This window comes from Alligator mississippiensis, chromosome 11 (genome assembly GCF_030867095.1).
Source record: "Alligator mississippiensis isolate rAllMis1 chromosome 11, rAllMis1, whole genome shotgun sequence".
In the NCBI taxonomy this organism is placed as follows: Eukaryota; Metazoa; Chordata; order Crocodylia; family Alligatoridae; genus Alligator; species Alligator mississippiensis.
In genome coordinates, this window is record NC_081834.1 from 32,150,046 (window position 1) to 32,721,728 (window position 571,683).

At 43.4% G+C, this 571,683-nt stretch overlaps 2 protein-coding genes across 4 annotated transcripts; one reads left to right on the forward strand and one right to left on the reverse strand.

Moving 5' to 3' along the window:
* Positions 1-7,087: 7,087 nt before the first annotated feature.
* On the reverse strand, positions 7,088-398,643 carry TLN2 (talin 2). Of its 3 annotated transcripts, none has more exons than XM_059714785.1 (58): positions 398,555-398,643; positions 255,521-255,603; positions 213,538-213,699; positions 210,673-210,770; positions 208,586-208,715; positions 205,852-206,004; positions 203,002-203,144; positions 201,060-201,187; positions 190,559-190,622; positions 187,747-187,851; positions 181,222-181,377; positions 180,028-180,129; positions 174,540-174,616; positions 171,978-172,158; positions 167,041-167,154; positions 166,117-166,225; positions 165,042-165,250; positions 164,105-164,203; positions 159,104-159,271; positions 156,047-156,341; positions 150,847-151,013; positions 149,857-149,985; positions 147,443-147,556; positions 139,791-139,904; positions 138,679-138,813; positions 137,853-137,981; positions 136,768-136,870; positions 130,935-131,143; positions 129,932-130,051; positions 128,432-128,629; positions 125,777-125,916; positions 118,705-118,798; positions 110,530-110,619; positions 108,147-108,269; positions 106,810-106,953; positions 106,439-106,600; positions 102,407-102,547; positions 101,460-101,641; positions 100,176-100,308; positions 96,538-96,639; positions 93,408-93,578; positions 88,237-88,383; positions 82,204-82,305; positions 79,978-80,097; positions 76,326-76,472; positions 72,464-72,630; positions 67,877-68,060; positions 64,867-64,992; positions 64,190-64,306; positions 61,866-62,051; positions 47,184-47,291; positions 35,711-35,816; positions 31,293-31,417; positions 24,005-24,130; positions 20,340-20,402; positions 20,056-20,238; positions 14,117-14,242; positions 7,088-12,184 (listed from the first exon to the last, which is right to left on the reverse strand). In XM_059714785.1, the coding sequence occupies exons 3-58, from the start codon at positions 213,671-213,673 to the stop codon at positions 12,056-12,058; spliced, it is 7,629 nt and encodes a 2,542-aa protein (XP_059570768.1). In that variant the 5' UTR covers positions 213,674-213,699; positions 255,521-255,603; positions 398,555-398,643; the 3' UTR covers positions 7,088-12,055. The 3 variants fall into 3 exon arrangements, with proteins under 3 accessions (XP_059570768.1, XP_059570769.1, XP_059570767.1); XM_059714786.1 differs by lacking the exon at positions 398,555-398,643 and adding an exon at positions 398,385-398,528 and having other exon boundaries at positions 213,538-213,696; XM_059714784.1 differs by lacking the exon at positions 398,555-398,643 and adding an exon at positions 398,385-398,528.
* A 62,403-nt stretch (positions 398,644-461,046) lies between these two features.
* On the forward strand, positions 461,047-463,026 carry LOC102565985 (C2 calcium-dependent domain-containing protein 4C). Its single transcript, XM_006278120.4, has 2 exons — positions 461,047-461,168; positions 461,595-463,026. Exon 2 carries the CDS (start codon positions 461,631-461,633, stop codon positions 462,918-462,920), a length of 1,290 nt encoding a protein of 429 aa, XP_006278182.1. The 5' UTR covers positions 461,047-461,168; positions 461,595-461,630; the 3' UTR covers positions 462,921-463,026.
* The last annotated feature ends 108,657 nt before the right edge of the window (positions 463,027-571,683 follow it).

Sequence of the window (571,683 nt, forward strand, 5' to 3'; positions counted from 1 at the left end):
CACGGGTCTTGAGGTGACTTAAAAATCTAATCCTTGAGCCATAGACCCATCTGCAGAAGTTGCAGTTCTTTCTTAAGGGGAGAGCAAGCCATAGGCTAGGATTTCTCTCCTTTTTCTTCCTCCATTCTCTCTTCTCTCCTTTGAGGTCAAAATTCTTTACCCTGAAACAGGCTGCCACTTGGTTGAGGTTGTGGTGCCATTTGAGTCTGTTGACAACTAGCTCCTTCCACCTCTCCATGTCAGCATCCATTTTCTTGAGGTATGCCTTCACTATGTCCTTGTAGAGTTTCTCCTAGCCACCAAAAGATCCCAGGCCATTACTAAGCTGGGAGTAGAGCATTTGTTTTGAGAGTCGAGCATCTGCACACAATGTCTGGTCCAGCAAATTTGGCACTTGAGGATCACCAACTCAATGCTGGTAACACTGGCCTCAGCAAGGATGCTAGTGTTTGTGTAGTGATCTTCCTGTTTGATGTGGAGGATTTCTAGAGGCATTACTGGTGATACCTTTCCAGTACGTCACCCATGTTTCATATCCGTAGAGGAGAGTAAGGATAATGATTCCATTGTAGACCTGGATCTTGGCGTCTTTCCAGAGACTGCGATGAAAAGAGAGACACTGAAGCAAATTCCCAAAGGAGACACTTGTGCACCATATCCTGTGCTAGATCTCCTCATTAATGTTCACTCTCTGAGAGAGGTGGCTACTGAGGTAGGGGAAGTGATTAACTACCTCCAGGGTCCTTACCTTGATGGTAATTTGGGGAGGAGGTCACAGTCATGGCCTGGGACAAGCTAATAGAGCCCCTTTAGTCTTCTCGATGTTGAGAGAAGCCCAAAGTTTGGTAGGCTGCTCTGAAAAGATCTAGTATGATCTGGAGGTTTTCCTCAGTGGGCACGCCAACAAGATGCTTTGCTGTGCAGTAGAACGAATTACTGTACAGTAAGCATCTGCATCTACATATGCAGACCCTTACCACACAGTAATTTACTCTACTTGGCAGTTAATTTGCTATCTGCAAATGTAAGTAGCAAATTAACTGCTGAGTAATTACTGTTTGGTAAGGCACATGTAGACAGCTGACCAGGAGCAAATTTTCTCCCAGTCAGCCAGACAGCAGGGGGCAGGAGATTGCTCCCTGCCCCTGAGAATTGCTTGCTGCTGAGACAGGCTCCTCCACTGGAGCCCAGGCAGGGACTATGTCTCCCTGGCCCGGCAGCAGGGAGCTTATCCATGCATACTGGGGCTGGCTGGAAACTGTCCCAGCCTGGGGCAGGTCCCAGTCCTGCAGCTTTTTCGCAGCCCCTTAATTGTGTGCAGATGCTCCAAGCTGGGGGATCGCTACTAGCTGCCTCACCAGCAGATAGGGGCAGTGGTTGTGACCTGCCCCTCCCCCACAGCTCTTTTCAAGCCCCCTGACCCCGATCGGGGACCTGGGGCCAGATGCTCCCTGCTGCCAGGGCAGGGGGACATTGTTCTCACCCAGGCTCTACTACCAGAGCCCGCCCCTGCAGCAGGTAGCAATCTCCCAGCCCCTGCCAGGACACAGTTGTCTCCAGGCCCCATGCTCCCTGCCAGCTCCTGGAATAGCAACTAGGGAGAACCTAGATTTCCTCCCAGCTCCTGCACAGCCGGAGGAGGCAGGAGCAGAATGCTGCCAGGAGCAGCAAATCTGCTCCCAAATGGGTGCACGTATAGATACCTGCCCAGGGTGTATTTACTCCAGAGTAAATTATTCTGGAGTAAATCCATCCAGCATCATTTGCCTGTGTAGAAGTATCCAGCGTGTTCAAGGATGGTGCAGTCACTGGCGTATTGAAGGTCAAGGATGGTTGTTTTGAGTACTTTGGTCTTTGACCAAAACCTTCCCAGATTGAAAAATCCCCCATCTACTTGGTATTCTATGTCAGTTCCACAAGGAAGTTGGTCCTTAATGAGAACCAAAAAGACTGTAAAAAAAATGGAGAACAGAGTTGGGGCAATGACACATTTTTGCTTGCCCCCAGTTCAGATGACAAACAGATCTGTCTCCAATCCACTACATAGGACAGCTGCAGTCATCTGCATCTGGTTGTGAAGAAGCCTCAGGAGCTTGATGTACTTTTCAGGACATCCAAAACTGGCCAGTACTTTTCACAAGGTTTTGTGATTGATGGAATCAAAGGCCTTAGTGAGGACAAAGAAGGCCATATACAGGTCATGATGTTCCCATCACTTTTCTTGGACCTGGCTGGCAACAAAGATCATGTCAGTTGCTCCAGGACATGAATGTGACCCCTCCCCCCCCCTCCCCCAAATTACCATCATGGAAAAGACCTTGGAGGTAAGTCAAGCTACCTCAGCAGCCACGTCTCTCAGAGACGGTCTGAAGATGTTTCAGGAGGATGTGGGCAAGGTCTTTCCCTGCTGTGGAAAGGAGGGTGATACCTTGATAGTTCCCACATATACACTTATCTCCTTTCTTGAAGATGGTCATGATGTTGGTATTCCTCAGGTCCCCAGGGATCTCTTTATTGTTGTACGTTCTCAGAATAAACATGTGAAGTGTCGATACCAGTTTCTTGCCACCAGCCTTATAGATTTCAGCAGGTATGCTATCTGGGTCAGTAGTCTTGTAATTGGTTTCCTTGGTGACATGCCAGACTTCTGCTAGGATAGGAGGATTGGCGAGGGATCCCAATTTATGGTATTGAGGGATGGACTCAGTGGTACCCTCCGCGGTTAACTCATGGATCAAGAATGCCTGAAAGTGCTTTTGCCATCTAGCTTGGATAGATTCATTGTCTTTGAAGAGTGTGGAGCCATCCTGTGATCACAGGAAAGTAGGAACATGGGAAGTTGGACTGTAGATGGTTTTCATTGCCTGGAAAAAGGTTTACATGTCATGTTTGTCAGCATAGAGTTGGATCTCCTTGGGTTTATCTTGCTGCCACTGATTTTTGATTTTCCAGATCCTCCTTTGAGTTTCGGCTTTGAGGAGCTGGTACATCTCCTTCTTCTGCTGAGATAAGGTGTCATCTTTTAAGCAGAATGAGCCCTTCTCTTCCAATCGAGGAGGACTTGGATCTCAATGTCACTCTCACTGAACCAGTCTTGGTGTCAACAGGTGGTATAGCCAATGGATTCAGCACAGGCCATAGGAATGGTGATTTGATACCCCTTCCAGAGTTCCTTAGTGTTGCCTTCATTTGTGGACGTGGCAGAAAGCTTTCCATGGAGGCACTGCAGGAGATGCTTACAGACCTCCAAGCCTTGAAGAGATTTGGTGTTGAGAGTCCTTCACATTGCTTTTGGCTGTGTTTGGTGTTTTGGAGCAATCTGGATGTTCATAATGGATCTGACAAGATGGTGATCGGTCCAGCAGTCATTGGTTCCTCATACGGCTTGTGTGATATGGACATACATTCAATCAGGGGCTCCAACACTAACATAGTTGAGAAGGTGCCAGGGCTTCGAGTGAGGGTGTCACCATGTGTTCTTGTATTTGTCACTCTGTCTGAAGATGGTGTTTGTGATGACAAGACCACCCTCCACACATTTGATTAGGAGGTGCCATTGGAGTTGGCTTTCCCTACTTCTTCCTTCCCAATAATGCCACTCTGGAGTTCCAGGTCACGTTTGGCTCTGGCACTGAAGTCACCGAGGAGAATTACCTTGTCCTCCTTGTGAATACTAGTCAGAATACGGTCAAGGTTGGAGTAGAACTGTTCTTTGACCATCATCAGCATCACACAACTGTACTCTCAAAACCAACATTGGACAAAGAATTGGCCTTGAAGAATATTTTTTAAAGCCCACTTTGATTCCCAACAGTCTCTGCTCTAGGTCATACCCTGAATATTCTCATAAAGATGAATTGCTTGATCCTACTAAATACAAGATCCTTAGATGCTTGCTAGGCCATGATTTTCCTTGGGGTTGGCTCTAGACTAAGTATTCAGTATAAGTTCAAGGCTTACACAAATAGGCCAGAGCTGGGATTAGATACCTTTGTGCAGAGAAAGCAAAAAGAGTAAAAACAGCCCCTGAATTAGTTCAGAAAACTGTCTAAACACTTTTATTAACACAGTATCATTTCAAAACCATTATTTAAAAAAAGCAAACAAACCAAGTTATTGTGATGAGACAAAAAGTTCATCCTTATATAGCTGGAATAGAAAAAAATAAATCTTTGCAGGCTGACAAGGGTCACAAGATTGGCATTAATGTCTAAGTCTCACAGAACTACAGACGATTAAACACATTTGTGGGTAAACTTCAGAGCTGGTCTTGTGGTTAGAATCGGCACGCTGAAGAGCTAAAGTGCTTCTTTTTGCCATATTTTGAATACAGCTTTGGTAAAGTTGACTGATCAAAATAAGCTGGAATAGCTTTGTCCAAAGGAGATCAAGAGCCATCTTCCTTGCTGCTGCCTGTTAACTGGTGAAAAGTGAAAGAGAGCTAAGGTTGAGGAGGACTGCATATGAAATGCTGCAGAGCCAAGAAACCAAGCAAGAGGCAGACCCTTTTAGATTAAAACCCATTCTGGAAGACAGGATGTTTGTCTAGAGAGCCTGCAGTGAAAGCTGGAGTTGTTCTTGGCACTGGCCACAATCACTGTTTAATTCCCTTTGCTATATAAGTTACAGGGAAGGAATGCATTTGATTTCCTTATAGCTGACACTGAGGACAGAAAGATTATATAAAAAAGAAAAAGCAAAAAAAAAAAAAAAAAAAAGCAGATCAGCCACTGATCAGAATAATGCATAGTAAATGTTCACTGGATACTGCTGGTCTATTTACTTTGCCCAGTGTGGGAGAGCAACAGTCCATGTTTCCTTCCAACACCACCCTTCTCTTTCCTGCCTCAGTTTTTCCCATCTGTATATGGAGGTACGATATTGACCTCCTTAGTGCCAATGCTTTGAGATATATAAGTGAAAAGAACTTCAAGCTCAACATTAGGAAAAGCTACTTCACAACTAGGGTGTCCAGACTGTGGAATAGGCTCCCTCCAGAGGTGGTGCAATCACTTACCCTGGAAATCTTCAGGAGGAGACTGGATGGTCATTTTGCCGGGGTCACCTGACCCCAGGTGTCTTCCCTGCTTGGTACAGGGGACTGCACCCGACGATCTTCCGAGGTCCCTTCCAGCCTTACAATCTATGAACCTATGAAACTAGGTGTGAGCTAGGTATTACTGTTCATATTTAAATTACAAAGGATGTGGTCAGTGAGTATTTAATGGAAAAGGTGACTGTAACAAGCAATGTGAATGTACAGCACACTTTCCAAGGTTTAAATCAGATAATTTATATGTAAATTTACATTTAGATAAACATTTTGATCAGTCAACTCCATCGCCTCTCTAATGCAATTGTAAATTAAAGGCTACTTGTAAACTACTGTACTATATAAGCAGCACCTCTAATGGCATCTTATTATAATTAAGTCAGCAACACCTTACCGGTTACCAGTAAGAACTGCAGGATGCTGATAATCCACATTAAGGGAAAGTGAATCCTCCTAATTATTTCATAATACAAGGATTATATTAATGCTTTAGGAATATTAGCTATTGCATCGCAGCTGGAAGTTCAACTTTCAGCACTTGCTGGGGATTAAGAAATAAATTAATAAAATATCTGAGAAGACTGCTGCATTTTCTCAGTGTATAAAAGCAATATTAATGTTTTTACCTGCTTAGAAACACTGCTCAAGACTAGGTAATAGTCTATTGTGATGAGAGAACGTGAACAAATCTTCATCTCCAGCAGGTTCTGGGTCTGATGTTGACTACATGGTTGCATTCTTTTTTTATTATTACTATTATTAAAGGGTTTCTGGCTCCAGCAATCTCAGATAGAGAGATAACATGTTTTTTTACTGAGATGGACTTCAGTTCTTAATATCCCTGTCACCCATGTGTAAGACACTGCTAAGCTAGCTGTGTGAATTTAAAAAACAAAATGGTATTTTGAAAGAAAACAACCAGATGAATAAAATCTCATATACATCTCTGTTGGGGATGTTGAGGAGGAAGTGGTCCGCCTACTGCCAAGTATGTGCACAGATGGGAGAAGAAACAGTATGGAAAAAACCTGAACCAAGCAATCAACCAAAAAAATGAAGAACCTTAATAAAGTACCCTCAAATTGCTCAAGTTGTACAAGTGTGACTAAGGGTATAAATTGGTCTTCTGAACCTTAGTTGCTGGGGATGAAGCACAATGAACAGGGCCTTCAGCTCTAGAGCCCACTTTGGGATTATGCTGAGTTGTGAGGTTTTTGTTCACATATCCCCCGATATCATATTATGGGACCAGCAAGAAGGGACAGTAAACAGCAAGATGCTTTTTGAGGTACTTTCTAGAGAAAGCATTAAAAAAAGGCCTAAAGCACAGGCAGTGCTCTTATCCCCCTTTGACAATACTGAACTAAGCAATCCCTAAACAGTTTATTTCTTACATCTTTCTCTAGCATAGCAAACTTGGAGGGAAGCTTACCATATCACTAATATTAGCACTGGTGCTGGGGTAGCATGCATCCAAATGTGGGATGGAACGCCATACCTTGTTAACATCACAGCTTGGCACATCTGCAGCCAGAGTAATTCCAACACTGAGGTCACTGCAGCTATTCCAGAGAACCACTGTCAGTAGCAACAGCAAATTTGTTTTAATAGCTGCTAGGGACCTATGAGCAATTCTGCTATGTATTATCTACAACACACAAAACTTCACATGCAGAATTGCATCCAGGATGCTTTGTTACTTTCTAAATTTGACACGGAAGAAACCCAAGTGAAATGGAAGCAGAAGTATATTTAAAGCAACAAAAAAATAAAAATCCCAAACATGACCTAACTATTGATATTTCTGACTTCAGTATACTACTACTTTATACATGTAACAATTGCTTACTTAAGAGGGTGCTGAAAACTTATTTGTCTGCAAGATAGTTTTGGATTATATAAATTTACCTTCCCCTCACAAAGAAGATTGGAGGGAAAGAAAAATTCTACACCCCGATAAGGTTTATGCCCTCTTACACGCTAATCTGTGGGAAGGGATGGGATGCAGGTCACAAACACACACGCATGCAAAAGCAGAGTGGTCATTCCTTCAAAAGTTTATTTTTGGTGAATACAAAAAATATTTTTTGTGGCCAGATAAATAGCATACATACAGTGTAACAGTATGGCTAAACCCCTTCATGCTTTTGCTTGTGGTTAAAGCTCTATGAGAAAGTTGAGATGCAGAATGAGAGCTCACACCCTTGCAAGCACACTTTTATATAAACGGTCTCACTTGGAAAGTTTTTCAGCTGCAATAATACCAATAAAATTAGCAAATTTCAGATAGAAAAAAAATCCAGACTGGTATGATTTAAAAAAAAACAAAAACCCAACCTAAATGCCATCCTACTTACTTGCAACTCAATATATTACTCCACTGATGGACAGGGATACTGGCTAAACAAACAAAGTCTTTTATAGGAATCACACTGCAACATGTGAATGATATACAGTGCATGAAAAAGATGTCTATCATATGCACTTTATTTCTACACTGAAAGACACGTGGTTGCCATACAAGGAAGTTAAAACAGAAACCTATATCATGAAGCTGATATTAGGCTTCTCTTACGCACTGAAGCAACAAGTAACCCCTCTTAGCCCACATCCAGTTTACAGACTGTTTTTTTGTTGTTGAAAGACAGATGCTCACTTAAACTTACTAAGTTCTGAAGCACTAGCAAGTGGTTTTACTTGTGTTATCTATTATATTCATAGTTTTAAGTGCATTAAGGTAGAGAGGAATTTCATTGTTGAATACCACTTATCTCTTGTATGGGTAAGATACAATTTAGCAAGGTTTCTAATATCTTCTGCTTTGAGATGTTACAATAGAATATAGTTTAGAGAATATTAGCACCAAACTAATTAGTTTTCTCCAAAGCTAGTGGTTAGTTTGTAAGTACAGGGAAAATAGTACTGTATTTTCTTGCATATAACATGGACCTTCCCCCCAAAAAATTCAGCTGTGGGAAATTAGGACGCACATTGTGAGGACTTAGAGTAATAAACGTTGCCTCTGGAGAGTGTATTTGGGAGAAGTGAAAGTAACTGCAGTGCATCACCTGGGGCTCCATAACTGCTGGCTCTGGACACTTCCCAGCTTCCTCCTCCCACCCCTGGCCCCTGGAAGAGGCTCAGGCTGCAGAAGCTGCTACTCAGTTACCTGCTGCTATATACCAGTATTTTCACAGAAAGATCTTTTTTTTCTTTAATAAACCTTTCAAAAACAAGTTGCACATTTATTTGTTGCATGTAAGAAAATATGGCAATCAGTAGCAGGTAGATAAACATGTATTACCCAGAAGAGTACTTGCTTTGTATTTGCCATGTGAATTCTACAAGAGCAAGCACAAGTGACATGAATGCATTTTAAATCAGTGCACTGCTGCTTATATATAAAGAGCTGGTTCTAGAATGAATACTGCCTAGGGAAGGAGGATTAGATTCCACATACCTATACACACTATCTCCTTTTGCTGACCTTCAGTGCATAGTATAGTTATATTAGGGCAGGAGCTCTGACAAGACATAAGGCACAAAAGGCTCCAAGAGTAGTGATTAAAAAAACCCCAAACAAACCAAAATCAACAAATCAAAAAAATGCAAAAAGTACCTTTGGGGCATATCTAATGAATTAGCTATGGCACAAAAAGACAACATGACATGTTCCTTGATGGAAATGTCTGTCATCAGCATGTTCTAAGGTCAGATCTGGTATGAAGTTATGTTTATGTGCTAAATAAATTTAAAAGATAATTCATGTCAAAAGTCTGATGTGTTCCCCCAACAGAAATTAGCCAGAGAAAAAGCAGGAGTTTAATGGGAAATGGACAAATGAAAGAAAGAGCTCAAATTTAATTTAAACTTCTCCCCTTTCCTTAGCTTCAGTGTTACAGGTGTAGGAAGTAAAGGTTAGACAAACTGTGATCTCTTTCTTCCAACTCCATCTTATCATCTGGACATGTAAATAAAACAGGACTAGAATATTTGTGCACAGCCAATGTTGAGGCATTTTGCTTTTTTTTCTATATTTCTTGAAGTGAGGTCTAGATGAAGATGGCAAGAAACTGTATCACTTTGTTTGCCATTTCAAAATTTTAAAACTAGTAGAACAGACAAACAAGGAAGACTAATACTCATCCAGCCCTTATCCTGGTCTGTGATTTCCTCACACTAAATAACTATACCACTTCTTAAATACCATAAATGCTCTAATGTGGATTTCAATTTTACTGCCAAAACATAAGCTAAAAATAATACATCTGTTCTGTTGTACATCCCAATCTACCTGTGGTTCCTTTGTTGGCCACAAGTCAAAGGGGAAGAAAGGTATGAACAATACTGTGTCTGGAGTAGTGTTCAATGAGGAAAGAATGATACCTTAGGTACAATAATTAAATTAATGTTCCAAGCAACTTGGATGATGGGAACATAACTTTTTCCTACAAGCTTGTAAACTTTTTATCAGTAGAGTATCTGTATTTAATTTAATCTTTTTACTATTTTGGCTTACTCCTTTCCCTAAAACAAGCAAATACCATTCTTACTGTGTTTCTGCTTAAAAGCTATGACATTACAGTGACCACAACAAAATACGGGTACAGCATTAAGGAAAGTGGATTTACAGTACGTAAATAATAGGATACTTAAAGGTCAAAACTGAAGTAGCATGTAAAATAGCAACAAACAGGTAAAACAAAATACCATGATTCAGAGCATTCCAAAAAGAAAGACTAGAATATAGACTAAAATATGAAGCTATCCAGGTAAGGAAGAGAAAGAACTACGATCTAGAACCCAAGCATCCTAAATGAAGAACAGCAGCAGAAGATCCTATCATGAGACCACATTTATTTAGGTCCTGTGAAAATAAACTGTTTCAAGCCTTCTATGTTATTTAAAATAAAAAAATGACAATTTTGTCATTTGTCTCGAGAGTTCTTAACATAGACGGATTTGTCACTGCCCAAAGAACTTGCTGCACAAAGTAATGATGAAAATCTAACCTATAGAGCTAACGCTAGAATTGTAGAACACATCATGGAGTCTCTCTGGAGGCAGTTGTGTGCCTGTGTGCAGAAAGGCTGCACATAACGTTCACAGTCTCATTTCACCTGATTTTACACAAGTAGGGCAGAGGCTCAATTTGGACATGACCAAGTCAGTCCATATCTGCCCATATTAAAGTAATTCTACACAGGGTTTGCCAATTGCTCTCTCATCAGTTACCAAGAATCCACAATTCTACTGAGTCTGAAATACTTCAGCATCAGAGAACAAACACTCTTAATAATCTTTGTACATTTTAATATTTATTCATTTTCTATTCATTTTTACTATATACTTATGCTAGTGTGACAGAATTCCCAATATGTATATTACATGCAAGTAACTTAAAGCAAAAGTTAGCAATATTTAAAAAGATAATCCTAACACTACAGGGTTACGTTTAAGTCTACATGACAAGTACTTCTTCAATAATGACAATTAGGTGGGTATGTATCTAACATAACTGGCTCAGTTTGAAGTAGTTGGGAGAAATCTAAAATGACAGCATGGCTTTCAGAAGGACTGGAGGGGCAACATTCTTTGACCCAAATGGACTTGGCATTATTTTCTCAGGGGCTTGTGCTAGGGTGAAAGTGTGTGGGGGATCCATGATTAAAAGAGAGGGTGTTTGTGCAGCTGTTCAAATAAGTAAGTTTTGCTAGATCCAGTTTCTGCTTAGTATGTTTTTAATCAGAGAGGATAAAATACGTTATTGCCCCTATCCATCCTGTGAAAGATGTCACGCTATTGTTGTAGTCTATACTGTGGATTTATACCACATTACGGAAACTTAAAACATACAGTACCTATTGCAGTTCAAAATGAAACAGAGTAACTGCTATTCCTTCTCTGCAGTGCAGATCCTTAGAGAAAGGCATTTGAATCAATGCAAACTGAGATTATATGCACTCCCAATTCTTCAGAGGTTCTTTCACATTACAGAAAAGAGCCTTTTGTGAATCACTAGTTACTGTTTTCTACAAAAACCCTTGATTTGAAAACAAAATATAAGAAACAAAATCCTTAAAGGAGGAAGAATTCTGATAGTCTTCTGCTGTGCTGAGAACCTCTCTTCTTCAGCTAGCATACATTCTAGCAGAAACAGTTTGAGCCAGGTAAGTTTAACCAAAAAGGCTATTCAGTCCAAGCATGTGTATGTTTCTTATTCTCAGAGTAGTCGCACATTGAGAGGTATATATTTGAAAAGCATTTTCCTTCACAAACCTGCTATTATTGAGGCTGTAACAAGGTTTCCATTTCTTTGTCTATTTGAACTCAGAAAAGAATGGATGTTGCCACATTTTGCAGGCCAGAGAACTGTGACTAAAACACTGTACAAGCAGAAGCTAGGTTGATATTAGATAGGAACTAAGGAAACTAGTGCAAACAGTACAAAGATGATTCCTCCAATCTGGGGATGAACCAGCTATATAACACTGTTAAAAGGACAAAACTCCTTAGAATCCATGCTTATGTGCCTTTTTCCTCTCAAAAATATATCTACCTCAACCACGGTTTTTTTGTTGGAAGGAGAAAAAACCCTACTATTTCCATACTGGTAGATATTTCTGACATTAATGATTTTTCATACTGGTTTCCTATTAATATTATGAATGTCTTACAGCACGTCAAAGGACAATAAATAGATTTAGCTTCAGATAATGACATAATACTGATTTTATAATCATTGTAAAAGTGAGGCATTCTCTCCTGAGATATACAAGTCAGGGAAGGAAGGAACAGGAATGATGAGCTTAACACTGTACCATCTATGATTACGCACCTTAGCTGAACAGGTGAGAAAGGACAAATGTTTATTGTCCTCTGCTCACCCAAAGCTATCACAGGCAGTTTGTTTAGGTAAGTGCTTGGCCTATCAGAATATTGTCAGATCAGTTCTCTGTACTGTCCCCTTTAGCTTATTTTTTTTTTAAATGTCTCAGCAGGTTATCCCTCATCTTCTCTTAGTTCTGTGGGTAGAAACTTGTACTGCTGCTGGCGGATCTGAGCCAGTTTTTTCCTTGCCTCTTCTAGTTCTCTTTCCTTCTTCAGCATTTCTTCCTGGGCTGCAATGATCTATGAGCAAAAGAGCAAAGAGAGTAGAGAACAGCGTAAGTAAACAGACTAAATGCAGCTGAGGATGTGATCAGTACTGAGCAAGGAAATGACTGCTCTGCTTCAATCCAGCAAAGCTTTGAAGCATAAAGGCCTATTCTGTCAGCCATCCATGCTGGTATTTTGTAGGGCTGCGCAAAATTTTGAAGAGTGTTTTGTTTCTAAGCTGTTTTGACATGCTTTGCACTCAAAACAGCAGAGTTGAAATGAAACAAAAGGCTTCAAAATAGCTTTGAAATGAAATGAGGGTACTTGAAACTTTTTGAAAGTTTCTTATGTTTCGTGTTTCAAAGCAGCCCAGTGGTGGGAAGCAGGGGAGAGTCAGGGCTAAGCTCCGTGGGGCTGGCGGAGCCCTGGCTCTCCCCTGCCTCCTGCCACCGGGCTGCACTTCGAGTGGCTCTGCCAGCCTCATGGAGCTGAGCCTGGTGGGCTGTCCAGCACCGGTCTCAGCAGCAGCTTGCTGTCATCCTGAGTGCAGGTCCAGGGGCCCGCACCCCTGGAAGGAGCCCAGCACAGTCCCACAGCCCTCCCCAGATCTGCATGCAGGATGACGGGAGGCTGCCACTGCTGCCTCAAGCCAGCAACAGCACCAGTCTTCCCGGTGCTGGGTGCAGGCTGTGCCCAGCGCTGCTTCCCAGCGGCAGCAGCAGCTTCCTGTCATCCCAAGTGCAGATCCAGGGACCTGCACCCCTGGGAGGAGTCCGGTACAACCCCACAACCCTCCCATGGGTGCAGGCCCCTGGATCTGTGCATGGGATGACAGGAGGCTGCCACTGCTGGCAAGTGACAGGAGTTGTGCTTGTCAGCAACCTGAGGTGCAGTTTCCCAGAAGCCTCTGCACCTATCTCCTTGAAAATTGGCAGGCTTCATACTCTCAGAAGGGACTACCATTCCTGCAATTTTCATCTGCATCAGGCAAGAAATGACAATATTTTAGACATTTTCATGATTCCCCATTATAGCCTATGGGTGAAACGTTGAAACATGTTGAAACAGCAAAACAGTTTCAACGAAACAAAATGGGACAGTGCTTCGAAATGAAATGACAAAATGAAACACTGTCCCTTTGAAACAGAAGTTGAAACGAAATGGTGCTGTTTCTCACACGCCTAGTATTTTGTACCAATATGTCATTAATATGACAGCCCATCAATCAGATGGAAAACAGAATAATTGTGATGTAAAGGACCACTGGGTAGAAGCAAATAAAGATAGATAAAATCAACTGACCTGTTTTTGTTTTTCTCAGTCTCACCTTTTAGTATAATATGAACATTCTCTGCTCTAGGGACCTGCAGTATCTTCCTATTTTTAGGAGTACTGTACTACTGTACCATAGACATGCTCAAAGGCAAGTTTCACTTTAATAGGAATCACTGTTTAAGCAGTTTTTATTCCTAAGAGGTATTCATTCTACATATGAATAAATATTGAACAAAGCCTTACAAGTTATTTTCCTGAGTATGTTAAAACTACAATAATGAAGTATCACCAGTTTTCATCACTATAACTTCATTATAAGACTATCTGCTTATAACCTATGCCATTGAGGTTTCAAGAGATTTAAACAAATCTAAGAGTGTTTAGGGGGAACCCATTCATTAAGCATCAGAATATCATCATATTAAGAACAGAGGGGATATTAGACAGCGGTAACCAATGCCATAACATACATCCAAGGTACAGTGGACATATCATGGAATCTTTTTGCATGTACTCTTTGTCCATTTGAATGTAATAGAAATGTACGGAGGGAGGCAAGTTATTTAAAATAAAGTTTTAAGCAGTACTGAATATTCTGCAATATGGTATATGGTCAATCAATTCCCATGCTGCATATGGCAGGGCTTTTTGGAAACAGCTATTAGTGAGACTCTCGTGGTTCATACTAACCTGAGCAATACCACCCACAAATTTGGTTTTGACTACCACATCATCGTCATCTGCCTTCCCAAATGCTGCTTTTTGGGCTGCCCTAACAAGATTGTCAGATGCTCGTTTGACAGCATTTCCTGCAGCCTACAAAAGAGATAAGAATTTAGTCACAACAAATATGAAGGCACCCTTGGAAAGTGAATATTTTTGGGCTTCACACTAAACTCCAAAGGAGGACTCTGTCTGCTTAATAAACACTGAGTGGATCTCTAATAATCAGTGCTGGAGAGGTGAATACACATCTTATCATACTGGAAGCTGGAAACAAGTCGCAAACTCAGACTTCATCATAGTTTGAAATGGTGCAACATTTCAGCTGATACATAGGAGTCCACAGCAAATTTAGAGGAAAGAAAAGAGAAATGAAAATTCAAACAACCATTTTTAACAGTTGTCTTAATAAAAACTGCTATATTTTTAAATCAACAAAGTCCTTAAAGGCAGTAACAGTAAATTTTGCAGCAGCAGTCATAAATCTTACAGCAGCAGGAATTGCCTTTATCACCATAACTTCAGAGTCGAGATTGGAATATTGGCTCACCCCTGGAAAGAGACTGGCTAGAAGAATGACACCTAGAAGCATCTTTACTTTCAGTTTTCAGAGGCTTGTGTAGCGGACTCCAGGAGGAATCATTTTAGATGGGCCCCTCTAACTTTCTTTCTTATGGAAGGACTAACATATGGAATAGCATTCAGGAATATCATTCCATTGAACCAAAAGAAAAGATGCAAACAGAATGCCTTCTATCTACTAAGATGTGCTTTACTTGAAAGGTGGGTCTTGAACCCCAGAGTTTTGCTTCTGCCACATCACTGTATGTGGGGAATGCCTAATCTACAAACCAAGAACCTTCTTTGGTTTGCACCAACAGGTAATAAACAGCCTGTCTGTCACTGGGTGCCATACTGACTGAGACCAATGGCTATAGGCTGTACAGGAGGGACAGGACAGGGAGGAAAGGTAGGGATGTGGCGCTCTACATCAAGGAGGATTACACATCCTCATCTAGTAGCACAAGGTCAGAGGAGGGGCACACTGAAGTGCTCTGGGTTAGAATACAAGGGAGTCGAGGGGAAAGGGACGTAACAGTGGGGGTCCACTACAGACCACCCAACCAAGGGGAAGAGCTAGACCAGGAATTCTTAAGTCAGCTCACAGAGGTAGTTAGGTGAAAGGATGTGGTCATCATGGGTGACCTGAACTTTCCAGACATCTGCTGGGAAGAGCAGTCAGCCAGGTCTGACCGCTCACATAGGTTCCTAGTCGAGATACAGGACCTCCATCTAACTCAGGAGGTGCACAGCCCCACCAGGGGAGATGCCTTGTTGGATCTGGTGCTGGTCACAGGCGACGACCTCGTGAGGGGGCTGCGGGTGCTCGACCACCTGGGTGACAGCGATCATCTCCTGCAGGAATTCACCATCCAGTGCAAGGTGGCAAAAGCCTGCACCAAGGCAGCAGCCCTGGACTTCAGGAGGGCGGATTTCAATGAGGTAAGGAGAATAGTTGGGGAGGCACTGAGGTCCCGGAGGGGAGGGGAGTCAGGTGTTGAAGAAGAGTGGAGTGGTCGTTCCTTAAGGAGACGATCCTCCAAGCCCAAAGGAAGGTAATCCCAACAAGGATCAAAGGAGGCAAGGGGGCGCAAAAGCCCCATGGCTCACCAAAAGCATATGGGAATGTCTCCTAGCTAAAAGGGAGGTGTACACCCAATGGAAGGGAGGGGCCATCACCAGGGAGGACTATACCTCAGTTGCTCGGGGCTGCAGGGGCGCGGTCAGGAAGGCCAAGGTGGAGATGGAACTGGGACTAGCTACCCGGATCAAGGACAACAAGAAGTCCTTTTTTAAATACATAGAGGGCAAAAAGAAGGTACTGGGTAACGTAGGGCCTCTGCAAGACACACTAGGAAATCTGGTTGTCGCACCAGACGACAGGGCTAGCTTATTTAACGATTTCTTTGCCTCCATTTTCCTGAGCAGGGACCAGATCAGTTTGTCCACCGGGACCCCCTCAGGCCCTGGGGGAGGTGCACCCAGGCCTAGGGTCAGTGAGGACCTAGTCAGGGAACTTCTGGAGGGACTGGACGTATTTAAATCAGCTGGGCCTGACGATCTCCACCCCAGAGTGCTGAGGGAATTAGCAGAGGTCATTGCAGAACCCCTGGCATGGCTGTTCAACATCTTCATCAGTGACTTGGACAAGGGGGCAAAAAGCACCTATTCAAATCTGCTGATGACACTAAGATGTGGGGGGATGTGGGCACGCTAGAAGGGAGGAATAGGCTGCAATTGGACATAGACAGGTTACAGGGGTGGGCAGATGAGAACAGGATGTGTTTCAACACTGACAAGTGCAAGGTGCTGCACCTGGGGAGGAAGAACCAGCAACAGACCTACAGGCTGGGGAGCTCCCTTCTCGTCAGTGCAGAGGCAGAAAAGGATCTTGGAGTCATTGTTGATGCCAAAATGAACATGGTCCGACAGTGTGGGGACACGGTCAGGGAGGCCAACCGTACCTTGTCATGCATTCACTGATGCATCTCAAGCAGGTCCAAAGAGGTGATCCTCCCCCTCTATGCGGCACTGGTCAGGCCACAGTTGGAGTACTGCATCCTGTTCTGGGCGCCGCACTTCAGGAGGGCTATAGACAACATGGAGAGGGTCCAGAGGAAGGCCACTCGCAAGATCAGGGGTCAGCAGGGCAGGCCCTACGAGGAGAGGCTACAGGACCTGAACCTGTTCAGCCTCCACAAGAGAAGGCTGAGGGGGGATCTAGTGGCCGTTTACAAACTAGTCAGGCGGGACCAGCAGGCTTTGGGAGAGTCCCTGTTCCCCCGAGCACTACCAGGAGTGACAAGAAATAACGGTCACAAGCTGGCAGAGGGTAGATTCAGGCTAGACATCAGGAGGCGCTACTTCACTGTCAGGGCAGCTAGGACCTGGAACCAACTTCAAGAGAAGTGGTGCTGGCTCCTACCCTGGGGGTCTTTAAGAGGAGGCTAGATGAACACCTTGCTGGGGTCGTTTAACCCCAGTACTTTTTCCTGCCATGGCAGGGGGCCGGACTTGATGATCTGCTCAGGTCCCTTCCGACCCTACCAACTACGAAATTATGAAACTACCTAGCCCAGTATCATGTCTCTGACAGGGGCAGGGGTGCATGTTAGAGGTAGAGCATTGAACTGGACAGATGTATAGTATTGGTTCTCCAGCTTTTTTAACTCAAGGGGCGCGTCCACACATACAGGCACATAAGCTTGCAGCAGCTCAAACAGAGTGCAACTTTGAGCCAGGGCTTTTTGGCTCAGCGCATGTGCCCAGACATGAACTTTGGTGTGGGGCAAATTGTGCCACTTGGGGCAAAATAACCCTGCTTAGATCCTCCCAGATCTGCAGCCAAGGGAAGCTAGAGCCAGCAGTATAAAAACCTGCCCTGGCCAGCAGCTCAGGGCTATTTGTCCTCAGGAGCTTTTGGGGCCTGAGCAATTAGCATCTGGGGACACTACCCCTTATGCCAAATGGACTGCTGAAGCAGTATCCCAAATTACTTTTTAAAGTACCCCAAAATCCACGTTCTTCCACAATTACAATGAGAGAGAGAGCGAGAGAGAGGGACTGATCAGGTGGGGAGTGGGTGTGGAGGGATGTGGGGGGATGCAGTGTGTGCGGACTGTGTGGCTGGGGCTGCTTAGGAGGGGTGGGTCCCCTGCGCCCCACAGGGCACAGTGACCCTCCCCCCAGTACATGGACTGCCCTGTCTGCAGGGTCCCAGCCCCTCCCCCAGGGGCTACAGCACCTCTCACACAGGGCCCAAACTATACATGTTTTGCATCAGGCTCCTCACTGCAGTTCATTCCAAAGCTGCATTTGCAAGAAACTGCTCAAACTCCTCCAAAGGAGTGTGCATCTGTGTGGGTGCAAAGGAGGAAGCCAATACCTCCTAACTTCCACATTCGCTCTACTGATCGAAGCTCCATGAAAAATGTGCTGGAGGCACAGCTAGCAGAAATACACAGGTGTTTGCGAAAGCCACCAGTGCAAAATTCTGACATGTTCACCAAGTACTTTTACTCTACTAGAGAGCATAATTTTCAAAAGCAAACTGCTTTTCCTTCCTCTGTTCAGCCTGGGCCCAGGCAAAAGGTTTGCTAAACAACGCCGACACAACTATCTTTCAGTGGGCTCAGGCTCCCACTTTTGTGTACAGGATGTCTATTCAATCAAATTTGGCTAGGATGATCCAATACCCAGTTATTCCTTATTGGTCTGGCAGGTCACGGTCAGCACCAGCGTTCTGTTTCTATTATTCTCCCATCTTGCCACTTACATACTAAAAGCACAAGTTACACATGGAGTAGTCCTTTAGTTACTGATACCTTTTCAGAACTCAGGACAAACCCAGCTCATGAGTTTCTCATCAACTCACAAACGTATCTGAGCTCCCTCCCTTTCCTAATGATAACATTAACATGCTACTGTTTTCTGTTTGGGTTAGACATCCTACATCTACCTCAAAATTTAAATCACAGGTGTGATTTGAAAAATGAGCTTAAAGCAGACTCCTCTCACCCAGAGAGGAGTCAACAAACTCATGCTTGTTGACTTCAGTAACTAAAATAAGTTTGCTAGGTTTTAGTCCTGCTAAACTTTAAGCCACGACAGCTACAAGGGTGAACTTGATATTATCCTCCTTTCACACTGACAATTTACTCAGTCCTAATCAGTGAAATCCCTAGAAAGTAGTGAAAAAAGGGGGATCACATTGCTATCAAAGATGCAATTTAGCTGCAGAACCTCTTCTCCTGGTGATGATCTGTAACCAGTACCTACGGGCAGCTGTTAGAAACCAGGATGAAACTGCAGGACTGACAGTCAAAAGGTAAAAGTCACTTGTAAGGTGATCATGCTTTAATTGTAGATCCTCAACATGAAACTCACAGAGAACCATGGGCGGACTGGTGCCTGCTGAGTCAGGGGGCACTTGCCCCCACAGCAGACAGTCAGTGACAGGGGGGCAGCTTATCCCACAGGCCTGCGGGGGGAGGGGCGGGGGGAAGGATCAGCTAGGTGTGCTGCTGGCACTTCTGGGTCGGCTGTGGGGGGGACCGCTTCTCCTGGTGCACTCCCCAGCCAGCACTCTCATGGGGAACACTAGCGGTTTCACCTGCCCCCCCTGCCTGGGACCGCTGCTGTCAGGGGATCACCAGTGCTCTCAGAGGGTGAACATGCACCCCCGTGCACCCCCTACATGTCACCACTGTAGAGAACGAAAGGAAAACTGATCCTTTGCGCTGCAAACTTTAGCATGTATTTAAGGTCACTGAGCATAATATGAGTACTCATGCAAATAAAGTCAAGAATGTATACAAGTGTTTGCAAAATCAGGATGTCTGGCTAAATATACACTGACAACAGCCATGGCAACTATACAGAAAGAGCTGTCCAAATGCCTACAATAAACCTGCTATCCAATCCCCTCCCTACACACCCATATCTTCCAGTTACATTAAATCTAAATGCTACTTCTAACAGAAGCTAATACAGTGTTTGACTGCAATTTGATCTTGGGTGCAGCACTGTTAGCTTGCGATTCTCTGTTGAAATCACAGTGGAATTCTGTCATGTTGTGATATCCTACCTACACAGGTGCTTGGGACAGGCTACTCTACACATCATTTTTAGGGTTCATCCATCTTTAACATGATGGCCAGTGATCAGAAAACAATGTACAAATGCTGCATCCTTGGTAAGCACAACCAATTCCACTACTGGGGAAGATAAAACTCAGATGTGATTGTTAGGCAGTTTCTTACTGATTTCTGAGATTCATTCAAAAGATGCTAGCTGGGTTACTCTGCTACATAAGCATGAATTATGTCAGTTAAAAGCACCCTTACCTGTAACCTCCTCATGGCCTCAGAGTCTTGATCAGCCTTCACCTTACAAGCCACAAGCAACTGAGCTGTAGAGGCTGCCACTTGTTTGGCAGATGAGATGAGTTTCTCCTCACTAGCATGACCTTGTACTGAAGCATTAGCTGCTTCACACAGATTACTGGTTGCAGCTGCCACCATCCGAGCCTAGGAGCAAAGGAGTATATTTTAGTTGGATATTATTTTTTTGCAGAAGATTCTGGTTGGTTTAAAACCTTAAAGAGCATGAAAAAAGGGAAATTACTCACAGCAGAAATAAGTCCCTGAGACCACTGTCCATCATCAGCTGCATTTGCAGGGATTGCTCCAACCTGGAAAAATAATTCAAAACTAGCTTAAAGTAAAACATAAAATGTAATTGTTCTACTTTGTTTTAGATTCAGTCAAAGACAATAAATTCTCTGAAAATGAAAACAGATAGATGTCTAACTACATGTATATGATCAGAGCTGACCTGAGCAGGGTGTGGGGCCCAGGGCAAATCAGCCCATGCGGGGCCCCGCTCCTGCTCTGATCCCAGACTCGAAGAAGCTACTGTTGCCATCAGCGGCGGCAGCAGTGGGAGGAGGGGTAGCGAGTGTCTGGATGCGCCGCTGCTGCTCCGCCCAGCTCTGCACCACCGCTGCTCTGCCCAGCTCTACAGGGTCCCGCAAGGGGCAGTTGCCCCAATTCATGCCCCCCTAGGGACAGCTCTGCTCACAGCGGTGGCAGTGTTCCCAACACTACCTCCACTGCAAGTCCCTCACCTTATGAGGTTCACAGGGTGGGCAGCATTCTCTCGCTGCAAGCTCCCCACTAACAGCACCGCCACTACTGCAAGCCTTGTCAGCTGTGGGGCTGGCAGCAGGTGGTGATCCCCTGTGGCTGGGAGTCTCATTGACTGGGAGGCTCTTAGCCACAAGGGTGCACCACTCAGTGCCAGACCCATACCTCACAAGGCTCACAGCAAGAGGTGACCCGAGCAGGGTGCGGGGCCTGGGGCAAATCAGCCCACGTGGGGCTCTGCCCCTGCTCCAATCCCAGACCCGAAGAAGCTATCAGCGGTGGCAGCACTGGCAGTAGTGGGGGTGGGGAGTGTGAGTGGCACACCGCTGCTGCTCTGCCCTGCTCCACGCTGCCACTGCTCCACCCCAAAGCATGGGGCCTGGGGCAGTCGCCCTGATTTGCCCCCGCCCCCGGCACAGCCCTGTATATGATCCTGCTTTATAGTACCATGAGATCTTAAAAGCCAGAAGACAATTTCTGACTTACATTTTCCGTGCTAATAGAAGAAGTCATCAGGTCCCAGATTTGTGCTAATACAAAGATACTGTATCACTTAATGATGAGTTTCCATCATGGAAATAAGAGGACTTCCACTGTTAGTCTCACCTTAGTCATGATCTAGCTTACCAATATGCTTCGGGGCCTCCAGTCTTGAATAAATTTAGAGAAACCCAAAGAAGGGAATGACTGGTGCAGCTGAGGATTTAGCTTGATCAACAGTTGCTGGAGGAGGCTGGGAATTACTATTCATTTAAAATAATTTATTCCCTTGTACATCACACATACCTACCATTCATTCCACTGCTGAAGTGCTACTGAATATTTTTCACTTCCAGCATTATGCTACATTACTTAACTGCCACCATGCACAAAAAACAAAGTTCTTATGAGTTCTGCAGCTCTTGACAGATGATGCTAGGTTATAAATTTGAGGCAGAGAACACGCTTTCCTGTACATTCGTATAGCACTAAGAATTACTGTGTCCTGATCTTAGTACAGCTGCCTCATGAATTCATGTATCGTGAATGAGATGATTGGAAAAATAATGTCTTTTCACTTGTCCTTTCATTTTTGAGTCTTTAGGGATCTGATTTCCCAGTTACCCTCAGCAATTATGAAAGCTAAAAAAAATGAAAGAAATTATTTTGTAATGATAACTCCAGATATGCGATCAAAACACTTGGGTATTCAGAGACAAAATTTTGCTTCTATTTCATCTCTACCTTAAACAGCTCTGGATCAACCTAGCTGATTTCTTGGATCAACCTAGCTGATCTTGCCAACAGGCAATCTACTACTACGAGCCACTCACCGATTAAATTCCAGGTCTTTAGATTTAACTTGTCCATATGGGAAAGCCAAGGCCAAAACAAAAAAATGTCTTCTCATTTTAACTAACAGAATAATTTTGCCAATATGGCAAAATTTGACAAGTATACTGATATTAGAATGCAAGCAATGGCTTTCCTGTATTAGGGAGATTAGAGTACTTAAAGCAATTTTTCTGAGCTATGATGGAATATGGCATAAGCATATGCTACCCTCAGTCTCAAAAGTATATGACAGAAGTGTGTCCAAGGAAGCAGGCACAAGAAGCCTAAATTTATTGTGAATCTTAAGGGCTCACACCAGGTTAAGTTCTATTTCTCTTTAGCAGTGGTTGTGAGAACAGAAAAGAAAAGATACTTCCATAGTGTAACCTGATGTGAACAAGCTGTATTAGATAAAGGCAAAGGGTGCGATAATCTAAGTGAACCAATAAGGTAAGTAAAAAATTTAATTCCCTGACTATACTGACTGCCAAATTTCAATCACTATTTGTTAATACTGGGCACATCCACACGTGAAATTATTGTGAACGAATAAACTCTGGCATGCATCACACTGGAGTTTATTACTCCCGGGCACTGCCTTTACATGTGTGCCCAGAATAGCAGCATGTTGAGCTGGATCGGAGCAGCCTGAGCTGGCAGGGAGACCGAGGCTGCTCCGACCTGGCTCAACATGCTGCAGAGGGGCCGCTGTGGCATGAAGGTGCTCCAGTTCAGGGCTAGCTGGCAGTCAGCCCTGCACTGAAGTACCCTCATGCCCCATCTAGCCCCAGGCATCTACATGTGCATTGCTGCACAGTAAAAAAACTCTGCTGCAGGATAGTACTTGTATTTACAAGTACTAACCTGCAGCAGAGTTAATCAGGTTCCTGTGGCCTAATAGGGCTGCACATGTAGACGTTGAGACTTTACTGTAGAGCTAATTAGGCAGCTCTGCAATAGAAGTCTCATGTAGATGAGCCCACAGTGTTTTGTATTTTTAAAAAAGTTCAATAACTATCGCTATAGTAGATCTTTGTTACTGTTCCCAAACAACTGCTTTGTGATCACACTGGAACCAAACACAAGTTCCTGAGGAACCACAGATGAATAAAACAGAACGGTTCTTTTGTGACATGGCTGAATGGCACAGCCTGCTCAGAATAAATATTTTAATATAATTTGAAACAATAAATTGAAAACAACACTCTTCTTGAAAGCTGCAGATCTGGATGCTACTGAGATTTTAAGTTCTTTTCAAATTATGCAAATTGCATAAAAAGGAGAAATGGAAATGAACTAAAAAGCACTTGATGCTTGATGCTGACAAGACCAAATGGACAGATAAGAGACATTTTGTAAGCACTTCTTTGGTTGTCCTGGCAATATGTCCCTTTGCATGCAATTCATTTACATGCACACACGTGTCCCAGCTGAATCGCACAACAAATCCTAAAGGCACAATTAGTTGAGGTGCTTTGCTAATTTAGTCCAGAACCTTATTGCTTACTATGATGTTTCTTTTTAAATCCCAGAATGTCCTATGGGACTATACATTACTAGCCTTAATCATTGCCCTTCTTTACATGAAATGCTCTTCTTAATAAGAAACAGCTGAGACATCTGAAAGCCAAATACCTGATTATGTTTACTAGGTTTAAACAAACAGATTTTTAAACCAATGTAGGGCCATGCGATTCAATAACTTCTGGCATGATTTACATTTTGATTAGTGATCCCAGATCTCCTTCCATACTATTCTTACACTGGAAAATTCTGTGCTTTTCAATTTAAAGGTTTTTCTTTTGTTCCTATCTTAATTATCCTGTTTACCCACCTTTCCCTGTGCCACCAGCTCCCTCTGGGCTGCTGAGGCTGACTTGACGAGGGCACTGGTAGCAGCTGCAATGGATTTAGCTGCTTCCAGGATCTGTTCTTCAAAATCCAGAGTTTCATCTGCTTGCTATAACCAAAAAAGAACAGTGTCACACACAATTCAGAGCAGTGGTTTCTCTTCATCCCCCAGGATGTATTTTATGGCCTCAAACTGCATTTTTTTAACCCAGTCGCAGAGAGAAAGAAGAAACACTTCAATACTGGTACTCCAGGAAGGACTTTCCTGTGTTCTAGGTTAGAAGGCAACAGTATATCAAACTGTTAACTTAACTAGAAAGTAATATTGCTCTGGTGAGTCAACTTTAGTGTAAAATTAAAAGTGACATTTTATTTAAACAGAAAATACAAAACATTTCAGGCAAAGTCATTGATTTCCTGAGTATCTTAAAAATATTCAAAACTATATTCAGAAATGTATATTAAGAAATAGCCTGAAATGGACTTGTTGCTATCATATACGGTATTATCTTTGTAGCATGAAAAGTAGTTTGTTTCCTTTGATTGCTACAGAACATTACATTAACAAAGCAGATAACTATATTTGCTAACTAAGAAAATACATAAATACTTTAAAAAGTTTTATGGTTTACAAAACAATGTTCCTTTGTGTATCTCTAATGAAAAGCAGAACATATATATGAAGTATTCCCACTCATTCAATTAGTCTTTCCAAGTGTCGTCAAGTTCTCTAAGAGTAGTATTGGGAAAGTAGTTGAATTCAGTCCTCTTAGGAGTTATGAGATGCCACAGGGCAGTTTGGGGACAACACTTCAAGCATCAAAACAGAAGTTTTAACAAGCATGTACTGAACAAAAAGATTAATTGCTGCTAATAATGCTTCTACTGTGTGAAAGTGGAAAAATATTGACCCAAAACAGTCAATATTGCTCTGCAAATGTCATGGCTTTCTAAAGATGGACATACACATGTATAAAAGTTAAAAGAAGAGCTAATAATGTCATTTAAATGTATACAGAAAATTATATCAATCTGCCCCAACTGAGATATACTAGCTTCTGAACAATTAAATCACAAATGTCATTGTTGATACAGGGTCTATTCTTTTAAAACTGACTCTGACCAAAACACACCAAATGGACTCCAATGCAGTACAAAGAGTAAGATAACGTAGGCATGCTGTGATGCATATGCTAACAGGAATCCTTGAGGGAGACAGGCTTTTCCCCACCTCTAAGCTAAACAGATTTTTGAGCTAACAGACAAAATTATCCAGTTCTTCTTGTATTGTTGGGAACATGGCAGACTCTGGGGAAGCAGTTAAAACACTGGACATATTTGTCTCGACATCTACATATATTAAAAATAACTGTCTATCCAGACAAGACAATGAATTAACAGCTGATGAAACAGAATTTAGGAAAATATTTTGGTCTGTAATGCACAATTCTACTAGTGACAACGGGAGTTAAAGACATCTTTCCAGTAATGCCTTTAATGACAATAAATGACATCTAATGTCAGAAATGTATTGTCTTTCAAAATAGATTTGTTTCTGGTGGTGTATCCCCTCTTGTGTCTGAACCCTGTTTATGCTGAAGCTAATTAAGATTTCAAGATCCTTTGAGTAGGAACCTTGTCCTCCTGAGTGAGAAGTGCCACATTCATATGGCAATATTTGCTAAGAAGCAGATAATTACTTAATGATAATTACTTAACATTTTGTTCTGTCATTTTGGAACGGCACAAATCTGGCACTTTGCGGTGGAAGAGCGCTTGCCAAATTGTAAAGGACATGTTTATGGCAGGGAAGAAGGTAAACAAACTGGAAATTAACAGTTCACTGTGATAACCAGTTCTCTTATGATTTCTGCTGGAATTTGTGTCTTCTTCTTTGTCTCAGTTTCCCCAATATATCACAGTTTTAACTTCTTTAAGAAATTAAAGAATATTGTCAGGTTAAAATTGAGGAGCTTACTTCCATACTAGCAAAGGCAACTGTAAGTCAAGAATTACTCCACATAATGCAAATAGTATGTACTATCTTTTAAATGAATGATGTAAGATAGGCTATCTCCTAAATCAGTAAGCAAATCACTAAGTAGTTTTTTTATGAAGGATTTTATTTGTTCATAAAGCCTAATAAAGTACTCACTGTTATGACTTTGATCTATTAATTTCAGTATCTGTGTCTAGAAGTTTTTCCAGACTGCAATTTACTTGCTGTATTAGAAATATCCTTAAAATCATATCAGTACTTTCTCAACATACTTAACACACTTCCTGAGCTGCTGAGCTCCGGCCCAAAGACAGGGAAGAAAAATAGCTGCATGTGCTGAATTTGTGCATATACACGCAGGTAAAAATATTCAGCTTGAAGGGACTGTAGGGAAATCAAAGCTTGCATCAATGCAAAGGCTACAGTGAAACTATTAAAGTTAGTGCTACACATGAGTTACCAGGTAAGTGGACTATTAGGATTAGAGCTATTTGAAAAATGTTTTCTTCCCCTCCGCATCTAACAACATTATTTTAAAATATATTTTCACTAAGATTTTCTGCAGAAAATCTTGATGTTTATAAAACTGAACCTGCACATTTTTCATCAGCTGAAAACTCAGTTTTGTGGTGTTTGTTTGTTTGTTTTTGGGGGGGGGGAAGGAGAGCAAAACATTTCTATAGAAAGTACAGATTTTTCTATGGAAAATCAGATTTAGTTAAACATTTTTAAAGGTAAATATTCAATTAGGCCTAAATAGCACTTCAGAGCTTCTGTCTTCTCCTCTGCCCATTCCTCCTCTATGGGTTGGTCTTGGGTTTCTTTGGCCTTTCACATTTTGAAGCCAGGCACATATGGGGGCTTGAGACATGCTCAGAGTAGATGACAATGGCTGACATGGGCGCTTCTCCTGCTGTGCACAGAAGAAGGCATGTGTCTGTTTTCATATACCCTGTAGCATGGTTTGTAATAGGTATCTTGGAATGAGATGTCCACACTGTTTACTACACAATACTTGAAGATAGTGCAGCAAAACAGACTTAAGAACTATTTTTCTACCCATTTCTGTTACTTGGAGGAGCATGTCATGAATTGTTTTGGTTCACATTCATCAATGCTGCTCTCAAATTACGGCAATTCTCAACTTCTGTGAACATAAAATCATGTGTAATGGTACATTATGTGTACCATGGTAGAAAATTCTACCTTTTAGTCCCTTGAAATGGCAATTTAGATTACTTTAGAAATTAAGTTAATGAGAATGGGATAACAACCCCCCACCCAACCCCCCCCCCCAAAACCCACAAGATCAAGATCTTTATTTCCACATTCTTATGTTAATTAAAGTCATCATAAACTTTGATGTTACTACTAACTGTGAACAGGTATAAGTATAGACAAACTGCAACGTGAGGTTACAAGCAAAAAAACCCAAACAAACCAGACACATTAATGGGCCAGCCAGAAACTGCTGTAAGAAAAATGCCTCCTACCAAGTGTTGATTGCATTATCTTTTTTTCTTTAAATTAGATACAGATATTTTTGTACTTTTAACCATTTTCCTACAAGATCCTTCAAATACCAATGGGCAGCACGAATAAAGTTAGGATCAGTAGCAGAATGAATGACCCACAAACTCATTGCCAAGCATTATAAGTTATCCTGGAAGACAAACCATATTCCTTTTGAAGCACCTTGCAGCTTCTATTTCATACAGAAAAAGGAAAAGGGAGAAGATACTGCACAGCACCATGTAACACACAATAACCATTCCTGTGAGGTTCAGTACTTGTATGGCTGCTGTCCATTAGAAAATATCCTACCCAACTTACAAATTTCCCCAAAACCAAGTTTGCTGATTGAAGCACTTTACTGCATATGTTTAAAATCAGATTAGAGTAAGAATCTGCAGGATGTCTTCTAAACCTGCTTGTGATTTAATGTATTCCTTCATATTGCCTTTTACTACTTTATAAACCCCCGGAGACAGGGCAGGACACTGTAGGAATATGTTTGATATATAGTTGGATTAAATAACAACCTAATATATCAAACATATCACACAGAGTCCTGCAGAAAAGGCATCCAGGTTTGATTCATCTTGGGGGAAAAAGAGGACAAAATTGCTGAAGGCTATTGGCAGGGAACTGTTATCAACTACTAATGACACAACCCCTCGTCCTTGGGTTAGAAGGCAAATGCCTGCCTGGAGGCATCAAAAGTGTACAGATAGTAATACAGTGTACATACACCAATGCTACCTACTAATGTACCTAACCCACAGCATCATTTCCCTACAGTTATTTTTTCCAAGTGTTAAACATTTTTTTCATTTATGAAATAAACAATTTTTCTTTTTTAAGAAGAATTTTGGGCAGTTTCTTTGTACCAAGTGTTATTTTTATGCAACAAGGACATTGTTATATATTGTAACAGGAAAGGATGGGACCTGATACAAAAAGACAATAAACCCACCAGTAAAACTCCACAGTCAGTATAAATGCATAATTATGCTGCAAAGGAAGCATAACTTGCTTAATGAACGGTTTAGCAGATCAATTTTTCTCCCTTGAACATTACAAATAGAATATTAGGAGGGCTTGTGTTACTTGAAGGAGGAAGTAGCGTATCAAAGGATACTTTGGAGAATCTTCCTCAAAATACTCACAAAAACATGTGCTCAAAAACAGGACAAATACTACTTAAACATCACTTGGGCACTGGGTTAATAATCTGACCATCTAAGAAGCATTTTATTCGTGAAGGAAATAACCTTTAAAAGGTGCCAGGTTCAGTCTGCTCTGTAACTGCATCCCTGTGATTCAACTCAGAAAGAATGAATATTGCACAATAACATGTGAACAGTAGTGTAAAGATCAATGCATTACCAGAGAATGTTCTCTGGAGTATGAATTATTCTCCTAAATTGGAAAGCAACTGCCCTATTCTATCCTGCTCAATGTAGGAGAGGGCACATTTCTTTGGGTATATGATGGGGAACACAATAATAAGATATAGAGAACAGAATTAAAAGATTGAATCAAAAAAGGAACCAGAAATGGAAACTCACATACAAATAATAAAAGTCCTTTGGGTTTTACTGTTTCATCTTCATGATTAAGTTAATAAAAACTGGAATGCAGCTGGGAGGATTAAAACTAGACAAAAACTTCCCCTAAACTCCATCAGAGTTTTGAAAGTTATCTAAACTACTGTACTTCAAGGCATAAACAAAACTATTCACTTAACAGAAATGAAGAAGAAACTTTCCCTGCAGGCAGGATACTTTAATGACATATCCCAGTTTTTCTTGCACTTTCTCTTGCAGGTAGTGATTACTGTCAGAGATGCAATGCTGCTAGATGGACTACTGGTCTGATCCACTCCAGATATTTCTAAGTATCTGTATTCAGGACAGTTTGCATAAGAAAACTGATGCTATCAGTCTAAAATCAGGACCACAGGTTTGGGTGTCCTCCACATCCTAACACTGCCCATAACCAGATTTAAGGGACAGAGATGCCTTGTAGACAAAGAAGCCAAAAAGACTGAAACTTTAGAGATGGAAGTACCTAAAACATTCTCTCCACTGAAGGTAATATCTGCTGATCTGAATTTAAATATACCATTGGGATAGCACTGAGAAATTCATATGGATGTTGCCCATGTTTTTGCTGCTTTTTGGATGAACTGTGAATTGAACTATCCAGTGTGGTCATTCCAACACCTTTCACCTGTATTACAGTTTTGTGAAAGGGAACAAACTGAATTATAAGGGAGAGAAGTTTTATCCCCCAAAGAGTTAAAAACTATGAATATGCTTTCCACAAAATGACAAAGAAACAAAACAATAAAGCACAGGCAGACTGGATACTCAAATTAACATGTTAAATGAGGAGCAGATGTAGCATTTGTATTCATTGTAATATGACAATGACCACTGAAGTGGTTTAGATGTTAGCAGGAGAACTGTTTCAAGGTTACTAGGCAACTCAGAGATGCTATTGTGCAGTGATTGTGTAGAAAATGTGATAAAGGACTCATCCTATCCTCACAATCAGCCTGTATCCTCTGCTCTATAGAATCTCATTACAAAGGACCATCTTCTTTTGTAAAAAAATGAATGTACCAGTTACAAAAAATGTAGAACAAAGAAAAGCACTGCTTTTCATGCGCTTATTTATTCTTATTACTGAAATAAAAGAGTATCCCAAAAGAAGACAACCACTGCTCACCTAGTGAGGCAACCCAGGGGATCCATTTAATGTTTAGGCTCCTAAGCGGCTGAAAAATCCCATGCCACGCTGAACACAGCGCTCTGACAGTGGACATTCTTAACAACCCAGTTTTTTTTAAAGACTTCATTTGTTTTATTTAGAACTAAATCTAGGAAGCCACTGAGTACAAGACACAAACAGGGAGTTGCTTACTGAAGTTAATTACAAAACCACAGCATAATTTTGATCAAAAAAGGTCCAGTTCTAGCTCATACAATGATTTATTCCATCACCTGTCAAGTCTTCTGCTCTGTAAAGTGTAACAATACCATGAGGTCCAGTGCCCTGAACTGTACACACTGCTTCAGGTGACAGTAATAACCATCTATTCCCTCTTTGCCACATACGCAAATGGTTAATTCTCTTTCACTTCATATACTCAGGAATATATCTGAAATATATGAGACTATTAACATATTCGTGGTGGACCTTGTCAAGTTACAGAAATGGGCATTTAACGTTAAACAGAGTTTGAAAGGAGGTCTCATTTTGCCATCAGTCAAAAACTATGAGATCTACTTATAAAAGACTGAATACCAGCCTCTTTCTTCCCTCTACCTTTCCCCAAACTTTCAGCCAGAACCTTCCCACAGAACACTGCACAAACACTCAGGTATCAGAGAATGTGTCAGAAGCCATTTTGAGGAAAAATCTTTTGTAAACAAAAAAGTGAATGAACTGGCAATAAAGGTTTCTTAAACGTAATAAAAAGTTCTATTCCTAGAAATTTCCTTTCCTTTCCTTACATTTTCAAGTCTACTGCTCTCAAACCCACCACTTGAAAGAGCCATCAAGTTTCCTTTAATAATCATCTTGGTGCCTTAAGTCAAACCCAATGTGCTTGTCAGCTTTTTCATCTGACATCTGCTGAGAATGATGTAAAGACTGATTGTTCATCCCAATATTTTAAACAGCAGCAATAGTGCAATGCCCTATTTATTTGCATTTCTACTGTGTTTCCTTCAAAAAAAAAATGTGCAAGATTGATACTCACCTTTGGCTTGGCCCTTGGTTTCAGCTGCTCTAACTTCTTTGCTGCAGCTTCAATTGATGCTGCAGCCCCCAGCAGCTCTGTCTCAGCAATGACAGTCGGGTCCTCTGGATCCACCCACTCTGTGCCTGAAATTAATACAGGGAAAGACAATAATTTTAATGGCATTCTTAGCAGCCTTTTTGAGCTAATTCACTGTAACACTTCAAGACTAAGTGTCACATACACAGTGTGCGCAATATGGAGAGCTCATTTTAATACCATAATGACATAAATACTATAATTTAAGGTGCTGACTGAAAAAACTGTGACAGAACGGTAACAGCATTGAGCAGCAATATTCTATTATAAAAGTAACTTATTAAAAACTTATAAAAGGCAAAAACAGCTCTTAACAGTAGCTTCAAACATCATGCCCAATGGGAGTTGAATTATCCTGGCTACCAACCATGTGTAATCATGGATGTTACTAGAAAAGGCTCTAGTGTACTTTCCCCAGTGGGAAGTTCTGCATGACTGGAATGTTAAAATTAGAGGAAATAGCTTGTTTAGGAAAGGTTGAGTGGTGCACTTCTGTCAAAAACGGTATTACTTATTTCTGAGTCACTGACCAATCTGAAGAAAATATTTTCCATTCTTGTAGGTCAATGTCCTCACAGATGAAGCACAAAGTGGACTACTATCTGGTATCTGCTATGAACCACCAAATTGCAGTTGAGAGCAAGTCATCCTGCTCTGTGAGCACCTCTCTCTAATGTGTAGGGGAAAAAAATCTGCATTACTAATGTGACCTCATTCTGGGTGACGTGCTGGAAGTCTCATGCTGCCTACACTAACACATCCTCAATTTTTTCTAAGTGTTAAAGGATAACTTCTTAAATTAGAAAGTATTGCATGCAACATAGAGGATCAGACTCATTTTGATGGATCATTAGGAACCGATCAAAGAATTAAAAAATAGCGTTACGTTATATACAGGGGATGACAACTTAATCATATTTGTTGTGTGAAAACAGAAAAAAAGGTCAGACCAGTAGTACTGATAAACTCTGGGTCTTAAAATGGCCAGTTCTGAAATAGCCAAAGCTGAAAACAATTAGATTAACTGGCTGAGAAAAAGAATGTAAACATAAAAATATTATTGCTAATTGGAAACTTCTTAGAAATATTTATATCAAATGCTCAAAACACCATAATCTGAAACAGAAAAATGCAGAAGCCTGACTGAGAAGAAAAAAATCAGGAATAAAAATTGAATTAAGGGAAAAAGTAAAGCTGATACTAATAAACATGAATCAAAAGTGAGGAAGTGCAGAAAATTGCTAAGATAATCAAAAGGACACAGAGAAATCACTTTCTATTAGAGCTCAGGACAAGAAGGCAAAGGTTTTCAAAAAGCATATTAGAACATGAAGAACTCTAACAATAGTATTGGCTTATTAGTAAGTGGAGATGGTATAAAGCCAACTGAAAAGACAGCAGTGTTCAATACATATTTTAGTTCTGTTTGTGAAAAAAAAGTTATGTCATATGATGATGATAAAATACTTCTCCTTCTAACTCACAAGGCAGCTAATAAATTTAAATCTGCAGGTTCAAATAATTTGCTTCTGAGAGTTTTGGAAGAGGAGTATTCCAGACCACAAATGACGATTTTCAATAAGCCTTGGAACACCAGAATACTGGGAGAAAGCCAATGTTGTGCCAACATTTAAAATAATAAATTGGACAATGCAAGGATAATAGGCCTTTCAGTGTAACACTGATTGTGAGCAAAATAATAGAACAGCTGATATATGACTCAGTTAATAAAGAATTAAAAGGGAGCAAGAAATGAATGTCAGTCAACGTGGATTTACTGAAAATGCATGTTGTCAAACTAACTTCGAAGCTTCTGTAAGGCATTGGTCTTGCTGCCATATGACATTTTAAAATAATGCAAAATCAAAATGGCACAAGATAAATGAATTATAAATTGGCTGATGTCACAAAATATAGTTGTAAATAGACAATCATCACTGAACATGCTTCTTCCTAGTTATGTCCGCTAGAAATTGTTTCTTAACTTTACACTATTTTACATTTTTATTACAACCTGGGGAAAAACCACTTAAAATAGTAACAGAGTACACAAAGGAGACAAAGATTGATGGAGTGATAGATAATGTGGAGGACCGTTCACCTATACAGTGCAATCTAGACTGCACGGTAAGCTGGGTGAAAGCTGATAATTTGTGTCCGAGTATGACCATATGTAAAGTCATACATGTGGGAACAAATAATGCTGGCCTTATTTACTGGATGGGGAACTCTCTTGGGAAGCAGCAACTCTGAAAAAGAACTTGAGGTCATGGTGAATAATCAGCTAAACAGAAGTTCCCAGCACAACTGTGTCCAAAAGGCATAAAGTAATCCTTGGATATACAAACAAGGAATCTCAAGCAGGAGTGGGGATGGTTTTATTACATTTGCATTCTGCATCAGAATGACCACTAAGTGCTGTATCCAGTTCTGGTGTCCACAATTCAAAAAGCCTACTGAAAAATTGTAAAGACTTCAAAGAAGAGTCACAAGAATTATTAAAAGACTAGAAGATGTGGCTCACAGTGATGGAGCTCCTAGGGTTTGTTCAGCTTAAAAAAGAAAGGGAAAGGATAACTATGTCTTCAGAACAGAATCTTAACAAAAAGCTCTCTTCAATGTAGAAATAAGGTGTAAGTTTACAAAAGTAAATATGAGAAACCATTGGAACAACTCCAAAGTTTTGGGAAGATTGTCCATCCCTGGACATTTTCAAGATTGGACCTTTTTTTATGCTTATAGTGGAAACAAGAATTTATAAATGGAAGCTCTGTGACCTGTATAATACAGCAGGCCAGATCAGACTATTATAATGGTCCTTTGCAGCTTATGAATATCTGTAAAGGATTAAACAAAAATTAAAACAATTAAATGTCAGACTTAGGACAGGGTAACCACACAAGTATAGATTAGATACTGTTTACTAACAAGAATTGACTACACCTTTGCAACTGAATTGAACTAATGGAATAATTTGTTGGCCATAATATCAGAATATTTCTGTGCCTATTTGTCAGTTACAGAAATGTTTGTTGAACTAGAATTTTCAATACGTTTTGTACCAAAATTTACTGTATCAATTATAGAGTAATATCTCCCCATCTTAATAAGCAATTTTCCATGGATTTATAATTCCTCCCCCAGAATCTCATTCACCTTATTTACTATACTCATTTAGTGAAAGTTATGGTCTTAGGAGTGTGTCCACATTGCTGCATGAAAATTTAGACAGTAAAATCAGTTGTAAATTCAATTAAGTGATAAGCATTTTAAATGCTGTTATTCTTCCATGACATATAAATGCAATATAAGAAGCCAGTCTAAACAATTAAATATGCTTTATATACAATGTTTTCTCTCACACACACACACACACACACACACACGGATCACATCCTTCAAAAACACCCACTGCATTTTTGCTGCAATTTCTCTCTCTCATTCAAACCTTAATTTCCTTTTATTTCTTTGATTCACCACTGACTTGTCAGTCTTAATACAGTCATGGGTTGCTGAAGGGTCCATATGTTAGGGTTACGCATGCTCTGGACACAGTGTTAGCATTAACATGGGAGAGTGGATGTGAACTCTAATGAGAAGGACCAATTGCCATCCTACTGATAGATTGTTGGGACTTGAATTGTACTTTGTTTTCTGTTTTTGTGCCTTCTGAATAGTTCACACATAACTTGTGACTGATTTCATGAAAGGGAAAGCTTCTAGGGAGCCATAGAAAAGATATTAGAGAAATACGTGATAGATTTTTGCAGACCACATACTGTAGCTGCATGGGTTTGAAAGGTTTCTTCACCTCTAAAAGGGAACCATCATCAGAATGGGCGCATCAGCAGGTCATGCACAGTGGAACTGTTCTGGGAGTGCTGTACCTTTGTTAATTCCTAGCTTCCTATGCTTCATTACAGGAATAGTCTCTCACTAAAACATTTCATGGTGCCCTCTGGATAAGATCTTTACCAAGATGTCTATTAGCTCTGAGAAAACACCGTGTTTTGAGGGGACAAATACAGACTCTGGCGGTCTTGTCCCATCACTGGATCTGACTGCAGTTCCCTGAGGTCCAAGAGCACCAGGTTTCAGCTTATGTTAAAGAATTATTATGCAGGGTTATTTGCTGGTGTTGATAATACTTGTGACCATGATACAATCCAGTGCTGAAGAATAAGAGCTCAATGGAAAATGGTTTGAACTTAAGCTCCATCAGGAGATTTAGGGCTTGGCGAAAGGCAAGATTTTTAAATACTAAAACCAAATTATGAAAAAATGTAGGTAATATTTATGTCTCTTGATGCCTCTGGAATGCACATGTTGTCAAGACTCACCTTTCATTGCTTCTGCTGATTGGATAAGCTCTGTAACAGCACCAGCAACCCGTTTTGAGAAGGCAGCCAACTGATGCTTCAGCTCTGGGGTTGGTTTCTGAAGAATCTATAAGATACAAATTAATTATAAATTACAGGATTCAATGCTGCAGAGAATTCAAGCTCAAATTCTGTACAAGTGCTGCATGTGCACATATGTGAAAGTCTAATGTAAGGCTACGGAAAACAGTCTACAGGAAAACCCGACTTTTAAAATAAAAGTCCAATCTAAATAGCTATTAGATTGTGTAAGCTATATCATCTATACCAGAAAAATAATACTGCCTGATATTATGAAGTTATGTATGGAGGTCCTCAAACCTGACACACGTGCAACTGCTTCAATATTATTAATAAAGAACATTTTCCCTAATTAAAGGGTAAATAAGGTAAAGACATCATTCCATATTTTCATTTTGGAAACATATAGCAAGAATGGAAAAATAATGTTTTCAACTACCACTACTGTAATTGTTCTTCCAATTATCCTTGTTACAAAGATTCACCAGCATCCAATCTTTCTCTTTTCCTTTTGGTCTGCTGAATAATCTTTTAACACTACACTACCCATTACCTCAGCAGTGCAGCAGGCAGATACACTGGGAGATAAAAAAGAACAGCAAAACAAGAATCACATCAGAAAGCAAGGTTTGGGAAAATGACACTAATTTTTACTATAATGGCTAGCAGAAGTTATAAGCAGGTAAAAAAGAATTAAGTACTCCAGTATCCAGAGTACTGCATTCAGTTTTGGGCCCCGGACTTCAACGAAGATGTGGACAAATTAGAAAGAGTCCATCAGAAAGCAACAAAAATGATTATAAGCCTGGAAAACAAAACTTGTAAGGGAGGGCTAAAAGATCTAAGATTGTTTAGTCTGTAGGGCTAGGGACACAAGTAGCATATAAACCAGTTTAAGTGATCAGAAACTGGTTTAAACCTGTAACTAAACCTAAGTTCATGGCACATAAACCAATTTCAAAATGGCCAAAACTGGTTTAAGATAAACCTAGCTGAATGTAGTATCAGACTTAACTGATTTGGGTCAAACTGGTTTATGGAACTTCTGTCCCAGACCCCTTCCTGGTTCGAGTTAAATCAGAGTCCCTCAGCATCCCAATATGCTTTTCAGCCCGGGGCTGGGCTGTCTGCTCCAGAAAGCGGGGCTGGCACACCCCTCCCCTCCTTAGTCAGAGCTCTGGCTGGCTCAGAAGGAGGTGGAGACTGTAGCTGGCGTCTGCCTGGCAGGGGCACAGCAGCATCTGTCTGACTCCCTCCCCTGCCCCCCCACCCCCCAATGCCACTCACTGATCAAGCAGGGATCCCCGTTCCCCTCCCTCTCCCACAGCACAGACCCCAGCAGCATAGTGCCCAGCCAGCATCTGGTCACAGTCACACCATCCCCATACTAGCTAATGCTGAGGGGTGTCTCTGTGTGTCTCCAATTTTACTGGAATAAAGGCAGACAGAACAGTGTCTGCATAAGGCTTTTTGGAATAAATCAGCAGGTCAGCTGGTAATATCCCTCCGTTTTTCCTTGCAAATGCCTTGCAAAAAGCCATTCAAGAAGAGTTTGAACTAATGAGAGAGGGGCTTTTGTTTCCTTGATGGGTTGATAAAGCTTGGTATTCTGATAAGCTCCCTGCTGGCTGCTGGCTTGCTTCAAAGCCCACAATCTGTCAGTGTTCAATAGGGGACAGAGAGAAGTGTGAGAAATGACCTGGTTTGCAATGCGTGGGACCTGTGAGTGCTGTCAGTTTGCTGCAGACAGTAAGAAGCAGGGAGATGGAGATCAAAAACCTCAGTACCATCAACAGATGCATGCAGTCCAAACAAGCAGTCCTCCCTCTCCCCTCCCCACACTAGCCTCAGAGTGCTAACTGGGGGCTGGCAACACTCCCTGCCCCTTGAGTGGCAAGCAGGGGAAAAGCCTGGTTAGGGCTGCTTCCCCTACTCCCTCCAGACACCCTGGCTAGGGACTGTGGAGGCTAGGGTTGGGGCTTAAACCCCTCTCTAAGGGGCCTGACCATGCCCCCCTTCAGCTCAGCATCCCAGAAAGGAAGGGAGGGCTCACTCTACCACCCCCCACCCTCTAGCCTGAGCCATTGCAGGCATATGCCTGAATTTCCTGAATCAAACATGAATATTTATCCACTTACAAATCAGTTCAATCTCTGCAGGTCAGACTTATCTGCAATGATTGAATCGATTCAGACTTGGGCTTTTTAAATGTTTGCCCCTAGCCTAGAAGACTGGGGGGGAGGGTATTTTTTTATAACAGTCTTCAAATACCTGAAGGGTTGTTATATGGAGGATGGACACAGACTATAGAACTAGGAGCAGGTCTCAAACTGCAGCAGGGGAAATATAAGTTGAATATTATGGAACTTTCTCACTATGCAGGTGGTTAAGCACTGAAACAGGATATATAGTGAGGTTGTGGGATCTCCACTCTTGGGCATTTTTAAGAGCAGGTGAGACAGACACTTGACCAGGATGGTTTAGTCAGGGATGATCTTGCATTCAAAGCAGGAGATAGGACCAGATGACCTCTAGAGCTAAGTACAGGCCCAAGGAGGAATCTAAGTTATGTGGTTTACTTTAAGTGGCATAGTTCAGATCAGTAGTGAACAGAACACACATTCACCCTTGGGGGATGGGAGGAGGAGGGCCAATCTTAGACCACATTCTGCCATTTTTAAATCAGTCTATGCATGCCAAACTTCTGTTCTGTTACAGGCATAGACTGGTTTTGGATGTTGAACTTCTGTTCTGTTAGAGATATAGAGAGATATAGACTGGTTTCTAATCACTTACACTGGTAAAAGTATGTTGTCTGTACCTGGCCTAAAAGTCCCTTCCAACACTACTATTCTATAAGTTATTTGGAAAAAGAATTCAGTACTGGAACCCAAGAACTGTGGAATGAATTTGCAGGAAAAAGCAAGTGAACCTTTTAGGACTGAGAGGAAAAACGCTATGGTAACTTTTACTCGTAAGTGTTCTTTTGGAATCCATCCTGACTTAATAGGAGATAAGATTGTAAGTTTTACTGGTGGAAGTGAGGCCTCTTAGTGTCACACTTATAGCATGCTAGGCACTGACTAATTAATTATCCATGTCCTGAGCATGATCTAGTGATCTTCTTACTTCACACTGGAAAAGGATACAAGTGGTAACTAAAGGTCTTCTCTTGTCTCAAATTATATCACTGTTTCAGAGAAAATCTTGACTGTGTAAGAAAATGTGCTTTCCAAAGCAAAGCAGGAGTAATTGTTCATATTAGAGATAGTGCTGCAGCTGAAACACTGAGACTCACAGTGTGCATTTCAGTTCTTCATCAATAGATAGCATTGTAATTTCAATGTCAGTCCAGTCAGTCTTCCAAAGTTACTTGAGGCAATGATCATATCTTCTGCTTGCTCAGTGAAGCATCTACTATACTTCCAGGTGGTACAAAAAAGTGAATGTTTCTAGGAGACTGGAGAAGTCCCTAGACAGTACAGATTATAAGGACTTTGAAAAGCAATGGCTCTGATGTGGGGCATCCTTGCATTGACAATGCCCTTATAAAACCCACTAATAAGTATTTAAAGGAAATTTGACAGTGCACATCTTCTTTGCTTCATTAGCTCAGAGGTATGAGAAACTCCCAATATAATGTTGATACCTAGACATACTCCGCTTTCCTCCTAGCAAATGATTTCTGTAACACTGGCTAGTTATGCAGTAAAAAAACAAACCAGCACACCAAATGTAGAAATGAAGTCCATTTCTTCACTAATTACTAAGACGGAGACATCCAGGTTGTATTTAACTATCACATGAATTATGGACATTCAAAGAGCCTAAGGTTGAAGAGTCCTGTTTCCATAGTAAATATAAGTACATGAATCTTCAATAGCTAAGCAAGCTGCTGCAATATTAACAAAATGAATACCTTTGGCAACAATGGTGATTATAACCACAGCTTGTCTATTTGAGACTCCTTCAACACAGCAGACTAGCATTGTATCTTTCAGAGCTAACCTTCCCACACAGCTGAAATTTCCAAAAATACATATGGCGTAATCCTGACTGCAGCACAGCACTGTGTTTTCTGCTGCAGAAACAGATTGTGACATCAGTTCTACCCCTGAAGATGGCAACAAGGTGCAATTAAATGAGTGGGTGCAAATATGTTTTCAAGCTACCTTTTTCTAAGTTAATTTAGCACTCACAACAGGTATTGAAGGCTGGAGTCCTGTATTTGTCATAGTAGAGATACAGCACAAAAATAACAGTGAAGGATTCATACATGCCAGTCTGCCTCAAGACCCACACGGAGAGGCCATCTGAAGGAGCAAGTAAGTAGTTCAGTCTTTGACCTTCTCAAGAGGTACCGTTTAATACTAAGAATAGGGACATGACACATTTACTAGGTAATAAAAGTGGAGTGGACACAAGGCACAGAGCTCTATTATGTAGTAAACTAGCAAACTGCCTGTCAAGAATGATGGGAGGGGGGAAGTGGGGGCAGGTAGAGATGGAGCCCCGCTAGCCACCATCCTGCGCTGCCACCGCCTCCCGGGAGCGGGGGGGGGGGATTTCATAGATTTCATAGACATTAGGGCTGGAAGGGACCTCGGAAGATCATCGAGTCCAGCCCCCCGCCCAAAGGGCAGGAAGTCAGCTGGGGCCATAGGATTCCAGCAAGATAAGCATCCAATTTACTCTTGAAGGTGTTCAATGTAGGTGCATGAACCACCTCCGACAGCAGGCTATTCCAGACCTTGGGGGCTCAGACAGTAAAGAAATTCTTCCTTATGTCCAGCCTGAAATGGTCTTGCAGTAGTTTATTACCGTTTGACCTCATCATCCCTTGCGGCGCTCTGGTGAACAAACATTCCCCCAGATACTGATGGTCACCCCTGATAAACTTATAGGTGGCCATCAGATCACCCCTGAGCCTGCGCTTTTCCAGGCTAAAGAGCCTCATAGATCTCAGCCTGTCGTCGTAAGGTCTGTTTTCCTGACCTCTGATCATGTGTGTGGCTCTTCTCTGGACTCTCTCAAGTTTCTCCACATCCTTTTTGAATTGTGGAGCCCAAAACTGGAGGCAGTACTCCAGCTGCAGCCTCACCAAGGCCGAGTACAAGAGGAGAACGACGTCCCGGGATTTGCTTGAGAAGCATCTATGGATGCAAGCCAGCGTTTTGGTTGCTTTACTAGCTGCAGCATTGCACTGCAGGCTCATGTTCATCTTGTGGTCAATGATGACCCCCAAGTCTCTTTCTTCTGTAGTACTAGCCAGCGTAGCACTGCCGAGCCTATAAGGATGCTGCAGGTTTTTCCTCTCAAGGTGGAGGACCTTGTATTTTTCGGTGTTAAACACCATCAGGTTCTTATCCACCCATTTCCTGAGCCTGTGAAGGTCAGCCTGGATCACCCTCCTGTCTTCAGGTGTGGCTGCTTTGCCCCAAAGTTTGGTGTCATCAGTGAACTTGGCCAGTCCGCTTCTGACTCCAGTGTCCATATCATTAATGAAGATGTTGAACAATATGGGTCCAAGGACAGAGCCTCGCGGGACCCCACTGGTCACAGGGCACCATAACGATTGACTTCTGTCAACCACCATCCTCTGGGTCTGAACATGGAGCCAATTTCCCAGCCAGCGAATTGTGGTGGACCAAAGGCCACAACTGGCCAGTTTAGCCAAGAGGTGATCATGGGATACCAGATCGAAGGCTTTTTTGAAGTCAAGATATACGACATCAAGCTTGCCCTGCTGTCCTTTCTGTCAGCACCCTGTGCTGCTGCCGCCTCCAGCGCCGCTGGCCTCATCCCCCCGGCCCTGCTCCTTGGAGGTGGCAGAGCACCGCCATGATGGTGGGGACGGAGCAGGGGGGTGAGGCCAGCGCTGTTGACTTTGCCCCCCACACCCATCCCCTGCATCCCTGCCATCATTGCGGTGCTCTGCACTCTAATTGGTTGTTTCACTAACCAATCAGAGTGCTCCAAGAACATTATGGACAGACAGACCGATGGACTACGCTCTTTATTATAGAAGAATCATTCTAATCCAAGGTAAAGCAGTAACTTTACTGAAAGGAAAAGTGACTGTGTGGAATGTGTCCTGTCTATTCCCTTAGCCAATTTCCTTCTGTGATAGCCATTTGGCTCTATGAAAACTAGCTCTTCAGTACCCAGTGGCCAATCCAGTGCCTACTGCAGGCAGCAAGCTGTGGAGGGCTGGTCACAAGCTATAATACCTTATTGTAGAGTAAAAACTCACTTTCCAGTAATCATATTGCATATCTGCATCCAAAATTATGTGTAAACATTCACTGGAAAGTGGGGCAAGACCTCATAATTGGTTTATTTTAGGCCAGTTAGCAACTCATTTGACTGCAATATTTAGGATTTTATTGTGGCCCAAAGGATCTTCAAAGCTTCTTGCTTGTACAGAGCAACCAAGTCAATTCTGTGCTTTTTACATTATGTAGTTTCTTCACAGAGTAAGTTGTTGGGTAGATACAATCCTGTCTATGGCACTTTCTAAACCTTGCACCTGCACAGAGGTGGGTAGCTAGAAGGGGTCTGTCTCAAAGTTCACAGACCCATATAAATGACCTTTCCACAGCCATCAAGAATCACAGGACTTTAAGCAATTATATCAGAAACCGCTAATGGACGAACTGGCAGATTTGTCTGATCCTAATTAACCTCTACACTATTAGATTGCAAATTAATAAAACCATCTTAAAACCAGATTAACAGTGATCTGGAAGTGTGTGGACTCTAGCCAACTCCAAACTTGCCTTTCCACCACTTTTTGAATAACTGTATCCAAAGAAAGCAGATTTGAGGCAGGGTACTACTTAGTAAAGATCTGTCTACATCAAGTGAATGTTCAATTAAACAAGTAAACAAATAAACCCAAACCCTGCAAAGGCAGGTGGTCTTCACCTGTTCTGTGCTACAACTCCAACTGGTTAGAATTTTAGGGGCAGTTTACTCAGGGAAGATCTTAAGATCTTACATTGACCCCTGCTAGCCATACAAGCAGTGAATGAACCATTACAGAGCTCCTCAGAAAGTGATCCTTCTTGCATGTGCCAAGGTGTTCAGAGTCTGTTTCACAGAACTGGAATGCAATGCTTTTTGCAAAAAGAACATATAAAAGCAAAGCAGTGAAAACAATGAAAATGGTGATGTTACATAGCAATCTTTGCATAAACTATATTCTCTCTAATTTTATTGTGTGTGTGTGTCCTTGGAACACTACAACTTCTCTACTATATGGTTTGAGTTAATTTTTAAAGCCAGTTAGCACTTTTGGGGAATTTTTCCTGGGCAGATATGTTAGAGAGAAGGAAGACTGTCCAAAAAGGTGAAATAGAAGGGGGAAGGGAGGAGGCAAAGGATAAGGAATAAAAACTAGTGCAATTTGATTAGTCTTTTCTGTGTTATGATATATGATGTTGAGACAGATGTAGCAATGCTCAGGAGTGGATCAAATATAACAAATGATCTCTCCTCCCCCGCCCTATACTTCTGCGCTAAAAATATGCTAGACTCCTAAATGTAAATTATTCCCTGCTTTGAAAGTTCCAGTAATGAAGTCTAACAAGTATAATTTGTCTTGCACCATTTTTCTTGCTAGTGATGAACCTTAGCACAATTGTACCTCTATTTCTACTTTCTTAGCACACTGTCATAAATTTAATTTAACTGGACATGATACAATAATCATTTAAACCTGGTTTTGCACTTTTTTGACCTGTGGTAACTTGCTTAAATGTGTAGCAAACCACCTACTGAACAGAAGTTTCTGGGAGGCAGCTGCAAAATCAACATGAAAACAGATTTTTAAAAAACTTTTGTTCCTATTGCACACTGGGTTCTATACATTCATTAAATCAACAAAGAAACAATAATCAGTGCACATAAACCAGTTTCAAAATGGCTGAAACTGGTTTAAGATAAACCTGGTTGAATGTAGTATCAGACTTAACTGATTTGTGTCAGACCGGTTTCTGCAATGTTTGTTCCAGACCCCTTCCCGGTTTAAGTTAAACCAGACTCCCCCAGCATTCCAGATGCTTTGCAGCTGGACTGGGCTAAGCTGTGCTCTCTCCCCAAAGAACAGGCTGGCCCCGCCCCTCTCCTCCCTAGCCAGGGCTCTGGGGGGAAACTGAAGGCACAGCAGGGTCTACCCCCTCCCTCCCATCTCCCACAGCACAGCCCCCAGCCCCAGGGACCCTAGGCATGTGGTGCTAGCTAATGCCGAGAGGTTAATTTCACTGGGTCAGGCAGACAGAACAGTGTCCACTTAGACCAGGGGTGGGCAATTATTTTGGGCGGAGGGCTGCTTAACCAGTTTTGACAAGCTGTCGAGGACTGTATGAGTAGCCCCGCCCCTTGACAGGTGCCCCGCCCCTTGACAGGTGCCTTGCCCCTGGTTACTATCTTGGGACCAATGTCTCAGAGCCAGCACTGGTGGGACCCAGAGCGGGGTGCAGGCTGGCAGGGGTCTGTGGAGCTGGGCTGGGCTGCACCAGCAGGTAGAGGGGGGCTGGCCTGGCTTCATAGAGCCCCTGCCGGACGGGACCCTGTACTCCTGCCACCCTGCTCTGGGCCCTGCTGGTGCCTGGCCCTGGGACACCAGTGTGGGCCTTGTGCACCTGCTCACTCACAGTGCCCCCCAGCCCCGTGGTACAGGTGGGGGGCAGCGTGCAGCCCCAACTCCATGCTCACTGGCAGGTAACGAGCTGGTGCTAAGTGTGGCCCCTCGCCCGCCCCGTGGCCCATGCTTCCTGCTGCAGCCACTCGCAGCTCACATGGGACTGTCCTGAGCAGGCACAGGCAGCCCCATGCGGGCTGTGAGCGGCTGCAGCGTGGGGCACTGGCCACGGGGTGGGCAAGGGGATGCTTTTCCCCACGCTCTGCACCAGCTTGTAACCCGCCTCCGCTGCCAGCCTGGGCCCCGTGCTGGCTCCAGGCTTGCCAGTCGGGGCTGTGCTGTGGTGGCAGCAGCTGCGGACCCCTGCTTGCCATGTTGGGGAGTGTTTGCCACTGTCGCCTCTTGGCGGCCCAGCGTGCAGCACCAAACACTGCCCGGCACAGCAAGTGGGGGGCAGGCCACAGCTGCTGCTGCCCTGGCACAGCCCTAATGGGCAAGCCCGGAGCTGGCACAGGGCCCAGGCTGGCAGTGGGGGTGGGTTACAAGCTGGTGCTGAGTGTGGGGGAAAAGCAGCCCCTCGCCCTCCCTGTGGTCGGCGCCCTGCACTGCAGCTGCTCGCAGCCCACGTGGGGCTGCCTGTGTCTGCTCAGGACAGCCCCACACAGGCTGTGAGCGACTGCAGCAGGGAGTGCCGGCCAGAGGGCAGGGGAGGGGCCACTTTTCCCCACACCCAGCACCAGTTCCTTCCCTGCTGGCAAGGCGGGGGTCCGGGCTGCATGCTGCCCCCCGCCTGCACTATGGGGCTGGGGGGGGGCACTGGGAGCAAGCAGGTGTGGGAGCTAGCAGAAGCGTGGGACACACACCAGTGTCCTGGGGCCAGCATTGGCGGGGCCCAGAGCAGGGTAGCAGGAGTACAGGGTTCCGGCTGGCAGGGGCTCTATGGAGCTGGGCCAGCTCCCCCCTCTCCTCCCTCCCCCACTTACCTGAGTCTCCGGCGCAGGGCAGCCACGTGGTCCTCTGCTATGGCTTCTGGCTGGGGGGCGGGGCTAGTTGGGCCCTGCTGTTGCAGGAGGTCACTGGGCTTAGCCTGGGTCCTACTGTCCTTGGTTTCTGTCATTTTTGACACCAACCAAGGACAGATCAATATTAATTTTCTAAATTTTTTAGGGGCCCCGCAGGCTGGATAGAATGGTCTCACGGGATAGATCCGGCCTGCGGGCCGTATTTTGCCCATCCCTGGCTTAGACCTTTTTGGGGCTAATTAAGAGGTCAGTTGGTAATGTCCCTCTGTTCCTTCCTTGGAAAAAGCTGTTTAAGAAGAGCTTGAGCTAATGAGAGAGGCTTTTGTGTTGCTGATGGGCTGACACAGTGGTTTGCTGATAACACAGTAGTTTTATCAGCCCCCCTGCTGGTTTGCAGCCCTGTCAGGTTTGCAGACAGGGAGAGGGAGATAGAGAAGCTCAGTATCATCAAGATGCATGCACTGCACACGCCACTTTGCCTCAGAGTGCTAGCTGGGGTCTGGCAACACTTCCGCCCCTTGAGCAGTGAACAGGGAAAAGCCTGAGATGGTGCAGGCCAGGGTGGGGGTTTAAATCCCTCCCTAATCAGAGTGTCCTGCTGGGGCCTAGCCTTGCCACCCCTCAGCTCAGCACTGTGGACAGGAAGGGAGGGCTGCTCTAGCGCCCCCCAGCTTGTAGCCTGAGCCAATGCAGACATGTGCCTGCATTTCTCGAATTAAATCAGTACAAGCTTTGCAGGTTAGACTAACCTCCAAATATTGAATCAATTCAGGCTCAGGCTTTTTAAATGTCTGTCCCTAGCCTAGAAGTACTTCATAAGTTGGTGCTGGAGAGGGATTGGGGACTTATTTTGCTGATACTAGGGATGGTACAGAAAAACATGCGAATGTAATGTTCTCCTAACAAACCTCACAAGCCTACTGTGTCATTGATGTGTACTCTAGTGCATCAGGCTAGAAGGGAGAGCCAGTAGGGATGTGTGAAAGGTTAAACGATTAACCAGTAAGTGCAGTGATAACCGGTTAGCTTACCGGTTATCCTCTAGCTCAGGGCCCACACAGTCTGGTAGGGAAGGGGGGGAAGGAATGCCACTCAGTGCCCCAGCAGGAATCAGAAGGCAGCAGGGCAGGCAGGAGGGAGGGAGGAGCGAGGAGGGGTGTGGGGACTTGGACCCATAGCCTAAGAGGAAAACAGGGAGCAGTCTAATGATTCATCAGTTAAGCAATTAGCTGCTTTGTTCACAGGTTCTCCCTCCCTCTCAGCCCAGGGCTTCATGTGGGCTGTGTTGTCTGGCTGAGCTTGCCTCCTTCCCCTGCCCCTGCAGTCAAAGGGCCCTGGGAACTGGGAACAGCAGCTGTGTCTGAGCTGCTGTGTTGTGGGCTAATGGTTAAACTGATATAATTAGAGGTTAAGCAAATATTTTTAAATGGTATTTACATCCCTAAGAACCAGCAGGAAAAAACCAATACATTATTTTAATTTTTGTGTCAGGGTCTATTCTTGAAGGCTTGCTGCTGTCATTACCTCCTGATAACGTAACTGCTAGAAGACAATTAGATGTAAATGCTTCGAGGTTCCCTTCTCCCACTGTTTCGTCAGTTCAGAAAATGGTGAGCTTTTTTAACAGTTGCTCACCAACTTGAAGAAGGCTAATTGAAAGTCAACACTAGCAATGGTTATGTAAAAAGTTCAGTGAGATTGAATATATATCGCCTTGCCACAGACAAACATACAGGCTCTTTCTTACCAGGAGGACGTGCTCTAGGAGTTCCAAGTATCCCAAGGTACATTCTATTCCAAATCGCAGTGCTCTCTCTCGAACATCTTCACTCACATCTTGGTGATATGAAGCTTGCTATAGAGACAAAACAATATTAAAGCTAAAAAACTATTCAAAGTGGGGGGTGGGGTGGGGAAGTCAGAGTAGATGCAAAAAGGACAGAAAAAAGTGATTTCTCTTAGGCTAGGGATAGAAGTTACACATAAACCAGTTTAAGTGATCAGAAACTGGTTTAAACTTGTAACAGAACGTAAGTTCAGTGTACATAAGCCAGTTTCAAAATGAATGAAACTGGTATATAAACCTGGTTCAATGTAGTATCAGACTTAACTGATTTGGGTCAAACCGGTTTATGGAACTTCTGTCCCAGACCCCTTCCTAGTTCAAGTTAAACCAGAGTCCTCCAGCATCCCAACATTTTGCAGCCCTAGGCTGAGTTGTGTTGTCTTAGGGTTACCATATTTCCAGTTCCAAAAAAGAGGACACCTGTCTGGGGAACAAAGAAGTGGGGGTGATGTAGGGGCGGGGGCATTTCTAACTGTTACAGTAAATGACAAGTGTCATTGCCTCAAATTTAATGAGAAACAAAAACATTAAGTAAATGCTGAAGTTCCATTCAGATGACGGACTGTGCTCCTGCTTTATGCAATGTCTGCTCTATCACTACAGTAAGCAGCAGGTTTTCTTTTTCTGTTGAAAAATTGCAAATTGTCTGATAAAAAACCTGAATTCACTGATTAAAAACCCCCCAAACCTGCATTTTCCCGTGATTAAATTGAAACACTACTATATATTTAGTTGTCAATTTAACACAACGTTATATTGATTTATTTATAGAAGCCTACCAGTACCTCAATCATTATAATAAAATAAATTTGAAATACTCTTTTTTTTTTTAACTTTTTTTTTTTTAACCAGAAAACCAGAGCTCCTCTTCCCTCTTTGGTCAACAAGATGTGGGTCAGGCTGTGGCTGTGTCCCCCCCCGCTGCTGCTTTGTAGTACCGATCAGCCCCAAGTGATATACCAGTGCCCTGCCCCTGCCCATGGTGGTGCCCCTCAGTCCCAATCCAAATTCTCCACTCCCCTCTGTCCTGTCCTAGGCTGGAGTGAGTGCGGCAGCTGCATCAGCAGCTCTGGCTCCTGTGGGTGGTGGTGGAGCAAGTTCAACCATCGCGCAGCCTGGAGGGTGGGGTAGGGGAGGCCTGTGCACCCTCCACCCTGGGCAGCATCTCCCAACCAGATGGGCTGCGCAGCTCCCTGCTACCCCATCACTCCAGCCCCCATGCCCTGCTGTAGCCCCAGCGCCCCACTACACACACACACACACACACACACACACACAGCCCCCCCACCTTTCAGCTACTTGTATCCAAGCGCACACACACACACACACACACACAGCCCCCCCACCTTTCAGCTACTTGTATCCAAGCACACACACACACACACACACACACACACACACACACACACAGCCCCCCCACCTTTCAGCTACTTGTATCCAAGTGCTTGGCTGGGGCAGCTCCCATACCCTGCCTGGCTGTCCATACCTGTATGCACACACAGAAACACAGCAACTCCTGCCCCCTGTCCCTATTCGCTGAAGTGGTATTGTGTTTTCCACGTTTTTCCACGATAAACTGAAAACTCGGATCTTGATTGAGAACTCAGCTCCAGATTGTGTGCTAGATATTCTGGGATCGGTAGTTCTACCTAGTGGCAGCCATCTTGAAAACAGACTGGGGTGGAAATCCTGAACATTTTGCCTGCATTTAAAAAACCTGCCTGGATGCAGCACAGCCGGCCAAAAAAGGACATGTCCAGGAAAACCCGGACGTATCATAACCCTATGCCGTCTGCTCCAGAGAGCAGGGCTGGCCTCTACCCCTCTGCTCCCTAGCTGGAGCACTGAGGGCTGGCTGACAAGGGGGTGGGGAACAAGCCTGACTGGGGATGCACCCTAGTTTACAGGGGTGGGGACTGCCCACCCAGGCAAACCCCAGATGGGGTCTGGGACAAGGGAGGCATGTTAAACACCCCTTCCCCCACTTCCCCTGCAACTGTGAACTACAAATCCCGGAGGCACCTGGAAGCAGGACGAGGAATTGATGAGCAACCCTGCAGAGTCCTGCTGCTATAATTCTGGACTGCAAATCCCAGAGACCTCGGGGGCCACAAGAAGATGAAGTGAACACAGTCAGAGAGCCATGCTCTACTGCCTGTCCCCACCTGCCCAGCCCCAGCTTCTGGCCTGAGCCACTGCAGGCATGTGGCTACATTTCCTAAATAAAAGGTAAATGTTCGTTCACTTCTGTTTCAATTTAATCTTTGCAGCTTAGACTAACCTGCAAAAACTGAATTGATTCAATCTCAGGCTTTTTCACTGTCTGTACCTAGCCTTAATGTGTAAATGATATTCGAGCCAGAAAGTGACCTACGTAGCAAAGGTGAAGTTAAACTATGCTGCCGGAGCAGTAAGAGCCCCAATTGTGAGAATGGATTTAAAAAATGGTTTCCTTCTGTTTCAAAGCCTTCACCTTGGACTTGCGACAGCTCTCCCCTTCTTCATTAAGTATTGTCAACATTAGTGTCACTGCCTATCTTGAAACAAAAAAGTCTGACCTATACAGAGGACCAACGGAGCAGAAGAGCAGTAGTATAACCTGGATGGTCACGCTTTGAGCAGGGGTTTGGACTAGATGACCTCCTGAAGTTCCTCCCAACCCTAATTTTCTATAATTCTATGACTCTGGGGCCTGAGCTGTGTTGCTAATGTGTGACATGAATGAGAGTCTAAGAAAAGGGAAGAGGGCCCTTATATTATTTAATGACAGGAATGAGGAGGAAAGACAAAAAAAGTCTGAGAAGTAGCTTTTCCATTCAGAAATGTGCATTATTACAGATTTTAGATTAGCAATCAACTCCAACCCTATACCCCCCTGGTGGGTCCGTCTAAAATCTGCAAGGGCTATGCAGTTGTCCCAGGGGTACAAGCACAGGGGCTATGCAACCCCAGAGAAAAAACCCTGAAAATAAAGAAAACTTATTTAGCTTAGGGCTCCAGACACCAGACAAGTGCAACCAATGAGGAGAATCCATGCGGTTCATCAGCCGCACCTATATACAGCTGGGGCTGGTGGGTGACGTCACAGATGATCACCGGCCAGCCAAGATAAAAGCCGGCATCAGCGGGAAGCAGGGGAGAATGGGAGAGGCAGCGGAGGCTGCAGATGCTCTCCACACTGGCAGCAGCCAGCGCCAGCAAGACAAAGATAGCTCTGAGCAGGCAGGATTGCCCAGGGACCAACAGCTGCTGAAAAGCCCCACACCGGTCATGGGCAGCACAGGCATGAGGGAAGAGACCTTGCTCCAAGAAGAGCGGGGAAAGGCATGGGGGATGGTGGACACTCTCCATAACAGAAGCATACATTGTGAGGAGTAAATTAACCCAGTAGAGAGGTATGCGAAGCTCTCATCTGGCAGAGAACGGATCAGTGTCGGGGGACGCAGCAGGGCACAAGCTCTAGGGCAGAGCCAGTATAATAAGGCAGTTCAGGCTGATTTTTCTTTTTTTGCGTACCTGACTTTTCTTATTCCCTTTCTCTCTCTCTCCCTGGCATCTTCAACTTTTGGTTTCCTTCTGACCTGTGCCCACTCCTCAGTTGTTTCTGGTTTTATTTTGTTATTTTACTTGCTTGCAACTCTTCACTGAGAGAGCCGGACAATGGCCATACATCAAAGGACCATCCGCAAGAAGCAACAGATGACTGACAGAGAGCAGAAGAGACCCGCAGGAGAGGGGAACATCTACCGGATCCAGGGTCCATTGAGAAGGCAAGGTGTAAACCTGATACCTGAGATTGAGTGATGGGCGAGAGTCATCAAGACCGGAAGGCCAGCTGCTCCAAGATCAGGAGGCCTGTCGGAGGAAGTGGTGTAGGGGAGGTGGAGCCCTGCGAATATCCATCAGGCAGAACAACCAACCTTGAGGGACCACCAATGGGAGACCCCACCACTGAAGAAACATCCAAAGTCATGGCAGGCGAGTTCTGGGGTCTTCCCCGAGGCGATTGGGGCCCCTGTCGGAGGTTGCATGAAGCCTCCCCGTGTTCACCACCAGGCACCTGCGCCAGGGTGGCATGTGAATGAATACTCAAAGAAAGATGGGCACAGCAATCGACAAAAGTAAATTCAGTATGCAGCTAAATAGATAGAAGTGAGGGAACGGGACCTTGTGGATCATGACCCAGTGCACTGGAGATCTGGTTTCTACATAGAGCTTTGCAACCAGCCTGCTAGGTGACCTTCACTTCACCTCTGGTCCTGTGTTTTGTCATGTGTAAAAGAGAAGTTAGGTTATATTCCTCCTATGTAAAGTGTTTCAAGAACTGCAGATGGAAAATACTATACAAGTGCTTAGCTAGAATTCCATACGGGCTGAGGAGGGAGAGGAGGATCCAGGTAGTGAACCAAAGACTGCGGCGCTGGTGTCATCGGGAAGGCTTTGGCTTCCATGACCACAGTCCATTCTTTGGAGAGAGAGGCAGTGAGCTGCTAGGAAGGGACAGCCTCCACCTCTCTCCACTGGGGAGGAGGCTCTTCTCAGCCAGACTGGCTGACCTGCTCCACCAGGCTTTAAACTAAGCCCACTGGGGGAGGGGACGACTACCCGCCACTGCTGGCCCACTGAGCAACTCTTGCAAAGCCAGCAGGTCAAGGCACTTAAGGGAGCCGCCCCTGCCCCAGCCCTAGAGCAAGCTGTGGGCAAGGCAAGGGCCCCCAAGGGGACACTTGCATGCCTGTACACCAATGCCAGGAGCTTGGGGAATAAACAGGAGGAACTTGTCCTCCTGCTCAACACAAACAATTATGATGTCATAGGGATAACGGAGACCTGGTGGGACTCCACCCATGACTGGATCACATGTATACACGGCTATAACGTGTACGGGAGGGATCGAATGGAAAAAAGGGGTGGGGGTGTAGCTCTCTATGTCAAGGAGAGCTACGTGTCCCTACAGGCTGACAGCAGCACCCAGGGTGGATGACTAGAGACCCTCTGGGTTAAAATCTGTGGGTTACACAGCACAGGAGATACAATGGTGGCAGTCTACTACAGACCTCCCTCCCATAATCAAGAGATTGACCTGGAGTTTGCCAGGGAATTGGCAGAGGCTGGATGCTCCCAGTCCATGGCTGTCATGGAGGACTTCAACTACTTGGACATCTTGTGGGAAGAGCGCTCGGCCAAATCTGAATGGTCGCAAAGCTTCCTCATGTGTGCGGATGAGCTCTATCTGACTCAAGAAGTCTACAGGCCAACAAGAGGCAAAGCGCTGCTTGACCTGGTACTGGCAAGCGGGGGCGACCTAATCAGCGACCTAACGATCAAAGGGAAGTTGGGTGACAGTGACCACGAGCTGATCACCTTCACCATCTGCTGAAAAGCTGTCAAGTCAGTCAGCAGTACAGAGGTCCTCAACTTCAGGAGGGCTGACTTTGACAAGCTCAGGAGACTTGTCGGTGAGGCCCTAAGGGACCATGACCCCAAAGGGACCAGGAAGAGTGGTTGCTCCTCAAGGGAGTGATCCTAGATGCATAAGTTAAGGCTACTCCATCTCAGAGGAAAGGCAGCAAGAGGGCACAGCAGTCCCTTTGGCTCAACAAGGAACTAGCGGTTCTCCTGTGTCTAAGAAGACAGACCTACAAAGGATGGAGGATGGGATTCACCTCCAAGGAGGAATACTCTGCACTGGTCCAGACCTGCAGGGAGCAAACCAGGAAAGCCAAGGCTGCGATGGAACTCCAACTGGCTACAAGTATCAAGGACAATAAAAAGTCCTTTTTTAGATATGTAGGGAGCTGGAGGAAAAGCAAGGGCAACATTGGACCCCTGCTAAACCAGAAGGAAGAACTGACGACTGACGCCCAGGAAAAAGCCAACTTCCTAAATGGGTACTTTGCATTGGTTTTTCACAAGTCCCATGGGACTCCACAGCCCATTACGGGACAGGGACGCCTGAGTGAGGGTGGCTCCTTGCCCTCCATCAATGCTGACCTTGTGAAGGAACAGCTTGAGAGGCTGGACATCTTCAAGTCAGTCGGCCCCGACAATTTACACCCCAGAGTACTCAAGGAGCTGGCCTGTATCATAGCTTAGCCCCTGGCATGGATCTTTGAGAGCTCCTGGTGCTCTGGTGAACTGCCCAAAGTTTGGAAGAAGGCTAATGTGGTGCCTATCTTCAAGAAAAGGAGGAAAGTGGATCCAGCAAACTACAGGCCCATCAGCCTGACCTCTATCCCAGGGAAGGTCTTAGAAAAAATCATCAAAGAGGCCATTCTTAATGGACTGGCTGATGGCAACACCCTGAGGGATAGCCAGCATGGGTTTGTTGTGGGTAGGTTGTGCTTGACCAATCTCATTTCCTTTTACAACCAGGTGACCTATCACCTGGACAAGGGGGAAGAGATTGATGTCGTATATCTTGACTTTAAAAAAGCCTTCGATCTGGTATTCCACGATCACCTTTTGGCAAAACTGACCAACTGCAGCCTCGCATCCACCGTGATCTGCTGGCTGGGGAATTGGCTCCATGGTCAGACCCAGAGGGTGGTGGTTGATGGAAGTCAATCGTCATGGTGCCCTGTGACCAGTGGGTCCCTCAAGGCTCTGTTCTTGGACCTATTTTATTCAACCTCTTCATTAATGATGTGGACATTGGAGTCAGAAGCAGACTGGCCAAGTTTGCCGATGATATCAAACTTCAGGGTAAAGCATCCACACCTGAGGATGGGGGGTGATCCAGGCTGACCTTGACAGGCTCATGAAATGGGCGGATGAGAACCTGATGGTGTTTAACACTGAAAAATGCAAGGTTCTCCACCGTGGGAGGAAAAACCTGCAGCATGTCTATAGGCTTGGCAGTGCTATGCTGACTAGCACTACGGACGAGAAGGACTTGGGGGTCAGGATTGACCACAAGATGAACACGAGCATGCAATGTGATGCTGCAACCAGTAAAGCAAGCAAAAACTCTGGCTTGCATCCATAGATGCTTCTCAAGTAAATCCCGGGACGTCATTCTCCCATTGTACTCGGCCTTGGTGAGGCCACAGCTGGAGTAGTGTGTCCAGTTTTGGGCTCCACAATTCAAAAAGGACGTGGAGAAGCTTGAGAGAGTCCAGAGGAGAGCCACGCACATGATCAGAGGTCAGGAAAACAGTTCTCAGCCTCTCGTCATAAGGTCTAACAGGCTCTTCAGCCTGGAAAAGCACAGGCTCAGGGGTGATCTGATGGCCACCTATAAGTTCATAAGGGGTGTTCACCAGGACGTGGGGGAATGTTTGTTCACCAGAGCCCCCCAAGGGATGATGAGGTCGAACGGTTATAAAATCCTGCAAGACTGTTTCAGGCTGGACGTAAGGAAGAACTTTTTTACTGTCTGAGCCCGCAAGGTCTGGAATGGCCTGCCGCCAGAGGTGGTTCAAGCACCTACTTTGAACGCCTTCAGAGAAATCTGGATGTTTTTCTTGCTGGGATCCTATGACCCCAGCTGACTTCCTTCCCCTGGGTCAGGGGGCTGGACTCAACCATGTTCTGAGGTCCCTTCCAGCCCTAATGTCTATGAAATCTATGAAATACAAGAGGAAAACACAAAATTGAATAAAGCAAGCATGACTGCCTTCTACTGTGTTTAAGTGTATATGTATATAATACACCAAGGGTTCTTTAATAATACCAGTTGTACGATGAATGATGATAGATCACCTGCGGCTAAATACACATGACCAGGAGAGGGAAATTCTTCTACTGGTGTTAACTTTGAGGGGGCAAACTGAAAAGCTACAAAGTTGTATCCCTGCAACCTTGATTCACCACTAATAAAATAGCATTTGAAAAAAATGAAACTTCTACATATTTAAACTTTAGATTAATTCTTAAACGAACACCTCCATGTCTAGCCTTTTTTGGGTGAAGAGTGTGTTTCTATTGGATCTGCCTGTCTTTTGTTGCTAGTGTCATCTGAAAACTGTTCAAGGCAACATTTCTTTTGTTTCTTGTCAGTTTCAGTTAGGGCTGAAGTAATAATAGCTCTCCAAATACTTTTATCACTTTCTTTGCTCCTTATCATCCATCATTAAACACTGATGCCATCTAGCTGGATTCCTAGCTGAGTTGGCTAATGGGCTCCCTCTGCTGGCTAAGTCAAAATCAGCCAAGCACCCACAATAACCCATTTCAATTAACATTCTCTCCCCAACCTTGGAGAAACAGGAGTAGCATTTCAGGGGGATTTCTTTTTTTCTTAGCATGTATTAGACTGCTCAACTACCGTACCAGATAGATTTAACAATTTTAGAAAAGCCTATAACAGTTTATTTCTTATCTACAAATGCAAGTATCTATAGACTTCTCTCCTTGAAGTTCAACAGGGATAATAGTGTGTAAGCTACTAGTTCACGAAGTTTTAGGCTAAGTACAGAGTCAAAAAGCCTGAGGCTGAATTGATTCAATCTTTGCGGGTTAGTCTAAGCTGTGCAGACGAATTGATAAGCGAGTGAACAGACATTCGCTTTTGATTTCAGAAATGCAGCCACATGCCTGCAGTGGCCCAAGCCAGAAGCCAAAGGGCACTAGAGCATGCCCCCCTGCTCAACTGGAGTAGAAAGCTGGGGACAAAGCTGGCCCTGTGAAGGGTGGTGTGGAGGGCGGGGGTTGTGGGGCAGATGCAAAGCATCCTGGGATGCTGGGGAACTGAGAGTTAACTTGAATCTGTAGGGGATTCAAGTTAACTTGAATCCAGAGGGGATCTGGGACGGAAGTTCAATAAACTGATTTAACTTAAATCAGTTAAGTCTGATACTACATCCATCCAGGTTTATCTTAAACTGACTTTGGCCATTTTTAAAGTGGTTTATGTGCACTGAACTTCTGTTGTGTTGCAGATTTGAACCAGTTTCCAACCACTTATACTGGTTTATGTGTAATTTCTGTCCCTAGCCCTAGACTGAAGGCAACTCTCAGTAAACTCAAGGCACCCTTTGGAAAACGTCAGCTCTTAGCTTTGACTTGCTTGTTTGTTTTTTAATACAGAAAAATAATATAGCAATTCTTGTTGCAAAAAACTCGGAGGCTAAAAATGGACTTCAAATTTCTCCCGAGAAGAAAGGCTTTTATCCTGGGATCCTACAGGCCATCCCTTTTGCCCCATATTAAGTACCTGTGAAGAATCTGAATTTTTCCAGGGGAAAAAAAGTGGCTAGTTAATTGCCATTTAAGTTGCTTGTGTGAACTGTCCTACGCTTATTTTAATGCGAGTCAAATCAGTCCCAGATTAAACCCAATGTCTGTTTTTAGCCAGAAACCCCACAGCAAGTCAGAATGTTTTTAACACTACGGCTGCTTCTTTGAAATCTCAATGTAAATTCATATTCTATTGTGAATTCATGTTTGCATACTTAATAGTGCTAACATTGAATAGAAATCAAGGTACCCTTGGGTGCCGCGGCAGCATGTGTGATAATCATTAATGTAAGCACTAGTGCAGGTTATTTAGAGATGCTGTGGAATTGCTGCACCAGAAGTTTTTAAGTTAGACAAACATTTGCCTTGGATGGTTTAGGGATGTTCCTATCCTAAGGTAAGGGACCAGACTCTATAAATTTTTTTTTGCAGGAAATAAACCCAATTGCTTTTATAAGTCCTTGTATATGTAATCAACAGAGGCACTATGATACTTATAAAACATTTTAAGGTATACTCCTCCAACTGAAATCTGTGAACTGGATCAAGTTATATTTTGTGTTTTGAGAATGTGTAATCAAAAGATTCTTTACTTAAGAAAAAGCTAACACAAAAAACTTACAAACAGATATTTTTTTCCTGCAAAATAATTCAAAATTGGATTTCAGCACAAAGCCTTTTGGACAGAAACCTATGGCCTCATACGGATATGCAGTTCTTCCTGGCAGAGTCATCATATGCCATCAGTGTACTGACGTTCAGGTTTTTTCTCCCAGTGAAAAAATGGTTGTTCCAGCTGCAAAATAACCTGTCAACAATCAGGGTTAAATCACTCCCAGAAGAGTTTCTCCTGGGATGATGAATGTCAGTACATGCTCTGTGTATACACTGTAACTTTATATGTTGATCTGTGAATTTACTGTTAATTCACATCTACCTACTGTTTTATATTCTCTCCTTGGTTCCCTAGTCTATTTGGTGACCTTACTTTAGACAGTTCATGAACACTGCTCAAATCATGGCAAAATAAAGTACAAGATCATATTCTAAGTTCATATTTTTCCTTTGCATCAGATGACCTCAGCTCTCTTCTATTACTTCTGTCCACTGTTTGTGCTTCCTGTTCTGATGGCCACTCAGGCCCTGCCGATATATTTTTTATCCATAATCATCACTTATAATTGCAATGGGCACTTTTACATGTGCTCCAGGGGTAGGGTAGGGGTGGGGAGGCAGCATTTTAATTACTGCCACTGTGTCCTGTGTATCAGCTTCCCTGTGCTTAAAAATGGTGGTGGAGGTACTTGAACCAAAGCTTGTTTAATAAGCTTTAGTTCAAGTGTCCCTGTCACCATTTTTAAGCATGGGGATCCTGGTACATGAGATACAGGAGGCTGCTGGAGCACGGGAATTACCACAGTCCAATTCACTGGAATTCTAGCCTGTCAGAATAGCCTCAGCACTCACGTATAGGTACCCCATAGTGCTTAGAGCTCACCACTAAGGCCAAATCGGTTACTACCTGAACAACAGTAAAAATAACTTCTGCCTAAAATATCTGTGCTTTAGACCAGTCAGGGGAAAGGCCCACTTGCCAGAACAACTGATAGCTTGGTAGCTGGTTAAAGCACTGACCCTCAGATGTGGGAGACCCCAAGTCAAGCCCTTGCTCTAGATCAGGCATAGCAAATGCTTTAACCCAGGTGTCCTATATCCCATGTGAGTGCTCTAATCACCAAACTTGATTATTTTGAGAATATGTGTGAACTTCCCTTTTCCCTCCCCTACTTCCTTTCTCTCCAAAATCTTCAAAAGGTTTGGGGTTCTTCCCAATGCAGAATGAAAAAATATTCCAAGATCTTAAAAATATTTGAGAGAAGAAAGCAGTTTCTAGAATCTAGACAGACCTGTTAAGGAGACAGTGACAGCGCAAATCTACACGTGACGCTACATCACCATAGCAATGCGCTACAGCGACAGCATCTGCAGGCAAGAACCGCAATGCTGCACCTACGTTGCTCTAGGGATGTGCTACCTTGTGATAATGTATCGCTACGCCTAAAAATAACCATGCACTGTACGCATGGCCCAGTATGGGGTGTTATTGCGCTGTCTTTTACTACTTCCAGAATGAAGTACTAAGTGACGGTGCAGTAACAATGTTGCCATAGCAACATGTGTAGACACGCCCAGAAGTGGGAACTGTAACACAGAAATACCGACTTTCCCTGTGTCGCACAGAAAATCTGCTGAGTGGCTGCTGGAAACTGAACCTTGTTTGCCGGACACTGTTATGATTATCATCTCCAAGTCCTTATGCTTATCTCTCTCTTACTAAGCTTTCCTCTTCTATTTTAATACTTGTTACATATTTCCTTTACATACTCAGTTTCCTCCTCATTTTCTCTTTTCTACTAATACTTATACTCTCTTGGTGTGCTACTAGCATAATGCATTAGAGGAATGGGTGGTACACTAAAGTCACTCATGAACACCCTGTGGGAATTAAAGTATTTTAGAGCTTAAGTGTAATTATACATCCAAAACACTTTGAGCCTCAGGTGAACCCAATGTAACTGCTACATTTGCTGTGGTGGTCACCATTAAAAAAAAACAAAACACGTATTACCTAGTACTTACTGAATAGCTTATATATGTGCTCACTTGATTTGAAGATGTTTTTGTTATCTCTGATCCTTGTCCAACCTCTAGCAAGTTCAACTACATGTTTCCACTGATGTTAATGGGAACTTGATCAATTCCTTAGGTGTCTACAATTATCAAAATACGTTTTTTCCAGTCAGTGACTAGTGACAGATGTCAGCTTGTACAATTAAAGCTAATATATTTAAATATCATAATTAGTTGAACCCCTTAGGGCACTCATCTTCAGGCAGATTACAGAGACATTAAATTTAAATTAACATTCCCAACGGTGGGAAAATGCAAAGTATACTGCATGTGGCAATTTGTGCTATAGTTTATTTGCATACATACATATACACTGTGGTAGATTTGGTTCCAGCTGGAGTACATCAACTTGCACATTACTGGATAATATAGGTTGAGCCAAAATATATAAGGTTGAACTATGTTCATATTTTGTCAAATTTCACAAATAAATAAATAAATAAATAAATCCATCCATCACTACCACCTTGCCTAGAGGGGATAATGAAGTTAAATAAGGTGGCTCGTGTTCACCCTCCTAAAATTCAAGATGAAGTGGATATTTGGATTTTTAACTGGATCTTTTTCACATGCCACAATTAACTTGTGGAACTCAATGTCACAAGGTACTACTAAGTCTAAGACCAACTTTTTCAAAAGTATGGAAGAAGATTTTTGACAGGAGATCTGATATTTGCTTTATTACACAGGTTGATTCAACTTGATAAGAGACTTTTTACAAATCAGAATATGATTGGAGACATTTGTATAACATGACAAAAATGTCATGTGGGCTAGCTTCATAGTTCATTCTTCAAGTTAATATTTAATAGCAAATGTTTTTTATTTTGGCCAAGGGGATATAGTGCAGCTAATCCAGTTTTAAATTGCCAGACATAACAGTAACAACTGTTTTGAGAGACTTTGGGTCACTATGTTGTAAACACTGCATAGGATTAGATCTTACATCAGATTCTCTACTGGTCTTCAGTGCTTCAGAGTGCTACTTCTGCTTGCTCCTTTTCAGCTCCAAGGAAAAAAAAAAAGGCCAAAACTAGTTCTACTAGGCTAAGGAGAGGGTAGGCTTTTATCCTTACTTCTGTGAAACACATTTTTTCTGGTTTTAGCTTCAGGCTACCTTCCAGCTCTTATTCCTACCATTCTGCTTAAAAGGTGGTGCCCTGTGGCTTCCTAGATTCAGATGAAAACTGCTGTCTGCCAGCAATGGTGGCTTAAGGATCAGCCCCTTCCCAGGATCCCAGTGTCTGATTGCTTGTGTCGCTAATTGTCCCTTTCTGGAGGGCACTAGTAATGTATGAGCCACAGAAGCACCAAATTAAATTATTTCAATCAAAGGAGTGAAAGCAAACATAAGAGGAAATTATGAATTTGAAACTATAACCAAGTTCCACAGGAAAAAATATAAAACAGTAGGTTGTTTCTCTCTCTAGTCTATGAAGAAATGCATTTTAAAGAATCTGTACAGTAAAAAGTAGAAAGATACCCCTAATTAATATGCGCCTAAATTAGCCAGTTCCAAGCACCTACAAGGTATTTAACATGCTTTAGAACAGTATTATCTCCTTCCCTTGAGGCATCAGTTACTGGATGCTGCCAGAAGCCATGATATTAGACCGGATGAGACTCCTTGGTGTAATCAACATACCTGCCTTTATGATCTTATGAAAAAAACCAAGAAAAAAAAAACTACCTTTCTGAGTATCCCAGTTCACAGAGTGGGGAGATTGAGAATCAAAGCTTGAAGCAAAGCAGGAACTGATATATTCTGGTAACTACATATGACACTCATCAAGTCACAAAAATGATTTTATTCCATGTATACAGACCCATTTATACAATTACATTGCATCATGCTTTAGCACAGGATTGTTCACTATCTTTCCATGAAGTTACAAAGGGGCTAAATTGATGTCTGGGGACCTCCAAGACATGGATTTGACCACATTTTTAACTCCACACCTGTCAAACTGTTCCTGCTTTAATTTTTCTGTTGTTATCGCATATTTTAAAATGAAGACGCAAAAGGGATAATTGCAAACTGAGGGCATCTTAATTTTACTACTTAAAACTTAAGGAATCCAATTTTATATAGCTCATACAGACTCTACATGACCCTGGAGTTTAATTATGGCTAAAATATCTCTACCTCAGAACCAAGACAAATGAGTTATTAGTCATATCTATATCATATGCAGACAGTTTTAGAGATCTATTTCTTGAAAGTTTTCTTTTTCAAATACAGAATTTGTAAACTTTACCAGGGAAACCCCCCTACATATTTAGTAAAAGGAAAAATGACACATTTTTAGAAAACACAGCAGGAACCAATAAGCATGTTTAGAAAGCAAAGGAATATTGAAAGAGATCTGCTCAATTTTTTTCATCAGGCTCAACTACATTAAAATCATACTGTGACCCTAAGACTATTATTTTGCTCTACTGTTTTTTCCAATTTAATACGAGAAAGAAAATCAGGACATTTCAAGTTAATGAAAAACTTCCCACTTTCACCAGAAAGTGGTGAGTGTTAATCCATGTTTCTTTGGCATAGCACAAAAATCCTCTTTCTGGTACAGGATACTATAATGATAATTCATGATTATCGCAACCATTAACTTCTCAGCTAAAAGCAAAAAATAACAAAACCTAAGTTTTAATAGAAAATAACGTTTAACAAAAATCAGATGTAGGAGAGGAAGTGAGAATCTTTACCTTACAAGCTGTTAGCATGTCAGCTACTGCTTTGCGGCTCAGATTCGCTGTAGCTATCACATCCTCCTGTCTGCATGAGTTCCCAGCTGCAACAGCTTTGGCAGTTGCCATGGTGATTCCTTTCGTCATCCGAATTGATTCTTCAGGTGATGATGTCTTTTCTGGAACCTCCTTTGATTGAAACACCTGGAAGTGAAAGCAGAAGAGAAGAGCTTGATGCCCCTTAAGAGTAAAGCCACGACAACTCAGACTTTGAAACATACACGGCAACTGAAAGCAGCCTTCAAATGGCAGGAAATTACAAATTTAATTGGAGCACTTCAATATCACTCCTGTTTGTCAGAAGTATGGCTCTGATAAGCCTTATACCCCTACACGCAGCAGAAATAAACAATAAGCTGTGGGAAATATGCACAAAAGGTAACACATTTATTCTAAATGGATGACACCCAGCATGTCATTTAAGTTACCTGGGTTACAAGACAGACAGAACCCAAATGGTACAGACAGCTGTACAGAAAGCCAATATTCTTTCATATATACTGCTTTTATCCTGACTTCTACAGGATCACACCCAGCATTAAAGGATCCTTTTCCCATTCAAGCTGGGCCCTAATTCTCTCGGCCAGAAGCAGCATAGTAAAGGACTGAACTGGAAACATTAATAACATGCTCGAGGACCTCTTCTTTAAAGATGGAGAAAATGAAGCATAGTTTCTTATGCTATACTTAGTTTCCCTTAGAAGCCTAGCTGTACAGTTTTGCAGAACTTGTGTCAAGAGACAGACACTGTGAATTATCTGACAACATACCCATCACCCCTATGACTAGTGGAAGAAATTAACTGTGTTCATATAGGTAGTATAAGTCGATCAGACCTTCTTTTGACTCATACTAGCTGCCTTTTTCTGAGCATTTCTCCCCTCATTAGCTTGCCAATCTCAGACTTTGCAGAACATTCCAGTGTCTGGCAGGATGATATGTTTCATCATGCACAGCATCAAATCAACTCAGGGTTTTCTAGTGAACCCTAAGTCAGGTATTTAAGTGCTTGAACAATATTCAAATGTACCACTCCCATTTCTCATCACTCATCACTGTCTCAAAAGGGGGCAGAGTCTATAAAACAAACTCCTTAGGTCAGGTGTTACAATGACCTCTCTCACTACCCCTTAAATTCAACCTGTACTGAGCCAGCTACAATAGTCCATGTATCTGGGTAACATCCTGGTTCTTACTGACTTTGATGGCATCAGGATTCAATCTCATTTATAACATTCTTCCCCCTATTAACATTGTAACATTCTCCCTCCTCTTAGGATCTGTGCAGCAAAAATGACAACAAAGAGTCCTGTCATATAATAATGGAGATGATGAGGAGGGGTATTAAAAAAGAGTGAACCACAAGATTTTTGCTTAGGAGAGCAGCAGAACTGACATGTTATAATGCAATGTCCTGATTAATAAATAACTATTCTGTGAGGATTTCCTTTTTGTGTTCACACAATACAAAAGGGGACAAAACAAAGTGAGCTCTTAAAGGACAGCAGCACCTTATCTTTTCAAACATTCCCAATGTTGCCACAACATAGGTGCATTCAGTTCATAAATATAAGACAGGTTATTCTCTGATACAGTTTCTCTATATACATGTTCTGCTTATCTTATGAAACAACAAACAACATTTTAGCTTTCCCAAGCATACTGTGGTTCTAATATAGCTCACTGTCCACTATTTAAAAAAATGGAGTACCCAAAAGGAGGCTTTAATGCTTACCTGACTGTATCTTGAAGAGATAGAAAAATAACATTTGTGGTCTAACACCAAATTTTGGGGGTGAATTCTGTGCTACAAATAATTCTTTTGCTCAGATAAAATTTAGATATCAGGCTACTGACATTTATAAAAGAAAAAAATGTAAACAAGATTAAAATCACAGGTGCCAACAATGCTGGCTTTGAAAGGTTTCTTCAGTGCAAAGGCAAGGTTAAAAAGGGTAAAAGGTGCTTGATTCAGAAAATAATATTTGAAGTGGGAGTTTCATGTCTCATGGACATAAAAAAACCAATTGCTCCAAGCATATGATATGACAGTTATCTCACAACTCAAAATACAGCCCCAAAATAGTCACTGGTGACATTGGAAAGCAGGTAGGCTGAAGGAACATGCCAGCTCAGAGTTAATTTAGAGCAGCTGGCAGTGACTAAACTGCATCTAACTCACTACAGGACAGCCACAACATGCCCTGAGGAGCCTCTGGTGCAGCCTAATTTGATTTAAATGTGTTCTTTAGAAGGCTGCCATGTGCAATTACATTCTTTACCGTGAGTTCCTGTTTGATGTACTCGATTGTGGCTTCAAGAGCTCTTGTGCCTCGAGTAGCTTCATCTTCTACTGCTTTAACAGTTTTCAAAAGTGATGTGACATTTGTTACCATCACCTGAAAAGAGAGAAAGAGAGGTGAAAATACGTAATTCCCTCCTACATTTAGGAAACACTATTTTTTCATTTTAGGAATATCACACTGTAGAATTATTATTAATTCCACTATACTTTATAAATAGTACAGGTCATTTGATGCAGCCCTCTGCTTATGAAAGGTCATGTTATACATCTCTGACTTAGTTAGTCTACAAAAGTGCAAATCTACCCTCCTACGGCAACATAGAACACTCCCTCAGTCAGATGCACACAGGAGAATGGGGATGTCCTTAGGTAAGAAAACAGGTTTCACCAAAATCACTGGTGTTGCCGGATGACTTGGAAACTGTTGTTTATTGACACCAAATTGCAGGCAGCCAATTATCCAGGTTTCCAGCTGTCACGAACTGTCCAGTTAAAGATCATCTCAAGTTATTTGAATACAGATGAAACAGCAGGAAAATAAGAGAATTAGGTGACCAAGAATACACTGCCATCAGCCTTTGGGATTGCAGTAACAAAGCAATATCAGCAATTTCTTTAATAAATGTCAAAAAAGCAAGTTATTACACTACCTACCTTAGCAGCTCCCTTCAGCTGGTACATGGATGGATCATCTGCTGGTTTGCTAGCAGCTCCTTTGGTAGCACCAATGAGGTCAGAAAGGGCCTTAGCAACATCTTTAATAGCATTGATCAATACAACCTACAAGGGTGAGAAAGTTTAGCTTGAGGTTAGCGTAACAAGTTCTCAGGTCAGCCAACAGATGGAGGATTTGGCAAGACTTGGCACTTAAGGGATTTGCTAAGCAGTGGGAGAATGCCGTGTTATACCTACAGTCACCAGGACTGACATCAGCAGCCCTTAGTGGCCTGGATGCAGTGAGGTTTTGCTCATATTGAAAAACTAGCCAATTGCCCATCAAGAATGATGTGGGGAGGAGGGTGGTGGGGACTGAGCGCCACCGCCCACTGGCCCATGTTGCTGCCATTCTGCCTCCGATTCTGTGCACCATCCCCATCTGGCTCTGCGCGCCTCCTTCGCCCCTCACTGCTCCACCCCACAGCTTCTCAGGCACAGAGAGGGGAGAAAGCTTGCATGCAGCAGCCACAGCTGCCACCCAGCACCCCAAGCTGCCGCTGCTGTGCATCCGGCTGCGTGCAACCCCCATCTCCCTCCCCGGACTCCCTTCCCTCCTTCCCAGCTGTTCTCAGGGCCCGGCAGTGGCAGCGGGGTGCTGCCACTGTGCCCCTCTCCCCTTCCCGCTTCCCTCCCCCTCATCACCTCCCCACTGCCTCCCCCTCCCTGATGGCTTTTGTTGAGGCCTGGCAGTGCTGGGAAGGCTGGGGGGGGGGGGGGGGGGGGGCAGAATGAGGCCAGTGCTGTGCTGCCAGTACCCTGCGCTGCTGCCTCCCAGAAGTAGGGGGGGAGGAAGCTTGCCCTGCTGTCCCCTCCATCCCCCTTGGCCAGCACCCTGTGCTGCCGCCTCCTCCAGGAAGCAGGGCCGACACGGGAGGAGGGATGCGAACAGCTGTCGTCAACATCATTGGTTGGTTCAGACAACCAATCAGAGTGTGAATAAAGTGTTATGGATGGACAGACAGACAGACTAAGTCTTTTATAATATTAAAATTACACTTTGGTACCCTGTGCTGAAGCTCTGAAAAATGACTATATTTAAGACATATGCTATACTTAAAACTGTAATCTAACCTCCCTTATAAGCCAGAGAATCATAGAAAATTAGGGTTGGAAGGGACCTCAGGAGATCATCGAGTCCAACCCCCTGCTCAAAGCAGAACCATCCCCAACTATATCACCCCAGCCAAGACTTTGCCTAGCCAGGTCTTAAAAACCTCAAAGGATGGAAATTCCACAACCTTTCTGGGTAACCTGTTTCAGTGCTACCCTCCTGGTGAGAACGTTTTTCCTAATACCTAACTTAAACTTCCCTTGCTGCAACTTGAGACCATTGTTCCTTGTTTTGTTACCCGCCACCACTGAGAACAGTCTAGCTCCATCCTCTTTGGAACCACCCTCATTTCCCTCGATCTACTGGCAACACTCCTACTAATGCAACCCAGTCTACCACTAGCCTTTTTCACAATAAAGGCACGCTGCTGGCTCATATTTAGCTTATTGTTCACTGTAACCCCTAGGTCCTTTTCTGCAGAACTGCTGCTTAGCCAGTCAGTCCCCAGCCTGTACCAGGCATGGGATTGTTCTGTTGTAAGTGCAGGATTTTGCAGGAGTCCTTATTGAACCTAATGAGATTTCTTTTGGTCAAATCCTCCAATTTCTCAAGGTCTCTCTGAATCCTGGCCCTACCCTCCAGCATATCTACTACTCCCCACCGCATGGTGTCATCTGCAAACCTGGTAAGGGGGCACTCCACCCTATCTTCCAGATCACTGATGAAGATATTGAACAAAACCAGGCCCAGGACTGACCCCTGGGGCACTCCACTTGATACCAGCTGCCAACTAGACATCAAGCCATTGATTACTACCCTTTGAGCCCATTGATACAGCCAATTTGCTATCCACCTTACACTCCATTCATTCAACCTGTACTACCTTAGCTTGCTTGCGAGAATGTTGTGGGAGACCATATCAAAAGCCTTGCTAAAGTCAAGTCCTACCATGGAACATACCATGCCCCCATATACAACTGATATCAATTAATAATTGCTTGCACTACATGATTTTTATTGGCAACCCTGCATTGTCACACTTGACCTTGAGAATAAAGACTCCAGATATGTTAGTTGTTTAAAGTAACAATTATTGCTAGGGTGGAATACACAGTTATCAAAAAATCCTCCAGAAATAAACATTTTCAATTCAATTTCATTTTGCAATATTTTCTCACAGTTGAATTTTCTGTAAGTTGACACTGGAATTGTGTACAGTCAGAGTGAAATACACATGCTTTCCACAGTCTCAAACAAGCAAAGGAACTTTTTCAAATGAACTTACTAACTTAAAATGGTAATACATTTACCAGCCTCCATTCCAATAGATTCAAATTAGAGATGAAGCGTTTCTACTTTGAAAAATGACATTACTGACTGGAGAGTTAAAATAATATAGAAATACCTGTAAAACTTCACCAAACTATTAGCAACATTAAAACAACATGAAGTGCACTGCTTAATCTTAAATTCACTAAAATTGTTCCTAGCAGTGAAATCATTAAACTATGGAACAGCTTTCCAAAGGATGAGTCAGAAGCCCCATCATGAACCATTTGACGAGGCACTTATACCCTTGCAAAAAAACATTATATTGTTGGTGTATAGGGGACAAGCCACAATTCTATACAAGTCTTGTCCATTTCTGGATTAATGACTTAGATATACAAAATTATTTTTCAGAAAGGAGATGCAAAAGTAAACTCAAATTAATCCAAGAGAGACACCTATACTTCATGAGTAAGATTTTTACAGGTACTTCAGTGAAAGTCACTTTAAAGAAAAAAGTTGCCTCGTACCTTGAGATTTTAAAATTATTTCTCTTACAACCTTATATCTTTCAAATGTGACAGATATTGATCTGCTGTTTACCTCCAGGTTTGCTGCCCCTCATACCTGTGTTTCAGGGTCATCTGATCCCAAGCTAGCTGCTCCCAGTTTTACCACCTCTGCTAGCTGGGTAATGGTGTTAGCTGATGACTGAGCTGCTTGGGCCAGTTTGTCTTGACTTGAGGCAGCACCAGATACCAGCAGTTTTGTATCTTCAACCAAAGCTTTTGCGGTTTTCAGTATATTTTCCCTGGGGGAAAAAGGGGACATAGGGGAGTGGGGAGGGGAGAACGAGGGAAGAGGGAGAAGGCCATTCAACATTATTTTAAGAGACAGAGCTATGTAGACAATGAGCTGATATGTAAGTCAGCATACCAGTAACTACTCATGATAATCCTAGCCAACACCACAAGGTTGCAATTTCTAGTTAGAACGGATGTATTAAGTTTCAGGTTGTCAACACACCAGGCACAGGATGCCTCAATGAAATGACTTCCTCCTGAAAGGAAATGAGATATAGCAATAAAGGGAGGAAGCAACAAGTCATAACGTGGAGAGATTAGGCCCAGCTATATTGTGAGGAAACTACCAGTTGTCCAGCCTCCCCCTTAGCCAGCATGTTCTATGGAAAAGAAAATAATTATTTGTAAGGGGGGTAATGGGAAGGAAAGGGAAGGGTAATGCTGCACAAAACATGACTAATTCACACTTTTTTCCACATAGTTTTTGAGGAGAGAAATCTAAAGCTTTTCACCCCTTCCTTCAGGTGAAAGAACAGACTGCCTTTGAACAACTTGCTTCAGAAACAAGGTAAAACCATGAAGATAAAATCATAAAAGAAAACATAAAATTAGTCATTCAAGAAATAACTGGGACCTGCACAAAACCTGATAACTGGACTTTTAAGAATTCCTAGATGTAATGGAGGAAAAACCTCTACCTGCAGTCTTAAGTCAGGTTTTAAAAGTTTCATGTTAACTAACAGTAACATTAACATTCTGATCTAGAAACGCCACTTATCTGGAATTAATGTGATCAGTTGTAAAGTCTGCCTTTACACAGTAACTATTTTAGGCTTAGAACAACTGCACAATTGGGTAAAAGGAAATTAAACCAATCACAATTTTATTGAAAAAGATGAAATGCTTTACTTCTCCATTATTCATATATTGTAATAAGTTAATTTTAGCCCATATATGCAGATATGGACCAATTCGTACTCCTGCTTTACCAGAGTATAAATCAGAGGCGGGCAATTATTTCAGCTGGAAGGCCACTTAATAAGTTTTGGTGAGCTGTCGAGGGCTGCATATAAAAATCTTTCAGAAGATATAATTTTAACAAATTATAAATAAAAATTATTATTATAACAAATTATAAATAAAAAACAAATCATAAGCTAAGAATCAAACATTTACTATAGCATCTTTTAATTTTATTAAAAATATTGATTTGTGTATGTTTGAATAGTGTACATAGAGACGATTGCATAATAGCTCAAAATAAAGCCTTACTCTTGTATATTGTGTCTTGGGATGGTGGGTGTAGTGGGGGTGGAGGGGCTCTGTGTGTGTAGTTGGATGTGGGTATGGTGGAATGTGTCGGGGAGTGTGTGGGTACGGTGGGGCATGGGGTGTGTGGTTGGGGTGTTGGTGTGCAATGTGGGTTGGGTGTGCAGGTGCATTAGGTTACTGGCCTGAGGTGGGTGGGGGCAGGGTGTGACAGGGGGCACATACAGGTGCAGTCCACCCCTGCCTCCCCTCCAGCCTGTGGCTGCTCCCTGGCATTCCACCTGGGGCTAAGCCCCACCGGGGCAGCCTGCCCGTGATCATGTCTGCACCCCTGCACCTGCCCTGCACTCCTGTCTGCAACTGCCACACAGCTCTTGTCTGTACCCCTTCACTCGCCCTGCGCTCCTGTCTGCACCCCTGCACCCACCCTGAGCTCCTGTCTACACCTGCCCTGCACCCGCCCCGTGCTCCTGTTTACACCCCTGCACCCACCCTGTGTTACTGCCTACACCTGCTCCAGATCTGGCCAGTGCACACAGCTTCCTGGCAGGGCTGCCCTCAGGTGGCTGCTGATTGCGCTGGGCAGGCAGAGTGGGTGGAAGATGACTAGAAGCTGGAGCTGGAGTCCCATGTATTAGGTCAAGGGCTGCCCTGCTGCAGCTTACCCCCATTCGCTGCCACTTCCCCTCCCTATCTGCTGCCCTAAGTGCTGCAGCAGGGACAGGAGAAGGAGGAGATGCTGGAGGCAGGGGGAGCTGAGCAGTTCCCTGGGCAGCTGCAGCAGTAGCCCTGCCAGGAAGCTGTGCACGCTGGCTGGGGCCGGGGCCATCTGGTGGGTAAGGGCAGGAGTGCAGTGATTGCTGCCCTGGACGGGAGTAGGTGGGAATCAGCCCCATGCTGAGTGCAGCAGAAGCACCCGCAGACCAGATACAATTAATTGGTGGGTGCTGGCCACCTGAAGGGCTGGAGCAGGCAGCAGCCAGTCGCTTGAGTACAGCAGCCATTTTGCGACCCAGGATATATACAGGGTGAAGCAGTAGTTTGCTGCTGGCCGCTGCAACAGAAACGCCGGCTCAGGAACAGCTTGGAGGTTTATGGACTGGGGGTATGGGAATAGAGGAGGCTCCAGGTCCTGAGCCTGACCTAAAAGTGCAGCCTCCAGGTATGGGTGGCCTGGTGGGGCTGTTTGCAGCGCAACAGTCTCCCAGAAATGCCAGGCCAGTTACCACCCCGGTGAAAGGCAGGTCAGGGGTGCCTAATAACCTCCAGGCCACACAGAGTCCTAGCTGGGGAAAGCCCAGGGCAGTGAGAGGCCTGAGGCTCATGTGATCCAGGCAAGTTGTGAGGGAAAAAGCAGGCGAGCAGCTCAGGCTTGTCCCGAGGGACCCTGACTGGCCCATGCTGGGGCCAGGACCCAGAGATGGGTCAAAGGGCCAGGGGCCCATTGCAAGGGATGCCCAAAGAGCAAAGAGGCTCAGGGTACTGACTGGCCTGAGATGGGGCCAGGGCCTAAGGGGAAGCCGAAGGTCCCAGGGAGGGGACCATAGCTAATGGGGTGAAGGGTACAGCAGAGTTTAGCATCTGCGAGGCTTGGGCTGCAGTGTAGGGGTAGAACAGAGCTCCAGAGATCCCCCTAAACATCGGGGTGCAAAAACGGGCAGCCTCCTGCCTAATTAACACCAGAATTATGTATCATCAAGGCATGGCAGGAAAGAGAGGCGGGCGGACAGTTAGTCCAGAGACAGGTGGGTGGGCCAACATCATGCTGGCCACACTGCCCATGGGCCAGATCCAATCAGCTGGTGGGCCAGATCCAGCCCATGGGCTGTATTTTGCCCGCCCTTGTTATAAGTATTGCTCTTTGTCACAAATCATAGCATTTGTTATTTTCTATAGCATTACATTGCTTAGACTGGACACAGTCTTGCCTCTCTCCAAATTCAGATACGTGACACCAAACAGAGCTGCAAAGCATAAAGCTGGTAACCAAAGTAGCATATGAACCTGTGCAGGAAAGAGACTTTACATTAACATACCACTCTGTTACTTTCCTCCATCCAAACCCAGGTGTATACACATAAGACCCTACATTTCCATTTGACCCACTGTATAATGATTTTTCCTTCCCTGCAAAAATGGTCTGGTCCTCCCTTACAAAGGTGATAAAGTTGGGTAATAAAAGTAGTCACAAGCTGTTGTTAGTTATCCCCACTAAGCCTTTTGTTGTATTCCATTTGCCATCTTTCAATTGTAAATAGTTTATTTCATTGTTAAACTGTAGGAGGCAGGGTCTTGTCTGCAAAATATGCAACAAACTTCATCTGATGATGAAAATACCTCTTCTAATTCTGGACTCCAGGGCACTTATAGTTCCTCCAGAATTGGCAGAGCCAGGATCTAAGCAATGGCACAGCAGTGATGGCATAGGTCAAATGTGCCACTGAGCCACAGCTGTGTCTTGGCCATTAGAACCTCAGGTTTTCATTATGAGGGAAATAATGGCTGGGATGCTGCAAATGTTCATTGTTCTGAAAAATGCCCCGAATCATTATATTCCATATGATAGTAGATGGAAATGTAGGCCATCAACTGATCCAAAAGACAGAATAACTGACACTAATTGACACTATCAAACAGCCTCACCAAATAGGTCCAGTCTCAGCATTGGCCACACACACTGGAAGAACCAGCAGGTCAAAAATAGGCTTTGAAAAAAAGAAACAAAGTTACCCAAGCTATCCTCTCCAACTTCATGGGCACTTTTTCCTACTAGGAACAAAGGGAAATGCAATCAATAAAAATGCAATACAGGAATGGCTATGTTAAAATAAGGCCTTGTGTCAAACTTGTCACATTTGTGGTTTTTGTTTGAAATACTGCTGGGAAATCAGCCAGCTGTTATTCCCTTCACACATACATGAGCAAACCAAAACTTGTTTTTCTTTACTTATCTAGCTTTTGAAATAATGACCCCAAATCATTCCTATTTCTCTGTCACTTAATTAGCCCATCTGGGTTTATTCTTGGAGATTTATAAGGCAGGCAAAGCTCCATCTGTACTCCTTTTCCTTTGCCACTAGTAGGCCATATCCATTGCTTCCTTCCATATAGCTCCTCTATCCCATGTTTTGGAAACACTGACCTGTGGTCTGCAAATGATTCATTGTTCTCAGCATTAAGGGTTCCCGCTGTGGCAAACATGATAGTTGTGTCCAGATCTGCAATTATCCCAGAAACAGCGCTAGCTGCAGTGATACAAGCCTGAGTGCCCTTGTTTCCTGCTTGCAGGGCAGACAAAACCAAAGAAACCTGGAAACAAAAAATTATAGTGAGGGGCATATTAAAATAAAGCAATGTTAATTGATTTATTGGTTAAACAAGGTTAGGTTTGAATTAAAGGCACAATTCATTTTGTGATCTAATTTCACCATCTCTGATAATTTTCTCTCTTTCCCTTCCCCTGCTTACTCTATCTGCATAGTAACAAGTTCGATTAGGTTTTCCATAGAAGGATGCCTGCTATTGACATTTATCTTTCATGCAGGAATGGGCTGTCTACAGATGGGGCATAATACACAATAAATGAGCAGATCACGAAGACCTTAACTATATCTGGTCTCAGTATACATAATGACATTGCACAATCAATAGTGTACGCTCTCATCTTCCATAATATCAAATGAAAGGAAAGGCTTCCACAGTTACAGTAAATAAGAATTCCAATTATCCTTTGGCTCTCAGCAAAGTCAATAAAAGAGCTGACTGCATTTATTTCAATGTTACAATTACTTGTCAGAGGTTTAAGGCACTGCCCAAAAACGTGATCACAAAGATAAAAGATGCTCTTCAAAACTCAACTTTGTCTTGCAGCTTATTTTAAAAAGGTGCATCTCTCCTGTCTTGCTCTGTACAACTCATCTCCCTCTGCTGCCTTAGTGATATGCTGCTCTTCCCAACCCTGCTGTGGCAAATACACATTTGGAAGAAACACCAGCCAATAACATCTTGGTACAGGGCCATAATTTTGCGTTCCAATTGGCAGGCTGTACACCAAGACCTTGAGAGGCACATCAGTTACTCCTGTCTTTGGAGGCACTCATTGTAAAATGGTATTATCTGCTAACAAATAAACAACATCTAAACAATATTTTAGATCAAGCTAAATTGTGCCCTTCAAACATGGTATGATATTGCATTGTCAGTTAGTTATCTTAGCTTGTAACATAACACAGGGAACCTTGTCCCTTACGAGTGAATGTGTACATGCTGCAACAGGCTCAAAATGGCCTATTAGATTGCCTGCATGTATCCAGAATTATTGAAACAAAGCATTTGCTGAAGAGAAAACCAACAGCCAGGTGGACAACTGACACCACACTAACACAGGAGACAGTAGAAGAGAGAAATGAATCTTCGCCAAGGCCATCTGGGGAAATTTGATCTCATGGGTAAGGTTAGTGATTTTTCTAATTTCATGCCCTACAAATGGGACATATGTTTTTAACATCTCATGAGAGAGACCCATGTACTGCAAGCTATGTGATGTTAATCATGTCTGTTTCAAAAGTAATCCTGAGAAACCTCTGTCAAGATTTAAGCCTGTGGTTCCAGCTAGTCTGGATATTCCAAACTCAAAGGCAAAAAAAGTTAGAAGTTACAGTAAAGATGTCTTTAACTAGAACCTTTGTAATCAAAAGCTGCAACAGTCATTTGTGGCAGGTTCTCATAAAAAAAAGATTTTAAATATGGTGAAGAAAGAAAGATTTCCTGCTGCCTTGGGATTTTGTTCTGTAACATTGACTTTGTCTCTTTTTAAAGTTCTGTCCCTGCAAAAGTTGCACCCACTACTGAGATGGCAATAAACTATTCTATCACAGCTTCCCCAAGTATATTTTAACTTCAAATTGAAGGTGGATACTGGTTATGTGAGTAGGTCTGGAAAAAAGAAGTAATAATTCTACTTCATAAGTAGACACAAGTTTGTCCCATCCATGTGTGGCACATAGCACATAAGCCAGTTAGATATTTTGACAACCTCATGGTAGATGAAAACTATAAACTTGGCCAACCACACAGATCTAAGATTTCCATGAGACTCTTTACTATTATACAAATACTTTTTATTGTATTAGGTCACATCTAGATGAGCCCGACTGTGCAGTATGTGGCACTGCAGACTCTGCACTGCAAGGCAGCTGTGGGGAGGGTTGCTCCATGGTTATCCAGAGGGCAAAAAAACCAGTGGAATAAAAAAAACAAAGTGGCATTTGCGGGGGCAGCATGCGCCGCTCAAAACTTCAGCCTGGCCAGCTGGAGCCATATTCCAGCTGCCTTCCAGGCTCTGCGCACCTGGATCACAGCTGCTGCAGCCCTGGGAAGTGCCCAGGACCCTGGGTAAGGCTGCTGGGGCCAGCCCAGTGCTAGCCCCAGCCTCCCTTACCACCCCTGGGGTAACTTGCCGCATGCCAGAGGGAACGTAGCACAGGCATTCATGGATTCATAGATGCTAGGGTTGGAAGGGACCTCAACAGATCAAGTCCGACCTCCTGCCTACGCAGGAAAGAGTGTTGGGGCCAGATGACCCCAGCCAGATGTCTATCCAGCCTTCTCTTCAAGACCCTCCAAGGTAAGGAACAGCACCACCTCCCTTGGAAGACCATTCCAAATTTTGGCCACCCTTACCATGAAGAAGTTTTTCCTGATGTCTAGCCTAAAGTAGTTGTCCCTGGGGAAACAAATGTCCACACATATGGACACGGCTTTACAGTTGAATATCTCTCTCCTCAGGGTACGTGCAGATGTTACATACAGATCAACTGGATCTGTGCAAATATTTGGGGAGGTTAAATCAGGCAAAAAGTGGCTGGCCTCATCTAAATTAGTTCACCTGAGGAGGTAAACTAGGTAAAAGATGCTTAGACTTGGAATGGGTTAGCCTGATCTACTGAACGTCTGCACACATTTGGAGTGCAGTCCTGGGGCTGCGCTCGTCCTATTTGCCCTGTCCTGACTGGCTAGTTTTAGCCTTCACACCCTACCCCCGAACAGATAAACCTGCCCCGCTTTGCAGACCCAGCAGTGCTCTCTGCAGATCTGCTAGCTCAGGGGCAGGCAAAGTCCAGCCTGTGGGCCAAATTAAGCCCGCAACAGACTCCATTTCCCAGCAACCCCTGCCCATGTTGCTCTGGCCGGTTACCATGGAGACCCCGGAAGTGGCGGGGCGGTGACAGTGTGGGGCCAGGGTTTCTATGAAGATTGACCCCAGCAGCACTAGCAGGGCGTGTGGCTGGGCAGGGAGCTGCTTTGGGGCCAGGGTCAGGATTTTGCAGCAGTGACAGCATGGGCCAGAGCCGGGGCAGAGCTGCAATGTGCTGCCTGCACACCCTGTGCAGTGGCCCCAGACATGTGCAGGCCTCAGATTGCAGCCCTGCCCCGGCCCACACTGTCATCACTGCAAGCTCTTAGCTCTGGACCTGGACCAGCTCCCCACCCAGTTGCATGCCCTGCCAGCATGACTTGGGCTGGTCTACATGGAAACCTTGGCCCCACACTGTTATGGTGCTGCTGCTCCTGGGGTCTCCATGGAAACTGGCGGGAGGGCAGGGGCTTGTGGGAAATGGAGTCCAGCTGCCAGCCAGATCCACCATTCTGCCCACCCCTGTGCTAGCTCCATCCTGATCCTACTCGCCTTTGCCTCACCCCGAATTACTTAGATCAGGTTCCTTGCACGGCTCCGGCACAAGCAAACACGTACACAAGCCATTCCCAATCTATGATCATGCAGCTTAAAGTAAGCCATGTGATCATAGATCGGGTACAGCAAATGTCTGCAGGTACCCTTAGGAATCAGACTAAAGGGGAAAGGACACAAGTACATTCAGTCTACTATACTGACTAATGGTTGTTTGTATTCGCTTTCTCACTTTCAGAAGAAACAAAGAAACTACTAGAGTTCTGCTGCTATTGCTGTACAGTATGAAAGAAAAGAACAAGGAACATCTTACTTTTTCAGTGACAGCACGAGCACATTCTATCAACTCCCGTTTGGTGTAGCTGTCTGTAGGGCAAATCTGGAGAGCTCCAGCTTTCTGAACCAGAAAGATACATCCATGACCAAGTTCCTGCACCCGGGTCCTGATCTGGAATCCTATCTGCTTAGGCAAGAAATTGCAGGAAGGGGAGGCGAGAGAAAAAGATGCTTAGAATATTAAGTATGTGCATAAACAGAAGTGTTTATTTTCCACAAAGGCAGATATAAGAGTCATATCTGACATTCTGTATTTTTTCTATATACAGCTAAACCCACAAGTGGTGTCATACAGAAGCGCTCATTTAATGGGAGTACTATTCAACAGGGCACAGGGGATTAAATTCTGGCTATAAGTCTTCTGTGATTTACACAAGGCATTTGTCCCAAGTCTAATTTATGCATTTCTAAAACACAGTAGAAACTTCACAACTTTTTCCCCCTTCCCAGTGTCTATAACAGTTGTTCTGTTTCATCACTAAGGGCATTTATACACATACCTTTTTGTCCCGTGATGCACCAGAGATCTTTTGGGCAGGAGCAGACTTGATTGATTGAGTTTCTTCCGTGTGCAAGCTAATGTGCACTGAGCTGCAGCACATGCAGTTATATAAGTGGTGAAAGGCGTGTCAGCGTGCAGAAAATGGTGGTGGTATGCTTTTGAACTAAAACACCTTGAAGGTATTTTAGTTAAAAAATACTCCACCATCATTTACTTAGCGCTGATGTGTATTCCAATGCTTATACAACTGTATATGCTGTAGTGCCGGACGCTTTTAAAAGTACTTGGTGCTGTGGCGTGAGCGTGTGTACAAACGCCCTAAGGGCTCAAAGCAAAAATGAATGTTTTCTATATAAGCTGACAAGCAAAGGATGTCTTAAAACTGGGACTGAAGAATATGTAACCTTAATGTTTTGGGTACCTTAATTTTATTCACATTTGAATATAGCACAAATTCTTGGCTGTTTATTTATATCACCAGTACAGGCAACCCCCGCTTAGCACTCGTAATTGGTTCCTGAAAAAGCGAGTGTTAAGTGAAATGAGCATTAAGTGAAACCGAAAGTATTTGATGACCCAAGATGGAGACTGTAATAACCCAAGATAGCGACTGCAAGCATTATAACGAAACTCACTGAGTGCTAAGTGAAATCAGGTATCAATTTCAAATGAGGGTTATAGCGAAATAGTGCTAAGTGATACAGTGTTAAGCGGGGGTAGCATGTACTTAGCATGTCCATGTGAAATGGCCAACCGTACTTACACCTGGAAATGATCCACTGCATATCTTCTTGAAACAGAAACCAGAAGTGATGTCTCAACCACAAAAGCTAATGTTAAATTTTAATACTTACATGTATGTGTACATATAAATTTGTGGTTTGGTTAATAAATGAGTAGGAATAACACATTAATTTCAATAAAATGTTTCTTGAAGCTGCTGTTAATGTGCATTATTTTCATGAATGAATTGCCATTGTGCCTAACAATATTCATGCTGAATATAAATCATTATTTTTGATTTAGCCATTGAGTGTCAAGAATATTTAAAAGACTGAAGTGAATTGTCAGTGATGAGACATAATTAGTAAGTGAAAAGCTTTTTGAAGGTCTTTTGTCTTGATAATCTGATACATTTGGTAATCTGGCAAGATACACTGCATCATGTCAGGTTTTTGTATGCCGGGTAACCAGAGCAATTTAATGAAACACAGAAAACTGATTCATTCACTTTATCTTAGATCCTATGCAGCACCTAATGTAAACAGCCACTAGAAAGGAGGCAAATAGAAAAAAATGCCTTTGTTGGCACAACAGCCTGAGAATTTATGGTAAAAACTAGTTATCTTCACTAGTTCAAAGATGCTTAAATCAAGTCCTACGTAAAAAGGGTCAAGAAGGAAAAAAGACCAGGAACAGCATTCCAGTCTCTGTGTCACTCTCAGTGCATTCAATTTTATATGTGAAATAGTTTGAGGATGTTTATGTGATGCATCAAATCAGATGACCCTTGAGGAAGTGCTTTGTTGAGAATAATTAGAGAACTGTCTTTTCAAGTTGCCTACAAGCAGTTTGAAATTTTCCAAGTTCTTTGTGGAGGTTAATTCTTGGTCTGCAGAACATTAAGTAATTTGTTCCAAGTACTTCATATTTGAAGTTGAGTTGAACTTTTGATTGAATGCTTCAGTTCACAGACTGGGGGAGGAACTCCTGCAATTAGGCTTGTGGTGTGAATACAGGCACTTACAAATTAAAACCTTGTTTTAGATAGTTCCTAACATTCGCTAAAAAAATGCTGATTTATAAAATTCCACACAGAAAAGAACTTACTGCACAGAAATTTCAGAGTAAGTGAGAACAACATTTGAACAGCAGAAGTTAACAAAAGTATTCAAGGAAAGTGTTCTATAGTATTGACCTGGTTTGCCTTTACTTCCTGTGCAGAAATGTTTTTTTTTTCTATTGATGTACCTAAATGGTATTGTGCAAGGTTGTGAATGAACTGTGAACAAATCTAACAAATTGACCTGTTTTATTTATCTAATTAGAAATTTAGGTGGTGAGTGGTATAAAAGACCTATGTTAGTTAGCCCTATGTAACCAATTTATGAAAAAAGCGCAGTGCAAACAAAGATGGTAGTCTGAACTTTATGCTAGTAGGACAGGTTGTAAACATTTTCTATTAACTCCCCTTTTCCCCACTGAAAGCAAGAGCATCAAAGCTTTTACGTGGTTATACATGCTGTTGTGATCCTAGGTATGATCATAAAATGCATCTGACTGGAGGGCCTGGTGGCAATGTGGTGGGGCTGCTCATGGCGGGCTAGCTCCTACAAAATACCATAATGTTGCAACCTCCAGAACAAGGCGAGTATAGGGCACCTCAAAACTCTAGCTCCACTGCCTTGGGAGTACTCCTTGGTTGGAGAAAGACTAAAGGACATCATCCTGACAGAAACATGCCCTCACTGAGGCATTAGGCAGTCAGCAGCAGTTCTTATCTGTTGCTCTCTGGCAGAAACTACAACCATTGAGGCAATGAATATTTGGACTCAATCTGGCCTTTGGATTCTCTCTCAATGGTCTACAGAGGGGATGGTAGGTTTTATATCTATACTGCACCTATGACTCTGATCCAAACTGTGAACCAGGCTGTATAATATAATGCTTAGGCCAGTGGAGAATGTTTTAGAAAATACAATCCCATGTATTTTTCTATCCTACATTTCAAAAGTCTGCTGGACAAAAACTGCATTCCCTACATGATGGACTGTGCAGACTGTGTGGACATTATGGGCATACCAATAAACAGATGGTTGACAAGATAAGTACAGTGAATAGACTTTTCCTGTTTAGAAACTTATTTACTGTACTCATTTTAGCATCCACTTAGATATTTGAGAGTAACCACTCTCATTTCCAGTTGGTTGTAAACCTACTCTCTGTCTGACTGAGAAAAATCAGACTTGGGGATGCATGCAGCTGAATTATAACCACTGCAGCATTCCTGTATGACAACCATTTAATCACACTATTTTCATTTTATCCCTTATGTTACACAGTAGGAGCATATTCGATATTGACAGCACTGTGCGTTCAGTTATTAGAGGTCTAAAAAATAGCAGACCTCCTCTGGTTCAGCTGTGGCTGCTGCCATTCGGCCCTGGAGAGCCAAATGCCCATAGTCATTGGTCATTTGTGATGCAAGTCCGCCCAATTCCTCCGGGTTAGTAACCGACTTAGTCATCTGAAAAAAGAAAACAAGCAAAAGAAAAAAAATGACAAGCATGAGAACAACTTGTTAATGCTACACACCAGCACACTGACTTTTTTTGTCACGCTGAGGATGAGATGACTGCTTTTACAGTGATTCAGTTTCCAGCTAGAATTCTTTGAGCCAACCTCAAGCAAACATGCTTTTTTAGAACCACAGTAACTAAGAACTCACAGAACACATGAAGTAACTGAGGAACAGTTAGGATTGGTAAATCACTCCTCACACAATAGGGAACAGGACTACTGAAGAGGAACTCAGTATGTTTATCTTGCTAGGTGAAGATGGTTTCAGATGGGATAAGCAAGTCACTCTCAGCCAGTTCTCCTAGCCATGCTGATGGAGACCAAGATGTAGCTCCATGCAAAAAAGGAAGTATACTAAAGACTGATATAAAATATACCTGACCTATCAAAAGGTGAGAGAAAGGCAAGGAAAAAGCCCTGGAACGATACTAAATGAAGAGATTTTGCTTTTGGTAGAGCATCAGCACAAGTACTGAATATCTTTTTAAAATATGTCTCTCCTACTGAAGAGATATTTTTTCCTCTCACACAAGCAAAAACTGGTAAAATAAAGAAATTCCAGTCTTTGGGCAAAACCATAAACTAGTCTTATTGACGTCTTCCTGTGTTGAGAGAAGTACAACTAACTGATGAAATTACAGCCTATGATCTGCATAGACTGCCTTTCTTTTCTGAAACATCAAAACATTCCCTTGCATGGACCTTAAAAAAAAATCCCCCCTATTGTATACAATAATATAAACTTTACTAAAAAAACAGAATAAAGGAGTAAAGCCTCAACAACTGAAGTATTCTTTGGTAAAAGATCAAAATGCTTTACTATCATAACTATTACTATGAAATATTAGAACTAAGTTTAGCCAAGAGACTTCCTCTTCATTTTTCCCCCAACTGAATCACACCACAAGAATTATGTAAGAAAACTAGAATTTGACCTTTTGTTGTTCACAAAATGAACAAAAATCAGTTGTCACAGGGTCTTATCTCAATCAGAGCCAAGATTAAAGAATAAATATAAAAGTGAAAAGGGTTAATTTATGTCAGCAATAAACCTTGAACAATATTCCAATAACATAAAGATACTCCAATAACTATTTTTGTTTTTCATAGAAAGTAAGCCTCATGAGAAATACTGAACCTCACATTCCACCAATATATACATCTCTTGCAAAATAACCACTGTCAGCACAAATTATTAAATTAGAAGGATTTCCTAGTAACAGCTGCTGCAGACTCCTAACCAGCAGCTTCCCCTTCCCTTTTAAAATAGTTTGTCCACCCCACAGGCCTACTTAAAGACATCTATAAAGTGTTAACAAGCTGCTAAATGATCAGACTAACAGACTGATTTTAGCTTAGTCTCCAGTGGTCAGAAGTTCTCCGATATAAAATATTCTGGCATAGTCAAAACTTTTCTTTCAGGACAGGATCAGGTCATAGATCAGCTTAAGGAAAATCTTATTCTAGGATGAGGGGAAGGGCACAAATTAATATCACTGACCTAAATAAATTAGGACCAGAAAAGATGCAGCAAACTGGGCTTTGCTTTGTTGCTTTTTCCAAAATTTTCTCACCTCAATGGTCAACACAGCTTTCTTTTTGATTCATTTCATTCACTTCTGATTGCTGTATTCCCATCCGCTGGTAGAAACTGTTGGTTACTGGCTAGCTAGTGCAATCCTCTTAAAATGCTCCTCCTGTTTTCATATCTCATTCTTTTGGACAGCATCAGACAGAACAGTGTGTAAACTTTTTAAAGCTACATATCTTCTGAGGTAGTCAGACTGGAATTCAGAGGCATATGGCACTCCTCCTCCAAAGGATCATTTCTGCCTATCATGCAACCAGGTTCTAATGATAAGCTTATGAGATGCATCACAGCTCTTTATTTTGCTTACCCATAGAACAGACAAAGCAGTCAGAAGTCAGTTACAAGGGTGAGCCTCAAGTAAGAACTGATTCAGCCTAACATCCAAAAGAGTGCTTCTTGTTTCTGCCATTCATTTGGCACATCTTATCTAGCTATTATATATAAGGCCTCCTCATTTCTTACCATTTCTTGGGCTGTTACAGCAATTGCTTTAGAATACTTCACCACAGTTGTTTGGTAATCAACAAAAGTTCCCTTTGGATCTGGAGGAGTGCCCTCATCCAACTGCGGAGAGAAGGGAAAACATGAAAGCAATGATAGGTACATGTGACCTATATATAAAGTTTCCATTCTAATACTAGATTGTGCAGTTCATAATTATGGATCTAATACTCCAAGAGGCAGATCAAAGCATAGGAAAAGCCAGTGTCCTGGTATATTGGTAGCTTTATGCAACTTGCATGGAGTATGCAGTTTAGTGCCCAAAAATTTAAGCTTAGATTTTCTTTACAAATTCAACCCATTTATTATTCCCTGACATGATTCCTCCTACACATGAAAATGATTGGACAGTGCTTGGGAGAAGGATCATTCACTTAAATAAATAACATTTTTAATTTGCATGCTTTTAGAGCCAGACAAATAACAGACCGAGTACAAATTCATGTTCACAATAAATTCACAACTCATTTGTATTATACAATTATTACACCATTCATAAAATAACTTTTGCAAAGCAGTAAACTACTTCAACACCCATCACCTGCCTTCTGAAACCAGTGTGTTCCAAGAGATGGGGTGACTGGTTATATCAGATAATGATTCTTCAAATGTGGCTTCCCTGACCTTTGTTCCTGAAGTTCACTTTGTTCCTGAAGCCCCCCATCACTGTCCAAAGATGAAAAACCTGAATAGAAGCCAATATGACTTCTTTATTTCAGCACAGTAAATATATCCCTAGTTCAAGCTATAAGTTTGCATGTCTGTATCTGTTCTCTATTGTGAAATTTATTTTTTGAGAAAATATTGTACAGGACTGGTAGGACTAAGGGGTGTGCTTCTGTCAGATTTCAAAGAGAATGATAATTAGGGGTGAGCCAATAAAGATTTTTTGGGCCAGTACTGATGGCCAATTATTAATAAGTCATGTTGGCCGATACCAATCCGACTGCCGATATGCGAGCCCAGCAGCTTGGAGAGCAGTGTCTGGCTGGTAAGTCTGTTGCGGGGAAGGGATGGGGGGTAGAGAAGGGGCATGGGGGATGCAGATAGAGGTCCCTGTGGTAAGGAAGGGAGTGGGGTTGGGGCTGGGGTAGGTGCTGCCCAGCCGGGGCGGGCCATCGGACTGCGGTGCAAGTGGCTCATCTGGGCAGCGCAGACGCACACACACACATGGCTCCTGTTACTGTGTGCACCCCCAGGGGAGGGATTGTTGGCTACAAATGTCCAACTCGGGATCCTTAAAATTCTAGTTTATTAGGCGGATTGAAACACTGTAATCATAAACCTTGGGGCTGGTCCACACACACACATGCACACATACACACACACACACAGTAGCAGGCTACAGAGTCAGGTATACCTATCCTACAAGCGCTGGAGTCTGTCGTTGAGGCTTCTTTCAGTGTGGTGTTATCTTTCAGAAGGGGGTCGCTGGCTGGTCCTTCTGGCTGGACAGGTCTGGTCGAGTTGGAGATCAAGAGGGCGCCACTGAGGGTCACTTTTCACTGCCTTTTATCTGTCCCTGGCAGACTTTGGTGACTCCCCAGTTTTCTGGTTTGCCCAATCCAGGGGTCATTGACCCTCGTGGGACTTCCCCCACTCGGTGGCTACTGGACAGCATCTGTCAGCCCCAGGGGTTGTCCGCATGTACGTGCAGGTTTGGGAGTCCGTTGATGAATTTAGAATAGGGCTCTGGGAGGGGTCGATCTGGAGACATTCAGCCTAAAAGTTGGTCTCTGGCGTTGATTAACTCATGCCAGAGCTTCTAGCCCTTGATCAGTGACGTTTAGAGATTTCCCGGTTGTTACATTGTCTTCTATTGAATTCTTCCCTTGGTTGATCTGCAGCTTCCAGGTGATAATTGCTGCCTGCTTCCATGTTACACATTCAATCACTGATTCACTCACTCTTGCAGAGGCCAGCCTGATACAGGGAAGGGCAGTTTGATTCCTGCCTTTGTTAACAATGTTACAATGTATAACTTACTAAAACACATTTAGTTGAAAGTTGAAAGGTGAGGAGTATAAAATATAAGCTACAAATGCCATGGCACACAAATAGATAAAAATACCAAACTATAAGGGGAGATACAAAATGCACACATACAAATTTTAAAATACAATTCCTTATCTTAAAGTGAAAGAGAGAGGAAGGAAGAAAAGGTAGAAAAAGAGAAACATATCCAAAGAGGGGAGAGCAAATGCAGGCAAGAGGAAAAAGGGGCTTTCTGCTACAGGATGGGAGGCATGTGACCCCTGGATCTGTGCACAGGGCAAGAGCAAGAGCAGGCTGCTGCTGTGGCCTGGGGCCAGGGGTTGTGCCAGGCTCTTCCCAGTAGTGGGACTGAGCCAGGGCTGTGCTTGGGGCAGATGGCAGTGGCGCTGAGAGTGGGGGCTATGGCAAATTTTGGGGTGGCTATAGCCTATAGCCCTCCATAATCCCTCCTCCCAGTGCCGCCACTGCCACCCGCCCCAAGAGCACCCTTAGCCCAAGCCCCTGCCGGGAAGAGCCCAGTGTTGCCCCTGGCCCCAGTTTGCAACAGCAGCAGCCTACCTTTGCCCCACACGCAGATCTCAGGAGTACATACCCCCATGCCTCCCCTGGGAGTACACACAGATGCGGGACCCACCGCCACCCCCCAGACAAGCTGCTTGTGTCTCCGTCCCGTGCCCTGCCCCGCCTGGGCAGAGCCGGCCCCTGCCCCAAACTCACTCTCTCCCTCACCACAGGTGCCTTGATCTGCAACCCCCCACACTCCTTCACTCCCTGCCTCCAACAGATTTACCAGCTGGATGTTGTTCTCATTGCTGCTAGACTGCATTCCTGGCCATGTGCATGCTGTGGCTACTCCCATACACAGAACATTTATCAACGATATTATCGGCCACGTCAGCCAAAAAAAGCCGATTGCCGATAACGTTAATTTTCCTTTTTGCTGGTGCCCATATGATATGGAACGACATATCAGTGTGCCTCTAATGATAATGTGTACAGATTTAAGAAAACACTCTTCAATTGCTAAACTTTCTTTTTGTTTGCCCTTCCTACAAAGGTTCACACCTTGGTTGATAAGCAAATAACTTTCAACTCATACCTTTATTTCTGGTTTATTTAAAGCTGGTCCCTTTTGTACATAGTGTTATGTGTTCAGGTTTGTTCTGTCTCTCCTTCATGTTTTCTCTCAACTTAATCCTCCTGTGAACTTCAGAACCTTGAGGTTGCGTCAAAGTGAAGGTCTGAATGAGGAATTTTAACCTCCAGGAGAGGTAATAATACTTGGTACAGTCTCTACAGAAGTCTTCCCTAATCTCATAACTCTGATGGGATCTGGATCTGGATTTTGGATGGGAAGATTTTTACAACAGTAGACTGATATACCATTGCAAATAGATAAATAAATAAATTATAGACTGCTAACTTCAATTAAAGTATTTGCAGTCTAAAATGCTGACCTGGCAGCCAGGAGAAAAAGAAAAAAAATTACTTAGTGCCTTGATTTATATCAGGGGTGTCAAACATATGGTCTGCTGGCCAGATCCAGTCTGTAAAGCTGGGTCATTCCACCCACAGCCTTGTTGGGGATGACTTTCCCATGGCTGTAGCTAAGTGCCAGGGTGCTAGAGCCCCAACAGCACCATGAGAAGAAGCCTGATGCTTTGGTGCCATTTCCATGGTGGCAGCTAAGTGTTGGGCATGCTGGACCTCTTCTCATGAGGTCCTGAACTGGAAGGTGGTTGCAGGGGTCGGGGTGTCTGTGGGCTTGATCCGGCCTGTGGGGCCAGCCGTGTACTATTCATCTGGCCTGCGGACCAACCCTGCACCCAGAGGCAGATTAATGCACGGGTCTGTGGGGCTTGGGTCCCAGGGCCTCTGCCAATCAGGGGCCCTCGGATGCCTGGGCTCCCTTGGGAAATGGTGGGTTTCCCTTTGCAGGCAGGCAGCATTCTAACCTGCAAGGGGTCCTGCTTGGTGCTGCTGGGAATAAGACGCAGGGGGTGCCGTGTGCATGTGCATGACTACATGCATACATGTGGCCAGGAAGACAGCCAGGCAGTGTGGAGAGCAGCTCCCTGTAGGTGAGTCTATATAGGGGAAAGAGAAGGGGAATGGGAGAGGGAAGGGGCAGATCAAGGCCCCTGCAGTGAGGGAGAGAGTAGGGAAGGGTCTGGGGGTGTTGCCCAGCCAGGGTGGATCATGGGATCTGGGGCCAGGGTGGGGAATGGGACGGAGCCATGGGGCTTTTTACTCTGCTGCCTTGGCCCCAGGAGTCCTATGCTGGCCATGTGGCTCCCTGCCCATCCAGCAGCAGTGGAGGTGGTATGTTGTGCCTCCCATTGACAGGTTGGCAAGGGACATGCAGCTGGCGTGGGGCCCCCAGGGAAAAAGAGCAGAAAGCCCTGAGCCCATAGTGGGCAGCCTACATCCACCCTCCCCCTGCTTGGCTCTGCTCTAGTCATGCCTGGGGGTGGGGGGAGAGAGGGTGGGGAGCAGGGAGGAGAGGTAGGCTTGTTCCATCCCATTCCCAGCTTGGTCGGGGCCATTCAGCCTCCCGTGTGGCTTGGAGGCCTGCCCTGCGGAGGGGAAGGGGCCCATCTCCCCCACTGAAGTACAACTCCCAGGACCTGTGCAGCTCCCAGGACCAGGGGAGAAATGGTATGGCATGGTTATCATGGAGTGTGGGGGGGCTTCCAATTTTCTGTTTGCCCAGGGCCCCAATAAGTTTTAATCCATCAGTGCCTGTACCACTCATCTGGCTTGTGGGGCAAATGAGTTTCACACCCCTGAATTCCATGAGGCACCCTAGATCTAGGCCCCCAAATTTAGGATTGAGGAGACCAGGCTGTCAATCAAAGAGACACCAGCATTTTTCCTTCACTGAATATCAGATGTGTACCTTTCTTCAAATATTTCAGGAACTCTTCCATGTGTTGCTGTCTAGACCAAGTAAGGCAAAAGAAACTTAAGTGAGGATGCTTCTGAGAAGTCACTGCTTCTTAAATGAGATGGAGCTTACTGTCAAAGCAGAAGCCTTGTCAACTCTGTGTCTTGGCCCAAAAATCTGTAGAACAGAGAGCTCTGCCTAGTCCAGAGCACAAGTTTTGGCTCTGTGATCAGGTTCTCTGATTTGGAAGAGCATGAGCCTGGCACTGGGGTTTACATTCAGGGTTGTACCAAGCCATCTACCTTGCATACTTGCAAGCACAGGCACACAAGACTTATTCCTCAGCAGCTGCCATTCTATTTAAGGAGGTGGTATAAGCATCCCCATAATAAAAATGGAAACAATGTTGTAATATTAAAACAAGGTGATTTCAGTGCTAATGAAGTAGGCAGATTAAAATGTTGCAACAAAATTACTGGAGCTTCCAATTTTTGCTTAGTTTCTTACAACTTTTCACATCACTTGATAATTGCACATATAATTCTACTCACTCATGTTTCTCTCTTTTGAAGATGAAAGAGCTCTCCCATGTGCAAGCACTGTTTCACAGTTAGTGCTATTCATCAACTAGTCTGATGGATTAATGTTGTAGGCAACCATTTCAAGGGGTTGGACTACAGCGACCTCCTGAGGTCCTTTCCAACCCTAGTTTTCTATGATTTGGTACACAAGGCTGATTGCCCATTTAAATTACATTTAACATTTTCTTTCTGAACCATTTCCCTGGTATTGTGAAGAGACCATTATATTCAATGTAATTACTGCCCTGATTATCTAAAGCAGTGGTTTTCAATCTTTTTCTCATTTGTGGACTCCTAAAAATTTTGAAATAGAGGTGTGGACCCCTTTGAGACTTTTGAATGGTGGTGCAGACCCCTTTGAATTGTAAGGGTGGATATTCACATACTTTTGATTTATCACAGTCATCTTTCATGGACCTGTTAGATATAGTCTACTAGTCCTGAGGGGTCTGTGGACCACAGGTTGAAAACCACTGATCTGAAGTGACTAATGCTTTCCTTCTGGGTACATCTGAGGTTTCCAATACTTACCTTGTTCATTGCCTCAGCTATTGAATCTACCATTCCTCCAACCAAGCCCACTTCACTGGCAGCTTCATTCAAGGTAACCATTATATCATCCACAGCCTCCTTCATCAGTTGGGCAGCCTCTGTGATAGCATCATGAGTGTGTGATGCCTGTACAGGAGAGAGCAGGGAGGAAGAGAAAATATTAAGGGTTCCATCTGTGTGGGAGCAGATAGTTGGTCTGAAAATATTAATGTTATGGCAGCAACCTTATGGTGGTTTTGAAATCACATTTCAACCTACAAATGGAAAAAAGTCAATTAGATATCAATATTGAATTAGAACGTTTATAGAAGCAAATGCTCACTCACAGCATACACAGTGAATTCAAAATCTTTAAAAATGTAACAAGCCCTTCTCCCTAAAAGATTAGGAAAATGAACATCAGTAATTGCAGGAGAAATACACAGAGAAGGAAGGTTCAAGAAACAGTCTCCTTTTTAAAGCATGGGCTATAGGTGCAGAAAAGACCTTATTTCTACATTTTGTGTAGATTCCATAAATTGTAATGCCATGCTGGTCTAATTCACTTCCATCAGCATCATGATATGCAAAAGACACTGGGTAAACTACAGTTTTGATCCTTTCTAACAAAATCTTTGATGCTGCAATCTGTATTAAGACCCCTATAAACCAAAGGTAGTATAGTAAGTAGTGTTTTAATAAATAAACACTAATAAAACAAATATTAAGGAAGAATTTCTTTACTGTCCGAGCCCCCAAGGTCTGGAACAGCCTGCCACCGGAGGTGGTTCAAGTGCCTACATTGAACACCTTCAAGAGCAAACTGGATGCTTATCTTGCTGGGATCCTATGACCCCAGCTGACTTCCTGCCCTTTGGGCAGGGAGCTGGACTCGATGATCTTCCAAGGTCCCTTCCAGCCCTAATGTCTATGAAATCTATGAAATATATCTAGTTTATGCCAAAAAGAAATTTAAGAACGAGCATTACCAGAAAAAATATTTTTTAACCAGATGCTGAGTGTGGAAAGTGTCATGCACATGTGCAATTAATAAAGTATTCTGTAGGAGTTAAGACTCTTGAGAGATTCTTTAATGACTATTTCTTGACACAGGTAATTAATCCAGACTTCAGTAATCAAAAACCCTCATCATTTGATTTGGGCCAAAGCAACAAGCTCATTTTGCTATTCAAGTGAACCATGTAATCAGTGATAACTGAAAATTGAGGCAGAAATACACACTCTTTTATTTAACTCTAAATGTAAAAGAAGAAGAAAAAAACCTAAGGCAATGAGTACACTTCTTCTTTTACCATTTATAGATCTCAGGTGTAGAGTAAAATTATAGTATTTTTAGTTTGTCAATTATAACCTGAAGAAAACAACAAGTTTTAATATAAAATTTAAACATGGAAATGATACTGGGTTAAGTTTTGCTCAGTTACATTTGTGTAAGGATCTCACAGTAGACTGCCCACTGTTTTAGACGGAGAAATATTTGGCACATGTAGCATTTTGCAATCTTAATTATTGTTTGAACACTGGCTTATTAATCTTTTAAATGTCCTAGAATGGAGGCATTACACTGGTTTTAGGAGTGAAGGAGTAATTTGTCCTGCATCAAAGTGATACAAGCTGAAACAATACTGAAGAATTTCTGGCTCCCACTTCTGAAAAGGCCACGCCTGAAACATTTTAGCTAAAAGTAGTTTCAGAAGAGAAGTTTTCCATAGCTAGTATAATACCAAGTGTACGTTTTAAGCCAGGGGTGGGCAAAATAAAGCCCACGGGCCGGATGTGGCTTGCCAGTCCATTCCATTCAGCCTGTGGGACCCCTAAAAAATTTAGAAAATTAATATTTATCTGCCCCTGGCTGCCTGTCACGCAGCCCTCAATGGGTTGCCAAAATTCAGTAAGCGGCTCTCTGCTGGAAATAATTGCCCACCCCTGTTTTAAGCTGAAGCACAGAAATAAATCTTTTGATCTATTTCTAACATAAGATAACAAACTAATTAACTTACCCATGCAACTCAATTTGAAATGCTTTCCATTTTCCAAAGGGCCCAGTAAACATTGAGTTTTAGTTGTCCATCATAACCCAGGCATAATAGCTAGAGCTGACAGAATGACTGATACATATTTATGAACTGCATAAGTGAGTTGGGGTCTGCACCCGCCTTGTTTGGTATAGGCGCTCTCTGGCAGCCTTGGAACACACGCCCAGTTCAGGCCTCAGGGTGTGTCCTCGAGACTTGGGTGTTGGGCTGCGTTCGACCCTTAGAGAGGTCCCAGCAGTCGCCTGCCATGACTTGATCTTCCGTTCAGTAGCGGGACTCCCCCTTGTGGGAACTTGTGAACTGGGTGCTGCCCCTTGTGGGCGTTCTTGGGGCTCCACCTCCCCTATACCCCAGCCATACGCCAGCCTTCAGGTCGACCAGGTGATGGGTTGCCGGCTTGCTTCTTCAGTGTTCCCTTCTGCTCTTGTCCTCCCCTGCCCGTCCCTCTGCATCTTACTTCGCCCTGGGTGTCTACGGGGTGTGGGACTGGTCTTGCCTCGGCCTCCGCCTTGACCCTATCTTCGAGCCGTTGGGTTCAGCGGTACCACCTTTGTTATTCTTCTTGATCCTTCGGGTCAAGTGGGGATGCTTCCCCGGTTAGGACTCTGCATGCCCCTTCAAGATAACTATGAGAACTCAGAAAAGGAAAAAAAAAGGTAGAGAAGAAAGGAACAGTAGAGGTTTGTGCGACAGCTTGCCCCACTCATGAGTCTGGTGTCTGTGGTCGTCAGGATCCCTCGATGCCATCCTCTTTGACCCGGCTGTCTTGCCGGGTTGGGAATTTACCCTTTTAAGAAGGCTGGGATCCTTCTGGTGGGCCCCCGTCCAGACTCCCACCGATCTCCCGCAGCGACGATCCTGGAGCCCAGGGGGCAGCATCACCCTCTCTCCTGGGTTTTGCTGCTGCCCCCTTTGCTTCCCCACCACCCCCTTTGCTTCCCCACCGCCGGCTTTTAAATCTGCCAGGCAGCGGTTTTTGGTGATGTCATCTGCCAGCATTGCTCCCAGCCGCAAATAAAAGCGGCTGATGAACTGTGCCAGCAGTTCTTCTTGGTGCGGCGCGTCTTTTCCTGTTGAAGGTAAGTAAGCCCCTTCCTTAGAGCTTTTAGTTTTCTTTTTCTGGAGGCTTACCCCAGCCTCAGCTCTTGCCATGGGAGGGGTTCCCGGGGATTCTGTTTGTGTCCCCCTGGGACAGGGTCCCATCTCCCTTTTATGCATGCTGTTAACTTCTAATAAAACTAATGGCATTGACACAAAAGCTTCTTAAGAAAACACTTCCCACCTATCTCCTAAGCAGCCCGTAGATAATGAAACAATTTCTTTTACATAACCAAGGTAACTGATTAAAGTTTTGATTAGTTTCCCAATGTCTTGATTAGTTTCCCAGTGTCTTGAGTGTAGAGAGAAAATCATTACAGTTTAAGGAAAAAACAGCTACCAAATTTTGCTGAAGGAATTATGTTTTGAAAGCAACCAGTATAGTGCAGATGATTGGTTAAATCCAGCAAGGAACTTCAAGTACATTTAGTTTCCGAACCTCCATCCTTTGTGCTATAATGATCTTCCTGTTTCACTCAATTTAGGGAAACCTTCAATGACAGACCAAATATCTAGGCACTGGATATTTGGTATCTTGTGGGGATATGAAAGAATTACAAGTTAAAAAAATTAAAAGTCTAAAGATTTGTCCAGCTTGGTTGAAGTACAAGAGAGCAGTTCCTTATTATACATATTGTTCCTCCTATGTTTTTTATTCAGGCAATGCAACAGACTTATAGGATATATTCACAGATGAGTCATGAATTAAATACCTTTTTAACATCATCAACCACTAAGGATAGTGTTTGTATTTGCCTATTGTTTCAGTCCAAAATCATAGACATAGCTACTGTGATCATCCAGATCAATAAGTTCATTTGTTATCAAGAGAAAGAGGAGGAAGGGGATAAAGTTGGTTAATATTGTTAAACAAAATGAGATGATTAGCAATAAGAGTAAGCACAACCAAAGGAACAAACTGTCATACAAACACGCTTGCTAATAATCTTAAAACACCGTACTTTGATATTTAGAGTCTAACTACATGATCGGTAAAATACAATTGGTATTGAACATTAACCACTTTAAAATACTTAGTTAATGTAATACTGCGCAGTATTTTATAAATCAAAGGAATTAAATGGTTATGCAATAATCCTACACTTAGTTTATATTGTCCTGAATTTATCTGACAGTTTCACAGGAACAAGAAACTCTCTACGTATAAAACTGATGAGATGTGAAATGGTGATTGCAGATGACTATCTTAAAGGCAGTCAAGAGTTTGTAAAACCTCCATCTATCATATGAAAGGTAATGACCTGAAAGGATCACAGATTTCAGTATGAATGAGGCCAAGTGGTCAAATAAAGACAACAGAATAGAACCTGCAGTATAATGTATCTCCATGAAGGGAAAATGGAAAACTTTCCAACAGGTAGAGGGAAGGAGAGATTTCTTATGCTTTCAGAAACAGAACTTTCCTCCTCTCTCCTCACAAGAAAAGTGTAAAAATGTATCAGGTATTCACAGATTATAGATATAATTTTGGCAAATTATTTGAAGTTCTAGTTTAAGAATCTGTTTGCCTGTCCTTTATCACGATTATGGTGGTGGTAAGAAAACAAACGTAAACTACTTGTCAAAGAAATTAAACTAAAAAAATAGATGAATAGAACTATATAAGATTGGTATAATACGAAAGAAGCTGTTAATGTAAATGGTATAACCATTTTTCTACATCACATACAATTAAGCCCATGCATACAAGTTTAAAATATTATTCTTAATAAAGAAAAGCTCTTCCTTATGCCACATACGTGTCAAGATGTATTTTGTGATCCCTGACTGCTGATATATTTTGCAAATAAAAAGGAAAAAAGCAACTGACTAACTCTCAAGAAATCAGTGAGCACACAAAAGGACTTTCCTTTAAGTAAATACAATTATCTGATGGTGAAAATACAGTCTTATTGCCTGTTGTTATTTTCCAGCTTTTGCTGTAGGATTGCAGGATACACTTCAGGATGCTGTTTCAAATGACCTTTCTCCTTTTCTTACACACAAGTACTATACCTTGGGATTTCCTCCTCCCTCTTTGGCTGCGTACAGCATCTGAAGGGCAGATTCTGCTAGTGTCTTGGTCTGGTCCAGCACAGTCATTTGTTGTTGATGATCTAACATCTTGGATGCCACGCCAACTGCAGCTAAAACCAGAGGTTCAAAGTAGCTTGCCAACTGTGTAACCTAAGAAAGCAGAGATGATACAAGACTTTCAATTCAGTTTCTTTAACAGTGGAAAGGACAAGAAAATCTCTTCCCAAATAACATCCAGGACAGCATTAGTACTTCTTTAAGCATAACCTGAGCAGCACACTTTCATGATGTATCAGAACTGCAGGAAATGTAGTTCAGATGTTTTCCTGGGCTGCTCTCTCCCTTTCCCAGCTCTGAATACTGTGATAGAGCAATGCTGCTAGATGGGCACAGTTGACATGAGACTCTGATGTCAGATCCAATTGTTTTCAAAACAGACTGGCTTCTCAACTATACAGGGAAGGATCTCTTACTAAATGCCAGAATTTCTCAACTTTTGTTACAGACAAAATATAGTGAAGTGATATTGAATTGCAAATTTCAAGACACTTAATCTATCTTTAAACATGCCAGGCAGTTACTGGCTCTATTGAGAAGCAAACACAGTCTGAAAGCCTGATTTAAGTTGTGAAGACCCAAATAATTTAGTAACATTTAAGATGCTGTGTTCTGATGAAGGCTAGTATTGCCTCTTCACGTAGGCTTTTATTTTGCTATTAATAAGCATTTCCAGATGGCAGCAAGGTGACCCAATCATGTAGATTCTTTTAGTTGTAAGGTAAACTCATTGGAGGCTGACTTTTTATTCTGTATTTAAGTAGTATTGGAGTGATGCTATAGCTGTTACAGTCCAGGAATTAGGCAAGGATTTTTTGGGTGACATCTTTTATTGCACTAACTGCATAGCTGGAATGAAGTTAGACAAATTTTCAGATGAAAGACATTCTTCATCTGGTATTCAGAATCTCTTCAGAACCTCACGCAGTCTTTTCCTTTTCTCAAGTTACAGGACCAATTTACCCTTTTGCTGCTGAAGGCTTTCTGCTACCTCCTCATTAGTAGCCATTCAAAGCAAATGAGATTTTACTAGGTGTGCAACAAAGTTTTACAGAGTGACTCAAATATAAAACCAAACCAGGTCCCATTTCCAGTCCAGACACTCAAAAAGAAGTAGGCTTTCAGTCTCAGAGGCTGAGGAAAACAACTAGACATTTGGGCTGCTTACTTCATAGTAAGACATCCCTTATATAAGCATGAAGAAACACCAGAAATGGCAAGAAGAGCAATGAGACTATCTAACAAGAGACAGCTTTCCCATTTGGAAGCAAGAGGATCTATATACAACAGCTGAATCCAAATTCTGATACCCACAGAAACCAAATCCTCCAACAATCAAGGCAATATTAAGTATTTGATAAATAAAAGCAGGGGCTGGCTTCAGCAGCATTCACAGTAGGAGACTCTGCCTGCGCTGCAGTCAAGTGCCTGGCGCTTAAGGTGGAGGGGGAGCTCTCTGCACCATACCAACAGTGGGGCAGGACAGATCTAGCAGAGGGGAGCTCTCCCTGCATGATGCCACAGCCAGGTGGCAGGGAGAAGTAGTGCAGGGGGCCATGTCCTACAGCCTGCTGCCTTTGACCCAAGCTGGGCCACTGCAGCCCCCTGCCAGAAAATGCTGCCAACTCCTGACTAAAAGCATTGGTTAAATACATGACTGCCCAACAATAACTGAATGGCATTGCTACACTTATACAAGCATCCAGAAAAGTTATCATGGTAATACAAAAATGAGGAAATACTGCTTTACTTCTGCTTTTCCCACAGTAAATGTACTGACACAGAAATATCTGAAATGTCCTGAAAACATTTAATGTTCTTAGAAGTAAATGTATTTCATAATAGGGTTATACTTCTGAGAAACTGCTAAAAGCTTCAAAAAGCTGGTTTCCTATCATGTTTATTATCCTGGATTGAGCCCAAGGAGGATAAACAGTTCAAAACTACTGAAACAGGAATAGCACATTTGAGTACAAACTTCTTAACTTTGCAGTTTTGGAGGCTGAATCCATACCAAACCTTTGCTTGCACTGTAAGTCTGAGCCAGGGTTTTTTTTGCTGGTTTTTTTTTTTTTTTTAGTAAGAGCCATAGCAATTTTCAAATTGATACAAGTTGTGTGGATCTTTCTATAGCTCACCCATAATTGGACTTCTGAGGGAGAATTTGGCAGTCCATCAGGCATTTGCAAGGGCTAAGTTACTGAAGCATGAAAAATCAACTACACAACATGTTCTTTTTAGCTTTCAGTGGCTTTTGTAAGCACATCTGTACTGATATTTTAAGTCTCCTAACAACAATAACAGTAGTTATGTCAAAAAGCCATTTAAGCCTTCTTCACCTGGGACTGACCATCTTTTAATGACTCCAGAAGCCTCTATCAGTCCTAAGGCAGGCAAGGTTCTTTGAGTAGATGTGATATCTTTTAGTAAGTAGACCCACTGAGTAGTTGGAAAAAAAAATTATTGGCAAGCTTTTGAGCGCAGTCACCTTGCCTGCCTATGTCCTTAGACCAACACAGCTACAACCAAAAACCTATTGGTTCTAAGACACCAGCACAGTAAACAGCAAATCACTCCCTTCTTGAAGTGTCAAGAATACAAAAGGTAGAAACTTCACATGTTAGTAAAATGCAGCATTTAAAACTGCGAGGGCTAATTTTTTATAACATCAAACAGTGATGCAAATTTGATTTAAACTTCTGAAACCTCCCTAAAATTCAGAATGAAGTCTGAATCTCAGTCCTCAGTTCACCCAGACACTATCAGAGACTGGAGACATTATGGCGCTTCAAAGCAATCCAAGAACACTTAGTGCTCTTACACTGTATAATTAGACAGGTGCAAATAATTTTTGTCTCTAGCCTGAGTCTTCTATCTTCAGCAGTCTAAAATTATTTTCCCTTCATGAAGTTTGTTGCATTATTGTTTTAAATAGCACAAAAAAGCTATCTATGTTGTACCATCTATGACAATCCTACTATTGACACAAGCATTTCTCTGAGGTCTAAACATTCAGGACTTTAGAAATGTCAATAATTATAGGATCATGTACCTTGTGTCCCAGCTGAGCTGCCTCTCCTCGAGCTGCAGTAGCTATGGGATCAATAAGGTGTCCGATTTCCTGAACAACTGATGTCAACTGCTCCTGTAAAGCCTAATACAAAGAGAAATTAACAATTCATTCCCTGAAGCATACCATTTCATAAGATAGCATCACACCAGTTAAAGTGCCAAGGCCTCTGTCAGAACTTACATACAAGCATACATGCTAAGCATTGTCCATTTCTCCGCATTAATAAGCTCCATTAATAACCCGCAACATAGGTCCACTGCTGCATATACTCAAGAGGTGAGTTGGGTTGAAAAAGGTCCCTTCAGCTCTGACTGACGGTATGAGCTCCTGCATCTCTTTCTAGTCCCAATGGTTGTGTGACAAGTGGTGCATTTCCTATGGCCATGTGTGGATGTTCAGTTTCTACTTGGAGAATTGGTGTATTCCTGGTAGAAGACAAGTGTGCAGGTGTTCAAGCCTTTTCTCCTGGAGCAAAAATGCCTGCTCTGGGAGCAAAACAACCTGTGAACAACCAGGGTGAAATCACTCTAGTGGAGTTTCTTCCAGGAGACTGAATATCTGCATGCTTTCCTCCAGCCACTCCTTTTGGCCTCCAGGAGATAAGCCAGGGGAAAGACTCCCATGATTTTCTGAGACTGGGGTCACCCTGATTGAGAGAAGGTACTGGGGGCAGCTGCTCAGCTGAGTGGCAGGGGTAACAATTTAACAGCTGCAAGGGCTGAGAGCAGCCAGGCATGTAGAAGCTTTCTTCAAGCCTGGTTTCTCAACCCCACCTCCCTCCCACTCTTCCTCTTGACCCCTGCTGCCCAGCTGAGTGGTGTGGGCAACAAGGGGAAGCCAGCAAAGCTGGGAGCCAGGCTTTGAGAAAATGTCTGCACCCCTGGTTTCTGGCTCTGCTGGCTTTTAAATCATCACCACCACTGCTCATCTGGGTGATGGGAGTGGCAAGGGGAAGCTGGGGTGGAGGTGGGGTATGAGCTGGGCTCTGAGAGGCTCTCTCTGGGGTAAAGCCCCTACCCACTCCTCACACTACAGTCCCAGGTGTTTGGTGTGGATGGGGGGGTTGCCCCACTGCTCCAGTTCCTTGGGAAAAGGAAGACTGGAGCAGCACATGCTTTCTCCAAGCTGGCCTCATCCCAAGTGCAAGGAGCAGGGGAGAGACGAGGCGATTGGCAGGCTACATGTCTGTACTGCTCCCTTTCCTGAAATCATTTCTAGCCATAGGCATTTTCTACTGCTAGAAATGAAGGTTTGTATATGGCCTATTACTGAACATTGTTAACCCATTCAGGAAAAAAAAATCACCAGGATTGTGGATCTAAATATGGAACAGTATTTTCAGGGCAAACAGTACAATACACAGAGATTTGTTGCATATATTGAAATTAGAAGCAGAAATGTATTGACAAGGAAAGGAATGGAAAAATATGACATATAGGTGTGGGAGATATGGACTGATCTCCAAAGTACAGTGTCTGGGATATAAGGATAAGAAGGTCCTAGTGTTAGAAATGCCCACACAAAAGCACCTGCTTCTAATTCAAAGGCAAACCATGCCTTGGCAGCCAGGATTTAGCTCATCCTGTGAAAAAAACGATGAGCTGATTTATACAATTTCTTCTATTTACATATTGTTCTAAGTAAGGCTGGATTATTTTAGTATTTTTTTCAAACTTGACACCGTTGAGTAAATGACAAAAAATTATGTTTTTGGTTTTTTTTAAATGGGCAGGGCAGGGAGTAAAAAAAAATGTAAACACCTTGCAGTAACTTGCTTTGGGCAGTCTTGTTTTTCAAAAACATTTCCACGTAGATTAAAGTATTAGTGCTATATGTAACACTTATTGCTAGGTTGAAAATACATTATTTGCATACAAAAAGTCCACAATAATTTTGGGAAACATTATGCCATTATTAATTGTGCATCTGATATTGAGAATTTGGCATTCAGTCATTAGCTCCCCCAAAGGAAATCACTGAAAATGGTTCTTACTTCAGTTAACTAAAGTGTGAAATAGCCTTAGGAACAGTCATACCTTACTACTGAAAAAGAATAAACTTTGGATTTCTGGCAAATTACTTCATCTGGAAATATGTAACTTATGTATTCAGTCTTAAAAGATTTGCTCAGCTCCATTAGAATGTGTTAATACAGGAAAGTTAAAAGCTATGGTTTTGGAACCTGCATACCTGGTAGGAGAAAAGGAGCTTGCTAAAAAAAAGTGTTAAAGACCCTTTGTAACATGCTTCAAATAAATCCCTCAATATTTCAAAATACCAAGTGAGAGAGGGACAGGAAAAGATTTTGCCTGTTAAAGAAATTTAGACATGAGTATTCAGATGTACGGTAAGAAAGGGCTCTGACATTCAGATTCTCACTACTAAATTTTCAGGAACAAACTGATGTCCAACACTCTGTTGTCCTTCAAGCAGCCCTTAGCCAACTCTAATTAGCAAAAACTTTTTCTCTCTGTTACATCAGTAAAGGAACAGGGACAATTTTGTAGGTGTCATTTTAAATTAAAATAAGTTATTACATTTAATAATTTATTACACCACTTTTGGCAGGTAATTCAAGGATTTTAAGAGTTATATTTTCAAAGGTATTTCAGCTAATTTCCTAATTTGTGTTGCAATTGAAGAAGCTGTATGGCCATTATACTTATGCAAATATTTATGGATATACATTGGAAGGCCACTCTTCTCTGGCATGCCAATCAAGTCAACTGACTCTTTCCAAAAGCAGATAACACTGTTGGGCAAGGACTTTTTACAGATGAGTGGGAGTCCCATGACTTCCATTTGATTGGTAATTTGAGAGAAGTATTTCATACCATATGCAATTCTAGCCATACTAACTACAGTTCTGAACCAAATGTAAAGGTGCTTTGTGTATGAAATAGGGAAAGGGATAATATCTATTATTAATAAAGAATCTTGCTTAAAGTATTAAACCTATTAACTCTTTAGAATGCTCTTTAGATGCTCTAAGTAATGCTAGTAGCTTTTTGCTCAAGAATAAATTGATATTTTACAGTGTAGAAATCTTAGCTTGAGACTGAGCTATTTTACTACTAAATTACAGCATTTGATCTATCACTGGTTTGTTTGTTTTTTTGCCTGTAAACATTTAAAAATAATGTCTTGGTGCTTCCTATAATGAGGTGCTATTCTGAATCTCACCACGCATTATCTAAATCCTCATTAACTTTTTTTACACTTCTCTTACACTCTTATCTATAATTTAGCAAGCTTCACTCCCCAACATGCAAATGTTAAATACCTATATTGGTATTTTGTCTTAAGACTTCCAGTTTATGTTGTCTCAGCAATGGTTTCTGTGCCATAGAGTCCTGTAACATGATCATTAGCAACCCTAGATCAGGCAAGAAATTAGTTTCTCCCCATGCTACCTCACCCCTATATCAGCAATGTAACATACATTGAGCCGGCATGGATTTTGCCATACAACCCTTTGGTGGCAATACTTCTCTCAGGAGAAGACTGTGCTGCCTCTGCAGAACTCCCAGCTCCAATATTTATTTTTGTTACCAAGAAAAGTCTAGTGTGGTCACTAAAGGTGAACACTACTCTTCTACAGGGTAGTCTTTCCTTACTTCAACAGAAATGTCATCCCTTGTAGCCAAGTTCTGACTGACTGCTGCAAGAGAAGCCTGCTCAATGTCTCTGATACACCTGTTGATTCCATCAATGGAGTAATCGCATTCTCTCTGACCAGGGGCCTTGTCCCTGAAACAAAGAGGATAGAGTTATTTTGAGGGTGTTGGAGAGACTTATTTATTAATGTGAACACATATATTTCATTAATTAAAAACACGCAAGTCATGGGGAACAAGAAGGGCAGCAGGGAGAAAACCTATATTTGTAGTAACTAAGAGGTTTGATACACTTAGATAGAATGGGATGTTTTGAATATTTTATGGGAAATAAATGGCAGGCTTGGGAAAAGAAGAGACCGTTTAAAGATGTACAAACACTATCCTCTCCCAGATGAGTAAGTAGTAGCACCACCCACCTCATATTGAAAAGGTCTTAAGATAATCCTGGAATGGGACTTGAGTGGTGGAACAGGAAGAGACACCACAATCTCACACTAAAGTAGCAACAAACGTGCATGACCAGAGATATCCAAACTTTATGCAATGCAGCTGAGAAGAATTCCTCAAGGGTGAGGCTTTATTCTCAATTGAAAAGAAGTTTCAGTGACTATTATCTACTAGATTTGCGGCATGTTGTTTAAACATAAATGTTTTAAGAGGTCAACATTTATCAGACCCATGGTCCTCAGTGTGTTGTTTATTCAGGTTCTAGTAAGGGTAGGAGTACACAACGTAACCCTCCTTTTTTATGGGTTTTTAAAGTTTTGTTAAAAAAAAAAAAGATCTGACCTTTGTTAAAATTAAGGAAATACATGTACTTACAACAACAATCTAACAAAGTAAACAGAGGCAACAGTAAAAGGGCACAAGTGAATTTGGATCTATTTTGAGTAAACATGTACTTTGCTTACCCAGAGCTTAAGGCAAACTCTTACATCTGACCAGCCTCATCAGTGCATGGATTCTTCATATTTTGAATACCAGTATGCAGATTTTAAACACAGCGTAATTTATGTATGTAATAGTACTTCTCCATTTGTTTGAACTGAATTAAAAGAGGAACTCTGCAAAAAGCCAGACCTATGCAATCATCAGTAACAATTATATGTAAAAACAAATGGAGGGACCTGTGTATGATACAGCCTGAATTGTTTTCACAACTGAAAAAGCAAGAGTTGCTTGGGCCATGACATGCCCCTCTTCCTTGCTCTATTTCTGGATACCTTTTTGGCATATTGTGGCTTAGAAATGAATGATAAAAAGCTACAACAGAAAACGTACCTAATAGAGGTGATAAGACTCTTAATAGAATCTGAAACTGTGTGCGAATGCCCAGCTAGTACAGACCAAGTAGGTGGGTCTTTTGGATTGATGGCCAATGAACGGGCAGTTTTGATCAGTGAAGATGAACTCTCCAACATTGTCTTTGCAGAAATCAAAATTGGCTCCTGTGCTCGAGATCCCTATGGTCAAGACAGCAGCAAGTTAAATGCAGCAGAACATTAGACTTTACTTCAAAACATGCTACAGATGTTTGGACTTGTTTGTTCTTGATACAACAGACACATATGGAGTAAGGAATATAATGGTGATCTATCTAGTCATCGCTTCTGCACTAGTAGGGAAGAGATGTCAGCACAGATAAGCCAACACAAATCTGAATTAAAATGCTGCCATTGGAAAAGGGCAGACTTTTCCGTTTTCAGACTTTCCCAAATGACGAGGAGTAGCTGACACAAGTACCACACTGCTAGCTTATAACCAGAGACTAAATGCATTATATTCCTGCAACACTGTAAGATTTGTCTTAATTGTGCAAGATTCAAGCTCAGTTAAGTGAAGGAGGGTAAAGCTGTCATAACAATAATCATTCTACATTAGAAAATTCCAGGAATGGAAACTGCCAGCAATGAGAGACTTCACCTGCCTTTCAATCATGGTAAAGTTTTAAAACAATTTACAATTCTTGTAAGGAAATAAAGCATCTTGAACACAGCACTTGTCAGTAAGAAATACACACTATAATGTCTGATGTCCTGTTAATCTCTAGTTACTTTAGATTTACTTTTTTTTTTCCTGATTTGGAACATTAAGTCCTGAGTTAATTTTAAAATCAGATTAAGAGATATTTTTTTTTATCATACAAGATTAACTGTATGTTTAAAGAAAACAAACAGTATTTTAAAAGCAAACCTGTCTTGTGGGCAGAAATACAACTCCTTTCCTACCTCAGCACTGATCTGGGCTGGTATGCTGACAAATTCTGGATTTGAAGCAAATGCTGTCAGATTTTCCACAGCTTCAATCAAAGGAGCAGTTGCAATTCTACACTTGTTTCGGTTATCTTCGGAGAAATCACCATCCAGAGCCTGGCAAAGAAGACAGCAGTTATATTTTGGTTTGGACGGCCACTCCGCAAAGCTTCAGAACAAAAATCACACACTGAAGAAGGGAGGTTTAATTCATTGTTATTTTTCAAACTTACATGTTTATGTACATATACATTGGAGATATGCAAAGATACTTCAGAAACAAGGCTGATCTTTGATATAACCTTTCAAAATGTCATTTAATGCAGTATGTTTCTTCACTTACTCAGGTGATTATTAACTAGGCGTGTGCAAAGAGGCTAATATTCGCTTCGGATTCGGCTGATTCAGGGGACAGTGATTTGATTGGCGATTCGGCTGGTGCTGAACTTCCAAATCAGCCAGGCTCATCCCCCCCCAACCTGGCTATGGCTGCCCCGCCTGCCCCAGCTCCGGGCTCTTTGGAAAAAAAAAAGCCCTGGCTCACCGGGTGCTGCCAGGCGGAGGGGAGCAATTCCCGCTGCCCCTCCACTGCCCCACGCTGTGTGGTGGGCTCTGCATGAGCCCCCCTCCTCCTCGCTCTCCCAGGCCCCCCACGGATGCCCCTCCCAGACCAGCTCTGGCCCTTTAAGAAAAAAAAAACAAATGAGAAAAGCCCCGCACTCATTGTTCCTGCCAGTAGGGGGCAATCCCTGCTGCCCCACACTGCCCTGCGTCATGTGAAGGGCTCTGCATGAGCACCCCAAAGCCCCGAGGCCGCTGCAGGAGCGGTGAGTCCCAGGGCTATTCTCCAGTTTTTTTTTCCTTAAAGGGCCAGAGCTAGCCCAGGTGGGACACCCGTGGGGGGGCTCAGGGAGTGAGGTGGGGGGTCAGGGGTCTCATGCAGAGCCCCCCATGCAGCATGGGGCAGTGGGGATTGCCCCCTGACCTGGCAGCACCCAGTGAGCACCAGGGCTTTTTGTTAAACACGGGGAGCTGGGGTGGGTGCGGCAGCCATGGGGGGGCTGGGGGTGCTGGTGAGAGTTCGGGGGGCTGGGGGAGCAGGTTGGGGGGGGCTGACAGGGGGCCTCCCATGGTCCCCCCCCCCCTCCCCCAACCCCTCCTCCCCCGCCCCTAGTACTTACCAGCTCTGAGTAGGCTGCAGCTCCCTGCTGCAGCCACCAGGGACTGCCCGAATCATCAAAGCTCTCTAAATCTTTTGAAGATTCGGAGAGCTTTGAATCGATTTGGACCTTTAAATTGGTCCCCTGATGCAATTTGGATTTGGAGATTCGGCCACTGAATCAGGCCGAATCTCCTTCAAATCAAATTACTCCCCAAAGCTTCACACAGCCATACTACTAACCCCAAAATGAGAAATAACTGCTACACAAGCCAGAAAAGGAGCTTAAAATAAGTTATTTGATAATGCTCATAAATCATGTCTCAACACCTCAAGTCCACAGAGGTGGAAGTGGCTAAAAGTTGATCTTTTTCATGTCAGCTAAAATCTCTAATCCAGACACTCACCTTCATAACTGTTATTACCTCATTTTCATACAAATGACTTAATCTCTTTCAGAATCTCACAGAAAATAGCTCAACTTGGAAGCACCTTCTGAGTAATATAACAGAACTTTCATGCCCCAGGAGAACAGCTGGTTTTCCAGGAATTATGCAGCTAATGGTTTCCACAAAGGAATTTGAATTCAGGATCCCAATATCCCTTACAAGTTTCATTCCCTCTCAAAGAGAGAAACTACTTCCTAACAGAAATCAGGTAGTTCAAAAAAAGGTCAGTCAGCAATATTTTTCATTTGCAGATTTTGATTCTATAACAAGTCTAAGCACTAGTACTGGAGTGTTACTGCAATCATGATAGTCCTGAAAATGTATACTAGGCAAGGGTTTATTTTGTGATAATTTTTTATCACTATTGTATACATCTGGGCCAACTGTATAGTTGGGAGAGATACTGGACAAGATTTCAGGCACAAAATAAAGTCAAATCTGAGTATTATTTGCAATAAATATGCCAAATCCTCAGGGGATCCAATCATTCCTTAACTCTATATCAGAGTATTAACAGGCAGTTGTACAGGCCATCTTTTTAATATGCAGGAAAAAATTTAGACTTGGCCCACTTTTGAAATAGCAGCGTTATTATTTTTTCTCCTATTTAAAATTTTTTATTTATTAATTAATCCAACTCAATAATAACAAATTTAAGATTTAAAGATACAACCAATCCCCTAAAAATATACATAAAGACAGATATTTATTTTCCATCAACAGTAGTCTCTTAATCAAAGTCAATAGGTCATCTCTATATACCATATTTACTTGATTAGAAGATGAGGTTTTTCCCCCCCATTTAACACAAGGAAAAAAGCCTCTCACTTTACAATTGAGCACAAGGTGGCAGGGGGCAGGCAGCTGCTGAAACTGGAGCCAGAGCCACAACTGTTGCCTGCCCCCCACTGCCTCTGCACCCCACCTCCCTGCTGCTTTTCTCCTGCAGCCTCCAGTCCCAGTCTCCCCCCTGTGCTGCTTCTCCCCCTCTGCCACACTCCTCCTCACCTTTGCTCTGCACCAGCAGGCTCTATCTTTGCTGCAGCCTGGAGCATGGGGCACATTATGCTCCAGCCCAGCCTTGTAGCAGCAGTGCTGGCTCCATGCCACTACTAGAGGGCTGGGCTGGAGCCATGCTTAGTGTCCCAGGCTGCCGCAGGGACACAGCCTGTCAATGTAAGGTGGGGGGAAAGGAATGGAGGGAGCAAGTGCAGGGTTAGAAACTTCATGGAGGGAGGAGATGGGAGGAAAGGGTGGTGAGGACCCAAGACTGTGGGGGAAAGTAGCAGCATGGATGGGGGGGGAAGAGGAGGGGGCAGGGGTATCAAGGGCCTAAGGCTGTGAGGGGAAAGCACAGTAGGGGGGGTATAAGTGGTGGTGGTGGTGGTGGTGTGGGAAGACAGGCAGCAGGCCTGTTACTAACCCCAGGCCCCCGACCTCTTCCCCCTCTCACTGCCTGCCCCCTACCACCTGCCTTGCTACTCCCTGCCCCCCAATGCTTCCTCCATTGCCTGCCCTACCATGTGGCTCCCCTACTGCCTGCCTTACCACCTGCCTGCAGACTGCCTGTCCCCCACCACTCCCCATTGCCAGCCCCAGTACTCCCCACTACTGCTTCCCCCACTGTCTATCCACCCACCACCTGCTCCGTTACTGTCCCCCTCTCTTGCAGTAGAGAGGAGGACAAATTTAAGATGATCCTCCAATAAGTAAGAGTCCATACAAAATTATGATAAATTTATACATTTCTGTGTATAGAAGCTAATTATTGGGAGGTCATGTTAAATTCAGGATAGTCTTATATTCAGGTAAATATGGTAATACCCCTTGCCCCTTTTCCTTAGAATTCTGAGCAATACGCATATTTTCCTCATCTGCTTTTAAATCTATTCCAAATTTGATCCTAAGTGTCAGCTCACAGCACTTGTACTTTCTTAATTTTTTCTTCTACAGTTTTAATGGTAAAAAATCTATGTTGCTATATTAGTATAAAGATTCCTTATTTAAAAGAGGTCTTGTAGAATTTCCTAAAAGCTGAGCCCAGCACCCACACAGTTTTGTTGGAGTGGGCTTCAAAAAATCCCCAGAAGCTCTGCCTGCCTGCATGGGTGGGTGGATAGGAGTGCAGGGGGGAAGAGGCTTCCACGCCCCACTTTGCCAAATCCTAGATCCACCCCTGAGCACAAGGATGCTTAATTTTTGTATTTCCTATTTTTTGAGGATTTAACTTTGCAACCTTAATGACAAATCTTTAATATAGATTTATGTGGATAATTCCAAGACAGTTTATTCCTCTTCTCACATGGGAATAACTATATTAGTTTAAGGTACCTTCATAACAATAATATTGAAAAAAATTAAATTTAAAAAAATAAAGGTACAAGAAATACTATCATGTACCTTGATAGTTTTGACCAGGTTAGCAGTGCTATTTGCAACTTCCTTGGCAGATTGCACAAAATGTCTCTTGGCAACAGGGTTGGCAGTCTTTGATGAAGCAATACGGCAAGCATTACACAAAGCAGATGTATGTTTGGCCACTATTGTAGCAGCTGACAAAACCTGAAAAACACAGATGGCCATGAGAGGTATAGAACAGGACATAAGAACAGGATAGTTAATTGCATCATTGTTCTGAAAACTGTGGTTCAAACACATGCTATGCTCTTATACTGAGTGCTTCCCCATGCTGATTATCAGTAAAAAGCAAATCAATTTGGTCCTAACAAATCTCAGAGAAAGTCTCATTACAAACCTCTGGACAGAGTTACCTGTGATGGACTGCTTGCTGGATCCACCAGATTCTGACATGCCATCTGGATTGCCTGGTTGGCCCTGGCAAACTGAATAGGATCAACAAGTCCCTGCTGCCCAGCCTGACTGTTGGGATCTGAGATGCCCACTAGATAGGCAGCCTAGAAAGGGAGGGGAAAAAAATCAAATCTCAGTGAAGATGCTAAATTCATTTTAGCTCTTAACAAGAGACAGGAAGGTGCCACTGATCAGAGTGGTCAGGTGTTACTCAGAAATCATGTAGCAAAGTTGCTATTAAAAATGCCTGTTAACAGGTCTGCAGTATGATGTAAAAAGCAGAGCTTGTTATAATTTGATTTGAGAAATCTAATTAGACAAAAAACCCTGCTCAAAAAAATCTGCAAAGGGGGCAGACACCTGGGGCATGTCTATACAGAGTAATACAATGCTGTCTAGAGATACTCTAGTTTTCATCTCTCTTGACATTGCAAACTGCTGCATGGAAAAGTCTTTCATAACTGGCTCATTTATTGAAACGGCAATACAGCATTTGGTCACAAGGGGGAGCAGCTCAATAGCTTGGGAAACGCACCAATTTAAGGTATAATTTCCGCATGCCAATCCAACAGCGTTAAGACCAGCTCATACATTCTCAATAGCTTATGCTTTGATTAGCTATTCAAAACCTATTAAAGCAATGGAAGTGATCTAAAAGAGATCTATAGTAATCTCTTTGCTTATCTTAAAATGGAGTGAGATACACAGTTTGAGGATGTGGTCTGAATTGCAGACATGTTAAAGTTTACTCTGTGATTTTTTTAAGAGACAAAAGGGTGTATTCCCTTCTTGATAAACACGCTGCACTGGCTTATTAGCTGATGGCTGTTCCTCTTTTGGAAGATGAGAAATGCCATACAATGCAAATATTTGGTTTACTTGGGTGTTTTTACATGTGCTGCTGAGGTGGGGGGGGAGGGGAGTGCTCTAATTAGAGTGGTTCTGAGAGCTGCTCTAATTAAAGTACCCACAGCATCTTATGTATCAGCATCCCTGAACTTCAGAATGGTGACGGGGGCACTTTAACTACAGCTCATTGAACGAATTTTAGTTAAAGCACCCCTGACACCATTCTGAAGTGCAGGGATACTGAGACGTGAGATGTGGAGGCTGCTGGAGCAAGCTAGTTAGCAGATTCCAGCTCTAGCTGTAATTACAGCACTCTGGAGTACTGCAGTACAGTACAGCTTTCCTGCATGTCTACAGCCACGCTTTGGCTCTTACAGTTGCACATATAATATACAGTAATACAGGACAGATTCCTGTGTTTTACAGTTCCTATGAACAAGTGGGTTACCTGGGCTGCAGCCTCTGTGAGACCACAAAGAGCCTTGGAAGCAACTCCAACACATTCTCCAAAAACTAGCAGGTCCCCAGTTTTGGCATTCTGAGAAATGCCTGCCATTGACTCTCCGAGAACCTTTAAAGTAAAAAAAAATAAGGTAAGTTCTCCTATTCTATTTTTCTTTATGTAGAAAAAGCATTTTCTAAGTTTTTCTGGACTGCATAATGCAGCAGTGGCATCTACTCAGCACAGACACACTGAACATGCTCTGGATCTTGTCTGCTTGAGACTACTTACTGAAATGCAAGGGAAAGGGACTTGTGTCTTGGCTACTGAAGTACTTCGTGGTCAGAACGCAACTTAGGCTAGGGACAGACATTCAAAAAGCCTGAGCCTGAATTGATTCAATCTTTGCAGGTTAGTCTAACCTGCCAAGGCTAAACCAGTTTGTAACCATCGAGACATCCCCTCTGGACTGAAGAAATAGAAGCACATGCCTGGAGTGGCTCAGGCTAGAACCCTGGGGGCGATAGAGCAGACCTCCTTTCACTTCCAAAGTGCTGAGCTGGGGGGGGGGGTGGCCAGGCCTTGACAGGACACTTTGATTAGGGAGGGCCCCCCTCCACTGTTGATAACAGAGCATTGAGTTACACAGAGAGCTGTTAGCATTTATCACCCCATCAAACACAACGAAACGAAACAAAATGAAATGAAACAGCTTCTCTCATTATTTCAAGCTCTTCTTAAACAACTTTTTCCAAAGGAAGGAACAGAGGGATATTACCAGCTACCTGTTGATTAGTTCCAAAAAGCCCTAAACCAACACCGTCCTGTCTGCCTTTGTCTCATCTCCCACAGCACAGACTGTAGCTAGTATGTGGTGTGCTAGCTAATGCTGAGACATGTCTGTGTAAGGCAGGTGTGAGGGAAGAATCTCTGCTTGAGCACAGAGTGGTGGGGGAGCAGGAGGAAGCCAGGCAGACCTGCTGTACCTGCAGTCTCTGCTGGAGGGGCAGCCAGGGACCAGAGGGGAGGGGCCAGCCCTGCTAGGCTGGAGCAGAATGCAGAGCCCCACCCAGAGTTGCAAAGCATCTAGGGTGCTGGAGGACTCTGATTTAACTTAAATGAGGAAGGGGTCTGGGACAGACATTGCATAAACTGGTCTGACTCAAATCAGTTACATCTGATACTACATTCAACCAGGTTTATCTCAAAATGGTTTCAGCCATTTTCAAACTGGTTTATGTGCTCTGAACAACTGTTTTGTTACAGGTTTGAACCAGTTTCTAATCATTTAAACTGGTTTGTGTGTAATGTCTGTCCCTAGCCTTAGAGTTTATCTCACTGAAGTTGGATCTTTCTTCCTTCCCTAACCAAGAAGCTCAGAATAAAACTGGACTACAATAAATCACCCAAGCAAAGTAAGCCCATATTCCAGTGCACGTGGCTTCCTCATTCTTTTATAATTAACGAGGAATTTAAGACAAATGTAATACATCAAATTATCAAGAGGTCACAGTGAAGGTAAAGAAACTTTCAGGTAAAGATTTTAGAATGTAGTTAGATCTTCACTGTAAACAGCTTTTGAAACAGCTTTTGTAGCTGTTGTGTCCCTTTATTAATTTAACAAGTGTAGAACTACTGATCCACTACAGACCAGAACTAGAAAAAACACCTCATTTCAATGCAAGTTAAACCACAGCTGGGATATAGATTTAGTCCAGTAGACAAAGCTGGACAAAGCTATTTTTGAGAGCTATTTTTTTTAAAGAGAACAAAAGTTAATTCTGTACATTAGATTATTTTATTGTTTAGTCCCAAGACATACAATGTTTTAAAGTAAGTTAACAATTATCACCCTACTTAAGTATTTGAAATGTACAAACATTTCTCCTGTTCGTTTTGCACAAAGACGTACAATGATGTTTCCTCACCGCTACTTACTTGGATATGTTTGGGCACTTTTCTCATGACCACAGTCAAACATATCATAAGAGTACAAGACACACTGCAAGATACAGGATGCTCTACCAAGCCAGCAGGACTTCAGATCAATAAAGGGTATGGACTAATGTACATTTTAGCTGTGTCAAAAGGGAAGGGAAAGCTGCTGACCAGGATGGTGCTGCAGCTGTTACGTGATCCCTGTAGCCAAACAAATTTGCTAAATCCCCATAATATTGACCTTGGATGAAACATGGATAAAGCTGGAGTGGTTTGTTACACTTTTGGATCACTCAGAGCTCCTTCAAGGAGAGTTTTACCTGGGAATTTAATGCCTTTTCCAGGTGCAGATTGAAAACTGTTTCCAATGAATTTCATAAGCTTAAGGGTACTTTAATTAATGAATACTTGTTCATAAACCATACATATCGAAGTAGAAGGAGAGAATTACCTTGGAGTTTTCCATTACACCCTCAATGCAATCAAAATACGAGAGGTCGCTTACAGGCTCATTGGGATTATCCAGCATTCCCTTAACTGTCTGAAAAGACAAGAATTGGGTTACTGAAGTACCTCAGAACTGAGCCAGACAAACGCACCATCATCTTTTTTAAACCAGGAAATGCATCTACCTGGCTCACCACCAACAAGCAAAAAAACCCTATTCTCAGTCACTGTAGTTCATTCATGTATATGTAGATATATGACACAATCACTTACTATTTGTTTTCAGCAAAATTTAGACTTTCTTTTTTCATCTGAACAGGAGCTTTTAAAATCTTCCTGGGAAGGAAGTGATTTGAAAAGCTGTCACATCTTGCTGACTACTGGCTAAAAAACACAACCAGCCACTAGCTAAATATATAAGTGTGGCCTCTGCTTGCCTTTCTTTATTACTGTCAACAGAACCTGCCAGTGTAATGGAAAATACTAAAATTATAGATAGAAATAAGTGAGAAATGTCCTTTTTTGGGAGAGGGTCAGTTTGTACCATGGAAATATAGTACAGGACCGTGCAAAGGAGAACACTAATTCGCATACTTTTAAAGGAATCAATACATCTGTATATAGGCTTCTCATTGAATAGACAGTCCTATGGGGGACGTATCTTTTTTTCTTTAAAAAAAAAGCAACATAAAAAGTTAGTTTTCAAGTACACAGTCAAGAATGGAACCTGAATACCAGCCAGCATAGGTATTCTTATAGTCTTACTGACTGACAGTAACAAGAAATTAGTAGCAAACATTAATAAAAACCCACATCTAAAAGATTTACAGTGTGGCTTTTCCAACAGAGGAAATATGAAGAGGCATGGAAGTGGAACCTCTACATCATTTTTTAACTCAACAAAGAGTCCATTGTCTTTTTTAAAGATAAAAGCCCTTAAAGCTCTACCTTAATAGCACTTGTGGTAAGGTAGGTTATAGTGTCTAAAAAAGAAAATGTGAATGAGAGATATTATCCAGCACACAGTTTGGCTGCTATTTCCTTCCCTTTTTTTCTCCATTCCCTTTAGAACTATAGTATCATATACACAGTGATTTATTGAGCAAACCTTGTTCTAGCCACATTCTCACTGCCAAGGAGATGAGTTCTCAGACAGAAGACAGAATAGTAGGAAGTGAACAAACTGAATCACAGACTGACTGCTAAATCTGTTGTTAAATAGGAAGTGGTGAGAGTTACTACCCATCATCTAGGGACAGTTAAATAAGGTATCTTCACTGGAGAGGCACATCTTTTCCTGAGTTTCAGGGCAGGCCCCAGGGCATTTTGACACTATACTGAAGCTACAGGTAAAGCACATTAGTCCTACAGAAGACAAGACTGCCCATCATACTAAGAAGTTTTGAAGAGGATAGTAGGGAAAATAATGAATGAGGTGAAAACCAGAGGTAAAAAGAACAACAACGGCAACCAAAGAGACTTGATTTAACATTTTCCTTTCATTATGGTTAAAGCTTATTGATGGTGGCCCTTTCATCCCAGCTGGCTCACTCTTTGAAATTATACTGCCTTCACACTCTGCGGCATACATGGTTCTAGTCTCATGCCCCACAGGATTATTTTCTTCAGATGAGGTGGGGGATCTAACTCTGGCTTGGGTAAAGGTAAGCCCAAGCCATCTTACCTGTGCCCACCATGGCCTATTTCATGTGGGGCTGGTTTTCTACTTCAGTCAAATACTTACTATTTCTTTTAGACCCTCTTGGAGGACTAGTCCTGAGCAGCTCTAATTAGTCAAACTGTCAAAAAAATCCACTGAGAAGTACTTACATTACTGTTTCGAGAATGACTTGGTACAGGAAAGCAGTTTGCTACTGTGTCCATTTCTTATGGAAGAAGCTGCACTGTGAACCTAATTTCTATTTGAACTTTTATTTATATTTATTTAGTTTAGAAGCAAAAACTAAAAGGAAAGGCTAAAACTACATACAGAAAGAAATAAGTGCCATCCAAGCTTTTGGCCAAGGTGTTGCTAATACTTGCTATTCACACTGTGGACTCATAAGAGTTTGCCACCACATCAAGCTGAATGGCAGTTCCGCTCAGCAGATGTGACCTCCTGCATGTTTAATTTGTACATTTAAAATAACTGCTGGGAAAATATATTTGAGGTCCCTTTTCCATTTAATTTTATTTGGCAACCTTACCCCTCTCTGTCATACTAGCTCTTTTTTCTGTCTGCATGCTTCCTATGGAATAACAATTAAAGAAGAGCTGCGTAAAACTTAAGTTTCCTCCTTTATTCTTTCTTTAGCCTGTGCTACTCAAAAAAACAAATCACTCAGTAAATTATGATAAAATATTAATGTAGACAGCAACCTCAAATTTAGAAGTTGGGGGGGAAGGGAGAGGAGGAAACTGTTTACTGGTAAAAATGCCAGGCTGAAGCCCGTGTGTTTTTACTACTGAGGCTTCTTACAAATGCTCTTCAGAAGAGTTACTGGGTGCATCTACATGAGGTGCTAACTGTGCAGTAGCCTAAGAACACTGTGCAGTAGCATTGTCGCAGGGCACTAAGGTGCCTGCTCCTTTGAGGGCAGAAACTGCAGAGAGAGAGGACCCTAGGAGCTAGGCAGAAACCCCACAAATGCAGGTTACTGTGGCAGAAGGTTAATGAGGGAATTAGCCTGCACCTGCACCTGGTCAGCTGACAGGAAGAAGGCAGGGTCCTGGGCCCATACAAGTCCCAGAGCTGGGACTGAAGGCAGTTAGGGCCCTGGCAGCTGCCAGGGGGTGCAGAGTTTGTGCAGAAAAGCTCCATGGAGATATCTGGGTGCCTGTGCTGCTGCTGGTGAGACTAATGAAGTTTAGGAGCTCCTAAAGTATCCAGTGCTAGGAGGCACACATTGTTGAGGAAGAAACTGGCCCTCTTAAAGGGACAGAGTGTGACCTTCAGTGGTTGCTGTTATGTAGTAGCCCAGGGGCTCATATTTGTGTTGTTGCTTTTAATCCGGTGGACCGGGCTGAGGCTATTGGAGAGGAGGAGGCCTCACCGGGGCACACTACCATGCAGTGCCCCAGCACCAGACAGGACTGCAGACAGCGGACAGCCCAGTGATAGTGACGGCACGCAGACAGGGGCCAAGGGCCCAGTGATGACAGGAGGCCGAACTAGATCAAAGCCTCAGAGGGACAATGTTTGAATACCATCTGTGAGCCATGGGGCATGATAAAGGGGCAGTTCTGGAGTCATGCATATAGCCCATAAGGCTTGGGGTGTCCCGTGAGGCACATATTTAGAGAGGGACCCAGCAAGCGGTCTAAGAACCCACACAATTTAGTGGGGTCCACCAGGACCTTGACTGCATAGCACCTTGAGGACAGCCTCCTTATCTACCATCTATTATCTTAACCATCAAGATATGGCAGATGAGAATAGGTGCTGTAGGGCAAAGCTGGCACAGTCACAGGGCTCTAGGGGCATCATGGCTGTCCCTAGGGAATCCATCCTGTGACAAGTATGCTGGGAAAAACCCATGCTAATATGCTAATACCCAGTTAGCATCTGTAAAAACCCATGCACCAGTGCTACTGTGCAGTCACGCCAGTTACCGTGTGTCGCAGAGCACTGAGGTGCTCTGCTCCTAAAGAGGAGAAACTGCTAGAGAAAAAGCCCTAGCAGGGAATAAGGAGCCCACCTGCGGGTTGCCAGGGCAAATGGAGGCAGCAAACGACCCACACCTGCCAGTGGTCAGCTGGCTGTAAGGGGCAAGGCCTGGCTCTTATAAAGCCCAGGAGCTCAGGCCAGGGCAGTTCCCTGCCAACAGCCAGAAAGAAAGGAGCTCCTGGAGCAATGATGCGAGGAGAAGCCTGACTGCAGGTACAGCTCAAGCCGGGTAAAGGATGGCAACTCTAGGATGTCTGAGCCATGTAATTTAGCCGGGCGGCTTTAAGTTATGTTGTAGCTTAGGGGCTTGCGTTTTGCTTTGTGGTTGTATCACCGGTGGTTTGGGAGAGGGTACTAGGGGTTAGAGGAGGCCTAATAGGGGGCCCACAGTAGCGTGGGGACCCCAGCACCAGTAAGGGCGCAGCGTATGGGGTGCATAGACCCCAGCCCCAGGAGGGGCACTACGGAGAAGCCCCAGTATGGGCATGTTGAGCCCCAGAGGAGGGGGCACCAGTGCAGAGGGGGCCCCAGAGGAGGGCGAGTGTATATGTAACAGACCAACGTCTATTCCAACTGCGAGGCCTGGGGCATGGTATAAGGGGTGGTTGGAGCCACACATAGCCCATAAGGCTAGGGTGCCCAGGAAGCACCCATCATACAGTGGGACCCACGAGGGGCCCGGAAGTCCACGGGGACAGAAGTCACAATGAACCATGTCCAAGAAGACATAAGGCAGCTTCCCAAACTTATTTAAACAGCAAAGACGTGGCGGGCAAGAATTAGAGGGTGCCCTTGGGCCGACTTGGCACAGAGAGAGGGGGCCTTAAGGAGATCACCGCCCTCCTGTAGGACCCTGCCGTGACACCGTGCATTGATTTAGTACTTGGTTATCCAAGTATTAAACTTAATGCACAGTAACTACAGCACATTAATGAACATGTAGACCCCCTGTTACTAAAAAGGTGACAGCTCTGCATCCATTCTCCCTTCCTCAGTAAAAAAAATACTTACCACCAGTTGGCTCTCAAGTTTCCAATTCCCATTCTTTATTGCTACCCAAAATGTGCTTTGTTATTTCTTGACAACATGAAATATACAAAACCATTTGATATCGGATTTGTCACTTTGCTATACAGTATAATGAATAAACAGAAGAAACAAAGCCTAGTATCATAACATTTTTGATTTAGAGACTCATTTTCATTCTCATTGAATATGATGCATCCATGGATTAAACAACTTTGATGCCAGTAGCTCTGAAGTGTGGAAAAATGATCCCCTGCAGTTTGGAACAATTCTTACAATAAGCTTCCAAAACAAGCTAAGGGCAAAATGGAGCCCAGCTGGGACTTGACTGTGAGATGCTCCCATTTCCATCCAGGCTGAATTTGGTTTTCAGTGCAAAATTCCACTCACCCTTGAAAGAGTCAGGAATTGTGCTACAGAACACTTGACATGTGTAATATCATCATCTAGCTTTTTCCAAAATGGGTGGCATCTAAAATACCTGAATCAATTCAGTTATCAATTGTTTTGCTTGCAGGAGCAACAATGGAAAATGAAAACCTCAACACATGAAAGCAATAATCAGCCCTAAACACACAGCTAGAGAACCCCACCACACTGATATTCACATCAGTTCTGCTTAAGCATAGCAGTTTTAAACCAATAGGAAAAAACTATTTACCTGCTCTGCTCCCCTCTTTTTTTCCCGTTTCCCTCTTGCACATTATTTTGAAGTATTTAATGCACAGGAATTCAGAGAAAAAAAAAAACTGTTTTGACTGAAATTAATGCTTTTTCTATAGTTAAAACTTCCTGGGATGAGATCCTGGTGCTCCATGGCAGAACAGTGAAGTAGTAACAACACAATCCTTTAACTTTCACGCACTTGAAATATTGATGGTAAATAATGCATATTTACTTTAACTTTTATTCAGCCTTTTGGGCTAGCCACAGACATCCAAAAACACCTGAGCCTGAATTGATTCAATCTTTGCAGGTTAGTCTAACCTGGCTAGGCTAAACTAGTTTGTAACCATCAAAATATCCCCTCTGGACGGGTGAAATGCTGGCACGTGCCTGCAGTGGCTGAGGCTAGAAGCTGGGGTGCACTAGAGCAGACCTGCCTTTCCCGCCACAGGGCTGAGCTGAGGGGAGGGGGCGTGGCCAGGGCCCAGCAGGACACTCTGATTAGGGAGGGGTTCCCCCCCCTCGCTGTTGATAACAGAGCATCGAGTTACACAGCAGGGAGATGCACAGACAGTTGTTAGCATTTGTCACCCCACCAAACAAAACAAAACAGCTTCTCTCATTATTTCAAGCTCTTCTTAAACAACTTTTTCCAAGGACCTGTTACCAACTACCTGTTGATTAGCTTCAAAAAGCCCTAAACCAACACTGTCCTGTCTGCCTTTGTCTCGTCTCCCACAGCATGGACCGTAGCCAGCATGAGGTATGCCACTTAATGCTGAGAGGTGTTTGTGTAAGGCAGAGGGGAGGGGGGAATCCCTGCTTGAGCAGGGAGTGGTGGGGGAGCAGGAGGAAGCCAGGCAGACCTGCTGTACCTGCAGTCTCTGCTGGACTGGCAGCCAGGGACCAGAGGGGTGGTGCCAGCCCTGCTAGGCTGGAGCAGAGAGCAGAGCCCCACCCAGATTTGCTAAGCATCTGGGGTGCTGGAGGACTCTGATTTAACTTAAACCAGGAAGGGATCTGGAGGAATCATTGTATATATCAGTTTGACCCAAATCAGTTACGTCCAATACTATATTCAACCAGGTTTATCTCAAACCAGTTTCAGCCATTTTCAAACTGGTTTATGTGCTCTGAACATCTGTTCTGTTATAGGTTAAACCAGTTTCTGATCACTTAAACCAGCTTATGTGTGACGTCTGTCCCTGGCCTTGGAAGAAGTGCTGGCTATTTCGATGCATAACTTAAGGAGCTTTTTCCACAAGAGCCAACTAGGTATCCACAGAGCACTCAACCTACTTAGTGACAGCATACTTATGCAGAAGACATAAGTCAGTGAATATTAGTTGCATGAAAGTGATATTGTAGCCACGATGATCCATAAATTATGTGACAGGCAAGTATTTCTTAGGGTGGTATCTTTTATTGGAACAGCTACACAGTTGGTCCAGAGTTAGACAAGCTTTCAAATGCAAGGCATTCCTCCTCAGGTCTTAGTACTAACTCATCTTATACTGACAGACCCTCCTTATCAGCTACGGCCGTGCAAAGCTTCGGTCGCTGATTAGATTCACCAGATTCAGCGGCTGAATCAGGAGACCCTTTAATCTCTCCAAATCGCATCAGAACCCTCCCAATCGATTCAGAGATTCTATGATTTGGACATAGACACAGCTTTAAATGTCTTTTCTACATACCTCAAGGTACCAGGTGGCTTGTAAATGCGGAGATGGTGGGGTGGATGGAGCATCCCACGGGAGCATGGGAGGATCCCCAGCGCACTTGGTGGCAGACCCGGAAGTAGACCAGAAGCACTTCTAGGTCCACCATGGAGCGCATGGGGGACCCTGCCCCTCCACCCCTGGCTCGACTGGTGCCTCCTGGGTCTGGCGGGGCACCTGGGGTCCCCCTGTGGCTGATCACTGAGCCAGGTGGATGGGGGGGGTGTGTCTCCCGCACACTTGGTGGCAGACCTGGAAGTGGACTGGAAGTACTTCTGGTCCACTTCTGGGTCTGCTGCCAAGCATGCAAGGGACGCCCCCACGCTCCCGTGGGATGCTCCATCTGCCCCATCAGCTCAGTTTTCGCAAGCTGCACCTGGTACCTTGAGGTATGTAGAAAAAATATTTAAAGCTGCATCTATGACTGAATCACTAATTCTCCGAATCGGCATCGAATCTTCAGATTCGAATTCAGACGAATCAAATCGTGACAGTGATCCAAATCAACCAATCAAATCACTGTCCCCCAAACCAGGCTGAATCCAAATAGAATATGGCCTGCATTGCACACCCCTAGTATCAGCTATGTCAAGATAAAGAAAGATTTTTGATTTCTCATGTTAACAGAAGAAAAAATTGAAAACTTTTTACTAGAAAGAACCTACATTTAAATAGCATGAATCTCTCCAGTTACAAGGAGCTAGGGGAAAAAAACAAAGATTCCATAGTTCCTTGAAACACACTATCTGCCACTGTGGTGCTGGTTGTGATTTCTTAGTGTAAAATCTCTTACTTGCACCCTCCTTACCTCCTACATGGACATCCTCCAAGTTTCTGTAGCCAGAAATCTTTACAGTTCCACTAAAACATACTATAGTGGGAATGAAGGAAGGTCAGCCTCTAGCCTAGTGAGTGGAAATGGGTGAAGTTTGCCCCTGTGTACCTCCTGACACAGTCGGAGAAAAATAAATGTTGTCACCAGTGTCAAGCAGGAAAACAATGACACAGCAGCTACTCAGATGGGCAAAACATGAAAGGCAGCAACATTTAACTGCAGGATGGTTCAGCAGTAATCTTGAAACTACCAAATTTATCGTACCTCTAGTTCCCTGAGAGCGTTGTCACATTCCTTCTGTCCAGGAGCCTGCTGGGTGCACAGAGTGATGAGCTGATTAATACTCTCGGTCACTGCTCTAAGAGAAGGAAAGAAAAAGAGGCATATTTTTAAAGATGGACAAAGTTTCCCTTTTTTCTGTTTTGACCCAATTTATTTGCACACCATGAAAAGAGTTTTCAAGCTCATATGTTCTTTCATTTTTCTTAACATTAGTACTTAAAGAATAACTGAACTACCTAGGATTTGATGTGGAGGACACAGGGTATTGGTATTAATCCTTGCTGAAAGCCTCTTGTAGTGAAAGCTCTCACTGAAACTTTTTACAATAGCCCACATCTGAAATGTAACCCTCTCCCTGCAAGATCTGTTACTCAGATACGAGCCACAAGTGGGAGCTTCATTTCTTGGCAACACACATCAATATTTATACATAAAGGGTATTTGTTGCATTAGAAATCTAAATTATTGACAGTTTGTTTGAAATTGCACTATTAACAGTGAGTCTAGCTGCACAAATATGTCACTAGCAACTGTTATGCTTGGAAATGTCTGAATACCTAATGCTGCTCACTTCCTGGCTAACAAGCAAAGCACAGTCAATGTATATAAAATATATATATCTTTTTACAAAACCCCAACTGTAGTAACTAAGATGCAGGGAGATTCCTTATGATGTCCCTTACTATCATAAGAGCCTAATGGGGAAAGCACTGCATTGTATAATAGTTTTAAATACTGCACATGCCTAAAGTTCCCAGGAACTTCACAGGATATGTTATTTGACAACTGATGAAATTCCCAGCGTGCCAGAGGCAGACTGTGATGGTCTGCTTATGCATATCTGAAAATGTTTATTTTATGAACAAATAAAAATACGTGAGTTTAGCAAAATGTAACCAGGGTACTCTATTTAACCTGCAGAACACAATTTGGAGATGCCTGCGGCAGAAGGCCACCTCTGTTGCTCCCCAAAAACTCTGCTCTGTGACAATTTGGTTAACATGGTCCCTGCAGAGGGCAGACATCCCATCTCTTTAGGTAACCCTGAGTTGTAACCTGAGCTGGATACATTCCTGAGGAAGGGGGAAACCTGCTCCCTCTGCCTACGTGGCCAGCATCACATACCTGGGTTGGGGCTTAAGCTCCCTATTGTTCTAAGCAATGCCAACATGACTGGGAGGGGGCTAAAGATCCTGCCTGTCTACCTGGCAACCAGTGATGCATTTCAAATTGGTTGGCTGGCAGCCAACAGTTGCTGGACTTCATTGGACCAGGTACATGAGGTCATAAGGTCTATATAAGTTAAGTACTTCCCAGGAGGAGGGGCAGTACCCATGATGAAAACTTAGACAGAAGCTGGACCATCTGAAACTTGCTCTCTCTTGAAACACATGATCAATGAACTGCTTGCCTCCAGAGGGACTCTCTATCTCTGAATGATACTTGGAAGTAAGCTACCTGAGATCTATCTAGATGTATAGCTTGCAGTAACTCAGATGCGTGATCAAAGGTTACCATGCCACTTTTCTCTAAGGGATTTCTTCGATATTGCTCTACCCTGTACCCTATTCCAAACCTACTCCCTGTAACCAATAAAGTTCTCTTTTGTACCTAGCATGGGAGACTTATTGGGGGAGGGTCTAGATTATGCCTTGGGGTCCCCCCCCTTGGTTCAGCTGACTAAGGGAGACCACTATTTGTGTTTCAGACTGAGGGAAGCACCCCAAGTTCTTGCAGTGGGTCAAGTACCCTTAAGGACTAATAGGCCTGTGTTTCCCAGAGGGCGCAGGTCCTAGATCAGTCCAGACTCTGGGTGATGGCAGCATTACCCCCAGGCTTGTGGCTGTGCTCTAGGAAGGGGGTCAGCCGGACGTGAGGCGCCCCCAGGGAGGCACTCGGAGCCTGGAAGGTGGTCAGGTGCAACGAGGTGGGTGGCTCAATGCAGGAGCACCCCCTACTGGCCCACCACAGAGGCATAATTGCAGGACTGGGGAATCAGAAGCCAATCACTCCCTATTGCCAGTGAAGGGGGCAATCATAGGGGATCATGATCCTGGGTTCCTCCTGTACCAGCAAGTAGCAAGTTTGGTGTCCCTTGTGCCTGTGACTGGGAGGACCAGTCAGCTGATCAGCCCTTCCAGCTTCAGAAGCATGGCAGTCTTGAAGGGTTCTGATTCACTCCTGTGGCTGTGGGCAGAGATGACCATAGTGGCATGCAGGGCCTAGGACAAATCAGCCTGTATGAGGCCCCTTTAACACTGCGAGGGCCCCACAAAGCGCGGGGCCCAGGGGAGTCGCCCCAATTTGCCGCCCTCCAAAGGACAGCCCTGGCTGTGGGCACTGGTCTGCTGATCAGCCCTCCCAACCACATAAGCACACTGATACCCTTCAAGGCTCCAGTGTGCTCCTGAGATCAGCAGTGTCAATCAGCTGATTGGTGCTCCCATCCCTGGAAGTGCACTGCCCACATGTTCAATTTAAGGCACAATGGGAACCAGCCACAAAATTATTAGACGTATTTTGTATAATTTTGTGGCTTTTTCCCTGTTGTATTGCATCATTAATTGCATGAATGTGTGGCCAGGTTACTACTTAAGACACGGTTAACTGGTTATTTAAGTCTTAAATGCATCATCTGCTCATGGCATGATAGAAACTAAGGGTTCTCTTAAACCCTGCAGTGACTTCTGAACATTAGACACATCTGTTGATTAAGAGACTCTAACAGATGGCAAAAAATTGATGTTTGACAGCTCCAAGAGAAACTTAACCTAGTGGTTTCTTCTTCCTTCCTTTCCAACCTCAGGGAGGTAAGGCATACTATTATAAGGAAACACCAGTGATTGCAGAAGATGACAGATTTGAAAGGTCAGACATCTGCTGGTTTTAAGAACAGATGCTGAAGATGGTGTGAAATGGCCATGTGAATCATACTGCTCATGAACTACCTGCATCCAGAAGTAAACCCAGCAATGGTCACACACTTAGTACAAAACAACCAGAAGCTCTCTTGCTGTGGCATCAAGAACCAGTGAGTATGACTGCAAAAATAGCATTAGCAGAAGAGAAGAGGCTTAGCTAGGATTTTAGAAGACATCTAAGAACATTTGCTTTTGTTAAGTGCTGCATATGATTTCTTGGATCCCTTATTGCATTTGGCAGTTGCTATAGCTAAGTGCTAGTCAGGAAAAAACCTCAGAAAAATGGTTCCAACAATAAAATTTCAGCTCTCAGAAAGTGACAAAGCCTTAAAGAAAGCAGGAGGAAAAAGAAACAAGATCAAGCTTTGTGCCATCTAAAAAGATTAGGGCAAAAGGAGAACAACATCCAGTTATACATCAGGCGGAAGGAGAGCTGTTTCTTTTCACCCCCCCAATTTTCTCAGAGACAGAATAAAAATACTTGACCCTGATTATCCCGCTGCAAAGAAAAAATTCACCACAACCATTGTATTTATAATGCCACAGAAGATTTGAGAAGGGCACCACTGTGTCTCATTTGTGGTAAGATTGATGCTGTGTTAGTTGTCCTCTAACATCTATTTTAATTCATATACTGACCAGCGCAAAGCTGCAACAATGAATTGTCCTAAAATCTTACATTAGTTTACCTTCATCTCTTCACTTAACATTTTCATGGAGTGAATGACAACCTGCCTGCAGCTCAGAAACCAATACTTAAATGGCTCCACTAGAAACACTCATTTCCACCAGGGTCTGAAGAAACAGAAGCGCTGTATGTCAAAAGCAGCAGTCCTTAACACTTGGGCACTCTAGGGGGAGTACAAGCTGATTCAACACCTATATCTCAAGTTTCAGCAACTGTCACTTGATAACCTGCAATAAGTCATTGCTAGAAACCTGCTCACATCTGGGGATAGCATAGATGTCAGAAAGATACTTTGTTCAAAGTGTCACAACTGTGGTTATTTAATGTGACTTATCTGTTAACTCCTGTTTATAAGATTCACTATTTTATAGCCACTGTGGTAAACTATAGAAATTTACAGTCTTAAATTATTCCCTTTCTCTCCATTACTACCCATTCTGGTATGAAAAATTTGCAATCCAGTACCTAATATTTTGCAATAGAATACCTAATATCTTGCAGTACAATACAATGATGTCCAAGCTTGATATAGATGTTGCTTTGATTTAACATCTAGGTTTCAAATCACCAATTTCTGCTCAGCCTCCAAAATTCTCTTTCTAGATTAATACTTTTCTCTCCATTTTAAGCAATTCAAGATATAAACAATTTATCCATAGATTTCATAGACATTAGGGCTGGAAGGGACCTCGCAAGATCATCGTGTCCAGCCCCCTGCCCAAGGGGCAGGAAGCCAGCTGGGGTAAGATCACCCCAGTAAGATAAGCATCCAAGCATTTCTTAAAAAAGGTATCCAGAGTAGGTGCTTGCACCATTTCTGGGGGGAGTCTATTCCTGACTCTGGAGACTGGGCCAGTAAGCAAGTTTTTCCTTATGTCCAGTCTAAAACGGTCTTTCAGCAGTTTGTGACTGTTAGACCTTATCTTCTCTTGGGGTACCCCGGTGAACAGACATTCTCCCAGTTCCTGATGCACATCCTTCATGTACTTACAGGCTGCCACCAAGTCACCCCTGAGCCTTCGCTTCTCCAGGCTGAAGAGTCCCATGCCTCTCCTCATAAGGCCTGTTTTCTTGACCTCTAATCATGAGTGTGGCTCTCCACTGGACTCTCTCATGCTCTTCCACATCCTTTCTAAAGTGCGCAGCCCAGAATTGGATGCAATACTTCAGCTGCAATCTCACCAAGTCTGAGTAAAGCAGGAGGATGACTTCTTGGGTCTTGCTTGAGATGCATCGGTAGATGCAAGCCAGAGTTTAATTTGATTTGCCGGCTAAGGCATCGCATTGGTAGCTTAGGGGTCATGACCGATCACAAGATGAACATAAATCTATTTTGGTCATGGTGCTAGAGAGTGCAGCACTGCTGAGCCTATAAGTATGATGTGGGTAGTTTCTCCTGAGGTGGAGCACCTTGCATTTCTCCATGCATTTCTCCATTTCTTACCACAAAAATATAATTTTTTTCAAATGACTGGTAAAAACAACTTTCTGAACAAAAGATTTTGGTTTTTTAATTTCACAACTGACCTAGTTGCATAAAAAGGACTAAATAACCTGAGTGTGCCTTTTTTTTTTTTATAAACATTTCAGGTTAACTGAAAAAAAGTTCTGTGTTGGCCTGACCCAAATCAATTTCTAAATATACTACTCATACAGCTCCAATATTTATATATTTTTTGTCATAAAAAGAGCGATGTTTAGGAAGAGAGGACAGAGATATTAGGAACTGAAAGACACATGCTAGATTTCAATAATGGGTTATGCAGATTTCCTGCACAACTCTCAAGTCAGGGAACCAAGCTCTTACATAAAGCCATGAAACAAAGATACCAATAGGAATGAATATGGTTTTCATATCACACATATTCTGCAGCATTCTTTTCATTATGTTGCAATTTTCAGCTAGGTCACTAACAACTCCCTCAATACCCAACAGATTTATAATAGCAAGCATTTTCCCCATCTGGATTTCCTTTCAGATAAGGGTTATATAATGGTACTCCTTCCACCCATGGCAGGAACATCCCATTTTTTTTTTAAGAAATCAGCTTGCCTCTTATATATGCTTTTGTTAACACTGACTCAAGAAGAGGAGATGTTATGGTGTGTGCATTTGGCAGTGGTACTGCAGCAAAGCATAAATGTGGATTGTTGAAGCAGCAACATCAGCAGGCTGGCAAAAAATCAACCTATTCCATCTCCCTAAAGGAAAAATAGGGGGCCACTGACATGGAAATGTAAGGCAACAGCCTCAAAGCAAGAAAAAACTCACAAGATTAAAAACCTAATATTTATCCCCGCTAAAAATCCCAACAACAGTGCACATGTACACCCCCTATAGCTGTATATAAACATACAATTTACAAACACAGCATATACACAGACATTGCTGAATATGATTTTTCTTCACTGGGGGTTGAAAGCCTTTACATCAACTGTCAGTCAAACATCCTCAGTGTCAGCATGTGTAGAGAAAGTAAAAGTAGCTGCCAAAACAAAAAGCAAGGACACAGAATAACTGTTATAAATAACCTCTTAAAAAAACAGCCGGATTTTCACCTGATGTAAATCACCGTGCCATGAACACAGGGGTGGATCCACAGGAAGTGCAGTGGCATGGCTGCACGCTCCTTTTGGACTGGACCACACCTCAAAAACCTCTTGTGCCTTTTTTAAAGTCCCCAAACAGGTGAGAATCCCCTTCCTTCCCTTCCATGCTCAGTCATGACACCTTCCCTTCTCCTTCCCCCACCACCCAGCCTGCTGATTTCCCTGGGCAGGGGAGCTTTCAGAGCCACTTGTGCCAACTCCAGCTGCAGCACAGGGGCTGGGCTCAGCTGGAATAGTGGCACTAGCAATGGGTGGGGTGGGTGGCCCCCAAGTCCCCTACCCTGCACCTGCTCCTGGAGGATCAGGCAGGGTAGGGGAGCCCACCCTTGACCTATTGCTGCTGTTGCTGTCCCAGATGAGCCCAGTCTGCATGCAGCCCAGCAGGAGCAGCTCTGAAGCTTCCTGCCACCCCAGGAACAGTGGGGAAAGCAGCAGTAGTGAGTAGGAAAGGGGGAGAAGAGAGGGGAATCTGAGCATGGAGGAGGATGGGGGATTCTTACCTGTTCTGCAGACTTCAAAAAGTCCCTGGAGGTTCCAGCAGCATAAGGCTGCCAGCACCAGTGGACAGAGGGAGAAGCCTGGGAACTGCCACAGCTCCCTTTGCCAAACCTCAGACCCACTGCTGAATGGGTATCAGTGGAGCTCCATTGATTTCCACTAACTAAAGAATTAATCCAATATAAGCAAGATTCCTCAGATCTCATTCACTTGATAAGTAGAAGCAAAAGATGATCCGACATGATTAACTGATTGTATCAGAAGACTCAGCCAACAAATAAGACATACTGCAAAGGAAAGTTAAGAAAACTTCATAAAACCTAAAGCAGGTTCTTACCTGGCAGCTGCTGCTAAGAGGTTCTTGGCATTAGGAGCTCCAGGATCAACAGAGAGAGACTTGGCAGCCAACAAAAGCTTGCTGGAAGCCATAGAGATGTTCTTGAGGTTCCCTATTACTTGAATCTGGTCCTCTTTAGTCTGGAAAGCCACAGCAGTATAGCAGTAAGCATGCAGCCCACATTAACTAAAGAGACAACTAAAATACAAGTACTGAAATTTGGAATTGAAAATAATTACCCATCTAAAACTCCTTCCCTGCATAGAATTACATACTAGATATGGTCACTGACCAAAGCCTCTGCTATTCCAGATAGATGCCTCCAGTTCCATTCATACAGCAGAAAAAGAAACCCATATAAAAATATCCTGATTTCTAACAATAACAGCATTCACAGAAAAGTGGGGGGGAAATTTAACTACTTGCTAAACAATGCTTTTGTTGTCAAAGCTCTTATACATCTCTGCCTGGCACAACTGGTCCACATTATTCAGTGTGCGCTAACTATATCCTAGCACCCTTGGTGTAATTTACAGCCCTCTTTACCTTTTTGGGATTAATGACTTAATCACACAGAAATGTGGCCAAAAACACCTTTAGAAACACTTAATGACAGGGATTCTCCACATGGAGAAAAAGCAGTTTCTGGAAAACTACTCTGTGGTTTTGTTGGATAAAAGGCTTGAACTGGACATGGCACAATGTATTCATTTCAAGGAATGACTTAGAAATAACAATTTTCTACATACAACATGACAGAAAAATATAGTTTGATTAAGGTGTGTGGCAAAGAGCAGTGTTTTGAACTCCTATCAATAATTTCGGCAATTAATGCAGCACTTTCTTCTGTGTTAGAAATATTTGCAAGCAGATATTCTGTTCAGTTGATTCAAATAGGCTTTAATCTATATTTGCGAGCCATTTGCAGTATTTGCTTTTTGCTCCACATAGTATCTCCCCCAAATGTCTGTTTCTGGTCTGACTGAATGACGACTTTTTAGGGAAAAGTCATCCCTTTTTATTTGATTCAGAAATACCTACGATTGTTTTAGTTCAGCATGTGTTCAAGACAAACATTTCATAAAGTCTGCGAGTTCACTGCTAGCTGGAATTCCCTTGTAAATACATGTTTGCACTTGTGTTTTCATTTTATCCTTGTGAATAAAACTCTCGCACCCAATTATTATTAGTAAGGCCCAGAGCCTCAAAGTTAGTTAGACACTTAACTCCTACTTAACTCCTATGAAATCTATGAGGCTTAGGTATCAAACCACTTTGAGAATCTGAGCTCATGTAATTAAAAATTGGCCACTGTCAGCACTGCAAATTACTTGTTTGCAAGAATATTCACAGGTGCTGCTTGCCGAATTTGCCTCTTTCTGCCCATAAAGTATTCCCTTTAAGGGACTCTGTCAGAACATCAGAAGTGTTACTTTTTTAAATTAAGAGCACTAATTCATAGCCCTGGAGACTGAAGTCATCCAGTTTGCTGTGGAACAGATAAACACCAAGGTGGCAGCAGGGTAAGTCAACTTACACTACACCCCATGGATATACTAGTTTTCTAACCTGGAGGGACAGGGATGAAAGAGTGGCTCTGTTTCTATGTTTATTTAATCCCTGGGTTTTGGTTGGGAGTGCAAGACTGCCAGCTTGTGCTAACTGAGATGTTGTGTTCTTGTGTTGTGTCCATTCTGGGAACAGAATGGTTTAACTTCCACTCAAAAGCCCAAACACTCCTTAATTAAAAACTGACCGCTGTTCTCAGATATAACAACATTTAGGTGGACTGGATTTATCTATATGTGATCTCACAGTTCTTTTAAAGGACTTCAGACTGGTCTATTTCTTGTCATTAGACTATTATGCCAAACAAGAATCTGAAAGACTGCCCCACGCTTCAGACTGACTTGCAACAGGTCTTCTGAAGTGTGCTGGTACCAGCTATTCAAAAGGCTGACACATACAATCAACTAACACACTTACATGTTTTCACCTCTTATTCTTCCTCCTATAAACTGGATGGTACCACTTCATGTAATGTGCTAGCCTGTGTTTTGCTAAATGGCTTCACATCCAGCCTGTCATACAGCTCTTTCTAATGCCAACTGTAGCTAAATGTTTCAAAGTGCAAAAACTAGTAATGTGTACCCCATTTTTAAAAACTTGAAAAAACTACACAATACTGTCACATCCACAAGGTGCTTAACCAATCTTCCTCACGGGTCAACTTTGTGGGGTTGGCAGATCCACAATGGATCCAATAATGTGTATCCATGTTACACCAAGTGGAAGTACTGAAACTAGATTTCAAAGGATTCATTATATCTCAGCTATCCTTTTTACCTTGATTTTTTGGAGCACAGGCACTTATCTCTAGGAGCTGCTCACCATCTGGAAAAGCAATGGACTACCTTCTGCTACACAGTTCACAAAATCAAGAGAACAAAGCTCTGATTAAATGAAGGAGTGTAGTCATTTTCAATCAGTACCAGGAATCTTGTGAGTGTTGTGAAAACTCCGTAGTAATTTCTCTTCAGTCAGAACAGCTTGTTATCGCTGACCCTCCATCTTTGTGCAGGTTGAGACTAGCACAGTTAACATCCCTACATATCCCAGGTAGGTCAGCTGTGGACTTCAGGGACCAAAACTCACTTGTGCTTGACCAGCCATTTCAATGCCAGCATCAAGGAACTCATCAAAATCATCACTGAACTTTCCAGAGGCTGCTGCCAACTCTCCACTTTGACCCCGTGTAGCATGAACTACTTCTCCTGCTGACTGGTTCAGATCTGCTGCAGCCTGGTTCAGTTCACTTTGTGCTTCTTGGAAAGATTTAGAACTTGGAGGCAGCTTCAAGAGAAAAGAGTTAATTTCAGTAACCAACTGTTCAGATAAGCCCTTAGCAACTATGCAGCTCTTGTACCATTCAAAATGTTAAAAGAATGCATGTGGATGGTCCCTGGGATTACACCTGGATTGCTATGATTTGAATGATGAAAAGATAGCCTTTATTTTAGAGGTGGGACTAAATCAAAACCTGTATAGCAGCCAGCCTAGTTTTGCTCCCTGAGGGAAATTAACCCTAGATTTGGAAGTGAGAAGTATAGGCCTCTACTATTTGAACTCCATGTACTAAATCCATTAACAGGAAGACTAGGCGGCAGTTATCTCCTAGCTTTGGGCAAGGCAAAGGGCAGACAAATGGTCATCAATGCCTTCAAGCTACAACAACCCCTAACTTTGGGATTCTTTCATATACAGATCCTGGTCTCAGTATGGCGACTTTTCATTTATACTTTAGATATTGGGGAATTAAGGCCAAGTTATTTATCTCCATCTCAGAAGACACCTGGAAATATTCTTTTTTTTTTATCTTTTATTCTACAATACTGGCAATCTGCGAGTCAGCCACGAACTGTGGAGGTTCTAATGATTATCTATTTGGCAGAATAAACATCACAAAATGAATGTACAGTAACCAAGTGGATTTGAACTGGCTCCAAATTATGTTTGAGCCCTAAACTAACTAAAGCATGCACTGACTAAAGGTATTCAGATTCCTTCAGAATGAGATCCCCTGTTCACCCAACAAACAGGAAGATTCCCACTGCTTCTGGTAGTGATGACACATGACTGAACTACACAGCGGCCACACGCCTCAGGCAAGTTGCTTGTGGTTACAAACTATAAGTGGCATTTAAGGATAGAAATATGGACACAACTTTTAATTTATTTAAATTAAATTACAATAGACTCAGTACACTTTTTTAGAAGGGTGCAATAGAAAATGGGGATTGTGACACTGTCGTAAAGAAGTATGAACGAATACTGCCTGATAGCAGGGCATCATGGTTCTCCCACTAAGTTGAAAGGATAGCTTTGTATTTTTCAGGTCTTTGCATCTTTCAAAACTGAGACTTCCAGTAATGGAGCTGACGGTGATCTAGGCAGGGTTGGCAATAAAAATTATCATATTTTTGAGTCACAGCAACATGTGAGTTCTCTCCAAATCAACAGAGAAGCTTTTCAGTCTGAAATACTGAAATGGGAAAGGCATTTAGAGGATATTTCTTACGAATGAATTTAACATATGGAGAACCCAGGTCAGGTTTTGCCCCTCTGAAATAATTTACATAAAAATATTTTTCTCACCGAATCAACAAGTAGCTTTTTGCTAGATTCTCCAATACTCTTCAAGGCCACATCCACATCCTTTTGTCCAGGTAGACAATTCACACAGTTATTCAATGAATGGGAAACTGCTTTGGCCACCTGGAAATATACATGCACATGAAATCATCAGGAATAGCTGACTGGGTCCTGTTCAACAAGCTTTAACCTTAAAGGGCAGTTCACCTTTGTGGCAGGGAACTTCTAAATCCTTCTCTTGCTATAACATGACTCCTCCTCTAAGGCTTGTCCCTTTCTCAGTTTCCCAACTGCAGAAGAGCAACTGTTGCTCATTATACTCACTCATTTGGCAAGGCAGTGCCTGGACTGGAAACTTGTAATGGGCATTCAAAAGTGTTATGCAGAAAGGGGCTGTGTGGAAAGCAAGTTAATGCTGATGAACCAAAATTGATTTTTAGCACTGAGCAGATGACAGCTCTAACAAAGAAATAAGTAACTAGTCAGCCAATCAGGTGCTAGCAACAGAAAAAGGGCATATATGATGCTTCATGTAAGCTTCAAGGAACTGTTATTTAAACATACCCCTGCAATTATGATTTAAAAAGCCAAACAGCCTCAGGACCCTCTGACCAAGAGAAAAGGATCTGTTGATCTGATAAAAAAAATGCTGATTTGATGTGATATGTTTAGAAAAGTTGGTGTGTCATGATTTATATTTCAAGCACACTATGATGACTCAGGATTGTTAAATTGGTAACAGTGAGAAATCTGTTTAGTTTCACAATTATAATCTCACATGTAAATATCACAGGGTTTAAAGGTGCTAACACATGCAGTAGTGTACAGATGTCACTCCACAACTTAAAATAAATCTTCCTAAGAGGAATTACATCAATTCAATGTCTCCAAAGCAGCCTATTTCCTAGCTGCATCAGCTGTGCTATTTAGTGCTGTGGTTTCAACATTCAAAGTTGTTTTCTGCTGGTTTTATGCAGCAGGCATAGAAGGTCATGTCACAATTTACCTGGGCTAATCTTTGCTGACTCTCTGCATCCCCAGGTGCTGCCAGAGCCTTCTTTGCTTCCTGAATAAGCATAGCAGAGCCTTCCATGACATCCCTTGCTGAATCTAACATAGCATGTGCTGCCACGGGGTCAGTAGTAGATGCCGCAACCCCTCGTGCTGCCTGAGCCAAAGTCTTCAGAGCTTGAGCTGTCTCTCTGGCAGCGACCCCTAAATTCAGATTTCATCAAGCACTCTGTTAGTATCCTCTAAGGCACAATCTTTTTTACTCTCTGGCAGCTGAATTTGCTGGTAATAAATCCATTTCAACATAAAATTTCAAACATTTTAAAACAAGTCTTTCAAATGTGAACACTTCTGATACTTACATCACCATGCAGTTTGAAAAAAGCCATAGAGTAAATAATATACCCCAAAGAGCATATTCCAGGGCACTTCTAAACAAATGGACACTTCCTTCTTATGTCAGGAAAAGAAGGAAATTCTAAGATTTTTAAATTGCTTTCAGTTGAAACTGAAGAAAAAAAAGAAGTTCTTAACTCTGAAGGGTAACATTTTAAAAATGCCTAAGTGATTTAGGAGGCTAAGTCCCATTAACTTACAACGAGTCTTAGAAGCTAAAATATCAGTTACTTCTAAAATATGACTCAGGACCTCACTCAAGATCAAAAAAGCAGAAGAATTTCAACCAAAAAGCAACATGAAGCTTTCTAAAACAAAGCAACTCAATATCACCTTGTCTCCTTATGCAGAGTGTGCACAAAGTGGAAAAAGGTACATAGCAGACCTTGGGAAACTGGTTAGGTGGCCTGGCAGTCTGACCCAGATACTGAAGAAGTTCATCAGTGATGAAACTAAGAACTATGGTTCAAGCTGTAATGGAAGAATGTTCTTTTATCTGTCTGTCTAATTCATCCTTTACTGAAAAACCATACAATGTTCTTTACTCCGAGTTTTTAAAACATCCTTATTAGTCTGTAGAATAAAAATTGCTACCTACACAACAATGGACTATTACAGATCCATTAAATGTTGGTGGTCTTTTTACTTTAAGTACAGAAAGGCTAAACATGCCATTTCTACTTTAAAAATTCCCTACAAGAAGGTTCTCACTCCCTGTACAAGCCTGCTTTGTTATAGGCCTTTGCTTTCCCATCTCTAAACATTTACAAAGTTATACAGCTGGAATGTAGTTTCACAACCTAATACAAATTACGGGGCTGCCAATTCCAAATGTATTAATGCTAACACATTAACAATTTCAGTGCCACAGTCACAAGTGAACATTTTTAAACACAACACTTTTCTTTGTTACTGCAGAGAAAGAGCTGTGTTATGTATAAATGTAAAAGAAGTTCAGATCTAGACACAGCAATAGGATTGGCACTGCTTAAAGTTTCCACCTTTCCATTAAACAGCCTACAATGCAACCTTTGCCTTTTTGACATTTGCCATACACAGGAAACCACAAAGTTTCTCCCAAAATGATAAATTCTTTATCAGGAGTTGAAGCAGTTCTCCCTCCCTATTTAAAAGGCAGGTTAGTTAGCAGGATGCTGGGATGGGAACTAGGAGACCTGGCTTTTACTTCCCCCTCAATAATTCTTGTGCTGTGGGACCTAACAAAAGTCACTTCACCAATCTGTGTCTCCATTTTCCTTCCCACAGTTACTCTGATTTATTTATTTAGCTTGTAAACTCTTTAAGGCTTAGAGTCTTGAAGTGATCACCCCTAACAAAACAGGGTCCTGACTATAGAGGTCAATAAAAGCTGTTGTAATATTTAAAATATTTATATTTATTTATAACATCAGCACTCTTAGGGGAAGTTGACTAGAACATTAAAAGTAGCTGAAATCTGAGAGACAGTTCTCTTATCTCCCAAAAAAATGGGGGATGGGAGATTCAGTTTTTATGTTGTTGGCTCAAAATTCTTTTTCTGTGATGTCCTTTTAATCCTTTTAATGATCCAATCACAATTTTCATAGATTCATAATGTTAGGGTCGGAAGGGACCTCAATAGATCATTGAGTCCGACCCCCTGCATAGGCAGGAAAGAGTGCTGGGTCTAGATGACCCCAGATAGATGCACATTCAACCTCCTCTTGAAGACCCCCAGGGTAGGGGAGAGCACCACCTCCCTTGGGAGCCCGTTCCAGACCTTGGCCACTCGAACTGTGAAGAAGTTCTTCCTAATGTCCAATCTAAATCTGCTCTCTGCTAGCTTGTGGCCATTATTTCTTGTAACCCCCGGGGGCGCCTTGGTGAATAAAACCTCACCAATTCCCTTCTGTGCCCCCGTGATGAACTTATAGGCAGCCACAAGGTCGCCTCTCAACCTTCTCTTGCGGAGGCTGAAGAGGTCCAGGTGCCCCAGTCTCTCCCTCATAGGGCTTGGCCTGCAAGCCCTTAACCATACGAGTGGTCCTTCTCTGGACCCTCTCCAGGTTGTCCACATCCCTCTTGAAGTGTGGCGCCCAAAACTGCAGGCAGTATTCCAACTGTGGTCTGACCAGCGCCAATAGAGGGGAAGTATCACCTCCTTGGATCTGTTTGTCATGCATCTGCTGATGCACGATAAAGTGCCGTTGGCTTTTCTGATGGCTTCGTCACACTGCCGACTCATGTTCATCTTGGAGTCACTAGGACTCCAAGATCCCTTTCCGCTTCCGTGCCACCAAGCAGGTAATTTCCAAGGCAGTAGGTATGCTGGACATTTTTCCTCCCTAGGTGCAGCACTTTGCATTTCTCCTTGTTGAATTGCATTCTGTTGTTTTCCACCCATTTGTCCAAACTGTCCAGCTCTGCTTGTAGTTGTTCCCTGCCCTCCGGCGTGTCCACTTCTCCCCACAGTTTTGTGTTATCCGCAAACTTGGACAGAGTACACTTCACTCTCTCGTCCAAGTCGCTGATGAAGATATTGAAGAGTATCGGTCCAAGGACCGAGCCCTGCAGGACCCCACTGCCCACACCCTTCCAGGTTGATACCGACCCATCCACTACAACTCTGTGGGTGCGACCTTCTAGCCAATTCGCCACCCACCAGACTGTGTCGTCATCCAAGTCACAGCCTCTTAACTTGTTTACCAGTATGGTGTGGGATACCGTATCGAAGGCCTTCCTGAAGTCTAAGTATACGACATCAACCCCTACTCCTGTGTCCAGGCGTTTTGTAACCTGGTCATAAAAAGAGACTAGATTAGTCAGGCATGATCTACCTGCTACGAACCCGTGCCGGTTTCCCCTCAGCATAATTTTTCCTGCCGGGCTCTCGCAAATGTGAGCCTTGATAATTTTTCGAAGACTTTGCCTAGGATGGAGGTGAGACTGACTGGCCTATAGTTGCCCGGGTCCTCCTTCCTCCCCTTCTTGAAAATGGGGACCACATTGGCCCTTTTCCAGTCCTCCGCGACCTGGCCCATGCGCCACGAGTGTTCAAATATTCCTGTCAGTGGCTCTGCAATGATGTCAGCCAGTGCCTTCAGTACCCTCGGATGGAGCTCATCCAGGCCTGCCAACTTAAAGGCATCCAGTTCTTCCAAGTGACTCTGCACCATCTCAGGGTCTACGCATGGCAGTCCGGCGCCTTGCTGCTGCCTCTCTACAACCCCAGTGAGAGACTTGTCATGCCCCTCTCTTAGGAACACTGAGGCAAAGAACTCGTTGAGGAGTTCAGCCTTGTCCCCCCTGTCCGTCACCAATTGCTTCTGCCCATTTAGTAGGGGTCCTATTCCTCCCTGGGCCTTCCTTTTACTCCCTATATATCTAAAAAACAATTTTTTGTTATCCTTTACTTGGGATGCCATCCTCAGCTCCATGGTAGTTTTGGCCCATCTAACTGCCTCCCTACAAGCGCGAGCAGAGGAGGTATACTCCTCTTTGGTAATCTCTCCCCGTTTCCACTTTTTATATGCTCCCCCCATTTTCCAAGGAGGAAAATTCAAGTCAGGAATTTAAATTTCAAATATAGAAGCCAAATAAATCAGATTAAAAAGGAGGAGTTCATCTTTATTAATTATGGAAGAGTAAAAAAATCCCTAATTGTTCAAGCCTCCAATTGTGTTCAACAAATTTCACTACATACTGATTTGTAAGTCACAGAACAAAACAAGGGAAACTTGCACAGGAACTTAAGTACAAAAGGATAACATATTCCATTCAAAGTTAAATTGTAAATGACTTTGCCACTCTTATTTCATAAAAAATTGGTTTAATGGTACCCAAGACACTATGTGGCAAACAACAACAAAATCCCAAGATGAACACTTACTACTTGTTCAAGTACCAAAATGATCAGCACAAAGTATTAGGCAGCAAATAGGACAGACAATAAAAGAGATCTTTGACTACTACAGCAGGTTTTCCTGTCCTAGCAGCTACCTACTTGTTTTATTTTAAGATAGCTCCTTGTTTCAGTCACTAGATTCCAACTTCATGAGTTTATTTTCAAATACTAACTAATGCATGGGTATATAATAGAAATTTGTGTCATCTTAATCCAATTACATCCATTTCAAATGAAAGCAACTGAAATCTGTGTAGTCTTGATCCAATTACATCAAATGAAATGGTAATTGCCATAATGGTTCTTATCAGTAATGTTTAAAAATATCCCGCTGTGGTGTTTGCATCAACACCTTCTATTTTCTACACAAATAGTGTTAAATAATTGCATTTTACAAGGCTGAAATGTTTCTTCTAATGGCTCTTTCAAGGTCCTAACACTGGTATACACAACTAGAAGTAGAGTAACTGCTGAAAAATCGTGCTCTGAAGGTTTGCTGCTCAAGTTCTCCATTAGTAGGGACCTACTCAAATCATGATTTCACGGATTTTGCAAAACTGGGCAATGTCTGTGAAATGGCAAACTCCACGAAAACTGCAGGGGAAAGAAAACCTTACTTAAAATAAAAATGCTGACTCCCCAGTGGGAAGCAGCAGTCTTCCCAGCTGTGCAGCCTGGAATGAAGGGGGTTACACCAAGGTGAGCAGACAAGATGGCTGCCCCCCCCCCCCAGTTGATTGGCTGAGAAGGCTACCTGTCATGCAGCCCTGTTCCTCTCTACCAATCAGTGGTGAGGGCCAGGGGCCACATGACAGACAAACCTCAATCAGCAGTGAGGGATGGGGCTGTGTGATGGACAGGCTTCTTTACCAATCAGTGGAGGGGGCAGGCTACCAGGGCCCCGTAACCAATCAGAAACTGGGGGGGAGGGGCCACCATGATAAACCTGTGAAAATGGCAGCTGGCCTCATGATCTGCCCATGAAACTGGTTGGCCGCCATCTTGACTTAGCCTTCTGCCCTTGATATGCAAATTTGATCATCAAGGCAGAGAGAGCAAGAGCCTCATGCATGTAAATCCATTACCTGTGGTAAGGGATGCACAGTTTTAGCCAACACCAATGTATCTTGGGTATAGTTGAAGTATGAGATAAAAAACCCCAAGGGCTTTCTACCATTTAAAATAATTACATTAGTATCATTCTCATCACGGGCTCTCTCACAACAGTAACATTTACATAACCCAGCACTTTAATTCAATTGCACAGTAAAGAATTGTCTCTTTCCCCAAAGAAGTATTTATTTCATAGATATGGTATCAGAAGGCTCAGCCTACTCCAAATTTCTGAGCCAGAGAGCAGTCCCTGCAACTTGGTTTCAGAAACAAGGCAGCTTATTTTCATGAACAATTGCTAGTAACTCACAAAATTCACTACAAGTGTAAAAATGACAAAGAAAACACTTCCTTCACTTAAATAACAAGAAAAACTTCCAACACACATTTTATGGAAAGCAGAGTTTGCTTGCAGGCATTATAAATAAAAGAGTACCTGTGTAGTGCTCATTGCCTTGAGCAGCACAAGTCAACAGCTGGGCCATTGATGAACCAACAGCTTTGGATGTGCTTCCTAGGTCTTGAGCACATTTTTCAAGCTGTGAAAACATTCAGAGGACAGATTTCTTTATTTATGCTACAGTGAAGCAATTTTTCCTTCTAAGCCTAATGGAAAGATTTTTCTCCCAGAAACTGGTCTTGCACTACTCAACCCTAGGACTTGATTAGCATGCATTCATTGTCCAGGCCGAATGAAATGGAAGTACCAAGCAGCATGCACATGGGAAGGAAATCAGGGCTTCAAAGTTGAGTTTTGATAGTTTGTATCAACTGTTATTTTACAGTTTCATTCTCTAACTACAAGATTAAAAATGAAATCAAATGTTGATTCTCTTTCCTGTTTTTTTAATTGCAATGGCTAGAAGAAATGGATATTAAAAAAAATCCCTATAACCTAATTTCTTTCTAGGCCCTCAAAGTAGGACCTCCTCCACTATGTGGTTTCTGCCCAGAGCAGGGGTGGTCAAACCCCCTGCCTGTGGGCTACATCAGGCCTCTGGAGCTGTGTACGCCAGCCTGGAAGGCTCCCTATGGATCCTGTTGGGAGCCTTGCAGGCTGTGGACCTACACACTAGACCAGGTGTGCAAGGCGGAGGTGGGGCTGGCTTGGACAGTGCAGAACCCCTGGAGCCTGGTTCCAGCCAGATAGAAAGCTTGCACTGCTCCTGTGTGACAGGATCAGACCCCTGGTCTCTACACTGCCCCTGCCTGGCCCCTGTACACAAGGACTGCACTCCGTTCAGGTGGAGGTGGTGATCCCAGCCCCTGTCCCACCCCATTTATCTGGCCCACAGGCCAAAAATGTGAGCACCAGAAGAATAGTCTTCTTTTTGGCATAAGGATCATTCATGGTGCTCAAGACAGATTCTGAAAGGGCACTTACGTACACTGCTGTTGAAAGGAACATTAGATGGCTTATTTCACCAACACAACCTCAGAATGTTGAATTTTAGTACATAAGTCATGGGACACATTTCCTACATGCAAGGCAGACCAAGCCTCTGCTTTATCACTAATTACCGTTTCTCCTGGGAGTGGTTTTAACTGTCCATCAACAGCTGCCATCTTTGCATCTTGCAGTTCACTTTTGAGTGTCTGGACTGTATTCAAAGCAGAATCAATTTCCATTGGACCACATGCTTCGTGAGCCTATCCAGAAAATAGATCCACAGAAACTGTTATCATTAAACAGCCTTCTACTTTAAAAAATGGGGACATGTATTGCGCTGGGACACAATCTAGACAAATTATGAAACCTCCATTCCTTTAAATCAGACAAACATTTGTCTGGGACAGTTTAGAAAGGGATGATCCTGCCTCAAGTACTGTGTTAAATTGGAGTTCCTCTTATAGTCCTTTTGAGCCTTTTTCTACCATTTTACAACTGTCCCAAGCCACATAAGGGAATGAGATCCATTTTGCACTGTTGAGTTTCAATTTCTAGTTACTGTCTCTTAACAACTTGGGGTATGTCTAAGTAGCAATCTAAAGGGTATGCCTGTAGCTCTTGCACACATTGGTAAGCTAGTGGTAAGCTTAGGGACTGATAGCAGCATTCCTGTGACAGCACAGAGCTCACTAATAGGCTAGTAGGCCACACATTTATTCAGGGTTTCAAGCCCCCACTGAACCTGCTGATGCCACAGCTACACTTATTGTATCCAATCTGTGTCTATACAAACTGCAATCAGACCGTTGGACTGCAGCATACATATAAAATTAGATTGAAAAGAAGGCAGCAATAAACCGAGAATTGCAAATGGCATTTCTAGCTACACACAAGCTTCAGTAAACCACATCTTATAAAATACAATGAAACTCTAGCTGAACAGCAAAATTTACCCACCTTTTGGGAGGCAGTTCTCAACTCAGCTAAGCTGGTTGCAAGGTTCTTGGCACACTGACTTAGCTGCATTGCTGCAGCTTGGTCAGTCACTGTGGGTACTGCAGCTTTGGCTGATGCCACCATCTTACTTCCTGGCTATTTTAGGATTAGCAAAGAATGTGATTGATCAGTTCATGCCCATACGCTTACATAAGTGCATCAAACACTAAAATAGGCCTATTATGAAAGAAGAATTAAGGAACTGAAAATTTTAACTGTGGTTTTTTAGGCTAGCAAATCATTAGAACCAATATCAATGTATACAGTGCACTGACACTAGCCTCTGCCCCATCCCCATCTCACCCCCAATTTCTTTACTAATATGTTTAGCTTAGTCATAACCCTAAACAGCAAGATCTCTGCGGTAGGAACAAACTTTGTTTTAGTCATTTTTCTAGTGCAACAGGTACCAAAGTCTGACTGAGACCTCCCATAATATAAACAATTAATTAGAGAATTTTCACCTTATAGCTTGTTTGCTCAAACAAGCCTGGATAGCATATATGCCAAATTTATTTCAATATTTCTGAATATTTACATTTTCTTTTAAAATACTAGTAAATGGGAACAAATAATTTAGGTAAACCATCACAGATGGTAGTGTTAGCACACCTTGCTTACCATGGTATCCATGAATAGAAGCAGATGGATTGCCCCAATAATTTCAGAGGGAACTTACACTCTATGCCCTTCCCTGCCACCCTCCTTGACCCTTTCTTTTAAAGATGGTTTGGACTGCTTGAAATTTGGGTTCTGCCCAGAACTTTGAACAAGACCTTGGGATCTTGAACAGACACCTGAAAAATGTAAATTCTACCTCCCCCATAAAGCCCTAAGAACTCTTGCTAAAATACTGTGACTATTAGCAGTAAGGACTTATAAAGATACCTCATGGTAAATATTTCTCAAATTAAATTTCTTCTCCCAGTGGGTCTCAATCAGTGACTAAATATATAGATCTCACTGTCATTCTACCGTTACAGCTATGCTTTTCAATGCACAAGTGAAGAGTATTCAAAATCAGGACCGAAAATGCTCGAGACAATCTGCAGAGTTTATTTGATGTTATTTACCTGAAGGAAGTTCTGGCTGGAATTTATCAGAGCAAGCTGAGCACTGAGATCTTCTGCCTGCGCTTGACTCCCCCTCACTCCCTGTACCAACTGAGGAATGTGGTCAGCAACGTTCTGGAGGAGGTTCACAAGGAAGGAAGTTTTAATGGGAAATTAAGCAAATGCAGTACCAATCAAGCCTCAAAGTACAGGAGAAAAGACCTATGGTTTTTATCAAGTATAATACCACTGACATTTCCCAGAAATCATTTTGGTCTCTAAAGATTTTAACGAGTACAAGTCAGGACATTTTTTACAGTACATGGAGGATTCAGGCTTGCTACAGAATTATATGGATTAGCTTGAGGATTCTATATCACGGATAAAGCTTTTCTATAAAAACAGTAAGGATACACATGTTCAATAACACATTTTTTTTTATTTTGCATAATACAATTATTGTTATAGACTCCAAATTGCTCATGTTAACAACTTGAACAGCTCAAGAATCTCTCTTCCTTCAAGGAAATTTCAGTTTCTCAAACTTTGGTATCTCATCTTATTTTTCTTTGACTGATTGATAAATGTTTAAAGCATAGTTGTGATATTCTGAATATGCATGTCGTTAAAATATTATCCATATTCCTGTCCAAGTATAAACTTATGTGCATATGACTCATCTTCTGTACATTTTTCTAGAATACTTTCCTCAAGTATTAATTTTTTTTCCTGAAGTACAGAAGCAGATTTTCAATCTCCTATTTGCTGCATAATAAATCAGTGTTAAGACCAAATTAGAATGAACTGCAATCACAGTGCTTTTGCATTTGTATTGAGAATGTATCAGCCTACAAGACATCTCTTTGATATACTCTGCCTTTGCAGATATGTTCAAACTCTTTTATTTGTTCACCATTCTTTCAAGAGCAGGCGTGTGAGAGGTAATGCACTTAATAGCCAAGTGGTAAATGTCAATACCTTTTTTCCTAGAAGCTTTGATTTGCTTAGTGGTTGCATTCTTGATTTCTGCAGTTTCTCCAAGTAGAAGAATATGCCATTTTGCACTCAATTTGGCTTTTATTTCCCTAAAGGCCTTGAAACAACATGGTTCAGAAGGAAAAAGTAAGCTCCTAGCTACAGGTAAAACTAAAGTACTTGTCAATGAGATATCCTGCATCACAGCTTACAATGAAACAAATCTGAGGGTGTCTCTGTGTTCACTTCTACCGTACCTAAGCTGTATGCTGCCTGCAGCCTACTAGTTAGTGAATTAAGTATAACATGACCCATCACTATGTTAAGTTCATAGACTGGTTCAGAAAAGGAACTTAAGGGCACAAATTGCATGTCAGCCAAGTAAGAGAACCCTGTAGATAGTGTGTGCATACATGAAGTAATGGTTTTATCTCAGTACAAGCCCAGCCCCTAGCTACATTAAAATCACGTGACAGGATTGTGACAGGAGGCCATGTTAAGGCCGGGTCTCAACATCAGCCCACCCACCTGTCTGTGTGGGACAGTCCACCCAATCTTGCCCGCCACAACTTATTGTTTGATAACTAGTGTAAAATGCGGGAGGCTGCCCATTTTAATGCCCTGATGCCAGGGGGCACTGTGCATGGCTCTGTACCACCCCTATACTGCATCCCATGCCTTGCAGATGGCATTCTAAGTAGATCATAACTCTGGCCTGAGGCCGGGCTAGCTCTGTCCCTGGCTGGGCCTCTCCCATTCTACTCATGCACTCTGCCTCCTCTCACAGGGCCTCATTCACTCTGCCTCCTCTCACAGGGTCTCTTACATACCGCCACTCTCAACCCGCCCCGCACCACTTGAGCAACCCCCTGGGCCATTAGGCTTACGTACTCTCATGCTGGTCGGTGCACGGGCAGCACCTTTGGGTCGTATGAGCTTCCCTACTGTACAAGGCACCAACCTTATGCCCTGCCCTGTGTGGAGCTCAACTTCTAGTCCCTCACCAGGCAACTGGCTCTTGATTTCACTCATGTGGGGGTTGTCCCATGTGCTGCCCTTCAGACCGCACCTGAAACCCTACTCAGCATACCCCTGGTACAGCCCTTCAGGTCACCCCATTCAACCCAACTCTGTATGCACCAACACCCAGTCCTTCAGGCACCACTGTGCACCCTACGCTGGGCGGGCTGCACACAACTTCTGTCCCATTCACTGGGGCCATTCTCTTCCACTGCCCCGTCTCTAGGGCCTCCGGGGTCTTACACCCCTGCGGGGTTCAAGTGCCTCTCTCTAGGTGTGCCTGCCTCCCCTGCCACCACTCTCTGTCCCCACTCATAATAACCCACTGAGTAGTGAGGGCTGGTGTTATAAGGTGCTCTTACCTGTCTTTCACCAGGGAGGCAACTGGCCTGGCATTTCTGGGGAACTACCCCACCATAGGTAGTCCTACCAGACCATCCTTCCCCAGCAGGGTGCAGTTTTCAGTCATACCCAGGACCAGGAGCCTCCTGCCATCCCTCATAGTCCTACCCTTGCTTCCAAGATGTTCGGAGCAGCAGCTCAGCTAGGCGTTGTTATCCCGGCTGCCAGCAGCAGGCTCCTCACAAACCTTAAAGTGGCAGGCACTAAAGGTGCCCTGCCACAAGGATACTAGTCAGAAATGTCATTACGTCACCTCCATCCAATTTCACAACATTTATGATGATCATAGAGCTTTACAGATGTGTATAAAAAGTGACCCTGTCCAAGCCATTTACAGGCTAGATTACAATAGGTATGAACACATGTCAGTGTGAGTCTATTGCATCTTAGCCCCACCGTCAGTCTCTAATTTGACATAAAGTTAAGTACCTAACAAGTCCCAATATAAAAGCAGGAGTTGATAGCCACTAGCAACAATTCCTTCTACTCACAAGATCTATTTAAACATTTCACCTGCATATTCCTGTCCTATATGGTGGACAAAAGTTTGTTGGCATAGTCTGCACACAGTGAACATACAGGTATTGTGATGAGCATGGTCTTTTTGATAAAGGTGCATGATATAAATGCTAATTAGTATTAGTGGTAGAAGATCTGTACTTCTGCTGCAGAGTGCTTTGGGGGTACAGCTGACCAGCACTAGCCACTGAACAGGAACTTTTTGGACCTAATTCCACTGGCCAGCATCAAACAACTTCTCTTTCTCCAATATGAATATGATGATCTTAAAAGTTTAAGAGATAAGAACTAATTAAGCTGCAGAAAGCTTTGTACTGATATTTAAGCATTATACTATTCATGCCTGCCTACTCCAAAGCAATTGTCCTTTGGCAGCTCTCATAAAGGACACAGACTGGGAAGGTGATCCAATCAGTCAGAGTTTATACACCAAACTGCTTGTGAAGACTTCTTCTCAGGGTACCAACGTTAAGGCCCCAAGAGTGGCACGAGATGCACGGGTGCAAGCCCATCGCGCCCCTGCACCCCGAGGCCCCCCCCAGCAACTCCCCGTGACTGCGGAGCACCCCGCCAACCCCCAGCACTGCCAGAGGTAAGCAGGGCCCGTGGTGGGAGGGACAGAGCCCAGCTCCGGGGCAGCTGAGTGGAGCCGAGGAGGGCCTTGCCCTGCCCCGGCTCCTACTTGGCCCAGTGCCCCCAGGGAGAGAGAAGAGTGGGGAGAGGGTACTTACCAGTCCCTCTCCGGAAGATCACGGTCCCCCCAAACCCTGGGTAGGGCCCCCCTTGACAGGGAGTAGCATGGTGCTGGTGGTGGGTCCACTGTGCATGTGCGGAGTTTAAAAGGGCCTGCCAACCGGAATAAAACCTCAGTTTGGCCCCAGGAGTGGTGTGAGATGCATGGGTGCAAGCCCGTTGCGCCCCCGCAACCCAAGACCCCCCCAGTGACCATGGAGCACCCCATGGCCTCCACCCAGACAGAGCCCATGGCTCTGGGCTCCACGCAGACAGAGCCCCTGGCTCAGCTGTGGGGGCTGCCTGACACTTTTTTAGGCTCTGGGGTCTGGGAGCATGGCCCCCTCCCCTTGCGAGGTCTGCTCTCTACTGGGGTCTCTGGCGTGCCAACTGGAGGAGCTCCAGGCAGTAGTCCAGAGACTGCGTGCCATCAGGGACAGTGAGAGGGAGATAGACTCCTACTGCCAGGCCCTTCACCCCCTGGAGACGGAGGGCAGACCACGGTCACCTTCCAGGACAAAGGAGGACTCAGGGACCTCCCATTCTGTCCAGCCAGGGGGTTGGACCAAGGTGGCCAGGGGCCCTAAGGCCTGCCGCACCAAGGTCCCCACCCACTGGAGCTTTGCAACAGGTATGAACCTCTTGCAGCTGCAGCAGAACCTGCTAAGCTGCCAGCTCCCTCAGGCAACACAGGCTCAACTGTAGCTACTGCCCCCACTCTCCCTAAGGCAAAACACAAAGTGTTTGTCATGAGAGACTCCATCCTCAGGGGGACTGAGGGGGCAATCTGCCGCCCCGACCCCTTAGCCCAGGAAGTCTGCTGCTTCCCGGGAGCTCGTATCCGAGACATTGTGGAGAAAATCCCTAAGCTCCTCCAGCCCACTGACCACTACCCTATGTACCTTATCCACGTGGGCACAAATGACATGGCTCAGAGCAATCCTAGCTGGGTCATGAAGTGCTGCAGGGATTTGAGAGCGGGTCTTAACGGGTTGGGGGCACAGGTGGTGTTTTCCTTGATCCTCCCAGTTTCAGGCTATGGGCTACGAGGGAGAGGAGGATCGAGGTAGCGAACCATAGACTGCGGTGCTGGTGTCATCAGGAAGGCTTTGGCTTCCACGACTGCAGTCCGCTCTTTGGTGAGAGAGGCAGTGAGCTGCTGGGAAGGGATGGCCTCCACCTCTCTCCACTGGGGAGGAGGCTCTTCTCAGCCAGACTGGTTAGCCTGGGCAAGGGCAAAGGGACACTTGCATGCCTGTACACAAATGCCAGGACCTTGAGGAATAAACAGGAGGAACTTGTCCTCCTGCTTAACACAAACAATTATGATGTCATAGGGATAACGCAGACCTGGTGGGACTCCACCCAGGACTGGGCCAGAGGTATAGACGACTATACTGTGTACAGGAGAGATCATGTGGACAAAAGGGCTGGGGGTGTTCCTATGTCAAGGAAAGCTATGCATCCCTGCAAACTGCCACTGCCACCCAGGGTGGGAGACTGGAGACCCTCTGGGTTAAAATCCATGGGGAACATGGCACAGGGGACACAATGATGGGGGTCCGCTACAGACCCCCTACCCAGGATCAAGAGCTTGACCAGGAGTTCGCCAGGAAATTCGCTGAGGCTGCATGCTCCTGGTGCATGGTTGTCATGGGAGACTTCAACTACCCAGACATCTCATGGGAAGAGCGCTTGGCCAAATCCGAACGATCGCAAAGCTTTCTCTCATGCGTGGATGAGCTCTATTTGATGCAAGAAGTCTGCAGGCTGATGAGAGGTAAAGTGCTGCTCGACCTGGTACTAGCAAAGGGGAACAACCTAATCAGAGACCTAATGATCGAAGGGAAGCTGGGTGACAGTGACCACGAGCTGATCACCTTCACCATCCGCCATAAAGCTGGCAAGTCAGTCAGCAATACTGAAGTCTTCGACTTTAGGAAAGCTGATTTTGACAAGCTCAGGAGGCTTGTCAGTGAGGCCCTAAGGGACCATGACCCAAAGGGGAGGGGAGTTCAGGATGAGTGGTTGCTCCTCAAGAGAGCGATCCTGGATGCACAAGCTAAGTCTATCCCATCTCAGAGGAAAGGCAGCAAAAGGGCACAGCAGCCCCCTTGGCTCTTCAGGGAACTTGCGGACCTCCTGTGTCTAAAAAGAAAGACCAACAAAGGATGGAGGACTGGATCCACCTCCAAGGAGGAATATTCTTAACAGACTGGCCAATGGCAGCATCCTGAGGGATAGCCAGCACGGGTTTGTTGCAGGTAGGTCGTGGTTGACCAATCTTATTTCCTTTTATGTCCAAGTGACCTATCACCTGGACAAGGGAGAAGAGATTGATGTTGTATATCTTGACTTTAAAAAAGCCTTCAATCTGGTATCCCATGATCACCTCTTGGCTAAACTGGCCAACTGCGGCCTCGGCTTAACCACAATCCACTGGCTGAGGAATTGGCTCGGTGGTCGGACCCAGAGGGTGGTGGGTTGACGGAAGTCAATCATCGTGGTGCGCTGTGACCAGTGGGGTCCCTCAAGGCTCTGTCCTTGGGCTAACACTATTCAACATCTTCATTAATGATGTGGACATTGGTGTCAGAAGCGGACTGGCTAGGTTCACCAATGACACCAAACTCTGGGGTAAAGCGTCCACACCTGAGGATAGGAGGGTGATCCAGGCTGACCTTGACAAGCTCAGGAAATGGGCAGATAAGAACCTGATGGTGTTTAACACTGAAAAATACAAGGTTCTCCACCTTGGGAGGAAAAACCTGCAGCATCCTTATAGGCTCGGCAGTGCTATGCTGGCTAGTACTACAGAAGAAAGAGACTTGGGGGTCATCATTGACCACAAGATGAACATGAGCCTGCAATGTGATGCTGCAGCCAGTAAAGTGAGCAAAACCCTGGCTTGCATCCATAGATGCTCCTCACGCAAATCCCAAGATGTCCTTCTCCCATATTCGACATTGGTGAGGCCGCAGGTGGAGTACTGTGTCCAGTTTTGGGCTCCACAATTCAAAAAGGATGTGGAGAAGCTTGAGAGAGTCCAGAGGAGAGCCACGCGCATGATCAGAGGTCAGGAAAACGGACCTTATGATGAGAGGCTGAGAGCTATGGGACTCTTCAGCCTGGAAAAGTGCAGGCTCGGGGTGATCTGGTGGCCACCTATAAGTTTATCGGGGTGCTGATCAGGATCTGGGGGAACATCTGTTCACCAGAGTATCCCAAGGGATGACAAGATCAAATGGTCACAAACTCCGCCATGACTGATTCAGGCTGGACATAAGGAAGAACTTCTTCACTGTCCAAGCCGCCAAGTTTTAGAATAGACTGCCGCCAGAGGCGGTTCAAGCACCTACTTTGAACGCCTTCAAGACACATTTGGATGCTTATCTTGCTGGGATCCTATGATCCCTGCTGACTTCCTGCCCGTGGGGTAGGGGGCTGGACTCGATGATCCTCTGGGGTCCCTTCTAGCCCTAATGTTTATGAAATCTGTAAGGCAACACTCTAGTAATATAGTTAAATTTCCAAGTCTAACAGCTTTGTGCCCAAATTCTCTGTTAAGTTCTGTGGGCAGGGTATACTGTTGCTTTTTCTGCAGCAAATGCCCGAAGAAAGAAGCTGCATTTGTGGGAGGTTTGTATGTTAGAGGTACTTGTGGAAGTCTTTAGACAAATATTGCCAGAGCATTTGTAAAGGGCAAACTGCTGCTTTGTACATGTTTTAGCAGAATATTTCCAATTTCTCTGTACAAAATTACAGTCAACAGGTGCTAACTAACTGCATGCTAAATAAAAGGATTTTTATGGATAGGTACAATGCTAGTACAGCTACAGAATTCCAACCAGATGCTTTGGCATCAGATGATAACACAGATCTTAAATATCCCCTTCCAAAGGGAGGGAGTGACTAAATTAGAGGAGATTAATTTTAGCTTCCTCAGAGTTAACTGCATTAAAAAAAAGTGACACAGTTTATAGATTATCTGGCAACTGCTTGTTTCTTCTACCATGAAATATTACCTTGCAGCTCTGGACAAGTTGCTGGTGTGCTGCTGTATTCTTGTTGGAAACAGCTGCATTCTGAGAAGCTGCAATTGTTTGAGTAGCGGCAGCGGCAGCTTGTTTTGCTGCAATCTTTGGAGGATAAAAACAAATGGTTAAAAAGACTTTCCTGAATAAAACTTGAGTAATTTATAGAAAGCAAGGAACAAGATGGATAGCAATGCATTTCACAACAGAACTAAATTAGACATTACTTTTTCTTGACTTACTTTGCTGTATAGAACTCAACATCACTTTTCACTGAAGATGAAAACTGAAACAATCATTGCAATCAATCTTCAACATGCTAATAACAAATGATAAACCACCTGAAGCCACTAAGATTCCAAATGGTTCCCTTTTCACATGATTAGTCTCATCACAAAACTCACCTGAAATTCTAAAGAGCTATACCTAAAACATCCTATGGCAATGATAGGCTGCTGAATGTAAATGTAAAGACCACAATAATCTAAAGCATTAGAAGTATGCTACAATTGCTTGTGCAGCTTCAGGAATCCTTTCAGGACAGCATCATTCCTAACGTCTAAAGCATTTTAATTAAAGTACAGGTGAAGTAGTAAAAACTTGATTGCCTGTGTATGTAAATTTAACTACAAGGGCTCTGAATTCAACTACATTCAATACAGAACAATCACGTATCAAATACATCAGGGAATCTGGTAAGGCCAACTGGCTTCAGATTTGAAGGAGAATTTGCCTCAAAGTCTTAAACTACTGTATAAAACCTAGTAAACAAGCTCTCCAGGTTAACCTAGATGATGTGTCATTTGCAACTAGACCTCTGAATATTTTGCTAAATGTCATAATAATTTGGCAAGAGCAAATTCATGTGTCACAAAGAGATCGTGATGCCTGATGGAGTGCAGCCACTTCCAGTGTGTTAAATTTAGAAGGGATCAGGAAACAAGAAGCAGGTGGATACAGTAACCCACTGTGCTAGATTAGCAGCCCTAAGAGCAATATCCTGAGTATACCTTAAAAAGAGTTCTTCACAGGAGCAAAGACCCAAATTTACTGAAACTGATCAGGGCCAAAAGGTAAGAAACTAAGGTGGTGATCATGAGGACAGAATGAATAGATCAGTTCAGGTGGGTCTAAAATATTCAGGAAGGGACAGAATTCAAACATCTAATGTGTATCTCTCTCTCAAAAATAAAATGCAGCAGCTTGCCAAGTACATTCCAATACAGCACATTATTCTCAACACCGTTCTCTAATTAACCCACAAATTAAAGACATTCATCCCAAAGATAAAAGCTTATTGGTTCACCCTTAACTGTTATTAGCACAGATTTCCCTTATTAGTGCATCAATAATATGTTTTTAGAGCAAAACAAAACCTTAGTTTCTACAAGAGTTTCTTATGCTGTAGCTACACATTTGGGAATGCAGTGCGGCATCAGAATGAATTACTAAAGATTCTCTTGTTTTACGTTGATACAATGGTTTCAATACCATACACTTCCAGAAGATGGCTACCTGCTGAGATCTTCCTGTTAGTTTCATCACAAAGCATTGAAACATTTTTGGGTTATTGTAAAAACATAACTGGAATAAGGAGACAGAGAGGCTCTTTATCAATTTGTTCTCCATTAGATTTGGAAATAATAAAGATCAGACTTCTCTAACATACAAGAGAATGCTGAAATTATCTTCAATGTACAGCAAACTGCCTTTTCTCCTTTGCAGTACCACTGGCTACTACATAATATTTTCATTTTTAGTTTTGCTTCTTTGGTTAACTACATAGATTTCTGGTTCAGTTAGTTGTGGTGTGATCATGTGCTGTGATCAAATGCATTTTAGTGGGGTATTTTACATGAATTTGTCATCTATTTTGTAAAGGTCCCTGTAAAATAATTTAAATAGCAATGAAACAGTGAGCTTCCTACCATACTTAACCTAATGGTAACCTCACCAAATTCTGTCTGAATTAAATGTTAATATAGCAGTCTCCTTTTGACAGATCTCTCTTTAACCTGTTTGTCACGGACAAATAAGTTGCTGCCTGTTATTGGAAGAAAGGTGCATGTATATATACTCATGCCTTCAGATTTCTGGAAGAGAACTTTCACATAATCCGTATGAGCCAAATGTAGCTCATTTGTTATGCTCAGCTTCATGTTTTATCTATTGTAGGCATTTTTAATAGCTGAAAAGCACCTAGAAATACGAATTTTTCTTTGCAATGGACTGTAAAGCACCTTTTTAGGCCATCACATCTAGTTCCCTGCATTCACAGACAACCACAAGGATGTGTTCTCCAGTTCTTCTCACACATTGCAGCCCCAGAATGCCTGCTTAAGAAAGTGCTTGCTGAAAAAAATGAGCAAAACAAAACAGAGTACACAATAGAGCTTAAGTCTGACCTCCAGTCTGTTGACAATTTTCTTCTTGATGGCATTCTGGGCAGCTGCATTTGTTGCAACTCGCAGCCCCTCTGCTGCTTCTCTCAGTCTCTGCTGTTGATCTTCATTTTCAGGATTTGCTGCAGCTCCCTACAAAGAGGTTAAAAAATAAAATATAAATATTCAGAATAGGCTCACATATAGATTTTAAAGGTGCTAGGGTTTAAACTCCTATCAAGCTCTACCAGATCAGTCTATGTTTGCTATTTAATTGCTTTACTCTAACATGAATTAAAGATAATTTAACTATAGACACATTTTAGGTAGAAAATGTATCACTGGTATTATTTATTGCTTAACAAGTTAAATACTGCAAATAAGACAGGAATACTTGAGTTCATCACCTAGAGCAGTGAGCCAAATTAGATCCATTATTCCTCCCCCACACGCTGTTAATGTAGAATATTTGTCTTCTGGGAAATGTTTACTTCTGTTGGATAATTTGAGGTTAAAACCCCATGTAGACTGGGAAATCACTGTTTTGTAAATTGCTTACACTTTTCTCTAAAACTATATAGTGTTTATATAAATATATTGTTTAAAGTTAACTTTTACATTTCCAGTTTAACAAGAGTTATAATCTGATTCTCAAATTATAGAAGCAGGACTTAAATTTGACATCTCATATTTGAGGTCTGAACACATATAGACAGGTAAATCAACAGCATCCACAACTGAGAGGTCACCAATAAACATGAGAATAGTTTAGGAATCCGAACAAATGATGAACTAAAATTTGATTGTACTGAACTTTTATTTATAAGTTCTCAACTAAGTTGTCAAATGAAAAATAAATAGTTATAAACTGATCAGTTCTGGCTACATAACAATTTATACTTACAAAAGAGCAATAAGACAAAAGCACCTCCTCATGTTTGTACAGTTATGAAAAAATTAGGTTAATATTTAGTGCTTTTTGGGTTCTTCAGTTCACTGTTTCCTTGTATGTACCTTTGCAGCTTCCACCATGCGGGCTGTAGAATCTGCCAAAAGTTTAGCTGCAGCTAGAAGTTTCTTGGAGTTGTCCATGTCAATCTCAGCTTCAGCATCTGACCTCATGGCATTGACGAGATCAGAAGTAGCTTGAGCGAGGACCCTGGCCTGTCGCACCATTTCCCCTACGATATTAGCATGGCAAGTTAATATCCTTCTGCCTTCTGTCTCAATTTCAGTTTCAAAGGTCACCCCAAAGGAAAAGAAAATAATAAAACACAATGTCCTGAATTTTTTTTTAAATGAGTGCATAAGATAATGGTTCATTGCTTAGAACAGTGGTGCTCAACCCCTTCCCCAATACGGCACTGGGGTGGGAGTGGTGGGCACTAACTGGCCATGTGGAGGATGGCGGGGGTCAGTCCAGCAGCAACCCAGCCTCAGAGGGCCCATAGGAGGGGGTGGCCCAGTTCCAACCTCCCTGCAGGAGGAGGGTGCATGGCCTGGCTCTACAGGGAAAGGGAGTGTGGCTTGGCCCCATGGGGGGAACTGGCCTGACCTCAGGCCAGTGTGGGAAGGGGGTGTGGCTTGGCCCTGCAGGGGGAAGTGGAATGGCTGATCCCCAAACAGCCCCACAGGGGGAAAAGCCCCAATCTAGATGCAGGGGAGGGGACATGACCCAGCTGTGACTGGCAGCTTAGGGTTTGGGAAACTGGTGGGGTGGGGAGCAATTGTATTAGTGGCCACTGTTTCCGCACTGTCAGATTTCCTGCCCCATGGGCCAGATGCGATGGCTCTGTGGGTTGCACTCAGCCTGCAGGCCAAAGGTTGAGCATCCCTGGCTTAGAAAATTTAGAAAGAAACCTTTACAGTTGGATAACAACAGAATTAATCAAGGAAGTAATAAGAAATACAGGGTATGGAAAATAATTGGCTTTCTTTCTTCTCCCTGAATAGACCCGAATAGAATAACTGAATATTTCAGGAAGAAGTAACTCAGCACCCATTCATTTAAAATTTAAGGTTTCAGTTTGAAAGAGGGTATAAATTCATAAGTCACGTTAATACAATAAGCTTACTTACTTACCATGGTCAAGCACAGATGTGCTTCTGAAGTCCATCAACCATTTTTAGAACAAATTCACTTTACAAATATAACTGCTACTTTACTTAATTCAAATTGAATGCATCATAGCTTTGCAATTAACTGTTCAGCTTTTTTCCCCACCAAAGGTTATTCAAGTAGGCAGCAAGTATTTAGTTCAAAGGCCAAGTGGCGTTTAAGGGGTCTCAACAGTATGTGGTCCAAAATAGCTTTGACACACAAAAAGACATTCCAAAACTTCCCACACAGCAATACAGGTATCTGTGATACTGCGGGAAGCTAACAAAGTTTATAAACAAGTACTTCTTAGCACACTCTCCCTATCCCCCACCCCACATCAAGAACAGTCTACTGAATACAGGACTTCCTAGAAACCTGTACAGATGTTTTCTGGTTTGTCATTTTTGTAGTAAAAACCTCACCAGTGTTACGTCTCAGCTGTGTGTTCGTGGGCAACCGTGGCACAGAATGCAGTCTCTCTGACTCACAAAGGACTCTCCCCCCTCCTCTACCTAAACGAAACTGATTAAGTGGCAGTGAGAGACATACTTAAGACCCTCAAGATAAGGGTGACAAGAGTGAACCAACTGCCCTAGGTCTCATTTGCATCCGAGATGGAACCAGATGACCATTCATTTACATGAGAGATGGAGAACAGAAAGCCTGAAGCAGAGACTGCAGTGAATTCTAGGACCGGAGAAGCAGGAGAGCACTGCATGATGGGGAATCTGTGCTCCAAATGTTAATCAACCCATGTTCACACATACCCAGCTCAGCATTTATCAGACCAGTTCTAATCTGGATTTACTAAGGACTTTTCCACCCCCAGACACACACACACCCCTAAGTTTAATAGGCATCTCGGGCCGTACATTCCCCGGTCCCACTATGGGAGGCCTATTTAAACTTGATTGACTAAAACTCGGTTGCCGGGTTAGGGAATGCTGAGGCAAGAGACCGAGTCAGAGGGGGTATGGGCAACATTTGAACAATGGTTAAGGTTCACAACGTCCAGCCCGTTGGAACCCTAATCACAGGAGTTGTCATACTTTTCCCGAGATGACTGGTGGGAGTCCTCTCCACAAAAGGTTATGAACACCCCAATAATTGCTTTAAGTCTGTTAAAAGACTATAGTAAGATCTGGAAAAGTCATGCTAAGCTGAGGCTTGTTCACAACAAGTAAAAATCCAAAATCCTGATGCTGCAAGCTATCTATTGTTTCTGAAGAAACCATGAGATATCCCATCAGTATATCTGCCATCCATAGGAATTTCAAGCTGGTTCCCAAGTATTTGGTTACTCCCTACTCTTATGTGTTTCCTGACTACCAATCAGTTTCCTGAGATGTTCCACACCAGATAACCCCTTGTCAATAAAAAGACAATGATTTACACAATTAAGGACGCTTCGAAGCAGCTGAACTGAGGGTATAAAAATCTGTAAAAAGTGTGTGTGCTTCAAGAAGAAGAAGAAGAAGAGAAAGAAAGAAGAAGAAAACTTCTGTGCTGACACCATCCCTTGTCGTTCTTGGGATGCTGGAAGAACAGATCGTCTCTCTCTTCAAGAATGTGCTATGGACTGTGCCTGTCAGCTCTGCAGCATGAGTACCTTGGATTGGTGAGATCCCAGCGCGCTCTCTCTCTCTCTTCTTTCTAGGCATAAACTTCTGAACCTGAACTGTATTAGTTAAGCTTGAGCTAAGTTTCCCCAAATACTTAGTGAAACCAGGCTAGTATTGTAATTGTTTGTGTTTGTTTTTCTTTTGCATGTCTATTACTACTAGTACCATTATATATTTCATATGCTTAGCAATAAATAACTTTTATAGTCAAACTGATAGTAACTGGGTATATTTTTCCTTCTCTACTTCTCTTTCCTTCTGTGCTCTGCAGCAACGCTTCTTTTACCTAAGCTAAAGATCCCTGTGAAGCCCAAAAATACTGTGGGGTCTGCTCATCAAGAGGCCAAAGATTGGGACGTGCTGAGTTTGAAACACATAAGGGGATCAGCTTGTACAGTCTGATTGACCCAGTTTGACTCAGATGTGCCCTTATGAACTGAATGCTGGCCCATGAGGGTGTCGGCTGGACACCCAGCCGGATTCAGAGGGATTCTGTTTACCTGTGTGCTTGTGTCTGACTGCAGTTTATTATTGCTCTTATGAACTGATTCTTGGCATATGAGGCTGTCACCCTGTCCATGCTGATCAGCCCGGCCAGGCCAGGTGTGTCACATTAATTTGTGTGTGTTTGTGTGTATGACTGATTTGGTGACTGGAGGAACCCAGTGCCATTGAGATTGAGTCCTGCAAGATAGCTCCATTGGGGGTGAGGGCTTGCAGAAGGGAGAGATACAGCTCCGTATAGTAACACAAGCAGGACATTGACAGAATCACCAAGACCCTAGAAACTATCCCTAATAAATGAGCACACCCCAAAGTAATGGGCAAATTTAGTAACACCAGGAATAAAAGCTAACACAGTAAGCAGGGTGGCTGACATTGCATTTGACATAAGCCATTTTTACATCCCTTGCTGTAATTATCATCAAAGGAAAGAGCGAAAATCAAAGGAAGAGAAAAAATACTTATCTATTATTTGAATAATCACAGGACACTTTTTTTGCTAACCCAAACACTTTGAAATTTGCCCATTGGATCAAGAGTTCAACAAGCCGTCATTACAAAGCTGATGAACACGTCAAGTTGTTTGAGTCTCAGTATTCTATGCTGAAAACCTTAGCAAAGCTCCACAATCACATGGCTGTCAATATTAACACTACCTGATGGCTTATCTGACTGTAGTGATGGGGGCTATGAGTCAAAATACCAGATACAAAATAGTTTACATAGGCACACAGATAATTTGCACACATGGTATATACATACAAGAAAGAACATTTCGATTGATGCATCTTAGTTTTTTTTTAAAGGTACTGAATTAAAGAATTAGAACACTTTTATGCAGTTCCCAATTTGAGGATTGGAGTGCTTAGTAATCAATATTTTTGTGATTCTTGATATCATCTCAGCAAACACCCCATCACTCATCAACTTCAATCAAGAACTTTCTTCCTTACATTAAGGCCACCAAATTTGCCAAACCTACCTTACTCACACTTTTTTTCTCATATCCAAGTATAACACGATTGATAGAACTAGGTCTATAAAAAACTCAAACCTCTGAAATATTGATGTCATTCTTACACCTAATATCAGTATGACTATAATGGGGAAAAGATTACTAATTTCACACAGTACATATAACAATGACCATAAAACAGTCATAGCGTAATGAAATATTTTCAGTTGCCTCAGTTTGTGTGAATATATTACACAAACAGAAGGGAAAAAAATAAAAACTAGGTAAACCTGAGTACAGAACCACAAACATTCATATGGAATAAGAGTCCTGTGCTTCAAATATTAAGACACCTCATAAGGCTCTTCACTGAAAATACTTTTGTTTCAACTAATTTATTTTATATTTCTGTAAACAGAGAGCATTGTTAAGTTCATTACACCATCAAACATTAGGTCTCCAGACCTAGCTGGTTTCATGGGCCATGCTCGTTCAAAAAAGCATACAATTTGAAAAACACACAATGTAAAGGGTTAAAATGTCATAAAAATCAAGTATACAATAGAAACAAAATTCTTGCCCTGAGCTATAGGCAGGTAAATACATTTTAGGGAACATAGCACTGGTAAAGACTAAAATAGCTAACTTATTGCTTAACAGTAGGCTGTTGTTAGATTTAGACATATACAACTCTACATATCCTCACAATGTAGAGTTGTTCAATTCAGCCAGACCTTCCCTTAACTGGCCCATCATATGTTTCGTTTCATCAGGCCTGATATTAGCTATGCCAGCAGAGCCCTCTACATAACCGTTCTATCACTTAGAAAACTCCTAAACATGCACTTACGGGTGCTTTGTTGATTTTATATTTTTGTTTGAACAGCTGATAAGGAGGCACTAGATAATAGGTATCATACATCTTAAGAAGAATTTCTGACTTGCATTACTTAACATGCATATATGTCTTCTCAGGAGAACATCTGAGTCAAACTATCCCAAAAGAAACAGAATAAAGGTAAAGCAGCTCACCAGCATCTCCCATTGAACTGAAGATACTTTCAGTCACACACATGATGGTATCTGTTGCCTGGTCATAGCGTCCAATTGGTTCTCCCCTGCTGGCAAACTGGCGGACATGCTGCAAGAGGTCATTCAGAGCCTGGCTGACTACACTGGCTGCTGCGCTGACCTGCTTCAGCAACTCAGTATCATCTGTGGCAGCCTGACAGGCTCTGACACAATTCTCCACTGAACGATCCACCAGTTTCCCAGCCTCAATCAGCTGTTCCTGGCACACAGGGGAGCTAATGGTGGGACTCACAACCTATGTTGCAAGAAAACACAAGTTTTAAGAAAAGGTTTAGTAGGCAGGAAGTTACCAAGTAACCAGTGATATATCCATCTCCTTGGTGCTCAAGATAGTTTATTTTAGGTACCATTCTCCTATGGAAAATATGCTCAAGTCACTATGCCACATGAGCTCCAATGAGTTTATCATACTGAATCAACTCTGTGCATGCTCAAGGTAGTTGTTTTTATTAGTAGCAGATTATGTGTAGTGTATTTCAATTCAGCACATGATCCAGATACAGAGAACCTGTCATTAGATTTGCACTCCCTGACAATGGCCCACCATAGTAGGAGATGTACAGCTATCTGCTATTATAAGAAAAAGCGACCAAAGCTGAGTAATTAATATTGTTCACTCTGGTCATCAAGGAGTTAAAAATGCCCTAGCCTCTTTTCTGTCAATACTTCTTTGGACTTCAGAACAAATAGAGAAATAGGGAGGATGGTTCTGAAGGGCAGATGGGTCCCAAAGCCTTGCAAGATAGTGTACTTATTCTGAACAACCTTGTATCTTAGAATTTCATACGGAGAAAGATTACTACCATATATGAACTGCCATCTCATATGGATGTTTTAATTGAAATTGGCGTTGTAGAGCCTCCTAATGCCAGTCATTATTTTGATAAAGCCAAGAACAACTCTTGGATGAAAACCTTCAAGAAAATTGTATGCCTGGAAGTACAAGACAAAATGACAAGATAAGCAACCAATGAATGCCCACTAATAAAGCCCCAGCTAATACAATTTAGGCATGTCAAGTAAGCTGCTGGCAAAGGGAGTAAACTGGGTATGTAATTTCCACAGTAGAAAAGGTGCCATGGACTGCCTCATGCCTCCATAAAGAAATTCAGAAGCAGTAAGAACATCAAGTCTAATTAATGAGAGTTCATACTTACTCGCTACAGAAGGCCCCTGAAGCCAAAGCAATAAAGTAGAAAATATTGAAAATTTAATACAAAAATTGTTTTTTCATTTTATTATAATTCTCTTGGATGTTTTACAATAGCTGGATACTCATTTTCCAACTGCAATTAACCCTAAGGAAGCCAAACCTGCTGATGTCAAAATAGGTACTCAGAATATGCAAATATGAAACATTTAAGATTTAAAATTAAAATTTCCCAGGGGCAAGTGGAGCACAGCAGCTCTACTGCAGATGTGCTTTGGGTCTGCACTCATCTGTGCAATGCTCAGACCATGTCTCAGTACTCAGCCCAACTGATGTTCCCACAGGAGCCATAAATTTGGCTAGATATGCTCAAGTCTCTGTCCACAAACTTGGCTTGAATTTCAATTTAATGAAAAATATCAGGTGAATATATCTTGGATATAGGCTTTGATAAGCATTTCACACAATTCCAGAGGCAAGCTGTAATTAAGCTTATTTTCAGCATATTTTCAGTATTTTCAGCATATTTTCAGTATTTTCATCAACAGCAGTAAATCTCAAGCATTTTTCCTGAGGAACGATGGTAGCTTTTCATATTCTCTAAACTGACTTTTGATGTGCAGTTACCTAACTAGTAATCAAACCAGAAACACATTAATTAGAAATCATTATCATACCAATACATTAGAGCAGTAACTCCCAATCTTGCAACCCAATTCCAGCCTGAGCTGATGGATGCCACCGCATTTTGGGGGGGGGGTTTGGTTTCTTTTTATTACAGTTTTAATTATTTTTTAAATACAAAAATTAGAAAATTAGAAACACAAAAACTAAAATACATTTATGTAAACAATACCTGTCAACCTGAACCACGTACACTTCACAAATGCATTTTAATGTGGCTTATGAGCCTACTCAGAAGTGCCATGACCACCAGTTCAGAAGCTAGTGATTCCACCTATTGGGAGATTCTGCAAAAGGGGAATATAAATGAAAGAAGACACTAAGAGCAGTCCAGCCGAGCGTGCACATATAGGGGCATGCTAGCTGTGGTACAAATAGCAGCAGCACATATTTATGCTGCTGCTTTGTGCCCCAGGGCATGCTCCTGCACACGTGCTCTGGCATATGCCAAATGGTCCTGGGTGGGGTAGGGAAGGCTGAGGCCAGCATCCTGGGGCAGCAGCAGTGCTGAATGGAACCTTGCTGGCAAGCCAGGACAGCTAGGCTCTGTTTCTGGTGGTGTGTGCTGCTACCATGTGCACCGCACCGCTTTTTTTGTGACCAGGATCTCCCAATTTCAAATTAGCATTGAAATAAACATGTGCACATGTGCTGCGGTGAGGTGCCACAAACCATGAACAGCTTTGAGGTGCAACAAACCACATGTAAGTGTTGTTCTGGATACGCCTAACAGTTCTTTTAATCACTGCCACAGTGTGCTGTATTGTGCAAAGCTCACAAGTAGCAATGATAAATGTGGGCAAAGAGAGTAAGGAGTTCCTTAGCTGTTTCAAAGCGCATTGCCGCCACTTCCTTAGCACTGACGTGCATTTCGCCATTTATACAAATATATGCAACAGCGCAGGGTGCGTCAGCTGGCGTGCTTAGCAAACTCAATCGAGTCTGCTCTGACGCACTGGATTTCCAGCATGTTGGAGCAGACAAATGTATATGTATAAACGCCCTATCACCCTAGGTATTCACCAAGAGGGAACTGAGACATTTCAGCATTGCATTCAATGGAGTATTAGGAGAAAGCGAGAGGACAGGGAACACAGTGTGGGGAATGCACTGTAATGGCTGTCCCTTCCCTGCCCAACCTTCGTTAACATTGTTAAATTTACCTTGGCACAAGCCACAAGCTGAGAAGTGGAGAGTGCACATTGTGTGGCAGCAGCAATAACTCTGTTCTGCAGGACTGTATCCTCGGCAACTTGAGCCACATTCTTAGCCTTCAGTACCAACATGGCAGCAGCATTTGCAACAGCTTTGGCAAGACTCATCAGTACATCCTGGTAAAAGAAAGGGTAAAACTTGGTTTGGGTAAAACAAATCATTGCCACTGATATTTGGATTAGTTAAAATTAAACTCAAATGTCCTGATTTTAAGATGACTTAAAGCATTTACAAAGGCAAACTGTGACAGACTATTAATGAAACATTGCTATTATCCAAAAAAGTTTTACTCTTTACAAGAGGATGGGCTGGGACGGGGAGGTGGTGGGGGAAGCAGAGACAGGGGGACATATGGCTTTATGGCCTGTAAGAGGTTACTGAACTAAGTCATCAAATTGCCATTTGGAAGTGGTTAGATTTATGGTGAAAAAATACAACGTAAGAACAAAATATATTGAAATGTTATTCAGGAGCTGCATTCTCAATTTCAACACACAGAATTATATTACTCAAAGAATATACAAAGTTAACTACTAGGCATACCTGCTCAAAACTACCTATTTACTGGTTAAGTGGTACAGAGCAGTCACATCTAGACCCAAGGGAAGGATGAAGACTTCAACCAAAAACTGTAGCTCAGTTTCTTCCACTATACTAAATCCCAAGTACCATATTTATTTGAATACAAGACAAGGTTTTTTCTCCCACTTGCCATGGGGAAAAAAAATCAATCATTTTAAAAGCACATACAGGACATCTCACTAGGTATACTGTCCATCTTTAAACTGCTGCCAAAAGCTGCGTAAGCTCAGCAATGGAAAGCAACTACGAATAGGCTAATACAGTCCATCTGAATAAGACGTATGGTACTGCCCAATAAGCATAGTTCCCTTCACCACTTACTCTTGGTCATGGTGAGCCACTACACTGCATACATTTTGGTGACTTCTTCACTTTCATAGCAGAACTGTGCCTTTGTCAGTTTCCAATTAGTCCTGTTTCTTCACCAGTCTTAAATGCCTGGCAAACATCACCAAACAGGGCCCCAAACAGTTCACCCAGAATCCCTCTGTCACCCCCTGTCTCAGCCTGGTGCATATGATTAGCGTGGCTCTGCCTTCCATGAGTTTTAGGTAGACCCAGTTGGTTTAATACTTGCAATGTTATACTTCAGAAGACTTTTTTTCCAGTTCCCTACTTAAGAAATTGCATTCAGTATGCTTCATTGTTTTGGTCGGATGGAGAACTTTTAAGTCACAATATTCTTTTGTTTAGCGACATGCTCTAACAGACAGTATGCAAGTGTAACTAACTATCAAGCTTACTAAGTGGGCAGGTGCTGAAAGAGAGTACCTTAACCTGCTACATCAATGCACTGACAAAACTGCTGCCTACAGGTCCAAAATTATGGTGTTTATACAGACATAGCGATTCTACAAAATAAAATGGTGAACCGTGTAAACAATTAGTATTAAAACAATCTCATTTTTATCTGAAAAAATACTATGCAATTTGTACACTGAATTTAACTGGGGAATAAAGTAAAAGTGCTTAAGTCTCAAAGTTATGGTTAAAAAGAAAAAGCCCTCTAAAAAAAAGACTAGAAGGCCAGAAAAACGTCCCTGTTTCTTCTTCCCAGCTCTCAAAAATAGCTGCAATATTTGACTACATGAATGCAGAGGGCTACAATATACATTAGAGGACAAGCTAGAACTGTCCAGACTTGCAGACAGCTTCATTGCTGCATAAAGTGTTTTAATTGGCCTTTAAGTTCTCTTGGCATATGTCTTGAAAACAGCACACTCTGGAGATCTATCTACTGCTGTAAATTATTTCCCTTTGGTTCTCAGGCAGATCAGCTCTTGGCACCAAGAAAAAAAATCCAGGTATGCTTCTATATAACATTTAACTTCTACATAACATTTAAAGGCAGTGGTTTTAAAATGCTAATGGCTATTACAGTATAAATCCACACCAGTAGCCTATTTTATTAACTGAAAATGATAATCTTCTTAAAGAGATCATGCTTGTTACAAGAATAATTTCATTCACATCAGTTTTTCCAAAGTTTTATACTTACAGACTCTAAGCAGAGATAGAAACTGATATAAAAGAGATTTTTTCAATTAAGCACTCATGTGAGTGTGCGCCCCCCCCCCCCACACACACCCTGCCCTGGGCAGCATCTGGCGAGGCGGGTACAGGGTCCCAGGAGCTCTGTCCCCTCCGGCCTGGTGGCGCAACTGAGGCTGGCCCCACCCCGGCCCCTCTGAGTGGTGTGGGGCCGGGGTTGGGGCCAGTTTGGGGAGGCAGCTGGGGCCAGTGCTGGGCTGGAGGGGTGGTGAGTTCCACCCCCATCCCTCCTCCCCACAGACTTTTCCCGGAGGAGTGTGTGTGCGCATGCACGTGCACGCTCAGCTCCCCTTCCCCCTACAAATTTTTTATTTTCCCTGACTTAAACAATTTTTTTTTCTTTTCTTCCTTGTATCCTGATTTCAACCTGTTTTTTATGTTTGGAAGATAAACCCAAAAAAATTCACGGATTTTTTTTTTTTTTAAATAAAAACTGAAAATGTGGAACACTACTTCTGACATAATCTCTAATTAATCAATAACAAACTACTTTTCAGCAGGATCCTTGCCTCATTCAACTATTCATTATGGCTAGGGACAGACATTACATATAAACCGGTTTAAGTGATCAGAAACTGGTTTAAACCTGTAACCGAACATAAATTCAGTGCACATAAACCAGTTTCAAAATGGCTGAAACTGGTTTGAGATAAACCTGGTTGAATGTACTGTAGTATCAGACTTAACTGATTTGGGTCAAACTAGTTTATACAGTGTCTGTCCCAGATCCCTTCCTGGTTCAAGTTTAATTAGAGTCTGGGACAGGCAAACAGAACAGTGTCAGCTTAGGGCTTTTTTAAGCTAATCAACAGGGCAGCTGGTAATGTCCCCCCATTCCTTCCTTGGAAAAAGCTGTTTAAGAAGAGCTTGAACTAATGAGCCTTTTGTTTTCTGATGGGTTGATAACACTGTGGTTTTATTGGCCCTCTGGCTGGTTTGCAGCCCTGTCAGGTTTGCGAGCAGGGAGAGGGAGATTGAAAAGCTCAGTTATTATCAACTGATGCATGCGCTGCATCTACCCCCCCCGCTTCTCCCCTTAAATCTTCCCACCACTGGACCCCCTGCAAAAAATACCTAGGTTCTTATCAAGTCCTGGTCAGCATCACGCCATTCCCACTTTCTCCTGCACCCTCTTTCTCCCCACGACAATGGTTCTCAGCCTTGCTGCCCGTCTGTTCAGTTTCTCCTACCATATGCAAATATGAAACGTTTAAGACTTAAAACTAAAATTTCTGAGGGGCAATTGAAGCACAGCATCTCAATTGACAATTTTGCTATCTTTGGGTCTGTGCTCATTTGTGCAATGCTCAGACCAGGTCTCAACACTCTGCCAAACTGATGTTCCCACAGGAACCATACATTTGTCCTCAGCCAATTTCTAACTTGTCTACTCTCTGCTCCTCTCATTGACTGTCAGTTCCACTTCCTTTGCTCAGCCAGTCTCAGGTTCCTTATCTTTCCAGTCCAGTTATACTCCTTGTCCAAAAACAAATTATGCCCCCAATATAGGTCCAGCTCTTGTCCCCTTCGTATTTAAACCAAGCAGCTTCCTCCTCTACCCTGCCCAGATAAACAGCAGTAAAGCTACAGAGCTCTCAACTGTGGTACTGACATAGCTGGCAGTAGCCAAGAGCTGCAATTGCAGGGAAAGTCCTGCTCAAACCCAGACTGCAACATGCTTAGTGTGGATGCCATCTGCAGCGGGGGGGGGGGGGGAATGTTGCTGAGAAGCTGTAGCTGTCCTCTAATGAGCATGTGCAGATCAGGATTTTTCAAAAGCTGTATTTTGCCCAATTAGGAGTAGAATTAGATGAAAATAGTAAAAGGCATATACATATCCTTGACATGGGCACCTCCTGCCAAATTTCAAGTCCCTTCCAGGGGCATACCATGGGTCTCTGGCACTCAGAGGCCAATGCCTGCATTTCTGTCCCTCGGATGATCTGAGCAAGGTGCAGGACTCCCTCTCCCACCCCACAGCACTTTCACGGGGAAATTAACATCACGGCACAATGGGGGAGAGGCAGCGGCCAGAATTTCCAGCCGGAACAGATAAAGAAACATACAACCCTAACGGGCGGGCGGGTCAAACACAGGAAGCATCATGGCCTCTCCAGCTGGGCACCCCACCAAGCCAGCACCTGGGGGCCATGGTTCCCTTCCACCCCACTTCCATCAGTACACCAGTGGTCACTTCCCTAAGCTGGGGATAATAATAACTTCTTAAAGAAGTAGCTCCTCTTCCCTCATTCCCTCCCCAAATTTTCCAGTAAAGTAGTAAAGTTTGACAAAATAATAAGCAATGGAAAAAAATGCTGTTATAAAGGGAAACAAGAGACAGTCTTAATAGTAGCCGGGGTCTTCAATCCCATTTAAAACAAGTGAGCTTGAAATTGATTTAAGTCCTATGTTTTCTAGTAGCTCCAGATGTGCACCATGCCGTGTGCACCCCAAGGGCAAGCTGCAACTTGATGAGAAAATAAAAGAAGTTATTGCAAAGCCATAAAAGTTTTGCATTTCAGTTTAGCAGTCATTCAAACTCCTGATCTTCCTACCTGAAATCCATTCAAACACCTTGGTTTTGAAGAGTGAGCTATGGCCCTAGCCCAGGGAAATAGGGATGACAGAAATAAAAGAAGACTGAACTTTTAAATAAAAAACGGCTTGGATTAATTTATGTTTTGAACAAAATTATAGAAAGCAAATAAAACAAGATTTTCACGTGACTTAGGACAATATAACAACCTTATATACAGTATCATGCTTCATTGGGTTGTTTGTAGAGTTCTGGCACTGAGAAGTTCAAATGTTCTAACCTGGAATCTTTCATCAGTTTCATTCTCTCCAATCTGTCTCAGGAGCTCCCCACTGGCTTGCCCGATGCTTCCAGCTGCTGTCAAAACTGTCTGGCGAGGCTAGAAAAATATCAAATGGATGCAAAATAAGCTGGTTTATACAAAGAAAAACTATTCTATTATTTTGGGATTCTTTAAAAGCACATTGCTTAAACACATTACTGTAAACAGCGTAACACCACTGAAATCTCTACTGAGGTTTTTCCATAAACTAAAAACCAGGGAGATGTAACCTTGGTTTCCCCTTGGATGATGGAATTTTTATTTCCTTAAAATTTTGATAAAAAGACTAGTTTCCTGCTACTACACAACACTATAATGTTCAAATTAGATACTTTGTCTAATTAGATACTGGCAGCTCTTAATTTCCCAGTATCCTGTAATTTACTCTTGCAGTTAGAAAAGAAACCAAATATTTTTCAAGATTTCCCACCAGAAGAGAATGCTATATTGGATTACATTCAAGATGCTTCAGTTTTTAATTAAAAAAGGAATAAAGTAAGAAGCAGCAATGAATAGGAAACAGAAACAATGGATGTTAACTGTCCTTACTTTAAATCCAACAATAATATATATTGGTCCAAGTTTTACACACAGTTAGTGTAGTATTACCCAGTTAATACTATATCACATTATTTCAGCTCTAAGGAGCAAGATTTTTTTTCTGGTTACTTCGAGCTGCATATAATATTGATTGTTCTAAGATCACTGGCTGCAGCACTTAAAAGACATGAAGTCAGAGGTAAGGTGTAGGAGACAAAAGTAGTAGTCAGGAGAGGTTCTTGGATGGGATGTGAAGCAGACAGCTCTGAGAACAGCCAACTTAATATAAAGATTGTTTAACTGAGCTTACTGCTCAGTCAAGAAGCATGAGGAAGTTCAGTTGCCCTAGTCTTACTTCTCCTGAAGTGGGCTGCACAGCTTTCAGCAGGTCTGAGACAGCACCAGCCAGAGTTCGAGCAGCTTTCAAGAGGTCCTCCCCACTTCCAACTTCATCATCCATAAGGGCAGCAAGCAGCTTCACACCTTTGGACATCTCCGTTAGGTTGGAAGAGATAGTTGTAATTGCACACCCCACAGCTGTGTAATCAGTGTCAACTGGGTCACCTGAAGGACAAAGGCAAATAATGTTTCAACTACATGTTTCAAACCACCATTAAGATCAACTAATCACTACTTCTGCCTCTACACAACATTATGAGTTTCTCATCAGTACTGCCCAATTTAATGAGAGACCCATGATTGCTTCTTACTCCATATCCACTCTTTGATGAGAATCATACTCATGGGCACTATACATTGTTCATACTTTTTTCAGAACCCTGTTCCTGAGGGCCCCTCTACACATGCAGGTAAGGCACAAGGAATTCTAATGCATGATCCACACAATCACACCTCCTGCCATGCCATATATACAGCTGGGAGATCTCAGCTGATGCCATCTCCTTGCATTAGGGGTGCACAAAACCCCCGAGGCTGGGAGACTGCAGTTGTGCCCTGAGGCTGCTGAGCCCCAGCTGGATCCTGGCACCAGGAGGCACACTGCGGGACTCTGGGTCCTAGCATCTGCTGGACTTTGGGTCTGTATGGCTCTGCGTTGCCCCTGAAACCACGGGACAGCTTTCCCCTCATCACTCCCAGAGTTTAGGACTAAGCCAAGCAGCAGCTGTGGCCAACTGTTACCTGGACTGACTAAGAACAATTTGCTCCTGGGTCAGTATCTACATGTGCACTTAGGCGCGTTAATGTGCCATTTTCTAGTATCTGTACCTGTATCTGTTTGTACTAGCAAACAGTTTTAAATTAATCTACTGTGCAGTAATTGCTGTGCACATGTAGACAGTGACGCTTTATTAGTTTAATGCGCAGTAATGTGCACATGTAGATGTGTCCCATTTTGCTGAAAATAGGCTGGAACATTCATATTTGAAATTCTCACTGCTATGTGAGAAAGTCCAATCGCTGTATCTTACCTGCTGTGAGATTAACAACAGAAGCAGTTCCTGCAGTGATGGCATCAACCTGAGAGTGTATTTCATGTTTTGATTCATCAACTTTGTTCTGAACCCATACCCTCGATGCCTGGAGACCAACAAAGACAGAGAATTAAGGACTGCAATGAAACACAGAGCAAAGTAGTAAGATGAAGTCCTTTACAGGTTTTTCATTCTTTCTAAAGGCTTTTAAAAAGAATCAATTACAGCAAATGAGATTTAAGGTTCAAATATGTCACCAAATACTTTTTTATTTAGTTTTTCAGTATGTTACATAACAACTGCTCTGAATGAACACCATAAGCAAGATGGCCCAATGACACAGAAGAGAGGATGGCATTTCTATTTTGTGGATTTGACAAGCCAAGTATCTGAAAAGGAGTGAAGAGCCACAAGATGTGTGACAGGATCATGCATACTCATGTTAATGTCATCAGGGTCCTGAACTCTCTCTACAAGAAAAACAAAAAACAAAACCCAAAACTAAACACCCAACCATGCTGTACCCAGTATGTTGGCTTTGCTTTGCTTTATAGTTACTGCTTCAGTGTCTCTCCCCTCAGGAATTACTTACTCCAAATGTCCAGGAGGCAGGCATACCTGCTTTTTCAGATATGCTGGGTGAAAGTCTACCTTTAGTTACAAAAACAGAGATTCACTGAAATAAATGGAATTGCAGAGATGTGCAGGAAGGGAGAGCTAGGCTCAATATGCAGAACTTCCAAAGGTTACCATGAGTGAAATAGAACAAGTTTCCTGCACAGAATCTGTAAATCAAACACAGGATTTGTATCTTATTTATAAAGCTACAGAGATACCAATCTAGATCTAGGGACAATAAACATGTTGTACAAAAGAAATCTTTTGACCATTAAGATGACTCTCCAGAGTCAAGAAATTTACCATGTCTTGTCCTAGAGGTGGTAGGTTATCAACTTCATTGAGGTCAGCCTGTGCCTGCTGAACGGCGTGCATACTAGTATTTATAGTCCCCATCAAGGCCTGCTGTGCTGAGGTCTGTGAGAGAAACAAGGAAAAATGGTGTATGCCAAGATCCAAACAGTGATTTAGGCAGATGTAAGATGTTTTCTGCTATATGCTACACACAGAGTAAATGAAATCATGTAAATGATGATAGTTTTTATTCAAATTATCTTATGTGCAGACTGCCTCTGCATTATTCAGAAAGAACAAAGAATGACAGCTTAAGTATTAATGGTCTGCATTTGTCGGGGGCAGAACTGGCAGGCTGGCTTCTAAGACCAGTCTGGTGCTCTGTATAAGCTGATAAGGATTACAGGCCTGTCTATGTATTCTGTTGTTTTCCCAGCTGGGAGAGAAAGGGCAAGAACAATAACAAAACAAGGGCAACCCTGATGTACACAATACATTGCCAATATTAACTTCTACATCGGGTAGGTTCAAGATGACACTTAGCTGCTAAGGTAGATCCGCTAGGGGCACCCGACTTCTATCCACTGATATCAAAGGAAGTTAAGCTCTTTAGTAGCTTCCTGGATCTGAGCCCAACTCCCTATTGTCCTTGCTGTCTTCTATTTCCTTCTTTATTAAATAAGTGTTACCTTACTGGATAACTTACTTCCTTACACATTCCCAGTGGTAACAACTCTAAGCAGCAGCATCTGGCTTATTGGCACATGTCATTAGGCCCATACCCATGAGACGAAGGCTGAGGAAAGGGTGAGGAGCGGGGAAGGAGGCAAACCTATCCAATCTCCAAACTATGTAACTGCTCTTTTACATGGTTGTACAACCTCAGGAAACTTGATCGGCTGCTAAGTAAGGAATTTATTTAGCTATGAAGAGGTTTTTCAATGTAGTCAGTCATTTCTATGAATTGACAGAGACAACTAAAAAAACCCTATAGTTATTTAAAGGAGACTGAAAAGTCCCAGAAACTTCCTTGAATATAACATTTTGCTATGAACAGGTCTATGTAATGCATACAGTTATTATTAGAAAATGCATTTGTGTTCCATTTACCATTTTACAGATCAGCTCAAGAATTTTTCTGCTTTCTGACAGAGGTGATAATTCTTGCTGTCTGTGTTAACTGGCATAACATTTCATGTTGAATACTGAACAAAGCATTAGGCAGACAAGGTTCTTTGGGTAGATGTGGTACCTTTGATTAGACCAACTAAATAGTTGGAAAGATTGTATTTTGCAAGCTTTCAGGCACAAATACCCTTCTTTCAGGCACCCTTTTTGTGCCCGAAAGCTTGCAAAGAACAATCTTTCCAACTATTTAGTTGGTCTAATCAAAGATATCACATCTACCCAAAGAACCTTGTCTGCCTATGTCCTTAGACCAACACGGCTACAAGCAACAACCCTAAGAACAAAGCATTAATACAGCTAGCATTATACTAACAGTACAAAACACAGAGGGGAAGTAAAATTCTTTACATGTAAATATAAAACCAGGGATATAATTGTCAGTGACATTTGAGGTAACAGGGGCAGTAAGCACTGGATTCTGTTTGCATCCTTAGCTATTTCTCTTGTTATAGTTCTAGTCTGAGGCTGAAATCATCTTATCCTTTCAACTATGTCATCCAACAATTGAATACGGTCATTCAGACATTCCTCTAATTCCTTCTCCAGATGGTTTAACATTTTTGTGCAATCCTCTAGTTGTATGTATTTATAAAATGTTGAATTTTCACAAACATACCTAATATTAAGAGTACCAGTGCTTTCCTAGCATATTTTCTATGAATGTTGATGTGAGTTTTTAATCTACTCCCAGGATATGGTAATCAGTTTTCTGTAGTAATACACTACATTAGGTTCATTAAAAATAAGTCTAAAATTAAATTGCTGCTGGTGTGATAAGGTGGTCAGAGGAATGATGTATTTTAGATGAAAATGAATAATTACTTGCTGCTACATAGCAGTAACACAATGATGTTCTGTATTATACTGCTGGTGATCCAAACTAAACTACTGTCAGGGCATAGAGAATAGAGAACATGTATACAGACCTTCCTACTTAAACATTCTTTTAAACTAAAAGAATCTTACTGGACACCATATTTAAAAACTGGTAGCTATTGACAGAGTTATACAGATAAATTAAAATTAAATACTGTTTTTACTTGAGTATAACACCACCCCCAATAATTAGATTTTATATATGGAAAATTAACAAATTTGTTATAATTTTCCAGGTATGGGACCTAATTATTGGAGGTTTGCTTTGAAATTGCCTCCCACTAGTACAGCAGAGAAAATAAATCTGGGAGGTCAGGCAGCACCCTTGCCCTCTGCCCACCGTCCCAACTTCTTCCCCCTGCAGTCTGCCCCCCCCCCCCCGCACCTCCTTATTGTCAGACACTGCTCTCCCTGAGCATGTGAAACTGAAAAACAAATCTGAAAACACTGACCTTAAAATAAGCATACCAAAACATACCTGTAGTAATTTACATAGAGGCAAATTACTACAGGTACCCATAGACTTAGTTCATCCAGAATTGATACATTTTACCTTTTCTGAAACTACTTCAAGTTTCTGTACAGATACTCCATAAATGCACTTTTAAGAAGCACTTTGGTACCTACTTATATATAGTACAAGCCATTTTTTTAAGGAAAATATTTAGTGTCCCAGGTCAGATTAGCCAAATCAGCCAGATCAGTTCCAAATCCTTCCAATCATTCCAGAACCATATGTGGCCCTACTACTGGCAAGTATCCTCCACCCCAAACTCCTCAGCCTGGGGTTTCAGATACTTTCAGATCTTTTGGCAGGCATCCTACATGCAGGCCCAAGCCTGGAGGCTTGGGGTTCAGATGCCCCCTGAGTTTCATTTGCCCTCAGCCATACGGCCACAGGAGCAAGCTAGGGAGAAATCTCCCATTTCCATAAAGTCGCCATAGAGCCAAGAACCTCCCACTGGAAGCTAGCCAGTAGGAAAATAACTATGAAACTCTCATAAGTAGTCCTATCTGCATGCAGACGAGGGTGCACTCTCTACCACACAGTGCCAGTTTAATTACATTACCTTAGTCATGGTATTTCCCCTGCCACGTAAGTATACTACAAATCATGCATATTATTAATCCAGAGCCAAAAGTCTCATGATTTATCATATAATTCATTGTACTGGGCCCCAGCAGAACCAAAAGAATTTCAAGCCATGGTGACGTCATAGCCCAACATTGCTCAGTAAGTGTGTGTACTCCAGGTACCCCTACACAAAGCATCCATGTGCTGATTACCCCCCACTCATGACTGGAACCGAGTGTTCTCATCCTGAGTCCTGGGAGCCTCCAAAAATGTACATGCAGATGAGGTTCAGGGTAACCTGGTCTGGCTCCACCTCAAGAAGGGTGGGCCACACTAATCATATGCAACAGACTGAGAGAACAGGTGACAGAAGGATTCTGGGTGAACCATTTGGGGGCTTGTTTGGCAATGTATACCAGGCATTTAAGGCTGGTGAAGAAACAAGAATCACTGGAAACTGGGAAAGAAAGGCACAGCTCAGCTGTGGGAGTGAAGAGGAAGTCAAAATGTACACAGTAGCTCATACATTCAGTGGCTCACTGTGGCTGAAAAAAGACAGCAATGAGGGGAACTGCATTTAACGGGCACCCATATGTCTTATTCAGATGGGCTGCACTAACCAGCATGTTTGCCCGATGTGTTTTATAGTTACGCTCATGCTGGCTGCATTTAATCAACTTCATAGTTGGTTTCTATTGCTGAGCTCATACTGCTTTTGGCAGAAGTTTAAGGACAGACAATGTATTTAGTGAGATTTTCTTGTACATGCTTATAAAATGAGGGGCTTTTCCCCCATGCCAACTGGGGGGGAAAACAACCTTGATTTGTATTCAAGTAAATATGGTCAGTCTTCAAATCATTTTGACAAATTTATTTTGTATTCAAATGCATAGAGCACCCTGAGACATGACCAGAATGCTCCATGAAATGACTAACAGAAATATCCAAAGCTGAAAATGATGTCTAGATAGAGGAGTGTTTGGGACAATGTAAATGTGAATATAAATGTATATCATTTTTATTCAATATTCCAATTTTCTATTCTTTTTTCCAGGCATGGTAAAAGTTCCCTTAATTAATTCAAGGGGAAAAAAAGTCTGCTTCAAGAGAGAAGGGAGAAAAGTAAACAATTCAAAAGCGATTGCAATATTCTAAATCAGGGGTGCTCAACCCCTGGCCCACGACATCATGTCATGGGGCCCAAGAGGCTCCCTGTGGTCTGGAAATTTGGCAGTGGGAGAACAGCAGCACTGCTGCCCCACTGCCAAATTCCCAAACCCATGGAGACCCCCAGTCCCTGAGCACTAGATTCTAGGGCACAAGGCCGGGTAAGGGGAGTGCTGGGTGTCAGGGCCCAATCCCAGTGTGCTTAGGGGGGGAAGGTAGTGGGCAGCACAAGGCCCCTGGGACCCAATCCTGGAGTACAGAGGGAAGGAGGGGGTGGCACTGGGCCCCCAGTGCCTAATCTGGGCATGCAGGGGTAGTGCCAGACCCCTGGGGCCCCAAGCCTAACTTATGGGGCCAGGAGGGGGTGTTCTGGGACCTCAGGGCTCAACCCAGCCTGTAGACTGGCCTTGCCTCACTCATCTGACCCTTTCAGCTAAAAGAGTGAGCACTCATGTTCTAAATAGTACAGGGACATTCAAATATGCAGTTTATCAGGCAACCTAGCTGAAGGTTTGACAAATCCATACTCACTCCCCAGTCATTACGCAGTAACAGGAAGCGTGCACATGTATGCATTCATACCTCTGTACAACTCACTCCAGATTGGTTTCAAAGAATGTTAAACAACTAGTTTTCTCACCAGTGGAGGCATGTGCCCTCTGTGCATTTGTCCAATCATGACCTGCTGCTGGGCCGAAGGCATACTGCCAATGTTGAAAGTTTCTGGGCCGCTAGAGCCTGAACGCATAACAGCAGGCAATGCTACTGAGCCATGCTCAACCTTCCCTGTCCGGTTGAACTGTTGCTGCAGAATGGTGGATCTGAAAAGGGAAAGCACAAATTAGCTCCTTTAACCTCCTATAAACTAATTTTTTATTTTCCTGTGTTTTCTAAGCAGGGAACTCTTAAATTCCAGTCAGACTCCTTCCACTTAGCCATTTTACAGCTACTAATGCCTCAAGTGTTTTAAACAAATGATTTTTTATTAACCTTTTCTACCTGCACAAGCCACAAAATAAAAACAGAGGTCTACACTTCGTGTCTTCATTATGATGACTTTGCCGCAGTTACAAAGATACATTTTTGAAGTTGGGAGCCATGTCACTTATATTAAAATCATAAACACAACAGTTTTATTTCAACTGGAGAGGGTCCAGAGAAGGGCCACTCGTATGGTTGAGGGCCTGCAGGCCGGGCCCTATGAGGAGAGACTAGAGAAACTGGATCTTTTCAGCCTCCGCAGAAGAGGGTTGAGGGGCGGCCTTGTGGCCGCCTATAAGTTCATCACGGGGGCACAGAAGGGTATTGGTGAGTATTTGTTCACCGGGGCGCCCCCGGGGGTTACGGGAAATAATGGCCACAAGCTAGCAGAATCAGATTTGGATTGGACATTAGGAAACACTTCTTCGCAGTTCGGGTGGCCAGGGTCTGGAACGGGCTCCCAAGGGAGGTGGTGCTCTCCCCTACCCTGGGGGTCTTCAAGAGGAGGTTAGATAAGCATCTAGCTGGGGTCATCTAGACCCAGCACTCTTTCCTGCCTATGCAGGGGGTCGGACTCGATGATCTATTGAGGTCCCTTCCAACCCTAACATCTATGAATCTATGAAACTGTCCATCAAACAGGATGATCACATAGAAAGACGAAAGCTTCGGGAAGACTTTCCAAGCATGGCTGAGAGCTGAGACAAAATTGGTGCCCTCTTTTGTAATTCACCTATTTACTTACATTTAGCATCTGACAGTCATAGAATCATTGAAAATCAGGGTTGAAAGGGACCTCAGGAGGTCATCTAGGCTAACCCCTACTTGAAGCAGGGCCATCTCCAACTAGATCATCCCAGACAAGGGGGATGGTCTAGCCAGGTCTTAAAAACCTTTAAGGATGGAGATTCCACAACCTCTCTGGGAACCTGTTCCAGTGCTTTCTTACGTGCCTAGCGAGAAAGTTTTTCCTAATATCTAAACTAAACTTCCCTGGCTGCAATTTGAGACCATTCTAACCTAGATTTCATTTGCCAGTCTATCAGATAATGAGTAAAATGTGATTTAAACTATAAAAGTTACTATTAGGCACAGACACAATCAACTGCTCATATTAAATCAAAGTTCCAACTGTTGGGAGTACTAGCATAAATTTACTTCAAATAGCAATAACTTGTTGAAAAAAAGTCACAGTAATTTCAGTTATTGACAATCTTCACATTCTTGTATGTTTTAAGTTTCTAAGTGGAGCATCTACTCTTATAAGGTATGTTCTGGAACCTACCTGGAAAAAGGAAAATGGAAAAGAAGCAAAGAAGAACATGTGAACTATGTCAACAATCAAAAACTCATAATAAGGTTAAATAAAACATCTCTCCACTCCATCTAATATCTGCCACATGTTTCACAATAAATCGAACAGTCAGACCTTCACACAGTGAAGACACACTACATTCCTTTCCGTTTTATTTTCATTGAAAGGCTTAAGGGCTTCATTTAACTTTGCTTTGCCCTGAAACACTGTATTAAGAGAAAATTTAATATTTTTTTTCAAGAATTGTGCCAGCTCTAGGATTCCACTCTTCGCCACTTTTTAGTAATCTTTTTAATTCTCTCCTCCTCCTCACCCCACTGAAGTAGTCACAAGCCCTCTCTACTCTAACTGCACTGTGGGCCAAAATCCACATACCTTGCCTTTCATGGCATCTGAAATGTTATCAGTGGATTTTGCTTGCATAGTAAACAAAAGTGTGCTAATGACACTGCTTACAGTTCACTTGATAAGAGCCAGAAAATACAGTGGAATGCAAATTCCAATGAAAGCTGTGAACACAGCAAATGTAAGCTACCGAAATCTAGTTAGTCTAAGTATGCAAAGACAGACTATGCAACATACCACTAACTATATTTATTTTTATACAGATCAGCATACATTTCTTCACTGAATTACAAACTCATTATCATAGTTCACAGCTTATCAACACACACTGGAAACATTTAGATCCAAGCAGTAGTCTTGGGTCAAACTCTTCATCCCTCAAATGAAGCTTTGGTCTGCAGAGCAGAAAACAGACTGGGTTTTTTAAACTACCTTGCCTTAAACAAAAATGTGTTAAATCATATCTGGTATGAAGGTAACTGTCCACAACTTATGAGAGGTAACTGTCCACAACTTATTCATTCCTATGGAAAGAAAAAATTTTCAATGGTGCAAACTCACTTTTTAGGTGAAACAGATTCTTCCAACATTGTTGATTCCTCATCTCCTTCAAGCCCAAATCTATCCTTACTTTGCTTCTGGAAACAAATAAATCAAAACAGTTTGTGACATTTTTATTTTTTAGTATAGGAACCTCTCATTGTTTTCATAAATCCTGTCAAGCCATATTTGCATGGTGTTTTCAAGTTATATCATAATTTTTGGTACTCTCAATATGCAAATAAAATTTCAGAATAAAGACACGCCTATCCCTTCATAGATGCCATAGAGAAGAGAAATTTTGGTATTTGCAACAATACTAGCAGGCCTTGTTTCCACACAAGATAAAGCACTGAGAAACTGTGTTGAGACAACACTTGGCCCCCTAATAATGCCTACTTCCTTTGAGAAAGGATAGTCTTTAAAGAGGCTTAATACCACCAGGCAGTCTCACATTGACAGGGGTATCATCTGCTCCTTCCGCTGATTCATTACATAAAAGGCATAAATGAAGTTCTACAAAGTCTTGTCAATGCACATAGTCCACAGACATTGATGAATAAGTCTCATCACCATACACAGTCCACAGATACCAATGAATAATTCATCAATGAATATTTCTCAACTGTACAATGCGAAGAAGGTGCTGATGTGTACTGTATTTACTTGAATACAAGGACCCTGAATGTAAGATGAACCCCCCAATAATTAGATTCTATACATGGAAAATTTATAAAATTATAATAATTTTCCATGTATGGAATCTAATTATTGGAGGATCATCTTAAATTCATCCCCCCTAAACTACTGCAGGGGGGGTGGGGGGGAATAGACAGTAGGGGAGGTGACAAGAGGACATGTGGTAGGGCAGGCTGATGGGCAGGTGGTGGGGGGCAGGCAGTCAGAGGCAGGAACTTACCACCCCACTGTGCCTGCCCCAGCCCCAGCCTGACCCCACCCCCAAAGCCTCATACTGCCCCAATTCCCCCTTCCACTGTCCCCCCTTCCCCTCACTCTCTATGCTGCTTCTACCACTCGCAGCCTCAGGTCCCTGCCCCACTTCTTCCCATCTACACCCTCCCCAAAGTCTCTCCCACTGCTGCCTGACACTCAACCACCCCCCCGCCCCTGCCAACCTTTGCTCTGCACCACTGCTGTGGGTCTGGGCTGGAACCATACTCCATGCACCAGGCTGGAGCAGGGACAGAGCCTGCTGGTGCAAAGCAAAGGTAAACAGGAGTGAGGCAGACAGGGGGACAGAGAGATTGAAAGAGAGAAGCAGTGTTGGTTGGGGGGAGACTGGGGGTGTGGGAGAGGAGTGGCAGAGCATGCAGAGGTAGTGGGGGGGAACAGAGGGAAAGTGGCAGCCGTGGCTCTGGCTCTGGCTCCAGCTTCAGTTCCAGCCTCAATCCCAACCCCAACCCCGGGTTGGGGCCAGAGTCACAGCAGCTGCCTGCCTGCCCGCTTCTCCCCAGACCCAGCCTTGTGTTCAATTGTAAAGCAAGCCCCCCACCATGTTAAAAAGGGGCGGGGGGGGGGGAATCTCGTCTTCTAATTGAGTAAGTACAGGCTTATTTTCTAATTCTTTTACTTCTAGAATTTTGACTTCCGATGTGAATTCTATACAATAGTATACGGGAGGTAAACAGACACGAGGGCATTATGATAGGGTCTGGACTAAGACACAGTCCACATAAGCACATGACAAAAGAATGCATAGTAAATTGTGAAAGTAATGTCTTGCAGCAATTCAATTCTGTGGGTAATCCTGACCTTGTGGCAGTCACAAGGGGAAAAGACAAGAGACACTTGGTACATTGTTATGTGACTGTAATGTTTCCCTGTTCAGCATGCACAATGACAAATGCATCTGTTATTCCCAAGCAGACAGTTTCATTGAAACCTTCTCCCCAGTTACAAAAGAACATTTAACCTCAACCCTGAGTTTAGTGTGTGCTGAAACTGGACACAGAGTTTTAGAGGCATTTCACCTTTTGTGAGACTACACTCCTGATATTAGTGTAAGGGAAAGCAAAAAAAAAAAAAGCATCTGGCATTTCCAGGTTTTCCTATGTATCAACCAGTTATCTACCAGTGACATTTTGCATAGACAAAATTTCTCTGGGTCCCAGGATGGCAGTGTAAGTTGCCAAAAGTTGTGGCAAAAAGCTACACCACAGCAGATGAAGTGACAATAAAGTGGCAATGTATGATTTTCATTTGGCTGTGGGGGATGCCAGGGATCCTGGTTTTCTGTTAAAAAAATCCAGAATGCTCCGATTAAACCCACCCCCCACCCCATTGCATTTTTCCATGATTAAAATGAAATACCACTATATATACAGGTATGAGTTGAACACAATGTTTTATTAATATATTCACAATTATATTTACAATTTAAAAGCAATTTGGAAGCCTAGCAGTACAGGCAGTCCTCGATTTCCAACGTTTCAAGTTACAATGTTTCACACTTACAAGGTTTATAAACTGACACCCTGTTTCAAATTTATGATGTCAGTTTCAACTTTACAATGCTTCATGGATGCGACGCCACGCCAGCAAACAAGTTCGCTGCGTTGCTCATCTCCCCGGAGAACATCTGTCCAAACTTCCTTGGACACTTTCTTTAAGAAAGCAGACAAGACTCCAGAAAAACTTGCAGCCAAGACTCCTGAGAAGACTCCAGGCAAGAACCCTTCAAAAAGTCCAACCAAGAGCCCTTCAAAAAGTCCAGCAAAGTCACCTCAAAAAGTCCTTCCAAATCAATATGATCGCTACTTACAATATAAATACATTAATGCAGCTATATTACTCATCTATAATTGATCAAGTACAAAATTCTGGGGTATTTTTGGTAAAAATAGGGTATTGGGCCTTGGGAACCAATCCCCCCTTTATAATGTTGTTTCTTATGAGAAAATTGGTTCCGAGTTACAGCGTTTCAACTTAAGACATGGTTGTTTTCAGGAACCAATTGTGTCATAAGTCCGAGGACTGCCTGTATCTCAATCATTATAATAAATTAAATCCTAAATACCTATAAATTTTGGCATTTGATTTTGGGTTTTTTATCATGGAAAATCAAAGCTTCCCCTGTTCCCTTTGCTCACCAGGACATGAGTCTAGCTGCAGCTGTCCCCCAGCTGTTTTGTAGCGCTCAGCAGCCCTGATATCCTGGTGCCCCACCCCTGCCCATGCTTTTGCCCCTTGCTCCTAAGCCACAGCCCCCACAGGCCTGCCAGTACCTCTCACTCCCAGCCCAGAGCTCCCTGCCCCCCACCCGGTGCCTCTTACTTCCAACCCCACAGCCCCCTGTCCCTACTGGTGCCCCTCACTCCCAACCCAGTCGCCCATCCCCCAGCCCTGCTGGTGCCCCTCACTCCCAACATACAGCCCTCTACCCCCACCTCCCCATGCCTGTCAGAGGGGACTCCCAGCTGCCCCCTGCCCTGCCCAGTATGAATTCACAGGATGGTGGTCTGTAGATGCATGGTGGGGACAGCCTCCAGCATGAGATACATGCAGCTCACCTCATGCAGAAGAACAGGCAGCATTCTGGGGCACCACTGGCTGGGGCTGTGGCTGGGGCGCAGCAGGGTAGACCAGTGCCATGCTCCACAGTAGCATCATGAAGCTGAACATGGCTCTGGCATGGGCCATACTGCAGGCAGGAGGAGGAGGGCAAGGGCGAGGGCTCCAGGCAGTCCAGAGCATAGCAGCTGCAGCTCCAGCTTGTGCGGGTGGTGGTAAAGCAAGTCCACCCTAGCATGGGCTGGAAGGATGAGGAGGAAGGGATGCCTGTGGCACCCCAGCCCTGGCCTTGGGCTTCTGTGCTGCACTAGATAGCCTGGCCACAGCCTCACCCTGAGAGCACAGGCACTGGCCCCCAACACCACTGACCCTGCCAGACAGCTCCCCGCTGCCCCCCAAAGGATGCCCCTGCCCCCTTCCCTTGCTGGAGGGGCAGGCACCTCTGGGTGGGCCCCACAGGCAACAGCACAGAGCTGGGCTTATCAGTGGCACCGAGTGCTGCCTCCGACTCCCTTGCCCCACTGTAGCCCTGGCACCTGGACCCTTTCCCCCAGAACCGACAGGCACCGAGCCCTCCACACACATATACCCAGCTCCCCCAAACAGCCTGCCAGACAATCCCAACCCCTGGCCCTCCAACCTCCCTACCCTGTCCCCCACCAAGACCTATCTGGAGCCAGCTGACAGGGCTGCTCCCATCACCCTGCCTGGCTGTATGCCAGCCACGTAGGTACGTGTGCACGTGTACATACATGTACGTGGCACTCCCTGCCTCCAATCACCTTCCCCCCCATTCCCCCCCAGTTCCAAGCCTGCACGGGGAAATCCATGGTTTCCTGCATTTTTTTCTTTTAAAGGGGAAGATCTGTGTTTTTCTCCTTTGAAGGAGAAATCTGTGTTTTTCCCCTTTAAGGGAGAGAACCCATGTTTTTCTCCTTTAAAGGGGGAAAACCCATGGTTTCTTCCTTTAAAGGGGAAAATCTTTATTTTTATGTGGGAAACAGAAAACCTAGATCCCTGGTAATGAAATAAATTTGAAGTGGGTGACAGGGGAAAGGGACTTGACCCCTGGGAACAGCCTGCAACTCAAATAAGTCATGAAACCTGGTGGACACTTACTAGTTAATCTGTTTCTACTTCATAAATTTAGAAAACTGGCTGTGTCAGCAAAGTGGAAAGAAAAAAAGAAGGATTGGTTTGGGAGTGGAAGCATGCACATCTGTATTCTATCAGTAGAGACAGTTCACTTTAGCTTGGAATTAGAGAATCCAACTTGTAAAACAGAGGGGTGAGAATCAAATTTTAATTTACATACAGATACTTGCTTTGTACTCACTGCACATTATATCTGGGTCTGACAATGCTGGCTTGAACTAGGTGAGAGTTCATGCAAGTACTATGATGACTTTTGGCAATCCACCCCAACTCCAAATGCATAATGTTTGACATGCCAGGCCTGGGGTTCCCCTGACCAAATATCATCAATTCTACTGACACGTCTAGTGTTCAGTCACTTCTTTGGCATGAACAAATGTTTAGTACAGATAATACTGTAGCTTTGTGTGGTGGATAAAATCAAAGTCAAAATCTGTCAACAATGAGCACAGTGTAGTATCTGAAGTGCCACAGGTTTTCCATACAAAGTGCTTTGAATATAACTATTTACTATAACTCTAGCCTTTAACAGGATTACCATGTTTGCTTTCAAGAAGTATTTTAACCTAAATATCTCCCCACTTACTATATGCTTTAGTCTGCACAGGTCAGAAGAAAACTCTGGACTGCTGTTCTCTTTAAAAGAAGCCACTGCCATATTTCCCAGGTCACCCCATATAAAACACAGCAAAAGATAAAATGCATAACTAGTTTCACAAGGGAAAGTGAACTGTTACCATTATATATAATCCTTTTTTCACAAAGATGTATTGCATTTACTAGCTCTGCTGCACTTATATTAAATAGTTTCCTCTTGTCATACCTTCTTCAGAATGATGTCAATGTAACCTGCAATTAGCTGAGAGATCTGCTCTCCTTCAGTGGTCTGCACAGAGTAGTAACTTTCTTGATACTCCCCAAAATCCTGATGGAAAAAGATAAAATGAGCAATTCACTCTGGTGAAGGAAATTAAATGAACCAAAAACTAGTTGCATTTAGATTACCAAAAATTAAAGAGCTATAGAAACCTAGCTTTTCCTTTCTACTGCTTATAAAGAAACAACCTCAAATACATACGGACCAGGGGTTACACCAAAGCCATAAGGAAACAGAAGCTTTTTCTTCTTATGTCTTATTTCAAGTAATGGCTCTAGCTGTAGATAAAGCTATTCTGAGACTCTATAATAAACCATGTGAAAAAAAAAATCAGGAACACTGACCTGGACTTCTTTTACAGATATACTGATCTGAAAGCCCGGAAGGAACCATGAGATCACCAAGTCTGATCTCCTGCATATCACATGCCCTAAAATGTATCAGATATCCTTGCATTGAGTTTAGTAACTTTTGTTTAACTAAACTTTATTTTCCAAAATGTATCTCCTCTGCCACTTCCCTCAGGAGTTTGTTCTAAGGGTTAACTCATCCCACAGTAAAATGATGTACTTTGTTTCTAAGTGGAATTTGGTTTTGGCTTTTGGCCACTGCTTTTTGTTATTCTTTTCACTACTAGATTAAAAGAAGCCCTTTCATATCCATATTTTCCCTCTATGAAGGTGCTTCTGTATTGTGATCATATCACTGCTCAGTCTTTTTTTCTGTTTAGTTAAACAGACTGAATTCTTTAAGTCTGTCATGGTGTCTGTCATGGTATTTTCTCCAGCCCTATTTAACTTCATAATCTGCTTGCCACAATTCAACTGTGTGTTGAATGGCAAGGTGCCATCAGGATGTTAGATATGTTTCATAATCAAATTTTTATTGTCTGTAATTAGCTGTTAGGCACATCAGAGTTTTGAAGTGAGTCTTGGAGAATAAGGCTTATGGTACATACATCATAATGTACACAGGACAGTAAAAAACCCAGCAACATTTTCCAATTGCCTCTTTAGGACTAAATTGTATTCTATACTTTGCTAAAAACTTAGATCCAATCAATTTAGAGAGTCAGTCCACGTACATTTCCCCATGACAAACGGATCCCTCCTTCCCTAGAACTACATATAGAATGAGTACCAGAGTAAAGCTTTTGGGAGAAGCAGCCCAGCGTTTTACAGTTGTCAGTGGCCATTCCTGCAACACTTCCTTAGTCTTCTCATCCACGCGCATCACTGAGTCTTTGGTAACACCCAGCAAGCGAGGAACCAACTTGTTTTTGCCTTTCATTTTTTCCTATAATAGAAATGTCCAGGATTATTTTTTCTTCTTCAAACAAAGTGTTTTAGAGAAGGAAGCATGACTGAATGAACTTAGGAAAGGTAAGACTGTGACACACTAAAGATGACAACTAAAACATCCACATCCAGTTTCTCAGGCTATGGCAAGTGCTTGTGTGATTAACTAGCCATGTCTTAACATTAAGAAGTGTTAGTAAGTGGCTAAAAAGAATTAAATGAAGTCAGCATTCCTTGTAATAAACAGAAGTAACAAGGTGAAGAATGTTGCCACAAATAAAACAAGTCTACCTATTTCAGTCTGAAGCAACTTTTTATGGACAAGTCTGAGCTTGTAACCAAAGAGAAGGCAACCAAAAACCTTGTCAGGAAACTTTAAACTTCACTGTATTTAATAACCCATTTAAACCCATTTAACCCATATAAAAATGTTACAACTTATGTTGGAGCTCAAAAATAAACTCACACGCTAGCCAGCAAATCTATTTACAAAGTCATAGAACTTTATTGCAAGCCCTAAATACTGAAGTTAAAGGCAAATGGCTCAACTAAAGGATGATTTTTTTCTTTCTTGAGCACTACTGTATTTTCTTACATACCACACCCTCCTCTCCCTCAAATAAGATGCATGTGTTGTTTTGGGGAGGTGAAGGAAGAGGAAGAGGAAGAAAAGACCTTTTCTTGAAAATACTGCTAAGTACAAGTACAGTATTTTTGCAGCTGTGGGGGGGATGGAGGGGAGAGCCCATAGTTCCAGAATCAGTGGCGACATGTAGGGGGTGCATGTGCACCCCCTGACAGCAGCATTCCTGGGTAGGGAGGGGGTCAGGCGAGAGCACTAGTGCTCCCGCCCCAAGTGCACTGTCCAGGGAGCATGCCAGGAGAAGCGGTCCCCCTGCAGCTGATCCTGCTGACCCAGAAGTGCCAGCGGTGCACAGCCGCCAGTTGCAGGTCAGTGGGATTGGCTGCAGGGACCCCCTGCCCCTGGGCTGCAGGATCACCCATGGAGCCTCTGCCCCCAGTCACTGACTATCCGCTTGGGGGGCAAGCCCCCCCCCCCCCCCCCGACTCAGGATGCACCAGTTGCCCATGTCCAGAATGTGATGTCCCCTGGCTCAAGAAAGGGGGCAGGCAGTTCTGCTTCAGCAGGATCCAGCCCTCACCTGTTGTTGCTGGCTGAACTGAACTGCCTTAGCTGGCTGGGCAGGCACTCCTGGCTGTATATTGAGCTCACAGGGATAACAGGTAGTTTGGCTCCCACAGAATCGAGCCCACTGTTCCCTGTATTTCCTCATTTAAGACACTCCAATTTCTAGTACCTAATTTTGGGGGTGAACGTATATGTCATATGCAAGTAAACTGGTACTTTGTATTCAGTGTCAATATTTGCTGTATTTTCACATTACCTACTACATGTTTAACTTTTTAAAGGATCCCAGGCCTTGCTTAATTGGGAATATAGAATATATTAAGCCAGCAAGGATCTCCTAAGTATGGAGGCATTCTGGCATAGCTGCACTTTACACTTACATAATAAAACTAACCCTGTATAGTTCCATGTGAAACAAGCTATACATGTAAATACACAGTTTTGCCAATATAACTGCATCTACGCTAGGGGCCTCTGATAGCACAACCACATTGGTAGGGATCCCACTCCTGTCCTCTGCCAACAAAAATCCACAGAACAGAAGTTAGACAGTGCAGTCATCCCCTCACAGGAACACAACTCTGAACATATGCAAGCCAGTGGTTTCTACTATATGACCCACACTGGCAGTGACTTCTAGATTATGAGCCTAATTATTCATTGGCCCTGGCCTTGTGTATAAGTGAGTGACAAACACTATCACTGTTTGGTAACAGGTTACAAACATTCTGCACCAATTCAATGACTACGCAAAGGCCTGAACAAGGAAGAATTGTGTCCTGCATCAGCTGCTTGACTTTTAAATGAAATATCCCTTCCAGGTGGTCCATCTTTATCATATTTTGCTTCTTAAAAATAGACAAAACACTTAGCATAACTTGGTGGAAAGTGTGAGCCAATATATTTCATACTAGATTACTATTCATGTTTTATCATAGCTTCTGCCAAGGTCCTGAAAATCTGTCTTCACCCCAAACTTGCTGTGACCTGAAGAGATTAACCTGCAACTGATTTTCATGTGCAATTCAGCACAGTGCTCTTCTTTCAAAATAAAAGCATTTTAGGCTCCAAGTCTTTGCAGGTTATTTTCAACTACCATGGTGGTAAATATATTTTGGAAATTAGCTTTTCAATTAAAAATTACCATTGGAAAAACATCACAACAGGGCAATGCCAAATTTCCATCAGGAAGACTGAGAAGCATGTGAGGCAATATATACTGTATGCTAACCTTCACTACTCATTCTCCAAAGAATTTCTGAATAGTATTTTACAATGAGAAAGAGGGATTTAGTAAGGATGAAGAATCCTGAGCTTTAAATGAGGCAAGATTCACCAAAATTATCACATATCATGGCTCTAAAAGATATGCTTTTGTATCCATTAGGACAACTTGACCCATGCAAATTATGAGGGGGTTTCTCTCGGCTGAGAGCTGCTGTCTCAATTATTTGAGCATTCTGCCTCCAAAGCTTATGAAACAAAGGCCCAAAGCTATCCATTTATTGTGGAAAAAACAGTCATAAAATAGAAATTAGACCACACATTTTATTCCTCTAAATGTATTTTGTTATAGACTACAAAGAATCCATTCTTATTTACCTACTAGGGCAAATATTAAGTCTTTGCCAAAGAGACCAATAACTCCCTCTGAAATTCTATGACAAATGTCCTGAGGCTGCAGACAGATGTAAGACTCACATCAATGCCAAAAAATACCCCTATAAGCAAATACTATGCCTCCATGATTCTGTAGCTCTAACTTTAGCTCTGCTTCATTCAGGGTCAAAATGAAGTATTTTTTCTAATTTGTATCACTACAGGATTACGGAGTGCATTACAATTGCTGCTTGCTTCTAAACAGCAGCTCCTCCTCTATAAAAGCAGCTAAAACATACATTTGCCTTTAGATTCATAGACTGTAGAGTCGGAAGGGACCACAAAGGATCATTGCATCTGACCCCCTGCCCCTGGCAGGAAAGACAACCAAGGTCAGACGACCCCAGCCAGGTGACTATCAAGCCTCCTCTTTAAGGCCTCCAAGCTAGGTGATAGCACCACCTCTCTTGGAAACCCATTCAAGATCCTGGCGACCCTTACTGTGAAAAATTTCTTCCTAATATCTAACCTAAATCCACTCTCAACTAGTTTACACCTGTTATTCCTAATGACTCCCTGGGGCGCCTTAGTAAATAGCGCTTCCCCAATTCCCCGTTGACCTCCCCTAATAAATTTATAGGCGGCCACAAGATCTGCCCTCAGCCGTCTCTTGTGAAGGCTGAAGAGATTCAGCTCTCTCAACCTCCCCCAATAGGGTCTATCACAAAGGCCACTAATCATGCGAGTGGCCCTCCTCTGGACCCTCTCGAGATTCCCTGCGTCCCTCTTAAAGTGCGGTGCCCAAAACTGGACACAGTACTCCAACTGCAGTCTGACCAGTGCCGCATATCACCTCTCTTGATCTGTTGGTCATGCATCTGGTAATACACAACAAGGTGCGTTTCTTTTCAGCATCATTTCCCCTGCTGGGCCTTCACACATGCGCTCTTTGATGATTTTTTCCAGTATTTTCCCAGGGACAGAGGTAAGACTGACTGGCCTGAAGTTACTTGGCTCATCCCTTCTCCCCTTCTTAAAAATGGGCACCACATTGGCCCTTTTCCAGTCCTCAGGGATCTGGCCAGAGCACCACAAGTGCTCAAACAGCTGTGCCAGCGGCTCAGCTATGACACTGGCCAATTCCTTCAGCACCCATGGATGGTGGTCATCCGAGCCAGCTGACTTGTACCCATCCAGCCCTTCCAAGCGCTCCTTAACTAAGTCAGTGCTAACCTTTGGCGGTCTGGTGCCTTTTGGACATCTCTCTATGCTCAAGGTGGGGGGACTGTCTTGGTCAGTATTTAGGAATACTGAAGAAAAGAACTCATTGAAGAGCTCCGCCTTTTTCCCTGTGTCAACCACCAACTGTCCTGATTTGTCCTGCAGGGGCCCTGTGTTACTCTGCACTTTCCTTTTGCTCGCTATGTATCTGTAGGAGGACTTTTTATTGTCCTTAATTGCTGTAGCCAGCCTAAGCTCCAGTCATGCCTTGGCCTGCCTAACTGACTCCCTGCAATAGTGCACCAGGGAAGTGTATGCCTCCTTGGTGGCTGTCCCCTGCTTCCACTGCATATAAATCTCTTTCTTTAACCCCAGTCTTTCCTGGAGTTCCTTGTTTAGCCAAGGGGGCTTTTTTATCCCCTTCCCTGCGTAAGGGGATAGACTCTTTTTGTGCCCCAAGGATCACTCCCTTGAGAAACCTCCAACCCTCCTGGACCCCCATTAGCTGGATGCTCGAGTTCCACCACCTCATTAACTAGCCTTCTAAGCTTACTAAAGTTGGCTTTTCTGAAGTCTAACACTTTAGCCTCACTGGATATTTTTCCCACCTTTCGCTGGATAGTGAACTTTACCAAGTGATGGTCACTATCTCCCAGGTTACTGTGTACTCGCAGGTTCCCCACAAAATCATCCCCTGTTGCTAAGACCAGGTCTAGCAAGGCGCTACCCCTGGTGGGACTGGACACCATCTGGGTTAGGTGGAGGTCCTGCACACAGTGTAAGAACCTCCACGAGTGGCTTATTTTGGCCGCCTGACCCACAATGCCTTGGTATTCCCCTCCTCTACGCCTGCCTTGATGATGGAAGATGTGTACTGCTCCTTAACATAAAGAGCTACAGCCTCGCCTTTTTTCCCCCCACTGTTGTGCCTATACAACCTGTACCCCTTTAACCAGGAACGATTAAGTTGCTATTTGCTTCAAACTACAAGAAAGATAGTGAAGTAATTCATGTAAACAGAAGAATAAGTATTTCTATCTTCAACCAAACAGTCTACTAGTCATTTTTGACAACTCTATGACTAAGTTCTAAGTATGACTGTTTGCTAAATGTGAAACCTATAATTTTAATATTTTAGTTACTGAAAATTGAACACAATTTTCATTACAGCCCCTAATACAAGATATCAGCTGATGAACCCAGCTTGAAACCTTCACTTGCTTTCTAAACAAACTCCAACCATTTTGTCTTTTAACATTTATGTCTAAATTAGGTTTCAGCACTTGGGATCTCAGAGAAGCATTTAGTGCGGTATTCATTAATCACAAGATTGGCAGCCACTTAATTCACTTGAAAAGAATTTAATGAACTTTGTGCAATAAAGCACTGAGGTTTTGCAAGAAAAGAAAAATATTACTTTAAAAAATGGAGAGAGAACAACATTAAATAGTTAAGTTGCAAGTATCCTTGTGGAGCTAGCAAATGTAAAACATATTATTTTCAGTTGATATAATTAACACTGGCTTACAAAGTCAGAAAAAAACACCCACAAACACTGAATAAGGTTGAGAAGGTTCAACAACCTGTTGCCTGAAAGAAACTTTTCCAGCTGAACAGATTGGGAAGCTGAGATTCTATTCTAAAAAGCAATACACCAGTTGATTTTTCCTCAAAACTTTAGATATGACAAGATATTACTCACTGACTTCCCACTTTGTATATTCCCCTCCCATTGGCTTCAGTGGAATTTATGGGTGGCTCAGTATTTTCAGAAAAAAGTAAGACCACTTGATATTTAAAAACCAAAAATAGGTTTGGGATCCTCATTTTGATATTCCAAACAGAACTGCAGTTCCATTCCCTTACTGCCTCATTTCAAGGAGGCTAAGCATTTCATCAACAGAAAAGCAACTCTATGACTGTAAAGTCACAGCTTGGTTTCATTTTCTTATTTCATTTCTTGGTTTGATTTACATGCTATCCATAAGGTGATGGCTTATTGTAAGTGTACATTGTACATTTTACAATGAATTGTTAAGGAGAAATAATCATACAACCGAGAACATGATTTTTATAAGATGCAAAGCATTCAACATGCATATTCAAAAAGTCTATTTACTCCTAAGTAGGGAAAACAACAGGCTTTTTTACCTTTTGTAAATGTTTTATAGAGAAGATAGCCTGATAATCTTAGAAAGTAGACTGAATAAAGTGGGAGTGAATAGGGATGATTTTGTTGTTGTCTTCACAGAACCTAGAACAACTGAGCACAGCTTATGGTGGTTTTAATGCAATTTCAATGGAGAAGCCCTGTACTTGTTTTTGACCTTTGACATTTAAAGCTTGCTTTAAGAAGCTGTTCCAGGGCAATGAACAATCAAGCAAATTCTAATTTACCTTAACAAGAAAAAAGGACACTCCATATGTCCTTAGGGACCGTGCAAGCTTCACATACTTCACCTTGGCTTCTATTTCTGTCATTTCTCCACAGTTCTTGTGTTCCTATAAAAAGAGCTCAATTTTACTCAGTGTCACTTAAAATTGATAGAAATAATACTTATTGCATATAGAGAAAGGGAGTGAATTTGAGATATGCCATCTTTTATTTGTTATGTGCTGCTTGTTTTTCTAGGGAGCTAATTAACTATTTAAAACATCACCCATCCAGAAATGCTAACAGGGCTGGGTATTCAGATTTTCTGATGTAAGGAATTATGGAACAACCTGCCCAAAGGGGAATTTTCTGCCTAACAATTATCAGTTCAGCTTATGCCTCAAAAAAAGGAGATTTAAAATATTTCCAAATACTATTTATAACTCCATTCTGGATATTTCTACTGCTTCTACAAATGGTCAATCATTTAAAAAAAACTATCATAATCTTAGCATCATGTACCCTGTGAAATCCATTGCCACATTATAATTATGCAGTTTTAAATTTGATACCTGTCACTTATACTGAAGGCCTTCATGTACTTAACTTATGAGAACAGAGTAGTATAGAAGCTCAGGTCTCCTTCCCCTGTCCTACCAATATATATACCATCTAACTCCATTCTCACTTTCTTTATAGAGAAACAGCTCTCATATTTTCACACCAGAGGTTTTTCTTCATGTCCCTAATCATTTTGATGCCTACCTTGAACCCCTTCATACTTCCAATGTGTTTTTTGAGACGAGTCAATCAAACATTAATATTCTATGTAAATTTATACACAGAATCACACACTTCACTTGCAACTATTTAGTTCTCTTAACATCCTTTTGCAAAATAAGGTCAACTGGCTCACTTTATCCAATAGTTTGTTGACGTGTTCAAAGACTAAGGCAGGGAAAGATAGGATTTTCCTATACAGAAAGCCAGGCTAATTTACCCTTTTATGACCCCCACTGGGTCATTTTAGAATTCTGTTTTTATTGATCATTTAAACCAGTTTACCCAGTACTTAAGTAAGGCTTAGCACTTTTTACTTCTAACCAATACTTTCACCAATACTCACCTTTAGCTCCTTGCTTCATCCTCCAGCTTCTCACTCAACCATTCCATCTCATTACCCTGACTCCAGCTCACAGTCCATCTCTTTGTTCATTCAAGCCCCATAATCTATCCCTTGCTCCTCCATCTTTTCTTCCCATGCTCATGGTCATGATATATCTTTTGTCTATCCCCAGTTCACCAGCTCATCCCCTTCTGCATTTCTGTTAGTTCATTTCCTCCTCTCTCTTGCTAAATGGTCCCTGCTTGCTGTTCCAGTTCTTGCCACCAAAACATTCCAAAGAATCTGGAAGGATAAACTGCAGAAAGTCCTGCTGAACCTATACATCCCCAGAATGCTCATGATTCTGTAAAGACAGTCCAGTAGTTGTCCTGCATGAGATCTGAAGAAGAGCTGGAATCTGTACAGTTCTGCTGGACTTCACTACCAAACACAAATATGCCTCTAATTTTGAGAACTTCACTACCAAACTCAAACATGCCTCTATTGCAGTAAGTGGTTTTCTGAGCCTTAAAACTTGGCCAAATTTGCATTGTTTTACACACAGATGACTAATCTCTCATCCCACCAAATACCAGGGCAACCTCCTCACAAATGTCAGGTCCCTGTGTAGAGGTCCTGGAGAATCTCAGCAACAGTTATCAGAATTATTTTGCACAAGGGTAAAATATTTCCATTAATCTCATTCTCAGATATAGAACTATTTTTGCTGAAGCTTGTCCAAATCAGCCTTGGGTGAATCCGGAACACAAAAAAAATGTCAGGCAGCTCTACCAACTCCAAGTATGATAAATTAACAAAATAAATAATTCACTGATTGGGAACAAGGCAGAAAAGAGGATAATATTTGACTAATCCTAGCAGTATATAATTTGACTCATGTCCTACATCCAGGTCAGAAGTCACTGGCTGAGTCATACCTGGACATTTCTGTTCCTTGGGTGGTGGCACTGAACAGGGCAACCTCAATTACTGGTGGCAGTGACCAGGCCAGCAGTGCAGTAGCTAGTATTTTTGTGACCTCCCTTAACTTCTTCACCACAACAAACTTGCTGCCTGGAACTAGTGCCCTGGTTGCCCCCTCCTCAGCTATGCTACTTGTAATTGGCATCTTCATTCATGACCCAAGAGACCTTATTTCAGTTGCTGGTGTCAATATTTCTCAACTAGATCAAATAGTTTATATACTTAGCTGTTGCCAGGTTTATATATTTTAATCAACATAGACATTCAGTGCATTGATGGCCCCAAAATTCTATACAACCTTTCCAGCAGTATTGGAACATTGTATACTTGTTTCCGTCTTTCATAATTTGATTCTTCCCATCGCTGAATACAGCCATTAGTAAACTTCATAGTACAATGCTTGAAGTTCACGCTTGAGCGATGAACACGTGAAAGGCTATAGGGTACAATTAAATTGATTTCCCTAAATGCACTTCTACTCTGGTGTAAACATACATCCTCAGGTTTCACCTTAATTGAGTAAAAGTCTTATGGACTTTGAACACAATTTTTTCCTAACAAATACAGTGAAAAGTGAAAAAAAATCTGCCAAAGAAGAAAAACTGTCAGCTTCTTTACAGTTGAGTTAGGGATAATGTATTAAATCAGTAGATGCATATACAAAGTACAGAGCTATGAAAGCAAATTCCTATTACACATGAAAAGGAAAAAAGAAACTATATTAGGCTTTTCAGCCTCAAAATTACCTGAAATATTCTCTTTTCAGATCCTCTTTGTTTGATGTATTCTTTAGGCAGGAATTCTTTTAGGCTGTAAATAATAATAATCAACAGTTAAACTAATGTCTTTGGGGAGCTGGGATCTTTTCTATGCTCCCTTACTAGCATGAAGCTCTTCACCATGGCTCTGAACATGGACATAAAATACCCTGTAATGAAACAAGACTATGGCTGGATTATCAGGTGAGGTCAATGGGTTAATTGTCTTAATTAAAACATACTTCAGCAACATCCATATGTGATAACACTTCATGTTTCTCCAGTGAACAAAAGTAAATAATAGCTGGGACCCCAAACCACATGATGCATTTCAGCAGCTTGGAATATTGCTCAAAGGGTTCATGTACAAATCCAAAATGCTGATTTTTTTGTTTTTGGGGAAGGAAATCAAAGTACAAAGCAGTTGCGTGTCAGCAGCTCAGTCTCTACAACTACTTTCTAGTTGCCCTATGACTTATTGAGGTGTAGACTGCTAGCTGTATCTTCTTCTTCTTCTATAATGTACCTCAGCCAAATATTACTGCAGCTTCTGGGCATCAATGCCCTGGAGAGAAGAAAAGGCCATGGTCTTCTGAGAGGAATTGCATCCTCACTTTATGACAGTGTGTTAGTAGTCTAGCAGGTTCATAAGAATGTAAATGAGAATCAAAGAAGAAAGGAATATTATACAGCCTAATTTTCTCTCAAATTACTATCCAAGTACATATAAGGTAATGACATGAATGTAGCAAACTTACACTTTCTACCATTAGAAAAGATTAAAATAGCTTTTAAGAAAATAAATCCTTTATTTTGAAGTCTTTTTAAAGAAAACTTGCATGAGAATTGCTCAACTAAAATTCAAGATTTTCTTTCTTTTTACAAAGAAAAAAAATGTCAGTAGTCAGATGATTTACTTTGTCCACTACACAAAATTATAGCAATATAAATCAGAATTCAAGTAATTTTTACTCCTGCCAACATCATAGCAGTTATGGCTCAGTTTTAATTTGATTGTGAAATCTCCTTTAGGGCTTGTCTGCATGGAGACACTCAGAAAAAATAATTCAAATTAATTTATAAGAAGTGGATTAATTAACCTGCATTACATTTCTCTATTGACATTCCAATTTAGATTTTAAATGGCCTTAGTTCAGTTTAGTTTAATTTACCTTGGAAGTAAATTAAACTAAATCAAATTAAAGCTACTTGAATTCTGCATGAAAGTGCTCACACAAAGGTTTAATGCACTTTAACTACCACTTCCAAATAATTTTCCTAAGTATCCCTACGCAGAGAAAGCCTTGGATGAATACAACATTATGTATAAAATAACTTATTCTAATGCACATCCAGTAATGCTAACAGCTAAGATACAATTTTCTTAAAAATGTAATGCTGACCTAACCCAATTTAGAGTTTTAATTTGCATTAAGGAAGGGAAAGATAGTAAAACATTCCAATGACATAGTCTGTTTTCACAATTTCCTAAAACAGAAATTCTAAGCAGTAACTGCTTTAGAGGAACTACCCAACCAGGACACGATTAGAATGTTCTATCCCCTGTAAGACTCTCCTTGGCATCAACTATCATTGGTTTAAAGATGTTAGGAGATGTCCCTGACTGTTCCATTTAATAGCTCCCAATAGATCTGTCCTCTGATAAATAGCCCAATCCTTTTTTGAACCTGCAATCAGATTCTACAACCTCCTGTGGCAGTTTCACAAGTTAACTGTGGGCTATAAAAATATAGTTCTACTTGCCTTTCACTAATGCCCCCCTTGTTTTTGTATTCTGGGACTTGGGGAATAACCATTTCGGACTCACTTTATCCATCCACTTCATGATTTTATAGACCTTTAACATTCTCCCTCAGATGTCTCCTTTCCAAATTGAAGACGCACAGATTTTTTCAAGTCTTGCACAGTACAATAGTTGCCCCTTAACTCATGGTCATCTTTGTTGCCCCTCTCTGTACATTTACTATTTCCACTACATTTTTAAGATGTGTAGATCAGAATTTTATGCAACATTCCAAGATGTGGATGCATTGTGGATTTATACAGCAGTATAATGATACTTTCCATTTTGGTTTCAATTCTATTCTTAATGGTACCTAACATGATTTGTTTTTTGGTCACTGATGCATACGGAGTGTTTTTAGACCACTACATAGTGTCTCCGAGGTCTCTTTCCTGAGTTGTAACACCTATTTCAGAGACCAGTAGTACGTCTAGATCGGGGCGCCAAAGATGTGACCTGCGGCCCAGGTCTGACCTGTGGAGCCCTGTAATCTAGTCCCCAATGCTGTCTGTGCATCTTGTAGTTGACCCACAGATGGCATACAGGGTGTGCTGGATGGTCCTGTGCACTGTCCACTCCAGTGTTCATTGGCTCCATGCTGGATCCAGATTATGTCCCAGAGCAGTTGCTGCATGCACCATGACCCCACAACCCCAAAGCAAACAGTGTGCAGTGCAGGCTATTGGATAGCTATGCCCATATTCTACTATGGTTATTTCCCAGGCTTCTGGGCTTTGCTGTTTGCTGCATAGGGCTGGGAAGGAATTCCCTGCTTGCTCCTATACATCGGGGGGGTTTTGAAGCCTTCCACAGAGACACTGGGTGTAGGGAGCATGGCTCTCTTCCTGGGATCTCTTAAGCATATGTTAACAACCTTTACAGAAGCAGGATGATAGCTGCTGTGGTTCCCCTACTTTACCTACAGCAGGTTAGGATGTTATGTCTTGTGTTCTGTTAGGGTTGACTGTGCAGTTTTATTAAGAGGTTTAACAGTGGATTTGTATAGGATGGGTTGGATAGGGATGATCCTGCCTCAGGGCGATGTTGGATTAGATGACCTATGGAGGTCCTTTCCAGCCCTACTTCTTTATGATTCTATTAATATGCTGTTTTGTGTATGTAAGTGCTTTTTCTGCTCTTTCAGTTTGTAACCAATTTATCTTATTTTTAGTTTCAATTAATTTTTATATACTTTCTGTGACTGGCTTATCTGGTATAATTTTTAAAGTCTTTCCACCTCACTACTCAGACTTTGCATTTCCTCTCTTGTAGTCCTTCTTAGGTAAGACTCTTTATTTATTAGGCTGCTTTTGATGCCTGCTTTGAAAGCATGACATAACATATTCTTTTTCATAGATTCATAGATTGATTCATAGATTGTTAGGGGCTGGAAGGGACCTTGCAGCTCATTGGGTCCAGTCCTCCTCTTCCCCCCACTCTAGGCAGGAAGACCACTGGGGTCAAGTGACTGTAAGTCATAACTGGGGTCAAGTGAATGGGGTCATAAGCCTCTAAGATCTAGAGGCTTGGTGGAGGGTCTAGTCAGGCTTGGAGCCCAACAGTATTAAAAGTCTGTAAGTTGTTCTTGCTGAACTTCTAGTCCAAATGTAAGAAATCTAGTTTTTACATTATTTCCACCTTTCGCTAAGATCATACAAGGAAAGGATTTTGGATATATCCAAACCAAAACTAGATAATGGGCTTCTTTCCTTTCTGGATAAATGTCTAATTTATAACTGTAGGGGAAAGGGTGGATGCCTCAATATATACGTAAAAGGCTCTTCCTGAAATTGTGAGGTATGTTAAATTAGTGGATTTAAGCCCACCTCTAATAAAAGAAGCTAATTTCTGATGGCAATCAAAAAATGGATTATGCAGAAAAACCCCACAAATATTGCTAAGATATTTGAAGGAGGGAAAAAATGAACCATGGAAATGAGTCTACAAAACCAATGGGCATTTTTATAATGTAAGTCTTTCCTGAAATAAAGGACAATAAAATAGGTCCTACCATTATTCTATCAATTCAGATAGTCCAGATTCCCAACAAGGGGAAAAATGCTGCCTTTTTAACTGGCTGCTTCCACGGACATCATCATACGGATGATGGTTCTGAAAGTAACAGCTCCTAAACACAACTAGAAGAACTTGTGAAAATGGCAAAATTCTTTGCATGGCAAGTAATGGAGATACAATGATACACTGCTCAAGAACAGAATTATCAACCTGTTTTTTACACCAGTGGACACCATTGAGCAGTTTTTCTCAAGGTTATGTCACATACACTTCAGTGTGTATAAATAATTACTAACTTCCCATGCTTCTCTATCATCTATATGCTATTGATAACCTCCAATAAGGTAGTATCTGTAGTAAAATTGGTTATTGATTTTTAATTTGCAGGAAAAAATGCTCACATCTTTGGAGACTAAACAGCATTGCTAATTAAATCATGAAAGGAGAAAAAGAAAACAGAAGGAATATATTTTCGCATAATAAAACAACACATTTAACATTAGCATTTCAATCTGATTTATATTATTCTCAGTGAAATAAGAGTTTGATTTCCTTTCTAATAGTTGGACTCCTTCCTGGTCATATTAAAATGAGATAGTTAGTCTCCAAATTTTCCTTTTGCACCTCTCTAATAGATAACTGTACTGGTCCATGATCTGGTCAGTCTGTTCTGCCTTGTTTGGCTGATATAGCATTATTAAGTAATGATTTGGAAATTGGGCTCATATCTCTTTGTGTATATAGTTTGTGTGGTGTTGAATAAAAAGATAAGTCTCTTTTGGATTTAAACATCTCTAGGAGTCACAAAATTCATAATCTTAGTGCTGTGCCTGATTTTCTGTCTTTTGTTATACCTCCATCAGATCTATCTACTTTTGAGTCCAAAACACAGTATTTATATAGTCTCCTCCCAAAACATTGTCCTGTTTAAATTTCTCTCAAGTTTGAGATAGCTTTCTAAAGAAAGACATCTGGCTCTCCCTGACTAGGTGCATAGATACTTTCTACAGTTAACATTCTATCACCAATAGTTCCCTTAACAAGCATGCACCTGTCTTCCATATCCATATATGTTTCTTTTAGCTGAAAGGTAAATGATAAATTATAATTGCAACTCCTCTTTTAGTCAGTTTATCTGGAGCTATTTGTGTGTTTGTGTGTGTGGGGGGGGAAGAGTGAAACCACTTGCCTCTTACGTGTTCACTGAATTCCTTTTAAAGGTGGATTTCTTGGATGAAGCAAAAATCTGGTGGTTCATCTTTGATGGCTTGTAGCACTTTCTTCTATTTAATCTTATTAAGAACCTTAACATTTACAGTATAAAACCTGAGTTTATTCAACATCACAAGAACAGTATGTTGCCACCTGTTGAATTGGTTTCTGTGTATTTGTAGTTTTTACTCTATTAGTAAATAACCTTATCTTTGAATCTGCGTTTAAACTGTCTGCACAAAGAGGTTCTTTCTTTTCTGAAGAATTATTTTGGATTCAAAACATTTTTTACACCCCCTTCCCAACATACCCACCCTAATTCCTCCTCCACCCACTTCCTCAAAAGCAAACAACTTTAACTTTATGCACAAGCCTTACCAATGCGTTGCGTTTTTTAGTCTCTTCCCCCCTCCTCCCTATGTCCTCAAACAATCCCCACTAGAAAGTGCCCTTTCCCTACCTCCACACCCCATTTGTAAAAATGTGTAGATTCACCAATGCCCCAGTGAAGTTAGTAGTTAAACTACCTTTCTAATGTGGTGAACTACTTGCTACTTTGGGTGAAATCATAGTATTATTTTATGGACTTATAGCAGAGGTTTCAAACTTATCTGACTGGATGAGTGGTGTGGGACCAGTCTGTGGGTGGGATCAGGCCCACACACAGGTTTCTCACACCAGATCAAGTACATGTCTTCAAGTGGGTATGGCACCTGTTGCAGCCAGTCCAGGACTGCGCTGCACATGATGCCCAGTTCAGCACATGAATGATCCATGCTGGATCCAGAGAATGGTTGGAGTGGGTGCAGTGTGCATCACACTGGCTGCACTGGGACTATGCCACCTGTGCCAACCCACTTTGGGATGTGCACTGGATCTGGTATGGAGCAGATGTGGGGTCTCCAAGTGGACAGACTGAGTGCTGTGAGTGGGGTCAGCTGGCATGAGCCACATGCTACCTTTGAATCAACTCCGAAACCCACAGGCAGCAGTCAGGGCTGGATGACAGGTCTCTCTTGGTCAGATCCAGACCACAAATGAGACACAAAGGATTAGCACCAAGGGAGGGAGAAAGCCACAAAGCAGGCCAGTCCCTCCCCCAGAAGAGGCCCCATCTCAAATCACATTTATGTCTCCCCTTTTTCCCCATACCCTCTTGATTTTGTCTTTTCCTTTATTTTCCCACTTGCTCTCCCTTTTTTTTAATGAAGGCTCTGCCTTTACAATTTCAAACCACACGTTTCTCTACCCAAATTACTTCAAGTAGGGTTTCAAACATTAACAATTTCTGCAGGATTTACTTATACTTAGCAAGCCTATTCCTACATTTTCACATCTTTTTTTCAAATCAACAGCTTTGCAACCCTTCGTCTCAGGTTTCCTGTCATTATGCTTCATGATCTTCCTTCTTTTGTTTTTTGTTCATGATCTGCCACTCCGTATTTCTGTTTTGAGCTTCAAGATCTGTGTTGGAAACTGGTTGTGCTTCCAAGTTGTCTTCTATTAGTTTGAATCTTCTGAGTACTCCAACTCCTGCCTTATTTTTAATGATGTATTGCTGTCCTTCCTGAGCAAACAGAACTTAAAAGGATAGCCCCATCTGTATTCTGTCTTTGCTTCTCTGAATCATGTTGCATAATCTCTTTCAGTTCTTTTATTTAGAGTGGAATATGATGCATCTTGAAAAAAATGTGTACTTTGTATCCATCCAATTTAACTGTAGAGAGTTCTCTAGATGTTGTTTTTGTTTGCAGGAATGTATTCTTACAATGTTATCACTAACTACTATATTTGTGCTGGGAGAAGTACAAATATTATCTATGGATATCAGTACACCTGCTTCTGGTTCTGAGGTTTAGAGCGGTTCTTCAAAGAATTTAGTAAGATCCCCTTTCTTCACCCCTACAGGGAGATTCTTCGTTTTAATATTTTTCCTTCTTGCATGAGATTTTCCATATTTCCATTTTTATTGAGAGCTTTTTCCTTTTTTTCTTTAAACCAGACTAATTCTGTTTTGGAGTTCAACATTAGCTTTAAAGGTTTTTCCACATTTTTCTCAATATCTGTAATTCTGTTCCTAAATTCTTCTGTCTCAGATGCAATCTTGTCAAGCTTTTAGTTCTAGAATAGAGACCTGAACTCGGATGTGATCTCATCAAAAGTCATCAGTGGTGCTGGAAGCTGCTTTGGTCTTCTTTCCTGCTTTTCTTGCTTTATTTCCAGTTTCAGCAGCCATCTCTGAATCCTCATGGTCTGCCAGCTGCTTCACAGTTTTTCTTCCTGTGAATGTGTATGGAGCTTTGCATATCAGGTTCCTTATATGCAGCTGCCCTTTAACATTTAGGAGAAAATGTTTCTGAAGCCTGAATGGGGTTAGGGGTAGGTGATATCTTTGGATTATGCCACATTTCCCCTGGAGCTCTGGCTCTAAGCATCCATCCTCCACAGCAACATCACACAACCAACCCCCAAATGATGTTTTTCAATGTTCATTAAAAAGATGGAATCATAAAGAAGAGATCTGATTGGTTACTGTTTTTACTTGGAAATCAAAGCTGTTGGTGGGTAGGTTTAGCCACTTTATACACTCTCATCTACATATGAAAAGAAAGAAGATTTTTTTAAATAGCTATTTTCTCATCACATTTAACCACAACCTGCCTCTGTAGATGAAGAGGCAAAATTTAAACCCATTTTGATCATGCTATTTAAAATCTGATAGCCTGAAAGTTCTCACAGTTAAATGTGTGCTTACTCTGGCATGTACTGTAAGGAAATTCCAACAACCAGTATCTAAGTGTTAAAACAATGCAGGCAATAATCTTTATTTGTGCCAAGAATAATTTATCAATGACAGAAAAGGATTAAAAAAGGAGAGTTCTTCATGTAAACATGCTGTTAATATGGTAAATTAAACAAAGTTGTTTCAACTGCATGCTAGGAAAGGGACCAACCCTATTTTCCTCCTAATTTTTTTTTTATAAGTAGATATAATCCCTTTAAGGTAGCTTTTAGGTGTGTTGAGATGACATTGGTTAGTCAATGGTCACTGATCAACCACATTTCAATTTAAGTTGTAACATCTCATTAACATACAACTTCAACTCTTTCACACTTTGATATATATCAATATATTTCCATAGAAAAGAAAATAATATTTTCAAAACCTGTTCTAGAAATATTAACTCAAAATCTTGATTTCGCTTTTCTGAAGTCAGTATTTTTTTTATTTTTGGGTTTGTTTGTTGTTTTTTTTTACAAATGGAAGATAAAGTTGAATAATTTCTTTTTTTTTTTTCTAATGAAAAGTAGTAGTAAGAGAGCATATCCAAAAGAACTGGAATGAACCTGTACAAAGGAAATATATTGTTAGGGGCAGATTAACATAACATTTCTCATTATGGTAACAAGATTATACCTAATGGAAATAAAATAATTGACAGAAAAACCCCTACAGTTAACAATAAACTCTCGATACTTGAGTCGTCTATGAATTTCAAAGGAACAATCTCTAATTATTTTTATATTTCATTTCTAAAAAGCATAATGGGTAATGCACTGCCATTTAGCTTTTTATAGCATTTTATAGCTTAATGAATTACATATAGTCTGGTTTGCACAGTAGAAGTGAAAATATCTATCCTGCAGTGCATGTCTAACACACAAATAATGCCACCAGATTGGACAATTTTTTGTTCTATGGAATGAGACAAAGAGGCAGAAAACCTAGGAGGGTTCTTGGCAGCTGAGGTCTGCTGACATTGCATAGCCATTGAAGAGAACGGCCAAACAGACGTTTTTATGGGAAATTCATCCAGTAAGATAAACCTTAAAGACATCTTTAAAAACAAAACCAATAAAACACATCCTTTAAAAAAAGAAATATTTGCTGTGAACACTAAAATCCATGGGTCATAACCTTTGCTTAGCACTATCTTGTCATAATGTGGTATGATAATGGGTTGCCACAGGAATGTCATCAGGTTGGGAATAGGCATGAATAGAGGGACTGTAGAATAAAAGAGGCTCTTAAGTAATGGTTATGCAACTACTCTCAATAAGAAGGAATTAAGACTAGAACTATATTATGTCTATTACATAGTGTTTCCCCACTTCTAAGAGAAATCAGCAGCTCTTTAAGTACTACTTCACTGTCCAATCAGCAGAGAGACTAAATCCAGACGGTACAAAGGAACGCTGATTCCTCAGATTAATTGGAACTGAAGGATATTTGCTTATGTGATTTGTTTGCATAACTGAGGATCATATAACAGCTGCTTTAGGGAACTGTTCCAAAAATAAAGCATTTCAGACATTCCAGGCTGCAGTATAGCACATTTCAAAGTGAGTCACCATTTAAAAGAGATTCTTTGGGCTACATTAAAACAAATGTCAGATCACACCTGACATCAAGGATCCATCAAGGATTTCTCTATGAGTCAAAAACAGAACACACCCACCGCTCTACATATCTCATTCTTCACATTTAAGCTTAACCATGACACCCTACAGCCCTTTTTGAAGGCAAGTCTTCTCTACCTGCTTACCAGCTGATCAAGCCCTTTGCATATTCCCCTTTCTGTCCTCCTTAAATTTCTATTCCTTGTCTACTATGTTCTGTGCACACCAGCTAGAAAAAAAAAATCAGTAGAAATTCACTGTGTGTAGTTTTTAGTCAAATTTAACACTTTGCTTAAGAAGAGACAAGAAAATTAGGAAAGGCAGCATAGCTAAAGTGAAGCAGTGCCCATAAACAGAATTCGTCGTTATCCAAATTTGCAAGGGAGGATACAGGCCTTGCTCAGTATCATGCTGTGGCAGGGTAAGTCTGTTTCTCAGATTTGCAATTCTTTCTCTCTCAAAAATTTAAGGTAGGAAGAGATGTAACAACTCTACTGAAATCGAAGGGTAATTATATAAACTGATACAGTGCAACTGCCTGCATGATTCTGGAGTGATACAAATATAGTGAACCTGATCCAGTTTTAATCCTGCTTTATTGAGGATCCACGTGTTGGTGATTTAACAAAAGTTGTATCACCACAGGATAAGGCAAGCATGACAGTCGCTGTCCTGAGTAGCATCCCTTCTCAAAGCACTAAGATACATTTATCCACACCCTTAGTCATCACTAAATACACATAGTGATGGGAATATTAGTCAACAGCCCCACAGCTCCTTTTCACTCATGATCTTCATACACTTCTGTAACAAATAAATGATCAATCTGGCTGTGATATACAGACTAGACAGCAATATTGAGGCAAGCAGATGAAAACTGGCAATCAGGAACAGAACCCAGGCTTCCTGAATCCTACACCTCTGCATTAAACACACTTCAGTCCTTTCCATTATGCTTCCCATATATTCTAGGGCCCAAGCAGCCCCTAGATCTTGCAGCCCCTGCACTGTTTGCACAGATGATCTTCAAATTTAGACACGAACAAAGCAGCTTACTCCAAGAATCCAGGCTTGTGTTTGTGCTCCACATGAGGTCCAAACTGAATCTGTGCTTGAAAGCCTCCAAACTCACAAGCCTTCTCGAAGGAGACCGGATGGGAGCCATTCAGGATGTCATCTCGAGCCTAAAAAGGTAAGCAAAGACATGTCAAGCACATCAGAAGCAGTTACAGTGCCTTTGAAATTCCTCGAAAGCCTGAACAAAAGCCAAGAATCAAGCAGCAAGCTTTCCTGTCAGAATAAATTTGTTATTCCACTGTGGATATGTTTGTGACTAATAAAATAAACAAAAGGCCAGATTCTCCCCTGGTGAGAACCTCCATGGCCAAACTGAAATTAAGCCAGCTAGATCCGTTTACACTAACTAAGGATCGACCTAAACAGTTTATACTGGGAGGGTGGAAAGGGGTGTGGGGAGGGTGGGAAGAGAGATTCGATACTGTAATAAAAAAGAAAGTTATCTACTTAGTATGTAAAATATTGACTGCACTTGTAGAGTTAATTAGAGTTGAAAGACAACCGCATTTTCCACTCTTCTTCTGTGCATATATTTAGTGGTTGCAGAAGTAGCTAGATTTAAAAGCTAGGCTGGAAAATGAAGTCTTACTTAGCCATAGAGCAGGTAATGGAATGGAAGCACTGGTGCATGCTGCTTTAATAGGGACACAGAGGGACCTGCTGAAGTGGAAAGGGCTGTTAAAAGTGACATATTCTTGAACATTTAAAAATATAAGTGAGGTATGCACACAATGTCATCTTTATCATTTGCCCTAGAGTTTTGAAATGTTGCACTTTAAACAGTCCCATGTGAATCCAGCTGTTGGGGGATAGCTTTCAAGCAAAGCAGAAAAACACACTATTTATTGCTCAATCACTTTTTATTATCTTGTAAATTCTAACACAAAGTAAACAACATCTGAACCAACTACTTAATAGAAAAGTTTTAAGGAAAACCTCACATATTCCCTGATTGCATGACATCAGTGCTGATTAAGAGAATCCCTCTAAATTAATTTTATACTCAGACTCCCTCTGTATCTGTATCAAAATGTAAAGTCCATTCCAAAATCTCTCTGTCACTTTTCCTTTTTAAGTTTTGTTTGTTTTTTAAATACATTTACACATCCCTGCAAGTAAGTTTGTTTTAGACTCAGGTAAAATGACTTCAATGCTTATGAAATTTGACAGCAGCAAAACTGAAATGGCCTTTTAATAAGTGGGCAAGTTACTCTAACCTTTCCTCCAAACATACAATTCTGTCATACTGCTTATCACAACCATACCCAAGCAGAAAGTGACTCACAAGAGATATGTCCTGAGACACAAAATAACTCTAATGAACATTTTTACAATGGCCTTCACACTGCATTTGCTTCATTACTAGTGTTTACAGTTGCCAGGATCCCAGGCAAACCGAAACCTAGAGTCAAGTTATATGTATTTTCCCTTCATTCATAAATACTTTTCAGGTGAAATTCTGCTTTAGTTGCACAACCAATTTTTTGTCCATGGGGTTGCCAAGATAAACAAGAACAAACTGGACCTTCATCAGAACTTGGTGAAAAATTCTGCTGGCACACAAGCAGGAATAGAATCCAGTTCATTCCTTATAGCAGTTCTTGTTCTTTAAGCAGATGGGCATATATATGCATATTGGCTAACTATACACAATACATCAGACCCCTGTTTAAAACTCTATTTTCTACATTGCTTCCCAGAACAAAGCAGACCCACACATCTACACCTACTCTCACCCGCAGAAGTTAGGTTCAGGGAACGGTCCACTGAACATCCCCAATTTCCAATTCAAGTCCTGGTGTATAATAATAAAGAAATGAATGGAAGTGATAACTGAACACAACTGGTTACAACATTTGTTATGTACCATGACGGATGATTCAATAGGATGGAAGAGGTTTCTCTGCTCCACATACTATACCTGAACATAAAGCAAGTTCAGCTGAACAGGATCTCTTGAGTCTACGTTCTGGTCTGAATAAAAGAACTTCCGCCTCAGCAGCAGTGTTTCATTTTCATCAACTCCTTGTTCTCTGAATGTTCGACTGTGATCTAGCCAGTTTACTGGAACAGAGCCACAATATATATTAGTATGTGTTCAATCTTGCCAACTCAGATTTTGTTTGTGAAAATTGTATGCATGTCCTCTTTCCTGAAGTCCCAGCTCCTGGCATCGCGATTACATGAGAACCATTACTGCTCTTCTTTGTAGCCCTCAATGATTCTGAGAGAAACTTGAAAATAAATCCATGTAGTTTTGTAAACAAAACAACAGATTAATAATAAAAAAGCTATTTTTAAAGTCCCAATTTGGGCCCTCAGTGTTTGCAGTGCTTGTAACTGGTAATGCTGTGTATAAACCCTAAATGTAGGTGTTCTCTCAAACATTTTGTTCAAGTAGAATGTAAAAATATGCTGCTATGTATGCTCATTTATGCATGTTAACATTAAAGTGTATTCTCCTTATCTGAGTAGCTACGTATTGGAACATGATACCACAATAATGGTTTCCATAGCAAAACAAGTTAGATGTAGGAAGTTCATACATTGATAAAGTAGAAAGATAGTGTGATGTTCTGTGAGTTTTCCTTCAAGCTAAGTAGAAGTATTCAGTATTCATATACACGAATCTGCTACCCTGCTTAGCTGAGATCATGAATGTGAATAAAGTTTTGGACATGGTCCCACGTGACATTCTAATAAGCAAACTGGAGAAATACAGGTAGACAAAATTATTGTTAGATGAATACCTACTAGGCTGAGTAACAACATGCAAAAAATAAGTATAAATGGATCAAAGTTATCTTCACAGAAGGTTTCATGTGGAGTTCCCAGAATGTCTGTTCTAGGTCTCATCCTGCTTAACATTTGTATTAATAACTTGGGTACAGGAGGAGGAAACGTACCAATCAAGCTCACAGATGACCAAAAACCCATGAGCATTTGCAAACAATTTAGAGGCTCCAAACAGTATTCAATCAGATTGTGATAAATTAGAGAACTCAGCTACAGGCAACAAACTGAAATTCAACCGAGACAATGGTAAAGTTCTACGGCTGGAAAAAAACAACCCCAAAACCCTTAGACAGACGCATACAGAATAGGGGATAACTGGATAGACAGGAGCACTACTAGGAAGCATCTGGGGACTTTGCTGAATAAATGCAACATGAATTGGCAAAATGCTCATGGCTCAAAGAAAAAAAAAAAATACAATTCTGGGCTTCATTATCAGAAACACAGGAAGAAACAGTATAATTCTACTCGGTGCTGTTCAGGCCTCAGCTGGAGTACTGCACTTTTGGGCACTGCATTTTAAGGATGTCAAGAAACTGGAGAGGATTCATAGGTGAACAGGTGAATGACAGGGATGATAAAGAGGGTGACATGCAAGCCCTATAAGGAAGGATTGTAAGAACTAGGTATGTTTAGTTTAGCATTCTAAAACATTGCAAAAATGGAAGTCCTTAACCTGAAAACCTTTCTACAGATGGAACAAATGGTGTGCCAGTTAAAAACAGTTCTGGTTTGTTGGAGTGTTGGAGCACTCTTTCCTCGTGATATAAACATCATGAAACAAAGCAAGCACTGCTTGGGTTCCTTTTATATTTTATTCAGAGATCAGCAAAGATAAAGCTGTATTTTATAGACCTACAGTACAAGATGCGTTAAAACAATGAGAAGGTATCAGTCATTAAATATACTTCCTTAGTAAAATAAAATGAGACCATTAAGGAAATGAACTCCCTAGTGAACTGCCATGAGAGAAAAAGATATCTCTCAACCTTGCACTAGTTTTCACCTATGCCCTACCTCTTGTGCCTAAAAGCAAAACAGGCTGTTAAAACACCACAGCAAAAGACACCATATGCACATATATGGCACTGTACCTAATCTTATAACGCTCTTCTGGATTTGTAAAAGAAAGCCAAATTTGATGAGAGAATTCCAGAACAAAACCCCACCTTTCTGTGTCCCTTTTCCTCACACTTCTCTGTTTCATAGATTTCATAGACATTAGGGCTGGAAGGGACCTCATCATTGGGTCCAGCCCCCTACCCAAGGGGCAGGAAGTCAGCTAGGGTGAAAGGATCCCAGCAAGATAAGTGTCCAAATGTTTCTTGAAAGTGTTCAGAGTAGGTGCTTGCACCACCTCTGGGGAGAGTTTGTTCCACCTCTGGGGGCTTGGACAGTAAAGAAGTTTTTCCTTATGTCCAGCCTGAAACTGTTTTGCAGGAGTTTGTGACTGTTGGACCTTGTCATCCCCTGGGGTGCTCTGGTGAACAGATGATCCCCCAGATCCTGATGCACACCACTGATGTACTTATAGGCTGCCACCAGGTCACCCCTGAGCCTGTGCTTCTCCAGGTTGAAGAGTCCTGTAGCTCACAGCCTCTCTTCATAAGGCCTGTTCTCCTGCCCTCTGATCATGCACATGGCTCTCCTCTGGACTCTCTCAAGCTTCTCCATGTCCTTCCTAAATTGTGGAGCCCAGAATTGGATGCAGTACTCCAGCTGTGGCCTCACAAAGACCAAGTGGGAGGATGATATCCTGGGTCTTGCTCAGGATGCATCAGTAGATGCAAGCCAGAGTTTTGTTCTTTGCCAGCTGTGGTATCGCACTGGTGGCTCATGTTCATCTTGCGATCGATCATGACCCTCAAGTCTCTTTTGGTCAGGGTGCTAGCGAGTATAGCATTGCCGAGCCTGTAAGTGTGATGCGGGTTTGTACATTTAATTAGTTATATCACTTTTTGGGGTGAACACTCACAGTCATCATCTGTATGGAGCTTTGCCTTCAACTTCTCCATTTTTCTCTCATCTCGTAACAATGTCCTGTCTTTCTTAAGTGTTCCTGTTCCCTCCTCCTTTTTCTCTTCCATGCTCTCCTGGATTAGGGAGTACTCTTCATAATTTGTTATTCCTGCAAGTTCAAACAACACCAGCCTTTGAAACATGAAAAATATAATGTGCACCAAAAGATAGAGGGAAAGGATTTGTTCTAAATATTAAAAATACATTTATTGTATATGTGGAAACTGATCAAGTAATTGTGTTTTAGCCACCTCAGGAACAAGGCTTTTTTTGGGGTGAGAAAGACCACCAGGGTTCAGCTCTGGTGTAATCTGTACAGGGGTAAATTCCAGAACAGGGGACATGCCACAGTAAATTTTCTCTCACAGACTCCTTCAATTTCTTCTTTGTGGACTGGACAGTTTCTGCATACCAAGTATGTCCACGGAAACATGGCAGAACATGCTGAGAAACAGCCTCCGAAACATCTGGTTCCTTTAGGGCTTTCTAGCTGTCAGCCCTCACTATGAATTTTACATGGAAATGGATTGGAGGCCAGGACAGCGCACATAGCACATGCTTATGTTGCTCTGGTTTCCTTGTCCTGCTTCTGTTTTTCATTACTTGGTAAGCATTAACAGGATGCTCTGGGCTATACAGAATTGCAAATAAAATGGATTTTCTAACATGGGCACACATGAAAATGAGTCTAAGACACTCTTTAAGTGGATAAATTAAACCACATTAAAAGCCCATATAAACATTTAAATTTTAAATTAAAGCAGCCTTAAATTGATTTGGCTTTATTCACTTCATAAGTACCATATTTACTTAAATCCAAGATGAGGCTTTTTCCCTCTCCAATCACCAAGGAAGGAAAAAAGATTTGAATTTGAGTAAGGCCTGGCAGAGGCAGCAGCTCTGTTTGGGCTTAGGCTAGGGGCTGAAGTCAGACCTAAGCCACTGCCGGCCCTAGGGGGAAAGGGGGACCTGCAACCAATACCCCCCACCCCCTGGTCCCCCATGCAGAATACCCCACCACCTAGCTGCCTCCTCCCCCCTTACCTTCTGCTTTGGCTGTGGTCCCTCCAGCCCTGACAGGGCCCACCCAAGAGCTGCAACATCTTATCCAGGCACAGGCATGGGGGGTACAAGGAGCAGTAGGGCAAAAGGAAAGCGTCTGGCTCTTCACCCCCTGCCACTGTTTTCCTCCCACAGCAATGCAGAAAGATGAATCTAAAACAACTTTCCACTAACTAGATTCTAGACAATGTATTTATTGGGGGGAATGGGGGCATCCTACATTCAAAGTCATTTTAGATTTGAGGAAATATGGTAATTTAAGATAAACTTAATTACCAGTTGGTTTCCAAACAATAGGGGGAATCTTGTAGGCAGTGAAGATCAAACTGGTCACCTGCCCAGCTCTTTGCATCACCTAAAAAACCCCTGGGATGGAAGTAAGGAAATCAAGGGCAGGAGGCATTGCGCGCGCGCGCACACACACACACACACACACACACACACACACACACACACACACACTGCAGGGTAAGGCTGTGCTGGGTGTTAAAAGGGCAGGATGAGTAGCAGCGGGGAAGTCCAAGTGCTGCTGGCTGCTTGCTCTGCCCAGGTCCCAGCCAGGGCAGAGGCCAAACTCCTGTGGAGCTCAACCTGGCCCATGAGTAATTAAAACAGGGACCAAACTCCTGCATCACCTGGGATGGCCCCTGTGTGATCAGGGCAGGGGCCAAATTCCTGTAGAGGCTGAGCTGTACCATGCTCTGTGGAGGTTTGGCCCCTGCCCCAGCTCAGATCTAGGCAGAGTGAGGGGCCAGTGGCCTGAGGCTCCCGGGCACTACTAACCCTGCCCCCTCCAAGCCCCCCTCACTGGCACAGCTCCTAGCTCCTGCAGAGGCTGTTGCTCACACTTGCATTCATGTCTATACGAGGATGCACACACACACGCGCGCGCGCATGCACACACGCATACCCCCATCAATAAAAATTGAAAACCACCCCTAATTTCACACAACTCTAAAAATTTCAATTGAGAAAAATTGAAATAAAAGCTTGAAAATAAGCATTGATTGTAGTCATCAAAATTTTAAAAAATATATTGAATTCTGCCAAGCCTAGGTATGAAGTTGGTTTAATTCTTTGCTTCATAGAAGTAAACTCAACCTAAGACTGTGCTAACAAATACTTAAAATATTTAGAGTAGGGGTTTTCAAACTTTTTGAATCATTGTATGCCCTGGTGGCCAGACACGAAACAATGTACCCCCAGCCGCTGAGCTGGGGGAGGGAGGAGAAGGGTGTTGTGTAACTAGGAGTGTGTGTGCATGTTGGGGGGGGTGAGCTTCCCCCATGCCTGTGCAGGATGTGCAGGATAGTGTGTAGCGGTGCTCCATCCCTACATGCCCACGCATACTCCCTAGGGCCTGCTTAAGTACTCCTTATTTAGAGCACTAGGTTTCAAATCATTTGGTGCCTCTGACTGCTGTGTAGCTATTAATTTAGGGTTTAAATCCATATGGACTCATATAGGGTGGTAGCTCTAACTACGTTACAGAATATATTTAATGAAAACTAAACAATATTAATCTCAAAGGGTGTAAACAATGCAGAAGTTGATAATTTCTGTACCCAACGTGCATAAAACCAAGGTGCAAAATATGGAAGAACACGTTCACATCCGAAAACTCTCACCTATCCTGCTGCAAATGGTGACAAGTAATTCACCAACAGTTTTAGAATCATCCACCATAACAGTTTTCACTGACCCATCCAGCATCCGTATTTTTTGAGGTCTCTGCTTTTTCTTGTATTCCAAAATATCCTAGAGAGGAAATCATATGGCATTAGATAGCTTCAGAAGCCATTCTAACACTGCAGTCCCCTAAAGTAGGTGGAACTGGGAGCAGATATATTTTTACACTTATATTAACAAAGCAACAGTCTGACAGAACAAGGATCAATGATCTCAAGTTTCAGCAAGGGAAATTTAGGTTAGATATTAGAAAGAATTGTCTCACTAAGAGGGTAGTAAAACACTGGAACAGGTTATCCAGAGAGGTGGTAGAATCTCCCTAGTTTTCACAATTTTCATAGTTTTTAGGGGCTGGAAGGGACCCTGCACTTGGGTTGCAGATCATCAGGTCCAGCCCCCCTGCACTTGGGTAGGAAAGACCACTGGGGTCTGATGACCTGAGCAAGATGGGCATTAAGACACTTTTTGAAGATCGCGAGGGTGGGTCAATGCACTACCTCTGGGCGAAGCCTGTTCCAAATCTTCGGAGGAATCTTTGGAGGTTTCTAAGATCTGGCTAGACAAAGCTTTGGCTGGGATGATCTAGTTGGGGATGGCCCTGCTTTGAGCAAGGGGTTGGACTAGATGACCTCCTGAGGTCCCTTTCCAACCCTAATTTTCTATGATTAAAAATCTGATTTTTTGTTAGAACAGTATGGTCAAACTTCTGAAGCTTTTCACCTGCCCAAAGGGCAAATTCTAGTATTGCCAGTTAATACTGTGCTAGTGTAAATCAGTGTTTCTCAACATTTTTAGACTCAAGGCACACTTCATAAAATGTTAAATCTTAGTTTTCATTGCTTTTTGACTACAGAAAAATAGAGCAATTCTGTTATGAAGAATTCAGCCCACAATAGCTCAGAACATTCTTAACACTATGGATTCCTATTTGAAATTTGAGGGTTTATCTTGTGAATCATGTTTGTATATCTAACAGTGCTAATATTGTGTGGCATGCCATGGCACCCTTGAAAGGATCTCAAGGCACTGAATCACTGGTCTAAAAGCTGCATTAATAATTTCACTGAACACCTTCAGGAAATTTTAGCAAGTATACATTGGACTGAAACTTGCAAAGCAACTGTTGAGCCTAACATCATTTAACAAACATACTAGGCTTTCTAGTTTTGAAGAAAATCTTTCCATTGTGGATATAGTTTATGGGTTTGGATGGATATAGAAGTAGATATGGCATTACACAAAGAAAGTACGAAAAGAGAACCTAAATCTCAATGCAGGTTACCTTTGAAGATTACAGTTGACAAAAATCAGAAGCCAACCTTTTCTATAACTCATTTTATCAGAGGCTTTCAACTAATGTAATTAACAATCATCACTAGATACAGCGGCACATTCTCAAGCAGATGGTAGTGGGACAACTGCTTGCTTGCTACAAATATGAGTGAGATCTTATTTACCCTGCTACTCCCTTTACACCAAGTAAAAAGAACAAGAGCATTATAAAGAGACTCTAAAGCTAGGTCCATGTTGCTTTCATCGTACTCCTGAGGATGCCAAGTATGGCCTTCCCTACCTTTTTTCTCTCTAAACACAGAAGTAATGTGGTGAAACCATGCTGGGACACTCCTCATCACTGCTGAGCTGTTTCCAGCCTTCATCTGGCAGTAGGGGAATGCAAGTCCTTTTAAATGTAAATTCACTTCTGTCTCCTACTTTTGTGTGACAGAGAAAGGATAATCCTTTCTCTAGAACAAAAGGCAGAACCCTGTCTTGATATCATACCAATGTACATGCTTGGATACTAACAGATACTTGCCAACACAGAAAAAATCATGGTTTTCGGTCTGTTTATCAGCTAATTCTGTTTGGCACGGTAGTCATCCAGCCCTTAAAAAGGCCAAAAAGTGCATTGCTTTTGCCTGAAAACTAGTTTATTTTCCAAAGACTAAATGATTTGTATTACTTGTTAATTAAAAAGGTTTTCTGAAAGTCTGATGAGGAAAACCAGGATAGAACTCAGCCATACCCCATTTCGCAGCATGTAATAATCCAGTGTTCTTCCAGCTTCCAACCATATACCTTTGCGAGGATCTTCATCTGATAAGAAGAGTCCATAGTCAGAGGCTGTGGAATGAAACAGAAGGGACATCATTTTCCTGGTAAAATATAAGTTGAAAAAGAACTCAATATAATGACCAGATTCCAAGGTCAACCTTCTGTTAATTCACCTTCTGCTGTTAAGGAGTATTTATTGCAAATATTATTACCCCAGTTAAAGAAATATTTAGCTTAGCATCACACAGCAGGGTTTTAAAGATAGATAATTATAATCAGAGCTGAAATGGATGTTTCATGAAGTGAATATTAAGTGTTTCTCACCACCAAAGCCTGGCCTTAATAATAAACGGCAAACCAAAAATGCAGAAGAATTCAGATTTAAAGGTTAACAATTATTTCTCTATCAGTGTATTATTTTAAATAGTGCCTCTTTAAAACATGGTGTGTACTTGATAGTCACGTTAGCATTTCATAACAAACTAAAATTCTAATTCAATCAAGTGCAAATAAATTAAAGTCCGGGTAAGAATATCTTTCTAAAAATAAAAGTAATTTTTCTATTTTTATTTTTTATTTTTACTGAAAAGGCAAAATCCTACACCCAATGAATTCAGTAATAAAACCTTGCATTGATTTTCAGAATGCAAAAATGAAGGCCCTTGAAAGTTAATACCCATTTCAAATTTAGCAAAATAAAGACTATAGGCACCAACTTAAAATCTTCTTTTCCTGTTAATCGGAGAGGAAGAACAGATAAAGATATTTCTTTCATACACAAGAATCACAAGCTGTAACAGCACACTAATATAAGCAAACAGACTAGGATGCACGAGTAATTCCAATTCCAGAGAGTTATCACCTTAATTTTCAGTGTGAAATCTCTATCAACGATTTACATTTATTAGGCAGGGTTTAAAATTAAATTTTATTATAAACACAGTGCCATATGTATATGTAACTGTGTAAGATACTATAATCCATAATTGAGTATAAAAATAACCATGGCTTACAGGGAAAGTGTTCTTTTCAAAATAGCTCTGAGCAAGCTTCCAAAGAATAATACTGATTGCATCTATCTTTTAATGGACAAATCTGTAACTGTACTGACTCAAATACACTATTCATGAAGTCATAAACTTTCCACAAAAGTAATTATTTAGCTTAAAAATATGGATCTTTTAACAGAAGAACCCTTCTTAAAGCCCTTGAACATAAAACACAGCAGCACTTCTTTGCATACATTTACTTTAGGAAACTAATCACTGAAAAGACAACTTGTACACATAGAAATGATTATGATCAATACATTCAGCAGTTAACGATGCAAAAATCATTCTTGAAATTATATATGTAAAACAGTTCTAAATTTTCATGATTGACCATCATGATTCTATGACTACAATATGTGACCGGTACATACCCGATATGTCTATACTGTAGAAAAAACAGGGTGCTTTGTTTGTGGAATTCTGGAGCAAAGACAACCTGATCCTATGCCCGTCTTTTTACTTGATATTCATTTTTCCGAATTAACATGTCTATTGGCTTGAACAACCCAAAATGGGGAGGAGGGAAGTAAGATACAGTAATTCTATTTTAATTTAGCTACGCCATTCATAGGCAAAGCAATTTTATGTTTTAACAATCATATACACAGAAGAAAAAACTGAGTATACCAGTTATAAAGACGTGCTCCTTTTCTCTTGTGCAAAGGTTCTGACCTTGAAAAGGTATATTGTGCTCAATTTCCATTGACTTCAGCAGAAATTAAGCGCACACAGCACCTGGATTGTTCAAATTAAATGCCTTTGTTTTCTTACATTCAGAAAAGAGGCCCTCAATCAGGCCACCAAAAACACCTTGTTACAAGGGGAATTTTTTTTTTTTTTTTTTTTTTTTTTAACAGTATCTTTACACGTCAGCTTGTTAAAAAAATTTAGAGACAGCAATACAGTACTTTATTAACAGCTCCAGGAAGATAAAAATACAAAACTATATGGATAGCTATGTATAATCAATAGGTTTCTTGTTCTAAAGACATATATCCTGGAGGTATAGGTAGCACAAAGTTAGAGGGCTATGATGAACTTTAGCAGATGTCTACTGCATAGCTCAGTTTGTAACTCAGTTTGTAACCAGTTAATAATAAGGGCTCACTCAATGTGGTTTGAGTCAGCTTGACATGTTTATTAAGCTACACACCCTATATTTGTTTTGCCCATGGCAGGCCTAACCTGGTGTTTTCTATAACCAGTTTTTTTTCCCCTGTGGACAGGCCCCCTAACATTAGTGTAGTCTCTGGCCTAATATTCTCAGTTCTGTGAGAGCTGTCCCATTTGTTACTAAAACTATTGTGTTTATATTCCAGGCACTCTCCACTTCCTGACATGTTGTGCTGCCTGGATTTTCCCACTATTACAAACACGGTTGAGGATATAGTAGGTGGAGTTGTGCAAACATGACAGGAGAAAAGCAGTTCTGTGAACACAAGGTGGTTGAAAAGTTTGAGGAAACTGATACTTTTTATCAAAAAAACTGAAACGTCTGGATTTGGGAAGTTTAATTAAAAAATAACTGTAAAAAGCCATTTTTCATTCAGAAGGGAAGCAAAGAAGTTTGACTAACTTCAGCTATCAATCCATTTCAGATGTGCTTTTCAACTGCCTTAGACCATAAAGGCACAGGTTTTAAAAACAATTTTTTTTTAAATTAAGAATAATCAAGGGAAGATAAGGGGAGAAGGGGAGGGAAGGGAACTTAATACAGGAATCCAAAGCCAAAATGCAACTCATTTTTTAATTTGCCCAAACCAGGGGGAAAATGATGAACTAACCTTGCCCTGTTTGAGCCTCAGGTACTCGTTCACGGATAACTCTACATGCATCATACACCGCTGTGGATGGTTCAAACTGCATCGTCTTCACCACATTGCACTGGCGGACACAGATCTTCAGAGATAGGGCCACCATGATGTTAGGTCACTTGCAGGTTCCTACTAAAATACCCGATAATACAGTAAGGAAATCAGAGCTCTGAATTTTATATTTAGTTTTTTCACCCCTCCATTTTTCAGTACTTTAAAAATAATCTTTAAATAAAAATGCATGCAATTAAAGAAATGATCAAATAACAATTCTATAGAAAGCTTTATTAGCACAGCACAGCTAGTAACTTGTCAAAATAGCTATTTTTGTTGGCACAATTTAAAGTAACTTTAAGGAAGTCATGTACACAGTTTTAAAGATCTAACGTACTGTCTGAAGTATGTCAAAATATTGCACTAAAAAACAAAATCTCTTGCCAGGGCATCAAGCCAACAATGAATACCCTACCACAACTGAATAGTAACGGCATGATTTTCAATACACTGATCAGCTAGCTCATCAATACAATAAACTCAACACTGTAAATTCAAATTACAAGTTGAAGTCCAACCTTTAACAAGAATGCACAGTCAAATAAAAAGAACACCAACATTTCCCTCCTGTTTTTCAAAACCATACACAACTAACTCTATGCCATTTGATTATTTTAATACATTTGAAGTCTAGAAGGGATAATTGTGATCACCTAGTCTAACTTCTACATAACACAGGCTGCAGGACTTGTGAATTAAATAGATGTTCTTGACTACAGTGTGCCTTCCACATGAGACATATCTGTGTATAACATATACCTACACAAGAAAAGGATAAAATTGTGGGAAAAAAGTTATCAACATAAATCTGATTGAATGTTCTCTACTTTTATTACAGCCATTTAATTTTTTTTTTGCTATATAGCTGTGGTGTGTAAGACTCCATGGGTGTTTTTATACATACTTCAGGGATGGGAGGGGGCAGACTTTAATTAGAGCAGCTCCACGAGCCTCTAATCAAAGTGCCCACCGAGTCTCATGAATTCAGCATCCCGCACTTCGAAATAGTGGTGGGGGCACTGCAACTTAAGCTTCTTCAAAGAGCTTTAGTTAAAGTGCCTGCAGTGCCATTTTCAAGCACAGGGACGTTGACTACACGAGATATGGAGACTTGATTAATCAGGTCTGCTCCAATGCGGTGTAATTACAGGGCATCGAAGCACCATTCCCTCATGTCTAAAGCATCCCTTAATTTTTTTCTCTCTCTTCCCAGGAGAAAAACACTCAACTTATATGTTAGGCAGTATGGTACACATTTATACAGAAAGCAATCTGGTAACTGAAGACAGAGTTTTTTTGTTCTTGATTGTCTGATTACCAGGCAAAAGGAAGAACAGGGTGGCACCTTATTGACTAACTGGCTTAGTCTCTAAACTCACAGCTTCTGAGATTAGGCTGCAGAGTATGAAAGTTTATGCTTCACAGTCTGCTAGGGCAGGGACCAAAGAGACTACCTTCTGCTTGACTTCAGACTACTACAGCTAACCACCTTGCTGTCTGATTACTAGCTACAGTTCTGTACAGCCTTTTCAGCCTAGATGTAACCATCATTTTGCAGGCTTCTTTTTAAGAATAATTTTTGATATTCAGTAGTACTCATGAGCTATAAAACCAAACTAGAGAGGTTAATAATAGGCATTAGACAACCAGGAATTAGAAGCAGGCAAACTATGTCAACAAAAACCAAAACCAAACCCGAAACCAAACAACCCTTTATGAATGACTCTGGTCATGTGCAGGTTCTACCTGAATCATAGGGGTACTTATGAAATTCCGCAGGCTGATGGCAGCATAAGGTTCGCATTCTGCAATCATTTCACAGCAGCTCTACCCCCAAAATGCTGACTGGTGGAGAGATCCCACCCCTCAGCACTGATTGGTGGAGAGGCCCAGGTGGGAGGAAGGGGTCGCCACCATCTTAATTATTGGTTGCCCATTTTATTTCTATTAAGTTTTTTTGTTGTTGATTTTGCATACAATCCCAGATTTCATGGTTTCTGCAAAATCCATGAAACTGTGAATTAAGTAGGTCCCTAGTCATGGGTCTAAATGTTACCTGTATAAATTCATTACTAGAGGACCTGAAAGAAGAATGTACATTCCTTGTACTTTTACCTTTTAAAAGGCATCACAGAGGAAGATCCTTATTTTACCATCAGCAGTAGGGCAATTTAATGAGTAAAACTATCACTAGACCAGTTAAGAATTTCCCAACTGACCCACAAGTATCCATGTAGACATAGACAATATGTCATTAACAGCAATTCCAGTAAAACCTCATTAATCCACATTTCAGTAAACTGCATCCAGATTTTGCTGGACTTTCCGTGTCTCTTACTCATTATGCAGAGGTCTCCAATTACAGTACTTAGATCTCACGTTTATTCATTCTCTATCTACTATTTTCAAATAGATTGTAGATAGCTGGAGCTTAACAAATCCAGCATAAGGTCTCAGTACGGCCTTAGCTTACCTTCTGTCCCCCATCAATAAAAACACCACCTCTAATGCTTTCACAATATGGCTCCATGTTAGGATCTAGTTTATTACCGTACCGGTTGGGCCTTTCAACATGGCAATTGTCTCTTGAACAATAGCAACAGCCAGACCTTGCAGAGTAACAACATAGAACAGAAGACTATGTGACCGATTTTTCACAGTCTGGGTTGGTTCCACCGGAAATCACGTTGGCTTTTTGAGCACTTGGAGAAAAACAACAATTGGAACAGTCACCAGCAGGAGGGAAGTCAGCCCATCTCTGACAGCAGCCAGACCTAGTTATTCAGATGTGATTGCTATCTCACTGGCCTTTCTGAATTGCTGCAATCCACCTGTCAGTCACAGGCCTGGCAGAATAAATCACTTGTACTTCTATTTCTACAATACTTCTGCACAATGTACCAGGACAATGCCATTATAAGAAGACTCCCTGAACTCTCACTCTCTCCTATATTATTTCCTTATTAAAAAAAATAAGTGATCTAAAATGACAGGAGGGAATCGACAGGTTCCCGAAACAGATTTTTCTTCCCTCTTCTCTCTTTATATCTTGCCCAAAGGTGAGACTAACAGACCGCCGATGTCAGACATTTTATGACTTGAATTGATTGACTTACATAATAAAAAGGTAAATGGATACTGATCTTTTTCTAGGAACCTTAAGTTTTCCCCATACAAACAACATCCAGATATTTTCAGTGTGAATGACTGTAGACAAAGAGAAATGTCATTCAGAAAAAAGAAAAAAAAAAGATGAGTGCACTTAATAGCCTCACTGAGTAGCTACCCTAAACTGATGTGTAGAAAAGCTCTCCATCTCCCCTACTACCTTATATTTAAAGAAGCAATAACAGAAGGCAGATCCCTAACAACTCTCCTACATTCTTCTAGAGTTAAACACTGACAGTCTAGCTTTCACAAGTGCATTATAGTGTACCTCAACAGAAACAGCTATCCATTTTTCAGCAAGTCAAAAGTTGCATCCGTTTGAAAGGTCTAATACTGTCTAATGAAGAGATCAACTTTTTGCTGATAAGAAGTATAAGACAAGTGAGAACAAAAGGCCATAAACTACATGTATCCAAAACCTGCTGATACTCCACAAATACCATTTTTACTCAAATCCAAGATGAACTTGTTTCACCTCATTCAACATGGAGAAAAAGAAACCTCACCCTGAATTTGAGCGTGACTCAACCCCGGCCATATCGCACAGTACACACTCGCAGGGGTTGCGAGCGGGGAAAAGGAGCGGAGAACAGAGGGAATACCACGAGGCGTGGAGTGAAGAGCAAAGGGGAGATCACAGGGTGCGGTGGGAGGCAAGGGGCATGTGAGGGGCAGAGCGAATGATGAGCTGCTGGCTCCAGCCCTGACCCAGGGCTCAAGGCAAGCTTCTGCTGCTGTTGCTGTTTGGCCAGAGCCACCATGTGCTCTGTGCCCCAGGCCAGGGCCAAAAACAGAGGTGGCCCATAGGGCAAGGGTAGGGAGAGGGTTGGCACAGTCACCAAGGGCTGGGGGCAAGGAATCCCCCCCGCCCGACACTGCTTTCTGTGACACAGTGGTAGGGGAGAGAACAAATTTAAGATGACCCAATGATTAGATTCTATATATGAAAAAGTCTAACAAACTTACAAACTATTAAAAAATATATAATTTTCCATGTACTGAATCTAATTACTGGGAGGTTCTATTAAAATTCAAATGTTGTCTTGGATTCAGTGAACATGGTATCTCACCACCAAGCCTGTCTCCACTGGATTCTACTTGAAAGTCACATTAGCATAAACCACTTACTTTTTAATTTTTGCCTTTCAGTTTAATTCTACAAAAGTTAAGATGAATCCCATGGTTAACGTCAATGTGACATTACGGTATGAAAACTGCACAAACACAGAAAAATCTTTCCTGAGTTACTGGACACTCATAGTAAGAGGGACAATGACTAAGTCAATTGGCATTCAAGAACTTCCAGCTGAGGAGCTGCAGATGGAAGTTCTTGAATGCAAACTGGGAAAGATTTTTTGCTACACAAGAGGGAGAGCCAGAGCAAGCAAAATCAGTTCTTTCTTCAATCTGAAGAATCAAAAAGGCCAAAAAAGAGATTTGCCTGGAGGAGTTAAGATACTGAATGTACAACAAGCTAGCCTTAACTTTACAGAGTCAGCTTTTCTGACTCCATATGAAACTTATTCAAATACAAACTTCAGTCCAAGATGAGATCAGATCTTTAAAAAGGGACTCAAGTGTAAACGCAGTTCAGGAAACAGCAGGAGGGTGTGAAAGATTTAATAAAATGTATCAGTAAAATGCTACCTCAGCCCCCATCTACATCAGAAAAATATATTCCTATCACAGTAAACCAAGTCTTAGCAGGCACCTGAAAACAACAACAACAAACTGGTCCCTTTCTCTCATATAAACTACATAATATTTCATTATAAGGCAAGAAGAGTGATGCTAAGCTAAGCTTGTCCCCTCTGTACTTTGTTTACTTGATGATGAGTTATTCACAGTCATTCACTACATAAATGGTGCCTAAACCATCTGGTCCCGAACGAGTGGCACAGGGATGGTGTGCTGGGGTGGGGCCCAATCCAACAATCTGGGGGTGGGGAAGGGGGAAGGAGAAATGGCTACGCTCTCTTGCCACCAAATCTCCAGACCTGTGGGGATGACACAGCTCTACAGGCTAGACCTGGCCCATGGGTGGTCTGTTGTATGTTAAGCACCACTGCACTATAGTCAAAGCTCTTTGTGAACTTGGCACATGTTCTGGTAACGCACAGCCTGCAGTTAAAGAGGGGCTTCAAATCAAGGCTGTAAACAAAATCTGTAGAAACCAGGAGCAAAGGGACATCATTTGGTCTATATCACTCTAAATAAAGTTTCTCTATATGCAAGAGACCTAGATAATTATACAGCTGGAGAAAGTCTAGAGCACATACAAACCTCTTCAGTCCTTTCTTTTTTTTTAAGCACATGCTGTGATACATAACACCTTCATTTTAGGAATCTCTTGGGAAATTTCCACGTGCTCTTTAAATGAGAAACATGTGGCAAGGGACGCACTCTTTACGTTGCTTTAATATGCAATGTAATTGCTCATCATGAACTGCTCCCTTCATTCATACTAAAAAAACCTCTGCTCAAAATAGAAATGTTGTTTTGACTACATTAGAATCAGACTACCAGAACATTATTCCATTACACCTCATATAACAGTCAGCAGTGAAGGACTGGGCAAGACATGAAATATGTTTCAACAATGCTTAAACACCTCTTTCCTAACTGCAAGCTCATCAGGGCAAACCCTTTGTGCAGAACATAGCACAGTAAAGTCAGGATATTAATTTAAACTTTTTAGGAACTACATGAGTTGTCATGTCTAACTCACAGTTCAACCAACAGGTGCCAGTATGGTTTTACAGCTTAACGCAGAGCTGGATCTTGTTTGCAGTCCTGAATGGGCACAGGGGTGATTCAGTATCATCCCCTCTGTTGAGTCATAACATTCCCCAGCTGGAGTCCTGCCACTGAGAAGGTTCGTCCCCTATGGCTCAGAGTATCCTTTGCCGCATCAGTCCAGTACAAGCCTTTTGTGGTGTAGATGGTGACTTAGACACGGCAGCTCCAGTCTGAGGTTACTACAGTATTGTTTCTTCAGCTTTTTGGGGAAAAGTTTTAAAATGCTCCTTTTACATTAATGTAAAGGAGAAACTGGTAGCAAACATATATAAATCCATAAGGCACTGAAGACATCCATGTTTTAAACACCCTCCCCCAGCTGACTTCCTGCCCTTGGGGCAAAGGGCTGGATCTCCCGAGGTCCCTTCGAACCATAATGTCTATGAATCTATGAACGTATAAACATGATAGTAAAATCATCTTCAAAGAGTATATTAATGATGTCATCCTCAACCCTAGCCCATCTGGGGAACAGATTAGGTTTGCGGAAGGCTCCTGTCCTGTACTGTATCAGTCTGTATTATATGTACTCTGAAGTTTACTAACAACCAGTACTGTAAGATGATGTCATCCATGCCTATGAGCCAAATGAGGAGCTCTGTTTCTATAACACATCACATGTTTCCTACAAAATACAAACTGTCCAGCAGGGCAAATTGCAAATGCTCCAACCAATAGTCACATATACATAGTTAGCAGCAGCTCCCAAGATCTTAAATGTGTCAGGTTTTAGTGGGCTATATCTTGTTACTAAATTCACATAGATTGAACAGGTACAAGGAGGGTTTGCCTACAATTGCTACACAAACCTACCTAAAATAAAGCTTGTACTTGTAAATGGATGGCCTATAGAAATACGGGGACAAAGTCCTCATTTTCCGATAGCTATCAGGCTTATTTGCCTGGCAGTTATATTACCTGCGCCAGTGGTTCTCAACCTTTTTAGACTCAAGAAACCCCTCCATAACTTTTCCGAATTTGGTGGCACCCTGGTTGACAACCACTGTTCTAAGTCTCAGTTTACTTACTTCATCCCCAGGCTACTGTGCTGCTGCAGCCACGTGAAAAAGCCCTGCATGCTGCTGTTTCCATGACTGACGCAGGTATGGCAGGAGCAGGCACTCCTGACTACATTAACCTAATCCTGCTGCAGCTACTTCCTGGTCCGGTTCCTCATGCCCCTCCTGGAAAGAGAGATGCATGGGGCAGTTTCAGCTGACTTTGGCAGTGACTTTCAGCAGTGCTAGCACCACATCACCTTTGAAAGGGTCTCACAGTGACTGGTCGAGAACCACTAAAACATGTTTGCTGATGTAATATATGGTGCAACATACAGATTAAAAGGCTAAATCGGTGCTGCTGCTTTAAAGGGCAACCATGATAGCATAAGCCGTTTCGTACCTATCATTCTTCATATGCCTTTAACTCTCATTTTTAATAAGCACTCTTCTATTACAGAAGAACTGAAGTCATGTGGGGCTGCCCCAAGACTATACAGAAACCTGGTCAAGTGAGTGTATGTTCTGAGATGTTTTATCTGCCCAACTGCAATGCATTCTAGCAGTATTCAAGAAGCCAACATTTTGATTTGGTGGTCCCATTTCACCTTTTTAATAACATCAAAGTGGTAAGCCAATATAGGGGGTTGAAGTGTTATTATTCATCAGGATTTCTATTTCTCTCAGATCAAGGCACTTCTATATCTCCAACTGCCATGTGAGAGTGGCTCTTACCCCAAACACTGATTTATTTCATATTTCCAGTCTTTAATAGTAATATAACAGTCATTTCAAACAAGCCAATTGTGTTGCAACCACTTCAGAGAAAGTGGTTCCAGGTGAGAACCCAATACACTCTATCAAATATAAATATCAGATTTACCCAAAGAACCTTGTCTGCCTCTATCGAATATCAATTTTGACAGTGGTGAAGGTATTTCCTGGCAAAGAAAACATGTATAAAAACTTGGGCATTAATGAAAAACTATGAAAATTAGAAGAACAATAAGAATTTGCTACTTGTAGACCCAGTTTTGCAATGGCACAGGAAACTTCAACCCTCTAGCAAATGTTGGCCCCTTCCTAGACAAAACCGCTGGCCATCTGCTCCACCTGCTCACCCCTTGAAAAAGAGCAATCAAACTCCCCCACATTTCCCTCAGTAACCCAGCACTATTTTCAGCAGAGATGAAAGAGAAGGAGAAAAAAAGAGCTTGGTAGTTTAGAATAGCTTTGGTTTCCCCCATGCCCTCCCTTTCCATTCCCTTCACCTCTTGGGAGCAATAAGGTATAGAATCATAGGATCATAGAGAAGAAGGCCTGGAAGGGACCTCCAGAGGTCATCTAGTCCAGCCCCCTGGTTGAGGCAGGATCATCACTATCTAAACCATCCTATACAAGTCCATAATCTAACCTCTTAATAAAACTACTGTCAACCCTGACACAACACAAGACATAACATCTTACCCTGCCACAGGTAAAGCAGGGAGACCAGGGCAGCCTAAGTCCTGCTTCTGTAAAAGGTTGTTCATATATGCTCAAGAGAGTCCAGGTAAAGGGCCTCTCTTTCTTCCTGAAACACTTGAGACAAGAAGGGGAAAAGGAGACCTCTCAGCTAATACAACAAGCCTTGGAAAGAACAAAAACCTGCACAAAGAGCAGAGATAGAGACTTGGGGCTCAGTTGGTCAAACTGGTGGTAGGCAGGAGGCTGGGGAGATAAAGGAACTGGGGGAAATACCAAGGCAGGGGCTGGAGTAACAGAATTGATCTGGATGTTGCAGGGACAGAATTGCTGAGCAGGGGGCAGTGCAAGTGAGAAGTTAATATGCATAATTTTATCATATTAAACCCATGTGGGAGGCTTCCATTCAGGAGTAAAGGGCCTTTAGATTGATGTATATATTCCTCGTACCTTTAGATCAGTGGTGCTCATGGTTTTGGCCCCACAGGCCAGATGAATGGTGCAGGGTCAGTCTACAGGCCAGACAGGAACCCATACCGACCCTGCCCCACAGTGGGATCCAGCTCCAGGGGCTCTGTGTTGCCCCTGCCTGGCTGGGATCCAACTCCAGGGACTCCACACCACCCAGCATAGCCAATTTAATGCATAGAGCTGCAGCCTACAGGGCTCCCTCCAGAACCACAGGGAACCCCAAGGGTCAAATGACAGGATGCTGGGAGCTAGACCTGGCCCAATGGCTAGGGGCTGTGCACCTCTACTTCAGATAATTTACATTTACTTTTGGCAAGCCCCTGAGAAAAGCTGAACTTACTGCATCAACAACCAAAACACTTACCACTATATTTCAAAGGGCCTGTGTTAAGTAGTATATATTCACTTAAAAATCCATTAAACCAAAGGTCAGCAACCTATGATCAGTGGAGCCATGGGATCCAGTCTGTGGATGTGGGGCTTTGGCATTGGGGGCTTCTCCCATGCTGTGGCAAGGAGAAGTGGTGGCAGGAGGCACTCCCTGCATGGCTCAGCAGGCAGAAGCAGTGGCAGGTGCTTCCCCTGTGTCATGGCAGGGAGAATTGGTGGTGACAGTGGCTGGGTCCTAGCTCCTACCTACCCACCCACTTCCAATCCAAGCAGGGTCACTGCAGCTGGCAGCCTGCAAAAGTTGCCAAATGCTGCTTTACAACCTTTTCTCAAACATTTTTACTTCTAAAATGTGCATACAAGGAAAGGCTTCAAGTCCTTTCCTTTTATCGTTTTTCTTCATTAAAAAGGCTTAGCTTGAGATTCTTCAGGAAAAAATATTTACAGAGACAAGTATCTTTTCATCTCTTTTAAGGTAGGTATTTCAGGGAACAAGTCTGAATGTCAAATGCAAAAAACCACTCTCTTTGGCAAAGAGTATAAATATTTATAGAGAGCAGCACTCTATGTTCACTGAAATCTAAGAAGTTTTTAAAAAAACTTATCTATGGATTTACTTATATGATGCATACTAAACCCAAAAGCATAAAGGTAACTACCAGGCAAGGCACAAATGAAATAAATACAAAACCAAAACATATTCACTTAAATCTCCTTGAGAAGTAACCCTAGAGTAACACAAAGGAAGACAAATGTCAAAGCAAAACTATTCTCTATTTCTACTGAGGATTCAGGAAAAATTGCTCGTCCTCTTGGCATCAATCCAAAACATGTGGATATAAAGCAGTTCCAGAACTGTCTAAAAACTAAAAGTTGCAGCTGCTGAAAAATGCACTCATTCCTTCAGATTTTACTGCACTTCTTTCATCATATCATATACTGGTATTTTTCCCAATTCTTATGGGCTGCAGCAGTGACAAACAGGTAGGCCCTGTATTGCTTTAAATAATCCTTTCTTTTTCCACATTACTTGGCTTCCTCCAAGTTGAAAGAGGTCAAACAACTGGAAGGAACTCTGAATTTGGTAGAAATATCCAAGAGTGGTATTATTCCACCCTCTGTACAGCAGTGTATATCAGCGGAAGCATAACTGCATGTGGACTTACGTGCCTTTTAGCATTTGGATTTTGGTAATATCTATAGGCCACAACTTCACTGTGGAGTCCTCCACCATCTCAGTCCTTAATAAAAAAGAGAGACTACATTTTCTCCCCCTTCTTTATACATCCACAGAAAAAAGTAGTTAGTCTCATACATTTTCCTCGCTTTATGTTTACAGAGTCACCATCTGTATCAACATATCATTTCAAATTTACATTAATATACCAAGTGCCATCATGAACATGTGTATAGTTAATCAGGTGCCCTGCCAAGCTATCCTCAGGGGTAACTGGGGGCAGCCATCCCAATATAGTATCTTTTGAATTTGTTGGTGAGCTTCTTTTAAATAGCCAAGCAGGCAGACATTCCTTTAGATTTTAAGTGTGGCTAGACTTAACACATCCCTAAATCTGCTGTTGCATAAATAAATTCTGCCTGTGTTTCTACTGGGCTTGCTGTTTCAATTTGGACCTAACCATAGTGGTTAGTGTCACAGCCAATAGATATTTAATTTAAGTCACAATTGACTATCTTGCCTAGTTGTGTCCAGGCAAATTAATTTGAGATGCAAATTCTAAAAGATTTCTCTCCCCAGAAAACCATGTTTTTAACTAAAAAAAATGACAAAAATGTATCAGAATGAAGACAGGACCCACCGTACTTGATTAGAATTCCTTTCTGTTACACCAAAGTTGCGGTTACCCCACTAAACTTCCCTTCTGTTTTAGAGGTCTGTCACATCAGGTTTCATCTGAATGCTTTATGTTGGAATTCTTCTGTTTTTATTGTTAGGATTTCAAACACTAAGTTAACACAGGTAAATTAGAAAATGCCTTTGCTTCATGTTATGAAGCTATAAACACTGTCTTGCCTGACATATTACATTCTTGTCAACGAACGATTTAAAATGAATGCAAAGTCTGATGTTACTGAAAATCCATAACATAATTATGTTTGTAGTAATTAGTGCTCTGTCAAATGAGGACTCAAAACATCCGGCAAAGTATGCTTGCAGCTACCAATATTATGTTTAAATATAAAGTTCTGCTATAATTTAGCAGAGGTCTGTCTCCCTGGAGACACTTCTTAACTGGTTCATTTAGGCTTGAGCAAACACAAATCTAGGTCATGAGACTGCCACAGTCTAGAAGTCTGTGTAGTGTGCTAGTATGGTCAAAACCTAAATATTTTTTATACTGGGTTAACTTGGTAACAAGATCCAATGGGTCAAGAGGTCTCCATTCTTCTTACTACTCCCCTTAATTATTAATATAGGGCACCAGCAAAATAGAACACCAGGGATTTGTTACTGTTCGCAGGATGTGAATGCCTGATTCTGCTTCCATCATGTCAAAAAATTGTTTCTAGACTGGTGCCTCGCAACCTTTCCGTAGGCAGAGGAATAGAAAACTTCTCAGCGTAAGCTACATTTTGCACTCCCGAGGTTATGGATCTGGATAGGAACATACTTTCTTACTGTATAGGAAAGATATGCATTGCATTATTTGGTAATTGCCAATGCAATTATGCCAATAGCCTGCCAATTGTAAATCTATTACAAACTATTAAAAAATAAACAATGCACACATAATTGTAAAGCAATGGATTATAATACCTTGATTGGGTGTGTCTTCAGTGAAAAAATCTTACGTGACACCACACTTCATGCTGCTATTTTGCCTTGGTTCTGCATACATGGTCCTCCAAAGAATAGTTCTCCAACGTCTCAAATCCATAGATCTGTTTTCTCCAGAGTTCATACATATCCAAACAAAGTTCATTTGAACTCAAAGAGACTCTCATTCTTCCTTCTTGCTAGTAGAGCAAAACACAGCTGGCTGGGCTCTGCCAGAGCTGCACTTAAAGACTGACTGCTCAGTAATATTTTGACTCTTACTAACTGTTGAGCAATTTTCAAGGGATAGTTTGTTTTTTTGTTTTTAGGGGAGCGATATAGGATTAACTTTTCCCCAAATTTCTTATCCATCTCCCTCAAATACTTAATCTGAGTTATTTTGACTGAATAAGTTAACAGCAGTAGAGAGGTTACATGACCTCTGTACTTAGTACTGGTTAAATTGCTATTGGAAGACTAAATTCTGTTCTTGGGTCCACAGCTCAAAGAGCATGTTAAAAAATTGGAAAGAAGAGCCACAACTTACTTTATAAAATGAAAGCTTTGAGTGCATGAAAGAGTAAGTTAAGAGACTGCTACAATCACAACCAACAAATATTTACATAAAGAATAAAAATAAGGGAGGAGGGCTCTTCAGGCCCAAAAGCATGGGCATAAGAAGAGCCAGCATCTGAATGTTGTACCTAGACTAATTCAGGATAGAAGGAAGATGAATTTAACAGTGAGAACAATTAACTACTGAAACAAATTAGCAAAGATCCTTGGAAGTCTCTATTCTAGAATGTCACTTTGCCTTCCACATGGAAAGGGATGTAGCTGTTAGAAGATTAAACAAAGAAGCTGGTCACCCAGACATAACTGGTGCTCAAACAAAGAAAAATGTGGGCTTTTTTTAAATGGGAGAAAAAAACCAACACCACTTTCCTCTAAATGTAACAAGTTTTCACTTGTTGTTTACCATATAGTACTAACAGTTTAGGGTTAAAAAAAAAAATCAACACCGCCTGAAAGTTTTCATTTTAGCAAAGGTATTCAGTCCTCCTTTACACAGAAGAGCAGCAACTAAGGGCATAACCCAGTTTCACACAATTAGCAGGTCATGGCATTGGGGATTCCCAAGCTACCTTCTACAATGGTGAATGTTAACACCGCTTTTCTAGCACATCTTTCAAAAATAGCTTGTCCAATTATATAAAAGGCCCATGACACTTTTTGGCAGCTGCAAGACATTCAATTCAACATACTGTAAAAGCAACATGTTGTATTAAGGTTTCCTTCCATCTATGGAGGTGTTCAGGAAAATTAATGAAAATTAGCTTGTTGTCAACTAGACAGAAGGGAATCCAGGGCACTTTAATTCCAAATAAAGACATCCATAGCAGGGTTTAATGCAATTGAACAAAATCACTTTAAAGTGAATTAAGGTGTGGATTTAATTTTCCTGACTGCCTTTATATACACACAAAACCTTACACTATTACCTCTCAGCTCTGTGTTCTTGGGGAACCCTGGCACAGGCCTGTCTGACTCGCAAAGAATTCCCCCCCCCCCCAAACAAGAACTGATTATGAAAGACAATGAAGATGCAGTGGGAGATGCACCTAAAGCCCTCCAGATAAGGGAGCAACTGCCCTGGTCTCATTTGCATCCGAGATGGAACCAGATGACAACTCATTTAAATGGGAGATGGAGAACAAAAAGCCTGAAGCAAAGACTGCAGTGAATTCTGGGATCAGAAAAGCAGGGGAGCACTGCATGATGGGGAATCTGTGCTCCAAATGCTAATCAACACACATTTACACACACCCAGCTCAGCATTTATCAGACCAATTGTAATCTGGATTTACAAAGGACACCTCCCCCCCCCCCCCCCCCCCCCCACATCTAACCAGAGTTAAGCAGAAGTAAAATTTAATAGGCATCTCGGGCCGTGCATTCCCCGGTCCCACTATGGGAGGCCTAGTTAAACTTGACTGACTAAAACTCGGTTGCCGGGTTAGGAATGCTGAGGCAAGACACCAAGTCAGAGGGGGTCTGAGCAACATTTGAACAATGGTAAAGGGTTCATCACAGCGTCCAGCCCATTGGAGCCCGGACCACAAATGCTGTCATACTTTTCCCAGGATGACTGGTGGAAGTCCTCCCCACAAAAGTTTATGAACACTCCAATAATTCCCTTAAGACTGTTAAAAGACTACAGTGAGATCTGGAAAAGTCATGCTAAGCTGAGGCTTTTTCACAACAGGTAAAAATACAAACCCTGACTCTGCAAGCTATCTATTGTTTCTGAAGAAACAATGAGGTATCCCATCCAGTATATCTGCTATCCATAAGAATTTCAAGTTGGCTCCTAAGTGTCTGGTTACTCCTTAAAAACTTGTGTTTTTCCTGGTTGTTAATCAGTTTCTTGAGATGTTCCAAACCAGATAACCCCTTGTCAATAGAAAAGACAATGATTTACACTATTAAAAGAATGCTTTGAAGAAGCTGAACTGAGGGTATAAAAATCTGTAAAAAAGCAGCAAAGGTATGCTTCAAGAGAAGAAATCTCTCTGACACCATCCGCTGTTGTTCCCAAGAAGCTGGAAGAAACAGATCGTCTCCCTTCAAGGATTGTGCTAAGAACTTTACCTGTCAGCACTGGAACCCGAGTGCCTTGGATTGGTGAGATCCCAGCTCTTGCTCTCTCTTTTCTCTCTAGGCATAGATTTCTGAACCTGAACTGTATTAGTTAAGCTTGAGCTGTTTCCCCAAATACTTAGTGAAACCAGGGTAGTATTGTAATTGCTTGTGTTTGTTTTCCTTTGCATGTCTATTACTACTAGTACCATTATATATTTCATGTACTTAGCAATAAATAACTTTTATAGTCAAACTGGTAGTAACTGGGTACATTTTTCCTTCTCTACTTCTCCTTCCTCACGTGCTCTGCAGCAACGCTTCTTTTACCTAAGCCAAAGATCCCTGTGAAGCCCAGAAATACTATGGGGTCCACTCATCAAGAGGCTAAAGATTGGGATGTGCTGAGTTTGAAACACATAAGGGGATCAGCTTGTATAGGCTGACTGACCCAGTTTGGCTCAGACATGCCCTTATGAAATGAATGCTGGCCCATGAGGGTATCAGCTGGACACCCAGCCTGATTCAGAGGTATTCTGTTCACCTGTGTGCTTGTGTCTGACTGCATTTTATTGTTACCTTAATGAACTGATTTCTGGCATATGAGGGTATCAGCCTATCCATGCTGATCAACCCGGCTGGGTCAGGCGTGTCATGTGAATCTGTGTGTGTTTGTGTGTATGACTGATTTGGTGACTGGAGGAACCCAGCCCAGTTGAAACTGAGTCCTGCAAGATAACTCCATTGGGGGTGAGGACTTGCAGAAGGGAGATATACAGCTCCGTACAGAAACGCAAGTAACACAAGCAGCACATTGATAGAACTACAAAGACCCTACAATCGTATCCCTAATAAAGAAGCACACCCCAAAGTAATGGGCAAATCTGGTAACAACACTGAGTATAGAAAGAAGACATGACCTCAATAATTTCACGTCTTAGTCTTGCCACTGCTTCAAAACCTGACCAGTTTGTTTATATTCTGTGATTGGAGTATGGAACAAAGCTCAAGAAAACTTCCTACCTACATTGTGTGCCTGTATTTTATAAGATATGTTAAGCAAAGCTGGCTTCCAAATACTCAAGAAACTGAATAAATGAAATAATTCAGTGTATTTATTTGGTAAACTAAATTGGAAGTCTCAGACCAAACCAATTTGAAACTAAAAGTAACACACTGAAAATCCAGTTTTGGACTGGAAATATCATGTCACCGCTACACTGAAACCTGTTGCTGCTACCTTTATCTTTGAGCAATTAAACACATTACTGTCAATTCACCTATTGTAGTTTTCTCAGAGCAGCCTTCATTTTGCTAACTAAGAAATTTGGTGAAAAAATATCCCCCAGCAGAATTGTGCGAGAGGCCACAGCAATGGACTTCAGTTAAGGCTTAGAGTTGTTTATAAGACAAGTGGTTTATTTGCAATTCAGCTGCTGCTATCCTGAAGATAAAGGAAGTCAGTCTAGATAACTTGCCTGATGGAGCATCTTCTACAACATCTCTGGATTTGCAGGGATTGCAAGAGTACTAGGGGCAAATTGTCTATTGTGATTTTAAAACAGAGGGAAATGGTTAACTGTGTTAGTCTGAAGTAAGGCAGAAGGCAGGGTATTTTTGCACCTTTTAGATTAACTAAATCAGAGATGCATAAGCTTTTGTAAGCCGTAGCTTGCTTCATCAGCATATTGGCTTCTGCCAAAGTAAATTAATGCTTACAAAAAAGCATGTGCATCTCTGATTTAGTTAGTCTAAAAGGTGCCAATCTGCCTTGCCTGTGGTTTTAAAAGAGCTTGATAAATTCAGAGAGTCCACAGGGTTGGAAGGTATATTTGCACAGATGTAGGGTGGGCAGAATTCTAGGACGTGGCACTTGCAATAGCTGAAAACAGACTCTGTGATCCATTAAGGTTCCTTCTGGTCACATACTCTTTCTTGCCATAGTATTTACAGTTATCATAAAACAAATTGAAAGCACAGAAAAAATGCAAGTCACATGATTCAAGAAATACAACTGGATGTCTTTTTGTGAAGCATCTCTAACCCAATTTTCTCAAAATGCAGATGAGTCCTTTTAAAAGCATCTTTAATTGGATATTCATGAATATAATTATCATGTAACCATTTAATTACACGATGCGTAAGTAGTAAGGGGAAGCTTATTTTTCCCCTGAAAAACAGAAGTCTGCTTGAAATGCTAAGGTATTACTAGAACAAATAATGCAACTTTCAGGGCAGAATACTGCAATGTAATCATATTTCAGGAATCTATTTTCCAATTTTAGATGCTTTAAGAAAGGATAAATAAGTTAAGTAGGACAAAAAAGTATGAGAGACACAAACACCATCCTTTCTGTGAAAAGAAACTGCTACTTTGGAAAAATCAGATTAGTGTATTAAAACACTGACAACTTGCAACAGGTTTTACTACTATGTGAGAGTTAAAATGTCAATCTAGCATGGAAGAGTTCTATACAGTCATGGTACTATCCACTGCTGGAACACTGCAATCTTTTCAATAAGAATTTTTTACCGCTTTAGTATTTAGAGAGACAGCTTTTCAGCACATATTCACTTTAACTCCTGCATTTATTGATTTAATTCAATGGATGTGTTCAAGGTTTTCAACAATGCTGCCATTTCTTGACATCCACACTGGGGTAGCCACCCCAGACAGCAATCTGACAGAAGGAAAACTGTGTACACTGTCAATTCAGTTGTTCAATGTCATATCCAAACTGTGATCTAATGGGCTTGGATTCCAGCCATTTAATTTCAAGGATTCTTACATGTTTCTGTTCTGTTCCCCACAGGGGATATCAGGTCAACCCATGCCATGTTCAGGATTCCTCTAAAGTAGGGCTGTCTAACTTCTAAGCACGTGCTGCAGATCCAGTGGGATGCACCAGCAGCCACAGGTGCCAACTTTTATTTTTGCTGAGGAGGGGGAGGGGCTAAAATGATGAACATGTGGAAAGTTTCACACATTTCAGCTGCCAGTCCTCTTCCTCAGGGGGTCAGGACCCTTGGGCCCCCATGTACACAGCTCCTTTGCCATCAGAAGCCACAGACCCCCTGGACCGCACACCATGTGGGCACTCCTCTGTTGCTCTTGCACTTGAATACCCTGGCCTCACCCTCAGCTGCCCAGCTGTTGGCTCCCCTACTGCATTATACAAAACGGGTGTCCCAGGCCATGGGCTTGCCCAGACCTGCAGGCTGCATCATGCTGCACTGCCCTACCCACTAGGACAGGAACAAGAAGTGGAATCTGGAGGAGGGCAGTGAGATGCGGGAGCCTTAGAGACCCTGGCTGTTGTTGCAGCCAGTGAAGGGTGGCAGCTGAGTGGAAGCCCAGGGGCTGCAAATTAACCCCTCACAGGCTGCACAGGGCCCATGGGATACCAGCTGGGCAGTCCTGCTCTCAAGTTGTGTTGATACCCTTCTTTATGCATCACAAAAGTTCAATTATTATTTTCAGTGGATATAAAATCAAATCCACTTAGCTACTGAAATCACAGAAGAGAGGTCATACTGATCATCTTGATCAGCACTGTCATTTAGAATTAGGCCAGGCAGGCATCTAGGGGCCAGCTGTGTTGCACTGTGCAAGACAACTCATGAAGCCCCAAGTACTTCTACAGTCAGTCAGCCTGATGACACACTTTAGGCAGCTTGACCGTTCTCAGAAGTGGCAGCTGACAGAACAAGGAGAAATGGTCTCAAGTTGCAGCAAGGGAAGTTTGGTAAGATATTAAGAAAAACTTCCACTAGGAGGGTAGTAAAATACTGGAACAGGTTACCCAGAGAGGTTGTGGAATCTCTGTCCTTGGAGGTTTTTAAGACACAGGTAGACAAAACCTCGTTTGGGATAATATAGTTTGGGATGTTCCTGCTTTGAGCAGGGGGTTGGCTCAGACCAGTGGCTTTCAACCTTATTTGTACCATAACCCATTTGTAAACATCGACAGCCAGTCCTGATTCACAGCCCTGACCCCTCACTCCCCAGTCACAGCCCCCTAGCCCTGCTGGTGCCCCTCACTCCCTAGCCAAAACCCCCTGGCCTTGCCGATGACCCTCACTCCCTACCCACGGCCCCCTGGCCTTGCCGGTACCTTCACCCCCAAGCCACAGTCCCCTACCCCTCTGGGCTATGCTGGTGCCTCTCACTCCCAACCCGCAGTCCCCTGCCCTGCTGGAGGGGCCCCCAGCTCCCCCGCCCTACTCAGGCTGAAGTGCCATGGCTGCAGTGGCTCTGGCTCATGCGGGTGGCGGTGAAGTGAGTCCAGCCCCAGGATGGGCTGGAGGGAGGAGGAGAGGAGGCCTGTGGCACCCCCCTGCCCATGGCTTTTTAATGGAATTTGTTCTAAGTAAATACATCATTTTTGGATTTTTATTATGAACCATGACGTGGGCATCGGGGAAGGGAAAACAGAGCTATGCGCATCTTTTTACACTCTTTTGGCATAAAAGTAAATTTTGAAAATATCTGAGGTGTAATATGTGAAATACACATATTGTGTCTGCAGTGTTAGAAAACTAATATGAACTGGTCCTTTAGAAAAAAACAATTTAGAAGGAGACTGTAATCTTACTGATTCACCACAATGACACTTAATTATTCCTTTTATGCAGACCTCATTGTACGGGCCTTAGGCATGAGTAAGGACAGAAGAGTATTTAGCAAAACATCATACAAGTACAAGTCTTGAAAGCACATGGCTCCAAGGAGACACTCCCAGTACAAGTCTTGAAAGCACATTAAGTTTTGAATTATTTAACTACTGGATCCCTTATTGAGCCCTCAATACTTCCAGACTTCAAAATCCAGGGTTCCTGGACTATACTGATTCACTACCAGTTAGGCAATTTCTACAAAGAAATATAGCAAGCACTGACATATTTAACTAGTTTGCAGTAACAGATTATTTTTGTCTGGTTCATAAACTAGAACAGGATAGGTTGACTAAGGTGACAATAGCCTCAGTGGTAGTTATGATGATGGTAAACGGAATGCTGCCCTGTGGAACAAACTGACTACTCACCTAAGGGTAAAATGATAAAAAGACATTAAAACCAACATAAGGAGAGATGCACCTAAAAATGGGTTCCTTGGTCAAGTTAGTAAAATTGTTACAGAACCCTTTTGGATAAACAATTCCTCATTCAAGTACAACTGATGAAGGAAGCAAATTATGAGAGGCTCTAACACACACCCAAGGAAGAACAGCCTTGGCCCTCTTACATTAAACATGTAATTTTGAAATTAAGCATTACTGATCAGCCTCTCGTTTGGCCAAGATTAAGCAATCATAAGATTTAGCAAAAAAGCAGTGTCTGTGACTAATTCAATATGCCAGCTGCACATTTAGATGGCAGAATGGAAGACAAACTCTAGGCAACCATGAAGACATTACACCACACTTCAAGTGTTTGTAACTCGTGATGTGACCTAAGTTACTGCACCCAATACATTTAGCCCATTTGTAATACATTAAATCTTTACTTAGTTTTCACTTCTGGAAAATAGCTTCTGCTGCTTCCTTTGTTACTGATTATTTGCCAAATGCTACATTTACATGCCAAGGTACAGCCAAAAATTTCACCAGGCCTCATAAAGGCACTTCTCCATCTAGTTCTCAGGAGACTTCTCCTCCCTCTTACTGGCTCCTAAATGCAAACAAACAACTCAGAAATTCTTAATTACTACTAAAATATATTAAAAACAAAAACTGTTAGAGAATTTTTTTTCCACCATGAATAATTAAGACAATTCCAAACAACCTCCACAAGTTCCAAGAAGATGCAGAACAAACTGCAGTCACTATGGACCAGGGAATGGTTTCCAGACACTTTCCATTACATTCCCAATATCCATGGTTTCTTTTTAATAAATTATTCCTTAAAAGTTTATAATACAATTCCAGTTTCTTTAATCTACAACAAACATAGCTAAAGGGGAGGGCTTCATTTTGCTACTGTCAAACAGGACACACCGTCTCCCTCCTATTGTTGCCTGGTTCCCATACTGATGGGCCTGAAATCCCAGGTCCTTGGGTAGTTTCATCCAGGCCAGGAGTCCACCCATAGCAACAGATGTAGGATTATTACATCAGCCATATGCATTTACACTAGGGTGGCTATCATAGAGGACATTCCAGTTTTCTGCTACTCTGTTTTCTAGTGATACAAAACCGGATGCCTTATGCCTTTCTCTTCAAGAGAAAAATAGAGGACTTAAAAGCATCTGGTTTTGTATCAATAGAAGACAACCAGACTGTCCTCTATGATGGCCACCCTAATTTACACTGGTGTAACTAATCTCACACTGGTATAAACAAGGAGCAGATATAACCCTATATGGGCGTAATTTCCAAGAACCTGATGCAGTGGTGCTACTACAGGAAAACTTATGGATAAAACTATACTAGTGCATAAAAAGAAAAACTTGTCTGCTCAATACAAACAATGGTATTTTTTATTAGATTGGCAGCCCCCTAGGAGTGAGATGCTTAAAATAATATCTGTCAGTTTTGCTGGGAGAGCTGTCCAACAACCTATATATGTTATACCATTATTAATGTGTGGTGTATCCAGACCTTTGAGAACAACAATATTGAAAATATTTAACCTCATTGTAGATAATGATTAACTGCCATAACAAACAACACTTGTGGCAATGTTGATGTTAAAAACTGAATCTGATGGGTTTTTGTTTTCTCCTGGCATACATCCACCCAAAAAGTATCAATCACTGAATCATTTGTTTGAAAAAATAAAGTGAATTTTAAGAACAGGCTGTGCCTGAGATGAGATCAAGTTAAGAATCAGACTCAGACATTCCTGCCCTTATGAGTAAGTAGGTTTGTACTTTGTTCAAAGAGAACACTCGACCCTCTTCGAGGAAGAAAAAGTCTCTTAATATACCAAAAGTACACTTCAGATGATCCCAGAGTGACTCCAGTTTCTTAATATTGAAAATAAGCGTGCTCTGAGACTAGAGGCCAAAAAAATCAACTTGTTTTACAAATTTTTAGGCATAGCCCTTGAGAGGGTGGTTGCCTTCCCAAATATTTAACATCATCGTGGTTTTAGTTAAGTCTTGTACCAAGTCCTTCCAAAAGAAAAGCTGCCATTTAAATGGTGCCTACTAGGGGTAATTCAAATAAGCAGACTGAACAGGTTTGGGCACTAGATTTCAGAACACATCCCTTCCAGTCTAATTATCAAAATTCTGTGTACAGTACAGGCAATTTAGCCAAACACTTCCTATGAATTTTAATGAAACACATGTAGCTAAATATTCTACACTAGCTTGAAAGAACCCACTCATTACCATGATAATTCAGTTAAATGTCCAGATTGGGGGCATAGAAATACAAGATTCCAGACTAGTATCTCAGTATGCGGCTTTTAACCACTGAACACAGACAACTTCAAATTAATGAAAGCAGCTTGAACATAGAGATTATGGCTGCTCACAAGTTTACACCAAATATTTTTGGAGCTGAAGGCAGTAATATACTCCATATTAAAATAAAAGTCCTGAGGTCAGTTATTCCTTAGTTACATTAGCATAAACCCACTGGGATTGCACCAACATTAGAACAGAATTTGGGCCGCAGGCCAAAAATTTCTTTTTAAATTTAACATACCCTCAGCTACTTTAATTTTTAAAATATGAATGGTGAAATAAGGCACATCCATTTGCAAATAAATCCCTCTTCTCATAGATTCACTTTCCAACATTTTGCGTATTTTAGAAAATTTAAGTTAAATATTCTTAGAGTTTCTAATAAAAATATCCAATAACTATTGTGTATTTTTCCTGGACCACTGACTTGTCTCAAAATAAATGGGTCTAATTTTCTAAACTGTGTATTCAAGTTCCAGCATCAAGACAAGATCATTAAAACATTTTTCTCTGCTGTACAAAATCAGTCTCTGCTGTATTATGAACAGGCAAAAATTTATGACTTCATTGTCTAGCCACCCATGAAATCATTCATTAATAGTAGAAATATCAGTCTTTTACAGTTATACTGTGCAAAACTCAGAATACTATATTAAATACTGAATTTTTAAATGCATATATTTTAAAGCAATGAAAAATAATAACCACAGACTTGCTGAGCAGGATTAGGCTCAAGGTAAAAGAATGTTTGGGATAGGAATTAATAAGCTACCTTTAAAAGAAAAGAGTGGACTATAAAATGACTGCGTTGGGACAATTATAATATCTGTAATACAGGCTTTTAATCATGACATGAACAAAGGAAGAAAAGGAGATGGTATTTTTGGACAACGATTTGGAAATACAAGTTTTAGAACTGGAGAGTACTGAACAGTGAGAATATGGTGGCATCATATATTCTATTAACTAGCTTTCTTAGTAAAGGAAATATCAGAACTTCACGTGTTAAATCCTACTCTGAGTGAGAGGAAAGATTAGGCAAGCAGCACAAACTTCTTTTGGTAATGCATATCAGCAGTATTTATCATAGCTCCTGACCTATGCAGAGACAAGCTAAAGATTAAGCTTCTCTTTCTTTTACTAGGTTCACTCTTCTTTCAAAAAATTGTTCAAAATAAGAACAAATGTTAGAGTTTATTAAATGGCTTACAAAAAGTGCGCCTGTACCCAGGGTTTTTCACATTAAGTTGTCATGTCAATACTGTCAAAATGGCAGCATGATAAGCTACAGTAGTGGCAACTTGTTAATTTATGATACATGTATGCAACTTTTGATGAAGACCTCAGTGTCTAATGTGCCAAATGAGTAAATTAAATCAGATTTTTGATGAAACAACAAAACTCAATGCCATATAAACATGAAAAATAATATTTAAGGAAAAACAATCATTTTACTAATATTATCCTACCACTCACAGCAAGCAATTTTCCAGGATCATAAGAAGGGACAGGATCATCTAGTCCAGACCCAAATGGTCTTTTCTTTCCACTTCATAAGATTTACTGGTATTCTCCAAATGAAACCAACCTCCTATTTTAGTCAAGCTAAGCCATGCTTCTCCATTGCAAAAGCTCTGGGTCTTGACCAATTATTACTACTATTTATAATACATACAGGCCAATATAAACATTCAATTCTAGAAGAAAATTTCCATGGCTAGAAATAATTCTAGGAGGGAGCAGTACTGATATTCAGCCTGCAACTGCTCCTTCCCAAGACTGGGATGATTCCTGTCTTGGGAAAGAATAGGCAGCTCTATCTCGCACATTCCTGGGGAACTGGGGCATCATGGCAAAGACCCTTGCCTGCCTCACACCAGAGACTATGAAGTGAGAAATAGGCAGGGAACAACTGGTCCTTCTCTTCCCTCTCAATCTATGACAGGGGTAGAAACAGCTGTCCCCCATGCCTTCTGCAAACCAGGGTGACCCCAGTCTTTGGAAGGCATGGGACTCTTTCCCTCGGCCACACTCCTCTTCATGCCCAGGAGAAATTAAGCTGGGAGACAGCATGCAGATGTTCAATCTCCCAGAAGGTTTCTCTCTCATTATAGTCAGGTCAGTTTTCTCCCAGATCAGCCATTAATGCCCTGGGAGAAAAAGCTTGAATATCTGCACACTTTTGACTTCTACTGGGAAAATGGCAATTCTCCCAATAGAAACTGAATGTTTGTACGTGGCCAGTGTCAGCTATTGCTTTGGAGCCATCAGGAGCTCTAAGACAGTAAAACTGTATTTTTTGAAAAACTATCATTCTTTTTTAGTTCCCAAGTTACTGAACTATAAGAATTAATTTCAGCAAAACCAATGTAAGAAAGCACTTCCATGTTGAACAACACTACAATAATGCAAAGCATCCCTGATTCAGACACAAGACATACTCGTTTATTACAACATGTATCCTGCATCTAACAGGTGCTCAGGAAGCCGAGACATGTGTATTATATTATGCATACAATAAACACTATAATTCAGCCACTGGAGCAGCCTGTGCAATACAGTAATATACACTACAAATAGCTTCACACAGAAAACCGGTATTTCCATAAACCAAAAGATACATTAATGAAAGTGTCCTCATTAGTTATTGGGGGTATGTGGAAGAGGGAAGGAGATCACAAAAAAAATTCAGTTTTGAATACTTGCCAAAAAATGGTTTCTTTGCTTTCAAGCTCCATCAGCTATTTAAGATATACCATGAATGCAGCTGCCAATCATTGTATGCAATACCTAGAATGACAATGAATTTTCACGTAGGGCTGTAGCAAGCTTAATTAAGCTTAATGTATGCTCCTTTCACTTACTGTTGTTAGCAGCTGCGTGGGGGATTGGATCTTCAACTATTTAATATAACCTCAAACATTAATTGAGAGCCTAAATGCAAGTTATTGTAATGATTTTCCATCCTCAGGATTCTTGGTTCCCAGGCAGGAAACAGTATGCTCTCTGACTACTAAGAACATTCAGCTTTTCTTACAAGTAGGGGAGGAAGCTTTTTTAGAGACAGGAAAGTAGCAGGAAGTTTTTAACTCTGAATGAAAAATAGTTAATAGGGGATGCTTTAAGGAAACGGGATTTATCCAGCTTAGGAACTGGGAAAGCATGCAGTGCTGCCTGGGGTGAAGGGAGCAAGAGTCACAGAGATGTGCAAAAGGGCACTTATGGGGGCAGACTGAAGGAGGGTTTAGTTTAAATAAATAAATAAATAAAGGAGGAAAAAGTTGTTGAGGGAAGTATGGAAGGAAAGCAGTTGATAAGAAAGCATGCATCATGCACTTGGATGCACAGGACTTAACTATTTAGTATAGTTTTATAAAGCAAATTACTTGTGTTGGATATTGAAGTGTTTCATCTGTATTTTAATACAAACTGTGCTGCACAAGAATTTGAAAGTACTTCCTCTACTGAGACACATGTGCAGAAAAGAACAATCTCCCTTTGTGCAGATGGAAATTGCTTGACAGGGAGTGGCAGTAGCTCCCCCCTGTAGTACACAACAGCAACAGCTGCTCTCCTCTATGAATCAATATACCACAAGTACTTGGGGTTACCTTTAAAGATAACTATTTAGAAAACAAAGGGGCCATATCAGCTTATGCAGTGCACAATGCATGTCTCATAACTGCCAGAGGCAGGGACTGTAGATAGCACACAAAAGTTAAATTCCACAACATGTAATCATTTTATATTTTAGAAAGTCAAGTCATAGTATCATGAAACAGAGGATCCATCAGTATTTGGGGCATCAGTTCTCAACTCAGTTTCTGCCCCCACTCCCCACACCCCCCACTCCACCCCCCCACAGCAGGGAAAGCACTAGCAAGAGGGCAGGTGGTTGGGGGCAGATGCTGGGATAGGAAGCTGGATATGGGCAGTGGGAGTGGCAGACAGTGGGGTCAAGAACTTGACCCTGGCCCCTTATCCCCTCAACACACCTTGCCCCTTGTTCCCTGCCCCACTTGCCCCCAAGACAGGGGAAAAATTAGGCTGAAGATGGGGGGCAGAGGTGGCAGGAAGAGCTGGGGTGGGAAGAGGAAGTGACTGCATGCAGCTCCAGTCCCATCCCCAATGCAGCAGCTGCCTTCCCCACCACTGCCTTATACCTGAATCCAAGATGAGGGGCTTCCCTCCATATTAAATGAGGAAAAAATCCTTGTCTTGGATTTGAGCAAATACAGTAATAGCACACAGAACAACACAACACAAGGCAAAAGACTTAAAAGTCTAAGTTGTTTGGTAGACAAAGGTTAATATCAGACATAAATGACACCTGAAGAAGTCTTGCCTTCAAAAGCTTTCTAATTCTATTCCAACTACACTGTTGGTCCAATAAAAGATATCATTCTAAGAAATCCTTGCCAATTGCATAAGACAGACATTCTGAACTCCAGACACTTGCCATTTAAAATTTGCAATACACTCCCTGCAGGACAAGGATCCAGCACAAACAGAATCCAGGCAGCTGCTTACCAGCAAACCAAATCAACCACCCTCTTTGATCCCCTATCACCATTAACTGCTGTTCTTCCCTGGAATCCTGAGAATGACCAAAATCAATCCCTTAGGACAGGAGTGTCAAAGTTATCCAGCCCCTACGGCAAGATGAATAGTATGGGACTGGTCTATAGACTGGATCAGGCTCCTAGACTGGCCAGATGTGCCAGACCCAGGCTGGTGTGGGCACTGTGTGCAGCAGGTATCTGAGACCAGGCCAACGAAGGGCTGGATCTGGCCCATGGAGCTCCATCATCCAGCCCTTGCGCTGTCCCTGGGTCTCACTGAACTGGCCCCATATGCAGGGCCTGGGTTTCACACCACATGTAGTGCCTGCTCCAGCTGACCAATGACTTCGGAGCACACAGTGCCTGCCCTGGACAGTCCAGTATGTTGGGAGGAAGGGGATGGGGCAAGGTTTCGGGCCCATGGGATCAGATGAATTTGACTCTCCTGATTTAAGGTGTGGCCCACTGTATAGTGCATCACATCAGTCCAGCACAAAAGCAATAGGGATAGAAGACAATAAAAAAAGGTTACCATCTGAGAGCACAAGGAGGTTGTTTTCCAAATGCAGGTGGAAAAAAAATCTGTCATAGTCAGTGCTGGAATTGATTATCCAGCAGCAGCTGGGCATCCAACCAGCCCTCCAAGTGAAGAACTTCAGATGTCATTTGTTACCAAATATACATAAACTGGGAGTGAACATAACCTCAGTCAAGTTTTCCACTTGCCTCACTCATATAAAGCTTTGACAATCACCAGTTTGGTCAGCTAATAGCTATGAAAAAGCCCAGCCAGAGATAAAAGATTTGCCTCCAATTCATTACTGAGATGGAAGTCAGAGAAGATCAGAAATATCAGAGGAAAGTTTAAACCTCAATAATGACCACTGCCAGACATGGAAAAAAAACAAAACCCCAAAAATCAAAAACCAAAACCTGTGTTTACTAGAAGAGGTATTGCATCAGTCTGACTCAGCTTGCCTAATGTCTGTAAAGATCACGTGCTTCAGCAGGGCTTTTTGGTGCTTTTATCATATAGCTTATTTGACTGAATTGGCTATTCAATAAAAGTGCCAAAAAGCTTCACTGAAATTCATGATGTATACAGGCGTTGGGCAAGCCAGGTTAAACTGATGCGACGCTTCTTCTGGGCATGCGCAGTGCTCGGTGTGGGGGCGCACTGAGCTGAAAGTACAGCACTGTTTTGTTTTTTTCACATCTGTAAACAGCCAATATGGCCAGTGGGAGATGTGCTAAATGCTGTGCTTGTGGATTTGCTGGGGCTGAATTTTAAACCAGGAACAAAAGGTTAAATTGCTTTATTTTTAGAGTTCCTACCTAAAAATTACTCTGCATAAAAATTTTACTTAATTTGAGACATCAAAAGCAGGATACTCAGTTTTCCACGACTCCCCAGTGGTAGAGAGTTCATTCTTGATCCTGTATTTTTGTTGTTAAAACATGCATAAACCAGGAGGACCAGACAAAAGAAAATCTTTAAAACGTGAACTTCATTGTAAACTGAGGCTGAGTGAAATATTCTGATCATTTCAACAGTTGGTTAAGGCTGAGAATAGGATTCAACCTAATCCCTAGCTTTGTTGGTTTCTCTAGCACAAGCACAGCATAACTAATTTGCTTCCTCTGAAATCCTCAGATTTACATGCCTGTCCTGGTGTCCATAGCCACATCTGTCTCAGATTCACTTGCCATAACCTTCAACTCCCCAACTCATTTCTACACCAAATAGCCTCATTTATCCAGGTCAAACTCAGCAGCATTTTGAGCCTGAAGCTATGGAATAGTAGGGGGTAAATTAAGCTTAATTCAATAGAAAAAACAAGTGGTTCGATGGATCCTGTTCATATGGAAGTGAAAACCTCCATGGCTCATTTGAAACTGCCACAATATCTAGAGGCTGGGGAAATCAAGAACAATGCCACAGAGCTTTGGTTCAGCTTACCAGAGGGACTTCCTGTCAGTAAAGAATTCCTCCTCTAAGGAGCTAAACAGAGGTGGAAGAGGCTAAAATAAAGTCTAGATATTCCAAGTATCCAGAAATCCATTTATTTCCTTTATTTATTTTAAATGTTATATACATGTTTAAAACAATTTCTGGTTTGGTGAAGCAACAAGTAAAGTCCTTTGCTAGAGATCCCTAAATTTAAGTTACTCTAATATGGTGGCACATTAAAATTATATAAATAAAATAATGTTAAAATAAAAATATTTTATAAACCACATCCATCCTTTCATAATAAAATATCAAGGAAGGATATTTGTAGTAGAAATCCAGATTCCACTTTAGTTGATTTCATCAAGGTCATGTAGCTTTTGCACACATTGAAAAGCACTGGGTGCTTTTACACATACTATTTCTGTATCACACAACTAAGCACAAAACATGAGGACAAAAACTCCAGCCAATGCTCAAGAGACCCAGGTTAACTGTTTTTGTACCAGTTTATCACTTTCTCCTAGGATCACTCAGCATCCCCACAATAAAGAGACTATTTAAAAAAAAATCAGTTTCCTTTTTAAAACGGCAAGTTTTTGTCTTAGGTTAAAACAATGTAGAATGAAAAGTGAACCAACAGGGTAACACTTGGACTTAGTGCCACAGTGTTGTCTTAAAGAACAGAAAAGCTAATGCTGTGACTTATATATGGTTTACAGAACAAATGTATGCTTACGAACACCGACTTTTCTTTACACTTTGCAGCATGTGACTGATTTTTCTGTGCTATAACATAGACATAACACATTTGAATGTAAGCTTCACAGTAAACATTATTTCAAGACCAACCACATGAACTCCAGTCACCACAAGAAACTCCATTGACTGCATGTATTTAATTATACTGGTATTTTTACACTCTTATTAACTGTGGAGCATTACAAACCAGAAACAATTCTATAAATGACCAGGAGATTGAAGACTAAGGAAAAATGTGTTAGAGGTTTTCCTTCAGAGCTCAGACAAGTTTACAACTATCCCTACAGTAAGTAACACACCATTGCAAGCATTGAGTACTGGAAAACTTTCTCAATTAGGGTACCTGAAATAACTAGTAATAACTGCTTTAGGAGGAAAAGCTCAAGTATAATTGGTATAACACAGAGGTGTCAAACATGCAGCCTGTGGGCTGGATCTGGCCCATGTAACCATATGATCTGGCCTATAGGTCTCAGATGAAGGCCTCAAATACAGATGAAACACTTCAATATCCAATACAAATAACTGTGCCACATGCCACATGTACAGCCAGCCTGGTGCTCCCCTGTGTACCACATGCCATGTGTGGAGCCAGTCTGGTCCAGGCACAGGCTGGACCCAGCACCATGGGTGCTGCACATGGCAGGCAGAGCCAGCTGGGATGCACTGCATGCAGCACCTTACCAGGCTGGCACTATATGCTGGCTCAGGGACTGATCGGGACTGCGCTGTGCCAGAGGTAGCGTACAGGGCCAGTTTGGCAGGGCACAGCATACAGTGCACACCCCATGCCACTACCATGTCCCATGTGCAATGCATGCAGCCAGTCCAGCCTGCACGCTGCACGCAGCATTGCCAGCCCCACTCTGGGGCTTGCACTGCAGGTGGGGGGTGGGCTGGGCCTAGCTCCATGGGTGCTGTACATGGTGCAAGGGACCAACATGGGGTGTGCACAACATGCTGCACCCTAATGGGCCAGCCCTGCATCCTGACTCTGAGGTAGCCAATTTGGCCAAGCAAGCCAGATGCATTTGACACCACTGGTATAACCATAAATATAATTGCTTATAACGTAAGCATAATGCTTTGTCTGGTTTTAACTAGTGCAGTTAAGAAAACAAGTAGCAGGGATCTTTCAGAATTTTACGGTATATTTATAGTGTAATAATTATTAAGTACTGTGCTAAATTCAGTAGGAAGAACATGAATACTGAGGAACATGACCCCAACATGACACAACCTAAACTAAACCTATGCTACAATTCTTATACATAAGCTTGAGACCACTTGACCCACTTTTTAAAGGCGTTCACATTTTTGTTGTCTACATTAATCTGCAGTGTCACTTTAGAAGATCCTATGAAAATATTCCATTACATGAAAAATGCATTTGCTTTTTTATGCCATCATATATTATATGCTTGTACAAACTGAAATCATCCCTTAGGATTGACCTCACAGCTACAGCTGAACAACAGATCTATAAGCAAAAAGACTAAATGGGAATTTTCTTACAACACTGCCTATTTCTATTCTTATTATTTCCCATCCACTTCACATTTTGAATTAAAATGCTAAGTAAGGCTCTTTAGGGTTTTTGTATTAATTAATGTTATACATTTAGGATGTACACTGTATTCAAAAGAGTGGAAATAAGGAACACAAAAATTGAGATTAATCGTTAACATCACCAAGCAAACTAGTGGTTACAAATGGGAAACTGCCCAACCTCAAGAGAAGTTTCAATTTACTATGGTTCTCCCACTTGTTTATTAGGTCCTGTGTCACATTTATGTTCTTATTTGAAATGCCCCTCTGTGGGGAATGTAAACCATAGCAGTTGCAGTCGCTATACCTCAGTAGTAAAGGGCATCTTAACATGTGCTCCAGGGGTGGGGGCGGGGAAGGGAATACTTTAATTAAAGCAGCTCTGAGAGTTACTCTAATTAAAGCACCTGCCGTGTCTCCTGTATTCAGCGTCCCGCTCTCCAAAATGGTGGCAGGGGAGCTTTAACTAAAGCTTATTCAGTGAGCTCTAGTTAAAATGCCCCTACTGCCATTTTGAAGCACAGGGTCACTGAAAACACAAGATGCAGAGGATGCTGGAGAGTGCTAATTAGCACACTCCAGCAGACTCAATTAATCAAGTTTGCTCCAACACACTGTAACTATATCACGTTGGAGCAGCGTCCCTGCACGTCTACAGGCACCTAAAGATACCAACTAAAGGCAGAAAGCAACATCTATGAACTGGAGGCACTGGGTCCAATGGATAGTGTCCTGGACAGTAGAATCAGGAGGCATGGGTTTTAGCCATCAGTCACTCTAGTGTTCACTCTTGCCATCTTGGGCAAGTCACTCTGATGTCTGTGATCCCTTTTCCACTTTTACCCCTTGTCTGATGTCTATTAAGACAGTTCTTTGGGGCAGATACTCTCTAGTACTATGTGCTGTATATAACAAAGACATAACATGGTGATCTCTGCTGGGTGGTTTTAAGCACTGTTGAAAAACCCAGCAACATATCTAGGTTTCTTAATTTCTTAATACTATTTACTATGTTGATTGGAGACATCTAATGAAAGGTCAATCATGTACCTGCAGGAGAAGGAGAATTTCCCTCTGCTCCCTGAGGCTGCCCCAGGCTATCTCAGACTCCTAAGGCAAGCAGCCATGGGGTTCGGGAGGGAAGGAATTCCCCTTAGCTCCCCGGAGCTGCCCCCGGCTGAGGGACCCTGGGCTGGGGTGAGGGAAAGCCCCCCAAGGCAGGGGCTCCCTGGTGCCCCAATGCTGGGCTGCACAGGCAGGCACCTGGCCTGGAGGACTTTTCCCCTTCCTCCTGTGGTAGCAGCTGAAGCAATCAGCAGCTGGGAAGGGGGAGGAGGGGGATTCCCTTTGCTACCCCAGGGCTGTGCCCACCTGGCTAGGGGACCCCCAGCCAGGGTGGAGGAAGCCCCCTGAGGCAGGGGCTCCCTGGTGCCCATATCCCCAGGGCCTTGGGAACTCCTTTGCCCTCCCTCATGTGGCAGCAACTAAGGCAAGCAGCTGTGCAGGGGAGAGCGAAGTGGTTGGTTTCCCAGGCTGTACCCTGGTGGGGGAGGGAGTGGCAGAGAAAGGATGCCAAGGGTCAAAAAACCCCCATCAGAGGGGCTTTCTCTCCCCCTGCACATTGTGTAGACCCTGGGCAGGGAGCGTCTGAGGGTCTGTTCCCTGGTCCCCTGCCCCCCATGGCCTGACAGACACAGGCAGGAAGCAGGATAGGGAGCAGAGGTGAGGCAATCCCTGCTCCAGTGGAGAAAACAGCACAGTCCAGGGCTGCAAAGCATCCTGAGATGCTGGGGGACTGTAAGTTAACTTGAACCAGGACGGGATCTGGAACAAAAGTTCTATAAACTGGTTTCACCTAAACCAGTTAAGTCTGATATTACATCCAACCAGGATCATCTTATCTGGTTTTGGCCATTTTGAAAGCAGTTTATATGCACTGAATTTCTGTTGTGTTACAAGTTTAAATCAGTTTCTGATCACTAAAACCAGTTTATGTGCAACTTCTGTCCCTAGTCACAGCTCCCCAGTATCCCAGGATACTTTGGGCACCCCCCACACAGGATGGGCAGGCTAGCCCTGGCCTAAGCTGCGCACCCCAGCCAAGCAGGGAGGTGTGCTCTAGTGCACCCACCTGGGCCACTGCAGGCATGTGGCTGCATTTTTGGAATCAAAAGTGAATGTCTGCTCACTCGCTTATTGGTTCAATCTATGCAGCATAGACTAGCCTGCAAAGATTGAATCAATTCAGCCTCAGGCTTTCTGACTGTTGGTACTTAGCCCTGGTGTTTGGGCCCAGTATTTGCCTTTGGAGTAAAATTTGCCTTTGCACCATTACTTCATGCATGACATTATAGGTATTGTTTCTGTCATGAAAAATGACTTTACTATTGTCATCAGTATAAGGAAAATATTAAATGATAAAAACACTGTAATGGTGCAGATGGAGCAGCTAACAGTGACATCATTAGTAAGATTTGACTCCACTGACTTCAATTATTTAAAAATGTGCATATTTTGATGTGCTCTGCAAAAACTGCTTTGTATTTAGAAGTGATACTTTTTAAAATGAAATTGATATTGGAAGAACCATCTTCATACTTAAAAATGTTTACTGTCTGAAACAAAGAAGCACATTTTGAACTGAACCCTTGGGTATTGCTTTAGGCACATTAGTGCAAACATCGTTTAAGTTACCTGACAGAAAGGTGACTATCGGTGGGTAAGAACAAAGCAGCCTGTTTAAGTTATCCCATGCTAATATCTTGCCTCTCTATTCTTCAAGTGTATTATACAACATTAAAAGCAACCAAGAGATATGGGATCCCACCCTCCTTATAAAGATCTTGCACAGCCAAGGAAACTGTATCCTGATCTGCTTACAGTATATTGCTTACCCATTCTTTAGGAGGGTGCAGAGGCAACAATAATATCTAGATGTTACTCCCACAGAGACATTAAGGTGATTTTCTTACTATTACTAATAAACATTTGTGCCTATGCTCTTACAAAATCATTTGGGCTCCTTCAGTTTAAACAGTATTCACATACGTTGAGAGGAAATACTTAAAAAAAAAAAAAGTTCCCCATTCAGATTAGCATCTCCCACAATCAGTTCTCTGCATGGAACTTTTAAAAACCTTGTGTTTTTCCAAGCCAATTGTTTCTTTCGGCTGTCAGACACACAAAATCTTAGCTGAAGCCATCATTTGATTTCTCATATCCAACTTTGCTGAATAAAGTAACATGAGCTACCATCCTTTCCAATGCACATGGTTTCTCTATTTCTGGATCCCCCTCAACAGAGAAATAAGAGATCAACCTTTTTCTATTTCCCTACTAATAGTTATTACCAGACCTAAATTACATGCACCTGATTCAGAAACATTCGTTAAGTCAATATTTGAGTCTATCTGATGACGTAAGCCCTGTTATTGTAGAACAGCATTTATCTTACATTACACTTTTGCCCAGGTTCTATATGCATATACTGTAATGAAGAAATTAGGGTGAGAAGTTTTTGAGCTTTGGTTATGCCAAGGCTGTCCAACTTCTAAGCATCTGGGGGTCAAATGCTAAATGTTGTCATATTTCTACAGTTAACCTGTCTGAAGCAACAGGTGACCAGCACAGGTACCTCCTTACACAGGACTTGTAAAGGAATGGAAATTAAAAAAACAAAATTACCATTTGATTTATTGTAATATATGGGTTCAAGGATCTGGCTATTCTCTCCAGACTGGAGTTATCAACTTTAGGAGGTGAGTCCCTAATCCATAGAATGCAACACCCAGACATGAACACCATAGTCAAGATGGTGAACCCCACTTCCCCCAAAAATGTGGGTGCACTTTTCTCCTAAACTACTATGCCAAAACCAGAGTCAAAATGGTCCAATGATTTCATTCTGAAGATAACTTTGCTACAGTTCACTGACATAGTCAGCCACTAACACTACCAGAGCAATATCACCGTCAGAGCAGAGAGGTATCTTTGCGTACTTTGAGTGATTCATTCATAGATGAGGCCAACAAGAACAAACTGAACATATTTCCTTGGGGTAAATTTCCGCTCTCAGTTCAGCAGCCAAGAATACTCCCCAAAGCACCTGCTCTGTCTCTTTATTACAGCAGTTACCAATCCAATTCAGCCAACTGTATAGCGAGACATGATTAGTATAAATATAGTGCATGATAATCATTTTAATGAACTTTTAATATCAAAAGCTAACTAGGTTTTTATCCCTGTTATTTGACATTTTTCAGGGAAAGGATCAGCTGAATGATGCAACTGAGGTACTGGGGGAAAAATAATCAAGCATTTAAGAGTGCCTGCTCTCTGCAATTCGTACACAGAAGGCTATATTCCCTGCAATTTTAGTATAAACACCAAGGATGCTCTATGTAAGTCACTGTTAGCCATATAGTGCAGCTGAATTACATACCAACATACGAATTCCTACTTTCTCTCAGAAGCTGAGACATCAGTTAACAACAGGAAACTAAATAACTGAGGGTGCAGAAGATTTTGATACAGATTCAAAGAAGTTTTAGGGCTGGAAGGGACCTGGTGAGATCATCAGGTTCAGGCCCCCTGCTCTGGGCAGGAGAGACTGCTGAGGTCAAATAACCCCAGCCAGGTGTGTGTCCAGTCTCCTTTTGAAGATCTCCAGGGTAGGTGCCTGCACCACCCCTGCTGGGAGTCTACTCCAGAGTCTGGTCACATGAACCGTGAAGAAGTTTCTCCTTATATCCAGTCTGAAACCTTCTTCTAGGAGTTTATGACTGTTGCTCCTGGTTTTCCCCTGAGGCACTTTGGTGAATAGTTGTTAGCCTAGCCCCTGATGCTCACCCCTGATATAAGCTGCCACCAAATCCCACTGAAGCCTTCTCTTTTCCCACTGTCCTTGTATGGCTTGCTCTTCAGGCCTCTAATCATACGAGTGGCTCTTCTCTGGACTCTCTCAAGCTCTCTCCACATCGTCTTGAAGATACCTACCTTCACAGGAGATCAAGTCTGAACTCAACAGTTAAATAGTTGTCTAAATACTACAGGAAAGACAAAGCCACTGTAGTGATGGATACTTGATTCATCTCCCCTAAGATCCTCACCTCTGCAATTCCATAAAGTCTTTACTGATTCCTCTTCAGTATCTACAGGAGATCACAGGGACAGCCCAGGTAGTGCCACAGGCTTAGGTGCAACACTATGCTGATAATAGCCAGGGTGGAAACAGATGTTGCCTTCTGTTGCTTTTGTGCCACCATAAGCCATTTTACAATAAAATTTCTTCTGGTGGCACATAGCCCAAGCAAACAGAGAACCATGCCCCTCATGGCACCAAAACGAGTGGCCACAACAAAGGTGATATCAATTTATGCCACTCTTCAGTAATTGATGTCTGCTTACTTTATGATGCGAGAGCATGGGTAGCCCAGAGCTGCCCAATAGGGGCCCAATCCTGTGCACCTTGGGAATTCCTGGGCAGGATTGGGCCCTTCAAGCCCTGGGAGCGCCTGTTCAGCTTTCCCTGCTTCCTGAGATGTGTCCCCAGGATCTCCTGGGCATGCCTTAGTAAGTAGAGAAAGTGAGAGTTTCCCCACTTACCAAGATGCATCCTAGGAAATCTGGGTGTACCTTGGTAAATAGAGAAAGCCAGGCAGGTGATCCCAGGTCTTGAGAAGCCCAATTCTGCTTGGGAATTTCTAGAGCACGAAGAACTGGGCCCCTCAAACCCAGGGAGAACCCATCACCCATTGTACTGCAACATCTATGGACAGGACAATGGGTGATGTGTGTTTCACCCAATGAAGCTGATCAGCTATGCCAGGACACATCTGCTTTACTTGACAAAGTGTATTTCCACCCTCAAGTCCACATATCATTCTGAACTTATGCAACTGCTGACAGTGCTAAAATATATATAAAAAGATTAGCTTTTTGATGAAGAGAGTTTTTGTGCAAACTGAACCCAGGTAAGATTAAAGTGATGCTGACCAAAAGGTAGCCAAAATATGATCTCTACCTTCCACTTAACGCACGCAGCTTACATTTAAATTGCTACAAAGCCTCAGGGTTTTCTCTGATCCTTAGCAAAGGTGGATAACCAGCGAATACTGATGTCTAAAAAATACCACTTTTCATCTCTAGCTCACTAGGAAACATTATCTTGTCCTCTCAGACAAGGACCTGATCACATTGATCCATGCATTTATCATCTCCAGAGCGAGTCGTGCAATTAACTACATCTGAAACTCACTGGAAGACAACACAGAAGCTCCAAGCAGCACAACATGCAGCAGCCTGTCTTTGCCAGGACATCAGGCATCTGGTCTTATCTTTTCAATGGCTCCCTCATAGCTGCCAAGACCAGCATAAAATATTGGGCTTAACCTTCTAAACAAATAATACATTTGTTTTCTTTCAGAAAATTTAATTCCACACAGTTTCTATCTTTAGAATCAAGCAAGTTTTTTTACTTCAAGGCTTAGAAACAATAAATTAAATGGGTGGAAAATGTTAATTAAAGTGAATTTTAGACGCTCTTCTCTCTCTCTCCATACTATTTCTATGAATTTATTATACCTCTGCAATATGTAATTTACTATGACTGTACTAACACTCCAATTATAGACCCATCTCTTCAAGGACTTCACAGCAAAAAAATACCTTTGGACTCAGATTAGCAAAGAAGTCGTCTTATTTGGACTTATTTGGACGTATATGACAGTTAATACTCAAGGCTGAGTATCAGGTGGGATCAGAAAAATGCATTCCTTGTAGCACCACTAGGTTGTAAAACATAGGCCCTGATTCAGCAGCACTTAAAGATGCATGTCTTTATAAAAGCCAATGGGACTTCAGCATATTCAGACAGGAATATGCCACTTGTCAAATGCCATTGATTTCACCATGAATTTGGCATTAGCAGTGCTTTAAAGCAGTGGAGGCCAACCTTTCTGTCAGGCATACTACAAGGTAAGCCCTGCACCTTCCCAAGAGCTCCTTTGATTCCCTTCCCCTGCCCAAACTGCGGTTCTGTTTTCTGTTCCCTGCCCCATCTGTCCCACACAGAAGCTGCTCCATGCCACTTGTGGCAAACATGCCACAGCTTGGCCACACCTGCTTTCAAGTTTGCTAGCCAGTTCATGTGGGAACAAGCTATGCTTAATTGTTCATAACTAATTTCGACTCAATACCTTGCTAATCAGAACCTTTCCTCAGCTGTCTGCTCCTCATTAAGACTCAGTTTGCTCAGAGGGCTTTACCCTTCTAAAAGAAGGTAGGACGTTATTTAATTTCATGGTTGCTAGAAGTTCAGCACTAACAGCAGTTGAGTTAGGATTACCGTATAGCCGAATTTTCCTGGACAGAAACGCCCAGATGGAGATCAGAGGCTGTGGGGAGCCATGGCAATTAACACTGTCACTTTTTCACCCCAAGCCCTCCCCTGCCGATTTCCAGACCTGTGGGGCGCACTCTTCCTTTCATATAATGCATACCACAATCTTCCCCAGATGATCTGGGGGGAAATATGAAGGTAATATGCATATTCTGCAATCAAATATGGTATTTATTTGGATACCAGGGAAAGATCTAGCCATTTCTTTACTGCTGGGAGAATCTACTGTATTTACCCAAACCCAATATGACTCTGAATTCAAGTTGATCCCCTAATAATTAGATTCTATATGTGGAAAATTTGTAAATTTGCTATAATTTTGCATGTATTGAACCTAATAATGTGATCGCCTAATAATAGAATTCAACATAAGACGGCGAGTGGGTAAGGTAACTAGTAGGGTGAAAGCGCTAGACTTTAGGAAAGCTGATCTCAATGAACTCAGGCGATTAGTCAAGGACGCACTGCAGAGTAGGAGTTTTGAAGGGATGGGAGCCCAAGAAGGGTGACTGTGCCTTAAGGAAACGATCCTTCGGGCACAAAGCAAGACGATCCCTGAGCGAGGCAAAAGAGGAAAAGGGGCCAGGAGGCTTCCATGGCTGACCAGAGAAATCCAGGGCAGCCTAAAGGCCAAAAGGGGAGCACATAAAAAGTGGAAACAAGGTGAGATCACTAAAGACGAATATACCTCCTCTGCTCGTGCTTGTAGGGAGGCAGTTAGACGGGCCAAAGCTACCATGGAGCTGAGGATGGCAACCCAAGTAAAAGACAACAAGAAATTGTTTTTTAGATATATAAGGAGTAAAAGGAAGGCCCAGGGAGGAATAGGACCCCTGCTAAATGGGCAGAAACAATTGGTGACGGACAGGGGGGACAAGGCTGACCTCCTCAACGAGTTCTTTGCCTCAGTGTTCCTAAGCGAGGGGCAAGACAAGTCTCTCACTGGGTTTTAGAGAGGCAGCAGCAAGGCGCCAGACTTCCATGCGTAGATCCTGAGATGGTGCAGAGTCACTTGGAAGAACTGGATGCCTTTAAGTCGGCAGGCCCGGATGAGCTCCATCCGAGGGTGCTGAAGGCACTGGCCGACAACATTGCAGAGCCACTGGCGGGAATATTCGAATGCTCATGGCGCACGGGCCAAGTCCCGGAGGACTGGAAAAGGGCTAACGTGGTCCCCATTTTCAAAAAGGGGAGGAAGGAGGACCCGGGCAACTATAGGCCAGTCAGTCTCACCTCCATCCTTGGTAAAGTCTTTGAAAAAATTATCAAGGCTCACATTTGTGAGAGCCCAGCAGGGCAAATTATGCTGAGGGGAAACCAGCACGGGTTTGTGGCGGGCAGATCGTGCCTGACCAACCTAGTCTCTTTCTATGACCAGGTTACGAAACGCCTGGACACAGGAGGAGGGGTGGATGTCGTATACTTAGACTTCAGGAAGGCCTTCGATACGGTATCCCACCCCATACTGGTGAACAAGTTAAGAGGCTGTGACGTGGATGACTACACAGTCCGGTGGGTGGCGAATTGGCTAGAGGGTCACACCCAGAGAGTCGTGGTGGATGGGTCGGTCTCGACCTGGAAGGGTGTGGGCACTGGGGTCCCGCAGGGCTCGGTCCTTGGACCGATACTCTTTAATGTCTTCATCAGTGACTTGGACGAGGGAGTCAAATGTACTCTATCCAAGTTTGCAGATGAGACAAAGCTATGGGGAGAAGTGGACACGCCGGAGGGCAGGGAACAGCTGCAGGCAGACCTGGATAGGTTGCACAAGTGGGCAGAAAACAACAGGATGCAGTTCAACAAGGAGAAATGCAAAGTGCTGCACCTAGGGAGGAAACATGTCCAGCACGCCTACAGCCTGGGGAATGACCTGCTGGGTGGCACAGAGGTGGAAAGGGATCTTGGAGTCCTAGTGGACTCCAAGATGAACATGAGCCGGCAGTGTGATGAAGCCATCAGAAAAGCCAATGGCACTTTATCGTGCATCAGCAGATGCATGACGAATAGGTCCAAGGAGGTGATACTTCCCCTCTATCGGGTGCTGGTCAGACCACAGTTGGAGTACTGCGTGCAATTCTGGTCGCCACACTTCAAGAAGGATGCGGATAACCTGGAGAGGGTCCAGAGAAGGGCAACTCGTATGGTCAAGGGCCTCCAGACCAAGCCCTACGAGGAGAGACTAGAGAAACTGGACCTTTTCAGCCTCCACAAGAGAAGGTTGAGAGGCGACCTTGTGGCTGCCTATAAGTTCATCACGGGGGCACAGAAGGGAATTGGTGAGTATTTATTCACCAAGGCGCCCCCGGGGGTCACAAGAAACAATGGCCACAAGCTAGCAGAGAGCCGATTTAGATTGGACATTAGGAAGAACTTCTTCACAGTTCGAGTGGCCAAGGTCTGGAAGGGGCTCCCAAGGGAGGTGGTGCTCTCCCCTACCCTGGGGGTCTTCAAGAGGAGGTTAGATGAGTATCTAGCTGGGGTCATCTAGACCCAGCACTCTTTCCTGCTTATGCAGGGGGTCGGACTCGATGATCTATTGAGGTCCCTTCCGACCCTAACATCTATGAATCTATAATTCTTGGAGGGTCATCCTAATTCATCCCCCCACTCCTGCAAGAGGGGAAAACAGTGGCAAGGAGGGTGGGGGAGGCAGTAGGGGGGCAGATGGTAGGGGGAGGCAGGTGCAGGGGGTAATCAAGCAGCTTGACCCCTGGCTGGCCCTGGTCCCCTCTCCCCCTGCAATTCCTGACCGTTCCAGCCCTGGCTCCAGGGCCCAGAGCCTACTAGCGCAGAGCAAGGGTAAGTAGCAGGAGAGGGTGGGGACATAGGGGCGTAGAGGCAGAGGGGGGACAGGCAGCAGCTGAGGCCCCTTACTGCCTTGTATCTGAATCTAAGACAAGACACTTCCCCCTACATGTTGAGGGGGGAAACCTCATCCTGAATTTAAGTAAATATGGTACTTCCTAGGTGTTGACCTTCAAGAGAAGCATAGCGGGTTACAGTTAAAAATAGTAACTCTGTTGGTCAGTGATCGCTAATTCTCTCTTACTTCCCATTCATGTAATGTTTCTTGAAGCCGTCAATGTTTATACACTCTATTTTATTGTTTACAATATGAATAACAAATTACAGAGTTAAAAGGAGGCAGGGATTTACTATTTTTCAGCCAGTCTGTGTGCATGTCCTTACCCAGTAAACTAAATCACAGCCCTTTTCAAGAAGGAGTAAACCGCCATTAGTTTACATATCACTTACTGGAGGATAAAAGCATGTACATAGGCAGTTACTGTGGAGCAGCTGACATGCAATAAGTCCCTGGCCTCTTAAATCAGTGTAATTTGTTTGTCTGCCCACAGACCAAGCTGATTTCTGTGTTCATAACCACAGCCTAATGTAGGTTCATATAATTCTCTAAAGAAAATACTATGCTGACTGATGACAAGAGGCAGTGGATAAAATGAAAATGAACCATATAATTTAACCATTCTGCATGTTAATGGGACAACTATTAAACTACTCAAATTTAAAAAGAAAGCAGATGTAAAGAAAAATCTTACCTTAAATTTTAAGTTTATTTATTCACAAATAAGTTTCTCAAAAAACAAGGCTTGATCATGTAGAATGCTTCCAGTAACTGGATCTGTAACATTAAGAAATAAACAAGTTACTTACTTATTCCCAATCCATTCATTTCTTTAAAGTGCTCTCTCCAACACATTTGGGAAGGAAGTAACTCAGGAAGTTATGAGCTTCCTTTTCTCCATGTGAGTCAGAATTTACAATGCCAAAAAGAATGGCTTGAATACAATTTAAAGAGAATGAAATTACATTTAGCCTTCCACAACACACGTGTACTTGTATTTTAAAAGTGAATGTTGGAAGAACTAGTTAAAAAGAAATATCTTGAAACCACTTGTCCTCAAGGAGTTACTGAAAAATAAGCTACAGTGTGATTTTAAAGCTTTATAGATATTATTCTATACTAAATCTCTATGTAAACTTTTTCTGCAATGAAAAAGTTTAGGTACTGTTAGGGAGGAACACCTGTTCAGCAAACAAGCTTTTCTCGTTTATTTTCCCCTGAAAACAAGCACTTACTGAGATTATGGTTTCAGGAAAATAACAATGCCTCAGGAGCTAGAATAGCTGTTGTTTTCAGTGAAAGACAGAGAAAACAGAGTGCATTATATTGAAAACAGGGAAAAAAATCTTCTTTGCTAAAGCAAAACTAAAATTGGCATGCAAGTTTGAATCACTTACAGCATGCACATAAATATGTTATAACTTAGGCAGACAAGGTTCATTGGGTAAATCCAATACCTTTTATTAGACCAACTCAAATACTTGGAAAAATTCCTCCTTGCAAGCTTTCAGGTACAAACACCCTTCTTCAAGCAGAGGAAGTGTCACTTAGTTAAATCTTAAAACTTAGTATTTTCTGCTAGGGAAGTAACATCTCTTCAAACACTGCTAAAATTACAATGAGATGTTTTTGCTGTTCTCCTCAAACACAGCAATAAGAAAGGACAAGCCTGAAGGGTCCTGCAGTATCAAAAGGCTCTCAGGCGTACCATGCACACAGAAAACCAACTCCTTAAAAACACATTTCCGTATCCTTGCCTTTAGTCTCAGTCCTAGAGTTCCTGCACTCTACACCAACATACAAATAAATAAATAAATGAACAAACAAACAAACAGCAGAAAGTCACTGTTCTACATTTTAGTCATCTAAGTTTGAGCCTGATTTGTATTTCACTTTAGAAAGGATCGGGATTGTGTTGATTTACTTCAGTGGCCTTCCTTTACTGTAACTGTATGGCCAAATTCTCCTAGCATTGATACTGCTTATGGTGATCATTTGCAGGTATAAGTTATACCATTTCCTCAAAGCAAATAAACTATATTGGCAAAAGGCATACACCAAGGAAACAGGTTAGATCTGACACACACAGCTACTGGATTCTGGCCTACAGAATGGGAGCTTCAGGGGAATTTAGTAGCAAGAGCCTTTGCTTGTACCATGCTGCAGTGTGGCTGGATGTTTTGCTCATGCCACGTCCCAGCTGGGCAGCAGAGAGAAGCAACACCCTCCAGTTGTTCGCCAGCATCATAGTGTCCCACTCTCCACCTTATCCCGCTGTCCAATGAGGGGAAAGGAGGGGCAGGGCAGAGATCCAACTAGTGCTTTCCTGTGTGTTTGGTTCTGCATGGGACTAAAACCCAAAGTATGGAGCACTTCAGGACTTGGAGCATGTGCGCCCGCACCCCTGACTGACAGAATTTTCTCTAATTCCAGGATTTTCACCAGCATAGCTAACTGGTGAGGCAAGAGATGTGATTTGTCTCCTTCCATAGTTTGAAGTAGCCCAGAGTAGACCAGAGATGTTAGCAAAAGCATCCTCCCTCACCCTTCAGAGTCTAGGGTCTACGTTTAGATCTGTCTGATTGGAGCTTTAATCCTTTTAAAGGTCAGGAGATGGCCCAAGATACCACTGTGCCTTAACTGAACTTTGAGTACTGATCAGAGTAAAAGCAATGCATACGTATAGAGCTATTTGTGCACGGGAAAAAGAATAAGCTACACCAACATAAGCCAGTTTAATGCTAGTATAATTGCATTCACATTAAAGTTTGTACTAGTGCAACTGTATGATAATATTTTTTCTTTAACACACAACTCTAATTGAAACATTTACACTAACTTGACTTTCAAATACAAACCCAACCTATGGCAAAGCAGCAAGAATGGGTAATTAATAGAGATGCACTGATATATTGGTTCATATCGTATTGGCACCAATAAAAAGAAAACTGACATTATTGGCAAGGAGCTTTTTTTGGCTGATGTGGCCGATAATGTCACCAATAAATGCCGCGTACATGTGCACAGCCGCAGCATGCACACTGCCAGGAGTGCAGCCCGGAAGCCTAGAAACCAACGTCCGGGTGGTAAGTCTGTTAGGGGAAAGGGGCATGGGGGAATGAAGGAGTATGCAGGGGGCAGATAGAAGCCCCCATGGTGAGGGAGGGAATGGGGTTGGGCAGGGGCAGGCACTGCCCAGTTGGGGCGTGGGATGGAGCCGGCAGCTTGTCCGGGGGGTGCAGGCAGCTTCTGCTGCTGTATGCACCCCCAGGGGTAGCATGGGGGCATGCACCCCCCCCCCCCCAATCTGTGCATGGGGCAAGGGTAGGCTGCCCACCGCACACTTGAGGCCGAGGCCATTCCAGCCTCTTCCCTGCAGCTCCACTTGGGCCAGACAGGGAGGGGTGGGGCAGGTGGTGACGGTGCTGGGAAGCGGGGCTAGAACCACCCCAGAATGTGCTGTTGCCTCTCAGTAGCCCCACATTTTACATTGTGGAAACTGAGATCCTTAGTATACAAGTTTTTTTTTATTTTGAACATTATACAACTGTTCATAGATCTTTGTGCATTAGTTTTCAACAGGATTTGTTGCTGCTGTCATAACCATCTACTTTTCACTTACCAAAGTGATAACTGAAGCTAAATGGAGCCTAAAAATGGAGAATCATTGTTTATTCATCCTATTGTCCTCATTTCCTGGAATGTGGCCAGAGCAGGAAATTGAACTGCCCAAAGCTCACTCAGCAAGTTATGTGCCCTGAATCCCTAATTAGTCTACAGTGTGAACTTACTTCATGTTTAACATCCTTAACCCTACTGGAAAATGCATAAGTACACAAGAGGCACATAATTCTTGAAATTCCCATACAACATGCAACCTTACCTTCTCTGTGATTTTTAAGCCAACTCTGTTAAATTACTGCATGTAGATCACTAGCTCATACAGCAGGGGTCAGCAACATTTTTGGACAGAGTGCCAAAAAACACCTGCATCCTCAACTTGGAAGATGTTGGTGTGCCAGGGGCGGATGGCAGGGAAACTGAGAGGGGTCTGATCCTTGTGGCAGCACAGCCCAGGCCCCTTCCCCACTGTCTGCCCTGAGGCATGTGTGCCAAGCAAAATGCCTTCCTGTGCCAACTCCTGTCATACAGTGTTTTTGGTTTGAGTACTGGTGATGCAAGCTTTATTAAAAAGGAAACATCCTCTGGAGTAGAAAAATAGTCACACAGATTGTATTTTAAATCCCTGAGTCAATACATTTGCAGGATCCTATACATGATATGCTGTAGATTAGGGATGGATCCCAGTTTTGTAGCAAAAATGAATATCCCAGTGACTTCACATTACAATCCTCAAAATGAAAGTGGTTAAGTGCACAAGGCATGAAGAAAATACTCATGCAGACTTACTGAGATTACATGGCTAAATTCCAATACTCTCTCATACTGTTTTCAGAATATAAAAGAGATCTGCTCACCAAAAACATGAACTCCCTTGAGCTCATATGTCTTCTTCCTACCTACTTTACATGTTGCAAAGAAATGGAAAACATGAACAAACACTTCAGTTTTAGCTATTCCTCTCTCCAAACACGCTGCCTTAGCTCAGGCAAGACACACTGCAACATCCCAGGGTTCTCTGGCACCTGGATTGAGTTCATTTTCCTCCCTTTTTAAAAGTACTGCAGGAGAAACTACATGAATGACTAAACTTGGGGATAAGTAGGTGCCAACTTCAAGGTCATGCAAAATGCACAAACAAAACCCCACGTAGCAGATACCTTCTCTTTTCTGCTCAACTCTTAAGCTGTTTAAGAAGTGAACCCCTTTCCTTCGCAATTCAGGACCTGCTTCAGGACTGTTCACTCCTCCTACTAGTACTCTTCCTCTTCTGTAATGGGTAAGATGCATTTGATCATGGATCATTCATAATAACCCTATATAATTCAATTAAACTCTTCTGAACAAATTGGAGTAGTCACACCTGCCACATATTTAGGTCTGATGGCCCACATGCTGCAACAGGCCTTTAGCAGCACTGCAGACGTTGCAACATAATTAGATGATTGCCCCTATAGTGAATAATATCTAATGGTTTGCATGCATGAATTTAGAATGCAAACCATTCTGTTACATAACAAAGAAAAAGAACTTCTGAATTAGCAATGCTTTTTTTCTTCTTAAAGAGCAAGTGCACAAAAGAAATAGCTATGTGGTCAGCCAGGACAGAGGGATTAACTGGAATATGTGGATAGATCAAAGCACTGGCAAAATCTAACTTTACCAGATAAGAAAGTTACTTGTTAATTTAGTGACTTACATCCCTATTAGGAAGGACAGAGTTCTCTACACTTCAGTTTGGGTGTGAACAAATACAGATAAGTGATATAAACGATATAGTTCAAAGATATCTCCTTTAGCTAAGGCACAAAGCTAAGAGTCTATGAAGACTCTTGTACCTTGATTTTCCCATTTTTATACATGAAGATAATACTGAATTACCTGCCACTAGTGCTGTAAGGTTATGTTTATAAAGCACTTTGAGAAACTTTGCTGACAGGCTGTATAGAAAAAAGTACTGCAATTCAAACTTAAACCCATTAAATTTCTTAGTATTTCATACTCTTCTTTAGACAAAAGCTGCAATTTGGCTCTCAACGCTGGTGGCAAATAAATAAATAAATAAAAAATGCTTGAGCAGAAGAAGACATCAAAAAGAATACCTGAAAGCTGCAACTACTCTGCAGCTGGCTGTTTCATTTAATAAATAAATAAATAAGTACAAAAATAAATAAATGGTTACTGGAAATAGCCGTATCTCAGGAACACTGAGCTAAATGCCATGCAAATGCACTTAATCCCAGAGGTAAACAAGATGAATAGAGCAGCACAATGGTGCCCAACCTTCCATCCCCACTGGCCCTACCCCATGCACCTGGATCCAGTTGCATACCACGCAACCTAGTGCGCAGGATATTATCTAGCACATACGGCTCCCCGCAGGTCCAGAAGTTTGGCAGCAGGGAAGCTGCGATCAATGCTGCCACCACACCCCAACCTAATTTCCAGACCCACTGGGAGTCTCACAGGTGAAATGACATGGCTCCATGGGCTGGAAATAAAGCACCAATAGAGTAGCATATATTTTTCTTTTGGAATCAGTACAAATATTTGACACATTCTAGCAACGTGACTGACATTTATCATATGAAGAGGTGGTTGGCCCTGTAGCAGACAGAAGGCAGGGTAAGAGATGAAATTATAAACTAACTAAATTGCAGTTGCATAAGCTTTTGTGAGCCTAAGCTTACAGTATCTGATTAAGTGAGTTCTTTCTCGTGAAAGCTTATGCATCATTGATTAAGTTAGTTTATAAGTTGCATTTATCACATAGAACATATGTCGCCGTGGACGTAGTCTTTCTGGACTTTAAGAAGGCCTTTGACACTGTGTCTCACCCCATCCTCATCAATAAATGAAGCGACTATGGCATTGATGCCTGCATAGTTGGTTGGGTAAAAAATTGGCTGATGGGGTGTACCCAGAGAGTAGTGGTGGACAGGTTGTACTCAAACTGGTGAGTTGTGAGCAGTGGGGTACCTCAGGGCTCGGTCCTTGGGCCTGCACTGTTTAACATCTTCATCAGTGACTTGGACGAGGGGGTGGAAAGCACGCTGTCCAAGTTTGCTGATGACACTAAGATGTGGGGCGAGGTGGACACGCTTGAAGGGAGAGAGAGGCTGCAACTAGATTTAGACAGACTACAAAAGTGGGCAGACAAGAATAGGATGGGGGTCAACGTAGACAAATGCAGGGTGCTGCACCTTGGGAGAAGGAATCCACAGCATACATACAGGCTGGGGAGTTCCCCTCTTGACTCCAAGATCCCTTTCCGCCTCTGTGCTTTCATTATTGACTCCAAGATGAACATGAGCCACCAATGCCAGACCGCAGCCAGCAAGGCCAGCCATACCTTGTCATGCATCCAAAGGTGCATCTCAAGCCGGTCCAGAGAGGTGATACTCCCCCTCTACGCGACTTTGGTCAGGCTGCAGTTGGAGTACTGCGTCCAGTACTGGGTGCCCCACTTCAAGAGGGATGTGGCCAGCCTGGAGAGGGTTCAGAGGAGGGCCACCCGCTTGGTGAGAGGGCAGCAGGACGGGCCCTACAAGGAGAGACTGAAGGACCTGAACCTGTTCAGCCTCAGCAAGAGGAGGCTGAGGGGGGACCTGGTGGCTGTCTACAAATTCATCAGGGGAGATCAACAGCAAATAGGTAGAGCCCTTTTCTCCCCAGCACCACCTAGGGTGACGAGGAACAATGGTAATAAGCTGATGGAGAATAGGTTTAGGTTAGAGATCAGAAGGCAATATTTTACAGTTAGGGTGGCCAAAATCTGGAACCAACTTCCCAGGGAGGTGGTCCTCGCCCCTACCTTGGGCAAATTCAAGAGGAGGTTGGATGATCACCGGTCTGGCGTCTTGTGAACCCAGCATTCATTCCTGCTTGTGGCAGGGGGTCAGGCTAGATGATCTGTTCAGGTCCCTCCTGACCCTAGCTACTATGAAACTATGAAACATTCTTGTAACCAATACTGTAATTAAACCAATTACACCTCTCTACTTTACAGTTGGATAAAAATACCTTCCCAAAACAGTAAAGGTGCCTCACGATGCAACAGAACAAGCTCAAGATAAACACTTCAGCAAGGTTCTGATTTTATTCACACCAATATAAATCTATTGGGAAACAACTGATTTATATAGCACAGCACAATCTGCTTTTAGAGGGTGGGGTACTGCCAAGATGGCTGACTAATTGTTTCTCGTTTCCTTAATAGCATATCTGATAAACTATTCCCCATTACAGAAACATAGCTGGGAGTCAGTAATACAGAACGAAGGTCCTGGGACTTTAAGCTTGCATGTACATGAACCCATCACTGGAACAAGCACTTTGGAACAGCAGAACTTGTATCTCAGTAGGAACAAGCATTCATTTTTTTGGCTGTGTACAGAGAAGATGATTATTCAAAACATCTACAAACCTCAGCCTGCCATTATTTTGGAGAAGTTCTCATTTTAAAAGTCTCCAAATGGATTTTTGTTAGGTTTTAATTTGGATAACGGTTTATTGCCAAAATCCATTAAGATAAAGCTTTGAATATTTTATATAAGTGCTCCACTAAGGTGCCATAACTACACTGAGCCCAAAACATCAAGCAATCATACCAAAACACTTCCTGTACTACTCATGGTTAACAGGCAGAACAGTTAGGAAATTATGACACTACTGCTTCACTTACGACCAAAGCTACATTTTAATTCCAGGTTTTTGTTGTTGTTTTATTGTTGTTTTTTTTAATTTCAGGTGCTGCACTACAGTAAAGCTGGCAAGATGCCCTAGTTAAACAATCTCAGCAAAATAATATTGTGAAAAGCAAAACCAGCCATTGTTAATTTAATCATACATGGCCTGCATCTTGAACATGTGCACAGGTTGGCATCATGTTTGTTCAGGAGCAAAAGAGCTTTTTCTTAACTGCATTATCTACACTGGAGGTTAACGAGCTACAACAGAAAGAGCCACCCAAACCTTGCACAAAAATATACAGTTGTTAATCAAATCTTTTTAAAATGAACATGAATTTATGTCTAGAATGCCCCTTTGAAATAGAATAATTTAGTAAGGCACTTCAAGGTTTTCCCAATATGCATGAGCAAGTAGCTCATTACAATGAGCACAATCCAATTCAGAAAGCAGAATGATTCAGTAAAACAATGACTGACTTTGTTGGCTTCCCTGCTGTTACCTGAGCTCATTTTGCCACACCCATTATGTTTCAAGACCTTAATTTTGTCATTTTAATTTTAAAGACTTCAACTGTCCCAAAAAAACTGGCTACCCTATCTTGTTTCACATTTGAACCTTGATAATTAAGACCAGGAGAAGGTCATTCAACTGTTACTGACTAGGAAATGTATTTGTTGGTATGAAGAGTAGCACCTAATCCAAGAAGGATAAGCCAAGGCAGCGACAGTTTGGGCTAGCTATGGGAGTCAAGGACAATAAGAAGTCCTTCTTTAGGTATGTAGGCAGTAGAAGGAAAACAAATGGAAGCGCGGGACTCCTGCTTAACACCTCGGGACAGCTGGTAACCAATGTTCTGGAAAAAAATGAACTCCTGAATGCCCACTTCACTTCGGTCTTTCCCCATGGTCCGGTGAATTCAACCGAGATAAGGCTCATAGGGGACATGCTGGGACTGACAGCCCTACTGTGGACACTGAGCGAGTACAATACCAATTAGAAAAACTAGACATTTATAAGTCAGCGGGACCAGATGCACTCCATCCAAGAGTGCATAAGGAGCTGGCTGAGGTCATTGTGGAACCCCTGGCAAAGCTCTTTCAGAATTCATGGTGCACTGGGGAAATCCCTGAGGACTGAAGAAGGGCCAACATTGTGCCCATCTTCAAGAAGGGGAAGAGGGAGGACCTGGGCAACTATAGGTCAATGAGCCTAACCTCCATCCCAGGGAAAATCCTGAAAAAGCTCATTAAAGAATCCATGTGCAATATGCTTGCGGAAGGTAAGATTCTGAATGACAGCCAGCATGGCTTTGTCATGGGTAGGTCTCGTCTTACCAATCTCATCTCCTTCTACAACCAGGTCTCTCGCCACCTGGACACAGGAGATTTGGTAGACGTTATACACCTACACTTCCAAAAGGCAACCTATACCCCTGTATTCCAAAAGGCTTTTGATCTAGTATCCCACAATATCCCTGTGGGAAAACTGGAAGAGTGTGGGCTCAGCTGCTCAACGGCTACAAGGTAGGACCCAGAGAGTTCTCATGAACAGATCTGTGTCATCCTGGAGCAAAGTGGCCAGTGGTGTCCCTCAGGGGTCCGTGCTTGGACCGGTGCTTTTCAACATCTTTATAAGTCATTGGGATGGGGGAGTGAAAAGCTCGCTGGCCAAGTTCATGGATGACAACAAGTTATGTGGTGCGGTCACACCAGAAGATAGGTTGCAGATACAGGTGGACCTGGACAGGCTCAAGAGTTGGGCAGACCGGAACCAGATGAAGTTTTACATTTCCAAGTGTAAGGTGCTTCATCTGGGGGCAAACAACCCTCAACGTACATACAGGCTCGGTGGTGACAGCTTGACTTGCACCATGGCCAAAAAGGACCTGGGGTAATGATTGACCATCGCATGAATATGAGCTGTCAGTGCGAGGCAACGGCCAGCAGGCCAAACAACACACTGGCATGCATCAACTGATGCCTCTTGTGTAAAACTAAGGAAGTGATACTCCTACTGTACTCAGCACTGGTGAGACTGCAGTTGGAGTACTGCGCCCAGTTCTGGGTGCTGCACTTCAATAAGGACGTGGAAAACCTTGAGAGGGTCCAGAAAAGAGACACCCGTATAATCAGGGACTTGCAAGGCAAGCCATATGAGGGAAGGCTGAGGGACCTGGGCCTCTTTAGCCTAAAGAAGAGAAGGTTGAGCGGGAACTTGATAGCGGCTTACCGCTATATCAGAGGAGTGCATCAGGAGCTCGGTGAACAACTGTTCACTAGGGCACCCCCAGGGGAAGACCAGGACCAATGGATACAAACTACTGGAAGGCTGCTTCAGGCTTAGTACCAGGAAAAACTCTTTCACAGTCAGGGTGTCCAGACTATGGAATAAACTCCCTCCAGAGGCGGTACAGTCACCTACCCTGGAGGTTTTCAAGAGGAGACTGGACAGTCACCTCGCTGGGGTCACCGAATCCCAGTTGTTTTCCTGCCTAGAACAGGCAGGCTGGATCCGATGATCTGCAAGGTCCCTTCCAGCCCCTGACAGTCTACGAATCTATGAATGAATGAAAAAAAAAAAATCGCAATTACAACAAGTATACTAGTGTTTTGATTAGGCAGACAAGGTTCCTTGGGCGAATATGATATCTTTTATTAGACCAACCCAAATAGTTGGAGAATAGTTATTAAGCAAGCTTTCAGGTTCAAAAACCCTTTGTCAGGCTAAGGAAGTTTCAGCAGTTGGTGTGTGCTCTTCCTGGATGGAATGAAAAGTAAAGAAGTCAGGGGCTGGGCTGGTATGCATGCAAGACAGGTAGTCAGTGAAAATGTAGATTGAAGAGTCAATGGGTGAGAGACAGGCTGGGGGGGGGGGGTGAGAGAAGGGGGATGAGTAGTGGAGAGGTACCTGGGGAGTCAGATGTCAGACAGGTTATAATGTGTCATAAATCCAATGTCTGTGTTTAGTCCATGATTTTTAGTACCCAGGAGGTTGATGAAATGGAGCTCATAGGCTCATCTCTGGGAAGTGTTTTGTAAGTTTCCTTTGAGGGTCAGGACTGAGAGATTGGAGAGAGAGTGGTTTTCTTGTGAGAAATGTGCCCCCACCGGTAACTGGGTATTCTTGTCTTTGATAGATTTCCGGTGCGCGTTCATTCTGGTGTGCAGTTGTTGTTTGGTCTCTCCTATGTATTTTCCATCAGGGCATTTCATGCATTGGATGAGATATATTACATTTCTGGAGGTGCAGCTGTAAGATCCAGGAATGCTGATGGCTCTGTTGGGGGTGTAGTAATAGTGGGGGTGGTGGAGATGTGTTGGCAGGTTTTGCATTTCTTGTCATGGCACGGTCTGGATCCATTTGGTGTGTTCTGGGCTTGAGGAAGTTTGCTTCTGGTGATGAGGTTAGCAAGGTTCGGTGCTTGTTTGAAGGCTAGGATGAGTGGCTCTGGGAAGATCTTTTGGGACTGAATGTTTTGATTAGGCACATAAATATTTTAAAAGTTATGGTCCCTCACGGAAGGGCATAGCAGCATGGGGAGCTGGGGCCAAGGCTGATAAGCAGGATTGAGGTATGTTCCATGGCCAGCCAGGACTTGCACCCGTGGCTGCAGCAGGCTCTGCAGAGTGAGTGTGCAGGAGTGGGCATGCAGCGGCGCCAGCAGCAGCATGGGGCGGCAAGGTCCACAGCTCAGTGCTGCCAGCTGTTGGGGAAGTGGCTTCAACACAGGCTGCCAGGAGGCACCCCGGATCTAGGCTGCAGCATTGTGTGACAGAGAGGTAGCTACCAGTTACCTGGGGGGAAGAGCCAGGCAAAGTTTTGTGGTAGAGCCAGAAGAGCTTAAATAGGAGTAAGCATAGCAGCAAGGCTTCCATCAGGTGCAGCAGAGGCAGGCTGCACAGAGCCAGGTGCCTCCACTCCCCCCATAGCACCCACAGGGAGAGCTGCCATACTAGTGGAGTGGCAACTGCTAGAGCCCTGAGGGCAGGCAGGTGGGAGGGAAGTGCAGCCTGGGGCTTCGGGTGCCCACAAGCTAGAGGCATTGTCTTGGAGCGGTACAACACGGCTGTCCTGTCAGGCAGGAGTCTCTGTGGGTGCTACCGGGGGGGCGGGCTCTGTGTGGCCCATCCCGCGGCACCCAACAGCAGCCCCACCACTGTGCTCGCTCCTATTTAAGCCCTGCTGGCTCTGCCACATAACTTTACCTGGTTCCACTTCCCAGGAAGGTGCTAAGTCCCCTAAGTGATCCTATCCCAATGGAGCACACCTGTGTGAGCCAATCTAAAGATTTATTGTCATCTCACCTGTGCTTCTGTTAATTCCTACATTGTCTGCATATTGAGTACACTAGGACATATCATTTCAACTGCCAGGCCAAACTTTTCAGTGCTCTACAGCAGGGGTTTCCAACCTTTTTAAGGAGTGTAACCTTTCAAGCGGGGAGGGGGAAGGGGGGGCACCCCGGTTGACGAGTGGGGGTGGAGGAGTCCCCTGGTGATTGGTTGACGAGAAGGCCATGCTGGAGCCACGTACCACCATGCGCTGCTGCTGCCACATACCCCCTAGGACTTTCCCAAGTACTCCCAGGGGTACACGTACCCCTGGTTGACAACCCCTGCCCCACAGAGAGAGTTTTTAAGCCTTAGCCACTCCTAATTACTTGTTTCCTTTTTCACAATTCACCTGCTTTTACTAAACTTTTTCTCTAGCTCACCTCTGTTAACTGACATTTGACTGGTGCAAATCTGTGTTATAATCCTACTGCAATAACAATATATTACATCTGACCTCAGTTTCTTGACTCCTATCTGTATTGGGCACTGAGGACTGAATGTTAATATTGCTTCTGAGGTGAGATCACTATACTGTTATTGCTTTCTAGACCACATATTAGATTAATAGATGAATACCTTCAGGGACTACAAATGTTTAACCCCTCCCTTGCTTCTGCCTTTATGTCCTATGCTCAGAGATTAAATTCCCCTGTGAAACTTGAAGCTAACGAGGTTATTTAGAAAAAAAGTTTATGGAAAAGGTGCCTAGTTTGATCTTCAAATTTCACATTTTGCTGCATAGTAATCATAGTCCTTAGCTTAAGCTTAAAAATATATGAGCAAACTGGGAATGATTTTCAACTGTTTTTTTTTAAATGTACTAATCATTTTTAACATAAACTTTGTCTCTGATTAAGGCTATTAAATTATTTTAGTAGTTTCCATCTATTTTTTTTAAATAGAAGGCTACATTACTTCAGACTAGTAGGAAGAACAGTAATCAGTGCACCGAGGGTCTTAAATGAAAGTTTATCTCACCAATGCTCCATGATTCACACCAGCTGCCAAGCAAACTTGATTGGACTTCAAGGTACTGTATGGTTGCAAGCATCTGCTGAGCTGCTCAACCAGGACCTCAGCACTCTTCCTGTTGTAATTTGTCTCTGAACTGGTCTACCAGAAGTCTGACCTTAAAGGCCCTCACACTTGGGGGAGATGCACCAGCATTAAACTTCCTTGAAATAACCCTGTATAAAGAAGGTTGCAATGAGACCTTGCCTGGAGCTTGGACCCTGGAGCTCGGATTTGGGACATCGCAGAGATGATTCCGGACCTCATCCGACCCTCTGATCAATACTCCATGGTCCTCATCCACGTGGGAACAAATGACATGGCCAGGAGCAGCCCAGACCACGTCATGAGGGACTACAAGCTCAAGGAGACGGGGGTGCAGGTGGTTTTCTCTTCTATTCTTCCAGTGAGTAGACCTGGACGGCACCACGAGGCATGCACCAGTGAAGTCAACTGGCAGCTTCAGAGCTGGTGCTGCCGGGAGGGCCTTGGGTTCTTGGACCATGACCCACATTTTCCGCACAGAGAACATGCTTAGACAGGATGGGCTTCATCTCTCCCTGAAAGGTAAGCGTGTTTTTTCTTCTGGGCTAGCTGATCTCATACGGCAAGCTTTAAACTAGGTTCTCCGGGGGACGGGGACACAGAAGAACATGAGGACACTTCGCAGTCAAGCCAGGTGATGCACGCAAGTAGTATCCAGGTAAGTGACAGGCTTAGGAACAAGGGGGTGGCATGAGACCCACAGGAGGCCTGGCAATTATAGGTCAGTCAGTCTGACCTCAGTCCTTAGGAAGACCTTTGAGAAAATTATCAAGGAACCCATCTTCAAGGGCCCAGCAGGGAAGGTAATGCTCAGGGGCAACCAACATGGGTTCATTGAGGGCAGATCCGGCCTGACTAACCTGGTTTCCTTTTATGATCAGGTCACAAAGTCCCTGGACGAGGGTGTCGAGGTGGATGTCATCTTCCTGGATTTTAAGAAGGCCTTTGACATGGTTTCTCACCACATTCTCTCAAAAAAAACTAGGTGACTGTGGCATCAATGCTTACACAGTCAGATGGGTGGCAAATTGGCTAAATGGTCACACCCAGAGAGTGGTGGTAGACGGGTCATTTTCAACCTGGAGGGTTGTGGGCAGTGAAGTCCCCCAGGGCTCGGGCCTGGGGCCTGTACTGTTCAACATCTTTATCAGTGATCTGGACGTGGGTGTGGAAAGTATGCTGTCCAAATTCGCTGACAACACCAAGATGTGGGGCGAGGTGGGCATGCTGGAGGGGAGGGACAGAATCCAGCTAGATCTAGACAAATTACAGAGGTGGGCGGATGAGAATAGGATGGAATTCAATGCAGACACATGCAAGATGCTGCATTTAGGGAGAAGGAACCAGCAACACACCTATAGCCTGGCAAACACCCTTCTTGTCAACACAGAGGCAGAAAGGGATCTTGGAGTCATTGTTGACTCTAGGATGAATATGAGCTGCCAATGAGAGGAAGCGGTCAGTAAGGCTAACTGCACCTTGTTGTGCATCCACAGATGCATCACAAACAGGTCCAGGGAGGTGATCCTTCTCCTCAATGTGGCATTGGTCGGGCCGCAGTTGGAGTACTGCATGCAGTTCTGGGCGCTGCACTTCAAGAGGGATGTGGCTAGCATTGAGAGGGTCCAGAAGAGGGCCACTCGCACAGTCACGGGGCAGCAGGTCAGGCCCTATGAAGAGAGGCTAAAGGGCCTGAACCTATTCAGCCTCCACAAGAGAAGGCCAAGAGGGGATCTGATTGCCATTTACAAACTCACTGGGGTGGGGGTGGCAGCAGAAATTGGGTGAGACTTTGTTCCGCCAGGCACCACTGGGGGTTACTAGGAATAACAGCCACAAGTTTTTAGAAAGAAGGTTCAAGCTGGACGTCAGGAGGCATTTCTTCGCAGTTAGGGCTGCCAGGCTCCGGAACAGGCTCCCAAGGGAGGTGATACTCTCTCCTACCTTGGGGGTCTTCAAGAGGAGGCTGGATAGATATTTGACTGGGGTGTTATGACCCCAGCACTCGTTCCTGCCCGGGGTGTGGGATCAGACCTGATGATCTGTTTAGGTCCTTTCTGACCCTAAGTACTATGATACTATGAGACTGACTTCATTTTGGCATCTGCCAGTCCTTGGAAGGTGGGGGGAGCAACAACTTTGCTCTAACTCAACATAACATTGATGGAGCAAAATGGACAGATACATAGGAAAATAAATCATTGTTGTGGCCTGTCTCTATCCCAGCCATTGAAAGTGTATCTTGCGATCAGGCAGAAGTTGAAAGTAGAGCCGGCTTTTTTTCTCTTTGTAAGAATTAGATTCACTTCCCACCCTCCACCCTGCTTATGAGTAGTTTGCCCAGACACTGAGATCTGTGATCAAGCATAGAACAGAAAACTAGCAGCACCATCTGCATGACAACATGACAAATGTATTACGTGAGCCTGGCTTCTTCATGTCAATAGCAACTAGACCCGGTTCTGCAGTTTTTATTCAGTAACCCTTCCTCCAACGACTGCAACAGCTGAGGTAAGTCAGTCTGCATTTAAAAGATATGGCTCAGGACACACTCAGAACAAGAGACAATTATCAGAAGAGATATGTCAATACATTCATTTCTACATCTTCACTCCAATCAATTGATAAAACAACGAGTTACTACCTTCTGCTACCCCTGGAAACTGATTTGTCAAATTACATGCATCACTAATCTTAGTCAGTTTGGCCTAGTTAATACTACAGGGACCCTGACAATAAAATGACTAGTCATGTCTCGAGCTTGCTCGGATATTAGACCTCTGTTTTGTCTATCAGTTTTTCTCCCAAATTCATCCTAGGGCATCACTCATAGGAGAACTCCTAAAGTACGAATGTTTTTCCTATGCTACATTTACCTGAAGAGCAGAATTAAGCTGTGTAATAAAGCAGCAATTAACTTTTAAAATTCCTCTGAAGACTTGCATATTAGTCCTAACAATGCAGTATCTACTTTTACTGAAGTTGGCTTCTGTTTTATTTTTCAATTTTAGCCATCTTGGGTAAAGTTTAAATCAACTTCTTTAAAAAGAAAAATAAAAGGTTTCCTGGAGTCGCAACAAACATTATTTTTTAAGAATTTATTAAGATTAAAGTTCCTTCAAATACTCATGTACAGTCACACTTGGTAAGGTCCCTGAAACACATTTGCCCTGAAAGATATTTCATCCTGGCATCAAAGTGCAATGCCTTTCTTTTGATGACACACAGTAAGTTTGACTGATTCACAGGAGTGATCTGAAGTAGAAGGTAGTCATGCTTTACTGCCTTGCTGAGAAGCCAGGCATTAAGAAGGTGCCAAGTGTCAAATCCATCTACTAGGCTGTCACTATATGAATAACACTGCATGAATGCTATAGAAGTCTAGAGACCTGTAGGTATCAACCACTTTAATTAGCTATGTTGGATTTACAGCCTCTGGTACAAGGAGTTATCTAGAGTCTAGCCATCATCAATGGCTCTTCATTTAATATGTAACATCTGGTTCTATATTTTAGCACAGAACACAGGTTTTTAAAATCTGAAGTAAATATGTAATTTTCAATAATACTATACAATATATGGTAATTAAAAAATACCAAGTAATAATGGAGTAAAATAACAGGCCTCCAAAGTTTGAGTACATAGCAGTCTTCACATTAGCATGCCATATGCACAAACTATCATTTCTGCCTGTTCCTGATTTGGAAAGTCACCTAAAATTATCCTTTACTTCCAACTGGACAGTCTGGAAGTGGTTTAAACAATACAAATAAGTTGTTAAGCATAATTTTCAAGGAAGGGGGGAGACAGAGGACTAGCTTTTAAATAGCTGGAGTACTTCACAAAAAGAAAAGCATGGGTAAAACTGACCAGTACTCTTTTGACGCAAAGAGTCAGCTTCCAAGTATCAGGTCAATTCCCTTCCAACTCAGTGTCAATAGATTCTGAATATTCAAGTGGTCGGGCTTGTCAGGTTGAATCAGGTTTATCGGTCTTTTAAGCTCACAAACCATGGAGTCAATCATCTGCCAACCTTCTGCAAACATGTTTTAGGGAAGTCTGACACAGTTATGGATTCTATACAGCATATCAGGGGCTTGTCTATATTCGCTGATGAGAAGGCTTCCAAGAACTACGTCCCCACCCCAATCCATTCCAGCAAACCTGGCCACAAGATGCTGAAGCTGCCCTGAACTGCCCCCACCTCTCTCTCAAAAGCTCTATTTCTGTTGTACTTGCAAGCAGCAGTGCAGGGTAAGTTCAGGGAGTCAATACAGATTTCTGGTTTTTACAGGACTTAATACAGTCAGATCCTGGTCCCTCAGAAGAGCTCCAAGGAACCATGATAGTGTAGATAATAAACAACTGCATTTTGTATAAACACACACTCTAGGTATGGCATAGCAAAGGTTCTGCATAAATGCAGGCATTCTGTGCCAGTACTGTCAAACATCAGCACTTCTGGGCTTTCATTACTAATAAAATAGAATTTATTCAGTCATGCTCTAACCATCCCACCCAAGCAGTGTGTTGCTATAAGAAGCCTTTAAGTCTGTTGCATGATCAGCAGTGCAGACATTTACATTGTTTCAAGAAAGACCTCTTACTACAGTCACAAGGGTACACTATAGATTCAACTGTCCCTGCTCTCATAACTTTCTAACCCGGGAGGTTGGCAATCTGTGGCCCACAGCTAAATCTCGTATGCCAAGCCACTGTTTCTTGCCCATGAAACTAGGACATCCGAGACAGCAAGGCAGCCTGCCTATGTACTGTCCACTGCTACCAAAAGGTTGCTGAGCCCAGATGTAACCCAATTCCCTCAGAAAAAAGGAACTCACCACTGGTTGTCTTACAAGTCAATGAACCTAGATTCAACTGAGTCATAAAGAAATGCATTTCTAGTCAAGCCATCTTTAAAGCGGTGGTGCTCAACCTTTTTGGCCAGTTATACAAGCCCTGATAACTTAAGTAGTCAATGGGGAGAATTGTTAACAGTGGAAATGTGTGTTTTAGAGCCATGGAAGAAATTAAATAGCAGTTTGAGTGTTTTTAGTGATTTTGTTTCTCCTAAGAATATTGTAAAATAGATTGAGAATTTTCAAACATCTGGAGACCCACTGCCAGTCAGTATAAGCAAATGAGGCAGAGTGAATGCATTGCAAAATATACTGTTCATTTGACTTGTGCACAGTTTACTTTACATTATTTAGACTTGTGTAAATATTTTGTATGCAAATAGGCTCATGGAGTCTTGTTATGCCTTTGGCATAGTTTTAGTGAACATGGGGTTTGAGAGGACAAAGCAAAAACGAGCCTTCAGGATTAGCTGTTGAGCTTTCTGATTAAGAGTCTGGTGTATTTCACACTTCAGTGCACCAACTTCCTATTTGTAACAGTCAAACTAAAATAATTGCTAATGGTCTAATGGAAAAAATGTGTTCTTTAAAACAATCATCCACATTTGAGACCAATCCCAAAGCTCAGTTGCTCGTAGTTTGGTCAAGTTTTAATAATGATTCTTAAAATAAAATTAGACAGCACAGAAAAAGGAGTAGTTAGATGTGCTGGTATTGCTTGTGGGACCCTATCAACTCTGGATAGGTGAAACCGTGTCTTGCACTCTAGCCCACAGTGACACCTGCTTTCTTAAAAGAGCACTTTAAGTCAAAACCTATTATCTCGTATAACACTGTAAGCACCTTTAATTTGTTACGGTTATTTAAACTGCACATGCCCTCATAGAAAATGTGCCTGTGCAAAACATGCCGGAGACCTAAGAAGGAAGTCTTCAGTTACTTCTTTTTTTTTTATTGGTTTGAATTTGTGGAGGCCGATAAAACACATCTTACAAAACTAGAGCTGTTTTCCTTTCACTTGAATGAACAGTTCTCCCACGCAGGATAACACACCCAGGATTTCAGTAATTTTTGTTCAGAGAGAAATCCCAATTGGGTTGTACAGAATGTTTTTTATTAAAGGAATAATAAATCAAGTGAACTTAAGCGCTTAACTTAGATTTTGCCAGGTAATGGTGAAATAGCAACATCTTACTTGTTTTGGTTTTGCAGTGGAAAAGGTGAATGTGAACTGTTGGAAGGTATCATGGAAAAGCACTGAATGTGACAAACTGCCAAGAAGTGTTTTACTCAAGTGACGGTGGCTAGGGATTTATGAACATCTTTCACAGTTTGAATATCCTGTTAGCTTTGCAAAAACTGTTCTCTTCTCAACTTGTGGCTCAAGTGGAGTGATTCTTCATAGTGGTGTGAAATAAAGCCAGGGTACTGAGTGAGAAAGATACTGATGTCAATTTTTATGCCTGATACAGCTATATAGCTGAGAACAAATCATGTTAGTGGCACAGTTGATAGCCATTTACAAGTAACTAGTACCCAGTCACACAGCATGCCTAGATATATTCATTACACAGATGACTAGACGAGAAGGTTTTAAAGGTGCCTGTAACAAGGACTACCTAAACCAACTACTTTTCGTTCATGGCTGGAGGAAGCAGTCTGCAGTGGGGTGGTAGCCTCTCTGCTTGCAGAAAGAATGTTCACTCCTTGGCAGCATGAAATGTCATTAAAACAATGCTAAAGAAGCAATCCTTAGGAAAACTGACCTCTTGCTCAGGAATACAGTAATTCAAAATTAGGAGGTCCTCAGGACATTAGCTATCTTCCTCAATTTTATTAATATCTCCTGCGAAATTGAGCATTCCAGTAACATGTGCTTCCCAGAAATCTACCAGTCCAGAAACTGAAGTAGCAGGTGAAGCAGGAATCAGGTGTTTATGATCTATGTTAGGATTATTATGCATCTCATTGGTCAGTCTGAAGCTGGACAGCAAGCAACACTATATACATATACACAGTGACAAGCCCTTACTGGGGCCCCACCTTCTAGTTTAGTCAAAAATCGAAAGAAAAGCAGTTCAAGGCCCCTTGTTGCACAACTTAAGCCTTTTTCGCTTATCAGTTTATCACAGGCGATCTTAGTATTTTAAAAATTTAGTACATAAGTTTATTTGATAGCAACATGAAGAACTCCCTGTTGAGCAATAAGAATAATGCTCTGGTATTTCTGCCAATTTGAGTCCAGCAAATGCTTTTTCTGGTTGCTAAGCCCAAGTACCATGGAGGCGATTCCTTCAAACTGCATTGATTTTAGATGGGCATGGATGAAATGCCCCTAAAGGTGTTCAAATGTATAACCTTTCAAACAATTACATAATCGGAAGAGGTTTAACTCAGTATACAGAAATAGCGCATGGATCAGCATGAGTTTTGGAGTGTTCACTAGGCCTGTGTGAAGCGACTAGTATTCACTTTGGATTTGGCTAATTTGGGGGACAATGATTCGATTCGGTGAATTGAATCACAGTCCCTAATCGATTTGGCCAAATCTGATTTGGATATTCGGCCGCTGCTGAATCAGTCTAATCTCCAAATCAAACAGGTCCCATCCCCCACCTGCTCTCTCAATCCAGTCAATGGTCATCCCACCCAGTCCTAGCATCCCAACACTTAAAAAAAAAAAAAAAAAAAAAAAAGCAAAAAAAAAAAAAAGCCCCATACTCCATCCCTCCCCACTGCCAAAATCCCAACCACTAAGCAGCAAGTCAGAGCCAGACTGTGACTCTCCCCCTGCATAACCAAATCAGGGCTGGGTTATAGTCCCTTCCCTCCATGTGGCTTGGTTGGGGCTGGGCTGTACCTCTTCTCCCAGTGGAAATGGATCATACCCCTTTCTCCCTCCCCACAGGGGCCAGACCACTCCCCCTTCCCTCCTCCTGGAGAGGCTGGGGCTGGGCTATGGGCCCTTCTTCCTGCGGGGCTGGGACATGCCCCCTTCCCCTCCACCATATCTGGTTGGGGCCAAGCCACATCCCCTTCCCCTACGTGGCTAGATCAGGCCAGGCTGCCCCTCGCCCCTCTCCACGTGGCCAGATGGGGCCCTGTAGCATGCATCCTAGGCACCAGATTAAGTCTACCAGGTGGATCTGACCTGCAGAAGAACTAGGCATTGCCAAATGGCCTGCTAAGTAGTCGGGGGGGGGGGGGAGGGGGGATGGATAGATAGATAGATAGCAGGGCTGTCAGTTAATCACAGTTAACTTATGTGATTAATGCAAAACAAATTAACATGTTATTTTTTTTAATGACTTTAAATGCACACATAGTTTTGACCAGCGGAATGGAGCAGCTGGAACCTTTGTGCACAGCCCCGACCCTGGCTCGCCCTGCTCCAGCTCCAGACTCACCTGCCCACACTGAACAGCAGCAGTGGCCAGGCAGAAGCTGCTACTTGGCACAGTGAAAAGCAGCCCCTCTCCCTCACAGCTGCTGGGCCCTTCTTGCTGCAGCCGCCCAGAGTCTGTGCCTGGGCTACCCTGCTGCTCATCTCCACTGCCTTCACCGCCACCTCCGGGCTGCCCAGCAGGGCAATGGCAGCAGTTCAGAGGAGCCGCAGCACTGCCCAGGCGCAGGCTCTGGGTGGCTGCAGCAAGAAAGGCCAGGCAGCGGTGAGGGCAAGGGGCTGCTTTTCCTCCACACCAGGCAGCAGCCTTTGTCTGGCCACCACCACTGCTCAGCATGGGCAGGTGAGTCTGGAGCAGGTGCGGAGCAGGCTGGGGTCAGGGCTGTTTGCACGGGTTCCAGCTGGTCTGCTCCAGCTGGGGCAAATTCAGAGTGGGTGCGGGGCAGGGCGGGGCAGGCCGAGGAGGAGCCACAGGGTGCATGGGCTCCAGGCTGCTGGGTTGGGGGTGCCGATTATTGCTCAACTGCACGATTAAAATTGCAATTAATTGCGACTATTTTTTTAAATCTCGCAATTGTGATTTTTTTTAAACATGTCAGCCCTAAAATATATATATATACACACACACACACACACACACACACACACAATTTAGAAAAGGTGCTCAGTTTAAAGCAGGGCTGCTCAACTTCGAGCCCACAGGCCAAATGCAGCCCATGGAGCCTTGAAATCTGGCCCACAGGGCTCCCCATGAGGCAGGAAATTTGGAGGCAGGGGGCAGCGGCAGTTAATACTGCCAAAATCCCAAACACTGAGCAGTGGGTTGGAGTCATGCCATGACTCCCCCCCGCATGGTCATATCAGGGCCAAATACACATATCATGTGTGTGTACACACATACCCCCACACACGACTGGGAACATGCTGCATGTATTGAACATCTTGCCAACAGCATCAAAATATGAACAGGGATCCAGGTCTTCCATTTCCCACAGGAAAATGGAGAAAAACATGGATTTTCCCTTTCACCCAAGAAAAGTGTGGGTTTTTAATTTTAGCAGAGAAACGCATGGATTTTGCACTTTTGCAAAATGCTCTCTGCAGGCTGGCAGAGTTCCAGCCTGCAGGGGGATGGGGGAAAGCGGGAGGAGGGCAGTCAGGCAGAGGGCACCATGTGCATGTACATGAACATGGCCACCAAACAGCCTGGAGAACAGCTCCACAGGTATGTCTGGCACGGGGGAGGGAGGACTGAGGCCCCCATAGGGAGGGAGGGAGCAAGTGGGGCAGGTCTGGTGCTGCTGCCCAGCTTGGGCAGCGCGTGGGGCTTGGGGCATAGGGCCACACCCCACCACCCCCACTGTTCTGTGCTGCCCCGCCAAATCTCCACACCGCCACCCCCATTTTTCCCAGGCGAACGGGGGGCGCTTCAGCAGGGCAGCACTGGGCTTCCAGCAGCAAGGAACTTCCCCCCCGGCCTCATGCTGCCCTGCAGCACTGGGTCCCACCTGCTGGGCCACAGAGGCCCTGGGGGAAGGGCAGCAGGGTGGGGAGCCCGAGCCTGCAGTGGGCAGCCTGCCCCACCCCCATTCTGTGCACAGATCTGGGGGGCATGTGCCCCCCCCCCCACATCTCCCCAGGAGCATGCGCAGAAACTGAGAACTGCCCTCGCAACCCAAGCCTGCAGCAGGCAGCCTGCTGCCACCCTCCCATGGGCTCTACTCTGGCTGTGCAACCCATGGGGGAGGGGGAGACGGGCTCCATGCTCCACTCTGCCACAGGAGTCTCTTGGGGGCAGAGGGCTGCAGACCTGGGTATCTGGCCCCATAGCCCTGGCAGGTGGGGGCCCCCTCCAGTCGGGCGGGGGAGGGGCAGGGGGCTGCGGACTTGTAATTGAGGCACTGGTAGGCTTCCAAATTGCTTTAAAACTGTAAATATATCAATATAACATTGAATTCAGTTGACACACACACACACACACACGTATATATATAGTTGTGTTTCATTTTAATCACAGATTTTGTTTTTTTTAATCAGACATTTTGTGGATTTATCAGAGAATTTGTGATTTTTTATTTATTTTTTAATCAGAGAATACCAGGATCCCTGTTCATGAAGAAACAGGATCTGAGTGTGTAGCCAGCAACGGTTAAGCATGACCCATGTTACGAAGTATCAAAGCTGATATTGCCCAGGAGTGACCTGGAGTCTACTGCACTCAATTATTACAACAGTTTTAGTTGTGCTTTATCTCTTTGTTAGTAAAAGGCAACACTACAAATCTCTAAGCAATGCCTAACCCCAAGTAGGGTCCTTCCTGACCTTTTGCAATTCTGTCCTTTATGTCCACTTCTACATCTCTAAGTATGCCCCTTCAAGGGGCTCTTCAATGGACCTCCTTCACCTTCTTTCCACCTTTTTCTGGGGGCCAAATAGGACTCTCCTTCCATTCTTCTTTTTCACGTTTTCTCTCAGAAATCGCATCTACAAACACATTTATCTACTATCTTTGTGCTAATGAATCACAGATCCACCTCTCTCACAGTCCAGTGGCTTTTTGTCCAAGTAGCCTCAGCCTTGTCTTTCTGAAGCTTCCAGTGGATGATTGTCACTTCAAGTTTAGCGCAGCTACAAGAGAACTCTGCATCTTTCCCTGTCTCACTTCCTGATCTCTGGGCATGCTTCTACCCTGCTTGTGTCTCAGGCTTGTAACCTGAGCATCATCTCTGATTTAGATACATTTACGCTGCAAGCAACTACTATGCTTTTCAAAGGGATGCTATGAGATTATGATTAAACAGTGTTGTTGTCTATAAAATAATGGCAAAGTGCAGTCAACCTGAAGGTGAAATAAAAAAACAAAACCTCTTGCCCATTAGAGTGACAGCAGGAATTCTTCATACACAATCCTGGTGAATAACAAAAAGTTACTTGCAGCATATGAATGTTTGAAGTGCTGGGACTTCATCTCTGGGGCTGAAATGCAAACAGAAGTTGGGGAAAAAATAATAAGGTCCTAAGCTTACCAAAGACTGAAGAACAATGACAAATGCTAAACAGAGCCTCCTTTCCTTGCACTTTCCTTTAGAGTATACTTATAATTCTAACCAGCCAGTGAATTCCACCATTCTCAAACCACCTATATTTAACCTGAAATAAGCCAGCTAAGTTTACTTCTAACAGAGCGACAGTCCATTTATGCCATTACAGAGGAAATATGTTCTTCAAGTTAGGCTACTATTACATATGTATCCAAGGGATGAGTTTAGCAGTACTTTAGAAAAAAAACAAAAAAACAACCCCCACCCCCGCAAAAAAACCCAGCCTGAAATATAGCATTAAAAGTAGGGGCGCTATACATTGGTTGGCTATTGGATCAGCATGGATAAAAGGAGAAAGGACGTTATCAGATATTGGCTTTTTGCGGTTGTAGCTGATAATTATGGCTGCATGCCTAGAGAACGCTGGCAAGCATAGTTTGGTCCCTGCACCCCGCCACTGGCCCGAGCCAGCAGCAGACTATACGTCCCAGCAATCAACAGGAGGGGGTGCCAGGGAGCGGTCACAGGGTGCTGCGCTCAGCAACAAAGGGACTGTTACCAGTCCTGCTGCTGCCACCACTGCCAGGGCAATACCGGGCATGGAGCAGCTTGAGCACTGGGACTGCCATGGTGACATCAGGCTGTGCACAAGCAGGGTAAGGCACCGTGCAAGGGACATTCTGCTCTGACAAGCAACCTTTGCAAAAGCAGCTTCTCCCTGGCAGCTGCAGGAGCTGAGTCAGCAGCGTGCAAAACAAACAAAAAGGTTTATTTATGTCAGTAGTTTAAAATGCCTTGCACTATTACTAAATATCAGGTATTGGATCGACATCGGCCTATATGGTTGGTTAATCATTGGCTATTGGTATTGGCCAAGAAAATCTTTATCAGTGCAGCCCTAATTTAAAGTTCACCTTCGAGAAATGCTGACTTGTGATTTAAGTTTTCAATATTATTACTTGATGTGGAGTGGTCTCTCTTGGGCACAGCAATTTGTGCAGTTTCCTCACTTCCAGACTTAATAGCTGATCAGATAATGTAGGCAACCTACTGGATCAAAGAGGCAGTAAGGATATACTACCAGAGCCAAGAAACCCAAAAATAAATACCCAAAGCACACATCAACTTTAAAGCTGGTAAAAACACTTTGTGTCCACTTTAGACAGAAGGTCCAGAGTTAACAAAAGCTTCACCCAAACATTTCAGTCTTCACTAGCCTATTGACAAAAACCTGACCTGATTTCAGCTGGTTTCATTAAATAAACAGTGCCCAGCTCTGTGTGTATTAGGCAGAATTTTAAAACTTATGACACAAAGTTCTAGACTTTTTAGAAGAGAAAAGTCTCATGTTCAAGGAAATTCATCCATAAGTTAGTAACTGGCCACCCCGACTTGGAAATATTTGCTCCTCCCATCCACAGCACTAATTACACCCAGCTACAGCCACATTAGTCAAGTGTAGATGGACCTGACCTGGAACCACAAGCTCTCTGTTTTGGTTGATGTTCCATGGGACCCATATTAGGCTCATCTTTAATCACCATAGAACTTTTTATTAGAGTCACAAACTTTTTTGTTAAGAGTACAAAGTTAACTTCTGGACCATAACCCTTATTCAAGTTTTCAATTCCCTCTAGCCCAGCAGCAAATACTATTAGGGTAGGTGCTTCTGGTAATAAGGTTTCAAAAAATTAAATCAGAGATTCTAACTAAATACAAAGAAAATGCATCCTATCAGATGCATATAAATCTTTTGCTATTCAGAAGGGCTTATTACCTGAGACTAGATAATCATATACACAGTGTTCCTTCTAATACTTCTACAAGTTACCATACTATTCACAGAGCAGATGACCCTGTACTTGAGGTCCACGCTGATCTACACGAGTGACACAGGTAACCAGGGAGGGTCAAGGACCAAAAGGCTAGAGTCTCAGAGTCAGACAGAGCAAGAGCTCATGTGCGCCAGAAGCCACATCTGAGCTGGCTTCAGGGAATACTCAGAGACACCAGAAAATGCTGGGGGCCCTAAGCATATGCGCCCTAGGGGGAATCTGTGACAATTCTGCTCTACTGCTGAAAAGCAAAATATATTTGTTCTGTTTTAGTCTCTGCAATTAAGCCAAGGCAAAAAAATCACAGGCCCTATACATGTATTGTTAAACACTGTTTTTCTCTTACCCACTTAACTGAGACTTGGGAGCCCTGCATTATTTCACTTTTCTCACTGAGCAAGCTTCTCTGCATGCATTTCATCTCCCATACTGAGAGCTTATAACATAAATAGAAACAGGCTTGAGGGTACTGTCTTACTATTCTTACATACAATACCTGGCCCACCTGACAAGTCAACCATTTACAGCTTTAAGCCTACCTTGTTAAAGCACTGCTCTTACTTAAATATTTCAAGGTCTAGAACAGGAGTGCTCAAGCTCTGGTATTTGGCCCATAAGGCACCTGGCCTGCAGAGTCTCCACAGGTCAGGTAATTTGGAGGCTAGAAGCAGTGGCCATTAATGTGGCTACAATCCCTCTTGCCGAATTCCCAAACTCTAACCCCATATGTCAGGTTAGGCCAGGCTATACCCCATTCCCTTCCTTTGTGGATGGGCTGGGGCCTGGTCATGCCCCCTTAACCAGTAGAGCTTGACCATGCCCCCTTTCCTTCCACTGGGGCTGGACCATGCCCCCTTCCCTCCTGTTGGGGTTTGGTTGGGGGCAGGCCACACCCCCTTTCTTTGCAGTGCTGGGCCATGCCCTCTTCCCTCTCCATGGGGCTGGGTCAAGCTCCTTTCCTCTGCGGGGCTGTCAGGGCCTTCCTGCTTCCCACCCCCATCCACGCATCCAGAGGGTACCAGCTGGATCCAGCCCACGGATGGACCAGGCACTGCCAATCTGGATGCCAGGCAGAAAGGCTAAGTGCCAGTGGTCTAGAGGTTCTAAATTAAAGCTCCACAAACATATACTTAATGAACTGCCCAATACCAACACATTAAAAATGTGTAAGCATATATCTGACTTAGTATTTTATGCTTCAGCTTCTTTCAATTTTAGAGAAGAAATCTTCATACAAATGAAGATAAGTGGCACTGGCATGAAAAGAATGAAGTAAGTTGAGCTACAGATATTTACTGGCTCTGCACTAATTTTGGGAAAAGCAAAGTTCTTCTAGCACATTTTAATAAGCTGCACCAAAGTTCCAATATTTAATTAGTAATGCCAAAACTGACACATTGTTCTTTCAATGTTCAAAAAAGTCAAAGCAAATATTCCTTGAAGAAAATAAGATAAAGACTCATGCTTTATACTGAAGAGCTTAAGATAAAATATTCCAAAAGAGTTAGATATTTATTTCAGTGAAATTTAATTTAATTTAATTTATCAGGCTATCTCTGAAATACTTTTACATTTGGCCCTCAAGCTATGCAAATAAAAATTATCTACTGAAAGACCACACATGGAGGATTAAATGGTCAGGAGGTATGGAGTGCCAAACTTGTTTTTTGAGAAAAAGCAAGTTGCAGTCTGGTCCACGAAGTTGCTATCTTAGCTCTGTAACCCACAACATGACCTCTTAAACAACACCAATCATTTGTGCTGTATAGGCTGCCAAGACTAAGAATCAAGGCTATAGCTGCTTTGCATAGGGTTTTTTTTATGTCATTTAAGTTCAAAAACTCAGTAGGAGGTAGCAGATCTCTCTTCCCCCTCCAAAAAATCAGTGTTTGGAGATGAAGTTATCAACTTTCTGAGGATCAAACAGTTCCCAAATAATTAAGAACAAAACTGCATCCATTCAATTGATCTCAACTTCTGTATAATTTCGGAAGTGAATCTCTCAGAGGCCAAGCATTTTCCACAATTAAAAGCTTTTGCAACATAAATGTTCTAAGCACATATCTTGTTTCTTCCATTTTATATCTCCGCCAACAAGAGAGACACCAACCTCCTAGAAACTTTCACTGCAGGGAAAGCAGTTACATAAGTACATCCCGGTAAGATGTTTTACGGAGGAGAGTCAACCCATATTGTAGACTGCTGACAATTCGATAAACAATACAGAAGAACCCACGGGCTAGCTAACACAAACAGACTATTAACAAAACTAGTGTCTTTCACATTTGTCAGGAACTGATGAGACCAGGGTAAATCAGTAACAGTTACTTGATGATTGTTAATAGTCTCTGTCAACCAAGTTTGTCACCCGTCCAATTCAATGCTATAAAATCTCCAGATTACAGGCACCCTGAGCACAATGCAGTGCTTTGCAACCTAGCCAATGACTGGGGAAAAAAAAGCAGAGCACATTTTTGTTCCAACACAGTCCCTGTAGATGAAAGATTAACACACCATAGAGCTACGCAGCAAAGGTTCGGGGAGGAAGAAAGTCTCCAAGGAACATGCTCATCTGGAACACAGAAAAAATGTAATGCAATTGGCAAGTCAATATTTTTTAAATTTCTGTTTATGTTCTGTCTTCACAGCACACTGCTTTGTGGCTATGCTTACTGTACAGTGTTTCAATCTTGTGGAAACAACTCCCTCTTTTGGGTATTTCTAAAGCACCTACCACTATGATCAATGTTACCCTGTACAGGTAAATGAATGGAATCAGAGAATCCACAGGGCTCAGAAATATAGCTGACTTGCTTCAGCTCTAGGGAATATAAATCTTTCAATGTTACTTGAATGAGAGGCCTAAGAGGCAGCCTTATATTGCTTATCACTGCTTTTCAGTAATTTCGTATAGTTCTATAAAATGAACACCCAAATTTTCCTGACAACATTATTTGATAAACATCTCAGAGTAAAGTCTGCCTGTCTGTGCCTGGACAATGCTGCATTTGCAGATGTAATACTTTAACCATTTACTGTAACAATCAAACATTCCCAATTAAAACATGTTTCAACTTCCACTAGGTCTTTGTATAGACATAAATCTTTCAAGTCTAGACACTTGAGTGTTATTTTAATTGCTTTACTTCAAGCCTTCTGAAGAACAAAGGTGATGTTTGGCAGTGTTCAGCTGTAGTTTGAAAAGAACTCACTCAGTTCCGGTAGATAATACTGTCTGGCTTCACTTTATTTACTGCAAAAGAAAAACCAACCCTCCAAAAAACAAGCAAAAAAATAAAAAACAAATGTTATATATACACCCTTCAACAGAGATGAAAGTAAGCCAAACTTGAAGTGTTTTCTTCTGTAAAATAGTTAGGCAGGTTTTTTGAGTAGATGTGATATCTCTTATTAGACCAACTGAGTAGTTGGAAAGAAGTTCTTAGCAAGCTTTAGGATGCAACTACCCTTCATCAGGCATGGGGAGTCTCTGGTATTCTGAAGAAGGTGATTGCGCCTGAAAGCTTGCTAAGAACTTTTCCCCCCCAACTACTCAGTTGGTCTAATAAAAGATATCACATCTACCCAAAGGACCTTGCCTGCCTATGTCCTTAGACCAACATGGTTACAACCAAAAACCCAGCATTCTTCAGTAAAGGGCTTTATCTCACTTTTTCTACATAGCTGAGCTTCCCTGTGTACCCGTGGGTCTGCAGAATCATTCAGCTACTATTCTCCATAAGGCAACCTTGAGTGTTTGATAGCTCTTCTTATAATGTCTCTCTCTCACATTTCCCTAGTTGGCAGGGCCTCAGATTGTGGTTCGTACATGCTAGCCTTTTTACTCCAGTTAAGTGAAAAAGCCAACAGAACCTGAGTAATTTTTTTACAACCTTAGACAGTTGGGGGACTTGCCCACCTTGGGGATCTAATGGCTTTTCATGTCTTGGGGTGAATCTACTTCCTTGTCCAGAACTCAGGAAAAGCTGGTAATCTTACTTGAGCTCCCACTGTTTCTGCTTCATCTGTAGGAGAGGCTCTCTCAGCCTCAACTTCTCCTAGCTCCTGCTTCACAACTAGTCTTTCAAGACAGCTGCTGTGTCAGCCCCAGGTTCCTTGGCTTTCTGAAAAAGGAATCAATTTCCATCCTGCTATCATCTCAAAACGCTCACCTGGAAGAAAGCCTGATTTGCATCTTCCCCAGTACAATCTCTTTTAAGTAGTATAGATCTAAATGACCAGGGATTCCAGCTGCTTAAAATGCACTGGCTGCAATAGTCTGGTGCCACAACAGAACAATGAAGTCTAAATCAATGGTTTTCAATGTATGGTCCGTGGACCCATAAGGTTCTGCAGACTATGTCTAAGGACTCTGCAAAAGATGATTATGATCAAAGTATGCAAATGAAAAATGGTTAAAAACCATTGGTCTAAATCCTTATAGGTGTCCAGGGATGGACCAGGTGCCACTCGACGTCACTCAACATTTGCCCTGTTAGATTTACTACATAAACCCAGAGATTTCACATGGGGATCCATTGTGTTAAAAACATTCTGACCTGTTGTGGTCCAAGTTCTTTACAACAGAACTACAGAAGAATTGCTCTGTTACTTTTTGGTAATGAAAAAAAACAAGTGAAAAGTAAGACCAGGCATTTTCTGAGGAGTGCCTCAAATCTGTCAAGGGGTGTCTTTTGTCTAAAAAGGTTAAAAATATAGGATGCTTTAGTTTTCACTTGCCATCTAGAAAAACAGCATATAACATGGCTCTGGCCTTTTGTGCAAGTACTATGCTCCAAAATAGAGAGAACTATATCTTATCAATAGGTAAAGGCTCTTATATATTATAGCTGGTTCAAGCAGTGAAACTTTAGGTGTCAAAGACTGGAAAAATTGTAATATATTCTTAATGACTTTCCATTCACAGTGCTAACTCTTCAGGCAGTTTCCCTACTGATATATATTTTTTATTTTTTCTTTCTTCTAAATAGGTCAGCATGACACCAATATATCCCACATGGCAGTAAACTTTGAGAGATATTGAAGCAAAGCATCACTCCTTTGCAAAAGAACACTGCTTTAGGAGAACTTTTCAGAGGGCTCATTCAGTTGATTTCAGGAGTTAACCCCTAAGACAAACCCTGTGCCAGAATTGCTGACTGTAATTCCCATTATGGTCCTAAAACAAATTTTTTTTTTTGTTGCTATCTACCAAGCTTGCAAATGGGGAGAAAAAACAAAACAAAACAAAAAATCACTGTTCATATTCAAGTAGTTGGTTTCAACAGTTCTGCTGAAGCTCCTCTGATTTTCATCCCAGGGATTCAGGGCATTACACATTAATTTTAGGCGTCTCCTGGAGCTCTTAATACACGGGGTTGAGCAAAATACAGCCTGTGGACCAGTGCCCATCAACTGACTGTATCCAGTGCGCAGATACCCCGGCAGCACTGCGCATGGGGCCAAATACCACCCGCTCCTGCCCAGAGCAGCCCATGCTGCGCTCCTGCCCATTCCCACTGCTGCCCTGGCTCCAGCCAGCGTGCATACCTTGCCAGCGAGGCTGCAGCTGCCCAGGTACTACCAAGATCAGATACCCACGAGCTGGGGCTTCCTTCCCAGGGCAGAGGCAGTAGTTCCCCCAGAAGTGACTTCCCTCACCATTCCCAACTCCCAGCCACGCCAGGAAGCATGTCCAGCACCCCTCACACCCCAATCCCAATTTATTAAAACATGAGACCTTCTTTAATTTACTACGTCTATTTCCTTTTAAATTATTTTGCTGGTTTTTTAAATCTTTTTATTGTATCCTTCAGTGGCTGGCTTTCACTATTTCACCACCCTTCCCCCACTCCTACTTCCCTTTCACTTCCCATTTCATTATCCACCCACAGCCTATTAACAGTCTGTCTTCCAGCTTCATGTGTCCCCCATCTCGTTCCCCCCGCCTCAATCTTTCATATACCCCCATCTAGAGCAGGGATAGAAACCTGCCCTGGCTCACCAGCTGTCTAGTGGCAACTCAGCTGTAGTTCCTAGTCAGGCCCCTGCTCGCCAGCCCTCTCATGGCAAGACACAGCTGTGCAGGTGCAGGACAGTGAGAGAAGTTTTTAGCCTTAAGGTGCAAGTGCTGTAAACACAAGGTAGTACTAACATGGATCAACATTCGAGCAGCTCAAAGTACAACACGTAACAAGGCCCTCACTCTATACACATCTGCTACATCTTCTGCAAGATGCACACTAAAGAAATAGTGTTTAAAACTTAAGTGAAGATAAATGCAGAAAAGTATGCATATTCCATCCTGTTTGAAACATTCAAGGATGATGGGAAAAGTTCAGTCTCACGCTTAACATTCCCTAACCTTTTTGCAAATCTTACGAATTCTGAAATGTTGTGAAATTATAGTAAAAGCAAAATTTGACCCAAACTATGATTCTGTATATTCCTAAGCTCACTGGACCAATATTGCACACAGATATAGTACTGACCTCTTTTGTCCCAGGGACAAGATTAAAAACTGATGTCTAATGGGAGTTGAGAATCAATTTTTCCAAGTTGATGACAAATGAGGAAAAAGTTTGACTTTAAGATTACAAGGCCCAGAAATATAACAGCCACCTAACTGACGTCACTGCTGGGAACAAGAAAGGGCCTAAAGAACTTCAGTTGCCACGATGGAACTGGTGAATACAACTGATCTTACATTTACGCTAACATATATAAAAGCAGGGAAACATTCAATTTACTAAAAGTATCTGTTTATGGTCATTAGTCTGATTTACAGACCACAGGAACTCAAACAAACAAACAAACAAAAATAACCAATTGATTGTCACAAGCCTGTGCAAAAGCTTATTTTATGCAAAGACAGCAACAGTAATAAAAAAAGACAGGTTTCACCTAAGAGATGGCTAGGTTACCTGGTCAAGTAACACCATTAAACTATGAGACTGTTTTGGTGCCGTTCCATTGTATTCTGTATAGGCTCTTGTATCACGCTTGTGAGCTTAAGTGTCCACGGGCCTTCTGGCAGCACTTCAAGCAAGATAACTTGCAGCTGCCACATTGTGCCAGAGGACCAGAATCATTGATCCATCTGAGAACTCACAAAAAGCCACAACAAATATAGGAGGTTTTGTGCATATGTGTGGGGAACTTAAGTAACATTCTTGAGTGTTTTATTCACACAGGAGCATTTACTCTAGGCAACAGCTTAGCAGGGATACAGGCTTGTATGACAGATCTTCTCAAATTACATTTTTATGACCTGTTACTTAACTACAGCAGACCAGTCCTTTAAGTTGCCACATCACACAACAGTATTTATCGAAGAGGTGGTTCTGACCCATGATTTACTCTATTAGATCACTTTTAATTCACAGGATGAATAAATCAATGTAGCACACTTACACAAAATCTTTAGCCAGCGCTTCATTGTTACTATTAACTAGGCCAGCGGGGACCAACATTTTTGGCAGGTGTGTCACAAAGCAAGTCCTACCCTCTGTCCTAGTGTCACTCCAGTCCGCTTCCCCTGCCCCATGTGCTGCTCTACTTTTTGCTTCCTGCCTCATCAGTGGTGTACCATCAGTGGTGTACCACACAGAGGCTCCCCATGCCACTTGTGGCACATATGCCATGTGTTGGCCACACCTGAATTAGGCCAGTATTAGGTAACAAACATTTCTGGAGTAAACCACAATGAAGACCATCAATAACGATAACGTGTATGCTATTTAGAGTAACGAACTTTAAACAGACTGCAGGAGGGAGCACTGTTTCTAAAAATTGACTCACTGTGTGCCAGTTGAGATATAAGAGGAAAAAAAGAGTTCAAAATAGCCTTCAAAGCCAGATACTGGTTTGAGTTAACTCAGTATGTACTTTTTGGATGGACTTACATTCCACCGACTTTCACAACTGAGTAACATATATGTCTCTGTGAAAGTATGTACTGTTCTCTATCTGAAAGAAGCTTTGCTTTGCAAGCAGATGGACAATAAAGATTTTAAAAGCAGCCTGGCCTTGAACATTGGGTCAAGCACTCCCCTTTCGCACTGGCATGGCTTGGAGAAACCGCATTTCTGACAGAAACATTTTCATGTTGGCACATTTCCCTGTGCTTGTAGCTGAGGAACTGACAAGTACTCAAGGGAAGTGACATAACTTCTTTTATTGAAAGAAGGGCAGAAGGAAGATAGTTCACTTGAGAACATAGGAAAATTACATCTTATGTTTCTGAGAAGCATCTGGCTGATTAAACTGAAAACTATATGCAACATGACTTTAGTACAGCTTGAACAAATACAGGGAGCAGGTGACCACAGCCTACACTATTCCAAGTAAGTAATCACCTTTAACATCTTAACTTCTTTGGAAACACTTTTTTAGTTTCTGGATTTTCTTTCTGAAGAAAGCCTTGGAGACTGACAATACCCTTACGTCTGTGGCAAGCTCCAGGTTGGCTGCTACTTAAAACTTCCTCAAGACTGATGAATTTTGGCACTGCTTTTTCAGATATCAGTAGGCCAAGCGAGTTTTTCAAACCCTGCATCTGTTTTGGAAGTTTTAGATGTGTCTTCATTTCAAAGTCTATTAAAATCTATTTAAAATATGTCACTCAGCTAAGGACTGGGATCCTTTTTTAAAATGGGACTGGCTATATTTCACTGCAGGCATGAAAATAGACTTGGCACTGCCCACAATTACTGAGGGAAAGTTTCCACAGACTCTGCAATCAGGGCAAATCAGATAGAAATTAACTAGTAACTAGCTTCATCAACCCCTCCTCTAATTGCATCAATTTCTTGCCATATCATATCCCAAAAAGTGCAATGCAGGGAATGAAATACTACTGTTGTTTGCCTTGACCCTTCCCCCTCCCCCCATATTGGATGGTCATAATGCAGATACATCAAGACAGTCCATACACTAAAGAGTTTATGTTACGTACAGAAGAGAGAACATGGTAAAAGATTATGTAAGAGATATAACATACAAGTCAAGTAGCCAGGAAGACTGGCACACAATGCTTTAACATAATACAGGTGCCCCTGTATTCAGGCAGAATTCTCCACTGGAAGCGTGCTATTGTAGGAATAATTGAACAGTCAATGGCAATTTTTATGGAAACAACTATATTGGCCCTTTTTTGGAATGATGCTATTTTTGCAGAGTCTGAACCACTGGTAGACGCATTAGTTTGAGTGCTACAAAAGTGGAAAATAAAGTTCTCCCTTCCATAAAGGGGCAAGTTTGTGATTCATTAGACGTTGCTAGGTAACTTCAGGTGAAGGCAAAATGAATTAAAGTAGTTTAACCTGCAATACCTTGCAGAGTGTGTATTGCACAGCCACCATATTGTAGAGTATACCATATGATTTCATAGAGGTAGATATAGGATTAAAAAATGCTGAAGAATTTTCTTTTTGTTTCCACAAATGGCAGCTGAGTTTTGTTTCATCTAGGTTCCAGCTTTCAGGTCAAATACATTTTATACTACACTAGCATCAAGTGAGAAGCAGAAAAGCTGCTTTAACTGAACTATAAAGCTTAACATGTCTCAATATAGATGGAACAGACAGTACGCTACAGCAAACGCTCATGAGATTTGCTCCTTCAACTGGAATATTTTGAAACCCATCTCATGATGTCATCTGTTATTTCGTGCACAGAAATGCTCTATTTAGTGAATACTTAGACCCATTTCTTCAGCTTCCTCTACTGACATCACCTTCCAGGCTAGCAACACTAATAACTCTAAATAAATAAAAACTGAATGGCAAACTCCAGCACAAACAATTTACATACAGAATATACTTTTGTTTATGTAGTTAAACAACATCAAGTGGATAAATGTAAAACCTTAAGTAAAGGGTTTGGGCAATGGCAGATAACCCCTTTTCTTTCATAAAGGCAGAAAAAAAATTAAGAGACCTCAAGGACGTTTTTTAGATTAATATAATTTGCTTCTCACCTATGTTCCATCTTTACTCTGTTTTATTAGAATAAAATAGAAGCTGCCTCTCAATCTCAGATAAAAGCACTGACCCCAAAACTTTTCATTAAAGTCTTCTTTCATTACATTTTCTTGGTAGTTTGGGTCTGGAGAGCAGGAAGCTGAGGTAATTACTTATCATCGGTTACCACATATTCCTGCTCTCCAGGAATTCCATTCCAAGACGCTCTAAATAGATGCTTTAAACACTACCCCTCATCTATCCTGTCCATGGTTAATGCACAACCTTGCCAGATGACAAAACTATTTAAAGTTTACTGAACATTGCTGGTTACAATTAACCAAACCTCTGGATGGGTGAAGCTTCTTCTAAGGTTTAGGGTAACATGGAGAAGAAGGTGAATCAAGATCCCAAATAAAGATGAGTTAAGTGTTTTACAGCATTTGCAGACTCAAAGCCAGTTTTCAGAGATGAGCATACAGATGAAGTGTTTCAATAGATTGTTAATAGGCAAATCTATCACAGCAGTTTGCTCCAACTCGATCAGGAAAGAGCAAAAGCATAACTGATTTGTTACCCTGTGCTGCAGTTGCTTGCTTATGCAATGGTGGAGACTGTAACATCATCAACAATAGACCAGAGGATCATGCAAAGGTATGTTTCACATTTCCTCCCAACAACATTAATTAAACAAAGACCCAAACTAAAAAGTAGGTCAGACACAGCAGACGCACAAAGTAGGCCAGCTGAGAATAAATTACTGTAACTTAAATAGACAGTTCCATCTTTCCAAGCAGGGAATAGTTGAACCCTCTCCTTTCCTACAAAAGTCAAGTTTTTAAATATGTTCACAATGTTATGAATCTGGTAGGACAAAGGAGAGGGTTCTCTAAAAAGGATATACTTAATACTTTATTCAAAGGTATATTCAGAGTGAAGGTGCTCTAACTCTGAATCAAGTTTTAACAAGCCTGTGACTTGGTTGCTGAACCCATATCATACACTCAGTTTCACTGTATGCAGTAGGTATGTTACACAAGCAAACCTTTCCCTTTCATTGTTAATCGAGGCCAATCCAGAGTATGTGTGTAGGGACAGAGATAGGAAATATTCATATTAAACTACTTCAAATACTGATGCACCTAAAAATTGCTGGAGATATTAATTAACCAACCCCTTCCAGCACCGTGGCAAAAAGTCTTGTTTCAATGGCATTCTTTCTGCTTCCTCCCTGAAACAAGTGACCATCCCAGGGCCAGTCTTAACATAGGCCCACACCCTTGCTTTCAGGCAAACCACCCGCCCACCCCGCCTGCCACACCTTGATGTTCATGATTGAATGATGTTCATCAGGCAGGAGGCTGCCCTTTACCTGCCCTGATGACAAGGGCCCATGTACACGACTGCAACTTTCCCTTATCATGTCCCATGCCTCACAGATGTTTCATGGCCTAACACCCAGTGCCTTATCAAGTTTCCCCATCTAGAATCAGGGCCTCCTGGCCCCAAGCCCCATCTCTGGGCCTACAAGCCCCTCACTATGAGACTAGGGCTCCAAGCCCCATCCCACTTGCTCTCTCTCTCTCTCTAAGCTATTACCCCTTATCCCTTCACCTGGGATCTTCTCTCACCTCCCCAAGGCTCAGGGCCCCACCCCCTTGGAGCCTCATACCTGGCTCCCTAGTGCGACCTCAGATTTCAATGCGAGTCTGGGTGCTGCCTCAGGTCCCTCTGGCTGACCTGGGCCCTTCCTCAGTACTTGCAATGAGCCTCGTTCCCCCTGCACTGATCTATCTACCCACCAGGGATGTGGGGGCTGGGGTTATTAGGTGCCCTTACCCACCTTTCACCAGGGAGGTAACTGGCCGGGCATTTCTGGGGACTGTCCTGCCAGTCCCCACCTGGTCCCCCCTTACCCAATAAGGTGTGGTTTCAGGTCATGCCCAGGACCAGGAGCCTCCTGTTACCCCAATAGCTCCTCCCATACCTCCAAGTTATACTGAGCATCAGCTCATCCAGTGGTGTCTCTCCAACTCCCAGCAGCAGACTGCTGACCAGCCCTTATATAAAACAGCTGGGCCCTGTTCCCCAATCAGGCATCATTGCCTAATTGGGATAACAGCCAGCTGTGAGCTGCCTGGCTGCAGCCCATGCCCCTGGGGGTAACAGAGCACTCTGTGCTCTGTTAAACTCACCAGCTCCAAATTAACTCATGTATTAGCCTCCTATATACATGCCCTGCCCAAAGTCCTTTAGCCTTTTTCTTTGAATGTGCAACCAACTTAACATACAGTTTTAAGAAAAAATCCCAACTCATTTGAACTTGCTGCAGAAGAGCTTTATTACACATAACTGGGTGTGTTGCCTTCTTTGGAAATAGCATTTTTATAGGTAAAAAATACTGCTGAAATGAATAATAGCTTTAAGTGGCATGACAGTGCTCAACAGTCAGTCAATTAAGCTAATTGGCTACTCATGCATGAACCTTGGATTTTATTAAAAATCCCACTAACGTTATACAACGAATCCTAGGATTTATTACAGAATAGCCTTTTATGGGAGAAGAGTGAACAGGAGAAGACAAGTATAATTTGCATTTATGAAACTGTTTTTTGTTCCTGGAAACTAAAACTAAGCTCATTTGTCTGTGGGAACATTTCACTGTCATCAAGTTTTCTTGGCCATTTATAGAGGAAAGAAAAGGAACTAGAGTTTCTTGACTTTAGCTTCTATTCCATTTCACATTTAGTACTTAAATAGCAACTGCTTACTGTCCACTACATTTAACCATTGCTACGAGGGAAGCAAAAAGTCTACTAAAACACAGATATTACAATATAGTCTGGGGATTATTCTTGAAATTTCTAGCAAGTTAACAGTCCATTTCTTTGAACACTAGAAACTGGTGAAAAGGAAAGAATGGCCATTTAGCATTCATCAGAACATTAAAGGTCTTCAAGTAGCTATCTTAATACTGTCAGTCTAGAACACGGAACTGCCTCTCAGCTAAGCAAGGTTCTTTGAGTAGATGTGATATCTTTTATTAGACCAACTGGGTAGTTGGAAAAAAGTTCTTAGCAAGCTTTTGGGTGGAATCACCCTTCTTTAGGCATGGGGAGTCTCTGCTGTACTGGGAGAAGGGTGAAGAAGGGTACTTGTGGCTGAAAGCTTGCTAGGAACTTTTTCCCCAGCTACTCAGTTGGTCTAATAAAAAGATATCACATCTACTCAAAGAACCTTGCCTGCCTATATCCTTAGACCAACACGGCTACAACCAAAAACACTGTCAGCTAATGCAATGGGTTTATCAGATACTGAAAGAGTACTGATTTCTAGCAGATGATTGATTAAAAGTATGATACTACACACTGTGAGAACCTAAAGAACGTTCTTGGACACTGAAGAGCTGCATTTTATTAGGGCATATGCAGAAAAAGAATAATATACTCCTGAAAGTATCATAAAGTTGGTTAGCTTCACTGTAGAGGCCACTTTAGTAAAACACTACTACAAAGGTACAGCAATATTTTTCCTATGAATTCATAGATTTCATAGACATTAGGGCTGGAAGGGACCTTGGAAGATCATCGAGTCCAGCCCCCCGCCCAAAGGGCAGGACGTCAGCTGGGGTCATAGGATCCCAGCAAGATAAGCATTCAGTTTCATCTTGAAGGTGTTCAATGAAGGCGCTTGAACAACCTCCGGCGGCAGGCTGTTACAGACCTTGGGGGCTCGGACAGTAAAGAAATTCTTCCTTATGTCCAGTCTGAAACGATCATGTAGTAGTTTGTGACCATTCATCCTCGTCATCCCTTGGGGCGCTCTGGTGAACAAACGTTCCCCCAGATACTGGTGATCACCCCTGATAAACTTGTAGGTGGCCATCAGATGACCCCTGAGCCTGCGCTTTTCCAGGCTAAAGAGCCCCAGGGCTCTCAGCCTGTCATCGTAGGGTCTGCTTCCCTGACCCCTGATCATGCGCGTGGCTCTTCTCTGGACTCTCTCAAGCTTCTCCACATCCTTTTTGAATTGTGGAGCCCAAAACTGGACGCAGTACTCCAGCTGCGGCCTCACTAAGGCCGAGTACAGGGGGAGAATGACGTCCCGGGATTTGCTTGAGAAGCATCTATGGATGCAAGCCAGCGTTTTGGTCGCTTTACTAGCCGCAGCATCGCATTGCAGGCTCATGTTCATCTTGTGGTCAATGATGACCCCCAAGTCTCTTTCTTCCATAGTGCTAACCAACATAGCACTGCCGAGCCTATAAGGATGCTGCGGGTTTTTCTTCCCAAGGTGGAGAACCTTGCATTTATCGGCGTTGAACACCATCAGATTCTCATCCGCCCACTTGCTGAGCCTGTCCAGGTCAGCCTGGATCACCCGCCTGTCTTCTGGCGTGGATGCTTTGCCCCAAAGTTTGGTGTCATCGGCGAACTTGGCCAGTCCGCTTCTGACTCCAGTGTCCACATCGTTAATGAAGATGTTGAACAGTATGGGTCCAAGGACAGAGCCCTGGGGGACCCCACTGGTCACAGGACACCACGATGAGTGACTTCCATCAATTACTACCCTCTGGGTCCGACCCTGGAGCCAATTTTCCAGCCAGTGGATCGTGGGGGACCCAAGGCGACAATTGGCCAGTTTCTCCAAGAGACGATCATGGGACACCAGATCGAAGGCTTTTTTGAAGTCAAGATGTATGACATCAATCTCATCTCCCTTGTCCAGGTGATAGGTCACCTGGTCATAGAAGGAAATGAGATTGGTCAAGCAAGACCTACCCGCAACAAACCCGTGCTGGCTATCCCTTAAGATGTTGGCGTCAGCCAGTCCATTAAGGATGGCCTCCTTAATAAACTTTTCTAAGATCTTCCCCGGGATAGAAGTCAGGCTGATGGGCCTATAGTTAGCCGGATCCACTTTCCTCCCTTTCTTGAAGATAGGCACCACGTTGGCCTTCTTCCAGTCTTCGGGCACTACACCAGAGCGCCAAGAGTTTTCAAAGATCCGCGCTAGAGGCTGGGCTATGATGCTCGCCAGCTCCTTGAGTACCCTGGGGTGAAGATTGTCAGGGCCGGCTGACTTGAAGGTATCCAGCTTCTCAAGATGTTCCTTCACAAAGGCAGCATTAATGGAGGGCAGGGGATCACCCTCACCCGGACTTCCCGGCCCTGTAGCAGGCACAGGCGTCTCATGGGGCTGATGAAAGACTGACGCAAAGTACCTATTTAATAGGTTGGCTTTTTCCTGGGCGTCAGTTGTCAGTTGCCCCATCTGGTTCAGCAGGGGTCCAACGTTGCCCCTGCTTTTCCTCCGGCTCCCCACATATCTGAAAAAGGACTTTTTATTGTCCTTGATGCTCAAAGCTAGCTGGAGTTCAGTTGCAGCCTTGGCTTTCCTGGTCTGCTCCCTACAGGACCGGACCAGTGCAGAATAATCCTCCTTGGAGGTGACTCCCATCCTCCATCCTTTGTAGGCCTTTCTTTTTAGCCTCAGGAGGTCTGCTAGGTCCCTGGAGAGCCAGAGGGGCTGCTGTGCCCTCTTGCTGCCTTTCCTCCGAGATGGAATAGACTTAGTTTGTGCATTGAGGATCGCTCCCTTGAGGAGCAACCACTCTTCTTGAACTCCCCTCTCCCTGCGGTCACAGTCCCTTAGGGACTCACTGACAAGCCTCCTGAGCTTGTCAAAGTCGGCTTTCCTGAAGTCAAGGACTTGCGTGTTGCTGACCGACTTGCCAGCTTTTCGGCAGATGGTGAAGGTGATCAGCTCGTGGTCGCTGTCACCCAGCTTCCCATCGATCACTAGGTCGCCGACTAGGTCCTCCCCAGTAGCCAGCACCAGGTCGAGCAGCGCTTTGCCTCTCGTTGGCCCATAGACTTCTTGAGTCAGGTAGAGGTCATCCACGCACGAGAGGAAGCTCTGCGACCGCTCAGATTTTGCTGAGCGATCCTCCCACGAGATGTCTGGGTAATTGAAGTCACCCATGACAACCATGGTCCTGGAGCAAGCTGCCTCAGCCAGTTCCTGGGCAAACTCCTGGTCAAGCTCAGGACTTTGGGTGGGAGGTCTGTAATAGACTCCCACCATTGTGTCCCCTGTGCCGTGTTCCCCACGGATTTTAACCCAGAGGGTCTCCAGCCGTCCACCCTGGTCGCCAATATCGGCTTGCAGGGACGCGTAGCTTTCCTTAACATAGAGAGCTACACCCCCGCCCCTTTTCTCTACACGATCCCTCCTGTACAGGGTATAGCCATCTATCCCCGTGGTCCAGTCATGGGTGGAGTCCCACCAGGTCTCCATGATCCCTATGACATCGTAATTGTTTGCACTAAGCAGGAGGATGAGCTCCTCCTGCTTATTCCCCAAGCTCCTGGCATTTGTGTACAGGCAGGCAAGCGCCCCCTGGGGGGCTCCTTCCTTGCCCACAGATTTTACCAGGGCTGGGGCTGGGGCTGGGCTCCCTTGAGTGCCATGATCCGCTGGCTTTGCAAGATTTGCTCAGCCCCCGTCCCCCAGCGGGCTTAGTTTAAAGCCCGGTGGAGCAGGTCAGCCAGTCTGGCTGAGAAGAGCCTCCTCCCTAGGGGAGAGAGGTGGAGACCATCTCTTCCCAGCAGCTCGCTGCCTCTCTCGCCAAAGAGCGGGCTGTGGTCATGAAAGCCAAAGCCTTCCTGACGACACCAGCGCCGCAGTCTTTGGTTGACCACATAGATCCTCCTGTCCCTTCTCAGCCCATAGCCTGAGACTGGGAGGATCGACGAGAACACCACCTGTGCCCCCAGACCCTTAAGCCCCGCTCCCAAATCCCTGTAGCGCCTCATGACCTGGCTGGGAGTGCTCCGAGCCGCGTCATTGGTGCCCACATGAATAAGGAGCATGGGATAGCGGTCTGTGGGTTTGAGGAGCTTGGGGATCCTCTGCGCAATGTCCCGGATGCGGGCCCCTGGGAAGCAGCAGACTTGCCGGGCTAAGGGGTCAGGGTGGCAGATTGGCCCCTCCGTCCCCCTCAGGAGGGAGTCTCCCACAACAAACACCTTACGTTTTGTCTTGGGGAGAGCAGGGGCTATAATTCCTATAGCTATGGATACTTTAGAGTAGAACATGATGCTCCAACTTTGAGACATTTTCACATTCAACTATCTGTTCCACAGTTATAATGCATGCCTACAAAGATAAGACATTTATCCTTGATAAGGCCATCCTAAACTAAAAATTCTTCAGCCTATCACCATTTCTTTACCTTATTTTAGCAGACACATTTAGGATATTTAACATAGTATATTTTGTTACTGATTAAATCAGATGTCACTGATCATTTTTAATAGGAAACAGAATGAACTAGTGGCAGAGCACTATTGAACTTCATTCTAAAGTCTACTTTTTTTTTTTATAACTGCTATGCACTCAAAAGCAGACTTCTCACCACCTACCTTTTGCAGTAAATGGAAATACAGCTATTAGATTCCAGAAACCAGTCAGTAATCAACAGCCAGCAGCTTTACACGTTGCATCCTGTTTTTCAAGCTTTTTGGTTTAATTCATTTTCAAAGCCAACGGATTCAAACATACCAACATAAAACGTCTGTTTAGACCTTAATATCTATAGCATGAAGATAACAGCTGGAATTCCCAAGTGCTGCCTACAGGTCCATAAGCAGCTTATTCTAAGTTACTTCTGTTTTCAAGTTGGGACCACATACAGGGTAAATGTATATCAATGCAAATATTTAACACTGCATTCCACTATGTAAATTATCATTTCAGTTCAGTTCAATTCAATTCATTATTAAGGTTTGTAGCTAAAAGCTTTGCTCCTGAAAACAACATGACAAACATACAACCATAATATAAATAAATTTAAGCGAAAATAACAGAAATACAAATATAATAAAACTATTATAAAAATATTATTCCTACTCCTAGAATTAACATAACCAAGTATTAATATAGTATAAGTGGTTAAGATATAAATATAGAGATAAATCAGATCATGAATCTATAACAATTTTGTACATAGGTCCACAATTGACAGAGTCAAGTCAAATAGAGTGATAAAATGTATCAATTGTATCAACAATTAAAGGATGTTTTATTCTGATTGCTTCAGCCTTATAAGCAAAAATTGCAAGATGGTTTACAAAATATGAATCTGTTTGCTGAAAGAGCCAAATTAATTTCTCTCTGTTTGAAAAGTATATCAATTTCTGCAGGAATGGTGATAAATACTTTGTCCTTATGTCACTATATAAAGAACATTATAAAACATAATGGATCGTGTCTTTCAGAACTCCTAGACAAGCCAGGCAACATCTTTTAGCCGTTGGAATGAAAAGTCTACATCCAGCCAAAACAGCTGTAGGCATCTGTTCACTCCTGAGTCTAGTCAAGGAGGATTGCCATTTATTGTTGAGATCCAGCTGTAAATAAATACCTCTTTCTCTCCTCAATCTTATTTCCAAAGAGTATATAAAGGGGTAGGGGCAATACAAGCAGCCCTGGCCACTGTAAAATCATTTTGCCTGGCAATATCTCGTAAACTTTGGAAAACTCAAACCTTTTCTATGTGGGAGAAAAATCTTTCAGTGTCTTGGACTCATTTAATTCTATAACATGACTTTAGCAGGTAAAACTTTTACATATTCATTAAAAGATCCAAGGACATTTGTTTTATTAAGAAGATATTCTGGGTCACTGCTGGATTAGCATCCTAATACCTACATGCTACAACAAAGCTAGTTAACAAGAAAACATTAGGCAAGGTTAGCATTAAGAGGTAACAGCTGCAATACACTATACCACAGCTATTAGTAGGGATCTGCTCAAGTCAAGGCAAGCGAAAGGGATTTTCACGGGCCGCTCGCAGTGTACAGAGTTGATTTTGCTGCCTTTTCACAGTGAACTCGCTCCTTGCCACTGACTGACTGAGGGGTCCAGGTGGCCCCACCCCTTGCCACTGATTGACTGAGAGGGTTGTCTGTCATGAGGTCCTACCCCCCACTGCTGATTGGCAGAAAGGGATGGGGCCATGCACCAGGCAGCCCTCACAGCCAATCAGTGGTGAGGGATGGTTGCCATCTTAACTGCCCCAGCCCTGTTTCCCCCCCCCACGCCCCAAAACATTACAAGCCTGAGCTGCAGTGGCCATGAGGACTGCTGGCTCCCACTGTGGAGCCAGCATTTTATTTTATTTCTTTTTCTTTTTGATTTTGCAGGTTTCACAGACAGTGCCCTATTTTGCAGATTCTGCAAAATCATGAATTAAGTGGGTCCCTAGCTATATGCACTTGTATAGGTGCTCTCTAGAGACCTTAAAGCACATATCTGGCTCCGGCCACATGGTGTGTCCCCGGGACCTGCGTGTTGGGTCACGTTCACCCCCAAGGGAGGCCCAGACACTTTCCTGCCACGACTTGATCTTCTTTCCTTCAGTGGTGGGGGGCCCCCTCACGGATTCTCGCAGACCGGGTGCTGCCCTTTGTGGGTGTTCTTGGGGTTCCGCTTCCCCTACACCCCAGCCGTATGCCAGCCCTCAGGACCACCAGATGATGGGCTGCTGGCCTGTCCTCTTGATGTCCTCGCCTGCTCTCTTCTTTCCAAGCCCAACCCTCAGTGCCCCTTTTCCCTGGATGACCGCGGGATATGGGGCCATCCTCATCTTGGCGTATGCTCCCCCTCTGAGGCATCATAGTCTGCTACACTGCCTCAGCTGTCTATCTTGACCCAGGGTCACCTGGAGATTCCCTCCCTGGTCCTGGCTCAGTGCGCCCTCCAAGATAACAAATAAAAGAAAAGAGAAAACAAGGAATAGTCGGGGTATGGGACTTAGCCCACCCCACTCACAGATCCGGCATCTGTGGTCATCGGGATCCTTTGACAGTGTCCTCCTTGACCTGGCTGCCCTGCTGAGCAAGATGAGTACTTCTTTTAATAGAGCTGGGACCCTTCCTGTGAGTCCCCGTCCGGCCCCTTGCCAAGCTGCTCACACTGACGATGTGTAGCCTGGAGAGCAGCTTTGCCTTCAGGCTGCCCCCTCTTCCATCTCCCCACTGCCGGCTTTTAAATCAGCCGGGCAGCAGTTTTTGATGACGTCATCAGTCAGCACCATTCCCAGCTGGCAATAAAAGCAGCTGATGAACTACGCTAGCAGTTCTTCTTGGTGCGGCTCTGCTTCTCCTAGAAACAGTAAGTGTGCCCTCTTTTCAGGGCTTTTCTTCTCTTTCTTTGGGTGGGTCAACCCTGCTTTTGGTCCTACCGTGGGAGGGTGCTCCGGGGCCTCCGCTTGTGTTCCCCTGGGACACTATACAAAACACAACCCAGATTCTTTATAATAGGATGCTCAGTAAGGTGCAGGTGACCCATATGTCGAAGTCTAGTGCTGTGTATAACAGGTAGTATCAGCAAATGGCCTATTTACTAAAGAACTAGGTTCACTGTAGCATATAAATGTTAAAGTGAAGAAAGGTTGTTTCCTTGAGTACACTTGAAAAGTTGAAAGGATATACTGCAATACTAATAAATAACCTTTCATTTATGGAGAACTTTCAACATATCTTAAAGTACTCCAACACTGCCAACTTTACAGAGCTAGAGAAGTGCTAGAGCTAGAAAGAAAACTCGTCCTTACACCAGGCTGCTGCTTGGTTCTACTGCTGTTGCTTTATTAAGTAATATCTTCAGTGCAGCTACTCTCACAGTCAGATCAAAGACCTGCTCCAGCTTAGTAGCTTGAGGGACATAAGCTCTTCATTAGGAAGAGTTCTACAGATTACATCGTAAAGGGTTCTTCTGACCATTAGGCTTGTTAGCAACCAGGTATGATTTAAGAGGAGTAAGGGAGATTAAAATGGTGAGTAAGTGAACACAACATTAAACAGGAAGTAGTGTTGGACAGGACTTCCTGTTGAAAACACGTTTTGCTTTGGCAATAAGAAAGTATCTTGACCAAAAGCAGTCATGTCTTACTCCCTGCGCATGACTTACATTATCTATGAAGACAGAATGCAAGGGCACACTTAGAAAACGTGTTAAGTTATTGTTCAAAGAGGACACGTTGTTTAAAACTGTGTGGGTCAGTACCTTAACTCTACACTATTTTTAGCAACATAGGGACAAGATACCTATAGACAAGCTTAATGATAATTTTTGGTCAGTCCATTTCTTAGCTCTTTCCTAAGCACACAGAAAGCAGGTATTAGAGAAACCAGTTTTCATTGAGGCACCTACCGTGATAATGCTTTGCAAGCAAAGTGTTGTGGCTAGCTTAAGGGAAAGGATTCTATGCAATTCCTAAGTGGTCCTTGTATCCAATACATTCTGTTATACTTGAATGGCAATAATGCTTATGCTTTAAAATGTTTGGAGGGTGCAGTTGCTGAAGAATATTACAGTGCTTTACAAAATACTGTCTTTCTAGAGGATGCATATCAGGAACCCCTTCCTTACAGTGACCCCAGAATAATTCTTCTAACCCTAACTTGTACCCCCGCAAGGCATAGCACATTCAAGGTAAGCATGTGGATTTTAAAATCAGAAAGGTATTAACTGTATCTAACTTGTATCTTTCTTTTTTGTTTTGAGATCCACTAATAACTAGAGTTTTCACACTATTAAAAATTAGGCCATTACTGACAACAGTCCTAAAAAACCCCACAAATTAACCTCCAATTGTTTAATTTTTCAGGTTTGAACCAGAACTGATGTCACAAAGCACTTTTAATAGCTCACTGAAAGGAACCACCAGAAGAGTAGTAGTAAATGCTATGGTAAAAACACCTACAGTTGGCCCAGATGAACGGCCAGTTGTACAAAGGATTTAATTCAATTTAGCCATGTGGTTTTAGTCCATTGTTCTGGACTCTCTTTCTGCAATGATTTGTGGTACAGTCTTTAGAACACAGGGGTTTTTTTGTTTTCAGGGTTTTTTTTTAACCCAATTGCTGATGAGAAATTAAGTCTGACCTAAAAAAAATGTAGACTACTTAATCATGACAGAGGTTTACACAAGTACAAAAGCAGAAAGGATAATTATACCTTACCCTTAAGCTAACTGAACTATGGAAATATGTCAAATTAAGCTTTCCAAATATAATTAAAGTCTACTAAACAGTCACTAAAATATCTTGAAGGTGAATGTGGTTTTCATACATTTTAACCAGCAAGCTGCATTCCAAAGTGACTGCATATCAAAAAATAATTATCCTTAAAGACAACATTATAACAGAGGTGCATATATACTTACATATTTTTGTATTATACAAGTTTTCACTTTAAACTCCTCCTTTAACCAAACAAAAGCACAGACTGACACAAAGTCTATTTCAGCCTGACATATCTTCTTCTAAGATACACTACAATATATGTTTGACAAATGACTGCAGGACACCACTGCTTGCCTAGTGTTGGTTTTTTTCCATATCAACTCTCTGCCAAGCTACTCTTGAGTTCTTTCATAGATTTATAGATTCATAGATTGTAAGGCTGGAAAGGACCTCAGAAGATCATTGGGTCCAGCCACCTGCACCAGGCAGGAAAGACAGCTGGGGTTAGGTGACCCCAGAAAGATGACTATCCAGTCTCCTCTTAAAGATTTCCAGGGTAGGCGATTGCACCACCTCTGGAAGGAGCTTATTCCACAGTCTGGACACCCTAACTGTGAAGTTTTTCCTAACATTGAGCCTGAAACGGTCTTCTAGGAGTTTGTGGCCATTGTTCCTGTTTCTCCCCAAGGGTGCCCTGGTGAACAGTTTTCACAGAGCCCCTGAGGTACTCCCCTGATGTAGCGGTAAACTGCTACCAAGTCGCCTCTCAGCCTTCTCTTTTTCAGGCTGAAGAGTCCCAGGCCCTCAGCCTTTCCTCATATGGCTTGCTGTGCAAATCTCTAATCATATGGGTGGCCCTTCTCTGGACTCTCTCAAGTTGTACCATGTCCTTGTTAAAGTGCGGTGCCCAGAACTGGACACAGTACTCCAGTTGGGGTCTCTCTCTTGTAAGAATGGATACATTTTTCAAAGGACAAGGGATTATGAGCACTTGAGGAAAACCTCTAGCACTGTGCTGTAATAATTGTTTCTTTACATTTCACTTCTGGACTTCGACTGAAGCCCAAAGTGCCACAATCTGAAAGTAGATTAGTATGTATAATACGCTTTTCTTTCAGTCTCATTTAGGACATTAACTTTATGCAGGGCAGTCAATACATTCAGTTTTCCTGCCTATACAACAGCAAGTGAAATTAACATGGATTTGATTTATTCCACTCTGGTTTGTTCTGTGTAGAGAGAAAATTAGTAGTTTATGTCTGCTTCCCTTACAAACATCAACCAAGCTCTGAGTTCAGTGAAGGGTCTTGAAGGCTAAAAAAAGAAAAGCAGATTTAAGAGGGGCTAGAAGGATGTTAAATGAAGGCAGGGAGATACTGGAAGAAAGGGTAAAACAAGTGACTTGAATAATCAGAGTGAGCAAAGAACTTTCACCACTTTTAACAACTACCCATGAATGTGGCTATCAAACTATATCAGGATTAACTCGAATACAGGCTTCTTTTGAGATGGCTTTCATCTTCATTAACTTAACTTATTAAATAAATAAGAGTATTAATCAAATACAAACCAGGGATAAAGAAGAATAGTAGTAAGACTGCCATCTTTAAAAGTAGATTGCTGGTTTCAGGATCATACTTCCAGTCAAGAAAATCTTCATGCTACGTATGTTCATTAGGCCAGTGCAAGAATGTGGCAGGAGAAAGTAATTACATTTACCCAAAACAATTAACACAGCCCTAACATACCTGAGAGACAGACAACAGAGATGTGACAACCCTGGAAAACATTACTTTTGAGGTATAGGGTGTGATTAACATGCTGCATTAAGGCCACATCTATGTAGCAAACTTGTGCCTGGCAGTGATGTCCTGAACCATACCATTCCACTTCCACTGGGCTTCTGGGAATCTGCATCAGTTCCACACTCCCTGATAACCAAGCCAGATTAAACTACAGACCATTGTGAGAAGCACAGCTTGCTTAAGAGCCCATGTGGCACAGTGAATGCCCCAATGGGACTCAATTCAAATAGACCAAGGAACAGAGGAATAAAATCTATCTACTCAAAACTAATGATGCTTTTCCTCTAGTGCTACAGAATGGCACTAAGCCAGGTTAAAGCAAGATAGAATGACATGAAATATCTTCAATTAAGGGCTGTATCTATACTGCAGATGTTTCTGAAGAGATTTGTACACGTGGTAGCATGATTTCAGGGTAACTGAAGTCAGCAACCCTGGGAGCCCTAGTACTGTAAGGCCACTGACTACTCATATTTTTCAATACCAATTGGGTCTCTAGTAAATTTAAGTAACATCTAGTAAATTTAGGTAACATCATGCCACTCAGATGCTCCACTTATGTTCCAAGCCTTGCCAAATCTTCAGTGTCCACAAAAACTAGGATTGACTTAAAGTCTCCCAAGAACAGGTATGTAAGGCCTATGACAGCCTGTTGTGAAAAACATCAAGCAAGAAAAATAAGAAGAGGGCTCCAGAGATGTTTGGCTGTTGTTCCCACTTGGTGACAGAAGCTCCTTCTTAAAAACCTCAGGGCACTTACACACATGCAGGGAGGCTGCTCTGACATGTTGTAAATCCAGCATGTGGGAGCAAACTCAGCACGGAAATTAATGTGCTCCAGCAGCCTTCAGTGTCATGTGTATCAGCACCCCTGTGCTGGAAAATGGTGGTGGGGTGCTCTGAACCAAAGCTCATAGAATGAGTTTTAGTTCAAAGCACCCCGCCACCATTTTTCAGCTTGGGGACACTGAGATGTGTGACACACGGGTGCTTTTAATTAGCATGGCTTGCTAATTAAAATGCCCCACTGCCACATCTATAAACACCTTCACTGTCCTTAACTCTACTCAGACTACAACTTTCCTATAAGTCTGTTCTCCTTTGGTACATATTTTCTAATCTCCTCTAACTAGCAATATAAAGCAGTTCAGTCCCTCCCAGCCTAGGGATGGCAGCTGCACAACAGCTTTCCATTCCACTCAAAAAACTCTGTTTTATTTCTTTCAGCCTTTTAGATGATCTGTCTCAGACTCCTCTCCATAGAGGCTTGCAACCACTCCCCACTCTGTCACTGTTCCAAGACATGGGCAGCTGTTCTCATAGCCTGGTCCTTTGCCCTGCTTCCAGCTTGTAGTCATATCACCCCTTATGAACCACAATTATTTGTCAGTCAGTCCTTAAGAAACCAGCAAATGAAGCAGGAATGTGCTGGCCCAGACCTGCCCTTAGTGACTGAGGGACTGTATACAGTTAGATTGAGCATGTTTGGGGACTGGCAGTCAAGAACTTAACCAAGCTGCCCCAAAACTGCCCCAAATGCCAAGCACAGAAAGAAAAATAGTGCTCCTGAGCACAGGGGCTTGGTTGCATGGAATCAAGTTTTGGCAAAGGCATCACCTGTAGCTGATAAAATGACTGACCATTGCCAAGGTCAAGTCTAGTAGTCACCTTTAATTACACTGTAAAAAGAGAGACACTGAATGCAGCAACAGACAAGGTGCTCCCTGGAACGCAGCTGACCACCACTAACAGCTTTACCCTTGAGTAAGTGAAGCAATGCACAGGTAGGACAGTAGCTTGGCTGCCTCTTACCTAATGTGGGTCATTTTCCCAGCAGGTTTCAAGTGCTCAAGAGAGTGTTCTCATATTGCACAGACACATTAAAAGTAATGACTAAATGTAATTGCTCAATGCCAGCCTGCCCTCTCATTTCTGTTTAATAAGGTTTCTGTATTTGAAACTCATTCACTACTTCTGGTTATAGTTTCAGGTCTATAAAACAAGACATTTAAAATGCTTATAGCTTCTGTGAATTCACACCGTTTCCTCACTATATGATAAACAGGCTTGACTCAACTACAAACTGAACAGCGTTTACTATATCCTTTCTTGACTGGCTAGTGAATCAGAAAACAGCTTATATAACCAGTGTTCCAGAAAGCTGATAATGTATTCTCCTTTTATGGGAAGATTACATCACCTTTAACCTACTGCCTCATACTAGAGTATTAATTATTCTAATCAGCATGAGCTCCACTACAGTTCTATGAAGAGGGCTAATATTTATGCCCACCCTCAGGACAGGAGGTTTGTTACCTACATACAAGTGTGCACTTGCAATTATGCATTCAAATCCAATCAACTTGCTGGCCCCATAGTAAGTCGTTTACATCTCAACCTGTGGGTCATGACCCAAAAGTGGGTTGCAAGAATATCTGAAAGGGTTGTGAGCAAGTCCCAGAAAAATGCGGGAAAGAATGGCATCCCCTGGCAGCATTCCACCCTGCAAGGAAGTACTTGGGGTGACTGGAAGCAGCAAGTGCACATGCCTGGCATGCAGCCAGGCAGGGTCATGGGAGCAGCCACAGCAGCTGGATGCAGGTAAGTGTATGAGGAGTGAGGGAGGGTTGGTGGTCCAGGCTTGGAGGGGTTGGGGGGTGGGGGATGGGTATGTGAAGGGTGGCCAGGCACCAAAGCTGTGTCAGGGCAAGTGAGGTGGGGGAAGGCGCCTCCAGCAAGGGAAGGGGATGGGAGGGAGCTGCGTGGTTGGCACTGGCCAGGGTCCGTACTCACAAGGCAGAGGCTGCCACCTGGAGACACTGCTCAGAGAGCAGGAGGGGCTCCCATCCCCCTCCCTCCAGCCCATGCTGGGGCCAGACTCACACCACTGCCGTCGCATGCGCCAGAGCCACTGCAGCCACCACGCTCTGTCCAGAGCAGGATGGGGGCAGCTGGGGGCCCACTCCAGCAGGGCTAGGGATGCAGGGGCAGAGGCCTGCGGGTGGGGAGTGAGGGGCACGAGCAGGGCCAGGAGGCTGTGGGTCAGGACGTGCTATTGATGTTTACAAATGTGTCCTGGTTCCAAAAAGGTTGAGAACCACTACTTTACCTGGTAATAACATGCTAGCTTCACATGCAAGATCCAGTTTGGAAATCTGCTTCTCAGTATGCTTTACAATGTCTCGGGGCAGCATGTAACATACCTATCTAGAACAGGAGGTTATTCCATACAAACCCACTTGATTATTAGGCACATCTACAAACCTAACCAAGATACCGAATGTCATGAAGTGGAATGATTTATCTTTGTTCTGCCATGTGACACCAGCTCAGTTGCACAAATCAGCCAGTTCAAGTTTCAGTTAGCTTTAGGACCCAAAACCCAGCATTTCTCTTTACAGCATTCTCTCTTTAAAACCCATGAAATGCAATGAGAACAGGCCCGGCTTTGTGAAGAGATTGATTTGTTTCCTATCCAAGATTCTTTGTACACACAGTAACTACACAGGACTCAGTTGCTTGATCAGCCTGTAACAGTTAATGCAGCAATTATACAGTAATGCATATTGACTATAACATTCAATTAAACACAGCTCTGTACTGAAGCTCCAATTCAACAATTTCTCAGGCATTTCGACTATTAAACTCAGTAGGTTACATGCATTTTATGCATTCGGGCCATTTACTAGAGAACTCATTTCAGTGTGATATTAGTGAAAGTTACACACTTTCCAACTGTTTACCAAAGCAGACTAAAGCTAACCTAATGTTAGCCCATTAACCTACAAAAGTATATTAACTTTTAATATTTTAATACCAATAAATCTGATACTGCCTCATCTGATTGTGCTAACAAAATTAACTTGCAGCCAAAAAGAAACCTTCCTCCTGCCTTCTTAGTGAGTCTAAAAAGATTAATATCCTGTCTGAATGGATCTTCGACTTACTTGCAAAAGTTAATTTCTCAATGTTGGCTTTCTCTGCTGTGCCACAGGGATAGATTTAGCTTCTGTACTACAGCCCTGTTCTCAGGTTGCACTACTATTTATGTCTAAAAAGCAATGCATGTCTTAATGAAAGCTGTTATACTAAACATGCAAGTCCTTATGGAAAGGTCACATGGAGTATGTTAATCCAAATTCACTACATAATTTAGGCCTTAATGTGAGGGCATGCCAGTTTCTTACTTTGTGGATTTTTTCATGTAGTTGAGTGTTCATGTACCCAGAAAAGATTTAGGTCCCTTTCTCTGGTCAGTGGGGCACAGCCTTGGAATCCCCCATATCAACTTTCATTTAAAGCCCTTGACCCTTACAAGTTTTAACAAGTCCATCTAAATCATAAAAGCAACACTATCAGAACTAAGAATTCATTCTGGATGCCCAAAATTAATTTTTTTCCTGGCCCAATACAAGTGTCTACTGTGGACACAGTTCTCAAAACTGCATTTCTAAAGCACCTTAAACTAAGAATCCAACATTCCTGGGCACTTGACAGAAATAGCCTTACTTATTCCCTGGGTGGGGCATGCCCTCTCCATTATTTAAAGCAGCTCCAGCCAACCAAAGGCTATTAATGGGAAGTCAGCCTGAAGGCTACATCACAGAACCAGAAAATAGCAGCCTAAGGAAGGAAGATCCTGGGGAGTGGTCAGCACTTCCTTTTAGTAGGGAGCCAGTCTCCAGGATCCAGGCTGGCAGGAGCAGAATAGCAGCAGCCTGCCTAACTAAGCAACCAGGAAGCTACTCCACCATTTAAGAAAACACTGTCCTTGGCCTTACACAACACCAACCTACTGCAGAGCTAAGGATTTTCAGACTCCTACTATCACCACTTCAACATCAGTGGTCCCTTTAAAGGCAGTAAATATGAGCTAATGTTATGATTCAGGGTTTTGAAACTCAAGTTCTAATTGAAATAAGCAGCATGCTCCATTTACAAGTATACAAACTAAGAGTACTGTACAGATTCTAGCTGCAGGTGCACTTGATGGGTACCAGAGCTGGACAATTCAAGTACAGTTATTATTGTATTAGCCATGCACATTATTAGGCATAAAACAAGCAGATATAAATATGATGTAGATAGCACTGACTAACCGTAAGTAGAAATATAAGGCATACACAGCAACAGGTAGACATATGTTTAGGCTCAGGAAAGAAGCACACAAGATCTTAGAATATAGGAGAAAAGTTTGAGTCAGCACCAAGAAAGAGCAGAGGAGACACAGCAGGAAGCTAAGTTAAAAGTTGTCCCACAGAAGTCCTTATATCTCTGAGAGGCAGAATGCCAAGTTAGACAACTTGGACTGCCAAGGAAGCGAAAGCTGACAGCATGCAGGTGATGAATGAGCTGGGTGTAGGGGAGATGGAAGAAATACAGGCGGTAAAGATACAGCAGTTAAGTTCAGAGAGTACTGCCACAATAGCTGGAGTAGTTCATTATGCAAGAAGATTGTATCTGCCTCCCTGTGTCGTTCAGAACATTAATTTGTTGGAAAAATGGGTTAGCCAAACACTGATGAATCGTGTAATTTACTTTATTCCAACAAACTCTATTCACCTAACTTAGTGGTGTCCAACTCAACCCCAGGCCCAGGCTGGATCCAGACTGCAAGGGCTCCTCCCTGGCTGGATCTGTGGGGCTGCTTTCAGGCAGCAGTGTTGGTCCAGGTTGGGTGGCTGCACAGAGCTGGAGGTGTGATTCTGCAAGGAGCCAGAGGCATGCAGCAGTGTGGATCTCTGGCCAGTTAGTGGCAGAGAGCCAGGGGTGTGCAGGAGCGTGAATCTGCATTAACCCAGAGCTCCATGCCACTGCACACCTGTGGTTCCTTGTGGACACATCCCCAGTTCTGCACTGTATGAATGCGATTGTGCATAGCTACTTGAACCAGACCTGTGCTGCTGCACACCCCTGGCACTGCCAACCTGAGCTGCTGCACAGCAACATAGATTTGGACGCATGTGCCTAAACAGTCACACTAAGGCAGTGCAGAGCTAAGGGCATACATCTGCAAAGAGTCAGAAGTGTTTGTGCAGCCACATACTCCCAGCTCTCTGAAGCTGCCAAGCTGCATGTAGCTGTGGCTGGCTGGCAGTGCCAGGGGCATGCAGCTGCACTGAGCTGAGGGAGTGCAGTGGTAACCCACCAGACTACAGCTGGGCCAGATATGATGTTTCTACAGGTTAGATCTGGTCCATGGGCCACATGTTTGACACTCCAGACTAAAGTGGAAGTTAAAGTTTGGGTAAGATCTGAATATGAACTTCCACGCTTGGTTCTGAAAGAGTTCTAATATAGATAATATAGCTGTAATGAGCACATTACTGATAATAATTCAGTGTAGGAAGGGAGCAGCTCTGGGTTAAATCAGTGATTCTCAATCAGGGTCCCATGGCTCCATGGGGTGCCTTGAGATACTTTCAAGAGTGCCATGAAATGTCTGCACTCCTAACAATACTAACATGATTCCCACGCTAAACCCAGAATTTTTCTGTAGGAATCCTCAGTGTTAAAACATATTGACCCATCATGGTCTTTCTGAGTCCTGTGCAATAAAAGATTTTCTCTATTATTTTTCTGTAGTAAAAAAAAAGAGTGAAAACTAAACTGGTACTTTCCAAGGGGTGCCTCGTGTCTATCGAGGGGTGCCTCAAAACTAAAAAGGCTGAGAATCACTGGGTTGAATGGATAGCACTGACCTACCCAAACTGTCAGCAAATAAAAACGAAGGCAACAGGACAGTACAGCACCACAATGGAAGGACAAATAGCAGAAGGACATAGCTATTACTTTTCCAACCACCAAAAGCTCCTCCAGTTCCAAGTTTAGGGGAAGGAGGAAGAAAGAGAGAATGACATGCAGCCAGCTGACACACTTTTCAATATGCATGAGCCTGCTGCCCCCGAAACTCAGGGTCGCCTAGCATTTTTGTGATATCTGACCCTGACATTGCATGTACCATTTGAGTACACTGATTAAAATGACAGAAACTGGACAACACAAAACACAGCATATGACAGACAGATACTGCTTCCTTTCCACAGACCACATTTGAGTGCTCACCTGGTATTATATTTGAACACACCTTAATTCCATGCAAGAGGTCCAAGTGAGAAATAGGGAGAAATACAGGTCAGAGTTGAGCTGTCTGGCTGAGCAGCGTGCAAAAGGCTTGTGAACTTTTAATGACCATTACAAGTTTTGCCACTGGAAAGCAGGATGCCTTGAAGGTTCCCCTCTCTCTTTTAAAATGGTGCCAGGTTGCAACTTCCAAATCTATGAGCCAGACTGTTGCTCAATGTGCGGATTCCATCTACCCTGCCTGGGCATTTGTAAAGACTGCAGCTTTCGATTAAGTGTTGTGCTGTTTGCTGAACACCACATTCGCACAGGGGGCCGCTCAAGATATTCATCTTGTGAAGGGCTGTTTTGAAGCATCCATATCCAGATATCAGTCTGTTCAGCTAGACCCACATTTCTCTGTCAAGGTTGTACCCCCTGGGGGACTCATTTGGTCTTGGTATAAAACAATGTAGGAATAGATCTGACCTTGCCTAGCAGTCATCCCATTTCACTGCTGCCCATAGTTTTGGTCGTGTTCCCAATCTCTTCCATGGCCAGCCTGGGACGCTAGTGCAAGCTGCCTGCAGCCTCCCCACCTCCTGCTGAAAGCGGCCCTCCCCCACTTCTCACCCCCCCCACCAATGAAAGCAGAACATTTAAAGCAGATCAGGTTTTTTAAGTTATCCCCCACCCTTTCTCAGGCTTTGCAGTTAGTAGACCACAGCTTTACCTGCTAACATGCTGATAAACTGAGCAGGAAAATTAGATATTACGAGAAAGGCAAGCACCTTTAGAACACTGCATCTCCCATATCCACCTACATTGCTTACAAGCAAAATCAAATTGAGGATACACATGAAAGATGCTATAAAAGTTTGCTCTGGCTCTGGTCCTTCCCTTGAGAGGTGCCATTATAGAAGGGAGCCTCTTGATTTATTCAGATACAAGATCCAAATGTTTAAAATTATAATCATAGATGCCAAACTGAACCCCCAAAAATCAAGTCCTTCCAGCGCCAGCTCGTGAAGGACTTCCCGCCATGCAAGAGACTGCAACTGAATAAGGTTCCAGACACCTTTTAACTTCCTTCTCTGGAAGTTTCTTTCAAAATGGCGTTGTCCTGCAAAGCATTTCAAGGCAGTTTAAAAAGAGCCAAAGTGATCTATTTCAAATTAAGATTAAAATAACAAGATTAGAGTGGAAGAAAACCTACCTGTTTAAACTTTTTCTCAGTTAAAACTGGACTGGAGAAGTGTCTCAGCACTTACAGATAGTAATGACATTAGTATACATTTCTACTTATAGTTTCTACATTTCTACCTGGCTCAGCAACCTGAAAGATGCATAGTTCTCCAATCTGTCAAACCATGAGACTCACGTGAACTCCCTCATGCTGACCTTACTAGCTATGCTTTGTCATATTGGCTTTCCGGACTAGAGCACCAGGCTACAATCAGCTCTGAACTTCAGCTAAAACTGCAGGCTGACTTAATTTTGGAGTGCAATTTAAGTACATCAACTCCTAGACAGGCACAGATGAGATCAACCTGTCAGAGATGGTATATTATATTAAACCCCGTGGAAAAGTATATCTCTGCTTTATTCCCACTTATTCCCTTATGTACCACTAAATGTGCATGTCAGGCACCTAGTTCTAGTTCTAAAGTCTCAATCATCTGACTCTAATTCATGTATATGCCAAATGACGGGGGGGGGAATAACCGTTTCACTTAGTCTGAATATTCATTCACACATCAAGTTGACAGTGCTCCAATCACTAATCCTATCCTCTGTAAGACTCAGCAATTATATTTGTATGAGATAGTTCACTAACTTTTGTCACAAATGGAAATGTAAGAATCCTCAGCTAACCCAAAGGCTAGCTCGTATGTGCTATCTAACTTGTAATAGGACTGCACAAAGAAACCTTCATGTGGGCAACGTGACTCATGAGTGACTCATGAGTGAACTAACACCTCTGAGGCGTTTTAGTTCAAAAGTGCACTGTCACTGTTTTCTCAGTGCTGACATGCATTTTGCCATTTGTACAAGTGTGTGCGCCGCAGCACCTGGTGCTTTTAAAAGCGCCCGGCACTGAGGCACAAACATGAATACAAATGCCTTCTGTACTTATATGCTCCTTATCACTACATGACTTTTATTAATCAAAATAATTTATGTGCCACATGCTTTGATAGTCTGTAGTGCTAAACTGACACTACAGCTTTATAGCACCTCTTATTTCCATACTTTCTCGCATATAACTGTGCGGGCTGGGAGCGGTCCGAGGCTTTCGGGGGCACACGGCGGGCTGTGGCCAGCAGCCCTGGCACGTGGGTCGGGGAATTCGGCACGGCAAACTAGAATTAGGCACGGACGCGTAGCAGTTGATTAAAGATTATTTTATTTACACCGTAGATAGATGCGGTGCAGGCAGGAAAACTTCGCTTAAGTTGCAGTTACAAACGAAAAGAAAACTCGCACAAACAAGACCCGTAGAAAACTCGAGCCTCTTAAACCCGGACAGAGCTCTGGATACCACAATGAAAGTCCGAAAGGTGACTCTCCACGAGCGCGCAGGGTGAGGTACGTCGAGGGATTAGGCGTCGACGGGGAAAGGCTAGAGGTTGATCAGGCCCCTATATTCTTCTTAAGGCACACGCTGGGTTCGTTAGGCTCCACAGCACGCTTAGAGTTCTTCACGAGATGGATGTGAAGTTCTCCTCCTCCAACTTGGGCGGAAACTGCTCAAGCCTCTTATACGGCTAGCAAGCCAATCACTAGCTGCCACGTGGGAATAATTTAGAAACAGCCAATAGTGGGACACAAATTTGCATGCGAATGGCGGGAACTCCTTTGCACCGGGGTTTTCTCTATGCAACTGAGAATTGCACCATGCAAAGAAAGCTCCTCGTGGCGGGAAATAATTCTGCAGTGCCGAAGCGCACACACAATCATACCCTTTAGGTCATGACATCCCCCCTTGCTGAAGGCACAGCTGAATTATACCACATGCTCGTTACTCGGGTCGCCAGTAGCTCTTATAACGGGTCGTTGAACTAAATGGGTAAACACAAAATCAGCTAACATAAGAAGTTCGTCCTCCAGGGATCAAATTAAATAATAGCCAGCACAAATACATACACACATAACCAGATTTATAACAAAAAATTGCACGATCAGGGCTTCAGTGGGCGTCATGGCGAAGTCGCGCGTCAAGCCCTCACTTCTGTTGATGATGTTATCCTTCTTGGGGCTTCTCTCCGCCACGCACTCTGAATTCCGGATCTGTGAAAAGAATTCTCTTAAAACAGTTATTTCACTAATATTTATAAAATTCACATGGAACCACACTATCATTTCTAAAACATATAATGCAGGTGTTTGCTACTCCGGACAACCGTCTCTTGCACACTCAACTGGATGAAATCGTTGAGGAGCCGTCATCTAGCTCTTCCAGATAATGAAAACCTAACTCATAGGCCAGTTGCCATTGGCCTGCGTCCCCTAAAATCCGAAGTTGCCGCTTATTGAGTCCAGAACGCTGTAGGAGAAATCCAAACATGTATCACTCCTCTGGTGTTTTCTGTGGCAATAATGGAAGATCAGATTCGTGATGTCTTGCGCCTTGAGCCTCGGTCGGATGTCGACGTTCCCGATCACTAGATATTCTTGGCTCCATCAGGATACGCAGTCGTGACAACTGACGAAGAAGATTACTCAAACTCCATGGACATGAGTTCCAGCCATGAGACTATAGCCTCGTCAGATTCCATTTCAGATTCTCTGTACAGCTCCTGTAACTCCGTCCAAGCACCAATGCGACTGGTGGCGGCACAAACTTTATCTTGTGCATCAGTCACTGGGTTGATCATGGCTACAGGACGAGCTGTTATTTCAGGAGTCAATGCTGTTATTGTTTCAGGCAGGAGGGGCGGATGCACTCCTCTGCTCGATTCTCCCTTCCGTCGGTAAGAAGGCGTGGTCGCCGGAAGCGACGCTGCGTCGGTGGGCGGGGTCACCAGCTGAACTCTCGTGGGTTCTTCCGAAGCTCCACCCTTCTCTTTCGGTTTTTCCACGCGGTCTCCCTCTTACTCAGCGCCATCTTGACGTGGCGTCTCAAGATTTTTTTCGCAGCCGCCTCTTTGACCACTTGAACGGCCATACGCAGCTGGGCTTTCAAACTTTAATTCTTTTGTATTAAATCAGTTATAGTACGAAAAGTTGCAGTTAGAATTCCCCCCTTGTTGCATTTCGGGGCCACCCTCTCTTCGGCGGCACATCCCTCCGTCTCCAGGTCTTTGCGGAGCTCGGATGGAAGCTCGCGACCCCTCAATCTAGACGCTACCATAAGGGGGCGAACCGGTCGATCGGCACCGGTTCTTTACTCTCCCGAACACATCTTAGGCAACGGGCACACTCCTGGGTGAGGGTCGGGTTTACTGCGCCTGCCAGGTTGACTCTGGTGAGGGACACAGTGTCAAGGGGCCTAAAACAGGACCCGCTCATTATTCATTATACACCCGAATGCTGCGGGGTGAAGACACACTTCCCTCTCTCTCGGGGCTCCGTCTTCGGAAGCTCCCTCTTCTCCCTTCAGCGAAAGGCGTCCGCTGATAAACCTCTCACCTGTTCCGCCCGCCTGGTGGTAAGCGATTCGTGCCTCCAGTTCCATGAAGTTCTCTGCTTGACGTTTTCCACTGTGCCAAGGGCAGTTCTTAACTAAGTCTAGTTCCATCGTGCTTTTCCCCGGATCCCATCCTCGTCGCCATGTGCGGGCTGGGAGCGGTCCGAGGCTTTCGGGGGCATGCGGCGGGCTGTGGCCAGCAGCCCTGGCACGTGGGTCGGGGAATTCGGCACGGCAAACTAGAATTAGGCACGGACGCGTAGCAGTTGATTAAAGATTATTTTATTTACACCGTAGATAGTCGCAGTGCAGGCAGGAAAACTTCGCTTAAGTTGCAGTTACAAATGAAAAGAAAACTCGCACGAACAAGACCCGTAGACAACTCGAGCCTCTTAAACCCGGACAGAGCTCTGGATACCACGATGAGAGTCCAAAAGGTGACTCTCCACGAGCGCGCAGGGGAGGGTACGTTGAGGGATCAGGCAGCGACGGGGAGAGGCTAGAGGTTGATCAGGCCCCTATATTCTTCTTAAGGCACACGCTGGGTTCGTTAGGCTCCACAGAGCGCTTAGAGTTCTTCACTAGATGGATGTGAAGTTCTCCTCCTCCAACTTGGGCGGAAACTGCTCAAGCCTCTTATACGGCTAGCAAGCCAATCGCTAGCTGCCACGTGGGAATAATTTAGAAACAGCCAATAGTGGGACACAAATTTGCATGCGAATGGCGGGAACTCCTTTGCACCGGGGTTTTCTCTATGCAACTGAGAATTGCACCGTGCAAAGAAAGCTCCTCGTGGCGGGAAATAATTCTGCAGTGCCGAAGCACACACACAATCATACCCTTTGGGTCATGACAATAACATGCAACAATATAATATACACCTTATCTTGAAAGGCAAAATGAAGGAGAAAAAGATCCTTCTTTGCAGTAACTGAGTAGCCACAGCTAGCGAGCAAAGCCTGCTCTCTGTTCTGCTCCCTGCTGTGTGAAGATTTTACTTTCACCTTTGCCATAACCAGCAGAAACTGTTATTACTACATTCACGATTTCTTGCAGATGATGCACAGTACAATTTCTAGCAGCTGGTTTTGGGGTATAAACTGTGTGCGGTATGTGAGAAAATAAGGTTTCTGTTTTTAAATGCTTTACTGAGTTCAATGATAAGTTAAACCGGTACAGCTCTTTGGATCAACAGCGACTTACCAAAGTTTACCTGGGGTTACTAATAACTGAACATTGTCATATAGTGTTATTGTGATGCAACTTATCCTACCTGAAACATCAACAAGAGCAGCTTGCTGAATTTACACACAGCTACTATCCTTTGGTATCTACACTACTTCTAAGTTACTTTGCATATATTTAAGAAAGTCATTACTGAAACAAAAATGTTTTAGATAGTAACTCTCCCTCACACATTGGCAAACAGTAGGGGAAGCTTTGAGAAACACTTCATTTACAAAAGCAGCTGGTGATTTTGTGCATTACCCGTGTATAATTCAACAGGCTTATTTAGTTCTCTTCTTCCTCATCCCTTCAGTCACAAACACCAGTGAAGTCACAATGCTATCTTTATATCAGCGAGTTGCCATGGGAAACTGGCAATTTCACTACTGTACCAGTAATTTACAGTAATTCTCCTCAGTTTCTAAGTGAGTGAGGGTAGGAGTTTCCCGTGTCTAAAATATTCTGGTACTTGTGAAAAAGGGACAAAGAAAACTAACATCCCAGTCAAAATTTCTACCTAAATTCAGTGTAGATATTGGGAACAGCAGCTGGTTCTAGGGATAGGGCTGCCTAGTTTCATTTGCAGTTCCTTCAACTTTCACCATCTACATTGATATTTTCCATCCTTGATTAAGTTTAACACACTCTAATCGTTCCAGCAATGCCATGAGAAACACTTGAGCCACATACTCCTTCCTCCCCCTCTATCACAACAGTCACACCATCTAACAGACTCACTGAAAGAGTGACTGGACCTTGAGGGTGAAATGTGATGTGGAAATAGTTGTCCTTGAAAGAAAAGGGCTTTAAATTATTTATTAAAATGTCTTATTAGGACTTTTCTTCTGATTTGATTTGATAGTTACCCACTAAATTATACAAAGCGTGGTTTTAGTCTGTTTATGACATGCAAAGCAAAATCGGGATTTGGTATATATCTTTGTTTCTTAGCTTACCACAATGCTTCTTTTCAAAATTCCATTACGGCAAATGATTTTCACAGACAAGAAATGCATTTCTTCATTACTAACTATGTCTAATGAATTTGAAAGAAAGTGTATGCAGGAAATATATTAGGCCTTCACAAGTGCCAGAATTAGCATAAAGTTCTCAGTACACAAATATATATATTTGAAGTAGTGACTATATATATATATATAGTCACTACTTCATATGAGACAGATCTTTCTCCCCTTGTCCAACCGACAACCGATAACAGGAGATTTATCAAAAAGGGACCCACCACCAAAAGATGCAATGCAGAAAGCACTGTAATAACTGACAGCTTTCATCGGAAAAGAAAAATCGCACACAAATTTCTAGGCCTGAACACAAATGTAAACAGCATAATCTATTCTTCATTTAATGTAGAAATACATAAAGCATTTAAAGAAGCCTTTAAGAGGACCATTAATTTACCTACAGAACCTTTCACCCTTGGCCATAGCTAATGGAGATGCTTCAAGGGAGGGATCTTCAAGGCAAAAAGCCTAAAGCTAACTGTGCACACAAACAAAAAAACCCTTTAGTCTCGGGGAAAAAAACTATCTTGCCATGGAAGGAAATTACTCTGGCTTAGAACCAGGGGAAATATTCCCAGGTTAGAGGAGATTTACCTCAGTTGAAGAGTTTGTGTCAGGCTGGCACTCTCCCAGGATAGCCCATTAATGCATCCATGGCTTTAGTCACATATTATACTCTTGGGAAAGTTTCAGGTGAGCAGTATAAACCAGCTAAATGAAACAAGGAATGGCAGTAGCCCAATCATTAAAGAAAGAAGGAAAAAAAGGAAGGAGATAAAATGTGCCACTGTTTTGAAGACAAGTAATCTTTGTTACAAGCTCAAAGAGAGAACTGAACAAAGGCATCTGTAACTCAGTTCAACTGCTATAATCAAACACGTAACAATGACTTTTTTATTCAGAATACAAATGGAAGACCAAGAATGAATTGGACTAGGCACTCGAGATACCACTAAGACAGGACATGACTAAAAGTACAAGTTTACCAATTCTCAACATAGTTTCAGATGCCAGAGATAATTAAAAGAGAATCTAATAACAATAGCAGACTTTAAACAAAACAAAAAACAAAAACCCCAAACGCAAGCATTTAATGAGTGCAAAACACTTGTTGAGGATAGACAAAGGTGGGAGTGACATAACTGCACATGAGTGAGGAGTAAAAAGTAATGGGCTAAATTAGGACTTAAAACAAACAAATAAAACCTATAGACCATAAGCATTTGATTAGACATTTTTCAAAGAAATCTTGTCATTCAAGTAATTGAGTCCGGCCTTGACAAGAAAATACTTTAACAAACCGTCCTGCAGTAGTCCATCCAATTTCTTTTGCCAGCAATCATTTTCATCTTTAAATTCATTCCTTTCTGGTACAAGGACTATCATTTACTGCAGGTAGATTAAGTAGAGCAAGAGGTCCAGTCTCATTTGCCTATGCTGCAACATAAACTTTAATATTCTGTAGCCTTTTCCTCAAGTCATTCTAGAAGTTTATATTTAATCAAGTATTACAGCGGACCTTCCAGTCCTCCAGAGTCTAGAATTTCCAAAAAGTTGCCCATCTTGTACAGCCTATATTCTTTGCTCCTTGAATGTTACACTGTTTATAAAACTATAATTATAATACCAAGTATTAACATGGTGTGCAACATAAGCCAAGTTTAAGGTCTCATGTGCTTGGTTTTTGTTTATGCCTCTTAACCACTATGTTGGAAAATATGGTGGTCAAGCCCCCAAAAACTTACACACTAAGATAATTTTAAAAAGATCCTATCACTACTTCTGCAGTACTCCAGCAGTCTCCTGTATCAACGTCCCCATGCTTAAAAATAGTGGCAGCTACGCTTGAACTAAAGCTTGTCTAACAAGCTCTAGTTCAAGTGCCCACACTGTCATTTTTAATGCAGAGAAACATTAATGCAGGAGATGCAGTGGCACTTTACAGTGGCTCTTGGAGCTGTTCTAATTAAAGCACTGCCCCCCCACTCCCTTCCTTGGAGTATGCGTAAAAGAGCCCCAAAAGCCCAATTCAGGCACAAATGATACTTATCATTGTTTTTCCTCTTGAATATAAAGGTCCTGTAAATAATTTTAAGCAGTTTTACATGAACAGTCTGAAAGAACATGAGAAACATTTGCTAAATGGAACAGATTGCTCTCTTTTTCAATTTCTCCTCTTTAAAAAAATGGATCAAGACACCCAACTAGCCATCTGGTTCTATACTTGGAGTGAAAAACGATCAGAAAATTCTACAAAGACTTAAATAGTATGCTTGTCACGTAAAGTTAACTGGACCCCCATATGGCCAAAGAGCCCAGCACCAAGATGAGAAGCCAAAGAATCTGGAATGCATTTCACTGTAGTATTTGTACATAATAATACTAGTAAAAAAGTGAGGCAAATGGTGACATTTAATAACAGCTCTATTTAGAAATGGACTTCTGTAAGAGAAGTTTATAGAGAGTATATGAACAGCTTGTGGTTTTGGGGGATTAAAAACTTGTTTGCATATAATGTCTTTTTCTCGTGTATAGTGTCAGATGTCAACTTCTGAATCTATAAGCTACAGTCTGGTATTTTCACTCAACACACAGATTCCGTCTACCCTGCCTGGTTCTTTCAATTAAGTGCTGTGCTATTTTCTTGGACATTGCATTCACACAGTAGACTGCCCAAGATGTTCATCTTGCCCATCTAATGCAATTATATTGCATACCATGTTAATATTTGGTACTATAATTACAGCTTTAGAAACAGTGTAAAAGCAATTTCTTGCTTCTGTTTCAGGGCCAGGAATTCTTAGCTCATACTCTGAGGGCTGCTATCCTAGGATTCTCTTAACCGGGGGGGGGGCAACCAACAGTAGGAATGACACAAGTGACATGGGCAAGTGCTCCATGTAGCATGCAGCAGATTACGGCGAGAGCAAAAAAAATGATGGCAAGTAGGGCAGGGGGCAGAAAGCAGAGCAACAAAGCAAGCAAAGGAAGGGGGATTGAAGTGGCACTTGGGGAGGGTGTGGAGCTTACCTTATGGCACACCTGCCAAAAAGTTTGACCTCCACTGCTCTAATGTAATGGCACCACAAGCCCTGGCAAAATACTGAATCTGTCCAGGAGATCATGAACTTGCTCTTAACTGTGTAAGAAAGTCAGGAAAGTTTTTTAAAATGCTTTACCTAAAAGGCTTTTTGTAAAAATGAGCTATGCTTTAGAAGTCTATTTCCTTGTACTCTATTAAAAAACTAGTTCTATGTTTTGCTGGTATGGAGAGTATACAAAACAGCACTGAACACTTTATGGGGATTCAGGGGACCTAATAGGAAGGAAATTACATTCAGAATAATTTTGAACTACAGGTCCCACTTAATTTGCCTAACTAAGGTATTAAAGACTAAAAAAAAATTACTAACTCAAGGGTTAAGTATTTTAAAATCACCTTTAACATACAGTAAGCTACCATATTTCACTTACTGCAAAGAACAATGCTTCCTGGATGTATACAAATGCACAACTCCAGGCTGTGATGAGTCTTTTAAAAAGTTCAACTTCAAACTACGGGCAAGCTTCCTAGAATGCAATTTAAACAGGAATCAAAGTTACTCAATCACCCTTAGGGAATTAGTGATATAGCAAAATCTTTAACAGTGGGATGAAGATTTTAGGTGCAACCTCATAGTTAGTTCACAGACAGCTCCTGGAAGCCGGGTAAGAGGGGAACCTTGTTTGACCACGTAAGCTACCGTGCCATTCACCAGAGCACCTGGTGTGCGTGTCACCATTGTCTGTGGGAACAATATTCAATAATCGAGACAGGCTCCAGAGGCTCCTCAGTGGTTCTCACCTGCCATGACTTTGCTGAAATAAATATGTCTAACAGGGAAGAAGATGTATGTTCTGCCCTGCCTGGTCCCCTCTTTCGATCCTTTTGTCGATCTTCCCGTTTTGGGGCTCCGCCTCCCCTACACCACCCTACCTAGCGCCAACCAATGTCATATCCCGGCCTTCTGGGTTTGGGTCACAGTCTTGGTACATGGCTTGACCATCCGAGGTGGTAAGCTGTCAGTCTGCCTCACTCTGCACTGGCCTCAGAGGGACCGACTTAGCTTCTATCTATCCCAAGGTTACCTGGTTTCCCGGTGTTGATCTCAATCCTTTTAGCTTGTTGTCGCCAAGGCATGGACAGCTCTCCCTTTTTTCTCTCCGTAGGCTTCGGGACTGCCCAGTCTGCCTGGGAGACGTCTGGAATCCACAGATCAGCTCATGGTAAGTAATGGTGCCCTCCTGGGCTTGTACTCTCTTGCTCATTCCCCTTTAGGGGCTGCCACCATCTGGCCTCTGTGGGGCACAGCTCTGGCTGGGATGCCGAGTGCCTGCAAGGGAACCCACTTCTGGTCCCCCGGGCTTCCTGCTTGTCAGAGCTTTTATCTTTGGTTCTGCAAGCCAACCAGCAAATCGGCACCAGCATGTGGCCATAAAGTAGGACCACACCAGCACGAGAGCTGATCCCAGCTCCACCTGGCTCAGCTGTTCCTTTGAAGTTTTTTCTTCTGCTGCGGCACTTTCTCTTGCTGTAGCTCTGCACCCGCTGCTCCCTCGGCTCAGTAAGCTCTCGTGCCAGCTCGAGTCTTCAGCCACAGGTGAGTTCCCCTCTAGGGCTTTACCTTTATCACAGACCACAACATGCAGTATTAGGCTGCAGTTAATCAATCAACATTTTGGGGACAGCATTCATGGTCAAGGCTCCCTCCATGATCTGATACAAGTAGACAGAGGTGGTCATTACAAACTACCCTTCTATCCCTCTCCAATTTTTGTTCACTTTGTTGAGAGAAAATTCAAGGCAAGGTAAGAGATGCTATTGAAATATAGAGCCAGGTGTTAAGATTTGATCTATGCATGCATTGGGAGGAAGAAAAAAAAATCAAGTTCTATGTGGGCAAATTCAACATGAGACTAGTTATTTATCTTCCTATAGCGTGCTAGCCATCTTTTCAAACTTGGACATTTTTTCAGCATTCAGACCTCTTATTTAGGCAGAGGTTTACCTTTCAGTTCCAACTTATTTTAGGCTTCAGAATGTCCAAGTCGCCTCTTATCCACACAGTAAATGAGAACACTTATAGGTAACTTAATGTCCAGGTGTAAAACTGAATTCAGGAGCAGTTCCATTAAATAAATTCTACTTAAATTTGTGCTTCTGGACTGCTGAGAGAAGCCAAGCACACAATTTCAAGTTCTACTGAAAGAAGTTAAGACAGTCCTAGATCAGTTAAAACTGGCATCTTTGCACAGGATAACTGCAGAGTCTGTCCACAAGCAAGATACACAGTCAAGATTTATTTTAAAACAACACTCAAATTACTAAAGCAGGGAAATCACTTTCTTGTTGTGTTTACACTAAACATTTACTATAGAATGTAGTAGTGGAAGATCCTTTACAAAACTGACATCCTGAAATGTTTTAATTTGTTCTTTTGCAAAAGCCTGTTACTAGATAGGGGAAGATAAGAGGCTAGCCTGATGGAAGAGGTGAGCGGATAGCCAGAGAGAGGCAGTCTGCACATTAATAGGTGGGAGAAATAGGGCAGATGCCAGCAGACTTGTAGGGGAGCAGGGTGCCTTCCCCCCCACCACAGGCAGCAGAGCCATGTTGCAGCTGGGGAGCAGGGCAAGCTGCCCATTAGAACAAAAGAGGCACGGCTGTGCTGGAGCTAAAGAGTCACTTAATTTAAAAGGACTATGCTCTGGGGCACTTAAAAACGCTGCAGGGAAGCTGATCAGGGTTGAGTTAGTGATCCAGAGAGAGAACAGTGTCCCCAGGAGGGAAGAGCTGCCAGAGAGACCCTGACCATCACTGAATGCTCCTGAGACAGAGGCAATATGTGGACTGGCCAAGTCTTGTTTCTCTGAGAATGGGGAGAATAGGGTTTTTTTTTCTTAAGTGGATGCTTGCTCTTTTTGTTCTAGTTAAACCAGTGGACTGGATGTAGCTAAAAGGGGTGATGAGGAGCCACACATGCATAAGAGGCATGTGGGTCTGTAACAGGTGGCAAGCTTGGGACCAGATCTCATGTCAGCCCGCCCACCTATTTCTATGGGCAATCTGCCCCATTTCACCTGCCACCACTTTGTTGTTTTCATAAACTGTTGGTATAATGTGAGAGACTGCCCATTACTGCCCTGATGCCAGGGGGTGCTATCTGCGGCTCTGTTCCTCCCCTACACCCCAGCCCAAGCCTCGCAGATGGTATCCACATGTGGTAACCATATCCCAGCACCTAACTCTGGCCTGTCTCATTGGGCTCCATGCTCCTCACTCATACTAGGCTCCTTGTCCCCCATACACAGTCGGGGGTCCTAGCCTCTGGGCTCCTTGCCTCTCACTAGGCTCTACCCCCCTTCCCAAACTCTGGGCTCCTTGTCCCTCATTTGCTCTGGGCACCTTGCCCCACTCTGGACCCCCTTTGGTCCTGCCAACCTCCTTTCCAGGTTACCCACTAGGATGTGGGGGGGCTGAGGTTAAGGCACCCCTTTCACTGGGATGGTAACTGGCCTGGCATTTCCTGGGGGCTCCCACGCCACTAGGAGCCCCACCAGGCCACCCATCCCCAGCAGGGTGCAGTTTTAGGTCATGCCCAGGACCATGAGCTTCCTATCCATCCCCATAAGCTCTTGCCCTTACCTCTAGGGTTGTTCCTGCTGCAGCTCAGCTAGGTGATGTTTCTGCCTGGGCTGGCAGCAGCAGACTGCAATCTTTATGTACTAGGTTCTCAAAATGGCTGCTCCATCAGGCACCTGCTGGAGGCCTGACCCAGCCCTTGAAGTGGCAGGCACCAACAGTGCCCTGCCATAGAGCCTTTTGAGCCCTGCAAGGGCAGAGTGCAAGACAGACAGGTGGGAATCAAGAGGGTCAAAGCCTGAGATAGTAAAGGTGATAAAGATGGCCTGGCCTGAGGCAGGCTAGAGCCAAAGCCTGAGAAGGGTAAAACAGGGCTGGTACCCAAGAGTTGAGGTCTGGCACAGTGGGCATAGGCTAAAGAGAGAAACAGCCAGAGAAAAGGGGCCAAAGCCAGGAAGGCTAAAGCCCCAACAAGAGATGGGAGGCCTGAGCAGGTCAAGTATTCTATTGAGGAGCAAGCAGCCCCACTGAAGTCTTAACTGGTACCATCTGCAAAGCATAGACCTGGCTATAGAGGCAGGAGGCCATCATGAATCTAGCCCTTAAGGCTGATAGAACCTGAGAAAACAGATACTGAGGGCTAACTGGGAGAGGGTGAGTGGAGACTCACCAGCCCCCATGGGCAGCCTCACCTCATTACATTTCTTTACCATCAAAGTGCAGCAGGCAAATGAGAGGGTTGAGACCTGAGGAGTCTTGAGGAGGGACCAGAAACGATAGAGCTGGCTACTAGGGGGCATCATGGCAGCCCTCAGATGCCATCACATCACAAGCAGATATAATCAGTGTACATAGCTATTGCTGAGAACATGATTATTTATTACCAATACCATACAGGTATCCTAACATCTGCTCAAGGAAACAGGTATTAAAGAAACCATATCTGCAATGAATTCAAGCACTTCATTCTTATTGGAAAGTCATGTCAATGGGTACTGAGAAAGACTGCAAGTCAAGCAATGCTCAGTTTATGGCAACTGGATCTTTTGTCCACAAATAATCACCAACCAATTCATAGATATCAATCACTTACAGCTCTCTGTAAGGCTAATGTATTATCTAGGCACTTCACATAAAGAATTAAATATTGAAATCCTAAGAAGTATTGAAGTAATTCCATTTTCAAATTAGAGAACTGTCATAAAAAGACTGAATGACTCTCTCAAGGTGACTAGAGTTGTGAACGTGCCAAGAATAGAGTCTGATAATCCATATCCTGCATTTTGGACAGAACATATTCAAATTTCTGTTTCTGATGACACTAAGCAGAGTTGATGGTAAAATAAATTAAATGGAATTCACATAGGCTTTTACACTGTGCCAGTTTGAAACCCTCCCTTTATCATAAACTTTTCCTCACCTCCCCCCCCCCCCCCCAATTTCAGCCACTAGAAACCTTAGGTAATATTGTCAATGTTTTACACACATAGCAGCCATCACTACATGAACTGTTTTAAAGTATTTTCATTGAAACTTCCATTAACGCTGCCAAAATACCCGTCTTTCTAAGATGTAGCAAACAATACCCTGTTACAACACCTCTACTTCCTTACCATTCCCTAGCACACAAGTCTTTGGTTGCTGCTGCTGTTATTTCCTCTCATATTCTCCTTCCCTTCTATCTTTTGTCATTTCTTTGGTTGTTTATTGAAGAATCTAGAATTGCTTGACCAGTTAAAACATCTTTTACAACCCTGTTGTGAGCCTGAAATCAGGAGAGAAGCTAAAAGGAGTCCTTTAAATTGCTGGACACCTGCCAAGTCTAATAGTGGTTAAGACACTATGCTGTGCCTTTGGGCCCCTCTACACATGCAGGTAAAGAACCGATGGGATCCAACATGTGAACCACACAATTGGGCTTTTTGCCACGTCACGCATGCATGGCAGAAGACGTGAATGTGGGATCCAGCATCAGAGTCTATCAAACCTTATTGCTGGGACAGGGGAAGCCTGGGAAATCTATTCTGGGGACCCCACTGCACCAGCAAATAGCAAGTTCCCAATCTCAGCTCCAACTTTATCCCATGCACAGAGCTGACTGTCCTGCCAGCTGTAGGACTCTCTGCCTGGGATTGTACCCCACATGCTGCCAGGGCTAAGTGTCCTGCAGCTGATGGCACTCTCAGATCCAGTAGCCATGGGGCACCCCTGTGGCTTGGAAATGGCAGCAGCTGAGGCATCCCAGCCTTGGGGGTGGGTGGTATGCCCTTGCAGCTGGGAGAGCGCAACACCTGCAGTCTCCCACCCATGGGGGAACAGGCTACACATGCAAATTAAAGCTGGCTAGAATCCAGCTATAAAGTTATTACACATAGTTAATTTGCATATGTAGCCAGTCTAAATTAATAGCGTGATTAACCAGGTAACTGCGTAAGAGATGTAATGTGTAGAGGAGCCCTTTGTTTCCCCAAAAGTGAGTTGCAAGTACAAGTCAGCACCAGAGACAGCAACTGTCTGATCCACATTTAGTATTATTTTCTTTCCACTTTTATTCTGCCCCAATTACCAAAACACCCCATAAAAACAAATATCATGCCTACAAAAAACATCAGGTGTAGTAGTTGAAGCTATCCTCAGAACTAGGATCCTTGTGCTGGATGAGTAGGGCCTACAGGACTTTCTGCTAAAAGAATGGAAATTCACAATTGGGTCCTAATTAGTCTTTTTCTTCTTCTTCCTAGGAAAAGTCCACAGGTCCATTACAACTCAGTGCCAAATAGCAGTATTTTGTAAAGGAGGGAAACAAAGGATGATGGAGGGAAACCGTCTTATTGCCTTTATTAAGTTTAATATTTAAATAGAATACACAAAACATATGTAAATACCTCACTTAATAAAAACTAATAAAAATGACAATGCATTGATTTGAGATGAGCCAAAAACTGCTTCTAACTTGAAAGCAGCTGTAAAAAAGGTTAATACTGGACTGTGCTGCTCTTGCTTACTGGCAGGGAAAGAACCTGGCAGCCACTTTGTAGTACAGTGTCTTCATGGTTCTACTTTTCTATGCTTCTAGTCTAGTGAAGATCAGCTTCCCTGCTTAAGACACACACCTCATTTTTGGAAAGAGGGTGCATCCAACATGCAAGTAAATATGATATGTATTGCGCACACACACACACACTTGTCATTTATGTATCAGTTAATAGTTGAACTAAGTATGCAAAAGTCTTTCCACATTGGCATGGAATACATAACTTGCATTTGGAAATTTAAAAAAAATTAATAAAGGCCTGGGTGGGTTTGATTTAAATCAAACTGATTTAAATCATGATCAGGAAGCCTCGATTTAATCATTGTTTTCTACAAAAAGTACATCCTTGTTGTTTGATATAACCTTAATACATATTATTCACAACTCGTCGATAGATGTAGGTTTTATTTTAGAAGGTACACACTATACACTTTAAAGCAGTGATTTATTTTGATATTTTTTCAGATTAATTTTGCAGCTACATCAGAAAACTGAATTAGGATTTGGTTATTTTATTTACCAAAGCTAATTAAAGCAGATATTTGTGAAGTCACTGGGAGGTGAATTATCTCCAATTCATTAGATTCATTATGGATATTTGGGGGATATTTTTGCCATGATTACAACAGACAACAACTTTCACCAAAAACAACAGACCTTTAAACTGGTTTCAACTAAAACAAACTTAAGTATTTTGGATATGTTTCTTCAACAAGAAACATGCAGCAAACTCAGTCTTCATCTTCCTGTTTACTCAGACTGAAAAAAAAAGACAAGCTTTCCTGCTTTTTCAGTTCCCAAGCAATTTCTCAATTTAGAATGAATTAGTCCAAAGGAAGAAAATATTCTTCCTACACCTACTAGAAGCTACTGCTGTTAAAAGCTGGATTATCACTTCAATAGTCTCTGATGGATCCAGATGCTTAAGTGACTTCCATCAGTTCACTGGTGTGACTTTCTTTAAAACCTCATCAGCAAACATATTTCTTGAATGGGTCATCCTTATCCCTAAAATTTATTATAATGGGTATTACGGAGGGATGATTGCTGGATGCCCATATCAAATCCAACTCTCCTCTTCTTCAGCACTTAAGGTTTGACCCTGGTACCAAGTAGTGAGAATATTGGCTAGAAAATGAGCTGGAAATAGTGCTGGATCCATTCTTTTTTTTTAAATGCCCATATTTTTTGTTTAAAATTTAAATTTATTTTTTAAAGCATCCTAACAAAAAATAAAAAATATGATTACATCAAAAATATGATTTAAATAAAAAATCCAATTTTTTGATCGTTTAAAAAAGCTTGATTTTTATCTACCCTGATAAAGGCATGAAAATCATGACAAGGCAGCCATCCTACAATTCTATGCATTGTGCATTAGGCTTGAAGATGGGAGGTCTCCAAAACTATGGGTAAATTAGCACCGTGTTCAAGGGACTTTCCACCTTAGAAACGTTTTGAAATGTATCAATATAACTATTTAATAATTGTGGCCTTGCAACTTGCTCTCTTCCCCTAATTAATGAGAGTTTTTGTAAGTTGAAGGACCAATTTTCTGGATTCAATATGGTCTTGAAGGCAACTTTTACAGTTGAAACCTGCAGTGTGCCTAACATTTTTGAGGTATTTTATATATAGGTAAAAAATCAGAAATGAATAAGGTCATTGCAACAGAGTTCTACATTTAAATAACATCTGTCTTAGCATAATTGTCTTTACTGGAGGTGCAGTACCTGTGTTCCCTGTTAGGATGTTACTGATATGATTGAAACCAGGATGATAACCCTCAGAAACATGCTTCATTAGGATGTTTAATACAAGATTTAGCTACCCCGAGGGAATTCTCCTAATTGGTGTGGATTTGAGCAGAGCACAGTAAATAATCTTCTATCTGGATGAGAAAAGAATTATTTTCTTATTCTCTGTTTAGCGCACTGGAAACTTGCTACCCGTTTAAGACTTGCATATAACATCCTGTGAATAAATTTACTTTGCCCTTCCTTTAATTGGCGCCACCCATGCAGCAGGCCCTTCCACGTGCATCCTGTCCTTGAAGAGGCAGTTTGTGGGATCCTTCCTCCCCTCCCCCAACTAAAAATGCATTATGAATGTATCTAGATAGTCTATTTTACTTGATGATCTCCAACTCACTTTTGTTTTGCTTTGTTAATGTAGTAATCCTTGTGAACAGAAAGATTACATTCTTCAGGCAAAGGGAGAAAGTGCACAATCATGGATGTATCCCATTATTCTCTTCATCTAAAGAAAAACTTCAGTATCTCCAAAGTACCTTGGGGAAAATAGGCCCAGAGACATACAGACAACTCAGGATTAAACTCTTCTTTCAAAGCCACTGTACTATATAGACTCTTAGTTCTCATCTTTTTCCTGCTTAACCAGCTACTACAACATTTATTTCCTCTTTGTGATGCACTTGCAAATACAATTTATTATGTTGTATATATTATACTCTATTGCAGGGGTTTTCAACTTTTCTTAATAAGTGTACCCTTGGCAGCCGGACGTGGCGTGGTGGGGGTGGAGGGGGTGGGGGTTGTGGCACACGACCTGACACGGAGCAGTGGCATGGGTGGTGGATGGCGGCAGCACAGCTGCTGCCGCGTGTAAGCTTCCCCCTGGCACCCGACCAGCTATGTGGCACCTTTGTGGCCTGCAGAGGGGTGCCACTGCCCTCACCCCACCCTAGCCCTGCTCCTGGGAAGCGGCGCTGTGTGCCTGCCCACCCACACGTACCCCCTAGGGCCTTCCCAAGTACACTGTGGGGTATGTGTACCCCCAGTGACAAGCCTTGCTCTATTCTCTTTTTATTCAGGAAGATAAATCAGATGTGCGTTACTCCACTGAGAACCTGATGCTTCCTTTCTGATCCACTGTTAAAGTGCCACCAAACAGCACTAGTCAATCTTTGTTGAGACTTAGCTTGTGCGATGCACCCGACTGCTCTGATCAAATGAAATTGTTCCCTAGGACATCTTCATTGTTGGGGCTGACATGCAGGTTTCTCCATTAACCCCTTCCCATCTGGATTCATTCTGGCCCTCCACGTACTCCTTGGCAATGAGAGAAACCACAACAGATCCTGGAAAATATATAATCTAGAGAACAATATTAAAAACATAAAGAGAAAGGACATACAGAACTACATAAATAAGAAACATCATAGCCCTGACACATATGACTGAAAATCAAATGACTGTAAAGCTCATATCAACTACATGAGGTCAAGCAGCTCCTCATGGAGCTGGTAAAACCATGTTGTGGTACAAAACAATTTGGGCTGTAAATAGTTTCTTTGTGAAATCCTTTCAGGAAGATAAGCAGCAAGTCTTAGAAATGGTATAAAATGAATCTCCCTCTGCCTAGGAAATTAGCACTGGAAAACACCTTTAGACAGGCAGTTGGGCCAAAAGATAAAGCAGCATACAACAACATCACGTTGCTTGTGAGGCTGAGATACGTCCTTCATTTACATGCCTCGTGTAGAAGGCCATTTACCACAGGGAGAAATGAAACACTCCCTCCTGGTGTCTGGGACTACACTGGATTCAAGACCTCAATCCTGAACGAAGGGTTTGACACGAATCTGTTTAAAAAACACCAGTGTCAATCTCTGCAATGTCTGAACACTAAGCATAGCAAGAAGATGGAGGAAAGCTCAGAAAGTTTTCTGTAACATAATATTGACCCAACACTTAAAAACTGCCAGGACTTCCCTCTGGTTTGAGGGAACTGGACCATAAAGACACACTTTATAGCCATACTTGCCTGTAAAAACCAGAGGGTTTTCCTGTAGCATCTTCTTTCCCTCACATGTCATTAAATATTTTCAGTCAGCTAGCTGTATATCCCTCCCATTATTTTTTCCTAGGTCAAAAGATTGCCAAACCTCACAGCAGGGCTTACCCTTCCTTTTGAGCTACAAGGCCTCTTTGGGTCATTTTTTTTTTCAATTATTTTTATTTAAAAGAGGTTATTATGGTAATTCTCTAATCACTAAAAAGATTTTACAATACCTAATTTTCAGGAGGCTGGGCCTTCCCAGGCCTCAGGTTTAACTTGTACTGTGAGAGCTATAAACTTTTTGGTTTTACTATTAAAATCACAGACTTAATTTTGGGTTGGTGGTGAACTGTCTCCTCCATTTCTTCCCACATTTGTCAAGGGTGATCTGGAGAGAGAGAGCACACTTTTGAGAAGGCTTTCAGGAGTTCTCAGGAATACTTCTGGCAAAGCTTTCAAACCCCTCTCCCTTAAAAGAAAAACCATTCTCAAGTTCCTCCACTGTTGCTCTGTCCCCAAGGCCAGAAGTGTCCTAGGAAGATAAATATAAAGGGCCCTCTGCAGTTTCTGGGCCCTTTGTCCCTTTTAGAGTCTTCATTCTAGGAAAACTTACATTCTGGTTAACAAGAAGAGAAGTGAAGCTTCTTTCCACCTCTTCCTCCTTTTTATTTGTTACAGCAAAGCCTTAGAAATGTCCTCTGAAGAAAAGTGATGCAGGTGCTGAGAATACATTACTTTGTATCCTGAGGCCTGTATCTTTCTTTCCCAATTTCTCATAGTTGTAAGGGTGGAGAAATTAACCCCACAGGTCTAGGCCACTGAGTTTTAAATTTGTTACTGGTAGGCCAGGGAAGGGGACAGAGAAAGAAAGGTTCCAACTTCCTGAAATAATAAGATGTCTCTGTAAAAGGAACTAGAAGGGATATAGCCTCTAGCCTCTGGGATAGAGAAATCCATTTAGCATATGAAAAGTTCATTTTGCTGAGAAGATCTCTAATGCCCCCTTTATACATGTGCGACAGGAGGAGCAATTAGAACCCAACCATCATGCTGTATTGCCGGTACAGGGGGAGTCCAATCCTGGGCTCCCCGGCACCAGCAAGAAGCAAACTCTGGCAGCTGGGAGCCCCGTCAGTCAAGGGTCTCCCAGCCATAGGGGTGCACCATGCACCCCCAGGCAGCCAGTTTCACACTCCACCGCACTGGCCTGGGGATCATTGCTGGCTTGATCCACAGGACCCAGGAGTTACATGCTGGGTATGGTGCACCCCAGAGACTGGGAGTCCTATCAGCTGACGGGGCTCCCAGGTGCTGGGGAGACCCTGCTACATGTGCAAATTAAAGCTTGATAGCAACTAGCTATAAAGTTAATACACATTTTCGGAGTCTAACATTATAAGCTGGTTGGAGCTTTTTATTGTGTGATAAGTACTTTGCATGTGTAGCTCGTCTTACGGTAACTGCACAATTAACCAGTTTATTGAACAGTACCTGTTCAATACAGGGGGTCTAAGCCAGCTCCTTGAATTATTTCTCCATGTCAAGGAGGTTCTCCCTTTCATCTCAACTAGGAGTCAGAACAGGTGTGCTGTGGCTGACTCACAATCTGAGTGGGTTTTATTTAGCTCAGCCTGTGGGGCAGGGTATCAGGAAGCTTTAACTCAGGCATTATTTCATCCTCATTCCTCACAGAGTCAGTAAGGCTTGTTTCTCACAGAGGCCTGCCTCTGACAAGCTATACAAGATGTTACTGCTGTCAGGTTGCCTTAGTAATCAGAGGGTCTTCTCCAGTTTCCTAACAGCTCAGTCACTTTTTGATTGCTAAGAGGTCTAGAAGAGCTTTCTTGCCAATTCTGGATTCATAATGAACTGGCCAATGCTTCAAGTGGATGGCCTGAAGAGCCTCTAGACTCCAACAGTAGATGTTACTGCTGAATAGCTAGCTATATGATTGTGCCTTTACTTGTTTTTCTCTACTAATTATTGTTGCATGAAAGACGAGCAGAATCTTGAGATCTACAACTGACACTGGTCAAGGATAGATTTTTCTATAACTTTATGCCCTAATGAGCTACTCTGGATTTTCTCCCTGCTCCCCATCACTGAGTCTGAATTGCCTTCTAAGGAGAGAAAGATGGATCTGCAGTGGGTTCTCTGCAGTCTACTGTACTGCCAAAATAATTAACGAACTTAAACTACTGCCACCCAAGCAAGGAATAAAGGGGAATATTACTGCAGCTTTTTGTCAACAGTTAACCAATAAGCAATATAAATTTTCCCACAGAAGCAACAGGTAGCCTAAAAAATTCTACATTACTCCCTACCATGCCAATCTATGGGCCAAAAGGCAAAATGGCAGTATTTCTAATTCACCCAGGTTACTTCAAAAGATGGACAACTTTCAATTTGCTTCCCTGCATGTTCTAATAGTAACCACTTGTTATAGCCTACCAAGGGCATCTACTAAGTCCTAAGGGGAAAAATTCCCTCAAACATGATATGCACTAAATTGGATGCAGGATAGTTATGCTGACTTTGAAAAAGGACATGAAAGCATAATATGCTAACACTCCTGTTTTTGTAACGCTTGCTGCCAACAGATACAAAGTCCTAAAGTCTTTATCGAATACATAAACTTAGTTGGGTTAGTACAAGAAGAGTTTGGGTTTTGAAGTTCAACAAAAGGGACAATTGTGGAAAATCTGTGCCATTTTTCGAATACTGAAGAGCAATCACTCCCATTAGATCAAGGAATTTTTTACAAATATCCTTTCAAGCCTATGCCCTGAATTTCAAACATCTCACCGATTGAATGTTGACTGGAGATGAGTAAAGGAAGCAATTTAATGATACTCTCAAAGAGGCACTAGCAATGCACCACTGAAGAGCATGGGGAAGTTACAGCTGTGAATCCTACCGATCAGTGACAAACAGAGTTAACAGTTGAATGGAAACCAAAGACAAGAGTCAGGACACAACTAAATGCGTCAAATCTACTGTGACAAAAACAAAAGTTTATCTGTCCCGTCAAGGCACTCAATGATTTTACAGCCATGCCTGGTCAGGTTTATAAAACCCGCAGACTTCTGTTACCAGAAGTAAACCACTGAGCCATGTTCAGAAATAGGAAAGTTTACAAAACAGAAGAACTAGTAGTTTTTAGAATGATCTACATGCACTAAAGAGATGTTATATATTTAATTGAACATAAATGATAAGCTAAATCTTCAAAAACCTTACAACATTTTAGTATAATAATAAATATGGCACTGAGTTTCTCAAAACAGAGCAAACTAAATATACTCATCTAACCTAGAAGTGATACTCTCTCTGGCAATTTAGTAACATATTAGAGCCTATAATTTGGCAGTAACTTAAAACATTTTAAAACCTCAAATCGTTCAGTCTTTAGATATTTTTTGTATTGGTTGACAGCCAAAACTGTACAAGTACAAAAACAGCAATTCTTAACACCAGTACAGTCACATATTTATGACGAGTTCCTGTCTGTAAAGCCTATTAGTAGTAGTCACTTCTGAGTTATCAGATTCTATTGCGTTGCACCATCATTCTAAAATTAACTGTTCTTTTCCACAATGCTGTATTCCCCTTCTACACGTCATACATTTTTTTGTAGCAGTAATAGATGCTATGAAAAATTCCAGATTAAACTGTAGAATTTTCTTAGGTAGCAAAGTATTTTCATTGATTTTATTTGCAAGCAATGAAGACATACAGTATTTTTGGGGGTGCTGGTTGAGCCATGGTGGTCTAAGGACATAGACAGCTAAGGTTATTTGGGTATGTCAGAACTGATTAGTTGAGTGCCTCGGTACAGTGGAACTTTCTAGCACAAGGCACGGTGAGACAGGGGAATTCTTGGCACAGTGGAGAGCCCCGACAAGGGAAGGTTCCCGTCGTTCATATGCAAATGTACATACTCTAATTGGCTGGTTTCAAATTATTCCTACGTGGCTGCTGGCAATTGGCTCGCTAGCCGTATAAAGGGTTGGAGTCGTTTCTGCCCAGGTTGGAGAACTCCGTGCTCGTCTCGGCGTGGAACCTGGCGGTCTGATCACCCGCAACGACTCCCCGTCAACGACCCCCCCAACATACCCCCATGTTCTGCATGCTCGAGTTAAAGATATCTCGTCTTATCAGAGCTCCTCGGTTTGATTGAAACAGAAGTTTGAAGTTTGTAACTTTCTTCCTACACTGTACATCGTGACAGTGTAAGTAAAGCCATCTTTGTTTGAACCAGTACGTGTTTGTGCCTAATTCTACTCCAGCGGTCGCAAGTACCCATCTGTACGTGCCGGGTTTGTGGCTACAACCCAGCCAACCACTTCCTGGATCCCAAGCTTGGCCACCCACAGGGTAAACATGATATATTTTATTAGACCAACTGAATAGTTGCAAGCATTATACCTTCCAATTTACAAAGCTTGTAAAGAACAATTTTCCCAACTATTCAGTTGGTCTAATACAAGACATCACATTTATTCACATAATCTTGTCTGAAGATGTACAATGTTATTTGAAGACAATTAATATAAATTATGTAATCAATATTCTTCAAGTTCAAATACAGTGTTATGCTAAATGCCAACTAGCGCAAGTAATTCAGTCTACCACCGCTGGCTTGATTGTAAGAAGACAGACTGATTCTCTCACTTGAGAGGTGCACAGTATCAAGTTAAATTAGCATCATTTTTGTTTTGTTTTCAAGATACTACCCATTACCATTTAAAAAATGGAGTAAAGGCAACCCCCGCTTAACGCTGTTTCACTTAGTGCTATTTCATTATAATGCTCATTTGACATTCATACCTGATTCCACTTAGTGCTCAGCAAGTTTCATTATAATGCTCCAGCACATGGTGCTGGAGTGGCTGGCAGGGGGGTGGGGAGAAGTGGCAGTGGGAGGAAAAGTGGGGAAATGGCAGCAGAAGCGAGTGGCAGTGAGTGGGTGGGCAGGGCCCACATCGGTGCCCCGGGGCCAGAACCAGTACCAGTGGGGGCCCAGGGCAGGATGCCAGGAACATGGGGCCTGGGCTGGCAGGGGCTCTATGGAGCCAGGCTGGGCTGTACCAGCAGGGAGAAGGGGGAGCTGGACTGGAGGACCATGACTGTGGCTGTGACCACCCACCCCCTGCCCGCCACCCAGCATGAAGGGAACCAACAGTACCGCCTCCACAGCCCGGGCCCAGGCGGGTGACAACAGCACTGCACTGGCTAAACTGGCCCTGAGCTACCAGGTAACAAATTATATTTATTTACATTCATTCCTATGGGAAAACAGGTTTTGCTTAATGCTGTTCCGCTTAACACTTGGTTTTTCGGGAACCAATTAAGAGTGCTAAGTTGGAGTTACCTGTACTTCCCATACCACAAAAACACACTACTTACGGATTTCTTCACACTGATTTAGAATCTTAAAAAAGCAGGAAAAATCAGAAGTCCAATGGCAAACAAGATTGAGGTGTTATCTAACAGCAGAGCACTGTTAGGGGAAAAAAAAATTAAGTATCCCATGAAAGCATATAGTTTAGTGCAGGGGTGTCAAACATATGGTCTGCAGGCTGGATCTGGCCTGTGGACCCCATTATGTGACCCTGGGTGCTGCCCCATGGACTGAACTGACCCAGACTGGCCCCATGGGCAGGGCCCAGGACACTCACCTCATGTGGCATCCATTCCAGCTGGCCCAGAACTTGGACCAACTGGAACAGGTGCCATGTGTGGCACAGTCCTTGACCAGTCACTGGCAGTGCTACGTACAGCGTTGTGCCTACTCTAGCCAATCTGGAATCTGTGCCACATGCAGCACCTGCCCCAGCTGCTTAGGGATGCACAAGGAGGGGGTCTGGGATCCAGTGGCCCGTTGGCTCTGTCCGGCCTGTGGATTGCCTCTGGATCACTTATGGGGGGCCAAATGAGTTTGACACCCATGAGTTAGTGAATACAATGTTGAACCAAAGAAACAACGAGTCAATCAAAAAAAAAATGTAGCTTGAACTCTGACCCTGAAGTAACATATACCACTGCACATGCTGAAGTCAAGTTGGGGGAGCAAACCAACACAAAAAGACCCATCAATTACAGAATTAGATTTCAAGTCTTTTGCCATGCAACAAATACCACATAAGTTTTTCAAGCATTACAGTAATGCAGCTGTTCAGTTAGCACACTTGACCACAAGCATATGCACAAAGAAGGTGGGCAAAGAGGAAGAATAAATATTGACAAACACCACTGTCAAACAGTTGCAGTGTCATTATTTGCATTTACTAAAAGTTAAAATTTTCTAAATATTTATACTACTTTTTCAAGGTAACTTGAGTAAAGTGTATGATCAGCCAGTTTTCAGTCACTTAGAAGTGGTTTATTAATCTAGTTTATTTTAAAATGCCCAAGGCACTTTTCTCATTGATATTCAAGTCTGAGAGAGGTTAAAAAAGGTCAGCATTTTAGCAAGAACATAATAAAGCACTCTTCTTTAAAAAGTCACATTTCATTTCCAGGCAACTCAACCAAATGTAATGGACATCTTTGGACTGAAACCTCCCAAGTATAAAGTTGTGCTGGAGCCAGTAAAGGAATAAATACTGCAACCACGGTAAACCATTCCTAACACAATTATTGATGTCAAAGGTCTTACTTATTTATTTAGAAAACATTGCCAACAGTTCATATACTTTCCTCTTTATTATTATTTCAGAGGGCTGAAGTCAAATCTAACACGGGTACAACTATATTTCTGGAATCTTAAATGTATTTTAAAACCCACAAAACTTTTACAAGTCCTTGCAAATTTTAAGACAAATTGTTTGCAATTAAAACAAAACAGTATACAGTTGCTGAAGACATGAACAAGTATTTCATACTCTATATGGTGACCTTAATGCTTGAGCAAATTTGAGCCTAAAATTGTTGCTTGCACTGACTGAAGTCCTACAATGTGCACTAAAGATGGGACACTGTAGCAAAACCCCAAGATGATAAGTCTGAAGCAGCTACCCTAGAACAAAAGGCCAAACTCAAATACTAGGTTTCAGTAACAAAGAACAAACCTAAATTCTGACCCCAGATACTGTCCATATCAATATATGTATGCAAAGATTTTTTCTGTTTAGTGTAAGTGGATTTCTCTCTCTCCAAATCACTAAAACTCATTGACAAAGCGTGCTGTTTTGGAGGCCCCTAGTATAATTTTACATGTGGTTAGTTTTTTGCAAAAAAATTAGGAAATGATGTCATTTATTTGTTTTGAAACTATAGCAGCCACCATTATTGTTCATTTTAGCATTGTAGCTCATCTGTGCAATAAGGTTGTGCATTTCATCAAATAGCACTCATTCAAATGATGCCTGCACTCTGATACTGTAAAGTAACATGGCCTAGATTTCTAAAGCTAATGCAAATCAAATTCACAATTTATATTACATTCCATCCCTCCTCCCCTCCCCCTCCCCCCTTTTTTAGAAACATTTTAAGCATACATTTACCATCCTATCTATAAAGAAAAGGACAAAGGCTGAAGTGAGAATCTAGAAATTAAAATAACTGGCAACTTAAAAAAAAGTATTTCCTATTTTAGTAAGACGTAACAAAGTGCCTGGAAAACCAATTATCAAATAATTCTAGGAAAACCACAGCTGCAGCACTGAAACACTTTTGCACAGCAGTCAAGCTATAACATACTGTAATAGTTGTGTAGTAATAGCCAGATGCTGACCGCCTTGATGATGTGACACAGGCACCTGGCACAGCTGAGACAGAACTGCAGAGAATGATCATCCTCCCTTTACTGTCACCCCTCTTAGGCCAGGTACAGACATTACACTTTTACCAGTATAAGTGATCAGAAACCAATCTAAACCCATAACAGAACAGAAGTTTGGCGCACACAGACTGGTTTAAAAATGGCAGAACCTGGTTTAAAATAGGCAGCTTGCATGTCCCCTCTCCCCCCCACTCCCTGCCCACCCCGCCAGGGACTAATGTGTGTTCTGTTCACTACTGATCTAAAATACATCATTTACAGAAAACTGCACAATTTGGATCAAGTCTGCCTCAGGCTTTATCAATTTACTACCTACTACTACTACCTACTGCATAAACCTGGGCAAACCCATTTATCTTGGTAGCCCTCTCTCTCATCTGTTAAGCAGAAATATTGCCCTATGTGCTCAATCATGTCCTAAGCCTCACAGCCTTCAGCTTCTTTTGGTGTCTCCAGTTGCCATCCCAAGTCACCAGCCTCAGTGTCACTGCTTTAGATTTGAATTTAACACTCAGTCCCATAACGTCTGGCTCTCTGAACAGATATCATTAACACCCTCCAAAGTGCTAGTCTTTCAAAACAACATAAATCCTTTCCTGGATGGAAAGCACCTGTAAATTTCACTGACATTGTACTTTCCATTTTGGATACTTAATACTCTGGAAACTTTATTTCCACTTTACTCCTTAGCTAAGAAAAGGAATTTTTTTTTAAATTAGCAGCCAAGATTATGTAGCTAAACACACACACATGCATACATATACATGCATAGATATATATATATACATACAAATAGTTACTCTCTACTACTTCCCCAAACACTAAATACATTGGCCTATATATCAAGAGAAGACAAAGAAATCAGCTGAAATGCATCAGCCTGTGTAATGACTACCACTTTGCTGGTGCATTTCTTAATGTGGCAGTTGTTCAGCAGTTAAAGTTAAGGTTGACTAATTGCTGTATATTCAAACTACCAAGGTCTATGCTGTTCAGTACTCAACATCTTAATTAGCAGTATGTAAGAGAGTTCCTTCTATGGAACTTGCCAGTATGTAAGGGAGTTCTTTCCAACTAAATTAAAAATTCCCCTTAAGGGAAGAGTCCTATAGAACTAAGCATACACAAAGTCAATCTGTGACGTAGAAATTATTCCTAATGCCTCTTCAATTTAATAGGCATGTGTCTCTGATACACAATGCTAAAGGTTGATGCAAACATACCATCAATAAGTTAGCACTAGTGCAGGGGTAGGCAACGTTTTTTGGCCGGAGTGCCAAAAACGCCATAATGCCTACCTCAGAAGGTGCCGGAGTACTGGCATGGCAGAAAAACAAAATGAGGGGAAGGGGTACCTGGCAGGATGCCTTGCTTGTGCCCCTTGCCCCCCACCCAAAGCCCCTGGCCCCCAGCCCTACTGCTCCTTGCCCCCAGCCCAAAGCCCCTGCCCCCTAGCCCTACTGCTCCTTGCCCCCAGCCCAAAGCCCCTGCCCCCTAGCCCGGGCTCTGTGGCTGCCATCAGCTACCCCGGCTCTAGGGTAGCTGCTGGAGCCCGGGCTACTCCCAGCAGGGCTTGCAGCATCCCAGCTAACTGCTGGGAGCAGCCCGGGATCCCGGCTGGCAGGAGCTCCCCAGAGCCAGGGCCGGCTGCAGCTGGGAGGCTCCAAACAGCTGTGCCGGGCTCCAGCACCAGCTCGCACCAGTGCATGCAGGCACGCCTCAGAGCAGGCAGTGGGGGCAGGGTCTGAGGCAGCACAGCCCTCCGTCTCACCCCTGCTCCCAGTACGGGGATGATGAGACCGGAGCAGATTTTGTAGCCAGCCCGGGCTCTGGGCAGTTGCAGAAAGCAGTTCGGAGCCTCCCAGCTGCGGCCAGCCGTGATCCCGGGCTGCACTCAGCAGTTAGCTGGGATGCTGCAAGCCCTGCTGGGAGTAGCCCGGGCTCTGTCGCTGGCAGCAGCTACTTGGAACTGGGGCTGGCCGTGGCGTGCCAAGCAAAATGGCCTCACATGCCACGCTCGGCACGCATGCCAGGGGTTGCTGACCCCTACACTAGTGTATTCTAAAAATGTTTTCCGTAAAAAAGAACTAGTAAAGACAGCTCAAATAAATTTAACCCAAGGGTGCCAAACATACAGGCTGTGACGCAGATCCACAGCACATGCAGCCACTCTACCCAGCCTGCTGGACTACCGGTATACATGGGGAGAGTGACCAGCCATGGAATGGTGATTGGCAGCAGGAGGGCAAGAAAGGACTGAAATAACCCCGTTCACCTTCTGGCCACTTCACCGGTCACTGCTGTTGCAGCCCTACCTCTCCAGCTGCCAGCCCACACCACATGCCCTGTGCTAGAGCCAGAGTTGGAGCTGCTGCTGTGGCAGGGGCCACACAATGTGGGCTGAAGCTACTGCTGTGTGCTGTAGTCTAGAGCTGGAGCTGCTTTTGCATCCCATGCCCTGGCCCAGAGCCAGAGTTGGCATCGCTGTGGCACCTTCCTCATGTCTTAGTCCAGATTCACCATCTCTGCAGCAGCTTCTTCATGCCCTCACCTGATTCTGGCCTATAAACAGCCCTGCAGTCGAAATAAGGCCTGGGGCACCTGGTAAGTTTGACACCCCTGATTTTAACCCCTTTAACACATGTTCCATCTCTGGCTTTACAGAAAAGGCCAACATACTCCTAGCAGTAACCAAGCCCAAGGACCAAAATCTTCCCTGAACAGCTCCTGTGATGCTGAATAAAGCCTCCAGCTTTGCCAAAGAATGAGAAGCGAATAAACCTGGTCTTCCTCCAGACCTATTCACAATGGCAGCCTTCACACAGGACAGTGTGCGCAAAATGCATACTTGCATTAATTACAAAACCTGGGCTTCCTACAGTTGCCTGTTTCCCAGGTCTTCCCTAATCATGCAGCACAGAAATCAGGAATAATGTAATTTATCTGTTGCGTCCTGGAGAGGTCATTCCAGTTTCATTTCATCTTTCAAGCAAGGATTACGTTCAGCAAGCTGATGTCTCACTTAGCACAATTCTATTGTCTCACGAGACAGATGGATCCCTACTCCTGGTGGTGCTATCCAACCAGATATGCAATCTAGAAACCTGATTCCATTTTAACTCTGCAGAATTCCTTTCCTATTGACATTTCTAGGCATTATCTCAATTATTTAACCTTTCACGTTATTGAAGAAGACCTTTCTAGTCATATCTAAATAATATATTTTGTTTATTTTATGGTCCTCTCTATTGCTAAAGGAACTTTCAGATAGCAGAGATTTGGTTTGTATTCTTGCAGCATTAGTCCTTACACTTTAAAAATTACTTTTAGTACACAGTTCTGCTTCACAGATAGCATTACTGGGCTTGAAATATGGATAGGCTCATTTACTTGATTCCATCAATGGAATCTGAGAACCTATTTCTATTGTCTTCACTGAGTCCCTAGTATCAACTGTGTTGTTTACAGAAGACTTCTATCACAGCAAGAAGCCAGTTAACTCTTCCACCACATTTTAAAACCAGGACAATTACAAAATGCTTCATTGTAGCATACCAGGACTGAGTGCTGATATTATCAATGACCGTAGTGGACTACTAGGAATTGAACAGGAGCTGAACAAACAAAGAGATTGAATTATTTCTAGAATAAAAGTTGTTGCTTGTGTAGATGCACTTCACTTTTAGAGGGAAGAAACCAGAGAGGCAAGTTTTGTCAGAGCAAGTATTTCTTCAATCAGCCAAAGTGCTTGCATGCTGCCAAAAAACTCTTGCAAGCATCCCTACAAACCAACTACTGCAGTAAAGACACAAAGATTTCCAGAACTAAGCCCCTGAACTACACAAATTAACACAATACCTTTCACAGATGCGATGAACATTTTCTAAATGTGAACGATGACTGGTCAATTTTTGGTTGATTAATTTGATACTTTCAAAAATGACATTCAGAAAGTAGTTGCTTAGCACTTTAACAAATTTGGCCTTTTAAAGTGTATTCAGTCAGCCTAAAATTCATCTTCAATCACATCTGAAAAACTATATCCAGCTGTCCAAATTGTATCCGGTTCTATACAGTTGTCCAGTGGAAACGAGTACAAGTAAAAAGTTAAAAAGCAACTGAGCTCCTATGCTTTGCAGAAAATAACTTTATGATCTGAGAGGTACTGGTTCTGAAGAAGGAATCACCTGAATTTACTTCTTCCCATAAAGAAGCTATCTGCTGGTAGCCACCTGAATTTACTTTGTCCTATCAAGAAATTATCTGCTAGAGTAGTTAAAGTTAATATTACTAGTTCCTACCTCTGAATAGTTGTTAGTGCAATGGGGCCTCAATCATGAGACATGATTGTAAAAACTAAAAAAGCCAGACCATGACTCCTTAAAGGTCCATGACAAGGAAAACAATACAAGATTTGCCTAGAGAGAAAATAAATAAATCAAGCCAGTCTAGAAATGAGAGAGCCACAGTCCAGTCCCCACTTCTTCCCCCAGCAGCATCTCCTGGCTGCTCCACCCCTGCAATCCCAAGCACTGGCCCCTGTGCTACTGGCAGGCTACAGAGTTTCCTGCTGCCCTCAAAGACCCCCCCATCCCTTTCCCCTGCCCCTCCTGCCCTGTCACAGGCTCCGCCCCCACCCCCTTGCCCTGACCAAGTGTCCAAAATCCTGCTTTGCTCTGCTGGGGGGGGGCAATCAGAGGCAGCAGGGAGCACCATATGGGTCTGCACTGGCTCTGCAACTGCAGGCAGATATATCTGTGCTCCTTACTGCCTCTGATTACCCCCCTCCTGCTCCCACTAGTGGAGCAAAGCAAAATCCCAGATTTAAAAAAACCCTCCTGTGCAGGCCAAGCCGGAACCCGGGCCCTTCCGTCGTGCTGCACGCGGGCTGTGGCCGGCAACCCGGGCAGACCGGGTCAGAGAGGGCGGGCGCCGAGCTAGAATTAGGCACAGACACGTAACAGTTGATTTTAAGATTGTTTACTTACACCGAGATGGTCACGGTGCAGGCTGAAAAACTTGCTTGAGTTGCGGTTACAACAGAAAAAACGAACAATCACGTGGAGTTTGCTAGGCTCCACGCAGACAGAACTCCGGATGTCCAGGACAAGGGCGCCTCAAATAGAAAACTCGTCGATACGTCTTATAGAAAGTTACCGCTCGAAGACGGGAAGAGGTGGGCGGTGGATCAGGCCGCCAAACTCCTCTGAGCAACACACAGGGTTTCTATTACCCTGCCGCGCACACCCAGAGTCCCCACGAGATGGATGCGGAGTCCTCTTCAGCTTGGGTGGAAACTGCTCAAGCCTCTTATACGGCTAGCAGGCCAATCGCTACCCACCACGTGGGAATAATTTAGAACTAGCCAATAGCGGGGAACAAATTTGCATGCGAAGAGAGGGAACTCCTTTGCACCGTGCATTTCTGTGTTGCAAAGAAAATGCACCCTGCAAAGACAGCTGCAAAGTGGCGGGAACTCTCTCCCTTGCACGCGGGTTCTCTGCGCAGCAGAACTCCTCCGTGCAACGAAGCTGTATACCCACGGGGATAATTCTTAGTTCCGAAGCACACATAAAAAAAAAAATCAGACTTTTGGGTCATGACATCCCCCCTTGCTGAAGGCACAATAGAATTATACTTCAAACCTATCATCCGGGTTATTAACAGCTCTGTCAATGGTTCGCAAAACTAAACGAGCAAAAACAAAATCAGTCAACAATAAAAGTTCGTCCTCAAGGGATTGAATCAAATAATAGCCGGTATACACACACATACATAAATTCACATTCATAACAAAAAACTGGACGATCATGACTTCGGTGGGCGTCATGGTGGAATCGTGCGTCAGGCCTTCGTTCCTTTCAGTGATGTTATCTCTCTCGGGGCCTCTCTCCACCACGCACTCCGAATCCCTGATCTGTAAAAGAACTCTCTTAAAATGGTTATTCACTACTGTTTACAAAATCACACAGGACAGCACAATAATGCAGTCGATCAAACTTATTATCACTATTAAATACAAACATGTAAACACGATTCTATACTGGACAGCTCTTTCTCTTCACACACAGCAACTCAACGAAATCATCGAGGAGTCATCATCGCCTTCTTCTAGATAGCGAAAACCTAACTCGTAGGCTAGCTGCCATTGTCCCACGTCTCCCAAAATCCGAAGCTGTTGCTTATTAAGTCCAGAGTGCTGCAGGAGGAATCCAAACATGTATCGCTCCTCCTGTGTTCTCTGGCGTAATACTGGACGTTCGGATTCGTGGCATTTTGTGTTCTGAGCCTCAGTCAGGCGTTGACACTCCCAATCACTGGATAGTCTTGGCTCCATGAGGACGCGTAGTCTTGACAACTGATGAAGGAGACTGCTCACAGGATGATCGACCATTGGGTTAAGCACAATTCGCAAAACCACGATGTTTCTTTGCCCATAGACCTTAAGACAACTATCTATGCTGTCAAGGGTTACCGGAACAGTTCCAGGGTCTCGCAGGTGACGATGAGGCCACGGTCGCATTCGTTGGAGCGGTGTCAGTCCCAACGTACATACTCTTGGGTTCCAGGTGCAATACAAAACTCCTATAATAGCCAGTACAAGCTGTTCTGCACCGGTGTGCTCTGGTCGTCCGTCATGCCATGCGCGGGCCCTTTGTTCGATCACTCATGCCACAAGCGCTGGAATCGGAATAGGCCAATGGACGCTAAACACCACCATGTCGATGTCGGTGACATGTCCCCTACTCCACGAGGCTTGTCTCACCAAGAAGCTTGCTTCTTCCTGGTTCAGGAGGTCGGACCCTAGCTCCACAACCAGACGTCCCAACCACACAGCCAGAGTTTCTTCGGGTCGGATCCTGGATTCTCTACGCAAATTCTGCAGTTCGGCTCTGGAACGAGCATAATAGGTGGTAGCTTGAACTGCATTCTGCGGACCGATGACTGGGCTGCTTGATGCTGCAGGCTGATCAGTTTCTTCGGGAGTTGTCGTTGCTGTTGCTGTTTCTGTCGGAGCTGCAGTCATTGTTACAGTGGGGGTTGTTGCTGTTTCAGGCGGGAGGGGTGGATGCACTCCTCCACTTGACTCCCCCTCCCTTCGGCAAAGGGGCGTGGTCGGCGGAACCGACGCTGCGTCGCTGGGCAGAGTCACCGGCCGAACCCTTGCGGGCTCTCCCGAAGCTCCATCCCTCACTTCCGGCTTCTCCACGCGGTCTTCCCTCTGCTCAGCGCCATCTTGTCGGGGCAGTTTAAGATCCCCTCTCTCAGCTGCTTCTCCGACCGCCCGAACGGCCATACGCAGCTGGGCTTTCAAACTTAAAGTTTTATTCATCAGATCTGTCATAGTCTGAAAAGTTGCATTTAATTCTCCCCCCTTGTCGCACCGTAGGACCACTCTCTCATCTACGGCGCGGTCCTCCGTCTCCGGGTTTTCGCGGAGCTCGGACGATCACGACCCCTCAGTCTGGGTATTACCATGCAAGGAGAAAGCCATCCGATCGGCATCAGCTCTCCCATCTCCCGGACACACCGCGAGCAACGGACACACTCCCGGGTGGGGGTTGGGCTTACTGCGCTCGCCGGGTCGACTTCGGCGAGGGTCACACTATCGAGGGGCCTGTACAGGACCCACTCATCACCCATGATACACCCGAACGCCGCGGGGTGAAGATTCACTTCTTTCCCTTCTAGGGCTCCGACTTCAGAAGCTCCTTCTTCTCCCTTTAGCGAAAGGTGTCTGCGGATACATCTTCTGCCCATTCCGCCCGCCTGGTGGTACACGACGTGCACCTCCTGTTCTGTGACTCTTGCTACACTGCGTCTCCCACTTCTCCAAGGGCAGTTCTCAACTAATTCTAACTCTAGCGAGCCCTCTCCTGATCCCATCCTCGTCGCCATGTGCGGGCCGGGTCAAACCCCGGGCCCTTTCATCACGCTGCACGCGGGCTGTGGCTGGCAGCCCGGGCAGACCGGGTCGGAGAGGGCAGGCGCCGAGCTAGAATTAGGCACAGACACGTAACAGTTGATTTTAAGATTGTTTACTTACACCGAGATGGTTGCAGTGCAGGCTGAAAAACTTGCTTGAGTTGCGGTTACAACAGAAAACACGAACAATCACGTGGAGTTTGCTAGGCTCCACGCAGACAGAACTCCGGATGTCCAGGACAAGGGCGCCTCAAATAGAAAACTCGTCGATACGTCTTATAGAAAGTTACTGTTCGAAGACAGGAAGAGGTGGGCAGTGGATCAGGCCGCCAAACCCCTCTGAGCAACACACAGGGTTTCCATTACCCTGCCGCGCACACCCAGAGTCCCCACGAGATGGATGCGGAGTCCTCTTCGGCTTGGGCGGAAACTGCTCAAGCCTCTTATACGGCTAGCAGGCCAATCACTACCCGTCACATGGGAATAATTAAGAACTAGCCAATAGCGGGGAACAAATTTGCATGCGAAGAGAGGGAACTCCTTTGCACCGTGCATTTCTGTGTTGCAAAGAAAATGCACCCTGCAAAGACAGCTGCAAAGTGGCGGGAACTCTCTCCCCTGCACACGGGTTCTCTGTGCAGCAGAACTCCACCGTGCAATGAAGCTGTAAACCCACGGGGATAATTCTTAGTTCCGAAGCACACATAAAAAAAAAATCAGACTTTTGGGTCATGACACCTCCAAGATGGAGATCAGAGGGCTCAAAAAGAGGACATGTCCAGGACAACCCGGACATATGGTAACCCTAAAAAAGCTAAGAGTCATCAGTGCATTACAAGAAACTGACTTGTGTGGTGTGACCAGTAAAAGGATGCATTAAAGAAGGAAGCGTTAAGCCAAGTACGTGGGGAAAATGTTCTAGCGAGCTCACTATGCAACCTAAACGTCTTAATACAAAACAGTGCAAGTAACATTGGACAGAACATTTAGAATGATGCTGAGCAATGCATTAATACGTGTACTGTAATCTGCTGTTATGCTCCATCATTGGAAGAATAAAGCTGATCTAACTGGCTTTTTTCTAGTTTCTATTGTCCAATGGCTATTCTTTTCCAGTCGAACAATGGAATTTGAACAGACCAGTTGAAAAAATATTGTTTTCCAGTGTGGTCAGAGTTGTTGAAAAATACAATTATTTCCAAAAGGTGTAGCAACAAACCACTAAATGGACAGAAGTCTGGTTTCGGTGAGAAAACTTTTAACAATGGGACTAAGAATATATTTTAGAATCAGATGCCAAATCAGAGAATACATAAAACTGCTCAATGGACTTCTTAAGAAATGGTTAAAATAGTAGGATGTATTAATGGCTCATCAATCCCATTAGTAAGTACTCCTGATCCCCTGCCTACCCAGAGCTATTCACCACTAACCAGCCAAGCAAGACTAGTGACTCCTTTCAGCAAAGTACATTGCTTCCATAATAGTTTGAGGACAAAAGGCCCCAGCTACCGAAGAATGATAATTGTTTATTAAAATAGAGCCTGAGCAAATACGGCCAAGCTGTAATATAAAAGTCATATAGGTATGCTTATAGCCTGAGACTTCACAGATTGACAACAATTTTATGCCCCTCCCCTCTTCAATAGTTGGTTATAATTCTTGTAGTTTATTCAAAACTACAGAAATAAAATCAGGTAAATAAAGTTTATGGCAGCGGACACTGCATAGTAGCAGCATTTGTTGAGATTTAAATGACATAAAAGCCATTATCCATTGTGTTTACTAGTATATAATATATATAAAGGTGCCATTAGGTAACCACATAATTTGTTGAACGCTTAAAGATGTTTTATAGTTCAGTTCAGTTATAGTTTATGGATGACTCATGATTAAACTCTTTCCTGGAACTGTACAAGCATGAGTCCTGATTCTTATCTCAGACTCCTAGATGCACACAAGGCATACAACTGTTTCCATGGTGGATCTTTGATCATAGTACAGTGAGTGGTACAGACTGTCCAAGTGGCACTTGAATCTCTGTAGAAGTCACAGTCAACAATCTGGTTATTAGAGTGACATGAAAGACCTCTGCCACAGAAAATCTGACTAGTCAGTAAGTCTTGTCTAAGCAAGAACATATTTGATGCACGGTCACCTTTACCAGATTTGCGCTCTCATGTGGTTGTGAATCATTTGCTGTGGGCATCACTACAAGGCAGTGACATTACAGATTAAGACTACAGGGAAGTAATGGAACTAGATTTTCAGAATGTGTAACAGTTTAAATGCCAAATGAACTGACTTGTATTTAATTAACACGGTAGCTAGATTCTCCTTGGCAGATAATGCCAGCTGAAGCGTTAAACTTGCTTAAGAATATCATGTGACCTGTTCAAGTGTCTGTGGCCTAAGGGTGAAATTCAGCCACAGTTTAAATGAAGGCAATGCCTATGAAATTTAACAGGATTCTGCTTAGGCCAGGACTGTATTTGCCATTAGGGGTGCACTGATATAGATTTTTGGAGCCGATACTGATAGCAGATTTTTAAGGAGGCATATTGGCCAATACCAATCTGATTTCCAAAATGCAGCCCTGCAGCTTGAAGAGCAGTGTCCAGCTGGTAAATCTGTTGTGGTAGAAGGGGAGGGGGAAGGGAAGGGGCAGATTAAGGCCCCTGTGGTAAGGGAGGGAGTGGGGCTGGGGCAGGGCGCTAGATGCAGCTGCAGCTTGTCTGAGGGCTGCAGGAGGGGGGGCAGCTTCTGCCACTGCACGCACCCCAGAAGGGCATGGGGGGCATGTACCCCTAGATATGTGTGGGGCAGGGCAGGCTGCAGCTGTGGGTTGGGACCAGGGCTGTACCGGGTCTTCCTAGCAGGGGCTGGGACAGGCTGCGCTCAGGGCAAGCAGTGGTGGCACTAGGAGGAGGGCTATACAGGGGGAGGAGGCTGTAGACATCCCAAAATATGCCATAACCCCTCTGGCCTCCCTTCCCAGCACTCCCACTCACCCTGCCCAAAGCATAGCCTGGCTCAGCCCCAGCCCCAGCCAAAAAGCCCAGCGCAGTCCCGGCCTCAACCCACAGCTGCAGCCCACCCCGCCCCGTGCAGATCCAGGGGCACATACCCCCCCCTTCTCCCCCCCCCGCATGCCTTCCTGGGTTGCGCGTGGTAGCAGAAGCCACTCCCCCTCCTCTCAGATGAGCTACAGCTCAGTCTCACGTCCCGCCCGTGCAGCGCCTGCCCCAGCCGCAGCCCAACTCCCTCCCTCCCTAACTACGGGGGCCTTGATCTGTCTCTCCACACCCCTTCTGCCTCCCCTCTAACCACAACAGACTTATAAGCTGCACACAGTTCTCCATGCTGCTGGGCTGTGCTCCCTGCCACCTACATACTTCACTGTGGCTGTGCACATGCACAGGGCATTTATCAGCCAAATTATTGGCCGCATCAGGCAAAAAAAGCCAATTTACAATAGAGTCGATTTTCTTTATAGAGGTGCCGATCTGATATTGGACTGATGTATTGGTGTACCTCTATTTGCCATAACTCACTAGAAGTTGGGCAGTGCCTGGAACCTTCAATAACCACAAGGAGAAGTGGGCACCAGGAGAAAGGGCTGCTCCTAAAAGGCACACATCCCATTAGGTAACACTAGTTTTGGCACAGCTCATTTTAAGACTAGTCCACCTACGCTTAGCAAGTTATTTTTTATTTTACTAAGCTAAGTCTGATTTTCATATTGATACGTAAATAGCATTTGAAAGTTAATGTTTTCATTTGTCATGGTGAGCAGAAACACATCCCAAATCTGTGTCATAATAGGAATATAAAGTACAAACAAATGCCAGAAGCATATTGAGACCACAGGGAAAGAGAAACCAGTTCCAGAGATACTTCTGTTGTGGCACGTGTGAAGGTTCCATTAAGTCAATGGAACCACTAACCACTTGCACTGTCCCATGTCAGGCAAAGGTTGACCTAGCACTATTTTTATTTATAAAGGCTTTTACAATTATCTTCTTTTTGTTTGTATACCAAATAGTGCAACATGAATAAAGATTAACATAAGGAGACATAAAGATTAACTCTACCAACCTATATTTTCCCTAGTCTTTTAATGAAGGAAGCACACAGCTATTTTTCATAAGCGTAACTTTTATTTTTCATTATAGTTTAAGGTATCCCTTAAAGTTGCTCCATTTACAGCCCACTCTCAGTGCACTGCCTGGTTTATCCTACTTGCTCAGGAACCAGATGACAATCTGTGTTATATTAAATAACCTGAGTCACAACAACAGAAGTCTCAGACCCTTTATCTGTTAGTATTAATTCCACAATACCTGTGACAAGAGTTGCTGAAACATGCACCCTCCTTCCTTTTGGACTTTGAACAGAATCTTAGGTTTCAGCCCAAACCATAGACCCTCACTGAAGCCAACGACCACACATTACTTAACACCTTTTAGAGGAGCATGTCTATTCAATTACATTTACAGCACAGGGCCATATACAGTTATGGGAAGGCAGATTTACTATAGTTGTTTCAACTAATCTTGGAAAATTGATTATCCCTAGCGCTATTTTATCGCTAAAGGTGAGCACGAGACAGGGACTATATGGTTAGGTTTACAGGAAGATGCCCAGAGTGAAGGGTTTATTTATAATTACTTTTATGCCACACCAAATCACTGGGGGGAACAAGGAAGTTGTAGGCAATAGGTTCTGGTTTTCTTTTTTTATAAATCTCAGATGCCCTTCATAGTACCTCCTCAGTAACAACCTTCCTGAATGCCAAGGGTTAACTCAGAGGAGATGGTAAAGGGGAAAAATCATAGGAAATAAAACAATGGGGAAAATAAGGCTCCTTAAGGAAATGGTGTGGGTCTGAGGTTAAACCTATCAATTTAGAGCTATCCCATCTGGTTCCATCCAGACAAGAATCCTAGCCTCTTTACAAAAAGGCTCAACCTTGTATCAAAAGTAGTTATAAACCTCAAAAACCTCAAAGGACACTAGAAGAGGAAGAGAGGGTTGAATGAGCTACTGAGTACCAGGTGTGCCACTGAGAGCTGGCAGGCTGAGACAAGGGAGAGAAAACCCGCTCTGCGACTTGTCTTTGCCAGAGATGGAGTTACTGGGGCCAAGACAAGCTTACAATGGATGCCAAGAAAAGCTTAAGGTGTAATTAAGGTGGATGCAAATAAGCTTTTATTGTTTCCATCCTCTGCTCTATATACTTTGCTTGGTACCTTTCAGGAATTTGTGCTTTGTTTTGAAGACATGGTTTCTGTATTGATGCAAACTTAACAGGTCTCAAAACAATTTTGCTCTTTATCCCCAACACCTGTCTTATTTTCATTTTTCTTGGACCTTTCTCTGAGCATCTAGGTTGACCCACTAAAAGAGTGAAGGAAAAGGTGTTAAATTTAATACAGTGATTCTCAACCAGGTTGTTGCAGCACCCTTAGCACTATGCAAAATTAGCACTGGTAGGTATGCAAACACCTACACATAGTTCACAAGATAAACCTAAACATTTCAAATAGGAATCTGCTTTGAAAAAACCATACTGACCTGTTGCTACCCTTCTTAGCTCTTTGCAACAGAAAAACTGCTCTAGTATTTTTCTGTATTCAAAAAACAAAAGAAAGCCAAGACAAGACATGGTCTTTTCCAAGGTGTTCCTTTATTCTTGAGAACCACTGATTTACTAGTTGCCCCTTCTAGCTACCAAGTTTTCTTCGCCCAATGCTTCACTGCTGTTGTCATGAAGTTAGAGGTCTGGAATTGCCCATCACTATTATTTGGTATCCTTTTTCTCCCCCACCATTATCTGGCTTGACCCACCAACTGAAATCTACCCACACAGATTCTGAATGGTAAAAATCACTCTCTCATCATGGTGTGCTCATTCACTCATCTATGCAATTGGTTCGTGCTCAGATGCATTTATGCATCTCTTCTAACTTTAGGTTGTCTTTCACGTCACAGAGTAACTGCTTGAATGAGGGGTCCCCTCCGCACCCAGGTAGGCCTGCCACATGCAACTCAAGCACTCTGCTATACATTGAGAAGTTTCTGGTTAAACCTAAATAAACTTTTCAACCTCCATGTCGTACCGGAAGTAGACAAGTTAACATTTACCAATGTAACTGGCAATTCAACCAAAAGATAACCTTTGCCAGTCAAAGTTAAAAACTGGGAGACATCCATTTCCTAAAGAACGTACCACAGGAAAATGTTTTAAAAGTTGCAAAGGTTTCATCAGAGCAACTCCAAAGCACACTGATCTATCATCACTTCCTGCCTGCGAGCCTTTGGAAACAGCACCTGTCATTTCTATCGTTTGGCATTCTAAGAAAGCCCATGTGGTGCCTCTGAGGAACAAATCTGTCAAATTCAACTTCAAGTTAGAGAATGAATTGGAGGTGCCTCAAGAATGGCACTTCTGAAGCAACAGCACTTACGTGCCATTAAATTCAATGCCTGAACCCCACTGGTTCAAACCAACCAGCCAGACCTATTAGCACAGGAAGTTCTAGTGAAGTCCAACATTATCTGTAGCTTTAAGTTTGCAATGAAAGGCCAGTGATCCACTGTTCAGGAACTATGGACCTGTGTTGAAGTAACCCTGCTGTCCTGGTGTTGGGTGGCTGTGCATTATTAAATCTTCACGTAACCACCGTCCTTTCAGCCCAGTATTCTTCAAAACGTGACTCCTATATTATTAACTTTTCTATTCAAATTTATTAGGGCAAGGTGAATCCGATTGGCTTTCAACCAGAAATATAATGTACATGAAATGGGAGAGAGATTTGGAAGTGGACACCTGACATTTCACATCAAAGATTTAGCACAATTTTTACAAATATTCCTACTTCATGACCAAGTGACACTTCCTTTTTTTTACAATAGCTGGGGTTATCAAAATGAACAGACATAGTGGTAAGAATGGCACAGTCAGAGAGTTACTGCAAATGCATATTATTGCCTCAGGCTCAGATGACCGCCAATTAATCGATACTCACTCTCATTTCTGGGGATGTTTGATGCTATTTAATGTTGCAGTAATTGCTCTACCCCCTTTTAATTTTTGGAAAGCAACTCCCTAAAGGGCTTTACATAAGCACTGTGTTAAATATGACCTAACCAACCCCTGAACTCAGTTCATACTATTGTCCATTCAAAGCCCACTGAAGCAACAACCCTGGCTGCCAAGACTTCTTCTGGAGTAACAGAGGCAGCTGTATGGTTTCTTAACATATTTTGCATGTTGGTAAAGCAACGGAAAAACAGGATTGGAGCAGGAGCAATCAATCCCCCCCCCTTTTTTTTTTTTTTTGCAAGTCAGGTAGCAACACACCACTGCTACAATTGTATGGCTAGATTCTTATGAAGGTCCACCAAATCACAGGAGTCATCCAGGTTGTCTCATGCAGTCATCTGCACAGAGCCAGGACCTTGGAATGGCTGATGGCAACTTAATAACGTGGGCTTGAGAGAGCCCTGGGTCATATCATGATGCCCTGGCACAAAAAAAATCAATTGGGGAAGGAAACCTCTTACCTTTCAGGGAAACCCTTACCTGTTTTCTTGCCTTACTATATTTCATTGCAATATAATTCTCAGCAGCATACATCGGGGTTTCTCTTTTTTTTGACAGAGACACCAGAAAAATGCCCAATATTCCATTGCTAAGAATAGATTTACTGCCTGTCAAGCGCTAACTTTGTAATATTCCACACTTATCAGAATCTGCAGCTCAATCAGCTTGACCATCTCTTGGCAGTTTTCTAGGATTCCAGAAGCCCTTTCTTAGGACAGTAAACCACTTCATCATGTAGTGCAACCCTAAAAGCATTTACTAATAATATGCCTCTTGAAACGATGGTTCTTAACCAGTAACCTGGCAACACCGATTATTGCTGGATTGAACCAAATGCTGTCCTTCTAAAGGAGCTCTTCATCTTCTACCCGCTCTGTTTTCCAACAACCATCTGGAGATTTTCAATGCTCATATTCAGAAAAGAGTATCCTACCTTTCCCAGAGAGCTGTGACAGTTATGTAAAACAAGTCCTGAAGGGTTGGGGCAGGGAAGAGAACATTAGCAGCAGCTCAGTTCAGCTTTCCACTGACTGATGTGACTGAGTCACCCTGCCCCTGTGATCAGCACTGCAGGGGTGGCTACACCTGCCTTGGGGCAGTCAGATCATGCCAGGGGAGCAGTAGTTGGAGACCTTAAGTCCCCAAAGCAGGTAAGAATTCCCTGTCCCCTTACCCTCCCTGCTCAAAGGCATGTCCCTTCTTCCCCCTTCTCCATCTGCTGCTGCCTCTGTCCTGGGGGTGAGGGGATTTCCCAATTTGCTCCAGCCAGGCTATGCAGGAGCCAGGCTCAACCTGGGAGAGCACCAATTGTGGGCTCCACCTCCTCCGCCCCTCCCAGGCTGGTGGGGAATACCTAGGGGGATCATGCAGGGAGAGGAACACTGCTGCTGTCCCCAGGCCCAGCCCCATACAGGCCAGCTGGAGTGGGAAAGGAGCTCCCCTCATCCTCAGGATAGTGGTGGTGGCAGGCAGAAGAGGAAACAAGGAGGGAAAGGGACAGGACATGCTTCTGAGCACAGAGGGGAAGGAAAAGGAGGAATTCTTACCTTCTTCAGGAACTTAAAGGTCCTAGCTGCTGTTCCTGCCAGATGGTAAGGAAGGGAGATATGGATGTGCCACTGCACTCCCCACCCCGCTTCTAAACCGCCCCAGTACAAAGCTGCTCATGTCACCTGGGCACATCTTTTTGGCTAGAGTGACTTGAAGTCACTCATCCTTCCCCCTATCCCTCCTGAGAAAATTAGTTTTACTCTCTTCTTTTCTCCTTTCCTTATATATCCCATCAGTCTGCTGCCCCTGGGAGAAATGAGCAATAGGACTCTGTTGGAGGACAGTGCTGAGAAGTCTCAGTTCAAGCTAGATGGCAACTTAATAATGTGGGCTTTAAATAACTTTCCTAATAATCCTAAATAGCACAACAGGATTATTAAAGCATGAGGGTACATAATCCTCAGAATGGGATGTTAAGGCATGATGATACATATTTCTTTGTATCAAGATCTCTTACAAAGCAAAAGAGAAGCAAGTTGCTGCACTGAAGTTACAAAATGACAGTAGCTCCAAGTGCTGTTTAGTTCCACATGACATTTTATGCCATGTGCAGAAGGGGTGGGAGTAGGAGCAGGGCCCTGACCTATCTGGGGAACAGGGAGAGAAGCTATTTGTTAAATAATCCCAGCAAACGGTCACAGCCTTCCTGCAACTCATGTGCAACACATCCACCGAGATCTGGGAATGGCAATTGGGCTATTACAGACATACGAGAGAAAAGTCAGGGCATCAAGAGAATTGTGCAATGCTTTGCAATGTTACATAACCTGTGAGCACATTTGGGTTGCTCATGGTCAGCAGTTAATCAATGGATGCAGACTATTAACATATGCCCCATGAAGGAGCACTGGGTAAAGGCATTACTTGCACCACTTTAAGAGCATCCAAGTACCATCTTTTCTCTTCCCTTGCTGTAGGTGGATCAAGTGTGTTAAAGAAGTAAGAGCTCATTACAATGATCAATATCTCATGATTTGTTTCTTTTAGTGCTCCTACAGCATTGAATTAATATATAAAAGGAATACGCCATTCCATGAACTCTTACAGAGTTAGCCAAAGTGCAGAAAACAAAGCTTAATGAAACTTAATGGAGTAAAGTTAATCAGAACACTGGATTTTTCCAAGTAATTTGAACTGAACAAAAATTAATCTACATTTGCACACTGGTGTATTGAAGTATACTGCACACTAATTACAGCTAATCAAGTTATTAAACACCTAGTTGGCTCTTAGGAAAACATACAACATGGAAGTTAAATTAAGTAGAAAACTCTTCTCATGAATGAACTCCAATGAAGGTAACAAACCTCAGACAAATTCTAACCTCTCTAATCAGTGTTAGTTGCTTGAAACTTTAATTGCATTGACATATTATTGGCCATGGTGAAATGTTGATGCTAACTGCCACTTATAAAAATATGCAGCAATATTTTTTTAGACCTGATGAGTATGTCGATTGATTACCTGACTCAATACAAAGATAATATACTGTATCGTTGGTATTGAAAACCATCAATTCTGCTTCAACTCAGATCAGAGGGCAAAGTTCTTATTAGTATTACAATACAACACAACCCTCTGCATATAAAATAGCTGCTTAGCTGTCAGAGGCAGTACTTCAGGTTATGACATTGAAGTCAGCCACAGGGGAAGTACTGCCAGTGAAAATCATTGAAGGATTCGGGTATTTAAAACCTCCATCAATTAAGCACCCAGAAGCAAGCACTTATTTCATAGACAAAATGTAAGACTGGCTTGTAATGCAGTTTTTACTATCATAGGTTTATAGATTTCAACAGATTCCTGTATGTCCCCTCTCTTTTAAGAGCCAAGTAAGTTTTGTCTAGGACTATTTCTTATCCAGCAACTGTTGCCACCAGACTTGTATTGCCCCGCTGCCATGTTTCTTGTGTGGCATAACAGTCCAAGAGCAGAAGACAGACAGTTCAAGAGGCACACAAAGGCCCGGTACAGACACTACACTTTTACTGGTATAAACGATCAGAAACGGGGGTATACACAACAAAGCAGAAGTTTGGTACACAAAACTGGTCTATACCCATGACAGGACATAAGTGCAGTGCACAGACTGGTTTAAAAAAGGCAAAACCCAGTTAAGATTCCCCTCCCATACACACCAAAGGGCGAATGTATGTTCTGTTTGCTACCAACTGATTAAATCCGCCTCAGGCTTTTTGAATGTCTGTACCTACTAGCCAAAGAAACTACTGACACAGGAGAGGAAGAATCCAGGAAGGAAGGGAGATGTGGCAGGGCACAAAAGGATGCTCTTACCTAGAGGTATAAAACTTGCAAACCTACTGTTTCAAAGACCAAAGTCTTGATGAACAGATAACACTGGAATGAGGATGCAAAAAACAAAAAAACAAAAACCAACCCAAAACAGACTGTGAGGAAAAGAAGAGCTCCTGACAACTTTTAAAGTAGGAAAAAAACAAAGGGAGGAATAAAGAAAATCAGTTTTTCTGCTAGAGATGGCATATCTTAGTAACAGACAAGAAATTGAAAAAATGTCATTACTGCTGAGTTTAAGTCACATGGCAGGTTCTACTGACACAACTAGGTTAAAAGGGCAGGTTTGTTTAAACACACAGATCATCATTGCTTCTTCAAGATTTGTGTTCCCAAATGGAGACTCGTATCATTTTCATGAATGACAGATCGGAGTTTCATCCAATTTGGTAATATCACTTTGCAAGTTTGCTGTAGAAGAGGAAAACATTTGGCATATGGAGAAGAGTTGCAAAAGTAATCTGTGCAGGTTTCCTCTACAATTCCTTCCATCAGAATATATCGATGTTTACCCGAGAAAGGACCATTGTTTGCATAGTCATATATTGCATCCAATCTGAAATGAGCTGGCAGTGCCCAAAAGGCACACTATGTTGTGTGCACGTCGTTGGAGCACAAAGGCATGAAAGATGACAGCACAAATGGCAGGTTAAACAAGCCCCAGTCTTTCAAACCAAATAAATCCCTAGGTGGCAAGTCTTATGTTGAGAATCAGGGATTCTGGTTTTTCTGTATTCTAAAATTCTCTGATTAAAACCCCCCAAAATCCATGTTTTCCCATAATTAAAATTAAATGCCACTATATATGCATACATATTAGTTGAACAAAATGGTTTATTGATATATTACAATTTTTAAGCAATCTGGAAGCCTACTAGTGCCTCAAATCACTATAATAAATTCTAAATACCTGTAAATTTTGGCATTTGATTTGGGGTTTTTTATCATGGGAAATCAGAGCTCCTCCTGCCCCCTCCCTCACCAGGACATGGGTCCAGCTGTGGCTGCCCGCCCCACTCCCCCCACTTTGTGCCTAGGGTGGATTTAATTTAAAGCAAATATTTTTAAATTATTATTTAAATCACAGTTTAAAATCACTGGTCAGGAAGCCTCAATTTAATCACGGTTTTCTACAAAACGTGCATTCTTGTTGTTTGATATAAGCTTTGTTCCAGGCTATGGAAATAGGCTTCAGGATAGCCAGCATACATTCTACATTTCTCTTTAGCCCAACATTGAGAACGTTGGCTATGACAACGCCATCTATTTTGTCATGATTTTGTTCACAAATGGTCATCAGATTAGGCCAGTTCTCAAAACAGTCCGCTACTGAGTTCCATCGCATGTCTTGTTGGAGAGTTAGTTTGGTTCCTCCTGGGTTTTTTTTTTCAGAGCAGCTGCTGCTAAGTGGTTGTTACAGAAGTATTTTCCAATTCCAACAAAATTCTGCTCAAAATGTTTCTTTTATTTCTACTGCCCCTCCCTTCTTGCAGACTCCCCCTCCTTACCCACATCTACTCCACCCCCAACAATCCTCTATTCAGTCACTTCCTTGAAACTTTGCACTTTTAGAGAAATGTAAGGGCTTGACTGTACACAAACTTGCAGAGAGACAATAGAGCGGATGGGTAGGTAATCAGGCCTGTTATCTCTTATCTCCATACCCTGCTGTTAACAAGGACGTTATCTATGGAGACAAATCCAGTTTGGGAACTGAAAGTAAGCATCACAGAGATGCTTAATGGGATCTTCTAGACCAGTGGTTTCCAACCTGCCTCCCCTCCCCCCACACCCCGCTGCCTAATTTAACATACCTTAAATTAAAACTATCTTTATATAGGTTTAATTTTTTTTAAACAGCATCTTAACAAAAAACAAATCTGATTAAGTAAAAAATCTGATTTAAATTTTAAAAATCCAATTTAACTTTTTATTAATTGTTGATTTTTATCCACCCTGTTTGTGGCACTGAGTAGCCCTGATATGCAGGTGCCCTGTCCATGGCATTGCTCTTCACTCCTCAAACATTGCTCCCAGCACTGCCGGTGCCCTGAACCCCCCCCCCCCCCCCCCCAAACCACAGTCCCTCTGCTCCGGTAGCCCTGCTGAAGGGAGGCCCCAGCTGCCAGGGATACAGGGCTAGGGACTTGGGTCCACAACCCCTTGCCCCCCCAGCAGTGCCTGAACACCAGCTGCTGCCAGAGTGGAGTCCATGTGGGGGGGTGGAGAGCGCGGATGCAGGCTGCTCAGTGTGGGCTCGGGGCTCCCTGCCCTGCTACCCTCTCCCTGGGGGTCTCCACGGCCCAGCATGCAGGACCTGGCACAGGAAAGTGGGGCAGGGTGGGGAGGCTTGGTGCCACCACCAGCAGCCCTGCACTGCTATAGCGAGATGCACCCCATCCACCCAGCAACTTTGGGGGGGCATAACGCCACGCTACCACCCCTGCTGCTGCCAGGGCAGGAGGCACCTTGCCAGGGCAGCACAGGGCTTCCCCCCATGACAGCAGCTCTGAGCCTCCCCACCTCATTTTGCTGCACCAGGTCCTGAGGGCAGCAGGGCAGGGAGCCCCGAGCCTACAGCAGCCAGCTCGCATCCACTCCCACCCTGCGCACAAATCTGGGGGGCACATGGCCCCCATGCATGCCCCCCAGGAGTGCATGCAGTGGTGGGGAGCCAGCCCCCTACTCCCTGGATGTGCTGCCCACGGATCCGTCCTGCTCCCCAGCCAGGCCTAGTGGCTGCACATTCTCACCCTGGCCCCAAGTCCCATGCACCACTCTGGCTGGGCAGTACCCCCAGCCCAACTCCCTTCTTCAATCCCTGCCCCGCCACCCCTGACTTACCTGTGTAGAGCCGTGGGAGCTTCTCTTCAGGCTGTCTGGCGCGTGCGTGTGCTGTCCCATGCCCGATGGCCCTCCTCCTGCCCCTTGCAAGCTGGAACTCTGCCAGCCTGCAAGGGGAAGCCCACTATTTCCACATTTTTCTTCTTTAAAATGAAAATCTCCGTTTTTCTCCTTAGAATGATAAATCTGGTTTTACCATGTTTTTCCATGGTGAAAAGAAAACCCACATCCCTGGCTATGATAAAGTTACATTATTATTTCACCCAGGCCTCACTTGTTCTTTCTTATGTGATTTTCGCCCTCTCCTTTAACTTTAAGAGGCATTTTGTATGGTAAAGTTTGAGGACAGAACTCAACTGTATGTTAGGAAGTAAGTTTTGTTTGCTACTTTCTTAAACCAGGAAGGTGTCCATTAAAAATGTAATTGCAAAGTACAACTTAATTTAATGCTTATACACATATATACAAGCTGGATGGACTATATGAACTTCTTTCAGAAGGACATTTCCTTTCTAGAGACCTTCTATGATGAGGTAAGCAAAAGATTAAGAATCCAGCTGGAAGATTAGAGTTGAATAAAGCTGGTATTGTCAGAAAGAATGTAAAAAAAAAACTAACAGGAACCACTCAGAGCTTTGCACAGTACTTAATGCATAGCTTAATATTAATATTTGGGTTACAGACCAATATTATCAAAATATTATCAATATTTGGGGTCAGGACTGCTAGGAGATATGCGAAGTCCCCAAACTAGGGAGCTGACCATTTCTTCCTGACAAACAAAATTCTTTAGTCTATGCTGGTTTCTAGTTATATCAGTAAATATGTAACATAAATGGCAAGCAGTGCCATCTTAAGCAGTCTGCAGGCATAAATGACAATTGGGTTACTAGCCTTGCTATGAGACGACCTTCTCTAATGCCAAGTGTCAGAGAGTGATCTGCAAGCACTGTTCTGGGAACAAAGGCTAAGTAACCTAGATCTGGGGTGCCAAAATGGAATCGCTGAATTCCTTTAAAAGCCAGACAAGACAGCACTATGCCTCAGTTCCTGCCTGCACTTTAAAATTAACAACTCCAGAAACGGCACTCTCTCTTTTGTTTTAGTGAACAAACCGATTTTTTCTTCTTGGTAATTAACACAGCATATGGGAAAGATAAAGCCATGGCTGCCTGCTCTCAGAAACCATAATAGGTAAATATAAGCAAGGGCTTAACATTTAAGGAAGTCTTTCTGATACTAAGCAGATCAGGTTTGATTACTGATTAGATTTAGTGTTTCCTATCAAGAGTATTCTTTCCCATCTAAAGCTGCTACTGCAAGTCCCTTGAAAAAAGGAACATGTTTTCCCATTTTGCAGCCATAAACACCAAAGACCCTTGTCAACACAAATTTGCAATGTACACATAGTTATACAACATGAGCTTACATGAGAGCAGGGAAATAACCCGCCTAGCCTGCAATTGCAATAGGAATGTTTGCAAGTTGCACTGCTCTGGACTGATAGGGAGCTTTGTCCTCAGAGCATTTCTCATGTAAGCCTTTACTACTAATAAATGCCATGCATACAATGACTACAGCCTACTTTATTTAGCTGACATTCATTTGAAACAAATAGAGGCTTTGTTGACTAATCTAACATTACAAACTTTAAGCAGGGAAAGCCAATGCCAGAGACTTGCACAAATGTGCTTCAACATTTTCATGTATAGCATCTGAAATGTTCTTTCAGAGAGGTCTGACCATTATAATGTCTTCTCATTATAATGACCTGCCATGAGCCAAGAGGTAGCACATTAGCTATTATCTATCTTAGGAAAGCACTCGGCATACCATCAAACTTACAAACCAATGGCACAACAACAGTTGTGCTTAGTGTTGCCTACTTCAGCAAGATGTTAAGCAATTGTTCAAGTGCAAAGAGATCAGTGGGTTTGCATCTCTGCATATGGCCCCTGGTCAAAAAGCACAGTGTGTTTGCTTACTTCTCACAACTAATATTTCTTTAGATAATACTTTGAGATTTAAAGGTGTGTTTACTTAGTCTCCTTTGGCTGTTTGAAAGTCGCTTTTAAAGCTTATCTAAGAAATGTGTTACTTTGTAAAGACAACATCTTAAAGCAGCACAGGCCAGGGGCTGAATGCCCTGTGGGCAGCACCCATGAGGGCCACACCTGTGGTCAGCAGGAGGGCAAGCCATGGGCCTCTGGGGCTGCACACTAAGTAGACTTCCCTCCCCCCCTGGATCTGCAGCCCCCATACTGCACTGGACACATGCCCATCCCCAATGCTGCACCACGTCACTCTGTAACAGATCTCACCCCCTTCAGTCTTATGTCCTATCTCATTATCAGTCACTAAGTCCTTCCCTAGAACAATTCCCCACCTTGCTTATAGCAAGGTGGAGCTTGAGCTCATGTAGGGAGGAAACTTCCTTGCAATGTAATGAAGGGAATCAATTCCGCTGGCTTACACCTGCCAAGGGCAGCCTCTCACCTCTTACTACATTGAGCTATTTGTTTCTTGCTCTTTTAAATTCAGTTCCTAGGGGCAGAACTCTTGCCTTATGTGGCACCATGAATGCACAGAGCTTACAGTTAACTTCACATCCTGTGGCTTAAGAACCAGTTTCTTTAAGATTTGATTCCACAGCTGTTGAGAACATACAGAACATTAGTTACAGAGCATTATATGAACTGTCCTGACATCATTTGGGGAGTTTGGGAATGCAGAGAGAGGAGTCAGGAGAGGAAACAGGTGGATTAAGTTTGGAAAACTAACTTTTTTTTTCCACAGGGACTGTCTAGATCACAAGTACTTGGCAAGTTCTCAGTTTTAATTTACAATTCTCAAGTTTTTGTGTAATAGCTATCACAGGTCACACGATCCCTAGTTATACCCTCTAGAGATCAGCAGCATGGGGGTTCTAAGCAGACCTGTCTTGGACTTCCAGGGGAGGGGAGAGGAAGTTTAAATAAGTAAAAAAAGTCACTGCTTGTGGTTTTCCCATTATGCCTTCAACTACACCTGTTCTTGCAGTATGCTTCACTTTTAAATTAAGTTAGAAAGGGGTTTTCCCTTTCACTGAAACCAAACCAGTATGAAACCAAATGCACCACTTCTCTTAAAGTTGCTTTTGACATGATAGACAAACTGTGAATACTTAAAACTGCAGACATGTGATCCTTCTTAAAATACTTGTTCATAGCCCAGAGTTCGGTAGAAGTTAGCAGAAATATTCTTTTTTATGTATAGATCTCTCCCTAGGAATCAGAGACCCAAAATAAACATGACAAGAAGACATTCTTTATTATCTCATTCAGATCCACACTGAGAAAGTGCACTGCAGGTTTACTTAATTATTAACTAGGTAGGCTACAGCTCCTGGTCCCAGCATCAACTTGTACTTAAACTAATTTTTTTCCAGTCTTCTATGGAGTGTTGTTATTGCTTCATACAAGTAATTGCTTGACCATCAGTGATTTATTAATAACATACACAACATGTCCGGTGTATAATCCAAGCACCAGGAGTATGGAAGATGAGGACTTGCTATTTGCAAGTGCTCCATTAAGAACCTTCTCACCTCATATCTGGTATCCTAAACTGTTTACCAGTAGAGCAGAGCCTGCAGTGAAGCCATTTGCCTTGATGCCCTTAATACACATATTGCTTGGAGAAGTCACCATAATAGTTCTCTGCCTTTTCCAGCAACACTCACAGGCTTTCCATTCATAACCTGGATCAAGGCCAAAAGCCCAGTTAATGAGAGGTCATCTGATCATAATCAGAACAGCATGCTCATTAGTGAGAGCAGAATTATGAAAGTTATGGCTCTTAATATGCTATTACCTTCTGAGTCTATTTACTGTAGCAGACAAAGGCTTCAACCAATTTATGACCCTACTGCAGTAAGCATTTAAAGATGATAGCCTGCACCTAAAAGAGCTTACAGTCTACAAGGCAAAGAAATACATATGCATGAAAGAGACTAATGAAGGAAATAAGGAAAATGAGCTTAAACATAGAATATTTTAGTTTCATGCCTATAACTCTTAGGAATAAACAGATGTCATTTCAACTGGTTAACTATCTGGCTGCTGCCAGAAAGCAGTTTTTTAAAAGTATAATGGCACAGGTGAGTTTTGAAAAGGGAATGAAGATAAGGCAATAGCTTTGTGAGTTTTTGATTAGAAGTTACTCTCCTCCAGCTAAGAGACAGCATTGAAAGAGACCATCAGCATGGTTTTGGTAACACCAGACTAGCTTGTGGCCGAGGCTGGCATCACTAACCGTTCAAAAGCAACAAACCTCATGAAAATAGGATAAGACTAAATGGGAACTGAGACAAGAAGTTTGTGTTGAAGGTAATGGAAGAGGAGGAAACAAAAGAAGGAACTAACAAGGTGGTTCATCATTACCAATTTCAGGGGAGTCTTAGGACCAGCATTTTAAAGTGACTTGCCGAGGCTGAAGTCTAGGGTTTGAAGTTACAAGTACTGAAACCAGAGACTAAGATAACGAAGAAGTCTAAGATGCACACACCACAATAAGGAGTGATGGCAGCATGATCAAGTAGGAGAGGTTATGTATTAGGCAGGAATAACCAACAATATATAACCCATGGCTTCACTACATCGTTGAAAGGAGAGGATAGCGAAGAGTGCGGAGAGAGATAGTTAGCCTTGTTAGTCTGAAGTCATGCAGAAAGCAGAGTAGATATACACCACATAGAGCAACTAAACTAAAGAAGCATAAGCTTTCATAAATTGCTGCTTTCAAAAGTCTATGCATCACCAATTTTGTTAGTCTAAAAGATGCAAATCTTCTTTGCTTTCTGCCAGGGAGGATAGTGGTCCAATGCAGTAAGGGTGGGGAAAACAAAGAGAACAATTGACACAAGCTTATTCAGAGCTCACTTCTGGTTATGTTAGGTTTCATTCTTGGCATGCTCCTGGCTTGTTGATTCAGGGGAGGACAGAATCCTAATATTTACCAAACCAGTTAATAATCAGCTGTCCATTAGCAATTAAGTTAAGGCCATAGTTCTTGACCTTTTTAGACTCAAGCCACCCCTCAAAAAATGTCAGCTCTTAGTTTTCACGTGTTTTTTGATCACAGAAAAATATTATAGCAATTCTTCTGTTGCAAAGAACTCGGAAAGACCACATCAGGTCAGAATGGTTTTAAATTCTTAGGCCCCGGTCAGACGTTATACATAAAATGAGATTAACCAGATAATTATGTCTTTAGTAACCCAGCTACAAATTCATACAATTAATGGCACAATAAACAGGGAATAACCTACAATGTTATTACACAAGATGCGTAATAACTCTGTGGCTGGTGCCCCTCCTGCCTTAAAGTGAACATGTGGCCTGATTGATCAGCCAATCAGGGCTCCCAGTCTCCAGGGCACATTGGAGCCCTTGACGCTAATGGCTCTTGAAGTTGATGAACACTCTCAGGCTGGAGAACACACTGGAGCCCTTGCTCATGATAGCAGGTTCCCCCTGCACCAGATATAGGGCATGATTGGGATCTGATCCTTGATCCCATTACTGCACCTCCTGCGATGCACATGTACCATGGTAGGAGACATGATGGTTGGAATCACAGACCAGATTCCTATTGCGCCTTAAATAAACATCTACCAGGGATCTATGAATTTCTATTTGGTATCTTTGGGCATATCTTGTGAATCATGTGTGCACACCTAACAGTGCATGGCACCCCACAGCACCCTTGAAAGGATCTCAAGGCATCTCAGGATGCCATGGCAATATAGTTTAGAATCATTGAGTTAAGGGCAAAACTCGATTTCAATTTCCCCATGATATTTAAATGAGATATGGAAGTACAAAATTATAGTGTATAATTGTAATTCTGCACATAGTTACTGCTAACAATCTTTACCAGTTATTATTTAAGATAGATCATTTTATTTCAGTCCAGTATAAAAACTGAGTTTGGACAAGCGATCCTATTGGAATCTCTCAAGGACGAGTGGAAATCGTGTGATCTTTAAAGCTGTTTAAAGTAACCCTCTGTTCCCAATGTACAAATGTTTATTTCATTGCAAGGTTAAAGGCATGATTAAGTGTGATTAACAGTCTATTAGAATGGAGTATAAAGTCAGTGTCAACATCAAGCCAGTCTATGAGGCCAAAGTTGTTCTTCAGTGTGTCAGCATCAGATGATTTGCTTACCACTCGGTCATTCCAGCAAGATATAATATGAAATGATTTATTCATAGCAAAAAAACAAGTAGCAATGCTGTATCACGTACTAATTTTAATAAGCACATTTTATTAACCCTAAAAAATGTAGCTACTGTACTTGAATTTAATGTACAGTTGATTTTAAATTCCTGTACTAGCTATAGTTTAAATAGCATTATAGTATCGTGTGGAAGAAAGTTATCCACAACATTTGCAGGAAAGTTACTGTGCTTTCCTACTGCTCAAATCATTCTCCTCACCATAGCTATCCACTCTTAATGTGTTAGTGACTAATTTTCAAAACTACTCAATTAATGAAAATAAATTTGCAAAATGCTGCATTCATGTTTGAATGCTCCCAGAATTATCACCATTTACTTAAAAGCCAAACTGTCAAGACTGGGGCTTCATATCATGCTATCCTGAATATCAGAAAAATATTCTTTCAAAGACATCTCATACCATCTCTAGCTCCACTACAGTACCTCCAGACTAAAAGTGATTGTACTGTACTAAAGTTACCTCAGTTGTCCCTACGCTAACTGTTCTTGTCTTTGGAATACAACTCAACTGTTACACAACCTGCTGAGAAGCAACAAAATTTATGCTGAGCTATAGAAGTCAATGTACCATAACTGGATAGAAATAGAAAAACATGAAATGATGATGGGTAGTCAGGGGAATCCCCCTCCCTGCTCTTTCTATTTATGCCCTGAGGCAAGTAAGGTCATTTCCAAGTTCAGATTCACTTCTTAAGGCAATATTTTCTTCCAGGGAGTGAATAATGAATTACGACTCCAGGATTTTGTACCAAATCGTCAGAGCCAACAATTGAAAAAGCAAGATGATGCACACCTCTGCCAAATCCAGCACAACTTTAAAGTAATTGGCACTGAAGTAAGGATTACACATGGAACACTAAACCAGCTTCATTATCAGTTTATGCTGTAGGAAGTAGGGTGACTTTTTTGTTGTTTTTAACTGCCTGAGCTTCCTTGTAACATTTGTCTCATTTTAAATGTCTGTTTACAAAAGCAGACCTTTTAGGGCTATTTTACAAAAATGCCTTTTGGGGCCACACATTCTTTCACAACTAGTGGACTACTATGATGTATATATTCCAATAAATGGGAATGCCAAGCAAGAACTCAATTTTATTAGGCCTGCGATAGATGAAAAACTGATTTTGCTGGAAGGACCTTACAATTGAAATGGAGATCGTTTTTAAGGCACCTGGTTTCACTGACATGCAGGGGGACCACAGAACTGTGAATGCCAATTTAAATATTTAATTGCTTCCTATGACAACTCATTTTAAAAAAACAACAGTTTATCAAGGCTCTACACAACCACTATCTGCCATGCTGTCATGCAAAATTTGACTTAACAGTCACACTGATTTATGTTTATTTAAACAGGAGAGCTTACCATAAGGAAAAGAATACCACTTGCTCAGCACAAAAAAAAGATTCTAAGTCTAATGGTCACTCATTGCTCAAATATTTTCCTGCCTTATCTGCGCTGGAAAAACAGTTACTGTACTATAGTCCATTCATGCTACTTCACATTTTTAGAAAAAAAAAATTGAATGGCGGCCAGTACCATGGCTAATCACATTAGGGAGCTGGTTTATAGATTCCCTTGCACTCAAGAGACTGTAAATCAATTTGTTGCTCTGTTGGAAAGGTCATGAATTATTCACGGCCACAATAATCAGCACTGAATTCTGCAGACTCCATACATTATCTTTGCTCATTCGCAGAACAAAATGGAGAAGTGCTCTGGCACTGTGTTTACCAAAAGACTTTGTACACAACAGCCAAGACAATTTTGCTGTTCCAACTTTCACATAAAAAGTTTCATGTTTTCTGACAAGCACCCACTACAACTGCTATTCTTAGCCATCACCAGAAAAACAAAGTGTTTTGCCTTGACTTCAGAAGAAGTGGGCTTTTAGAGAAAGGTGCATCGGCAGCCATGCAGCATAATACAGGATTAGGTTTGCAACACAGCATGCTAGTATTTCTGAAACCAGAATCTATATTTTAGGTTCCTGTCACCACAAAGATGTATATCAACTAAATCAAATATCCTTATCTTTGCTGAGCTTGTCAGGCCAGCAGGTTTTCAAAAGGTTGGAAGCTGTGATATACAACAAACAAGACAGTCACTTATGTTTATGCATCCTGGGTATACTCCTGTGTTTTTAACTTCATGGTATTTATCATATGTTTTAAGTGAACACATGCAACTTATGAACCATTAGAAATGTGACTTTCAGTTCCTCTCTTCTACTTCGTAAGGAGACTATATGTTTAATACATAGTCTAACATATAAGACAGCTTTCTGCAGGGTTCGGAATCAATCAGTTCATGAGATCCTGTGCTTACATAGGTGGTCACACCTTGAAGGAAAATACCAGTAGCAGTGACCACTTTCTTCCAGATGTTCTTCTGCTGTGGTAACATCTGTTACTGGCAGGTATTTCCTATACTTAGAAAAGTTAGGAAAAGTTTATCAGGTGTGGACTGCCATTCATCACAAAGCAAGGAACTTCTGCAGTAATAGGTCCTGGTATTTGGAATATGTACTCCCCTTTTCTAAGGAGTCATTGAGCTGAATGAATAGGGGAGGAGCCAAGAGACTATGCTCACCTATCACCTCTGATGTAACTATCAACCCCACTTCAAAGAGGAATTTGGGAGTTAGGCACTAAGGACTACAAAACTAGCTGGTATTGTCTGATAGAAAATTTACTGTCCTCATTTAAGGATTTATTCCTTTTTCCTAAAACTCACGGGAAACCTCAGGGTCTTGTCCCACATTTGCTAATTAAGATACCCATTAATAAAGGGGGTTTGTTTGTTTTTTAAGGGAGGAGAAGGCTGGTTTTGTTCTGGGACACCAAATAAAATAAGTCATGCCTGCTGCTGTTGCCATTGCCAGAACAAATTGTCTTGCAGGTCTCCTGTCTACATTGTTTGCTTCATGTATTTCACTCAGCTTTCACCCACATACCCATTCTCACTGCTCCCCTGGCCTCAGCTCCTAACAGTGGACCTAAAAAGCTGCTGCCACCCTGCTCCATCAGAAACCAGGTCTGTAGTAGCAGGTTTCAATCAAATCAATTTACATCAGTGATCAAATATGCACCATTCTGATGCTTCCATGTGCATGAGCTAATCTGACTTAGCTTATTTACGAGAGAAACTGGGAATAGCTAAGTGAAAATGTAAAGCTTGCGTATGTTGAATCAACCACGTATTTTGTTTCAAATTTTCATAATAACCTTTGTCAACAACATCTTCATGTGGAGAAACGCAGACAGGAAATTGTGGCTGGTTGGTGGTTTCTGCTCATCCAAGAGAGGTAACCAAACCTGAAGTTCTATTATTTCTGTTGGCTATATTATAGACTTAAAACTTAGTATTTCAAGAATTAGGAAGCTGAAGCCTACAACATAGCCAATACAAATAAAAACTTCAGGTTTGTTGCTTCGCTTGGGTAAGTAGAAACCACTCACCAACCAACTCCATGTCAAACACAAAACTTGGTATTTCAAGAATGCCAAGGCAGCTGGTGTCAACAGAGGGCACCTTATCATCTCATCTCTCAACATCACACAAAAGCCTGAACTGAGCAAATGTTAAGGATGCAAAGGTAAATGTTCCAAAATTAGGAAATGCCAGAATTAAGGTTGCTCTTTGTGCATGTCCATGGTATATTTTAAAAGAATACGATCGCATGTTAATGTTCCCTAGATAATCCTTATATAATTCATTTCCTAAAACAAAGCTCTTTTCTTCCAGCATCCTAGTCATCTAGTTTAGGGCCCCATTTGTCACTTGCTACATAGTTTCCAAAGTATGCACTCCACACACGGCTACTCATTCCATTATAGGATTTTCCTATAATGATCATCATAGCACCCTTGAAACACAATGAATTTGTCATTATAAATATCAGGCAAGGTAACAGTCTTGCTGTTTACAGAGGGGAACTAAGGCACAAAATACTTGATGGCACCCCACATCCTGCCTGCCATCTTAAAATCCCAGGTATTTTGCCTGCTCCAGCTACTGTCTTCTCCTCATTTGCATTCTCACAGAGCAGTTTTTTACAAACTGGCTTTTCTACCTGGGAGAACTCTTACCATCTTTACTTTCTCCTTTGCCTGACGAAGGGTGTATGAGCCCAAAAGCTTGCAAAGAATTTTTTTTTGGCAAATATTTAGTTAGTCTAATAAAAAAAGATCACCTCTACGCAGTTTTGTCTGCCTATGTCCTTAGGCCAACATGGCTACAACCAACATCCCCAAAGATACTCTAGGCATTCCTACTTCCAAATTTAAGTCCAACCTTAAAAAATAAAATAAAATAAATCGTGTGTGTGTGTGCGTGTGTGTGTGTAGATAAATAAATAAAACAGGGAATATAGAGTCTTCTAAACAAAAGGGATGTTCAGCCATTTAGTATGTGGTGTGATGAATTCTTCAGCACTCCCTCAGAAAATGATAAATTGCTTTAGCCAAATCACTGCAAGATAACTCATCCAGGAACATAAACCTGACATGTAAATTCAGCCTAAATTATGAAAATTTAGGCAACTAAAGATGGGTTTTTTTAATTTAAGTCTTAGATTACCTTTACCATAAGCACAGTTACCAGCTTTGTCTACAAAAAGGAGAGGAACTATTTGGAGATTTAAATGAAGAAACACTTAAAGGCAGTTTGGTTTTTTACTTCATTTTATATCTTAGTGCTCTCTTTACTTTTTTAAGTTGAACTTAGGTATTTGTATTCAGTCAAGTCATCAAGTTGCAGAGGCATTAGTTGAACAAAAATTCTAGGTCACAAATAAAGTGAAATGTCACTTCAATACCCAGCTCCTAAAACTGAGTTTAACTTCTCTGATTCAGAACAGCACTAATATTTAAATAGGTTAATAAATACCTACCAAAATAGAGATTTAGATTGCAAATACACATCTCAGTGAGACTGCTTTCCAATGAACACTGTATACAGTAACTCTGCTTAGTAAAGACTAATATTAGAGCCAGGTGATGCCTCCCATGAAAGTATTATCAGTCATGGCTCCTGCATCAGGTAGGGCTGCGCACTACAGTCTGCAAAACCCAGAACAGAGGAGAGTGTGTTGTAGCTGGCAGGCAGGCACACTTAGACAAAGCAGTGGAGAAGAGAAGTTAGTGACGGGTGGGACTGCAGTGGGGTAGCTGGCAGGTCTTTATCTTAAGCATAGTTGTATATTATGCATGCACAGTATATCGCATTACAACTTTCTCAATTTCAGCTTTAAGCAGCAGGAAACCTAGTGAGAGAGCTGCTAAGCAGCAATGCTGTTGCAGGATTGCCACAATTTAAACAAATATTTGTGCTGAAGTCTTCTGTATCTGTCTTTATGTTTCTGAGTTATTTATACAGTAGAACAACTGAAGAAAGTGATAGCTGCAAACTACTGATTTGGACTACAGGTACACTGATGAAGATTTTTTAGGCCCATACCGATGGCCAATTATTAACAAACCATATTGGCCAACAGCAATCCGTTTGCTGATATGCAGCCTGGAAGCTTGGAGAGCAGCGTCCAGCTAGTAAGTCTGTTGGGGGGGGGGGCAGCAGATCGAGGCCCCTGTGGTGAGGGGCTGGGGCTAGGCATGGGGCGGAGGAGCCACGAGCAGGTCATCCAGGAGGCGCAAGAGGGGGAGGCTCTTCCTGGTGGGTGGGCTGGGCCAAGGGGGCTAACACCCTGTAGCCCGCCTCCCAACACCACTGCTGCCACCTACCCCAAACATAACCCTGGCCCAACCCCCCTGCTGAAAAGAGCCCAGCACCACCCCCAGCGGTAGCCTGCCTTTGCTCTGCACACATATCCGGGGGACACGTGCTTCCCATGGCTCCCCTGGAGGTGTATGCAGCAGTAGGAGCTGTGCCCCCTGGACAAGCCACTCACAGCTCCTTCCCACACCCTGCCTCAACCCCACTCCCTGCCTTACCACAGGGACCTCGATCTGCCCCCACTCTTCCCCCCTCAACAGGCTTACCAGCTGGATGCCGCTCTCCAAGCAGCTGGGCTGGCCACGTGTGTGCTGTGGCTGTACATGCACACGGCGGTTATCGGCAACATTATCGGCCACATCAGCCAAAAATGCCGACTGTTGATGATGACAATTTTCCTTTTATTGGTGCCGATACGATATGGACCAACATATCAGTGCAACTCTGATTTGGGCACTATAAGAAAGTCACAATTTCAGAGGAATCTGTCACAACCCAAAGTTGTGGTTTTTGTTTGTCTGTGCTTCGGCACCGCTAAATTATTGTTCCCGCCCAAATTGTAGCTTTCTTTGCATGGTAGAGTTCTCTGCTGCGGGAGAGAACTCTGGTGCAATGGGGGATTTCCCGCCAATCTGCAGCTTCTTTGCATGGTGCATTTCTTTTGCATCTCAGAGATGTACGGTGCAAAGGAGTTCCCGCCATTTATATTTAGATTCGCGCCACGTTATTGGCCAGTTCTAAATGTAGGCACACGTGGCAGCTAGCTATTAGCTTGCTAGCCGTACAAAAGGCCTGAGTGGTTTCCGCCCAAGTTGGAGGACTCCACGAACACCAGGAGGAGGAGACTTCACCCAGTGTGAAGATCTCTAAGCACTGCGGATCCTTACGGACCCAACGCTTTTCTTAAGCAGGCAATAGAGGCTTAACAATCGGACCCACGGAGCTTTAACTACTCCGGAGGGGAAACAAAAGAACGAATCGCCTCTAGCCTCTCCCCGTCGCCAAGCGCAATCCAAGATGTATCCCTTTCCTGTAAACCCAATTTTCGAACCCACGGAGCCTTAACAACTCCGGGGGACCAGGGAACTGAACCGAACCCGCGGAGCCTAAACAACTCCGTGGGAAAGAATTGCCGAACCCGCGGAGCCTAAACAACTCCGTGGAAAAGAATTTGTCGTAGTCCTCCAGTGAGGATTTAAGCGGAGCTGCACCTGGAAAGCTGTCCAGCCTACACCACTACCATCTTTGGGTGTAAGTAAATAATCTTTTCAATCAACCACTACGCGTTAGTACCTAATTCTAGCTCGCCACCGGTTTTCTTCGACCCCGCGTGCCTGGGCTGCTGGCCACAGCCCGCGTGCGCAAAGACGGGCCGTGGATCGCCCCTCCTGACTCGCACTTGGCGGCAGGATCGGGGCCCGGCCCGCACAGAATTAAATCCTGTCCCTTCTTCCCCTTTAAGAGGCAGCCCTTTCAAGTAAGTCCCTGAAAATGGAGGCCAAAGATTTAGTGAATATTCAGCACCATTTAGCATCTTTGCACGTGGACCCCAAAATATTTCACTAATTACTTTTCCACTATTTTGTTAAATGTATGTTCAGTGTCACAGATTGAAAATCTAAGGCTATGTTTACCCTAGGGCTCCAAGTTAGAAACTTGTTCCAGCAGCAGCATTCGCTGCCTTGCACATTCCAACCTTTTTTTTTTTTTTTGGAAGATCACATTCTAAAAGCACAGACAATGCGCTATCACATCGTGGAATTCTAGTTGAAGCCAAAGGTCAGCTGACTTGCTTACAGCTAATCAGTAACAAAGCTAGGATAAAAACTAGCAGCTCTAAGTTTAAAGGTTCTGTTTCTAGCAAGTTACTCTGAAAGAGCCCAGTCTCAAGCCTATTTGAACAAAAAACGTTAAAACTTTTGACCTGGGTGAAATGAATGATTCAGGCTGTATAACAGCGATCACTGGATGCCAATACCTCTCCACTATGAGTCCAAGAGTTGTTAATGTTTTAGATTGTCTTGGCTGAAAAAAAGAGTGTTTGCTATGATATAATGCATGTTTGCTATAACTTCCTTGTCTCCATTAAACCTGTAGGAGATAAGTCCTGTACAGTAATTATCTTGCTGTAAAAAAACTCTTTATGCATATGAAGATAAAATCTTTAGTTAGATGTGGCATTTCACTCCTTGCACAGGGTAGAAAACTTTGACTAATGAGAAAATACCCTGCTCCCAATAAGCATAATCCAACATCAAGATTTATTTACAGCTGACCAGCAGCATCATACCATATAATGTGCATCTGTATACAATGGGAAAAATGGGAGGCAATGGGGGGTTTTGTGGTATCTTCTATAATATCTTCTATAATACATCACATGTAGACATGTTGATCTAACAGAAGAGATGACCAAAAAACCCCTCATCTCTTGTACATTTCCTGGACCATCATGGGTACAACACCACTTCAACTCTTTTATACAAAAAGTAAGGTAGAGTTTACAATATTGTGTTAGCTCACTGCAGGCATACCATCCTACATTAAATATAGACACAAGCTCAGAAAACAGACAAAAAGACAAGTATATCCCCAAGATTGCATAAGGAAAGCCATGTGCTATTTGCTTTCCCCCCAAAGACACCTTTGCCACACTAGGTGCAAAAATCCTTGAACCCAATAAACTCTCCGCAGTTTTACACTACAGCGGAGCTACACAGAATGGACTGAGTTCAAATATTTTTACCTCTGTGTAGAGCAGCTCTGCTGAATCATGCAAGCCCCTCCCAGTAATGAATCTTTTGAAAGATGTTTCGTTTTAAAACTTTCTACATTGTGTTGCCAGATAGACTGTTTTTATACTCCAAACCATCTGTAATGACATGGTTTAAGCAAGTCTAGATTTAGGTAACTATCACTTAGTTCCAGAATATCAATTGCTGAATAATGGTACCCTGTCTAAATTGTACCGATACTAACTTAGTTACATTTAAAATTATAAAATGTCACACCTACCTGCAACTACAACAGAGAACCCTTGCCCTCTTTCTGGAAAGTGGCCCCTGTAAGGGCAAGGTTTTTGTAGCACAGAAACCAGCAGAGAAAGGGTTAGGAAGAGCCCTGGGATCAAGCCATCTGACAGGGGAATCACATGACCAGAAGTGGGCAGGGCTTTAAGAGTATATAAGCCAGAGCCAGAGCTTGGCGTTACACCTGGGAAGTAGCAGGGTAAGGAAGCCTTGCTGTAAGATGGCTGCTACTGATAAATGCCTGGCGGGGAGCTTTGGGAAAGCAACCCGAGGGACCTGATTCAGGGCCTGGAAGAAGAGTGTTAGGCAGCCAGTGGGCTGGGAGTTTGTGTTGCTGCCAGAAGGCTTAAATATGTGTTTGGGTTTTAACAGGTAGTTTGGGTGGGACTAGAAAGGGATGATTTGGAGGTCTCATTAGTGCCTAAGGGGCATGTGACTGCCTTGAGCCCTGCCAGAGGTCAGGTGCAAGATGCAGACAGGGCCACAGGAGCCCAGCATTGCCTGAGAAGAGCAGATAGCCTAAAGGAGGGCAGAGCTTGGGGCCACAAGGCTCAGAGCTTGAGAAGGACAGAAATAAAGTCCCTGGAGGACAAGATAAGGGGCTGGAGCCTGGAAACCAGTTCCAGAACAGTAGTCCTTGCCTAAGGGACCAGCTAGAGAGAGTAGAGGGGCGGAAGCCTGGAAGGGAATAAAGGCCTGAGGTGACCTGGTGGCTTTAGGGAGATAAGTATCCCACCAGAGTGATGGTATCCAGGTTGTAGCCATGTTGATTTAGAGGAATCAGAACCTGTAGTAGAGGTGAAATTAGCTGGTCTAATAAAAGATATCACTTTTGCTACCTAAGTGATGATACATAACATCTGTGAAGCATGGACATGGTGTAGGAGGCATTTAGAACTATGAATTAAGCCCTCAACACTGGCAAGGTTGGGAGAATTGAATACTAAAGAAGAGGGAGCACCTTAGGCTCATCAGTCTCTGAGGGCAGCCTCCCTTTCATGAAGTTTCCATCAAGATGTGGCAGCTGAGAAAGCAAGGTGAGACCTTGAGAAACAGGGAAGAGAGAGAGCCTGGCAAGGATGAGGAAGCTTGTATGGGGCATCACAACAGTCCTCAGTCACCTAACCTTTTACAGTGTCCTAAAACCTTTTACTTACACAACATAATGAAATGAAATGCAAGTTAACAGCAGTTAAACATTTTAAGCATTTGAATGGCTCTTTTTTGAAGTCAACTTTTGCATTACAGTCAAAAGTTGGCAAAACTCAGTATTTTAGCTGCTTATTTTTTGCTGGCTAAAAACACAGGATCTTTTGCCGCAAATAGATTCACAGTATAAATATACAACGTACCTAACACCTGTAAAAGGCTTTATATCCATGAAAGTTGTTCAGCATCAGGATAGTAGTACTCACCAATCTGTTTAGTTGCTCTGGTATGAATTTCCTTCACTTAGAAGGACCCATTAAGAACAGAAATCTTACGTCAGCTATGGCTGAATGTATCTCAAGAATTTTTCAGCTACTTACTCTATTAAAAAGAAAAACCCAAGAAACACCAACTTGCCAATAGACTGCTAAATATTTTTAACATTTGTATTAGACTGCAAATGGAGTCCATTCTGCAATCGGATCTGGACAGGTTACAGAGGTGGGCGGATGAGAATAGGATGGGTTTCAACACTGACAAGTGCAAGGTAGTGCACCTGGGGAGGAAGAACCAGCAGCAGACCTACAGGCTGGGGAACTCCCCTCTTGCCAGCACAGAGGCAGAAAAGGATCTTGGAGTCATTACTGACTCAAAGATGAACATGGGCCGCCAATGTGGGGATGCAGTCAGAAAGGCTAACTGCACCTTGTCATGCATCCACAGATGCATCTCAAGCAGGTCCAAGGAGGTGATCCTCCCCCTCTACACGACCTTGATCAGGCCCCAGTTGGAGTACTGCGTCCAGTTCTGGGCACCGCACTTCAGGAGGGATGTGGACAACATGGAGAGGGTCCATAGGAGGGCCTGCATGATCAGGGGTCAGCAAGGCAGGTCCTATGAGGATAGGCTATGGGATCTAAACCTGTTCAGCCTCCACAAGAGGAGGCTGAGAGGGGATCTGGTGGCCATCCATGAACTGGCCAAGGGAGACCAGCAGGCAATGGGAGAGTCCCTGTTCCCCTGAGCACTACCGGGAGTAACAAGGAACAATGGCCATAAGCTGACAGAGAGCAGATTCAGGCTGGATATCAGGAGGCGCTACTTCACAGTCAGGGTGGTTAGGATCTGGAACCAACTTCCAAGGGAAGCAGTCCTCGCTCCTACCCTGGGAGTCTTTAAGAGGAGGCTAGATAAACACCTTGCCAGGTTGTTTGACCCCAGCACTCTTTCCTGCCATGGCAGGGGGTCAGACTTGATGATCTGCTCAGGTCCTTCTGACCCTACTAACTATGAAACTATACTAATAATTATAGCAAACTGCATATTAGTGCAAGAGAGAAACAGTTACCTCTTCTACTCAAAACCAGAGTGAATTGTTTTACTGAGGCAAAAAAAAAATAATTTTCTTAAACTAACACATATTTCAAGACAATATTCTTGATCTTCCAAAGTGAGAAGGTCATAACTGGAGTGGTTTGCAACTTCTCATACAGAACACTTATTTGTCAATTTAGTCAACAAGGATCATGTAACTCAGTCTCATCACTAGGAATTGATACTGTTGCCTTCAGTTACCAAAACACAAATGCAGCAGTAAAACAAAAGAACAAAACAAAAAATAGGCCACCACACAAATTTAACCATAAGTTCTCTTCAGCCTATTCCTTCGGCCATCCTTTTGAAAGCCATTTTTACCACTTTGACCTAAGTGGTTATGTTTAGAACTATAAACATAAGTTTATTTAGTTTTACTCCATTCAAGCACTACTTTATTTACAGAAATCAATACTTCATTATCTGTGTCTGTAAGGCAGTTCACTGAACCTATATTATTCAGAATACAATGGCTGTGCCTATCAACATGTAGTTCTAGAATCAAAATCCTGAGAATAAAAACACAAGGAGCAAGGATTTTTGTGCATGAAATCATTTATTGGACCAACTGCATGGTTGGGAAAAAAATTAAAGAAGCTTTTGGGTACCAAAGTACCCTTCCATTATTACATTTTTATTAAATATGTGATTTTTGTTTTGTGCACCGTACCTGGAAATTGCCACCCTAACTTCTAAGTAACCACCAACTTGGGAAGGTTTTATCTAAATGCTGAGAGGGTAGAAGAATTTGTAAATCTAAGAATAAGTTTATTGCTACAATTCACATCACTGGGCAAAGGCTGCCTTGCATGCCTCGACCTGGACAGATCATCTGGTCATTTGGATTTGTTGTTTTATCATTGTGTATATAGAGCGTAGGCTAAATAAATCTTCAAAGACAACCTGTATATCTAAATATACTAGAAAAGGCTATTCAGATTCAAACCCAATGTCTCAGTTGGGATAGTTGGTTATGGCAAGCGTTATTCTACCTCAGTTTAGCCTGTTGACCTATCTATCCTTTGATGGTGCAAATTTGTCTGTAACCAAGATGTCAGAGAAAGGTAAAGTCCTTCTCACCCAAATCAACCAACTGTACGGACAGCAGAGAAAAGACTGTACCCCTTTAAGGCTCTCAACTAAAAATCTGATGCATGAGGTTGTTGAAGACTTATTGTAGCATGCATAACCACATCAATCCTGCTCATAAATTTATCCAGCTATAACATAACATGTCTGATCTCCCCAAGTGGTGAATTCCACAGCCTGGCTTCATGCTGTCAAGAGAATGCAATATCAAATGACGAAAGAACCTGGCATTAAACTACCAGGTCTACGTATGTTTTTTTGGTGGGGATATGAAAAGTATAAATGATGCCAGTAATGCACCAAAACAGCAAATGACAAATCAACAGCTTTCATGAGATCTTATTGCAAAGGAAAAAGTCTAGAAATGATTAATGGCTGATCCTTGGGCAACTCTAATGGAAACAATGACTCTTCTCTCTAACTCTCAATAACCACATTAATGCATATGTAATACATTTTAGCTAAGGACACTTCTATTTATTCTCAGTTTTCAAGTGTTCAAGGAAATCATGATAAAGTTAGGGTTAAATTCTTGTATATTCTACAAAACATTTTATAAGCAAGAACATTTTATAACTAAGAACACAACATAATTGAGTATTAGTGTGAATTGCATTAATGAACTGACAAAGTTCTGAATAACCTCCAAAGTGGTAATGCAGGAAGTCAGTGACTTGCACAATGACCTTACAGCCTTAGTGCCGAGTCAGAAGCAAGTTTTCTTTTGCTAAACGGATTTGTCTTCCACATTAAGGACTTAGAGTCCACCTACCCCCTCCTTACTAGACACAATTTGTGTTGAGTTAATTGAAAGACACTGAGTGTACATAACAGTTAACCTAACAGACATTGCTGAGATAATTCATATTTTTAATTATGAATTGACCCCTGAGTATACCAACTACTGCACTTCTAATTTTGATATCTGGCTGGGAGAGACTAAACTTTTGTTTACAAAACATCTTCAGATCCATTTGTAAAGCAGGACCTGTCTACGACTCATCCCCTTCTAGGAAGCTGACATCTTTCTTGTCAGTAAAGTTTAATTATTCACTTTTCTTGCAACTATCCATGTTTTAAACTATCTCTGTTTTAAACCTTATATTGCATATTTAATCTACCAAATTAATTGACAATGCAGTAAATATTTCAAACCTTAAGCTAATGATCCTCAGTTTGAAGAACGAGGAAGAACCCAGCCATTGAGGCACAGAAGAAGCCAGTGATATTTTCCCTCAATTCTTCTTCCTCCCCGATTTCTGGCCAGGAACACAAACACAGCTCACACTTCTTGTACAGAATTTCAACCTCCATTTAAGCCTACACATTTGTTCAATACAACTGGGTGGCCAAAAGTAGCTATGCTGAAACAACAGCTCTACAGCTATGAACAACCGTGTCATAGCTGCTGAGATATCAATACGTTGCTCAAACATACTTAGAGAATCAAATCTGTTCCTATGCATGCCTAAAGATAACATTCTTTTCACCTGGAGTGCTTCAAATATCAAAAGCAGGAGCATAAAAAGCAGGAAGAGATTCAAAGGTGCACAACAGAAAATGTTCTGCTGCTCTACATCATCTCATGGTCTTTTCTTCCCGACAACTGAAAAAAAAAAGCCTCTGTTTTGTCTGTTCATGAGATATGCGAATTAGCAAGAGTTGTCATAAAGCAAGCCAAGAACAGACATTTGGAAACCACTAGCTGTCTGTATGACCTAGACTCTTATTTAGTCTTGTGTTATATACTGTACTGGTAAGTTCTAGTACCTCGTGAATCATATATTATAATTTATTAGTCCTCCCAATAGCCTACAGGCTATTTCAGGTGTGGACCAGGTGCTTATTTTTCCAGTTAAAATTAGACACCTTACCTTTGAAACAGGCATTTCCTCTTAATTGTTTTGTTTTTGTGCTTCTAATCTGCAGAAGCAAAATAGCATTGCCATAACCTATGTTTTTCACAGACTATCCAGTAAAAGAGCTGACACAGATGAGGAAGTGAATGGAAGAGTTTCCCCAATATTTAACACTTGTAAACTAACCTGATAGTTAGCCTATATCTCAGGCAATGCAGCAGGCTGTAGTTAACCTATCAACTGAGGTGCTCGGTAAAATCATTTAAGGTTTTATGCATTACAAAATTTTTCTAATTTTTTTATGAAAAGTTTTCCTATTTAAAACCAAAAGCAAGCCTGAGCATCTTCCATAACATAACAGACATAGACAGAATAATCAATATTGTCCAGTCAATAGGATCATTATGCAAAAGGAAAGTTTTTTAACCCAGTAACTGTGACTGGTAGAGGTGCACCGATACACTGGTCCATATGGTGTCGGCACCAACGAAAGGAAAATTGACAGTATCAGCAATTGGCTTTTTTTGGCTCATGTGACTGATAATATCATTGATAAATGCTGCGTGTATGAGCACGCAGCCAGGAGTGCAGCCTGGCAGCTTAGACACCAGTGTCTGGCCAGTCAAAACCTGTGGCATGGGAGGAGCAGATCGAGGACCCTGCAGTGAGGGAGGGAGGGAGTGGGGCTGGGATAGGTGCTGCTCAGCTGGGACAGGGTGGGGCAGGGCACATGACAGAGCCAGTGGCTTGTGCAGGGGGCGGCTCCCACTGTTGCGTGCACCCCCAGGGAAGGCATGAGGGGTGTGTGCCCCTTGGATCTGTGTGCGGGGTGAGGGCAGGCTGCCGTTGTGCACTTGCAAGCTGCACTGGTTCTTCCCAGAGGCTGCGCTGGGAGGGGGGCTATGGGGTGGCTCTAGCCCCATCCCCTCCATAGGCCCCTTCCCAGCACCACTGCTGCCTTCCCTGCCTGGTCCAAGAACAGCTGCTGGGAAGACCCCGTGCAGTCCCCGAGTGTGCAGCGGTGGCACACCCTTGCCTCGCACACAGATCTGGGGGACACCCCCCCCCATGTTTCCCTGGGGGCATGCAGTGGCAAAAGCCACCCCCACACGAGTCACCAAGTCTGTCCCACACCCTGCACCACCCCATCCTGGCTGGATAGTGCCTACCCCAGCTCCACTCCCTCCCTCACTGCGGGGGCCTCAATCTGCCCCCCTGCCATGCCCTTCCGCCCCAACAGACTTACCAACCAAGACGCTGCTCTCCAAGCTGCCGGGCTGCATATTGGCAATTGGATCAGTATCAGCCAATATGGCTGGCCAATAATCAGCCATTGGTATCAGCCAAAAAAAAATCTTTATTGGTTTACCCCTAGCAACTGGTGGCGTGAGCTATGATTAGATTTGCTTGTAAAACTATAGTCAGTAGAAAAAATAAAAACTCTCTCAGAAGTGCACACTCTTACCCTGCAGAATTCTTGCTTTAGGTTATCTACCCTTAGTCAAGGCACGGGTGTCCCATCCATGGGTTCTGTAGCATCTTAACAGAACACACTTAGATTCCTTGTTCTAATCCCTCAAAACATTAGTAATTTGCATAAAGGTTAGCACAGACATTTTTATTACTCACTTCAATGATCCCCAGATACTGTACACAATTACAGAACTGGAGAAATGACTAATGGTAACCCAGATTCACCTGTTTATTTTTCTTTTTTATCCACATCAGCTTTGGCTTTCAGCAAGCATTAACCTCATTTAACACATACGAAAACACTTTAGTGTGGCACATTCTGGAGAAAGAGCTACTTTTCTAAGACTAGTCTTGGGCAAGTCAGCCTACACAGTACAGTTACTTTACTGTTACCCAGAACTACAAGGAACCATTTTTAACAATGAAAACAGGCCAGTCTCTTTGGCTAAGTACACACAATCAAAAAGCCTGAGGATGAATTGATTAAATCTTTGCAGGTTAATCTAAACTGCATAGACTGAACCGATAAGCAACTGAGCAGACATTCAACGTTTGACTCCAGAAATGCTGCCACATGCCTGCAGTGGCCCAGGCCAGAAGCCAGGGGGCACAACAGCACACCTCCTGGTTGGCTGCAGCAGACAGTACAGGTTAACCCACCCACCCTACAAGGGGAGGTGAAAAGCATTCTGGAGGGTTATGAGTTAACTTGAATTTGAAGGGGATGGGGCAGAAGTTCAGTAAACTGACTTAACCTAAATCAGTTAAATCTGATACTACATTCATCCAGGTTTATTTCAAACCAGTTTTGGCCATTTTGAAAGTGGTTTGTGTATACTGAACTTCTGTTGTATTACAGGTTTGAACCAATTTCTGATCACTTATACCAGTTTATAAGTAATTTGTGTCCCTAGCCCTTGCTATTCATCACTCCTATGTAGCCACCAAGTGGACGAACTACTTCACTATTTAGTAGCAATTGATAAATCCACTCCAAGCTACACAGGAATACTAGCATTACAATCAAGAATCACCTAGTGGGCTAATTCTACTAGCTGTCTAGCAGCTTATTAGTGCTTTAAATAAATCACATTCTTGATACGCTTTTTGTTTAATTAATAATTTGTAACAAGATTTCCTTTTTTGCTGTTTTCCTTAACCTTGCAGCTGTAAATCAACCCTAAAAACTATTTTAACTCTTGAGGCTATTTTGGAAAACCTGAAATACAAACCACTTCTATTGGCTGCATGAAGTGCATGAAAATGTAGTTACATGAAAGTACACCTGAGGCTACTGAAATTATCACAAGTTCAAAAGATCTGACATCTACAAATAGATAAGGAAGAGCCAGCAAACTTACTATCTCCTTTAAACTGCTAAAAGACCCACTTGCACAAATCTCCAACATCCTGGTTTTCTTCTGTCATGTAAAGGACCTCCACTGACAGCTTCTTCCATTCAGAATCACTAGAAAAGTCAAAGCTGATTCCCACAGTATAACAGTGGAGCTGTTTAAAATTCAAGCTCTCAAAAGTTGGCTCACTGCACTTTTTTGAGAGAGAACTTTAGAAACAAATGGACTCCATGTTATATATCAAGAACAAACTTTAGTATAAGATACCCAATCTAGAAGCCTCTCTCTTTCTTGGCTAAGACAGGCTTGAAAGACGCTTGCCTTTGTCTGTTAAAAAAAGAATACCTTTTCTTGATGGCCTTCAAAAATGGACACAAAAAATTAAAACTAGTGACTGCCCTTGCCCTTGCTTTTCACCACAATAGACTGCCTTAATACATCTTCATCACAATGTCAGCTCAAGGTACAAAGTCAGACCACGATAATTATCTGAGAGGGAAAAATTCACCCATCTTAATAGAAGGACAAGCAAAGAAGGTAGTCACAGTGACTGTTTACCACTTCACCTTCAAGGTTAGACTCCCTGCTTTAAAGAACTCTGACAACTTCAGTGAAGCTCAATCGAATTCTTTAAATGTCTATGACAACCAACCTATAAAACAACCTTCATCCCAAAATGGCAGCAGTAGGGACTTTTCATTTTTTGCTAAATTATTGCCACAACTGATTATCTTATTAGCATGGAAGGGTTACTTTGTTTTGAATGTCACAGGGTTTAACCAGAGGAGAAAATTTATGACTAGTAGGTAAGGTCTGAAATTCAGAAAGTCAGTTCAAGCAACATTACAAGCCTCAGTTTTACAAGGTTGACAAACCTGCTAATGTTAAGAAAAACACCTACCAGTTCTGGAGGCTTTATCAAGTTCTCATTTCTTCTCTGCTTCAGGAAAGCTCCTCTTAACAACCCTGAAAAAATTCAGGGGTAGGTACTACGGCAGAATTAGTGTCTGATACCAGCTGCTGAATAGGTATGTTGACTGTACCCATTTTAAGATAGGACCTTGTTGCATCAGTCTGAATCAAGATTGCATTGTATGAACTCCTGTACAACAATGAATGACAACTGATGCTCTTCCTTAGAAGCCCTAGCCAAAAATCATTTAAGAAACCTTATTTTTAGATCTTTACCTCCCTTGACCTAAGGCCACACTTTGTAAGATATGCTCATAAAGATCAGCATGCTGTCAAAATGTACAGGTGTTATGTTACTAAATACCATGTCCTCGAGCAAGTGTCAGACAAGACAGACAGAGGGAATTTTAACTTATCGAACACAAGTAGCTGAGAATCCGTGGCTTTTGTTATCTTGCTTAACAGATTCCCTCTTTAAAGAACCTATGCAAAAGTCTGAAGACATCAGTCACAAGTACAGACCCAATGCTGGATTCTGACCATTATTTTTAATCCCTGTTTGTTAGTATGCAAGACTGGTTCACTTTAAAATTCTCTAATGTTCAGTGGCACTGCCAGAAGAGAATCCCAAACTGATGCCTGGGTAAATGTCGACTTCCACTAGCCTTAAGAGCATGGTATTTAAATAGGCAGACAAGGTTCTTTGCATAAATGTGATACCTTTCATTAGACCAACTAAATAGTTGGAAAAATTGTTCTTTGCAAGCTTTCGAGTGTTTGTACCTGAAAACTTGAAAAGAACAATTTTTCCAACTATTTAGTTGGTCTAATAAAAGATACCACCTTTACCCAAAGAACCGTGTCTGCATATGTCCTTAAACCAAGGTGGCTACACCCAACACCCCCAAAACATGGAAGGTATTTAAATATTTATTCTTCTATTTATCTGTACTGATACTCAATTCTTTAGACTTCAGAGACCAGCCCACTAAGTTTTCAAATACTATATTAGCTTTTCACCCTCCAAGAATGTATTTTTATTCACCAATGTTATTGTTTAGGAGCAAGAAATGGAAACATGCCTAATTTGCACTAAAAGAACAGAAGAGCATCAGAAAATCAGGACTTCCTTGTGCTTGGGGCTCTACAAACATAGCAGGGGCTTTTGCCTTGAAACAGCTGTGTAAGTAGATGAGGCAAGAGGGGAACTGGATCAAATTACTTCACTGAACTGCAGATAGGTAGAAGACCCCCAATAGGTCTCCCAAGTCCTAACTAAGTATTATTTCCTAAGAATCAAGCTATTGTACCCAAATTCTTACCTAGGTAAGCTATATTTTTTTTCCTGAAAGACACATCATCCATTTTGAAGTGCACCAGGGGTTAATCCAAACTTTAGAAAGTATTTTTGAGGCATGTGTTGCTACTGAGCATACAAGCAAAAAAGTCTCATCACACAGGGAAATTAAAAATTCCTTCTAGTTAAAGCCATCCCTACCTTCACTCTATCCACCACAGTGCAAGCTGCAGTTATAAGAGAAGCCCATCATGGAATATACTAGCATCTAGGCAGTGTCCACACAGTGACCTTTCTACTAGCACACTAGGTCATTTGTTCTTGCACTTTCCACAGCACCCAGGAACAGCTGCCTAGAGCAGATTGACAGACACTGTCCATGGCAACCATTGTTTCCACCACCATTGCATCTACTGAAAAGACTCCCTGGGCTCCTCCCCACAAGCATGCATGGGGATTTCGGTTTTTGGTTTTTTTTAAATACTGGGATTTCCTGGTACCAAATTTTGGATCTGCACTGCAAATATGCAGCACAGAGAAACTTTTCATGTGTAGCACATACATTCTGGAGCAACTCAAAAAGCCTCTGAGGCACCACAAAGCGCACTTTCCTGCTCAACTGGATGCGCCCCCTGAGTGCAAACAGTAACAGAAAAATTAGTCCAGATGAAGTACTTGTGTCTTCTTCATCCTGTCATTTATTTACAGTAGGAAAGGTCTCAAATTCATTCAGAGTAGACAAGATTGCAATGCTCAGTCATCTGTTAAATATACAAAGTTGACCAAATGAACACAAGTTGAAGTATTCTCTTGGTGAATACCAGCTGTCTGCAAGTCAATTGACTTCTGGTCTGAGCAGCTAAGTCGGTCATCATAAAGGGGGCGAAAAGAACTTTCATTATTGTACTGGAGAGGCATTATGAAGCACTAAAGCTACTAGAGCAGCACTTACCATATATAATCCCCAAATGCCAGAAGAGAATTGGAAATAATACAACAGATCCAAATGTTCATGCACCATTGGAAACTCTGATGGACACAGAAGTTGTGTTAGACACAGTTAAACACTACAATACTGAACTGCTCTAATAATGCAGACAGCACTCTGGAGCCAGTTACACTTTTAGGGTTCTAAATATCAGCCTATGAAAGCCTAAACCAAGATTCAACAATGCATGAATTTCAAGTCTCACACTCTTAATTTATACTCTCTAGAGGTGCATTTAGCAGTCTAAGTAATACATTCCAAGCTGACATTTAAAACATTCATCCTAATGTGTAGAAGAGTTTTTGGAATCCAGATATGGGTCACTTCAGTCTTCATATTTAAGCTTCTAATTGGATTAGAAAATTAGCAGTTTCAGTCAAAGGGCATATTACCATGACCTGCCTCAGACACAAAACAGATTAATCTGAGAGTTATTTGAAGATAAAGAACACTGTATGCAAGTTGAGTAAAGCAGTGCCACATTCTTTTTCCTTTGAGAATTGTGTACTATACTGACACTGGCATCAAGTGCAGTTCTTGGCACCATAGTATCTGAAAGTGCTGGTATTTTTCAAAATACAAATAAGATTAATACATTTCCTCAAAACCTCAAGAAGCTTTTTGTTAATGACCCCTAAAACTGAAATACAGGGGGAAAAAATAAAAGCAAAATATATTACGAACAGGTTTAGTATCAGATTGTACCAAGAACACTAGGCCATCACACGATAATCAATATACACAGAAGATACACTTTCTGTTCAGTGAAGAGTCTGCATTTCTGTAGTTAAGACAAAATGCAACCACCGCCTCCATGCTAACCACTCAGGTCTGCCAGTCTCACTTAACATTCAGATACAGCTACCCAAATGTGATGTAAGCACTATATGCCTCTGTGTCAGACAAACCAATCCAAGGGTGTTTATTGCACACATGGTTACTGCTAACCTAAGTCCCATTATTTTTTTAAAAGGGGAACAAACCCCAACTTCACAACCTTATTTTCACTTCCTTGCTTCCAAATGATGAGAAAAACTGGTAACCTCCACTGCAAGCAAAAGTGTGATAGAAAATTGGATTTTCAGATTTGAATAGAGGAAGAAAAATAGAATTTCTAACTTGTCTCAGCTACATTTCATCCTTTGAGCCCAATCACCTTTGCAATTGTAAATCATATTAGACATTTCACTGAAAAGGATTCCACATCTTTTATTTCTTTTATTGGTCTTGCACAAATCAAATTCCTTATTCTAATTAGATCAAGTTTCCTTTTTACTCTAAATGTTGTGAGCCTATACCTGTGGAGTCTCCAAAACCACTTTAACCTGCTTTTTCTCTTTACAGCTGGACTTGCAGACCTCCTAGCTGAGAAAATACATGTACTTTATTGGAGATCTGAGTCAATTGTGTCATTTCAACTCATCTGGTAATTGGCTCCAAATGTAGGAGATGGTCTTGGGCAGTATTACATGATGTCATTGTTGAGCTCAAGAATTCATTCTCCTTTATTAGCTGACTATGAAAGGAACAGATTTTCAAAAAAACATTTGCTGTCCTAAGTCACTTTGTGAAAGTTACAGTGTGCTGGAAATGAAGGTGGGATGAGGTCATTTTGGCTGCATCTTCCATTTTATTTTGCTATCTCATCCCAGCAGCCAAAGTAGCCCAGTAGCCTTTTCAAACCTAGATAGCATGATCTTCAGGGCCAGGAGCAAAGGCAGCTCATTTGAGTCTCACTGGGTGAGGTGTTGGCATAAAATGCAGTGTCAGCATTAAGTGTTGCAGTTTGAACTTCCTCAGGTTTTCATCTCTTTTGAGCGAGTCAGATTTGATCTGATTAATCAAAACAATTGTAAAGCCAAACAGACTGGTAAACTAATGTGCTGAAAAAAAAAAGACTGAAGTGATGACTGCAACTCCGTTTGGAAAAACCAACTCCAAGTGCAGCTCTCCAATTTCAGCATTCACACTCTCTTTCAGTCTCAGAAATCACTTTCCCACTTTGAAATAAGCACACACCTATTTTAGTGCAGAGTTTTTGGGGATGTATACCTTTTCAGCAGACCTTAGTTTTTGGAAAATTCCTTTCAACCCATTAAATAAGATACTTCCTTCCATGTCCTTCAATTTCAGGTTAATTAAAATGTGTCTGGTAAAACAAAACCAAAACAAACAAAAACCCACACTGCTCCAACAACACCTAAACCTAACTGCCATTCAGGAAGCTCCCAAACTACATGCTTCCCACTTGCCCAGTCTTCTACAGACAGGCTGTGTCCCACTGCTGAAGATGGATGCTTCCTCTCATACCAGCTAGACTCTGCATCCCACTTAATGTAGCGGATGCTAATCAATTAACTATCCCTTGTTATTAAAGGGAAAACAGGGCAAGTTTGATATCTGGCCATAGCAAAATATTACTGTTACAGCAACTCCAGCTTCTCCACATTTGTCCCAATATTCCAGTCTACATGCATAAACTGTAATTTTGCAATCATAGTCTAGATACTTATTATTCCCCTGCAATCAGCATGTATCTATCCATAAGTTGGATGCCTGCAAATTCCCCCATCACAGGGCTGTTTTTTGAAATAGGTACTGCCTAGTTCATTTCCACATGCCTATGGCCCCAATAGCATTTGCCAAAAGTGCAAATTATCCCGGTTGCATAATTCACCTTGCTTTTGTTATACGACAACTCATTAGCATCTGAATAAGCTCTTACACTCCAGTACTCAGATCTTTAGCTTCTCTTCAGTGTGTTGTTAAGCAATGCTGCTGATGAAAACTAACTGGGTTAGTATCACTACTATGCTGCTGGCACTCCCTGCACACATTATGAAAGCTGCAACAAAGCTCCTTACACCTGGTTGTTTGCTTCAGTGGCTCCTGAGACCTGACAAAAGTTAATCTTTTCTGATCTTGTGGGCGGCATCTTGGGGGGGTGTCATCTTTAATTTAAACTTGGCCTCCAAAGCATCCACATTCACATTACTTCCTCTCTAATTTTTCTTTCTTATTTTAATATCCCGCCTCTGTACTGATCTTTGGATTTAGACTGCAGTTTTACTAATTAAAAGGTGAAGAGAGTCTCCATTTTTCAGTTTTAATCTACTTCCATTTGTTCACCAGCTTTCATATGATCTTCTGGAACATAACAGAGACTTCTGCTTTCCACATTCCTGCAGTGCAGTACAGCAGCTTTTACCAACCCAGCTGGCATCAAGCTGACTGTAGTCTCCCAGATGGAATTGCAGATGACAGGTGAATGGTCCATACACCTGCCTTCAGATGAATATGGGTTGAAATCTTTGGAAGGCTTCACAGATACTGTCCCCAGGGAATAAATACTTAGGCATCAAAACAGAACAGTTCTATTTCCATACCCTCTGCCCTTGGCCACTTTCCTCTTCCTGCCCTTAACAGTACTTTCCATAGCACAAATTGGGTCACAATGTCTGCACTATCCATTAGTTTGTCATTGCTCTTGGGTTCCTTCAGCTTGACCCTGCATCCTTGTTCTGCACTGCTGGCTGTCTTTTTATCCTTTCCTTACATAGTATGGCTGCCCTCTACTAATTGGACATTTGCATCAGGCTGGAGCAAGTCTCAGCAACTCCTTCCTTGGGACTGACTAGGAAATTTTTTACTCAAAAAATTACACAGGTGTAATACTTCAAGGTTGTAACTTAAATTGCTATTATTAACTCTGCTTCTTGGTTTCATTTAAAAACATGTTAGTAGCTGTGCTTTGATTACACATACAGTCACAATATTTCGACACCTCTCAGACCTTTCATGCCTCTTTCCCCACTAATTAGACAGTACCACATTTTCCTTTTCCTAAGGGACAGCTCTATATACCGACCCATTTTTGCTATACTGGTAAGCCAAGCTTTCCACTAGGACATAAACCTTGCTTAGTGAATCAAGTTCCTCCATGCCTAGTTGTCAAGTATTTGAAAGTGCTGCTGTTTCATCCTTTTAATCCAACTCTCTTGTTTTTCCCTTCTCACTAGGCCAGCTGCTACCTACTGTTTCCCATTATCTGTCTTTTGGCACACAACCATAATATGCCTATAGCTAAGCTGGCTGTTTCACATGTCAGCTACTTGCAGTAGTTCTCACACTGCTGTAAGACAGTCTTGCCATCGATACCTTGATGACTAATTAAAGTTCTCATCCACATGAATTCAAGCTGAAGCCTAATTTTTTACTATCAAAGAGTTCTCACATCTATTTTATGCTCAGCTAGCACTCAAAAATTACACGAAATAAGTAAGTATCAAAATAGGAAAATGCCTTATAATGTAAAATTTTTGAAAGGACAGATTTTTCCCCAACAACCTTGATGCAAGACAGATGCAACAGATATAGCTAGGCTAAAAGTAGGCTCAAAGAGGAGGGGGGGGAAAAACAATGTGTGATTTATTACATAAAGGTTATGAACTCCCAAGGCAAAGGGACAAAATTACAGGCAATCAAATGAAACTATCTTAAAAAGAAGTTTGATAAATGTCACTGTGGCCTTTCTAAGTGTGAGTCTATTCTACAGTATAAGTGGGGTTCACCCCGTTATCACAATCCTTTTAACAAACCACTTAGCACCTAATGACATGTTGCATGAAGGTGCACCCAGATCAAGACGGATAAAAAAAATGAAGTTGTTCTGTCATTGGCCAAGAAGTTAAATACCTCCTACACTACCATTATTTTTTTAATTAATTGTTCTTAATATGATTTAAGTGTGAACATTTCCCTGTCTCTTTCCAGATGAGAAGACATCTTTGTATGAGAATAAGTGGCCTCTACTTTACCAAGCTAAAAGATATGACAACGTAAGACACAGTTTTGATTAACTGTGTTCTGACACTTTTTTTTCCTAGTGCTTAAACACAGAAAGAAAATAGACTCAGTGAGAATGCAAGGAATATGGGAAAGTTCTTTCAAGTACCAACCTGAGCTTAGCAGAAACTCAGCTGTTGCTTATTACCACATAAATAGACTAATGCTGAGAAAGTAACACCGCTTTACCTTAATGAGCTGTTAAGGCATGATTTTATATTGCATATTAACTATTGCCTTGCAAATTCAGCCATTCAGCTTTTTAGTGCTATTGGGATATATCAGTAAGCAGGCACCAGAACTCTGGGAACTGCGGGGGTGCATCTCTGGGGACAGAATCCCGACTAAGGAGTTCTTAACTGGAAAACACTGAACCTTATCAGCTGGGCTTTGAAAACTCAGACTAATTTAAACTCAACTGCAAGATAAATATGTGTGTGCCCACACCCAACCCAGAGAAATGCTTTGCTGACCTTTTGGGCCATGAAACAAGGCTGGCAGGTTTAACAGTTTTATTTTAAGCACCAAAACCTTCACACTTGAAGTAGGAAGTAGATTTGGGGCCTGCCACAGCTCTGCCCCCTCTTTTGGTCTGAGTGTACATCCTCAGCTGAAAAGCCTCTTACCTTCACCTGTCCTGGAAGATTATGAACACCCCCCTCCCCCCCCACAAGAGTAGGAACAAAGTAGGAAAAGGGCATGAACACAACACAAGATTTGTGCTCACATCGATCCAATGACATAGACTAACATGTAGGCAGGGGTTTCAGTCCACTCCCCAGCCAGTTATGCCTTCCTTTCTGCACTGTCCCCCACAGACCATCTTTATTGTCCCCAAAATTCTTGGTTTCTCTCGCATGGATTTTCCCCTCCCCACAGGTCCCAGACAAACCTCTGAACTCAGCACTGCAGAGATAAACTTCAAAAGCAACTGACATCTCCACTGTCCTACAAGTACCAGCCAACGAGACTATCTGGAGCTGTTGTCCTCTTTCAAGCTACAAGCAAGTGAACCCTGCTTGAATTAAGACTGTATAATCCAACAACCCACCAAACAGATGGAACATATAATATTCTCAAAGCATTACCAGGAGCTCCCACATCCTTCACAAGAACACTTAACCATTTTGTTTCCTAATTCTTACTATATCTGCATCCAATTGTCTCTAAAAAGAACAAGGAAGGACTAATGACAAAATAAGCCAACCAAACCTCTCACAGGCTCATGGTGACCTTGAAGCAAGCCTCTTATGTTCAGAAGTTGCCTCTCTACCTTTCCTAGTTACCAGCAACACTGAGAGGCAGCTAGCTTTGTTAGTCTGAAGACAGACAGAAAGCATGGCAGAGTCGCATTGTACATACTAATTCAGAAACACATAAGGTTTTGTAAGCAATACCTTACTTTCATAGCATCTGAGGAAGTATTTGCCCTTTCATATATGCCCTCTGACAAGTCAAGTTCTCTCATAGCATCTAATGAAGTAAGCTGTTGCTTACAAAATCTTTTGTTTTTCCAAATAGGTCTATAAGTGGTGCCCAACCTTTTGGGCCTCCAGACCAGATGAATGGAAGAGGGGTCAGTCTGCAGGCTGGATCCCACATTGGGTAGGTCCATGAATGTGAGCTCGAATACCTGGATCCTGCTGTGTGGTGGTGCAATCTGGCACGTAAAGCCACGTTATTGGGCCCGTGGGGCTTCCCACAGGACCAGAAATTTGGTAGCAGGGGAGCAGTCACAGCATTAATTGCCACTTCCCTGCTGCCACATTTCCAGAGCCCCACAGTTCAGACAACATGGCACCCTGAGCCAGATGTAGCCCACAGGCCAGGGCTTGAGGACCTCTGGTCTATAAAAAGGTACAAATCTCCCCTATCTTTCCCCAGTTATGACCACTTTTGCATATGAAAGAAACAGAGAAGTTTAGACTTAACTGGAATTCCCAAGTCTGATCTGACTACTACCACTTTAGAAACTGCATGAAGTCGTATTATCCTGGCGATATAGACTGGAATGATGTACCAGCAAATGGCACCGTCCACATTCATGAACTCTCTAGTAACATTCCTACTGTGACAACTGCCAAACAGTACAATGCGATTGCAACAGAGGTGAATATCTGCACACATATCTAGCACTTGAGTAATTTAGTCCTGGCACTGGAAGCTGACCAGCCCTCACAATTGCAAGTAAGAGCTACAGGTATGCATTATGTAGAAAAATCTCTGAAAATTACAGTCCAGTTTTGGATGTCCTGAATTTCCCTGTTTCAATGAGTCAGGGCCCCTCCAGAAACAGAACCATACAGGGAAGGAAAAATATGGAGAAATGTTAAGTCACCATGTTAAGTTTTGCACTGTTCAAGTTGTTATTCCAATTCTACAGCCAGAAAAAAATAACCAGCTTGTATAGACTGTGATGAAGATCACTGCAATTGTAGTTGTATTCTAACTGTAGGTGAACTTTCAAATGTACGTAAAACTCAGCTGTTAGATTAGCTGCCATCTGATTAAAGAAATCCAAATCAAACTGCATAACAAGCGAGCTCAGAGTTGAACTACTTAATCCTTTGCAGTTCACAGCAACCACTCCTGACTGTAAATTCATCTTTCCCAGTATCTTATTATCCTTGCCAGTTCATCCATCACTGAAAAAAGCTTTCAGGCATTGCACAGTGCTATGGCAAAATTTCAAATCAATTCAAATTAGACTGTACTACATTCCGTTACACGATATCATGCAACAGATGTTATTTTAGCAAGATGCGGGACCATTTCTTCAGCAACGTCTAAACTAAACCACTCGAGTTAGTAACAAAGCGAACAGGTGTGTTATAGCAAGGTTCCATGGCCAACGCAAAGTTTCAGATTTAGAAACATAACTTACAACCTGAGCAAGTATCCTCCAAACCAGTCTTGCAAATTCAGCCTGCACGCCAGAAATCAAGCAAATAATTTTCTCTGGATCTTGGATCCAAAGACTCTACCATATGATTTCAGCTGAACAGCTCTGTTGTTGATGCACAAGCCAGGAGAGAATCCAGATAAATTCTTTTGCTCTACAGTAATTAGTGAGTGAAGTGAAAATGCATTACCAAGGTCTTACAGGATGCAGAGGACAGACGTAATAAGGTTTTTCCCAGTTACCTCCACTCTCATAACATGGACTTGAAAAGTTCCATGCTTCTATCAAAAACCAACTTAACTTTACACTTAACTTTAATCGGATGCAGTTACAAGTTAGATTTAAGAACACATATAAGAATAGTTTGCCATTATCTCAAACAGATTCAACAATTTGGAAATCTTCCACGTGTTTTTATTTGTAGGACAGAACATGACTAATACTGGCAACTTCCATCTGCACTTGCAGGCACTATACCAACAGAGAAATAAGTTACAGTGTATGGGCAAGATGCGATGTTTCACATGGTACCTGCCAACAATCTGAGAAATTTTCCCCTGTTGTTATGAGGAAGCGTTGGGAAGATTTCTTCCATGCATGCTTGGGTTTTCTCTATGGGTTCACGCAAAACTTAGCATGAATACAGTAATGTGTCAGAAGCATGCTTTCCAAATGGAAAGACCCCCCGGTTCTGGCGTGAAAGTGACACCGATCAACCTTGGCTCCAGAAGGCAGCTTGGCTAAGTCTACTTGCACAAGACTTGGAGCAAAGCTTGTGCCATTGTTTAATCCAATGAACACCCCCTTGTTCTCCTAACCCAGACACTGCAGCATTGTTTTAGCCTGCGAGACCAGCTCAAGCAGACCATGAAGACGTGAACCTGGTTACTCTGCTGGGCAGAAGTTGTGAAGGGCAAAAAAAGAAAAAAAGAAAAAAAAGAAAGAGACAAAACAAATTCATTTTTTAGAAACCCCCCAAAGAATCCGAGTGGGCAGAGCTGGCCAGTGCGGTTTTGCCTTGGGAGCTGCAAGTGCCCCCTGGAGCGACCACCTCAGGGGAGCTCGCTGCGCCCAGCTCAGGGCTGCCAGACGGGAACAAGCAGGGAGCACCCAAGGGCGCAGAGTCCCTCCGCCAGCGACGCCCCGTCCCCAGCTGGCCCGCCCGCGGGGGCAGGGCCGCCCCCTCGCCCCCGCCCCACGGAGAGCCGAGGAGGGAGAGCCGAGCGGCGCCTGGCCGAGCAGGGGCGTCCCCAAATCCCAGCGGCGCCCCCGGGGACCTTCCCCGTCCCTGCGGGGGGCGGCCCCTGCCCGCGCCGCGCTCCCGCCCCCGCCCCGGCCGAAGTTTGCTCGGCGGGGCCGGGGCTGGGGCCGGGGGCGGCCCGTCCCGGTCGCGGCGGTCTCCGGCCACCCGGTGTCAAACCCGCGAGACACGAAACATGGCTCCCCCGCTCCCTCCCTCCCTCCCTGCCCGGGGACGGGGCGCAGGGACCCCGCAGGCTGCGAGGGCGGCGCCCCCCGGCCCTGCTGGGGGCGGCGGGCACGGACGGGCGCAGCCCGGCTCCTGCGCGCCGCGAGCGGCCACTTGCTCGCAGCAGCGCGGGGACGGGCGCGGGCGCCGCGCATCCCCTCCCGGCACCGGGCAGGTGGAGCCCCCGCACGAGCCGGCGTCCCGGGGACTGGCGCGCGGCGCTCCCACGCACCGTGCAGCAGCAGCACCAGCAGTAGAGTAGCAGCACCGGCGGGGACTGCAGGCTCCTACCGGGAACGGCGCCGCAACGCGCCCGAGCCGCCGCCTCCCGCTGCCCGCGCCCGCGCGGCTCCGCACCGCTCGCAGCTGCCGCCACCGCCGGCAGCAGGCACAGACCCCTACCCGGGAGAGCAGGAAGCGCGTCATCACTCCGGGCCTGCTCTGCCTCCTCCTCCGCCGGCCGGCCGGCCGGCCGGGCAGCCCCTCCACCCACCGGCCTGGCACGGGCAGGGCAGGGCAGGGCAGGGCAGGGGGCGGCCGGGCAGCGACCCGCCGCCGCGCTCCTCCCCGCTCCCGCACGGGCAGCCCGAGGCGCCGGCACAGCGCGGCACGGCACGGCTCGGCTCGGCACAGCCGCAGCCGGCACCCGCGGGAGCGCAGGGCACGTGCGAGCTCTCCCGCCCCCGGCCTGAGCCCACTGCAGGCCGGGCGAGCCGCCCTGCGCTGCCTCGGGAGAGCGGGGCACGGCTTCCCCTCTCGCAGTGTCCCGCTGCCCCTTGTCCTGCCCGGCTTGGTGCAGGAAGGCCGGGCCAGGCCCGGCCGCTAGTCAGGGATGCAGAAGGCAACGGGGAACAAGCACTACCCCAAGCGCAAGACATCCGAGTGGCTCATTTAATGACAGCACCGAGCTCTTTTTCCCACTGGCCCAGCCCAGATAAACCCTGCTTTTACCTCCTCCTACTCCCGAGAAGCTGTGTGAAAGGCCTGAGCTTGTTCCCTGCTTTTCTAGCACAGTAGTGTTAGAGCGATGTCCCAGGAATGAGGAAGAGCATCTTGCATTGGAAAGCTCCTCTGACTGGATCACCTCGCTACACAGATGGGCCAATAAAAGATACCAACTTGGGTGGATCTAGGATTTTGAACAGCGGGGTGCAGATGGTGCCATGAATGATGGCCCTGGAGGCTGGGGAGGCATGACGACCGCCCACAGGTGGCAGTGTCAGCCGCAACAGCCGTGTTGGTGGCAGAGGACAGGGCGGCAGTCAGCAGTCAGCAACCACCTGCAGACATACCGGCGGTGTTGGTGTTGAGGGGAGATGGCGACTGCCAGCAGGCAGCACCAGCAGCAGTGGTGGTGGCCAGTCCCAGGAGGTGCACCACCAATCTCAGGGTGCACGTGCACCTACGTGTACCCCTTACACATTGCCAATGGATGGTACGGTGTATCATGTATCATGCAACACATTTTTATCCAGTTAAACAGAGACAAGAAGCTACAGTGGGAGCATACTAACACTATATTATTTAACTTACAAAAGCAGAGCAAAAAAAATACAACTCTTGGAATGTGCACTAATTGGCTACATTAATATATAATGTTTTTTAAAAAGTGACAAACCAGGCAAAAAAACAGTCAAAGGATATTGTTATTAATCCCAGAGTCATTACAGTTACATGTTTGTCCCTTATTGAGGGTTGTTGATTGTAGCCATGTTGGTATAAGGTAGGGGTCAGGGGTACTTGGGAAGTGGTTGCATGTGGGGTGGTGCCTCTGCCACCATCCAGCACTTTGTGCTGCTGCCACCGTGCACTGCTCCCCCGAGCCCAAGTCCACCCACCCCACTGACTTGTCGACCAGCCAGTGGGGGGAGCCCCTGCTTCTGGACCAGCTGCTGGGGTACACTGACCAAAAAAGGTTGAAAACCCCTGGTCTAAGGACATAAGCAGACAAGGTTCTTTAGGTAGATGTGATGTCTTTTATTAGACCAACTAAGTAGTTGTGAAAATTATTCTTTGCAAGCTTTTTGGCACCAACACCTCTCTTCAGGCATTGGAGAGAGTCTATTGTTGTTTTGGGTGCTTTCCTGGGTAGATCAGAAGCCAGTATGCAAAAATGTAGGTCTGTGAAAATGTAAATGTGTGGTAGACAATAGATGGGGGAGGGGGTGTGTGCCCTGGTGAAAGAATGCAGCTAGTAAACTGTAGAGAGGTTACCTGAGGTATCAGATGTTAGTAAGGTTATAATATGCCATAAATCCAATGTCTCTATTTATTCCATGATTTTTTGTATCCAGTAGATTTACAAAATGAAGTTTGTAGGCTGGTGCGTGAAAGGTGTTTTGTAAATTCCCTTTTAGGATTAGAACTGAGAGATTGAAAAGAGTGGTTATGTTGTGAGACATGTGCCCCCACAGGTGACTGGGTATTTTTGTCTTTGATAGATTTTTGGCGTGTGTTCATTCTGGTGTGCAGTTGTTGTTTGGTTTCTCCTACATATTTTCCAGCAGGGCATTTGGTGCATTGGATGAGATATAATACATTTCTGAAGGTGCAGGTATAAGACCCAGGAATGGTGATGGCTCTGTTGTGGGGTGTTGTTATTGTGGGAGTGGTGGAGATGTGTTGGCAGGCTTTACATTTCTTGTCCTGGCATGGTCTGGATCCATTCGATGTGCTTTGGGCCGTAGGAAGTTTGTTTCTGGTGATGAGGTTGGCAAGGATCACATTTGTGGGAGTCCAGTGGGGAAAGCAATAGTAAAGGGCAACCAGCATGGATTTGTAGCAGGTAGATCCTGCCTGACTAACTCTGTTTCTTTTTATGACCAGGTCACAAAATGTTTAGAGGCATGAATTGAGGTAGATGTCATCTACTTAGATTTTAAGAAGGCCTTTGATACGGTATCTCATTATGTTCTCATAGATAAACTGAGTGATTGTGACCTAGATGATTACACAGTCAGGTGGGTGGCAAATTGGCTTAGGGATTGCACCCAGAGAGTGGTGGTGGACGGGTCGCTATCAACCTGGAAAGATGTGGGCAGTGGAGTCCCACAAGACTTGGTCCTTGTACCGGTGCTCTTCAATGTCTTCATCAGTGACTTGGATGAGGGCATTGAAAGCACTCTGTCCAGATTCACAGATGATACCAGATTAGGGAGCAAAGTTAACACACCAAAGGGTAGGAAACAAATCCAGGTGGATCTGGACAGGTTGGGAAACTATGAAACTATGGAAAATGGGCGGAACAGAATAGCATGCAGTTCAATAAGGACAAATGGAAGGTGCTGCACCTAGGAAGAAGGAATCACCAGCATACTTACAGGCTGGGGGATGACCTTCTCAGCACCACAGCTGCAGAAAGGGATCTTGGAGTCATAGTTGACTCCAAGATGAACATGACTCATCAATGTGATGAACTGATCAGTAAAGCTAACCACGCTTTATCATGCTTTAGCAGGTGCAAGACAAACAGGTCCAAGGCGGTGATACTTCCCTTTAATGCAGCATTGATCAGGCCACAGTTGGAGTACTGTGTCTAGTTTTAGGTGCCACACTTTAAGAGGGATGTAGACAACCTCAAGAGGGTTCAGAGGAGGGCCAATCATATGGTTAGGGCCCTGCAGACCAAACCCTATGGGGAGTATAGGCCCTAGGACAGAGCCTTGAGGGTACCCCACTGGTCACAGCGCACCAAGACAATTGGCTCCCATCGGCCACCACCCTCTGAGTCCTACCGCGAAGCCAATTCCCCAGCCAGTGGATTGTGGTGAGGTCGAGGCCACAGGTAGCCAGTTTAGCCAAGAGGTGATCGTGGGAAACCAGTTCAAAGGCTTTTTTAAAGTCAAGATATACAACGTCGATCTCTTCCCCTGTGTCCAGGTGACTTATCACCTGGTCATAAAAGGAAATGAGATTGGTCAAGCAAGATCTACCCGCAACAAATCCATGCTAGATATCCCTCAGGATATTGCCGTCAGCTAGTCTGTTAAGGATGGCCTCTGATAATCTTTTCCAAGACCTTCCCCAGGATAGAGGTCAGGCTGATGGGCCTGTAGTTTGCCCCCGCCCCTTTTGTCCACTTGATCCCTCCCGTACAGGGTATAGCCATCTATACCCGTGGTCCAGTCATGGGTGGAGTCCCACCAGGTCTCTGTTATCCCAGTGACATCGTAGTTATTTGCATTTAGCAGGAGAACAAGTTCCTCCTGTTTATTCCCCAGGCTCCTAGCATTTGTGTATAGACATGCAAGTGTCCCCTCCAGGTGTGAGGTGTTCCACCATAGTCATGACTTCTTGTAGCCACAGACATCTAGGGAGAGAACCCCTCTGGGATGTCTATTTGTGGGCTCTCTATTTGCAGGCTCTCACATCCACTGCTAGCATCCTGCATTCTCTGACATGCCAAAGCTAGGGTGCTGTCTTTGCCATCCCAGTTCAGTTCTGGTACCTGGGTTCTCAGGCATGCATGAGGGGATGCATCCTCCTAGTGGTCTCTGTCTGGCTCTGTGGACTGAGACCTCTGACGGATCAGAGGCAGAGAGCTGCCTTGGTCATCTCCGGCTGGCCCCACTGCACCAGATCTCTGGCTTGCCAGAATCAGAGAACTTCCCCTGCCATCTCCACTTGGCTCCACTGCCCGGGAGCTCTGGTGCTCCAGGTGCACCTTTTCTATATCACACCCTGTGCACTTGCCAATGCGCAGAGAGTAAGTCATTTTAAAATGGCACACTACTCCTTCACTCCAGCTCTGGCTCCGGTGTCTGCAGGTAAGTGGAGCCTATCACTAGCCCTTCCCAAACTAGTGTCTCCTATGGCCTGGGGCCACTTGGGGCAGATTCTGTCCCTTTTGCAGGGCACTTGCCTCTTGCCGCATTGCACAGTGACAGTTGGTCTGTGGGTTTCTTGTGTATGGTGGTTTGTATTTTACTATTCTAGATTTTGATCATAGTGTCTAAAAAGGAGATGTTGGTGCTGGAGTATTCAAGAGAGTCTGATGGAGGTGTGATGATTATTGAATTTGTGATGGAAATCAATTAGAGACTGCAGGTTTTCGGTCCAAATGATGAAGGTGTCATCAATATGTCCTAGGTATAGTATGGGTTTGATGGTGCAGTCTCTTTTTGACACTTTTAAAACAAAATCTAGCCTTCTTAAGCATCTTGAGAGTGCCTCCAGTACTTCAGTATCAGTCATTTCTACTCCTGAATTAATATTACCACACTTCAGTTAAGGATTTTAGCTAGAGCTAAAAACAGTTGGCAGGGCTGTGCACTAGAAGAGAGACGTTACCAGCAATGGCTAACAGGCAGCTAAATTGCAGAAGAAGGAATAGTTTGAATAGCGGAACACCAAGACCCTTAAAAAAGAGAAAGAGGGTCATTAGCAGCTGTGGAGCAGAGAGTTTAACAGAAATCAGGGAGATGATAATAAGCCGTGAAATCAGTTGATTCTCTCAGCACTGCCTGAGTAGAAATGCCACTTGTTCTCCCACCAGTTGAGTTTAAAGTTTGAGTGGAACATGGATCAAAATGGGGGTGCTGCTGCACTGCAGCAGCCCTCAGGATCCTCTCCTGGATAGCACCATAATAGTAATAACAAGAGCAATTATAACAACAGCAACAATAATAACAATAATAATATAGTTATGTATCCTATATGAATATATATTATATGTAATTAAAGTGTGCTGCTTTGTTTTTATAGTGGAGTTGACAACAGGCAGACCTAGAGGGAAGGTTCCATCTGTGTTAGGTCTTAATAGAGATGATGGGAAATTATAAATGGATTATGGTAGAGGACCCTAATGAAAAGTTAGCGGAGAATCATATAATAAAAAAATACTGCTTTAGATATTTGAAGCTATACCCCCCACCCCAAAATGGAAGAGCAGAACTCTGGATCATATGTAAGATCTTCATTGTTTCCAGTTCTGCACTCGTTTTCTGAATTCACTAGCTCCATCCACAGTTCTTCATGCAGAAGGACTCTTGGGAGTATGTCCAGGGATTAGAGAGCATTGTCAAAGCCCAGTTGTATTCTCGCCCACCAGAAAGGCCTGTTGGGACCATAAGCAGACAAATACAAGTTAGATCAGCCCTGTGGATGCCCCAAAGAACATTAGGCCCAAGATGTCCTAGCTGATGTCAGAATAGGACTCTGAGATGTCATAAAATTACCTTTGCTCTCCCACTGCCGTTGTTGTGGAAAGTAGGGTTCAGCTTCAAGGGATAATGAAGATGAGACACATCAGACATTGACAATATACTCCGGTTTGTTTATTTTGCAGGGTGTTTATTTATGCAGTTAGGCATAAAGGGCATAATAGGCAGCCAAGGATGAAGAACAAAGTGCAAGTCCAAAAAGCCTACTGTACAAAGTTTTAGACATGGTTCAAAACAAAGCCATGAATAAAGAGGAGAAAATCTTAATTGTTCTTCCAAATTGGGTTGTTAATTCTTAGTATTTGGCTATGAATAAGACAGTTTTAGCCCTCATAATTTTCAAAGCATATATAAACAAGGACATTCGATCTGGTCTTTCCCATTTCTGATTCCTTTCTGTTTCTCAGATAAATATTTGGATCCCGTAAGGAAAGGATAACAAAGGATCTTTTTCCCCTCAGACATTAAGTTGGTGAGTATCCTGCTGTTGGTACCCTACAAAAGCTGAAGTTATTGCTGCTTTCATTTGTAATTAATGTTTGCACATGGAGATATTTCTGATGAAGGAGACTCAGAATAATTTTGATGAACTCAGAAGGTTCTTACATCATAGTTCTGAATGCATCCAGCATCCAGTGCCTTTGTGAAGACAAACTTTGGCCTTCAATCTCATTCAACTTTGGTCTCTCACTCATTTCTAGCAGTACAGTTAAACTAGTGGTAACTGCTGAGTTTGCAATTTGTCTAACTACCTGCATGATCTTTCAAGATCAAATCAGATTCTGGTCCCAATTGCCAGCTGTAACAGCTGTACCGAAATGTTTATGATTTGTTAAGAACAAATGGGAAAAATAACAACTCCTTTGAAAAGATAACATTTCTTGTCCGTTTCCTTCTAGACACAGCTCACACTTTGAGACATTCTATCTCAGGCATCTGACATGACTTCTGAGGTCACATATTCCCTCCATCCCAGCTGTTTTACTATGTCTCTACCCCATCTCTCTCATTATCAGACCTCAGAGGCTCAAAAGCAAATCACATAAATCACATCTTGGCATGCAAATTAGCTTTTTTAAAAGTGTGCATATGCCTTTTCCATCAGCAGATTCAGAAATCTGAAACAACTGATAAAATAATATTTTTCTATCCTTTAATAAATTACAATTATCAAAATGCCCCAAAGGGTTTAAATGAGAAGAATGACTCTTACAAGGCTCAGAAACAAGATTCCAGCAAGGTAAACTGCTTTAAGAAAATATGACTAAGGTTTTTACTATCAAGTGACAAGACAATGTTTATACTTATTTAGGGAGGCTTGGAGAAGTGAAATATAGGGCCCATGGTTGAAAAAAATGCCATCATTTTGTGGGTTAAATTCCTTCCAAATAAATGATACTGTACCAAAATGATCAGTGTTCATAACACTTGGCTTCTGGATGAATTGCACAAGAGGTGAATTGGACTAAAGATCAATCAGTATATATAACTGTTGATGTATCATGCAGCCTTCATTACTTTGCTATTATTGCTGTTTGTATGGTCACCAAGGACTAGGGCCCTATTGTGACAGGCACAAGACAAACACACACAAAAAAAGACAGTTCTAGTCCTAAATAGCTTGCTATATCTAACAGTAAGACAAGAGACAACAGATGGATGCAGACAGATGGGGGAGTAGAAGGAAAGAGTGAGATGGTATTAGTCAGCCTGATGGGCAGGGGTCTCAGCGTACCAGCAGCCTAACTGTTGTCAAGTATTTTGTAGCCATCAAGGCAAAGAGAGTTTTAAGTAGGCAATTGAAGGAGAACAATGAGACAATTTGTGGATGTTTAGGAAGTGTTCCCAAACAAAAAGGCAGCATACAATCATAGAAGGACAGAAATATATGGCTGGTTGTCTAGTCCATCCTCTGTGACTGAAGCAGGATCAAGTATGATATACTTGGACCATCCCTGACCAGTGCTTCACTAACCTGTTCTTAGAAACCTTTACTGGATGAGATTTCTCAATGTCACTGCAGAGTCTGTTTCTCACAGTTCAAAAGTTCTTCCTGATGTCCAATTTAATCTTCTTTGCTGCAATCTTTTCTTGTTCTTCCCCCAGTGGCCATGGAAAACAGTTGTTTGCTGTCCTCTTTATAAGAGCCTTGGATGTATTGGAAAACTGTTACTATGTTCCCCTGCTAGTCTTCTTTTTCTAGACTGAACAAGCCCAGTTTCTTCAACCTTTTGTTGTAGGTCATGTTTTATAATCTTTTTTTATCATTCTTGTTGCTCTCCCCTGAAGCTTATCTAGTTTGTTTCTAGCTTTCTTAAAGTGTGGTGGCCAAAATTCATCACAGTACCCCAGCTGAAGCCTAATCAACACTTGTGAGTACTTCCTGTGTCCTACATACAAGAAATGCCCCAGTATGATTTTTTTTGCAGCAGTCTTATGTTGTTGATTCGTACTTCATTTGATCCATGATAACCCCCAGATCCGTTTCTCATGTAATGCCACTTAGCCAGTTACTTCCCATTGCATAATTGTGCTTTTGAGTTCTCTTTCCTAATTTAAGACTCCATCTGTGTTATTTGCTGCATTTCATTTTGTTGACTTTAGATCCCCTCTCCAATTTCTCAAGAACAGTTTGAATTCTGGTCTTATCCCCACTGAACTTTGTAACCTCTCCCAGCATAGTGCAGTCTACAATTTTTATCATCATCCAAATCATTAATAAAAATTGACCAGAATCATACACATGAAAGAATTTTGTAGGTTTTTTGAGAGCAATTCTTCAAACAGTTGTTCATCCACATTATGGTAATTACATTATGCCCATATTTCAGTGGCTTGCTCATGAGAACGTCATGCAGGACAAAGCCTTACTGGAGTCAGGATGTAGCACATCTACAACTTTCCCCTCATCTCTTTCACTAGTTACCCTGTCAAAGAAGGAAATTAGATTGATTTGACATGATCTGTTCTTGACAACTCACATTGGGTTTTTATCACTGTAGTTTATTCTATGTGTAGTGCTTACAAAATGATGGTTTAATAATTTGTTCCAGAATCTTTCCAGGAATTGAAATTACTTTAGTTAGTCTCTAATTCCCCAGATTTTCCTCTTTTCTTTCTTAGAGAAGTACTATGTTTTCCCTTCTCTGGTTCTGTGAGACTTCATCTGTCCTCCATGGGCTCTCAGAGAAAATTATCAGAGATCATTTCAGCTGTTTCTGATGCATTGTAGATTCTACAATTAGTAATTAGTAATTCTCTAATATGAGGAGAAAGAGTAAAGCAACAGGTCAGTAAAAAGTCACCATAGACTAAGTTTTAAAGTTACTAATCATTTTCCGTTTTATTCTTAAAGGGGTTATGGCACAGTGAATCTTACTCCTTAACTTTTCATGGGAGTCTGCAATAGGTTTGTTCATTAGGAAATGTCTTTTTAAGGACCTCAGTTCTTTGATACTAAAACTATCAAAACTATGAGCAATTCCCTGAGGGATCATATTACCTCTCTTCCTCCCTCCCTCCCTCTCTCCCTCCATAATATGGTATTAGCTTTTACTCTCTTAAAATCAAGCTTGGAATTGTGGTAATCATCTCATGACCTCACCACTTCTCCTTCCTCAGCTCTGAAGATGTTAGTTATGAGTGATAAAAAACAGTTTCCGGAGTATTGAGTGATGTGTGCATGCTGGATCTGTTGATCTTATCAACTTTTCTTTCAGCTCTGTAGTTACATTAGGGTCTAAATATAGTCTCATAGAGAAATTATACTTTCCCATATATGATAATTGCTGCATCTGCAGAAAATCACTCATCTAATTTTAAATTAACTCAGGACTGACTTTACAAGATTAACATGTTAGGTAAAGGAATACCCCAGACACAAGTATCTCTGGAAGGCAGAAATCAGGGGCATGTAACTGATGCTTAATCTTAAGGGAAACAATGGCTTCAAAAGATCTAAGCTCATGAAGAATAGGATCATGGGAAGATCTGGGTCCTGCTGAAAATGTCACCACAGCTGAAGTTAATAGGATGCATACTTGGCAATGTGTGAGGCCATGAGATGAAGAAACAAGGGCCACTTTTATAAGTACTGCAACTAATAATAGTCACAGTAGCAACGGCCATTGGTTCATTTCACAGTCAGTCATTCTGAGTGCATTCATAAAGTGTATTAACAACATCTGAAAAAGAAAAGATCTGTGATGTAAAAAGCCGTTTCCTATGGCATTACCCTGTCATGCAGAAGACAACTTATCTTGCTTAAGCCTTTGATTATGAGCCCCCTGTTGTTTCCAACAAACATGGTAGTAGTTAGTACTTGGTGCTGATCTCCAAAGCATTTCCAGGCTTTCAAACTGCTGTGACAGGAGTCACAAAAGATATATGAAGGATGCTGTGCATATGTGTTGAGCTAAGTGGGGTCATACTGTGAACAGTAAGTTATATAAAGTATTTTAGGGCCAAATTTTAAACTAAGCTCACAGGCCAATTTTAGAAGCTACACACCTATTACTAGTCACATAAATACTTTTCAAAGTCTGACCTATAGTCTAATATTTCTAACTTCTCCTTCCCAAGTACACTATAAAAAAGATATTGTATTGAATGCACCAAAAATATTGCACGTCTGAAAATGGGAGTAAGGCTTTTTCCATGTGTGAAATCCATACTGCGTTATAGTGGTGGTATTATTAAATTGCCTTGTGTCATAAGATTCCTGATAAAATAGTGGAAATAAAATTGGTGTTTTCCAGCCTCCCTGGGCATTATCATGCATTAACTTTGTTGTTGTATTAGATCAGAATTTCTGCTGTGTCTTTGTAACTACTGCAATTCAGTCTTACAAAATAATCTTCTTTTTTAAAATGAGATGTTGTTTGCACCTCATCTTCAACCAAATCTTTCAAATGACAAGCACTATAATATACCTAATGTAGTTTCCTTTCTACTTTATGTTCTCCTTCAATGTTGGCAACATCTGTGCATTGCTTGTATTCTGTCGTTTTATTGTTCAGAGTTACCAATTATTTGTTATTTACAGCAGTCCAATTCTTTGATGCTTTAAAACAATGAAATATGGACTTGAACATATTTAAATGAATCAAACATATGCATTGTCTGAGACTGTATAATACCAAAGAAAAGAATTACAGTTGACACGGGAATATTTCCTGCTGGAGGGCTGCCAAAGAAAAATTGGCTGTGCTAGCAATATTCATTATTGTGACTCTCATCTTATTTGTACCTTTAATAGAGCACCAACATCTGCTAAGGATATTAGCAAGGCCCAGCTCAAGGTGCAAACTGTTTGTTTATGAACAATATCATTCTTTTGAAAACCAATATTTATTTGTATATTTTTCAGTCAGTGCAGGAAACACCCTTGCACTCCCTCCCTTTATTTACATAGTGTCAAATTCAAACTCTGTGCAGAAGGCCAGCACAGGGGCTATGTGCTTCAGGTTTATGTGGGTCTGAACTGCTGCACAGGCTAGGCTTTGTACTCACCCACTGCAGACAGCAGAATTCGCCCTGGGTATGAGGTTGCAACACAGTGAACAGAGACAGTACCTTTTAAAATTAAAAGTAACAGCTGCCCTAAGGGTATTCTTGTTGACTGCAAATACTGGAAGTCAGAGCAAGCCTGGTATGTTGGCTGAGAGCTTCTCTGAGGCCCCTGGCAGATGTTACACTTAAGACGTGATTAACCAGTTAATCAAGTCTTTAGTAGCAACCTGGCCACATGTTAATGCAATTAATGGCTCGATAAAACAAGGAATAAGTCACAAAGTTATTACACAGAATACACATAACAACTTTGTGGCTGGTTCCCATCACGTTTTAAATTGCATGTGTGGCCAGGCTGATCAGAGCACCTAGCCTTGGGAGCTCATGAGAGCTGTTGACTTCCATGTGCTCCTGAGCCTGGGATCCCTATCAGCTGCTGCTCCCAGCCTTGGGAATGCAGAAGAATCATGTGCCCCCAAGGCTAGGGGGTGCATTAGAGCCCTTGACTGTGATGCACCTCCACATTAGGGAGCAGCAGCTGATCCAGACTTCCAGCCTTCAGGGTGCAGCAGAGCCAGAAGACTGTGCTCCCAGCCTCTGGGGTGCAGCTGGAGTCAAGGGCAGCTGGGAGCCCAGGTCAGCTGATCTGAGTTCCTCTGGGGTACAACAGAAATTCTTTGAGTCTGCTGCACCCCAGAGGCTAGGAACAGCAGCTAATCAGGGCTCCCAGCCTTGGGGGTGCCTCCGAGCCCTTGACTCTGAGATGCTTCCAAGCATAGGAGCAGGGATCATCTGACTGGCTTCCTACTTGCTGGTGCAGGGGGAGCCCAGGATTATGATCATGTGTAGCGTGGTGGGAAGTGTGATTGTGGGGATCCTATGGTGCCTTCTACTGAACGCCTGCCAGGAGCCTGATAGACAGCATTATGTCTCCGGGAAGCTCAGTGGCGGGTGGCTCAGTGAATCACTAATGGGGGATGTAGCCTTTCACTCTATGTCACACCTTGAAGACTGTGCAGTTACCAAACATTAGACTGTGCAGTTACCAGATTTCTTCTCACCTTCCAGACTCTCAGCTCTATGAACAGTGGGGGACTCTGCTCCCAGATTTTCTTCATGAAAACAGGAGAGGGTGTCTGCTGTTTGTTATGCTATCTTCTCACCAAACCTGATAGTGCTTTATGAGAGATGGACTTTTCCTTGACCCACTCCTGACCAAAACTGCCAGCCAGTGGCTGTCAATCAGTTCCTGTGGAATTAGCCAATAGTTTCAGTCCAGGGTGCTAGTGGGTGCCTGTCTGCATGACAACAAGTGCTGCTGGAAATAGCTGGCTCTACTAGGGAGCCAAAGAACAAATGGGTGAGTGAGTTACTCTGACTCAGGATGTTCTGTCCTGCCAGGATAAGACACAGTGAGCAGTGGAGTACAGTATGTAAAGATATAAAATCTCTAGGCTTGTCAGGTAGCCACTTTCTACACCCTGACCCCTTTGTCTATTGAGGATGTTAGCAGGTGGCTCCTGTATGAAGCTGTGAGCACAAACATATGGCTAGTGAAGTTTATGCAAGACTCTCTTGTGGTGAGAGGGAAACACTTATAGAGTCACTCAGGCATACCTGGTTACACAGCTCCTCTGCCACCTTCTCCAAAACCTCCTGCTGAGGTCCTGGTCTCACTTTCTCCTACATCTTTTCCTTTATGCACTCATTGTCCATGTCCTCATACAGTCACGGACATCTTCATGAACCTTCCTATTGTATTCAGTCATATGGGAAACAGCAACCAAATGACAGAACAAGCTATAAACAACTTATAAACAATGGCATTGAGGGATAAGGCTAGAGTGCCTTACATGAGTCTGGAAGGAATCTTAATGGGATGGCTCCACGTGACAATGGAGCCTACTTTTGGCCTTTTTTTGACTCGTGTATCCAGGCAGTGTTCCTCTGGACAGGGTTCTCTGCTTTGTGTCACCATTTTATTCCCTCATTTTCAACCTACGGCTGTACACCCATTCTTGTTCACCTTATCTGTGTTGACTCCTGGCTCTGTGGTCACTCCCCAATTTGCAGAGATAGGCCTTTTATTTTAGTGGTTCTGCCACTGTTTCAGGATTTCAAGTAGGCTGCTCTTCCCTACTTTATATAAGCTAGTCATAAGGCTTTGCTTCTTATACTTTGGGAAGAGGAGTGTAAGTTCTTTAGGCTGTTTGTGATGAAGAAATCCCACATCAAATCCAATTCACAATACATGTGAATTCACACTGTGCCCATCTTGTCTCCTTTCAGTGATAATGGACAGTCTGTTTCTTTTAAAGAGAACACATTTGGCATTGAATTTGCACATTCAGGGGGAAAGTTGTATGTGCACATTCTGATGAGCCAGGTGTTCCTGAGTCTAAGCCTTCCTCTAAAATTTCCTTTCTGTATTTCAAAAGATATCAATTAAGTTTGAATACATTTCTTTCCAGGTGGCCAAAGATGGATAGACAAGGCCTTCGGAAGTGTGGAGCACCCTTCGCTCCCAATGATTTGGCCATTTTTGTTTCTTCCTTTGTGCATTTAGTATACTAATACTTATTACCTCAACAGATTGCTATAAGAATTATTTATTTAGATTGCTAAAAATGCTGTAGTACAAACAATTAATAATCAATTAATTATGTAAATCACTTTAAAGATAACGAAACACCTTTATAGTATTAATGTCTATGAACATAGGGATATTTTTAGTTGCTGCATTGTGCTACAGAAAAATACAGGCAGTGTTTTACCAGAGAATTCCCTCAGCAGAATCCTATTCTATGGATTCTTTTATTGTTGGCAAAGAATATTTGCCCCTTGTCAGTAAAACCAATGGGTTAGAAGTTTGGGGATATTATTCCTCATTGGTGCCAGTACTCTGAATAAGGCTAGGTGTCTTGTAAAAGATAACAAGATAGGCATCAAATTTTACTCCATAAATGAAGACATTGCCCAGAAGAACACTATACCATCAACTATGTGGAATAACAAAAGAATTATTATAGAAGGTAACACCAGCAATCCATCTAGTCTAATTGTTCGAGATGTCTTAAGTCAGACCAGTCTTCCTCAAACACTGTTTGCAAGAGATTTGCTTAAGCAAAGACAGTACAGGAAGGAAAAAAGAAAAGAGCCGTTCTGCCACTAAATGGAGTATACTTGTATCTGATTTTGTAGAAAGTAGCTGTAAGATTGGGTGTAGAACACAAATTGATTCCTTTGCTATCAGTGCTGAGGGAGCAGTTTAGGTTTTCTTCTGCTTATGTGTTCTTCATGTACATTAAAATTATTTGTCTATAACTGATATAATTCAGCATTTAATTTTGTAGACAATGCCCAGGTCTACTGAATCTTTCATTCCTGCATCTTCATTTTATGATTGTTTGTGTTGTTCAGCCCTTTTTGCTTACACTCTACCTCTCTTCCCGTCTGACCTGAGCACATTATCTCTCTCGTCTGTGATCCCCATCTGTGTTCTCAAGCCTAACATTCTTTGCAAAGTAATTAGTCTTTGCTGAATATCAAATGTATACTCATCAGTATATCACCTATGGGAATAACAAGCTAAACCTTCCCATGGCAGCAAAAAAATCCACAGTCTTCAGATAATCTGATTTACAGCACATAATTATTGTGAAAATGTAAATGATATGAGAAAAAAATTGTAAAAAAGAATGCTAAAAAAACCTCATACTCTTTTTTCTTATGTTGCATCTTTAAACTTTTGCTGCATTTTCTATGAGCTCACGGATGTAATTTATCTGTTGTGTCTTCCTATTGGTGTATTTCTTTAAAATTCAATGATGATTTTTAAAAATGCCAACATTAATACAAATTATTAATAGAAATAGATTAATAGATTTATAGATTGTTAGGGGCTGGAAGGGACCTTGTAGATCATCAAGTCCAGTTTCCCTGCACTAGGCAGGAAAAGACAATTGGGGTCAAGTGACGCCAGCGAGGTAATATAAAGAAATCTGCAATTAGTCTAGAATTCCTAAATCTGGTTTAGAGAGAAGCCAATCGGCACATCTGATCCTGATTTTCCATTAGACCTGTGCTCACATTTAAGATGCCTCTGTGCTCCCCATATTCTCAGTTTATAGCTTAGGGTTCCTGTGATTTTAGCTTGGGTTCCCCATGGTTCCTAATTGGTCACAGGCAAGCAGGAATATGGTAGTTGGGATACAGTGCACTGGCTTTGCTCCCTTTTCCATCTTCGTTGCTTCTAGCCTCCCACTTATGTCCAGCTTTGAACATTTTACCATCTCTAGCCAGACAGGGAAGCCCTCGGGCACATCTACATGAGATACTTAACTGCAGAGTAGCATAGTTTACTGCACAGTAAGCATGTGTCTACTACTCAGTAAGCCTCACTAATCATAAGTAAATTTGCTACCTGCACATGCAAGTAGCAAATTTACTTTCTATTAGTAATGGCGCAGTAGTGGTTGTGTAGATGCCTGACCAAAAGCAAATCTTCTCTCGGTCAGCTATCCACCAGGGGGCAGGAGATTGCTCCCTGCCCCCAGGAGCTGCCTGCTACCAGGGAGGGGTCCACCACTGGAGCTTGGGTGGGGAGTATGTCCCCCTGCCCAGCAGCACGGAGCTCCAAGCCTCCTGCTCTGAGATTGCAATTGGGGAGCAAGGGCTAGAAGATCCTTATCTCCCAGCCCCCACTCCACCATCAGGATTGGAGAGCCGGGGTTTGGGAGATCCTTATCTCTCAGCACCAGCTTCATGGTTGTGGGGCCAGTGCTGGGAGACCTTTATCTCATGAGTAAATTGATCCTGGATCAAATGCATGTGTAGACATATCCCTTAGTAGGAGGTATTATTTGAAGAGACCATTTCCATCCACAGTATGCCACCAGCACAATATAAAGAAATTGAGGCAATGGAGAGTTAGACCTGATACAATTGGCATGGGGTGGGATGAGACTAATCTTTCTCTAGTTTTTTCTTTCATGTTTTTAAAGGTCTCATAGCAGAAAAGTCTATTAAGTCTATTAATTGTAATCAGGACTTTGTGGATTTGGCCATTTTCCCTAACTCCCTAATCAGCTTTACTATTCCTGCCAAGCTACTCCTCCTCTACTGGAGCTGAACTGGCATTTTTATAAATCTGGCTTTGAATTTGATGTTCTTAAACCAGAGACCTGTGATTTTTAGTTTTTCCACAGCAGCAAAGAATTCCAGTAAAGGAAAAGTTTTCCTTTTCATCCCATTCATCACTTCAAGGGCAATAATTAAAGCTTCACCCCAGATACACATTGCTAGCAGAGTGAATAGGTCTCTTGAATTATATACTTTTCCTTGTAGAGAGGCTTAATGCCTCTTGGAGAAGGGGGAATAATAGCATAGCATTTGCCCTACTACATTCATATGGAGAAATCCTTGGTGACTTTTTTGCTGGAATCTATTCTGTGTGTTTAGGGATTATTTTTCATTTGATGTTTGCCCACTGAGGATGAAACACCCTCCAGGGCAGAGGATCAGCCCAAGGTCTTTCACATCACTGAGGCTTCACACTGGGGGATTGAGTGGAGTGTAGGGACTTTGTGCTGCAATGAAGCTGCTCTTTATTATGCAACATTAACTTTTCTAGGACATAGACTTCAGTTAGAGCTTTGCTTGAGGGCAGGGCTAAGACTAAGGCCTTAGATATTATCTGGATCCTGCATTGAAAATGTACGTGTAAAATTGGAAAATCCTGAGAAAGACAATGATTTGACCATTCAAATCAAAACGGGTGCATTTTTGGTGAATAAAGCACACATGTATCCGTGCGTCTTATATGTCCATACTTATTTTATCCATCTAACTATTGAAATAGATTAGATATGTAGTTAACAATATGAAAAGCAACAGTGTCCTTGAAGGTCTGGGGTAAAATCTTTCTTCAAAAGGGCTAGTTTTGTAGGTGTTATTAAAAGATAAAATAACACCAAGTTGGAAGACTGAATGTACTATGTAGTATCTGACTGCATATAAAGTTATACGGTATTCTCTGTTTCTATCATACCATTGGTTTTAATAATAGATTGTGCCTGTCTCCTTGCAATGATTCGCTCTCGTGCCGCCTTTGCCTGAGCTGCTGACCTTGCTCGCCAGGGACCTTCGTGCAGACCCCAGAGGGTTCCTTGGCTACCGTCAGGGTGACCCCCAAACTCGCCTGCCACGACTTTGAATGATCCTTCAGTGGAGGCGGTCTCCTTTGAGGATGCCTCCAGAGCTGTCATGTGTCACAGTGGGCATTCACGGGGCTCCAACCTCCCCTACACCCTGGCCATGCGCCAACCTTTGAGATGGGCCTCCAAATCTTTCGTGGCAATCCCCTGCTGATATTCTCCCCGATCCCCGCGTCTCCTCTTGTAGATGAGTGCCCTGGACCCTGGCCAGACCCAGAGGGTTTGGTGACTCTTGGCCTTTGGGCTTGTCTTCTTCGGCGCCCTGGGCCTTCTATGTCTGATGCTGTTGGCCCTCACTGCGTTTTCCTGCAGTTCCTTCTCACCCTTGGGTGACATCCTAGCTACCTTAGCCTGGCACTAAGGGCACCGCCACTCTACTCTCACCAGGGAACAAAAATAGACAAACCCTAAAAGGGGAACACAAACAGTACCTTCACCATAGCCCCTTTCCCTGTAGTGACCTGACGGGAAACAAATTAATGAACTAACCACGCGACTACTAAGGAAGCGTGACAACAGGGAGAACAAAAAGAAGAGGAATGCCCATGGGGAGAGTCCTGTACTCTCCTAACCTCTGACACCCCTAACTCACCGAGGCTAGCACACCCTCTGGGTCGGGGTCTGTGCTTTCACCTCAGCCAGGGTCTCTCTCTCCCTTCCTCCAGGACCCACCTCTGCCCTGGAGCTGCGGCACCCATTGCCTCTGAAGAGAGCCCCCACGCTGACTCTCGCTGTAGCCGCTGCTGGCTTCTCTGGTGGTTCTGCTGATTCTGCGTTGGTCTCCTCCAGCACGTGGATCCCTCGCAGTTCCTGCTGCCTCTGCTGGTCTCCTTGCTGATGCTTCTGACCCCTGCCGGTCTTCCCCAGCTCGGGGATCCTCCATGGCTCTGGCTGCCGCTGCCGCTGTCGCTGCCGCTAGTGCCGCAGCTGCTGCAGATTGCAGTGGTTGGATGCCCTCCACCTCGTGGTCTCCCACCACCGGTCCTCGGCATCCCTTTTCCCACACTTTTGCAGCTGCATTTTATCCTCGTCAGGTGGCGTCTCTTCATGACATCACCTGGCCCCAGCTGGATATGGGCGCAGCTGACAAACTGCATGGGTGGTTTCCCACCGCGCATTTCCTCGCTCCTCTCACCCCTGCAACAGGTATGTTGTTGTTTTCTTTTCCTTTTACCTTGGTCTGGGGTTTGTTTCTGAATGAGGCTTCCCCCTTTTCTGGTCCTGTGCCCCTATGACATAGATAACTAGTTAATAATGATGTAGAGAGATCATATCTTAAAGTATAAGTGCAGAATTATGACTGAGTTTTTTCTTAGTTTTGAATGGTTGATTTCTTAGGACTTGGCTTGTACTTATAGTCATTTTTATGTATAAATATTTTAAACAACCAAGCAATAATTTCACACAAGTAGATTAAATCAAATGCATCAAATAAAAATAAAAGTCCATTTTGAATAACATTATACAAATAGCATCCTACAACATTAGCAGAGTAAGTAAAGTTAAGTAACACAAGCAAAGGAGAAAAGTTGTATAGTCATATAAGGTTTGAACACAGATGGAGACTTGATGAGCATGGAAATACAGGAATGCCGTTCCATATGACAGCAGCTGCAGGGAAGAAGGCTCTTGTATCAGCTGTGGCAAGACTATCTGAAGAGACTTAGAAGAAGCCAGTTTTGGAGGAAGTGAGATATAAAGAACAGTTATGAATAATCCCATTAATAAAGAACTGCTTTTACTTTTCTGCAATATAATCCAGAAAGGGTTGCTATAATGTGTCCAATTGTTGCTGAATCTGATGAATAAATTGCTCCAGGGGTATTATAGCTGTACACTGCCTAATTAAGCTGGAAAAGTTCTTAATTAATTATTATTGTTATTTTATAATTAGGCAATAAAAACTAGTGAATACCTCTAAACTACCTGAGAAAGGCCAGGGAAGAAGGCTCTCCTAAATCTTTATCACAGCTTCTGCAACTTCATCCATCCAAGATTTGGGAGACTTTCACAGTGATGGCCAATTCACCACACACAAGCCACAAGGGGAATGGCCATTGGCCGTCCTCTGTGTGTGGCACAGAGTAGATTGGGAGGAAGCAGAGAACACAGGGCCAGGTAAGGCGGATGGCAGAACTACAGTTCAGGCAGGGAGCATAGGGCAGGAAACAGAAAGCTGAGCAACAGATCTGGTGGGGGAAGGATTGAAATGTTACTTGGGGAGGATGTGGGACCTAGCTTGTGGCATGCCTGCCAAAAGGTTTGGTCTCTAGTGTTCTAACGCATGCTTTCCCTGGCAGCTTTCGGAGGTGGCCTGTAGGAGCTGGAGTGGAAGGTTTGAAGTAGTGTCAAGTTACTCCCTCATACACAGGACTTCGGCTTTTCATGTGTGTTGGTGATTTAATTTATTTGTGTATGTGGGGAGTAGCAATTGGGTGTTTTCCTTGAGCATCCTTAGTCAGACAACCGGTTTATTCAAGGTGTGAGTCCTTGCTCTTACAAGTCCCGTAGTTTCATTATCACATATTTGATATCAGTATTGTGGGAGAACACTTGCTATGTGACTCGATGATGGGGTTTATATTTGTCAGAGATAGTGTCTCAATGTCATTTGGTTTACAGGTTGATACAGCAATTATGTTGTATCGTATATTTTTACAAAAGCAATGCAGAATGTCACTGACCTCCATGCCACAAATTTGATATGCTTTGAACTTGCACTGTGTACTGAAGAGGGAGGTTTATGATTTGGTGGGGCTAATATTGACTTTGGAAGATTTGCCAAGTTAGGTGAATGTCATTGAGCCTTTGAAATTTTCTCCACCTGATTCAGCAAAATATTTGAGCATGTGCTTAGCTTGAAGCTGCATCAAGCTGAAATCTCTATCCCCATCTGTCATATTTACTGCTGTTTTCCTTTCTTCCTATGCACTCTGGTAAGGCTGATTTTTTGTTTGCTTAGATGATACTCTCTAAACATTTGTGAAATGGCATCTAAGTAAGTGTTAAATTCAGCACAATAAATGAAGTAGTAAGGGCAAAATTGAGACAAACTATGACACAAAAGATAGGGCATTGTGCACTTTCAATATACCATTTTCCGGTCACTGCTGCATACACAAAGAGTGACTCCACACACTGAAAAGCAGTTTTGTCATTGACTTGCTTGTGGGCAGGATCAGGTACATGGTGCTTTACTGGCTGGCCAATGGAACATCAGAAATTTCAAAACAGAATATAGTCCTGGCAATTTGGAGTTCCCTGTAACATCCATGATGTGGGTAGCTGGCTTCCCCAAGGCCATCCCGAATGGGGTGCAACTTTTGTCTCAGTGTTATGAAGCTGGGCTGCCCAAAAGTTCTCCTATGTAACTCATTTTCCAGTTAGCCATAAGGATAGTCATCTGATCCCTGGAGCAGAAAAACAAGGTTTTCTGGCCATGAATTAGACCCAGTTTTAGTACCAAATAGAATAAAATGCCTCTCTTTAGCAGAAAAGAGGGAAAGCAATCACAAGTAGAAAGTAAGGAAGGAAGAGGAATTCTAAAATGAGAATTCTAAAATGAGTTGCAGATACCTGAAGAAAATGAGGATTTATCTGAATCCTGGTAGAGAGAATATAATATATTGTTATCTGTGCTATTATTAATGAGGAAATTGGATTCTTATACCATTTTGTTGCACTCCATTAGAATTACTGCAAATTGAAATGATAAACATAAATCATGTAGACTTGATCAATATAATAATTTATTAATTCACCCACAAGTTTAATTTTAGCTCTCAGCTGTGTGGTGATTTTTGCACATAACTATTATTTTTCTTTCTGGGTTTAAACAACACAGTGATTGTCATTTCAGTGATAGAACTGGTGGTTTCACAGAGATGCTCACCCTTCACATTCCTTCACAATTCATGATATTGTATTCATCCAAACTCTTTCCATGGACTCCTGAGAAACAAATAAGAGGTCTGTGGAGTTAGGCTGCAGGTATGCCAAGGAGGATATGAAATATTTGTTGGAGGCAGGGTGAGTGTGGTAACATGATATCCCCAGGATAGATCTGCGGGGAATGTTTGGTGACCTTACTCCACTTCCTAATGGATTGATGTCCACATCGCTAAAATCAGAGCTGTCTACTGTCTTCAGGAGTTTTCTGCAAATTTTCATGAATACTACCTTGAAGTCTTCACCACAGAGGCTAGACAGGGATGTGGAGAAAAGCTATCTTTAGACCTGACCAATTTCATGGGAAATTGCCTAGAGAGGCAAATGGGCAATTAATGGGAGTTTCAAAAACATCTAAGCAAGTTGTATGGCTAACTTCTGTGGCTCAGACCCATCTACAGCTTCAGGCATCTAAATACCTTTGTAAATCTGGACAGCAGTAATTAGCAGGAAAATATCTATTGAATTTAATACTGTTGTATCAGTCTCCATAGAACCTGAGTGAAGTCTTCAGCTGTGTAGAAGTCACCAGTCATGATTCCCTGCCCTTCTCATACCTGAATAACACTTCTCTGCTGCAAGTAACATTTTCTTTCTTTCCAGTACAAGCAATATACCTGTGGCCCAAATGCTTAAATTCCTTGTGTTTTGGTTTCCTCATAAATAAATCTGTATAAGACAATGACTCTACAGAAATAAGACAGCAATAATAAGCATTTTTCATAATGAAAATTAGGATAAATCCAAACACATTCCTTAAATAAAAATTGTGCTCAGCCAATAGTTTACCCAGGTAGCAGAAATGCTGCCCTTGATTACAAGCAATGACCTAGCTACAGCAAGAGAGGCTTCCCATCTATTAATTTGAGTAGAATTTGGTTCATAGTACTGAGATTAGAGTAGTGAAAGAAACTGTTGTGCAACCTCCCAGATTCCCTACCCTCATATATACATGTGATGAGCTAGCTGGTAGTGACTTAGCCCAGGGGTTTTGAAAGGGTAAAAGATGATTGGAGGACTTGGGATTCCCTTTCCTCACCAATCAGGCCCCAGAGACTCACCCTCCGTGTCCCCTGATTGGCCCTTTGGGTCACCTGGAGGGGGATAAAAGGGGCAGCGCAGCTGACTCCGGCGAGACCAGTGGGGGACCACAAGGAAGGAGTCTCAAAGAGCTGGCAAAGAGCTGGGCCAGCGAGGCGGGAGCAGTTGGCCCAGAAGCACCTGAAGGAGTGGGACCTGCAGGCAGCAGTTGGATCCTCAGCAGCTCGGCGTGCGGCCAGCAGGAGAGGCTCCCCACTGGGCTCTAGGTTCCCCTATGAGAGGCTGCGGCCAGCAGAAGAGGTTCCCCAGCTCCAGCAAGGATCTGAGCAGTGACCTGAGAGGTTCCCAGCTCTGCTTCCGGCTCCTTCAATAAGAGGCTAGGCAACTTGACGTGAGGCTGGGGCTCCGGGAAGGTCAAGATCCCTAGCAGTTTGGCACAGTACTAGCGCTGCTGGCTGTGTGGTAGAGCTTCTACCTACCATGTAGAAAATCTGAGTTCAAGCCCTAACTGGGGTGATTTAGGATGGGTAAAGTAACAGGTAGAATTTCTTGTTGCAGTGGAAAGGGGGCATTGTGTTTTCCTACTTTCTCCCCTTCCAGGGACCTAGGCCCTATATTCCTTGTTATTTGACATTTTGTATTTTGTGCCTTTTATATTTCACCAACCAGAATTGCTTTCTCTGCTGTTTATGTTTTATATTTTGGTTAACCCTGCCTTTGTCAACTGGATGAATATGTCTATGATGTAAGTGTCTAACCTTTGTTGAATCCTGCCCCCTCGGGGCATTGTAGTGTCCCCTATACCCCCGCCTGATTTATACTGGTTATGTTCCCAGTACTGTTCTCATTAAAAGGTATATGGTTAAGTCCCCTTTGGTGGTCTGGCTCTGCTACAGGGGGAGGAGAGTCCCTATACCTCCCACAGCACTTGTGCACCTGCTTTGATCCCTTCAATTGGAGAGGGGGTACCTCTTGGAGTACTGCCCGGGTTACATACACATAAGTGCTGAGACAACAAGCTATAAAAAAGGGACACAAATTGAAATAGCAAAGTATTAGACATGGAAAAATGAGGGTAGGGAGAGAATGACACTGGAAAGTTTATACATTAACCACAATGGAGTGACTCAGACGCATTTTCACTTTCCAAGTCAAAGTATCCCATAGCAGAAAACTTAGGCAGACATTTAAGAAAGTGCCTGCCAGCCTCACAGCTTCACTCCCTTCTTGGCTGTTATACAGCATCTACATATGTTTCCTGGGTACTCTGATGCTGCTTCTACATTGCAACCCCATGGGGGTATAATGTAGTAAGGGGCACATCATCCAACTCTGAAATCCAACCCCTTTCTAGCTGGGAATATGGGAGATGTTTATCAACATTGTGTCATTTTTTAAAGCACAGAATATTTGAGAAAACAAGGGTCTGTCATAAAAGCAAGCACACCCAGCAGGCAAAGAAGTATGTTTTCAATTTATATTTGGTAGTTGAAACCATACCAGCCTGACAACTCTCCCTTTGTGAAAGTGTTATGATTGTTTGATACAAGCTGGATTTCTTCCACATTTATTCACATAGAAATGCTTTTTTACACTTGAAATAATTGTATTTATTTCAGTAGCTCTCCTCAAGGAGAAAGATCCTTCAGAAAAAGAATAAGTTTGTGAGAATCTAGTTTGTGTGAAATTTTAATTTCTATGACGCCTTCTTTCTGAGTAACTCAAAAGTTGTAAGCTAGGAACTGTAATCATTGTACATGCTTGGAAGGTTTTGTAATTTTCATCTCCATTTCATACAGACCTAAAATGAAAGACATAAAGCCACACAGCAAAGCTGACTTTTAAGTGTCCACAGATTTTAAGATACCAGCAAGCAGACTTTGAGAGACACTGAGTGCCTGAAGTTCCCACTGACGTCTACTGAAGCCTTGTGTATTTAGTGCCTTGAAAACTGGTATCTTATCTTGCCATAAATAAGTGAGCATTATTGTAATTTTAGACTGAAGTCTGTGGCAAAGCCAGAAGTAGAATCCAATCTTTGTAGTTTTTAGGGTTGACTTGCAAGAAGGGAAGAAAACAATATAGGGTCAATAAGGTGAGAAACATCATGGAAGTGAGGTTTAACAAGCATACCTTTCTCTTTCTCTGATTCTCTCAAACTTGTTATTCTAGGGTATTCAGGGAATGCCTATGTAATTGGTTTTACATTGGTCTTCAGCTGCAGTGATTCCCTTAATGCTCTACATACTGGTGGATTTTTAAAAATACTTATAATTACATTGTTGATTTAGAAAATGAAATGCAACAGAAGTTCACTGAAAAGAAATCAGGGACACAGTGAGGAAGCAGGTGGCCCCAGGCCCATATAATTTTTTTTGTGAGGGTGGGAAGCGGGGTTGGTTCCTCAGCATGGTGCAATATTTGATACTTGACTAGGCATTATTCAGTTAAATGTTATAGAGTCTGATAGTCTTCCTCCCATCCCCCCCAATTCCTGAAGAACAGCCAAATGGCCAAATGTTCAGAGAAATCAAAACATCAGCAAAAGACTTGTAATTCCCTCCTCTTTTCCACTCTGAATTTCCAAAAATTGAGACCAACAGCTGTTTCAGAGCCAACAAGAAATAAAGAACATGCAGCAGGTGGTAACATGTATGTATATCTAATTCCAGCCCAACAATCTGCTATCCTGTTACAGATGGGTGGAGAATCTGATCATGAATTAGTTAAGGGAGAGAGTGGGAAAGTAGAGAAAGCAGTACTGGCACAGGAACCCAGCCTCTTTATGGGGCAGGAGGGAATTCTTATTGAAACTAGGGACAGAGGGACACAATATTTTTTCCCACTTTTGATTCCCCCTCCCCATTTTCTTCCTGTCAGTGATTCCACCTTCTCAAAAATCTGGTGGAAAGCAAGCTAGCTGCCATGGACAGCATTCAAATGGCTGTGTCAGCTAGCTCAGTAAGGGTATAATATAGCCGAACCTAAACTGATGAACATGTTGCATTAGTCATATTCAAACCTTGGCTCCAGACAGTCATGCAAAGTCCTGGCATGTGGCTCTTTTGGGGCCTGAGACTCTTCCTACATACCATGGTTTGGCACCAGCGTATGTTCATTCTGTTTGTTAGAGGTATTCCTGATTTACACTAAAATGGGCACAAAGAGGATCAGTCTTACAGATAGCCTTCTGTACACATATATGGTGCTCTGACAAACAGGGTGCAGTAGCTTGGGCAGAGAAATAGTGGTGCTAATGCTTCAGTGCTGGTTCTAATACTGGGGATGCTCAGTTCATATTGATCACTAGTAGCCAGGTGTGCAGTGTTTAATTACCTATCTCTAATGCAAATGGAATATCACTGTTTTATGTCCTTGCTTTTAAACACGGTTTGCTTCCTAAACTCAACCTTGAGGGCAATGCCAGTTATCAGTAGAAACTGCTAATTTCATTTAACTGCATATGCAAAAAAATTGCAATTTCCAACAAATATTTAAAATCTTTGGAAAAAAACCAACAATGGAATTTTTGTCAGAGGAGTTTGGTGTGGCAAGCAAAAGGAAGAAAGTGACAGCAAGATCAGTTCTGGGATGAGCCATCTTTAATATTTTCATTAATGACATAGGCATGAAGAGTAGGAGTGGACTTATGCCACAAAGTGGGGAGACATAGTACAGAGGAGGACTAGAATGCCACATAGAAAACATTGTATGACCTTGAGGACTAAAGGACAGCATCCTATGATAGCCCCCTCACAGCTGTAGTTCTTGATGAGGCTTGTGATATAGAAACATTTTATTTCCAGAAACTTATATAAAGAACTATTTACAGGAAAGGACTAGCAGTCTTGCTGTTGCCCTTTTAGGGGTCTAGAGCAAGAGTAAGTCCTCCTGGGAACATAGAGTGTCCACAATGTATAGAGGAGCCAGTCTGGATGAAGCAACTGGTTTGGCAGAAAGTTCCTATTGCCTGCTACCTCACTTGAACTGTCTCCTGGGATGCCACACTTCCTAGATAATCTGCTTGCCCGGAGGGCTTACTCTATGGCCCTTGCTACACACTACATGTATTATACAATTAACTGGTTAACTGCACAATAAATTTAGACTGGCCACATGTGCACAGTAATTATCACACAATAAAAATGGCTATCCAGCTATAAAAGGAGCCAACCAGCTATAAAGTTAGGGCTTGAAAATATGTAACAACTCTATTGCTGGTTTCTATTCAGCTTTAATTTTAACATGTAGCAGGTCCCCATGTTACACAGTTGGCTATAACTCTGGAAAAATCTCTTTCTCCCTACATGGCCTGGCCAAAAAACAAGAGTATATTTTATTTGGGCGGGGCAGGGGAATGTATTATTTGCAAGAAAATACAGTATTTAAACTTAAGCAAAGTATTGAAACTAGAGCAAATGTGGGTAGAAACTGACCATGAATAAATTTAGCTTGGAAATTAGAAACTTTCTAACCATTAGAGCAATGGGGTTCTAGAACAACCTTCCTGTCAGAGTAGCAGTGGAATAAAATCTACCTGCTTTTAGTATGAAAAATGATAAATTTATGGAGTTAATTTTAGAAAATGGTGCCCGCAATAGAAGAAGACTGGACTTGATGACACAGGAGATTCCTTCCAGTCCTGTATTCCTACGCTTCTAGTCCCAAATAGTAAAGTCTGCAGCTAGGATTGAGCTGAGAAAATGTACAGCAAGAGCAATACAGCTGCTTGAAACAGCAAGAGTTGTGAAGAGTGAGCTCTGCTTCAGCTATAGACAGCCAAAGCTTTATTCTGGAATGGCTTAATTTTTCTGGAGGAAGCTTATTCAGCACAGACTGTCTGCAATAAGTGCTAGGATAAGGTGGGAGCCCTTCCTGGAATTATATATGTGGACCTGATATATTAGGACAAGCTGAACTTGAAAGTGACAGCAGCATGACAGGCACTTGACTGCTAAGAGACAGAGAAAATGGAATCATGGACTAGAGCAAGGGTGGGCAAAATACAGCCCGTGGGCCGGATCCAGCCCACGAGGCCATTCTATCCAGCCCGTGGGGCCCCTAAAAAATTTAGAAAATTAATATTTCTCTGCCCAAGGGCAGTAGGATCCAGGGGAAGCCCAGCAGGGGGTGGGCACAACAGCAGGGCCCACCTGGCCGTGCCCCCTCAGCCGAAAGCCCCAGCCAGGGCTTCTGGCCTGGGACCATGAGGCTGCCCCACGCCGGAACCGCAGGTAAGGGAGAAAGAGGCAGGGGAAGGGCAGGGAAGGAGCCTGGGGAAAAGTGGCCCAGGGAGAAGCTGAGCATGGTAGGGGTGGGAGGTGAAAATGGCCCCTTGCCCACCCCGTGCGTGGTGCCCCACACTGCAGCTGCTTGCAGCCCACGTGGGGCTGTCTGTGCCTACTCCAGACAGCCCCGCATGGGCTGTGAGCAGCTGCAGCAGGGAGTGCTGGCCACGGGGCAGGATATGGGCTGCTTTTCCCCACTCCCGCGCTCAGCTTTTCCCTGAACTCCTTCCCTGCTCCTTCCTGGCATGGAGGAAAGTGGCCCTTCCCTGCCCCATGGCCAGTGCTCCCTGCTGCAGCTGCTCACAGCCTGCATGGGGCTGCCCAGAGCAGGCACAGGAAGCCCCAGGTGGGCTGCAAGCAGCTGCAGTGTGGGTTGCCATCCATGGGATGGGCGAGGGGCTGCTTTCCCCCACCCCACGCTCAGCACCACTTTGTAATCCAGCCTCACTACCAGCCTGGGCCCTGTGCGGCTCTGGGCTCACCAGTCGGGGCTGCACATAGTGACAGCAGCTGTGGCCCCCCCGCTTGCCGTGCTCGGCTGTGTTTGCCACCTCTACCTGTGGGCTGCCCAATGCGTGAGCTCTGGGTGGGCAGCAGCAGCCAACACTGCCCAGCGCGATACGTGGGGGGGGCCAGAGCTGCTGCTGCCATGCGCAGCCTTGATGGGCAAGCCTGGAGCTGGTGTGGGGCCCAGGCTGGCAGCAGGCATGGGTTAAAAGCTGGTGCTGAGTGTGGGGAAAAGCGGCCCCTCACTTGCCCCATGGCTGGCACCCTGCACGGTGGCCACTTGCAGCCCAGGTGGGGCTGCCTGTGCCTGCTCAGGACAGTCCTGCGTGGCTTAAGCAACTGCACCAGGGAGCGCCAGCCATGCAGCAGGCGAGGGGCCGCTTTTCCCTGTGCTCAGCACCAGCTTCTTCCCTGCCAGCAAGCAGGGGGTCAGGGCATTGTGCTGCCCCACACCTGTACTGAGGGCCTGGGGGACACTGGGAGTGAGTGGGCGGGGAGCCAGGAGGAGCATGGGGTCCACATCTGTGTCCCAGGTCCAGTGCTGGCGAGGCCCAGAGCAGGGTGGCAGAAACATGAGGTCCCAGCTGGCAGGGGCTCTATGGAGCCGGGCCAGCCCCCCCACTTCCCCTGCTGGTGCAGCCCAGCCCAGCTCCACAGACCCCTGCCAGCCTGCACCCCACTTTGGGCCCCACCGGTGCTGGCCCTGGGACATGGGACCAATGTCCCAATGTCTTGAGACCAAAGACATTGGGACATTTGTCCCAAGATGGTGACCAGGGCATGGGCACCTGTTAAGGGGCAGGGCTACCCATGCGGCCCTCGACAGCCTGCAAAAACTGGGTAAGTGGCCCTCTGCCCAAAATAATTGCCCGCCCCTGGGCTAGAGTATAATCTTATGACTGAAATGAAGTAGAGGATATAACCAGAGTTGGCATAAAGCAGGGGTGGGCAATTATTTCGGGCAGAAGGCCACTTACCCAGTTTTGGCAAGCTGTTGAGGGCCATGGATAGCCCCTCCCCTTGACAGGTGCCTCATCCCCTGGTCACCATCTTGGGACCAATGTCCCAGGGCCAGCACCAGAGGGGCCCAAAGTGGGGCGCAGGCTGGCAGGGTTCTGTGGAGCTGGGTTGGGCTGCACCAGCAGGGAGAGGGGGGAGCTGGCCCGGCTCCATAGAGCCCTTGCCAGCCGGGACCCTGTACTCCTGCCACCCTGCTCTGGGCCCCACCAGCTCTGGCCCTGAGACACCAGTGTGGGCCCCACGCTCCCGCTGGCTCCTGCACCTACTCACTCTCAGTGCCCCTCCAGCCCTACGGTACAGGCAGGGGGCAGCATGCAGCTCCAACCCCCTTCTCACCGGCAGGGAAGGAGCTGGTGCTGAGCATGGGGAAAAGTGGCCCCTCCCCTGCCCTGTGGCCGGCGCTCCCTGCTGCAGCCTCTCACAGACCACGCGGGGCTGTCCGGAGCAGGCACAGGCAGCCCCATGCTGTCTGTGAGTGGTTGCAGTGCAGGGTGCTGGCCATGGGGAGGGGGAGGGGCCACTTTTCCCGTGCTCAGCACTAGCTTGTAAGCCATCCCTGCTGCCAGCCTGGGCCCTGCACCGGCTCCAGGCTCACCCATTGGGGCTGTGTCACAGCAGCAGCAGCTATGGCCCCCCCACTTGCTGTGCCAGGCAGTGTTTGCTGCTGCTGCCCACCCGAGCTCCCATGCTGGCAGCACAGAGGCAGCAGTGGCAGCCTCACTGCAGCCTACCATGGCACGAGCTCTGGGTGGGCAGCAGCAGCAAACACTGCCTGGCGCGGCAAGCGGCGGGGGCTGCTTTCTTCTGTGCTGAGTAGCTGCTGCTGCTGTGGCGCAGCCCTTATGGGTGAGCCTGGAACCAGTACAGGGCCCAGGCTGGCAGTGGGGGTGGGTTACAAGCTGGTGCTGAGTGCAGGGAAAAGCAGCCCCTCCCCCACCCCGTGGCTGGCATCCCACACTGCAGCCTCTTGCAGCCCACATGGGGCTGCCTGTGCCTGCTCAGGACAGCTCCACGCGGGCTGTGAGCAGCTGCAGCAGGGAGTGCCAGCCATGGGGCGAGGGAGGGGTCACTTTTCCCCCAAACTCAGCAGCAGCTCATCCTCTGCCCTTCCCCCCGCCCTTTTTACCTGAGTTTCCTGCACCAGAGGAGCCACATGGTCCCAAGCCAGAAGCCTTTGCTGGGGCTTCCGGCTAGAGTGGCGGGGCTGGGAGGGCCCTGCTGTTTCAGGAGCCCATCAAGGCTTCCCTTGGGTCCTACTGCCTCAGCTTCTATCATTTTTGACAGGAACCAAGGACAGATAAATACTAATTTTCTAAAATTTTTAGGGGCTCTGTGGGCCGGATAGAATATGGCCTGTGAGCTATATTTTGCCCACCCCTGGGATAAGGCTAAATGTGTGCTAAATTTTTGAGTAACATTTTATGAGAAGAAAGATTCTAACTCTACTAGTCTCAACTTTCTTTGCTCAGCATTTGATACTGTTTAAATTTAATTGAAATTGAAGCTGGGCCAGCTCCCCGCTCAACATTTTTGATAAGTTGATTCATAAACCAAATAACATCAGCATAGCTTTAGAAATAGAAGAGCTCCATAACGGTTATGCTCACTGAACAGACAGCTACAGGAAAATGCTAATAATGGTAATGTAATAGATACAAAAATACAGAAAGAAATGCATTTATTTTATTTACTGTAAGACCTTTAAAGATTGGAGCTGATCTGGTTGTTGCAGATTTTAAGAGTGCTCCACATTGAAAAGAAACTTATAAAACAATATAAAACAAAGCTACTCCTATTTTGGTGTTTGGCAATAAGTCCTGGCCCAGTGAATCATTTAACTGTAGTTACATGTGTATCTAAGCATAAGAATAATTCCACTGAACTCAGCTGGAGCTCTATCACCCTCCTTATCTTTATGCACAAGATCTACCCATATCCTCTTTTTGCTGACACTGATGATAATGCCTCTATTCTTGCCATCATTCAGGCTCCAAATCTTGATATTATCTTTCAATGCTTCAGTCATAAAGACAAAGTCCAAATCTTGCTGCCTTCCTCAGTCACTTAGCTTTCTCCTCTCATAACTAACACTTTTATTCAGTTTTGGCCTCCATGATCTCCTGTTTTGATTATTGCAACCACCTCTTCACTGGCTAACCTGACCCCTATACTACCCGCTACTATTCCAGCCCAACACACTGCTTCCAAGCTTATGTGCACTGGCCATTGCTTTAACCTTTTCATTCCATCTTTGAATCTTCCATTGGCTTTCCCTTTTCTATTACATCAGGCTAAAATTTACAGTCCTCACAGCTCTGCCTTTCCATATTTATCCACTCCAGTCTCAACCATGTTAATCCACTTCAACAACATCCTCACACATACTCCTTGGGCCCATTATGCATGGCACTTCATCTGTGAGCTGGTCTTCAAGGTTCAGACTCATTCACATTCTCTCAGATTATCTACCCTGATGCGTGAAAGAACTTGAACAACTATTAAGCTAGAGAAAGGGAAACCAATGTAATTATTTTCTAAAATAAAGTAATGAATTTACCTGGGCTTTTGCTGTTTGTCTTCTCCTAGGTTAAGCTCTTCTGGGTAAGGGCAAAGCCTTGTTGTTTAAGCAGACTTCACCTAGCTTAGCATATGTGTTACCACAATAATGGAGACTTGTTGGTGACTGAAGAAGATACCCACACCTTTAAATTGAGTGCATTTCAAAGACACATTAACCCTTCATCCAGTGTTTCAGAAAGCTGTTTTAGTCAGATCTAAATGATAGTGATATTAACTTTGTCATAATATTACATGTAACTTATTTAACGCAATTTTACCTTGAGCCACATCACCCCAGAGCTCAGGCAAAAAATGGATCCCACCATGTTGCTCATGTTGTGTTCTGTAACACACAAGCTGAACATAAAGGAGAAGGCAGACTGGAAGGCAGTGCTACCTGTATTTGAGCTGGGATGGGACATGTGACAAGGTATAGAGGTGCTCTTTAAATCATATCTATAAGGGTTTACAGGAAAATCCAGAATCCTTGAGTTTTCTTGCTTGGTTGATCTGGGAATGGGGGTTTACGAACAAAAAGAAGGTCCCTGTAGTGTTGATTATGATATGGGGAAGAATGGGTGTCCTCTCTTCCAAGGCTACTTGAAGGTGGCTGCTACCAGGAGGTCTGAATTGCCTTGTCTTTGTTTTTAAATTATTCTTTGTGTTAATAAAACCAGCCCAGAGGAAAGGGGCAGGAACTGATTTATTATTTAGAGCTTTACTTTACCTTCCCTGGTCAATGTGCCAACCGATCTACCAGCTGATAGAGATGGATCCTATCGAGGCAAAAATAAAATGCACTTCCATGCCTCCTTATGCAGCCCACAGGTTCACTGAGACCCTTTTACACTGTGATAAGCAAGACACTCTGTTGAAGTATTTTCTTTAGGAACTGAAACAAACTCCAAAACACCCAATGAAAAGTAAGGGATTGAAGTGTCTAGTTTTAGAACATTAAACCAGGTCTTCCTGTATTTGGCAGGAGATAGTTTTGAAGCTTGATCAGAGTTAGATTCATCTGATTCTCATCTCCTTTGGATAGGTATAAATCAGAAATTACTGGAGTTATACTAGGATAATTTCAGGACAAGAAGAGAGGAGACTCAGGCTATGAAGGTCTCTTTTCAGTCTCAAAGTCCTGATGGTGATTCATTTTAGTCCTCTCAACTGTCATTTTTTCCTAGCTTTTTTACTTACATTCCACCCCCCCCCCATGGAATTTGTATTTCCTGCGCTAATCAAATCACCCTTTCATCTTATTTTCAGTCACTCAGTGATACCAGTAATTTTTTTCTTTTACTGGTGGCTTATGTAGATGAACTAAAAAAAATCTGTATGCCTGGAGGATATGAATCTCTGGTAATTTAAATTGATTTCTACGATGATTTTTTTTGTTTCATTAGGCAGCAAGCTGGACATTTTTCTTTAGCCCATTAATGGGATAATGATACATCTAGGAAAGGGGTAGGCAATTATTTTGGCTGGACGGCTGCTTTAGGGATTTTGGTGAGCTGTTGCAGGCCAGGGGGGTGCTGACCTGGTCTGGTGCAGCAGGGTGGGGAGGGTGGGGAGGGATTGCTCTTATCTGGCCTGGGTCTGTCTGCCCCACACTCACTGCTGGGGCTGTAGATGAAGTGGGCAGGTGGGGTCTCCATGAAGACTGGCTGGGACCCCCATGGGCAGGGCATGCTCGACTGGGTGTATGGGATGGGGCCACAGGCAGGTGGAGAGCAATATCTGGGAGTGGGATGGGTGGATGGGGCAGTGACAGTGCAGGGCTGGGGCTGGGGCAGAGCCATGATCTCCTCCCTGCATGTCCCTGTGATGGGCACTGGTTCTGCAGGCAGGGACCTACAGGGAGTGGATTCCTGCTCTTCCCTGGGCTCCAATCCCATGCTGTCACCACCCTATGATCCCGGCCCCAGCCCTGGCCCCTCCCTGCCTGTCTGGCTCCAGGATGTTCCTCCTGCCTGCCCATTGCCCCATCCCATCCACCCGGCCAAGTACACGCAGCCCACCGTGGTCCTGGGCCAGTCTTCATCGAGACCTCACCTTGCCCGCTTGCCGGTTCCGTCTAGCAGCCCTGGCAGTGGGTGTGATTTGGATGGGCTGGGGTTGGGGTACCCAGACATCCAGGCCAGGTCTGGTGATGGCAGACACTAGTGGTGGCAGCAGGAAGGAGCCTGCCCTGAGGGGGCTGCCAAGAAGTGGCATCAAGCCCCCACCCCCAACCCTGCTGTGAGCCTGGGGGCAGCGGAACCCCTGCATGCACCATGGCCTGGGTTGCCCCCAGTGCTTGGGCCGGGGGTGGGGGCAAGGGACCCACTTCAGGCTGGATAGAATCCCCTGGTAGGCCAGATATGGCCCGGGGGTCCTATTTTTCCCACCCCAATCTAGGAGATGGTGCATGGTTGTGTAAGAGTTCTTTAGATTGATTCAAAGCCCAAAGTATCAAATGGGACTCTTTTCCTTTTCATTGATTCCAGTGGGCTTTGGGCTAGGCCTAACAGAAAACACGGGAAGATTTGCATCACATTATCAGAAATTATGTGAGTCCTTCTTATTAAATTTAGGACAAGTCAAGAAATCTGAACTACCATAGGACAAACCAGGAAGGTTAGAAATGGTTTCAGTCTGCAGGAAGCAGGTGATGGCTGAAGGGACATGTATCTAGGAAGACAGATCTGTGAATCTTACATTATTCTGTTATTTATCCTGAAATATTATAACACATTTTAGGAAAGTGATGAATTGATGCTGACAAAGAAATTAGTAAGTTTGCTATTTTAATGTCTTAAAATTGATAGCACTTCATATTTTCAACTAATCATGCTTAATAATTTATTTTAGAAGGTTACAGGGATAAAGATATTATTACTGTGAAAGTTGATATTAGAAATATCAGAAGCCAGAGCAGCTATAGTGTCAAGCCTACTAGTGTCTATGCTATTGGTTAACCTTCTGCTGATAAATTTTGTTTAATTAAAAGCAGCAGGAACAAGTCAATGGCTTTCTAATCTTGATTACACTGGTTGAGGTGTGCTGATGATGCAACTGTATTCTTTTCACACAGTATTGACAAATAATAGTTGTCCTTGAAGACAGAGATGAAATTTTTCTCAGTGGTGAGGGACAGTGGCAGTTCCTCAAAGAGTATGGATGGAACAAGAAGATGAAATAATTGCTTCCAAGGCTTATGCTGCCCTAATGAGCCTATGGGACTGTTGGCCTTTTCATATTCCCCAGTATTCCTGTGTTGGGTACCTTTCCAGAAAGGTGGCTCTTTATTCTGTTTTTAAGATTTTGAGCATATTTGACCATTCTATTTGCATGTCACCTTTATTGCCAGAGTGCACAAGCACTTCCCAAGTATTTGAAAATAGAAATAAAAATCTTTCCCCACTTTTCTCCTCCAATCTCAGCCTTCAAGAAAAATATATTGATAAGTCTTCAGGGAACTGAGGGTATGTTCAAGCAGCTGAAAACGGTTGGTTCTGCCATGCTTTTGGATAGCATGTGGTTAAGAGAAATATGCACTGCAAGCAAATTCCAGGCTGTTTTCTCTTTACCTTTTGGCATAGAGAAGGTTCCCAGGATACACTACCATGTGTTTTACATTTCAGCATTTTCTTTTGTGGCATAGGATGGAAAGAAGACTCAAGCACAAAACCAACTCAACAGAAAAAAAAGGTAAAAACTGCTGGTAAGTGAAGCTATTTCTAGGCATGTATAACTGTTTATCACAAAAGGACCTCTTTACCTCACAACAGCTTTGCCAGACTACTAGAAGTGAATATATCATGGTCATGAGAGTTTATTCACCCTTTTCCCAGTGGCTGTTGAAGTGTGATGATATAGACCTTATCATATTCAGTTGGTACTAGTGGTAAGGTTGCTTGTTTTGTCCTGGGTGTGGTTTTCTTGATTTACAGGAACATTTTACAAAAGGTTGTGGCCTTTTTCACTCTTTTGCTGCTTCTATCGAGCCTAGGCTTATCTGTAAACATTTGCACATTTACAGGGTTTATGGTATTTTACATTATTTCTCTGCTTGTAAACTCTTCGTGGCAGCTCTTGAACCCATTGAGAAAAGGAAATATATTAACAACAACATGGTGAGTGGTTACTTTTCCTTTTGTTTATTTAACCTAATGCTAACTTTTGTCTTTTTTTGTTATGATAAACCCATTCCTCTTCCCACTTTTTGCCAAGATAAATAACCAGCCCTAATTGTGGTTGTGTTTTAAATCCCAGTAGGACCCTCAGGCCTAATCCAAACCCTATCAAAGTGCATAGGATTTTTTATATTGACTTCAGGGATTTCATTTAACGAGGTGCACGCAGCTGAAATATTTCCTTACTAAATTTTCTTTAGCCACCTTTGTCATACAAGCTGGCACAGTATCTGCAACCCTTATACCCAAATTGTGCAACTGAGCTCAGTGTGGCTACTCATTTGTGTCAAGTTACAAGCTTAAGTAATTTCAGGATCAGGGCAATTAAAATCAGAGGGTTAGAAGAGAGATCCAGGGTGACCTAATCCACTCTTCTGTGTAAATGTAGACTGCAATACTCTCCAAACCTCCATGCCTATCCAGACTCTTTTGAAATCCACAAGTAAAGAAGCTTCCACATCTTCCCTTGGCAGCTTGTCCCAATTGTCAGCAGCTAGCAATGAAGTTTTCACACACAGAACACTGATTCAGTTTATTTTAAAAAGCACCAATCCATAAATGTATTGATGTAGGGTATGTACAGAAATTCAGGAAGGTTAGGGAGAGGTTTGATCAAGTTAAAAATGACCATGTGATTGAAGGTAAGTTGGGATGAGGGTGGCTAGCAGAGGGACTTGGGGAAGAGGGGCTTGGGGGAGAAGCAGGGTTGTCTGGGGGGAATTGAGGGGATTGGGGGGCTAACAGATTCTCTAATGGTTTGACAAGATTGGGGGACTTGTGGTGGGGGGGGTTGGGGAGGGGTAGGTGGAGCTAGTGGGTCCCAGAGGGTTTGGCAGAATCAGAGGGGCTAGTGGGATCCATGGAGAGGTTTGTGGGGCGGGGAGGGGTGGCTTCACCAAATCCCCTCAGACTCCCTTAGCCCTCCCCCTGATAACACTGAACTGCCCCATATCTCACAAACTGCTCCAAGGGTCTGCTTACCAGCGTTCACCAGTCCCAGGAGCCTGACTGAAGTCAGCTGGGGTGGGGGGTGGGGAAGGTAGGACAGGGGAGGCTGGCGGTTCCGCAGGGGGTGGTTGGGAGAATGGGCGATCTCTTCCCCACCTGGGATCAGGGGTTATTTTTAGCTCCCCAACTCCCTTCCTTCCTATCCTTCCTGAACTTCTGTACACTTTGTACTTAGGTTGCTAACTAGGGATCTAAATGTAAGGTCCACACCCAGGCAAACTAAGTTAGACCCGGTTGCCATTTTTAACACGATCTAATCTCTCCAAATGTCTAGCCTTAGAAGATGAACACATATGAAAAAAGCCAGGCATATACAAGGCCTACCAGCTCTGGCAAGGTTACTTTAATTAAAAAAGGCTGGTTTCTTAGTTTTGATTGTGATCATATGCAAACTTGAGGAAAGCAAGAAGGCTGCTGGAGAGGTCTCTAAATATATGTCAAAAACCTGCTAAAAAATTCTAAACATTTAAGTTCATTACATACCTCATCACTTCTGGCAGCTGCTTGCTGATATAAGTACTTTCAGCTTGATTGCTTTCCAGACCTTCAGTCATCCAAATTATAAATTTTTGAGCATATTCAATATACACCTGTGGGGTAAGTGTTTAAATCATTTAGATGGTAGGCTTTCTGCAAACAAGTACTTTTCCAAGCAAAAAAGCATCAGTTGTGCTGTTCAAAATGGGTCTGATTTACCTGGTCAAAGGAGGCTTGAGCTGTAAAGCACAAAAGGATTTGACCTGCTTTGTTTTCATTCTTCCATTTTAGATATGCCATACCCTGTACCTCATTTTGCTGGCATTATGCACTCCAGTGCAGGACTTTCCCTGCCTGAGTTGGCATTTCTGTAGAATAGAAAATGTGCCACAGTCATAGGAAAGTATTTGGGGACAAATAACTCTACCAGAGCTCCATTGTAGTTGAACACTCCTGGCTCTTTGAGTAGTCCCTGATCTAATTTGTGCAGGCAACTGAGCTTCAAGTTCTAGCTTGCAGCTACTTTTGACATCCCTACCCTTGATGCAGCAGCAAGCACAGCTCCCTTAGATCTGATTATCAAGGCCACAGGCCAGACTGAATATTGCTTTTGGGCATGGATACCTGCTACATTTGCATGCATGTAATATACACAATGCATAGAATCTAATCAGTAGAGGATCATCTTAAATTTGTCCCCTACTACTCTAGCAGAGAAAGCACTGGTGAGAGGACAGACCCCTCACTCCTTACCCCTTACTCTGCCTGCCTGCATTTCCTGCCCCCATGTCTGTGCCTGCCCCCCTGCCACTTGCCTCCCCCTACCTACCCTCCAACTACATGCTAGGGCTGTGCGAAGCTTCAGTTCCTGATTCGATTTGGTGGAGATTCAGCCAAATTCGGTGGCCAAATCTCCAAATCCAAATCAAATCAGGCGACCCTTTAATCTCTCCTAATCAAATTGGAACCTTCTGAATTGATTCAGAGATATTCAGAAAGATTTGGCAATTTGGACATAGACACAACTTAAAATTTTTTTTACATACCTCAAGGTAGGAGGTGGCTCGTGAATGCTGCGATGCTAGAGCGGATGGAGCATCCCACAGGTGCACAGGGGCACCCCAGCATGCTCAGCAGCAGACCCGGAAGGAAGCACTTCTGGTCCATTTCCGGGTCTGCCAGAGAGTGCACAGCCCCCCTCCCCCCCACGGTGCCCCCCCAGCTCTGGTGCCTCCTGGGTCTGGGGGGCATCTGGGGTCCCCCTGTAGCCAATCGCCGAGGCAGGGGATGTCACGGGGGGGGGGGCTGCATGCTCCCTGGTGGACCCAGAAGTGGACTGGTAGTACTTCTGGTCCACTTCCAGGTTTTCTGCTGAGCATGTGGGGGGCCTCCCTGTGCTCCTGTGGGATGCTCTATCCACCCCAGCATGGCATTCACGAGCTGCACCTGGTACCTCAAGGTATGTAGAAAAAACATTTAAAGCTGTGTCTATAGCCAAATTGCTGATTCTCTGAATAAGCACTGAATCTTCAGATTCAGCCAAATTGAATCGGGTACAGTGATCCGAATCAATGTATCAAATCACTGTCCTCAATTCAGGCTGAATCTGAATCCAACTCAGATCATATGGCCTGTTTCGCACACCCCTACTACCTGTCCCTATGCCTGTGACTGACTCCTGCCACCTGCCTCTCTCACCTAATGCCTTACACCTAATGCCTGTGCCAGGCCCTCAACTCCCTGCCCACCAAGCCCCTGCTCTCCGATGCCCCACTACTCCTTGTACCCCCTGCCTCTTACCTTCTGCTGCTCTGCTCTAACTCTGGGGCAGACAGCAGTGGCAGCCTGATCCAGCCCTAGCCCTGGCAGGTAGGAGGAGTAGCAGCAGCTCTGGGTCCAGCCTGGTCAGGACTGGAGGGTTGGATCTGGAGTCAAAGTTAAGTATGGGGAAAAGGGGGGTTGGCAGGCAATAGGAACAGGCTGGGGGCATGGGGCAAGGACTGGACAGGGGACAAACTGCATGGTCTTCCCCTGAGCTGCACAGGCAGGTTTCTCCTGTGCTCTCCCTCCCTCCCTCCCTGCCCAAGTTGTGTGCCCCCTTCCCTGTCACCTGAGCCATCTGGGCCTAGGGCAGGCTGTAGCTCAGCTCCAGCTTTGGCTCCAAGCCCAGGGCCAAAGCCAGAGCTGAGCTGCTGCTTGCCTAGGGCCAATACTTGACTCTAAGACAAGGCTTTCCCCCCTGCCCTCATGTTGTTTGGTGGGGAGGGTAAAGGGGAAACCTTGACATAGATTCAAATAAATATGGTAGCAGTTTTCCCTGTAGTCTACATCACCTTCACTAGTAAAATTACTTCTGATCAGCTTTAAATCACCCTTCTCTCCAACAGAAAGACAATATAGGGCAGTATTATATTGCCTTTCTACTCCACCTCCTCCTCTGTGCTTTCAGGTGACTCTTGGGACAGTGTGGTGCCACTGAGCAGGAGACTGCTGGGGACATGTACATGAAAAACTAGCCTATTTTGTGGGTGCCTCTGGGCTATTCTTGCTTTTTTAAAAGATTCAGACTTAAAACTCTTGGTATCAGAGAATTGTCAAGAGGTACAGATGCCTGGATTATTTAAAAAGGTTTCTGAAGTAAAGCTGTACAGATTATCAGGAACAGCATCTGCTTATCTTAATTAGACACTGCTGATAAGTACTACTACTCTGAAATTTATTCCACTTAAGATGTAACCCTCCTGATTACATTTCCTACCCATCAAGACACTAAGGCCATTTCCACTGATCTGCTGTGTTCTTTATATAGAAAAAAGTACTTAACAAGCTTTTACCACATGTAGGTTACTCTTTTGTGATTAATTGTGTTTGTATATCTGTTCTGCAGATCTAGGTAGAAATACCTGTGCTGTTGTTATCAAAGGGACTTATTATTTTCTTTTTTGATGTAAATCAGGAATATCTCAGCTGTAGCCTAGTGTTGCGCTCATAAAAAACTGGTACAAAATAAGAAAAGAATCCGGTACCAAACATGGATTTCTTGACTAGAGAGGGTCAGCTCTGTCTTGGAAAATACCTTATTCAACATAAGCAAAATATTCCAATTAATTATCCCAGAAGGCATTCAATCTCTTCCATACCTGTATTGTAGCTCAGGTGGCTACTGGGAAAGATCATCTGATGTAATGTGATTTGTTAAGAACAAGTAATATGGATGCCATTTGCAGTACAGGATCATCAACTTTATTGGTCCTATAAAACTGTGAATGATGATATGTATTCTTAAGTACCTGTAGACAGTGCTTTTGATAATATAACAGGTACTCACCTATGTTTAGTAGGGGTGTGCAAAGCAGGCCGTATTCGATTCGGATTTGGATTCGGCTTGATTTGGGGGACAGTGATTCGATTAGTTGATTTTGATCACTGTCCCAATTTGATTCTGCTGAATCTGAATCTGAAGAGTCAATTCTGATTTGGAGAATCAGAGATTCAGCCATAGACATAGCTTTAAATGTTTTTTCTACATACCTCGAGGTACTAGGTGCGGCTTCTGAATGCTGAGATGGTGGGGCAGATGGAGCATCCCATGGGAGCGCGGTGGGGCGGGGGGAGGGATGGTGTTATGGTTGGCAGCAGACCTGGAAGTGGACTGGAAGTACTTCTGGCACAGCCCTAAAGTTTAGCTCCGTCTCTTTAGATGCAACTTCCATGACAGGATTTGCCATGTAAGACTGGAAGAACAGCTCTTTGCTACCCCACTTTGCTTGAACATGTTTGCTGTGTTGCTACAGCAGTTGTGGGGTGGCCTGAGCACCTCTGCACTCCAGCTTCTTTCAGCTGCATGGTGGATTCTTATGAGCCATTTCAGGCAAGTGTAAGTTCGAACAATTCTGTGAACCTATAAACCTATTAAAGTTTTTCCATCAGTAGTTACAGTGAGTTGTAAGTAAAGCTAATAACTAAAGATGCCACTCACCAACTGAGCATTCAAACTTGATAAATCTTGATTTAATATTACTTTAAATATTGCTTTCCTAACAAAGTGAATTGTCCCTTCTTAAATATCCCTGGCTTGGTGCTATATTCATTCATTTTAATGAGTCCTGTCCATTTGTACCAACAAGTTGGTTTTAAGAGCAGTACCTTTCTCTGCTCTTAAGCTTCATACATACAGTACCTGCAGGACATGATGGTTAAGGACAGGGAATTCTGAGAACATGTGCTTCAGCTGCATTAGAGAGCTAACCTTTCATCTATTTTTAGTTTAAGGTTGTTTCTGGTTTGCAGTGTGTATGGGAGGGCTGGTCAACAATGACAGAAATTATTCACAGGTAATTGTATTTGATGACATGTGCCCTGATTTTTCTGGATAAATGTTTTGCAATGAATAATTCCAGAAGCTTTGATCTGTGGGGAATCAGAGATCATCCTGCTATAGATTTTTGTGCTGATTTTATAGTTCAGTGCATCTTCTTCCTATAATTGGGAGTCCCAGGGAAAAACATATTTTTACTGTTGTTGTATTGCTCGATCCTGCTGTGTACATTATTGGTTGCCACCTTGTATTCTCGATGGCATAAATAAGTAAATAAATACATAAATAAACAAACAAACAAACTACCAAGAGTCTTTTATCTATAGAATGACTGATGGCCTTCTTCACAGCTAGCAAAGTGGGCTTTGTTGCTAAAATGATAATGATGAGTTAATTACCTATTTCTGGATATCAAGTGCAGCTTCTGGATCCTGTCACAGCCTTCTTATAGTGAATGGAGCAATTTAGAAAGTCACTATAAATCGCAGGTCCTCTGAATACTTGAAAATGATATATCCATGTATGAAAATACTTATTTTTTCCCTCAGATGTCATTTGTAGTCCATTTCCCTCTCAGGTTTTCATGTACTGGCACAACTCTCAATGTTAGAGTTGACTTCATTCATTATAAAAATGCTTCCTTTTGATTCTCGTTTAATAATCATATTAAATATTCATTTTTCTTTGTTTGATGTTTTCAAAAAATGTAGCCTTTCAAGGTTTAATTTTTGTTTTATAATGGTCCTTTAAATCTTTTGTTTACATTATAAGATAGCATAACGAAACATTTATGTAAAGAATAATGGGTAATCGGAGCATTGAGGAAGTAAGCATGCATGTCCAATTTGCATGTGTCATTGTGCCTTTTACATGTGAACACTTCCTTATGGGGTAGGATACACATTAAATTGCCATGGAATGGTGCTTTTTAACAAAGCTAGAGACCCAGGCACAGAAAATGCTCTTTTATCAATGCTAATGGGACAGAAACACTTGCATAATGTGTACACGCTGTGCTCTTCACTCCCTAGACACGGCAGCTGAAACGAACAGTTCTTTGTAGATAAAGTTGTGCTGCCCTATTTTTTTTACCCCTGAGGAAAACAAAATGTAACTTTCAAATTTCATTAACTGTGGCATGTATTGCTATCAGCTACAGTGGAGTAGCTAAGCTGAGCTGTGAGAGAAACTAGTAATTACTGCTCTTTGCTGATTTCTTATACTGGGTGTGCGATCAGCCGCACAGTTTAAAACAGAACATTCTCAGGGGTTTGGAACTAGTCAGAGCCAGGGATAATCCATAGGGAGATCATGCTTGGTGTGTCTACTACACTTACATCCTGAGAGATTGGACAACCAAAGTTAAACTCTGCAACTGTATAGGGTAGAGCAGGGGTTTTCAACTTTCTAAAAGAAGTGTACCTCTTCTGGTGAAAGCAGCTGGACGTGGAGTGGGGGGCTTACACGTGGTGGCTGCCACCCACCACCCTGTGCCACCACGTACCACCACCACATGCCACTTTTCCATGGCCGGTCGCACATGCGGTTCCACAGGCTGCTGATAGGCCTCACACCCAGCAAATCGTGTGTCACCTGTTAGCAGTCTGAGGAACTGCATGTGTGACCAGCTGTGGCGGGGTGGTAAATGGCAGCAGCAAACTACCAAGAGTCTTTTTGCATGTGCAAAACTATTGCTTTTTGCATAGCAAACTACCAAGAGTCAACTGCCGCGTGCGAGCTCCCCTCTCCATGGTGTCTGGCCAGCTGGGCAGCTCCTTTGCAATCCACAAAGGGCGCTGCTGCCCTCTCCTCCCCCAGCCCTGCTCCTGGGAGGTGGCGGTGCAGGGTGGTGGGTGGCAGTGCTTGAGAGACCATGACTTGACAGGAAGAAGAGTCCAAGAGGAGTGGTTGCTCCTCAAGGGAGCAATCCTGACAGCACAAGGGATGGCCATCCCATTTCGGAGGAAGGGTAGCAAAAGGGTGCAGCAACCCCCTTGGCTCAGCAGGGAACTTGAGGACCTCCTATGCCTCATCTCCTATGACCAGGTGACATACCACCTGGACACGGGAGAAGCGATTGACGTCATATATCTGGACTTTAAAAAAAGCCTTTGATTTGGTGTCCCACGACCTCCTTGTGGAAAAATTGGCCAACTGTGGCCTCAGCTACACCACAGTCCGATGGGCTGCACCAGCAGGGAGCAGGGAGCTGGCCTGGCTCCATAGAGCCCCTGCCTGCTGGGACCCCGCATGCCTGCCACCCTGCTCTGGGCCCCACTGGCACTGGCACCGGGACACTGGTGCGGGCCCTGTGCTCCCACTGGCTCCCTGCTTGCTCACACTCAGTGCCCCCCAGTCCCATGGTACAGGCGGGGGGCAGCGCTCAGCCCTGACCCTTTGCTCGCCAGCAGGGAAGAAGCTGGTGCTAAGTGTGGGGAAAAGTGGCCCCTTGCCCACCCCATGGCCAGCACTCCCTTCTGCAGCCACTCGCAGCCCACGCAGAGCTGTCTGGAGCAGGCACAGGCAGCCTCATGTGGGCTGCAGGTGGCTGCAGTGCTGGGTGCTGGGCGCTGGCCATGGGGCAGGCGAGGGGCTGCTTTTTCCCATGCTCAGCACCAGCTTGTAACACCAGCCTGGCAGTGGGGCCGGGTTACAAGCTGGTGCTGAGTGGGGTGGGGAGCAGGAGAAAGCAGCCCCTTGCCCACCCCATGCCTGGTGCCCCGTGCTGCACCCGCTTGCAGCTGGCCTGGGGCTGCCTGTGCCTGCTCCGGACATCCCCATGTGGGCTGCAATCACCTGCATTGCAGGGTGCAAGCCATGGGGTGGGCAAGGGGATGCTTTTATCTGTACAGGGAAGGAGCCCAGGGGAAAGCTGAGCGCGGGGGGGCAGGGGGAAGTGGCCGCTCCCATGTCCGGCGCCACAAGCTGTAGGCACTTGCAGCCTACGTGGGGCTGTCTGGAGCAGGCACAGGCTGCAAGCAGCTGCAGCGTGGGGCACAGGGCATGGGCGGGGACGGGCAGCTTCCCTGCCTGTGCTCCTTCCCTGCCCCAGCTCCCCCCGCTCCCACTTACCTGAGCTTCCCACACTGGGGCAGCTATGTGCTCCCAGCCCTGAAACCCCAGCTGGGGCTTCTGGCTGGGGGGCGGGACTGGGTGGGCCCCACTGTTGTGGGAGCCCACTGGGCTTCCCCTGGGTCCTACTGCCCTTGGTTTCTGTCATTTTTGACAGGAACCAAGGGCAGAGAAATATTACTTTTCTACATTTTTTTAGGGGCCTTGTGGGCTGGATAGAATGGCCTCGCAGGCTGGATCTGGCCTGCAGGCCATATTTTGCCCACCCCTGCTCTATGCCTATAGTCCTAGGGCCTCCAAACACTCTCAGGCTCTGAGCTGCTCCTTGGCTTCTGTCCCCCCAGGGGCTACAACTCAGAGCTTTGGGCTTGGTAACTACACTGCCCATTACCTAAGCCACAGCAGCAGGCCCTGTGGCTTTGAGCCTCAGTTCAGGTTCCCATCCTCAGACTATTGTGCCAGTGGCTGTAACTTTTACCAAAGGAAGGTGGTTATACAGGGTGCTGGGGCACCCTGATATGCAGCCACTGCTGGTCCACCAGGTGTCCATTAAACAAAACAAAAAATTTCAACTTAAATTTCCTTAAACAGACACAGTCTTAACTCAGGGTTTTTGTCCCACAGGCCTGATGTTCAACAAACCAGGAAGAAAAGAAAACCTCAGCATAAACTTACTTCCCTTCCGCGGCTGTTCATAGTGTTCAGCAAGACCTTTCTTCCAACAAGCAGGGACAATCCAGCCTTCTCCACAACCAGGGCGGGACTGACCCCCACTCTCTTCTGGGGTGAGCTTTTATCTCTCATAGCCACACCCCCTTTTGATCATGTGACCTACTCTGCTGCCCCTGGCTGGAGCCTCTCATAGTGTTTGAGCTAGTGGGGAGCTCACTGCTCAGCTTTCCCTGTCTCCCCCTAGGCTCTTCTTCTGGCCTTAGGCCCTTGCAGGCCCAAAAGGTCCTTAAATGGTCCAGGCCCACTTTCCATTTTTTTTTATCCATTTCCCATAACAGGGGCTTGACTCCCTGTTGCAAAAACAAACTAGACCTCAGTTAGGAAAATTCTCCTCATTGGCAGTTCCTTGATATTAGGATGATGGTCTTTTGGTAAATAGGGAAATCATCAGTGAACATCATTCATGTTTAATTGCAGACATGGCGAATAGTTCCAGAAGGAAAGGATAGATCCTAGTGATGTTGGGTCACAGCTCTTTCCCTTTGTCTTTCTCATCTGCCTGCCTTCATAGTAAGGTGAGTTTGCTGAAAATGATAGATGCCTTGTACGTCCCAGAAGCACTGAGGGCAATTCAGTGCCTGGCGATCCTGGATACTGATGTTAATACTGCATTTTTTCAGACTGACCTTTAAGGTATCCTTGAATCTCTTCTTTTCCTCACCTCTAGAGCAGTGACCTCTGGTGAATTGGGAGTATAGGACTGGTTTTGGGAGCTGGTTATCAGGCATGCTTATGATCTGTCCTGTCTGTCACAACCCAATTAAGTAGTGCCCATGTCACAAACAAGTAAAACCATTCAAAACAGTTTTTTTCTGCACTAGGTTAACTAAGGGTTAACAATAATGATAGTAACCGCTTTTTTGCTGCGCATGTCAAAAAGAAATTTATAACTGCAACACTAACATGAAATAGAACTTAGCCTTCTGTGCTGTACATAAATCATTATGACTGGTCAGAGAAAACAGGGAGTAACCCTGTGAGATAACACCCTAGCGAAGACCGCTAGATAATTGGCTATTCTAATTAAATTTATGACGTGGCAAAAAGCAATTGGCTATTACACAAATAAAACCCGTCTTCACTTCCGTGAAGAACGGGAGACCTCCGCACACACACCTGAAAAAACCTCTGAACGTATGCGTGAGAATAACTGACAAATTGACCGCTTGCCAGTCTCCCCCGTCTCGACCTTATCAGACTTAAATCAACGACCTGCCGGCCCGATTTTTTCTCCGTTTATCTGCCCGACCAAAGAACTCTTATGCAGACCGACCTATGACCTACGAACCTTAAGCTGTAACTAACCAAGTATCTCTGACCTCCGCTATTCACCACCTTGATGGCGTGAGTAAATAATCTTGCTTTGCAACCGATAAGCGTCCGCCTAATTAATTCCACTCCAAGTGTCACAAGTACCCTCCTGACGGCCTTCTAAGGCCCCGGACCCTTATCTGCCTGGGTGGGAGTCAGGGAGAGCTGCTGGCCGGCTGCCCTGGGTCCCGACACTGTCCAGTGGAGCTGCTACCATACAAAAATGACTTCCATGTTGGTGGTGTTTGCTTGAGCCAGAATGCTGGTGTTCATTCCTCTCCCTTTCCAATTGATCTGGAACATTTTCTGAAGCCATCATTGATGGTAACATTCCAAAGCTTCCAGGTTTTTGATATCTTGTTTAATTTTCACACCCATACAATAGGGTAGGGATGAGAAGCTTGGTTTGAATCCTGGTTCCACGATCATCAAAACACTATTTCAGACGCATCCAAAGGCAGCATTGGCAGATTTTATCTGGTGTACTTTTGGGAAAGGTAGGGGAAATGGTCAACATTTTCCAAAGATTGTCCTCTAATTGTAACATGTGGAGGAACAGCTGGTTGGTTTTGGGTGGGTTGCTAAAATAGCTCGGTGTTCATGAAGTGGACGCTGGAACACTTGTTGATACCTATCTGACAATGATCTAATTTCCTAATGATTCTCACAAAATGGTTTGAGTGAGGAAGAAATGGAGGCAGGTAGCTCATTAAAATGAACTCTCTTGCCCTACTAAATTTTCTGTGTCTGGTATTCTTGAAACTTTCGTTTCTTGCTGTAGCAGCCTGATTGATTTTGCTTGTAAAGAGTTCAGCCTATAACAAATTAAATGTATAGCCTTCCATGGCACAAAAGTTCCCAGAATACATCTGCTGGAATAGATTTGGGGGGGGCAGGTTTGTAATTATCCAGGTTCACCCTTCAAATATGAAGGTATTCAATTACTCCCCTAAAACAGCATTTCTGAAGGGCAGGCTCCCCTTGATGGACGCCAGACTGTTTCAGCGATTCAGAGCAGAGAAAAGCATTGAGGGTACGGAAAATCTCACCTCCCAAATCCCTTTGTGAAGACAGCCATGGCCAGCTCCTTGACATTCAGGCTCCATTTCTCTTCCTGGGAAAATATCTAATGTTGGGCTCTATAGTGCCACCAGATAGAAGCTCCTCATTTTCAGAAGTGGATGGGAGCATGAACCAGTTAAACTAGGGAGACAGTACCAAAAACCAAAATAAAAATGTATACAAACAGAAAGGAAAATGGGAAAATCTGGCAAGAAAATAAGAAATTAATCAGAAAATAGGCGAGGGAGCACTCAGGAAACTAGAGACTCGGCTAGCATTTGAGAAAGTAGAATGAGAGGTTTTGGGTAAACTAGGAGCTATTAATCTGCCAGTACACATCAAGGAGGGCTCTAAGACCAGCATTAGAGCAGGCTCTACTGCTTCACCAGTTCCCACAGTGTTATTGCCAAGAGGTACATGTAGCAGAGATCAGCTTCTAAATCAGTGGCCAAATAATTTTTCACATTACTTGAACTTGAAATCCCTTTGCTTTTAAATGAGTTTAGCCAGTACTTCCAAGTACACTACATTGTCTTTCAGTTTACCCACATGCTGAGTTTTGCCTTTTTTTTGCACACGACCAAGAGCACCCAGGGGGGATATTGTTTGTCACAATTAGGCTTGGCGGAATTCAGTTTATATTTTTAAATAAGTTCCATGGATAACAATGGTGTTTATTTTTAAGCATTTATGTTTATTTTTATCCATGTAAGTTTTCAGGATGCATGAAATTAGAGGTGTGTGGGGAGGGGCAGACAATTTATTAATGACCATATAGTATTTATAGTGCAGCTTAACCGCCCACCCTGACAAACATAATTATTGTAGGACTGCTACCAGCTGAGTGGCAGTTTCCACCAATCCTGGCTCCGCTCACCTGAAGCTCCCTCATCCGCTTTGTCACGTCCTCTTCCTTTTTTCCCAGTCCCCTGGGGTTTCTAGGAGTTGTAGTCCAAACTATAGTCAGCACAGTTTTGTAGGACTGGTCCCCCTGTCATCACGTACTGTATCAGCCATCATTTTTCTGATGTCCCCTTTTTATAAATTTTGATCATCAATGATGGAGATATTTTGTTGTCGCTCTGGGTGGCGTGAAATCAACATTTATCAGTGTTTACCAATAAAAACTGAACCCTGCCAAGCCTAGTTACAATTTTACTTTAGTTCATTCAAAATATTCTAGTGGTGGGAATCTGGGCATTAATTTTTCCCCATGAGTAGAGAATGTGACATAGAAGTTGAACAGAGAAGCAGGAGTCAGGACTTCTAGTTCTTTCCGTAGCTGGCTAGTTGTGGGTGTGCCAGTTTCGTGGGCCCCACAGGAGACATCCTGGGCTTAGTTTTCAAGGCTGTTAAGTACTTACAATTCCATGTGAGGTCGTGGGAGCTGTGAGTGCTGTTCACATCAAGGTCAGGCCCTAGATATCCATAAATAGGCACTGTAGAATGAAGGATCCTCAGCTAGCAAACACTTGTGAAAAGGCTAGCCTTGGCTTCCGTCTGCCACAGCGTATGCAGATACAACCATGGTGTAATAACACCATGAACGCGTACCTGGATAGCATTCATGTCCTTCATTCCATTACCCAAGAGTTAACGAGCTCGGTGATTTCTATCCAAGTGGATGCCTATTTTAACTATTATGATATTTAGTTAGATGTATTAAATGCAGCAAAGTAATAAGCAATACAAATAAACTGAATATTCAGGATTTAATAAAAAAAACCTATCAGAGTTGACAAGCAAGTACTGAAGGTTACCCAAAATTCCTTGCTCAGTAATATTAGCTCATCATAGTGTTTAATAGTGATGGGGTAGTAATTTTGGCTAGTTTAACTCTTGATGTTGCAAGTACTGAAATGGAAGCTTTAGTGTCATAGGAGAGCAGGTTTTAATAAAGGGAAAATGAAAAACAAATCCCACTCGCACAGTAAGTGAGCTGAAAGGCTCTCAGCTTATGGATCTTGACAGGATAAAGGACTGAGCCAGTTTCACTGTGTTTTCACTGTGTTTTCACTGTGTTTTTGTGAGGCCAGGTGGGCCCAATTCTCCTCCCATGTAAGTCATTGGAAGTTTTTTGCTATTTGCTTCAGTAAGAACAGTGTTCAGCTTCATGATATTTCCTTCTTTGGTTAGTATTACTGCCCTAGAGCACTTTGTTCTGACCATCTGCTTTTGATTTGATCCTCATGTGGCACTCTCAGGGAAGATAGCCAATGGCTGTAATACTGATGTGAGACCTTGGGAAGCATACAAAAGGAGATTCCAGGGTTTTGGCCATGTTCTTTTCTTTGACAATGAAATCTGCACAAAACACATCATATAGCATCATGGAAGGTTTGTACAACAGTCCCCTTGGACTTGTATCCCACACTTTTGGCAGACAGAGTCTAATGGGATGCTCCTTCATCCTACGCCTTAGGTACATTTATCGTCCAGCTCTAGCTGGAAATGTTGTATTTTGGGGAAGAGAATTCATTTTAAAAATTATGGTTGAGCTGAGTTTTGTTCCATTTCCAAGACAAGACATAGCTAGTAGAGAATGTGTTAAATCACAGGCCATGATCTTTATTACGTCTGTACAGCAAGCCAGGGGGCTAGCCATCCAAATTTGGGGAAGATCAGTCATCAACCATGTCTACAGTATGCTGCAATTGATACTGGTGGCTCTTTGTATAGTTTGATTGGAAGCTTTGAAAAATGTCTAAGTTTAGTTCCAGTTCTCTTGGAGAGTTGGAAGCATTTTTGTTAAGCTATAGCTTTCCCCAAAATTTTTCATCAGCCTGTGTATCTTGAGTGAACCTGCATTGCATCTAGTATATGTCTTCCTTTCCTTTTCAGTCTGTATCAGTAACTACATACTCATTGTGCCTGCTTGACAAACCATGGTGAGGCATGTCACTCAATTCTGGCCTGGAAAAAATGCTCATTTCGCAGTTATGTTGGTTTGAGGGCAAATTAGCAACAGCTCTTTTCTCTAGTTTCCCAGCAGTTTTCCTTTAATAAAATACATCAGAGAGACTGCTGCCCTATTGGTTTTATCCTGCAGATGCTGTTCTCAGGCATTTTCAAGTTTGCATTGCAGTAGGAGCATTTAAGATAATTTGTTTTTAAAATCTGCTGAACAGTGAGGTTAGAACAATTTGTTTACACCAACAGGTAGCAGTGATTAATTAATTGACTGGTGCTTAAACTGCCTTCGCAAGCGGAGAATGGTTCATTTTCCAGGTTAAAACTGATATTACAGGGTATCTTCCTCACAGGGACATATGTAAACTCTTTATACATCCTGCATGAATTCTAAGTTAAAATGCAAATTAAAGGTACTTGCAAGGAAATGTGAAGAAATTGGAATTTCTAGCCTTATTGGCTAAGAGAGAACCTGACAGTGGTCTGATATAGGGTTGTCTGGCTGAGTCTGTGGACACACGCAAAAGAGATTTATGAAATTTCCTTTCAAACTTAACTTTTAAACTTAATGATGGCCATGATACAGTGAAGGATGTGCTCAATGACATGTCAGCAGTGTCATGGAGGAAGCTTTAGACCCATTTGCATTGATTTTTCTTTTCTGCTTCTCTACTGGCTTGATTTTCAGAGGATCAGCTGAATTGAGAAGCCAGTTGCAGTGTGTCTACAGGATGCGCAGATGGCGAATTATCTAGTGTGTGATACACTTTCATGATCTTGACAGCCTTTAAGGGGTTTTTCCTAGTCTCTTTCCCCCAGAGTGTTACAAGTCTACCTGACAAGGTTATTATTGGCTAACTTAAATTCCTTATATGACACCTTCATAAAAGATGCAGCTGCTTTTCCATTAATGTTCTCAGCAATCTTTTAGTACATGTAATATGAGTACTGTAGGCCATGGTATATAAGTGGCTGCTTATTGGTAAGCATGTGAAACAGAGCATTATAGCAGGAGCTGAACTGTGAGCAGAGATCAATCTGATAAGATAGAAAATGCTCTTGGAAAAAAGGGTGAAAAGATATGATACTAATAAAACGAATGTTACACTACCTCTGTTATTTGAAAGAAAATACAATCAACTTTGAATCAAGCAATCCAGAAACACATACAATGAGAGAAACAAGTTGTTGGGGTATTTTGTGTATGTGTATATTTAACTGGGAGCATGGACAGATTTAGGATTTTGAGAAGGGGGTATGAGGCTGTGTCACCCTTTGCTGACAGGGGTTGGGGGAACAGCATGCTGAAGATGGGTCCAAGCTCCTTGTCCTGGGCTCGGTCACCATGGGGTGTCCCCCCAGGAGCAGGAACAATGGCTAGGAACAATAACTGCATTTGTTCCAGAACAGAAAAGTCCTAGGAGTGGTATGTATTTGCATCTCCCTTCCAATCAGGGTTTAATGAATGGCTAAGTGCACTGCTGCTTTTCTGCCACTGATTCAGTGATGCAATCCAGGGACAACAGATGTGGATGCCTGAATGGCTGCACTTTATTCTAGAATAAAGTGGTTTCTCCCAGAATAAATGTGATTTTTTTTGTAGCCAGCGTTTGAGGGAGTGGGGAACAACCCCTTCCCCACCCTGTGTTGGATGGGTGGGGTGGACCTGTGTACACCCACTGCTCCCTTCTCCTTTAACATGATCTTGTGCTCCCAGCACTTAGGTGCTCCTGTGGCATGGTTCAGGATCCAACTGCTGCAGCTGGGGTCCCTGTACTATAACTGCAGAACTCCCCTGCCCAGTGTAGGCTCCCTGGGGGGCCCCCAGTCTGGTGCCCCCTCCATATTGGTTCCCAGAGGTCATGACCCACTTGCCTCCCTAGAAAGGCAAGTGTCCCTCAGCAAGAGCCTGTATGCGCAGCAGCACCACAGCAGCAGGGAGCCCGAGCTACATTAGGTAGCACTGCCACTGTGGCTCTCCAGTGTTTGGCACAATATCCACCCCCCCTCCTACCCAAGTCTACACAGAAAGTAGAAATAGCTCACTGTCTCTGCTGGGCCAGCACTGAGTCACAGCTTGCCTAGGAGAGCTGCACCCCCCAGCAGAGGAGCTGGATCCCTCTGTCCTATGCCGCAGTGGAAATCAAGTAGAATGCGACCACACCACCACCCCACCTTGATCTGCTCCTGGTTGGGAGAGATGTTAGATATGCTTTCAGGCATGAAGTACCCATCTTCAGGCTTCCTTCAGCCTGAAGAGCACTTTGTGCCTGAAAGCTTGTCTACCATCTTTCCCAACTATGCAGCCAGTCCAATGAAAGAGATTGCCAAAAATAGCTTGCGTCTCGCATATTTCCACAACTGTCATGGCTACAACAATGTTCCAACCCTGCCAGATCTGAACCAAGTGTGATTGTACAGATCTCAGAGACCCATATTTGTAGTTCCAAACTGCAGGAACAAACTGGTTCAAACTGAGAAACTGTTACTTTTGCTCTGCAGTGTGTGAGTACCTCGTTTTTGTTTTCTATAGGAACTTCAAACCAAATTTTGGAGGTTTCCAGTTTTCAATACGAACTTTTCACATAGGTGTTCCTGGTATGTAATTATTTTTAGTTTCATTGGACATAATGAGATTTATGACAAAATCCCATAGGCTGGTATATCAAGCAGGAAGCATATTATGCAATGCATATCAAAGTTTTTCATAGATGGCTCAGGCTTTCATTTATTTTCTGAGTGCAGTTCATCAAGACAGTATATATTTGAAAAATCTTCCATGGTTTCAGTTCTCTATTTCTCCTTGGCTGGAGGGGAGTGGCTGATTTTAGAAAGGACATTTGTCATCACTGGTTGCCTGCTTAAATGCAACAACTATAAGAAAGGCCTGCTTTTTCTTTACAGTAAAAATCACTTTGCGTCTGCTTTATACATATTGGCATTTATTTGGAGGCTCCTTCACATAACTAGCTAACTGTAAATCCTTAGTTTACATTAGAGTCTGTCTGTAAAGCTACATACAATTCATAAGGTGATGAGAATGAGGTGTAAGGGATTATCTGCATCTGCAAATTGAATCAGCATAATAACCTCAGTTAGTAGTATATTAGGTACGTCTTATGCTAACAGAGTTATTCTGGTACAAACTCTCCTGTTATACCAGTATCAAGGTATGTAAATAGCTATAATAGTAAAAAGCATCATTGTAACTTCTCTGGGGGGAGGGTATTTCATTAACAATACTGCAATTAGTCAATTGATATTATCAAGTGGTGGAATTTTTAATGCAGACAGTGCCCAACTAGATCAATTCTCTTTATAATTCAAGGGGTCTGGTTTTGTTCTGGGTTTATATTAAAGAACGATTTCTGCTCTACAACATTTCTAAAACCATCTAGTCATTTGCAACATACCACTCACTTCAAATTGAATTGTGTAGATTTAGCTTGATCCAAAGCTGACTGAAGTAAGAGAGGGTCCCAATGCTGGCTTTGCTGTGCTTAGAATCAGCCCCTGTGCCCTTCTGAGAAATCTGATCTAGGAAAGACCCAGGCTGCGTGGGAAAGCTGCTATTTCAGGCGTAACATGATCTTTTTAGCTCACATCAAAGATTTAGATATTTAGTTTTTTATTGCATTTCTTTTCTTTTTTTTCTTTTAACTAAATAAAATGAAAGACATGACTAACATCTGAGCTCTTTTGGCACTGGATACAGAACTCCATTTGAGGCAGCTGGCATGCTACAAGCTGAGATTTGGTATTTCAGGGTCCTAAAATCTGTAGTGCACTCAGATCTGCTGAAAGGAAGCTTAACATAAAATAATAAAAAAAAATGTTTTGGAGTTTAGGAAACAGAAAACATGAAATAGTTACTTTCCAATTGTGAACATTTCATTTCTAAAGACAACAACTAAAGCAACAGTTGACTGACTTTTCTTAAACAGCCTCATCCATCCAAATTAGTGAACTGAATATATTTTTTCATTGACTTCAGTGGTAGTAGACTCAGGATCAACATAATTATGCTGGATTTGTACAGCAAAGATCAGCATGAAAATACTTATATGAGAAGTATCACTTCCACGTGGCCTTTCATCAAAGAGCCATACAGTACATTGCAGTCATTACATTTGAAAAATTCCCTGACAGCATATAAGCTTTGTAGCCTGAAGAACAGAGTGGTTTATATAATTTTTCAGAAAGCTACAGAACAACTTAGTGGTCATGTCTTCTGAATTAATCTCCAGATGCAAGTTTTGCTTTAAACTCCCGATTCACTGAGCCAGTCAATACCCCACAGAAAGTTTGTGTACCAGTATGATTATTCGGGTTAGAGGTATAATATTTTACCAAAATTCTTATATCAAATCAAATCAAACAGAGATAAAATAGTTCAGGCTTACAAAGTGGCCAGTACCTCTTGGCTACCACCTAGGATAGCAGCAGTTAACATAAGGGAGGTTCCAAGTACCCAGGTGGAGATGGTTCCAACTAGCACAGTCTCTGCTCAGCTCCTGTTTCCAGTTCCAAAGTCCTCAAGTTCTTGTATCATTACAAGGCCACGTGCAGTGCCTCCCGCAGAGATATTTTGTTCTCCTTTTCCACAGAGGTAGAAGCTATATTGGTATAAGCACATCTATAGCATTGCAACCAGATCTATGCTAATGGGGCTGTACCACTAACTCTCGGTGAACTCAAAGCAGTACCACTTCTGTACGCAGTCAAGTCCAAAGAATGTTTTTTTCAGGAGACATGAAGTTGCTTGTAGAACAAAAGTATAAGACCAAAAGCTAAACCAGTACAGTTGCACAAAGAATGAAATATTCCCATAATGGAGATTCTGACAGAGCCTTAAAAGCACTGAATCAACCAGGTCACTTTTCTGAAAAATAAAACTTACTTTATTTTAAATACCTGAAGTTTATATGTTGGATGTCTATATGTTATAATACCAAGGTTGTAGTATTATTAGTATGCTTTGAATATATTTTGGACAGTACTGAACTGTGAAATTGAAATATTTAAATATGCTGGTAAAAGAATCATAGGTTCAGTGCATGTCTGTATAAAAATGGGAAGGGATGAACAATAGAGAATAGGATGTCATAATTTGTGATTACCTTCATCGAGTTACCAATAGGTGGTGCACTTTGTCAAGTAATGGTAATAGGTTTGGCTATCTTCAAATACCCTATGCTGTGAAAGTTCAGTGAGAAGCAAAAAATGAAACTGAGCTAAATGTATATAAATGTTTTAATGTAAGGCTGTGATATTAAATGAAGTCATGATAATATTAAAATGAAGCCATTAGGAACATGTATGAAAAGTCAAGTATAGTGGGATTTCTCCAAGTAGGATTTACATAGGAAGGACCCAATCCTGCAAATTGCATAGGGGTTAATGAACATTTTTTAAGTGCCAGGTATGGGGCTGGCAAAGGATGAATTAAGATGATGACAAGGTGGACCTGGAGGGAAAAGCAGGATGGCTACAGAGAATAAGGGAATAGAAATGGAAATGAATGTAACCAAGGTGAAAGCAAAACTCAGAGTGCTTAATCAGCTGAAATCAGGAGGGAACAGCTAATCCTTATCTGAGAATTATGAAAGAACTAGTACATGGAAGTGCAAGCCTGGTATCAAGGATTTTAATTAATATATTGAGCTATTCATTTCCTTCTTATCCTACCTAGGAAATAGGAAATGTAGTGCCTATACTTAAGAAGGTGAAAAAGTGACTCAGTCAACCAAAGCCCCCTTAGTCTGACCTCAATATTAAGCAAGGCTTTAGAACTCAGGCAGGGTGCCATGAGATCCTGTTAAGCGTGCTGCAGGGTCCCACACAATATGAGCCCTGTTAGGTGTGCAAACTTCTACAAGTGATGCACAAGATAAAACCTGAGATTTTAAATAGGAATCCATGCTGTTAAACCATTCTGACTTGTGTTCTTTCTGAGTCTTGTGCAACAGAAGAATTGCTCTATTATTTTTCTGTAGACAAGAGTATAAGCTAGGAGCTACCATGTTCTGAGAGGTGCCTTGAATCTAAAAAGGTTGAGAACTACTGCTTTAGAACAAACCTTAAGGAAAGAATAATTTAAAGAGATGTCAGCAAATTGAAAATGGGATAAAATACAATCTGGGTTTCTCAAATGCAGGCTGTGCCAGAACAACCGATACTTTTCTTTGAGAAGATAACTGATTTTTCTGGACAAAGAAAATGTATTTGATCTTATCTATCTGGACTTTAGTAAGGCATTTGATGTAGTGTCATGTGCAAAGTAAGTTTTACTGTAGCAGCTGGAGATTCGTACAAGAATTATAAGGTGGGTAAGGCACAGGCTAAAGGCGAGATGCTAAAGGATAGTGCTGAAAAAGGCAATATCAGTCTGAAGGAAGGCTTCTAGTGAAATGCATCTAAGATTTGTCCTGGAACTGATCTTATTCAAATTTTCATTAGTGACATTGGTACAAAAAAGGTACAGTGAAAGCTCTGTTATCCAGCATCCCCCGGGAACAGGAGATGCCAGATAACAAAATATGTTGGTTAATTGAGTGGCCCTGGCTGCCGCTTCTCATGCCGTGCCTGGGGCGTCCCTCCGCCCCTCCCGCAGCATCGCCGCCCCTCCCATGGGGCCCCACGGGACAGGGAGGCAGGCCCTGCACAGCCCCACACAGCCTGTTATGCCCCTGGGCCATAGGGGCTTGGCAGCGCAGGCTGCTTTGCCCCGAGCAATGTGGGGTCAAAGAAACCGGAAGTGCCATGGTGGGCACTTCCCATTTCACTTTATCTTACAAGCTGGCATGCTGGTTAGTGGAGCATGCTGGCTTGTAAGATGCTGGATAACAGAACTTTTACTATAAAGAAAATCTGCTGATGGTATAGAATTGAAAGGCACCATCCATAGGGATCAAAAGAAATTCCATTTCACATAGGAGGAATGTTAAGACCTTGACAAATGGAATAATCAGAAAAAGGATTAACCTTGATAACACTGTGCAAGATGCTTAATGGCTGTTGGACTAATTCTACCGTGCATTAGTGCGGCTGACATAAAACATGCTAATGCACTAACACACAGTAGATTAGTCCATTAAGCATCACACAAAAAGTGTTCATCTGTGCCAGTGTGCAGTAACTTTAGTCCAATGCACATTAAGCAACACACAAAAAGTGTTCATCTGTGCTAATGCACAGTCATGTTGATTACAGGACATTAAGTTAGTACCTGCTACAATAGGTAATAACAGGTACTAATAATGCACTGTAATTCTAAGAAAGAAAAAACCTGGGAATATGAGCTGGTCACAGAACAAGTGATGAGCAATTTCCAGAAGTATTTATACTATTGTTGAGAGTAGGTGAGAGCATGCTGAGAGCTAACCTAATCCTACAGGAATCTTACATTTGGCACTTACCTAGTCCTATAGTAATCTTACATTTGAGTGCTCATTTCCATGGGAGATGCACAGACACTTAGCATGTACTTACCTTGACACATGTAAATAGCCCTGTTATGTTCTTAGAACACGGCTACAACCCAAACCCCTGCAATAGCCCTGTTAAGCATTTGTAAGATTTGGACCCTATTTTCTTAATGCTAGTTTGGATTCTCATCTTATTTTAGGATTTTAGACTTGCATCCTCTTCATCTCCACTCACTTGGAACATAAAATCTGTCACCCCAAATGGCCTTTATGGAGTTTGAGTTGCTTATTTATACAAGAAAACAAACAGGACAAGATATAAGGGATTTTACCCATGTTTACTCCTATCACCCCAGCTCAGAAAAATCCTGCAAACTATACAATAGAAAAAAATTGCTTTAAATTTAAAGTTTAATAATTACAATTAAGGAATTACCTGTTGGGTCACTTTTTCTCTGATATGCATAGTCTATGATGCTAAGTTCTTCCTATCCATATCTAAGAAAACTAATCAGGCATAAACCAGCCAGCAGAGGAGTTTATGCAACTCTGATTTCTTAAAGAGGCATATAGTTGTTTCTGTGAATAGATAGGTCCCACCTGTGTTGCCTGTGATGTTTCATCAGTTGAAGCTGTATATTATGTTTGGTGCTCTGTTTTTGACTGCAGCTTTCTTAAAAGTAAATTTATAGGAAGAAATGTATGCTTACATTTATCTGTACTATTTTATGTTACTATTTCTCCTTTCTTTTGAGTAGCCTACTTAAATATGAAGTATATGCCATGTAGTCTGAAGGAATTTGCCCTAAATTAATTATTGAGTTTTCAGTTATTCATCTAGATTGTATAGTGGAATTACCTGGTTCTCTTTTTCCCCCCTTGTTTCTAGGGGAACTATGGGGACTGGTGGTAGCAGGAAGAAAGCAACAGATTTTTCTCCCTTGCCCATCTGGACTAGAAAAACAAGACTTCTTCATCCCCAAGGGAAAAAAACCCAAACCCAGCCCTTATCCTCTGTGTACATAGAGATTGGTCAGGGGAGCCTGCAGCCAGGCGACTTGGAGGACTGAGGACTCAGCACAGTGTGGGAGCACAGCAAGGTGTAGTGGGGCCATGTTTGCCCCACAGTGGAGGGGGCAGGCAGTGCAGCGAGGGCCACACCACACTGTATGCAGGAGGCAGGGGCACTAGCTCAGTATAGTAAGGGAGTGACTGATACACAGCATGGTGCGGGTTGCTCACCCGGCTCTGCTCTGCAATGCTTCACCACTCGGAAATTGGACAACCCTGTCTTAAATTACAGTCTTTCTGTGGACACCTGCATCATTCTGTGGTATTTCCAGTAAGGCCCCTATTACAGTCACCAACAAGTGACATTTTGTTGGTCAGCTGTCTCTGAACCTGTGTTCTTGGTTTTGGTTTGGACTTGGCTTTGCTCTTTTTCTCCAGAGTAAGTCCTGTGTAAAAAAAATAAATCTACATTGCTACAGAAATCTTTTAAGGGAAAAAAAATATAAAAACTAGCAGAAGTGAGAGAAAGCTTGGAACAAGTAGTATGTGGGGGTGTTTCTAGCAGGTCTGACTGAATCGCTCTGGCTTTTGCTGCCGTAACAGACTTGACTGCCTAAGCAAGTCTAGGTCTAGTTTAGGTCCTGATTGAATAGGATAAAACAAAAATGAAGTGGAACTATTTGTCCCATATTGCAAAAATTACTGGCTTACAAATTCAATCACGTATTTGACAAATTTGCCTCAAAGACTTCCCCCTCTCTTTCAGTGTCTGAGGCTGACTCTATGGATTAACTCTTCTGTGTCTATACTTGGGCGGGGGGATATGTTGGTTAGGTCCTGGTCTACCCAAAGACTGAATAAAAAATTGCTCCCTGTTTGTTTCACTTCTTCTGTTTCCCTGCTGGTCTCTGTCAAGATAAAGATGAAGAGAGAGTTCACTATGATGATCATCTGAAAGACTGTGCTTATCCCAGGCCTACACATATGAGGGGAAAAATGGACAGAAAATATGTCTGACACTACTCATAAAAACAACATTTTTGGTTCGTGGCAAAGCAAAAAAAGGGATAGCCCCGAAATTTCTATTTTGTGGGTTTCCCTCAGGACACAGGAAAATGTGTCTGAGTAAGATGTTTCTAATGTTAACTTTCTCTTCACATGTTTTTAAATGTGCACACAGCCATGTGCCTTGGAGGGATAACACCTGGATGCACACCAGAAAGCTGTACTAACCAGCTGACTTATGTTCCACTATTGTAGTATCACTGTTCCATCCTGCTCAACCTTTTTGTGTGCCAGAGCCTCTAGAGAAACAGAAACCGGGGTGGCTCTATGACAAGCATTACACTGTTTTCTGTCATTTTGTCTTGAAGGCTAAGTACAGACAGTCAAAAAGCCCAAAACTGAATTGATTCAATCTTTGGAGGTTAGTCTAATCTGCCAAAATTGAACTGATAAGCCAGTGAACATACATTCACTTTTGATTCTGGAAATGCAGCCACATGCCTGCAGTGGCTCAGGTCAGAAGCCAGGAGGGCACTAAAGCACACATCCCTGCTTAATAGGGGCAGACATTGTGGGCTAAGCCTAGTCTGCCCACCCTGGGAGGGGGAGGGTCCTTTGGGAGAGGTTCAAAGCATCCTGGGATGCTGGAGGACTGTGAGTTAACATGAATTTGAAGGGGATTTGAGACAGAAGTTCAATAAACTGATTTAATTTAAATCAGCTAAGTCTCATACTACATCCTTCTAGGTTTATCTTTAAACCAGTTTCAGTCATTTTGAAAGTGGTTTATATGCAGTGAACTTCTGGGCTAAGTGTAGACAGTCAAAAAGCCTAAGGCTGAATCAATTCAATCTTCAAAGGTTAATCTAAACTGCAATGATTGAACCAATCAGTAAGTGAACAAACATTCACTTCTGATTTTGGAAATGCAGCCACATGCCTGCAAGTAGCCTAGGCCAGAAGATGGGGGGTGGGGGAGAAGGTGGTGTTAGAACATGTTTCCATGCTTGGCTGGAGCAGACAGCTTGGGCCACAGCTAGCCTGTTCAGCTTGCAGGGGAGGTGCAAAGCATCCTGGGATGTTGGGGGATTGTGAGTTAACTTGAATGTGGATGGGATCTGGCTCTGAAGTTCAATAAACAGATTTAACCCAAATCAATTAAGTCTTATACTACATCCATCCTGGTTTATCTTAAATTAGTTTCAGTCATTTTGAAAGTGGTTTATATGCACTGAACTGTTGTGTTACAGATCTGAATGAGTTTCCAAACACTTATACTAGTTTATGTGTAACTTCTGTACTAGCCTTGTTGTGTTTCAGATCTGAACTGGTTTCTGATCACTTATACCAGTGTGTATAACTTCTGTCCTTAGCCAAAATGCTTCCAATGCAAAAATACACTTACAAAATCATTAGGGGGCACTGTGGAAACAAAGATAGATCCTCTCTCATGGATTCATGTGGAAAATGTGATAGGTTTTGATTAAGGTTTTAGCTTAGAAATGTTTGTATTGCATTGAACAGTGTCTGATATGAAATGCATGAAATTCAGGAAAACTGTTTCCTGATGCCTGTATGAACTGAGAGCAGTGGGCTTTACTCGGCACAGCTTTACACACTGAAGAATGTAACCAGGTCCACACTCAGAAGCTAGAACCAAGTAATGCATGCAGCTGTCTTCATTTGGGGTATAACAAATTACTGACTTCAACTGACTTTGCCCCAGGGCCAAGTTTGCACAGCCCCCTCTATATCTGAGATTAGCTAAGGGTTTTTTTGTGCATAGATGAATTCTGGAGCCAGAGACCCTGAAAGGAGTGCGAATGTTAGGGGTTAGCAAAGCAACTCAACAGGCTGCCTGCTCCTATTAGTATATGCTTCCATGTCTGGGAGGAAAATATCTCCCTCCTTTCCCTTCCTTTGATTCAGGTGTCTACCCAGAGGCAGCAGCTGTTACTACTTGAGAGCCAGGCAAACAAGCTGGAGGACAGCATGAGCTATGCTGCCTGCTATGAGCTCAGCTTGGACTTTCCAGAGCCTCTTAGGAGCTTGGAACTTAGCCAGAGGGAGGAGTTGGTTTCCCTCCCTTACTTCTGCCCAGGCCGTGCGATTGGGTGGGAGTCTGCCTGGCTTGCTTATAAAGGCACTGTCTGACTCATTTTCTACCAAATACTGAAGCAGAAGCAGCAGCTTTGTTCTGATCTCCTGGATTAACAGGCTCCTAAAGAATAACTTCTAAGTGGCTTATATGTAAAAAGGTAGGAGTGTGTGTGTGTGTGTGTGTGTGTGTGTGTGTGTGTGTGTGTGTGTGTGTGTGTGTGTGTGTGTGTGTGTGTGTGGTGAGCTCTGTTCCAGCAGAAATCTTGTCAGTATAACAGTGAGAGACTTTCTATAATGACTCTAGAGCTGTTTAGCCTGGCTTTAAACTTTGAATGGTAGAAACAAATTAACTTCTGTGGGACAATACTTAATTTTTGTAGGATCCTGTTGGCTTTATTGTGTTAAAGGCTATTGCTATGAGGTGATGAGCTGTGTGTATGCTGTAGTAAGAGGAAATCTATCCTGATCCCACAAATTGGGGATGCTGGTAGTAGTGCAGTGGAATAAAAGGGACCAAAATGCTAGTCAGGACTCTGCTTTGCTGTAGCAGCTCGGGAGACACTTATGTGCTTCTGTTTTTTCAGGTGAACTTGCCTTTTCCTGACTACCTCCCAGCTGCAATGATGTGGGTCTTGGAGAAGATCAGAACATCACCTGGAAATAGCAACTCGCAGAGTCCTTTCTTACAGTCAGTGCCAGACAAAATCTGGGGAGGTGCTGCTGCTTATCCCAATGTCTTGACCCCTGACAAGATCCCCGAGTTCTGTATCCCACCGAGACTGACCAATCCTGCAGGAGGTCCTGATGTGTCTCGGCACCAACGCACCCCTGGAGACTGCAATCTGTGCCCCCCTGGCAGAGCTGATCGCAGCCCAAGCCGGTTCTTGCCACATATCATCCAGGTAGAAAGTGCTGAAGAGACTCCAGTTCAGGAGGAAGAAAACACCAATTCGGACCCACAGTCCCAAGCAGCATTGTCCTTGCCCCACTTTCCCAAAACCCAGACTTCCTATGGATTCTGCACCTTGCTGGAGAGTCCCCACATCAGGAGGAAGGAGTCCATCTTCCATAGTGACCCAGGCAGTGGCTCTCTTCCCAGCTTGAGGCTACCTAGATCCAGAGCCAACACTTACAGTAGCAAAGGGTCTGTTTCCAGCGCTATTGCAATCGGCTCTGCCAGACCACCTCCTAAGCATCTCTACTTGCCCAAGCAAGGCACTTTTGACAGTGACACTGCTTCTTCCGCTGACTCTTCTCCTTTCAGCTCACCACTTCTTAGTAGATCTCTTCCCAGATCTTGCCCCTTGCTCAAAGCTCGGAGCCAAGAGGGGCTGCTGTGCAGAGCATTGAAAGCAAAGAACATATCCAGCTTGGGAAGGAATAACTCTATCTCAACTGATGAGAGCAGCTCTAATGATAACAGTCCTAGTGCTACTAGGAGGTGTTCAGAGGGGCTGCTTGCCCCAAGGAGCTTCAGTCTGTCATGTTCACCTATTTTCCCACTGGACCTTACCTGTGGCAAAGAGAGGCTTGCTGGAGAGAGCACCGTCCTACTGGATAGGGGAGGACTGCTGCGACTCTCAGCTGAGTATTGTTCAGAAAACCAAAGGCTTAGGATCCGTCTGGTTAATGCAGAAGGCTTATATGATGCATCTGTGGAGTCAAAAAATATAAACTGCTGCATCACCTTTTCCCTTGTGCCTGGAAAGATTCAGAAGCAGAGAAGCACTGTCATAAAGAGAAGCAGGAATCCCATTTTTAATGAGGACTTCTTTTTTGATGGTATTGCAGAGGATGACCTTTACAGTTTTTCTGTGAGGATGAAAGCTATGAATAAAGGGTGTAATATGAAAAGAGACTGCATCTTAGGTGAAAGTGAGTTGTGTTTGATGAATATTTTATCTATATAAAATGCCAAATAAGTATAAAAAGAAAAAAGTGCATATAACTTATTTTTGTATTCTTAAAGTGCTTTTTATTTTATTTTTTTTAAAATAAAGAATATTTTGAAGAGATGCTTTTTGTTTTGGTGTTGTTGCAAGGCCCCTATATTTTCTTGATCACTTAGATTGCAAAGCCTCAGCTTTGCATGGTAGTGTTTATTAGTTACCTTTCCAAAGCAATTTCCACAGAGTAGTAAATGCATTGGATGAGTGTATTATCCATCAAGCATGGATGGAAGTGAAAAAAATCTTCCTGGAAAAAGGTTTCCTTTCCTTTTTTAGGAAGAAGAGTGTAACACTAAAGCTAACATTGTACTGTAAAACCCTGGAGTGCTGCTAGATACTCTGAAGAGTGCTGCAAGGTGTGGGAGGTGAGTTCAAGCTCAAGCTTGTTCCTGCTTGGCTGATCACCTACCCCCAACTCCCTGGCCCTTCTGCAAAGAGGCAAGCACTGTAAAAGATAAACTAGTTCTTGAAACTGAGTGTCACTCAACTAACAATATGGACTTGAGGCATCCCTCCATCACAAGAGCCTTAGAACCAGTGGCCTTCTGGGACTTCAGGAACTCCAGCAAAAAAAAAAATAAAAAATCTGGCACTGATATTTTACACTATATATGTTTTAATTCTATAGAAGGAAACATTTTACTGTGCTTTGTGCTGTAGCTGTTGACTTTTTAAGACCAGATCCAAAGTGAGAACTGTGAAACCCAAAGCAGAACATTAGGAACTGAACCCCTTAAAAGAGATGCATTCCCCAGAATTCATATCAATGAGATTTAGTAGCTAATGGAACAGGCAGCAGTTGTTTAGTATAATAACCATCAAGTGATCAGGGTACTAACCTGTTCAGCACTCTGAAGGGAAGCAGGTGCTATTAAGACTCCAAATACTGACCTACAGTACAGAGACTGCTGTAGGTCTCTGCACAGGACCACTACTAACTATAGCATATCAGTCTTTGTCCAGAGCTGTCTTTGAACCTTCCAACTGAAGGTGTGTTTGGCAGTAATGATGTGACAACTAATATCTGCTATAGAAATATTTATGGGGAACGGAAACAGCAAAACAATGATATTGAAGCAACACTGTGGTTGCATCACATCATACAGCAAAAGACATGATGCTTTGTTGGGAGATGGTGGTACCAAATAGATTATGGATCTGGGTTTGGGATTCTGGACTGAATCTGGAAATGGTACTGAATTCCTGGTTCTACTATGGGCTTCCTGGGTGACCTTGCATTCCTCAAATATTTTTGTTTCCAATCTACAAAATAGAAAGAACACTTTCCTACTACTAGAGCAGTTGTAAGTAAACTCATGAATATCACGGATAAAATCTGGAAGAGGGGTGGCACAAAATGTCTGGACAGTGTATATCTGCCAGTTGTTTCCACCTTCAGCTTTTCTCTGTTCATCAGCTGAAGGGAGCCAGTGACAGTGATCAGTTCAAAACAAATGCTCTAACTGAAAACACAGCTCTGTGCAAGAAGCATGGGAGTATATCCAGGAATCCTGTCCTGGATTCCCAGGTTGGTTGCCAACTGACTGTTTTACCTTGGTTAAGTGTCAAACTCCCAGCCTGAAACATAGATAAAATGTTCTGCTTGCTATGTTTGGTAAAGAGAAGCATTCAGCAATGGTACAGGAAGAGGAATTGCTCCTTTGCTTACTGAATAGAAGCAGGGCTGCACATAACAGGTTTCAGACTTATATCAGTGGCAGCATTTGCTCCTCTCTCTTTTTTTTTTCCACCCCAGTTTGGTCTCTAACATAATTCCTTAAATAACTGACTGCAAATTACAATACTGTTTGTGGGTGAAAAGGGGGCTATGAGAGGTTGTTTCTGTTTTGCTATAAAACCATACTGGGCTTTTATTGCTGCTTCAGGATTTAGCTGAGAGAATTAAACTACGCCCTTTTCACTTCGTTGGGCTACTGGAGGAAGAAACCCAAATGAGATTAGTGTGACTATAAGAGCCATTAAATTCACAAAGATAAGTTTTGATTCAGCTCATCTTGAAGTCTGGTGATAATGGAAATCCCTGAGGAAAAACAGCTTTCATAGGAGAATGTGCTGACAGCATTTACAAAATGGACTAAAATTAAATGCAAATATGATCTATCCTTTTGGGTGGGTCCCCATGAGTAGGAACATGTGTTTCCCTGGGGACAAACAGCAATGGCACAACATTGTCCCCAGGGGAACGCCCATGCCATGCACACTTCGGTGAGCGGCAAGTTACTCCAGGTGGGGTAGCGGAGGCTGGGGCCAGCACTGGGCTGGCCCCAGCAGCCTTATCTGGGGTCCTGGGGGCTTCCCAGGGCTGCAGCAGCAATGATTCTGCTGCGTGGACCTGGCTGGCAGTTGCATCACAGTTCTGGGCAGTCTAGCTCCACTTTTGAGCAGCATGCACTGCATGTGCGTGTGTTTCTCCACTTTTTTCTTTTTCTGTGACTTTTTTTGACCCCTGGATATCTGTCCAGTCAGGGTCCAGTTTCTGGCAGTGCACACTGCTGCCACATGCACCACCCTGCTTTTTTTTTTTTTTAAGTGCAGGTTTTTTTTACCAGATGCACCGCCACTACTTGTCCCTGGGGCACCAAACATTCATGCTCACATGGTTACGCCCACAAGGTCCATCTTTAGGCTCATTATACATAACTACTTTCTTATCCCTTATTCTGAAGACTAGCTGTCCCTTTGTAAAACAAATAAATGCATGCTAGGATACAAAGTTGAAACGGTATAGATATAAATTAAGCTCTTTAGATGAGCAGATCTAAACATTTTACAATGAAAACAGTGCTTGTCACAGGGGAAATAAAGACGGTGTTTGCTGGGGAGACCAACAGCAATTACAAGGACTTTTCAGAAGAAAAATAAGCATTATTGCTATAGAACAGCCCACAGGCAATAAATCAATAGCTTCTGGATTGGGCCATGGAGTAGCTGACAGCATTGTCCAAATGTTTGCTCTAGGTTCAGACACTGGAGCAAGATTGAGCTAGATAAAAAGAGGAGAAGGAAAGGAAGCAGAAAAGGGATGAGAGAAGTAAAGAACTGGGTGGAAAGAGAGGGCAAAACATTTCTTTGTTGGAATTTGCCAATTTATTGGAATCAGAATGGACTGTAGGATAGTTCAATTGCACCAAAGTGGTAACAAGACCCTGCTTTTGCTAACTGGCCTGCCTTGCCCTAAGTGACTGGAAAACGGTTCAAATCTGTAACAACACAAATCCAGTGCCCACAAATCACTTTCAAAATGGCCATAACCAGTTTAAGATAAACCTGGATGGATGTAGTATGAGACTTAACTGATTTAGGTTAAACCAGTTTATTGAACTTCTGTCTCAGATCCCTTCCAGAGTCAAGTTAACTCACAGTCCCCCAGCATCCCAGGATGTTTGCACCTTCCCTGAAAACCTGTCTTTGTCCCAACCAAGCAGGGAGGTGTGTTTTAGCATCCCGCCCCACCCTTCCCCCACACCCCATTCCCTGCTTCTGGCTTGAGCCACTGCAGGCACATGGCTGCATTTCCAGAATCAAAAGCAAATATCTGTTCACTTGCTTATTGGTTCAATCTACACAGCTTAGTCTAACCTGCAAATATTTAATCTATTCAACCTCTGGCTTTTTGAGTGTCTGTACTTAGCCTATGGTATATTCTTTCTCCCCTTGGATAAACCCCATCATTGCAGGTAACTTGGAAATTGCACTGCCACTTTTCCCCCAAACCTTAACTTTTGAAAACCTAATTTTTTTGCTCTGCTAAATAAGCAGCCACTCATAGTGAATCATTTTGTAGTTATTATCTAGTTTATTTTATTTTTTTACTCTATTCCTTGTTATGCAGGCAAGCTGGCTTGATATTTTTATTCTTACTTTGAAATACTTTATTTTATTAGAAGTCCTACTATTGTCAGAGTTACTCCCCTTTTGGTCCAAAAATAGACATGCTTTCCTGCACTGGATTTGAAAAACACCTCATTTGGGAGCAACTACATAATCTTTGTCCAGACTGACCTTTCTACATTATTATATTTTATAAATAAAGTAACACTAAGTGGCACGTGTCCAATCATCATGAACATTTTCCTTTCTCATATGCTTTATTTTTTCTTGTTTTAGTATAAAGTGAGGCTAGAATATGACAATCAAATTGCAAAACAAAGATTTCATAGTTTCACAGGGTTGGAAGGGACCTGAGGAGATCATTTAGTCCGACCCCCTGCCGTGGCAGGAAAGAGTACCGGGGTCAAATGACCCCAGCCAAATGTTCGTCCAGCCTTTTTTTAAAGACCCCCAGGGTAGGAGCCAGCACCACTTCTCTTGGAAGTTGGTTCCAGATCCTAGCTGCCCTGACTGTGAAGTAGCACCTCCTAATGTCTAGCCTGAAACTACCCTCTGCTAGCTTGTGTCCATTGTTTCTTGTAACTCCCGGGAGTGCTGGGAGGAACAGGGACTCTCCCAATGCCTGCTGGTCCCCCTTAACTAGTTTATAGACAGCCACTAGATCCCCTCTCAGCCTTCTCTTTTGGAGGCTGAACAGGTTCAGGTCCCTCAGCCTCTCCTCGTAGGGCCTGCCCTGCTGACCCCTGATCATGCAGGTGGCTCTCCTTTGGACCCTCTCCATATTGGCCATTTCCCTCCTGAAGTGCGCCGCCCAGAACTGGACGCAGTACTCCAACTGTGGCCTGACCAGTGTCACGTAGAGGGGGAGGATCACCTCCTTGGACCTGCTTGAGATGCACCTGTGGATGCACAACAAGGTATGGTTGGCCTTCCTGACTGCATCCCCGCTTTGTCGGCCCACATTCATTTTGGCATCAATGATGACTCCAAGATCCTTTTCTGTCTCGACACTGGCGAGAAGGAAGTTCCCCAGCCTGTAGGTCTGCTGTTGGTTCTTCCTCCCCAGGTGCAGTACCCTGCACTTGTCAGTGTTGAAACCCATACTGTTCTCATCGGCCCACCCTTGTAAGCTGTCTAGATCCACTTGCAACCTATTTCTTCCTCCTAGCGTACCCACTTCACCCCACATCTTAGTGTCATCTGCAAATCTGAAAAGGGTGCTTTCTACCCCCTCGCCCAAGTCACTGATGAAGATGTTGAATAGTGCGGGCCTGAGGACTGAGCCCTGGGGAACCCCACTGCTCACATCCCTCCAGGTCGAATAAGACCCATCCACTACCACTCTCTGGGTGTGGCCCTCCAGCCAGTTAGTGACCTATTTGTTGTTGTCAAACTTGTTAACTAAGTAAGGCACATACATCTGGTATTTGAGTTCAGACTAGTACCATGAATGCCCATTGTGGTACTTTGCCTCCCTAAAATTCAGGATTTGGGCATTCTTTTAACTTGTCTGCTTTCAACAACTGAGCAAATATCTTGTGCTTTTTCAGGGTCAAAGTCAGGAGAGTCACATGTCTGTTCACTTGCTTATTGGTTCAATCTACACAGCTTAGACTAACCTGTGAAGATTGAACCGATTCAGCCTTGGGCTTTTTGACTATCTGTATGTAGCTTAGCAGCTGAGCTGGTGGGCGAGAGGGAGCTGAGAACTTGAAAACCTCAGTTCACAGCACCTCAGCAACTTGGACTCTTAAGGCTTCTAGAACCTGCACCTGCAGATCAGCTCCTCAGGCAAAGTGCCTGGGACCAGGGCACTATTCTTTTCTACAGAGAAATTTTAAATTTTGTATATGTAATTTGCATTTGGAACAACCCCACATCTGAAATATGGAAATCCTCAGTGAGAAGGAACAATCTTCCTCTGTACAGCTCCACAGGGGACAAAGTTATACTGTTGAAGCCAACAAATGGGATTTAGAACCAAGTGATTGCTTTGCCTAAGTGCTTGATTGCTGTGCCTAAGTGTTTGGAGGCCAAGGTCTGGAAGCAGCATATTTGTGGTGGTCACTCTGTGTATGTGTGAACATAATATGCATATGCTGTAGTTTCTTCTCTCTAAAATATCCAGTCTAATTTTAAGGAAGATAAAAGACAAGTAATAGGAAGGTGGGGGATGAGGGGAAGAGGGATAGAAACATGCAGTCCCCTAGAAATGATTGGGCACAACTTGATTCTAATTTATTTACATTTATTAGGTTTTTAGCTCACCAGTGATTGCATTTTTAAATCATTTTCCTTTTCCTGATTGTTCAGTTCTTGTCTGCCAGTGCTTGGGTTGGTTGCAGGTATTTTAGAAAAATACTTTTTCTTTAAAAGCAAAAGAAACAAAAATCCCACCCTGCCTTTGTTTTAATTAAAAAAAATGATAAACTTTAAAAACCATCTCTGCGACTCCTTAGCATATTCCATTTATGACTAGCCATGCCCTTTCCAGCATCTGGGCACTCCCTCTGTGGACCAAGACAGTCCACCCACTGGCATTGAAGACACGGAAGATGCACCTTTTCCTGCTGTTGCCTTGCTCTTAGTGTTGGCTAAGCAGCTTTATGGCCTGCCCTTACTGAAGCGCACCTTCTTCTACAGTCCCTTTTGGCAGTGCTCTCTGGCTTCTTGTATCTCCCTAGAGGTTTCATTATCCCACCTACAAGTTCCCCTCCTGACACAATTATCACAGGCAGACATCTGTGTATGTATAGTAAGCTCTGTTGACTTTACTTGGTCCCCATGCAGGTGGAAGCACCCCCCTGCTTGGCCAAATGAAAAAGCAGTTCGGTGTTCAAGTATAGGCCCTGTTCTTAGGTAAAACCAGGCAGCCCGTGTGCTTATCTCAGCAATGTCTGGATTCCCTTCTTACATAAGGTATGCAGATTGTCCACTTTGGAGCTGTCTACATTATATCCTGGCAAAGCTCATGAGCAGCAGCTAGTAAATGGGACCCCAAATAACCAGAGAAAAACATTTATTTTCTGCGGTAAACAAAACATTGGAAATAAATAGTTGATTTATGGCCAAGGAGGCATCCACATTTATTAAGTGATACAACCAGTGGGAGTTGGCCAGTGAGTGGGAAGATGAGTAGCTGTATGGCCTGTGAAGAAGGATAATCCTCTCACTCTGGATCAGGCAACAAGGGAGGTTAAATTCTTCCAAAGGTCTCACCTGCCTGTAATTAGAAAGTTATTTTTCTACCAGAGCTCACCAGGGGGATATTTAACAGGAAAAGTTCCCTATTAAGGAGTTAGGATATTTCTGTTTTTTTCCTTTAAAAATTAGCTACAAAAGTGTACTGATTTATGATGAAAATATACACCTGTTAATAACACAAATCCCTTCTAAAATTAAAGTTCTACATTTTTGACTGGTCTGACTTGATCAAAAAGCATGGTTAGATGGATAGTAGAAGTTAATCTACTAACTTTGCCTTTAAAAACTGAAACACCATAGTGTATTGATTTGCTTAACTGCACTTATTCTCCTAAGGGAATGAGAGCATATAATGGCACAGAACTTGTTTTGGGTATCCAAAACCACTTTTTTGTGTTTGCTCTTTTGCTGAAAAAGAGTTCAGGTTTATCTTTTCAATTATTTGTGTTCAAAATTTTTTTTAAGAAGGGGAGGAAGGAGGACCCAAGTAATTATAGGCCTGTAAGCCTCACCTTGGTGCTCGGGAAGCTCTTGGAAAGGATCATCAAGGAGCATATCTGTGGGGGGCCTGCAGGGGAGATCATGCTCAGGGGCAATCAGCATGGCTTCACCAAAGGCAGGTCCTGCCAGACCAACCTGATTGTCTTTTACGACCAAGTAACTAAATCCTTGGATGATGGTGTCACTGTTGACATAGTCTTTCTAGACTTTAAGAAGGCCTTTGACACTGTCTCTCACCCCATCCTCATCAATAAATTAAGTGACTGTGGCATTGATGCCTGCACAGTTGGATGGGTAAAAAATTGGCTGATGGGATGCACCCAGAGAGTAATGGTGGATGGGTTGTATTCAACCTGGCGAGATGTGAGCAGTGGGGTACCCCAGGGCTTGGTCCTCGGGCCCACACTGTTTAACAGCTTCATCAGCGAATTGGACGAGGGGGTGGAAAGCACGCTGTCCAAGTTTGCTGATGACACTAAGATGTGGGGCGAGGTGGACACACTTGTAGGGAGAGAGAGGCTGCAACTAGATTTAGACAGACTTCAAAAGTGGGCAGACGAGAATAGGATGGGGGTCAACGTAGACAAATGCAGGGTGCTGCACCTTGGGAGAAGGAATCCACAGCATACATACAGGCTGGGGAGTTCCCTTCTTGAAAGCACAGAGGCAGAAAGGGATTTTGGAATCATTATTGACTCCAAGATGAACATGAGCCGCCAATGCCAGACCACAGCCAGCAAGGCCAGCCATACCTTGTCATGCATCCAAAGGTGCATCTCCAGCCAGTCCAGAGAGGTGATACTCCTCCTCTGTGTGACTTTGGTCAGGCCGCAGTTGGAGTACTGCGTCCAGTACTGGGCGCCGCACTTCAAAAGGGATGTGGCCAGCCTGGAGAGGGTTCAGAGGAGGGCCACCCACTTGGTAAGAGGGCAGCAGGACAGGCCTTACGAGGAGAGACTGAAGGACCTGAACCTGTTCAGCCTCAGCAAGAGGAGGCTGAGGGGGGACCTGGTGGCTGCCTACAAGCTCATCAGGGGAGATCAACAGCAAATAGGCAGAGCCCTTTTCTCCCCAGCACCACCTGGGGTGACGAGGAACAATGGTAATAAGCTGACGGAGAATAGGTTTAGGTTGGAGATCAGAAGGCAATATTTTACAGTTAGGGTGGCCACAATCGGGAACCAACTTCCCAGGGCAGTGGTCCTCACCCCTACCTTGGGCATATTCAAGAGGAGGTTGGACGATCACCTGTCTGGGGTTCCTGCCTGTGGCAGGGGTTCAGGCTAGATGATCTGTTCAGGTCCCTCCTGACCCTAGCTGCTATGAAACTATGAAAATTGCATGTGCAAAAAATAATGTAAAGTAAGTCTCTCACTTTTTTCTCAAGAGAATTTGTGATGGTGTCCTGTGGGGCTATTTAATCAAGGAACAGAAACTAGAACTGTTTGAGTTGTGAAGGATGAAAAGCTTTTCCCCAGAGGAGTAGCTTTTTAGGACCATCATCTTTCTAAGATAACTCCCAATAAAAATAGGAGGTAACACCAACAAAAGCAAATATCCATTGACTAAGGACTTGGGAGGAAGTGCATAACAGACTAGATATCCTAGGTTATGTTTACTTTAATGAGTACTAAAAAAGGATTCAGGGAAAGGCAAGACTACAGTCCTCAAGTTCTTGGATGGGTTTTTGTAATACTAGAAATAGATGTTGCTGAATGAAGTGCATCAGATGTGCTGTGATTTGTTGAGATTCCCTGGGGTGCAGGGAAAGCAGATAGGGGCTTGAGGGGCTCTTAAGACCCTAGATTACTTGCCACAAGGGGCTGGACAGTATAAGCAGCTCAGTCTGCTTGTACTTGCCTGCCACAGAGCTAATAGATGTGTGCTGCGATAAAGTGGCAAAGCCTATTACTAACTTTCATTGTGCCACTGATTTTCTTTTGTTGTGGTGCAACAAAGAGTAGCAAGGTCTATTTGTTTACAATCTGTGCTGCCATAAATTTTTTATCGGGTGATGTCTGTTTCCACCCTAAGAGACTGCTGTGTTTTAAATCATTCAGCCTTACAGCATCCATCTAATAGGAGGGAGGCACGATCTTCCTGCTGCATCCTTGTTAGGTTTGCAAATTCAGGGGTTACCTCAAGGAGACCAGCTTTTTGACTAGTCATTGAAGACCTCTGTCCCAATAATCTGCAATGTGGATTTGTAGGTTCTGGCATGAATGCAAGCCTGGAGCCAGGAATACTTTAGTCCTTGTCCTGCCTTTAATACTGATTCCTCTGGGCTAACATGTATATTGCCAATCTGGTCTCAATCTCCTAGCTACAAAATGGTAATGAAAACTGCTTACTTCAAATCATTGTTGAAGCTATCAGTGAGTTAATTTTCCACAGCATTCAAGGAAGGTACTCTTGAAGTGGTGAGGAAATACTTCATTAATGCACCCTGGCCTGAAGTCCTGACTTTGTTAGCTGTGGGAGGGGAAGCAAAAACAAAATATAAAACAAGCAAAAGCTTAGATGAGGTTAGTAAATGAAACTAAAAGGTCTTCTTCAGTAATGGAACAAAGGACAATATCAAATTCAATGTATTGCATCACCTGTTCTCACTAAGTTATCCATGTTTTTAAAAGAAATTCAAATGAGCTATGCAGAAAAGGTCATGACGCATGTCTGCATTACCTTTGATTTATTTAGTTTTCTAATGTACCTCATGACAAGATGAACTGGATTAAAAGACTATGTGTTGTTCACGGAGCTTGAGTTGTCATCGTCTGGGTTTTACTGTTCTTCGTAGAATGGGCTGTGATGTGTAAAATGGAGCATAAACTTTAGTGTTCCCTGTTTTTGCTGTAACTTCTGCCATGTTGAATTATTGTTATTCTTCTCAGACAACTTGGAAAAGAACAAATGGGCAAATCATACTACTGCATAAAAGCCAACATTGGGCTTGACAAGTTGTTAACAGTGAACAGGTTAGCAAAGCATTGCTAGAAGTTGAGAACAGCATGCAGTCATGAAAACTAATGTCTGTATTTGACCATTTTATAGCTATTGCAGACTATCCTCTTCTATGTAGCAGTAGAATAGACACCATGCATAATTCTGAATGAGTGACCTAATTTTTCCACAAGTACTGAAACTCCACAATCCACTGTTTGCAGTAGGACTTACGGTTGCTCAGCTTTCCTGACTAGAAGTCCAGAAATAATGATAGCTGACTGAACAATAAGAATGGTATTTGGCTAAAGCCATATAGCATGTAGGGTAATTATTCACAGTTATTGATGGTTTATTGCAGTAGGATGTTTGACTAAAACAAATAGTAGTAGCCTTACGCTCATGAAATGAACTACATAATTAGATACTATCTATTTTCTATTATCACACATTATGAATAAAACATTACCCACACAACATGTCCATATGATAAAACATGCTGAATTTTAGTACAGCCATCATCAACATTTAAAAAACTGGTAATAATTTTGACTGAAATCTATTCTGAAAATATTTATAAAATGCCTAGTGGTCCTTTAGTGGACATTGATTAAATAAGTTGTGCTGACTCCTGCTACTTATGCTATTGATGTTAAGGAAGGGAACTCTGACGTGCCGGTCAATTTGAGAGCTGTTTAAAACTAATGCTGTTTTAAAATAAAGAGGGCATAGTGGGAATGAGACTATAGATCGTCTGGAAATACTGACTTCAATTTTGAGCTCTGGGGGGAAAGGTGCCAGCTGCTCTAAAGCACCTGGCTTGGGACCAGGACATTCCAGGGTAGTGTACAATAGAGCTGAGGCTTACATTAAGACAGCAGAGAATAGCTGTCATCCACCCTAGCCCTGGCACTGCCCCCTGCCCCTTGATTAGAGATACTGTGTGTTTGCTAGGACTGGTTTGAGTGGCTCTCTACACCCAGAGAATAGCTGCACATATAGATAAGCCCTTTTTCCCAGCCTTCCTCTGAGGGCTCTCTAAGCCATGTTTGCTTCATCTTCACTCTGCTAGGACTGGTATAAAAAGGCTTCGGTGTAAATCTCATTGGATCGTCTCTTCAGCAGAAATGGAGCAGGAAGAGAATAACAGCATGGAGCTCGTGACATGACCTGAGAAGACTCTGGTGTTACAGGAGAGGACCAAATCTGAGGTGAGTTGACAGTATCCCTTTTCCTATTCTTTTACAAGTTCTTCCATGATAGGCTATTGACTATAAATCAGCTGAGCTGGTTTTGCCAGAAGTGACACAAGGAGGAAAAGGACACCTCTAATCTTTATATTTGGAATAGGTATTTGCAGAAATTGGAAGCTATTTATAAGAAATTTGACTGTTGGGAGCTGAATTGAACTATGGTTCTACTGACTATTGAATGAGAACACTTTTTTATATAAACCTGGAATAAAACTTCACTTTGAAGTAACTGAGCATATGACTGCATACCTCAAGTCTTTAAAATATTTTAAAATTGGAGTAATAGAGAAAGTCATTGGAATACAAGTAGATGATTGATGTTGAAGAGAAAACCAGAAGTCTATCAGGTCATGAATGAAGCATAGTGGCAGAGGCATAAATATACATTTTGGCATCCTGGGTAAAACTTTGGGTGGGGTGGAGACAAGGTACCTTTGTCCCAACTAGAGAAACCCAATGCCCCACTGGCTGTAGGAATTGGGTGCCAGGACACAGCAGGAGTTGAGTTGGACAAACTCCATGTTACCTAGCCAGAAGAAGCTCTTACCCTTTCCTGAGACTCAGACCCCTGCTACTCCTGCTGTGTCCCTGCACCCGGATCCTATAGCTTAGAAGCATGGGGCTGCACATACTTGGCTGCTAGGGCTGAGTGGCATGGAGCTGATCCTGCTGTGTCCTGGCATACTGCCCCTACAGCTGAGCCACATGGGGCTTTTTTATCTTGACTCCTTTGGCCAGAGGAGACAGTCAGCTCAGACATGCCAAAGACTCTGGGGGAAGGGGCAGCATTCTGGCATCCTTTCTAGGTCAGCACCCAGGGCGGGTGCCTTTCTCACCCCACACAGTTACATTACTGCAGAGTGGTCCATCCAGGTGGAAGATGACTTGTATGTCTCCACTACAGGTAACTTCAACTGCTTGCTGTCAGTCCTTTCTTGTCATGAGTATGAATTTTGTAACAAGCCAATGTTAGCTCTTTTGTGTAGCACACTGAAAATCTAGCCTTGTTGAGCATTGTATGTACTAGACAGAAAAACAATGAACAGTGGATAAGTACAGACAGTCAAAAAGCCTGATGCCAAACTGCTTAAGTCTTTGCAGGTTAGTCTAAATTGCAGAGATTAAACTGAGAAACAACTGGACAGACATTCACTTTTGATTCAGGAAATGCAGCCATGTACCTGCAGTGGCTCAAGCCCAAATTCAGGGGGTTTTAGAGCACGGCTTTCTGGCATGTTGCCCACATGGGCTGTACATTCACTACCTCTTCCTGCTGCCCCTGAGGTCTCTGGGATTTGCAGTCCAGAATCACAGCAACAGGACTCTGCAGGGTTGCTTATCACTTCCTCTTCCTGCTTCCATGTGCCTCTGGGATTTGTAGTCCCCAGTTCCAGCCAGCAGTAAATTCTTAGCAGGGCAGGGCAGCTCTGTACTCAGGGGAAGGGAAGTTTAACCCCCCTGCCCCTGGCCCCAGACCCCAGCTGGAGTTTGCCTTGGGGGCTGGGGGGGGGGGGGTGTCCCTGCCTCTCTCTCTTCCCTCCCCTCCCAAAACCCTGCTCTGCTGGAACAGACAGCACAGCCCAGTCCAGGGCTGGAAAGCATGCTGCGATATTGGGGGGGACTCTGATTTAACTTGAACCAGGAAGGGGTCTGGGACAGAAGTTTTATAAACTGGTTTGACACAAATCAGTTAAGTCTGATACTACATTCAGCCAGGTTTACCTTAAACCCATTTTGAATCTGGTTTATGTGCACTGAACTTCTGATCTGTTGCAGGTTTAAACATAAACAAGTTCCTGATGACTTAAACTGGTTTATGTGTGACTTCTGTCCTTAGCCAGGATGCTCTGGTTCATTTCTCTGCTGGTAAAGTTTAATAAGTTTTCTTGTAATTCCTACTCACCTCTTCAATACAAAAGCAGAAAGCATTCAAATATGAAATGGGAGACCACATTGGCTAAGAATGTTTTGGATTTCTTTCCTCAGTTCAATCAGATATAAGAGGAGGTTGGCTATAGGTCCTGCATTTTAATGACTGATCACACAACGCAGTAGTAACATGAAAGAAATAAAGCTTACAGTCCCTTTTAGATGAATCTGACTACCTGAATTGCAGGGATACTAGCAATAACATAAGCTTGCTGGCACATTTCTTAAATGTTATCAATTTTATGTGGTCATGTGTCTCAGAATACAGTATGTGGCACATTCACTATAAGCAGGATTACTTTCTACATTTAGAAATGATGGATGAGGGGTATAATGAACCAGTGTTGATATAAACAGCATGCATTATGATGTACTAAACTTGTAACAGAAAGAGGTGAAAGATGAACCTCCCCCCCCCCCAGGTTGTTACCTTTTGAACGTTCTTTATTTTCATCCCCTTAACAAAATATGAAGAACGGTACTATTTAAGATGGTTAAATAAGTCTAATCTATTTGGTAATCTGTGTAATGCCTATTTTCAGGGTCCCTTTAGTCAAAATTAGTGACTGTTTAAGCATTAGTTGTATTTAATGAACAATACACCTGTACTAATCATTCCAAACTTGTGAAAGGTCACTCCATAAATAAGTCATAAAAAAATTACAGTATATTGAAAGTTAGCATGCATAGAGATTGTCTTGCATGTTATTCTTATCAATGATTATCCATGCTATTTAATCTAAAAGATTCCCTAGTTTTTAAGAAACATTTGAATGTGATTCTTTCTGACTTAAAGTCTGACTGGTTAACCAAATATTAAAAAGAACCAATCTACTTAGGATAATAGGAAAGTAGTGCTGGAAGGGACCTCACAAGGTCATGTAGTTCAGCCCCTTCCTCAAGCCAGGATCATCTCTGCCTAAACCATCCCAGCCAGGAGTCTGTCCAACCTGCTCTTGAAAATTTCCAAGGATGGAGTTTTCACAGTTTCTTTAGGTAGCCTATTCCAATGCTTGGCCATCCTCTTGGTCAGAAAATTCCTCCTTACCTCCAAGCTAAGGGCATGCTCCAGCAGCCTCCATGTCATGTGTATTCAGCATCCCCACAATTAAAAATGGCGGTGTGGGAGCTTTAAAGCTTATCAAATGAGCTTTAGTTAAAGCGCCCCTATCACCATTTTGAAGTGCAGGATGCTGAATACATGTGATGCTGAGTGGCTCTCAGAGCTACTCTAATTAAAGTGCCCCCTGCTCCATCCTGGAGCACATGTATAGATGCCCTGCATTTCCTCTGCTGCAGCTTGAGGCCATTGCTCCTAGTCCTGTCCCCTACAGCTACAGAGAAAAACCCATTTCCATCCTCTATACAATTGCCCATCAGGTATTTGGAGCCTGTTATCAAATCCCCTCACAGCGTTCTCTTCTTCAGACTAAGGAACCTTTGTTCTTTCAGCCTTTCCTCATAAGTCTTGCTTCTCAGGCCCCTAATAACATTTGTTGTTCTGTCCTGGACTCTTTCCAATCTGTCCACATCCTTCTTAAAATGTGGGGCCCAAAATGGACACATTATTCTAAGTGAAGCTTCACCAGTGCTGAATAGAGCAGAAGAATCACTTGTCTTGATTTTCAAGTGACAGTGACACTTACTTATATATGTTCAACTGAAATACTCAAATAGTTTATTTTTCCAACTTAATTTCTTCAGCTGAGAGGAGGTTTTAGGAAATATTAATCTGGTAATGAGTGTTCAAAGGTGTAAAACCATTTGAAAAACCAAGGCCCATTTTTAAAATGAAGGCAGCATAGATTAGAAGGCAATAGCACAGACATGTCTGGGACATAATCAGGAACAGCACAAAACAAAAGCCTACCTTAGGTACATTCATCATAGAGATGTGATGGCTGTGGTGGACAACAGCTTGGTGGTTATGCTAGAACTGTACTTGCCAATTTTTTAATTTCTCCAAGACTCTGACCTTGCTGTATGCAGTTGTGCAGCTACAACTAAACATACCTTTTGCTCTGAAAATATATATATAAAAATGGAAGTGTAGGCTGTCATTTGCAGTTTTGTTCCTAGCACCCTTCTAATCTAGTAAAAAGTCATTTATAATCCCCATAAGTTCTTTATACCTGGGTAATTTCTATTTTTCAAGTTGCCTTTCAAAAATTGTGGACAAAGCATTATATGAGCTTGTTCCTGGCAGGGTTTTTTACATTTGCATTGGAGAAACTGTGATTTGGTTTGTGACATAAATGGCTTTTGGAGCTGCTTTTTTGTGAATTTGAGACTTTGTGATTTCAGAAGCCATGTCAGGTGCTTAAAGGCAGGTAATGATTATTTAGCTCTACTGTCATGTATGCCAGAATGGCAGCAGGGCTACTGGATTCCTCCAGAGCCAGCAGCATATCTATGACATTTACAAAGTCCTGTGAAGTTCTTGAGATAGGCATGTTCTATCCTTGCTCATCAGCTGTAAAGGAAATTGTTCTACCCATGCTGGAGAGCATTTGGCTTGGCTACTAAGCTTGAATCGGTTTCTCTCCTCCATGCTGGAAACCTCTTCCACTGTGCCAGAATCTCTGGCAGGGTCTCTCACCAAACGTCTTGCCCTGTTCAATAGCTCAGCAGTCCTTGCCGATACATGACGCACTAGTTTCACCTTACAGCTGTTGTGTTATCTGTGCAACCACCAGTGCCTCTCAGGTCACTGTTGCTGTTTCTGTCTCAACTGTCCCATAACTACAGAAGTTACTTCCGGCATTTGTCCGCTGCCCCATATTTGACATCATGATGTTTGCCCTTTCCTTGGAAGAAATATAAAAGCTGGAGGGGAAAGGTTGAGCCAACCTCTTGGGTAAGTTGTGCATGCAAAATAGGTCAGTAACATAGTAAGGGGAAATGTGTCCCCTCCCACCAGGCTAATTGATATCCCTCTCTAGCTGCATGTGTCATGTCAAGAGAACAGCTAACATATGATCCTGCCTCAGGCGGCTCTGGACCCTTATCTTTTTGCCAGCTGGATTAAAATCCATACTTTTCTAAGATGAGGTAGAGCATGTCTACTCATCTCTTTCATATGAACATGAGCCCAGTGCCACGGACAGCCCGGTGAGGACAAGAGGCCAAGCTGTAGCAAGGCCCCAGGAGAGACGATGTTTAAATGTGAGGCTTGGGGTGTGGTAAAGGGGTGGTTTTGGAGCCATGCATCTAGTCCATAAGGCTGAAGGTGTCCCACGAGGCATCCATTTTGAAGCAGGACCCAAAAGGAGTCTAAGAACCCACAGGGTTCAGTGGGGTCCATCAAGACAGTGTCCAGAATACAAATTCGAGGGCAGCTTCCCAATTTATTAGAATTACCAGCAGGACGTGGCAGGTGAGAGGGGGTGCCCATGGGGCAGGATTGGCATGGTCAAGGAGACCCAGGGGGTATCATGGCCATCCCTGGGGACACCAGGCAATGACAATACTATATTAAATTATGGTTGATTCAGTGACATGATAGGAATTAGAGCTATGGGCTCTACTTGTGCTACTTCAAGTGGTGGTGGGGAGTACTGTATTCTTGTGTGCTACTTAATCTGAATCTGAAAATAACCATAGAAACCTAGGCATAGAGGACTGGAAAAAAACCTCTCAGGTCATAAAGTCCAGACCTTTCCTATTGCAGGGATAGTATTATATCATCCCTTTTGTAAACGTACTGAGCTCTGCCTTAAAAGTAAATGCTATTTCTATTTTGATTTTCAGATTCAAGTGAAGTCTTTTAATTTTCAGCCTAAATTTATTCATTGCTAGTTTACATGCAATTGCTTTTGTTGTATTTGTAATGATGGATAAAAGTCTTCTAGAAGCCATCTTTAAGACTAGGGCCTTTACTGTTTTGGGAAGACAATGAGTAAGGGTCAGCAACTTTTTGTGATTGTGGACCAGAGCTTGTGACTCAGCCACAGCTGCAGGCCAGAAGTCTTCATTGCCCCCCCACTACCACCATCTCTACCTGCGCCGTTAGTGGCTAGCTTCCTGCATTCACTGCAGATTCCTTCAGCAGCAAGGGAAGCCCAGACATGGTGGAGCAGCAGGCTTTGCAGTGGAGGGGATCAGGCCCCTTTGCAGGCTGGATCCATCCTATGGGCCACAGGTTGCTGACCCGCAGGTTGCTAGACTAAAGGGCCTGAATCTATTCAGCATCCACAAGAGAAGACTGAGAGGGGATCTGGTGGCTGGCTATAAACTCACCAGGGGGGACCAACAGAAAATAGGTGAGGCTCTGTTCCCCCAGGCACCACCTGGGATAACAAGGAATAACGGCCACGGATTGGTTGAGAGCAGGTTCAGGCTTGATATCAAGAGGTATTACTTCACAGTTAGGGCTGCCAGGCTCTGGAATGGGCTCCCAAGGGAGGTGATGCTATCCCCTACCTTGCGGGGGGGTCTTCAAGAGGAGGTTGGGTAGATATCTGGCTGGGGTATTATGATCCCAGCACTTGTTCCTGCCCAGGGCAGGGAGTCGGACTTGATGATCTGTTCAGGTCCCTTCCTACCCTAGAAACTGTGACCCCTGACATTGGGTTTGCCCCAAAGACTGACACCAGACACTGGGGAAAAACAAGAGCCTATTTTGCTTTCTACAGATTTTCTCTTGCACTCCATCCAATTGCTGAATGTCAGGCTTGTGTTTAAGCAGTGAGTAAAGCAGCTGAGAATTCTTTGGGTGAAATGTCATTTAATTGTAAATGAACATAAAATACAAACTCAGCAAGAAGAAAAATAATATGGCAAAACACTTGGATATGAGAATATTTATTCATAGGTTGCAAATTAGTATTCATTTTAAAATCTAGGATAATATTTTCTTCCAATTCTTGTTGACTTAAAGTTGAAGCTTAAAAATCTGCCTGCTTGAGAAACTTTTAGCATGGGTTCAACACTGCCTCTCAGTCCTATCTTGTTACATGATCCATTTCATTGCTAATCTACTTCCAATGCTACCAGTCATGCTTAGTTTTAAAATACAGTCCAAAGAACTAGGTATACTTTACCCAATTGCCTGCCCAAATGACAAAGTAAATTCCAAAGCTGAAACAGTCTAAGGATGTCTTTTAGTTATAGACAAGTAAAATACTAAAAAGTTATGACGTATAGGAATTAGTGCACCAAACAAAAGAAGTATTGAGTACCTGAACTGATCACACGGTGGCTGCCCTAAGTATAAAGAAAAAGGGAGAAAAGAAAAACACCATCTGGCCAGATAGAAGTTGAGATTAGCAAAAACAGTCAGTGATGTTATAGAGATGCTTTCGAACAACTAATTGTTGATAGAGTTATGTGCTTTCAGCAATTATTGTTGAAAGAATCATGGCTCTGATCACATCATAGCATGCTGCCTGGGATACTGCTGAATAGTACATTTACTTCCTACCAGTTTTGAAGATGAGCCAGAAAGATAATTTAGATATGCAGCCCTCAGATCTGTTCATCTGGTTGAGTTCAACATGAGCAGCAACATGGTATGTTGTAACTCAGATGAGGTCAGGTATATTAAGTGTACACTTTGTATTAATCAAGCCGGAACAAACATCCGAAGACTTACAAATGTGCTTGGAAGCAATTGTCTAATTAAAAGAGATATTTTGTTAAGGTTAGCCTGAGCCTAACATTTAATATACCTGGCCTCATTTGAGTTGCAACATACCATGTTGCTGCCTATGTTGAACTGATTAGAAAGACAACAGACATGATACAGAGAGACAATGTGCTCCTTTGCATTTTCTGCAAACAAAATGATACTACACCTTTTTTTAAAGACCTGCAACCACTTATCAGGATTGGTTTAGGCTTTCAGAGACAGCAGAGTAATTGATACAGGAAAGTACCTGAATAGGTAAATACATGAAACAAGATCCTAGAGATGTAAGCTATCTCATTGATCTCAACGTGGTTTAAACTCAAATACCAAATATCCATGCTCAAAAAATCAGTGTGAAATGTCTCTCATTTGATCAAAGCGTATAAGAAATTAAACTATTGCAGACTGAGTACCTGTACAGTGTTATGAATGGCCACTCATTTGGATCATGCCTGGAAGACACTTGGACTTATCCATCCTTGTGTTAGAAGCAGTTTTATAAAGCATTATATGTCCTCTCCTTTACCAATGAGAAGCTTCCTTAGTTGACTGGAGAAATGCGGTGTCATTAGTTGTGGCACCAGGAGCCATCTCAAACATAAGACTTGTCTAACTTGTTTTAAAAAGGTCAAGGTGAAAACTAAAAATACTCAAGGCATAAGATATTTGTAACAGAGTCTGATACTGGAAATTTGCAGAACTTTTTATTGTTTAAGTTCTTTAACATTGTTTTGCTGGTATGCCCAGCTTGAATCTGGAATGATACTGCTAACATGGAAACATATCTCTTGAAAACAGAAAGCTATTTTTTCCATTCTGAGCCTGGGATATTGCAAAAGGTTGCATGGGCATTTGATTACAAAATGAAGTCAGTGCTGGACTGTGCTGGAAGTAGTTCTAGATAGTGTTCTAAGAAAAACAGCTAACACAAATATGTTTAATGAATATAATCAAAAGGTGGTTGTGAGGACTTCCTCTTCTTTTATGGAAAAATATACATGACATGGTTTATTGGCTCACTTTCTAAGGTGACCTTATTAGACTGAGTCATTTTATTTCTCCTCTAGACTGGACAGGACACACATAGGCAGTAGGCATATCTGGGTTGGTATGAATGACCCGTAAAGGCCTGTGAACACATGAGCCACGTCCAGACGAGCGAGCGCGTGCCTATTGTGACACCTCAAAGCAGTTTGAGAGGTGGCAAGAGGCACGCTGGGAATTAAAAAATGTTCCTCATGTTGCATAGTTGCAGTGTGGACTCTACATTTGATACTGGGAAATTCCGGTATCGGAAAATAACATGCTTGGAAAAAAGTGACTCAGGACATGCTCCTGGAGAGTGCCCTGAGGCAACCAGAGGCTGGGTCCTTCAAAGAGATGCTCTGGCACCTGGCTCTGTGTCCCTGCTGCCCTCAGTGGGCTGGGGCAAATAGGAGCAGGACAAGGCTGCAGTGGCAGCTTGGACCCAGGCTCTGTCCCTTATAAATAGAGATGTGGAGGGGCTGTAGGGGTAGGGGAGTCTGGGGATGGGAGGGACTATGTTGGAGTGGGGGGTACTGCTTGGGCGGGGTGGGTTCCCGGCCCACCCCCTGCATGGCACGCAGCCCTTCTGCAGCAGCCAGCAGCAGCTGTCAGGGCACTCATGGCCCACTGCAGGCACAGTCCCCTGGGGGTTGCACATGGCATGAGCCCAGTCCAGTGGTGCATGCCCTCGGGCAGAACTGAGCTGCTTTTGCTGTCACCCAGGCTGCTGGCACCACATGCGGAGGCCTCGGGCCAGGTTAGGTCCTGCCTCTATGGAGCCAGCCAGGCCTGACGGCACATGGAGACAGGACTTGGCCCGGCTTGAGGGTGCGCAGCTTCTGTGTGCAGTGCTGGCAGCCCGGGTGACAGCAAGAGCAGTCCAGTTCTGCCTGAAGGTGCGAGCCAGTGGGCTGGGCCCGCACCCTGCACCATGTGCAGCCCCTGGGTCTCAGGTAGTGCTGTGTCACTGGAAGTGTCTGCAGGGAGCGGGCCGGGAGCATCCCAATGGTTGCTGCTGCTGCTGCTACAGCGAGGGAGGAGGGGGCTATGCACCGTGTGCAGGGGTGGGTGGGGGACCCACCCCTTCTGAACAGTCCCCCCAACCCCCACAGTCCCCTCACACCCACAAACTCCTCCACAATCCACCCAGAAACCCACTATCCCCACAAACCACCCACCCACAACCCCCCACCCCACTCCCAAATCTTACACCCTGTGTGCCCAACTGCCAGACAGGATGGGACAGGACCTGCTGGTGGGAGCTGCAGCTGCAGGAGCAACTGCTGCACTGCAGCCCCTGCCCCATGCCCGCACCGGTGCTGGGACATGTGACCTCAGCTTGGGTCACCCAAGGAGCCACTTGGGTGTGTGATGGGAGGGGTGGAGGTGGCAGCAGTGTGTGTGTGTGTGTGTGTGTGTGTGTGTGTGTGTGTGTGTGTGAGAGAGAGCTGGGGTCAGGAATGGGGAAGCAGTTCAGGTAGAAGCGCCCACCAGAGCTGGGCATGGAGCTCCCCTGCTCCCCACTAGAGCAGTCTGTATAGAGGGAGACCAGTCTGGAAGTGAAGGGGCTTGCTCAGCCCAGTCCCTGAGCCCCAGTCACGGGCTTGTCAGGAAAGGCATAGAGATCACTGATGCCCAGGCATAGGCACAGGGAGCAGAATAGCAAGGGCTGACACTGCTCAGAGCCACAAAGCAGTGGGTGGAAGAGCTGTAGCTGGACTCATGTCCTGGTGCTGGAATGGAGCTGCTGCCAGGAGGGAGCTAGTGGGGGCAGGCAGGAGCTGTAGGTCAAGAGTGAGGGGCACTGGTGGGGATATGGGTTGGGAGTGAAGGGCAAGGGCAGGGGCAGGGCACTGGCATATCAGTGCTGCTCAGCTGCTTCATCCTGGGGAATGAAGGGAGCAGGAGCAGCTCTGATTTTTTTTTTTAAATCCCCCTCAAAAAATAAAAAAAATTAAAATCCAAAAGCAAATGTTTAAGTGTACAAGTATTTAGAATTTGTTTTATTATGGTGATAGAGGCACTGGTAGACTCCCCAGTTGCTTTAAAATTGTAAATATATCAATAAAACATTGCCTAACTGGTCTCTCTCTATATAGTGGTGTTTCATTTGAATTGCAGAAGAACACAGATTTTGGGTATCTTAATGAGAGAATTTTTTTTTATCAGAGGATTTGCAATTTTTAAACAGGGTACACCAGGATCCCTTCTAGTGAGGCAAATGGCAGGACCCAAGCAAAGGAGCTTGCCCAGGGCCGGCACTGGGGACCCAGCTGGAGGGTAGATGAGGTGGCTGACCTCCTGGCCATTTGGGGCCATTTGGGGCCAGGAGGACATGCTTCAACAGTTCGAAGTGGGCCACTGCAAGGAATACATCTTCTGGGTCATAGCTGCCCAGATGGCAGAGTGGGGACACTAGAAGACATGACAGCAGTGCTGCCCGAAGGCCAACTGTGCAGCCACGGCCTACTGGCAGCTGGCCTAGGCAGCTCTACTGCAGTACCTGTACCACAGCCCAGGTGGCCGTGTGGTCCCCATCTGCATCTAGTAGGAGCACAGCCATGAGGCCATGAGTCCAAGGATGCTGTTGTAGGTGGCAGCAGGTCACAACCAGGCAGCAACCTCCACCTGCCAGACTGCTGCAGTGGGTAGAGGGTGCAGGGGCCACTCTAGGTTAGGGCTGTTTCAGCAGTCCAGCTGGCATAAGGGGCTGGTGTCACCAGAAACCATCTGGCCAGGCCTCAGAAGCTCCTGAGGGCAAGTAGCCCTGAGCTGCTCACCAGGGCAGCTTTTTATACTGCTGGGGCCAACACAGGTGCTAGCCTTAGCCTCCAGCATCCTCTGGCTAAAGTTCCAGGAGGAGCTGGGCAGGGTCAGTGTGTCCCAAGTGGCACAACTTACCCCCCACCAAAGTGCATGTCCAGGCATGTGCACTGAAGCACAAACCTCTGGCACAAACTTGTGCCACTGCTATTTGAGCTGCTGCAAGCACACGTGCTTGCGTGTGTGGACTTGCCCATGAAGTTACTTTGGAGAGCCACTGCAAGAGTAAGTTCTAATGAGTGGCAGCCTGGTGGGGCAAAACATGTCTAAGAAGCTTGAAAATGACATAAGATTAAGACCAGAGGTGTGAGAAGGTATAGCAGTGTAGGGTGGGGGAGAAATGAAATCCTGGGGCACTTGTACACATGCTTGTGCTGCAGCACCAAGCACCTGGTGCTGCGGTACATACATTTGTATAAATGGTGAAATGCACGTCAGCACTGAGAAAATGGCGGTGGTACGCTTTTGAACTAAAACACATCAAAGGTGTTTTAGTTCAAAAGAATGCTGCTGCCATTTTCTCAGTACTGATGCATATTTTGCTGTTTGTACCGTGCGTCGATTCGATCCGGAGATTTGGCCCGATTTGGAGATTTTGGCTGCCGAAATGAATCAGGGGACCAATAAAAAGGTCCTAACCGATTCAACACTCTCCAAATCTTCAGAAAAGATTCAGAGAGCTTCGATGATTCGGGCGGTCCCTGCTGGCTGCAGCAGGGAGCTGCAGCCAGACACAGACCAGGTAAGTAGGGGGCAGAGGAGGAGGACTGGAGGAGGGGACAGGGACCATGGAGGGACCCCTGCCAGGCTCCATTCCCTACCTGCTCCCCCAGGCCCCCCTGACCCCTGCCCACTCCCCTATGGCTGTCTTGCCCGGCCCAGCTCAGTGCTTTAAAAATAAAAGAGCCCCCAGTCATCGGGTGCTTTAAGAAAAAAAAAAATGAAAAGAAAAACTCCACACTCACCAGCTCCTGCAGTAGCCTTGGGGCTTCAGGGGCTTTGTGGAAGAGCCCGCAACATGGCAGGGAGCAGCAGGGATCACCCCCTGCCAGGTAGAAACCAGTGAGTGTGGGGGTTTTTTCCTTAAAGGGCCAGAGCTGGGGCAGGCAGGGGATGGGCCTGTGTGATTCAGAGATTTGGAGATTCAGCAGTAGCTGAATCAGATTCATCCGAATCGATTTGGGACAGTGATTCTAATCACCTAATTGAATCACTGTCCCCTGAATCGGACAAATCTGAATCCGAAGTGAATACTAGCCACTTAGCACAGGCCTACAAACAACCAACTTTTATATCCATCGTTAAAACCTACAAATCAAGTACTGCCTTTTTCTAAGAAAATCAAGTAATGCCTCTTCTAAAAAAAATCAATAATCTATACGCTACACATATACCCAGCAAATTGTTAGAGTTGTTGTACTCTTACTAAGAACTTGATACCCAAAACACCTTTCCCTATCCTTTCTTCTACAAAGAAGGGCATGCCCTTAAATAAGCAACCATTTTACACTATTTGCCTCATTCTGCAACTCCCTGCAAGAGAATATTGACCAAGAGCATAGCAGAGCACTCAGACACCAGACAGTGAGGTTACCATGTTCAGTTATGTTAATTAAACCCCCAACATAGATGTTAGAGAGAAGCTTCCTGTATGAAAAGGTTACTTTCTGATTACCCATGCTAGGATTACTTTACACTCTGCTGCTGGCCATTGTTGGAGACTAAATTCTTGCATTTAAGACACTTGGTATAGAAAGATAAGCAACTAGGGCATCATGCAAATTCTTCCTTACCAATTCTTTATATCCTGGGTTTAAAAATTGGGGTGTGCCAAAAAACTGATTGTAACATGAAAGTGCAAATTACCTGCAGAAAGTTCACTTGCAAGCACCAGAGGAGCAGCTACAGAGGCAAGGACTGTTTCTTACCTGGTCTAAAGAAATACTTTGGTCTAATAAAAGATTTCGCCTCTAGCACAAGAGTTTTGTCTGCCTCTGTTTCTTACCTGGGTACTCACTTTTCAGCTACTTATTCAAGGCCTGGAAACAACTCTTAAGGAGGTTGTTTTAGTTTGCTCTGCATTATCTTGTGCCTAAAGCTCTTAAAGGGCAAAATCAAAAGAAAAACTGAATATTTAAGCTTGTCCCTTCACAAGTCAGCTAAGTGGAGTTGCATATAATTTTCTCTCTCATATGCAACCAGTTCAGACCATTTCTTATTTAGTCTTTTATAACTTCTCTCTTTATCTCTGGATGATGCCACATGCTTATGTACTTTATTTTAAAATACCCCTGCATATTTGCAACTATGTTCTTTCTGTTTAGAGTAAATAATAAAGCAATGTATCGCAGTCCTATTAAGCATGGCATGATTTTGAATCTACATTTCTGGTATATAAAAAAAAATCAAATGCTGCAGCACACCAAGACAATGACAATGCCATTAGAGACAATTTCAATAATTTCTTCAGCCATTAGGCCCAGATACAGACATTACACATTTACTAGTATAAGAGATCAGAAACCAGTCTACACCTGTAACAGAACAGAAGTTCAGTGCAAATAGACTGGTTTAAAAATGGCAGAACCTGGTCTAAGATAGATCTGGATTGATTTACACTCAAACTTAATTTATTTAGGTTAGACCAGTGAATCAAACTTCTGTGCCAGATCCAAAGGCACTGACTTTTATTTTTGCCAGGGGGCCTAAGATGAAGTCTGACACCTGCTGTGTACCACCATCCCAAGTAGTGCTGGGCAGGCAGGGGGCACCTTGCCATGGCAACTCACATCTAACCCCACCCCACACCCAAATCTGGGGGGCATGTGCCCTCCATACCTCCCTCCCTAAGGGAGGGAGCGACCCGTCCCCGGACAAGCTGCCCATGGCTCTGCCCCGCTCCCCACCCTAGGCCCCATGCTTATGTACTTTGTGCAGGGAAACGTCACTGGCTTGGCAGTGCCCCCAGGCACAGCCACTGCCCTGCTCCCTCCCTCACCGTGGGAGCCTCAATCTGCCCCCCACCCACCATAGACTTACCTGAAGGCAACCGCAGGAGCTGCTTTCCACTGCTGCCCAGGGTTGTATTCCTGGCCATATTCATATGTGTATGTGCACACATGCATGTGGTGCCCCGCTTTGTCCTGCTCTCCACAGCCCCTTGCAGGCTGAAACTCTACCAGCCTGCAAAGGGAAACCCATTGTTTCCTGTGTTTTTTCACGGTGACTGGAAAACCTGGATCCTTGCATGATACTGGGAATCCGAGACAAATGGTGTCCTGGAGTCAAGTAGCCCAGGACCAGGATTTGATGTACCCATTTTGGAACTCTACCACCTAATTAGGGACAGGTGGTCACTCTATCCTCTTTCTGAGGTGGGCCAGGGCTCTCAGGCCCCCATGTACTCAGCACCTATGACCAGATCCCCTATTGCACAAACCCCATCACGAAGCACCACACGATGTACACAAAGACCTCACATGGAGCCCAGAAGAGCCCCCACAAATGGGTGCAGCCCCACAGAGCACAACTGGACTTCCAAGCATGGGTGTACATTCCCCCCACTCCCCGCCTGCAGCTGACAAATGCCTGTTGCTGACAGACAGTGTGTCAGGGGAGGGGGAAGTGTATATATACACAACGTATATATGGAGACAGAGACAGGAACAGAGGAAACTGTACTATAGCTAGGTAATAGAAACTTTACTGTAATATTGGAGTGTGTGTGTGTGTGTACACACAGATATACACATATATATTTAAACTGAAATACCACACTCCAATATTGCAACAAAGTTTCAACAACTTACATTTATGACCTGACTTTGCTTAGATTCCCATTACATACAACACAAGCAGGATCAAATCCCAAATATATCTGCAGCACTTATAGAAAAATCAAGCAGCACCACAATTACATCAGATTTCCTGGAAGTGTTCTGGGCAAAACAGCATGTGATCAAAAACACACCCAGCAAAGTCCTTCTCTGTGTTTGGAAGGTGAAATTCAGATGAAAGAAAGAAAAAAGATAAGTACACAAAAGTCAATAGCAATAACCATACAAAATCCTCTTTTGCTTTTCAAGCTGAACTTAAGCCTACTAATAGTATGGTTCTTATCAAGAAAAATAAGAACCGAATTCACATGAATCATATATCAAATGGTACCCAGTCTTAACATAATGTTTATTTATATTATAAACATGGAGTGGAAATATAAATGACTCGTTAGCACCAGCACTGATGCCCTTATGCCCCATTGTTAATTCTTCTGCTTTATCAACTCTACCCCCCATCACAGACTCACAGGGCATGCCTTGCTTCTGACCTCTATACAATTCTTCCAGGAATGTACCAGTAGACTAGAGTAGTAGAGTGCCAAGGTCTGGACCCGCAGTATGTTGTAAAGGTGATTCTTGTAGTGATATAACTGAAACAGGGTCACAAGCTTCAGGATCGTTTTTCTAACTGAACCTCCTCCAGCTCAGTTCATAAGAGCATGTATCTGTTTCAAATGTATTCCTTGGGGACCTGTGCAGCTGGCACAGTAACACAAGACTGTTTTAAAAACAAACCAGCATTTATTAGAGAGCGGGGTGCATGATTTTGAAGTCCTTAGGTAAAAAATGGCAGAGCAAAGCTTCTAAACCTGTCCATGTTGACAGCATTGTTTGCCTCCCTGTCCCTAGACCAGGGGCATTTATACACATACATTGTCTGCTAGGGCTGTGCAAAGCTTTGGTCCCCAATTTGATTTGACAGAGATATGGCCTGATTTGGTGGCCAAATCTCCTAATCCAGATAGAAGCAGAGGACCCTTTAGTCTCTCCGAATCGAATCAGAACCCTCCAAATTGATTCGGAGAAATTCGGAAAGATTTGGACATACAGCCAGCTTTAAAAAGTTGATTTGGCATTTTGCTGTTTGGAACCCGAAGCTTCGCACAGCCCAAGTTTCTTGTGGTGGTGTCTTCATAGCTGTTACTTCTCACCTGTGCTATTCCAGAATTAACCTTGACAATGTTCTTGTCAAACATACCTAAATTGAAAGATGGATTGCAGGAAACGTATCCCAGAGACCAAGGAAATTAAGAGGTTACTCTCCATCTTACACTGACCATTTCTTCTCTTCAATTGGAAACTGTCTCAGTGCTTCTGCACTGCGCATAAGGCAAGTGCCATGTTAATTGAGAACTTGGTCACTGCTACAAGGCTTTCCTTATACTGGGGGGAAGGAAGCATCCCCAGCTGTCTGTTCCTTAGATTAGAGAAGAAAGAAAGCTGCTATCTGAGAAGAGACTTGCTTTTGGGGGTTTTTTGTATTTTGTTTTGTTTTCAGATCAGAGACTAGAAGACCTAATTTAACTTTCAATGTAATAATTATGTAAACAAAAGCCAGTATTATGTCTAGCATCTGGAAAAGTAGGTCCAACACCATAAAATATAGGTGGCCTACTTTTGGGTAGTGCCTATAATAAATACATATCAAAAGCTCTATCTGGCATGTAGAGTACTTAAATTAAGAAGACAGGGGTTTAGGTTGTAGCCGTGTTGGTCTAAGGACATAGGCAGACAAGGTTCCTTGAGTGAATTTAATATCTTTTATTAGACCAACCCAAATAGTTGGAGAAAAGTTATTAAGCAAGCTTTCGGGTTCAAAAACCCTTCGTCAGGCTAAGGAAGTTTCAGCAGTTGGTGTGTGCTCTTCCTGGATGGAACGAAAAGTAAAGAAGCCAGGGGCTGGGCTGGGGAGTCAGTTGCCAGGCACGTTATAATGTATCAAAAATCCAATGTCTATGTTTAGTCCCTGATCTCTAGTATCCAGGAGGTTGATGAAATGGAGCTCATAGTCTCTGGGAAGCGTTGTGTAAGTTTCCCTTGAGGATCAGGACTGAGAGATTGGAGAGAGAGTGGCCCTCCTGTGAGAAATGTGCCCCCACCGGTAATTGGGTATTTCTGTCTTTGATAGATTTCCGGTGTGCATTCATTCTGGTGCGCAGTTGTTGTTTGGTCTCTCCTACATATTTTCCATCAGGGCATTTGGTGCATTGGATGAGGTATATTACATTTCTGGAGGTGCAGCTGTAAGATCCTGGGATGCTGATGGCTCTGTTGTGGGGTGTAGTAATAGTGGGGGTGGTGGAGATGTGTTGGCAGGTCTTGCATTTCTTGTCATGGCACGGTCTGGATCCTTTTGGTGTGTTCTGGGCTTGAGGAAGTTTGCTTCTGGTGATGAGGTTGGCAAGGTTTGGTGCTTGTTTGAAGGCTAGGATGGGTGGCTCTGGGAAGATCTTTTTAAGAATAGGGTCTCTTTCTAGTATGGGTTGCAATTTTTTGAGGATTTTCTGTACAGGTTCAAGGGAGGGGTGATATGTCATCACCAGCGGTGTGTGATTTGTGGGGAGTTTTCTTCCGTACTGCAGTAGTTCTTCACGTGGTATCCAGGTGGCTCTTTCAAACGTGCGATCTACCTCTCTGGACAAGTGTCCTTGCTGGGTGAAAGCCTTTTTAAGATTGGTGAGGTGGCGATCCCGGGTGTTCTCTACAGTACAAATGCAGTGGTATCTGAGGGCTTGGCTGTATATCACAGCTTTTTTGGTGTGTTTAGGGTGATTGCTGGTTCTGTGCCTATATGTATGTTGGTCTGTAGGTTTCTTGTATACTGTGGTCTGTATTTTACCCTTCTGGATACTGATCATCGTGTCTAAAAAGGAGATGTTGGTGCTGGAGCATTCTAGAGAAAGTCGGATGGAGGGATGGTGACTGTTGAATTTCTGATGGAACTCAATCAGAGATTGCAGGTTTTCTGTCCATATAATGAAGATGTCATCGATATATCTTAAGTATAGCAAGGGTTTGATGGTGCAGTTCTTGAGGAAGTCTTCTTCCAGGTGGCTCATAAAAAGGTTGGCATACTGTGGGGCCATTTTAGTGCCCATAGCTGTTCCCATCATCTGGAGGAAGTGTTGATTATTAGAAGTGAAATAGTTGTGTGTGAGGATGAAGTGTATAAGGTCAGTAATATCTTTGGGTCTGTATTCTGAGTTGTAATCTTGTTCCTGTAGATATGTAAGGCAGGCTTGGATGCCATCCTAGTGTGGGATGTTGGTATATAGGCTGGTAACGTCCATGGTGGCTAGGAGTGTGTTGCTGGGAAGGTGGTCTATGTTTTTAAGTTTCCGTAGAAAGTCTGTAGTGTCTTGTACAAAACTTGCTCTGTGGGTGACAAGCGGTTTTAGGATTGATTCAATGAAACCTGATATTTCCTCAGTTAGGGTCCCATGGTTGGATATGATAGGTCTGCCAGGGTTCCCTTGTTTGTGGATTTTAGGTAGCATGTAAAAAGTCCCCGGGTTAGGTAGCGGGGGGATCAAGGTCTGTAGTTTTTCTTGTAGTCTTGATGGAAATGATTTGATGGTATTGTTGAGTTTTTTGGTGAAAAGGGGAGTAGGATCTTCTTGTAGTTCTTTGTAGTAGGTGGTGTCAGAGAGCTGTCTCTTGGCTTCCTTTATGTAATCCTCATGGTTTAGGATGACTATGGCTCCTCCTCTATCTGTTGGTTTTATTACTATTTGGTGGTTAGATCTTAGAGATTCTATGGCCTTTTTCTCTGGCAGAGAGAGGTTGTTGTGGTGGCGTGTGTTGCTGATTATTTCATTGTTCATTCTTTCCCTGAAGCAGTCAATGTAGCGGTCAAGGTTAGGGTTTCGTCCACTGCGAGGTGTCCAATCTGATGTTTTTGGGGGCTTTTTGGCATTGATCCTTTCCTGAATGTTGTCAGAGGATGAGTTGTTGTTGGGAGTGGGTTCATTTTGGTCATGGAAATTAAGAAGAGTCATTTGAGAAAACAACTTATGCATTGCTTACAATTACTAGATAAAAAAATAACTGGAAGATATTGATGTGCATGTTTTATCCCAGTGCTCAAACTGCATTTGATCTTCCATTACTTCCCAGATAGGCATAAGCAAACAGATGTAATCTGATTTAGGTCACCTGCATGTTAGGGAGAGAAATGCTAGCACTGGTTAATAAACTATTGTCAAAAGGTGGAAGCCTTGGGAGGTAGGTTCTCCTCAATCCTGCACATTTGCGCTATTTGATTTTTGGGGACATCTAGATAAATTACTTTCTTTTGGGGACAGCTGCAGGAGAATTGTTGTGCGACTGGTAATGGTGCCAATTAACACAATTATAGGTAAATTATGACTTAGGAAAGGAGGCCTGTTCACAGTAATGTTTTTAATCAAAGATAAGAGTATTCCCCTGACAGTTAAAAACCAGCTTGTGACAGTTGCTCAGGGATGTTGCAGCATGCTATTTTGCATAGCTTGAAAACCAATAGAATATTTCATACAGTTGGTAGACTTATTGCCCACAAAGTGACAGAGTACGCTTTATTCAAAGTTCTCAGCTTGCAATCTGTCTAAAATGGTAAAGGTTACTCAAGGTAAAGGTTGGGAATCAGATACTTTTGTTATACACCTGCTGCTGTAAATCTGAGTGCACCTTTGCTTGTCTCTACTTACATGAGCTGCTATTGTATGTTGCCACCCTCCACTGCCAAGAAAAGTAAATGGAAAGTGAAATCAATTATGCCTTCAACAGAGTCAAAGCAGGTAGAACGGGAAGTCCTACCTCAAATATGTCAGTGCACTGTATTTAGCCCCTTGCACACCTGGCTTAAATAAACCTCTCTCTGAATGGTAAGTGCACAAAACACTGTAAATCACATTGGCCATGCTAGTAGCAAATATTTGGATGGCGTGAAATGTGTTGGACATCATGGTCATGCTTCAGATAGGCAGGTGTCTGTATCATGAGCAAAGTCACCCCAGGTGGCATCGAAGTCTGAATCTACAGTTTAAGAGATGGAACAATAGGGAGCAAATTAATCTACCTTCTTAAACCATGATGCTCCCCCAGTTAATCCATGGACCCAGATTTAAAAATCAGTTGATAATTTTTATACCAGCATGCTAAGCATTAGTGTTAGAGCATAATGTTATTATGTCAACTGGACTTTTCAGTGGCCTACTGATGTAAGTGAATGTCTTTCCTTGCTTACATTTCACTTACTTTCCTGCTCCTGAATGAGAAATAGATACTTTTGAAGTATACAATATAGTAACTAATTTCTACAGGTATAACTTAAACTCATCATCATTCCTCCTGGCAGTCTAAATTTAGATGCCAGTGTATCAGGCCAATAGACATTTTTTTTTCAGTATTGGTTATATTGTTAATTCGTAATATTCTGGCTATGTTTAAGAGCTATCAAACATGAATGATTGTAACAGGGAACCCTAACTCTATTACAGGGAAGAGAGGTCCAGGGAAGAAAACTCAGTAAGACCCCTTGAAAACCAGAAACTCTGTAGCCAGAAGGGAAAGGAGATTCCCTGAAGTGAAGAAAAGCCTTGCCAAAGCAACTGGAGTGGTAGAGCTGCCAGGATGAACACCCAGTCAAACAAGTCTTAATAGGGATATCATGTTCCTCTTGAAAAAGAAGGTAAAGAGGCATAAAAACAATGGAAGCTTGGGACAGTCCCCAAAGAGGACTATACAACAATGGCCTGCACTTGTAGGAAGCAGATTAGAAAGGCTAAGGTGGTGACTAAATTTAAACTAGCAACAGATATCAAGGACAATAAGAAGTCCTTCTTTAGATATGTAGGGAACAGGAGGAAAACAAATGGAAGCGTGGGGCCATTGCTTAACAACTTGGGACAGCTGGTCACCAACACTCAGGAGAAAACTGACCTCCTGAATGACTACTTTGCTTCAGTATTTCACCAGACTAAGGGGAAAATTATACTAGATAAAGTTCAGAATGGGCATGGTGGGAATGACCGCCTTCCTACCGTTGACATTGAGTTGGTGCATGATCAGTTAGGAAAGTTAGACATTTATAAGTCAGCAGGACCGGATGAACTTCATCTGAGACTCCTGGTGGAGCTGGCCGAAGCCATTACGGGACCTGTGGTGAAACTCTTCCAAAACTTGTGGCGCTCAAGGGAAGTCCCTGAAGACTGGAAGAGGGCCGATGTTGTGCCCATCTTCAAAAAGGGGAGGAGAGAGGACCCAGGCAACTATAGGCCAATTAGCCTAATTTCTATCCTGAAAAAATTCATCAAGGAGTCTATGTGCGATATGCTTGCAGAAGGTAGGATTCTGAACAATAGCCAGCATGGCTTTGTCATGGGCAGGTTTTGTCTTGCCAATCTCGTCTTCTTCTATGACCAGGTGACTTGTCATCTGGATAAGAGGGAGGAGGTTGACATTGTATACCTAGACTTTCAAAAGGCCTTTGATCTGACATCCCATGATGTTCTCATGGGAAAATTGGAGGATTGTGGGCTTAACTACTTGACAATCAGGTGGGTAGGAAGTTGGCTGAGGGATAGGACTCAGAGAGTTACAATGAATGGATCTGTGTCGTCTTGGCGAGAAGTGGCCAATGGTGTCCGTCAGGGGTTCATGCTTGGTCCAGTGCTTTTCAACATCTTTATCAATGATTTGGATGTGGGGCTGAAGAGCTCACTGGCCAAGTTCATGGATGACAACAAGTTATGGGGGAGCATGGTCACGCTTGAAAATAGGCTGCAGATACAGGTGGACCTAGACGGGCTGGCAAGTTAGGCAGATCGGAACCAGATGAAGTTCAACATTGAGAAGTGTAAAGTGCTCCATATGGGGACAAACAACCCCCAACATACTTACAGGCTCAGTGGTGCCAAACTGACTAGCACCACTACTGAAAGGGACCTAGCGGTAATAATAGACCATAGTATGAACATGAACTGTCAGTGCGATGCTGTAGCCAGCAGGGCAAACAATACTCTGGCATGCATCAACCCATGCTTCTCAAGTAAAACCAAGGAATTGATTCTTCCACTTTGCTTGGCATTGGTGAGATCACAGCTGGAGTACTGCATCCAGTTATGGGTGCCACACTTCAACAAGGACATGGAAAAGCTTGAGAGCATTCAGAGAAGAGCCACCATTATGATCAGAGACTTGTGCAGCAAGCTACACAAGGAAAGGTGAGGGACATGGGCCTCTTCAGCCTAAAAAAGAGAAGGCTGAGAGGGGACTTGGTAGCAGCTTACCACTACATCAGGGGAGTACATCAAGGGATCGGTGAACAACTGTTCACCACGGCATCCTTGGGAAAAACCAAGAGTAATGGCCACTAACTTGTGGAAGACAATTTCAAGCTTAACACTAGGAAAAAACTTCTTCAGTCAGGGTATCCAGATGTGGAATTAATTCCCTCCAGAGGTGGTGCTATCACCTACCCTGGAAGTCTTCAAGAGGAGACTGGACAGTCACCTCGCTGGTGTCACCTGACCCCAGTTGTCTTTCTTGCCTAGTGCAGGGAGGCTGGACCTGATGATCTTACCAGGTCCCTTGCAGCCCCTTACAATCTATGAATCTATAAGGGAGCAAGGAGCCTGCTGCAGGTAAAAGCAGAAATCTCCTGAGGAGAAGCGACTGGCCCTGGGCTGGGGACTTACTGCTGCAGAGCCGAGCTTACTACCAGCCAGTTGCAGAACTCAGCAGTGGATGGGAAGGGGAGATTAGCAACACTTGGGGCAGGTAGCAGGAAGCCCTGGTCAGCTGACCAAACGGGGTGGGGCTGACTAGGATATAAACTCTCCTCTAGGGTGGAGATGTGGGATTGGCTCCTGTGGCAGGGAAAGATGAAGTTCTCCAGGGAGAGAAGGATGACTAATGCCAGCAAGAAGGGATGTGGCCCAAAAGGAGGAGCCTCTGGTGATGGAAAGAGAGTGAGTGGGAAGTGCTGGGAACTTTTTGTGTTAACTCAGGAAGGATTCTGGAGGAGTGAGTGCACTGGCAGGACTGAGGACTGCTTACATTGACCCAGGTAGACTTCTGGGGGGTGAGTGCACCCAGAGGATTAGGGACTGTTTATGTTGGCCCAGGGGAGTGGGTGCATCCCAAGAACCATTTATGTTAACCTGATAGAGTTCTGCTTTTTTCTGACTTTTCTTTGCTCATTTGTTAGTAACCCCTGGTGGATTTGGGTGGCTGTGAGAGAAGGTGTAGAGGTTAAAGAGCAGAGCACTTGCACCCTGTGATTTTTTTTGCTCTTCATTTGGCTTTTTTTCTTTTGATTTTGGTTTACCCTTTCTCTTTTTGGTGTGTGGTTGTTTCTGGGAGGGAGGGAGGCAGAACCCCTGGCTGGGCAGAGGTCCAGGAGGAAGCTGAAGCCTAGATAGGCAAGGGGTGTAGAACAAAGGAAGGTCGGCAGGAGCCTGACCAGGACATCCATCTTTCTCTTTCCCCGGCCAAAGACAAAAAGGGCAAGGGAAAGAGAAAGATGGATCCTTGTGTAGGCTAGCCAGATGAGTAGCCTGGGGATGGATGGGGGAGGGACACCAGGGGCATCCATGGCTGGACTCCAGTTACCTAAAAGTGGTCTCCTAGAACAGCATATTAATTGTAACACCACAACATGGTAGGTGGGGAAAGGGGAATCAAATTAGGGAGCTGGGGTAGGCAGATGGGTGTAGGATGGTCACTAGGGGGTGCCATGACAAGCTCTGGAGGTGCATTCCATTACAGTTAAATACATCTTGAAACTGAGACAGCTATAACAATCTGAGGTACACTTTTTTGATAACTTATGTTACCTTTGATATTCATTTCTTCTACATCAGTGCCTACCCACTTATTGGAGTATATTTCAATTTGTTGTGTTGCAAATTTTCTGGAATATTGAAAGCTGAACTTCAGTAAGCCAAATACCATACAGCATATGATACAAACTTGTAAGTGAATGGCTTTGGTAAAATAGCAAAAAATCACTGTCATATTAAGACTACTGCATCAGGCAGCACAGTTTGGGGAGAAGGTGAGCAGTCCTTAGTGGTGAAAGAACAGGCTAGGGACTACTTAGAAAAGTTGGATGTGTATAAGTCCATAGGACCAAATGCAGTGCATCTGAGGGTGCTGAGGGAGTTGGCTGATGTGATTGCAGATCTGCTGACCATTATCTTTGAAAAGTTGTGGTTATCAGGGGAGGTCCTGGGCAATTGGAAAAGGGAGTAGTTTAGGTTGGATATTAGGAAAATCTTTCTCACTAGGAGGGTGGTGAAGCACTGGAACAAGTTACTTAGAGAGGTGGTGGAATCACCATCCTTGGAAGTTTTTAAGGCCCAGCTTGATGAAACTTTGGCTGGAATGATCTAGTTGGGAATGGTTCTTCTTTGAGCAGAGGGCTGGACTAGATGACCTAAGGCCCCTTCCAAACCTAATTTTCTATGATTCTATAATATCATGTTGATTATAAACTTGCTGAAGTATATGTCCTAGTAGGATTGTAGTGGTGCAGTATCCATAATAGCCCTGGAAATGTACAAGATGCAATGGATTTTTTGTGATGTCTTTTACTAGGCCAACTGTATAGCTGGGAGAGAAGCTTGAGCTCTTGGACACAAAGCATCCTTTTTATGGTCTAGGAAAGAAGCAGATACAGGAGGGGCAGGCAAAATATTGCCCATGGGCCAGATCGGGCCTGCTAAGCATTTTCATCTGGCTTGTGGGACCCCCACAACAAATTGTGCCCTGCCCAGCCCTTATGCCCACCAGGGTGGGAGCGAGGCACCCACGTGTACATGCAGGCCCAAAAACGTACCTGTGCAGGCCGTGCCCCGATCCCACCTTTGTCGCCATGTGCGGCAGCGATTCCGATCTCATTCCCGTCGCCATGTGCGAGCCGGGGGTGAGCCGGGCCCGTCTTCGTTGCACACGGGCTGTGGCCAGCAGCCTGGGCACACGGGGCTGGAGAGAACCGCTGGGCGGTTTAGCGCACGCAAGTTAGAATTAGTTATGGAGGCGTAATGGTTGATTGAAAAGATTGTTTACTTACACCCAAAGATGGTATTGGTGTAGGCTGGACAGGTTTCCAGGCACAGCTCCCGCTTGGATCCTCACTAGAGGAACACGACAAATCGATTGCTCCCATGGAGTTGTTCAGGCTCTGCGGGTCCGGTTCGGTTAGGTTCGAAAAGTTTCCCTGGAGTTACTTAGGCTCCGTGGGTCCGAAGTTACAGGAAAGGGATACGTCTAGGATTGCGCTCGGCAACGGGGAGAGGCTAGAAGCGAAAGCTCCGTAGTCTCGGTTCTATTGCCTGCTTAGGGGAGGCGCGTTGGGTCCACGAGGGTCCGCAGCGCTTGGAGATCTTCACACAGAATCTCTCTTGTCCTCCCTCCTCCGACTTGGGCAGAAACTACCCAAGCCTTTTGTACGGCTAGCAAGCCAATCGCTAGCCGCCACGTGTGCCTACATTAGGAATGGGCCAATAATGTGGCGTGAATCCTAATACAAATGGCAGGAACTTCTTTGCAGCGTGTATCACTATGATGCAAAAGAAATGCACCCTGCAAAGAAGCTGTAATTTGGCGGGAAATCCCCATTGCACCAGAGTTCTCTCTTGCAGCAGAGAACTCTACCGTGCAAAGAAAGCGACAAATTGGCGGGAAATAATTTAGCAGTGCCGAAGCACACACACAAACAAAAAATCACACCTTTGGGTTGTGACAGTACCCTATTGCCTTGCTTCCACCCTTGTGGGCAGAAGGGCATGGCCGGCCAGTGTGCAGCTTCCATGTGGGGCTGCTGCTGCCACAAGTCCTAGAACCTGCTCACTTCCCCAGTCTCCTCCTGGCTCTGGGCAGCGGGTAGGGAAGCAGCAGGGGTGGGACTGCAGCTGGGAGGGAGTCCAGAGTGTAGGGCTAGGGTTGGTGGCAATGTGGAGCCCACACCCAGGGGAACAGCAGGTTACAGCAGAACTTGGGTGGTAGAGGGTGGGTGTGAGGGAGAGTGGAGGGTGTGGAGATTCCCCGATGCGCCCCCCCCCTCCCCCCGGCATGCAGCACCTGCAGGTGGTAGCAACAGCAGCAGGCAGGACGCTCAGGGTGCAGGCACCCAGTGGGGTGCAGCTGCAGCCAGCCCTGCCCATCACAGCAAGGGGTACAGCCTCTGCATGACTGGCTATATCGCTGGCACTCCCTGCCACTCACCACAGCCCCTGCACTCACACAGCAGGGAGGTAAGCCCCATGTGCTGGAGCCAGGGCCTGCACTGTGGGAGAGAAAAGCTTCAGGCGCATTTCCCTGCAGGGCAGGGAAAGTAGCCAGTTCCGGAGCCTGAAGCTTCTCTCCGGTGCTACGCAGCGCTGGCAGGGAAGGCATGTGGCTCCAGCATGTGGGGCTTCCTTCCCCGCTGTGTGAGTGTAGGGGCTACGATAAGTGGCAGGGAGCACTGGCAATACAGGCAGCTGCACAGAGGCTGCACCCCTCAATGCAATGGGAAACGCTGGCCACAGCCATGGCCCGTCACATGCCTGCACCCTAAGCACCCCACCTGTTGCTGCTGCCACTGCCTGCCGGGGTTGTAGACCATCGGGGTATATGGGGGGGGTCCCCACAGCCCCCGACACATATACATAACCCCTCAACATACCCTATGCCTAGCCACACCCCACCATACACACCCACACATACCACACATGACCCCTCCCCCCATATTATGCAAAACTAAGAATTTACTTTTGAGTTATTATGCAATCACTTCTATATACACCATGTAAACACAAATCACAACAAAAATATTTTTTTGTAATAAAATTAAAATATGTTGTAGTAGGTGCTTGACTTCTGGTGTATGATTTGGTTTGTTTCTGGTTCTTGGATGGCAACCACCTCCCAAAAGGAGTATTTTGGGGGAGGGGGGGGCAGGGCAGGCAAGGGGAGGGACTTCCAGTGACTAAGATCATGAGTTAGGGGGTGGGACTTTTGGTCCCAAGATGGCAATCAGGGGAGGGGCAACTTTCAAGGGGTGGGGCTAACCATGCAGCCCTTCACAGCTCACCAAAACTCATTAAGTGGCCCTCCACCTGAAATAATAGCCTGCCCCTGAGATACAGGCTAAACTGAAAACCAGAGTATGTCCTAGGCATGTTTATTTTAGTCCATAAGGCCAGTGGCATAGATGTTCTTGGTGACTGAGGTGGAGGTGGGGAGGGCAGGGGAAGAGGGAAATAAACTGAGTCAAAGTTACAGTTTTTGATGGGGAATGAATTAATATATTAGAACCAGAAACCTGCTACAAACATGGGTTTGGTTTTTGAAACTGGAAGATACAAATCAAGGAATATGGCCAGTGATTGTTTTCTGGAAGATCTAGAGACTGAAACATTTAAATAACAAGCTGTCGCACTAGTATGATCCAACTTGAAATCATCTTCCAGAGTAGCTGTTTATTTTCGGTAAATAAAGATAAATGCTGTGAGTTTCTTGCTAGGAGCCTGCAGGAGCCTGCTCTGACACGTAATTGCAGCACGGCAGAGCAGCCTCAGTGTATGGGTATAGGAGCCCAGTGTTACTAGCTCTACAGGAGATCTGAAGAAGCACTGCTAGCCAGGGTGCTGAAGGTAGAAGAAAGCCAAGTGTATATGCAAACTGTATATATACTGTACTTTGGTTATCTGAGATAAAATAGGCTGTATCTTTTTGTCTATATGATGTTTTTTAATGAAAAAAGAAACCTAAAATTAAGGTGGGTCCTTTACAAAACTGTTTCTAATAATATTTCATTGCATAGCTTGTGTGTAAAAATTGAAGAAAATTCAGTCAAATTTTATACTAAAAACTTTTCCCCACAACTTTATCCTTTGATGTGGGTCTGTTTGGGGTGGGGGTAGAGGGGGTAGATGGGGAGGAGAAGGGCAAGGAGAACGCATCTCATACCTTAGAAATTACAGTTACTGTAATACTGACAGTATCTATAATACTGACAATTGTCTTTCTTCAGGTTGTAATTCAACAAAATAAAGAGGCAGACAAGGTTCCTTGGGTGAATTTGATATCTTTTATTAGACCAACCCAAATGGTTGGAGAATGGTTATTAAGCAAGCTTTCGGGGTCAAAAACCCTTCGTCAGGCTAAGGAACTGCTGAAGCTTCCTTAGCCTGACGAAGGGTTTTTGACCCCGAAAGCTTGCTTAATAACCATTCTCCAACCATTTGGGTTGGTCTAATAAAAGATATCAAATTCACCCAAGGAACCTTGTCTGCCTATGTCCTTAGACCAACACGGCTACAACCTACAGCCCTGCAACAAAATAAATAAGTACTTACTGAAATGTTAAAAGCCAGGCTTGCCTGCATTGGCTTTAACATATTGCATTACTTGAAATGAAAACAGTAGCATAAAACACAATATTTCATGCATAATTTCATACTGACTTGTATGGCATTGTACAAAACGTGCCACTAAAATTTATCAGTGAAACTGCCCTAAAGCAATTTTGCCTTGCAACTTAAAAAAAATTCCTTTTAACTAAAATGATTAAAATTAAGTTATATTCTACTAATGGATTGCTTTACTTACTTTGGAGTACAAACAGAATTGTTTGTGTATTTGCATCCAGTAGCATCTTCTGCTACATAACTCTATACAGTGAAAGAGATTTCAACAGCAGTGATAACGTTCCAGAGCATGCTTTTTGAAGACAGCAGTTTAATGTTTAATTAAATTTGACAGTAACACTATTAATTTTAAATGCTAATGTGCTGCTCTGTTACCAAAGAATATAACTGCAACTGCCTCATGGTTTGGAAGACTTCCTTTCCTTCACAATTCCCTACCTGCCTCTTTAATGGATGTTTTTTCCAGGAACCGATAAACACTAGTGTCTCAAAACTAAACAGCCCTTAATTTTTTTACATGATGACATGATGCAAGATTGCAGTGCTGATTTGGGGTCAAAGCTGAGGGTATTTTTCTGACATGGGTATTTAGGAAGAATAGCTCAGATCCTTCAGCCCATACATTGGACATCTGTCACTTGAGACAGGTGACCATGTTTGTCAGACTTGTCTACCAGAATAAGCTAGCTCTTCCCACGACATTGTGGGCCAAACATTGCTGAAGCACAAAGACATCTGGTCACACCCCTTTCTGGGTTGACATCCTCTTGGATGTCCTGCAGTTCAGCTGTGTACTCCCTCAAGCTTTTCTCTAATTAAGGCATGCTTACCTGCTTCTGGTTGACACTGAGCAAAAAAGGCAGGCAAGGTGACAGATGGAAAGCTTATTCTTAAATAGTCGAGGGTTGGACTGTTGTAGCCATGATAATCCAGGAAGTATATGAGAATAAAGGATTTTTTGAGAGTTTCTTTTTAATTTTTATTGGACCAATTGAATAGATGGGAGAGCTGTTGGAAAGGTTTTGAATGTCAAGTGTTCTTCCTCAGGTCTTGCACTCAAGCAAGTTTGCCTCAAGTGTTTTAAAAAATGTACCCTTCAATCAAGTTGACTAAAATGAGGTTATAACCCATGAATGAATAAGACCAGAGGAAGGGTATTTGATGCCCCAAAGCTCTCAAAACTTAAATATTAACTTGTTTTTAAGCACTTAGTGACTAAGTATGTAGCTATTTGGCAGCATTACTTGGCTTGGAAACTTGAGTTTCCAAGCCAAGTTGCTGGAAACTTGGAAAGTTGACCTACAGCTTCTGCTGTAGGTCAACTTTTCTTTTATCTTTAGTCATGCTAGCTACCTTACCATGGGAAATTCACATTATTCTGTGCATACCCTTGACTTGCAGGTGCACTGTTACTCAAAGGTAATGACAAGAAGGAAAGTAAACAGGACCATCACCCAGCAAATGGGTGCCTGAAAGAGATAAGAATTGATAAATGACGGACAGAAGCAGTTGAATGTAGTTATGTTTTGCCACGAGCAATGACAACTTGGAGTTGGCAAAACTTCATGCCACTATTGGATATACTAGTGCAAGTGCTATGTGGTGTTATAAAATAAAACTGAATGGTGGTATTGAGGGTGCCCTACAAACCACTGGTTGGTACCTGTCAACCCCAAATCAAGTAGTACAGTGTCTTAGATGACTTCTTCACACAAAATTCAAGTTGTTCTTTTCTGAAACAAGCCCTCTGTGTGAAGCTGACAGTAAAAAAAAATCTCAGTGGCAGAGACTCTTAACAGTTGTTAGTTGAAGGTGGTATTTCATTTGCATTTCTTTACATAACATTGAACTAGTTGTGCACAAGGTGAGGTTTTCTGCGTTCCTTTAAGTTTAGATGAAAAGTAGTATCTTCTTGTCTTTGTAGTCTGCGGGGCTCAAAGGACAGTAAAAGAGTTATAGTACCTGATACAAACATGTCTCAATTAAGGCAGGATGCATCAGCAAATACTCTGTGTCCTACCTGCACTTAGGAGCCATTACTGCCTAAATAAAACATAATGGGTTTCATAACAACAGAGGATATAAAATGCTGATGTGTGCATACTGGTAAAATGCTGATGTCTCATACTGGTAAAAGATGTTAATTTTTTAACTGATTGGAACATTGTTGAAAAAAACAACACTAAAATTGCACGGCCTGTCCCTGTCTTCACTGAATTATTTGAACAAAGAAATGTGAAAACACATCAAAGGTGAAAAGCTGCTATGTATGAGACTGGCTATTCGGAATTAAACTAAGAACAATTCATGCTGAGACTTTCTGACCAGGAAGAAGCAGATTGGAAATTGTACAAAATGATAACATAAGAATTAGGGTTGTTCAATAGGCAGTGATGTTCCTGCATGTAAGTTGGAGTACGTGGGGGACACAAATGCTTTGAAACACTTTAATAAATCAGCTAATGACCTGTCCCATTGTTGTCTAACAACAGGTATACCCTAAAGCTGCGGGGTTCAACCTACCAAACTGACTGGATCCAATCCATGGCACAAGGGATCAGCAGCAAGAGACTTAGCCCAGTGTGTCCCCTTCCCTGCCCTGCACAATACTGCTGGTCCCCTCTGCAGTTCTCTCCCATGGCAGATGCTACTTCCTCGCTTCTGCTCTTTCTCCTTCCCCCCTCTCTCTGAGGTAGGTGCTATTTACTGGATGTAAGCTTGCTTTCTCTCCCCACATACCTGCTAGTGGTAGCCACCTCTCTCTCCCCTCTCTTTATCTCCCATCCCCTACTGGAGGGGAGTGGTGGCTTGTGATGTAGCCAGATTGCAAGTACCTGGCTTCCCACACTAAAAGGTTGAGTTCCACTTAATGGATGAGACTAGGGACTAATTTTATTAGTGTTTAATATCGCAAGCAAGCCAAAACACATGCCACTGCCAGAATACAACATGGCTGCTGTAGATTGCCCTGACAGCTGTTGTTAAAAGTGTAAATGGAAACAATCGGTTTTGGGAAGAGTCTGTTACCCAAGTATAAAACAGCCAATTTTTAGAAGCCAATTCAAGTCAGGACAGAAGAAAATCCTTAGTGTATTTGAACACTGAATAATGCAGCTCTTTTGAATGTTCTTCTTCAAAGAAAGCATGTGACATCACACATTTTAATACAAGAGAATCATGCCACTAGAAAAAGTTGTCCATGTGACCAGAAGCTAAATTTCCAAGTGATGAAATACAATTTATTTTCTAAGTAAGTAATTTGGACTTAAGCAGATGGTGTTTTCCTCAATTTCTGAACCTTTCTGTGTACAGGCACCAGTAAATATTATTCTGCAGTGCATACTAAAGCCTGACAAATATCACAAAAATCAGCTTCATCCACGTGAGTGGAAAATATACAGCAGTGCTCTAAACTCCTACTCACTGTATATGGTCATCCTATTAATTATTTATGCCGCACACTACTGATTAAGCTTAAATAAAGTATATTTAGAAACTACACAGGGAAAAAGAACTGTTAAAAGAAGGTTATTTAGCTTGTTCAGTGAAGTACTAGGAAGTGAGGAAATGCTAGTTTTCAAGTTGCTTTTGCAACCTTTATTTGGTGCATTGAAAGAGATAAGGATTCTGTGGGGAAAAAAGTTATCAGGGCATTAGAGACCAGGATGCATGTGCATGAGGGGATGCCACTCAGGGAGACTGAAAATCTGGCGTTTCCTAATTGTTGACGTCTGACTCTGCTACCCAATTATCATTCTTTTAATTTAGGCTTTGTATGTCTTTACATTTGTTCTGTAAAAAAACCCAACATAGGTAAACATACATCTAATGTTCTCAATAGTGGTCCTTTGAGGTCCTTTCAGAGGTGCCACAGTGCTAGTGCTGGACCTACTACATGAATTGGCCACAGAACAAAGCTGTTATCCCTGGGTGGAGAATGGGCTTCTGGTTACATGTGCTAGGACTGCAGGATGGCTGTGGGATCCTAGTGCCCTCTTTCTTGGGGATGAGAGTTGCTCTTGTCTAAAAGTATATCTGCAAAAGGGCCTGGGATGTTGGTCTCTGTCTCTCTCTCTCACCTGTTCCCTTATGCTTCCAGCGGCTCTCAGCAGTTCTTGGGTATTCCCTGCAAAATGGCAGCTGCTGCCCTGGTGGTAGCATTGGCCAGGCTCTTCACACTGTTCGTATTGGTCAATGATTTGGGCAGTTTGCTGAAGCTGTTTTGCACAATGCTTGTTAGTATGGGGAGATGATGCATATTAAGTCATTTACAAATAAGCTAAATGGGGAATAGTCAAGACCAAGAGTAAACAACAATTCTCAAAGAAAGACTCTCAAGAATCCTCCATATGGAAGTATTAGAAAAAATAAAATTAGGCATAGCTACCAGGTTCTCATATTGGCTGAAAGTGGTGACCCATGCCATGAAAATCTAAGTTGCAGGGGATGGTGGGGAGGGAATAAGTGAAATAGAGTCTGAGTACTTAAGACATTTCTTTCTCTGTATAATTTTAAACATCGTGTGCCTGGACTTCAGGCAGCACAAATAGCTGGAGAGCTGTTTCAGCTGGCAAGTGGAAGATTGGCTTTGCAGAGGGAGTTCTCCAGTGACATAGGACCGCTGGACATTTACTAAGCTACTGCTTGATTCACAGCCTTGTTGGTGCAGGAGAGGTGTATCTGGGTAAGGCCCTTGTTGCATGTTTAATTTTAGACAGCTCAGGGAGCTCTTAATCCCTGGATTGTATGCATGTTAAAATGGTTAAGCTGGCTTTACACACCCTTTAAGCAGCTTAAAATTATGCCAGTCCAGGGCAGGTTTATCTCTGATCTGAGTTACGCAGCTCATATTCCATGAATGTGTGGCCACTCCTCAGAGATAAGCCACTCAAGTTTCAGTCTTCTAATATCCCAGGATGCGGTGCCCCTGCCCCCACTCTCCTGTTCATTGTGATCAAGCTTTCCCCTCCCTGAACTCTACTGCTCAAGTGTGTCACAACCCAAAGTTGTGAGTTTTGTTTGTGTGTGCTTTGGCAACGCTAAATTATGTTCCCGCTAAAATTGCAGCTTCCTTGCACGGTGGAGTTCTCTGCTGCGGGAGAGAACTCCGGTGCAACGGGGAATTTCGCGCCAAATTTGTAGCTTCTTTGCATGGTGCATTTCTTTTTCATCTTGGAGATGCACGGTGCAAAGGAGTTCCCGCCATTTGTATAAGAGTCCGTGCCACATTATTGGGCAACTCTAATATATGCATACGTGGCGGCTGGCGATTGGCTTGCTGGCCGTATAAAGAGCTTGAGTGGTTTCCGCCCAAGTTGGAGAGAAATCACTTGGAGAGAAATCACTTGAAGAGCGTGAAGATCTCTAAGCGCTGCGGATCCTCACGGACCCAATGCATTTCTTAAGCAGGCAACAGAGGTTTAAACAGCCTCTGGCCTCTCCCCATCGTCGAGCGCAATCCTAGACGTATCCATTTCCTATATGCTCAATTTTCGAACCCACGGAGCCTTAACAACTCTGGGGACCTGAGAACCGAACAGAGCCCACGGAGCTTCGACAGCTCCGTGGGAAAGAATTACCGAACCCGCGGAGCCTTACAACTCCGGGGCCAAAGAACCGAATTTGTCGTAGTCCTCCAACGAGGATTTAAGTGAAGCTGCACCTGGAAACTGTCCAGCCCACACCGCGACCATCTTGGGTGTAAGTAAATAATCTTTCAATCAACCATTACGCCTCTGTGACTAATTCTAGCCTGTGCGTGCCTTGCCGCCTCGCGGTTTCCTCCGGCCCCGCGTGCCCGGGCTGCTGGCCACAGCCCGCGTGCGCAAAGACGGGCCCGGCTCACCCCCGGCCCGCACAAAGTGATGGCCCTGGCACCAAGCCAACTCCTCCTCCTGCTTGTGGGGGTGTGATCTGGTTGGGCAGGTCACAGCGGCACAGACCAGTCCAGCAGGGAGGGCCTAGCAGCGTGGAGGGGGAAGCAAGCTAGGGAGCCAGATTGGGGTCCGTATGAGCTTGGACTTCCCTCCCAGGGCAGGGGCAGTGTCCCTGTAACCTGGGGCTACTCAATTACAATCCTAATTTATTAAAACACAAGACTTCTTTATTTACTACTTCTTCCTTGCTTTCTAAATTATTTTTTCTTACTTTTTTCTTTTATCCTTTAATGGCTTCAGTGGCTGACTTCATTTTGCCACCCAGCCCTCAGCTGCCATCCTCACCATTGCCTTTCCACCTCCAACTTCAGTGTCCAGTCCCCTTCATTAAACCTCTCTCCCTTCCAGGCCCATGCTCCCACCCCCATCTCTCCAACCCACCCCTGCCTAGAGCAGGGATACAAGCTTGTCCTGGCTCACCAGGCCTTTAGTGGCACGTCACAGCTGTGCAGGTCAGGGACAGTCAGAGATTTTTAGCTGGAATGTGTAACTACTCCAAACTCAAGTTAACGCTAACGCTGATCAACACCTGAAAAGCTTAAGGTATAATGTGTAACAAAGCCTTAAATCTACTCTACCCAATAGTCCCATGATGCCAAGGGTTTGCTGGGGGTGCACAGGAGGTGATGTGATGGAGCTGATTATTCTTTCAAACTCTAGCAATGGGCCCCTGTCTCGTGAACACTTACACTGATAAATCGTTCTGAAAAGCTGCATTACATCACTATCTCGATATATCAGCATTACTAAAATGATTTACCTTTGTATACCATTGAATTCTTTGTTTAGCTTGGTGAGCTTTGGATTTAACAAATAGGCTGCTGAAGGAAGGCTACAGGAAGAGTTGGATTCAGTGGCTTTCTGGTTAACAAACACTTTACACTGCATGGTAACTGTCACGCTGCAAATCTGCAATGTAAACAAGCAACTTAGACATCAAACTGGCTCTAATTCGCAATTCATTGTTTTTGTTGGGGGAATTTCAGAGTTCTCATTTCACATAAACAGTTTCCTGAGTCATTACAGTACAGGCTGACCATGTTTATTGTATGTGGCAATGCCTTTCAAAACACACATGTTTAAACAGATGGCTCATGTTGCCTATTAATGCAGTTCCTGCAATTAAGTTAAATCAAAATGAAGTAGACAAAGACTGACATTCTACTGACATCAAATCTGGCCTATAGCATCTTCAACCTATGAATTTTCATATTCAAATTTGCCACTGTGAGCTTACTAAAATGTCACCACAATAAACCAGGGTGTAACTGAAGAGGCTGGATAAGGTGTCTGCCATGTCACTAATTGTTTTTGACAAGGATATTTCAATAGTGAAAGACAAATTTAGGTGCTAATGAATTTGAGCCAGTACCTATAAATAAACATAATAAACATGTAATATCTTGCCTTTCTTTTCTCTGGGTGTAGAGTACTTTAAATATAGCCATATTAGTTAACTTTCACCCCCCTGGGAGCTAGGGAGTATAAGGTGTAACAGACCAGAGCTATAAGTGGCATGCTCTTGGGTAGTGTCATATCAATATGTCATTATTATATTTGCATTACAGAGACCTTTTATATGCCATTGAAGAGGTTTTAGCTGAGTTAGCTTTGGTGTGGGTGTAGCAAGCAAATGCTTCACTATGTAGATAGTCATGGTATCCTTCAAAACAGGCTGAATTGTAAAATCAGATTTTGCTCACACCACCACCAGCTTTGCATTTCTCCCCTAGACATCTTCAAATAAAGTACAGTTCCTTAAATTAATAGTTTGCTGGTCTGATTTGCTGGAAACTAATGTTTTTAAAGCTTTTATTGCGACTTACAGCAGGTGCTCAAAGTACATGAAACATGACACGTTTTAAATAAGATGGCTACAAAAATTTCATTCTGTTCCAGGAAGGCTTTTAATGAGGAATAATCCATGGATCTGCAATATGTAAGCAGATGATGACTTGAATTCATGACTTGGGGAGGGGGCTGTCTTGTGTATACATAAGAAGAGTAGATCTGTTGTCCCAGTATTATGCCACTTCTGTAATGGGGCTTGGCATTGTTTTCTAATATCTTGAGGGGAACAGATATTGGTAGGCTTAATGAAACACAGATTTTCTTTTAAAATACTCAGACAGTCTGTCACCTCCTGCAGCTCATATTCTCCTCACATCTTCCATTTTTCATGATACTTTCCTTCTGAAGCTTATTTCAACTGGTCCTTCTTTCTTCATTACTTTGCCAGTCACTTAAAAATTAAAACAGAAATTTATAAAGTAAAACTTTTTATCTATATATTATTTACAGAGGAACTTTTTCCAGGTGTTTTCAAGGGGCCCCATTCTTGTTCTGGGTCTCAAACAGCCCCAGAAATAAGACTAGATACAGAATCATGGGATCAAAAGTGAATATCACCTGTATGTTGAAATACAAAGGAGGGTTAGATTAGACATTTAAGTTTGAGTGACAGTAGTATAAACACCAAAGTAGTCATGTTCTAGCTAGAGACGAACAAGGAAAGAAATGTAATACCCCCTAGATCCTAAACATCTCATTAGCTCTCCCTGACTAGTCATTGCTGGATGTGACACTTGCAGTACAACGTTTCAGAGTAGGATACACCTTTAGAAAACTAACTATGAAAGAACACACAGTACACTAATTTCTTCTTGCTGGGATTGGGCAGCTTTGATTGGGTACATAAAATAACCCTTAGCCTGGATTAAGTTATCACTGGTTTGAGCATAGATAGCTGGGTGCTTGATTAAATGCACCAAGATGCTAAAATATCATAAAGTGTAATTGTTTGGCAAATACAGACTGTAGAAGAGCACTTGATGTGTCTGCCACTTGAACAGGTCAGGCAGCCTGCTGAGCCACCGGCAGGTGGGGGTCAGGGCTGATTACAGAGTCAGCTGGCCCAAGGGCTGGCAGGTGAGGCTAGGCCTGATCAGTCACCTGATTGGAGAAGGGCTGGTTTGGACAAGGTATCAGCCCAGACCCTGAGAGCAGGGCTGGTAGTAACATCTTAGGAGCTGGGGTAGGAACATCACCCAGCAGGACAGCTGCTGCTCCTGAACACCAGCAAGGAGAATGACATCTGGAGGTTTGGGTGGGCACTAAGGGGATGGAGGAGATTCCTAGGGACCCAGTGTGGGGTCCAGAGCCCTGACAAGGGGGCTGAGGGCCTGCAACCTGTTGAGTGCTGGATGAGCCCAGGGAGAGAGGGGCTGGGTGGAAAGGGGCCTATTTAGGAGCCAGGTGAGCCTTGAGAGTGGGGCTGAGCATTTGGGAGACCTAGTGAAGGGTCTGGGTGAACCCAGAGAAGGAAAGGGCTGCACATGAAGAGCTATGGAGGGCTCCAAGCCCTGAGAGAGTGGAACCACCTATGGAGGGACCCAAGAGGGTGGACCCACAGAGATGAGGGGGCTGACAGCCAGAGGACTGACTCTAGGAACCTCAGCTGGCCTGTGTGGGGCCAGGGCCCAGGGGGGGCTGAAGGGTGAAATAGCCCACAGCAGAGACTGCCAGAGCCGGGGGAGCCTGGCGTTCTCAACTGGCCTGAGGAGGGGCCAGGGCCTAGGAGAGGCCAAAGGTCCTTGTGTGGCTGCAGCTGAGAGAAGGGGTCAAGGGGCGTGCAGCCCAGGATGATGATGGCTGGTGCTAGGTAATCTGGTGAGGAGGGATCAAGGAAAGGGGTCAGTGAGCTGGGGCCAGAGATGGAGGATTCAGGTTGGAGATGGAGCCGGGGCTGGGAGGCCCAGTGGTTAGCAGCCCAAAAGGGGTGTAGGACATCTAGGGAGAGCCCAGAAAGGGATGAGCAAGATCAGGTAGGCCTGCAGACTGGTCCTGGGTGAGACCTGAAACTGTACGCTACTGGGGCTGGTTAGCATGGTGGGGCAGCCTCCATGAAATACCACACATGGGCCACTCTGGGGAAGGGCAAGGACCTGAGGCATATAGTGAGGCCCAGCAGTATAGTGGGACCAGAGGGGTCCAGCGGTTCAGCGAGGGGCCGGAAATAGAGTGCAGGACCAGAGGGGTGCAAGGGCCTGGGTAGCGAGGCCTGGTTAGGGGCCTGAGGATTATAGTGGGGCCCAGCGAGTGTAGTGGGACCCGAAGGGTCCAGTGGCCCAGCACGGGTCTGGGATCAGTGCAGGGCTGGAGGAGAAAACAAAATAGTAAATAGCTGCTCATTCAACGAATAGTGTCTATATCTTGTGCACTGATGGACACAGGGTCCTGTGGAAAAACACAGTGCATGACCATGTGGTGTTTTACTGTTTGGGCCTCATGTAGAACAACACTGCCAACCTCAAAAGGTTAGAAATCATGAATCAGACCAATCATAATGACATGTTTAAAAAAGAGATTGTATTATGTTTTTGGTCTGTTCTGTTCTTTTAATTTCTTTTTTCCCAGCTCCACCCATCTTTAGTGTGTCTTTGTGAATCGGTGTTCCCCACTGCCCCACATTGATTGAAGATGCCTTGGGTCCTGTAAGAGTTCTCGTCCCCCGCAGCTGCTTATCTCCTGCCTTGAAGTGCCCCAAACCTCCAAATTTATCTCTGATCCCCTACATCCCTCATCAGTTCTGCTCATCTCTTCAGCCCCCACGTTTCCAGTTCTGCCCCTTCTCCAGAGAGGCCTCTTTAAGAGTGGGGTTAGTAATCTTTGCAACTGTACCAGTAATGTATGCAGTGATCACTGATAAGGGATTTAAAGGCAAGTCCCCATATTTCTTAGATTTCATGATCCACTGCACTTAACACATACTCCTGGTCTCCCCTGCCCAACAGGTAGGTAAGTGGATTTCCAGAGATGAGCATCCTCTCATGTTCTCTTTAAAAAGAACGGTTTGAGTGCTTTATCTTTACTTCATCCCACATGCTTGCTATTTATATCACACAAAACAGACCTTTATATCTGCCACCTAAATTGATAAGAGATTATCAGCAGAGCTGTAGATTTTAATTCGGCTTCTAAGCGTAGGTTTTCCACTGAGGAGCTGACAACAAAAGGCAAAATTCTTTTGCTGGAATTTTAAATTCAGATTGAAATACAAAGAGCAGTACTTAGTTATGGTCTGAACCAAGCAGCAGTCACAAAATGCTTGTAAAGAAAGCTTGTATCTTTGCAAATTTTATAATTGACCCTAATGAATCTGACAGCGGTTCCCAAACTGCAATGGACATCAATGGAAACAATATTTGATACAGCAAAAAGATGCCAAATAAACAAGTCAAATCAGTTCAAAAATACCACATAGATGAAATTTCAGGTACTGGCTATTTGTAATAACCTCTTGCTACAGACTATCTTTCTTTTAAAAATTACCTGGGGTCCAATTAAAGAGAAATTTATTCTGCTTTCTCTCAGTTAACTGAGAGAAGAACCACTAAATTAGTAACCTGCCAAACTTTAACCTGGATATACTTAATAAATAATGTAATTCTGCTGATGTGTGGCTGTTCACATTTTTTTCATCTTTTTGTGTCAGAGCTCACTTGTGCTTTCTCATGAGTATGGAAAGGTAGAACCAGGTTACTGACAGATGATCTAGTAGCTAATTAATGTTGGTTTGGGCAATGATTCAGATGCTGTCTGACATTGAGCGTCATTTTCTATTTCCTTTTGTTCCGAGGATAAACATGACAAAGTTTCCACAGCCATGCAGGTAAGTAAAGGGAACTTGGAGATAAACCAAGCAAATAACAGTGGTACTACTTAAAAAGCGGAATCACTTACAGTTGCTATTAGCTTAACCTTTTAATTGCTGAACATGAGTACAGTTCCCATGCACTAATTCCATTTTCAGGTGCCTCCAGCTGCTGGCCATTAGAAGGGGGGCAGACCAGTTTTCACCTGGACTCAGTTATTGAAGATGAAGTGGGACCATCAGGTTAAAATCCAGCACAGGTAAGTGGTGAAAAGTTTCACTTGACACTACTTCAGCGTGAAATGTTTGGACGTTGTCCACTTGCAATCTGCCTAGCAGCAAAACTGACAGTTCTTTTCTCTTTCATTTGCAGTTGTTTCAACATATCACTGTGAATACCAAGAATAAATGGGGAATCAGTGCAGTGGAGTGACCTTTGAGATGACTAACTCTCATTTAATACAAGTCAAAATGAATCCTCTCTAGTCGAATCTAGGTGTTTCATAAGCATATTTAATTATATCAAAGGCTCAGAAATGCATGACGCTGTGCAGTCTCTCTTTACATATGGTGATACCAGAAGCTGAGTAACTCTTTATATAGCTGAGGAGGAGCAGCAAAGAAAGAACTAAATACTGGTAAAAACCAATTAAAACATGTGGTGAGCCCAGAAAAACAACAGGGGATCTTTTAAATGCATGACATTCATATTGCCCATATCTTAAGAAGATCCAGTGTGATATTTCCATCTCTAGTTTGCTTAAATTATAGAAACCTGCACATCCTTTCTCAGGTACCACATGCATCGAGTATTGGGAAGCTGGTAGTCAAGCCCATGCTCAACTCAAACATGTTGGTGACATTAGGACAACTAAGGAGGCCGGAATGTGTGAGGCTGATACTGCAGCTCTGCTACCAGACGGGGGGAAGCAGCTCTAAAGTTCCATTGTGCCACCAACCTGCTTACATGTGCTGTATCATGGTTGAATCAGCGTTCTCACCTGTGCTGGCCCCATTCCTGGCTTTATGCTAGATGGCACCACCAACTTTTCTGAGTGTTTATTTTCCTTCTGATAAACAGGGCAGCAAAGTCCTCCGACCACTTGCATGGTTTGCAACCTGGGATTTTCTGGTGAGAACGAACTAAGGATTCCAGGTACAACAACATGTTTGTTTATTCATCTTCATCTTTATGTGCAGCTATGAAAGCATCTTAAATTGTTGCCACATCCTGTAAATAAACCTATTTGGAGAGCTTATTTACTACAAATTCTAGTTCATCTGAACACGGTAAAGAATCACTTGACTCAATTCACAGCAAATTTTACATTTTTCCAGGCGCCCAATATAGAAGAGTTTATGCCAAATCTTGGAATAAGAGGCCCACTCTGAAACTGAATTTATTTAATAAATTGCATCCCATTATTACGTATATGAGCAGTTCAGAGATGCCTTTTCTTTTTAGATACCTTTGATCTGCTTCCTGGTAGGAGAAGTTGTTTTTATTCTTGCCTTGCAGCAGAGCAGAACAGCTTTTTGTAGCCACACCACTAAGCATCCTGTCAATTGACCTGATGAACAGTGAGGTTTCTAGCTATATGAACTACATTACTATCCTACATTACCAATTGCCAAGAGCAAAATATCCCCCACTCTCTAAAGCAATGTATAGAGGGAAAACCTTGAACTAAACAGGAATTATCTGTAGAAACATAGGAATATAGAACCAGAAAAGGTCTCCTGAATTGGTGAGTTCAGTCCTCTGCTATTGCATGTACCTTTTCATAAATTAATCTACAGCTGTCTTACAGGTGGTTAAATTTTGGCCCCAGCTAGTTGTATTGGAAGGCTATTTTTCCAATACAGTAGAGAATTGTATGGTATAGTACAGTACACAGTGCAGTTGGTTCATGCTTCCTTTCACTGATGCAGACCCCAGTTAGATTACCCCATGAAGCATACCCCAAGGACCTACACTAAGGTGATGTGGTAATCCAGGCAGCAAACACATTCCAGACCTTCCTTCTTAGCACAGGAGTTGGGGTATAGGCAGTGGAAGTGAGGTGAAGGTTGGTAGGCAGAGAATGAGTGGTTGTGGGCATGTTGAAGCACTTAGCTGTGGAGCTGTATTCTGAGCATGAACAGTGGAACACTTACCAGTTATATCTAGGGGTTGGACACATGGGGTGTATACACACAGGTTGACTTAAACAACGCCACAACTAAGTTGATTTGTACACTCCAATGTGGCTTAGTTTACATGTACAGCTCCTTGACATCGTGGCAGCCATCTTTTGAGCTAAGTCAACTCAACTAATGTGACTCAAGATAATACACTTTGGAGATGTAGGATCTTGCCCTACATTCATAGATTTCACAAACATTGGGGCTGGAAGGGACCCTGTGAGTTCATCTGGTCCAGCCCCCTGCCCAAGGCTGGAAGTCAGCTGGGGTCAAAGGACTCCAGTAAGATAATCATCCAAACGCATCTTGAATGTGTCCAGAGTAGGTGCTTGCATCACTTCTGGGGTGAGTTTATTCCAGACTCTGGAGACTTAGATGATAAAGAAGTTCTTCCTTATGTCCAGTCTCAAATGGCCTTCCAGCAGCTTATGGCCATTGGACCTTGTTTTCCCTAGGGGAGCCCTGGTGAACAGACGTTCTTCCAGGTCCCGATGTACATTCCTGATATACGCATAGGCTGCCACCAAGTCCCCCCTGAGCCTGTGCTTTTCCAAGCTGAAGAGTCCCATGCCTCTCAGCCTCTCCTCATATGGCCTACTCTCTTGACCTCTTATCATGTGTCTGCCTCTCCTCTGGACTCTCTCAAGCTTCTCCACGTCCTTTTTAAAGTGTGGAGCCTAGAGTTGGATGCAGTACTCCAGCTGTGGCCTCACCAAGGCCGAATAAAGTGTGAAAATGCATCTTAAACAAGACCCAAAATATCATTGGTAGATGCAAGCCAGAGTTTTATTTGCTTTGCTGGCTGCAGCATTGCATAGGTGGCTCATATTCATTTTGTGGTCAATCATGACCCCCAAGTCTCTTCCAGATGTAGTGCTAGTGAGTGAAGCACTGTTGAGGCTATAGGTATGATGTGGGTTTTTCCTCCTGAGGTGGAGCACCTTGCATTTCTCTATGTTGAAGGTTATCAAGTTTGTAACTGCTCACCTTGCGAGCCTATCCAGGTCAGCCTGGATCCTCAGCCTATCCTCCAGTGTAACTGCACTTCCCCATAGTTTGGTGTCATCCTCAAACTTAACCAGTTTGTTTCTGACATCTAAATCCAGATTGTTAATGAATATATTAAAGAGTACTGGTCTGAGTACTGAAGCCTGAGGGACACCATGGGTCATCATGTGCCATGCTGACTTGGTTCCATTAACAATCACTCCCTGGGTCCAACCACAGAGCCAGTTCCCAAGGCATCGGACCGTATGGTTGTCAAGGCTGCAGTTCCCCAGTTTTGCCATGAGGACATCATGGGAGACCAAACCAAAGGCTTTTCTGAAATCCAAGTATATGACATCAACCTCTCCCCCTCTGTCCAGATGAAGCATCATCTCTGCTCCACATACGTGTGTATGCGCTGGTAGTAAGTCGATTTTAAAATTAAGTTGGCTTAACTGTCAGAAAGTTAGTATGTGAGGCTGTAGCTGCTCACTGATAAAGTGTTTGGGTAGTGCTTGAGCATGGTGATGTCTCTGGCAGTGGGGGCCAACCTTTATTGCAGGTGTACCACCAATTAGCCACATTCTCTACTTGAGTGCCACTCCCAGCCCCTTCTTCTGCCTGATAGCTGCTCTGCTTTTCTTGGCCTGTGCACCTACCCAGCCTGCTGCTCTTCTTTCTGTTCACTGCCCTGTGCTCCTTGCCTGACTTGCTACTCTGTTTCTGTGCCCTGTCCTATCTGCTGCTGTGTTGCATCTGTCCTCATCTCTATTCTGCTGCATACAATGCCCAGAGGCTGCTCATGTCACTTATGGCACACATGCTGCAGCTTGGCCACCCCTTATCTATAGTGGATGGTTTACATTTACCTTGAAGCCTTTGCTGCCTACTTTTAGTGTTCAACCCCTTAAGCACATCACAGCAGTGGCAGAGAGGTGGCAATGGACACTGGTGCTCTGGAAGTAGCAGCACCCACACTTCCTTCATGTCTGGCTGGTTGTCTCTTGAGTCAGACCTTTGAAGCCCATCTTCACCTGCTCCCCCAGCTGCTGCCACTTCTCTGTTATATTCTCCAGCCTCCTTGACTGCCCTCCCATGGCAATGACTCAGTTGCTGAACTCCCCACAGCCTGTCTGTCTGCTGGAGTTGACTCCAACTTATGTATGTCCATTAGACAGTCAGCATATTCCCACATAAAGGTGTAATGCCCTCCAGTTTTTCCTAATTGACCCTGTGGTGAGCATTAGCCTGCACTCCTGTAGCTGCCTTCTGGCTGATCCTTTGTTCCTGGTTACTTAGGGCATAGGCTGAGTGGGAGCCAGGGTGATCTCACAGTTCAAGTGCTCTGGGCTTTATTTCAGCAAAGGCACCTGCTTTCAGTAATGACTAAAAAGCACTTCTGTGAAGCCATTCAGTACAACACCATGGGTGCCTAGCCTAGCTGGCTGCCCTCTATCATGGCCTGCTGGCTGTGTGCTACCTAACAATCTGCAACTGGAACTGCTCCCAGAGTACAAGCTGGATGGAGGCCCAGCTTAGACAAGGGAGAAGTGGAAGAGAGCCCAAGACTTTTGACACAAAGTTGACACAAAGCACACAGTTGTGCTTTTGGAACATGTCCTTAATTTCTAGATATATATCCTCTGACTTAGATCAGTTTACTTTGCCTATGCTGCATGCACCACTTTAGGGGGACAGATGTGTCTGCCAGTCACAGCATGCAGGGGTTCTCTGTAAGGATTTTGCTGCACCTTTATCTCATGGTTCATTTGACACTCCTTTTGTCTGGCAACTGTGCCATGTGCTGTCTGGGCTGTACTGTGATACTAAGGATCTGTCTGTTTTGAGAGGTCACCTCCAAGCAAGGATATGGATTTTTACTTGGATCTGGTAATCAACAGCAGAGGAAGCTGTTGATTATAGCTCTTCCCCCTCCCCTCTCCCCACTGATCTGCCAGGATTTGGAATACTTCTTGAGGACCAATTTTTCAGTGGTTAGCATCACACCTAGTGGTAATGAAACCCTGTTTCTTTCCCCATGGTATAAGATAGTAGCCATCCACAGCTGGATGACCTCTGAAGATTCTAGGTGTTTGACTCTTTTTTTTTTCATAAGAAGTAGGACTCTGATTTAGGCAGATTTACTTCCTAGGGTGGGGAACTTGAAAAAGTCTTAGCCTAAGAAAAGGAGATCTGGCATTCATGTGTGTTTGTTGTGAGTGGACCTAATGTTCTCTTCTCCATCCACCTGCAAGCCCTGGTTATCTGCTGCTGTGCATTCTACTTTGTCCTGGTACTTTTCCTAACCTACCAACTCTGGGGTCTGTTGCTCTGATGGTTGAAGTCCTGGGATTGCTGGCATGGCAGTGCCTTGTGCGATGCAGTGGGGTGGGTGGGGTTCTCCAAAGGCAGGTGGGTCAGGTTGTTGTTGTTGTTGTTGTCTTTGTGCATGCATCCCTGGTTGTGTGCTTTTAGAGCTACTCTTGGCTGAGGGGATTATTTCTTCCAGTTGTTGTTGCATGTAGGGCTTTCCTACGTCTCTGTTTCTCTGTACAGGCTGTTGAAAGGAGTTCTTTTTGCAGTTTCTGGTGGGCTGTGACTTGCTGCATCTGCTAGGTTTGGGCAGATCTCCCCTCAGTGTTCAGGTTGTTTTGATCCCATTTTGAGGCATCTGACTATTCCCAGGAATTGTCTAGCAACTCTAGTCTCCTGTTTACCTGTGAGGTGTAGGGACAGGATAAGGAAGAGGACCTTTTTGTAGTGGCAAGAACAGTAGCAGATAAATCCATGGTCTCTGTCCCTAGGTCACCCTGGCCACTTACACCTGTTATCAGAAGGGTTTGTGTCCTACTAAATAGTCAGAGCCCTCACCATCCAGTACTCACCAGCGCAGCCTGACCTGGATCTATGTCTTTCAATTTTTTCCCTCCCACTTCTTCCACCTCTGCGTGGCTCTGTTTGATGCATGTTGAGCCGTGTGGGACAGATCTACGAGGAGAGTCTTGCAATAGGTGCAAGGATAAGCCCAGTGTTTCTCAACATTCCTTTCTCCTGGGCCATTATGTCGTGAGAAACACAGGCTTTCAGCTAGGGTTGGGACCACATGGTTTTCAAAGGCTGTTACTAAATCACCTTGTTTGCCAGGTTTCTGGGCCATGTTGCAATCTGAAAGACTAAACCAGTTCCGTGTACTTGTTCTGGGTTTTTATTAAAAAGAATAAGAAAGCACAGCAAATATTAACATAACACAAATGTGTCACTGAGACCAAAGTAGCATAACTACACTAAGCTAATTAAAATGAACAATGAAATCAAGATAACAACTCAAATTAGATGAGTGGCTTAACAGTGATGTTGGTTTAGATTATCAGTTTATCAGATCATCATGTGAATACAGCCTGTAATCAAATCACACTTGGAGGATGACAGCTTTTCATTAATCCTGAATCAGGAAGGAGGAACTGTTTTCCTTCAATTTAATATACTGACCACAGTTCAAACCATGGCAGTGGCTTTGAAATGCTGTGGAATGGATGGTAAACTTCATAAGATTCATTATAAGGCAGTAGAGATCAAAGTGATTTCTTCATAGCTCAGTGCTTCAGCACTTCCAGCATGGATGTTATAGTCACTGGAGAGAGAGGGAGTTATTTGTGGGGTTTGGGAAAAAGCCACAGCCCCTCTGTGGAACAGCAGCATGTGGGACTGGGAGGGAGATTAAAGGAGAGTGGAGGGGGCTCCCCTGTATGAGAGGCAGTGGAGTGAAAGCGGGTAGCCTTGAAGAGTGGAAAGGCTGGGAAGTATGGATGGGATGGACCAGAGGATTTGCTCTCTTGGGTGATAGGTAGGGGAAGTCTGAGTAGGTGTGGGGGTGTAATTTTAAATTTCTAGGGTGTTGTTTGGGGAAATATGTTGTTGCATATCTTCTGGGTTTTGTCTCTTACTATAAGCTGCCCTGAGTCTTACTGGGGAGACAGGGCCTGGCAGTAGTCCGGATGGCAGCGGCAGTGTGATTTTTGCACCAATAGCAGGGTGTGGGGCTGCAGCCCACAATGCCTAGCAGCAGTGGGGGTGGCAGCAGCACAGAGGTGTGCCCCTCCTACTGTGGCGGCAGTGTGGAGTTTTTCCCCCCGCCACTGGCAGCACTTATGCGTTGCCTATGTTAGTCTGGAGTCAGGCAGAAGGCAGAGTATATTTGCTCCTTTATAGACTAACTAAATTAGAGATGTATAGCATGAGCTTTTGTAAGCAGCGGGTTTACTTCATCTCATACTGTGAAGGACTGCTTGAAGCAGAGATGCTAAATGAAAAGCAGTGATTTGAATATAAAGGGCAGGGAAGAGGGCGAGGGAAAAAGATGGGATGCTCCTGAGAGAAGCAAGGTGGGTAGGAGATAGCACCATCAATAAAAGGATGATGTCTTTGCACTTCTGCTTTGTTTTTCTTGGAAACTGGTCTTAGCTTCATGTAATCACAGTTACTGGAATCAAATGATGGAGTAGCTTGGTCATTGCTAGTAATGCCAGGAGGGGTTTTGGATAGCAGCAGACTGGTAAGGCTGGCATAGCCATTAAGTAAGGCATAGTCTTTACTCCTTCATTGGTAAGGCATAGTCTTTACCCCTTCTTTTGGGTGGCCTGAACAGGAAAGAGAAAGCACACTTGGCACAAGTAATGCAACTTGTTCAGTCTGGGTACAGCCAGCATAGCTCAATACTCTTACAGTTGGAAGTCTTCAAGCCTTAAAAAAGCTTGATAAAATCTCACCTATGGGTGACCATAGTCTTGTGAACTCTGCTGTTGTCATCACCAACACCATGCTCCAGAAAAGAGAGGGAAAAAGAAGTATAGAGCTCACATAGGAAGATATCAACCTCATACCCTGCACCCCCATTGCTTTTAAAAGAAAAGCTAATAGCTCACTCTCACATGCACTCCTTCATTCTGTTATTGTTAAATGGCAGTTATCACTTTTATTTTTTGCATCAAGCAAGGAAACTAGAGAAGTAGCTTTGAGGCCTTATATATGGGTATGTGCTTAAGTTTTGCTCTAGAAACAAAGAACTTCTTTCATATCTTTATCAGAATGAATTTAATTTAACATTAGGCAAAATTCTCCAAGTCCAGCTTACATATGAGCTATTTGCTTTAACAATGCATTTCCACCCAATAGCTACACAGAATAGCTTTTGTCACCAGTATGCTTCAGTTTGGACAGGTGTCTTGTTTGTACTGAAGAGGGGGGCTTGTGGTGCTGAAACTAGAATAGACCTTGTTGTACTCTGAGGTATAACTAGAGCAAAAATACATATGAAAGACTGCCCCCCCCCCCCCCCCAAATACTTGTTGCTTAACAAAAAGATGAAGGTCGTGGTCCTTCTAGGCAGAATTCTGAATATGTTGTTAGACTATGGGCCTGTGTCTGGAATACTATAGTTTAGGATGAAGGGAAAAACTTGTAATATAATAATGTAATAAATAATGTAATAAAGGTGTAATATGAAGCCTGACAAAGTAGTTAAAACCAGAAAAAATGGCCTTTGAAATGCAGTTTGAGGTAACAGTGTCTGAAAGATGGTTACTAACCCCTCATTAGAGTCTGTCTGTCTTCAGTGACCTATCTCAAGGTCTTCAGTGAGCCCCAAATGTCATGTGTGTGTGGTACAAAGCACATGGAGAAAAGGATTTGGAAAGCAAGGGTAGCTGTCCTGGATCAGGGTGGTTTCAGGCAAGGCAAGAGGAAGGGGCTGTTCTTTTCTGTAGACAGGCGCATGATGCTAGCAGATGAGCCCTCATGGTCAGTGTGGAGGGAAACTGCTGTAAAGGAAGAGAAGCATTTCAGTTCTCATTTTTCTATAACTAATCTGAGAATGCATTATGTAGTTCAAATCAATTCAAATGTAAAATTAGGTGTATTAAGCAAAGTTCTTCAGGTTTTTAGTTGTAAGTCCATGCTCTATTTCCAGCTTTGGTTTTATTAAGGTTGTTGCATTTTGGTTACCTTCACACAGATCCTGCAGGAAAAGGACAGGGCTGTACAACCTCTGTGGAGGGGTACTGACCAGTAGAAAATCTGGAACCTGTGGCCCCTACTTGGTCACAGTCCAGTCATGTTAACAGGCGTGTCAGGTCTCAGCAGGCTGTTGACATCCAGCTGTCACAGGTGAACAGCAGAGAAGAAAGTGAAGATGGAAGCTGGCAGTCATATAAGTTGCAAATCTTAAGTTAAAATAGGTTTCGCAAGCTGGCTTTTGGGCTATTGAAATGTTTGGGGATGGGGGGAAGGAGAGGAAACAGTTTAAGCATGCTTCCTGAAGTTTTCTTCAGGAATTGCTTTTCCATACTCAAAAGTAACGTAATCTCTAAATGGTCCAAAAGAGTTAACATATCATTTAAATCATGAAGAACAATGGTTAATATTGTGCTATGGCACATCAAGCTACTTATTGAATAATAAGGAATTCATAACTGGATTTGTGGCAGTTTTAGATTTTACTTGATAAGGTTTTAAGGAATGTATGCAGGGCTGGTCCAACCATTAGGCGAACTAGGCGGTTGCCTAGGGCACCAAAACTTGGGGGGCACCAAAATTATATGCAGAACAAAATAATAGGGACATCATTCTAAATAACAGTCTTAGCTGGCTATGGCTTCACTTTGGTCTAAAACCTTTGGATGGTAAGGGGAGAAAGACCTCTGAAAAGATCTCAGGGGAAAGATCACTAAAATCACAAGTCCTACCTTTTCAGCTCTCAAGCGGACTTATGACAAGAGCATGCCGCTAGCAACATTATCTTAATTTTCCTCTATATTGGAAACGGTGGGGGTGGCGAGGTACACAGTTCACCTAGGGCACCACTTACCCTTGGACCAGCCCTGAATGCATGACGGCTATGATGGAAAGAAAGAATAGCTCCTCCAGTAAGTAGGCTTATACCAATGAAGCATTCCAGTATATGGATATGCTGAGCATTCATGACATTCAGTTTCATAAAGTCTGATGAACATCTTTAAGTTGCAATTTGTCATCACCACACTTCGCAGACAGGCCAAGATTTGGATTCTAGCCTCCCCTGAAACTCTCTCATGTCAGTCGCATCTTAAATTATTCAGTGGTGAAATGTCAATCTAACTCGCTGGTGGGTGAGTAGATGCATGGAAACAAGCGTAATAGCATTATCTTGAATACTTGAACAGTGCAGTTAGGCATCAGCATATTTAACCACATGATTCTAGTAGCTTCTGTCTGAGACAGTTAATAGTTTATGTGGCTTGTGTAATATAGACTAAGGAGGAAAAAAATCGTGATCCTGTACCCCAGTCATCCTTGCACTTCTGCTCTTCTTTCCTTTCAGTGGAGTTCCTACTGATAATCAGTGCTGTCAATGCCTAGTCTGGGACACTGTCATCAGAAGCAGAATACTTTAAGAACTGGTCTATTTAGCCTCATGCAACTGCCCTGGGGTCTATGATTTTAAACTTAAAATTTATCAAAATTTTTCCAAATTAGTATTTTTCTGTCTAAAAATGCCACTATGACAAAATAGAAATGACTCGTAGGAATATATCTATTTGGTCAATTTTTTCAAAGACAAATCCTTAAAGTTATAAAGTTAAACGTTTCACTGTCATTGTAACAACTTGTTATATTTATTAAAATATTTACAGTGTAATATAATAAACTGTTTTGAAAGCTGTGTAACAGAAAAATAGGACAGGGAGGGACATGAGGAAGTGACCTAGTTTAGCCCCCTGATTTAGGCAGCATCATCTCTGTCTAAACTATCTTACCCAAGTGTTTGTTTAACCTGCTCTTAAAAACTTCCAAGGATGGATATTGAATAACTTCTCTAGGTAGCCTGTTCCAGTGTTTAACCAGCTTCAGAATTAGAAAATTGTTCTGAATGTGCAACTGAAGTTACCCTTGTTGCAATTTTAAGACCTGTTCCCTAAAGCTAAAGAGGATAGCCTGTTACCAGGAACAGATCCAGTGGTTTTATTTTTGGGTTGTTTTCTTTTTTTTTTTTTTGAAGTCTCCAAATTGGGTAAGAAGCCTGTCCCCCAAACCCTGCAACTCTTGGTGCCCCCTCCATTCCTCTGTCCTCAGTAACACATCCCTTCTTTTCCACTTGCCCCCTCCCTGCCTGCCACTCTTGCAGCCATTATCCCCACCATCCCTGGCTGATGGGGGTGGGGGAACCCACCCGTTGTCATCACTGCCACTGTCCTCTGCTGAGCCCAGCTTCAGTGTTTGTTGAGTCTCTCCCCTCCCTTGTGAAATAAATTAGGAGGGTTGTGCGGGGAAAGGGCTCCAGTGTCACTCTAGCTGGATCAGTAGAGTAGGGCAGCAACAGGCCAGTTCACCCACTCCATACTTGGTCCCAGGCTGGCAGGCAATAACTGGGGGACTGGGCAGGGAGAAGGAACCTGCCTGCTGATTGTTGTTGTCTCAGTTGGAGTAGCATGGAAGGGGCTCTGGAGACCCACGCCCTATCAGCCAGGGATGGCAGCAGAGGTGAGTGGGGGAGAGAACAGGCTGGTGAGGATGGAAGGAGTGCCAAGAGCAGGGGAACAGGAGACAGGATTCGTACTTGCTTTGGGGAGTTAAAAACAAATCCTCACTGCTGCTCCTGTGGTATGGTCTGCCCCCTGGGGGTTTGTTGGGGGCTGGGTTAGAGGAGGGGAGATGGGAGCAGGGGTGCAGCCAATCACTAATCTCACACCCACTTCACAAAATTCTGGATCTGCCCATGTCTGCCAGTCTTCTTTGTTGGCACCCTTTAGATATTAAAGACTTATCAAATCCCTCTGTCTTTTCTTCTCTAGACGAAATCCCAGTTTTTCCACATTTACTTAAGTTATGTTTCATAGCCCTCTAGGTATTTTTGTTGCTCAGGATGGAAATGGTATCATGCCAATCACAATACAGAATTACCAATTATGAACTATAAGTTAAAATAACTTAAAAAAATTATAATGTTGGCATGCTGATGTAGCTGTGATGATCCAGGGAAGATTCAAAAGACAAGGATTTTTATATGTAGTATTTTGTATTGGACCAACTATTAGTTTGGGTTGGACAAGCTTTTAAGCTAAGTCAGTCATAATGAACCATTCCAGTTTTATGGAAAAATTACCCTACAAAATTTTGCTTCTGGAATTTTTGGGGGTGGGGGGAGTGGAGATTTCAATGTTTTGCTCTACTTGGCAACTTTCTTAGCCTTTTGGAAACGTTGACATTTTCTATGGGATAGTAATTCTGAATGTTGTCCAGTTCTACTTTTAATTCACGTAGTAACTGTGCAGTGAGGTCATGAAGGAAATTGGTGGGGTTAGATCTTACTTTAGTTTCTAGCTGAATAGTCAATTCTCTAGAAACCGAGGCTCTTAATACCACAGTTAAATTGAAAGTAAGTGTTGATATGTTAGCATAAGTGTAACTTGTTGAATCAATTTTTCCTTGACTCTTTTTTCTTTTCACACATCCCATCCACGTAGTAGTCCCTGAGAGTCCCATTATTTAAGTTTTGTCCAAAGATTGCATGACAGTGCACCTTCTCTAGCCATTCCTTAGAAGTTGATCTTATGTAAGTCCAACTCTCAGTACTCAATGCAACCAGTCAGGAGTAAGACTAACAACTATATCCCTATTCTTTTACCTGTCAGTACTCTTAAAACTATTTAAAAAATCAGATAAAAAATCTACCATATATATTACTACTTAAATTTGTGTTTTGCCAGCATTTAATTGCAAGAAATAACATTTGACAAAAATTGTATTTGTCCCCTGATATCCTTACTACATCAGTTTTGACTGACCTGATGTAGCTATTAATTGTAATAGGCTTTTTTCCATATCTGACTACACCAGTTCCCAGAAATGTTACAAGTGGTGCTTCTGCACACAGCTCAGTTCACTGGTAAACATGTCCATCTGCTCAATATTTGCCGTTCAGCTTCATTGGGAAAGGAAGTAACTGAGGGTAGTGAACAAGAAATACCCTACTTTATTATATACAACATGCTTCAGAATATAATACACACCTTGGTTTTTTTTCCTCTTTTGCTATTTAAAAAATATCTTTTCTTGTAGAACATGACTAAGTAGCAGCACTTAGGGAGCTGAGCCTGCTCATTGTTTTGCTCCCTGTGGATCGCTATAAATTTTGCCTTTTGTAGCAGCTGGAGTGACAGAAACTGCTCTTACCAAATTTCTCACATAGGATGCACATTATAATTGCCATCAACTGTCTTTTGGGGGAAAAGCAAGAAGATATATGGTATCTGTTCTTAAAGACTTTATCTTGTTAATGTAAGATTTTATTAGAAAGCAGTTGAAATCTGTTATAATTAGAATATAAAATCAAGAGCCTATATTAGACGTGTGGTTATAGAACTTAAGGGAACCTGTACACACCACAGGGTTTAATCCTCATTAAATAGGTTTATAAAATTTAAATTTGTTTATTTTGGAGCATCACATCAGTGTTTGCATGCACTTGGTTTTCAATCGGTGCCACAGGAGAGAGGGATGGTCCAGCCCTGGCCACCCAGCCCAGGACTCCCTGCTCTGTGCTCTGCCACGCAGTTGTGGGTACAGGGACCAGCAAATGGCAGAAGAAAAAAAAAAGTGGAAGCAATTTGAAGGGGTGAACTACAAAAAAGTCACAGTGCCATCTGGTGGACAAGGCTCATTACACATCTTTGAGTGCCTTTGTGTTTGCATGCAAAGACTCTATGGACTCGATGCTTTAATTTGCGGTGAGCCAACCTAAACTACATCCGAGGAAATTTACTTTCATGCTCCAGAAATACTTTTAAAGCATCTGGAAAACTCACGCATGCAAACAGTCATGCCATTGTCTTGCAAGAAAGGGCAAAAAAATGGTGTGTACAAAGGCCCTAAGACTCTTCCTCATTGCAAGCATCTTTAAGATTCTAGGGATGCTGTCTATCTCCTGAGGTCTTCCATGTTGGTGATTTTAATTTAAGATGGTTACTGTTAAAATGACATATGCTTATATACTCTAATTCCTAATTTTTTTGCGGTCTCTCTTAAGGTGAAATAATTGAAAATGAAAAGACTTTTGTGTCTGCAAGGAAAAAAGCCTCCTCAATAGATCTGTATTTTTGTACCTTGTAAGAGGTGTAAAAGCAGAGGCACAAATGACCTTCAAGTAGTGTAATATGACCTCAAATAAGTGCAAGATTTGTTGCTGAGTGGTGAGCTTCATGGACTGAATTCCTTAATAAGGAATTGTGTGCAGCTCTATTAACTTCAAGTGTTATTCTTCCTTACACCAACAAAAATTTTGGCTTGGTTTCATTACTTTTACAGAATAGATAGATAGATATCACATTTGTTTAATGGATGTAAAACATTCTTACTAAAGTTTTGTTAGGTGTTGGCAGTAAGGCCAAGCTCCTGCTGACTACCAGTTTCAGAAATAATATGCCCACATAAGGCGGCTCTCCAAATAGCCATATACAAAGGCCACAGAAGTAAGAGGTTTAGGAGTTTTACTGGCATAGCAACCAGTTCCCTTTAAGCACACACTGTCTTCCTCTCTCTCTCATTTTTTGGACACTGGCTGTTAACATCTTGAAGCAGAGACCAGAAATTTGAGCCTGTTAATGGATGGGTGATAACAATCAAACCTCACGTATGTGCGTAAGTACCTTTCCTGCTGAATGCTCTGACCTGTTTTACTGAGCCATCTCTTCTTTTCCCTAGGGGAGATGGGAATCTTTTCACTTTAACTGAAAGCCATTTAGAATAAAAGATTTTCAGTATGTTCAACTGTTCAAAAGCTGAAAGGCTTAGTGTGTTTCCAGAGTGGGATTTAAATATACTCTCAACATTTCTCTAAAAGCACTATCAGGGCCCAGAGCAAAAGAACTTTCTTCTGGCAAGTATGCTAGCTCAGGAGCTTGAACAGGGGAGTAAAGTATCAGCTTCAGTGTCAGTCACAGCTATATTTTTCCAGCAGCATAGAAATTTCTTCCCTGTTCAGTTAGCAGTAAATTTTTAATTTTGACCATTTCAACTTAGTATCTGTCTTTGGAACTTTCCAGAAGGGCTTTTACTGTATCTTGTTTCACTACAGTTACTTCTTCTCACTTAATGAGAAACTGTGGGCTCTCATTATGTGATGTGGTGTCTATTCTTTAATAGAAATCCAGCCCAGAAGATTAGTTCATGCAATTAGCAGAGAGCAAATAAATAAATGGATTTAAACAACGTGGACTGTCTACTTCTTAGGGCTACAGGATAAATTTGAAAATAATTAATATGGAGTAACTGCTAATGCTTTCATACTGTCAGCTAAAATGAATCCTGATGTGGATGTATGAAATGCCTACTGTGGTAATCACAATCAAAATCCTGGTAGGGCAGAATTCTGAAGTCTAAAGAGCACAATAACAGATCAGAGATTTGCCAGACTCCATAGAAAGCAGAACACTAGGAGATAGATCCGTGCAAGCCCCAAACACAAGCGTGGGCAGACTTAGAATTTTAAAAAGGGTCAGGGGTGCAGGTGGCACGATGCATCATCACATATAATGTGACACGTTTTTTTCTAGTTAAAGAGAAAGTAGGTGCTTTAAAAATATGCTAGGGGGTTAGCACTATATTATGATCAAAGCAACGTTTAAAGCAAAAATAAATTTAACTATTGCAACGTGTACTAATTTGCTAGATGATATATAAAGTTAAAATGCAACAAACTAATGACACTATTTTTTAAATATATTTTCCTAGACTTTCTCAGATTCATAAAGCAAAATCTTGCTTTCTTGAGCACATTGATGTTGACTGCAATACTTCACTGTCAGCCATTTCTACACCTGAGTTTATAATACCACACCTGAGTTAAGGTTTTTAGCTAGAGCTAAAAACAGCCTGCAGGGCTGTAAACTAGACGAGAGACATTACTAGGAATGGCTAACAGACAGCTAAATTGAGGAAGAAAGGGTAGTCTTAATAGTGGAAAATCAAGACAGTTAAAAAGGAAAGGTGATCATTAACATCCATGGAGTAGAGATATTAGCAGGAATCAGAGAAAGTAATTGATGGAAGTCACTCATCGTGGTGTCCTGTGACCAGTGGGGTCCCCCAGGGCTCTGTCCTTGGACCTATACTGTTCAACATCTTCATTAATGATGTGGACACTGGAGTCAGAAGCTGACTGGCCAAGTTCGCAGATGACACCAAACTTTGGGGCAAAGCATCCACACCAGAAGACAGGCGGGTGATCCAGGCTGACCTGGACAGGCTCAGCAAGTGGGCGGACGAGAATCTGATGGTGTTCAACGCCGATAAATGCAAGGTTCTCCACCTTGGGAAGAAAAACCCGCAGCATCCTTATAGGCTCGGCAGTGCTATTTTGGCTAGCACTATGGAAGAAAGAGACTTGGGGGTCATCACTGACCACAAGATGAACATGAGCCTGCAGTGCAATGCTGCGGCTAGTAAAGCGACCAAAATGCTGGCTTGCATCCATAGATGCTTCTCAAGCAAATCCCAGGACGTCATTCTCCCCCTGTACTCGGCCTTAGCGAGGCCGCAGCTGGAGTACTGCGTCCAGTTTTGGGCTCCACAATTCAAAAAGGATGTGGAGAAGCTTGAGAGAGTCCAGAGAAGAGCCACGCGCATGATCAGAGGTCAGGGAAGCAGACCCTACGATGACAGGCTGAGAGCCCTGGGGCTCTTTAGCCTGGAAAAGCGCAGGCTCAGGGGTCATCTGATGGCCACCTACAAGTTTATCAGGGGTGACCACCAGTATCTGGGGGAACGTTTGTTCACCAGAGCTCCCCAAGGGATGACAAGGTCGAATGGTCACAAACTACTACAAGATCGTTTCAGGCTGGACATAAGGAAGAATTTCTTTACTGTCTGAGCCCCCAAGGTCTGGAACAGCCTGCCACCGGAGGTTGTTCAAGTGCCTTCATTGAACACCTTCAGGATGAAACTGGATGCTTATCTTGCTGGGATCCTATGACCCTAGCTGACTTCCTGCCCTTTGGGCGGGGGGCTGGACTCGATGATCTTCCGAGGTCCCTTCCAGCCCTAATGTCTATGAAATCTATGAAATCTATGAAAGAACAATGAGCTATGAAGTCAATTGGCTCAGCATTGCCTGAACAGAAATGCTGCTGCTCCTCAGAGGCAGTTGGTTTTAAAGTTTTGGTGGAGCAGGAATCAAAGCTGGGGGAAGGAGGTGCCACTGCACCACTACAGGCCCTGGGATCTGGAGAAACTGTTTCTGATTTATCACAACCTGTTGGGTTGCTCCTACAGCAATTTACTTTTCTGACGCACAAGACTTTATAATTTGTGGTCAGGATACCAACCAATGTATACAAGCATTAAGCCAATCTATGCTTTTTAATCTATGCTAGATTTAAACCAATGACCTATCTATAACTGAAAGAGTATGTTCTTCTATCAACATACTGAGTCATTCAGGCCATCCTTTACTTAAAGGAAAAAAAATGTGTTAAGGGGTTAAGCAGAGTAGTAATTTTCTCACTCGGTGGGCATGTCTACACATGCCCCTATGGCACAGTTGTTATTGCGCTGTCATTTAGTACTTCATTTTGAAAGTACTAAATGACAGTGCAGTAACAGCCTATACTGTGCTGCACACGCTACACAGTTATTCTTAGCTGCAGCATTGCCATAGTGACGCGCTATACTGAGGGAGCACGTCACTGCGTGACATAGCTAAGGTGGCACAGCTTTGCCATAGGTTCTACAAGGGGGCAGGTGTCAGGGACCAAGTTACCAAATCTGAAGGGGAACCCAGGGCCCCTCTACATGTGCAGGTAAAAGCATGATGGGATCGAATGCACGATCCATACAGTTGTGCCTTCTGCCATATCACCAGGCATGGCAGAAGGTTTACTTGTGCATTAGATACCATTGTACCTTATTGCTGGTGCAGGAAGGCACAGGAGCAAGCAAGCTCCTGTGGTTAGGAGCCCCCTGAGCTGAGGGGGCCTAATGTCCCGCCCCGCCCGAGACTGGGACATGCAGCTGCTGCTGTCTCCTTGCCCCAGAGGTGTGTGAAACCCCCTTGCGACAGGAAGATTGTGGCAGCCATAATCTCTCAGCCATGGGAGTTTTGTGTACTCTTGCAGTTGGGAGATCATAGCTCTGCACCATGGATGCCAGGACCCAGCTGGTTCTTGATGCTGGGAGGCATGCTGTGGGAACTCAGCATCTGCAGCCATGGAACTGTAGTTCCCAGGACCCGGATTTGGCAGCTATTGGGGCTGAGAGTCCCCTCAGTTGTAGGACTGCTAGCCCTGGATGGGCCTGGTGCACCCTTGCAGTTGGGAACCCTGTCAGCTGAGGGGGCTCCCAGCTGCATAGGACATGCTGTTACACATGCAAATTAAAGCTTGATAGCATCCAGGCATAAAGTTAGTGCACATTTTTGAGGTCTAACTTTATAGCTGATTGGAGCTTTTTATGGCATGATAGATACTTTGTACATGTAGTTGGTCTCAAGGTAATTGCACAGTTAACCAGTTAATTGTGCTATACCTGTAATGTGTAGGGGGGGGGGGGGGAAGGCAGAACTAGAGTTCAAACACAGGTCAGGTCAGAGTTCAGGAGGCTACAACCAAAATACCAGAACCAAGAGGGACAACCACAAGCCAGAATCCAGGCATCAGCAGCCAGGAAACAAATCCAAGGGGAAGTCCAAAGCCAGAGTCCAGAGAGTGTACCAAACCAGGCTCAGAAGTCAAGAAGCTCACCAAAATAGACCAGAATCAGTACTGTTGGCTAGTCTAAAGGCTGCTGCCACAGGTGGGACTAAATGGGTAGTTCCACACCCAGAAGCCAATCAGGAAGCCAGGTAGCTGGTTACCTGGGACAGAGCTATCAGTCAGAAACCCCAGGCATGGGTGGCTACCTAGGTAATTAGCCCAGGCTGACCTGGCTGACTAGGGTCCCTAACAATAAGTATTCTGCAGCTTCATTATAATTTAGGCAGAGTCAGGGACTTCAGCTACAAAATTTACCTTTTTAAGTTTTTCAAAGTTATGGAAAATGTGGGACACTTTAAATAAATGTTAGACTCAGTAGAACAGCCTATTCCTTACGGAGCTCAAAAGCTACTACACAATCACTCCTTGGAGAAGACTACAAAGTCCAAAGATTTGTGATCTGATTTTTGCCTTTATTATTTTGCAGAAGTCTATTCCTTAATATTTTGAAGTAATATATATTTTACATTAACAAATCATTTAGGTTCTATTGCTATATTCGAATCCTCTGGATGGAGACGTGCATCTATATGGAATCCCACTTACATAATGAGGACTTGGTATAACAAACAGCAGCACATTGTGCATGTGTTGGGGTCATGGCTAGTGCAGGCTGCTACAGGATTATTGCCTTTAATTATTGACAAGGCCACACAAATTTATGGACGCCTATCATTTAGATGGTCTAAAGATGATCAACAGTTCTTTCATGGAATCCTTCAATGGAGCATGTGAGCACTTAGTCCATGTGTGTGTTGTTTAATATTTAACAGAGAACTTCCTTGTCATAGCAACGACAGCATCGTTTGTCTCTGGCCCATATGCTTCAGTGCTGCCAGAAATAAAGGACTTAATGTGCAGTAAGTAGCGGCCCTCAATTCCTGCTTTCCTCAGCTGCTTACTTGCATTCACCTTTTACCTAGCAACTATTTTTAACAGATGCTTGCCTTTTTTCTGTCATTACTTTCTTTCAGTATTTTCAATATTTTTCCTTACTGCCTGGTAGAGACTACATGTAATATATAAAGATACCATCTGTTTACTTTTTTGTCTTTTCAGGATGCACTTTCTGAATTTGCATCCAATTACTGTATTTACTCAATTAAAAGATGAGTTTTTCCCCCATTTAACCTGGGGGGGAAACCCCTTGTCTTAAAATAGATTATGCAGCAGTGGGGGGCAGGCAGCAGCTGTTTGGGTTGGGGCCAGAGCCACAGCTGCTGCCTGCCCCCCTGCCACCTTTGCACCCACGCCATTTCTCCCCCACAGTCTCAAGCCCCCATTGCCCTCTGTTTCTCCCCCCATTACATGCCACTTCTCTCCCGCTCTCCACCTGCCTCATTCCCCTTACCTTTATACTGGCAGATTCTGCTCTCACTGCAGCCTGGACTGCACAGGAAGACTCCAGCCTGGCCCTGTAGCTGTGGTGTCAGCTCTGTACTGCTGCTATGGGGCTGGGCTGGAGCCATGCTCAGTGCTCCAAGGCTGCAGTAGGAGCCTGCCAGTGCAGAGCAAAGGCAAGTCGGAGGTGGAGGGGAAGGCTTGGGAGGGAAACTGGAGGAATGGAGGGGGATCTGAAGCTGCCACGGGAGGTGGGGGTGCAGAAGCAGCATGGAGCAGGGGAATGGAGGCCTAAGGCTGCAGAGGGCAGGCACAAGGTGGGGTAAGTGGGGGGAAGGGGGAACCGGCAGAGGGGAGCAAGCTGCCTGCCCTGCCTGCCACCTGCTCCTTACCACCTTTCCCCCACTGCCTGCCCCCTTATTGCCCTCCACTGCCTATCCTATCACATGCTTCCCATTGCCTGTCCCCCCACTGTCTGCCCCATTACTGCCCCCCTCATCACCTCTCCCCCAACTATCTGCAGTAGTGTGGGGATGAATTTAGGATGATCCTCCAGTAGTTAGATTCTATACATGGAGAATTACAGCAAACATAAATATTTTATGTATAGAATCTAATTACTGGGGGGGTGTCGTCAAACTCAGGGTCATCATGTAGTCAGCTAAATATGGTAATTGTTTCAAGAGAAAGGCAGGCTTGTGAAATTTATAAATAACTCTTACTTATAAAATCTTGCTTAAAATACAGCATCTCCAACTGTCATGCAGATCTGACAGAAGAACGTTTACTTAGATGGTATATTGCAGGTTCCTTGTAGGTTCATTCCAGTGAGAAGCAGGTGGGGGAGTGCTTGCGATGTGAGCAGTGCCTCCTGGTGCTGTCTCTCAGGGAGTTGGCAAGGGAGCTACAGAAGAAAGTGACAAGGCTCTGAAGCATCCTCTGCTATAAAGATTTCACTGATTCAATACTGGAAGAGACCTCTAGGACTGTGGAGGAAGGACTGCCAGAGGCAGAGGATGTGGACTCACAGGAAGGTGGAAGCTAGTACCTTGTGACCTCTTGGCAGCAAGTGGAAGTCTTCATCTCCACCTGCAGTGGTTTGCCTGAGGGACAGATATGGAGCCCTAGCAACAGGAGAAATGCACAATCCACTGGTGGAAGAAGTCAGGCCAGGCCTCTCCAAAGTAAGGAGGATTGAGACCACTGCCACCAGAGGAAGCGATGGGTTGTGATGGTTAGAGACTTCCTTCTGCAGGGGATGGAGTCATCCATCTGCCAGCCTGACCTGTTGTCTAGGGAGGTCTGCTGTTTGCCTGGAGCCCAGATCAGAGATGTCACAGAAGAAATACTGAGACTCATCTGGCCCTCTGAGTAATAGCCAATGCTGCTCATCCATGTGGGCACCAATGATATTACCATGGGTGATGCCGAGCAGATTAAAAGTGACTATGGGGCTCTGGGTGCAAGGGTGAAGGGGACAGGGGCTCAGGTGGTGTTTGCCTTGATCCTTCTCATCAAGGGGAAGGGATGAGGCAGGAGCGGATGTGTCTTGGAGATCAATGCATGGCTAAGCAGATGGTGTCACCAGCAGGGCTTTGATTTCCTTGACCACAGGATGTTGTTCCAAGAAGAAGGGTTGCTAGGGAGAGATGGTATCCACCTAATGGAGAGGGAAGAGCATCTTCACAGACAGGCTTGCTAACCTAGTGAGGAGGGCTTTAAACTAGGTTCACCAGGGGATGGAGGTGAAAGCCATGAAATAAATGGGGAGGTGAGTGACCAGGAGGAAGCACAAGCAGGAGGGGGCAACAGGGAAGGCCTTCTCATTCTTCCTTAGAAAGTAGGGAAATTGGCTAGTTTTTGAACTGTGATGTAATTAAAATAACAGAGACTTGGTGGGATAGTTTGCATGACTGGAGCACTGTCATGGATGGTATAAACTAGGGTTACCATATTTCCAGCACCAAAAAAGAGGACACCTGTGGGAGGAAAGTGGGGAGAAAAGAGGGAGGGGTATATGATGCGGGGGGAGCCTTGCTGCACATGCAGTGCATGTGCATGCACACACACACACACACACACACACACACACACACACACACAATCTGTCTCTCTTACCTGGGAGCAGTTTGCAGGGGCCCACACACAGACCACATGACCCCTGGCAGCCAGTCACCTTGCCTGGTGCTCCCAGCCCCAAGCAGCCAGCTGGGAAAGGCAGAGGCAAAACAAAAACCTGGACATTTTCTCACATTTAAAAAACCCTCCTGGACACAAGGACAGGGGTCCAAAAAAGAGGACCCGGACGTATGGCAACCCTATATAAACTGGTCAGGAAGGACAGGCTGTGGAGAAGAGAAGGAGAAATAATTGTTTTATGTAAAAGAGCTGTGTGATTGCTCAGAGCTCCAGTATGAAACTGGAGATAGGCCTGTTGAAAGTCTCTGGATTAGGGTCAGAAGGGAGAGCAACAAGGGTGATGTAGTGGTTGGGGTCTGCTATAGGCCACCAGACCTGGAAGAAGTGGTGGATGAGGCTTTCTTCAAACAGCTAGTGAAAGTTTCCTGATCACAGGTCCTAGTTCTCGTGTGGGACTTAATCATCCTGATATTTGCTATATTGCCTCCCCAGCAAGTGCACGGGCAATCCAGGAAGTTTTTGAAGAGTGCTGGGACAACTGCCTGTGCCAGTGTTGGAGAGGCCAACAAGGGCTATGCTTTTTTTGGCCTGCTGCTCACAAACGGAAAAATTGGTGGAGAATGTAGAAGTGGATGGCAACTTGGGCAGCAGTGACCATGAGATGATTGAGTTGAGGATCCTGAGGAAAGGAAGGAACAAGAGCAGCAGAGTAAAGTCCCTAGACTTCAGAAAAGCAGACTTGAACTCACTTAGGGAACAGGTCGACAGGATGCCCTGGGAAGCCAGGTCTGAGGGGGAAAGGAGTCCAGCGGAGCTGGCTGTACTTCAAAGAAACCTTACTGAGGGCTCAGGAATGAACCATCTTGATACACAGGAAGGCTAGCAAGCATGTCAGAAGACCAGCGTGGCTTAGCAGGGAACACTTCAGTGAGCTAAAATGGAAGCATATAAGAAGTGAAAACTTGGACAAACAACTAAGGAAGAGTATAAGAGTATTGCTTAGGCATGCAGGGATGAAATTGGGAAGGCCAAAGCGCAGTTGGAGTTTTGGCTAGCAAGGGATGTGAAGGGTAACAAAGAGGGCTTCTACAAGTATGTCAGCAACAAGAGGAAGATCAGGGAAAGTGTGGGTCCTTTACTGAATGGGGGAGACACCTTAGTAACAGATGATGTAGAAAAGGCTGAAGGACTCCATGCCTTTTTCACCTTAGTCTTCACAGTCAAGGTCACCTCCCAGACTACTGCACCCATCAGCATAGTTTGAGGAGGAGGTGAGCAGTCAACAGTGGTGAAAGAACAGATTAGGAACTATTTAGAAAAGCTGGATGTATACAAGTCCATAGGACTGGATGGGATGCACTTGAGGGTGCTGATGTGATTGCAGAGCCACTGGCCATTATCTTTGAAAACTCATGGCATTTGGGAGAGGTCCCAGATGATTGGAAAAGGCCAAATACAATGCTCATCTTTAAGAAACGGAAGGAGGGTCCAGGGAACTACAGACTGGTCAGCCTCACCTCAACCTCTGGAAGAAATCATGGAGCAAGTCCTCAAGAAATTCATTTCTAAGCAATGGATGGGATATACCTTGACTTTAGCAAGGTATTGATACAGTCTTCCACAATATTCTTGTGAGCATGCTAAGTATGGGGTGGATGAATGGACTGTAAGGTGGGTAGAAAGCCAGCTGGATTGTTGAGCTCAAAGGGTAGTAATCAATGGCTCAATGCCTAGGTAGCAGCTGGTCTCAAGCAGAGTGCCCCAGGGGTCAGTCCTGGGGTCAGTTTTGTTCAATATCTTCATCAGTGATCTGGAAGATGGGATGGAGTGCACCCTCAGCAAGTTCACAGATGACACCCACCCGGGGGGGAGTATTAGATGAGCTGGAACGTAGGGCTAGGATTCAGAGTGACCTAGACAAATTGGAGGATTGGACTAAAAGAAATCACATGAGGTTCAGTAAGGACAAGTGCAAAGTCCTGCACTTAGGAAGGAACAATCCCATGAACTGGTACAGGCTGGGTACCATCTGGCTAAGTACCAGCTCTGCAGAAAAGGATCTGCACATTACAGTGGACAGTAAGCTGAATATGAGCCTTTGTTACAATGCTGGGCTGCATGCATTGCCAGCAGATCGAGGGAAGTGATTCTTCCCCTCTATTAAGCACTGGTGAGGCCACATCTGGAGTATTGTGTTCAATTTTGGACCTCCACCACAGAAAGGATGTGGACAAATTGGAGCCCAGCGGAGGGCAACAAAATGGTTAGGGGGCTGGTGCACATGACTTGTGAGAAGAGGCTGAGGGAACTCGTCTTATTTAGTTTACAGAAAAGAAAACCAAGTGTGCGTTTAATGGTAGCCTTCAACTACCTGAAGGTTGCTGCAAAGAAAGTGGAGCTTGAATGTTCTCTGTGGTGGCAGGTAACAGAACAAGGGGCAATGGTCTCAAGTTGCAGCAATGGAAGTTTAGATTAGATATTAGGAAAAACTTTCTCTCCAGGAGGGTAGTAAAGCACTGGAACAGGCTACCCAGAGGTTATGGAATCTCCATTCTTTGAGGTTTTTAAGATCCAGCTAGACAAAATCTTGTCTGGGATGATCTAGTTGGGTATGGTCCTGCTTTGAGCAGGGGGTTGGACTAGATGACCTCCTGAGGTCCCTTTCAACACTAATTTTCCATGACTGTTTATTACCTAAGTGGTAAAAAGAGAATGTACTGCATTATATTGCAAAACTAAAAGCCTTGTTAAGATTGTTTCTGTATTTGTGGTGTAGAATGATGTCTTTCCAGTCCATAGAAATGATGGCGCAAGTTGATTATTCAATGCCCGTGATGTTTAATCAACACTTTATGACCAGAGTTCTTTCTGAGAGTTGAAGTTATGCACATTTGATGTTTTCTGCTATATACAATTGGAGTGTCAAAATCAGACTGTTTTAAGGAGAATGAAAAAAATTGTGAGTTAAATTGAGTCCTTAATTTCAAACAACATAAAGCCATGACTAGATTTCATTGTAGGTTGGTCAATATTTGTCAATCTTATATTTTTAGAAAACTTCCAAATTTGGTGTGGGAGAGAGAAACAAAAACCTTAGAGCAGTGTTTCAAAACTGCAGCTAATAAATTTCAAAGACAGGTGGAAGGAGCTGAGTTGCAGAAATGATCAAATCTGAAAAGGGAAAATTGTCTGGTGGATATTTTGTCTTTTTAAAATAAGGCTCAGTGTCCTGGCTATAGACTCATTGGAAGAGATAAAAAATAAATGATGGTGTCAGTTGATATTACAGGTTTGAAGCATCCAGTATCAGATGCTGTCTAGATATGACCTTCACGTGTTTTACTTGTGTGACAATGGCTAACTTGTTACTGCCATTCGCACATGTGAATATTCTCCTTCTGAGAATTCTAGTACAAACTGTATATAGGCTAAGATTGAGAGCTACTGAAGGCTGAGTGATAACAATCTTTATTTTGTAGAAATTGAAAGATGATAAATTTTGATAAACTTTGAAAAGTCAACTCAGAAGTTCATTCCCACGTGAACGGCAATAAACTTAGCTACTTGTGAAATGGAAACATAAATAAAAGTAATGGGCTGCTAAATTGAGAACTTTTTCGTTGAGTTCAGGAACAGACATTGTGGACCACACGTGCAGACTGTTAAGAGGTTATTTTTTTTCCATGTAAGGCCCTTGATAATATCCAGTACCACTAAAGTACAGGCTTGCTATAGGTGTTGCTTTAAAGGGTAATAGCCAGGAATATGGTGTGGTCCTAAAATACATAGCCTTATTAAAAAAAGATATAGTTTATCTGATGTTGTGTGACTGACACTTAGTTGGACCTCAGCAGAGTTTTATTCTTCATAGGTTCAGCCATTTTTTAGTAAAAGGACTAGTAGATTGCTCAATAATAAGCCATGTCTTGGTATTGTTGCATGTGGTTACCTTGTCAAGTAAAAGCACATAACACATCCTTAAAATGTGCTAAGTAACCAATTATGTGCTATGAGAGAGTCAAAAGAAATGAAGAAGTAAAATGTCAGATCTGGGCTAGAGGGAAGAATTCTTTTGTCACTCTGTGACAACTGTGGGTACTGTAGGGCTTACTGCCACTCCTGAGAGTTTGTTTATAGGCGGTGACAGGATGGACCTCAACCTTCAATCACCTGGGCTGCCAGGAGATTGATCTTACTTTTTCTCTCCTACCATGACTTTGTTGGTACAATGTTAATAGGAGGGAATACCCTGAGGTGATCCTTCATGTCTCAATCTCTGTCTTCTTCTGTGGGGCTTCAAACTTCCCCTCTACCTCACCCTAGCCATTCCAGATGTAATTCCAAGTTTCTCTTCAGCCTGGTTTTGATGCTGCCTGATTGTCTAATGCTCAGCTCTCTGTAGCCTGCCACCTGGATGGACCATAATCATCGTCCAACACATGTTCCAGCCAGGGGATGGCCTTAGCCTGGGCTCAAACACCCCAAAACACAATTGTTCAGTCTCTCTTTAGATTTAGTCCGTGTTCCCTTTACCTAGGGACCAACCTCTCATATCCAAAGAAGCAAGTCAATCTAATGCTGCTCAGTACAGGTCTGTGCAGGTTTACTGGTGAGCATACACAGTTCCCAGCAGGATCTCTCTTCCAAGCACAGCAAAGTCCCATCAGGGAGGCTCTAACCTGAGAAAGAAGTCTGCCTTGCTTCCCTCCATGATCCTCAGCAGTCACTCCGCTTCACCACTTATCAAAACCCTCATGTAGGCATGCCTCCTTCTTTTGCTCACTACCACAGCATTTCTCTGGCAGGGTCAGCAATACCTGCTCGCAGGAATGCTCAGCCGCTCCTTTCAGCAGCTTTCAGGGAATCAACACCCTCTGCCCATCTCTGGGGCCAGAAATACCTCCTGGCAACTTCCCTTCTCCAGTCTGGAGTGAGATTCATAGATTCATAGATGTTAGGGTCGGAAGGGACCTCAATAGATCATCAAGTCCGACCCCCTGCATAAGCAGGAAAGAGTGTTGGGTCTAAATGACCCCAGCTAGATACTCGTCTAACCTCCTCTTGAAGACCCCCAGGGTAGGGGAGAGCACCACCTCCCTTGGGAGCCCGTTCCAGACCTTGGCCACTCGAACTGTGAAGAAGTTCTTCCTAATGTCCAGTCTAAATCTGCTCTCTGCTAGCTTGTGGCCATTGTTTCTTGTAACCCCCGGGGGCGCCTTGGTGAATAAATCCTCACCAATTCCCTTCTGTGCCCCCGTGATGAACTTATAGGCAGCCACTAGGTCGCCTCTCAACCTTCTCTTGCGGAGGCTGAAAAGGTCCAGTTTCACTAGTCTCTCCTCGTAGGGCTTGGTCTGCAGGCCCTTGACCATACGAGTTGCCCTTCGCTGTACCCTCTCCAGGTTATCCGCATCCTTCTTGAAGTGCGGCGCCCAGAATTGCACGCAGTACTCCAACTGCGGTCTGACCAGCGCCCGATAGAGGGGAAGTATCACCTCCCTGGACCTATTTGTCATGCATCTGCTGATGCACGATAAAGTGCCATTGGCTTTTCTGATGGCTTCGTCACACTGCCGGCTCATGTTCATCTTGGAGTCCACTAGGACTCCAAGATCCCTTTCCACCTCCGTGCCACCCAGCAGGTCATTCCCTAGGCTGTAGGTGTGCTGGACATTTTTCCTCCCTAGGTGCAGCACTTTGCATTTCTCCTTGTTGAACTGCATCCTGTTGTTTTCTGCCCACTTGTCCAGCCTATCCAGGTCTGCCTGCAGCTGTTCCCTGCCCTCCGGCGTGTCCACTTCTCCCCATAGCTTTGTGTCATCTGCAAACTTGGACAGAGTACATTTCACTCCCACGTCCAAGTCGCTGATGAAGACATTAAAGAGTATCGGTCCAAGGACCGAATCCTGCGGGACCCCACTACCCACACCCTTCCAGGTCGAGACCGACCCATCTACCACGACTCTTTGGGTGCGACCCTCTAGCCAATTCGCCACCCACCGAACTGTGCAGTCATCCACATCACAGCCTCTTAATTTGTTCACCAGTATGGGGTGGGATACCGTATCGAAGGCCTTCCTGAAGTCCAGGTATACGACATCCACCCCTCCTCCTGTGTCCAGGCGTTTCGTAACCTGGTCATAAAAAGAGACTAGGTTGGTCAGGCACGATCTGCCCGCCACAAACCCATGCTGGTTTCCCCTCAGCATAATTTGCCCTGCCTGGCTCTCACAAATGTGAGCCTTGATAATTTTTTCAAATACTTTACCAAGGATGGAGGTGAGACTGACCGGCCTATAGTTGCCCAGGTCCTCCTTCCTCCCCTTTTTGAAAATGGGGACCACGTTAGCCCTTTTCCAGTCCTCCGGGACTTGGCCCGTGCGCCACGAGCATTCGAATATTCCCGCCAGTGGCTCTGCAATGACGTCGGCCAGTGCCTTCAGCACCCTCGGATGGAGCCCATCCGGGCCTGCCGACTTAAAGGCATCCAGTTCTTCCAAATGACTCTGCACCACCTCAGGGTCTACGCATGGAAGTCTGGCGCCTTGCTGCTGCCTCTCTACAACCCCAGTGAGAGATTTGTCGCGCCCCTCGCTTAGGAACACTGAGGCAAAGAACTCGTTGAGGAGTTCAGCCTTGTCCCCTCTATCTGTCACCAATTGCTGCTACCCATTTAGCAGGGGTCCTATTCCTCCCTGGGCCTTCTTTTTACTCCCAATATATCTAAAAAACAATTTCTTGTTGTCCTTTACTTGGGTTGCCATCCTCAGCTCCATGGTAGCTTTGGCCCGCCTAACTGCCTCCCTACAAGCACGAGCAGAGGAGGTATATTCATCTTTAGTGATCTCACCCTTTTTCCACTTTTTATGTGCTCCCCTTTTGGCCCTTAGGCTGCCCTGGATTTCTCTGGTCAGCCATGGAAGCCTCCTGGCCCCTTTCCCTCTTTTGCCTCGCTCGGGGATCGTCTTGCTTTGTGCCCAAAGGATCGTTTCCTTTAGGCACAGCCACCCTTCTTGGGCACCCATCCCATCAAAACTCCTACTCTGCAGTGCTTCCTTGACTAATCGCCTGAGTGCAATGAGATCAGCTTTCCTAAAGTCTAGCACTTTCACCCTACTAGTTACCTTACCCACTCGCCGTCTTATGTTGAATTCTATCATAAGGTGATCACTGTCTCCCAGATAGCTACCGATTTGGAGGTCCCCTATCATGTCATCTCCCGTTGCCAATACCAGATCCAGTATGGCATTCCCCCTAGTGGGACCATACACCTCCTGTGTCAGGTGGAGGTCCTGTACACAAGTTAGAAACCTGCGTGAGCGATGGGACCTTGCTGTCTGCGTCTCCCAGCAGATGTCCGGGTAGTTTAGGTCCCCCATGACTACCGCCTCTTTAGCTTTTATGGTCTCCGAGAGTTGCCTCAGGAGCCCCGCATCTATTTCTTCCCCTTGGTGTGGGGGTCTGTAACAGACCCCTACCACCAAATCCCTTTCTCCTTGCCCCCCATGTAGCCTAACCCACAATCCTTCTACTTCCTCAGCCTCGGATTCTGTCTTGATGAGGGTTGATGTATATTGCTCACTGACATAAAGTGCAACCCCCCCCCCTTTCTTCCCCGACCTGTCCTTTCTGTACAATCTATAGCCCTCAATATGTACCGCCCAGTCATGGGATGAATCCCACCAGGTCTCTGTTAGCCCCACTAAGTCATAGGTGTTTAGTGCAAGCAGGAGCGCTAGTTCATCCTAAATGCTGTTCATCCGAGATGCTGCTCTGGAAGTGTTGCTGTGATTGCTTTTCCTCTTTTCTGGTCTCCAGCTGCAGCCTCACTGTCTGCACATGCTGTAAGCTCTGTTTACTTTCATTTTCCCTCTCTGTCACTGCCAGCTGCTCTCCTACCCTTAGTCTCAGCTGCCTGGCACATAGGGCACCCAGGGGCTCTGTTTACCCTCTCTCACTTCTTCACACACTCATACTAGACAAGTAGATTTTCCCTAACTTTGCCTACTCACAGCTTTCACCACTATGTACTTCAAACATTCCAGCTATTCCAACTATCTTATTTGTATTACCCAGCGGTACACATTCTGGTTATGCAAATATAATTTGGGGGTTTGAAGATAAGATTGTAATGTCCTGCTTAAACTGATTGTTTGAACTAAATGGTGGTGACAACTGTGCATAGGAAGGAATGATAATGCTGAGACTTACTGCTTCATTATAAATAAGTGTGTTCATCCAAAGCTGAATGGGATAAAATTAATGCATTTCAGAACTAAATTAAGGCTACTCTAAGATTTCCAAGGACACTGATCTGATATTTTACTTTTCCAGTGGGTGCCTTCATCAGTATGAAAAGCAGAAGATAAGACTATGGCTCCACCATTCTAATATTATAAAAGCCGTAGTCTGTCTGTCTGCCTGTCCATAATGCTTTATTTGTACTCTGACTGGCTGTCTTGGCAGCCAATCAGAGTGCTTTACACAGACAGAGACAGATGACAGAGAGCTGCCATGACAGTGGGGAATGAGGGGCTGGAGGGGAGGGGGGCAAGGCCAGCAGCACTGGCCTTGCCCCCTAGGTCTGCTTCTTGGCAGGAAAGGGAGGTGGTGGGGAACAGGGAAGGGAGGGAAGCAGAAAGGGGAGGGGGGGCTTATTGGTGGCTCCACCCCACCATAGCTGCAACTGCTGCTGCAACCACCACCATGGTCATGGGTCCCAGACTGAAGTGATGTGGGGGAGCGGAGGGATAGCCCTGGCCCTGGCCCTGGCCCTGGCCCTGGCCCTGGCCCTGGCCCAGCGCAGCAGGGGGGAGGGGCAATTTCCCCAGCCTTGGCCCAAAGGGGAGGGGGGAAACAGCCCAGGCTCAGGCCCTGGCCTCAGCCTGAAGCGACAGGGGGGAGGCGGGGAGTGGCTCTGGCCTGAAGGGGAGGGGGGAAACTGCCCAGGCCCCAGTCCTTTCCCAAAGCAGTGGGGGGAGGCAGGGAGTGGCCCCAGTCTGAAGCGGTGGGCCCTGGCCCTGGCCTGAAGCGGTGGGGGGGACAGGGGAAATGGCCCCAACTCAAAGAGGTAGGGGGAGGAGGGGAGCAGCTCCAGCCCGAGGCAGGGGCTGGGGCTGGACACAGCCCCCCCTCCATCATTCTTGATGGTCAATTTGCTAGTTTACATATAAAAGGAGAACTTTTCTTTTTAATTATATGATAGAAATCTTCCAGTTTTTCAATCAGAAGAAAAAGGTAAAAAGGCAAAAAACAAAATTGGTACTAATGCCTCTTCAAGAGTTATCTGTATGCATGCTTTAAGACTCTAGAATGCCCATTATTTTATATAGTAAGGTAGTTAGCCATGTTAATCTGAAGTCAGTCAGAAGGCAGGGTAGTGAGGCATCTTTATAGACTACCTAAATGAGAGAAAGCATATTAGAACAAGCGAGTGAGCATGAGAACACACAAGTTTTTGTGAGCCCAAGTTCACTTCATCAGATTTGATGACATGAAATCTGATGACAGATCTGATGAGCTGAAGTTGCTGCAGTCCGGGAACTTACTGGAGGATAACTTGCTGGACCAGCTTTTCCTTTTCTTCAACAACTGGACTGATCTCAGAATGAAATTATGATAGAGCTATCCTGTGTGAACAAAAAGAGGCAGAATAAGATATGCTATGCTTAGATGAGGGGAAGAGGGGACATCAGGCTTGGGACATCAACTATGTGAGTCCATCTTAGTAAAAGCAGGGCAAGGCAAGGCTCTTTTTAAAACTATGAAAGAGGAAGCAGGGTAAACTATGGCCAACTAAACTTACAAAAGGCTCAGCCCAAGCACAACAGCAGCCAGTGGATTGAAAGCTGATTCCTCTAGGAGCAATCCCAAACTGTAGGTGGCCTTAGAAGCCTAAAGGTCAAATAAAATATATATGTCATAGAAAAAGTTTTCAGACTTTAAGATTTTAGTTTGGGGAAGGACTCATAACCAAAGGGTTTATGCAGGAAAGGGGAATTGCTCTGGCCAAATCAAAATGGTTAACTGTAAGACTTACTATTGGAATGTGTAATGGTATCACAACCTTTTAACTTTTCTACCAAACACTAAATGCATCATGTTGTAACAAACTTATTACACATCTTGACCAGAGTGAAAGCAAAGGTCTCTCTCTGTCTTTTTTTTAAAACCTATGTATATTTTTAATCAGGTTTGGGAAAACCTCCAGAAGTTAATTGTCCAGGTGGTTTTAATTGTTAGGCTGCCAAAAGCCTGTGATTTCTGGTGTGGTCATGAAGAATACCAAAGTTTGTATATTTCAGAACAACACTTGGATCAGGGTCAGACTCATTGGAGCCATGGTGGAATTTTTAACAATGCTTATATGTAATCTTGAGTAATCAAATGATTGTTCATTGCTTGACAGGACAATCACAGGGTTACTGTGGAAAGCAGTTCCTCATGCTGTGCAGTCCTCCTTATACATCCAGGTGTTAGAGTCCTATTTGACATCTACTGCAATGAGTTTAGAACATTACCACAAACAGGATGCAGAAATGTATGGATCAGCTGAATTCTGATATGTTAATCCTAGAACCAGAGCTGACCTTAGGGGTGTGTGGGGCCCAGGGCATATCAGCCTGTGCAGGGCCTGGGGGGGGGGGGGGGGGGGAAGGGAGGGCGCATGGCAAGCAGCCAGTGTGTGGAGTGGGAGAGGGAGGGGTGAGTGGCTGGAGTGCAGAGCAGGGGGGTGGGGTGAGCAGCCAGAGCGCGGTGTAGGTGGCGGGGGGTGGCAAGTGACCGAAGCGCAGAGCAGGGGGCAAAGGGGGTGGCGAGCGGGCTGAGTGTGGAGGTGGGGCGAGCAGCCAGAATGCAGAGCCAGCAGCATGCGGTGGCCACATGGAGTGGTGGCGCCTGTGGCATGTGCCAAAAGCGTAGGGCCTGGGGCAGTTGCCCTGACTTGCACCCCAGAACCAAACTAGTAAAGTATAAGGCAGAATTTTTCTGGAAGTTTTCCAGGCTTGATGGGATCATAACTAAATAACCCTTAATTCCACCTTGGTTGTAATTTAACTTGATTATATAAGTATGAACTTTCAAGTAAGTGAATTTCGACTGACTAAAAGGCCATGTCAGTACAATAATTCAAAATAAATGAAAGCTATCTCATCATTGTGCAATTTTCTAGGTTTTTTTTGCATTAACTTGAAGATCACAATGTAACATAGACAAGTTCTGGCACCTAGTAGTCCTTACACTAACAAAATTCCTAGCCAGCTGGTAGATAAATTTATGGAAAGTTGAATGTTTCTTATATTTAATGTATGTGGAGTTGCAGCACCCACATGACCACAATGAATATGCTGTATGAAAATAGATTTACTTCATTAAATAGTAGCAAAAAGTAAGCACTTACATAATTCCCTTATTTTGAGTGAAATGCCAACAGTCTTAATACCAAGTAAGTATATTACATAAAACTTCTCAATGTTGCTACTGAATATCAGGGATCTGCTTACATTAGCAGCAAGTATTAATTGTGTACATGTGATCATGTTGCAATAGTGAAGCCCAAAACATGTTCATTTTATAACCAAGCACTTACAGAAATGTTCCGAGAAAAAAGGCACGTTTTTAAGCCCATGACATTCCATGGGTAGATGCATCTAGTTTAAGATCTCAATCACTTGAAAAATTGAGAGTTTACTTGTTTTGCTGTCTGTAGGTCTGTAACTTAATGCATGGGAATGTGTGTATCAAAGCATTTTGCAGAAAAAGCAACTGCTTCCAAAGAAGGTAAAGAATAATTTTCCGTTGTCTCTATAATATATCTTATGCTAACATGGATACATGAAAATACATGTTTGGTCAGAAATATGCTGTATTTGAAAATGCAAGCTTGTTTAAATTTGTTTTAATAATCACCTGATAATATGAAAGATTACATAATTAAAGAAAATGAAATAGCCACATTGAATCCATATCTTATTTAGTTCATGTGTTCCAAAACAGACTGGGCTTAATTGCTCTTCTTCCTTGCATAAGCAACATCCTTAGTACATCACAACATACTTACTAAGCAAAGCTGACATTTACCTAAAATATAATCTCTCTTCACAAATGCTTTATTTACAGCTTTTATCTTGACTGATTGGCTAAGAAGATCATTCTTTGCAATGTCATTAAAGACGTGTTCATTAAAGATAGGATTCCTACCTTTCTTTATGATGGTGCTTCTCTGTTTCTGAGTCTTCCCTGGCACAAGACAGAATATGATGCAGCAATTTACTCTTGTAGAGCCTATAGATGTATCATATAAACCTTCAGCACTGATCAGATGGATTCTAAAACTTCTGCTGTCATGACAATATTTGCTGGACAATTGTAGGATTTCATTTCTATCAAGAAACACTGTGCTCTCACCTCTGACTCTGGATGGTAAGTAACATTCTGATGAAAGATGGGTGATTGTGAGAGAAATAATTTTTGTGTGGCTAAGAACTCAGTTAGCTTCTCTGAGGACCTCCTAGTGGCCTTTTTCTACAGAGTGAGCCCTCAGAACTGTGCATTGTAACTGAAGAGTAGGATCTGGACAGTGAACTTTTCAGAAATGGGAAGCTGAAAGTAGAGGAGTCAGTGGAGGAGGTAGTATCACAGTCCCAAGTGCTTTGTCTCTGAGAATACATGTACCTGGAAGAGTGTCTAGTATTGACAGGGCTGGAAGCTAATCTTTTGTAGCAGGTGTTGACTCTGGAGTTTGGTGGCACTAGTAGACAGGATGTCAAATTGCTTGGGTCACTGTGAAAGATACTTTCTTTTCTTCTTGTATGGGGGCTCTCCAGCAAAGTGTAGAATCCATAGGATTGGGCTTTGGGGAAATGGGGCAGTGAGAGTGCTGCCTGTGACTGTAGATCAGAGTTAGTGTCTTCTGCCATTGAGATATGGCTATTAGCATTTTCTTTTGAGAGAATATGTTTCAGAGGCAGGCGGAGCTTGCCTACAGTCTTGCAAGAAGGGTGGAGGCTGGTCTCTGTAGAGGGCTGACATTGCAGGATAGAGTTGGAAGCTTTGGAGACTTGGACCTAATTGCTCGAGGTGGGATTCCAGAATAATGCATCCCATCTGGGGCTAAGACATTGGGAGAAGCGGTCACTGTTCTCTGGCCTCTGTTCCAGCAGTAACCTCCTTCCTTTCCCAACGTGAGTGGATGCACAACCTGCTGAGCTTCTCTAGGCACCACATCAGTAGGAATTTGTGATGCACACTGCTGTAGAAAGAAGGAGAAAGAAGAAAACTTTGGTCACTGGAACCTGCAACACACAGGAAAAGTTAAAATTTGTTTGCTGCTTTTAATTAAAGACAGGAGCAGCTAGTGTTGTGGAAAGAGGCATAGTTACTGCACCATAAAGGTCTACTTGCAGGGATAGCAATCAGAGCGAGCAAGACCAAGCTTTTTTCAAAATGAGGCAAAATGCAAAGGCCATAGTAAAGGAACTTTCCTCTGGGCTGGGGAGACTTGGCAGAGATTTGGGTAGCTTTTCCAGCCCAGTCACTTGCTTAAAAGAGCAGCTTTTCTTTGTCCAGAATTTGCAGCCGTTATTTAGTTGCTGTTAAATTCCAGATAACATATCCATATACTTATTTTTGCAAAAATGGCTTTCAAGCTCTAAGAAGAAATAAGCACTCCGCTTCATACCTGTAACTTCAGGCATCCTGGTTTAGCAGTTCCAACGTATGTACCATTGTTTGGCATTTTTGTTATTGGTAGTACCTACCTCTGCTTCTTTTAATCTACAGTCAGATACTTCCCTTGCTAAATCCCTCAGAAGAGATATCCCAGTAGCTGTCCAGACTGTAGTACTGATGCAGTTCTTTCCTTGTGCTGAGGTACAAGATGGTTCTTTTTGCCTTTATTGTAGTGTTACCACGGGTTCTCAGCAGCAAAGAAGGTAGAACATACCCAGTGCACTCTTGCTCCCTTTCAGATAACACACATCCTCAATTGCCTTTCTTATGATGATGTGTTTTCTGCCACAGCTATGTGCTGCAAGTCCCCACCTCAGGCAGGTTTTCAGTAACTTTCCAAGCTTCCATTCAGCAGCTGCAGAACAAACCTAGTTCAGAACCAGTGTAGGCCACTTCACATGTAACATGTTTAGGTTTGGGTTTTTTGATGGCATTAAAAAAAAACAAAAATAAAACAAAACCCTGAATGAATACACCTGCAACAAACATTAAGAGAATCGTAGAATCATAGAAGTAGGGTTGGAAGGGACCTTGTAGATCTTCAAGTCCGACCCCCTGCCATGGGCAGGGGGAAAACCTGGGCTCAATTGACCCCAGCCAGGTAGGCATCAAGCCTCTTCTTAAAGACCCCCAGGGTAGGAGCCAGCACCACTTCCCTTGGAAGTTGGATCCAGATCCTAGCCGCCCTGACTGTGAAGTAGTTCTTATAGATGTCTAATCTAAACCTACTCTCCAACAACTTGTGGCCGTTATTCCTTGTTTTCCCAGGGGGCGCTAGGGGAAACAAGGTCTCCCCCAAACCCTTCTGGTCTCCCCTAGTGAGTTTATAGCCAGTCACCAGGTCCCCCCTCAGCCTTCTCTTGTGAAGACTGAACAGGTTCAGGTCCCGTAGCCTCTCATTGTAGGATCTGCCCCGCTATCCCCAGATCATGCAGGTGGCCCTCCTCTGGACTCTCTCAATGTTGTCCACATCCCTCTTGAAGTGGGGTGCCCAGAACTGAACACAGTACTCCAGCTGTGGCCTGACCAGTGTCGCGTAGAGGGGGAGGATCACCTCCTTGGCCCTACTTGAGATGTACCTGTGGATGCACGATAAGGTCTGGTTAGCCCTGCCGACCATGACCTCGCATTGTCGGCCCATGTTCATCTTGGAGTCAATGATGACTCCAAGATCCCTTTCTGCCTCCGTGCTCTCGAGAAGGGAGTTTCCCATCTTATAAGTGTGCTGCTGGTTCCTACTGCCCAAGTGCAGCACCCTGCACTTGTCAGTATTGAAACGCATCCTGTTTTTGTTAGCTCACGCCTGCAACCTATCCAGGTCTTGCTGCAGTCTTTCCCTCCCTACTAATGTGCCCACCTCACCCCAAATTTTGGTATCATCAGCAAATTTGAACAGGTTGTTTTTCACCCTGTTGTCCAAATCGCTGATAAAGAAATTGAACAGTGTGGGCCCGAGGACCGAGCCCTGGGGGACTCCACTGCCCACTTCCCCCCAGGTTGAATATGACCTGTCCACCACCACCCTCTGAGTACGACCCTTCAGCCAATTTGCAATCCATCTGACTGTGTAGGCATCGATGCCACAGTCGCCTAGCTTTTTAATAAGGATGGGGTGGTCGACAGTGTCAAAGGCCTTGCTGAAGTCCAGAAAGACTACATCCGTGGTGACACCTGCATCCAATGCTTTTGTGACCTGATTGTAAAAGGCAATCAGGTTGGTCTGACATGACCTACCCCTAATGAAACCGTGCTGGTTGCCCTTGAGCATCATCCCCGATGCCAGCCCATCACAGATGTGCTCCTTGATGATCTTCTCAAAGAGTTTCCCCAGGATTGAGGTAAGACTGATGGGCTTATAGTTGCCCAGGTCCTCCCTCCTCCCTGCAAAACAGACATGTGTAGTTAATATACAACTGACTGCAAGGAATAGTAATTAGATTATTCAAATGTGCCGGGAAAGTGGGATAGCAATGGCAAGACCACTGCTGCTGATGGAACTGGAACTGAGAGGGCTAAGCTGCAAGTGAGCACAAAAATCCATTGTTGCTGTTGATGCAAAAAACTCTATGCTAAAACCTGATAGAAACAAATGCCCCAAACCCTCTTTCCAAGATACATATTTCATTGAAGTCAAGGGTAATAGGGTATTTAATCAAGGCTATTTAATTTCACGTTTGCTAGTTTACAAGCTGTTTTCAACAGTGGCATTAGGCTAAGTTACAATAAGCTTCTATTTGTAGAAGTGGGATAGGAATTTGTCAGAGCATTTCTCTTACTACTTGCATTTTGCTCAGAAGAGTATTTTTCTCAGGTTGCATTTTTCTGTGGGAGAACACACTACCACAGTCTCTACTTGGTACCCTTTGGGCGCGTCTACATGAGATGCTTAATTGCACAGTAAGCACATGCATCTACACATGTGCATGCTTACTGTGCAGTAAAAACCCCTAATTGCAAGTAAATGTGATACCTGTAAATGCAGGCCTGGACACCCTGCAAGCCTGGACAGCATGGGTGTGGCAGCTGCACGGAACTGGGTGCCAGGCAATGGCTCTGGGGTACAGGCAGGCTAGGGCAGCTGGCCTGCGGCCTGCCCAGGGCAACAAAGGGGCCTGGAGTGCCCTCAGGCTCCCTGCTTATATGCCCCAGGTCTCAAAATGCCTGCAGGCTGTTAAGGGCCTGAGGCAGCCCAACCCTGGGGCAGGAGAAGCTCCCAGCCAGGAGTCCTGGGGCTATACTCAGACCAGCCCCATAGTGGGAGGGCTGTTCTGGGAGCAACTTTGCCCCCTGGCCATGTCTACAAGTGTGTTACTGAGTGGTAGTGGTAACTAATCATGAGTAAATTTGATACCTGCATTTGATACCTGTATTTGCAGGTACCAGATTTACTTGCGATTAGTTAGTGCTCAGTAATGCATGTGTAGACATGACCAGGAAGCAAATCTGCTCCCAGGTCAGCCCTGCCTCTAGGGGGCTGGACTGAGGAGAGCCCCAAGGCTGCTGGCTGCGAGCCTCTCCTACCCCAGGGCTAGGCTGCCTCAGGTCCTTAACAGTTTGCATGCATTTTGAGAACTGGGGAAGAAAAAGTAGGGAGCCTGAGGGCACTCCAGCCCCCTGTGTCTCCCTGGGCAGGCTGCAGGCCAGCTGCCCTAGCCTGCCTGCACCCTGGAGCCACTGCCTGGCACCCCAGTGCTGTGTGGCTGCCAGGCCCATGCTGTCCAGGCCGGCAGGGTGCTGAAGGCTCCAGCCAGGCTTGCCAGCATCCAGGCCCAGCTGCTGGTAGCTTATGGCTGCTGGGTCAAGCTCCAGTGGCCCACAGCCCACCACCAGAAGCTTGACCTGAGCGGTGGGACATCAGGGCCAGTAGAAGCCTGGGGTGCTGGTCATCGCTGGTAGAGGCATGGGCTAGAGCGGCCATGAAACAGGGAGGCACAGGCAGCAAGGAGAGTGCTGCTGTGTGCTGTCCCTGTGCTGTACACAATACTCCTGGCTGGGGTAGTGGCTGGCCAGGGAACACCAAGCGGGGCTGGCTTTTGAAGATGGCTGCCAGCTGCAGCTGGAGCTCACCCCAGTGGTGGGAGAGGCCCATTACAGGGCCCTGAGAAGCAGGAGCAACTTGGCAGCAAATCTGCTCCTGGTTCCCTGCACATGTAAACTTGTGCCTGGGACAGTTTATTACCAAGTAATTTACTTGTGAGTAAACTGGTACCGCACCAAGTGCACATGTAGATGCATCCTTTTTGTAACAGCCAAGTGCATTTGCCTAGTGGTTAACAAACTGTGGTCCGAAGTACATGCTGACATTTTCTCACATTACAGGAATTCTCAACTTAGGACATGTCAGCACTGTTGCCATAGCCATACTCTTACACATAGTTCTGCCCAGCCCCAGCTATGCAAAATTCCCAAGCAGGTATTTATTTGTGCTATGGATCTGTGCTTGTTTATTCAGCAAGCACAGGTCCAAGTCAAAGACTGAGCTATTCTTCACTTAGGCTGGAACCTACCCACTTTGCAATGAGGACATAGGAAAGAACTAATCAATGGTTCCAACACCTTTCCAACCTTTTTCCGAGGAAGAGACATATTCTGCTTATATTTCCCTTAGCTGTCTCTAAAAGAAAACTTAGCTAATGACAAATCAGGAATTAGGCTGTCTTTTAATAGAGAGCAAAGACAGCCTGAGATCAAATAAAATCCAGATTCTGCAGCCAGCTTGGAATATGTACTGCCTAAAGTAACTCTCCATATTTAGTCAATGCTTTGCTGGAAACCTGTATCTCTCATTCCCTTTCACTTGAATCACCCAGAAAGTCTGATGAGGGCTGCACATGTGCCTAATTAGATGACCGGTCCATTCTATGAATGAATGTGCAAAGTAAAGTGTTAGCATGAGAAGTTAGTGTAAAAGGAACGTTAAAATGTCTGGTGATTGATGCATTCATTACTGAGACAAAGCTGAATATATACTTCTTTAATCCTACCTACTTAGACTGTCTCTGAACATGTTCAATCATATCAGGAACCAGAATAGCTATTACTAATACATTCCCAACTGCATGCATTTTCTCTTTGCTGTTGTTACAGAGTATGCTGATCTTCAAAACTGTCAAGATCACCGAGTCATCAGATAAATGCTTATTTTCAGTTGATTTTCAATTCATACCCAAATACCAGGAGCATGTTGCTCTGCCATGAACAATATTATTCAACTGGATATTTTTACATAGCCCTTTTCAGTCTGGGTTAAAATTATCTGTTCTTCTACTGAAGAAGTGTTGTTGAAAATATTTAATGATCTTTAAGGAGCTAGGTCAAAAGGCCCTTTCATCAGTTCTGAATTGCATTTGCTCTGTTTAGCAGGTGCATTTAACAGGATCAGCCACAAGAGATGTTCTTGTTAGTCCTTCTCCAGAGATTCAAGTCTTCATGCTTCAAGTATTTTGCTCCTTATATCTCTAACTGCTAACCTCACATTCGGCCTTGGATAAAATTTTATTTATCATTTGTATGAATGCTTTAAAAAGTTGTTAGGTCCTTTAGTGCTTTCCCTTTCTGTTCTTCTCAGTTCTCTTAAGTGCCAGAACACCATGGGTAATATTCAGCTCTTCTACTGTGTAAATACTCCCTGATGACCCTCAAGCAATAAATCCAGTATTCCTCACTAACATGTTCTGACGAGTTGCCAGCTCAAGGCAAGTATGCAGTGATGACTGCTGAGGAAAACAGCTCGGTATGGGTAACAGTTGTTGCTGTGGCTTATGAGACAGTCTCCCAGAGTGACATCCAACTGGCTGAAAATAGAGGCTAGAGGGTAATTCACTAGCCCTACTGCTGCCCCATCATCAAGATTGGTTCCATCACCTTTTACTATCTTGCAACAAAGGTACAGCAATGTGTTGTTCAAATCCATATAATCTATGCCATTCCCAGCAATGAAAAATCAAGGGGAGCAGACTCCATAATAGCCGAGTGGGGGGAATCTCAATATACAAACTTTTCTCAATGCTGGTCTGCGTGGGGGCTATTTGAAACAAATCCAGTTCAGATTTGGTACACTCTTCAGATCGACCATGAACAAAAGCCATGACAGTTAAAATATATTTCTTTTTCTTCCAGAAGGGCGCCCCTTCTTCCTTCCATACAGCTGCTTCTTGGTCTTTTGCTTGTGTTTGACCTGGCATCTTAGCTTCTTTCTTTTAAGGGGTTAGGGCTGGCCTATACGCTGGGGTGTGATGAAGCTTTCTTTCTTCTGAAGGCTCCTTTTTTTAATATACATGAGATCAGCCCTGTTCTAATTTGCTGACCAGCCCACCTTATCCAGAACAGCTTGGGAGATGTGGTCAGTCACAACTTGGGCTATGTTTTGAGCTGCATTCTTAACATGGGGCTTAATAATGTCCAGACCCCTTTTCAAAAGAATGATGGCTTTTCTAAACAGACTGCGGAATATGCCCCCCACACCAGCCCCATACATCACGGGCATTCCCTGATAACCAGGGAGACCATACCTAGCTTGGGTTTTGTAATAATTTCTGTTCAAGGCTGGGTCCCCATAATTTTTTACGACCACCATTATGGTTTTTCTTACTTCAGAACATCAAAGTCCTCCAGGGGTGCAGGTGAAGCTTAATGATCACCTTGTCGAAATGAAATGAGACGTGTCTGTTCTGATCCGTTTTTATTTCAATGCTGATTTTGTCAATGTGATGCTGACTCATGGGGACATAAAGTGGCTTGTCATATGTGATAGTGACAAACTTGTTTTTTCCACGGGTAGGTACACAGTGTAGCAAGGGAACCAAAAAGTTCCCAACAAGCTGATGTTCAACAATGTCTGTGTAGAGATGGAATGAATTGAATCTTTCAGTAATATCAGCCATAAAGGGGGGCTTTTTAGCAGTGGACCTGTGTAGCAACCCCAAAACATAGGCTAGTTCACCACCTGTAGAAAAAGCATAGGAGTTATTGCCGGCTTTAAGTCTAATTTTTCTGCTCACCTGATCATAGAACATAGCTAATTCAAGTAGGGTAGGGTGGCTGGCAATAATATCATTCATAAGATCGTAAGATCCAACAACTCTCTGATGGATGAATAATACCCCTGGCACAGGACATACCCCCATTTTTTAGCTTCAGAAAAGATTTCAAAAGGAATGTCTGCATTGATGTTTTCTAGCTGTGCAGGTATTGTATTTCTGTTAGCCCTACCTCCCAGTTCCCCAGAAGATCCAGAGGTTTAAGCACTTGTATGGTAAAGTTTGAGCTGGTGTTCTGCAAGAAAACCTTGGCACAGGCATCACTGGGTAAAGTGATGTAAAAACCACAGTCGCTCATCTTGCTCTTTCAGCAGCACTAATGATTTATCTTTTATTCTAAATGTTACATATTTGGGAGGCTTCTACCCAGCTATGAAATTTAGCTGGTCACTAGGGCTGTGCAAAATTTCACCAGCCATTTCATTTTGACGCTGTTTCAACTCATTTCGAGGTCGAAACAGCAAAATTGAAACAAAACAAAGGGCTGCAAAACAGCCTCGAAACAAAATGAGGCTATTTGAAACATTTTGAAAGTTGAAAGGTTTTGACCATAGTGCTGGGGAAACCAACACAGCCCATCTGGGCTGACTTCCCATCCCTGGCGCTAGATTGCGCCAGGGACGGGCAGTCCACCCAGCTGGGCTTCTTCCCATCCCCGGCGCTAGATCACCCTGGGGTCAGGGAGTCAGCCCAGTGATCTAGCATGGGGATGGTGAGTCAACCCAGCTGGGCTGACTTCCTGCCCCCTGCGTGATCTAGTGCAGGGTTGGGAAGTCAGCCCAGCTGGGCTTCTTCCCATCCCCAATGCTAGATTGTCCCAGGGTCAGGGAGTCAGCCCAGTGATCTAACATGGGGGATGGGGAATTAACCCAGCTGGGCTGACTTCCCATCCCCATTGAAACAGCCTTTTTGTTTTGATGGAACAGAATGGGACAGCTGTTTTTAATCAAAATGAGATTCAAAATGAAACACTGTTCCGTCGAACTGTCAAAATTCGAGGCAAAATGGAATGGTGCCATTTCACACAGCCCTATTGGCCACCCTAACCATTTCACCAGTAACTGTTTCTTTCTCCCCTTTTCTTTCTGTGCTAGGACTTTTTCAATCCTGTAAACTCTGTCCTGTTTCGGGTTCACTTTCTGTAATTCTTCAGGACAAAGGAACCTTCGATTAGTTCATCTTTTTAATCTTTTAGGCGGTAGAGCGGGGTATGCTTCGCTTAATGACTTCAACCACTATGAAAATTTCATCGGTGAATGTTTGTTCATTACCATTTTCAAATCTCCCTTTGGTTCTAGACACCCTCACGTGGTTTCCTTTTCTGAAAAGGGGTGTTGCTGTTTTTGTTTTAAAGTAGTCTCCATACACTGTTTTCCACATGCGGGGAGAGTTTGAGGAGTTCACATCAACAGGCCTGGCATGAATAGTTCTGTGAAAGCTGTGGTTATAGCTCTTTAGAAACTCTGGTAACACATCAATGAAGTGAAACATGTTGTGGGCTGTAAAATACCTCCACATCTTTGATTTTAATGTTCTATTAAACCTCTCTACAACTGCTGCTTTCACTTCATTATTTGTAACAAAATGGTGGATATTATACTGTTTTAGCAGGTTGCTTAAAGGCTTATTTAAAATTTTTTTCCCCTGGTCAGTCTGTAGTTTTTGAGGCATGCGACCCATTGAGAAAATGCTTTTAAAGACCTTGGATATGTCACCTGATGATTTGTCTTTTAGACCCAATGCCCAGGCACGTTTGAATAATGTCTATCACTGTTGAGATGTACTTAAAACTGCTGTTGTTTTTGGGGAACTGTTGCATATCTGCCAGATCTGCCTGCCATTGCACATCCACATCTAAAACAACAGTCTTGTTTCTTTTAAAATGTCTTCTTTCTGGTTTGTGTAGGGTGTAAGCATTCTGATCTGAAAGCCAGGGAATCACCTGGCTCCTGTTCAGATTCTTATTCTGACGTTGGATGCTTCAGAAAGCAAATACATCCCACCAAAACTTCCCACCATCCCAGAAGTGTAATAATTTTCCTTTAACAAAGCCTCCCATGTAGGCATGGCTGGTAGCCATGGTACCTACCCACCTCACCAACACGCTTATGGTGGGTTTAAATGCCAGACAACAAATTTAAACAGTGGCAAAACAAGATTTATTAGTGAAAAGCAGCACATACAGGGTTCAGTCATGTCTTGAACTATTCTCTTTTAGATGCACAGAAAATCCTTCTCTGAACAGGAGGGGTGCTCTGTGACCTCCATAGGTTCACACCCCTGCTCCATAACATCCATAGATTCAAACCCCTGCTCCATAACCTCCATAAGTTTGTACACCTGCTCCACAGGCTCCGGGGACTCAGACAAAACTGATACAGCCGTCTTCCGTGTTGTCTTGAACCCCTCACTTTTAGACACAAACAAAACCAATTCACACATGAGACCTTTTTTCTCACAGGTCCACCAATGCATACGTTTTGAAAGCTTTCCATCAAGACATCATCTACCTGCAAAGAAATTATATAATTAACACAGACCCACCCTGCTAACATAGAAAGCCACTCCCTCCAAAATAAAATCTAGGTTGGTTACCTCAGCAGAGCCCTTGGGGTTCAGTTTGTCTGCCACCCCCAGGATCTCTGCCTGTGACTCTGATGCGGTCTGTTGGGGGTCTGCCATGGTCCCTGGATCTGTTTTGGGAGTCAGGGAATCTGTATCAACCACTGAGATCTTATTCATAGTGCTCCTGAGAGCAGTCTGAACAGTGCCTGAGACTTCCAAAGCTTAAGAATCCATATTTGCTTCTGTCTGTATTAGTGTGGTCTCAGAAAACACGTGGCCTGGTTTGGAGGGTTTCCCAACAGGATTTAGACAAGAGGCAGGCCAGAGACTGCCAGCCTAGGTCCCACCCCGCTATACTTGCCCCGATTGGTTTGGCGCTGTTCTTGTGGGGAGGAGTTTCCTGGTTAAGGAGTGGCCGTTCTGATGTCACAGGCCATGTGATGGGAACAGGGTGTTCTGGGACATAACACAGCAGTCAAAATGGCTGCCAACATGGCATCTAGGGGTTGGGCTGTTTGAGGTCATAAGGGACATGTGATGGGAACAGGGTGTTCTGGGATGCAGCATGGTGGGCAAGATGGCCACCAACATGGCTGCCAGGGGGTTGGGCCTGATGAGGTCACAGACCATGTGATGGGAACAGGGTGTTCTGGGATGCAACATGGCGGCCAAGATGGCCACCAACATGGCTGCCAGGGTCAGGACTTCTGTTGTCATAAGGGTACATGATGGGGCAGGACTTCCTGTTTCAGAGTCAGAAACACCCCCAAAATTGAGAACTTCCATTGGAAGGGCCAGGGTTTCCGGTGGCAAAGGTCAGGGGATACGGGCAGGATGTCCAGTCCCAAGGTGGTGGCCAAGATGGCAGCCAAAATGGCATCCAGGGGGTGGGTTTGGGGGTGGGTCTGGGGGGCGGGGCTTGTCAGTTTGACAAGAGGTGTACCCTATATATTACTGTCATCTATGACGAAGCTCATGACCAAACAAAATGGGATGAACCTGGAATTACGCTAAAAAGGTATTTTTTAGTTCTGTGCCTGAGAACAGCAGAGTAGCTCCTGAGATCTGGGGAAAATCACAGATTGTGAACTGAATAGATCCCTAGACATAATCAAATGTGGCCTGTGGACCCACTAAAATTTGCCTGTGGGGCTCTCTTTACAGCTCCGGGAATATTGTGGCAGGGGAGTGGTGGCCATTAATATGGTCATGTTTCCTCCCTGCCAAATTTCCTAACCCCAAACCCCATAGTGTTACTGAGACAACCAATCAGACTGCTCCAAGAGTGTTCTGGACAAGCGGTGGCGGCATGGTGGAGTGCTGCCTTTATGGCGGGGATGGAGGGGACAGTGGTGCTGCTGGCCTTGCCCTCCTCCCTTGCCCTGCTCCCTGGAGGCAGTGGTGGTGGCATGAGGTGCTGGCTGAGGGGGGCAGAAGGTAAGGACAACATATAGGATGGACACGGGGGGGGCATCTGCCCCCCCTGAGATTGGCCCCCAGAAGTGGGGGGGCCAGGAGAAGCACCAGCGTGCCTAAATGGGGACGTGGCACACCACACCCCAGACCATGTGTAAAGTAAGGCAAAGCATGGCTGAGGCCCATGGGCTGACAGAGGACACCGGGGAGCTGGTTAGGGAGCAGGCACATGAATGAAGGAACCTGCCTGCTGCTGCTGCCATGGCACCTGGCTGACTTGGATGTGAGAGAAGCTCCAGAGCTGCTCCTGCTCCCTTTTAGCTGTGGGCTGTGGCAAACAGCTGTGAGAGATGCCATGTTTGGCTGGGGACAGTATGTAGGTTCTTCCCTCCTATGCCTGCTCTGGATCCTGTCCCCAGCAATGTCAATTCTCTTCAGAGATCTTCCATCCTAGAACAGGGGGCAACTTCCTGTCTTGGGGGAGTGAAACCAGACTGCGATGTCTCAAAGTGTTTTGTTTTGTTTTGTTTTTACTTTTTAAACCTTATACAAATATTAAAAACAAATGGTGAAAGTGCAAAGGTATGTGGCCCTCCCAAGGGCCAGGCATGAAATACTTGTCAGCAACAAACAACACCATGTTCCCAGAGACTGAACCACCTCTCCCATGCCTGTCTCTCCTTGGCTTATACATGTAGGACCTGCTATCCATCTTTCAACTTGCAGAGAGCCTCTTTGATGGCCCACTGTAACACAAACTGGTCCACATTTTGTTGACTCAAATGTGACACATGCCTGGACCAGGAAGCAGTAGAGTCGGAGAGCATCATTGGAGCCAGGCAGAATGAGCTGAGTCAAAGAGGTGGGTCGGCTTGATGGTGGATGACAGAACAAAGGAAGCAATGAGGCTTCCAGGGCCTTGGCTCCATGCCCCGTGATGCAAGGCCAAGTTATGGATGTAACGGCTGCCAGGTTGTTGATGACCGGGACCACAGTAGGATGGACCAGCTGGGAACCTGTGCCAATTCTTGGCTAGATAGATTGGTGGGCCCAGGAAGATGCCCAGGGCTTTGAAGCCATTGTGGCACCAGGACATGCCTCCAGGCAGGTCTGGGGGATAAGTGCTGGCCCAGGCGTCCAGCAGAAATGTGTCAGTTCTGGCCTTGTTAATATGGGCTGAGAAGGCACACTTATAATCCTAATGACACTCCATCAGGGACTGCATTTTACCCTCACTCCTCACAAAAACAATCATGTACTAACATATGATGTTACTTTAACTGGGGGGCAAGCAGCTGGGGCTGCAGCCAATGGAAGTGCCAAACCTGTAAGGCGCTGCTGCAGAGCAGCAGCCGAATGATTAGAGCATACAGCAGGGGCGGCAAAATATGGCGCGTGGGCTGGATTTGGCCTACCAGGCCATTCTATCTGGCCCATGGGGCACCTAAAAATTTAGAAAATTAATATTTATGTGCTCCTGGCTGCCTGTCAAAGATGACAGGAGCCAGGGGCAGTAGGACCCAGGGGAAGCTGACAGGACCCAGCAGCCAGGCCAAAAATCAGGACAGAAATATTTCTTGAAATCAAATTAATGTATGTTGTAGATGTTCAATGTTTATAATTTGGTATTTTTCTGGTTCCAAGACAGCAAAACCCTTTGCTGAAAGGAGTACTTCTGGGGGCAAGGGGAGGGACTTCTGGTGGCAAAGGTCAGGGGTTAGAGGGTGGGACTTTTGGTCACAAGAGGGAGACCAGGGGGCAGAGCACCTGTGAAGGGGCAGGGCTACCCATACGACCCTCAACAGCTTGCCAAAACTTGGTAAGCAGCCCTCCACTCAAAATAATTGCCCGCCCCAGCATAGAGCATTCCAGAGAGAGGCCAGCCCTGTTGGATGTCTCTTCATACTAGGAATGGGGCACATAGCTCTCTATTTATCTTCAGAAGGCTAGAGATGTCCCAGTACTATTGTAGTTGTACCTCAGTCTTCTCAGAGTCCTACCCAGCACTTGGCTAGATGAGTTGGTGGGCCCAGGAATGAGGTAGATGAATGAGGTATAGACCAGATTAAAACCAAAGGTGTCCAGAGTTCGGAATAAGAACTCATGGTTGGCCCAGTAGAAAGCATCTTCTTGATCCAGGGAGATAAAGCTGATCCTCAGGCCAAAGAATTTTGAGGCTGCAAGCAGAAGCAGAAGCAGGTTGTCCTAGGCAGTTCTGTCAGGTACATAGCAGTGCTATTCGGGGCCTACAACAGAGGCCATGACCATTTTGATCTGGTTGGCCAGGGCTGTGTTCAGGATTTTGCAATTGGTATACAGGGACGATACTGGTCACCGGTTCTTAATGCTACTGAGATCCCCTTTCTTGGGAAGCAGTATGAGGACAGCTCACCGGCAGCTGATTGGTAGGATCCCATCTTTGAGGCTGTCCTGGAGATGTGGAGGGGATCCAGGCCGTGGAGAGGCTAAAAAATCTTGTAGAATTCAGGTCTGGCACCTTCCCTGTGCTGAGGCCCTCAATGGCAGCAGGCAGTTCTGGCAAGGATAGCTCCTGTTTGAGCTCATCACCCTCAGATACGGAGAGTTTGGGGTTGACCTCATGCAAGTGTTGAATTGCCTCTAGGCAGGCAGGCTCAGCTGTAAACAGCTCGGTGGTGAAGGTAACAGCATGCTCTCTGATTTCTGTCTTCTATAATGCAGTAGACTGAAATAGCCTATTTAAAAACTGTGCACAAGCTAAATTTTTGTTTCTATTATTAATGAATGATCTTGCTGAAACATTAAAAAAGTAAGTTTGTCCAACACCTTCCAGAGGCTGCCCAGGTCTGCTACAGGTATGTGAAGCTGTCTCAAAGATGGGTATCCTTTGGCTGGTTGCCTACTCACAAATGAGTAAACTCTACATTAGAGGTACTATGGATAAAATTTACCATTTGTTCACCTGTTAAAGAGTAGGATGGTAGGGATATTACATTAATATTAATGTTTCTAAATATGAGGAGAAAGGGTGGCACTTGCAATATTAGTCCATGTAAAAATGCCAGATTATTGTTTAAATTACTGTGGTTATTACTTGTGCATGATGGATTGTATAACAGGCTGCACCAAGCAAAAATTCAGTGCTCAAATCTATATTTATTTTCACAGACCTAAAATTGTTTGTCTGAAGTCTGCTTTTTTGTTTACTTTTTATAATTATCTAAAGAGAAAATGATGTAACAAACCGTTGCTATAGAAATAGCTGAACTACAAAGATAAATATCACAACAGTGCTTCTTGTTTTGATTTGGGAAAACATTACACAATAATAGAAAAAACAGATCTCTCATATAGTGTTATCATATTCCAGAACATGTTATTGTTGTTTGGTGTTATTCATTTGGGTGAAACTATTGATTTTATTTATAATGATCAAACTAGGTCTATCTCTCAAACATAAATATTAAGCAAAAATAAAGTTGGGTAGAACTCTGTTTTTATTCCAGGTAAATTTACTGTACTCGTATCAGTTCCACAAAGTCTTCCTGGCAGGCCACTTGACTTCTTCATTGCTGTTAACACTGCCTACTTTGGCCTTTACATTTTTTTTTTTAAATACATGGATTTTTTTTTTGCAGAGTCCATCCCGTAAATTAGTGGTTCTCAACCTTTTTTGGACTTGAGGCATCCTTCATTAGACTTGAGGCACCCTTCCATAACTTTAAAAATTTGAATGGCACCCTATTTCAAACTAATTTATATATTACAAGGGATGGACAATAGGGCTGATGAAATCTGGAGCCTTTTCCTATCTGTCCACATCCTTCTTGAAGTGTGAAGCCTAAAACTGGACACAATATTCCAGGTGAGGCCTCACCAGTACTGAATAGAGAGAAAGAATCACTTGCCTTGATTTGCAAGTGTCATTTCTCTTAATATAACCCAGTATGCTGTTGCCTTTTTTGCAACAAGAGACTCATATTCAGTTTATGGTCTACTGTAATCCCCAGGTCCTTCATTGCAGGACTGCATCTAGCCAATCATTCCCCAGCCTGTATTTGTGCATGCAGTTATTTGATCCCAAGTGCAGGACTCTGTGCTTGTCTTTGTTGTCCGATTGAGAACCATTTTTCTAGTCTATCCAAGTCATTCTGGATCCTAGCTGTAGCCTTCAAAGTGTTTCCAACTCCACCTAACATAGTGTCATTTGCAAATGGTCCATATGTGCACTGAATCCCATCACCCAAATCATTAATGAGGATGTTAAACAATACTGGACCCAGGACAGACCTCTGGTGACTCCACTTGACACCTCTTCTCAGCTAGATATTGAGCCCTTGATAACTACTGTTGAACACAATTTCATAGATTTCATAGACATTAGGGCTGGAAGAGACCTCGGAAGATCATCGAGTCCAGCCCCCTGCCCAAAGGGCAGGAAGTCAGCTGGGGTCATAAAATTCCAGCAAGATAAGCAACCAATTTACTCTTGAAGGTGTTCAATGTAGGTGCTTGAACCATCTCCGGTGGCAGTCCATTCCAGACCTTGGGGGCTCGGACAGTAAAGAAATGCTTCCTTATGTCCAGCCTGAAATGGTCCTGCAGTAGTTTATAATCGCTCAACCGTGTCATCCCTTGGGGCGCTCTGGTGAACAAACTTTCCCCCAGATCTTGGTGAGCACCCCTGATAAACTTATAGGTGGCCACCAGATCACCCCTGACCCTGCGCTTTTCCAGGCTAAAGAGCCCCATAGCTCAGTCTGTCATCGTAAGGTCTGTTTTCCTGACCTCTGATCATGCGTGTAGCTCTTCTCTGGACTCTCTCAAGCTTCTCCACATCCTTTTTGAATTGTGGGGCCCAAAACTGGACACAGTACTTCAGCTGCGGCCTCACCAAGGCCGAGTAGAAGAGGAGAATAACGTCCTGGGATTTCCTTGAGAAGCATCTATGGACGCAAGCCAGCGTTTTGGTTGCTTTACTAGCCACAGCATCGCATTGCAGGCTCATGTTCATTTTGTGGTCAATGCTGACCCCCAAGTCTCTTTCTTCCGTAGTGCTAGCTAGCGTAGCACTGCCGAGTCTATAAAGATGCTGCAGGTTTTTCCTCCCAAGGTGGAGAACCTTGCATTTTTCAGTGTTAAACACCATCAGGTTCTCACCTGCCCATTTGCTGAGCCTGTCCAGGTCAGCCTGGATCACCCTCCTGTCTTCAGGTGTGGATGCTTTGCCCCAAAGTTTGGTATCATCGGCGAACTTGGCCAGTCTGCTTCTAACTCCAATGTCCACATCATTAATGAAGTTGTTGAACAATATGGGTCCAAGGACAGAGCCTTGGGGGACCCCACTGGTCACAGGGCACCATGATTGACTTCCATCAATTACCACCCTCTGGGTCCGACCACGGAGCCAATTTTCCAGCCAGCGGATCATGGTGGACCCAAGGCCACAGTTGGCCAGTTTCGCCTAGAGGTGATCATGGGATACCAGATTGAAGGCTTTTTTGAAGTCAAAATATATGACATCAATCTCTTCTCCCTTGTCCAGGTGATAGTTCACCTGGTCATAAAAGGAAATGAGATTGGTCAAGCAAGACCTACCTGCAACAAACCTGTGCTAGCTATCCCTCAGGATGTTGGCGTTGGCCAGCCCATTAAGGATGGCCTCTTTAATAAACTTTTCTAAGACCTTCCCCAGGATAGAAGTCAGGCTGATGGGCCTATAGTTTGCTGGATCCACTTTCCTCCCTTTGTTGAAGATAGGCACCACATTGGCCTTCTTCCAGTCTTTGGACACTACACCAGAGTGCCAGGAGTTCTCAAAGATCTGTGCCAGAGGCTGGGCTATGATGCTCGCCAGCTCCTTGAGTACCCTGGGGTGTACATTGTCAGGGCCAGATGACTTGAAGGTGTCCAGCCTCTCAAGGTGTTCCCTTACGAGGTCAGCATTGATGGAGGGCAAGGGATCCCCCTCATCCGGACCTCCCTGTCCTGTAGTGGGCATGGGCGTCCCATGGGACTGATGAAAGACAATGATCCAACCAGTTTTGTATCCACCTTTCATTTCCTGTAGTCTGTATTTCCTTAGCTTGTTAATGAGAACATTGTGAGAGACAATGTCAAAAGCCTTGCTAAAGTCAAGGTATTGCCCTCCTTTATCCACAAAGCCTGTCACCTTATTATAGAAGGAAATCGGGTTGTTCAGGCATGACTTGCTTTAGATGCATCCATGCTGGCTGTTCCTGATCAACTTGTTCTCCTATAGGTAGAACAAAGTGATTTACAATAGATTCCTAAGAACCTGCTATATGATGTTTCCAGGTATCGAGGCCAGGCTGACTGGTTCAAAATTCCCTGGATCCTCCTTCTTCTCTTTCTTAAGATGGGCACTATACATGCCCTTTTCCCAGTCATCTGGGACCTTACCTGACCTCCAAGGGTACATCCACACATACAAGCTTGTGCGCTTGCAGCACCTGAAATAGAAGCGGTGCAAATTTGAGCAGGGGCTTTTTGCCTTGGCACATGTGCTTGGACATGCACTTTGTTGTGGAGCAAATTGTGCCACTTGGGGCAAAATAACTCAGGTCTGCAGCCAGGGGGAGCTAGAGCCTGGGGCCAGCACCTGTGCTGTCCCCAGCAGTATAAAAAGCTGCTCTGTCCTGGCCCCATCTGTACAAAAAGCTGCCCTGGCAAGCAGCTCAGGGCTACTCACTCTCAGGAGTTTCTGGGGCCCAGCCACTTGGTACCTGGGGACACTACCTCTTGTGCCAGCTGGACTGCTGCAGCAGCATCCCAAATCCATTTTTAAACATACCCCAAAATCCATGTTTTTCCACAATTAAAACAAAAGATCACTCTATACACACACACACACCTCGAAAGAGAGTCAGTGATCAGTTGGGCAATGCTTTATTGGTATATTTACCGTGTTAAAGTAGTGTGGAAGCCTACTAGTGTCTCTATCATCATGATAAAATAAATTCTAAATACCCATGTGTTGATGTGTGCTTTTGGTTTTCTTTGCACATGATGGGTGTATGATGGGGCGATGTGGTGTTTGCAGGAAGGGGATGGGATGTGGGTTGATGTGTGGGTAGGTGTGAGGCAATTGCTGGGGGGACCTTATGGGGGGGCTGCTCAGGACGGGTGGGTCCCCTGGCCCCCACAGAGTGCAGCCCCCTACACAGCACATGGAATACCCCCCACACAGGGCCCAAGCTCCCCCCAGGAGGGCCCCAGCCCCCCTGCCCAGGGTCCCAGCTCCTTCCTGGAGGGCCACAGCCCCTCCCCCCCACACAGTGTCCCAGCTTCCCGATGGAGGGTCATAGCCCTCCCCTGCCCAGGGTCCCAGGCACCAAGAGGGCCCCAGCCCCCCCATCCAGGAGTGGGGCGCTCTGAGCCATGGCGGCAGGACCTGGAATAGCATGCAGCAACTGCATGCCAGGCCCAGCTGGGCCTTGCTGGCCCTAGGGCCTCTCTGCTGCCCGGCCAGGCCATGGTGGCAGGACCCGGTGCAGCACGCAGGGACCACATGTCAGGCCCAGCCAAGTTCCACTGGGGACTGTCTGCTACCCGGCTGGGCTGGTCACTTGGCAGCAGGACTTGCAGTGTGGGGAACATTTTTTCATTCCTGCACATGCCTCTTGCCCCACCTCAAAGGGGTTTGAGATGGGGCAAGAGGCACGTGTGTGCTCGTCTGGATGCATGCCATGAGTTTTCAATGCTCTGCTGCTAACTGTACTTGGCATTAGGTAGCTGCCTCTACTTGTGAAGACAAGTAAAAAAAATTAATACTTCAGCCTTCTCTGCATCATCCATAACTAAATTGCTTTCTGCATTCCATAAGGGACCTATGGTTTCTTAGATCTTCCTCTTACTTTTGACATACTTGTAGAATCCCTTTTTAGTGCCAATGTATAGCCCTTGCCAGTTACATGTCAAACCATGTCTTTACCTTCCTAATTTTCTTCCTGCATGCCTGTGTGATATTCTTATGCTCTTCCCTAGTATTATGAACAAATTTCCACTTTCTACTTTGTAACTGATGAACATCATAAATAGGGATGTACTCTATATGCAATTTTGCGTTCTTCACAGAAACTGTGAAAAAAAGTGTTTTACACGAACCCTGCAAAAATGGAGACTTTTGTGTGGAATCAACAGGAAAAAACTTACTAAAAATAAGATGTTGGCTTTCCAGGGGGAGCCAGCAGTCCTCAAGGCCACTGCAGCCTGGCCGGTGTTGGGGGAGCAAGAGCCACCGGCATTAAGGATACCAGCAAAGATGGTGGCTGCTCCCTTCTCCCCCAATCAGCAGTGAGGGGCACGGCTGCACGATGGGAGACCACTTTGAAAAGACCGCAAAAAATGGCACTGCGCACCATGAGCGGCTTGTGATTTTTCCCTCACCTCAGCAGGAATTAAGTAGATCCCTAATCATAAGCATCTCAGTACCTGTGTGTGGGATAGGAAAAGAAGCTTAATGTGCCCTTCCAGCAGTTAATTTTCTGTCTGACTAATTTTTTGCAAACAAACATGTATAAGACAGGATCAAACAAATAAGAACAGCACCACCAAAAGTAGCAACAAACAAAACCAGTCAACCAAAACCTCAGAATTTTACACTTTAAATAATTGCTAGCGTTTGCCTTCTAGGTTTTTAGTTGACAATTTGGAAGGCTGGGACAAATTACTTGGGGCAAATTACTTTACACAGGAAAGCTCCTGAAGTATGCAAGATCTTGTTTATGCTCTTGCTTTATCTCAGAATATTTGTTAGTACTTCTGTGATTTATTTCCTAAAAGGTTCTGCGAGTGCTAATTTGTATTGTTCACAGATGGCTTTCTGATTCAATGGTATTCAAGTTTTGCAATGATATTATAGGTAATGAGCAATTTTATGCATGTTTACTATGATTACATTGTACTCAAAGTTAGAATCTATTTTTAAATTTCTGGCAGGTTGATATTTGAACTACATATTATGGAATCTGGCATTATAAACTGAATAAGGGATAAAACCAAGAACTCATTCTGTGCCATTGCTGCTATGGTATGTGGTTCTGGATCTCACTGCAAATGTATTTTGATTTGTTTATTGCAAATACCTACACACTTTTATTTTCTATATGCATGACAATGCAGCCCTGTGTGGTATAGTTGCAAACAGCGCCCATAACAGCAGTTTTTGAGAACCAATCTGATCTTTGCAACGGATTTACCTTATATTTTGCTGTGTTTGCAATGTACTTAGATATTTTAGCTTTTCACTGGCTAGTAATATTTCCAGTTAGGAAATTATACTAACTACACTTGCAAATGCTTAGTGAATAGTAAAAATGAAACCCATCTCTTTAAAAGTGTATTTGTCTGAGGCTAACAGAATAACCAGCTACCAAATTTTTGATGGAATTGGTATCTCTTCATGTGGCTTAGGTTTGTCTTGGAGATCTATAACATACTGCTAATTCTCATGACTCTTCTAAGAGCTGGCTTTTAAAGAGAATGTGCTGTTCTATGTTTGTAAGGGCTGTTCTTTTGTGGATCATGGACCCCTTAACATTTTCAAATGACTTTGTGGAGCTTCTTTTAGTCTCCTTGAGATTTACAGTGCTCTCTACTGTGAACATAAATACTTGCTGACCTGTCATAGAAGCAATACTTCACTTTTTACTTCCTCTGCAGTGCTACTCACTCCTGGAAGAATGTTAAAGGGGTATCATTACTTCTTAATGATCTCTAATGGGTTCCTTTCCTCTGTGAGTTACTCAGATACCTTAAAGTGCTATATTTTCTACAACAATGTGATAAAAGGTCTCCTGCAGAAGAAGCTGTATAGAAAAAAAACGACTGGCTTGACTCCTGTTACATGGCAAGGCAGTGACTGCTTAACCTAGTGGTTGTTAGTACAGAAATAAATAGCTCAAGTGAAAGATGATTGTCATCTTCTTAAATTGGAAATTAACTGGTAAAAATAAAATGGACAGCTGCTGACTCATTCTTACAAAACAAGGCGGGAGAGAGAGGAAGGATAAACAAGACAATCACTCCTTTCCCTATACCAGGGGGAGCTCCATTGCTGG

Coding starts and splice junctions, on each gene's coding strand:
- TLN2 (XM_059714785.1), bottom strand. CDS start 213,673: ATGGTGGCCCTATCTCTGAAGATCTGTGTCCGCCAGTGCAATGTGGTG. Junction 76,473..79,977: donor CCACAGCTGAACCAGAGGAG/GTCTGCTATTTT, acceptor TTGCCTAAGCAG/ATAGGATTCCAGATCAGGAC. Junction 64,993..67,876: donor CAGATGACCCTGAAACACAG/GTATGAGGGGCA, acceptor TCACCCTTGTAG/GTTGTATTGATCAATGCTAT.
- LOC102565985 (XM_006278120.4), top strand. CDS start 461,631: ATGATGTGGGTCTTGGAGAAGATCAGAACATCACCTGGAAATAGCAAC.